Source organism: Leopardus geoffroyi, chromosome C3 (assembly GCF_018350155.1).
Source record: "Leopardus geoffroyi isolate Oge1 chromosome C3, O.geoffroyi_Oge1_pat1.0, whole genome shotgun sequence".
Classification (NCBI taxonomy): domain Eukaryota; kingdom Metazoa; phylum Chordata; class Mammalia; order Carnivora; family Felidae; genus Leopardus; species Leopardus geoffroyi.
This window is the reverse complement of record NC_059338.1, coordinates 1,331,466-1,874,977: the sequence shown is the minus strand read 5'-3', so window position 1 is coordinate 1,874,977 and position 543,512 is coordinate 1,331,466. Positions and strand designations below refer to the sequence as shown.

General features: G+C 49.5%; 17 protein-coding genes, 4 long non-coding RNA genes, 2 other non-coding genes and 1 pseudogene across 101 annotated transcripts; 16 read left to right on the top strand and 8 right to left on the bottom strand.

Annotated features, from left to right (window-relative positions):
- Nucleotides 1-5,538: 5,538 nt before the first annotated feature.
- Nucleotides 5,539-14,187, bottom strand: LOC123585855 (protein PRRC2A-like). 3 transcript variants are annotated; one of them, XR_006706443.1, is made up of 4 exons: nucleotides 7,644-7,727; nucleotides 7,204-7,332; nucleotides 6,258-6,340; nucleotides 5,968-6,155 (listed from the first exon to the last, which is right to left on the bottom strand). XR_006706443.1 is itself a non-coding variant. In XM_045454436.1 (3 exons), the coding sequence occupies exons 1-3, from the start codon at nucleotides 12,038-12,040 to the stop codon at nucleotides 5,585-5,587; spliced, it is 696 nt and encodes a 231-aa protein (XP_045310392.1). In that variant the 5' UTR covers nucleotides 12,041-14,187; the 3' UTR covers nucleotides 5,539-5,584. The 3 variants fall into 3 exon arrangements, 2 of the variants coding, with proteins under 2 accessions (XP_045310392.1, XP_045310393.1); XM_045454436.1 differs by lacking the exons at nucleotides 6,258-6,340; nucleotides 7,644-7,727 and adding an exon at nucleotides 11,972-14,187 and having other exon boundaries at nucleotides 5,539-6,082; XM_045454437.1 differs by lacking the exon at nucleotides 6,258-6,340 and having other exon boundaries at nucleotides 5,539-6,082; nucleotides 7,644-7,721.
- SSR2 (signal sequence receptor subunit 2) lies at nucleotides 13,621-19,968 on the top strand. Its single transcript, XM_045454438.1, has 6 exons — nucleotides 13,621-13,733; nucleotides 14,155-14,309; nucleotides 15,439-15,537; nucleotides 16,162-16,270; nucleotides 18,319-18,396; nucleotides 19,440-19,968. The coding sequence occupies exons 2-6, from the start codon at nucleotides 14,155-14,157 to the stop codon at nucleotides 19,548-19,550; spliced, it is 552 nt and encodes a 183-aa protein (XP_045310394.1). The 5' UTR covers nucleotides 13,621-13,733; the 3' UTR covers nucleotides 19,551-19,968.
- Nucleotides 19,969-29,739: 9,771 nt separating this feature from the next.
- ARHGEF2 (Rho/Rac guanine nucleotide exchange factor 2) lies at nucleotides 29,740-69,655 on the top strand. 18 transcript variants are annotated; one of them, XM_045454410.1, is made up of 26 exons: nucleotides 29,740-29,879; nucleotides 31,079-31,196; nucleotides 38,628-38,745; nucleotides 39,317-39,356; nucleotides 40,497-40,590; nucleotides 51,320-51,464; nucleotides 53,520-53,587; nucleotides 53,904-53,967; nucleotides 54,437-54,566; nucleotides 54,783-54,892; nucleotides 55,007-55,153; nucleotides 57,376-57,626; nucleotides 57,780-57,905; nucleotides 58,305-58,422; nucleotides 58,611-58,859; nucleotides 60,874-60,950; nucleotides 61,497-61,666; nucleotides 63,263-63,330; nucleotides 65,286-65,483; nucleotides 65,775-65,894; nucleotides 65,993-66,060; nucleotides 66,199-66,234; nucleotides 66,442-66,492; nucleotides 66,636-67,079; nucleotides 67,375-67,492; nucleotides 68,500-69,655. In XM_045454410.1, the coding sequence occupies exons 3-26, from the start codon at nucleotides 38,682-38,684 to the stop codon at nucleotides 68,571-68,573; spliced, it is 3,030 nt and encodes a 1,009-aa protein (XP_045310366.1). In that variant the 5' UTR covers nucleotides 29,740-29,879; nucleotides 31,079-31,196; nucleotides 38,628-38,681; the 3' UTR covers nucleotides 68,574-69,655. The 18 variants fall into 18 exon arrangements, with proteins under 18 accessions (XP_045310366.1, XP_045310365.1, XP_045310376.1 ...); XM_045454409.1 differs by having other exon boundaries at nucleotides 67,309-67,492; XM_045454420.1 differs by lacking the exons at nucleotides 29,740-29,879; nucleotides 31,079-31,196; nucleotides 38,628-38,745; nucleotides 39,317-39,356 and adding an exon at nucleotides 40,307-40,342.
- Nucleotides 69,656-90,280: 20,625 nt separating this feature from the next.
- KHDC4 (KH domain containing 4, pre-mRNA splicing factor) lies at nucleotides 90,281-107,324 on the top strand. Of its 6 annotated transcripts, none has more exons than XR_006706442.1 (15): nucleotides 90,281-90,410; nucleotides 90,611-90,753; nucleotides 91,379-91,595; nucleotides 95,068-95,196; nucleotides 95,546-95,625; nucleotides 96,723-96,775; nucleotides 97,047-97,210; nucleotides 98,154-98,365; nucleotides 98,914-98,974; nucleotides 100,446-100,503; nucleotides 100,733-100,986; nucleotides 103,094-103,273; nucleotides 104,192-104,276; nucleotides 104,913-105,004; nucleotides 106,016-106,047. XR_006706442.1 is itself a non-coding variant. In XM_045454430.1 (15 exons), the coding sequence occupies exons 1-15, from the start codon at nucleotides 90,372-90,374 to the stop codon at nucleotides 106,213-106,215; spliced, it is 1,995 nt and encodes a 664-aa protein (XP_045310386.1). In that variant the 5' UTR covers nucleotides 90,287-90,371; the 3' UTR covers nucleotides 106,216-107,324. The 6 variants fall into 6 exon arrangements, 5 of the variants coding, with proteins under 5 accessions (XP_045310389.1, XP_045310386.1, XP_045310387.1 ...); XM_045454430.1 differs by having other exon boundaries at nucleotides 90,287-90,410; nucleotides 104,164-104,276; nucleotides 106,016-107,324; XM_045454433.1 differs by having other exon boundaries at nucleotides 104,913-107,324.
- Nucleotides 97,443-97,571, top strand: LOC123587116. The gene has a single exon (XR_006707170.1). It is a non-coding gene; the product is annotated as a small Cajal body-specific RNA 4 (non-coding RNA).
- LOC123587112 lies at nucleotides 101,697-101,828 on the top strand. Its single transcript, XR_006707166.1, has one exon. It is a non-coding gene; the product is annotated as a small nucleolar RNA SNORA42/SNORA80 family (small nucleolar RNA).
- A 1,547-nt stretch (nucleotides 107,325-108,871) lies between the features above and the next one.
- RIT1 (Ras like without CAAX 1) lies at nucleotides 108,872-117,276 on the top strand. 9 transcript variants are annotated; one of them, XM_045454401.1, is made up of 8 exons: nucleotides 108,872-108,950; nucleotides 109,140-109,187; nucleotides 109,363-109,487; nucleotides 109,639-109,695; nucleotides 112,909-112,982; nucleotides 113,108-113,110; nucleotides 113,206-113,397; nucleotides 114,618-117,276. In XM_045454401.1, exons 3-8 carry the CDS (start codon nucleotides 109,382-109,384, stop codon nucleotides 114,846-114,848), a joined length of 663 nt encoding a protein of 220 aa, XP_045310357.1. In that variant the 5' UTR covers nucleotides 108,872-108,950; nucleotides 109,140-109,187; nucleotides 109,363-109,381; the 3' UTR covers nucleotides 114,849-117,276. The 9 variants fall into 9 exon arrangements, with proteins under 9 accessions (XP_045310357.1, XP_045310358.1, XP_045310355.1 ...); XM_045454399.1 differs by having other exon boundaries at nucleotides 108,893-108,950; nucleotides 109,137-109,187; XM_045454405.1 differs by having other exon boundaries at nucleotides 108,922-108,987.
- An 8,095-nt stretch (nucleotides 117,277-125,371) lies between these two features.
- Nucleotides 125,372-144,364, bottom strand: SYT11 (synaptotagmin 11). The gene is made up of 4 exons (XM_045454398.1): nucleotides 144,082-144,364; nucleotides 137,329-138,155; nucleotides 129,034-129,157; nucleotides 125,372-128,482 (listed from the first exon to the last, which is right to left on the bottom strand). The coding sequence occupies exons 1-4, from the start codon at nucleotides 144,113-144,115 to the stop codon at nucleotides 128,172-128,174; spliced, it is 1,296 nt and encodes a 431-aa protein (XP_045310354.1). The 5' UTR covers nucleotides 144,116-144,364; the 3' UTR covers nucleotides 125,372-128,171.
- GON4L (gon-4 like) lies at nucleotides 143,217-219,245 on the top strand. 8 transcript variants are annotated; one of them, XM_045454368.1, is made up of 32 exons: nucleotides 143,218-143,337; nucleotides 148,657-149,187; nucleotides 155,426-155,611; nucleotides 171,734-171,927; nucleotides 172,622-172,696; nucleotides 172,879-172,929; nucleotides 175,639-175,689; nucleotides 176,012-176,107; nucleotides 177,079-177,198; nucleotides 177,770-177,940; nucleotides 181,471-181,663; nucleotides 189,613-189,714; nucleotides 194,995-195,035; nucleotides 195,547-195,650; nucleotides 197,968-198,166; nucleotides 198,669-198,755; nucleotides 199,463-199,634; nucleotides 201,033-201,177; nucleotides 202,539-202,689; nucleotides 207,190-207,306; nucleotides 207,664-209,322; nucleotides 209,831-210,086; nucleotides 210,649-210,833; nucleotides 211,592-211,789; nucleotides 213,339-213,482; nucleotides 213,977-214,120; nucleotides 214,223-214,342; nucleotides 215,387-215,500; nucleotides 216,464-216,662; nucleotides 217,110-217,725; nucleotides 217,821-217,923; nucleotides 218,304-219,245. In XM_045454368.1, exons 2-32 carry the CDS (start codon nucleotides 148,683-148,685, stop codon nucleotides 218,451-218,453), a joined length of 6,648 nt encoding a protein of 2,215 aa, XP_045310324.1. In that variant the 5' UTR covers nucleotides 143,218-143,337; nucleotides 148,657-148,682; the 3' UTR covers nucleotides 218,454-219,245. The 8 variants fall into 8 exon arrangements, with proteins under 8 accessions (XP_045310328.1, XP_045310324.1, XP_045310325.1 ...); XM_045454369.1 differs by lacking the exon at nucleotides 143,218-143,337 and adding an exon at nucleotides 144,398-144,557 and having other exon boundaries at nucleotides 217,113-217,725; XM_045454366.1 differs by lacking the exon at nucleotides 143,218-143,337 and adding an exon at nucleotides 144,398-144,557.
- On the bottom strand, nucleotides 216,209-222,663 carry MSTO1 (misato mitochondrial distribution and morphology regulator 1). 4 transcript variants are annotated; one of them, XM_045454390.1, is made up of 14 exons: nucleotides 222,481-222,663; nucleotides 222,257-222,392; nucleotides 221,883-221,952; nucleotides 221,690-221,765; nucleotides 221,396-221,450; nucleotides 221,176-221,314; nucleotides 220,890-221,007; nucleotides 220,683-220,817; nucleotides 220,442-220,594; nucleotides 220,088-220,219; nucleotides 219,832-220,016; nucleotides 219,503-219,607; nucleotides 219,317-219,429; nucleotides 216,209-219,066 (listed from the first exon to the last, which is right to left on the bottom strand). In XM_045454390.1, the coding sequence occupies exons 1-14, from the start codon at nucleotides 222,562-222,564 to the stop codon at nucleotides 218,852-218,854; spliced, it is 1,716 nt and encodes a 571-aa protein (XP_045310346.1). In that variant the 5' UTR covers nucleotides 222,565-222,663; the 3' UTR covers nucleotides 216,209-218,851. The 4 variants fall into 4 exon arrangements, with proteins under 4 accessions (XP_045310346.1, XP_045310344.1, XP_045310345.1 ...); XM_045454388.1 differs by having other exon boundaries at nucleotides 220,890-221,314; nucleotides 222,481-222,616; XM_045454389.1 differs by having other exon boundaries at nucleotides 220,683-221,007; nucleotides 222,481-222,616.
- Nucleotides 222,664-226,799: 4,136 nt separating this feature from the next.
- On the bottom strand, nucleotides 226,800-261,615 carry DAP3 (death associated protein 3). 8 transcript variants are annotated; one of them, XM_045454384.1, is made up of 15 exons: nucleotides 260,679-260,786; nucleotides 250,936-251,121; nucleotides 243,561-243,639; nucleotides 243,387-243,440; nucleotides 240,086-240,208; nucleotides 238,130-238,231; nucleotides 235,747-235,855; nucleotides 235,340-235,432; nucleotides 234,234-234,364; nucleotides 232,968-233,048; nucleotides 232,714-232,872; nucleotides 232,162-232,221; nucleotides 231,280-231,369; nucleotides 228,960-229,077; nucleotides 227,884-228,207 (listed from the first exon to the last, which is right to left on the bottom strand). In XM_045454384.1, the coding sequence occupies exons 2-15, from the start codon at nucleotides 250,977-250,979 to the stop codon at nucleotides 228,122-228,124; spliced, it is 1,329 nt and encodes a 442-aa protein (XP_045310340.1). In that variant the 5' UTR covers nucleotides 250,980-251,121; nucleotides 260,679-260,786; the 3' UTR covers nucleotides 227,884-228,121. The 8 variants fall into 8 exon arrangements, with proteins under 8 accessions (XP_045310337.1, XP_045310336.1, XP_045310340.1 ...); XM_045454381.1 differs by lacking the exons at nucleotides 243,561-243,639; nucleotides 250,936-251,121 and adding an exon at nucleotides 226,800-227,641 and having other exon boundaries at nucleotides 228,108-228,207; nucleotides 260,679-261,615; XM_045454380.1 differs by lacking the exons at nucleotides 243,561-243,639; nucleotides 250,936-251,121 and adding an exon at nucleotides 227,653-227,772 and having other exon boundaries at nucleotides 228,108-228,207; nucleotides 260,679-261,615.
- LOC123585850 lies at nucleotides 236,372-244,063 on the top strand. Its single transcript, XR_006706440.1, has 2 exons — nucleotides 236,372-236,422; nucleotides 243,140-244,063. It is a non-coding gene; the product is annotated as an uncharacterized LOC123585850 (long non-coding RNA).
- ASH1L (ASH1 like histone lysine methyltransferase) lies at nucleotides 261,121-458,195 on the top strand. 9 transcript variants are annotated; one of them, XM_045454357.1, is made up of 30 exons: nucleotides 261,121-261,236; nucleotides 290,585-291,105; nucleotides 325,644-330,201; nucleotides 344,614-344,715; nucleotides 351,608-352,352; nucleotides 363,182-363,361; nucleotides 396,731-396,825; nucleotides 412,328-412,432; nucleotides 420,235-420,308; nucleotides 421,906-421,951; nucleotides 422,068-422,176; nucleotides 426,221-426,427; nucleotides 426,556-426,702; nucleotides 439,547-439,655; nucleotides 440,063-440,227; nucleotides 440,388-440,482; nucleotides 442,362-442,519; nucleotides 443,618-443,770; nucleotides 446,584-446,638; nucleotides 446,721-446,853; nucleotides 448,180-448,428; nucleotides 449,277-449,363; nucleotides 450,166-450,256; nucleotides 451,244-451,382; nucleotides 451,480-451,652; nucleotides 452,803-452,969; nucleotides 454,134-454,174; nucleotides 455,097-455,398; nucleotides 455,736-455,823; nucleotides 456,163-458,195. In XM_045454357.1, the coding sequence occupies exons 2-30, from the start codon at nucleotides 290,686-290,688 to the stop codon at nucleotides 456,197-456,199; spliced, it is 9,030 nt and encodes a 3,009-aa protein (XP_045310313.1). In that variant the 5' UTR covers nucleotides 261,121-261,236; nucleotides 290,585-290,685; the 3' UTR covers nucleotides 456,200-458,195. The 9 variants fall into 9 exon arrangements, with proteins under 9 accessions (XP_045310313.1, XP_045310320.1, XP_045310315.1 ...); XM_045454359.1 differs by lacking the exon at nucleotides 261,121-261,236 and adding an exon at nucleotides 261,545-261,847 and having other exon boundaries at nucleotides 455,736-455,842; XM_045454356.1 differs by lacking the exon at nucleotides 261,121-261,236 and adding an exon at nucleotides 261,615-261,847.
- LOC123585723 lies at nucleotides 408,185-409,980 on the top strand (annotated as a pseudogene).
- Nucleotides 458,196-464,758: 6,563 nt separating the features above from the next.
- On the bottom strand, nucleotides 464,759-472,872 carry RUSC1 (RUN and SH3 domain containing 1). Of its 4 annotated transcripts, XM_045454374.1 has the most exons (11): nucleotides 472,763-472,872; nucleotides 470,643-472,100; nucleotides 469,995-470,360; nucleotides 469,306-469,404; nucleotides 469,082-469,158; nucleotides 468,803-468,977; nucleotides 468,623-468,728; nucleotides 468,445-468,491; nucleotides 467,388-467,937; nucleotides 466,793-466,921; nucleotides 464,759-465,375 (listed from the first exon to the last, which is right to left on the bottom strand). In XM_045454374.1, exons 2-11 carry the CDS (start codon nucleotides 472,012-472,014, stop codon nucleotides 465,207-465,209), a joined length of 3,090 nt encoding a protein of 1,029 aa, XP_045310330.1. In that variant the 5' UTR covers nucleotides 472,015-472,100; nucleotides 472,763-472,872; the 3' UTR covers nucleotides 464,759-465,206. The 4 variants fall into 4 exon arrangements, with proteins under 4 accessions (XP_045310330.1, XP_045310331.1, XP_045310334.1 ...); XM_045454375.1 differs by lacking the exon at nucleotides 469,995-470,360 and having other exon boundaries at nucleotides 472,763-472,870; XM_045454378.1 differs by lacking the exons at nucleotides 469,995-470,360; nucleotides 470,643-472,100; nucleotides 472,763-472,872 and adding an exon at nucleotides 469,696-469,840.
- Nucleotides 472,873-472,892: 20 nt separating this feature from the next.
- Nucleotides 472,893-475,224, top strand: LOC123585849. Its single transcript, XR_006706439.1, has 3 exons — nucleotides 472,893-473,137; nucleotides 473,846-474,180; nucleotides 474,271-475,224. It is a non-coding gene; the product is annotated as an uncharacterized LOC123585849 (long non-coding RNA).
- FDPS (farnesyl diphosphate synthase) lies at nucleotides 473,135-483,456 on the bottom strand. 5 transcript variants are annotated; one of them, XM_045454392.1, is made up of 11 exons: nucleotides 483,329-483,382; nucleotides 482,316-482,531; nucleotides 482,078-482,240; nucleotides 480,190-480,330; nucleotides 475,781-475,861; nucleotides 475,527-475,649; nucleotides 474,928-475,016; nucleotides 474,765-474,837; nucleotides 474,083-474,160; nucleotides 473,869-474,003; nucleotides 473,135-473,413 (listed from the first exon to the last, which is right to left on the bottom strand). In XM_045454392.1, exons 2-11 carry the CDS (start codon nucleotides 482,492-482,494, stop codon nucleotides 473,213-473,215), a joined length of 1,263 nt encoding a protein of 420 aa, XP_045310348.1. In that variant the 5' UTR covers nucleotides 482,495-482,531; nucleotides 483,329-483,382; the 3' UTR covers nucleotides 473,135-473,212. The 5 variants fall into 5 exon arrangements, with proteins under 5 accessions (XP_045310348.1, XP_045310349.1, XP_045310353.1 ...); XM_045454393.1 differs by having other exon boundaries at nucleotides 482,078-482,219; nucleotides 483,329-483,345; XM_045454394.1 differs by having other exon boundaries at nucleotides 473,402-473,680; nucleotides 483,329-483,347.
- LOC123585851 lies at nucleotides 475,856-477,214 on the top strand. The gene is made up of 2 exons (XR_006706441.1): nucleotides 475,856-476,002; nucleotides 476,571-477,214. It is a non-coding gene; the product is annotated as an uncharacterized LOC123585851 (long non-coding RNA).
- Nucleotides 483,457-494,271: 10,815 nt separating the features above from the next.
- On the top strand, nucleotides 494,272-503,263 carry PKLR (pyruvate kinase L/R). Of its 3 annotated transcripts, none has more exons than XM_045454343.1 (11): nucleotides 494,272-494,386; nucleotides 495,343-495,525; nucleotides 498,381-498,472; nucleotides 498,581-498,712; nucleotides 498,796-498,982; nucleotides 499,331-499,601; nucleotides 499,723-499,873; nucleotides 500,170-500,322; nucleotides 500,416-500,582; nucleotides 501,299-501,480; nucleotides 502,003-503,263. In XM_045454343.1, exons 1-11 carry the CDS (start codon nucleotides 494,287-494,289, stop codon nucleotides 502,107-502,109), a joined length of 1,725 nt encoding a protein of 574 aa, XP_045310299.1. In that variant the 5' UTR covers nucleotides 494,272-494,286; the 3' UTR covers nucleotides 502,110-503,263. The 3 variants fall into 3 exon arrangements, with proteins under 3 accessions (XP_045310299.1, XP_045310300.1, XP_045310298.1); XM_045454344.1 differs by lacking the exon at nucleotides 494,272-494,386 and adding an exon at nucleotides 494,671-494,776; XM_045454342.1 differs by lacking the exon at nucleotides 494,272-494,386 and adding an exon at nucleotides 494,783-495,204.
- Nucleotides 497,094-499,412, bottom strand: LOC123585840. Its single transcript, XR_006706438.1, has 3 exons — nucleotides 499,304-499,412; nucleotides 498,584-498,703; nucleotides 497,094-497,253 (listed from the first exon to the last, which is right to left on the bottom strand). It is a non-coding gene; the product is annotated as an uncharacterized LOC123585840 (long non-coding RNA).
- HCN3 (hyperpolarization activated cyclic nucleotide gated potassium channel 3) lies at nucleotides 503,260-515,176 on the bottom strand. 2 transcript variants are annotated; one of them, XM_045454336.1, is made up of 9 exons: nucleotides 514,849-515,176; nucleotides 512,499-513,392; nucleotides 509,039-509,468; nucleotides 507,934-508,095; nucleotides 507,341-507,559; nucleotides 506,782-506,928; nucleotides 506,114-506,354; nucleotides 505,148-505,312; nucleotides 503,260-504,818 (listed from the first exon to the last, which is right to left on the bottom strand). In XM_045454336.1, exons 2-9 carry the CDS (start codon nucleotides 512,774-512,776, stop codon nucleotides 504,118-504,120), a joined length of 2,343 nt encoding a protein of 780 aa, XP_045310292.1. In that variant the 5' UTR covers nucleotides 512,777-513,392; nucleotides 514,849-515,176; the 3' UTR covers nucleotides 503,260-504,117. The 2 variants fall into 2 exon arrangements, with proteins under 2 accessions (XP_045310292.1, XP_045310291.1); XM_045454335.1 differs by lacking the exon at nucleotides 514,849-515,176 and having other exon boundaries at nucleotides 512,499-514,067.
- A 133-nt stretch (nucleotides 515,177-515,309) lies between these two features.
- CLK2 (CDC like kinase 2) lies at nucleotides 515,310-524,233 on the top strand. Of its 7 annotated transcripts, none has more exons than XM_045454350.1 (13): nucleotides 515,310-515,592; nucleotides 517,214-517,383; nucleotides 518,101-518,326; nucleotides 519,017-519,101; nucleotides 519,450-519,516; nucleotides 519,690-519,806; nucleotides 520,594-520,760; nucleotides 521,528-521,622; nucleotides 522,326-522,455; nucleotides 522,561-522,643; nucleotides 522,808-522,887; nucleotides 523,074-523,164; nucleotides 523,701-524,233. In XM_045454350.1, exons 2-13 carry the CDS (start codon nucleotides 517,214-517,216, stop codon nucleotides 523,884-523,886), a joined length of 1,497 nt encoding a protein of 498 aa, XP_045310306.1. In that variant the 5' UTR covers nucleotides 515,310-515,592; the 3' UTR covers nucleotides 523,887-524,233. The 7 variants fall into 7 exon arrangements, with proteins under 7 accessions (XP_045310306.1, XP_045310305.1, XP_045310304.1 ...); XM_045454349.1 differs by having other exon boundaries at nucleotides 515,311-515,592; nucleotides 519,014-519,101; XM_045454348.1 differs by having other exon boundaries at nucleotides 515,311-515,592; nucleotides 518,098-518,326.
- Nucleotides 524,234-524,592: 359 nt separating this feature from the next.
- SCAMP3 (secretory carrier membrane protein 3) lies at nucleotides 524,593-529,826 on the top strand. Its single transcript, XM_045454353.1, has 9 exons — nucleotides 524,593-524,874; nucleotides 525,192-525,269; nucleotides 526,141-526,263; nucleotides 526,358-526,478; nucleotides 527,275-527,403; nucleotides 528,041-528,200; nucleotides 528,303-528,404; nucleotides 528,972-529,089; nucleotides 529,366-529,826. The coding sequence occupies exons 1-9, from the start codon at nucleotides 524,809-524,811 to the stop codon at nucleotides 529,510-529,512; spliced, it is 1,044 nt and encodes a 347-aa protein (XP_045310309.1). The 5' UTR covers nucleotides 524,593-524,808; the 3' UTR covers nucleotides 529,513-529,826.
- A 448-nt stretch (nucleotides 529,827-530,274) lies between these two features.
- On the top strand, nucleotides 530,275-535,857 carry FAM189B (family with sequence similarity 189 member B). 6 transcript variants are annotated; one of them, XM_045454331.1, is made up of 12 exons: nucleotides 530,275-531,008; nucleotides 531,207-531,263; nucleotides 531,460-531,570; nucleotides 531,676-531,795; nucleotides 531,933-532,040; nucleotides 532,549-532,721; nucleotides 532,849-532,948; nucleotides 533,279-533,348; nucleotides 533,526-534,077; nucleotides 534,577-534,645; nucleotides 534,759-535,012; nucleotides 535,105-535,857. In XM_045454331.1, exons 1-12 carry the CDS (start codon nucleotides 530,784-530,786, stop codon nucleotides 535,276-535,278), a joined length of 2,013 nt encoding a protein of 670 aa, XP_045310287.1. In that variant the 5' UTR covers nucleotides 530,275-530,783; the 3' UTR covers nucleotides 535,279-535,857. The 6 variants fall into 6 exon arrangements, with proteins under 6 accessions (XP_045310287.1, XP_045310285.1, XP_045310290.1 ...); XM_045454334.1 differs by having other exon boundaries at nucleotides 530,297-531,008; nucleotides 532,546-532,721; nucleotides 534,640-534,645; XM_045454332.1 differs by having other exon boundaries at nucleotides 530,301-531,008; nucleotides 532,546-532,721; nucleotides 533,300-533,348.
- Nucleotides 535,858-543,512: the final 7,655 nt, after the last annotated feature.

The following is a 543,512-nucleotide window of genomic DNA, read 5'->3' as shown; positions in this document are numbered from 1 at the left end:
CGACCGAGCCGCCCCGGGGCTTCTTTCTGGTGGTGTTTAAAATGCAGGAATTGGGATTTGTGACTCGGCGGCTCCAGAGTCAGAGACGGTGGGGTTGGGGTTAGCCTGCACCGCGCGCGGCCTTCGCGTTGTGCTGGTAAAGGACAGAGCGCCAGCTCGTGGTAGCTGCCGCTAAGTCAAGGACAAATGTTTTCTAAGCCACCAAAGAGAAAAACCGTGTAACAACTGCCCAGTGACCGGAAGGACAAAACGAAACGAAGGCGACGACTCCAAACCAAGGCAAGAGAGAAGACACGCCGTCAAGAAGTTACAGGAGGCGTTTCGGGGTGTGAGCCGATGCTGTGTGGCACTGTAATGGTGGACGCGTGACGCTTAGAGCAGAGCGAACCTTCGTGCAGGCGAACTGAAAACCACGTGTCATCTCGGAGGTCAGGGGACCCCAGGACAGGATGAGGAACGGAACCAGAGACTGTGGCTACATTTTGAATGTATGAGATCACTGCATTTGCAGGACGGGGGTAGATGCTGACACGAGTAACTCGGAAACTAGCAGGATCTTTCCAACTAAAGGCAGAAGAAACACAGCGCCGCGTTCTTGTTGATTGCGTCCCACGGATGTACTAACGGTTCCGAGACCACCGTGCACATCCGCTACAATTGACAATTTAAGCAAGTGGGGGACGGCCAGGGGGGTGCGGTTTCTCTCTGTTGGGGTGGGGAGTGGGCAGATGAGCGGGGGAGTGAGGCCGGAATGATTCATGTGGTCACGGATTAGAACACGAACCCATGTTCAGCTTAATACGGATCCAGCTAAAAGTATTTTGTAGATGTGCGTGAGTTAGCACACACGCCTGTGTCCTTGCTGTCCGTGGAGAGGACCCAGGGGTCATGACACCCAGTGGCAGCAAGCACCCTGGTGCCCAGAGATTGCTCATCTGTAGACTCCCCACTCCCACAGTGAGCAAGCAACCACGCCGGGAGCAGCCTCCCAGGGGCCGTGCTGGTGACTCCCAGGCCAGCTGCCCCGTGGGGACGATCGGCCTCCCCGCCGCCTGGACCACATCCCTGCCTGCAGAGCAGTCGGGGAGGAGGGATAGGGCGAAGACTCCAGGAGAAGCTGGTGTCCCAGAGAGTCACGGCAAGGGGCTGGTTTTAATCACTCCCTTTTAAGCAAAACATTCCGGATTCCCTGCGGGAGGGGTGGGGGTGACCACAAGACATTTATAGAACATAAGAAAACAGAAAGACTGAAAGTAAAAGTCTGGGAAAAGATAAACTACAAACGCAAGCCAGAAGAAAACGAGGGTACTGTACTAATAATAGATCAGACAGAATTTCAGGCCGAAAGAAACACTAAGAGGTAAAGGGAGGGGGTTCATTCATAATGATAAAAGGTAACATTCACTGGGAAAACAGACTAAGTATTTATGCATCTAATGACCTGCCCTCAATATATAAAAAGAAAAAAAAAATTGAGAACACTACAAAGAGCATCAGAAAAGCGCTCAGTTATAGATTTGAATACCCCTCTGTCTGTAATTGGGAGGCTAGGCAGGGAGACAATAGCCATAGGGACCAACATATATCATTAATTCTAAGATAGAGATTTTTGGGGCGGTGCCAGGCTGGCTCAGTCAGTGGAGCATGTGACTCCTGATCTCAGGGTTGTGAATTTGAGCCCTGCATTGGGTGTAGAGATTACCTAAAAATAAAATCTTAACAAAAAATAAGATACATGGGACGCCTGGGTGGCTCAGTTGGTTAAGCATCCGACTTCAGCTCAGGTCATGACCTGAGGGTTGGTGAGTTCCAGCCCCGTGTCGGGCTCTGCTTAGGATTTTCTCTCTCTCTCTCTCTCTCTCTCTGCCCCTCCCCAACTTGCACATGCACAGCACACTCGCTCTCCCTCTCAGATTAAAACAGAGAGACAACATTTTGAATTTATAAAATATTTTAAAACCAAACTATAACAAAGAGTTACCTATCAACACTGATGGAATGCAGTTAAAGCTGTATGTAGAAGAAAGTTCATAGCCTTAAATATATACATTAGAAAAGAAGAAAAATGGAAAAGCAATGAGTTAAGTAGCCATCTGAAGAAGTTTAAAAAAAAAAAAAAAGAATAGCAAAATATACCCAAAGAATGGAGAAGGGTAGAAAAATCAAGAGTAGAGCAAAAATTAATGAAATAAAAAAATAAACAATAAATGATATATCTGATAAGGGGTTAATATATATCAAAATTACAGTGAGGGATACCTGGCTGGCTGGGTGGGCGGAACATGTGACTCTTGATCTCGAGATTGTGAGTTCGAGCCCCGAGGTAGGTGCAGAGAGGGCTTAAGCATAAAATCTGAATAAAAAAAGAACGTTCGTGGGAATGCAAGCTGGTGCAGCCACTCTGGAAAACACTATGGAGGTTCCTCAAAAAACTAAAAACAGAACTACCCTACGGCCCAGCAATTACACTACCACGGGATACAGGTGGGCTGTTTCAAAGGGACACATGCACCCCCATGTTTACAGCAGCGCTGTCGACAACAGCCAAAGGATGGAAAGAGCCCAAATGTCCCTCGATGGATGAATGGATAAAGGAGATGTGGTACGTATATTCAACGGAGTATCACTCGGCAATCAAAAAGAATGAAATCTTGCCATTTGCAGCTACGTGGATGGAACTGGAGGGTATGATGCTAAGTGAAATTAGTCAGAGAAAGACAAAAATCCTATGACTTCACTCATAGGAGGACTTTAAGAGCCAAAACAGATGAACATAGGGAAGGAAAACAAAAATAATTTAAAAACAGGGAGGGGGACAAAACAGAAGAGACTCTTAAATATGGAGAACAAACTGTGGGTTACGGGAGGGGTGGTGGGAGGGGGGATGGGCTAAATGGGGGAGGGGCACGAAGGAATCTACTCCTGAAATCACTGTTTCGCTGTAGGCTAACTAATTTGGATGCAAATTGTAAAAAATAAAAAGTAAAAATAAAAAAAAATAAAAATAAAAAAAGAACGTGCAGCGAGATTTTCCTCACACCAATTATAATGGCTACTATTAGGAAAAAAAAAAAAACAGAAAACAAGAAGTGTTGGTGAAGATGTGAAGAAATTGGAACTGCGTACTATTGGTGAAGATGTGAAATGGGAGAGCGTCTGTGGAAAACAGTGTGGTTGGTGGCAGTTTCTCAAAAAATGAAAAATAGAGTTATCACATGATTTAGCAATTCCACGTGTGGGTACAGACTCAAAGGACTGAAACAGGGTGTTACGGAGATATTTGTAGACCCATGTTCATAGCATCATTACTCACAGGACCATGGAAGCAACCCAGCCGCCCACTGATGGACGGACAGATAAGCAGGCTGTGGTATAGACGCACAGTGGGATATTACTCAGCTTTGAAAAGGTGCTATAACACAGATGGACCCTGAGGACATCATACTAAGTGAAATAAGCCAGTCACAACAAAGACAAATGCTATATGATTACATGAGATACTTAGCGTGGTCAAAATCACAGAGACAGAAAGTAGGTGGTGATCACCAGGGTTGGGAGGAGGGGAACGGAGAGTTAGCGTTTGATGGGGACAGAGTTTCAGTTTTGCGGGCTGAAGGGTTCTGGAGACGGAGGGTGGTAGTCGTACAACAACGTGAATGTATTTTTCTTTTATGTTTATTTATTTATTTTGAAAGAGAGCAAGGGAGGGGCGGAGAGAGAGGGACACACAGAATCCGAAGCAGGCTCCAGGCTCTGAGCTGTCAGCACAGAGCCCGACGCGGGGCTCGAACCCACGAACTGTGAGATGATGAGCTGAGCTGCAGTGAGACGCTTAACGGACTGAGCCTCCAGGCGCCCCTACTGGTCAATTATTTTAGACAGGGTCCCTCAGTCTGGGTTTGTGGGAAGTTTCTTGTGCCCGGATGGTTATGCATTCTGATGAGCCTGCCACAAAAGCCACGGGCCTTCTCTGCACATCACGGGAGGTTGCGTGATGTCGGAGCTTCTTACTGTTGGTCTCGGTAGCCTTGACAACTTAATTGAAAGGGTGTGGTTCCCGCTGGGTTTCCCTCTGTAAAGTTACTATTTTACCTATGTAATTAATAAACATCGTGAGGCAGGGGCGCCTGGGTGGCTCAGTCGGTTGAGCGTCCGACTTCAGTTCAGGTCATGATCTTACGGTTTGTGGGTTCGAGCCCCACGTCGGGCTCTGCGCTGACAGCTGGGAGCCTGGAGCCTGCTTCGGATTCTGCGTCTCCCTCTCTCTCTGCCCCTAACCCCCTCGCATTCTGTCTCTGTCTCTCACAAAAATAAATGTTCAAACTTTTTAAAATAAAAAATAAAAAAATAACTATTGTGAGGAAGAGACTTTGAAACTATGCAAATTTCCTGTTTCTCCTCAAATTTTCATCCGTAATTTCACCTCGATTGCCGGTCCCGCTGCAGCAGTGATCGCTCTGGTTTGGGCGCCGGTTTCCGACTTGTTCGTTGGTTGGTTGGTTGCAGTTTTTCTGGACGGAGGGCCGTCCTTTCTCCCTTATTTGTGTTTTTATTTTATGCACTTCGCCATAATGCACTTTGCTGTAATGCACGCGTGCGGCATTTACTGAAGGTAAATCTGTACTGGGAAATACCACAGAGCTCAGTGATTGCTAGAGGTCGCTGTCTGGTCCCCGGGCAGATCCCGCGGCCGGCCAGCACCTACTCCGGGCTCCTTCGGGGCTGCCTGCTCACAGCTCGCAGCCAGTGACCCTGCATCAACCCAGAGCTGCCTTGCTGGGGAAGGTACACACCCCCCCGCCCCCCAACCTCAGGCAGCCCGCAGTGCTGATATGCCTCAAAAGTGCTGCCAATCTTGTGGGCTGACTCTCGCGCCACAGCTCCCTGGACCCCGGCGGGCGGCGAGGAAGACTGAGAAGGCCATAGCCCTGCTCGGCCCTCTTTCTGCCCCGTCCTGCTTCCTCACGGCCTCCGCTTCTAGGGAACCTAACCGAGGCGGGCTGTGTCTCCCCCACCGCAGACATGCCCTCTGGACCCTCAGCCTGCCGGGCAGGGGCAAGGTGGGGGGCTCTGGAGGGCCAGGCCCCTCTCCTGTTACTCGGGCGAGGAAGGAAGCCTGAGAGGCCAGGCTTGTTTAGCAGACGGCTGTCCTTAAGGTAGTCTTGTTTGCGAAATGCGAAGCTCAAAGCGTTGACTTTGAGAGTCACTAGAAGAAAAGCAGAACTCTGGAGGGGAAACCCTGTAGCAAGACGACTCCAGGTCCGTCCCCTCAGGCCTCCAGCCCCTTGCTGTCCTCCTTCTTGGAGCCCAGTCCTTCCAGGGTTTCAAAAGCCTGGTCACCTCTCCCGAGGCCTCTGCATTAGAGACAGAAATTCAGAGGGAGCTGGAAAGGGTGAGAAAGTGTTCAGAGACACGGGGTTGGGGGGTGGGGGGAGGTGGGGAGGAAGAAAGAGGATGCGCGTTCTTCCCAGTCCGTCCATCCATGCGTCCGTCCGTCCGTCCATCCATCATGCAGTCCATCTAGAGACAAACCTGCAATCATCAGGCTAGGACCTTCCGGGCCCCAAAATAAACTCTGCTTTATTTACATGGGAGCCGGATGATCCTGTCCGTCCTCCTGGTCCCTGGGCGCGCTCCCGGGAGCCTCTTGCGGGCGGTGCTCGCTGGCGGGGCCGGGGCCGGGGCGAGCCCTCCCCGGGGGGGGCTCGCCCGCGCCCCCGGCCTCCCCCACCGCCTCGGCCTCGGCGCCCGCCCCCTTCCGCCGCCGCCGGTCGCAGCAGCTGCACAGGTACCGGCGGAAGCCGGCCAGGCTCCAGCGGGACGACTTGGTCTTGGACGTGAGCGTGCTCGAGCTGCTTTCCGAGCTGCCCGGGTGCTCCTGCCGCAGCGGGCGCGTCCGCGAGGACGGGTGGCGCTTCCGCCGCACCCTCGGGGACCGCGCGGCCCGGGGCGGCCCCTCGTTCTCGGCGTCCTCGTCCTCCTCGTCCGCGTCCTCGTCCTTCGCCTTGTCCCTCCTCGGCCGGACGGTGGCGACCTTGCTGCGCTTCCGCCTCTTGGACCGAGCGAGGCCGGGGTCTTCCTCCTTGGGGAATCCGAGAGCAGGGGATGAAGCGCGCTCTCCACTGACCCGTCCCGTTACATACGGGGCTTCGTGTCTGAGGGGGGAAGGGAGGCAGAGAAGCCCGGAGGTCAGAGGCGAGCCCGGGCCGCGGGCGTCGGCGGAAGCCTGCCCCCCGGTGGACGCTCCCGGGCCTCACCGCAGGCTTATCCCAGCGCGCGGTGGACAGCTGGCCTCTTTCCAAGGGTCCCAGGGCAGGTGCTTTCGTTACATACGGACCCACTATGGAAGGCAGATACCAGCCGTCTAAGGACTCTGCTCTGGAACCCCTGGCTCACGCTTGGGGGGGGGGGGACGGATACGTCTATTATCTTGATTGTGGCGATGGTTTCACGAGTACATACACGTCCGCACACCAAACGGTGCACTTTCAATGTGAGCAGCTTGGGGCGCCTGGGTGGTTCGGCCGGCGAAGTGTCCCACTCTTGATTGCGGCTCAGGTCATGGTCTCAGGGTTAGTGAGATCAAGCCCCACGTGGGCTCTGCGCTGACAGCCTGCTTGGGATTCTCTCCGTCTCTGCCCCTCTCCCCACTCTCTCTCTTAAAAATTAGCATTTAAATATGAGCGATGTATTGTGTCAGTCACTGCTAACAGAAACTAGCATTTAAAGCCTCTGTCAAATAAACCAAGAGCTAAGTTCCTATACCGAGTGCGTTGCGCGGCACGTAAATGTTGGCCGCCAGCGGGGGAGGCGGTTCTGGGTGATACCTCGGCTCAGACACACAGCTCAGACGCTAGCTTCTCTGCCTCCTGCTTATCGGATCTTGGGAGGGTCACTTAACTTGACTTTACCTCAGTTTCCTCGTCTGAAAAATAGGGATAATAATAATATCTACTTGATAGGGAGGCAGTGGGAAGTTCTCAGTAAGTAGAAGCTGCAGTTACTCTCAGTGTTGGTGTTTTGTTCTGGAAGGAGTACATCTGAGCCGTGGTTAGTAAAGATGTGAATTGGCAGGGTGGCGAGAAGATATGGGAGGTTGCCGCAAGGCCTCCTAGAGGAGGTCAGTGAGGTAAATTGCCCGTGTGGTAGCGGGGCAAGGGGTGCGGGACCCCAGGGGAGGGGGGCCCGGGGTGGGGTACTCACGCTGGTCAGCTCCCGGCTCCCTTGGTAGCCCACATCATCTGTGAGGTTGTAGATGGATGTCAAGGATACATCAAAGGTGCTTAAGGAGGGATCTTCTGCCCCTGCAGCTCCCCAAGCTTCTCTGGCCTCCTGAGGGGAGAAGGAGAAGCCAGTTAGGAGGCCGAAGCTCTCGGGGCGCCTGGGGGGCTCAGTCGGTTAAGCGTCCACCTCTTGGTTTCCGCTAAGGTCGTGATCTCACGGTTCGTGAGTTTGAGCCCCGAGTCTGGCTCTGTGCCGACGGCTCAGAGCCTGAATGGGATTCTCTTTCTCTCTCTCTCTCTGCCCCCCACCTTTTTTTTTTTTTTTTTTTTTTTTACAAAAAGGAGGGAGTAGCTCACAGCAGGCAGGACTGCCAGGATCAGCCGTCCTGGCTCCTGCCTCTGCCCCAGCCTGCCCCTTACTTTGGGGTTGGAAGATAAGGACACGTGTTCTTTCTTCTTCATGATCGTAAAGTTCTGCGATCCCTGATGTGATGAGGCTCTGGCGTGTCCGCCCCCCCCCCCACACCCACAATTCTTTAGTGTTCACGTCCTCACAGAAGTGGTTGTCATGGCAATGGGAGGGTGGGGTCCGGGCCCCTGGGGGTCCCGGGAGGGCTCCTGTGAGGTGCTGAGACAGCACCCTTGCACACACACAGACCCCTGCTTCACTTCTCAGCGGGAGGGGGCTGCAGGCCTCACTCCCCAACCGCCACCACGGTGAGCAGGAGGAGGACTGGCCTTAGGGAGGGAGACCGCGGTCGAAACCTGAAAGTAGGATAGAACCTCAAAGGGCATCAAGACGCGGCTCATGTAGACTCTGGAATTCACCCTGGACTCCGCCTTTGCTGGAGAGAACTTTAACAAGAGGCAGAAAATCGTCCACCCAAAACTTCGGTGGTCAGGTGCATCTGAGACTTCCAAGGGATCCAAGGACTTAGAAGGGCCCCTTGGTGTTCGTAGGATCCTAGATTCTTCCGAAAGTCATACAGGGCATTTTGGAGAAAACTGATTACGGACTCCGCATCAGAAAATAGTATATTATGTCAATGTCAAACTTCGTGGGCGTGATAATGTTACTGTGGTTATGGAAGACAATGTTCTTGTTCTTGGCCGCTCAGAGAGGGGGTCTAAGACACCCTTCAGGATTTCTGCTCACCCAGTGCCAACCTGGCTTGCAGAACCAAGAACTGACGTCGAGTAGCTAGGAAGAAGTGATTGGCCTCGCAGAGCCCAGCCAAGTCCCCTGTGGCTCCAGAGGCGGGAAAGTAGAGGGAGGGAAAGGGGGAGGGGCACTATGGGGGGAGGGAGGAGCCTCTGGATAAGACTGAGGGTGTGGCCTTGCTAGGGGTGTGGCTATGCTTCTAGGAACCCACAGCCTGAGAGAGCATCGAATGTCTTAGTGGATGCCAAGGAGGAAAAGTGTTGATACCCAAGCACCGTGCCTCTGGCACGACAGGAGACCTCTAGAATATTAGAGACACCTCTGGAGACAATGGCTGGGGAGCCCCTACACTAACAGAGATTAAGGGCCTGCTACTGTGTAGAAAAAAGGGCTGGAAATAGAAACTAGGTTTGATTACGGAAAAATAAGGTAGTTAACATTTCTTGGACATCTCAGTATTTATCCTGACATTTATACTCGTTATTTCAGAATTTGATTTTTTTTTCCTATGAGAATATAAACATGTATTACTTATGTAAACTAAAAATGAGTTTATTGGGGCACCTGGGTGGCTCAGTCGGTTGACTTGGGCTCAGGGCATGATCTCATGGCTCATGAGTTCGAGCCCCACGTCGGACTCTGTGCTGACAGCTCAGAGCCTGGAGCCTGCTTCGGATTCTGTGTCTCCTCTCTCTGCACCTCCCCTGCTCACACTCTGTCTCTCTCTCTCAAAATGAATAAACATCAAAAATATGAATTTATCGCACGATTCCATTTAGATGGGGTACGTAGAGTAGTCAGATTCATGGAAACAGAAAACAGAGTGGTGCTTGCCGGGGGCTGGTGGGAGACAGGAATGGGCATTATGGTTAAATGGGTACAGATTTCAGTTTGAGACGTTGAAAAATTTCTGGAGACGGATGACGATGTGGTCACACAACAACGTGAATGTGTTTAACGCTAGTGAACTGTACACTTTAAGTGGTTAAAAACGGCAAGTTCCATGTTGGATATATATTTACCGCAATAAAAAATGAACCCGGAAAAAGAGAAATGTGGCAGAATTACGGTCATAGCTGTGATTCTGGATGCTTCTTGAAAACTGGCATGGCTCGCTCACAGAAGGCCTCTCCTGCCAGTTTATGAGCTCCCGGGTTGGGCAGCAAGGCTCTATTTCTGGACACCTGCCTGGCCACCGGCCAAAAAGCAGCTTGCCACTTCCTCCTCAGCTTCGCCACACACTACCTTGGTCGCCCTCTTGTTACAGATCCCAAAAGAGGGGTCGGTGGGCAGCTTGGGCTCTGTCTTGCACATCGGGAAACAGAGCATGAAACCCGTGACCCAGAGGAGACACCTAGGCAGCCTCACGTGGGCTCTGCAAGCCTCTCCGTTCTGGGCACCCGGGTCCCTGCACGTCTAACAAGGCTCTACGTTGGTTTGGTCTTCCTTCGAGGAGGGCAGGCAGCAACTGTATTCTTCCGGAAGTCTTTCAACAGAAACGTTTCCCTCGGCAACTGATTGCCAGAGTCTTCTAGTCAGAATAGATTCTAATGGGGAGAAGTAGACAGAGATGACGTGTCTTGGCCAACCCACGCCTTGTCTTGAGACTTTCCATCCACAGTGGGATGTGCCAGGGTCCCGGGGGGTGAAATGGTCTGTTCACACAATTTCCCAGGTTTTCTCTGGTCCTAGAGAAAGAAAGGACATGGGGTGTGCAATCCCAAGGGGGTTGCGAAGCAGAGTCACTGGACGTAGGTCCCTGTGGGTGGGACTATCCTACTCTGTCACAAGCCGGGTGTCTATTTCCTTCTCAAATGTCCACAGCCCAAAGCACCAAGAGGCGGGATTTCTGAGGCAGAGTCAACTGCCCTTTTAGAGAACATTAGAATTAAAACAAAGCAACGTATTCATCAAAAAGACGCAGTGAGGGGCACCTGGGGGGCTCAGTCGGTTAAGCGTCCGACCTCAGGTCATGATCTCACGGTTCATGGGTTCCAGCCCCGCGTCGGGCTCTGTGCTGACAGCTGGGAGCCTGGAGCCTGCTTCGGACTCTGTGTCTCCCTCTCTCTCTCCCCCTTCCCGCCCTCCCCCCATCTCTCTCTCTCAAAAATAACCCCACCTCCCACCCCCCAAAAAAAGACACAATGAAGAGAATGAAAAGACAGACCAAGGACCGGGAAGTCCCACGCTAACCTCCTTCAGAGCACCGAGGACAGCGCCACGAACCTGTCCTCCTCCCCGCCAACCCCCTGCAGTTTCAAACTCTTCCACATCAAGTGTGTCTTGTGTCTTTTTTTTTTTTTAAGATTTTGTTTTTAAGTAATTAAAAAAAAATTGTTTAAAGTTTATTTATTTTTGAGACAGAGAGAGAGACAGAGCATGAACGGGGGAGGAGCAGAGAGAGAGGGAGACACAGAATGGGAAGCAGGCTCCAGGCTCTGAGCCATCAGCCCAGAGCCCGACGCGGGGCTCGAACTCATGGACCGCGAGATCGTGAGATCGTGACCTGAGCTGAAGTCGGACGCTTAACCGACTGAGCCACCCAGGCGCCCCTAGTGTGTCTTGTGTCTTATACGTGTTTGTTCACCCAGAAACTCGCATAGGGCTGGTGATCGTAGGTGGTCAATAAAAGTGATTTTTTGGGGGGGCCCAAAAACTTGCACTGATCAAAAGCCTGAAAGTGAGAAAGTGGACAAGTGAGAGCGGTCTGTGTGGCTAAGAAGAGAGGGTAGTGGGTAGTGGCGACAGTGAAAGGTCTTGACTGTCAGACAAGGGAATTTCATTCCACGGACAATGGGAAGCCGCTGATTTGTTGTTTTGTTTGTTTATTCTTTCGTTTGGGTGCTTGACATTGAATTTGCCGTCTCATTCCAGCCTTGAGTATATTTCACCCCATAGCTAGGTTCCAACCTCTTTGGGGGCAGACACCAGGCCCTAACTCTGTACTTCCCACCATGGCTGTCACAGTGCTTGACTGACGTATGACAGGTGCTCAGTGAATGAGTGCCCGGTGTATCCGTGAAGGAACCAGTGGCTCAGCTGGAGGGGCAGAGGCCGAAGGGGCCACATAAACGTAGAGCCTTTTCTCTTCTGAACCCAGAGCGGCTCTTCGGCAGGGGATCTAGACTGCACTCGGGGAAGATAGACTCCCGTGTGCAGCTGAGTCTGAGAAACAAAAGCACCCGCACTTCCCATCACTCCAATCCTGGAGAAAGGCTCTGGCAAGGAATAAGAATTCCCGCAATCAGCAATCGGCACCTCCTTTGTGCTCGGCGTCGCTGCAGGACCTTTGGATAAGTGTACCCCGGAGAAATAGCACCTACGACTAAGGCAGCTTTTCCGGGCCAGAAACAATTGGGGGGAAACACTAAACTGGGGTACTGTGAAAAAGCAGTGTCGTCTGGCAAAGTCAAGGGAGGCTTCTGGGGGGGGGGCGGGAATGGGAGGGTGAGGGGGGCGGGGGGGGGCGGGGACTGGAACATGGCCCTGACCGATAGGTTGGATATGGATAAGACAAGAGCGGATTGGCCTTACAGACAACACCGCCTGGGAACCGCCCATGCCCCCCGGCCATGGTCAACGCCACCTTGTTCTTCAACATTGCCATGGACGGCGAGCCCTTGGGCCGTGTCTCCTTTGAGCTGTTTGCAGACATTTTTCCCAAAACAGCAGAGAACTTTCATGCTCTGAGCGCCAGGGAGAAGGGATTTGGTTTCAAAGCTTCTGGCTGTCACAGGATTATTCTGGGATTTATGTGCCAGGGTGGTGACGTCACACGCCATAATGGCACTGGCGGCCAGTCCATCTATGGGGAGAAATTTGATGATGAGAATTTCATCCCGAAGCACACAGGTCCTGGCATCCTATCCTGTCCGTGGCAAATGCTGGACCCAACACGAACGGTTCCATCTTTCATCCGCACCACCAAGTCCGAGTGGTTGGACGGCAAGCACATCGTGTTTGGCAATGTGACCGAGGGCATGAACGTCGTGGAAGCCATGAGTGCTTTGGGTCCAGGAGCCGCAAGAAGATGACCAGTGCTGACTGTGGACAAATCGAATACATTTGACTTGTATTTGGTCTTAACTACAGGAACATTCCTTGTGTAGCTCTGGAGAGCACTCCTCTGCCCCCATCTGCTTGCATATATAATCTTTGTGCTCCCCTGCAGTTCCCGGGTCCCGGGTTTTCCTTGCCCCCCTCCCCCACTAGCTGGATTGCAGAGTGAAGTTTATGATCATGAAATAAAAGTGAAACAACAACAACAACAAAGAGCAGATTGGAGGGTGTGTGTAGAGAAGTTGTCATTCATTCCTGGAGTCCCCACTGTGCTCAGGCATCACGCTAAGCAGTGGAAAACAGAAACCTGTCCTCAAGGAGCTCTAGTGTGGGAGGTGGAAATGGAGGGGAGGCTAAAACAAACACAGGAAATGTGTATTATTCCACAAGAGTGTTAAGTCCCAGAAAGGAGAAATCTCAGTCCTGTTTGTCACTGTATCCTCGGTACCTAGAACAGTGCAGGCACGAATCTGGGGCTCAATAAATGCATGCTGAATGAAGAAATGCTGCCGTGGAGATACAGAATAATAGTAATGTTGACAGTTACCATTTACTAAGCACATACTTGTGCTAGAAAACGTGCTCAGAAACATAATCTTATTGGACCTCCAGCATTTGGAGAGTGCTGGAATTATCTCATTTTACAGATCTGAGAACCAAGGCTTTACAGAAATGACGCCTGCCTCCAGGTTACGTAGCCCGTGAGCGGCAGACACCGAATTCACGACTGCAGAACCCCACAGGCTGCCTTGTCCAGAACGCTGTTTGGGGGCGTCTGTCTGGCAGCTGGTGGAAAAGTGCAGGGAGAGACCCGAGACAGGGCGGCCACCGCAAGGACACAGCGAACAGTAAGGCGCACGAGCCGAAGCGGTCGCGGTGGCGCCGGCGAAGAAAGGATTGCCGTTCTGGCACCTCGAAGCTCGGGGCTTGGCGACTTCCTGGATGCAGGACCTCGTTTGTCGCCTGGAAGTAGAAAGGATGCCGGTAGCCTCGAGAGAAAGAGCTTTCCCCTGGTTCCTAGCTCGCCGGTGCGCCGACCCCGCCTCCAGCACTGCGGGGTCCGCAGGGCACTGGCCGCCGCGGCCCCTGGAGGTACCGCAGCCCGGCTCGCGTTCCGGGCGCGCGCGGGCGCCGCAGAGCCGGGGGCGGGGCCTGGCCGCGAACTACAATTCCCAGGGGGCATCGCGCGGAACACCGCCGTTTTCGGCTGAGCTCACTTCCGGCCTCCGGGCTGCTGACTCTCTCTTCCGGTCTTGGTGGCCCCCCGAGAGGCCCGTGGGGTGCGCACGGTGAGCGCCGAGCCCTGGGGGGGCGCGGAGGCGTGGGTGGCGGCGGCCGGGCGCTCGGTCCCGGCGGGCACGGGAGAGGCGCGCCGGCGGGAGACGTGGCTTCCTGGCGACAGGGGGCGCACCGAGCGGGCCGGGCCGGAGGGACCCCGAAAGGGATGTGGGCCAGGAGGAGCGGGGCCCCGGGGAGGGGCGTAGGGAGGACCCCTCGAGCGTGCGCGGAAACCCGTGGGGCCGGGCGGAGGAGGGGGCGGCGGGGTCTCCGGGGCGGACAGGCAGCCTGGCGGTGGGGTCCGCGCTGGTGGCTGATGGGGAAGGGGCTGCGGCCCTGGCGAGCTGGACTTGCCGAGGGACCTCTGCCGGGAAGATCGTGGCGCCCTTACGTGCGTGGGTCGCCCGCCCCGCTCGGCGTTTCTCTCCGCAGATGAGGCTGCTGGCGGCCGTGCTGTTGGCTCTGCTTGCGGTCAGTCGGGCGGAGGAAGGAGCCCGGCTGCTGGCCTCCAAATCGCTGCTGAACAGATACGCCGTGGAGGGGCGAGACCTGACCTTACAGTACAACATCTACAATGTTGGCTCGAGGTGAGGCGGCCCGGGGCGCATGGGGGGACTTCTCGGGGTTCTCAGGCTTCACGGCTGGGACCAGAGACCAGCACAGCAAGCGGATGTTCTGGACCCGCTTTCACGTTAGGTACCGGGGCCATCGGCCACTTTGTTGAGTCGGGAGAATTTCTGAGTGGGGAGGAGCAAGAACTAGGGTCAAACCAGGAGAGGAAGATGCGAAGGCAGAATGAGCCCACGTGATCCTTTGTTACCTTGGGGGCGTTCAGGGTTCAGCACGTTGCTCCCTTCCTTTAACTTTATTCGCTGTGGTTTTTTCTTGCACACGAGCCTTAGCCTTCTTCCCCTGTGTACGTACACACAGACGCACGGAAATTGGGGCAAGAATGAAGTTAGGCCTGTGCCTTCCCGGATATTTGGTGCTTCTTAGCCATAGAATCCAGTCCTTGACCGAGATTCTTTAGTGCGACAAAGCCAAGTTTCGGTGTGATTCCCATCTGTCTTCTGTATTTCTGATATTTTAGGACAAGCAGGCAGATTTAATTGCTGATCACTTTTTTGGTTAAAGATTTTGTTTTTTATGTTTTTTTATTCATTTTGAGAGAGAGACGGAGCGCGAGCAGGGGAGGGGCAGCAAGAGAGGCGGAGAGAGAATCTCAAGCAGGCTCCCTGCTGTCAGTGCAGAGACTCGGGCTCCATGCCACCCACTGTGAGATCCTGACCTGAGCCGAAACCAAGAGTCAGACGCTTAACCAACTGAGCCACCCAGGCACCCCTGATTGCTCCTTTTTTTTTTTTACGGTGTTTGTTTTTTTTTTTTTTTATGAAATTTATTGTCAAATTGGTTTCCATACAACACCCGGTGCTCATCCCAACAGGTGCCCTCCTCAGTGCCCATCACCCACTTTCCCCTCCCCCCACCCCCCACCCCCCCATCAATCCTCAGTGTATTCTCAGTATTTAAGAGTCTCTTATGGTTTGCCTTTAAGGTTTTGTTTTTAAGTAATCTCTCCACCCAACATGGAGGTTCGAACTCACAACCCTAAGATCAGGAGTCTCAGGCTCTACCAACGGAGCCAGCCAAGCACCCTAATTATTGATTAACTTTGTATCTGTTACATACTAACCACTTTTGTCCCTCCACTTACAGCGCTGCATTAGATGTGGAGTTATCCGACGACTCCTTCCCTCCGGAGGACTTTGGCATTGTCTCTGGAATGCTCAATGTCAAATGGGACCGGATTGCCCCGTATCCTCTTGGCGCCGGGTGACAAAGGCTGGGGGCGGGGGTGGGGGCTGCGGGGGTTGGGGATGACACGAACACATTGCCGCAGTGAGGTCCCTTCAGACGGTCTGGCTGTGCTTGGCCATTTCTCCATCACCTCTCTGGATAGGATGGGACGAGAGGAAACTGAGTGTGAGTTAGTGTGGACTTGAGAAAGGAGCTTCCTAAAGTTTAGGTTATGAGGCCCTACGACATACAATACGGGAAGGCGTAGACGCTTAGATTTTCTGGTGAGGGTGAGTGTTCTCCTTGGGCTTTTCTTGTTCTTACTCTGTGCTTTCAGCCTTCCTTCGGTTAGTCACTGGCGGTTTCTGTGAGAGTGGCTGGTGTCTCATCCGTAGTGCATATTCCTTCAGAAACCTCTGTGCTGGGTACTCGTGAAGAAGCTGGATGTTGAGTGTGCCAGGGACCCGTATGAGCCCACACGTTTCGGGCTTAGCAAGAGGTCTGCATAAGCGTCATCGCGGGGTATTGCGGGCGGAAATCGCCGTGTGTTGACCGCTCCCTTTGTGAAGGGTGCATTTAGTCCGCAGGCGGAAAGGATGTTACACCAGCCTCGTTTTCTTCCTTCCTTAACTGTCCGCCCAGCGCTAGCAACGTCTCCCACACGGTGGTCCTGCGTCCTCTCAAGGCCGGCTACTTCAACTTCACCTCGGCAACCGTTACTTACCTGGCCCAGGAGGACGGGCCTGTCGTGGTGAGTGGCCCAGACCTTAGCTGATGCGGCCTAGGTCTGCTTCCCTTTGAAAACTCTTGCAGGAAACCTCCAGGGCGTTTCCTCACTAAATTCTGAGGAAGGTAAGAAGGACCAGAAGCTGGGGCGCCTGGGTGGCTCAGTCAGTTGAGCGTCCTCATGATCTCACGGTTCATGGGTTTGAGCCCCGTGCCGGGCTCTGTGCTGACAGCTCAGAGCCTGGAGCCTGCTTGGGATTCTGTGTCTCCCTCTCTCTCTGCCCCTCCCCTGTTTGCACTTTGTCTGTCTCTCTCTCTCAAAAATAAGTTCATTAAAAAAGAAAAAAAAAAAGAAGAAGAAGAAGAAGGACCAGAAGCTGGGCATGTTGTCCTTAGGAAGGAATGTGTTTCAAGTTATAAAGATCCAGAATAGAGCGGTTGAAATGGTGGGAGGGGAGCCCCGTAGCCTTCCCTCCGCTCCACACCTACTGCTTGGCTTTAACCTGGGACATGTCATTTGACGCCCAGTTTATCGTCGTCCTCGTCCTTCCCATCCGGGCCCTAGGGCACCGGCAGATCACTCCTGGTCTCTGTCGTTGCCGGCCCTTTCCCTTGCTTGGAAGATGCCTGCCGCATGCGCCCTGGTGGTGTAGCTAGATGCTCTCTGCCTCCGGCTTTCCTTCTGGCACGTTCTGCCCACAGACCCTTCGCCCTAATGAGACCAAGCTCCTCCCCGCCCTCCCTGCCCTCTCTCATTCTTTCTGTTTGAAGTGTCCCCTCTCCCCCACTTCAGTATCCACCCTCCCCAGGCCCAGCCGTGGGCCGCAGCCCTGGTGTCTGTCTCCTGCTTTTACGCCTCGTGCTTTTTTCCTCCTCGCTCTTCGAGCAGACGTTCGCCAACCGCGTGTAAACTTCAGTAGCTCGCGCAGTCTGGGCCACCGGAAGGAACGTCTGTCTCTGCCATCTCAGTGCTTCTTACCTGTTGGTCTGAAGCCATGCCCCACCCCCAGCTCACTCAGTGGCCCCTTGCGGGCCACGGACCTCGTCTTAGATGTCTCTCCGTTTCTCCCATGGGATAGGCAGTCAGTAGTAAACATTCCTCCGGTGGGTTGATGAAAAGGTCAGCAGACATTTATCGTGCCCTGGTGGTGCGCTAAGACCTGGGGACACCGAGAAGGTTGAGACACTGTCCTGGTCCTCAGAATGCTCAGGCCTTGAATTTATGAAGGCCTCTGACAAGACCGTACAAGCGGCCCGTAGGCTACGTGGTGAGTGCGCAGTAGGACGGAGACTTCACAGAGTCAGCCGTGGAATAAAAGCTGAGATTCTCTGAGCCTCGCTGCGCTTTTTTGAATTTTTCTAATAAACCACGTGGAACCAGGCCCTTGTAACCATGGCTCAGCTCTCACATCTTTCTGTTTTCTGTGTTTTCTGTGTCCTTTCTGTTTTCAGAACCTGCTGTGGGACTCTGGTTCTACCTGGTATTTGATAGGTTAAAAGACACGAGGTCAAAGGCTCGGCTGCCCCTGTAGAGCGAGCTTGTTTGCAGGGCTCGGCCTGCTTTCCAGGCAGGAATGCGGGCAGCCCCAGCCCCCCTTCCAGCGTGCCCTTGGGTGGGGCCTCGTGCTTTTCAGAGTCCTTCTCGTTATTTCGTTTGAGCCTCGTATCACTTGTGAGTATGGAAGCGTATTTCCACTTGAGGAACGGGGGGAGCGGTTGCCAAGGGCAAGCCGTTCCCTCACCCGCCTCGCCCTGCAGGGGGCTGGTGGGCCTCTCTTCCCGAGTTGGAGACGCCTGAGGAGGGAGGACTGGCTCGGATCGCGGCCGCACAGCTGGCCCCTGTTTAGAAAAGGCCCCTCGGGTGTCTCCTGGCTCCTGATTTACTCCTCTTTGCGACACACTAAGAATCCTCCAACTCTGTCCAGTCCGGAAGCTTTTCCGCGTCTTCTTGAAGCTGTCTTGAGCCTCCGCGCCCCGAGAGTCTCTCCGCTGAGGATCGGGGTGGGCGGGACGGCCCCCCCCTCACGTGAGAAGGACTGGGTCTGCCCTGATGCCCTTCTTTTCTCCTTTCAGGTTGGCTTCACCAGCGCCCCCGGACAGGGGGGCATCCTGGCCCAGCGGGAGTTTGATAGGAGATTCTCCCCCCATTTTGTAAGCTCTGCCGAGTCCCCGTACCATTCCCCAGGGACAGGGACGCCCTCTGGTTCTGGGAGCTGTTGGTCCCCTTAGAAGATCTGGGTAGTTTGTGGGTTCTCACCATACCTGTGTTTTTTGGTGTCTGACGCAGCCAGCCAGCAAATGTCCTGTGTCCCTGTGGTGCCGGCAGCGAGATCGCAGTTGCCCGCGCCGCATGCCTGCCCTTTTTCTCTGCTCAGCCTCGAGTGGAGTCCCCTCTCGGAGTCCTGGGTCTCTTTTGAGGCTTAAAAGAGTATCTTAGATTCAGAGAGTCGCAGCGCACTGGGCAGGCCAAGGAGTGCTGCTGTGGTCTGGTCTCAGAGAGCGTTCTTTGAGGACAGGCCAACTGAGGAAATTCACGTGTGTGATTATTCAGTGAATAATCGTGAAGTTCCTAATTCTGCGCTCAGTTCTGTGCTTTGCTTTCGGAAGACGGAGGTGATGGAGACACACGCTCGCTTCCCAGGGGGTGGAGGGCCGTGGGGGACTCAGAACAAGTCCCGGGAGAAACGGGCTGAGACCGAGACCGCAGACAGGGTGTCGGAGCATCTGACCTGTCTTCCAGAGTCGGGGAGGGCTTTCAGGGGGAGGTGGTGTTCGACCAGCCAGAGGAGGGAGGGAAGGGCAGGCATCTTGTGTAGGGGGAGTAGCTCAGAGGAAAGAAGAAGGCCTGACAAGCGGGTGTGCAAGGCTGGAGGGCAGAAGGCAAGGGAGAGGAGTGGAAGAGGGGGCTGGAGGTGTGGGCTTGACTGTCCGTGCAGGGCTGGGCGTCACCCCTTGAGACCGTCTGGAAGAGAGAAGCTTCTCTTCGGTCTGGGTCAGGTCAGGTGAGGCCTTGGGCTCCACAGCTCGGAAGACAGGTGGTCCTGTGGTCAGACGAGCCTTTCCGCTAAGGTTCTGCTGAAAGTTTGGGCGGGACTGCTGCCTCTCCCCGGCTCGTCATTCGCCACCCCTCCCCTCCCCGGCCCTCCTGTGCCCTGATCCAGACTTGTAAGCAAGGCCCGTGTTGTCCTCCACAGCTGGACTGGGCAGCCTTTGGAGTCATGACGCTTCCGTCCATCGGCATCCCCCTGCTGCTGTGGTACTCCAGCAAGAGGAAATACGACACTCCCAAGACCAAGAAGAACTGAGTGGGGCGGCCACGACCCTCCCTCCCCGGGAGACTCAGGTGCTTTCCGGATTCCGAAGCGGATCTCGAATGCAGTCTCTTCTCCCCTCGCCCCTGCCACCCTCTCCTGGATCCTGTCTGCTCTCAAGCAGAGTGAAGGGCGGGGCCTCCCCTCCATCCTGAAGCCGTACCAACAGGGACGCCTCCTTGGCCTCCAGCCTCAAAGGCCCTCGGGTGCCCACCGTCGAGCCGGGCAGGCAGGCGGGGAGAACTCCGAGGGGTCCAGGAGGGACGCTCAGGAGACTGCCTGGTGCTGCCCACCCAGAAGAGGCTGGAAGACGACGTGAAGGCCGAGGGACTCTCGAAGGCATGCCCGGTCTCTGCTCTGGGTCAGGGAAGCTCTGACCAAATGGGGTTTTCTAATAAAAACTGATGCCACACTGCCGTGTCTGCTTTCCCGTCCCCGGGGTGAGCTTGAGCCCCGGGCGTCCCCGCTCCTGGGTAGGTGAGCCGGGCTCTGCTCCTTGCTGGAGGGGCTGTGGTCCTGTTCCCACAGGGGTGTCTGTCCCCTTCGGACACCTTTGCTTTCGTCCCTTGCTTCCGTCTCTGCTCTCACCAGGCCCCACGTGCCGCCCGTAACCTTCCTTGCCTGTGAGCTCCTCTCCGCAGCCAGAGGACGGGGTGAGGGGTGAGCTGAAGGGCGGTCTGCGTGCCAGCAGCTGTTCTCGGGCCCCAGAAGGCATGCTGGTCTCATTTACTCACTGACCGGTCTTGGAAGAGCTTGTTTAATGCCTGGTTCTAGTCCTTTCTCTGTTTAAGAACTAGCTTGCTTTTTCTGTTTAATTATTTAAGTAATCTCCACCCAACACGGGGCTTGAACTCAGGACCCTGAGGTCGAGAGTCCCACGTTCCACCGACTTAGCCGGGCACCCCAAGAACTGGCTTTTCTTCACTCGAATTCCTTTCAATGTCAGCGGAGCCGCAGCCCTGAGGTGTCCGGAGGCCCGGCCTCTGGAAGGACTCTGGTGTCTGCTGCAGCAGCACAGGGAGAAGCCGCTGTGAGCTGACTCGGGCCAACCCAGGAATGCCGTGGTCCGAGAACAGCCTCCCAGGCAGGAGGGAAACCCAACAAACACCCGCTTTGTTCCCGCCACCAAGTTTCCCAGTTTAGATTCTGCTGGGGGTTGCGTGGTGGGGAGCAGGGGGACTGCCCAACCGATTTAACCTTTCCCAGGCCAGTGCGTGCGGGGCCTCTGGGCCCCAGGAAGGATGAAAAGGACGTGGAGACAACGGGAGGCTCCAGACGGGGTAGCCCTCCGGCAGCTCCCCTCCCTCCTGCAGGGGCTGCGGCTCGGACACCCCGGGACTGGCCAGGTCAGAGGGCGAGGAGGCTATATTTGCTTTTGTTCATTGTGTCCCCCCGGGGGAGACCTGGGACTTGCTCAGGAGAGAGGGGAGAAGCTTGGGGTGAGAACGAGGGTAGGAAGGGAGTGGGGCTGGGTGGCCAGGCATCATCTTGCTCCCTGGGGCTGCAAACTGTTAGGTCTTAGGAGGAGGGAGCATTGCTTTCTGTCCTGTGGTCTCTGCTGAAGGCAGTGAGGAGCCCACCTGTAGGGGGAGCGGTTCTGGGTCAGAGGAGGGGACTCCTAACTCCCGGAGGTACTGCCTTCCCAGAGGCTGGGGCCCTCTTCCTGCGGAACTGTCCCGGGCCCTTGGCCCTCCTTACGGAGGAGGCTGGGTAGGGCACCCAGGTCTGACGCAGATGACAAGAGCAGCATTGTGAGGGCAGTTAGTGTCACAGGCACCTCGAACGAAGGCCAAAGCCAGACACTTCATCTGGAGAGATCAGGTTCCCTGGAGTCGGGATGGAATGTGAGCCTCCTGTAAGTGGTGGAATGTGGGAGAAAACGAGAGCCTCTGAAACCTACAGAGACTTAGCTGGGCCTGCTGGCTTTGGGGCTGAGCCCTCTGAACTGGAGGAAATGTACGGGGAGATGAGTAGCAGACAGCACTTCTCCACCCCACGGAGACCACCCCGGGGAGGCGTGACCCCGACCCGACTGACCAACGCAGTCAGTGCAGGCACTTGCAAGGGGGGGGGGGGGGGGGAGAGGAAGCACGTCTTTCCTGAAGACTGGGTCCCAGCCGGAGGGGCTCCTCCCGAAAAGGCAACACAGATAGTGACCCAGCTGTCAGCCGGTTCCAGATCCTCTCCACCCCGCTGAGACCCGCCCTCTGTCCGCCCACGTCCTGCAGACTTCCGGCTGGCCCCGGCCCACGCGCACACCCCGCCCTGGTGCCAGGAGGAGCCAGGTGCCCAGATTTCCACCCACGTGACACACTAGGCCTCGGGACTCGGGCTGAAGAAAGTCCGCGGGGAGCAGGTGTTAGAATGGCCAAGAAGTTGGGAGTAACAGCTGTTCCCCCACAGGATGGGTCGAGTCCTCGCCCCCGCCCCCTGGGAGCCTGGCGGCAGCCCCGTGCCCTCTGGGACTTACTGTGTGACAGCCTGTGTCCTCCGGATGTCACGAGATTGTTTATACTTAGAGGACCTCCGAGGACCCCACGCGGTAAAATGAGGCAGTGTCCTGTCCCCCTGTGTTCTCGGGGTTTGGGGCCCAGCCCGGAGGACAGGCCGCCCTCTCACCTAGAGGAATTTAGAGCTGGGACCCACTGACTGGATCCCCTAAGTAATGCCCTCATTTCATAGATCAGGGAGGGACGCGGAGCGGAGTGCGGGCCCCACGGCAGGAGGCCTCTAGCGCATCCGAGGTCCGCACCGTACAAATGAGGACTCCAGGCCGACAGGTGGCTCTGAGGCTCCGATGGTGAGACTTTTCCACCAGGCCACAGGGCCCGGAGGAGGAGGGCCGGAGGCCCATCAGCTCGGCCCTGGGGAAGTCAGCCCGCAGAAGCCGGGATGGGGAAGGGGAGTGGAGCCCAGCGGGTAGCCCGGGAAGCCCGCCCTCCGGGCCCTAGTAATCGCCCCTCCCCCGCTGTAACCTGCCTCTTAAAGGCACCAGCAGCGGCAGCAGCAGTTTGGAAGCCAAATTCCAGAGAGGGCAAAGGACCTCCCTGACCCCAGGAGGCCCCCACTGTCAAGTAGGTTTCCAGCCGACTTCCCTGGGATGCCCTCGTTCTCCCCTCCTCAGCTCACACCCTCTCACACCCTGCCCCACCTGAGAGAGGGTGAAGGTTCCCGGGACCTGGGGCTCCCACATAGTATCCCCTTCGGGGGGGACCCCAGCTCGGCCCCTTGTACCCGTTTCCACCCGAGCCCCAGTCCAGCGGCCGTGCTTTGTTCTGGAAGTGCCGAGGACCCCCAGACCCACGATGGCACCCAAGGGGTTAAACAGGTCTGGGCACAGCAAGGTCTAGGGTGTTTGAAGTAGGGCGGGGAAGGGAAGGGCTGGGGCAGTTGAAGAGGCGGCTGGTCTGGACTGGACTGGAGGGCCCCCTGTCTCCTATGCAAACTTCTGGACCATGAGCAGCGCCCTTCAAAGGACCAAGAGAGGCGCCCCCACTGAGGTGCTAGACTGGGTTCTTAGAGGGGCTCCCTGAGGAGGGGCTCTTCCCTGTACCGAAGGCACCAGCCGGGAGCAGGAGCAGGGCCCGGTCTTTGGGAAACCTCCCAGGTCTGGTGAGTTCCCCCCTCCCTCCCCGGGGTCCTCACCCCACGAGTGGGCGTCCCCCTGAAAGCAGAGCTCCTCAAGAACCGTCCTCACCCAGGAAGGCGCAGAACCCTTCGCAGCTTCCCCACCAGCCTGCTGCAGCCAGCTCCCGTTTTTAATTAGAGAGCATTGGGGGAGGGTGCCAGTGTGTAAATCGGGAATCACAAGCACGGCCAAGAGTAATTTACCCCACTCGTGGGACAGATGATACTAAACCCTCTATATACGTTCCTAATCCTTACGATCGCATGGGGTTGACATACCATAATGCCTATGTTAAGGATGAGGTTTAGAGAAGTTAAATAACTAACCCCAGACAATTAAGTAAATTAATTGTAGCGCTGGGGGTTCAGACCTCAGTCCATCTGACACCAAAGTCCATTACGTCATCGTGTTATCTTGTTCTTACTCGGGAGGTATGGGAGGCAGGATGGCTCTGTGAGTCTAAAACCCTGAGACCCTCATTCATTTAGAGCCTCCTTCCTCTAGGGCCTCACCCAGTTCCCTTTGTCCTTGGGAATTACTTGTGAGAATTTAAGGGGCCACCAGTTCACGCCTGAGAGCTAGGGACGCCCAGATTCCAGACCACTCCATCCGCCAGCCGAAGGCTTCCCTGTTCTACCTACCGCGCCCGGCCGTCCCTGAGACCTGATGGGTTAATTCCCTGGGACGCTTTGAGTGGCCAAAGTCTTCTCAGGTGTGTCCCTTTGAACCTCAGACCCTCTCCTGCCCCGCCCGCTGGCAGGCGCCCTGAACCCCTGAATGCAGGCCAACAAGCAGCCGGGCAGGAGGCGGAAGAGGGCTGCTGGGCGCTGTCCCGCGGACGCTGGAGCCAGACCAGCCCCTGGCGGGATGAGCTTCCCCGGGGCCCAGTGGGAAGGAAGAGGGAGCTGCCCCTAGCTTCAGTCCGCAAACCAGTGAAACAAACAAAGTCCGCACACGCGGGAGCCTAGCACAATTCCTGACTGATTTGTGAGCCCGGCCTAGCGAAGAGGAGGGGGCGACTGGGGGTGGGGGTTGGAGATGGACGCCTGACCGCTGTCTTAAGTAGAAGGAGGTGTGGTTACATTAGAAGCCAGGGGGTGGGGTGGGGTGGGGGGCGCCTGGCTGGCTTTGGACTTCCGGAATGAAGTGCGAACAGTGAAATCGATAATGCTGCCCTGTGGCTCCTGTAGGCCGGTGGGTGCCTCTCAGAAGTCCACCTGGAACTGATGTGGGCACATAGGTGGCTTTCGTCCGTGCAGGCCCCTGCCCCACTGAGGGGTGGTCGCGTCCTGTCATTGTATGTGTGCCTAGAGCCTTCTGGGTCCTCTTCTCCGTGCCTGGCACCCGGTGGCCGCTAAAGCAATGTCTGCTGAACGAATGAAAACCCTCTGTGTATATGCCCTTGGCTTTTCTTTGGATCGTGACCCTCCTCCCCGGCAGTCGACGGGCAAGTCAGGGGAGGACAGTGAGTTTCAGGACACGGGTGCTCAGCACGGGGCGAAGTCTCGCGTGCCTCACACTGAGGAACCAAGCAGCTACAGACGAGTCGGAGTCGGGTGAGGTGGGGGGGGGGGGGGGCACGGCCGGCCGGAGGCGGGGTGTGACAAGGGCCTTCTCGATCCCAGGCTAACAGAAGCCCCACTCCAGCCCTATCTGCGGGACAACCGTTGGATTAATGGTTTACTCTCTAGTGGAGAAGAAGCGGGCAGATTAAATTTTGAACCATCAAAGGGTTTTCCGTGACCCTGTCCCCGCAGGGCCGGGAGAAGCCCCCAGACAGTGACATCTGGCTCTCCCTTCCTTCCCCTTCTTTATCATCTGGTTCTTTTAGGATCTTCCTCACGAATGCCCCCCTTCGGGAGAGTTTGGACCCCAGAGCCAGGCCCAGGAAGCGCCCCCAGGCTGTGACAGGGCCCGCCAGCATCGCGCATAGGGTCACTATCCCTGGTGGGGTGGTTACCCTCAGCGGGTCCTCCCCCTGCGTTTGCCTCAGCACATTAGCAGGGCCCCGCCTGTCCCCACCCCTCACTCAGATCTCTAAGATCACAGATGGACGGACGAGTAGGAAGGGCGAATGCGACTTCTTTGGGACTCCCATCTAACTGCTCCCTTTCTTTGGCTGGGTTGGTGAAGGGACAGACCTGGGGGTGGTGAATGCCGGTATTGCCTGATTTCTCTCAAAGCCGGCCACTCGCTCTCTTTGGGAGCTTGTTTTCCAGGGGAGAGGAGAACTCGTCCCTGCAGTGTGCTGGGTCTGCTTCGAAAACTCAGCTCCGCCTTCCCACAGCCCTGTGACCTTGAGCAAATGACTTTACCTCTCTGTGCTGCCTGCTTCTTCATGTGTAAAATGGGGATAATGCGTTTCTAGAGATGGCTGTGAGGATCCCACTACATAACGTAGGCCCTTGGGGCGCCTGCGTGGCTCGGTTGTCTGAGGGTCCGACGCTCGATTTTGGCTCAGGTCATTATCTCACAGGTCGTGGAATCAAGCCCTGCATCAGGCTCTGCGCTCTCATCGTGGGATTCTCTCTCTCCGTCTGTCTCTCTGCCCCTGCCCTGTGCGCTCTCAAAATAAATTAAAACTTAAAAAAAAAAAAAAAGATAGCGTAGGCACTCATTATGGGCTAACTCTTCCCCTGTGGTCTCCAGATGCTACTTAGGAAATTGGCATGTTGGGATCTCAGCACCCCGACCCCAGGCTGGTTGCTGAACGCCTGCCTGGTAATGCACTGAGCCTTAACATCTCTCTCTGGTCTCTTGTTCATCCTTCCTCAGATTTTGAGACCCGGTTGCTCTAAATCAGGAGTCTGCAAACTTTTTCTGCAAAGACCCAGATAATAAATATTTTAGGCTCTGTGGGCCATATGGTCTCTGTCGCAGTTACAACTTTGCTGACGTAATGCAGAAACAGCCACAGACCATGTGTAAGTGAACAGGCATGGCCGGGTTCCAAAATAACCTTTATTTATGAACACTGAAATTTGAATTTCGTATGATTTTTCTGTGTCACAAAGTAGTGTTCTTTTTTTTATGTTTTTAAAAAAAAATTATTTTTGAGGGAGGGAGAGAGACAGAGACAGAGCACAAGCAGGAGAGAGGCAGAGAGAGAGGGAGACCCAGAATCCGAAGCAGGTTCCAGGCTCCCAGCTGTCAGCACTGAGCCCGATGCGGGGCTTGAACCCACAGACCGTGAGATCGTGACCTGAGCCGAAGTCGTGCGCTCAACTGACTGAACCACCCAGGCGCCCCAGTAGTGTTCTTCTTTTGATTCCCCCCCCCAACCATTTATACACGATAGCAGGACAGATTTGGGCCGCCTTAAACGACCAGTGCCCCCCCCCGCCTTCTCTTCAGGACGACAGGTTCGGGCCCTTCGTGCTTTCTATGTTGCTGTCGTCCTCACTGGATCTTGTTCGCGGCCACGAGTGCCACCGCAGTTGTGTTCTTCCTGCTGTCCTTTTCCTGAGAGAGAGGCGTGGGGCAGCCGCCACACAATGTCTATTTCTGCTCTTGTCCCGGGCCTTCCTGTCCCCAGCTCTCCGATCCTGCAGGCCTGGCCTCCACTCTGCCTCTAAATTAAAACAACAGCCGTTGTTAAGTACCTCGGCCGTGCTGAGCAGTGTTGGTCACGTGATGTACGACGTTGTCACCCAGTCTCTCAGCAGCCCTGCAAAGGAGGGCTGCAAGGTCCCCACTGCACAGATGGCTCTGAAGCTCAGAACCGGGGAGCCAGCTCCCAGGGTCACGCGGCCAGAGCGCTGGAGCTCGCAGGTAGGACCGCCTTCAGGGCCAGCGTCGCACCCGGAGGAAACCGTGGTCTCAGACTTTTGAATAGCAGATGTCTCTCTGTCCCGGACAAGTAGTGCTCCCGCCTCGGTACCCAGGCGTGCCTAGCGCATCACCGATGACCAGCGCAGGGGCAGGAGACACCGATGGTTTGTGTTGGTGGGAAAACCATGCGGTCCAGATAAAATGACTCCTTAGAGCCCCTTCCTGCTTTCCTCCTGTGCGTTCATCTCAGGCCTCTGACCCCAGACCTGTTTCAGAATCTCCGATCTCTGCTCAGCGGAAGCACTGATGTGACATGATGGAATCTCATTTGGGGGCTAAATAAACCCATTGTGTGAGAGCCAGCCCTGACCCCTGCCCTGCGCCATTTCCTGAGCTCAGGAGGCTGGGGGAGACGGGGGGGGCCCGGCGGGAGCTGGCGGAGGAGAAGCCAGGGGGTGGACACGACCGTGGGGCCAGCCTGCACGTCAGGATGGCGGGCGGGCGAGTCTGGGAGGAGCTGAGGAAGCCTCCTCTCTTCCAAGGACATAATAGAAATTAGCGGCCCTGCAGCATGGAGGGGTGGGGTTAGGAAACAGGAAAAGTGGAGACAGATGGATGAAGCCATGAGGGGAGAAGGAGCCCCATGGGCGGGGTCTGCACAGAGGGCGGAGGCCGGGGTGGACGACAGAGGTGCCAGGAAAGGGTAGGCGTCCCAGAAGAGGCCAGGTGCTAGTTGGTCTGAGCTGGAGACAGAAGGGTGAGGTTTGGGGATCAGAGATGTCTGTCTACCAGGCCAGGGCAGCAAGAACCGTCTCCGGCAGGTGGCGTCCCCGGGGACGGAGAAGAAGGAAAGGCTCCCGTTCACGCATCTCATCCAGCCCCACGGGCCCAGCTGGGGCAGGAGGCTAGAAGCTGGAGGCGGGTAACTCCACAACGCTGGCTTCTTTGGTGAGGTCTCTGGCCCGTCTTGTTAGCGAGCACCCCGGGCGCCCCGACTCCTCTTCCTCCCACCCGGCTCACAATGCCCCCTCCCTGCCCCTGAAGCCCAGCTTGGGAGACCACTGGTTGGCAGGCAGCTTGGACTGAGTCGCGCTCCCTGGGGGGCTGCCACTCCCACTTCTAGGCAGCACAGAGGAGGGCGCAGGGCGCAGGGCCGTGCTCGAGAGAGAGAGAGAGAGAGAGAGAGAGAGAGGGCCTGTCCTGGCTTCCGGGTGTGATGAGCAGGGATCAGTCTCCAGGCCTCTCCTTTTCTGTCCTCGGAGCCACTGGCGGGGCCGCAGGGTGCCCTCTGCATTGGCCCCGCGCTCACCCCTTCCTTCCCTGTGGGGACAGGCCTCAGGCAGCAGGCCTGGGTGGAGCAGGGCCTGTGGACGGGGTGCGGTGACAGAGGAACAGTAGCTTGAAGGAACAACTTTCCAACAACCTGGACTTTTGGTGTGTGCACGGGGGAGTGAGATAACCTGGGGAGGAGGGGGAGGACTCTGGCTTATGGCTTCCTGGTCCTCCCGGGTCCTCTCAACACATCGTGGCTGGGGGTGGCCCCGGAGAAGGGGAGCCTCGGAGACTCGTGCGGAGGCAGGGCCCGCAGCGAAGGGAAGGTCGCAGCCCGTCCTGGTACTTCCTCCCGGGCTGGGGCTCAGCTCTGGAGCTCGGCGGTGTTCCTAACCCCAAGACACGTGGGGCAGGAACGACGCTCACATAGGGGGGGCGAAGGGGTTTCCATGCCACGCGGCTGGTGTGGGTGCCTCTCCCTCTGTCACTGGGGAGACGTCATAGGGCTCTGTGACTTCCCATTGACTGGCCTTGGAAGGACAAAGCAGAATACTTTCTTTTTTTAATGTTTATTTATTTGAGAGACAGAGACAGACAGAGTGTGAGCAGGGGAGGAGCAGAGAGAGAGGGAGACACAGAATCCGAAGCAGGCTCCGGGCTCTGAGCTGTCAGCACAGAGTTAGACATGGGACTCGGCCCACGAACCACGAGATCATGACCCGAGCCGAAGTCTGACGCTCAACCGACTGAGCCCCCCAGGCGCCCCCAGAATACTTTCTTATGAACTTTCCTCCCTGCTGCTCTACCTGCCTAGACTCCTCCCTCCCCAACTTGGCCAGACCCTAACTCCTCACCCCTGCAGACCCCCTCAAGGGCCACCCACTTCCTCTCTTCACCGAGCTTTCCAAGCAGCTACAAAGCGTTTCGCTGCGTCTTCTCCATGGCGTTCGGCACTCTGGCCACTGAGTCGTTTGTGATCTGGGCTTCTGTCTGTGCACAGACACACTTGCACACGTGCACACACAGGCACACACAGTGTGAGTCCCTCGAAGGACAGGTATCTGTTTCTCTCTGCTTGGCTGGGTTTTCTGCCATACTGGTGCTCGGGAAATGGTGTAATCACAAGTGAGCGAGGATGTCCTATCCCCCAGAGAGAGGACCAGACGACAGTCAGAAGGCCCGGGTCCCGGATGTGGTCCTGCAGTCACTCCTGGTCGTCCCAAGCCAGCCGCTCCGCACTTCCGCGCCCCCGTGAAGGGAGGGGGGCCCGGCTGACTGTGATGCCCTCCCGGCTCCGAGGTTCCAGAATTCTAGAACTCTGCTCACCCTGCTGTCTTCTTGACGCAGACCGGCCTGCGCGTGCCTCCCATGAGCGGAGACTTCCCGAAGGAGTTCCTCGCAGGTGGAGACCTGGTGTCGCGAGGCCACAGTCGCCGCTGCCTGTCTGTGGACGAGTCCAGAGCCCAGCTGGAGGAGGAGGAGGAGGAGGAGGAGGAGGAGGAGCAGCAGCAGCGGGAGGGGAAAAAGAAGGAGGGAGATGGCTTCCACGCTGTGCCCCTCCGAAGGTCGGGGGCTTTCCGTGCCCACAGCCACCACCCCTTCAAAAGACATAGTTGGGGGCCAGACAGGGACCTCCAGGACCCACTGAGCAGGTAACCCCCAGGGGACCTCCTGCCCCTCCTTCCCTCAAGTCCTAGACCTAGGAGAGAGTAGTTGGGGAGGATGACGGGGGCCCAGGGCACCTGCGTCCTGGGCACTCCCTGGAGAGTCCGAACCCAGCCTCCCTCAGGCCTTTGGGGAGGAGGGACCCTGCCTTTCTTCCTAGTGGTCCCAGCTCCTCCCCAGCTAGTCTCAGGGGCTGGGGGGAGGCAGGAGGGGGAGGCACAGAGCAGGGACCCGTACTGCCAACACTCCTGCTTTGGGTTTCATGCAAGGATGTCAGAACTGGAAGGGACTTGGGGATCATGTGGCCCAGGTTCCTCGGGAAGTGTTCTGGGGGTGGGCAATGCCCACCTGCTGGCTCCGGGCTGATGCGGACCCAGGTATTTGGACATCACGGCACCGCCCTGCGGGGGGGGCGGGGGGGCGGGTAGCCGCTCCTGCTCAGAAGTCTGCGTGCCTGTGCTTGTGGGAAGTCGGGGACCCGTCTCTCCCAGTCCCCTGGAAAGTCCCCAAGGACAGGAGGTCAAAAGAGAAGGCCAGGGGGTCAGGCTGGAGAGCTCAGTGAGTGGTCACCGTGGGGGCCTGCCAGCCACGGAAGGGCACTGCTCTGGCAGCGGTCCCCCTGGACAGGTTCCCTCGGCTCGGTGAGCGGGCCCACCTCTAGCTCCTGGGCACAGCTGGCTGAGCTGGCTGAAAGGAGAGGACGCTGTGCCGTGTCCCTGACCCGGCTTGGGTGGCAACTCCGGTGGGAAGCCCTGCCCGCGGGGCTCCTGGCACCTTCCCAAGAGCACCCAGTTGGAGGCAGAGACGCCCTGGGCGCCCCTCGCGTGGTGCCAGCTTCATCTCAGTCTCCGAGGGGTCGCCTCTCACCATCAGGCACTAGCTCTGCCCCTTGGCAGCCCTGGGCTGAGGAGGAGCAGAGCTTGGCCTCGGGAACCAGGCAAGGGGTGAGCTTGCCACTCGCCCTTGGCCTCTCCTGAGCGCTGGCTTCCTTCCGGGGGACAGTACTGCCCAGTGGCCGGCAGGGGCCGCCCTTGTCCGCCGCTCTGCCAAAGCACGGCTCCCGAAGGCGGGTCGTTTGGGTCTGGGCTGCAGGTGTGCCTACAGGAAGGACCGGGGCCGGGTTCCTCCCTGGTGCCCGTCACTGGCCACCAGCCACAGAGGGCAGTGGTGGCTACGTGTGTTTCAGGAGCAAACTGCAGACATCGGGATGCACGTGCCCTCAGGAGCCCCCCTTACTGCGGAGCCGAGAGGAGCTGGATGCCTTCCTGGAATTGCAGCTCCAAGGTGGCCGGCCCTCCCTCGTGGTATGGACAAGAGTCCCCCTGGAGGCCAGCTCCTCCCTCCCGCTGTGCTGCCCCACTCTGTGCCTCTTCTGTCCTGCCGGCTGCTGGGTCTGTCCGCCCAGGCGTCGCTCTGACTCCGTCTGACCGAGGCTGTGTCTGTGGGCTGTACGCCCTCAGTTTGCCTCTGTGTCTGTGTGCCCTGTCCCCCACGCTCGGTGTCCTGCCTCTTTCTCTAAGACTCTCTGTCCCCCCCTTTCTGTGTCTGAGCTCTGCGTTGATGTGGGCATCTCTGTTCCTCTCATCAAAAGGCCCCTGTTCCCCTAACTGTGATAACTGCTTCTTTCTGTGGACCCCACATTTCTCAGTTTGGGAGCCGAACTTATAATTTGTGGGGAGAAACGAAGACAGCGGTTCTCTCACAAGATAATCGTAGAATTATGGAACGAGAAAGTCTATATAGAGGGTGCCCAGCCTTCTGGCTTAAGGGAGCATGTGTGGGGGATCTCCAGCCGGGACCTAGGGGCCTGGAGGGTACACAGGGGCTTTAGAGGTACCCCTGGGTCTGCTACGTCGCACTGGGCAACTGATCCTCTAACTGGCCGGGGCCACCGACACCGGCCTCCTCCGCCCAGCCTGCGTTTGGAAGAGAGGTTGAGGGAAGCAGGCTGCTGTGGCCTGCAGGCAGCAGCCCGGCTGGGCCCATCTCATCCCGCCAGCCCCTCCCACCAGCATCCCTGCTGCCCCCTCCCCCCCGCCCCCCACCATCCCAGCACGGTGATGCCACAGGAAGACCAGGACTGGGGAATCAGACCGACTCCCAGATCCTTCATTTACGGGCTGAGCGATTTATTTCATCTCTCTGAAAATCAGGATAATAAAAACTATGTTTCTAATGTTTATTTATTTTGAGAGGCAGGGGGAGGGAAAGAACCTTAAGCAGACTCTGCACTGTCAGTGTGGAGCCCGAAGCAGGGCTCGAACTCACAGACCGTGAGATCATGACCTGAGTAGGAATCAAGAGTCAGACGCTTAACCGACTGCGCCACCCAGGCGCCCCAAAACCTGTCTTTTAAAGTTGTGATTATTTCGGGGGGAAAATGCTATTAAGGTGCCCAGGACTGTGCTGGCACACAGGCTGAGCACTGGAGACCACGTTTCTTTCCCCTCCTCTCCCTCCCTGCCCCTGCTTCTCTCCTGCTCCTGCCCCTTCCCGTGAGGCGTTCCCTCCCCCCTTTCTCTGCTGTGTTTTCTCCTTCCTACCTTCCTGCTCTGCTTCCTCTCTCTTCTCATCTTTAAGCACTCTCCTAAATCTCTCCCTGTCTACACGTTGGCCTGTTTGTTTCTCCCTCCAGAACAAGTGAGTATAAACTCCACCAAGGTCCACAGCCAAAAAAGGCCTGAGACTCATCAGGCCGGCCCTCAGGGTGTAGACCGATGGTGTGTGAGCCCAGTCCAGCTCCAGAACTTACTCTGTTTTGGCCATCACAGAGCCAACAGTTTAAGATCCGGATTTTTTTTTTTTTTTTTTTTTTTTAATGGACTCCATGCTCAGTGTGGTACTTGAACTTGCAACCCTGAGATCAAGGGCTGTATCTCCACTAACTGAGCCAGCCAGGCGCCCCCCTCCACCTTGGCCTTTTAAATATGATGTTTGAAATTGAATGCCCAATAAATCAGCTACCCATCTCAAGACCTAGCTTACACCACCAATGCCTGGGGTGTCTTCACCGTGTAGTTCTCTCCTCTCCTATTACTCTCTTGCCTGCCCCACCCCCAGAGATAATCACTGTCTTGACTTTTATCACTCATTTACATTTTTACACTTTTAATACAAATATATACATTACCTAAATAATGTGTTTTCTGTGACTGAGTTTAAAAACAATGATGTCATATTGTAGACAATTGCCTATAACTTGCACGTTCATTCAACATCCCGTTTCTTTTTTTTTTTTTTTTTTTTAAATTTTTTTTTAACGTTTATTTATTTTTGAGACAGAGAGAGACAGAGCATGAACGGGGGAGGGGCAGAGAGAGAGGGAGACACAGAATCGGAAACAGGCTCCAGGCTCTGAGCCATCAGCCCAGAGCCCGACGCGGGGCTCGAACTCACGGACCGCGAGATCGTGACCTGGCTGAAGTCGGACGCTTAACCGACTGCGCCACCCAGGCGCCCCTCAACATTCCGTTTCTAATTTTTATGTATGTGCTGCGGATGGTTAGAGCTCTGCCATCCCGTTCTTCTGTTGATGAACGTTCAGATCGTGTCCACTCTTTGCTACCGTGAAGAGTGTCACTATGAACATCCTTTTATCTCTCTTTGGTGCTCATTTGTAAGAGTTTCTCCAGGGTGTAGAGCTTGGAGTGGAGTTGTTAGGTCACAGAGTGCCTGTCCATTCTTACGAGGTCATAGCAGACCGTTACCACCTCCATCAGCAGTAAAGGAGAGTTCCTGTTGAACCAAATCACTTCCAACATTCGGAGTCATCAGACTTCTTAATTTTGCCAGTCTAGTGGTTACAAATCTCATTGAGGTAGTCATTTGAATTATCTTTATTACAAATGCGATTGAGCATCTCTTCATATGTATGCAGGACTGTTGTCTTTCCTCTTCTGTGAAATTCCTCTTCCTGTCTTTTGCCCAAATTCCTCCCCTGTCTTTTGTCTATCCTTTGTTGTGATATGTGTTACAATGAACTTTTCACAAAATGGAGAAAAGTGGTTTGTCTTTTCCTTCTCCCATGGTGACTTTACATAAACAGAATTTCTTAATTTTTATTTTTTATTTATTCATTTTTTAAAGGCTGTATTCTTAAGTAATCGCCATACCCAACATGGGGCTCGAACTTACAGGCCTGAGATCAAGAGTCACACATTCCACAGACAGAGACAGCCAGGCACTCCTGAATTTCTTGTGTTTGCTTTTTAAATTTTTAAAAAAGTTTATTTATTTATTTTGAAAGAGAGAGAGGCAGAGAGGGGCAGAGAGAGAGGGAGAGAGAGAGAGAATCCCAAGCAGGCTCCGCACTGTCAGAGTAGAGCCCAATGCAGGGCTCAAACTCACAAACTGTGGGATCATGACCTGAGCTGAAATCAAGAGTCAGACACTTAATCAACTGAACCATCCAGGTACCCCTGCCCCAAATTTCTTAATTAAAAAAAAAAAAAAATTATTGAAGCATAACATGTATGCAAAACATGCATTAAAACATGTTTAATGGGTGCCTGGGTGGCTCACTTGGTTACGCTTCTGACTACAGCTCAGGTCATGATCTCACGGTTCATGAGTTGGAATCCCACATCAGGCTTTCCACTCTCAGAGTAGAACCCATTTCGGATCCTCTGTCTCCCTCTCTCTCTCTGACCTTCCCTTGCTCACGCTCTTTCTCTCTCTCTCTCTCTCTCTCTCTCAAAGACAAATGAACATTTAAAAAAGTGTTTAAGATTTTAATTGGAGTTGCAATGAATCTAGAGAGTAACTTAGGAAAAGTTGACATCTGTACAAAATTGCTTCTTCCTATCCATGAAAATAGTACACCTCTGCAATATCATTTTTTTCTGTGTAGATCTTGTGGATATAGGTTTATTCTTAGGTATATTATACTTCTGTTTTCAAGTTTTAAATTTTAGTCATTCTGGTGGGTGTCTTAGAGGCATCTCATTCTTTAAAAATATTTTTTAATGTTTTATTTATTTTTGAGAGAGAGAGAAAGAGTGTGAGCAGGGGAGGGGCAGAAAGAGAGGGAGACACAGAATCCAAAGCTCCAGGCTCCAAGCTGTCAGCGCAGAGCCCGATATGGGGCTCAAATTCATGAACAGTGAGATCATGCTGAGCTGAAATCAAGAGTTGCATGATTAACTGACTAAGCCACCCAGGCACCCCTCCTATTCCTTTTTAAAAAATGTTTGTTTGTTTGTATATTTATTTATTTATTTTAATGTTTATTTTTTTTTGAGAGAGAGACAGAACATGAGGAGGGGAGGGGCAGAGAGAGAGGGAGACGCAGAATCCAAAGAAGTCTCCAGGCTCCAAGCTGTCAATGCAGAGCCCCATGTGGGGCTCGAACCCATGAACTGTGAGATCATGACCTGAACTGAAGTTGGACGCTTAACCAACTGAGCCACCCAGGTACCCCACAATTTGTACCCATTTAAAATCGACTTCAGGGGGCGCCTGGGTGGCGCAGTCGGTTAAGCGTCCGACTTCAGCCAGGTCACAATCTCGCGGTCCGTGAGTTCGAGCCCCGCGTCGGGCTCTGGGCTGATGGCTCGGAGCCTGGAGCCTGTTTCCGATTCTGTGTCTCCCTCTCTCTCTCTGCACCTCCCCCATTCATGCTCTGTCTCTTTCTGTCCCAAAAATAAATAAACGTTGAAAAAAAAAATAAAATAAATAAATAAATAAAATCGACTTCAGTTTGCTAATATTTTGTTTGGGATTTTTGTACTTATGTTGATAAGAGAGATTGGCCCCAAATCTCCCTTTGTCAGACTGCCTGTGTGCAGTTTAAGAATTAAGATTATATTTGCATTAGAGAAAGAGTTGGAGGGTTTTCATTTCTATTCTTTGGAAGATTGCATAAGATTTCCTCGAGACACCCGTCCCTTGCCTATAAAACTGTTTGGCTCAGTGTGTTTTGCTTAGAGAAAGATGGACTACCAATTGCATTTCTTTAATAGGACTATTCAGGCTTTCTATTTCTTCTAGATTCAGTTTTGGTGAGTTATATGGATATAGCTATAGATACAAACACACACATTTTTTTTAAAGGAATTTTCCCGTCTTGCTTGCATCTTCCAAATTGCTGCCAGCAAGTCGTGGGCAGTCTTCTCCTGCCTTTCCAGTCACCGCACGGCCATCGCTAGGTCCACCTCCCATTCTCCCTCCATTCATGCCTGCCCTCTGTCCATCACTCTTCTGCAGCCTTGTCTGTTTTATTTACCTGTTCCTGAAAACAACTCTTGGCTTTTATTGATCCTATTTTATGTTTATTGCTCCAGTGATTTCTGATTTTGATTTTTATTTTTTAATTAATTAGTAGTTATTTTAATGTTTTTATTTATTTTTGAGAGAGAGAAACAGAGGACTAGCAAGGAAGGGGCACAGAGAGAGGGAAACACAGAATCCCAAGCAGGCTCCAGGCTCTGAGCTGTCAACACAGAGCCCGACATGGGGCTCAAACCCACCAACCGTGAGATCGTGACCTGAGCTGAAGTCAGACGCTTAACCAACTGAACCACCCAGGTGCCCCTTAATTTTTAAATTTTTAAACTAATCTGTCCACCCCGCCTGAGGCTCAAACTTACCACCCCAAGATCCTGAGTCACATGCTCTACTGACTAGGTCAGCCAGGGGCCCTGATGTCTGTTTTATCTTTATTATATCTTTCCTGTTTTCTTTGAGTTTGTTCTGTTGTTCCTTTTCCAATTTTCAAGTGGGCATAGTTTGGGGCGCCTGGGTGGCTCGGTCGGTTAAGTGTCCGACTTCAGCTCAGGTCACGATCTCGCGGTCCGTGGGTTTGAGCCCTGCGTTGGGCTCTGGGCTGACGGCTCAGAGCCTGGAGCCTGCTTCCGATTCTGTGTCTCCCTCTCTCTCTGCCCCTCCCCCGTTCATGCTCTGTCTCTCTCTGTCTCAAAAATAAATAAACGTTAAAAAAAAAATTTTTTAAGTGGGCATAGTTCATTTATTTTACAATTTTTTTTCAAATAAGGCTATAAATTATCCTTGAAATACCACCTTGGCCATCTCCCACAAGTTTTGTGCTGTAGTTCTATAGTATTTTCATTAAATATAGCATGTCATAAACTATCTTTAAATTTCCATTATGATTTCTTTCTTGTTTGTCCAGTAAGTCTATTTAGAAGAGTGTTTTAAATTTTGTAAATCTATAGAGACTTTTTAAAACTGAAAACATTTTTGAGACAGAACAAATATATAGCGAAAATAAAAAATAAAAAATAAAACTTACCTGTAGAATGTAATGAACCATTAGGAAGCAAATAGCCACGTAATCACCCAGCTTACACAAGAAACACTAGAGTGTCACTAAAACCTACATGGTCCTTGTGTCCCTCTGCATCCATAGCCCTCTTTTTCCCGTCAGAGATGACCACTTTCTTGACTCTTTTTTTTTTAAGATTTTATGTTTAAGTAATCTCTGCACCCAACGTGGGGCTCGAACTCATCACCTCAAGATCAACAGTCCCACACTCCACCAAATGAGCCAGCCAGGCATCTCACTTTACTTTTCAGCTCAATTTTCCTAATAGATTTACCTCCTTTATATGCAAGTCTAAACAATATTAACTAGTTTTGCTTATTTTAAACTTTATGAGTATAACCATACAGCATATACATTTTGTGTTCTTGATTCTTTCACTCAATATTATGTTTGTGAGATTCATCCATATTGTAGGGTGGGCTGTGGTTTGTTCATTTTCATTTTTTTTTAAGTTTTATTTATTAAAAAATTGTTGTTAACATTTATTTATTTTTGAGAGACAGAGAGAGGCAGAGCATGAGCAGGGGAGGGGGAGAGAGAGAGAGACACAGAATCTGAAGCAGACTCCAGGCTCTGAGCTCTTTGTTAGCACAGAGCCCAACGTGGCTCGAACTCAGGAACTGTGAGACCATGACCTGAGCTGAAGCCGGACGCTCAACTGACTGAGCCACCCAGGCGCCCCCATTTTCACTTTTGGTTAGTATTTTGATATGTGAATACATCTCAGATCCCTCATCCGATCCACTGGAAGGGGATTTCTGGCTTGTTTCCTATGATCTCTATGATACAGATTATTTGAAATGTGTGAAAACTTGCCTTCTGGGGCGCCTGGGTGGCTCAGTCAGTTAAGTGTCCGACTTTGGCTCAGGTCATGATCTCAGGGTTCATGGGTTCGGGCCCCGCGTCAGGCTCTGTGCTGACAGCTCAGAGCCTGGAGCCTGTTTCGGATTTTGGGTCTCCCTCTCTCTCTGCCCCTCCCCCGTTCATGCTCTGTCTCTCTCTGTCTCAAAAATAAATAAACGTTAAAAAAATAAAAAATAATTTGCCTTCTGGCCTGATATGTGGCCAGTTTTTGAAGTGCTTCGTATGGGCTTGAGAAAAATATTTATTTCCTAACGGTTGGGTGTGTGGTTCATGAATATTCCTACTCCCTTTTGTCTTAAATCCAGACTGTCTCTGTTGTTTCATTTCATTTTGTTTGTTTGTTTTTATTACCTGCCTGGCCTCCATAGTTTGAGTCTGTCATCTCTGGAAACCCTTCAGTGTAAATTTTTTCTAAGATGTTTCCTGCTTTGGGCTCGAATTGCAGCAGAGCGCTGAACGCCGAACAGTGGGATTAACTTCCCAAGGATTTCAGGTGGAACGTGGCAGGTGTGGAGGACAGGGAAGAAGAGCACAGGGAGCGGGAGGGGTGAGGCCTGACTTTGAGTGAGGGTTCTTGATGTGATTCTAGGGTCAGAGCGGCTGTCGTCCATCGGTTGGCCCTTTGGACCGCTCGGCCGCTGGCATGCTTTCCAAGTCTGCGTCCATGAGTGGCATCAGTTGCCTCTTGGGCTGTTCCGACCCGGCTGGTGAGTGGAGGTGGGAGGCAAGGCAGTGGGGGCCCCTTCCCCTGTCTATCTCACCACCGTCCCTCACCGCCCACCGCCAGCTGTTTAGAGTCTGGGTGTCCTGGGTGCTGCTTAACCACACACCCTTGGAAACACCAACATGCCTCTATTCAAATGAGAGGTCTGAATTCAGAACTCTCCTTCCAATGAAGGAGGACATAGGACAGAGTGCGGCTCTCCAGTCCCCCTCCCCGTCACAGGAGGTGAAGGACAGTTACCTGCCATGTACCTTGTCCTCAAGATGAGGCACTGGAGGCTCAGTGCGAGACCTCTGCTGTCTCCATTCGGTTCTGCAGAGACGGAGCTGAGACTCGGGCTCCCACCCCCTGCTCTACAGGGTCCTGTGCTCTGCTCCCTGGCCTCTCAGTTCTTCAGCTCTGCGCCGCTCAGACCCCCCCACCCCCACTCCAGTGCCAGTCACATGCACCTGCAGCATGGGAACCTGATCCAGGTGGAGGGGGTGGGGGAGGCAGCCCCGGGCGTCTTGGTCTGGCTTTAGCCGGACACTTCTCGTCTCCTTTTGTGTCGGCAGGGAATTTATGCCAGCCCTCCGCCCCTGACCTCAGCCGAAGGTGAGTTTGGGAGACCCGGAGCCCTTCAGAGGCCCCGATGGAAGAGGGGCAGTGGGACTGGTCCATGGATCAAGGGTCTCTGCTTCCTGAAACATCGCTCCCTTTAACATTTCTGATCCTAGGCCTCCAAAAGGCCCTGTCCCCGAGCTTTACAGAATTCACCCTCTCCTCATTCAGTGGCCAGGGAGGGTTACAAGGGCTCCCAGTAGCCTCATGGGAGAGTGAAGCAATTAGGGAAAGGAAAGTAGTATCCAGACCCCAGGCGGTCAGATGAAGAGGGGAGAGGGAGTGGTCAAGGCCAGGAAGGGGGGTGGGCAGATCAGCTACTGGACAGTCTTAGGGAGACACGGTGACTAAGGACCCCATGCATCAGACTTGGAGGTTCAGATCATAACCAAAGGGGAGTGGCTCTACGGAGAGCTGGGCAGGGGCTGTGGAGCCCTGGGTGGGAGGGCAGGGGCTGAGGCCCAGCCCTGGAACTGCGGGAGCCTGGGAGATTTCGGTGCCCAGAAAAATCAGCACACAAAATCGGCACCTGTTTATTTGGCCCCTGCAGCTGAAGCCTGGTTAGAGCGGCCGGGCCCTCCCAGACAGTGCGGCTGGATGAGCTAGCCAGGGCCCTTTAAGATGCCAAGCTCTGATTTGTGACCCTGAAAATCTCTAGCTGACACATCCTCCTGGCTCTGGGTTTGGGATTAGCTCATGGGATGGGGCTGATGAAATCCCAGGAAATCCACTCCTTATTGGCTTTGGGCCCAGAGGCCCTTTCCACACAGCAGAGAGGGTCGTACACAGGGCTCTTGTGTTTTGAGGGGAACATGCCCCACTGGGGGGCCCTCACCCCGCATCTTTGGTCGGCAAGCAGTGCCGGCAGAGGCCGGGCCTGAGTTAGGTAGGAAGGGGGAGGGTCTGCACTTATCTGGGAGGAGCCTGGAGTTTTCCTCACACACTGAGGTGCCCGGGCAGCAGCCGTGCACATCCGGGAGGTGGGGGTGGGGCGAGGGGCTTTCTCAGTCCTTTCTCGGACCTCCTTTCTCCCCTCCGGGCATGGCGCCTCCGTCCACCATCTCTTCGGGAACATCTTGCTTTTCTTTTCCAGCTCAGCCTCCAGCCCTTCACCTCTTCTTTTTCTCTCTGCAGCTGTAGCCAACTGGAAGGGGGCTCAGGTACCTGGGCGGACTCCCCCCTGCGCCGGACCCTCAGTTTCCTCCTGGGCATGACCGGAAAGGCCAAGGTAGGAGTCAGCGGGGAAGCAGGAGGCCTGGCCCCCCTGCCCTCCTCAGTTCCCCTCCTCTGCACCCCACCTTCTGCTCTGTCCCCAGCTTCCCCGGGAGACAGACACCCAGGGCAATGGTTCAGGCTTGGAGGAAGCACGTGGTATTTCTCCCAGACTCCCTCCCTGCATGGGGGGAGGGTCACCTTTCCTCTGCGCCCCCCTGCCCCCCTGCCTCCAGCTCCGCAGCCAGCTGTGGACAGCTGGGAGAGGGGAGAGTGGCTGAGCCCTACCTCTCTTCCGGCCTCACGTGGCTAAGAGGTGGGCAGCAGGGGTCGGAACCACTGGGGAAGAAGGATAACGATCATAATAACGGCCCTAGTTTTTACTTCTTCGGAGCGTCTATAAGGGTTTGCAAAGTGCCTTTCCACTCGGAATTGTGCAGCAGCTGCCGGAGTTGCAGTTAGGCCCCAGGCAGCGTGGGAACCAGGAAAGTACGACGTTGTGGACACGCACGCACAGCCACGCGTGTAGGGCCACGTCCAGTTCTGACCCCAGGAAGGTGAAACTATCCTCCCGGGTCCCTTATTACCGACCCCGGCGCTGCGAGACCAGGAGCTCTGGCTGCTGCTCCAATGCCTTTCCGCGTTCTCCATTTCCTGGCAGAATGAGCACCCCCCTTTTCCTCCCGGGGCCTCCCCAAGTGTGCATGCACCTTCCAACCTGGGGCGGTTGCTGAGCATGGAGAAAGACTGCAGAGAAAACCTCCATATTCACCTGGAAGAGCCCCGGGATTCTCACCCCTCGCCCCCGGGGCCGGACCGGGCCGGGCTTGCTCCCCCGCCAGCCTTTTGGCCTTCCTCCGGGTCAGGCAGAGGAGAAACCCGATGGTTAGCACCTTCTCACCACAGGCCGGAGGGGGTGGGGGTGGGGGGTTGAGGCAGGGGACCAGGCAGTCTGAGCAGGAGCGGCTGGAATCTTAAAGCCGGGGGTGGGGAGGGCAGTGGGGCAGTGAGGCTTCTTTTCTCCCACGGGGGACTTAGCTCTCCAGGGACCTGGGGTCTCCGGCCAGCGTCCTCAGGAGCTCTCTTAGCTCAGGGTAGGAGAGTGTGCTGGGGGAGCTGCCTTCTTTCCCCACAGGGGGAGTCTGTGCTGCCCCGGGTGGGGAGCATCCCGATCCCCAGGGGTCTTCTGCGTTTGCCCACCCTTGGCCCAAGTTCGGTGAGAAGTAAAGTAACCAGGTGAAGGGGGGGTGTGGGCAGCGTGGGACCCGGATAGGCAGCGGGAAAGAGCCCGAGCGAGTCAGCGTCTGGCCAGACTCGCCCTTCCCCACCAGGGTCTCCGGCCCAGTGCTGTTCCACACTCACGAGTGCGTGTGCCTGCCTCACTAAACCCCTTCCCCTCCTCCCAGCTCGGGACTGCGCCTGGCAGGTCAACATCAGGGGGCGGGGCTGGAGAGAGGAAGTGGCTTATTCCTTCCTATTTGACTAGAGTCATCGAGGTGGACAAAACACTTTTCCAGAGGCCATCCCACTTCATTTTCATAACACTCTGACAAAGATAAGTATTGTAATCTCCATTTTGTAGACAAGACAACGAACACAGCGGGTCCATTACTTGCCTGAGATCCTACAGTTACCAGGAGGCAGGGCGGTATTGCAGACCCAAAGCTTTTTTGTTGTTGCTTTGTAAAAAGATTTTCATTCTCTTTTATTTTATTAAAAAATTGTTTTTTAATGTTGAGAGAGACAGAAGAGACAGAGTGTGAGTGGGGGAGGGGCAGAGAGAGAGGGAGACACAGAATCCAAAGCAGGCTCCAGGCTCTGAGCTGTCGGCACGGAGCCTGACCTTGGGCCGGAACCCACGAACTGTGAGGTCGTGACCTGAGCCGAAGTTGGATGCTTAACCGACTGAGCCACCCCTGATGATTCTTATTTTAAAGTAATCTCCACACCAAATGTGGGGCTTGAACTCACGATCCCAAGGTCAAGAGTTTCGGGCTCTGGTGGTGGCTACTTTTAGGTTCTGGCAGAAATTCGGGTTGCCTTTTGTTATGGGGTATCTGAAAAATAATTTCTGAAAATAACGGGAAGTATCAGTGGATAGGAGTGGGGCGGGGATAGGGAGATGACGACGCAAGGGTTTGGTTTTGGAAGTGTTCCCGGGATGCATAAGATGAAAATTAAGTCAGGCAGCAGGCTTAGCTCTCTAAAAGCCCAGCTGTTCCTCAAGGTAGACGGGTTTCCTGTACCCACTCCCAAACCCCCTTCCTGGCCACTCATCTCCTAAGCGGAAGAGGTGGGCATTGAGCGAGGGCCAGGCTGGGACACAGAGCTCACTGAAGATGGGGGTGGAGGCAGAAAAGGGCTGGAGCCTGAGGTCTGCTTCCTTCACAGAGACCTGAGTCTGAGGCCGGCCTCAGACTCGGTTAGTTCTGTTAGTCGACTCAAACCCTGCGATTCAGGTCCTGGCCTCATGGCTCCGCCCACTGGGGGCCCACACTACAGTGTGGCCCTTTAAGATTTCATCCTTTGCTTGTGGCACTCTCCCACCCTAGGCCTGGGAGAAAAGTTCAGGTCCTGGCCCACCCCTGGTCTCTGGGCCCCCCAGTGGGTGGAGCCACCAGGCCAAGATTCTGGCTTCTGGTTGTCTGTTCTGTTTTTAAATTTAGTACATTCCTCAGCCCTGCCTGCTCACTGCGGGGAGGTCAAGTCTGGGGTTCTGGGCCAGGATTTCTGGTTTGGGGGAGTTCCTAGGGCCTTCCCATAAGGTCTTCCCCGCAGGTGCAAGCCTGGGGGAACCAGCCTGCCTCCTGGCCCCGGGAAAGTCCTTCTCGCTTTCTAATTTCCATCCGGCCTGAAATGGGCTTATCCCCTCTCCTGTTTTCTGGCCTTTGCGGTACATGGATTCTTAAACAGTGGAATGGGTGAGGAAGGAGGTGATGAAGAGTTGTTAGGCAGGAGGGAGGCTAGGGGAGCAGTGTGGAGGTGGTGCTGGGGGTGAGGAGCCCAACGGGCTCAGCCAGTGGTGAGGCAGCGAAGCCCAAAATAGTGGCAGAGGCTAAAATTGGCACCTAAGGGGAGTGCTGAGCTGGGCTGGAAACACTGGCTGGAGCTGCCTCTGAGCCAGGCCGGGAGCTGCGGCATCTGGGTTGGGCCTCCTCCCCCTCCTTCCCCTACACTTTTTGGGACCAGAGTCAGGCAGGACCGTGCAGACACAGGATGCTCTGCCCCAAGGCTCTGCAGAGAAATGCGAGAGCCTGAGAGGCAGAAATGAACTGCAGTGTGAAGGATTATAGTTAGGTTGGGGGAGGAAGTTTGCAGCAGCAGGAAACTCGGCAAAGGTGGAGGGTGGCTCAGGCTGCGGCAGAGGGCCCCGAAACAATGCCCCACTGCACGCCGCCGCTTGTGGGGAGACTGGCCAGGCCCTGAGTGCCCCCCCGGGGCGGGGGCGGGCCGGTGTCCAGCCTTTCGGCTCCGGCCTAACAGCCAACGGAGGGAAGCGGGGTTAGACACCAGGAAGGACTTCCCCGGCCTCCCGAGAGGGGGCGGGGCCCGCGCCCGGGCCGGGGGCGGGGCCGGGGCGGGGCTGGGGCCGGGGGGCGGGGCCGGGGGCGGCCGCCGCTCGGGGCGGGGCGGGGGGCTCGCGGGAGAGTCCTCGGGCGCGCACCCTCGCCTCCACGCCCGGTAAAGACCGGCCTCTCGCTTCCCCTCGCTTCCCCCGCCCTCCCCCTGCCCTGCCCCCAGCGGCGCGCGGGGCCTGGCGGCGCGGGCGGCGGGGCTCCCTGCAGAGCGCGCGGGGCGGGGGGCCGCGGGGCTCCCGGGTAGAGGTCGGCGCGGGCAGGGCGCGGGCAGGGCGCGCAGGGCCGGCGGGGCGAGCGGCGGCCAGCGCCCCGGGCCCGGCCCGGCGGCCCCCGCCCCCGGCCCGCGGGGAGGCTCGCGTTTGAGGAACTGCGCGGGGCCGCGCGCGCGAGCCGCCTTCCTGTCCCGGGACCGCCCGCCGCCGCCGCCGCCGCCCCGACCATGTCTCGGATCGAGTCGCTCACGCGCGCGCGGACCGAGCGGAGCCGGGAGCTGGCGAGCAAGGTGGGCTCTGGGGGCGCGGGGCGGCGGGGCCGGGAGGGAGCGCCGGGCCCCGGGGGGCGTCCCGCGCCGCCCCCCACTCCCACCCCCTCCCGGCCCGACCGCCCGGAAGAAAGTTGCTCCGGGAAGGGACCGCGCGGGAGGAGGGAGGTGCGCGTGTCGGCGGGGCTCCCCTCGGCCCGGGGGCCCCTGCGCCCCGCGGTCGCCGGCGTGCTCATCCCCCTTTGTCCCCGCCATCCGGCGCAGGGGCCTGGAGGGGTGGTTTCCCGGTTCCTCCCGCCCGCACCGCCGCCGCCGCCCCCCCCCCACCCCCCAGACAAAAGTCAGCCCCTCCTCCCCCCGCAGATGGACTTTCCAGCTGTGATTCACTTCTCCCCTCTGGTAGGCGGGTGGCTGGGGTCGGGACGGCGTACTTCCCCCCAGGAGCCATCACCCTCAGGCGTCGGGAGCAGAGGTCTTTGTGTAGTTGGGATCCTTTCCTCCGTCCTCCGGGGCCCTGGGCACACCTGTTTCTGGAACACAGGGCCTCGGGTCGCCGTCCCTGTGTGACCCGCCAGCTTCCAAGCCCCCTGTTCTCCCTGCGTGAAACCCCGAGGGTGACCGGCTGGCCGGCTCTGTGCCCCTGTCGCCCCTCCTCCCTCCTCTCCCTAGCCCTTCCTTCACTCTTCATCCTGGGACCCATTCACCTTCCATTTCCAGAGTCTGGGGTATAATTATCCTTGGCCCTCGCTCCTTCCCAAGTATCCTTTATCCCTGTCTTTGTAGCCAGGCCCACTCTCCAACGCCGTGACCTCTGCACACCCCAGACCCCGGGAAATGAGGTGTCCGTGAACAGGTTAGAGCTGGCAGCCCGTGGCATGCAGACAGCGCCTCCCAGCAGCCAGGTCGCCCGCACTGTACCCATTATCAGGAGGGCCAGGCCCCCGCCAATAGCTGGTTTAATCTCTGGCTTCCCTCTGCCGCCAGTGCCCTGCCCCCAGTGCCCATCACCCCCACGGTGCTTGCAGCAAGGGGGCAGTGCCCTCTGCGAGCCCTGGAAAATGGTGGAAAGCCCTCCCACACTCCTCCTAACTCCTAGCCTGGCTACCTGTCTCCAGGCTAAGTTGGGAGAGGTTCCATCCTGGAACTTTCCCTTCGGGGGGCCGGGATGAGATTCTGCCAACAGGAAGGCAACTGGGGATTTGAGCAGAGCCTAAGACAGGAAGTGTGCTGGAGCCGTGGGGTGGCAGACGGGCTCTGCTCAACCCTGGCCCGGCCAGGCCCCAGCCCTGAGAGTCTGTTTATTTTTCAACCGTTTGAGCTGAGACCCTGGAGTAGAGCCAAAGGGGGGCGGAGAGGTTTTTTTGAAACCACGGAAATTTGGTTCCACCCTAAAAAGGAAAGCCAAGAGGGAGCCGTGGGGGGCAGACCTGGAGAGGGGTGTAGACAGGGCCTCTGGGAGGGTAGATACTGGGGTCCTTCTTCATCGGAAAGAGCTGGGGGGCCAGATACCTGGGTCCTCATGCCTTGGTCTTTCTAGTAGCGGGGGGACTGGGGCGCCTTCTGTCCTGGGGCCTGCTGTGGTTTGGGGAGTGGGGGCTTGGGGGGGGGGCTGAGTGGGTGGATCTGAGGGCAGAGCGCCGCAGGAGGAGGGTGGTTGTCGGTTTGGGTTGGTCGGAAGGGGAGGGCCGCCTCCGGAAAGCTGTGGTTACAGAAGGGGGGAGTTGGTGCTTGGCCAACAAACCCTGGATCCCCTCTTCCCCCTCCCCCAGCGCACCAGCTGTCTCCTTTCTTTTTATACTGTGGTGGGAAGTAGAGGGGCCCTGCTGGAAATGAGATTATTTGAGGAAGATGGTCTCCCCTGCTACCTATTTGGAGGGATGGGTCAGACCAAGCCCTGAGCCCACACCCCTGCCCCCTTCCCTGCCTGACACCCGGGACTTCTCAGAGGAGGAGAAACTGTGAGGGAGAATACCCCGTCCCTCCCAGCTTCACAGAGGCTGACTGCAGCCCCTCCCCACGTGTCTGTTCCCGTCACCCCTTTCTCTCCGCTCCCCATTCTTTCTGCTTCCTACCTTCCCTGGCTCCAGACCCCACAGGCCCCTTTCCCTCTGGCCCCCTGCTCTTCCCCCACCCAAATCCTAACCTTCATGTGTCAGAACAAAGGGTCCTTTCCTGTCTAGGGGCCAGCAGGGGCCTCCAGGACGGCCCTGGAGGCTGGGGTCCCCTTGGAGTCTCCAGGCCCCCAGCATTGGCGTGTGTGGGGCAGGTGGAGTGGGAGAGAGGGAGAGGCGATTTCTTTGTTCTGGGTAAGGAGAGGTGGCTGGCTTTGTGTGCAGGATGGACTGGGAGAGGAGCTGGGCCGGGGGAGGAGGGCTGGGTGAGCAGGGAGGGGCTGACCCGGCTGGCTGGCAGTTTTGTAAGGAAGTTTTGCAGGAACTGAGGGTCCCGGGGTGGTTGAAGCTTTTAGGGGCACAGGAAGAGGTTCTAGGGTCATGGAGGTTCAGGACCGAGCCGAGGAAGGGAAGTCACTGCTGCAGGGGTTGCTGGTGCCTGGGGAAGGGCCGGCTGGGCTCAGCAAAGGACAGAGAGAGGGGCCTGAGCTCAGTCCTGGCTTCCCTGGAACCGACCTTGGATCCTGGAGGGGACAGATCTGAATGTGTGAATCCCATGCAAGCGTGTGACCTGTGTTGAGTGTGTGTGTGTGTGTGGCTGTCTGTCCCCAGATGCTTTGGGTTGCTGTCTTGAGCCGCGGTCACCAGATTAGGGGGCTCGAGCTTTCTGGAAGTAGTTCCATTTTTAGCTTCCGTCTCTGGTTTGAGGGCCGTCTAGTAGCCTGAGTGAGCAGATTGGCCAGGGCTCCTGGAGCTGGTGAGAGATATGGCTGAGGGAAGCTGGCTGGACCCTCCTGGGTTTGTTTGTGTGTCTTGGGGGAGGGGGTGCAGGCAGCAGCTGCCCCCTCCCAGCCCAGCCGGCCTGCCCTGTGCCAGGAGGGCAGGGAGTCCTGGCACGGCTATTGTTCGCCTGCACAAATGCCCGTCTGTTTGCCTCTCCCCCCCGCCCTCCCCTCTGCTGTCTCTCTCCTGACCCGACAGGTGTGGCCGGGCAGGGGGCAGGCTGGGGTCCAGGAGGCCTGAGTTTTCAGGGTCCCCGGCCTGATTTTATTCCCCATGGCCCTTAGCGCCCCTCTGCTGCTCCGCCAGTGTGCCCCCTCCGCCCCCGTTGTCTGGCGTGTCATTCTCATTCATCGAGCAAGCATTTATTAAGTGCCTTTGTGTGTCCGGTGATGTCTTTCTGTGTTACGTTTCCGGCTTTGGCCACCTTCTCCTCGGGCTGCTGCCTTTATCTTGTCGCCGGGAAGCTCACAAAGGAGCAGAGCCTGGCCTTCCTCTCAGTCCTGTGGCCAGGCACCCTCTGTCTGCTCATTTCCCAGCCCAAAGCCCCCACCCCCACGACCCCCTGCACTCCACAGCCTATGACTCTGCGCCCCGGCTGGTCAGGCGCTGAGCCGCAGGTGACTTGGATCCCAGCGGGACCCTCGGGTGCCTTCTGGCCACCCTGCAGGGGCCTCACCATCTTGAGGAAGGGGCTGTGGCTCTGAGCACCACATGACTGCCCCGGAGGTCGTGGCGTGGACGCCCGGTGGAAGAATGAGCGCCGGGGCCTTGCTGGGAGAGGCGCCCACCTGCCTGGGGGGCTCTGCCATCCACTGCCGCCCACCAGGGAGCCCGGCTCCCAATGCCTTCCTCACACACAGCACCATTTTCCTCATTTCGCCGCCGAGGGAGGCACAGTGCGGAGAAGGGGGAAGACGGGGACACTGCCCTCGTCCCCTCGCCTTTCTTGCCCCCAAGTGACCACGATCTGGAGGGACAACGGAGGGGAGCTTTGGGTCGGCCTCTCCGGGCCCCCAGAGGAAACCCGCAGGGTCTAGGCTCAAAGGAAGTGGAGTAGAAAGAAGGGGGGGTGCTCCAGTGAGGACCGAGGGGTCCCCGGAGCGGGGTGAGGGTGCTGCTGGACCCCGGGCCTCAGTGTCCGCCGTCCCTCCTCGCAATCGTCCTCCCTTCCCTTGCAAATGTGCGCCCAGTGCCTGCTGGACAGGCCGCCGAGCCAGGGGACCGACCCAGTGTGCCTTCCTCCCTGCCTCCCGATGCCAGGCTTCCGTGGGGGCGGATGAGCAGGGCTGACCAGTCGGAGGACTGAGCCCCGAAGCAAGGGCTTCTGCATGTTCGGCGTGGCCAGTGTAGATCAGGGGTCGTGGCCCAGTGCTTGCCCCACAGGCTGTCCTGCGGGTGGGTTGGAGCCCAGCGGGACCGTCCTCAGAATACCTGGGAAAGAGTAGGATGGAGAGGCGGGCACCACTCACTGTGTCTCAGGGACAGCCTCCCCCCAGTGGCGGGTCCTGGGTCCTTCCGTCCCCCTGGCCGAGCCCTGGGGCGGGCACAGGCTGCCACAGGACAATAGCACTAGGCGGTGCCAGGGCCGCTAGCTGCCCGAGGTGGGATGTGCTGCTGTGGCTGCTGCCCGCTGCTGGCTCACCTACAGAGGGGGCCCCTCGGAGAGAGGGTGAGTGTGGGGAGCAGAGGGGCTGGGTCCTCTGTGGGGCGTCGACGGCAGGCAGGGAAGGGCCCAGAAGCCCTGTGCTCTGGCTGCGCGTCCTCGCCCTCCCTCCCCTGCCTCTGTACAGGGGGAGCCTCCAGGTGGCGGAGGGCGCAGGGGGTGGGGAGGGGAGTTGCACGGGGTGGACCCGCACCGCTGCCCCTTCCAGATGTGGTTTTTCCCGTGTGATTTTCATGTTTGCTGGTTCGCCGCTTTCAATTCAAGCCCAGCGAGCGTTCAGACTTCTCATTGGTGTCCTAGAGGAGGCCAGGAGTGCAGGGGAGAGAGGGTGTGCGGCAAGGGGAGAGATGCAGGCACTTAGTCTTTGAGGTCCTATATGGTTGTGATTCCGAGGAGGATTTGATCTTCTAAGGAGCTATAATTTGGGGCAAGACAGGTGAAGTTAGCCCAAAGGGAGAATTTTCTAGAGGTCCAGATGGGTAGGTACCAGCGTAGAAAATTGGAGGCCTGGAACACTGGAGGCCAGGACCACAGGAGTCAGCTTCCCTAACCAGGCCTGGGAGCAGGGCGGGGCGGGGGGGGGGGGGGGGGCGGGGAGCGGGTGAGAAGGGGAAGGCTGGTGGGGGGGAGATGACCCGGAGGAGGGAGGAGACGAGGAAATGGGAAGAGGAGGAGGAGGGGGGAAAGTGGGTGATCGGAAGTGGGGAACAGACCCTGAGACCCCCAGGCTGTGCTTGTTGGCTGACAGACCTGGAGCTTCTGAGTCGGGGGTGAGGGGAGGACCCTGGACCCCAGAGGCCTCAGGCGCTGTGGCCACTGTGCTGTTGACTCAGCTCCTACACACTTCCCTTTTCTGTCCCGAGCCCGGAGCACCAGCCCCGCACCAGCGCAGTGTGGTTCCCCCCAGCCTCCCAGCTGCTGTGTGCAGGGGCCGAGAGGGCCCAGGCCAAGGGCTGTCCCCTGGCTTTACATCCTCTGTCCCAAGGCCCTGGGCAGTGTCCTCCACTTTAGGTCGCCTGCCCTCAGCTTCAGCAATCTGAGCCCCACTCTGGTTCCTGAGAGCTTGGAAATCTGGCGGGGGCGGGTGGGGCGGGTCTTGCCAGCCCCTGTCCTGTGTGCTACCCTCTCTGTACAGGGACTCCAGGGGTCTGAGGTGACCACTGAGGAAGGTCCTGGAATAGGCAGGAAGAAAGGCAGCCCATTTTCCCACCGTCTCGGGCTCTTGGGGAAGCTTAGGGACTTGAGGGGCAGAGGAGAGGAGACTTGACCTGCAGAGGCTGGGGCTGCAGGAGGAGGGAAGGCCGGGACAGGGATGCCAGCCTCCGGGACCCCAAGGAAGGTACTCTGTGCCCCGTGTTGCCGGAGCCGGAAGACCGGTGTCGTGGCCGGAGGGTGGAGGGTGGAGCCAGAAGGGGCTCGGGATGGGAGTGGGCAGTGGCCGCGGGCACTGGCCTAGGTTTTGGAGGGCAGCATGAGGAATAAAAGTCCGGCTTCCTGCCGGAAGGACGGAGACCCGTGGGCTGAGTTTCCTTCCTCAAAGAGCCCAGGGAGGAGGAGTGACCAGGCTCTGGCCTCCCACGGGGACCCTCGAGTGGGGTCCTGACCTCTGGGTGGGGGCGACGGTGGAGGCATTCTGCCCTCCAGCCAATCTGAGAAGGGGCTCTCCTGCCCCCCACCGTGACTGCCTAGCCCGCGACACCCGTTGTCATGGTTATCAGAGCAGCTAACTCCCATGGATTGGAACGCGCTGGTGAGCTGGCACCCTCTGCTTCGCCTGCTCTCCCTCCTCTGCGCATCTTCCCTGCTCGCAGGAGAGCGCACAGCAGCCCGGGGGCGAGTGCAGCAGGGCTGGGAGGTGCGGTGAGGACGCAGGGGCTGGAGCCGGCGAGATGAGCGGCCACCGGAGGCAGCCCAGCCGCAGGGGCCAGGTAGGCCGGGGGCCGGCGAGGTCGAGGCCGGTCGCTCCCGACGGCGGCTGCCGCTGACCCCGCGGCGGACCCTCCCGTGGGAAGCGCTATGTCTCCGGCAGCCCCACGCGCGGGCTCTGCTCCCTCGACCCGCCTGTCTCTGGACGCCTTGGGCGCCGGCTGTCTCCCGGCCTCACTTCCCGTCTCTCGCCCCTTCCGCAGACCCGCGAGAAGGAGAAGATGAAGGAAGCCAAGGACGCCCGCTACACCAACGGGCACCTCTTCACCACCATCTCCGTGTCGGGCATGACCATGTGCTATGCCTGCAACAAAAGCATCACGGCCAAGGAAGCCCTCATCTGTCCAAGTGAGTCGTTTGCACCCTGGATGTCGCTCTGACCCCAGCCTTGCCCTCCGTCCTTTCTGCCCCGGATGCACAGGGTCACTCTCCCGGAGTCCCAGCCGGGCCCAGTGCTTCCCTTCCCTCCCTGCGAGGGATGGTGGCCGGGGGCACGGGGGAGGGGAGGCCGGTGGCTCCCTTTGCAGCTGTTGTCCGCTGGGTGTCCCCTGGCTCCCCGAGCAGCTGCTGAGGGTTAGGGGGACTACTTGGAGAAGGATCAGGAATGTCCTGGGGGCGGGGGGCGGTGAGGGGAGCCGGGTGGCCGGCTGGGCCTTGCACCTGGTCCTGCCGGTCTTCCTGGGCAGGACTGGACATTCGGGGCGTCAGGGTCCCTTTTTGCTCCTCCCTTTCTATCGACTGGGTGGAGCCTGAAATTTTTTAGCCTCTGCAGTTTGAAGCAGAGGACAGGATCAGGACCATCCGTCTCAAATTTCTAGTGTGACTGATAGAAAGAGGGAGAAGAGCAGGGATGTGTGTGTGTGGGGGGGGCGGGTAGAGGTCGGAACGCCTGACCTTCGCCCGCATCTGAGGGTTGCCCTGCAAGCAGGAGGTATAAGGCGGGTGCTGTCCTTCCCCGCACGCCTGCGCGCCCGCCCAGAAGGCTCCCGCTCCCCCCAGTGTATAGCAGAGCGGCCTCTGGCTGCAGCGCCTCTGAGATCTTCACCTGCTGCCACGGCAGGACCGGGGCTCTAGCCTCTCAGCCCCCGTGGAATGGGGGCAGGAGTCCCTGGAAGAACCAGTTGGGCCTCCCCGCTTCCTCCGTCCCCGACTTAGAGTGAGGAGGGCGAGGAGGGAACCCCAGTCTAGACCCCGCAGAGGCCTGACAGAGGTCCCCATCGGGAAGCTTGTTGCCAGGGGAACCGGGGAGGCAGGCAGCAAGTGCTATTTTGAGAGCAGGTGGAAAGCGGAGGTTTGATCCAGAAACACTGGGTGCTGGGGGTAGAAGAAGGGAGCTCCGGGGGAGTGGGGCAGCCCCAGCCCCCTCCCGCCCTCCCCTCCACCCCACCCTGCTGGCCTTGTATTTGTGGAAGTGAGCCTGGGGCTGGGTATTGTCTGTAGGAGTCGGCAGAGTTTCCTGTGTTGGACGAGGCGGAGGAAGCGGGAGAGGGCAGAGGGCTGAGGCGTGTTGGGGACAGGGACAGCCTCACTGCCAAGGCCTGGCCACTCTTCCTTTCCTTTCCTCCTCTTTTACCCCATGGCAGGGTGGGTGATGGGAGAGGAGCAGCTGGAGTGTGGGGGCTGTGGGTCTGCCCTGGGTGGGGGACAGGCCCCGGGCCTGGAAGGGGCAGGCGGGAGTCAGAGCCGAGCGGCGGGGAGGGCCGACGGGCTTTGGAGAGGGACCGGGCAGGGCCTGTCCCCGCTCCAGCACCGGCTCTACTCGCCTGCGAAGTGCTTAGGCCTGGCTACAGTTGGTGGGTGAACATGTGGTTCAGCGGAAAGAACACGACCAGGGTTGCAATCCCGGCTCTGCCACTGGGGGGCTGACCTCTGGCAGGCGATTTGACCTCTGCGGGAGGCAGGCTCCTCGTCTGTAAAATGAGGATAATTGAATCTGCCCCAAAGGGTTGTTAGGATCAAGTAAATGCGGGCCACATGCTGGGCGCTCCGGGGACGCTGGCCGCCCCCCTGCCCCTGGCCCCCACCCAGCTGCTCCGTGCCTTCTCCTGTCCCGTGGGCGTCCTCTGCCATCTGCCACTCTCAACCACCCCTGTGCTCCTTGAGCTCAGCGCTGGCAGCTATAACCCCCCCTTCCCTCTGGTCCACCCCTCAGATCACCTTTGAGTCGGGATTGCTTAGTTGTGGCGGCCCCCTCTGCCCCCTCACCCGATTTCCTGCTGGAAGGAAGGGGGAGGCGGAGGGGAGGGGAGAGGAGGGACGGGTGTGGTAGTGGCTGAGAGGTCGGGGACGAGGGGAGTCTCCGAGTGCGTGGCCAGGGGGAGACGGGTGTCTGCGTGTGGGTGCGTCCCCTCCCGTACCACCCGGCCCTCCCTTCACCCTCTCTACCCCACCCCACCCCCCCAGCCTGCAATGTGACTATCCACAACCGCTGTAAAGACACCCTCGCCAACTGCACCAAGGTCAAGCAGAAGGTGAGACGGCCGGGAGGGCAGCGGGCTGGGGGAGAGGGTAGTGAGTGTGCCTCTTCCTTCATTCCTTACCCTGTGTTCCTCCACCCCTCTCCTCGCCGTGGGGCGGTCCACACCGTGAGCCACAGGCCTCGGGCCCCGTGCGGCCAGCCTCCTGCTCTGGGCACGGCCCCTTAGTGCTGGGCTCAGCCGCCCTGTGCCCTTGACCGTGCTGCCGGCCTTCTCCCAAGGGGTCAGCTGCCCAGCGCCTGCCCGTGCCTGCGGGGGTGACCCTTGGTGACGGCTGTCCTCGGTGTCTCTCTTTTGCTCTGTCCCACAGCAACAGAAAGCTGCCTTACTAAAGAACAGCACTGCCCTCCAGTCTGTTTCACTGCGCAGTAAGAGTGAGTCGTGAGGGCACGCAGGCGGCCCCTCCCCAGAGTACCCCGGCTCTGCTGCCCCCTTGATTGGAAGTGGATGCTGGGGCTGTCGGGGCAGAATTGAGATGGGGGTGAGGGCCCCGGGTTGGCTGGTCTCTCGAGCATGGACGCTGCCCTGGGGGTGTCGGAGGCAGCTGTCACGAGCCGGTTCGGACGGCTCTGGTGTAACAGAGGAGCAGGTGCTTAGTCAGAAACACCAGAGTCTGAGTCCCCACTTGGCCACCAACCGAGTCGCCCTGGACAAGTCTGTTAACCTTTCTGAGCTTCAGTTTGCTCATAGGCTTGTTTGGGGGAAGAAATGAGACAAGACAGATGTTACTGCACACGTGTAAGCTGGCACCACTGTGATCCTTCCTTGACTGGGGGCAGGGCTGAGGGTGGGAGAGGAGCCTGGGAGGCTGCAGCTTTGACACCTGCTCGGTCTCCCCTCCAGCCGCCCCCCGGGAGCGGCCGAGCTCCGCCATCTACCCCTCCGACAGCTTCCGGCAGTCTCTGCTCGGCTCTCGCCGCGGCCGCTCCTCCCTGTCTTTAGCCAAGAGCGTCTCCACCACCAACATCGCTGGGTGAGCCTCTGCTTGGGGAGGGGACAGCCAGGCGGGCAGAGAGTGGCAGTGGGGAGCAGGAAGCCCGCGGGGCCCTTCCCGCCCTGGGTTCAGAACTGTAGATGACAGGGAAGGAGGAGGACTCAGGGTGAGTGCCCCTCAGACCCCAGCCTCAGTTCCCCACCTGGGGAGGGCTCTCTTGCCCGAGTCTAGGTGACACAGACCCTCTTCCGTCAGACACTTCAGTGACGAGTCCCCCCTGGGGCTGCGCCGAATCCTGTCCCAGTCCACAGACTCCCTCAACATGCGGAACAGGGCCCTGTCCGTGGAGTCCCTCATCGACGAAGGTGAGCGAGCGCTTGGCCCGGGAGGCCTGCGGGTGGCCGGGCGGGAAGGGTCTCAGGGGCCTGGACCCGGGGAGGAGCGTCAGGCTCTGAGTCGCGGGCCCCGCTGGCATCCAGGTGCAGAGGTGATCTACAGTGAGCTGATGAGTGATTTTGAGACGGACGAGAGGGACTTTGCGGCCGACTCCTGGAGCCTAGCCGTGGACAGCAGCTTCTTGCAGCAGCAGAAGAAGGAGGTGATGAAACAGCAGGACGTCATCTATGGTGAGCCTCCTCCTCCTTGACCTTGACCGGGCCTCTTATCTGTCCTCCCCCCTGCCAGCCCCCTGACCCTGCCAGCCCCCCCCAGACCCTGAGAGCCCCTCGACCCTGCCAGCCACCCCCAGACCCTGCCAGCCCCCTGACCCTGCCAGCCACCCTACCCTGCCAGTCCCCTGACCCTGCTAGCCCCCCCAGACCCTGCCAGCCCCCCCAGACCCTGCTAGCCCCCCATACCCTATTAGCCACCCCCGACCCTGCTAGCCCCCCCAGACCCTGCCAGCCCCCCCAGACCCTGTTAGCCCACTGCCCCCCCAGACCCTGCCAGCCACCCCAGACCCTGCCAGCCACCCCCGACCCTGCCAGCCACCCCCAGACCCTGCCAGCCACCCCCAGACTCTGTCAGCCCCTCGACCCTGCCAGCCACCCCCAGACCCTGCCAGCCACCCCCAGACCCTGCCAGCTCCCCCAGACCCTGCTAGCCCCCCATACCCTATTAGCCACCCCAGACCCTGCCAGCCCCCCGACCCTGCCAGCCCCCTGACCCTGATAGCCCACCCAGACCCTGCCAGCCCCCTCAGACCCTGCCAGCCCCCTGACCCTGCTAGCCCCCCCAGACCCTGCTAGCCCACTGCCCCCCTAGACCCTGCCAGCCACCCCAGACCCTGCCAGCCCCCGACCCTGCCAGCCACCCCCAGACCCTGCCAGCCCCCCAGACCCTGCCAGCCCCCTGACCCTGCCAGCCCCCTGACCCTGCTAGCCCCCCCAGACCCTGCTAGCCCACTGCCCCCCCAGACCCTGCCAGCCACCCCAGACCCTGCCAGCCCCCGACCCTGCCAGCCACCCCCAGACCCTGCCAGCCCCCCAGACCCTGCCAGCCTCCTGACCCTGCTAGCCCCCCCAGACCCTGCCAGCCCCCCGACCCTGCCAGCCACCCCCAGACCCTGCCAGCCACCCCCAGACCCTGCCAGCTCCCCCAGACCCTGCTAGCCCCCCATACCCTATTAGCCACCCCAGACCCTGCCAGCCCCCCGACCCTGCCAGCCCCCTGACCCTGATAGCCCCCCCAGACCCTGTCAGCCCCCTCAGACCCTGCCAGCCCCCTGACCCTGCTAGCCCCCCCAGACCCTGCTAGCCCACTGCCCCCCCAGACCCTGCCAGCCACCCCAGACCCTGCCAGCCCCCGACCCTGCCAGCCACCCCCAGACCCTGCCAGCCCCCCAGACCCTGCCAGCCCCCTGACCCTGCCAGCCCCCTGACCCTGCTAGCCCCCCCAGACCCTGCTAGCCCACTGCCCCCCCAGACCCTGCCAGCCACCCCAGACCCTGCCAGCCCCCGACCCTGCCAGCCACCCCCAGACCCTGCCAGCCCCCCAGACCCTGCCAGCCCCCTGACCCTGCCAGCCCCCTGACCCTGCTAGCCCCCCCAGACCCTGCTAGCCCACTGCCCCCCCAGACCCTGCCAGCCACCCCAGACCCTGCCAGCCCCCCAGACCCTGCCAGCCTCCTGACCCTGCTAGCCCCCCCAGACCCTGCCAGCCCCCCGACCCTGCCAGCCACCCCCAGACCCTGCCAGCCACCCCCAGACCCTGCTAGCCCCCCCAGACCCTGCCAGCCCCCCGACCCTGCCAGCCACCCCCAGGCCCTGCCAGCCCCCTGACCCTGCTAGCCCACTGCCCCCCCAGACCCTGCCAGCCACCCCAGACTCTGCCAGCCCCCCTCCAGCCCTGCTAGCCCACCACCCCCCCAGACCCTGCCAGCCACCCCCAGACCCTGCCAGTCCCCCCGACCCTGCTAGCCCACTGCCCCCCCCCCAGACCCTGCCAGCCCCCCCAACCCTGCTAGCCCACCAGCCCCCCAGACCTTGGCCTCCAGCCCACAAGTTGCCGTTATGCCTCCACCTCTTGGGCTATTGGCGTCCCAGGTCCTGTCTTTACCCCATCCTTCTCCACCTTGAGTCCCTGCCTCTTCCGCGCGGGGCATCACACTGGGGGCTGTGGGAAACCTGGACGTGACAGGGCACGTGCTTCTTGGCCTCCAGCAGCTTACAGCTTGAGGTAGCAAAGCAGAAAGCCACAAGATGATTAGAAAATCCTGAGTCCATAACGGTGCAGAATGGCAACCTGGAAGAGACCTTAAAAACCTCACATGAGCCCAGAGGCCCCCAGCCTAGGCCGTATCACCTGTAGCCACGCTAAGGTAGAGTCCACATGACCTGTGTCCCCACAGAGCTCATCCAGACGGAGCTGCACCACGTGCGGACGCTGAAGATCATGACGCGCCTCTTCCGCACGGGGATGCTGGAAGAGCTGCAGCTGGAGCCCGGAGTGGTCCAGGGCCTGTTCCCTTGCGTGGACGAGCTCAGTGACATCCACACACGCTTCCTGGGCCAGCTGTTGGAGCGTCGGCGCCAAGCCCTGTGCCCCGGCAGCACCAGGAACTTCGTCATCCACCGCCTGGGGGACCTGCTCATCAGCCAGGTGAGAAGGGGCGGGGCCCATACGCAGAGGTGTGATCGGACGCTCAGATTCTGGGGGGGTGGAGCCAGGAGAGCTGGAGAGGCCCGCGGGCGTCCGGGGCGGGGCTTACGTCCGGGGGGCGGGGCTCATTGCTGACCCAGCCCCGCCCTCCAGTTCTCAGGTGCCAGCGCAGAGCAGATGCGGAAGACCTACTCCGAGTTCTGCAGCCGCCACACCAAGGCCTTAAAGCTCTATAAGGAGCTGTATGCTCGGGACAAACGCTTCCAGCAGTTCATTCGGGTGAGCAGACCTCTCCAGGACCTGCGTGCAGGGCCTGCAGGCCCTTTCCCGGGGGGCATCGTGTGCTTTCCCAGCCCCGTGGAGCCTGTCCACCATAAGCCCTCATGGTGGTAGAGCGAATGCCCAACGTGGGGCTCAAACTCACGGCCCCGAGGTCAGGAGTCACACGCCCCACTGACTGAGCCGGCCGGGCTCCCCTAGAGCAAGTGCTTTCCGCTGCTTTGGTTGGTCCTTGTAGGAAATCCGTGGCGTGTGGTCCCCGTTTTCCAGGTGCAGCCCCCTAAGCCAGCGGAGGGAAACGGCCCAGTTAGGGCCCGCACCACAGCTCAGGCTCCAAATCCAGTGTTCTTTCTCCCCTTCTCCCCGCTCCGGCCCTGAGCTCTGCCCGTGCCCTTGTAGAAGGTGACGCGTTCGGCCGTGCTGAAGCGGCATGGCGTGCAGGAGTGCGTCCTGCTGGTGACCCAGCGCATCACCAAGTACCCGGTGCTCATCAATCGGATCCTCCAGCACTCCCACGGTGAGGGAGTGGGCCCGGGGAGGGGCGTGTGGGGAGTCTGTCGGGTGAGAAAAGGCTCCGTGACCAGGGAAAGGGCGGGATCAGATGCAGAGCCCCTGGCAACGTCCGAAGACGGGGTCAGGACACCGTGGGACCTGGGGCCGGACTGAAGCGGACTGGCCGTCCCTCATGCCAACCCTGGGCACCAGGGACTGAGGAGGAGCGCCAGGACCTGAGCACAGCACTGGGGCTGGTGAAGGAGCTGCTATCCAATGTGGACCAGGACGTGCACGAGCTGGAGAAGGGAGCCCGCCTACAGGAGATCTACCACCGTATGGACCCCCGGGCCCAGACCCCCGTGCCTGGCAAGGGCCCGTTTGGCCGAGAGGAGCTTCTGAGGCGCAGGCTCATCCATGATGGTTGCTTGCTCTGGAAGACGGCGACGGGCCGCTTCAAAGGTCAGTGGTCAGCGCGGCAGGCCAGGCAAGAGCCTGGAGCCAGATGTATAGAGAGAGAAGCATCCAGCCCCTAGGATCTCTCTCTGCAGCCCTACGTCTGGGGGGCCCCGTGGGAGGGAAAATGTGGTCTCTATTGCAGCCAAAGTCCGAGTTCTGTATTTAACTTCACGGACCACACAGGGGCTTCCTGGTCAGGATTTACCCCTTTCTTTGGTCCTTGCGTGCCCAGAGAGCCAGCAGTCTTGATGAGAAAGACGGAGCGACTCTAGGACCAGGGGCAGCTGGTGGGGCTGCAGAATGGGCGGGGGCTTTGGGAGCACAGACAGGGAAGGCACAGAGCAGGGAGCAGAGCCCAGTGAGGGACAGGCGGGCGGGGGAAGACACAAGAGAGAGGGGATGGGGGGGGGGTGCCTTCTCAGCCTCTCTTCCCAGACCGCACAGGCCAAGCCTTTCCTACCTCAAGCAAGGCAGAGAGAGTAGCAGGCCTCGGCTTTGGGGGTGAGGAATGAGGGAACCTGCTCCCTGGGCCTGAGTCTGTGTCTCATGTCATGAAGTCCCCACCGCACAGGCTGGGGGACTGCTGTGCCTACCGCGCCTGTCTTCATCCCTTTCCCTCTTTTCCATCCCTCCCACGCAGCAGCTAAGAATATAAACCGTGGGGGTTAAAAATAGCAAGGCTGGAGAGCTTTATTTCTGAAGCATTTAGCAAAAGCCCTCCCCTCTGTGTGCCCACAGTTTAGTAAGATCTCCAAGGGCAAAGGGTGAGCGTGTGTTTTTTTGACCGTGACATCTGAGTTCTGGGGACTTGACCTTTTGTTTCCCCGTCATTGCTAAAGTCTAGGACTCAGGATCTGAGTGGCTGGAAGGTGGGGCAGAGAAGGACGAAGAAGGAGGCCTCTGGGGTGGAGGGAGATGGGATTATTCAGCCGTGGGAGAGGTGGATGTGACGTCCTCCTGCGCCCTGCCCCTCGAGCACTGGGAATGTGCCAGGCAGGGGGATTTGAGGTCAGATAGCCTAAAACCCTTATGTCGGTTGCTAGGCATAGAATTTAAATGTATGTATTTTTTTAACTTTTATTTGTTTTGAGAGAGAGAGAGCAGGGAAGGGGCAGAGAGAGAGAGAATCCCAGGCAGGCTCCGCACTGACAGTATGGAACCAGATGCGCGGGTCTCGAACTCACGAGTAGCGAGATCATGACCTGAGCCGACATCAAGAGTCAGACACTCGACCGACTGAGCCACCCAGGTGCCCCAAGGCATGGAATTTAAAGGCTGAAAAGGGGTGGCCCGTCCTGCTCTGGGGATGCTTTTTGCCCTCCCCCAAAACTCTGGACTCTCTCACCCAGAAAATACAAATCTGTGTTGTATTAACATGTAAAATTGCTTCTGCGACTTCAGAAGGTTTGCAGAACCCCTTAAAGACCAGCAGCAGACATCCTGGGGTCTGTCATTCCTGGGTTAAGAAACCAGCATCAGTTTCCTTCAGAGGCACTGGTGACCCCCTGTAGTCTTCTCTAGCCGGGAGGCTGTTTGATCCGGTGGCACGTGCCTCTTCTCCCCTGGCGTTTCTTTTTTCTTTTTTTTTTTTTTAACATTTTATTTATTTTTGCAAGACAGAGAGAGACAGAGCATGAGCAGGGGAGGGGCAGAGAGAGAAGGAGACACAGAATCCGAAGCAGGCTCCTGGCTCTGAGCTGTCAGCGCAGAGCCCGATGCGGGGCTTGAACTCCTGAACCGCGAGATCATGACCTGAGCCGAAGTCAGATGCTTAACTGACTGAACCACCCAGGCGCCCCTCCCCTGGCATTTCTGAGGTGTAAGAATGGGCGGGTGGGAGGCCGCAAAGGTAAGAGGAAGCAACCGGAAGGAAGAGAGGCAGGAGCCCTGAGTGGACACGTTGGGCCTGGTTCCTGAGAAAGAGGCAAGCGGCCGCCCAGGCCTCTGAGGCTGGCTGCTCTCCCACCTCTCCCCTGCCTCTGATGCTGGCTGTTCTCCCCCCTCTCCCTCTGCCCAGATGTGCTAATGCTGCTGATGACAGACGTACTGGTGTTCCTCCAGGAGAAGGACCAGAAGTACATCTTCCCTGCCCTGGTGAGAACTTCCTCCTTCCCCTTTCTCAGCACAGACTAGTGCTATGGGTTCTTCTTCCTTTTCTATGCGACCCGGAAAGAACCCTAGAATCTTCCGGAGTCAAATGGCTCTTACTGTAACCATTATTGTAATATCTCATAAGGCATAAAAACAGCTAACATGTATGGTCACTGCGTGCAGGCACTTTTACACTGTCAAGAGGTCCATTATTAATCCCCTTGTTGCAGATGGGGAAAGTAAGCCTTTAAGGTGTTTTTTACGTGTTTTTTCTCTTAAGTTGATTTATTTATTAGTAATCTCTACACCCAGCATGGGCAGGGCGTGGACCCACAACCCTGAGATCAAGAGTAACTCACTCTTCTGACTGAGCCATCCGGGCCCCCAATAAACATTAATTAACTTGTCAGAGGTCATGTGCGCTCCTAAAGTCCCCTCTGGCTGCACCACAGCTTTGTGCCCTGTATTGCAGGCTGGCCCCGCAATCCTTTGGTATTCCAGAAAGATTGAAGACCGAGAGACCCTTATTTCCCCCTTTCTGACCGGCAGGACAAGCCCTCGGTGGTATCGCTGCAGAATCTGATTGTACGGGACATCGCCAACCAGGAGAAAGGGATGTTTCTGATCAGCGCGGCACCCCCTGAGATGTATGAGGTCCACACAGCATCCCGGGATGACCGCAGCACCTGGATCCGAGTCATTCAGCAGAGCGTCCGCGTGTGAGTGTGTGCACGTCCGCGGGAAACCTGCAGCCGAGGGGCCTGGGCCACAGCGCGCCCTCCCTGGGGGAAAGAACCCGGGGTTGAGAGGTGGAGGCACAGGCTGGGGGAGAAACACGACGGCCCAAAGCCGGGATGGTCACCGGTGTTCACGTATCCTGTACAGTCGTATTTTCTGTTAAGACAACCCGGAACACCTTGCAGCAACGGGAGCTGACAAAGCACCACTTGGAGCGGAAGCTGTGACTTAACCCTGACCCCTAACCCCTGAGCCCTGACCCTGGACACTAACCCCTGACCCTAAACTGGACCCAGACCCTAAACCCCAATGATGAGCGGACCCTACCCCAACCCCCATCCCCTAACTCTAACCCTGACCATACCCCAACCCCCAGCCCCTAGCCCTAACCCCTGACCCCTACCCCAACCACTAACCCCTAACCCTAACTCCTAACCCCTACCCCAGTCACTAACCCCGAACCCTAACCCCTAACCGCAACCCCAATGCCTAACCCCTAATTCTAACCCTAACCCCAAACCCTAACCGCTAACCGCAACCCCCTAGCCCCTCACCCTTAACCCTAATCCCTAACCCTATGGTGGCCTGTCTGACGGCCCACAGTACAGTTTAAGCTGCATGAACACCTTGGTCTGTAGGCAGTGAACCGTTACTTGGATTGGATTGCATTTTATTTTTATTTTCTAAAACTGAATGAAAAAGGGAATGAAACCATTGATCCTGGAGGTAAGAGGAGTAAGTCTCATGCACGCACCTCGTACGGGCGAGGCAAGAAGGAAATTGCTCAGTGTGCTACCTCAGCCAACCTCCAGCTTCCATTAGACACACGTTAGAGTTGATGTCCTCAGCAGTGCTGTGTCTTTTATGATGACAAAAAACAAAACGCATGTAAAGTTTCAGAATGGATCCTTGAAGATGATGCCAAAAGAGAAACCCAATAAGGATATTTGTAAATTTTTTTGCTTTTAGAACCGGATTTTCTTTACTTTGTAATATATAACCATTTGTTTACTTCGGCAATTTAGACTTTTGGACAAATTTTTTCAAAAATGTACAAAAGTAGGACATTGCCTGTTCTGGGAAAAGTGCAAACCACCTGAGCCATTGACAGTAGATCCCTGGAGGCCTCTTTATTAACAGCTTTCGTATTTGTAGTTGTGAAAATTAGAATTAATGTTACTTTTTGTAATCGATTTATTGAGCTTTTGCCTTGTTCAAAGCACTGTTACGTTATCTCATTTAATTCTATCAAAAAACCTGTGAAGAAGATATACCCATTTTTCAGAGGAGAAACAGAGAGATTACCACCTGGTAAATAGTGGGACCAGGCTCTGGCCCCAGTTTGCTTAACGCCAAAGCCTGTGTTTGCCCGTGCTCATGGCGCTCCCCTGCAGGTGGCCTGTGGAGAGGTAACACACACACCAGTACAGACAGATGATGGGTGTGAAGGAAAGCAGGGGGTCAGGAGTGACTAAAGCCAGGGCCTGGGGCTGGTGACTCTTACCGGAGAAGCAGAGAGCATGGAAAGGCGGCCGATTCCTGATCCCTCAACCCCACCCGACCTGTTACCCCTCTAGATGCCCATCCAGAGAGGACTTCCCACTGATTGAGACAGAGGATGAGGCCTACCTACGTCGAATCAAGAGTAAGTCCATCCACAGAGCTCGTTAAGTAATTACCATACATCCACACGATGGAATACTATGGAACTATTTAAAAAGGGACGTGGCTCTTGAGGGCTGAGGTAGATCCGTAACCAGACTGTCTCGTTAGGTAAGAGGGCAAGGTTTAAAACCACGCCAAGCGTCTGCCACCACGGGTGTAAAAATGATGGGGAAAGGAGTGCGTCGCGTGCCCCGTGTGTGCACCTAGTACCCTCAGAATGAAGGGGAACCAGGACGACCAGGGTTGAGACATTAAGTTACGTGTTTTACTTTTATCGGTTAGACTGTGAACTGTTCTACAAAAAGACCGACAAAAATCAGTTTCCTTTTTTTTTTTTTTTTTTTCAACGTTTATTTATTTTTGGGGACAGAGAGAGACAGAGCATGAACGGGGGAGGGGCAGAGAGAGAGGGAGACACAGAATCGGAAACAGGCTCCAGGCTCTGAGCCATCAGCCCAGAGCCCGACGCGGGGCTCGAACTCACGGACCGCGAGATCGTGACCTGGCTGAAGTCGGATGCTTAACCGACTGTGCCACCCAGGCACCCCCAAAAATCAGTTTCCTAAACAAGGTAGAAGGTGATTTCTCTCCGGTCCAGAGGTGGGAAGTGCCGGGTAGTCAGTACAGCTGTGCTGTCTGTCTTTACCCAGCGATCCCTTGTCTCCCTGTCCAAAGTGGCTACTCCAGCTCCCGCTGGTACATGTACATCCCAGCTAGCAGGGAGGTGGAAAGGAACGGGGAGAGGTTTCTGTTTTAAGATTAAAAAAAAAAAAAAAAAAAAAGTTTATTTATTTATTTTTGAGAGCGTGAGTTCAAGCACGAGTGGGGGAGGGGCAGAGAGAAAATCCCAAGCAGGCTCCACGCTGTCAGCGCAGAGCCTGACACAGGGCTCGAACTCATGAGATCGTGAGATCATGACCTGAGCTGAAACCAAGAGATGCTTAACCGACTGAGCCGCCCAGGCGCCTCTATTTTATTTTTCAATGTTAGTTTATTTTTGATAATTTATTTTTGAGGGAGGGGGATGGGAGGGGGAGGAGCAGAGAGAGAGGGATACGGATGATCCAAAGCTGGCTCTGCGCTGAGAGCACAGAGCCCAACACGGGGCTGGAACTCCTGAACTGCGAGGTCATGACCTGAGCCAGAGTTGGATGCGTAACCGACTGAGCCACGCAGGCACCAGGCACCTCTGTTACTCCTTTCTTGGAAGGGCTGATCCGGAGAGACAGTCTGTCCGCTGGCCAGAATTCAGTCCGTGGCAGTTAGGCTGCCGGGTGTAGTCTAACTGGCAGCCATGTGCCCAGATGAAATGTGTATACATTCTCCAGTTATAGGAAGATGGGAGGATGAAGCCTGGGGACACCTGCAGTCCCTGCCACAGGTCGTCTCAGTTTTGTTTTTAAAGCAGAAGTGCAGGGGCTCCGGGCTGTCTCAGTTGGTAGAGCCTGCACCTCTTGATCTCCGGGTCGTGAGTAGGGTCATGAGTTCGAGCCCCACGTTGGGCATGGAGCCTACTTTAAATTTTTTTTTTTTTAATGTTTATTTTTGAGAGAGAGAGAGAGAGAGAGAGAGTGCTAGTGGGGGAGGGGCAGAGAGAGAGGGAGACACAGAATCTGAAGCAGGTGCCAGGCTCCGAGCTGTTGGCACAGAGCCTGATGCAGGGCTTGAACTCATGGATTGCGAGATCATGAGCTGAAGTCGGACACGTAACTGACTGAGCCACGCAGGCGCTGCATGGAGCCTACTTTAGAAAACAATAAGTGAATGTATTACTTTTCCCTGAAGAAGTGTTGTGTTTTTTTGTTTTTTGCATAAATGCCAAAAATTCAGCATCAAGTCCTACCACTGAGCCCAGGCCTGGCCTCTGAGCCCTCGGGCAGCCTTTCCGCTGCTGGCTCCCAGGCCTCCGCGTGCTCACCCGTCCCTCGTCCACAGCGGAGCTGCGACAGAAAGACCGGGCGCTGGTAGAGCTGCTACAAGAGAAGGTTGGGCTGTTCGCCGAGATGACCCATTTCCAGGTGGAAGATGATGGTGGCGGGGTGACCCTGCCCACCCTGCCCAGGGGCCTTTTCCGCTCCGAGTCCCTGGAGTGCCCTCGCGGGGAGCGGCTGCTGCAGGATGCCATCCGTGAGGGTGAGGGGCCCCCCCACGTGACCTCACAGAGCGTGGGCGCACAGACAAGGGGAAGCCCCATGGGAGTGCCCGCTGGTGCCCGGTGCGGGAAGGAGGCCTGGTCCTTGCTGAAGTAACCTCTGCCTCGTGGGTGGTGGTATGATGGAGCCCACCTGTGCAGGGGGCTCCCCCAGATGCCTGAACGTTGCCGGTGCCGTGGGAGGAGGGTGCCCCCCACCACTACCCCCCCCCCCGCCCCGCCCCTACCAAAGGTTCCACGGCTCCTGTCTTCACGTCCTCCCTTCCCTGTAGTGGAGGGCCTGAAGGACCTCCTGGTGGGGCCCGGCGTGGAGCTGCTCCTCACGCCCCGGGAACCAGCCTTGCCCGTGGACCCGGACAGCGGCGGGAGCACGAGTCCTGGGGTCACCGCCAGTGAGTGCGGGCTGGGGCTGCGGTGGGGCGGGGGTTGGAGGGGCCAAACTGCAGGGCCCTGAAGTCGGAGCTCAGCCTGTCCTTTTCCATCTTTGCAGATGGTGAGGCCAGAACCTTCAATGGCTCGATTGAACTCTGCAGAGCTGACTCCGACTCCAGCCAGAAGGTGGGTCCGCAGGAGGTGCCGGAACTGGCAGAGGTGGGGAAGGGGGCGGCCGGGCTGTCGGCCCCTGACACAGAGCTGTCAGGGACACGCTCCAGGGACCTGGTGCCTATGAGTGCCCATCCTTGCCTGTCTCTGCAGGATCGGAACGGAAATCAGCTGAGGGCTCCCCAGGAGGTGAGAGGGATGTGAGGAGGTATGGCGGACTGGAGGGAGGGTGTGGTGTCTGAGAAATTGGAGCCCAGCTCAGAGTGGTGTCGGGGAGAGGCTACATCGGAAAGTGTCCAAAGGTTGACTGTCCCCAAACCCACATTTAGTCGCCTTCTGGGCAGCTCTCCCACCCTGAACCTTGGGCCCTGTCCCCACCCTCTCCTCTGTCCTCAGGAAGCGTTACAGCGATTGGTCAATCTCTATGGACTTCTGCACGGTCTCCAGGTCGGTGGGGGCGGGGAGGAGCCAGAGGCGGGGTGGGGCAGGGGTGGGGGCCCGTCAACCTGGCCTAGGCACGCTCCCCTTCCCCCCCCCCCACCACCCCCCACCGGGTTCCCCTACACCTGACTGTCCCCGTGCGCCCCCAGGCGGCTGTGGCCCAGCAGGACACCCTGATGGAAGCCCGCTTCCCCGAGGGCCCCGAGCGGCGGGAGAAGCTGACCCGAGCCAACTCCCGCGACGGGGAGCTCGGCCGCAGCGGGCCGGCCCCCGCGGCCCCCGACAAGCAGGCCACCGAGCTGGCCCTGCTGCAGCGTCAGCACGCGCTGCTGCAGGAGGAGCTGCGGCGCTGCCGGCGGCTGGGCGAGGAGCGCGCCACCGAGGCGGGCAGCCTGGAGGCCCGGCTCCGCGAGAGCGAGCAGGCCCGGGCCCTGCTGGAGCGCGAGGCCGAGGAGGCGCGCAGGCAGCTGGCCGCCTTGGGCCATACCGAGCCCCCTCCGGCCGAGGCCCCCTGGGCCCGCAGGCCCCTGGACCCTCGGCGCCGCAGCCTCCCGGCCGGAGACGCCCTCTACCTGAGTTTCACGCCCCCGCAGGTAAGGAGGCCCTGAGCCAACCGGGGACTCGAGCCCGAAGGCGACCGGCCGAGGCCAGAAGCACTGGGGGGCCGGGACGGGCGGTCTGGGCGGCTGGGATAGGCAATGGGGCACAGAACTGGGCAACTGGGGGGCTGGGACGGGCGGTCAGGGGCACAAGGCGCTCAGCGGTGCTGCCCTGGCTGAGCTCATTCCTCGGCCTGCTGCCTTTCCTGCCGGCCCGTCACAGCCCAGCCGAGGCCACGACCGCCTGGATTTGTCTGTGACCATTCGCTCTATCCATCGACCCTTTGAGGACCGAGAGAGGCAGGAGCTGGGCAGCCCCGAGGAGCGGCTGCAGGACAGCAGCGACCCCGACACGGGCAGCGAGGAGGAGGGGGGCAGCCGCCTGTCCCCTCCCCATAGTCCGCGAGGTGAGGCGCAGAAAGGAGGTGGGGTGCCGCCCTTGGCTGTGTGTCCTGGGGACATTTGAGGTGACCCCTAGTTAACCTCCCAGGGCTATGGTGACTCCTGGGAGGGGCACAGAGGACACACCTGCAGCCTCTTCTGATGGTGAGCGGGTGGCGGAGCTCTAGGAAGCAAATGTAGGAGCCTCTGTCTCCTCCAGTGAGTGTGATCTCAGCCTCTTCAAGTAGAAATAGGTTTCTAAGAAAAAAAAAAAAGAATTCTAAGACCTTCCAAGTTCTCATAGTTTGTTCAGGAAACACAAAATAACCAAAAGCTAGTGTGCCTTTATGTAACCATCTTAAAATATTTTGTATCTTATTTGTTTGTTTGTTTTTAGTTTTATTTATTTTGAGAGTGAGAGAGATGTGGGCTGGAAGGGCGGGGGGGGGGGGGACTCCAAGCAGGCTCTGCATTGTCAGCACAGAGCCTGATGTGGGGCTTGAACCCACAAACTGTGAGATCATGACCTGAGCCAAAACCAAGAGTCAGATGCTTAACTGAACCCCCTGCCCCCGGAACCCCATTTAAGATTTTATTTTTAAATAATCTCTGCACCCAGCGTGGGGCCACTTGAACTCACACCCCTGAGATCAAGTCCCATGCTCCACTACTCAGCCAGCCAGGCGCCCTTATTTGTTTATCTTATTTTATTTTTAATTTTAGAGAGACAGAGGACGAGCAGGGGAGGAGCAGAGAGAGAGGGAGAGAGAGGGTCCCAAGCCGGCTCCACGCTGTCATTGGCAGAGGCCAATGTGGGGCAAAAGCTAGTCGGATGCTCAACCGACTGAGCCGCCCAGGCGCCCCAGAGTATTTTGTATTTTATTGGCCAAGCCGTATCCTCCTATCCTCAAGAAGGGAAGCGGCACACAGGTGTGGGAACATTACTTTGCTGACATGGGGCGGCGTCAGTGTAGGGGTGCAGCTGCTCGCAGAGCGGGTGCCCTCTCACTAACGCTGCCCCGTCCCCCTTTAGACTTCACCCGAATGCAGGACATCCCGGAAGAGACGGAGACTCGCGACGGGGAGCCTGTGGCTTCCGAGAGCTAAGGGGGCCCCTCCCCCGTCCTGTGCCCCCATGAAGAACACACCGAGGGAGGCAAACTCTGGGGACTCCGATCCGCCAATGATGAGGGAACATTAGAACTGCTGATTGTCCTTGTCAGCTCTTGGGCTCCTTGGACACCTGGGGCCGCTTAGGAAGCTGGAGGAATTGGGCCGCAGCGCCCCCTGGTGGCATCCAGAAGCTACACCACAGATGCCAGTTTTTCATGCCTTCTTCCCTCTACTTTAGGAAAATTTATTTATTTATTGTTTATTAGTGACGCAGGGAGTGGGGAGATTTAGAGCACCAGGGACATGGGAACCAAGCCATAGGGATCAGGGGGCCTTGTCCTGTAACACTACTGGGGTTTATTCAGGCTTAACCGTGCCGCTGCTGGGTTCTAACCCTGACGCCCCTCCTGGGCAACACCGTCTGTGAGGAGGGGCTGCACCGCAGGACCCTGCTGACCCCCCCCCCCCCGCCCCCCAAGAGGGGCTGTGGGCAGGGCCACGCCCCTCTCCCTCCCCCTCAGCCTCGCACTGCTCTTCTCCCTTGTCCCTCCTCCCCGGGAGCCCCAGGGACACCGCCTGGCTTCCGGAGCTGATGGAGGAGGGGCTGAGGTGGCCCTAACGGCTTTGTTGGGGGGGGCGAGGGGAAAACCCACGGGACCAGAATGTTTTTTTGTTGTCGTTGTTTTCTTTTTTGTACCAAAGCCAACTGCACGTGTTTTCTATTTTTAAGAGATGATTTTAGGCAATTAGAAACCACAGCCTTCTATCTCCGATTATCAGAAGAGCTTGAGGGGTGGGGGGACCATATCCTCATCTACAGTAATGGGGGACCTATTCTGACCTCTTCTCCAGCCGTTTGGGAAAAATGTTCTAGGGTGAGTTGGGAAATCTCCGTGAAGCCTGACCTCATCCCCACCTCAGCAACCGGGACTGAAACCTCAGTGTGAATTTTGGGGATTTTTCAGTGGACCCCCAGTGCCCACCAGCCCCAGCCATTTTCTGCCAATTTGATTGTTAAAAAAAGAAAAAAGAAAAAAAAAAGATAAAGCAGGGAAAATTAAAGACCTGGAACCCCACAAAGTGCTGTCTCTAGGTGTCTTCTGCCCCCCTCTTCCCCTGCCGGGGGCACTGCTGGGGGTGGGGGGAGGGGCAGGCACCAGCTGCTTCCCCCCCAACCCCCGAAGGGGCCTTTCCTCTCACAGGAAGCGGGCATCTCACTGAAGACAGGCCACTGACAGGAGAAGCTGCCCCAGCCCGTTTTGTCATCGTGGATGTCCCCAAGCATCAGGGTGGGGTGAGGGGCACTTGGGTTCTGGTGAAGCACCTGCCCTCCCCCCCCCCCGCCCCCTTTGTGTGTCCTGCTCAGAAATGACGTCAGCCTGTTGCCCCCACGCCTCCCTTCCGGACACAGTTCCTGTCGGCCTGTCCCTAGAGTCACTGTGCCCCAGTTCTGTGTTGTGTCACAGCCCCCACGCGACCTCTTCCAGAGGCGGCGAGAGATTACGTCGGTTTCAGTTCTCGGTTTCCGTTCATTTTACTTCCTGTTTCTGGTCAGTACCTGGGGTGGGGGGGAGGAGGGAGGGCGGCCGGTGGCCACGTGCTGGTGCGCACGCTCGCTGGTACTCACAGGCACACGCACTGGTGGTACCCTGGCTGGCACAGCGGAAGGCCTCCGCTGAGGAGAGGAACTGAAATCAGCTGGGGGGCCGGCTTGGGGCCGCACCTCCGTCCTGGACGTCTGGCCCACGGCATCTGGCCTTTGGCAGGTGCTGTCTCCGCTGTTCTGGGACCTGAGGTGGGCAGGTGCCCAAGGGAAGGTTGCCCGGCCGGGATGCCGGAGCCAGCCCTCCACTTCCCCCCTGAGCACCGGCTTCTAGTGTGCTGCCTCCTTGGCTGGGGGCTGGGTCCCAAACCTGTTAGGGGCCAGCGTTGGGGTGTGTGTGTGCGGGGGGGTGGTGATAGTGCTCAGGCCAAGAGAGGGCAGTGCGGGCTCCTCCAATGTCACACAGCCAGTGAGGGATGCTGGTCAGGGGGAAGGGGAGACCGGAGCCCCGGAGCTCAGGGTGGACGTGGGGAAACCCATGGCTCATGAGGACAGCACTGGTGTATTCCCAGCAGCACTGGCCCTCTGCCACCTCTTGGGCCTGAGACCTGATGTCCACCCCTCTCTGACCTGGCTGCTCCCGTAGATGAGTCTTGCAGCTTTCCGGGTTCTGCCCGCGGTGCCCTCCCTAAGCCCTTCTTCTGGAACACAGTCAGCGTCTGTCCTCCCCACGGCGGGTTCAAAGCTCTCTGGCCGCTTACCGCAGGGAGCCAGGGCCCAGCTTCTCACCAGTGCCTGCCTTCCACTGCATGGAGCGCCCAGCTGGCGAGCGGGCCCTCCTCACTGCCCCTCCCCTGCCTTTCCCACCCCTCTCCTCTCCAAGGTTAGATGCACATGGTCCCTCATCTCTGACTTGGGCCTGTTTAATTCAGTATTTACCAGGGCACCTGGGTGGTGCAGTCGGCTTACTGTCCAGCTTTGGCTCAGGTCATGATCTCGTGGTTCCTGGGTTCAGGCCCCGCGTCCGGCTCTGTACTGATGGCTCAGAGCCTGGAACCTATTTTAGATTCTGTGTCTCCCCGCTCTTTGCACCCCTCCTCCATTCGCATTCTTTCTCTCTCTTAAAAACAACCATTAAAAGAAAAAGAATTCGGCAAGGTGCATGCTCTCTAAAAAAAAAAAAAACCAAAACCAAAACTAAAGAGAATAATAAACTCAATATTTACCTCCAGGCCCCATTAGCACAGATGCCCCCTGGGAGCCAATATCCCAGCAAAGCCATCAGAGGAGCTGCAGGGGTGGCGAGAGGGGAGGATTTTCCATCCTGAATTGACTGGGAACAGGATTTCCTATCCTGACAGACGTGAACCAGTTTAAACATCAAAAGGAGGAAACTAAACATCAAGCAGCTAATTAAATGTCGTTGACATGGCTTAATGTCCTGCTGTCGCTCTGGGTCCTTGGGAGGCCAGAGTGCTCTCCCGTATCACTGCTGGGTCTCCATGGATGTGGAAACCAGAGGCCAATCCCTCACTCAGTTCCTTTCTTCTTTTTTTTTCCGATCTCTCTCTTTTTCTGTTGCTCTGTACTCACCACGGAGCTTGAACTCACGACCCTGAGATCAAGAGTCCCGGGCTCTTCCAACTGAGCCAGCCAGGCAGCTCTCTCAGTTCTTCATGTGAAACTTCCATTTCACTCCAGGGCATGTAAACATTATCCCAAACGAGCCATCTCTGGCCCATCTCTGGCCGTGGATCCCTGTCTCCCTGCTGCCGCCTGTTCCTTCTTTTCCTCCTCTTCCTTCTCTCTGATTCCATTTTACATGAAGCGTAAGAACAATAGCCAACACACGACTTCAGGTACCGTTGAATCCTCAACACCCCACTTTACAGATGAGAAAACCAGTAGAGACAAGTCACTTACCGAGGTCCCTCCGCTGGTTAGCGTCAGAGCTAGGATGTGATTCTGGGTGCTTTGATCCTCTGAGCTGCACACTTGGGACAGGAGGGAGGGACACCCTCACGAGCCTCTGACTCTGGCTCCCACTTCTCTGGACGTGCCTGCAGCCCCCTCTTCTCCCAATCCCTCCGCTCTCTCTCTCCTCCCTACGCCCCACCCACATCCTTGCCTTCTCCCCACTTCTCCCTCCAAATCCTTGTTTAAGGATGGACACTCAGGGTGTTTACACTTGGGCCTGGGCTGATGCCAGAGACCAGCAGGACTCACGCAGGGCATCCCCCTGCCCGAGGACTCCGTTTTCTCAGCTGAGGTCTGCAGGCCCCAGGTTTCTCTGGGCGCCACTGGGAGGCTGTACGGTGGAGATGGCCGGGGGGGGGGGGGACACTTTTGGCTCTGGCACCAGAGAGCAAGGGTACACCCTATTTGGGGTGAGGGTAGGGGTGTCGGGGAGGGCAGACAGAGGGAAACAGGTGCTGGTGTGTTGACCTCTGACCCCTTAGTCTAGGACCCTCGGGAGTTTTCCTGAGAATGCTCACAAAAGGCAGAAACGGGGCAACGGAACCAGAGGTGGAAGCGTCCAGACAGTCGTGGATGATACAGGTTATTCTCCAACCTTCCTCCTTCCCCTTGTCCTACCCATACCTCCAGGTGAGCAAAGACCTAAGCTCCCTCACGTGACCCCACATTCCACCACACCCAGAAGAGATCAGAGACTCCCAGAGGGTGCCGCAGCCCACGCCAGCTCTCCCTAGGGTGCAGGGTTCTGCCCCTGGCGGAGCCCAGAAAAGGAGGGTAGGGTGTTCAGCACCCTTCCCCCAGGTGTCCCTTTGTCCAATTTGGTGGCCATGGTAGAAGGACCTCTCTCCTGGCAGAGTGCTCTCCACCCACCACCTGCCTGCGGTCTTTAGGGCCCCCAATTCCAGCCGGCCCGGGCCCTAGGGTCACAGCCTTGCTCACAGATCCCTGAAGGCATCTGCCAGGGCCCATCAGGCTCCTGCCTCAGGACGGCACGGGCTTCAGGCAGCCGTTGCCGTGTGGTGACAGGGAAGACGGGGGTATGGATGGCGTAGACAGATGCTATCCCAGAGCACCAGGTCAGACGTCACCAGCACTCCATGAGAGTGTCCAGGTGGTTGGGGAAGCGGCAGAGGAAGAAAGAGGCCTCCAGCGTAGGGACACAGTGGGCCACGCCCCTGCCACTCTGCCGTTGCCCAGCGACAGCCGCAGCAGGTGGTAGCCAGGGGACCCGGGGACCACGAAAGCCAGCGCCCCCGGCCAGTACCTGCCGTGGCAGTGCAGCAGACAGACGGGTGCCCCACACCTCACCCTCGGCCCCAAAACAGTCGTGGGCACCGTCACCGGGACGGCCACCATCCACACCGCCAGGGTGGCCGTGCAGGGCCAGGAAAGCGAGAGGCGGGTGCCTGGTCCGGCAGCCACGGCCACCATGCGCCGGGGGTGAGGGGGACGCTGGCGCAGACGTGGAGGACAGTGGCCTTCGGGGCCATCTTGCAGAGGGCACTTCGGGCCGGCGGAAGTCCAGGGCGGACTCAGGTGCCCAGAAGGGGAGAGTGAGGGCGGCCCCAGGCCTGCCAGGGCCAAGTTGAAGACAAAAGTGTCGGAAGGGGGCCGGGGGCTCGCCAGGCACAGCTCCCAGCACCCACAGCACCACCAGGTTTCCCTGCAAGCCGGCCGCCCCCACAGACCCATGGGTCGGGCCGACCGTGACCCTCAGGGCTAGGAACTGGCCTCGGGGCAGCGGGGCCCGAGCCGCTGGGGTGCAGGCGCCTCCCTCAGGGCCTGAGCGGCCGCGAGCCACGCCCCCGCCACGCCCCCGCCACGCCCCGAAGGGACAGGCTGCGCCCCACCCTCCGCCGGTCTTGGAGGGGCCCCCGGATGGGAGCGCCGGCCGCCCCAAGGGGCAGGTGCGCGGGCCGATGTGCACCTGTGAGCGGTAAGGGCTCTACCGGGGAGAGGAGGGGGGACAAGGGGGAGTCAGCCACTGGGGAGGGCAGACCCAAGCCTCCGCGCAGGGCGAGGGCCAGGGGTACCCCGTCTGAGGGATGACAGGAGCCAAACTTGGAGCCCCCTCCTTTCCTGACCTGGCGCGGGGACCCCCTTCTCTGCAGAAAGTGCTGTCTTGGGGCCTGGGGGCAGGGGTGGGGTGGGCACGAGGGCACGGAATCCGGATGGTTCTGGAGTTCCAGGTCTGCTCCTCACTGGCTGTGTGACTTGGGTAAGTTACTTCACTCTCCTGAGCCTCCGTTTTCTTGTTAGCATTTTCAGACAGAAGGTTCTGCTCCACAGGACTGGCGTGATTCAATGAGATAACGCATGTCAGGAAGCACTTTGTAGGTTGCTCTTTGTGTGAATGATTATTATTTCAAAGGAAAATCTGAGGGGTTCTGCTGGAAAGGAGCGGGGTACAGCACAGCTATCTGTTGTCACCATGCCCAGGGAAGAGTGCCAACTAAAACACGGGTCGGAATTCATTGCAGCAAGTGACCTTGAGGCTAAGGGCTGGGAGAGAAAGTGGGGGAGTCACAGCTTCCTGTTCATCGCCCCCTCCCGGAGCACAGCCTGTGGGGACCTGAGTGGCCCGCCCTCAGTGCTGCTCCTGAGTCTGAAGCTGTCCTGCCAGCCTGTCACCCCCTGCCGTTTCACCCTTTCCTGCTCTAGTCTGTGGAATCAGAGGCCGGCGGGACCCCCACCCCCTCCTCCAATCCCCGAGCCCATGTCAGAGACGCGTGGGTCCTGAGATACACCCCCACCCACACCTCATCCTGTCTCCCCATGATCTCAGTCCTAACTGGTAAAAATGCCTCACTGGGTCTTCCCCTTTTGTGCCCATACCCGTATCCTTTGCAAAATGTGCTGTGATGGGGAAAAAGAGAAGGTGGGAGGTGGGTAGATAAGAGAGGGCTTTCTTTCAGGCGTTCCAGAACATTCAACACCTTCCTGCCCTCTGCCAGCTAATTAAGATGCTTGAACTCCAATTCCCTTGGAGTGCTGGGGAGGAGAAGGGCCCTTCTGGAACACCAATCAGCAGTGGGTGTGATGAACCTCCAGGAGAGACCCAGACTGGGCGCCAGCCTGTTTGGGTCATTCAGCAAGGGGTGGGTATGGAGTGGGTGGCAGAAGGGACATACCGAGCCCAAGTTCAGGTGAGCCCCACAGGCCACCTGCTGGCCTTAGGGACTGTTCCCGGGTGCCTCTGTGCCAGTCCCTCTCTGTGTCAGGGCCATGTTTATTCTTCCAGCCACCCAGCAGCACGATGACTGGCCGTGAACTGGTCAGTGCATTGGACTTCTTTTTCTCTTTGATGGAGAACAGAAGTGGGTCAGAATTCCAGGGTTCTGCTACCCATTTTTAAAAATATTTTTGTTATTTTTAAGATTTTATTTCTTTTTGAGAGAGAGACTGCGAGAACAGGGGAGGGACAGAGAGAGAGAGAGACCGAGGGTCCCAAGCAGGCTCCACGCCGTCAGCACAGAGCCCCACGTGGGGTTCAAACTCATGAACCGCGAGATCATGACCTGAGCCGAAGTCTGAGGCTTAACCGACTGAGCCACCCAGGCGTCCCTGAAATATCTGGTCCTCTGATCGTTTGTCCTTTATTCATTTCTAATCTGAGTCCTTTCCTTGTTCTGACACTAGCAGCACCCGTGGTCACAAAGAGAGGTGACGCCACCAGCTGGCTCATCTTAGAACTTCACTTTGGATCCTTTTATTTTTTTATTTTGTTAGTTCGTGTGTTCATTCATTCATTCATTCACTGTCCACAGCGTTTCTTGAACCCTTATTATGTGTCAGGCTCTATGCTAGATGCAGGGGAGACAAAAAAAAGAAATATATGGTCTTCTCATATACTTTCTGAGATGGTTGGGATCGCTAAGATCATCTAATTCAACTTCTCTTTTAATAAGGAGAGAAAGTCGGTTAAGCATCCGACTCTTGATCTCGGCTTAGGTCCTGATCTCACCGTTCCTGAGTCTGAGCCCTGAGTCAGGCTCTGCGCTGACAGAGGCCTGCTTGGGATTCTCTCTCCCTGTCTTTCTCTTCCCTTCCCCGCTCTCACTCTCTCTTTCTCAAAATAAATAAACATTACTTGTTTTTTAATGTTTACGTAGTTTTGAGAGAGAGAGAGACACACACAGAGTGTGAGTAGGTGAGGGGGCAGAGAGAGGGAGACACAGAATCCGAATCAGGCTCCGGGCTCTGAGCTGTCAGCACAGAGCCCGATGCGAGGCTTGAACTCACAAACCGCGAGATCCTGACCTGAGTCGAAGTCGGACGCTCAACCGACTGAGCCACCAGGTACCTCACAAAATAAATAAACATTTAAAAAACAGTAAGGAGAGAAAGTGAGTTGCCCAAGGCCACCAGAGAAGTCGTGGCAGAGTCAGGACGTGAGAGGAAAGTCTCTTGACTTCTAGAATCTAGCGCTCTCCAAGACATCACGAAACCCTTTAGGCATTTCTTTCCCCCTATAATCTCTACCCCCTTCTGCAGGGCCCCAAGCGCCAGTCCCTGCCCTTGGGACACTCCTAGTCTTCAAGGGAGACAGCGCCAGGATGTGGACGGATGGACAATAGCCAGCTCCTCTCCAGACGGTCTTTGTACACAACCGCCAGGAGACAGGAGGACCCGGATCCCATGAAAGGATTTCGTTATTCCTCGCGTTCCTATTGTCCTCTGAAGCCAGGCTTTACCAGCCGGTTTTCTATCTCAGTTGGAGTCCCAGGACATGCAGTGGTAGATTATGGCATCTGCCTTACATAAGAAGGACTTCTAGGGACTGGGCCTGCCCCTCAGTCACCAGCTTTAGCCCACACGTCTCTCCAGCCCCACACCCCTGCGCGTGCACTCCCAAATCTTGGTAAAGGGGAACGGGAGGCAGGAGGGACAGAACTACTCCCCACCGCCCAGGCCCCCAGAGCAGGAGAAGGGAGCTTTGCATTTGCACTTGTGGTAGAGACAGATGTTCCCAGATGCTCCGGGGATGACAGATGGTAGGAGCAGGACACCTGACCCTAATCCAGACCCTCCCCCCTCACGCCACCCCCCGCCAACCACCTTGCCACACCTCCCCACGTCTGCAGAGACTCACTGCAGTTTCAGTAAGGGGCACGGGAAGCTTCAAGGTTCGTGGGCAAGTTCCAGATCAATCTCTCTCTCTCAACTTTATATTTGGGAATAGTCTTAGACTTACAGAAAAATTGCAAAGGCAGAGATAGAGATCTGTCTTTCATTGTCCACATTAAAATGAAACTGGCAGAGCATCAAAAATAAAAATAAAAATCTTAGGGATAAATTTGACTAAAGACGTGCAATCCTGGTACACTGAAAACTACGAAATGCTGCCATGAGAAATTAAAGAAGACCTAAATAGGGGTGTCTGGCTGGCTCAGTTGGTAGAGCAGTTGACTCTTGATCATGAGTCATGAGTTTGAGCCCCACTTTGGGTGCAGAGATTACTTAAGGAAAAGGAAGGAAGGAAGGAAGGAAGGGAGGAAGGGAGGAAGGGAGACCTAAATAAATGGAGCGGTATAAATGAGTTCATGTGCTGCAAGACTCAACGAGATATCACTTCTCCTTATAATTGGTATGTAGATTTAATGCAAGTCTAATAAAAACTCTAGCAGGCCTTTTTAAAAATAGAAATTGACAAGCAGATTCAGAAATTCATATGGAAACACAAAGAGCCAAACGATTTTGTAGAATCGCCAAAACAATTTTGCAAAAAGGTAAAGTTGGTCTACTCAAACTATAGCAACAGGGGCGCCTGGGTGGCGCAGTCGGTTAAGCGTCCGACTTCAGCCAGGTCACGATCTCGCGGTCCGTGAGTTCGAGCCCCGCGTCGGGCTCTGGGCTGATGGCTCAGAGCCTGGAGCCTGTTTCTGATTCTGTGTCTCCCTCTCTCTCTGCCCCTCCCCCATTCATGCTCTGTCTCTCTCTGTCCCAAAAATAAATAAATGTTCAAACCAAAACAAAACAAAACAAAACAAACAAACAAAAAAAACTATAGCAACAGTAGTCAAGACGGTGTGGTACCAGCAAAAGGACAAACATCAGTGCAGCAGAACTGGAAGTCCTGAAATAGACCCACACGCTTATGGCCAGTTGGATTTTGACAAAGGTGCAAAGAAAAGTCATTGAAGAATGCACAGTCTTTTCAACAAATGGTTATGTAACAGTTGAATATCCACATTAAAAAAAAGAGCGTGCACAAGAGACCTCCAATCCCTACCTCACACCATGCACGGAAATGAACTCAGAGGGTCATAGATCCAAATGTAAAACCTGAAACCCCAAAACTTCTACCAGAAAACAAAGGAGAAAATTTGTGGCCTTAGGTCGGGCAAAGATTTCTAAGGTACATCAAAAACATAATCTACAAAAGCAAAAACTGATAAATTGGACTTCATCGAAATTAAGAACTTCTGCTCTTTGAGAAACACTGTGAAGGAAATGAAAAGACAAGCCACAGACTGAAAGAAAACATTTGCAGACCAGAGATCTCATAAAGGATGTATCTAGAATACCTAAAGAGCTCTTGGGGCCAAGCCCGGGTGGCTTAGTAGGTTAAGCGGCTGACTTTGGCTCAGGTCGTGATCTCATGGTTTGTGCTGTCAGCACAGAGCCTGCTTTAGGTCCCTGTCCCCATTTCTCTCTGCCTCTCCCCTTCCCCCCTTTCTCTCACAGATAAAAAAATAAACATTAAAAAATTTCAATAATAAGAAAACAACTTTATTTTTCAAATGGGCAAAGGATTTGAGCAGATACTTCATCAGAGATGATGTGGGGATACCAAAGAGGCACCGAGAAGATGCTGGACAGCATCGGCCATTAGGGAAATGCAAACTCAAACCACGATGAGCTATAACACATCCCTGGGAGGATGTCTAAGATGAAAAACTGCCCACAGCAAGTGCTAGCAAGGAAGTGGCGGGAACGTAAAATGATATAATCACTTCGCAAAACAACTCAAGGGTTTCTTGGGGCGTCTGGGTGGCTCAGTTGGTTGAGCGTCCCACTTCGGCTCGGGTCACGATCTTGTGGTTCGTGAGTTCGAGCCCAAACCAAGTCGGTGTTTTCTTAAAAAGTTAAACATATGCTTCATATGTCCTAGGCATCCCGCTCCCAGGCACTTACGCTGAGAAATCAGGGTATCCGTTCACATGAAGACTTGTACACCAACGTTCACAGGCACTTCATTTGACGTAGCTTCACGCGGACAAGTCAAATGGATGAGCTGCTTACGCATCAGGTGAATGGGAAGCCAATAGTGGTAAGTTCGTACAGTGGGGTGCCAGCCAACACCGAAGCAGGGTGCGTCCTTGTGCGCAAGGACAGCACGGAGGAAAGAGTCCTGGTGGCCGCCAGGCCAGGGCTGCGGTCCCTCCCGGCATCTCCACTCGCTCAGCACCACTGCCCCGCCCACCCCGCCACCAGGTCCTGCCCGCGCAGCCTCCAGGCTTTGCAGTGTGTTCCTCCTCATGGTGCAGACTCCACTTGCTCTGGGCGAGGCTCGCCCTCGTGTCCCCCCTGGGCTGCCCAGGGGCTCTGAGTACCTGCACCCCCCTCTCAGATCCGCCCCATGGGTCACTCCCTTCCTCCGGGGTTTTCCGCAGGCCTCCTTTACTGCAAAGAACAGAGACTGCCCTGAGCTGCCTCCAGTGATGAAACACGTTCAAGGGGAGGGATGATGTCAGTTATGCCAGGATGCTTGAAAACCCTCACCCTTGCCCCACCCGTCCTCACCTCTGCTTTCCTTCCTTTGCTGCAGCAGGCAGCACGGAAGAGTAGAGCCAGGGGCGCCCAGCGGGCTCAGGGTACAGCATGCGGCACTTAACCTCAGGGTAGTGAGTTCGAGCCCCGTGCTCCTCATGGAGCCCAGTTAAAATTAAAAAAGAAAGAGTTGGTCCAGAGGTGCGATTTTAGAGTTTGAGCGGACCCGACTGGACTCAGGGGAAATAACGGGAAGACGCCACGGCCCTCAGGAAGCAATGTTTATTCTTTCACTTTTCATGTGGTTCCTGCTGCCCGCATCTCTGCACGGACCAGTTCCTCTGCCTGGTCACAGCCCAACGCAGTCCCCTGCGCCCTGACACAGCACAAGTGACAACCTTTCACAACCACAGTTCTCTGGGTCCAAAAATCCTCGGGAAAGACTGTCTTCTCTTTCCTTATTAAAAAAAAAAAAAAAATTTTAGGGGCACCTGGGTGGCTCAGTGGGTTGAGCCTCGGACTTTGGCTCAGGTCACGACCTCGCGGTTCATGGGTTGAGCCCCGCGTCGGGCTCTGTGCCTACAGCTCAGAGCCTGGAGCCTGCTTCGGATTCTGGGTCTCCCTCTCTCTCTGCCCCTCCCGCGCTTACACCTTGTCTCTCTCTCTCTCATAAATAGACATTAAAATTAAAAAAAAACAAAACAATTTTTAAGGGGCGCCTGGGTGGCTCAGTCGGTTGAGCACGTCTGACTTCCACTCAGGTCATGATCTCACGGCTTCGTGAGTTCAAGTCCTGCATTGGGCTTCATGCTGATGGTGCAGAGCCTGCTTGGGATTCTCTCTCTCTCCCTCTCTCTCTGCCCCTCCCCCGCTCACACCTTGTCTCTCTCTCTCTCTCTCTCATAAATAAATAAACTTCGGAAAATTAAAAAAAAAAAAGAGCTTTTAAAAAAAGTTTATTTATTTATTGAGAGAGAGTGCACTCTGCCAGCGCAGAGCCTGATGCGGGTGAGATTGTGACCCAAGCCAAGATCAAGAGTTGGAAGCCTAGGGGCGCCTGGGTGGCGCAGTCGGTTAAGCGTCCGACTTCAGCCAGGTCACGATCTCGCGGTCCGTGAGTTCGAGCCCCGCGTCGGGCTCTGGGCTGATGGCTCAGAGCCTGGAGCCTGTTTCTGATTCTGTGTCTCCCTCTCTCTCTGCCCCTCCCCCATTCATGCTCTGTCTCTCTCTCTGTCCCAAAAAATAAATAAATGTTGAAAAAAAAATTAAAAAAAAAAAAAGAGTTGGAAGCCTAACCAGCTAAGCCACCCAAGTGCCCCCCTCCCCCCCACTAAACCAAGAATGTTCTTTAAAAACAAGAGTATTCTTATGTAACCTCAGTAGGATGATCAAAATCAACAAAGTAACAATGCTACAATATTATCTAGTCTAGAAACCTCACTGAGATGCTGCTAAACGTCCCCTGTAACATCTTTTATAACAAAAGAAATCTCAGACGTGAGTAACATTCAGTTCTCATCTCCTTGCAGTCGCCTTGAATCGGGAACAGTTCCTTAGGTTTTGTATTTCATGACATTTTTAAATGTTACATATTTTTAAAGAGTAAAAGTTATTTGTGTAACATCCCTTGGTTCGGGTTTGTCTGATATTTCCCACGATTAGGCTCATGTATTTTTAAGGAGTAAAGTTTAGTTGTATAACGTTTCTCAACTTGGGTTTGTCTACTATTTCCTTATGCTTGGACTTGGGCTATAACATTTTTGGCACTGTGTTCATTTAAGAGTATCCCTCAGGAAGGTGCGTGCCACCTGTCGCTGGTGACGGAAGTTAACATCTTCCATCACCGAGTTAAGGTGGTATCTGTGAGGTTTCTCCACTAGGAAGGTACCATTCTCCCCCTACCTTTTTTTAAAGTTTATTTATTTATTTTGAGAGAAAGAGAGAAAGAGAAAGGGAGAGAGAGAGAGCAGGGGAAGGGCAGAGAGAGAGGGAGACAGAGAGTTCTAGGCAGGCTCCAGGCTCCGAGCTGTCAGTACAGAGCCCAGTGCGGGGCTCGAACTCGCAAACCGGAACATCAGGATCTGAGGCGACACCAAGACTGGGATGCTTGACGGACTGAGCCACCCAGGTGCCCCCGCGTTCTTCCTTTTGTGACTAATAAATAAATGTCTTGTGAGGAGCTGCTCTGCGACCATGTGACTGTCCCGTTACTCCTCTTTGACCCACTATCTTTAGGATCCATTGCTGATTCCTGCCTGCATCACTTATCACTAAAATAGCTGCCAAACGGTGGTTTTGAGGATGTTAAAGCCATAGCCTTTTCCTGACAGGCGTTATTTCTCTAGGACACTTAGTCCTGTAAGACTTTGTGGCCCAGCAGGAATGCACACCAGAATTTTGCCCATCCCCCGCTCTGCGGCTCAGGACTCTGAGGAGACCTGCATCTGAGAAGGACCCTTATAGATTACGGATCACCTCCAAGCCCACTGGTTGTAACCCTGGGAAAGGTCACGATCTGGTGGGGCAGTGCTGCGCTGAGGTGTGTGTGATAAGCCGAGATGTCAGGGGTTTCCCCGCTTCCTCGGGCTCCCCCAGAAATCCACACTCGGTGGTCAGGAGCCTCGTTGTGGCCAATCAGTGCGTTAGCTTCAGTCACAAATACTTAGTATGGCAAGGAATTCGGTGTGGACTAGAATTTGACGAGAAAAGGATTAATTTCCCTGGATCTGACCGTAAGTACTTTCAGAAGACAGGAAGAAAGAGTTTTCTCTAACGGGATCACATAACTGCAACTTTTTCTCCCTGTGCCTTTTTAGCAGAGGACAAAATGTTGATCTCTTTTGGGACTGCTTTCCTTGAGGCTCTGAGGAACCATCAATACACTTTACTAACCTCCTGTTTTGCTAAGGGGACCTCCAGAGCCTGACCCGGTCTCCCAGCTGGGCCTTGTCGCAGCTGACTTCGCAGTGGGAAGGGCTCACCCACTCCCGACGGCTCCACAGTCCCACCGAGGGGCGATTTACCCACATCCTTTCTGGTGGGGCGTGCGCCAGAGGCTCCCTGAGGCCAGCTCAGGTGAGCAGCGGCGAGGGGACCCTGTAGTACTTTAAGCTACACTGGGGGAAACCTCTCAACGGTCAAGGACACAGCACTAAGTACAGGCAGGCCTCACCGAGGCTAGATCTGGGGCTCTACAAGCCGCCTCTTTTTTTTTTTTTTTTTTTTTAAACAACGTTTTATTATTTTTTATTTTTTAAAATTTATTTTGAGAAAGTGAGAGCGAGTGAGTGAGCAGAAGGGCAGAGAGAGAGAGAGAGAGAGAGAGAGAGGGAATCCCAAGCAGGCTCTGCACTGTCAGCACAGAGCCTGATGCAGGGCTCGAACCCACAAATCACAAGATCATGACCTGAGCCAAAGCCAAGAGTCAGATGCTCAACCCACTGAGCCACCCAGGTGCCCCAAACCACCTCCTTTTGAACAGCTGTTCCATTCTTCTCTTTCTTGATGGATTTCCCTTGTAAGAAGGTGACAAAAATTACAAAGCTATTTTTAGAAGTGCCAGAAGAATTCCTCAATTGGAAATCCTTTTGTTTGGAGAAATTACTCCAAGTGTCGGAGGTAGAAGGTGGTGCCCCAAAGGCCAGGGGTGCACGTGCTGGAGAGCTGGTGCAAGCCCACCATCATTCTTTCCTCCTTCCTGCTGCGGCCGAGGACCGGGCCCAGACTGCGAAATCCAGTTTGGCATCTTCCAAGTTTGGGCTGATCTACCTGCCCTGGACACAGGAAGGGGTCGGGGGCACCTGGGTGACTCAGCCGGTTAGGTGTACGACTTCGGCTCGGGTCATAATCATGTGGTTCGTGAGTTCAAGCCCCGCGTCGGGCTCTGTGCCGACAGCTCGGAGCCTGCAGCCTGCAGCCTGCTTCGGATTGTGTCTCCTTCTCTCTCTGCCCCTCCCCCACTCACACTGTCTCTCTCTCTCTCTCAAAAATAAATAAAATGTAAAAAAAAAATTTTCCAAGGAAAGACAGAAGTGGTGACTATCCATTCTAAATGAATGGATAAACTGGCCTATCCATACAATGGAATATTATTTGGCCGTAATAAGGAATGAGGCACTGACACACGCTACCACATGCACGAACCTTGAAAACAAGATGCTAAGTGAAAGAAATCAGACACTAAAGGTCACATATTCTATGGTTCCATTGTGTGAAATGTTCAGAATAGGCAATTCCAGAGAGACAGAAAGTAGATTCGTGGTTGCCTTAGCAAGGGAAAATGGGACGTGTCTGATAATGGGTGCAGGGTTTCTTTTGGGGTGATGAAAACAGTCTGGAATGAGATAGTGGTGATGGTTGCACAACTTTGTGAATTGAGCGCATAGAGTACCCTTTTATTTTTATTTAATGTTTAAGTAGGCTCCGCGATCAGATCAAGGAGGGGCTTGAACTCACCACTGGGAGATGGAGAGTCACATGCTCCACCCAAGGGCCAGCCAGGCCCCTCCCCCCCAGTACCCTTTAGAAAAGGGTAATACGATTCACAAATCACAAATTTTTTTAAATGTAAAAAAATAATGTAATTTCAATCAGACTCCCAACAACATTGTGTTTTGGGGAAAAGGGGCAACAGGAAAACGATGGTGTTTAATCTGAAATTCTTTGGAAAAATACACCTGTCAGAATGGGCCATGAAATGTAGATGAAAATCGGTTTGCCCTAACAGATTAAAATTGAAATAGAATTACCCAATAAAAACACCGTAGCAAAGGAACGGATCAACGCAAAAGAACGAAGAAACATAATAGCGTATATATAAAATTTCACACACGATAAACGTGGTGTTTGGATGGAAGGGGCATTTATTAAATGCTGAAGGGAAAATACTACGAGTTTGGCTTTCAAATTAACTTGTATTTTATTAATCCTACTGTTGGGGCGCCTGGGTGGCTCAGTCGGTTAAGCGTCCGACTTCAGCTCGGGTCACGATCTCGCGGTCCGTGAGTTCGAGCCCCGCGTTGGGCTCTGGGCTGATGGCTCAGAGCCTGGAGCCTGCTTCCAATTCTGTGTCTCCCTCTCTCTCTGCCCCTCCCCCATTCATGCTCTGTTTCTCTCTGTCTCAAAAATCAATAAAAACGTTAAAAAAATTAAAAAAAAAAAAAAAAAAAAAAAAAAAAAAAAAAAAAAAAGCTGTTTAATCCTACTGTTAATACCCAGAGTTCAAGAGACCCCCAAAAAACGAACCACCAGAGTCCAGAGCCAAAGCCAAGCGGCAAGGGTCGTTTATTGCAGGTTCGAACCCGGTCCTCCGTGCACTCGTTGCCGGTGACGCTAAGAGGCCCCGAGTGAGGTTTTTACAGCCCTTTTATAGACAGGTACAAACAAGTCACGGGGAAATCAGGGATTTTTCACAGTTACAGAGCTGCAATTGGTTGATATTTAAATTTGAACACTTAGCAGAATTCGATTGGTTCCCGCCTTTAGGTCAAACCACAACTGGGGGTATGGGTATCTCAATGATTGGTCAGGAATACGCGGGCGCGCCAAGCAATTGTACAGAAGTGGAACAAGCTGGTTAAGTTTCAGTCTGCTCAGGCCTCTCATTCCCCCCTTTCTCAAGTACCTGAGGAACCAATCTTGGGTCCTACAGTGTTACCTAATCAAGCTCGCTCTCCATGTCTAGGAGCTGATACTGTGGCCTAAGGACCATAATCTGAATGGTGTTTAGTCTGTCCCTGATAAAGTTCATTATTTTGTTGATTATAATAGGGCCGAAGGTAAAAAGGAGGAGGAGGCATAGTAGGGGGCCCAAAAAGGGAAGAAGGTAGGGGAGAAACCCGTGGAGTCCTGACCACAGTGGGTTTTCGGCTAGTTCTTTTCGTCGGCGTGCGAGGTCCTCTTGGAGCTGTTTAATTTTGGTCCGAACTATTCCTGATTTATTGGCATAAAAGCAACATTCTTCTTGTAGGGCTAAGCAGATGCCGCCTTGTTCTGCGGTTAGCAGATTCGACCCTCTTCTATTCTGTAACACCACTTCTGCTAGGGAATCTAGCTGATCTTGCAGATCCTGGATTGTCCCTGACAAGGCTTCGACATCGTCAATTAGTTGACGAGAGAGTCGCAGATAGGAGTGTATGGAGACTCCTAATCCTGCTGTCCCGGTAGTTAATGCGCCTGTAATTCCTAGGCCTACCAGGAGGGGGATAACAGCCACAGCTCGTTTGGATCTGCCAGTTACAAAGTCCAGACTAGGGATGGGCATGGGGGTTTTTCCTGGGACTAAGTCGATATCTGGTAGCAGGGTGGCCAGGATGCATACTCCAGTGCAATTGTGGGGAAGATAGGTGTAGGCTAGGTTATTTCCGCAGACGAAAACAGTGGTGTTGGTACTACGGAAGGAGGAGTTGATAGTGATGTACTGGTGGCATTGGGCAAGAGATATGATCCCTACATCTATGCTGTTATTCTGGGAGGCAAGATTATTTATAAAGCAAGAGGCATCGAACGGGCTAATGAATTGAACGGGGAAGGGGTCAGGTAGGGAAGAAGGAAAGCAGTCATTGGTTATGCTGATATCAACTTCAGTGGGGATGGCGATGGGTCGGGGAGTTTGCTGGGGTAGGCAAAGCCAACAATCTTGGGCTAGAGTCGGGTTAGAGATGTTTAAGAGTAAGAAAGTGGTTTCTAGGATAGACATTGTCTGAGGGTCTAACTCGTAAGGGCTGTGCCTAGGGAGAACTAGGGGGTGGAATTAAGCCGTGGATACAGATGTTCTGCGAGGTCCTTAAGCCTCGTTTGCGTTTCCATCTGTCTGACAGCGTCTTGGGGTCCTCCACCGCCAGACACATGTATGGGGGTTCGGGGGTTCCAGCAGACGGCGGCTCCAACTGAGCCAGAGCAGCCAGCTTGAAGTTGCGTATTGTTATCACTGGCTATCGCTGCCCTGTTACTCTGTAGGATGGCCGTAAAGTAGGCAGGGGAGTTGTCTGGCCCTATACATCGCTGATAGGAGTCATAACAAGAGCTGTGCACCGACTCCTGGAAAGTGGAGCAAGGGCATTTTGTCATGGGGGGCAGGGGCTTGGGTTTGTCAACACATAACCACTGCTGTTGCTGCAGTCCTGTGGTGTCATAGGTCTGGGTTAAGTAAGCAGTTGTGGTCCCACAGTCTTGGGTTTGAGTGTAGCTTCGCTGTAGACCCCCTCTTCCTACAGAGCTGGCTACTATTCTTTTACTGTGTGGCAGGGCAATGGTGCTAACCACGCCACCTCTGCAATCACAGGGCCTTCCATACAGAGCTTGTAATAATCTCTGTTTGTCAACGGGGGTATTTAGTTCTCCCTCCAGGAGTTTGAGGTTGAGGGCTAGTAGGACAAGGGTCACTATCCTGAACGTGTTTAGGGGAGGCACGGCGCAAGGTTAGTTTGAGGGGGTTTTTCTTACTCTGGTCTACAGTCCAAGTAGTATTTCTATCAGTGTGTCCCACTAGGTCAGACAGGCTTAATGGTGTGGTGAATCCAGGTAGGGAGGTTATCTACCTTGATGGCGGTGGGAGTTGTCAGGATGATTTGGTAAGGTCCCTTCCATCTGGGTTCAAGGTTCTCCTGCCGGTGTCGCCTGACGAGGACCCAGTCTCCTGGACGATACTGATGGGGAGTGGGTGGGGGCCCCGTCTCACATCGTTCTCTTAGTTTAGGCCACACGGCCTCATGAACGCGCTGTAGAGCCCTGAGACAAGACAAGAGGCTGTTATCTTGGTCTAATTGAATGAGCTTTGACTTAAGATTAGGTATGATAGGTGTGGGTTGGCCAAACGTGATTTCATAGGGTGTAAGATTAGGTATGATAGGTGTGGGTTGGCCAAACGTGATTTCATAGGGTGTAAGGCCCAACTTGTCCGGGGAGTTGCGAACCCTGTACAGAGCGTAGGGGAGTAATTCTACCCAATTAGCGCCAGTCTCCATAGTCAATTTAGTAAGGGTCTCTTTTAATGTTCTATTCATTCTTTCTACTTGTCCTGAGCTTTGGGGCCGGTAGGCACAATGTAATTTCCAATCTGCCCCAAGTACGGAAGCCAATCCCTGACTTACCTTAGAGACGAATGCAGGTCCATTGTCTGACCCTATCATTACTGGAAAACCATACCTGGGCAGGATTTCTTCGGGGGCCTCGGGGTCCATGGGGGTGTACTGCCTAAAGGCTTCCATTAATCTTTCTAAAAAGGTGGCAGGGCTCTCTGTCTTACCTTGTACGACCGAGTACACTTTGGCCAAATTGGTGGGCTTGTGTGCTGCAGCCCGGAGACCCGCCATTAGAGTCTGGCGATAAATGGGCAGTCGTCCCCTACCTTCTGCCGAGTTGTAGTCCCAATCAGGCCGAGTCAGGGGAAACGCTGCATTAATGAGGTCAGGGTTAACAGTGGGTCGACCATCTTCCCCGGGGACCACTTCCGCGCTTCAAGTTGAATCCTCTCCCTTTCTTCCGTGGTGAACAGGATTCGCAAAAGCTGTTGGCAGTCATCCCAGGTAGGCTGGTGGGTGAACATTATGCTCTCTAGGAGGGCTATAAGATCTCTAGGGTTATCAGAAAACCGAGCATTTTGGGTTTTCCAATTATAAAGGTCACTGGTGGAGAAGGGCCAATACTGGAGTCGGGGGTTGCCCGTTTCATCGGGGGGTCCTATTTCCTGCAGGGGTAGGGCCACAGTGGAGTCGGGGAGGTGAGAGCTTGGCTCACGCTGGGTGCGCCCTCGAGTTCGGCCGGCTGGCCCTTCGCGGTTGGTTTCATTTTCAATAGGGCTTGGCGAGGCTGCTGCCCCTAGCCTCCCCGGCTCCGGTGCAGCTGCTGCTTCCCGTCCTCCTGGTTCCCCTTTGGGGGCAACCAGCGGGGCGACTGGTGGGGCGGCTGCTGCGGGCAGGGCCTGGGGTGCGAGGGGAGGGGGATGATAGGGTGGAGGGTCCAGGGATAGTAGGTCCTGACTATCAGGCAATATGGGATTTAGGAGCGCTGAGGGGGTTCGCGGCTTGGTTGGGTCAGTGGAGCGGGCCTCGAGAATCTTACAGGACCCTGAGGAAAGGAAGGGAGACATCCAGGGTGGAGGGTTTTCAACAAGATCCTTCCCAGACGAGGATATAGGGAACCTGGTCTGGATGGCCTTCCTTTCCTGGCAGGAGGGTTTTGGCCTTGACCTTAGCAACTATAGGCAAACAAAAAGTGCCCTCGGTAGGCCAGCCCACCCCGAAAGTGGGCCACTCAGACCGGCAGAAAGTGATAAGTCTCGACCGGCGGATGTCCAGGCTTAGGTTATGGCCTCTAGTCTGGACATCCCTGAAATTAGCCAGAAGAAGGGAGAGAGATGTACTCTGGTTCTGTCCCATAGTCTGTATAGGAAGAAATAGATGGGTCAAGTTAGTTTATGTTCCCGGAGTGAGCCGGATATACCTGCAGAGGAGAGGAGACAAGTTAAATCGCAAGCGCGGCGGCAAACAGAAAGTGCCTTGGTGAAGAGACCAGATACAGAACGGGTGTCTGTAACCCGAACAAAGAGTTCCCATGGGCCAAAATGGTGCCCCAGACGGGTGCCAGAGGACGTCTCCTACTGGTCCCGACTGACTGCCCTATAGCGCGTCGGCCAGGGCTGTGTCAGTCTCTGATACAGATCCCGCGGCGGGAGAGCCAGAAACGAACAGACAAACAGGAACGGACAGAGCCGGCTCACTTACCCACCGGTCTCAGAAATGACCCGTTGACTTGGGGTCTGGTGGGTTTGGGGGTATCCCGGACGAGCCCCCAACGTAACGCCCAGAGTTCAAGAGACCCCAAAAAACGAACCACCAGAGTCCAGAGCCAAAGCCAAGCGGCAAGGGTCGTTTATTGCAGGTTCGAACCCGGTCCTCCGTGCACTCGTTGCCGGTGACGCTAAGAGGCCCCGAGTGAGGTTTTTACAGCCCTTTTATAGACAGGTACAAACAAGTCACGGGGAAATCAGGGATTTTTCACAGTTACAGAGCTGCAATTGGTTGATATTTAAATTTGAACACTTAACAGAATTCGATTGGTTCCCGCCTTTAGGTCAAACCACAACTGGGGGTACCAATGATTGGTCAGGAATACGCGGGCGCGCCAAGCAATTGTACAGAATCGGAACAAGCTGCTTAGGCCTCTCGCTACCAGAATATAAATTTATTTGAAACACAGCACTCCATGCTAGTCGTTCAACCTAGAGTCTCCTAGCAGCTTGAAGACCCGCCAAACGCCGTCGGTCCGCGGCGTCCCGGCCCCAACCCCGGCGGGGCGCCCCGGCCCGCCCCCCTTCACCTCCGCCGTCCACGACCCACTTCCAGCCCAACCCCGGCGGTGCGCCCCGCCCGGCGACCCTCACCTCCGGGGTCCACAACCCACTCCCAGCGCCCCCAGACCCCGGCGGAACGCCCCGGCCCGCCCCCTCCCCTCCGCTCCCGCGCCCAGCCGCCGGCGCCCCCTCGCGGCGCGCCCCCGAGGCCCTGCTCTGAAAGCAGTGGTTGGCGTGCAGACGTGAAACAACTAGAGAAATTTCTCACATGACCTTTGGGACGAATCATTTGCCTTTTCCTAAGCAGGTAACTGAGTGAAGCGGGCCAAAGTGGCGGGAAGGCTCTCTCCCTGGCCAGAGGCTGGGCCTCCACACAAACGTGGCTGGACCGGGGGACAAACTGTTTAATTCTCCGACTCTTGCGTATTGTCTTGTGGGCTACCTACTTGCCCACAACAAACATGGATTCTCCTCGCCCCAATTGCGCCTTGATATGCTCTGCGGCAGCCATCTTTCTCCAGGGCAAGCCGAAAGCAGGAAGGGCACACCCTACCTGTCTCGGATAATGCCAGACGCCTTGAAATCAACAAGAGTCCAATTGGAACCGACGCTTTCACCGGAACGGCTTTTCCCCACGACCGGAAGGGGCTGTGCGTGAGGGCGTTGGGGGCGGAAGTGACGGGAAGGTGGTAGTGGGGTAGTTGGCGGGTGGTTGAGCAGAGCCGGTCGCCATGTCCGCGGGGAGCGCGACACATCCCGGGGCCGGCGGGTAAAGCTTCCTGGGCGAGGGCATCGCGGCTCGCACGGGGCAGAGGAGAGACGGAGGGACCGTTGGGAGCTGCGTATGGGTGTGGGGGGGGAGGCGTTGAAGTGGGAAGTGTACGTATTGGAGGGTTGGGCTTTTGGGGAGAAAGACGGTGAGCAGGCCTTGGGGCCCCCGAAAAAGGCCGGCAGGGAGCAGAGGGAGACGGAAAGCAGGGACTTTTCGGAAGGACTGGCCAAGAGGAGGGGCAAAACGGGGGCATGTGGGACAGAGTGGAGTTTTCTCAGAGGGGTGATGGAGTAGAAAAGAAGTAGATTCTGGAGTAGGGTCGAAATTAGTGAGGAAATACTGCAGTAATTGTATAAAGAGAGGTGGTCATTTTAATATTGATAAGAGACTTGAGGGTGTAAAGAGGGCACGATAGACGGCAAATGGGGTGCTAAAGCGTAGTAAGGGGAAGAATAACAGGAATAAAGCTTTGGGGCCCAATATTTTCCTCTTTTTCCCGGTAGGCGCCGCAGCAAATGGGACCAACCAGCGCCAGCCCCCCTTCTCTTCCTCCCGCCGACGGCCCCAGGTGGGGAGGTTACCAGCAGTGGGGGAAGCCCTGGGGGCTCCACAGCTGCTCCCTCTGGAGCCTTGGATGCTGCTGCTGCTGTGGCTGCCAAGATCAATGCCATGCTCATGGCCAAAGGGAAGCTGAAACCAACGCAGAATGCCGCCGAGAAGGTATTTGAAGTTGAAGGGACTCTGCTAATTGCGATGTTAATAAGGGTTGTTTTGTAGTTGTGCGATCCAAGAATCCTGTGTGTAGAGGAGAAAACCCAGACCCAGTAATTTAAGGATCACTTAGTTTTGGAACATATCAGATGATATTTTGTCATTTGTTTTTATGAGGCAGCTTTGGTTGGTTTGACTACATTTACGGATCAAATAGCTCATCTTGTCTTTGTTCTTAGTTCGGCCTGCTATCTACATAATCATTTAAAGCAACGATGTAGTATATTTTTCACCACATGTGCATTTTCCCTGAAGTCACATGAGAAAGTCCAGGTAAATCAGTGAGCTTTAAAATGTCTCTAGTCAACTCTGCTCAAAAATACATTTATAAAATGCCCTTTATAATTAGAATCTAATGAACGTCTACAGTGTAATTAAACATGAAATAAAGTGAACCGTTTATATGTTGGTTGGTTTGCTGTTTTCATACAAATTGGTCATTTTATAGAATTTGGTCGTTTTATAGAATTTGTGGTATAACTAAAATCTCACCACTAGACTGGATCTGAACTTTGAAGTCTTTAACTTATCCTGTAATAGGAAACCAGAATCTTCTACAGGACGATGCCTATAGTGGCTGTTTGTAGTGCTAGAATGCATGCTTTGCACTTGAAAGAAATCCTTATAATTTTAAGGGATGGATTACTGTCTCCAGTTTACAGAGGATGGAAATTGGGCGTGCGTGTGAATGTCAAGTTGTGTAATTGTGTAAGATCTGTCATGGTTGGCACACGTGTGACTTCAGAGTCGCCTCGGACAACTGGGTGTTTAGCTTTTGCGTGAAAGCCTCTGGAGTTGGAGAATTCAGTGTGTTCCAAGGCTGCTTGCTCCATTATAATTCTCATTTGAAAAAAAAAGTTCTTCCGGGGGCACCTGGGTGGCTCAGTCAATTGAGGCCATGATCCAACTTCGGCTCAGGTCATGATCTCATGGTTCGTGGGTTCAAGCCCCACGTCGGGCTCTCTGCTGACAGCTCAGAGCCTGGAGCCTACTTCCGATTCTGTGACTTCCTCTTGCTCTGCTCCTCCTCTGCTCATGCTCTCTCTTTCTCAAAAATAAATAAACATTTACAAAATTAATGAAAAAATAAAGCTGACTTCCATAGTACCTGTGAAGAAATGAGTTCTGTGTTTGCAAATGCAACTTAGGTGAGCAGCGACTGTGTTAATTATAATTAATACGTTGTGATTATTTCACAATGTAACCGTATATCAAAATATCCAGTTGTTCACCTTCAGTATATGTACACAATTTTTGTTTGTCAGTTATACCTCAATAAAGCTGGGGGAGAAAGGAAAATACAATTTTTTGTTAGCTGTCCTGTGTATGAGTATGATATCAACAGGCCATAATGTGTCTGGATGTTTAAGTATTCAAGTTCGGCAGAATTGGTGGGAACTTCTAGTGAATTGGAAGTTCGTTATTCATCGTATTTTGATGGTTTGCAAAGATTGAGTCCGTTGTCCGTTTGTAAGTTTTACAAGGGGCTGTAACACGCTGGTGATCATGGAGTGCTTCTTGAGTAATAAAATTCTTAATACTGATGTGAATCACTTATTTTTTTTCTCTCTAAAAAGCTTTTGAGCTCAGCAGGCGGCAGCACACACATATAGTGGATTTAGAAGCAGAATAGCTAGATGTGAAACCCAGGGTCCTCGGTTCTTGGCCTTAGATATGTCGTGGAGCCCCAGTTTTCCTCATCTGATGGGGTTGGTGACATGTGCCTGGGTGGTCCCCGACAGTGGCTGCTGCCTCCTGTAGCTATTTAAATTAAAATTTGAGTGAAAAGTAAAATTTAAAATGGAGTTCCTCGGCAGGGCACTTGGACACGAGGCTGACGGCGCCCACGTTGGACTGCCAGGTAGCTCCCACTGCCGGACGGCACTGCCCACACCTTTGAAGGTGGCCCCGGGGTTCAGGGAGGTGAGGTGTGCTTGAGCCAGCGTGCTGAGTGGGGGGCTGAACAAAGATGAGATGTTGCTGAATCTAGTTTGTGTCCGTGATTTAAAAACGTGTCTGATAGGGCGTTTGGGTGGCTCAGTGGCTTAAGCAACCAACTTCGGCTCAGGTCATGATCTTGCGGTTCGTGGGTTCGAGCCCCCGCATAGGGTTCTGCGTCTCCCTCTCTCTCTGCCCCTCCCCTGCTCATGCTCACTCTCTCTTTCTTTTTTTTAAATTTTTTTTTTTCAACGTTTATTTATTTTTGGGACAGAGAGAGACAGAGCATGAACGGGGGAGGGGCAGAGAGAGAGGGAGACACAGAATCGGAAACAGGCTCCAGGCTCTGAGCCATCAGCCCAGAGCCCGATGCGGGGCTCGAACTCACGGGCCGCGAGATCGTGACCTGGCTGAAGTCGGACGCTTAACCGACTGCGCCACCCAGGCGCCCCGTCACTCTCTCTTTCTTAAAAATAAATAAACGTTAAACAAATATTTAAAATGTATCTAATGCATAAGGAAGTAAACTGTATTTTTATCTTCCTGGAGCAGATTTGTGGGACGTTGGTCCAAGGCAAGAAAAGGTTGGGGAAGGCCATCTTGGGATGAAATTTTTCTTGAATAACTCCAATCCAGCTATCTGGAGTTGCCTACAGTTGAAGTTGAAAGAAGCCAGATCAGATTTTAGGATTTTGCGTGACTTTTCATCCATTCTCTTAGTTCTTTAGTAGAAAGTAATGGGTTGTCAGGTAGAACTGACCGGTGTTCCAGGTCACTGCAAGGATGAATGTAAGGTGCCATGGCCGCAGCGGTGGCACAAAGGCAGCGGCCGGTTACACAGGTGAGGTGCATGGGTTGCTGGACTCTGCCCTGTATTTTTTTTTTTAACTTAGTTTTTACATTTATTTATTTTTGAGAGACAGAGCACAAGTGGGGGAGGAGCAGAGAGAGAGAGGGGGACACAGAATCCGAAGCAGGCGCCAGGCTCCCGGCTGCCAGCACAGAGCCCCATGTGGGGCTCGAACCCACAAACCGGGAGATCACGACCTGAGTCGAAGTCAGACGCCCAACCGACTGAGCCACCCAGGCGCCCCTGCCCTGCATTTGACTGCACGTACGGCTAGCTGGTTGAGGTGCAAAGCACCACAACTTGGTCTTGTGATTTTCCCCGTGAAGATAGCAGCGTAGGGTTTCTGGGATTATGTGATCGCAGAAACGCACACGTGGCTGAGGTTACAGAGAGACCTGAGGGTTGCCTTCAAGTCAGTTGACCATACTCGGTGTCAGTCCAGTGAGGTTTTGTTTGCTCGTTATGTCATTTTTTGCAGAATCACCCAGGAGCGTTTCCAAAGTGTGTTTGCAGGCAGGTTTGGGGAACGGTAAGGTGGTGGTGGGACTTGGGAAGCGCCAGTTGTAAATTGCACAGCAGAAAGATACTGTTTCTTCTTACAGTCTTTTTGATCTAATTGCTCTTTCTTGGTAGCTTCAGGCTGCTGGCAAAGGCCTAACTAGCAATAAAAGCAAGGACGACCTGGTGGTGGCTGAAGTCGAGATCAATGACGTGCCTCTCACGTGCAGGAACCTGTTGACTCGAGGGCAGACTCAGGATGAGGTGGGGAGATGTGGGGCCTCTCTGGGGACGGCGGTGGCTGGGCGTGGTCTTGTGAACGCGGAGAGCGGCGTCAGATACTTATTAGCGGGTTTGGGTCATAATCTCCAAAGTCAGGGTTGGGTTGAATTAACTGCAGAAGGACTTCCTAGTGAAGGTGAAGGAGCCGATGTGGGTGGACTCCCTGGGTCAGCTTGAGCAGGAAGCGATTTCCGACATGGGAGGGATTCCCGTACAGACGTCATTCCTGTCTGTTGGTGGAATGAACGCATGGGGAGAATCCATCCCGCTGCCTGTCGTCGAAGTCGGTCAACTGCCACATCATCCTTTTAACAGAATGTTTCCTTTTCAGATCAGCCGACTTAGTGGGGCCGCGGTGTCAACTCGAGGGAGATTCATGACAAGCGAGGAGAAGGCCAAAGTGGGGCCAGGGTGTGTATGCACTTCCTCTGCTTTGGGAAAAGATTGGACACGGGCTCACGTTAGTGTGTGTTTCATTCTGAGGAAATAGGTGTAAATATTTGGTCAGCAGCTTGCTAGACGTACACGCATGCTTCGTAGTAGAACTTGGGAACATCTCAGACGTGCGTAAGGAGGGTCGGCAGCTCTCGTCCTTCCTGCTGCTCTTTGATTTTTCATTTCACAGGTAACGTTTTCTTAGAGGAAACACATTACAGGAAAGTGTCAGATGAGACAATTGCTAACATTTAACGGACACGCTTCTAGATTTCTGTGTGGGAATGTTTCCCCCAACAAAAGGGCGTGTGTTTTGTTGTGATCTCCGTCTAAAAAACATCCTTTTGTCCGACTCCTTGCTGTTTCCAGGGTGGCTGGATTATCTGTGTAAACATCTCGTCCCCTTTAGTTCGTCTCTCCCATTACTCGGTGTTTGGGGGCGGGTACTCAGGCAGTGCAACATTTTTCACGTTGGCCCAAACCAAATATAATTAGGAAGCAAAACTTGCTCCCCACCTGAGACAGTATATTGCAACTGTGTGCACGCCGGTTGCTGTTTTGAACTTTTTTGTCTTTAGACCCAGCTCTTTTTTGCTGACGGCTTGTCATGAACTGTATGGTTATCGAAGATCTCTGTCAAAATCTGAATCTAAGCCACTTTACGTTCAGAGTCGAGAGTTGCTTTGGTTGCGGGCCTCACAGCCATGGGTCTGTGCGCTCCTGTCACTGTCACGCCGGTCATTTGGATAGACGAGAGCATGTCTGCACGTAACCTGTTAGCCAACAAAAAGGAATTTTCTCAAACATCCGGTTGTCTCGGTTGACTAGATCCCCGTATTCAGGAGCCCATAAGAACAGATTTGATCCTGTGTGGGCTGGCTAACGTGAAGCAACCAGAAAAGTTTATTTAGCCTCAGCTTTAAACCACGTTCTTAAAAATTAGCAACAGTCATTTCTGTGAATATGGTGCCTTTGCCTTACTTGGAAAGTATAAACGTTACAAATTCGGTGGCCCATTTGGTTCCTTTGGTTATGACCAGTTTGGGATCATCATTTTGTATTTCTCTTTCTAGGGATCGTCCGTTATACCTTCATGTTCAGGGCCAGACACGGGAATTAGTGGACAGTAAGTAATGGTTGGGCTCACATCTGCTTTTTGGGAAGGGCAAAGTATAGGGCTCTAAGTAACAAGTTGGCAGAATGTTCCCGGGCTGTGCTAACTCGTGTGTATGAACCGCTTACGAGTGGGCTGGGGGTTTAGAGAGGCTGAGAACCACATACTTGGGGATCCTCTAAAACGGATTAGTACATGGGCACCTGAGCGTTGACCTTTGTCACGAGCTGGTAGTCCGTGCGTTCATCCCATTGGTATAACATCTCACCCTGTTTTTCCACAGGAGCTGTAAACCGAATCAAAGAGATCATCACCAATGGGGTGGTCAAAGCCGCCACGGGGACGAGTCCAACTTTTAATGGTGCAACAGTCACTGTCTATCACCAGCCGGCGCCCATTGCACAGCTGTCCCCAGCTGTTAGCCAGAAGCCTCCCTTCCAGTCAGGGGTATGTTTGGTGGAGAGATCCCCTAACAGCTTTGCCATTTCTGTAAAATTGACATAGGCCACAGAAAACGGGAGACGAGAAGAACATAGAAAATCCTGAAATTCTGACCTGAGAGTTCCCTGCTAGTGCTGGCCTGGTGACGCGCCCTTTGGAAAGGGCGTTGACGCAGTCGAGGGCACACCGTTCGCTGTGAAGTTAGTGGTTTGGTTCTGTGTCTGTAAATGTGATGGCAGCTGGAGGACTAAGAAGGCTGAGTCTGGTGAAGCAAGACTCTGCTGATACAATCCTCCTAGAGAACAGGGTGGGCGAGAGCAGCCCTCACTGGAGGACACCACGGGGCTGACTGCACGACCCGACACGCCGCTATCGCGTCCCGGGAGACCGCACCGGGCTCTCACTGCCTTGCGGTGGCCTGGGCCGTGGGCGTGCTTCCTGAGCCTCGAGTCTTTGCTTTATGCCTGTTTTGCTGAACTGAGGAAGGTGTTAATGTTCTAGGTAGGTGCGTGGGATAGGCAGATCTCATTTAAATTAAGTTACTATAGGGGCGCCTGGGGGGCTCAGTCGGTTAAGCATCCGACGCTTGACCTTGGCTCAGGTCATGATCTCAGGGTTTGTGGGATCGAGTCCCACGTCAGACTCCATACTGACAGCGCAGAGCCTGCTTGGGATTCTCTCTCCCTTTATCTCTGCCCTCTCCCCTGCTTACGCACTCATGTGCACACGCACTCTCTCCCTCCTTTTCAAAATAAACGTTAAAAAAAAAAAGAATTTAAGCTGCTTTGTAAAGTTTATTTTTATAGGCTCATGGTAGAAATTATTTGGAGTCCTTGTTCTAACAGTGATTAAAGGTATCTGGAGGATTAAAGTCTTGCGCATAATCATTTTCAAGATTTGCATTTAATTATGTGTCATGTTTAATCTGAGGTGTTCTGTTCTTCCACAGATGCATTATGTTCAAGATAAATTATTTGTGGGTCTAGAGCATGCTGTGCCCACTTTCAATGTCAAGGAGAAAGTGGAAGGTCCAGGCTGCTCCTATTTGCAGCACATTCAGATTGAAACAGGTGCCAAAGTCTTCCTAAGAGGCAAAGGTTCGGGTTGCATTGAGCCAGCATCTGGCCGAGAAGCTTTTGAGCCTATGTATATTTACATTAGGTACGTGTGGATGGGTGGGGCTGAGGACATTTGAATGCTTGTCACCAGATCAGTACAGGCAGGGATAATTCAGAAGGTGTAAGAAAATAGGTTTAATAAACCTTAACGTGAGGGACTTAGGTCAGTACTAGCAATAATCAATTTGTAGTTGCTTAATAAGAATGATTGAAATAGGAGGTGGAATTGCCTTTTTTAGTATTCAGGTTCTTGGGTTTTATACAATCTCTGACCCTAAAGTAGCTGCGATGAGCCTAAAGTAACCTTTTTTTAAACCTACGACAGTATTCGTGTACTTTATAGTGATTTTAGTGGCTTTTAAAAGTCTTATGTCAAGAAGTACTATAACTCAGAGAGACCAAAAAGGGTATGTCTCGATGATACTGGTTATATCTTACAGGGCTTCTATTACATTATTTTGTGATTTTCAGAAAGTTAGATTTGTGCTGCATTAAATGTATTAAACTTATAAACAGTATACGAAGTGAAACTCGATTCTGTGTCTTTTACTTTTCTCCTCTTTGAATTTTCTGGGTCTTCTTTCTTTGCAGCCATCCCAAACCAGAAGGCCTGGCTGCTGCCAAGAAGCTCTGTGAGAATCTCTTGCAAACAGTGAGTTCTGTTCGATTGTCTGATATGCAGAGAACTGCTGTGTGGGGCTGTGTCTGAGCCCTCTTCCCACCTGCACTGGTTTCCGAGAGCTTCAGTAACAAGTTGCCACTGACTAGGTGACAGAAACGTATTCTCTGACTGCTCAGGAGGCCAGACACGCAGAATCCAAGCGTGGGCAGGGTTGGCTCTTTCTGAACAACACCGTGCGGGAGAATGTTCCACGCCTCCCCCGGCCTGCAGCCCTTTGCATTTGCGCCTGGTGTCAGCAGAGCTCCGTTCTCTGTCCCGGTGACACCCGGCCTACTCCTGCCTCTCCTTGTCCATCTGTCTCTGAGAAGGGTGGCAGTCCTCGGATTTAGGGCCCGCTGGAATCCAGTGTGACTTCATCTTAATAGCGTGTATCTGCGAGACCTTGTTTCCAAATAAGGTCACATTCTGGGGTTTTTGGCAGATGTGACTTTTGAAAGGACACCATTTAAACCACACCGTTCTGGCCACTAACATTCTCTCTAAGGAAGTCAAACTACCCTAGCATGTCCTCGCTGGTGTGCGGTTTCTTCTTTAGGAGGCATTTCAGTATGGAGTTTTGGAAATGTGCAGGCCTTCGGTGTGAAATCTCAATGTCCTCAGTTACTTAAGTAGACGATACTTTTAATCTCGGTCAGGTTGTTTGCTGTGGGCCTTCCAAGTTCTTTTCAACAGTAAGTTTGGCTAAATAAGGGAGGAAGGTGGAACTACGATGGTTTAAAACCAATCGGCAGTGCTTTGGCCTAATTGCTTATTTGAGTATTCTTTTTATTCTGTAGTCTAGTGACCAAAAGTTAAACCGGGAGGCCTCTTTGCGTAGCACCTGATGGAAACCAGGTTTGGGGTTGACTGTTCAGCCTTGTGTTATTTGATACGTAAGGGTTCCAAACTTTTGGGAAGCTGTTTGCTTTGCTTCTGCAAAGTAACCTGATTGACCATCCTTTGTACCAGACAACTGCCCTGACCACCCCCTGGCTTTGTCTCGTTGCTGCGTGCGGCGACTCAGTGGGATGCCCAGAATGAAGAACTGGATGGCGGGGGGCGGAGACATACTAGCTCTGTGCTGAGCCTTGAGCTCCTTGAGGACAAGTCCAGCAAATAAAAGAATGAATGATTTCTCATTAGTTATATTGACAACCTTAGGAACTTCCTACCTTCTGTATCTGTGTGGCTCTGGGTCTCATTTGGGGGATTTTAAATAATCTCTACACCCAACATGGGGCTCAGATTCACAGCCTTGAGATCGAGCGTCACACACTCCACCCATCGAGTTAGCCGGGCACCCCGTGCCTTATTAAAATGTAGAGTAAACAGGTCTCAAATAGGTGGAGATACCAGTGGAAATCTTTTAATCCCCGGCTGCTTTAGTCCCAGAACCAGACCCTTGTAAATAATCCACAAATTGGGACTGTCCCATATGAATTTGTCTTCCCTTCTCTTGCAGGTTCATGCTGAATACTCTAGATTTGTGAATCAGATTAATACTGCTGTACCCTTACCAGGTGTGTATGTCTCAAAGTGTTTAACGAAGATAAATGCGTTGTTAGCGATATCTGTGTGTGAAATAGATACTTAAGGCTAGACTAAGCGTGCCAGGGCACTCAGAACCTAGGGTGATTTGAAAAGCCATTCGTACCTCAGTAGTTTTCTTCCCTAGAGATTAAGTTAATATTCAGCTAAAATGTCTCATTCTGCTGCAGCTGATTAAACACTTTTTTTCTTCCCCCTCAGGCTATACACAACCCTCTGCTATAAGTAGTGTCCCTCCTCAGCCACCATATTATCCATCCAATGGCTATCAGTCTGGTTACCCTGTTGTTCCCCCTCCTCAGCAGCCAGTTCAGCCTCCCTACGGAGTGCCAAGCATAGTGCCACCGGCTGTTTCACTGGCACCCGGAGTCTTGCCAGCATTACCTACTGGAGTGCCCCCTGTGCCAACACAATACCCGATAACCCAAGTGCAGCCTCCAGCTAGCACTGGACAGGTAGGACGCCAGGGCGGGAGCCGGACGCCGCCGTGCTGGGGGAAGCCGGGCGGGGGAGGGGTGCGGACGCAGCGTCGTCGTTCAGAACAGGTGTCTAGTTATGGTGCAGCGGGAGGGGTTTTCTCCCGTTCCTCCTGCGTTCCCGCCACCAAGCTACCCGAAGGCTTCGGGGGACAGCGTGCACACACCAGTGTGTTCGTCCTCAAGCATGTGGCACCGGCAGACCGGTGTGTAGAAGAGGGGTCGGCGAGCTTCCTCTGGAATGCTGGCCGCCGGCTAGGTTGGGTGTTGCGGGCCCTGCGGGCTCCGTCACGCCTGCCGTGCCCGGCCGGTGGGCGCACGCGCGGCCCGAGACGATCCCGAGTGAGTGAGCGTGGCCGTGCTCCGGGAACACTCGAGTCGCAAGTGTACAAGGGCCACAATCGTAGTTTGCCTGCACCTGCCTCCGGGAGAGGGGAGCCAGCCCACGCCACGCCTCCACGCGTTTGGAACGGAGTCCCTAAGCTTCGAAGGAAATCCACCATAGGCAGGGGTTCCTAGGCCAAGGGCTACACGAGCTTTGCCAACTTAAGGATCGTAAATGCTCTCACGGAATTCTCAAACTGTGTAAGAAACTAGAATTTTCGGAAAGGGTAGGCAGCTAGCGCATCTGGATGGATGGTGTCCAACCCTACGTCCATCAGAGAGCAGAGGGAAGCTAGTGAGTGAGCGCACGGTGATTGATGGCGGGCCCTTGACCGTGGGCCTCTCAGAGTGGACCTGTGCCAGAGGAAGTGCAGCCCCGAACCATTGCCCAGCCTCCTGATCGGTGGGCTGTGAGCACTGAAGGGGGCTGGACAGGGAGAAACAGCAGAAGACTTCGCTGAATTCTGGCGGTGACCCTGAGGCCTAATCACGTGCCTTCTGTGTTTGGCAGAGCCCTAGTTCTCCAGCCGCGCTGGAGAACTTGAGCCGTTCTTGAGCCGCGCTGGTTTGGGACCAGAAATGCATATGGTGGAGCAGGCTCTTCAGGGTTGGGCTTGAGAGAGCGGGCGGCCCGGGCCCCTCATGCATTCCCGGGTTTGAGCTGTGCCTTCCTGGAATATAATTCAGCCTATCCAGTCTTTGGTTTCCTTATAGAGAATGGGCGTGGGACGCCTGGGTGGCTCAGTTGGTTGAGTGTCTCTCGATCTTGGCCCAGGTCAGGAGTTCAGGCCTCCGAGTTGGGCACCGCCCTGGGTGTGAAGCCTACCTTAAAAAAAAAAAAAAGAAAAGAGAAAGAAAATGGGCGTAATGATAATATCTCAGAGGTCGAAAAGGTTAATTGAGGTGACCCACGTGTTCAACAAGTAATGGCTATTTGATAAGACTTGTTTTATCTCTCTGACGAGTGCTGGGTCAGTCCTTATTCCTTTTTGGAACAATCTCTTAAAACATTAGACTCCCCGGGGCGCCTGGGTGGCGCAGTCGGTTAAGCGTCCGACTTCAGCCCGGGTCACCATCTCGCGGTCCGGGAGTTCGAGCCCCGCGTCGGGCTCTGGGCTGACGGCTCAGAGCCTGGAGCCTGCTTCCAATTCTGTGTCTCCCTCTCTCTCTGCCCCTCCCCCGCTCGTGATCTGTCTCTCTCTGTCACAAAAATAAATAAACGTTAAAAAAAAAAAAATTAAAAAAAAAAATTAGACTCCCCGTTGCTATGACAACTTACCCACGGAAGTGGCAGATGGACTTGCCTTTGCCACGAGCGTTGGCAGCCTTCATGATCCAGAAAGAGCTAATCGCATTGATTAGAGGAGCTTAAATTGGAGAATATTTGGCTTGTAACTTCTGAACTAAGTAAGTGGCTAGAATTTGTATTATTTGTTGGTCACGTTTGCTCCTAATCGCCCAAGTGCACAGCAGATTTTTCCTAAGAGTTGAGAGCACCTTAGAGATCGTCAGTTTTGCATTTCCCTACCGTCAGGGTGGGAAGGCTGTACTGTCACCAGATGATACAGGAAGGACACTAGCGACGAGAGATACAGGATTTCTAGGATACATGTGCATCATTAAAATGTATTGTAACTATTGTGTCCTTAAACTGACTGGGCATTCTCACACCATTTTTCCCCTTGGTTTGTTTTGGTCCCAGAGTCCGATGAGCGGGCCTTTTATTCCTGCTGCTCCTGTCAAAACTGCCTTGCCTGCGGGCCCCCAGCCCCAGCCCCCGCCCCCGCCCCAGCCCCCACTCCCAACTCAACCCCAGGCACAGAAGAGGCGATTCACAGAGGAGCTACCAGATGAACGAGAGTCTGGACTTCTTGGATACCAGGTTAAATAAAATACTTTTACTTTCCTCCCCATACCCTACTGTATCTTTCCTTTAAAGAAAGAAATTCACATCTATGCCAGTTGTTTTCCCAATAACGAGGATTTCTGTTTTCTGGAATCCATTGAGATGAGGGTTTTTTCCTTGGGGGATTAACTGAAAGCGAGAATGAGTCCCTTTGGGTGGGTTTGTCTTTGGGGTCAATATGATAAAATCCAGAACTCCACATAGAGAGAAGTATAGGTCTCTTATGACTGGCACCTGGAACGAGTCGTGTAGATTTCTGCACTTCCTCTTACACAGCACTCTTGAAAGCCTCAGATAGTTCTCGCTTCCCTACACATCTCACCAAAAGGTATCATTCTACCTCCCAATAGTGGTTTGTATTTAAACCTTAGCTCCCAATTTACTATTCTGTCTCTCCATAAGAAAGAGTGATTTTTTTCCTCCAGTCCCCCACCGCCCGCAGAAAAAGGTGGCCAAAATGTGCTTCTGTGCATAGTTACAGTCATTCGAGTATAGGGTTTTTAAAAATATTATTAAAATGTTTAGTTTTGGTGCAGTTTTGTTTCATCAGGAGAAGCACCTGCGCTTTTTGCCACAGTCCTTGAAGCCTTCTTTGAAACACGCTTTGAAGCATTTTTATAGTTCTAGATGAAGAGTTGAAAACAGATGCAGGTAGCATAATCAATCATGATGTCCCCGAGCAAGTCCTCCGTAGGGAAGAGTGATCTCTGTTTGGGCCGTGGTTACGCCCCAAATCCCAGAGAGCTATGTAGTGCAGATTACTGCAATTGACCAGAAAGACAAGGCACTTGACAGTTACGTTAAGGAGCTAAAGTCTGTACAGCAGTTGTAGATTTGCTAATGCCACTGTATTTTTCTGCTCATAGCATGGACCCATTCATATGACTAATTTAGGTACAGGCTTCTCCAGTCAGAATGACATTGAAGGTGCAGGATCGAAGCCGGCAAGTTCCTCAGGCAAAGAGCGAGAGAGGGACAGGTAAGTTCGTTGGCGCGGAATTACATGAATGTATTAAGACGTCCTCTGTGTGCATCGCTAGTGAGAATGGTCATTGCTGTGGGCTTCCCGTGTTCTAAAACTGTAACGAGATCCTTTGGCTCAAATAAGCTCCTGTTCTTTGTAACGGATACGCTAATGGAGAATAGGACGCGCCTCCCAGTCTCCGGGCCGCTGTACTCGACTTTGAATAATTCAGTGCTTGTTCATTCAGGCATCTTCCTTTACCTTCACTGCCTGCATCTTGGCCGTTTTCCTAAGCGTAGGCAGGGACAGGAGTCTGACGCAAGCCAAGTTTGCTACTCAGAGTCCTAGAACCTGATGGGTTGAGGTACTTGAGTGGAGGTCCGGCCTGCCACCCGGGGCTCGCACTCTCCTGTACCATCCTTTGAGCCTTCACTAGATGAGCCTAACTTCTCCCAGCAGCGCATTCTTGTTTTGGCCCGGCCCAGCCTGGCTGTGTAGACAGGCCTTACAATCTGACAACTTGATGGTAGCTCGAAGGGTGGGGTCAGGCGGAAGGGGTAGAAGTGGATGCTTACCTGCTTCGTGTCTGCTGGACAGGTTATGATGGATTGAATCTGTCTGAAAGGGCTGTCACATTTTTTCTCCTAACAGGCAGTTGATGCCTCCACCAGCCTTTCCAGTGACTGGAATGAAAGCAGAGTCTGATGACAGGAGTGGTACTGGGGCCGGAGCAGGGGGCCATGGTGAGTGAGGTGTAGCTGGGGACACTCGGGTGGCTAAGACTGTTCCTAAGCTGTTAGTTTTCTGACCTGATGTTCACTCAGATGGCACTCATTCAGGTGTTTAATCCAGCTTCTAAAATCTACAGGCTAACGAGAATACTTGTTTTTATTTAAAAGGACGACGTATAGTTACACGGGCTTTAATTTTCAACTGACGTGTGTCTAGGAAAGAGTTAGTTCACTTACGTTTTATGCATAGCATTCAAGCCCTAGGAAATACTAATGATCGGTAGGTCAGTTCAAAATTTTGTTGCCTTTGTTATCTGAATACCTGGAGGTAATCTGATGCAGACTTGAGGACTGGTATTTCGGGGCACCTGCCTGGCTCAGCCAGTGGAACATGTGACTCTTGATCCTGGGGTCCTGAGTTCGAGCCCCAAGCGTAGAGCCTACTTTTAAAAAAGATTGATTTTTCTTTGTATTGGGAGCTGAGCTACTTCTCTCTGCATGGCTCTATCGATTGAATGGTCAGCCTGTGGCTGTTGAAAAAGCATTGCCTCTTAGTATCCCAGAACTCTAGATGTGTAGAGGAATATGGGGCCACTCGTGTTCTTTGCCTGTAGTCGTAATAAAAGTGAGCAAAAGAAAATACATTTTTTTCTTTTCTTCTTTTTTTTGAACTCTTTAAAAGGTGAAATATTAGCCTCCGGAGACTCACTTGCTAACTTTACTTTTTTTTTTTTCTTTTTTCTTTTTTTTTCTTTTTTTTTTTTGTGTTTCTTTTTTCTTTCTCTGTTTTCTTACATGGTTCTGGTGGACTCACATTTGCTGATGCTGGTGCTGTTTTTCGTGTGATCTTCAACGTTTTTGGGTGACCATTGACCCTGTGACCTCAAAATGGTGTCCAACTAACCAATTACAATTAACATCTTTTTTTTATTAACGAATTTATGGTATTATCTTTTTGTTTTGTTTGTTTTTTTTTTTTTGTCTTGGTGGGGAACGGGGTTGGGGTTGTTTTCTCTATTCTAGATTATCCAGTCAAGAAGATGAAAACCACGGAGAAGGGATTTGGGTTGGTGGCTTATGCTGCAGATTCATCTGATGAAGAGGAGGAACACGGGGGTCATAAAAATGCAAGTAGCTTTCCACAGGGCTGGAGTTTGGGCTATCAGTACCCTTCGTCACAACCACGAGCTAAACAGCAGATGCCATTCTGGATGGCCCCGTAGGAAACAGTGGAGCAGAGCTTTGACCCTCGGTGACTCTCTTTAGCAATAATGCATGCGTTTGATTTAATAAGACTCTGGGGCCTGTACCGGGAACCATCTTGGACCTTTGCAGAAGTTAGAGATGCAGCGTCTCCTTTCTCAAAGTGTCTCGTTCTTTTTACAACATCCCTGTTTCTGCAGTGGCATAGCATCTGTTCACATTTACTTAGAATCACAAGTTTGTCTCAGAAGCTTTTTAACAGTTGGTGAAATGTGCTTGGTCAACAGAGCCTCCCAACAGGGTCATTCCCATATCCATTTGACCTGGTCCAGCCCAGCCTTTTCCACATGAATGGCCCCTATTCTGACGAAGAGAAGGTTTTATTTGTATTTTACTACTGTTTGGTCAATTTTGATGACAACTGGCTACAAACGACGCCTTACTATTTATTAGTGGGGAAATGATCTTAAGACCATCCTTTCCTTTCAGCACCTTTAAATCTAAGGACAGTGCATCCCTGTCTCATTTTTGCATTCTTTTCTGTTTTTGGAAACTTCAGTTTTACTAATTTAAAACTGTTGGATATAGCTGGATCCTGAGTAGGAAGATTCAAGTCTTTTGTTTTTTGTTCTTTCTTCCCTGTGTCTTTTTACTGGGATGAGCCAAAGCTGGCACCTTCAGGCACTCTTGTCTCAGAAAGCCATTGCTGTTTTTATTGCCCTTCTAAGCTCCATGTCGTCAGCTGGGTCAGAGAAAACTGCTTGATCAAAGCTGGTCAGAACTCCTCACAGAAATGAAACACAGTGGTCTGCCTCTCAGAACTGGTTGCAGCTCAAATAGAGAGATTTGACCGCTCAGTAGGATGGATGGCGGACTTAGTGACTGAAATTGCAACTTGTCCTTTTTCTTGGCATTACAGGTTTTGCCAAAAGAACTTTTTTGTATCAAATATTGACGTGTGAAAGAAGGAGCTAGTCTGCTGAACCAGGAGTAGTTTGAGATACTGAACTGTCATTTTTGCACATTTGAATACTTTGCAGGCTGGCTTTGTATAAACATATTCTCTGGTTTCCTATATGTTGTAAATATTTAGACCATAATTTCATTATAAATAAATGTATAAATATTCTGTTGTGGTTTCTCTGTTCTCTTCTACAACCCATCCATACGCTAAAATGTATAAACTTTTACTGATAGCTTAATGGAATTATAGCCCACCAGAAAAATACATACACGGGCCCAGAAGTTTCCATATAGTTCCAAGAATTGATGACTTAACAGAGTAAACTCTTCAAAGTCCAGACGAAAACATCGAGGATAATTATAGTGGACTCCCTCCGGTCTCGTATTTTAGCCCTCCTTTATGGAACATGGTTAGAGAGTGAGGTACATTTTTTTTTTTTTTTTTAAACGTTTATTTTTGAGACAGAGAGAGACAGAGCATGAATGGGGGAGGGTCAGAGAGAGGGAGACACAGAATCTCAAACAGGCTCCAGGCTCCGAGCTGTCAGCACAGAGCCCGACGCGGGGCTCGAACTCACGGACCGCGAGATCATGACCTGAGCCGAAGTTGGCCGCTTAACCGACTGAGCCACCCAGACGCCCCTGAGGTACATTTTTAAAGGACATAGACACAAATTATGCTTGAGAAAGCATTCTTAAAAAGAAGGGTGGGTAGAAATTTCAGCAAAATTTGCCCGGTGCCAATTCCTTTCAGACCTGTGTGTACCACCTAACACGGAGGTGAAGATAGTGCTAGTGCCTTCACTATTGCTGTATATAAAGGCCGTGGGGGTGGGGGGAGGGGGAGTGTGTGTGTGTGCTGGGTGGCTCAGTTGGTTAAGCCCGAGCTTGATCTAGGCTCAGGTCATGATCTCATGGCTTGTGGGTTCAAGCCCCACATCGCGCTCTGTGCTAACAGCGCGGAGCCTGTTTGGGGTTCTGTCTCCCCCTCTGCCCCTTCCCCGCTTGCTCTCCATATCTATCAAAAACAGATTTAAAATTTTTAAGTGTTTTAAAAGCCCTGTGAACAGTCTTGAATTATTCTTTAAAATCTCTTAATTTCTTTCTTGGGGGGGGGGGGGAGGTAGTACATTTGTCTTTAAAAACCTAGTTTTGAAATGCCTTTCATTGGGTCACCTGGACAGCCCCAGTTGGTTGAGTGTCCGACTCGATTTGAGTTCGGGTCATGATTCTGCGGTCCTGGGATCGAGCCACCGATGGGGCTGTGCGCTGAGCGTGGAGCTTGCTAGGGATTTTCTCCCTCCCTGCTTGCACTTTCTTTCGAAAGGAATTTTAAAAAATAAAAACCGAGATGTCTTTAACGTACATGCGTGTCAATGTGGAACTGTGCTCAGCCTAACCACAGTGTTGGTGTGAACGAACCTCTGGTCTTCCAGACCTGACCCGCAGTCCCTGTAGCTGTGCTTTGATGGAATTTGGTTTTTCCGCGGTTAGGCCGGAATCTTGGCCTCTGCACTATTTTCCGGGAAGGTCTGGTGGGTGCCCATTTCGTACGTTGCCTCGTTACATTTGGCCAGATTCGTTTTTTATCATAAACGACACACAGCCCCGGTATGTTAGTCGCCACAGAGGCCCCCTCGGTCCCTTCCCGAGCCCGCCGCCTCTTCCCGCGCGCGTGCGCACACCCGCGAGCGGCGCTTCCCCCCCCAAGCAGGGCGGGGCCAGGCGCGCGTCACCCGGCCCCGCCTCCCCGCCGTGGCGCCATCTTCCCCGGCGACGGGAGGGGTCACAGGTCTGCGCCGGAGCCTCGCGCGGGGCTGGCGGGCGAGGTGGGGGTCGGCGCGCCTCGGGGGCGGGGGCGGGGGGCGCGCGGAGGAGCCGGAGGCTGAGGGGCGGGCTCCTCGTGGCGGTGCCGGCGCCCTGGTCCGAGGAGGCTCCAGAGGTGTTTTGCCTCTTTTGTTTTTTCCTCTGGAAATAGCAGGACTTGGGAACGCTGTGCGGTGTCGCCGGCCGGACTGCCCCGGGGAAGGTGAGGAGGCGGCGGCCGGCCGGGGACCGGGGGACCGAGGGCCGGGGGCGCAGCGCGGGCCGGTGGAAGGGGCGAGGGCCGCGGGGCAGGGGCCGGGGGCGCGGGACCCGGGCGGGTGGAGGGGGCGGGGGCTCCGGGTGCGGCCCGGGTCCAGCGCGTTCTTCTCGCTCGCCAGGTGCGCGTCCCGGGGGGCCATGGACCCGGGGCCGCGCCCCTCCGGCAGCGGCTGCAGCAGCCCCGCGGGCCTGTCCCGGGAGTACAAGCTGGTGATGCTGGGCGCCGGCGGCGTGGGGAAAAGCGGTAGGTGCCCTTGTGCTTCCAGTTCACCAGAAGTGGGGGTGAAAAGAGCTCGTCTCCACCCCAACCAGGTGGCTGTCGTGCAGTGGTGACCCTTGCGGTTCTTCCCGGGGGCCACTTCTCTGGATTGTAACTTTCCTGTCTTGTTTTGAAGCCATGACCATGCAGTTCATCAGCCACCGATTTCCAGAAGACCACGACCCCACCATCGGTAAGTCACGTTACGGCGGAAGTTTCCAAACAAACTCTCTGGACGCGTCTTGGCCTCAGTTTTTGAAACGGTTTTTTCACCAGTCATCTTCTGAGCCTTTTTCCGTGTCTGAGATATTTTATCGAGAGGGTCACAGAAGTTGGGAGCAAATGAGCATTTGTTTTTTCCTGCCTTCACTCTGAATGTGTGTAAGCCCTTTTGGGGACACTCTCCTTCCTTACCTTTGTGTGGTTCCTGGACTGCATTGCCAGGTGAAAGGAAAAGTTTCAAGGCCACCTAACAGACGCCTTTGCTGTCACTTGTCTAAGGGTCTCTGGCTCTGTAACTGTGAGTCAGCTGATTTGAACTTCCACAAAAGGAAGCAGAAAAACAAGTCGAGCCAGCCTGCTGAGCTCTTACAACTCGGACTTGCACACTGGCCTTCTTCCACTGGCAGCTCTTAGTTTACTTCCTTATCCCTCAAGTTGATTACGTACGAAGGTTAATACTTAATGCCCTGCTCTTGGCAAAACTTGGTTGGAGTAGCAAGTAATTTTCGTTCTGCCTTTTTAAGAAAGGTTGTCGTTCTCTACAAAGACAGAACATTACTGCCATTCCTGAGCTGTAGGGAAGCAGGTTTGATTCTACGGGGTTACATCCCAGGACAAAATGAAAAGTGGTGGGGGAGGGGACAGGGGAGGGCCCAGAAGGTCGGCCATGCTGTTAGTATTTTCAGAATGTGACCCTAGGTGGTGATCCCGGGTCTCTGGGAAGGATTTCCACTGGGTGAGGCCTCTGCTGCTGTTTTCCACAAAGCCAATGAGTGTTCTGTGCTAAGCCAGCTTTGAATGTAGTCATTTTATACCGTAAATGCTCCTGTGACTTGAGGAACATATAAACAGTCCTTGTTTTTTTAAAGTTTATTTTTACTTATTTTGAGAGAGAGAGAGCTAGCAAGCGGGGGAGGGGCAGAGAGAATCCCAAGCAGGTTCAGCACTGTCAGTGCAGAGCCTGACTTGGGGCTTGAACTCACACAAACCGTGAGATTGTGACCTGAGCTAAAATCAGGAGTCGGGTGCTTATCTGACTGAGCCACCCAGGCGCCCTGGTCCTTTTTTAACGTTTATTTATTTTTGAGACAGAGAGAGTGCAAGTGAAGGAGAGACAGAGGGAGACAATCAGAAGCAGGCTCCAGGCTCCGAGCTGTCAGCACAGAACCTGACACAGGGCTCGAAACCATGAGCCATGAAATCATGATTTGGGCTGAAGTCTTGACACGTAACCAACCGAGCCACCCAGGAGGCCCCGGTCCTTGTTTTTTTAAATGTACAGTGTTGTTTAGGGATTCAAACTATGTTGGGAATTCTAGGAATAAACTCAGTTTAGGACTTGGGATAATTTACTGAGAATTCCAGAAATATTTGTTCTTTTTTCTTAAAAACTCCTACTTGTTCTTGAAAAAGTTAATGTTTTTTTAAATTTTGACGTTTATTTATTTTTGAGAGACGGTGTGCGAGCAGGGGAGGGGAAGAGAGAGAGGGAGGCACAGAATCTGAAGCAGGTTCAGCCCAGAGCCCAACTTGGGGCTCAAACCCATGAATGGTGAGATCATGACCTGAGCCAAACTCAGGTGCCCCCAAAAAGTTAATTTTTTCAGTTTTTTTTTTTTTTTCACAGTCAGCTGCTCTCCTGATGGTATTACCTGATTCAATAGCAAATACTCCCGTCTCTTGAGTTCCCATTATGTACCAAGCACTGTAGTGGGCCCAGAGGGTATAGTGGGGAGCAAAAAAATTTGACCCTTGCTCTCATTGAGTTTATGTATTAGGGGGTTTTGTTTCAAACTTTGGTGACCCTAAGAAGAAAAGCTTTACATTGTACCCAGTACACATGTAAGTGTCTGTGCCTGTGTGTACGTGTACCTATGTACGTATATACACGTAACTAAAATATCAGGAAGCTGTATTTATGTCACTATATGTGGTGTGCTCTTAGGATTTCTTTTTCCTTTAGAATTTTGCTTATTTATTTTAATGCCAATCCCATCCCATTAAGTTCATTCACAACTCATTAATCCTAATGGATCATGACCTGTTGTTTGAGAAGCAATGGTGTCGTGGGCTCTTTATCTTGAAGGAGAGTCAGAAGCAGGGATTCAAGAAAAAATGTTGAAATACAGTGGGGTGTATTTGAATGATACAGATATTGAAGGATAGAAATATTGAGTGGGTTTTTTTCTTTTTTAAAAAAATTTTCTTGTATTTTTCAAGGTTACTATAATAATATGCAATGAAAAATTTTGTTTCATAGAGGAGAAATTATGACAATAGGGATTATCTAGAAAAAAGGAAATTATGGTTTTTTTTGTTTGGATTTAAAAGGAAGAGAAACCATAGTGTTTGGTCAAGTGCAACTATGTAATAAGGGGAAGACCTTTAATGTTTTAGAATTTCATTTACTTTATTTGTAAAATAGAGATAATAATGCCTACTGTGGATTATTGGCATATTTGTTATTGAATGAGTTAAGTATATAGATTACTTAGGATAATGTCTCACATCTAATAATTATTTAACAAATTGGTAAAGTTACTTTTTGAGCCCAATATTTAAAAAAAAAAAAAACAGTATCCTTTTATTGCTTAGGATCGTAGGTGAAACCTTAGGAAGAAGCTATGGATGAACTTATGTCATTGCTTAAGTGAAAAAAAACAAACCATAAAACACCTCAGCTGAAGATCCGATTTACATATCTTAATGGATTTAGCATGTTTCCTGAGAAAATCTGGGCACTGAGAGAACTTGGGTATAATCTAATTCTCAATAAGACAAATTTTGAAATGTTTATTTTTGAGAGAGAGCGAGTGAGAGTGCGCATGCACACATGCTCGCAAGCAGGGGAGGGGCAAAGACAGAAGGAGACAGAGGATCCTCCGTGCTGACAGCAGTGACCCTGACCTGGGCTCGAACTCACGAACTGTGAGATCATGACTTGAGCCGAAGTCAGATGCTTAACCGATTGAGACACCCAGGCGCCCCTCCATAAGATGAATTTTAAGGTTGTGAGGCGCTGGGTTGGCTCTGTTGGTAGAGCATTTGACTCTTGATCTCAGGATCATTAATTTTAGTTCAAGCCCCACGATGGGCTAGAGATTACTTAAAAAGGAAAAAAATTAAGGTTGCATATTTTTGTGTTTATGGGTTTATAGTAGTACACTTTTATTCCCTCCTGTAGAAGATGCTTATAAAATCCGGATCCGTATTGATGATGAGCCTGCCAACCTGGACATTTTGGATACGGCTGGACAGGTATTAAATCTTAGAATACTGTGTATAGAGGTGTTTTCACTCTGGTAAAGGGGAGGGGAAGGCTTACACAGAGAAGATCACCAGTTCATCTCTTTTAATTTTTCATGCCCTCTGACTCAGGATAGCAGGTAATTGATGTCTCTCTTCTTGAACCTGAAGTAATAGCTAATACAGATGTAGTTCTAGGTTGTACCAATGCATCAGTGATCCTGTTTCCCTCTAGGCAGAGTTTACGGCCATGCGGGATCAGTATATGAGGGCAGGAGAAGGGTTTATCATCTGCTATTCTATCACCGATCGCCGAAGTTTCCATGAAGTTCGGGAATTTAAGCAGCTTATTTACCGAGTTCGACGCACTGATGATACACCTGTGGTTCTGGTGGGGAACAAGTCTGACCTGAAGCAACTAAGACAGGTGAGGAGGACTCGGAAATATGATCTGTAGTCTTGGGAGGTGGGTTGTTTCACTACTTATAGATTCTTTTGCCCTAAGATAAAAATCTAAAATTAGTGTCTCCTCAACCTTGGACATTTTTCTATATCTACTAATTTGCAATTAGTTTGGATAAAATCTGAATGTTAGGACTCTGTTTACAAGATAAAACCTACAGGATGGTAATCAGGTAACAAATAGAATACCCATTAAGTGAAGGATCATGGAATGTTCATTTCTTAAAACCTTAGAAAATGAATTATCTATGTTGCAACAGGAGATGTAGGTTGGATTTCGAGATCTGCTTCTTGACAATGAGGATTATGTACTCTGGAAGGGGAGAATAAGAATTGGAGAGGATTATAGAGCAAGTGGTGCTCGTCTTCAAGTTACCAACAAAGTTTGAAGTCTTGCTGTTTGGTGTTAAGTCGAGAGAATAGTGGACGGGCACATTGTGACTGCTGATGGAAGCAGTGGACTGGTACAGACTTTTCGGAACTGGTTGATAGTAGATAAATTCATAATGCTTCTCTGTGAATGCCTGTTTGAAAAATCTATCCAGGAATTTATATATAAAATGTTCATTGCCAGGCTATTTGTGGTAGCAAAACGAAAGAGCCTAAGTGTTCAGACCTAGGAGAAATTATGGTCTATCCCTAATTGGATATCTCGATTTTGGATTTATTACAGTGTAAGGAAATTAAAATAACATACTTGGTATCTGTAATTACTCCCTGTTCTAAAAAGTTCTCTTTAAAGTAGATTAGAGGGGCGCCTGGGTGGCTCAGTCGGTTGAGCGTCCAACTTCAGCTCAGGTCACGATCTCACACTCCGTGAGTTCGAGCCCCGTGTCGGGCTCTGTGCTGACAGCCCAGATCCTGGAGCCTGCTTCGGATTCTGTGTCTCCCTCTCTCTCTCTGCCCCTCCCCTGCTCGTGTTCTGCCTTCCTCTGTCTCAAAAATAAATTTAAAAAATTAAAAATAAATAAAAATAAAAAAATAAAGTAGATTAGAAACAGAATCATGTAATCTGAAGGCAGAGGGAATCTTAGAATTCAACTTCCCGACTGAATTCTTCTTGAATACCTCCAGAGTTGAGCTCTCTTCCTGTTAGATCGCCCCTTCACTTGTCACTTTTTGGGGCAGTTTTAATTGTTTTCCATGGCTACCACTGTACATTTTCTCCTGTTTACATTTTGAAAGGTCACCAAGGAAGAAGGATTGGCTTTGGCCCGAGAATTCAGCTGTCCTTTCTTTGAGACCTCTGCTGCGTTCCGCTACTACATCGATGATGTATTCCATGCCCTTGTACGGGAGATACGTAGGAAAGAAAAGGAGGCCGTGCTGGCCATGGAGAAAAAGTCTAAGCCCAAAACCAGCGTATGGAAGAGGCTGAAGTCGCCGTTCCGGAAGAAGAAAGACTCCGTAACCTGAAGGGAAGACGTGAGGTGTTCCTCTGTGAACTGCAGGGCTTACTCAGAGCAGTCCAGTAACTTGCATTAGTGAGCACGGTGCTTGCTCTTTCTCCTGTTATGACCGTTACTTGAAATGTAACTGATGAAGGGGATATGCCTCGAGGGAGTTTGCAGTGATGTGGTGTTTAGAATACTGTCTTTTAGCTAATTCTGATTTATTAACCCAGTGGAGCACTGTCTACTTTTAAATTGTCACATTAGAATTTGATCTACCGATGTTTTGGGTTCTGTTCCTGATATTAGTTAATCAGTGTGGATTGTTTATACTCTGGGGGGATATATGTACCACGTGTGTTTGACTAAGCCCACAAGAGGGACTTTCTGCTATGCACTACTCCATGTTCTTTTCTACTTGGGTTTCCTGGGACCTTCTCGGGGAAGGACCTCACTTCTGCTCTCCCGTGCTTCCTGGACACATAGCGAGAACCTCGTAGGGAGGTCAGTGGTACAGTTCAGCGAGTAGCTGTGGAACTGCCTCCTGTTGCAGATGAGGGACCAACGAGATCAGGGAAGCCAGGCTGTGGAGGCGGCTGGGGGACCTCACTAGGGACAGGTAGCATCACAGCTGTGTTCCCAGGGCAGGCCTGGCTTTCCTGAGAAGTGCACATCTGACCCAGATGCACTGAATGGGCGAGGACGAACAGAAGCAGTGCGATGTGTGAAGGTTTCTTCTGTGAAGCTCTTTTGTTCTTTCGGGGTTTAGCCTCTGTTTACCGTCAGAGGTGCATGCTTTGGGAACCATTGCTGGATTACTAAACTCTTGTTCAGACCCTCGGTTGGGACAGCCATTGCCTTGTGCAGGTTTGTTTTTCCCCCGGAGATGCCCACACCCGTGCATTCCGTGCTTCCCAGTGCTTCCGTGTGCTCCCAGGAGAGTGGGGCCTGGCCACGTGTGTCGTAGGTCCCTCGTCAGACTTCCTGCGTCTTGCGTACGGAAGAGACATCAGGAGTTAGAGTCCAGTCGTGTGTGCCTCCTCAGCGCAGTCACCAGGCTCCACGCTCCGGGAAAGCCTGCGCGTCTCTGTGCTAACGAGCCAGTTGTGAAGCTTTAGAAAATTCCCGTGTGCTGGGTTTCTCCTTGAAGATTTCTTTACAGGGACCTTGTTGAGTTCACCTCAGGGTTGTCTGAACCTTGACGGAACTTAGCCTAAGAGAGTGCCACCTTGATATTTGGCGTAGCTGGGAGACGGTTGTCCTGGGAAGGAACAGCTTTAAATATTGGTGGTGAGTTCTCTTTTTTAGAATCAGGATTGTTTTGATACCTGGACTTAACTGTGTGTGGAGATTAAGTGCAAAAGTGCTAAGAATGATGTAGCATATATGGAACATCACATGTCACCGAAGTAGCGTTTGTGACCATTTTAAACTCTTGACGTGACTGTGTAGCACCTCTTAAAAAGTGCACACCTCAACTTAACTGATTTCCACTCTAATTACAGGCAGAAGGACAGGGCGGTTGTGTTTTTCCTCATCCTCAGTGGGCTGTATGTTCTAGGTTTAAAGAAAGGTGATTGTTGCAACTTTTTTAGCTAAGTAGCGGTCCCTTTTGAAACCAAATAAATTATGTCTTATGGTACTCAAGCCATCCAAAAGTGAGAGACCCAGAATTTGAATCTATGCAGGACGGAAATCTGATAGGAACTGTAGCACTTTAGCAAAGCATGAAGGTAGAGAAGAGACGTAGTGCAATTCTGTCGTACCAGTATTTCACCATGTGTAAATTTGCTCGGAGCCTTTTACGTGTGATGCCTTAGCTTCTCGTTACTAATGACCTAGGGAGTTGTACTTGGCGTCAGGCAAGACTTTTACAGCCATATGAGTATTCAGGACATTCGATGCAGCACAGAATATTGCCAGAAAGAAAGATTTGTAAGAGAGGAGGGAATTTATATTGTATATGAGAAAAATAACAAATTTGTGTTTTTAAGACTGTCACTGTCCTATCTTTGATCATTGGATTGATTAGCCCATTAGTTAGTATTGAGGATTCTATCCATGGTGCTAAATAGTTTGAGGGGGTGTGTTATGTGTAGGTAACAGCTCAATTCTTAGTGATCTAAGCGTATGTAATTGATAAACTCTAAAGAGTCAGGTTTTTCCAATTTGAGGGCATTACAGTCAGTTACTGCCTGGAACTTTGAAGAGAAACGTTCAGGGACAAGTGTAAAAGCGCTGGAACTGTCCGTGCCTGCGCCAGAGTGTTAAGTCACAGGATTTAGAAGAGAGTGTCCAGAAGGGATGTATTTTAACTTTATCAAATATTAGCAAGAATCGGTCTGCTGTGATGTTTGGGGGTTGCGGGGGGAAGGAGGAGACCAGTCTCTCCCTTATGCACTTGTATATGAAGACAGTTTATATGACACAATACAAAACTTTTCAACAACTCATTGGGCTTCTCCTTTACTTACTTGTGTGTGGGTCAAATGCTTGGGATTAGTGCATAAGGTCATTTTAAGAAGACTGAATACCGTGAGATTTTATGTTCTGGAAAGTACGGATTCCAAAAAATGTGAGTGCCCGCCACGTGCGGAACGCTGTGTCGAGTGTCAGGGCGCGTGCCGTGGAGCACCCCTTCCTTCAGAGAGGTTACCTTGGTGCACGTGCAGGGAGAGGGGCTAGAGGGAGGTGAGGCACCGCGGTCCAACTACTGAAGAGTCTCCGTGCTTCAGTGAGTGGGGTCCCACCTCTGCGTGACTCCGGACTCTAGTCCCCCGCCCCGGGCACTGTCCGCTGTCCTGGTTCCAGCAGGCCGGGGTACTCGGAGATGCTTGGTGTTCGGCCGTGCCGTCAGATGGCTTCGGGGGGGTGGGGGGGTGCAGAGTGAACTGCCACCACTGGGGCAGGGGCCAGGTGCCCGAGGGACCCTATCGAGACCCCAGCGTATCCAGAGAGAGGTGGAGCGGTGCAGAGTGGGGAGCCAGGAAAAACACGTTGAAAACAATAGCGTATTTGCCTCCAGCAGGAGGGTTACGGTTTCAAGTGTGTAAACTGAATGTGGACCGAGGAATAACTGCTTTACATGCAGGTCATTGCTTTTGTCCCCACTTCTATCAGTGGGATCAATGGGCCTCAGTGTTTGTAGAGGACTTAGTTCGGACATTAAAGGACTGTGTTTTTGTGTCCTCGTGACTTGAGTTGTGTTGAGCAGGTCAGTACCTGTCTGTGGGGTCCACTGTTGAATCCGAGGCAACGGAGGAGGCAGGATTCGCGTTTCTAAACTGACCTCTACGAGGTTAGGCGGTGGGGTTACAGTGTTCATGGGCCCCCTCTGCACTAAGCACTGTGAGACTGTGCAGGGTTTGAGGGGATATAAGATACCCTGCTCTTGACCTTTGATAAAATCTGCATTCACAACTAGATGTCAATCTGAAGGTAGTAGGTTACTTCAAACTGGGAATGTGACAGGAATTCAGAGAGGGAAAGAATTAGTGTGGCTGGGCCCAGCAGTGGGACCAAGAGCTAACAGAGAGGAGGCAAGTGAGGAGAGGTCGAATACCAAAGAGAGGTGCTTTCTGATATTCCTAGTGTTTACTGCTTATTATTATTATTTTTTTTTACATTTTTATTTATTTTTTGAGAGAGGAGAGAGAGAGAGCGCGAGCATGAGCGGGGGAGGGGCAGAGGCAGCACAGAGCCTGACGCAGGGCTTGAACCCACAAACTGAGATCGTGACCTGAGCTGAAGGCGGATGCCCAACTGACTGAGCCACCCAGGCGCCCCTTATTGCTTATTTTTTTTAAGTTATTTATTTTTGAGAAAGTGCAAATGGGGGAGGAGCAGAGAGAGAGAGAGAAAGACAGAGAACGCCAAGCAGGCTCCATGCTTTCAGTGTGGAGCCTGATGCGGGACTCGAACACACGAATCGTGACATCATGACCTGAGCTGAAGTCAGACGCTTAAATGACTGAGCCACCCAGGTGCCCCCATTGCCTTTTTTTAAAGTTTGTTTATTTATGTATTTATTTAAAATTTTTTTTTAATGTTTATTTATTTTTGAGAGACAGAGAAAGCGCGTGCGCGCATATGAGCAGGGGAGGGGCACACACAGAGACACACACAGAATTGAAAGCAGGTTCCAGGCTCCGAGCTGTCAGCACAGAGCCTGATGCGGGGCTCAAACCCACAGACTGCGAGATCATGACCTGAGCCGAAGTCGGAGGCTCAACCGACTGAGCCACCCAGGCGCCCCTTATTTATTTATTTTGAGAGAGAGTGTGCGTGTGTAAGTGGGGGAGGGGCCGAGATGCGGGGCTCGAGCTCAGTAATTGTGACATCATGACCTGAGCTGAAGTTGGACACTTCAGTGAATGAGCCATCCAGGCACCCCTATTATTCGTTTTCTTAAAAAAAAAAAAAAAAAATTATATATATATATATATATATATATATATATATATATAAATATAATATATGTATATATAATATATAAATGTATATATCATATATATATGATATATATCATATATATATTCACACACACTTTTAAATATGTATAGACTTAAAATGTATTTAATGTTAAATATTTATAGAAGTAATTTACATATAGTAATTCTATATAAAATGAAATATTAAACAAATATATGTATACATATATCTAAATAAACTTAGGAAGCTCCTGACAAATAGTCGGTAGTGTTGCTCCTTTTTGAAACTTCCAGACTTACTGAGAAGGGTAAGAGAACGGTGACAGAGAAATTTGAAGTCTTACCTTTTAGGAGTCCGTGTCAACTCTGACAAGCACTTGGCTTTAAGAGACGCTTCAGTACGGAAAATGTCGGATTGACGGTAGTCCTGGATTGTTCAGCTTCGAATTAAAGTTTGTGTTCAAACTGCTTCCTCCGTCCGTCAGCTGGGCTGGGACTGAAGCGTAGGTGGTGGAGTTGCGCGGGGCCCCGGGGAAGCGGCTGGGACTCTGAGTTCTCTAAGGAGATCGCTCGCCCTGTCCTCAAATATCTCTAAACGCTCTCACACAGAGACCCTTTCTTTTCTCCCCACTAAGATTGTGTTATAATTAGGTGTGGCATAAACTAGATTAAAAAAAGAAAATGGCGACTGTATTTGTATTTTACTCAATTTTGACAGGTTTTTTTCGGTGAAAGTTGAAAGATGAGTCTCGCCGTTCTTCCTTGCCTTACTGGTCACCCGTGTGTCAGTGGCGTGCCTCTGCGTTGGACTAGATCGCAGCCGCATCTGCGGGGGAAGCCAGGGCTGCGTCTGCTCTTGTCTGTGGAAAGCACGTGGTCCTCTGTTGAGTGGAGTCGCCTTGCTGCTGGTCTGGCGCAAAGGACCAAGCATGGTTTGGAGGACAGAATGGATTTTAGTTTTTAGGGAAATGCAGCCGGACGGCATAAGCAAGTTGTCCCGTACGTAGAGCCTTGTGGACCTGTTGCCCTTCACTGTCCGGATGGTCAGAGCTGGGGCACGGCCCGCTTCTTTAGGCTAAAACGAGTTAGTGAACCTGACTTAAGACTCCTGACACGGGGGGCACCTGGGTGGCGCAGTCGGTTAAGCGTCCGGCTTCAGCCAGGTCACGATCTCGCGGTCCGTGAGTTCGAGCCCCGCGTCAGGCTCTGGGCTGCTGGCTCAGAGCCTGGAGCCTGTTTCCGATTCTGTGTCTCCCTCTCTCTCTGCCCCTCCCCCGTTCATGCTCTGTCTCTCTCTGTCCCAAAAATGAATAAACGTTGAAAAAAAAATTTTTTTTAAAAAATAAAAAAAAAGACTCCTGACACGGGGTTTCTGCTCCCAGGAGGGTATGATTGTTTCGGAGGGGCAAGGCGATATAGGCAACATAAAGCCATGTTACCTCGACTAATTAAAGGAAAACGTTGAAAGATCTGGATTAAATTGGCAGGTAGAATTAGGCCACGAAGATTCCTCAGAAAGAGGAAAGGTATGACTTAGAGCAACAGAGAAGTTAAGAATCCTGTATGTCGGACAACTCCAGTGCAGGGCTGGAGAGCCGGGCAGGTGAGTTAAGCAAGCTCCAGGTTAGAGCCGGGGACGCGCCCCGTGTGTGGAGTACGTGGCGGGATGCCCCCAGGTACCGGCCTGCTCTGGAGCAGAGACTGCTAAGAGCTGTTCTGCTTTTTTCTCATTTTCTCAGCGTCACCTCTGGAGATTCTGATTTGCTGGCTCTCTGATAGGATCCAGGAATCTATATTAAGACAAAAACCTCCCCCAGATGATTCTGATGGCAGCCACGCAGGCTTTCCTAGATTAGGAGTCTCCGGGCTGAGTGATGCCGGAGAGCCCGGGGCCAGCATCGGAGGACTGTGCGGAGCAGTGACAGAGGGCTTGTCAGCAGGTGTGGGAAGTGCTAGTGGCTCTGTCCAGGGCGGTGTGGGGCTGGGGAGCACTGGGCGTGAGCGGTGAGAAGGTGGAGTCGTTCATGTGTGAGGGAGCAAGGGCTGTGGCTGGGGGACAAGCTTGTTATGAAGGAAGCCACTGGATGGAGCAAGGGACTGGTAAGTCCTTGTGTTCAGGGCATGTTGAAATCTCCAGTCAACTTAATTTTTTTTTTTTTTTTAAACGTTTATTTATTTTTGAGACAGAGAGAGACAGAGCACGGACGGGGGAGGGTCAGACAGAGAGGGAGACACAGAATCTCAAACAGGCTCCAGGCTCCGAGCTGTCGGCGCAGAGCCCGACGCGGGGCTCGAACTCACGGACCGCGAGATCATGACCTGAGCCGAAGTCGGCCGCTTAACTGACTGAGCCACCCAGGCGCCCCTCCAATCAACTTTTAAACGTGAGTTGCTCTTGAGACAAAGTTACTGACATGTTTTAGCTTTGTCTATTAGTCCTTGCTCTAAAAAACTCAGCACACACGGTCATATCATTAAGTCACCCAGTGTTTTGAACAGAAGCTGCTGGGGCTGAGGGCATGTCGTTTCCTGCCCTTCCCAGAGCTGTTTAGTGCTAGTTTCGTGCAGTTTGCTCTGAGCCAGGAGAAAACCTCCCATCTGCAGAACTATCCCCCATCAGAGGCTTCCCCTAGTTTCCTTGCACACGAGTGGTCTGTGTGAAGGTGAGTCAGAGTACGTGCCCCAGGACAGCGCAATCCAATGCCAACTGTCTGCCGACCGGAAAGCGTGTGTGCCCGTCAGGTGTACTTGGTCCCACCCAGAACACTGGGGCCGCTCTTACTTTCAGATCCTCAGACGCCCACAGGACAGCACATGGGTCTGGTGGCCGCTCACAGCCACTCGCCACCACCACCGCCTCCCAAACAACTAACAAAAACAAGCCTCCACTTCAGACCAAACTTCTTTTGAAACTCCCAGCTCAGTAGGAAGTAGGAAGAGGCCCAGGTTTTTTGTATTTGCTTTAGGTCTGCTTCCTAGACAACAGTTTGGCCCCCGCCTGTCTTCCTTCAGTCCGCAAACCTTTACTGAGCATCTGCTGGACGCCAGGCATGTGGCGCTGTTGGGGGTTCGGTGAATAACAACAAGCACAAAGGTCTTGACGGCTCAGTTCTGTTCTTCAGGCACCTCTGTTTTTTTGTTTTTGTTTTTTTGTTTGTTCTAGTGAGGCTCCACACCCAGCGTGGGGCTTGAACTCACGACCCTGAGATCAAGAGTCGCACACTCTCTGAGCCAGCCAGGTGCTCCCAGGCACCTCTGATTCTAATGTGCAGTCTCACGTGAGACGTGTGGAGGGTGAAGGGGTCGGGGGACGTGCAGGAATTTCCAGCTTCTTGATGAACAATTAAATGGCACCTTGGAAAAATGCCCGGGGAGACTGATTTGGTGCAAGTGAATGTCAGTCATGAAAATGTGTGGTTTCGGGGTGCCCGGTGGGCAGGCTCAGTCACAGGAGCGTGTGACTCTTGATCTTGGGGTTGTGAGCTTGAGCCCCACGTTGGGTGTGGAGATGATTTAAATGAACTTAAAAAAAAAAAACAAACAGAATAGAGATGTTTTCAGCTTTCTGAAAAATTATGCTCCGTGGCTAAATCTTGAATTATTGGCTCTCGGATTATTTAAAGAGGACCCCAAGCACTAGGCTGTCTTGCCAAGCCACACGGTGTGGAAGGTGGATGAGACTTTGTTAGAAGATCACAGGAGAAAATACTTTGGATGGAGAGAGATGCCGCACAGAAAACCATGTGGTGGTCTCCATTGCCCACCCAGCACCCACTCCTCCCTCCACGGGAATTGACATTTTATTCAGGAATCCACCCATTTCCCACACTCGGTTCCAGGACAGCCCTAAAGACGCTCCCATCCTCCCTGCCTGATGGACGCGGCAGTGACCACGTGCCACACTTGGGACCAGCGAGGCCAGAGGAGAGAGTCGTTGGAGGTTTCTGGGGATGGTTTACCTAGTTTTTCTGGGAGAGGCCTTTAGCAGTCTCCTCTTACCCCCTGTAAGTGGGCCTCTAAATAGCCTAAAACCTTCAGGATTAAGCCGACAACGAACGTCAAGAGTGAGCCCACAGAAAGCACCCGGGTCCCTTGTGGTATTAGTGACCTTTTGCCAGAGTCCCTCGGAAGCCGGCCCCGCCTGTGGGCTTCCGGTGAGGTGAGCCGGGACGTGTTCTTAATGTTTAAGCAATTTGAATTGAGGTTTCCTGTTCATCGTAGACAAAAGCGTCCTTAGTGCCAAGGTCCTCTTACCATTGTGGTTGTTACATTATCATGTTATTTTTTTCAGACTTATCACCTAGAAAAAATAGGCAAAATTATATATGTGCCATGATTGCCATCACAAGATAGTTCATTTCTTTTATTTCGTTTTATTTTTTTAGTGTTTGTTTATTTTTGAGAGAGTGTGAACAGGGGAGGGGCAGAGAGAGGGAGGAACAGAGGCTCTGAAGCAGGCTCTGTGCTGACAGCGGCGAGCCCGACGTGGGACTTGAACTCACGAACTGTAGTTGGACACTCAACCGAGCCACCCAGGCACCCATCATCATAAGATAGTTCAGATAGGAAGACGTGCTGAAATTAGTGACGATTGCCTGTAGATGGACTTTTTTCCTGCTTCTATGAACTTGTACTTTAGTTTACATGTTTTCTACAGTGACCCTGTGTGACACATCAGGAAAGAAATGCACAGGAAGTAAGACTAGAAGACAGAACGGTTGGGAAGGTTTGGGAATCTTAGCCAATTTTTTTTTTTCCTTTTCTCTCTTTTCCGATTTTTGTATAATATACCTATTATATCACTTTGTCATTTAAAAATGTTTTTTAGGGGCACCTGGGTGGCTCAGTTGGTTGAGCGTCTGACTCTTGGTTTCAGCTCAGGGCATGATCTCACAGTTCGGTCGGGCTCTGTGCTGACTGCTCAGAGTCTGCTTGGGACTCTGTCTCCCTCTCTGTCTCTCTGCCCCTCCCCCCACCCCCACACACACTCTCTCTCAAAATAAACTTAAAAAAATGATAAAATAAAAATGGTTTTTAGTTCCTTCACTGGAACTCGAAAAGAGCGGGGGCTTTCTCTCCTGCTTCCAGCATGTTCACACAGGGAGGCAATTTCCAGAGCAGAAGGTAGGGAAGGTGCATCATTCCAGACACAGGGTGCACAGGGGGGTCCGTGGAGCAGCCTCAGGGTCACAGCGGCCCGGGGCGCGACCTCTGAGAGGGGAGCAGGGACCTGCAGGTCTTTTCTTTCAGAGCGTTTCTCTGTAAATCTGTAGTTACATATTTACTTGTGCTCTGACCTGAGGGCAGCTGGTCGGCTGCTGAAGGCGCACAGGGGCGGGCCTCTTACTTTGCCGGGTATAAAGCTCTGGGTGCTCCAGGACAGGTGCTTGTTGAGGAGTGAACGAAGGTGAGAACAGAATCAGCCCTCTGGTAGATTCTGCTCTGGGGGTAGAAATACTTTGGGGTATAAATATTTCCAGTTACAGGGACAGGCTAATTAGCATCAAAGCCCTTATCTCTCTCCTGGTGGTTATGGTCTTAGGAATAACATTTTGAGAGGAAAACAGAAACACTAGAGAAAGGATTTTAGGTCTGGAGCCTGGAATCTGCATTTTTTCTTTTTTTAAAAATTTTTGTTACGTTTATTTTCGAGACAGAGAAACAGAGCATGAGTGGGGAGGGGCAGGGAGAGAGGGAGACACAGAATCCAAAGCAGGCTCCAGGTTCCCAGCTGTCAGCACAGAGCCCAACGTGGGGCTTGAACCCACGAACCGCGAGATCATGAACTCAGCCGAAATCGAACGCTCAACCTACTGAGCCACCCAGGCGCCCCTTTTCTTTTTTTTAAGTAAGCTCTACACCCGGTGTGGAGCTCAAACTCACGACCCCGAGAGCAGACGTTGCAGGCTCCCCCAACTCGGCCAGCAGGGCACCCATTCCCTGCCACCCCCCGCCCCCCGCCTCCCCGCCTCTGCCTTTTCTAACAAGTGCTCCAGATGGCCACGGATCAGGTGCTGTGGGGCCCACACTGGAAAGTGCGCCCTGGAACATCCCGGAGTCTGAGGACCAACCTCATTCCCAGTCACCGGCTCTCAAGAAAACCATGCACATGTCCCTGTGCGTGTTTAATGTGAGTCAGTCTTTATTTTGCACTTGTGTGGTGCATTAACAAAGTCCACGTACAAGATAGCGTTACACATTGTAGGTTAGCATTACAGCATTATGCAGTTTCACACAACTCATGTTAGCTTTTTTCCGTTTTTTCTTTTTTTTTGAATTTGACACATTTATTTTGAGTTTCATTTTTACAAGAGAAGACACAAGGTAAAGAAAGACGACCACATCGGAGAAGGATCATGGTGAGGGCAATGTCACTGTCGTGGCCATAATAAAAGCCTTCCAAGAAAAAGGACTCGTACCGTTCCCTCTCCTGAGCAAGCCGCTCCTGTCCCACAAGCCAGTTCTCTCTGTTTTCATATCTAGAGCATGTTCATGGACACGTACCTCGTGGCTGCGCTCCACCGAGAAGAACCGAACGGAGGAATAACTCATAGAGGGACTTTTGGTTATTACGAAAAACTCTTGTCTTCCCAAAGGAATCAAGATTACCAGCAGAGAAGGACTGACTCTTGGAAAATCAGAAGTGACCGTTCCCTAACCCGTTCCCGACCACGAGTGCCTTGTGCAAAAGCTAGGGTGCGACTCTCTTGTCTTTCAACTGACTCCGAGGAGGACACTACTCCTCCGCCCTTTCAGGTGGCTCTGGGAGGGACACGGGTGAAAGCCGAAGGCAGCTAGGAAACTTTGGGACAGCAAAGCCAAGGGCATGATGGATCAGGCGTGAGGTAGGAGGGAGGGGCCCTGTGCTGTCTGCCTCCTTGGAAGCCACTCCTGGCTCCAGAACTACGGTCCCCGCCCTGTCACCTCACCGCCCGCTGCTCAACAGCCCAGAAGAATGAGGGAGGAAAGCCCCCTGGAGGTGGAGGGGGGGGGAGATGGGAAGAGGGGGCCGCAGGAGGGGCTACAGGCACTCAGCGGGGCAAACACCAGACTGTCTCGCCTGTTGCTTTGCACTGTTTCTGGGAAGGACACGAGCGGGGTGCTCAGCGGTTTCTGATCTTCAGACATTAAGGCGATGAAGAGGAAGCAGGTTTTTTCCTAAGGGGGCTTCAGGACGCTCCTGTCCGATTTACATTAAACTATCTCAAAATGCATTTTTAGAAAACAAAAATTATTTTCTTCTACGTATGATACAGTATTTACATTCCATGGAGTATAGGCTGGAGACCAGTGGGGACACCGCCGGGCCGGGGAGTCAGACGAGGGCGGGGGCCGGCGGTGTGGGCTCCGGGCCTGCTCGGCACTGCTCCGCACTGTCAAGAATCCAGGCTTCAGAAAGAACAGCAAAGGGATTCAGGGGGAGCAGACTGGTTTTAAATCCGCAAGAGCTCGGGGAACGTCAAAGGCAATATCGCCGCCCTGTCTGGACACCCGGCCTCCTCGGAGGCCAGAGGGAAGGACGGCTCTTGTCGGGTGTGGCCCTGCCTCGGCGGCCCCTTCGGGCCTTGGTTCCGGCTGCTGCTCACGTGAGCCCCCGAGCAGGCCAGAGGAAAGGCCTGCTGGCCCTGCACGCTCGCCTGCAGCCAGCGGACCAGGTGTCTGCCCTCTGGGAGGCCTTGGCCTCAGAGCCACGGCCCGCCTGCCTGGAGTCAGGAGGCCTGAAGTTGAATCCCTCGCACCCTGGGCTGCCCCCATCCCATCCCTCCACCTGGTCTCGACCCCTGGAGCCCAAGAACCACGAGGGACGGGATGTTATAGAAGATTCCAGGTTACCTTGATCACTCCTTAACTCAACGTTTACTTATTTCGTTATTTTTAAGAGCCGCGATTGAAAAATTTAAGGATACACACTAGTTTCTGCAGGCCCTTTTCCTTATGAAGCAAAGCCAACCTCCTCTAAGCTACCTGAGAAGACTGCAGCTTCTCCATGGTGAGCATTTCTGGAAAAAAAAAAAAAAAGGTCAGTTTCATCCTTCGAACCAACAAATGGCTGTCACTTGCTGGTGTAGCTGCAAGGTGGTGACGGGCACCTCCGTTCTGCCCACGCTCACAAACAGCGTCTGGGACCGGCCGCACGAGCCCACTGGTGCCACCGGAGAGCCAGATCTGAAGTCTTCAAAGCTCCCTCCAGAGCAGTCATCTAGTTCCGTAAACCCGAATTCTACCTAGTGAGTCTGCTGTGTTCGTGTGCTTTGTCACAAATTAATCACAGACTGCCCCTGCCCCCTCCCCGCGGGAACGCTGGCGCAGAGACCCCACGCCTCGGATCCTCTCTCCCCTGCAAACCCTGCCTCGTCCACCCGGCCTGTTTCCTGGCTCACTCTGGACCTCTGGACCTTGGGCTCAGCCAAAGAGCAGGGGTGTCAGAGAACACGGGGAAGATGAAGCTGTGAGGTCTCACCTGCAGAGGTGGGGGGGGGGGGGAGACGGCGCCTCTCCAGCAAAGCCCGGTAAAAAGAGGCCAATTTCAGGTAATCAGCAAATACAATTCGGCACAAAACACAATTTTCATGGATCAAAATCTGTAACTTGATATTGGCAGTTAGGCTAATTTCTTCAGTTTGTATTAGACATGCAAGTATAAGGTTACATTGTTATATATAGACTGGTGAGGCCTTTCCCTCTCTTTTTCCCCATAAAAAAAAAAAAAAAAAAAAAAAGAATTTCTAGTGCCTTGCGAAGGAGAAAAATCATCATCACTAAGAACTGATCTGCAGCTGTGGTCACGGGGCGTTCTTCGTGGGGTTTATTTTGTAAGAAATCTTCTTCTACAACTAAAATGAGGTTTTAAGTCTGCTTCTCCCTGGCATCTCCCCGCCTGCCCTGCCCAGCCCCGGGCTCAGGCGAGGAGCACAGGATTAGTATTCACTCAGACTGTGCCACTTGGCCACGGGCTTGCGGGGGCTCTCGCACACCTCCCTCCAGTGCTCCGCCCCGCTGGTGGTGACGCTGTGTGCCCCCAGGATCAGCCTCCCCACCGCCTCGTTCTTGGTGGTGCGGTCGAAGTCGATGACCAGAAACTCGATGCTGATGTCAGGCAGCAGGTCAGGGGGGATGTCGTAGACGAAAGACTCGTTGAAGACTGGGTTCAAAGTGCACTTTTTCACATGGGTTTTCTTCTTGGCGATGCGCTTTCTGCCGTAGTAGACGTTCACCTTGACGTAAGGATCTGGGGCCGCCAAAGAGACAAGAAAAGAGGGAGACAGACCCATGACACGGTCCTCCTGCTGGTTTCGTGTTGGCAGGGAGGGGCTCTGACGTTCCTCTCGTTGGTGGCCCCTCACACCAAACCCACTCTGACTTTAGGTGCGTCTGCCTGCCTGGGTAGGGGGGCCACGGGAGCCAAGCAGGGGTGTAACAGAACTTCCTCCAGTCAGGTCTGAAGAAACCCTGTGACACCAGGAGGCGTTTGCAAGGGCGCCGGGACTAACAAAAGCCCGCAGCCTTTTTGAGATGTCTCGCCTGGCGCGGGGGCTCAGCACCTGGCACGCACACCCACCCCGGCCCCGACACCCCACCAAACGTCAAGGCCCCATACGCCCACTCAAAGCACCCCCGCCCCCGCTAGGGAGACCTACAACCCAGGCAATCGCCACGAGGAGAGCGTGGACAGAGGAACAGGGTGCTAGCAGGGTGCTAGGGGTTCTAGCGCTGTCAGGGCCCCAGGCCGGGAAGCGGTGGTGCTGGGACGGACAGAAGTAGGTTGGAGTAAATAGCTGCTACCTGAGAGACCGGTGATGTCCATTTTCGGCAGGTGTCGGGCTTTGAGGACCACCACTGTCATTCTCTGTGCCACGGGCTGGTATGACAGAGACACCTGGAGCTCCCCTCTGCTAATGCACTTCTGTGGAGAAGGAACAGCAGGTGAGGGTCCCGCCACGAGGGACAGAGCCTGGCACAGCGAGTGCGCAGCAGTGACAGGGGGAGGCACAGGGGAGACGGTCGCCCTGTAGGGATGTAGCTACCAAAGTAACGGGGAGAGAAAAACGGAAATACTCTACTGCTAATCCTGATACTAAATAAAATCATCTGCGAGGAGAGGCAGCCTCGACTCGTATTCAAGAGTAGAGTGCAGACTGTGAGGCCAGGTTGGTCCGGATCAAGTCCTGCTGCGCATGCGTGTCTGCGTGACCTGGGACAAGAACTGGACGTCTCTGTGTCACCTTCCTCAGCTGAAAGATGAAGACACAAACGGTACTGACCTCAAAGCATTATCAAGACGATTAAATACGTTAAAATCGGTAAACATTTACCTGCGCCAGTGCCTGGCACACGGGGCGCGAGACAAGCGCGTTGTCTCCGACGGTCTCATTTGGTTCTCGCGCTGAAAGTTTAGGAGACTGTAGACTGGAAGGCGGGAAACTTGGGTTGGAGCCTTAGCTTTGCCATTTACTCACCACCTGGCTTTGGGCAGGCTCCCGAACTTTCTGGCGACTGTTCCTCCATTTCACAAGGTGGATGTCCACACCTGCTCCTCCTGCCTCACCGAAAGCACTTCGGAGTGCTGGCCCCTCCCCCACTCACGTCTGCGTGTTCCCCTCTTTACATTTTATGCCAGGTTCTACTTTGAGCTTGAAAAAACCCTCTGGTCCTCCAAGGACATTAAAAAATAATTTTTTTTTAACTTTATTTGTTTTGAGAGAGCATGAGTGGGGGAGGGGCAGAGAGAGAGAGAGAGAGAGCAGGGGAGGGGCAGAGAGAGAGGTGACAGAGAGAATTCCAAGCACGCTCTGCTCTGTCGGCGCAGAGCCTGATGTGGGGCTTGAACTCACAAACCATGAGATCATGAGTTGAGCCAAAACCAAGAGCTGGACACTTAATCAACTGAGCCATTCAGGCACCCCTCTAAGGACACTTGAAACAATATTTGGATACTTACTACAAGCTGGGTGCTGGGGATCTGGAGCAAATATTTATTTTTTATTTTTTTCTTTCTTTCTTTTTCATTTCCCCGCATTTTTCTTTTCTTTCTAGTCTCTATGCCCAAGGTGGGGCTTGAACTCACAACCCCGAGATCAAGAGTTGCATGTTCCACGGACAGAGCCAGCCGGGCGCCCAGGATCTGGTTCTTGCTCCCAGGGAGTTTACCATGTCCAGAGAGACAGGCGCAAACAAACACGCCCTCCTTGGGGCCGTCAGGACCCGTCCCAGTGCTGCCGGGGGACCCAAGGGAGGGGGGTTTGCCACACGACCTCCGGGCTGAGTTTATGACAGTGAGTCCGTGGGAAGACTGGTCAGGACGAGCGGCAGGAATGGCCGCTATGAAGGCACTGGGTCCTGAGAGGGTCCCCTGTGTTCCCAGAGTTGGGGGGAGCTGCCGGGAGGAGGGAACCTGGGGGGTGGGTCAGGCGAGGGCCTTGGAACCAAACAGCAGACTCGCCCGCAGCACACAGGCCAAGGGCAGCCAGCCAGCACAGGGGCGACAGGCGTTGCCGCCGTCGACGATTTATGAAGGCCGCTACTGTTCTAGTGGAGGCCGGACAACTGATGGACGGACAGACGGACGGACGGACGGACAGACAGAGCAGAGGCGGCCCTGAGGCTGAGGAGGGGGACACTGAGGCCGGGACCCGGGGACGGGTGTGGGGCAAGATGTGTCAGGAAGAACTGACGAAAGTGGAAGTGGGAGGGGAGAGTGGAGGGCAATTTCTTGTTTCTTTTTTTTAATTTTTTTTTTTTTAATTTTTTTTTTCAACGTTTATTTATTTTTGGGACAGAGAGAGACAGAGCATGAACGGGGGAGGGGCAGAGAGAGAGGGAGACACAGAATCGGAAACAGGCTCCAGGCTCTGAGCCATCAGCCCAGAGCCCAACGCGGGGCTCGAACTCACGGACCGCGAGATCGTGACCTGGCTGAAGTCAGACGCTTAACCGACTGCGCCACCCAGGCGCCCCCAATTTCTTGTTTCTTAGCTCATTTTTAAAATTATGATCAAAAAAAATTTTTTTTTTCTCGTTAAAAATCTTTAAAAATTTTAATGTGTATCTACCTTTTGATGAAGTGAGGATGGGGCTGGGAGAAAGGAAACAAAAAGGAGGTGGGGCTCAAGGAACACTGGACATAATAAGGTAAATTTGGGACAAAAACCACTCCCTCGCTACCAAGTCTCATCCCTATGTCCTTCAAAGCCCTCAAGAAATGTCGCCTACTCCAGGAGTTCGTAGACTGCGCAAAACCGGGCTACGCTCACCACCAGCCCTACCCGTGCCACACGCTCCCGACAACAACGTTCTGTGCACCTGCTTGGCGAAGGCGCGATGCTAGCGGCTGGGGCCGGGCGGGGGGCGGCGGGAAGCCCTATCTGGAGAAGCCCGCAGACTTCTGCGCTAGCTGCGCAGGGTGCCTGTGCAGGAAAGAACAGCAGCGAGTAATTCAATTCGCTCGTCAGTGGAAAACGAGGGAAGAAACCTGAAAATCTGTGCTTTGATTAGAAGCCTAACTCCCCTCAAGGAATGAAACTGAGTAATAGCTCGCCCGGTTCAGAAACTTTCCTGAGGCTGCATTTCATTCCAGGAACGTATGCCAAGGTCCCTCGTAGGGCATCACAGGGCTAAGAGTTAAACTCACCCGCTAGCTTTTGAAACCGAAGTCCAAAAGCGAACAGACTTACAAAAGATTTTCACGGCTTTTCTCTGCTAGACTGAAGCCCCACGGTTTTTCCTTTCCCAGAACACACATGTCATCAGCTCTCGATTATGTCCGCGGAAGTACCCTCGGCCAGCTTAGGATCACAGGCTGGTTGTCCCTGCCCACCAGTATACTTCTGGGCTGCTTCCTTTTGACGTGAGTCAGAACGCCATCAGAGAACGTAAACTCATTTTTACTATTAGGTACGGCCAAATGGCGTCAGGAAAGTCATCCCACGCGATAAGGGAAATTAAGCGCCTTCCAGAGGAACATTCAGAACTGAGCTTTCCGATACGGTAGCCACTTGCTCCAAGTGTCCGATTAAACTTAATTTTAAATTAGTTAAAATTAAGTAAGATTAAAATTTTAGTTCCTGAGTCACACTAGCCATATTTCAAGTGTCCCCGTGCACGTACAGAACATTTACACCGTCACAGAGAGTTCCGGCAGTGAGCACTGATGTAGAAGGAACTTCTGGGTGATCTGGGCCACCACTTCATTCCCCGAGCCCCAAAGAAATGTTAACTAGATTTGAGGTCTGGAACATCCTTGAATACTGGCACTAAACATGAAATATGCACACACGATCTTTTTTTTTTTTAATTTTTTTTTAAGTGTTATTTTTGAGAGAGGTAGAGCATGGGTGGGGGAGGGGCAGAGAGAGGGAGACGGAATCCCAAGCAGGCTCCAGGCTCCGAGCTGTCAGCACAGAGCCCGACGCGGGGCTCGAACTCACCAACTGTGAGACCATGACCTGAGCCGAAGTCGGACGCTTAACTGACTGAGCCACCCAGGCGCCCCCTGCACACACAATCTTTAAATATAAAGATTTAAATATAATGTTATATTATTATATAAAATTAATTATATACAATTAAATATAATTCTCACTTTGTATACAGAAGAAGGGTAGACGGCGTAAAAGGGAAACTCTAAACAACAAAGAGTTTTTTGGGGGCCCCTGGCTGGCTCAGCAGGAAGAGCGTGTGACTGACTCTTGATCTCGGGGTCATGAGTTCGAGCCCCATTTTGGGTATGGAGCCTCCTTTAAAAAAGTTACATGAGCCTGATCGTTAAAAACAAAAACCCAAGTGTTTTATTTGTAAAAAAAAAAAAAAAAGGCATTAGCTATAAAATTATAGCTTATGTTTCCTAATTATTTGGTTAAAACTGTGTTTTGTAAATCATCCCTTATAGCCAAATCTTTCCAGGCTAAATCCCCATGTCCCTTCCCTAGTTCTCGGGGAAAGTGAACAACTTCTGGTTACGACTTTCTTTTCTCCCCTAAAATCACCCCTCAGGCAGTTGTTCTCCATCTGATCCCCCCCACCTCACCTCTGGTCATCTTACTTGGGCAGAACGCCCACCCCCGTCCAGTGCCCCCGGTGAAGCCCAGGTCAAGTCTGCAGCCACAATAGCACCCGAGTGCCACTGTGCCTCCACACTGAAGGCCAGATCTCACGTCCCCTCCCCTCCCCCCTTCTCTTTCCACCCAATTCCCACTGCGAGTGGCATTGTCAATGGCTCTTTCTCCAGGGATCTTTGTCAAGGGCTGGGAGTGAGCTCTGTTTCCCAGCCCCCTGGCCGAGGGAGGCAAAAACTCTGCTGGGGGCAGACAAGCAGGAGTGCAGGGGGAGGAAGGGTGTCCTCCGTGCCTGAAAGGGCGGGGAGGCTTTGCTCTCAGGCGCCTTTCTCCCACAGAGCAGAAGAGGAACAGAAACAGTGGGGGTAGGGAAGACACGGTAAGGTGAGGGTCCGTTCCAGAGTGACTGGCGAGCCACACCGTCTTTGCACCGGGTGGCCCCGCGCGTCCTCAGTACAACTTTATTGGGGCCAGAGGTCCTCGGGGGCCACCTCCACACCAATCACTGTCATGGGAAAACGAGAGAAACAAAAACCTTGATGTTCAACCACATCTTCTCTTCCCCAGTACACACACACAGCCACTCTCTCCGTGGCTCATTTCTTTCTCTCTTTTCAGTCCCTTTTGGCTCGACTGGATGACCTCTCAGGTTCCTTAGGAGTCTGAGATTTTGAGAATCCTGGCATTCCCACGACCACTGTCCCAGGCCATCAGCACCAGATGTGGCCCAGGAAAGATGGGAAGAGATTTGGAAGACAATGACGCGAAGAGATTCGGGGGAATCTAACAGCTCTGCAAGACCTGCTTGTCAGTTACTTCTCTTTCCACCCTCTCTTGCCCCCAGGCCCCCTCTGGGCCGCCTCCCTCCCCCTCGTGGGTGATCTTTTATGGGAATTTACTTGCATTTTCACTCTACTTTAATTCACTTTGACTTTTATCTGAGGGGTGGCTCGCTGTCTCAGTCAGAAGAGCAGCAGACTCTTGACCTCAGGGTCATGAGTCCGAGCCCCACGTTGGGTATAGAGCGTACTTAAAAAAAATAATAATAATTTCCAACCAAATGAAATATTAGAGAAATAGCTGCCCCCCGCTCCCCCCCCCCCCCCAAAAAAAAAAGCTCGTTCCAGAGTCCAATTCAGAGATTTAGGGCATTATAGAATTTATACTGTGATCTTCTTTTACTAATAATCAAGGGCTAATTTTTCCTAAGAGCTGAGAGCGCTCTCCGTGATCCCATTAGCCTTCTCTGCCAAGGATCAAGGCTGAGAAATGGTGGCCGCTGGCCCCGAGTGAGGACTAAAATGGGAGTCACAGATGACAGCCAGTCCTGGGCTTCCTCAACCAGACCACACTAGGTAAAAGGAAGGATGAGAGGCGATTTTTCTGCTGAAGGAAGTTCAGGTAGGGGTGTGGGGTTATCTGGGGAAACCCAATTCCCAGCAGTCCCCACCCAAGCCTCCGGGTGGGAGAAGAGAACGTGGCCCTGTATTATAAGCGGATGCCTTCCACAGACCAGAAAAAGCTCTTTATAGAGTGCGGGACGGTCCAGAGCAGCTCTAACTGCTGAGCCAAGGGGAGACCCAGAAAGGGCAGACCCTGGGCCACAGCAGGGAGGGTGCAGGGTAGACATCTGGAGGCCGTGCTACAGGCAGGCGTGTGGACTCGTGGCTCGGGACGGAGCGCAGCCCTGGCCACAGGCACTGGCTGCAGAAACACACTGAGGAGGTCCAGCGGGCTGGAGGGCTCTGCGTGTCCTGTCTGCGCCTCTCCCAGGGGGCCTGTTGCTCAGGATCCTCGCCCTGGCTTGTCCCTCCTGAAGGGAGTTAATAAAGTGGAAAGAAACGTGGCTCTTGCCAAGAGCCCCTGGCGGTTTAGCAAATGCCATTGTCTGTGCTCCCTGGCCAGTGTCCGGGATTTGAGGCTGTTTTGTTCCCAGCCCAAATCAGTCCCTTTCCTGGCCAGTCTCTCCCCAGCTGCAGCCTGGCACAGAGCCACCGCCTGCTTTCAGCCTTGGGCGGCAAGAGCACGAGCCGTCTGGGGGAGTCTGGCCAGCTGGTGGCTTCACCGAGGCTGGGGCTGCAGGGAAGGACGGTGTGCGGTGCTGATGAAGGCAGGCAGTGGAGCACTGGGGCTGCTGGAAAGGAGGAGCAGGGAGGACTCAGCAGAGCCCCGAGGAAAGGAGACAGCGGGGAAGGGGACGCGGTGGAGGGGGCTGAAAACATGTCACTGCCACAGTTCCGACCCGTGCTTCTGAGGGTACAAGAGCCTGTGCTGTGTTGGGCTCTCGGACGTCTCCCCCTGTCTTGGCCAGGGACCAGCGTTTAGGACCCGAAGAGCACCTCTAACGCCCTTCAAGATGTGGGGGCTTCCCTGGCCCCTGGGAGGCAGGGCTGGTGTGCCACGCGGCAGCCGCAGCTCCCTGGGCAGTGGCGTGGCCGGGCGGCTGCTGTGACAGGTGCCAGAGACACAGCATGGAAGGGAGGAACGCGCCCTTGTCCAGCAGGTAAACTGTGCCCGGCGCTCAGGGCACACCCAGCCTCTACTGGCCCCGTAAGCCTCCTTTGTCCGATCCTGGCCCTCCTGCCTCCCTACTGAGTCCAGTGTGGGCCTGGAGGTGGAAGAGGCGTCAGGAGAGAAGCAAGGCAGCCAGGGCCACGGCTCTTTCTGGAAGGTGAGCGGCTGTTCTCAGCGGCCCTGACATCCTTTCTGAACCTTCCACCTCCTTCTGCGCAACCCTTGCCTTCCTTCATTTTGTTAAAATATAAATGTCTGCTAACCACACGTACCTCCCAGGGACCAAACCTTACTAATGACAGCAATAACAGTCGCGGTTACGGTTTCTTGAAGGTTTACGGTGTGCCTGGGGCTACGTAGATGTACCGTCTCGCTTAGTTCCCATCAGAAACCGAGATCAGAGGAGCTAAGCAGCTCGCCCAAGGTCAGCTGGCTGGCGAGATTTGGATTCAAACTCGGGTTCGACTTCAAAGCCCCTGTTATTAACCACTCCTGTCGTATCTCGCAACAGGAATGAAACTCTGCGTTTAAAATGCCAACAGCCTCTTCCACGCTGGCCACCTGGCAGTTGTCAAGACCGTCTTTCTCCTTCACTGAAGTAAAGGCCCCTCAAGGGCAACGACGTGCCGGACGCATTATCTCACCTAATCCTCGTAACACTGCAAGGAAGACGGTATTATCGGCCCCATTTCACAGACGGGGAAACGAGCTGAGGAGGGTTCAGGCGCTCACCGGGGCCACTCAGCTGGGAGGTGGTGAGCTGGGCCTGGAGTCAGCCAGTCTGGCCAGAGCAGGAGCGCTCCACGGAGAACCACCCTGCTCCCCCGGTTGTGGGAGAAACGGGCGAACTGGGGGGGGGGGGGGGCACGTTTCTTGCGCCCCTGAAACTACAGGTCAAGAGCCAGAGCCGCCCAGCGGGGAGGAGGCAGGAGGGTGGGCCCTGACTCCCCGGCCGATCTGTGCAAATGGGGTGCCGAGGATGAGCGTGTGTGGTGGGGCTGAGGCCCGGGAGAGGGCCTGGGAGGTGAATCGAGTCCCTACACGCATTTATGGAACGGCTGCGAACACAGAGACACACGATACTACTTATACCCGCGATCTGGGCTGAGAAAGGGAAGCTGAGGGCAAGATGATCGAAGCCCCGTCACAGTTCAGCAGAGGAAGGTCACACATGACTTTGGAGAAGAAACCGGCCCCCACAGCATTGATGTCATGAGGGTCTAGGACCGGGGGGCCAGCCCGCTCCAAGCAAGCCCGGCTTAGCATCAGGATGCCCAGCACTGGGCGAGATCTCAGCAGCTGCCTGTGCCTCTGTCCTTGCCAAGTACCTTTTGGAGGAGACTCGGCTGGACAGGCCCTCCGTTTTACTCCGGCCACTGCTGATTCTTGATTCCCCTCCTTCCATCCGTCCGCCCCCTGCCCTCCATTTGTCCCCCGAGCTCTCATCTCCCCCAACCTATCAGTCCCCCCCCCCCCCCCCCCCCCCCGCCAACACACTCTTCCTCCTCACCTGGATGTTCCTTTTGGTGATGTCCCTGGTCAGCTGTGCCTTGCCCGTGCTGGGGTCCACGCCGGCCAGCGGCACCATGACCTCCCCGATGACGTCGTCCCGGGAGAAGCGGTCAAAGCTGAGGACGAGGAAGTGGAGCACCAGGTCTTGCAGCTGGCTGTACGGGATGCCGTAGAAGGTGAAGGTCTCGTCAAACACGGGGTCCAGGGTCTTCCGCAGCACCCTGGTCTTCACCCGATGCCGCTTGTCGGGAAGGATGGTCATTTTGATGTAGGGGTCGGAGCCCTGGGTCTGTTCATCCATCACCGGCAGCCCGTGAGCCTCCTGGATTGTCACCACCAGCGCTTTTTTCGGGAAGTTATAGTCCACCGAGAAGGTGAGGGATCCTAGCATGACGTCCTCCTCCGGAGACGACGGAGAAGTGGTTTTGCTCTCCCCAGGGGTCAGGCTCGCGACGGGGCTCCTCAGTTCTTCCCCATAGTCCACTTTAATAGGTAGCTGGTCCATACAAGATCCAGAGCTGGGGCCCCCGGGGCCTTTGTCTCGGCCCAGCAGGCCAGCCTCCGCCGCGTCCACCAGCACGCTCCCCCGCCCCCCTTCCCTCCCGGGGCCGTCTTTGTCTCTCCGCACTTTGATGATTTTCTTCTTGTTGCTCAGGGTCTCTGGGTATATGCTGATGCCTTTGAGCATGTGGATAAACTTATAGGGGGGGGTCTTGTGCTTCTTCTCTGCCCGCTGGTGGCAGCATGTCCACACGAAGACGGTCACCGAGACGCACACCACAAGCACGGACGCCCCGACGAGGCCGGCCACCACTGGCGACACATCTGCAGGTGGAGACCAGAGACGCGTCAAGGCAGGTGGACCTCAGCCCCCGTCTGCAGCTCCTCCACTGGGGGCCTCTGCGAAGCCAAGGCAATCTGGCACCTGCACCGCCAATCCGGCCCGTGTGGGCTTGAGAACCTCCCCTCTCCCGGGGATGCCCCGCGCCATCCCCTCCCACCAACCACGGCTTCTCCTTTCCACCGAACCCGGTGAGGTCTTTCCCTTCTCCAGGAAGCCTTCCGGGAAGGGCCCCACCCGACTCCCCGTTCTTTCCCTGGCCCTCTCGCAGCACTTAAGGACTTGGGTCCCTCCTACTGATTTGTGATTCACCTAAAGCTACCTTGTAGGTGTTACAAAGTCACCTCTACCTCAACTGTTACACAACGCTCAAGGGCACAGGCTGGCTGCGTCTGGCTTCGGGAGAATATTCCACAGCATCCAGCATAGGGTTTGCCGTGGGCCTGTGCGGGCCGCCTGGCAGCTGGGGTAGAAGAATGTAGGGCTGAGCCTGGGTGGTTTGGGGAGTGCGCTCAAGGGTGGTAAAAAGAAGTCTGGATGTGAGTATTTTAAAAATACGTTCCAAATTTCCGTTCCCAGTTCCCAATACTTGCATCTTAAATAGGAAGAAACAGGACTGTGCAAAATGTCAGCTCTTTGCTCAAATATCACCTCAGCAAGGCCTTCCCTGACCACCCTACCTCAAAGCTCAACCGTCTTCCCACCTAGACCCCCCGCCCCCGGGGTCCTACCCTGTGTCATCGTCTCCATAGGTCTGTCTGTCTCTCACACGGCGAAACACATGCGTGTGTGCACCCCCATAATATATATAGGAACACACACGCGTGTATAATTTTACTACAATAAATAACTTCTTCACTAAAGAGTAAGTTTCACGAGAACAGGGATTTGTCTGTTGGGTTCATTTCTGTATCCCCAATGTTGAAAACACAAACGTGTATTTGGTACATATTTGTTGCATGAACAGATAACTAAAGAGCAACAGACCGTTTCCTTCCCTTCCTCTCCTCTTGTCCTTTCCCACACAAGCTGGGACCCTAACAAGTTTGGGGTTTCTTTTGCCCTTGAAGTTCACTGAAGCCAAACTGGATTTGGGCCTTAAAGGTCTAGATAAGGCCTCTGGTTGCCCACATTACTTCTTTGGGGAAGCCATGCGTAGGGCAGGGAGGACTAAGGAAATAAACGTGACTTCAACATATTCCAGATTCTTCCTGAAACATCCCTCCAGAGGTATCTGCCCGGCTCACTGCCTCACCAACTGCAGACCTCTGCTCCAATCTTACCTTATCAGAGCAGCATTTCCTGGCTGCCCCAAGTGAGATAATATGCCCATCACTCTGCTTTATTTTTCCTCATAGAACTTAGTACTCCTGACATATATTCATCTGTCCTCCTTACTAGATAAGATTAGTGACTGTCTATTTTTTTTTTTCAACGTTTATTTATTTTTGGGACAGAGAGAGACAGAGCATGAACGGCAGAGGGGCAGAGAGAGGGAGACACAGAATCGGAAACAGGCTCCAGGCTCTGAGCCATCAGCCCAGAGCCTGACGCGGGGCTCGAACTCCCGGACCGCGAGATCGTGACCTGGCTGAAGTCGGACGCTTAACCGACTGCGCCACCCAGGCGCCCCAGTGACTGTCTATTTTTATCACTGCTATATCCCCAGGTCCTAGAACCATGCGGCACATAGTAAGTAGTCATTGAAGAAATGAATTAGTGAATTCACGACAGCCGCCACAGACAGGAAAAAAAAAGGAGTCCGTATGATTACATACATCAGGGATAAATGTAAAATTCTATATTGGCCTTCAAAAACCTGTTGATACACAATGGGAGGCCTTACTTAACAAGTCTGAGCAGAAATAATCTAGTTGTTTATTCCGAAGTATAATTAGGCTGATGCCAACCTACACCAGGAGTATGATGTCCCGATGACAGGGTTGGGGGGTAGCATAATTTAATCTGCACTGGCATAACATATGTGGAGTGTTCTGTCTAGCAATGACAAGAATAAAAATCGCCATTTTTCTGTGTACATTTATGGTGTCCTTGCCTTGTTCTAGAGCTCTCTCTGAATCAATGAATTCACTGACTAGGTACCACTAATATCCTCACTTTATAACTGAGGAACCTGGGGACTCAAATCTGCCATAGGCCACGAGGTAGCAAATGGCGGTGATGGGATCCAAACCCTGGTCTGCCTGACCCCAGAGCACCTCTTCATTAATGGATAATCAAGATAGTAAAAGCCCTGGAAACCATATCAAATGAGGAAAAGTTGAAGGAATTGGAGCTGAGGGGTCTGGGAATAACAACTTTCTTCAATTATTCAAGGCATTTTGATGGAAAAGGTCTGATTTGACTTTACAAAGAGGACAGGTCTAGCACCAGTGCATACAAGCTACGGGAAGACAGATTTTGATTCAGTGAAAAGAGTCAAATTATTATTAGTTCAGCCTCACAATGGCCCAGATTGCTTCATAAGGCAGTGAACCTCCAACTGAAAACTTCTGGAGGTTTGATCACCATTGGTCAGGCATATTCTAAGAGAGATCTCTTCAGTAGAGATTGGACTAAATGTCTCTTAAGTTCTTTCTCCAGCATCCCATGATGCTATGAAAGTTGGGATCAGGCAAGAAAAGAAGACATTACATTTTTAAATAATACTAGCTCCTTGAAGGCACGTGGAAATAACATGCTGTCCATCTTTGAGTCCCTGAGTCTTTGCATTTAATAGGAGCTCAGTAAATATCTGTTTGACCAACTGATTGGATTCAGTTGTCAATCAGAATGCGCACAATGTGAAAAAGTGGCTTTCCGTTCACCACCAACCAGGGACATTCCTGAAAACTGCTTGCTACTGACTAATGACAGTGAACACTGGTTGCCTCCATGAGAAGAGGACAGCAGGAAACCAACAAGACAGGCACATTTTTGACAATGATGTGAAAGGGAGGTGTAAAGGCCCAGGCTGGGGACACTGGAGTAATCCTTTTGGCTCCACTATAGATCTACTCTGTGATCTCGCAACAACCCACTACTGCTTATAATGCCTCCACGTCTGCGGTTAGAAGATGGAGGTGGAGGTGGGGGGCGCGCCTGGGGGGCTCAGTCAGTTGGGCGTCCGACTTCGGCTCAGGTCATGATCTCGCGGTTTGCGAGTGCGAGCCCCGTGTCAGGCTCTGTGCTGACAGCCCAGAGCCTGGAGCCTGCTTCCGATTCTGTGTCTCCTCCCTCTGCCCCTCCCCTGCTCATGCTCTGTCTCAAAAATAAATAAAAACGTCAAAAAAATAATAATAAGAAAAAAGAAGATGGGGGTGGGATGGGTAGAGAGAAGAGGAAGGACTCCCACTTTCAGGGGATAGAGAAGGGAAAAAAGACAAGCAGATGAAGCCATCCGTGGCTTATCCAGCTGCTCTCCTCTACCTGGTTTCCCACTCTTGCCCCATTTTCTTCTTCATTTTCGTCTCTGTTAACCCCCGTCTCTCTCCCCCACACCCAAGGCAGTGAACTAGAAAAAATCAGAGATGCTGAAACTCAGAACCCTCTGTCTTGCTTTAGTCAAAAGCTTGGTGGGAAAAGGAAGTTGGAACTAATGGCTGGTTCTAAAGTAGTCGTAAATTGCAGTGACTGTGCTGTTTGCTCCTTTTGTCCTCCAAGGTCACGGATAATTGAGTGTTGGCTTGGTGTATCTCCCGAGGGCTAAGGCATCTGGAATGAAGTACTCCAGGAGATGTGAGGAAGTCAGAAGTGGCAGCTATGTAGGACCCTCTGTACACGCCTAAAGACCGGGTAGCCATATTGGGGCTGTGCCCAGCTCTCTCAGCCTTTGACCAGACCTGCTGTCGACACTCCCTGTGCTAAAACATAAAACAGCCTTTCCCTGTCAAGTGGGCCAGGGTGACACAGTGAAATGACAACGGACTTTGTTTTGGCGTCAACTGGACATTGGTTTGAATCCTAGCACTACCCTCGCGTGTTTGTTTGACTTTACCCCAAGTTACTTTATCTCACTGAACTTCAGTTTCCTCATCTGGCAAATATATATAATAATGCTAATACCGGAGGATACCGTAAGGACGGAATAAAATGGAGTACGTAAAAGGCTGAAATAATCTTTTCTCGCTGTCTCTTTTTTTCAAATTTAGAGAGGGGAGATGGGGGCAGAGGGAGAGAAAGAGAGAGAGAGACTCATCAGCAGGCTCTGCACTCAGTGCCGAGCCCAACAAGGGGCTCGATCCCATGACCCCGGGATCATGGTCTGAGCCGACTGAGCCACCCAGGTGCCCCCGTCTTTGAAAAATCTTTTTTCTCTTTTCCCCCTAAAAGAAACTGCTACATTATGTTTCATAACTTCTAACTTTCTCAGGAGCCTGGAACTGCAATTAGAGAAAAGAGTACGTTGGAAAGAAGGTGTGAGAAGAAAAACAGCGGTACGAAAATCACGGAGTGCTCATGTAACCACAAAAGGGCCACCTATTTTGGAAATTCAGGACTCAAAGATAAAGACGCAGAAGGCGAATGAGGTGTAAGAAAGAAATACAGCTAAGATTTAGCCTTTGGGAATCAGTGGGAACCAGTAGCTAATGGGTGTGATCTGTTTTCTGGATGCTTCCCCTGCTCTGATGTCTTCTTTCTGATGGTGAGGTGGGAGAGCTCATTGGGTTCTGTTTCCATGAACCCCTTACTGGGGAGTGAGAAAAGCCATTTCCTACTTGGATTACGGCCCCACCCTAAAAGCTGTAGTCTGGATGCTCAAGATTTCTGGGTCGTCTGAGGGACAGACAGGCTGTCTTAGGGGATGTGAAGGCCCCCTTGGCCGGCAGCGACGCTCATCCAAGCTGGGGTAGACGTGAGGGAGGAGCAGGGCAACTCCTCGATTTTCGGCCCAGGAAGTCTGCACCCCTGACCCATTTTGGAGGAAGCCCCACAGAAGAAAACACTTGCGCGCCCAGCTTTTCTTTCCCTTCTTCCTCCCATTTTCCACTCCACTCTCCGCCCCTGGGCGTGCAGCCGAGCCGAGAGCCCGGAGGCCCGGGTCGGGGGCCAGCCGCTCCGAGGTGACGTAATGCCTTCCCGGGTACACAAAGCGGCCTCCCCCGGGCCCGGCCTCCCCCGCCCCTCCCCCCCGGCCGGGCCCGCGCCCCCGCCAGCGCCAGCGCGGTGAGTCCCCCTCTCGGAAAAGCCAGCCAGGGAAACAGGGAACAAAGGCCCGGGGAGAGGGGCCTGGGCGCTGCCAGGAGGCCCAGAATAGACATCACGTCATCCCCGGCTCGGCAGCGCCAAGCGCCATTTGGTAGCAGCGGACGGACCCACCATTACGGTGCAGAACCGCGCTCGAGGGCCTTCGGAGGCCGCCAGCCCCGCGCCCCGCGCCCCGCCGGCCGGGCAGCGGCTCCCCGCGCGCGCCCCCGCAGCCCAGGCTCCCCGCCGAAGCCGGCCCCCCGCCTCCAGCCCCCCTCCCCCAGGTCCCGGCCCCCCGCCTCCAGCCCCCCTCCCCCAGGTCCCCCCCAGCTGCCATCTTGGCGCCCATCCCCCGCCGCCGCCCTCCCCCGCAGCCCGAGGAGCAGTGGGAGGGGGAGCAGGGGGCACCGCCCTGCGCGCCCCGAGGGGGAGGGGTCCGCGTCCCGCTCCCGCGCCCTCCCCCCCATCCCCCTCCAGCGCGCGGACGCGGCCCACACAGGTTTCGGCGGCCGTGGGGACCCGCGACCCCCGGCAAGTCCCGGGCCTGGCCAGCTCTGCAGCCCGCAGCTCAAGTTCAGGCGCCGCCCGCCGCCGCAGGCCCCATCCTGGCGGGGGCTGGCGCTTGGGGGCCGGGTGTGGGCTCCGCTCCCTCCCAGCACTGGGCTCCTCTGGCTTCGCAGACGTTTCCACTGGCCCGGGCTTAGTTTTCCCGGCTGTACTTACCAAAGCTAGGTCGGATATTGGTGATCTCAGCCATGTCGTAATCAGAGGCTACTGCTGTAAATGCTTTTTCAGTGGTCGGCCAAGTCTGGGGACGCCCGGCCAGCACCGAGGCCGCCGCGGTAGAGCGCTGGCTCAGGGGAGGGGGGGAGGTATCTGGCGGACGCCTCCTGCGACGGCCGGGCCCCTGGTTGCCAGCTGCGGGCGCCTCCTAAGATGCTCCAGGGATGCTCTGAGCGAAGGATGCAGGTGCAGCCAGACTGGTCCTGATGCGAGGTAGGCCCCGCCTTCTTCCGAACGGCCCTCGGCAGAAGACTCCGCCTCCGTCCGAAAAGCTCCGGAAGTCAGGCCCGGCCCCTTTCCGGAAGCTCTCCGCGAGGGGACCCCTCCCGTCGCCGAGATTTCTTGGGGACGAGACCCCGCCCACTGGCGGGCTGTGGGTCCCTAAGGCGAGAAGCCCCGCGGCCCGAGCCAGAAGTGTAGGTACATTTTCATCTGAGGTCCTATACATCCTGTGATTCCGGGTTCCGGGGCTTAATATAGCGGCAGAATGTTCTGGATGACAGGGACTCCAGAATTTTGGAAAAAGAAAATTCTATACTGCCTGCATTTCAGTATCGTTTGCCATTATTGTTAGGCATTTCTGAGACCGCTAAAGGTTATTATGGGAACTTATTTAAACTTCAGCAGCTCTGATTAAAGACTAAACCAGGTGATGTTGCATAACTCTGAAAAGTTGCTGGGAATAATTGTAGAAGCAAAATTCTACAATCTATGGATGGATTTTGTGGTGTGTAAATTAAAGTTTTGTTTTGTTTTTTGTTTTTTCTTTTTTAAGGCTCGTGTGTCAAAGGTAGTGGCTATTTCTCTTCCAAAAGCTTCAAGTGCATAGGGCTGCTTAGGGGGAGAGAGAGAGAGAGAGAGAGAGAAAGAGAGAGAGAGAGAGAGAGATAAGGGCAGAACAAGAGCAAACCAACAGATCTGTGTATTCTGCAGGTTGAAAAACAGGACACAGACAAAACTCCAACCTTCTAGAGACTTCCTTGGCATTTGGGAGAAGTAGGGTGATTCAGGTTATAGACTACTGGCAGTAATCTCCATGATTACCTCAATTTCACTCTCTTTGGCTGTGGATGCTTTCATCTTGTTTACAGACAGGATCAGGATCAAATTATTATTTTTTTTTTTCAATGTTTATTTATTTTTGGGACAGAGAGAGACAGAGCATGAACGGGGGAGGGGCAGAGAGAGAGGGAGACACAGAATCGGAAACAGGCTCCAGGCTCTGGGCCATCAGCCCAGAGCCCGACGCGGGGCTCGAACTCACGGACCGCGAGATCGTGACCTGGCTGAAGTCGGACGCTTAACCGACTGCGCCACCCAGGCGCCCCGATCAAATTATTTAAGTGCATAAATATTTGTTGATGCTTCACCTGTAAATTGAGACAGTGTTTTTTCAACTCCGACATTGTCCTTCTAGAAAAGTGTAAAGAACATGGTTCTAGGAATCATTCAAAACCCATGTATTGAATTAATGAACATCGACTCTCTGCCCCAGGCACCTTCCCGGGCACTGGATCATGGCACTAGAAGCTAGAGGATGCCCGATTCCCCTTGACAGCTGTCTTTGTGAAACCACCTTTCCAGCTGAGACAGAAATTTCTGTTCTGTGTAAATTGGAAGGTATAATATACATTGTCCCATCGGGTTTCTTGTGAAGATCAAATCACCTATGATAACGTAAATGAAAACATTTTGTGAAATGAAGAGTATGATACAGCATCAATAATCACTACGGGTTGAGTTCAAGATTGCATTCACTTTATTCAGAAAACCGCACTATTTGTAAGCCAGGAGTCCTCTTTCTGCGATTTTAGGAGTTCGCCATTTCTCGGTCCCGATTCCTGGTATCTCGCGGCGAGAAGGATTAGAGAGGTGTCAACCTCAGCCACTGAATTGCAACCCCCAGCTTTGTTTTGAGTGGAACAGCTCAAAGCGAGACATTCCTTTAAATTCTTTCGCCAACAACCGACGTGCCGGCTTCAGTCCGCCCGCACCTAGCATGGCGCCTGGAGGTCAGCGCATGCTCCTTGGCTGGCGCCGCGCACCGCGGCTCGGGGGCGCGCACGTCAGTCGCTGCCGTTGGCTGACTTCCGGCGGGAGCGGAGTTGGGTTTCCGCGGGATCTGGTCGGCTGGTGAGGGCGGCGGGGCGCGTGCGGTGGGGCGGGAAGAGGCGGGTGGGAGCTGGACGTCCGGGCCGAGGGGTCGGGCCTGAGGGCTGGCGTGGGGTGCGTGACAGGAGGTGGAGCGTGAAGGTGTCTGGCGGGGCGTGGGGACCGCGGCCGGTTCTCGGCGCCGCGGTGGGAAGCGCGCTCAGGACCCCCTGGTGAAATCTGTTCCCCGGACCGGCCCGCGCTGGCGCTGCCCCGGAGTCGCGTTCGTTCACCCTGTTAAGGGTGACTCGAGTTCCCAAAGCGGGGGCCTTTTTAGGGTTGCTGCGTTCGAAGTGTCAGGAGCCCATCTCTGCGCGCTGCTGACTTTGACTAGTAGCTGCCTTCTTTCTGTCCTTTTTCTTTTTTGAAGCTGTCATTCATCTCTGAAATGTAGGACTCTTCCAGCTGCTCCCACTCCATCTCTTACCTCCTCACCGCCCTCCCTCACGGGGGTCGACAAGAGTCTTTAATAACTAAGAAAAGGACATCAGCTGATTTTGGGCTGGGGATTTCCTGGTGCCCGAATTAGGGAGGCTTATTTTATTTGTTTTTAAAAAGTTTTTATTTCACTTATATTAAGTAATCTCCCCAGCGTGGGACTGGAACTCATGACCTTGAGATCAAGAGTCCTGCGCTCCACTTACCGGGCCAACCGGGCGTTCCTGAATTAGGGAGGTTTAAAATAACACCACAGTTGAGACTGAAAGAGAACTTTCTTACTCCTCTAGTCCAGGCTTTCATGGAGTGCTCTGATAGATGGGCATTCAGACTTTGCCTGAGCATTGTTAGCATAACACTAGGCAACTTATTTTATTCTTGGGCCTATTTTAATGAGAGGAAAGTTTTTCTGGGTAGAATGATGTAGTCATTTTCCTTACGATGCTTAACTCGTGGTCCAAATGCATAGGATAAGCTAGGGATAGGAAGTTCAGAAGTTCATGCGCTTTCATTCATTATTTCATTTCTTCAGGGAGCATTCACTCAGTATCCAGTAGGCACATCCTGCCAAGTACTAGGGGTACTAGTTGAAAGAATCCTTTTCCTCAAAGAGCACGTGGTTTTGAGGGAAGGAGAGATGGGAAGGAGACAGACAAGAGAATAACAAAAGTGATAAATAGTGTAAAAGAGGTTTACAAACAGGTGCTATAAGAATGTAAAGGAAGATACCCTCCAATTGTTGCCCTTAGGATGTGAAAACTGGAATTGAGGCCAAGAGTGGAGAAGTAACATAGCATAGAGAATGATAGGAATCTCTTGTTTTCAGAACAGAATTTCTATTAATGTAGCTTAACCTTTGTAAATTTTTTTTTTTTCAACGTTTATTTATTTTTGGGACAGAGAGAGACAGAGCATGAACGGGGGAGGGGCAGAGAGAGAGGGAGACACAGAATCGGAAACAGGCTCCAGGCTTCGAGCCATCAGCCCAAAGCCCGACGCGGGGCTCGAACTCACGGACCGCGAGATCGTGACCTGGCTGAAGTCGGACGCTTAACCGACTGCGCCACCCAGGCGCCCCTAGCTTAACCTTTTTAAACAACCACACTTTGCTTTTGGGTTGTTTCTGTTGAGGGGACTACCTGTTTATGAAAACGGCAATAGCAAACATTACTGATGTGGTAAATTACTATTTAATGACATAGATGCTGTTTTTGTTTCATTTGATAGCTGAAGAAACTGAGATTCGGGTTAAGTAATTTATGCAGTTTCAGAAAGTTGGAGAGAAGCTGACTTGGGAAACAAATGCAGACAGTTTGACTCCCACTTTGCTCTCAGCATCATGCTATTCTGCCTCCCTGATAGTAACGATCACTGACGTTTACTAATCACTTACTGTTTGATTTTTAGAGCAACCCTATGAGGTAAGAACAATCACTATCTTTTTCAGTTGAGGAAACTGAAGATTAGGGAGGTTAAGTTGCTCAGCCACGATAACATGCTAATCGGTGGTAGAGTTAGGGTTTGAACCCGGCACTCTGACCACGGTCACTCCTCTCCCATCTAATGGGAGGTTGCGGGGGCGCCTGGGTGGCTCAGTTGGTTGAGCGTCCGACTTCAGCTCAGGTCATGATCTCACGGTCTGTGGGCTGGAGCTCCACATCGGACTCTGTGCTCACAGCTCAGAGTTTGGAGCCTGCTTCCGATCCTGTGTCTCCCTCTCTTTCTGCCCCTCCCCCACTCTCACTTTGTCTCACTCTGTGTCTCAAAAATAAATAGATGTAAAAAAAAAAAAAAAAAGGGAAGTTGTGCATTTGGTATAAAGTACTGTGTCCCTGACTGAACATGAATAAGTGGAAAGGTGCTTGAAGAAATGCTGTTATCGTTAATTAATATGAAGGTGATAAGAACTTGCTTTTCTCCTTTCAGGATGGAACCCAGGTGGGACTTGTACAATGCTGCCCTGTAAGAAGAGAAGGACTACGGTGACTGGGTCCCCACAGCACCAGGGCAGCCAGGAGGAAGAGGACCTAGACCTGGAGTCCGCTGTTAAACCAGTGTCTGACCAGGTGAAAGACTTGGGGTCAGCGTCACTCTCTGGGGGCCCAAGTCATGGCAGAGCGGCCGGCCTCCAAGTGCAGTCCGTGCAGGAGGCAGGAAATCAGCTTGGCGAGGAGGATCCACCTCTGAGCTCCAGGGTGCTCACCCAGGACACAAACGCACCAGTTCTGGAAGCTGTTGACGCGGCCATCTCTCAGGGCATCGCCCTACCTTCCTTGGAGTCTTCTCAGCCTCTTACTGTACACACTGGCAAAGGAAAGCTGCAGGCCCCTGGCTCAAGGAGAGGGAAGAAGATAGCACTCAGGCCTGGGCCAGTTCCCCAAGAAGATAGAGGAGATCATCCTGTTACAAAGGAGCCTTTTTCAGGAGAGCCTAGTGAAGAAGTCAAGGAAGAAGGAGGTAAGATATGAAACGTCTTAAGCCACGTTTCCCCGGTCGGTGCTAGGTGGCATTCCTTTACAAAGCAGTGTTTCTGAAAGGGGAAACTGACCCAGTGTGGGATTGGGACTGTGGAGCTCGTGGGGGTCGGCAGTGAACTTTATGAGTGGGTGGAGACCTTCTCCCTCCCTTTCCCTAGATCCTCTTCTGTATCCTTTTCTTTCCTTTCTAGGGGTGAGCTATGTGGCCTTTTGTGATTCGGTTGTGTCTGTGCAGCAGGGCTTTTGGAGGAGAGGCAGCCGCTTGAAGGAGACGCTACTGCCTGGGACTTTGGGCGGGGCTCTGAAGAGACGATGTAACCCTTGAGGGAGGAGTTGTAGTTTGACAGATGGTGGCAGGGGGTATCTGAGGCCAAGAGAAGTAGGCGCCGAGGCAGAAGAGGATGGTGAGGTGGTTGCTTGGAAGAAGTGAGAGATGACTTCCGGGTGGTGGATTGTGTATAGACTGTGAAGGGCTTAGTTTTTCATGCTCAAGCATTGGACCTCGTCCTGTAGGTGATGGCTGGTTCACAAGTAAGAGAAGCAGAAAGCATAGTTCTCCCCTCAGGAAGCTTTTTTCTAGGGTAGCTGGGAAGACGAGACATAAACGTGTTATCCATTTGGAGCAGTTGAAGGCAGTACGTAGGCGCTGGGGTGTGTGGTACGGGTCATTCGGATTTTTGAAACTGGGACTGGCTGGGTTGGTGGGGTTCCATAGAGCGGGGAAGGAGAGGAGGTGGAGCAGCACATTCTGCAGCCCTGCGTAGGATCTGCGGTCCCCCAGAGGATCCGCGGTCCCCCGGAGGTTCCGCCGTCCCGCAGAGGTTCTGCAGCCCCCCGAAGGATCCGTGGTCCCCCAGAGGTTCCGTCGTCCTCCAGAGGATCCACGGTCTCCCTGAAGTTCCGCAGTCCCCCAGAGATTCCGCAGTCCCGCAGACAATCCGCAGTCCCCCAGAGGACCCGCCGTCCCTCGGAGATTCCGCCATCTCGCAGAGGTTCCGCGGTCCCCCGGAGGATCCGCGGTCCCCCGGAAGTTCCACGGTCCCCCAGAAGTTGTGCAGTCCCGCAGAGGTCCTGCAGTCCTCCGGAGGATCCGCGGTCCCCCAGAAGTTCCACGGTCCCCCCGAGATTCCGCCGTCCCGCAGAGGTGCTGTTTGTGCGGGCGTGTAGCAGGGCTTCCCAGGGGCAGTGCGGGTGCGGATGACACAGAGCCTTGCTGGCTTCCCCATGAGACCTTACAGAGGGTCAGGCTGGGATGTTGGCAGTGAGGTCAGAAAAAGAGGCGTACCCTAGAGACATCAGAAGGGAGAATTAGTCTTGCTCAGAGACTGGCATCGTTTCCGTTCTCTGGCCCCAGTGCTGGTCGTACATCTTCCAGGCACAGGCACCGAGGCGCTTGGAGAGGAGTTCGTCCTTCCACGTGTGCTGCCTGAGGTGATTTGGGGCCGTCAGGATAAAATACAACTCTGAGATTGGAGTTTGGTGAGACGGAGTAGAAATGTTCAAAGTGTGAGTTGTGCTTCTTTGTGGAAAGGAACGTGGAGGAAGTTGACAGCCTAAGGCTGAGGAAGAAGATGGCAGAGAGGGAAAACTGGGGAAGTGATAGGAGAAATCTCAGGAAGGAGGAGTGTCCAGAACAACTTCATTTGAAAGTTCGTGACTAAGGAAAGAGGAGGATGGGGCCTGACGGAAGGCTACACTGGAGAGGGTGCAGGGGAGTTTCTGGGACGAGGAGGTGTGGTGAGGGAGGAGGAGAGCAGCAGTGTCTGCTCCACAGCAGGAGGGTGGACATGGCCCTGGGGGACAGCAGGGCCACTGAAATGTCTCCTTCAGGCCCGGGCGTGTTTGTGACGTGAAGGCAGGGGATCTGGAAAGGGCCCGGGAGTCAAGTAGGGCGGGGTGGGCGATCCCCCAGGGCTTCAGAGTCACCTGCTGATGAGGAGTGGGGTCCACAGACGTTTCCAGGGGTTAGTTTTCAGAGGTCCAAGTGTGGGTGAATGAGATAAACGTTCGTTGTTTACGGTCAGCTGTAATACCACTCCCCCTCACGAGGCTGGATAATTAGAAGTGAATTCTGCCATCTTGCACTGTGATGAGCTGTGTATACGAGCAATACCTGGAAAAGAAGGACCTTATGAGAGTGTCTATCCAGAATCCTTTTTCTCCCCGTAAGTAACTTTTCGTTTAATTTTTGCTGAATAGAAATGTAACATACAAGGGCTGCCTGGGTGGCTCAGTTGGTTAAGCATCTGACTCTTGATTTTGGCTCAGGTAGTGACCTCACGGTTTGTGACAGCCCCGCTTTGGGCTCTGTGCCGGCAGTGCAGAGCCTGCTCGGGATTCTGTCTCTCCTCTCTCTCTGCTTCTTCCCCCTGTGTGCGCTCGCGCTCAATCTCTCTCTCTCTCTCTCTCTCTCTCGTGTGCACAAGCTCTCTTTCTAAATAAACTTAAAAACATAAAAAAAGAAATGTAACATACAAAACAGAAGACTAAAAATTCATATATATGCATTTTTAGAAATACTGAAAAATTTAAGGTAGAAAAAAAAATCACTCACAACCTTACTACCCACAGTAATTACTACTAAAATTAGCACAGGGGTGCCTGGCTGGCTCAGTCGGTAGAGCATGTGACTCCTGATCTCAGGGTTGTGAGTTCAAGCCCTACGTTGTGTGTAGAGATTACTTAAAAATGAAATCTTAAAGAGGTGCCTGGGTGGCTCAGTCAGTGAAGCGTCTGGCTTTAGCACAGGTCATGATCTCATGGTTCTTGTGCTCAAGCCCCACATTGGGCTCTCTGCTGTCAGTGCAGAGCCTGCTTCCGATCCTGTGTTTCCTCTCTCTCTGCCCTTCCCCTGCTCGTGATCTTGTGTGCTCTCTCTCTCAAAAAATAAACGTTAAAAAAAAAAGAAATCTTAAGAAAAATTTATTGTATGTTCTTTTAGTTGTTTTGTTCTCTTGTAAGTAACATTTTAGTATTATGAGTACATAAAAAAACAAAAACAAGGACAAAAAAGCCTGGGTTGAAGTGTAGTAGTTCTCCTTTATCCGTAGTTTCAGTTATCCGCAATCAACCTCGGTCTGGAGGCAGATGATCCTCCTGACGTACTGTCGTCAGAAGGTCAGTAGTGGCCTAACACCGGGTCACAAGGCTGCGTCACTCACCTCACATCCTGTCCTCGCGTAGGCGTTTCATCATCTCACGTCATCACTAGAAAGGTGAGTACAGGACAGGAAGATATTTTGAGAGGGGAGAGCACATTCACGTAACTTTTTATGGTATATTGTTTTAATTGTTCTCTTTTATTATTAGTTATTGGTAACCTCCCTGCCTAATTTATAAATCAAACTACCCTAGGTGTGTATGGGAAAGAACATAGAATATAAGGGTTCGTACTGTGGGACACGTCAGACATCTCCCGAGGGTTTAGGAACACATGTCCCAGGGCTACCCGATCAGCGAGTTGTTACATTCCGTGCACCTGCTAAATCGTTTCTAGGCTGCAGGTGCTAGGGATTAAACTCCGTCTGCACTGGTGTGTGTTCTAACAGAATTTTCCCCCCACCCCCAGCCTCTTTTTTTGTCTTCAGAATTTTAATTGTTCTTTTAAAATTGATTTATATGATCTAATTTCTCCTCGTGCTTTTTTTTCTTTGTTTTGTAAAAATGATTAACTTCGGCAGATTGCAGCTCGTAATTAGTCGACTTGGGCATTTCTCAGCGAATTACTTTCATGTTATCCATTCGCAGTTCTTAGGCTGGCAGTAAACAAGTTACAGATGTGCTCTGTGTTAGGCTTTCCCTTCTGTGTCTCTCTTACTCTTCTCAGCTTCCGTTTCTAGGGGCTTTCAGCCTCCAGCACACGGACAGAGGGAAGGAAAAGCGGGGGTCCTGTGGGGGTTCTCTGAGAGGAGAGTTAAGTTGAGAAGCAACATGATTGGGTAATAGGAAAGGAACATTTTCGGGGTGTCTGGCTGCCTTAGTTGGAAGAGTGTGTGACTCTTGATCTTGGGGTCGAGTTTGAGTCCTTTGTTGGGTGTAGAGATTACTTAAATACAACTGAAAAAATAAAAAGGAAAAATAAAAAGGAACATTTTCTCTATGTAGAGACTGGTGCAGCCTATAAACGGCAGGGACAGTGTTAGAGTAGTTCCAGATGTGTTTTCCGTAGTAAACGTAGTGATGGAAACTAGCTACCAAAGTGAGCTTCTCGTATGTTTGTTTAAAACGTCTTTTATGTTGGCTCAGTTTTGAAATGTTGACACCATTCATCTAAAAATTACGAAGATTGTTGATTAAATGAGAGCACTATGTTGGGGCGTCTGGGTGGCTCAGTTGGTTAAACATCCGACTTCGGCCCAGGTCACAATCTCTTGGTTCACGAGTTCGAACCCTGCATCAGGCTTGTGCTGACAGCTCAGAGACAACCTGGAGCCTGCTTTGGATTCTGTGTCTCCTTCTCTCTCTCTCTCTCTGCCCCTCCCTGCACACGCTCTGTCTCTTTCTCTCTCTCAAAAATAAACATTAAAAAATTTTTTTTAAAAATCAGAGCACTATGCTGTGCTGTTGATTGAAGTTCTCTTTTCTAAGGTATTTGACTGAGAGGAACTTTTGATTTGACGGACTCAGGGCTTCACTTCTTGTCCAGTCCCCGTTAAAAGCAAAAGCCCTCAGATGTTTTGACGTCATAGAGTAAACATGGGCTCCAGAAATGGAGGACGGAAGATTGAAGAGTAAACGCAGTCAGTGATTGATTCATACTTAATTTAAAACGAAAACTTCTTTACTTTGTTGGAGTGTGGAGGGTGGTCCGGTTTCAAATCCTGTTTATGCCAGTTGAAACTGGCCATGTTGATGAGGTAGTAGTCTAGAGTATAGAGGCTACTTTGGGTAGAGCTCAGTGATAAACAACCTGATCTTTTTTTGAAAAAAAAATTTTTATTTTATGAGATCTTCCTTCTTAATGGATTTCTTAAAAATGTTTATTTAATTTTGAGAGAGAGTGAGCCGGGGAGGGGCAGAGAGAGAGGGACAGAGGATCCAAAGCGGGCCCTGAGCTGTCAGTACAGAGCCTGACACGGGGCTCGAACCCACAAACTGCAAGATCATGACCTGAGCCAAAGTTGGACGTTTAACCAACTGAGCCACCCAGGCGCCCCTAAAAATTTTTTGACTTTATGATATGCAGATGTGGAAGAACTTCATAAATACAGAGGGTGCATAGTGAAAAGTTAGGCACCCCTTCACTCTGTCCTCTGGACCCCAGGTCTTTGTCTTAGAAGCAGGCAGGCAGTTCAGCAGTCCCTTGTGTATAGTCTGTAGATCTTCCGCCCGGACACAAGCCTGTATGTATTCTTCTCCTCATGACAACTTGGTTCTAATGTTTACTTTTGATACAGCATGAATGCTTTGCTTTTTGAACACCCCATCTTCCCCAGAAGAAGGAACGATGGCACTGATGAAGAGTTGAGATGAAAAGGAGAAAGTTGTCTAGTGAACCATAGAATCAACCACGTATTTATAAATTTTTTTTTTTTCAACGTTTATTTATTTTTGGGACAGAGAGAGACAGAGCATGAACGGGGGAGGGGCAGAGAGAGAGGGAGACACAGAATCGGAAACAGGCTCCAGGCTCTGAGCCATCAGCCCAGAGCCTGACGCGGGGCTCGAACTCACGGACCGCGAGATCGTGACCTGGCTGAAGTCGGACGCTTAACCGACTGCGCCACCCAGGCGCCCCATCAACCACGTATTTATAATTTGATGGTGGTTTTTACTCTACTGCTCTGTAAAATTTACAGAGTCAGAAAGTTCAGGACATTTTGTAATGGATACCATTTATAGAGATTAAATGTGGTGTTAATGATTGTCCATATAAAATGTCCCTTTGTCATCAGAAGTATAACACCCCCCCACCCCACAATTATGGTTCTGATTTCTTCATAGGAAAAAAATGCATACCTCAAAGCATATAAGAAGTAGAAAGACCTTAGCAATTATCTGGTTCAGCTCCCTGACATTAGATGAGCAAATTGGATCTGAGCTTTGATTTGGTATTTTTCTTAGGATACTGTCTTTAAGAGAGAGGAATACCTATGTGGTACGTGCATCATTAATGAAATTACCCAGCTGAAGAGGACTTTATAACAAAATGCTGATTTCTGCAACCTGGTATGATTGCAAATGGGCACAGTGTGGAGCAACCCTTGTGATTCTTCCAGGAAAACCTCAGTCTGGAGGGGAGATGCCTTCACTGCCTCTAGGCGCCCACTCTGCCAAACCGGGAGCCCTGCCTGGGAAGTCCCCTCCGTCACATGTCTGTGCCTGTCCCCAAGAGAAGCCACTTGGGACTCTGGCTCCGCAAGCTGAGGATGAGACAGAGGACGGCGGACTCTTCATTCCGATGGGTAGGCTTTGTGTCTCTTTTTTTCTTCTTTAAAAAAAAAAAAAAAATCCTCTCTATTGAAGTATAATATGAAGCAAAATATGGAGAAAACTGCATATACCTTAAGAGATCCAAGTTCACTGAATTTCAGAGATTGCAAACACCCATGCAAGCAGGAACTGGATCAAAAACAGAATATTACCTGCACCCAGGGCCCTCCCTTTCAGTTACTACCAACACCCCACCCCTGCGGGACCATTATTCTGACTTCCGGTTCACCTGTTTTGTACTTTATGAGTGGAATCATATGTATGTGTGTTTTGTGACTGCCTTTTTCCACTTGTGTTGTCGTGTTATGAAATTGGCCCCCGTTGCTGCACGTACTTGTGGATTGCTCGTTTTCATTGCTGTGTAGTAGCCTGTTGGAGTGTTCTACTATTTCTTTTTTTTTTTCAACATTTATTTATTTTTGGGACAGAGAGAGACAGAGCATGAACGGGGGAGGGGCAGAGAGAGAGGGAGACACAGAATCGGAAACAGGCTCCAGGCTCTGAGCCATCAGCCCAGAGCCTGACGCGGGGCTCGAACTCACGGACCGCGAGATCGCGACCTGGCTGAAGTCGGACGCTTAACCGACTGCGCCACCCAGGCGCCCCTGGAGTGTTCTACTATTTCTTAATCCATCAGCTCTTACCGGGCATTAGGATGGTTTCTAGTTGCAGGCTACTCTGACTGGTGCTGCCGTGGATGTTCCTGTTGCAGGTGTCTGGGTGAGCATCTGCACCTGATTTTCCTTGGGTGTAATTGCTAGGTCATAGGATTAGGCCTCTTTACATTTGTTTGAAATGTTGTACGTAAAAAAAATTTTTTTTTGATTATTTATTTTTGAGAGAGAGAGAGAGAGATCGCGAGTGTGAGCAGGGGAGGGGCAAAGAGAGAGGGAGACACAGAATGCCAAGCAGCTCCAGGCTCTGAGCGGTCAGCAACAGAGCCCGATGCAGGGCTTGAACCCACAAGCTGTGAGATCATGACCTGAACCGAAGTTGGATGCTCAACTGACTGAGCCACCCAGGTGCCCCTAAATATTGTATTTTTTTTATTGTGAATTATAACACATACACACAAGTGAATAAAGACTTCTAGGGGCACCTGGGTGACCCAGTTGGTTAAGGGTCTGACTCTTGATTTCAGCTCAGGTCATGATCTCACGGTTGTGTGATCAAGCCCCTGTGCTGACTGTGGAGCCTGCTTGAGAGTCTCTCTCTCTGCCTCTCTCCTGCTCGAGCTTTATCTCTCAAAATAGATAAACAAACGTTTTTTAACAATTAAAAAAATTATGTAACAGCCACCACCATCAGCATGTGGCAGAAGTTCTCTCATTCCCCTCTGCAGTCCTTCATCCTCCGCCCTTGGCACCTGCCAGTCTCCCTTCTGTTCTGGCAGGTTCCCGTTTTCTACGGTGTTATCACATGTGTGGTGTCATACAGTACGGAGCCTTGCGCATCTGGTATCTTTCACCTAGTCTGATGCCTTTGAGATTCATTCGTGCTTTCATCGCTGAGTAGTATTCATTCTGTTCCAACGAAGGACCACAGTTAGTTTACCTGTTCACCAGTTGATGGGCATTCGGATTGTTTCCAGGTTTTGCCTGAAACTGCTATAAATATTCACATGTAGGTCTTTGATAGACATAAATTTTCATTTTTCTGGGGTAAGTAACTAGAATTGTCATTGCTGGGGCTTATGGTTTATGTTTAACTTTGTAAGAAACTGCTGAACTGTGTTCCAGGGTGGCCGGACCATCTTACACTCCCACCTGCAGTATGTGAGATTTGCGGCTGATAGCCTCCAGCCAGCCGCTGTCAGATGTTTAAATTTATCCGTTCTAGTAGGTGTATTTCCTCCTGGTTTTCAATTGCATTTCCCCAAGGAATAATGCTACAGAGCATATTTTCATGTGTTTATGGCCATCTGGAGATCATTTTTGGTGAAATGTTAGTTCATTGTTCTGTTGTTTGCCTTCATTCCTTTTGTAATTAGTACATATCTTGCAGGAAATACTTTAAAACTATGCGTCTATCCTGTTCGTTTTCAAATCTTTGGCCACTAATTTTAGCATCCATTGGTAGATTGCCTGTAACAGGCTTTTATTTATTTATTTTTTTTTAACTTTATTTATTTTGAAAGAGAGAGAGAGAGAGAACCAGCAGGGGAGGGGCAGAGAGAGGGAGGGATCCAAAGCAGGCTCTGTGCTGACAGCAGAGAGCCTATCGTGGGGCTCAAACTCACAAACCATGAGATCGTGACCTGAGCCAAAGTCGGATGTCCAACTGACTGAGCCACCTAGATGCTCCATTACTGTGTTCTTCTAATGGCAATTTTTTATTTCTCTCATGCCTTCTACTTCTATTAATTGGGATTTTCTATAAAGAAGAGCTGTCCTGGGGCACCTGGGTGGCTCAGTCAGTGAAGTAAGTGTCCGCCTCTTGATTTTGGCTCAGACAGGTCATAATCCCATGTTTCAGGAGTTCATGAGTTTGGGCCCTGCATTGGGCTCTGCATTGATAGCATGGAGCCTGCTTGGGATTCTCTCTCTTCCCCCCACCTCTCCCTTGCTCACACATGCTCTCACTCTCTTTCCCTGAAAAGAAATAAACTTTAAAGAGGACCTGTCCCTTCTTCATTATTTATTTATTTTTTTCAATTTTTATGTGAGTATGGACTGAGATATTTATTTTATTATTTGAGTTACAATGCAGTACTGTCGTTACCTTGCTCACGTTGTTTTAGTGTTAGCTACAGGGAGATACTCCAGGATTTACTTTTGTGGAATATGGTTTTGGTGTCATATCAAGGAACACTGCCTAATCCTGGGGCACCCGGCTGGCTCAGTTGGGGAGCCTCGAGACTCTGGATCTCAGAGGGTTGTGAGGTCGAGCTGCACACTGGGAGGAAAGCAGACTTAAAAAAAAAAAAAGTGATTTAAAAAAGAAAAGGAACTCTGCCCAAACTGAGGTCACAGAGTTTCTTTTCTGCAAGTTGTATGGTTTTACATATTACATTTAGGTGTATGAACCGTGTTGAGTTAATTTTTGTATCATCATGTGTGAGGTATGTTTGAGACTCTCTTGCATGTGGATGTTCCCTTATTTCAGCACTATTTTTGGAAAATATTTTTTCTCCATTTAATTACCTTTGCACATAGGGCACCTGGGTGGCTCAGTCGGTTTGTCGTCTGACTTTGGCTCAGGTCATGATCTTGCAGTTTGTGAGTTCGAGCCCTGCGTTGGGCTCTGTGCTGACAGCTTGGAGCCTGGAGCCCGGAGCCTGCTTTGGATTCTGTGTCTCCCTCTCTCTCTGCCCCTCCCCCATTCACACTCTGTGTCTGTCTCTCTCAAAAATAAATAAAAAAAAACATTTAAAAAATTAAGAAAAAATAAATTACCTTTGCACCTATGTAAAAAAATCACTTGGCCATATTAGTGTGGACTTTTCTGGACTCTGTTCTGTCCCACTGATCTGTGTGTCTAACCTTTCACCAACACCACACAGGCTCGATCAGTATAACTTCACAGGGAGTGTCGAGGTCGGGTAGTATGAATCTTCACTTTGTCCTTTTTATTTTTATTTTTTATTATTTTTAATGTTATTTTTGAGAGAGAGAAACAGAGAATGCATGCGCACAAGCCGGGGAGAGGCAGAAAGAGAGAGAGACACAGAATCTGAAGCAGGCTCCAGGCTCTGAGCTGTCAGCACAGAGCCCGACGTGGGGCTCGAACTCAGGAACCACATGATTATGACCTGAATGGAAGTTGTATGCTTAACTGACTGAACCACCCAGGTGCCCCGCCCCCCCCCCCCCCCCCGCCTTTTTAAAACAAGGTTATTAAACTATTCTAGGTCATTTGCATTTCCATGTAAATTTGAGAATTGGGTTGTTATTTTCTGCAAAAATACTTGCTGAGGGGCGCCTGGGTGGCGCAGTCGGTTGAGCCTCTGACTTCAGCCAGGTCACGGTCTCGCGGTCCGGGAGTTCGAGCCCCGCGTCAGGCTCTGGGCTGATGGCTCAGAGCCTGGAGCCTGTTTCCGATTCTGTGTCTCCCTCTCTCTCTGCCCCTCCCCCATTCATGCTCTGTCTCTCTCTGTCCCAAAAATAAATAAACGTTGAAAAAAAAAAATACTTGCTGAAATACTGATTGGAAATGAATCTGTGGATCAATTTGGGAAGAAAGTTGTCATCTTAACAGTATTGAGTCTACTAATCCGTAGCAAGATACATATATTTATTTAGACGTTTAAAAATTTCTCAGCAGTATTTTGTAGTTTTTACTATATACATTTTCACTTATATTTTAGATTTATGAAACATGCATTTTTTTTTTTATGCTTATGTCATTTTTTCTTTTCAACTTCTAGTTTGTTGCCAACATACAGATAGAGTAGGCTTGGGTATATCAGTATACCTTGTGACTTTGCTATAAATTCATTTATTAGCTGTATATACTTTATAGATTCTTTTTTGTTTTTATTTTATTATTATTTTTTAATGTTTATTTATTTTTGAGAGAAAGAATGCAAGCGGAGGAGGGGCAGACAGAGGGGCAGACGTAGAATTGGAAGCAGGCTCTAGGTTCTGAGCTGTCAGCACAGAGCCCGACATGGGGCTCGAACCCACGAACCGAGAAATAATGACCTGAGCCGAAGTCAGATGCTTAACCAACTGAGCCACCCAGGTGCCCCCATTCTTTTTTGTTTTTGAAGAGTTTGTTTTGAGAGAGAGGGAGAGAGAGAATCCCAAGTAGGCCCTGCGCTCACAGTGTGGTGAGATCGTGACCTGAACTGAAATTGAGTCGGATGCTTAATGGACTGAGCCACCCAGGCACCCTTACTTTATAGATTCTTTAACAATTTCTTACAGAGATAATTATGTCATCTGAGAACAAGGGTTTTTTTTTGACCTTCATTTCTCTTTCTTCCTCCTCTTCCCTTTATATCTCCCTCCCTCTTTCTCTTCCTTTCCATTTGTCAGTCCCCCTTTACTGTGTACAACCCTGAGGGGAAGTGGCGAGAGGGGTCGTCTTTCCTGTGTTCCTGGTCTCAGGGAAGTATGTTCCGTCTTTCACCGTGGAGCTGAAGCTGGTTTATGGCTGTGGTGTATTGGATTGAGGAAGTTCTCTACTGTTCCTAGTTGCTGAGAGTTTTTATGGTGAATTGATGTTAGATTTTGTGAAAAGCTTTCTCTGCCTCTATTGAGATTGTCTTTTGTTTTGTTTTTGCTTTTGATCTGTTGATATAGTGAATTATATTGATTGATTTTCAAATTTGAAAGCAATTTTGCATTTCTGGGGTAAGCCACACCTTTTGGCCATGATATATTACCCTTTTTATACATTGCTGGATTTGATTTGCTAGTATTTTAAAGATTTTTGTATCTGTGGTCAATAGTTTTCTTGTACTGTCTTTGTATGGTTTGATATTGGGGTCATGCTGAGTTGGGAAGTGTTCCCTTTTTGTGCTTTTGTTTTTGGAAGAGCATGTGTGAATTGGTATTACTTCTTCCTTTTTTTTTTTTTTTTTTTTTCAACGTTTATTTATTTTTGGGACAGAGAGAGACAGAGCATGAATGGGGGAGGGGCAGAGAGAGAGGGAGACACAGAATCGGAAACAGGCTCCAGGCTCTGAGCCATCAGCCCAGAGCCTGACGCGGGGCTCGAACTCACGGACTGCGAGATCGTGACCTGGCTGAAGTCGGACGCTTAACCGACTGCGCCACCCAGGCGCCCCACTTCTTCCTTTTTTTAATATTTATTTTTTTATTTTGAAAGAGAGAGTACATACGCATGAGCTGGTGAGGGGCAGAGAGATTGAGAGAGAGAGAGAGAGAGAGAAAGAAAATCCCCTGGTAGGCTCTGTGCCGCTAATGCAGAACCCATGGGGCTCGAGCCCACGAACTGTGAGATCATGACCTGAGCCAAAGTTGGATGTTTAATTGACAGCCACCCAGGTGTCCCTACAGTTGGTATCTTTCAAGGTATTTGTCTGTTTCGTTTACCTTGTCACATTTATTGGCATAAATGTTTTCATAATATTCCTTTGTTATCTTTCTATTATCTGTAGGGTCTGCAGCGGTGTCTGTTCTTTTATTCTTGATACTGGTGATTTGTGTCTTTTTCTTAATCACTCTGGCTAGACGGTTTTCAGTATTCATCTTTGAATTCAAAGGACAAGCTTTGGATTTCATTAATTTCTCTATTTCTCTGTTTTCTATTTCATTGATTTTTGTCTGTTTTCTTTCTCCTTGCTTTGGGTTTAATTTGGTCTTTTTCTGGTTTTCTTAAAGTGGAAGCTTAGATCAGTGATTTGAGACTTTTCTTATTTTTTAATAGTACTTAATGTGTCACTTTCCTGTTAAACACTTGTGTTAGCTGTGCCCCGCAAATTTTGTTTGATATGTTATATTTCATGGACTTCAGTTGACAATATTTTCTAATTTCCTTTGGGATGTCTTCTTTGACCCACAGATCATTCAGAAGTGTGTAGTTTTATTTCTTTCCTTTTTTTTTTTTTTAATTTTTTTTTTTCCAACGTTTATTTTTTTGGGGACAGAGAGAGACAGAGCATGAACGGGGGAGGGGCAGAGAGAGAGGGAGACATAGAATCGGAAACAGGCTCCAGGCTCTGAGCCATCAGCCCAGAGCCCGACGCGGGGCTCGAACTCATGGACCGCGAGATCGTGACCTGGCTGAAGTCGGACGCTTAACCGACTGCGCCACCCAGGCGCCCCTTATTTCTAAATATTTGGAGAATTTCCAGCTATCTTTCTGTTACTGATTTCTAATTTAATTCTCTTGAGTTCAGGTCCTATTTTGTATCATTTCATTCTTTTTCTGTTTATTGAGGTTTATTTTAGGGCCCAGAATGTACTCTCTCTCTCTTTTTTAAAAATTTTTTTTAATGTTCTATTTATTTTTGAGAGAGAGAGAGAGAGAGACAGAGCATGAGTGGGGCAGGAGCAGAGACAGAGAGGGAGACACAGAATCCCAAGCAGGCTTCAGGCTCTGAGCTGTCAGCACAGAGCCCAACGTGGGGCTTGAACTCACAAACTGTGAGATCATGACCTGAGCCGAAGTCGGACGCTTAACTGACTGAGCCACCCAGGCACCCTGAGAATATAATCTTTGTGGTAGCTCTTCCATATGTATTTGAAAAGAATATGTATTCTGTTGTTTCGAGGTGCCTGTTCTATAAATGTCAGTTAGGTCAAGTTGATTGATAGCGTTGTTCAGTTCTTCTCTTCCTACTTTTCTCTTGGGAAAGGTCTATTTGTCAATTATTGTGAAGGAAATGTTGATATCTCCAATTATCGTTGTGGATTTGTCTATATTTCCTTTTAGCTCTATCAGTTTTAGTTCTATATACTTTTATTCATTTTAAAAGGTTTTTATTATTTTTAATATTTACTTATTTTGAGAGAAAGAGTGAGTGGGGGAAGATAAAGAGAGGGAGACAGAGAATCCCAAGCATGCTCTGTAGCTGTTAGCACACAGCCCATTGTGGGGCTTTAACTGACAAACTGTGAGATCATGACTTGAGCTGAAACTGAGTTAGATGCTTAACAGACTCAGTTGCCCGGGTGCCCCTTAAGTAATCTTTATACCCCACGTGGGGCTCAAACTCATGACCCTGAGATCAAGAGTTGTGTGCTCCACTGATGGGGCCAGCCAAGTGCCCCTGCTCTGCATATTTTAAAACTCTGTGTTTAGGTGCATGTACCTAATGACAAATGTGATTGGGTTTTGAGTGTTAGAGCAAACTGGCGTTTCTGGGATGAACCTATTTGGTTATGACGTATCAGACTTTCCATGAGCTGCCGGACCCATTTCCTGATACATGGTTCAAGGTTTTGTGTCTTTATTTATGAGAGGTACTGGCTTTAATTTTCTTATAATGTCTTTTTCATGTGTTGGTGTTTGGTAACTGGCCTTATAAAATGAATTGTGGGGTGCCTGGGTGGCTCAGTTGGTTGAGCATCCGACTTCACCTCAGGTCATGATCTCATAGCTCGTGAGTTCGAGCCCCGTGTTGGGCTCTGTGCTGACAGCTCAGAGCCTGGAGCCTGCTTCGGATTCTGTGTCTCCCTCTCTCTCTCTGCCTCTAACCCACTCGCATTCTGACTTTGTCTCTCTCAAAAATAAACATACATTAAAAAAAATAATAAAATGAATTGGGAAGTTTCCCATCATTGTCCACTCTCTGGAAGGTTTATGTAAGGCTATTATTTATTTCTCAAAATTTTGTAAGACTTCACCAAGAAGTTACCTAGGCTTGGAGTTCTCTTTGTCAAAAGGATTTTAAATTATGGAGTAAATTCTTTAATAATTTTAGGACTATTCAGATTTCCTGTTTCTGTCAGTTTTGGTCAGTTGTGTTTTTCAAGGAATTTGTACGTTTTCTCTAAATTGTCAAATATTTTGATGTAAAGTTGTTTATAAAAGGCTTATTTTGGGATTTTTTTTTTTTTTTGGGTTTTAGTTTTTAACTAATCTCCATACCCAACAGGGATTGAACTCCATGACACCCAGATTAAGAGTTGCACACTCCACCAAACTGAGCCAGCCAAGTGCCTCAATTTTGGGGTATCTTTAAGATTTTTTTAGGTTTATTTATTTATTTTGAGAGAGAGAGAGAGAAAGAGAGAGTGAGTAAGTGAGTTGGGGAAGGGCAGAGGGAGAAGGAGAGAGAGGGAATCCCAGGCAGGCTCTGCACTGTTAGAACAGAGACCAACGAGGGGCTAGAACTCATGAACCATGAGATAAGGACCTGAGCTGAAGTTGGGTGCTTAACTGACTGAGCCACCCAGGCACCCCTGTCCTCTTTATTTCTGGTTGGAAACTTTTTGTTGATAAGTCTGATTTTTTTGTTGGTAAGTTTGGCTTGAGGTTTATCAATTTTATTAATCTTTTCAAAGAACCACCTTTTGGCTTTCTTTTTTTTAAATTCTATTTATGTTTTCTGTTTCATTGGTTTCTGTTCATTATTTCCTTCCTGAAATTTACCTTATTTGATTTGTTCTTTTCTAATCTCTTATAAGATTTTCAATTGTTTTCTAATATATACATGCACAGTTGTAACTTTCCCTTGAAGCATTGCTTTCGCTGTGTTCTGCAAGCTATGATGTGTCATATTATTGCTTTCATTCATCTTAAAATATTTCTAATTTCCTTTATGATTTTTTCTTTGATTTATGGATTATTTAGAGATACATTGCTTACTTTCCAAATATTTGAGGATCTTTCCAGTTAAACTTCTTTATTTATTTCTAGCTAATTCCACTGTGGTCAAAGAGTATATTCCGTATGATTCCTGACCTTTGAAAATTGTTGAAACTTAGCATATGGTCTGTTTTATGTGCCCATAAAAATAATGTATTTTGTGGGTGTCATTTAGACACTTGTCATTTAGATCAAGTATTGTGTTCTACATATGTCTGTAAGTTCAAGTTTATTATTTATATTGTTCAGATCTCTTATGTCCTTACTGATTTCTTTGTCTACTGTTGTATTAGTTACTGAATGACATTTGTCAAAATCTCCAAATATGACTGTGGCTTTATCCTTTTTTTCCCTGTCAACTTTTATTTTATATATTTAAGCTCTATTATTAGATGCATACCAATTTAGAATTGTTTTGTCTTCCTGTTGAATTAACTCAATTAGTGTGAGATGTTCCTTTTTATGTTCTTGCCTTAAAGTTTTCTTTGTGATATTCGTGTATACATGGTATATAGTATTTATATTCTTTTGCTTTCAACCTTTTTTGTGCCTTTATTTTTAAAATGTTTCTCCTAAGGGTGCCTGGGTGGCTCAGTCGGTTAAGGGTATCTGACTCTTGATCTCGGCTCAGGTCATGATCTCACGGTTTGTGGGTTTGAGCCCTGCGTCGGGCTCTGTGCCGACAGCTCGGAGCCTGGAGCCTGCTTCGTTCAGATTCTGTGTCTCATTCTCTCTCTGCCCCTCCCTGACTTGTTCTCTGTCTCTCAAAAATAAATAAATGTATTAAAAAATGTTTTTAAATGTTTCTCCTATGTGTGGCCTAGTCTTTGTAAAAAAAACTTAGTCCGAACATTTTTGCTTTTTAATTAGCTCATATATTTTGTTTATATTTAATGTAATTTGAGTTTATGTTTAATGTATTACTATATTTAACGTTATACATAAGTTGAGTTTATATTTAACGTAACGTAAGTTGAATTTTCTATTTTCCTGTTTTTTTTTGTTTCTTCTTTCCTTCTTTTGATTAACCAAGTACTTTTATTTTTCTTCGTTATTAGTTCTTTAGTTTTATATTCTTTTTTCTTGCACATGTTACTTTATAGATTAACAATATGCATCTTTTTATTTTTAAAAGTAGTCCGAGATTTGATGTGTTTTTATGTTTTTAAATTAAAAAAAATTTTTTTAAAGTTCATTTTGAGAGAGAGACAGTGCAAGTGGGGGAGGGGCAGAGAGAGAGGGCAGAGAGAGAAGCCCAAGCAGGTTCCACATTGTCAGGGCAGAGGGAGATGTGAGGCTCAAATTTATGAACCATGAGATCATGACCTGAGCTAAAACCAAGAGTCAGACACTTAACCAACTGAGCCACTCATGTGCCCCAAGACTTTTTTTTCTTTTTTTTTTAAAGTGAGCTATATGCCCACTGTGGGGCTTGAACTCATGACCCTGAGATCAAGAGTCACATCCTCTACCAACTGAGCCAGGCAAGTGCCCCAACATATACATCTTCGAAATTATTACATTGTACCTTAAATGTGTGCTTTTACCACTTTCAAAACAATACAGGAATTTTATAGCCATTTCACTACATATATCTACTCCTGCCTTTTGTGCTATTGATGTTATGTTTTACTTCTTCTTAAGTTTTAAACCCCTAAGACGTTATTGTTACTATGTTAGCCAGTCAGCATTCATTTATTTTGATCATAGAGCTAACCTGTCTTGTGTTTTGATTCATCCTGAAATTCTTTGCTTTGTTTTTATCTGGGATCATTTGTGTATATATATATATTTAATGTTTACTCATTTTTGAGAGGGAGGGGAGGGGTAGAGAGAGAGATGGAGACACAGAATCCATAGCAGGCTCCAGGCTCTGAGTTGTCAGCACAGGGCCCGACATGGGGCTCAAACTCACGAACATGACCTGAGCCGAAGTTGGATGCTTAACCAACTGAGCCACCCAGGCACGCCTATACTGTATTTATTGAAAAAAAATCCACATATAAGTGGATGTGAACAGTTCAAACCTGTGTTGTCTGAGGGTAAATTGTAGTTTTACATAGTTTTACAGTTGTTTTTGGTGGGAAGGTTTCCTGTGTTAAAAAAAACAAACAAACATAGTTGTGGCCAGAATCAGAGGTCCTGGGTGTGTTTTTGACAAGGTTCTTAAGCAACTGTTTTCATACATCATGGCAATTTTGGTGATATTACAGAACCCACCTATATTTTTACTGACTTCATCCACTTTACAGTACACTTATAGTGTATTTTACTTTCAATTTATTGGTTACATCATTGGATCTATTTTTCAGGGAATGGCTTGTTTTTAGCCATCTTCTATCTCATGGAAAGAAAAATTAGATTTTCTTCTTTATCTTTTCCAGTCTGGTCTTTGGAAGCCAAAAAAAAGGGGCTTCCTTTTTCTAATTTTAAATTTCAACTCTTTAGAATTCATAGAGTCCGTGGTATCCCAGTATTTTAGAAGATAAAGGATTAGTTTTAAAACAGAATAGCAAATAGTTCAACTATCTGTTCTTTTTTGGATTGACTGTGTAGTGTTTTGGAATTTGAATGCATTAGATCTTCCTTACAGACATACACTCCATAATAAAAACTCAGCATTACAATCAGAAATCAGAGCGGGGCGCCTGGGTGGCGCAGTCGGTTAAGCGTCCGACTTCAGCCAGGTCACGATCTCGCGGTCCGTGAGTTCGAGCCCCGCGTCAGGGTCTGGGCTGATGGCTCAGAGCCTGGAGCCTGTTTCAGATTCTGTGTCTCCCTCTCTCTCTGCGCCTCCCCCATTCATGCTCTGTCTCTCTCTGTCCCAAAAATAAATAAACGTTGAAAAAAAAATTTTTAAAAAGAAATCAGAGGAGAAATATGTATACGTAATGTAATTTAGACACTGAGATGGTTTAACTCCACTTTGATTCCATGTTTATATTCTAAATGTAATTATGCTAACTCTAATGATTTTTCCATGAAAAAATACTTGCATTTAAATTTTATGTTGGGGCACCTGGGTGGCTCAGTTGGTTAAGCGTCCGACTTTGGGTAGGTCATGATCTCACAGTTGGTGAGTTTGAGCTCCACATCGGGCTCTGTGGCTCTGTGCTGTCAGCGTGGAGCCTGCTTAGGATCCTCGCCACCCCCCCAACAACCCTCCCGGCTCCTGAGCTCGCTCACTCTCTTTCTCAAAAATAAACATTGTAAAAAATCAATTTCATGATAAACTTTCATCACAATTCATTTGTTATTATTTTTATTTTTCTTCATTTAAATTATTTTGGTATTTCATTTTTTATTTTATTTCTAGCGGGGATAAATGTTTTTCAGCATATATCCTAAGACAGTGCTACTCAAAGTATGGTCTGAGAACCAGGACCAAGTTTGAGAACTAGTTCGAAACAAAGTAATTTATGGAAACTGAGAGTGAAAGTTTAGAAATTTCATAACATTTGACATGATGGCTACCTTCTTTTTTTTTAAGTTTATTTTTTTTGAGAGGGGTGGGGAGGGGCAGAGAGAAGAGGAGAGAGAGAATCTCAAGTAGGCTCTGCACTGTCAACACAGAGCCGGATGTGAGTCTTAGAAAGTCGTGGACCTCGAGGTCATGAACTGAACTGAAATCAAGAGTTAGACACTTAACTGACTGAGCCATCCAGGCACCCCCATTCTTTTTTTTTTTTTTTTTTTAATGTTTATTTATTTTGAGAGAGAAAGTGTGTGCTCAAGAGTGGGGGAGGGGCAGAGAGAGAGAGAGAGGGAGGGAGGGAGAGAGAATACCAAGCAGGCTCCATGCTGTCAGGGCAGAGTCCAATGTGGGGCTTGATCCCTCGAACTGTGAGATCATGACCTGAGCCAAAATCAAGAGTTGAATGAATGCTTAACCAACTGAGCCACCCAGGTTCCTGAGAAGCTCTTTTTTTAGTTTATTTTGAGAGAGAGCGAGAGCACATGGCAGGGGAGGGGCAGAGACAGAGAGAGAGAGAGAATCCCAAGTAGGCTCCGCACCGTCAGCACAGAGCCAGCCCGATGTGGGGCTCCAACCCATGAACTGTGAGATCATGACCTGAGCCAAAATCAAGAGTCAGACACCCAACTGACTGAGCCCCCCAGGTGCCTTGAGGAGCTCTGTTTTAAAGGATAGTTTGGTTCCTCATCAACTAACTATATAAAATTCTACAAAATTTAGCTGCTTCCATTATATGTTTCCTTTTCTGGCCTTCATTTTAGTGAATTCTGATTACATTTTGTATGTCTAAATTTTATAAAGATTTTATTTTTTGGCAATGTCTCAGTTAACAAACTTTGTTGCTTCTAGTATAGTATTAATAGTTTGAACTTCTGTCATTTCTTTGAAACTTCTCCCCCCCGGATCAGTTTTGCAATTGACAGTGTTACTAATAACATGGTAGGATAGGATTGGAAGGCGGAATCAGAGCTTCTTCGGGTCTCAGAAATCTTTGTTCTGCAACTGCTGGGTCGTTGTTAGCTGCAGCCCAGGGAAGATGAGGAGGCAAGGGCAGATGGCAGTACCACGACCGGGCCCGACCGGGCCCAACCAACCGGTCTGCATGAGAGAGGATGCGAGAGGAAGGGTGGGGTGCAAAGAGAGGGCATGCAGGAGACTCGACGAGAGAGGAGTCCTGGGATTCATGGAGAACCGGTGAGGTAGGAGAGACTTGGGGGAAAGATGTGGATACAGAGGCCTTTGGGGAGTTTTGTTGTGTGTTGTGTGGTGTAGTTCTCCCTTTGTTGCTTTCTCAAAAAAGCATCAGTCAAGAGCTTTATCACTCTTAAGACACTTGGTGAGGTTTTATATTCCTTTTGCGGCACATCTTGAAGCAGCACGTTTGGTTTAGGTGTCACGACTGTAAGACGCTCGTGTTTGAATTCTACCTTTTCTTTTTTTTTTCACTTAAAAATCATTATCAGAAAAATTTCCATTTCACTGAGAGCTCTTTTTTTTTTTAAGGTTTTTAAAAATGTTTATTTTTAGGGCGCCTCGGTGGCTCAGTCGGTTAAGTGATCAACCCCAGCTCATGGTTCATGAGATCGAGCCCCATGTCAGGCTCTCTGCTGTCAGCACAGAGCCTGCTTGGGATTCTCGGTCTCCCTTTCTTTCTGCCCTTCCCCCACACCTGCACGCGCGTGTTCTCTCTTTCTCTAAACGTTAAAAAAAAAAGAATACATTGTTACTTGTCTCCTCCCTCCACAATTGCTTAAAAAAGACAATTTTTAATGACTCACTTATAGTCCAGCGTATGAACGTACCATTGTTCACTTAACCACTCCTGTAATATTGGATGTTTAGGTGTTTTCCATCGTTTTGCTAAAATAATTAATGTTGGGACACATGGGTGGCTCGGTTGGGTGGGTGTCTGACTCTTGATCTCAGCTTGGGTCATGATCTTGTGGTTTCTGGGTTCGAGCCTGCGTCTGCCTCTACGCTGGGCAGCATGGAGCCTGCTTGGGATTCTCTCTCTCCCTCTCTATCTGCCCCTTCCCTGTGTGTGTGCTCTCTCACTCTCAAATAAATGGACTTCAGGGAAGAAGAAAAATAATGTTGAAATGAACAGTGTGATGATTAGTCTGTGCAGATCTAATTATTTCCTTAAGAATAAGAATTACTGGGGGCGCCTGGGTGGCGCAGTCGGTTAAGCGTCCGACTTCAGCCAGGTCACGATCTCGCGGTCCGTGAGTTCGAGCCCCGCGTCGGGCTCTGGGCTGATGGCTCAGAGCCTGGAGCCTGTTTCCGATTCTGTGTCTCCCTCTCTCTCTGCCCCTCCCCTGTTCATGCTCTGTCTCTCTCTGTCCCAAAAATAAATAAACGTTGAAAAAAAAAAATTTAAAAAAAGAATAAGAATTACTGGGTTGGGAGTCATACACAATGATCAGATTCTTGGTGTGTGTTCACAAGTCACTAATAATTTTTCGCGATGCAAATATTGCCAGGCTGTGGCTTGAAAGTCACAAAATCCTTTTAAACAGAGAAGGTCATCTTCATGTGACTCCTCTCTAATACGTGTTCGCAGAGGGCAGCAGGCCGAGAACGTCGGACGGATGAGAACTTCGTTTTGGGATTACGTGATAGTCTGTTTCAAGACTTAACAGATTCTAATAATCAGGAAGATTTTCCCTTTGTCTGGTTGTATATATGCTCCCTTCTTGTAGAATGGAGAGAACTCTGATGCTTCCCCCCTTTTCTTATAGAGCTCAGAGTGAATTTTTTATTGTTTGCTCCTTGTTTTTCTTCTTTCTAGATGGAGGAGTCTAATAATGATGTTAAATTACATCATATAACATTCCAGTGGTTATGAAGCACTTCGATATAGTTATCTCACTTAATCTGGTGGCATCCCTGTGAGGCAGATGTCTATATTCGCAGAAGAAAGAAAATGAGACTCTGGCCGAGGTTGCCCAGAACAGAAACACAAAGCCAGGGTGTCTGGTGTACTACTTGGGCAGTGCAGAGCAGGAATTAAGACTGTGGGTTCCAGGGCTAGAGAACGTGGTTTCAGAGCATGGCCCTGTCATTACTAGCTCTTGGGACAGTTTCGTAATCTGTCTCGGTTTCTTCGTCTGTGCAGTGGGAGAGATAATAGTCCTTGCCTCCCGTGGTTGTTAGGAGGACTAAATAAATATGCATAGTGTGTAGCAGAATACCTGACAGATGTTGAGCAAATACCGGGTGGTATCGCTACGACGGTTCTCCCCACTCCACCGTCACTGTCGCCACATTGTAGGCTTCTTTGATTTCCAAGGCCAGTGAGCTGGCAGCTTGTTTTTCATTTACGATTGGCTTCTTGGGTTAAGTTCTGGGAGCGGTTGTTTTGGAGATCCTGATGGTGTTCTCGGTTTATCCGCAGAAGAGCAAGGCAATGAAGAAAGTGAGAAAAGGCGAAAAAAGAAAAAGGGTACCAAGAGGAAACGAGATGGAAGGGGTCAAGAAGAAGGCACTTGGGCTTGCGACCTGAAGCTGGACGACGTGCTGGACCGCACGCTGGAGGACGGCGCCAAGCAGCACAACCTGACCGCGGTCAACGTGCGCAACATCCTCCACGTGAGTAAGGAACGCGATGGAAACGCCTCTTGGAGAGCACGTGAAACACTCAGGGAATTCTTGGTTCTTAGTATGGGAATTGGTGATTTTGTGAGGTGCGTGCGCCAAAAAACTTTTTCCCTCCCAACACGCTTTCTCATTGCACTCAGCACGCATTAGAAACCTGAACACACATTTAAAGAGACCTTAACTGGGAAGGTAAACTGTTCCTCTGCTTCCTCCACTGACTTGATGGGTTGTCCTTGTGGTTGGCAGACTCAGAGATGATAATGTTCACAGTGGACCTGCTCTTTGGTGGGTTGATAGATCTGAAAAGATGCCAGGTTAACGGTTTACTGTGCACATTTGCTGATACTGTGCTTTGATATGTATCAACACGGCCATTTACAAAACCTTCGTTGCTTGTTACTGCTTCTCTGAAGCACGTAGTCCGTTATTTCGGAATCTCATTCATGCTCTTGGTAGCTGCCAATGGGATCCATCTGTTTGCTGCTTTATTACAGTTTGAACTGTGTGCTTCTGTCCAGAACTGGCTTTACCCCAGTCTGAAGCCGTTTCAGTTTCAGGCTCTCATCTGTCCATTCCGTGTCCACATGCAGTGGACATGTGTCCACTCTAGCAGAGTTACAGAGGACTGAGCGTTGTCTAGATTACACATCTTTGTTGCATAAAGTGAAATTTCATCTTTCTCCAGGAAGTAATCACAAATGAACACGTGGTAGCTATGATGAAAGCAGCCATCAGTGAGACGGAAGATATGCCCATGTTTGTGAGTAGTTGACTGTTACCCTTTAATGTCAGGGAACTGAGCTATGTAATGGGGCTGCGCGTAGGACGTTACTTGGGACTGTGTAAATAGCTTGGTGGTTGGGGGCAGAGATAGCATCTCAAAACCCAAGGTACACGTGATGATTTTTATTGACTGTTTTCTTCTCATTTTCCCTGCCTCAGGAGCCCAAAATGACACGCTCTAAACTGAAGGAAGTGGTGGAAAAAGGAGTGGTGGGTGTTCTGTTTTTTTTTTCTTTATTTAGTTTGGTAAATAAAATCTAATTACAGGTTATTTGCAGGGGAAAAATATATAGGAAGGATTTACTATGGTCTGGGTTTGCATCCTGAAATACTTGTGAAAGAGAAATAGAGACAACATGCGGAATCAATATCAGAGTTTATTCTAGTTGATGCGGAGGTCTTGCTTTTTGGAAGTGCTGGGTAGATAACCATTTAGCACGGTTGAAAGCGTGAGCAGGGTCAGTTTTCCTATTCACGTTATATGTGGCATTATAGCATTTTTCCAAGTATGTTTCAGGGATCACTTGCATCAATGTCGCCCTGACGTGGGGTCCCTCAGGAGTGCTAATGAAAAATGCGTATTCCTTGGCTCGCCTCAGACCCGGAACGGGGAGCTGGATGCAGGGCCTGGGAACATGCATTATTGGAAACAGCAGCTGGCTGTTTTGCGCACTGAGAGATGAGAGCCATTTGAAGACTTCTGGAGTATTCTGGGTCAGATGCTGGGACCCATTTAAATCCTACTCAACAAGTCCAGTGTGTGCTCAGCACCTGTGACCGGCGGGCGACAGTCCCGAGGCGGTCCACTTGTCCACTCTCTCTCCAGCGTAGGGAAGGTTTGCCTTGAGGCCTCATGATGCGTATTGGTGTTCTTGTCTTTTTTCCGGTTCTGTTCTTCGCAGCTGTATAGAAGAAATAAGTCCACGTGACCTTCCCTCTAGTAGAAGAAAACTAGTATGTCTTTTTGTAATAGTCTTTTGTTGCGAAATGTCTCTCAGTTTTTTATTGGTCTTCCCGTGAGAAGGCTTTGAGTACATTCACTAATCTGATCCTTTTCTTCTGCATGTGCCTACTTTGTCCGTGTCCTTTTAGAAGTATGCGTGGAGTCTCCTGCTGCAGATGTTGTTTAACTAGTATGGATTAAAGTTAGGTTATCCCCTCCGTGTTTCAGGTACCGTGTTTCTCTTAATGCAGCCAAGGATTGCATTGGCTTGTTTTTGACAGCCATTGTATTGTTTTGTCTGATCAGCTAACCCCAGTTGCATATAGGGAAATTTCATTTCTCCGGGAAGTAATCACACATGAGCCTGTGGTAGCTCTGATGAAAGCAGCCATCAGTGAGACGGGAGTTCTGTGAAGTCTGCCTGACGTACAAAGTATAATTGAAAGTAATTCCGTATTTGATTTGGAAACAGAGATCCAAAGCAGGCTCTGGGTTGTGTTTACCAACCGTGAATAAGAATAGAAAAGTTGGACAGCCCAAGATGTTAGTGTATGTGGGACAGCAAGGACTGAAGTCCAAGTTTCCTGCTTCTTGATGCTTAATAGACGGACTCCAGGACTCCAGCACACTTCCGGATGCTGCCTCGCCCCGCCTTTTTGGATGGATTTGGCAGTAGGGAACCTGATTGGTTTAGAAACACACCCGGGAAGGAGTGTGGACCAGAATCACATCATTCCCTTTACCCTATACTGGGCCTAGTTCAACAGAGCAAGGGAAGGGGCTGGGACATGGCAGGGCTGAGGAGATGTGGAGAGGCTGAGGCTCCTTGTGGAGATAGAACCCAGTGCCTCTTGGGTTGTGCTCAATAACCCGATTTTCACTGGGTCACCTTAAATGCTCAAGAAATTATACACTCCAGGGACATTTTTTGTCAGCAGCATGTAAGAGCCTTAAAAAAATTCTTTAAAAACATTTCACTCCAACTCTGTTATTTTAAAACATACAAGGAGTTAAAATAATTTTATAGGAAATTTAGATTCCATCTAGATTTAACTGTAAAATTTTGCCATATTTTACTTTATGTCTTTATATCTATCTCTTGTTTTTTTCCTGTACTATTTGAAAATAAGTTGAGGACAATTTGATACTTTACCCCTAAATCCTTCCAAAAGAACTGGTCATGGCTGGCTCTTGGGAGGCACATTTACGTTGGATTTATGTGATTGATTAAAAAAAATACTGATGTCAAAAAGGCTACCGTCACCTATAGTATCTTAGGTATGTGTATTATTATAGTTTACAAATAGTTTTTTTTTAATGTTTATTTTTCAGAGAGAGAGAGAGAGAGAGAGACAGACAGACAGACAATGAGTGGGGGAGGGGCAGAGAGAAAGAGGGAGACCCAGAATCCGAAGCAGGCTCCAGGCTCTGACCTGTCAGCCCAGAGCTCAGTGTGGCTTTTGAATTTGTGAACAGTGAGATCATGACCTGAGCCAAAGTCAGTCAACCTACTGAGCCACCCAGGTGCCTCACAGATAGTTTTCAAATTCATTAATCCATGTGAACCCAAGTTGTGATATAAAGTCAGGGGTGCCTGGCTGGCTCAGCTGGAAGAGCATGTGACTCTTGATCTCAGGTTTGTGAGTTTGAGCCCCACAGTGGGGGGGTAGAGTTTATTTAAAATATATAAGTAAATAAAGTAGGCAAGACCGATGCTTTTTCCACTTACAGTTAATAAAGTCTCACTAGGGTTAAGGCAGAGATGCTAGATTGAAATAGATTCTTCTCTCCTTTTCATCTGATAAGCTCTGACAAACAATTGAGAGTATACCCTTGGAGATCATTAATATTCCTTGATCCCTGCACCTACATGTTAGGTACATGGATGGCTCTTTGTGATGGTGAAGAGGAGGTAAAATTGAAAAGCCGTCTATTTCGGTGAAGAGAACGTAATTATTTATATTCTTTGTTGGTAGGTAATTCCAACATGGAATATTTCACCAATTAAGAAGGCCAATGAAATTAAGGTAAACTTGGAAGAGGTAATTCTTTTTTCCAGAAAGACTTCATCAGTTTTGAAATCTAAGTACTTCCTTTCTATTTAATTTTTGGGGGATCTGTCTTCTTGTTTTAATTCGATCTTTGTTTTTTTTCCTTTCCATTCCTCTTAGGTTTGACTCTCACGCTAGGAATCTCTTTACCCGCTGCCTGTTGTTACTTGCTATAGCTGCTCATTGTGCTGTTAGGATTTATTTCTTTCCTGCTCTGCTTTCTTCCTCTTATTTTCCAAATACGTATGATTTGTGTTTCCTGTAACTTCATTTCTTTCTATAATTTGTGCTAACGCAGCCCCCTCAGTTTGTGGATATTCACCTCGAAGAGGATGACTCCTCAGATGAGGAGTACCAGCCAGATGAAGAAGAGGAGGACGAGACGGCTGAAGAGGTCAGTGGCTCCCCCCGTGAGTGTTAGCTGCTAATGGAGAAGAAATGAGACCCAGTAAGGCCTCCTTAGTGTTGTCGCCTGTTCTGTAGAGAGGAACGAGGCACATTGCTTTTTTCTGCTCATTTCTTTGCATAAATCCAAGACTGCGAGGCATTTTCTCTTCTTTCTACTACTCCCTTAATGTTTTCGTGTCTTATATTATGAAATAGAACACACATCTAATGTATAGAACTGTGCACAGAATAAAAAAATTTTTTTTTTTAATTTTTTTTAACATTTATTTATTTTTGAGACAGAGAGCGACGGAGCATGAACGGGGAGGGTCAGAGAGAGAGGGAGACACAGAATCTGAAACAGGCTCCCGGCTCTGAGCTGTCAGCACAGAGCCTGACGCGGGGCTCGAACTCACGGACTGCGAGATCATGACCTGAGCCGGGGTCAGACACTTAACCAACTGAGCTACCCAGGCGCCCCCAGAATAAAAATTTTTAAATACAGCTTAAATAATTATAAAGCCAGTCCTCACGAGAGTTCTCCAGACTCCTTAAATGCAGCCCCACCAGTGTACCCGCGTCCTCTTTCTCTGTGGTTCTGTCGCCTAAGTGGGCAGCACTGGGCGTGCTGCTTCTAAACTTACATGTACTCCCCCATGTCTGGCTTTTTTGTTTTTTTGTTTCATCGCTGACCCTTTGTGATTCTTCTATACGGCTGCTTACAGCCACAGTTTGTTCGTTCTCATTGCTGTGTAATATTGTTTCTTAGTGCATTCTTTGACTTGTTTGTAAAAGGATTTTAAGCCAATGTCTTGTAATTTTAATGAGAAGACCAATCTGATTAGCTTCCGAATATTAAACTTCTGTTTAAGGTTTATTTTCTCTTACTTTAAATTGATTCATTTTCTTGAGGTACTTCAGACTCAGCGGAATGACGTAGGGGCAGAAATGTGAACACGAACTGGGTTTGTCTTGTAGAGTTTATTGGAAAGTGATGTTGAAAGCACCGCTTCGTCCCCACGTGGGGCAAAGAAATCCAGATTGAGGCAGGCTTCCGAGGTGACTGAAACGGACGAGGAGGGCGGCGTATTATCGGAGGTGAGTCGGCACCGAGCACAAGAGACGAGGATGGGACTGCGCCGCAGGGTGGCAGTCCGTGGGATGCTGAGCCGTCCCCCTTGAGCACACGCCACTCGGTCCCGCTAATTGTGCTGTTGCCTGTGCCTCGTCAGAACTGTTCAGATTTCAGAGTCCTTTATTTAAGTCAGCCAGCAGTTGAGAGGAAAACTGGAGCTCAGTGATGGGGGTGGGGGTGCTTTTCTGAGTCCTCCGAGCAGCCAGATATGGGTGACTAGCGGTTTCTTTTCTCCTAGCTTTGTCTTTTTTCTAATGTGGTCTTAAAGCCATTTTTGTTAGATTTTCCACTTTTGATCACCTAGGCAGCATCCTGTTGGCTTCATTGGAAATAGGATGGAACCTAATTAGATTAATATATTTGACAGTGTATCTGTTTTTATGTAGCTCTGTCTACATGGCAAGGGAAAGGTCACTGGCATATGAAAGATGTGCCCGTCTCTCCCCACCTCTTTTGTTTCTTTTCTCTCCTTCCCTCTCTTTCTCTTCTCCTCCCTCCCTTTCACTTTTTAACATCGTTGCCTCTTTCCTTCAGGCTGAGAAAGTCCCCACACCTGCCGTTAGGCACATCAGCGCTGAGGTCGTGCCCATGGGGCCCCCACCTCCCCCAAAGCCCAAGCAGAGCAGGGACAGCACTTTCATGGAGAAGCTGCACGCGGTAGATGAGGAGCTGGCCTCCAGTCCGGTGTGCATGGACTCTTTCCAGGTAAGCAGTGGAGGTCTGTCACTGGTGACGTCGGACGGGGTCACATAGCTGTTGCTCGGGTTGGGAAGGGAGAAGGGAAGTTGTGAAATTGCAGGCCTTTGATCCTCTGGTTCAGGCCGCTTTACGGGGAGAATGGTAGCCCCTGGGGAAGGAGTGGGTACGTGATGCAGAGCATTTCAAACTGTGGAACACAGGACGCCTCCCCTTCAGCCGGCCCCCGGGTCCTGACCTTTACCGTGGCTGTGCTGTCACTCCTGCCGCTTTCTCTCTGTCTGCATACTTGCTTTCCTGAGTCACTTCATGTTGCAGTCACAATGCTCTTTTTCTCCTAAACACTTGCATGTGTATTCTTTAAAATAGGACATTCTGTTATGAAAAGAAGTAATATTATCTAATCTAGTGAAGTCCTCTTTTAGATTTTTACCAGTTGTCCCAGTAATGTGCTTTCTAGCAAAAGAAGCAAGTTCCCGTGATGCGGGACCCAGTCCAGGATTACACATATGGCGTCTTACCTCATACGCTGTTATTGCATTGTATTGCATTGTATTGCATTTTATCTTATTTTATTTTTGTTGTATTCTGTTTTATTTTTATTGTATTCTATTTTATTTTAAAGTAGTCTCTGTGCTTAGTGTGGAGCTCGAACTCACGACCTGAGGTCAAGAGTCACTTGCTCCCTTGACTGACTCAGCCAGGGTGCCCCTTGTAGCCTTCTTTAGTCTAGAACAGTTTCTCAGCATTTCTTTGTCTTTCATAACCTTGACATTTTGAACTGTGTGGACTGTAATTTTACAGAATATTTCTCAATTTAGATTTTTCTGATATTTTGTCATCATTACATTCAGGTTACACGCTTTTGGCCCAAGCAGCACAGAAGGGACTATGTCCTTTCTAGTGCGTCGTATCCGGAGGGACGTGACACCTGCTGTGTGAGGTGTGATCACATGGTCATGGTGATGTCTGCTTGATTTCTTCATGATAATGTTCCTATTTTCCGTTGTTAAATTTATATGTATCTTATGGGATATACTTTGAAGCCAAACATCTTTTTGCCAGTAAGCATCCGTTGCTTCTTCTTGCTGGAAACAGTCATTGCTGTGGTTGGTGTCAATTGAGGACTTTCTGAATTCCACCATTTAGCCAGTTCTTTCTAAGGCTCTAGGTTTTCTCCACCAGTCTTGTAGGTTAATGAAAAATATGTCTGTTCTAAAATTTAAAAACAGAATATTGAATGGAACACCCCCGAAAGGGTCATTTAATTTAATCACACTGCTTTGGGGGTGAGTGCATAGTGTTTAGAGGGCAGTAGTGTTTTATGTAACCGTTTATTCGTATACTTGCTGAACGATGGAAGTTGGGGAATAGCAGTATAAGACAGAAAAGGTCTTTCTTTCCTCTTGGAGGTTATAGTTTATTGGAGAGAGAGAGAGAGACACCATAAACAAATCATTTCAAGTAAGAACTAAGTAAAAGCGAAGAAATATGGTAATGCCTATCAGAGTACTTCACATAACATGATCAGAAAAGGCCTCCCTGGGTGCCTGGCTGGCTCAGTCGGTGGAGCATGTGATTCTTGATCTTGGGATTGTTGAGTTTGAGCCCAGATCTGAATTAGAAGGAGCTGTGCATCCGGGTGTCTGCTGGGTGGCTGTCAGTTGAGCGTCCGACTCCTGATTTTGGCTCAGCTCGTGGTTTATGAGATCGAGCCCCTCGTCAGGCTCTGCACCGACAGTGCGTAGCCTGCTTGGGATTCTCTCTCTTTCTGTCTCTGCCTCTCCCCCGCTCAGCGTGCCCATGCACACCTGGACTCTCTCAAAATAAATAAACATTAAAAAGAATTAAAAACTCTCCTTTGGTTAAGGTGGGAGAGCAAGGGAGGAGACAGAAGAGTTACTAGACGGCTGCAGTCATCCAGTGAGAACTTCCTGACTTAACCTACAGCTTCAGTATCATCGCTATCCACATCCCAGCTGCTTTTTCCTTTTTGGGCAGACATTGATAAGCTTATCCTGAAATTCACATGGAAATGCAAGGGACCCAGAATAGCCAAAAATGAGCAAAGGATAAGAATAGATAGTTCTCCAGAGAAGACCTACAGATGGCCGGTCAACATATGAAAAGATGCTCAACATCATTAGTCATTAGGAAAACGCAAATGAAAAGTATGAGACAGCACTTCACAGCCACCAGGACGGCTAGGGTGAACGCATGGACAGTAGCAAGTGTTGGCAAGGATGTGGAGAGGTGGAGAACCCGCACACATCGCTGGTGGGAATGTGAAATGGTGCGGCCGCTTTGGGAATGGTTTGGTGGTTCCTCAGAACATTAAACATAGTGACCGTGTGGCCCAGAAAGTCCACTCCAGGAGAATTGAAAACGTTACATCCAAGTAAAAAGCGAGTACACAAACGTTCATTGTGGCGTTACTCATAATAAACTTTCCCAAAGTGGAAACAGCAGATTTTCATTCCCTGCAGTGTGGATACACCAAAGTGTAAATGGAACACTATCATGCAATGAAAAGGAATGATGTACTGACTTACACTACAAAACAGGTGAACTTTGAAAATATTATGCTAAGTAAAAGAAGCCAGAGACAAAAGGCCACATAGTGTATGATTCCATTTATTTGCTATGTCCCGCATGAGCCAATGTAGAGACAGAAAATAGATCATGGGTGTCAGGGACCAGGAGAGGGGGAAAGGGGAGAGTGACTGCTAATCAGATTGGGATTTCCGTTAGGGGCGAAGAAAGTATTCCGGAATTAGATACTGGTGATGGTCCCACAGCTCTATGAATGCAGTGAAATCCACTCAGTTACACATTTCAGAAGGATGAATTTTATGGTATGGAAATTATATCTTAGTAAAGCTGTTACAGATGTTCCTAAAATGTTGATTTTATCTTATTGTATTATGTTTATTTATTTTGGGAGAGAGTGTGAGTGGGGGAGGGGCAGAGAGAGAGGGAGACAGAGAATCCCAAGTAGGCTCCACAGTCAGCACAGAGCCCGATGCCGGGCTCAAACTCAGGAACTGTGGGATCACGACCTGAGCCGACGTCAGCAGTCAGACGGACACTCAACCGACTGAGCCACCACTAAAATGTTGGTTTTAAGGGTGCCTGGGTGGCTCAGTCTGTTGAGCGTCCGACTTCGGCTCAGGTCATGATCTCACCGTTCGTGGGTTCGAGCCCCGTGTCAGGCTCTGTGCTGACAGCTCAGAGCCTGGAGCCTGCTTCAGATTCTCTGTCTTCCTCTCTCTCTGCCCCTCCCCTGCTCATGCTCAGTCTCTCTCTCAAAAATAAATAAGCGTTAAAAAAAATTTTTTTTTAATGTGTGTTTTAAAGCTGATGTCATTGTCCTTAACGTTTTTCAAAGAATAAGAAACCCAACCTGTTTAGAGAGGAGACCTTGTGATTGAAGCCAAGAAGAACAGTGCAGGGGTATGAGGTGTAGGTGTGAGGAGGTTTGGAGAATTGGGAAGCACTAGGCGTTGAGTGACCCGTGTCATCCCTTCTTTGTTGACAAGCCCATGGACGATAGCCTCATTGCATTCCGAACCCGCTCTAAGATGCCTCTAAAAGACGTTCCCCTGGGGCAGCTGGAGGCAGAACTCCGGGCTCCAGACATCACGCCAGACATGTATGACCCCAATACAGCAGACGACGAGGACTGGAAAGTGTGGCTGGGCGGGCTCATGAACGACGACGTGGGGAATGAGGGTAAGTGGTCATGTCTGTGTGCACTCTCCACTCTGTGGTCAAATTGTCATTAGTCCGGAGCTTAACTGAACTTAATTTTTTATTGAACTCACAATTTTAAATCAGTACTTAAGTCCCCTCCTTTTTTTGGGTTGAGAATCTTTTCTTTTGTGAGGCGCCTGGGTGGCTCAGTCGGTTAAGCGTCCGACCTCGGCTCAGGTCATGATCTCACAGTTTGTGAGTTTGAGCCCCACATCGGGCTCTGTGCTGACAGCTCAGAGCCTGGAGCCTGCTTCGGATTCTGTGTCTCCCTCTCTCTCTGCTCCTCCCCTGCTCATGCTCTGTCTCTCTCTCCTTCAAAAATAAATAAAAACATTAAAAAAAAATTAAGAAAAAAAAAGAATCTTTTGAGTATAGTTGACGCACTGGCCGCATTCGTTCCAGGTTGTACAAGATGGCGATTCGACATGTTTGTATGTTGTGCTGTGCTTGGCACGTGTACAGTGTCGTCTGTCAGCCTGTGGCGCTATGACAGCTCCGTGGATGGTACTCTGCATGGTGTGCTGGTTCAGAGTCCTTTTCGGAATCTTTGGAATGCTAAGAATCGTCCCCTGAAACATAAATGCAGAAATAATTTTATATATGACTGGCCGAGGGTGCACTGACCCCCTGGGGGACTGCTGTGCCAGCCAGGGACCTGTGTGATGCACGTGACAGCGCTAGCTGCCGCTGTGCCAAGTGCACGTCGGATGGAACCGGACTTGGGGAGATCAAGGGAACCGGCAGTGGCTTTGAGGCCCCATTGTGGCTCCTTCCATCTCTGGAGCCAGCGTCTTGACTCCTTTTCATGGGTCAGTCCCGTGCCCAGCCCTGTTTATGTGTAAGGCTGGCACGGTGGTCATCAGCTCACCGTTCACTTCTTGCTTTGCGTCCACACCAGAGGGACCCTTTCCTGCAGGCTTCAGTCTGAAAAATGCACAGGCACAACCCAGACTGGCCTTGTTTGGTCACGGGCCCGCTCTCTTGGTGGTGATGGAAGCCCGTGTGAGCCTGGGTCCTGGGATTGGCAGTGCCTAGCAGTGGTGAGCGTGGGCTAGGCAGTTACCCGGATGTAATAGTATGGCCAGAAGTGGGCACAGAGCAGTGCCCAGACAGAAACAGTGTTGACTGCATACAGTCGTGCTATGAGAATCCCTACTGCAACCCTTACTCTAGAACAGTACTAAAATTCAGTGCTTTAATTTAGTGAAATCAACATTACAGAAGTTGTCTCTGGTGATTTTCTTTGTGTACTACAGTGGAAATCGGGCATCATTCCTGATTCTGTGCAATAAGCTTCTGTAGATTTAGATGTTAGAGATTGTCTTAGTCTATAGTGATTGCAGGTGATGTCACATTCTTTTGATGGAATCTGGCAGATTTTTTTTAAATTTTATTTTTTGAATTTACATCCAAATTAGTTAGCATGTAGTGCAACGATGATTTAATGAGTAGATTCCTTAGTGCCCCTTACCCATTTAGCCCATCCCCCCTCCCAGTAACCCTCTGTTTGTTCTCCATATTTATGAGTCTCTTCTGTTTTGTCCCCCTCCCTGTTTTTATATTCTTTTCGCTTCCCTTCCCTTATGTTCATCTGTTTTGTCTCTTAAAGTCCTCGTATGAGGGAAGTCATATAATTTTTGTCTTTCTCTGACTGACTAATTTCACTTAGCATAATACCCTCCAGTTCCATCCACGTAGCTGCAAATGGCAAGATTTCATTCTTTTTGATTGCCGAGTAATACTCCATTGTGTATATAGACCACATCTTCTTTATCCATTCATCCTTCGATGGACAGTTGGGCTCTTTCCATCCTTTGGCTGTTGTCGACAGTGCTGCTGTAAACATGGGGGTGCATGTGTCCCTTCGAAACAGCACACCTGTATCCTGTGGATAAATACCTGATAGTGCAATTGCTGGGTCGTAGGGTAGTTCTATTTTTAGTTTTTTGAGGAACCTCCATGCTGTTTTCCAGAGTGGCTGCACCAGTTTGCATTCCCACCAGCAGTCCGCATCCTTACCAACATCTGTTGTTGCCCGAGTTGTTAATGTTAGCCATTCTGACAGGTGTAAGGTGGTATCTCATTGTGGTTTTGATTTGTGTTTCCCTGATGATGAGTGATGTTGAGCATTTTTTCATGTGTCGGTTGGCCGTCTGGATGTCTTCTTTGGAGAAGTGTCTATTCATGTCTTTTGCCCATTTCTTCACTGGATTATTTATTTTTTGGGTGTTGAGTTTGATAAGTTCTTTATAGATTTTGGATACTAACCCTTTATCTGCTATGTTGTTTACAAATATCTTCTCCCATTCTGTCAGTTGCCTTTTAGTTTTGCTGATTGTTTCCTTCGCTGTGCAGAAGCTTTTTGATGAGGTCCCAGTAGTTCATTTTTGTTTTGTTTCCCTTGCCTCCGGAGACGTGTTGAGTAAGAAGTTGCTGCGGCTGAGGTCAAATAGGTTTTTGCCTGCTTTCTCTCCTGTCTTAACATTGAGGGCTTTCATCCATGTTGAGTTTATTTTTGTGTCTGGTGTAAGGAAGTGGTCCAGGTTCATTCTTCTGCATGTCGCTGTCCAGTTTTCCCAGCACCACTTGCTGAAGAGACTGTCTTTATTCCATTGGATATTCTTTCCTGCTTTTTCAAAGATTAGTTGGCCATACGTTTCTGGGTTCTCTATTCTGTTCCATTGATCTGAGTGTCTGTTTTTGTGCCGGTACCATACTGTCTTGATGATGACAGCTTTGTAGTACAGTTTGAAGTCTGGGGTTGTGATGCCTCCTGCTTTGGTTTTCTTTTTCAAGATTGCTTTGGCTATTTGGGGTCTTTTCTGGTTGGAATCGGGCAGATTTTGTTCTTGTTGTTTCTTTTTGACTTTTTAGTGGAGAGTGACCCGAATATTAATATTGGTTGTGTTGTGGAAGACTCACACTTTAAAAAAAAAAAAATCTAATTACAGACAACCTGCAGAGCACATCTTTCATTCTTTCCCTGTCTTCTGAGAAAAACTACCATAAGATTTATGTGTTGAAGAGTAATGCTTTAAGATAAATAATGTGTAGCTTTAACGGAAATAGACCGAATAAATATTTGTGTAGATAAGGCTAGGAATAAGTCAGGATAAATGAATGAAAGAGAATAAGTCTTTGAATATACCTTATTTTTTTGAGAGAGAGAGAGAGAGAGAGAGAGAGCGAGTGTACACGCATGGTCGCTTGAGAGCTGGGGAGAGGGGCAGAGGGAGACGGGGGGAGAGAATCCCAGGCAGGTCCCATGCCCAGTCTGGAGCCTGATGCGGGGCTCCGCCTGCCAATCCCGAGATCATGACCTGAGCCGAAATCAAGAGTCGGGCGCTTAACCAACTAAGCTACCCATTCGCCCCTCCTTGAATATACCTTACGAAGCTGTTAAAATTATATTATACGTTACTTGGCAAAGTTTATTGAGTACTTTCCTTCTAGGACACATTGTACTAGGATCCTGAAAGGGAAAGGAGCGTGATCGTTTTGCCAGATTGAGATACCGCTGAATGGTGCCTGGTCCCTAGATGTGCAGTGCACCCCAGGTGAACGAAGTTGGATGAACTCAGATGCGCCATCCAAGTGGCATGAATACTGGCTTTAGAAGAGGGACAGAGAAGTCCCGTTTAGGATGATCAGAGGCAGCTCTGTGAAGGAGGTGGTAATTGAGATGGACCTTTGAAGGATGTTTGCCATTGGTGCCAGTTAGGGTGAGGAAGGGGCGAGCGAGGGCATAGGTAACGTTATGGGTGAGGGGTCTTGTAGGACACGTCCTCCTGGGAGTCTTCTGCTCTCTGCTTGTGATAATACATGCCTGGTGGACAGAAATCAAACATTGCATAAAGAAAACTTTAAGGGGCGCCTGGGTGGCTCAGTCGGTTAAGCGTCCGACTTCGGCTCGGGTCATGATCTCGCGGTCTATGAGTTCGAGCCCTGCTTTGGGCTCTGTGCTGACCGCTGAGAGCCTGGAGCCTGTTTCAGATTCTGTGTCTCCCTCTCCCTCTGGCCCTCCCCCGTTCATGCTCTGTCTCTGTCTGTCTCAAAAATAAACAAACATTAAAAAAAAAAAAAATTAAAAAAAAAAAAAGAAAACTGAGGGGTGCCTGGGTGGCTCAGTCTGTCAGTGCAGAGCCTGCTTGGAAATCTCTCTCTCTCCCCCTCTCTCTTTCTCTCTGCCCTTCCCCTCCTCAAAATAAATAAACTTCAAAAAAAAAAAAGAAAACTATGAAAGCCCCTCTCCACAATGACGGTTCATGATTCATAGGGATCATGGATTTTTTTCATTGAATATTATTTCAGGATTTATAAATCTCTTGGTGTTCATTTATTGATACAACCTTTTCCTACCAACCTATCCCAAGTTCCGTGATACCGAGGCTCAGAATCTCTGCAGAAAGCCATGACCAGGGATAAGTATAGTCCTTTCCATTTCACAGAAATCTCAGAATTTCATTGCATTGCCCAGTTTTATTCCTTCTAGGGCTCGAGCCCAGCTCAGTGTTCTAGGAACGTGTCCCACTGAAGGAGGTGTCAAGGACAGAAGGCGTTAGGTGGGTAGGACTCTTCCCTGGCAAGCCCTGCTGCCCGTTCCCTAGGCCAGAGTTAAGGCCAAATGCTGACCATAGCAGGACCTCGTGGCTGTCTCTGTGCTGGCAGCTTTGGTGCCCTGATTTTCCCTGGTTTCCATCGTCGTGGCTATAAGAGCCGAGCTGGTGGCTGTTGTGGAGGAAAGGCCGGAATCTCAGGTATCAGGAGTTAGGGGTCCAAAGTCGTGCTGCTCATGGCATCATCTCCAGAGCTGGAGTCAGAGTCAAGGAATGGAAGGGTGTGCGTGCTGGGTTGTGTTAAAGATACAGATTCCAGGGCCTCCCCTCTTGCTGACTGAATCAGAATCTCCAATGGGTGTGGTCTAGGGATCTAATTCTCACACACCCTAAAGATTGGAGACTGCTGATCTGGGAGAAGTACGCGTGTATGGTAAGGGTGGATGGAGAAAATGGACTAATGGCCAGGGGGGAGGGTGGAGAGCCTCTTTCTTTAAATCTCAGTATTTTTTGTCATTGTTTATGTATTAGGACGGATTAAAAAAGAGAACACAAAGCCAGTGAACAGGGAAGGTGTGGACCCCCCTGTCCACCAGCTGAATTACTGAGTGCTGATGAATAGGAAATGATGCTACATACAGACCCCAGTCCCTAACTTTAGCCAGATGCTGGTCTGTTTTTGTAGCATGACGCGGCTATTTTTACGTGTTCCTGGTGCCAACTGATCTGCGTATTATTAAAACTGAGAGTCTCATTTGCCAAAAAACAATTAAGAGGCAGCACTGGAGGCGAACAGCAGACTGAGATCAGCCGGGTGGATGCCGGGGTTGATCAGCCGGAAGAGTAAGCGGGCAGAGGCCACAGCCGGGGAACTAAAAGCTGAGAACTCAGAAGAAACCTTCGTGCATGACTTTTCAACGTGTTTGCCAAATGGGTGCTCGGAGAGTATTGGCTGGCCCATCGGTGTGGTGTGTCTGGTGCGGCTCTCCCATCCCATGAGGGGGCTCGAACCTGCCCGCGCTGCCCGCCCGTCGCAGCCCTTCCCACAGGACTTCCCTCCCTCGGCGTGTTTGTCGGGAGAAGTACTCGGAGAGTCCCAGAAAGTTTGGGAAGACAGGATTCTCTGTGTGAGGATTTGAAGAATTTTTACTGGGGACATAAACGCACAAATCGATGAAGAGACTTGACGTTTAAATAGTTACGTCATGGGCGATGGAAATTAATATAACCTGACTATAAATGTGGAGTAAAAAATATCAGCTTAGATTATGGTTGATCAGAACAGATTTTCCCATGATAAGGAATCAAAAAGGTGTATATTTTTTTGTTTTTAATGGAAGGCACTCATTTTTTACAAAAAGTGACTATTATGGAGGGATGGAGGGGGACAAAGTGGAAAAGAAGAGTTCTGTTCTTCACTCATGTTCTGTGTGTGAGGACTGGCATGCCCTCCCTTTGACTGCTTCCTGGTGGAAGGAATCCGAGTTCGGCATCTGAAACTTGCTTCCTTCACGGAGGCCTTCAGTTCAGACGTTTCCCACTGCACACGCGCACTCGGCTCTGCCTGCGTGGGGGGGGGGGGGGCAGGGATTCAGTTATTCCCCTTTGGCAGACTTTGTTTGTTTTCCGTCTTTTTAATTCAGTTCCTTGGTGGCACCAGCCACGTTTCAAGTCCTCGGGTGCCGCCTGTTGCCGGGAGCTGCCGTTACTGCGCTGTGCGCACTAGGACGTTTCCTCTGTCGCCGAATGTTCTGCCAGACGGCACTTATCTAACGTCCTGGAAAAAATACCACCTTCGTGTGACGATTCTGTAATCCAGTGACTCTTCACAGGTTTTATTTAGCGATCGTGGCATCAGCATTGGAGAAAGTTATGTTGGAGAGAAACACCAGGATTCCTCCTGTGCCCTCACATCACAAAATGTGTACTATTTTTGTATATTTTTAGTTCTTTTTCTTCTATTGTCCATTTATTTAATTATTTTTAAATTTATTATTATTTTTTAATGTTTAGTTATTTTTGAGAGAGAGACAGAGCTCGAGAGGGAGAGGGGCAGAGAGACAGGGAAAGACAGAATTGGAAGCAGGCTTCAGGCTCCGAGCTGCCAGCACAGAGCCCGACGTGGGGCTCGAACTCATAAACCGCGAGATCATGACCTGAGCCGACGTCGGACACTTAACTGGCCACCCAGGTGCCCCCCCAAATTTTTTTAATTTTTACTGTTTATTTTATTTTTTGAGAGAGAGACAGGGTGCAAGTGGGGGAGGAGCAGAGAGAGAGGGAGACACACAGAATTTGAAGCAGGCTCCAGGCTCCGAGCTGTCAGTGCAGAGCCCGACGCGAGGCTCAAACTCACGAACTGTGAGATCATGACCTGAGCCAAAGTCGGATGCTCAACCAACTGAGCCACCCAGGTGCCCCTATTTTTAGTTATTTTGAGTCTTACTGTAGGGGCATGCTTTTTCATACTAAGGATTATTACATGTGTGTTATATTTTGTCATATGTGAACATTTATGAGGTGGTTACATGTTTACATTTTGTACACGTACACTATTTTATACTAAGGCATCATAACTGTAGTCACTCCTTAATCACTGGGCATCAAAGTCATGTTTTTATCACTATCTGTGCTTTTTTGTTTTTGGAGAGAGAGAGCATGATCAGGGGAGGGGCAGAGAGAGAGGGAGACACAGAATCTGAAGCAGGCTCTAGGCTCCCAGCTGTCAGCACAGAGCCTGACACAGGGTTCAAACCCATGAACTTCGAGATCATGACCTGAGCCAAAGTCAGATGCTTAACTGAGCCACCCAGCCACCCCTGTTATGATGTTTTTAAAGTTTATTTATTTATTTTTGAGAGAGAGTGCAAGTGAGGGAGGGAGGGAGAGAGAGAATCCTAAGCAGGCTCCATACTGTCAGCATGGAGCCCGACACGGGGCTCGAACTCTCGAACCGTGAGATTATGACCTGATCCGAAGTCAGACGCTTAATGGACTGAGCCCCACAGGTGCCCCATCCATGCTTTTGTTAAGTAGTTTTACAAAAGTGTTATTTTGAGTTGCACTACTCAAAGTATGGTTGCTGAGATAAATTACATGTTTAGCTTTCTGGCTTTTGCTACAGTTTTGGCAGATTGAAGTCTTTTTCAAAGGAAGGAAAGAACTTGGCTTTTTGGAGAGAGTAGGTGAGATGTGTCAGCTGTGGGAAATGAGCTATGCAATTCATTGGGGGAGAAAAAGAAGTTATTTAAAAACTTAAGAATAAATGTGGTTTATTGGAATAGATGCTGGCAATGCTGAAAATCTTAAATTTTCACTAGAGATGGGAGTTCAGAGTGGAAACTAAGTGTTTGCAATAATTTTTTTTCCTAGATGAGGCCGATGATGATGACGATCCAGAATATAACTTCTTGGAAGATCTTGATGAACCAGATACAGAGGATTTCCGCACTGACCGGGCAGTGAGAATCACCAGTGAGTCTGCGTTTACTGTGAACCGGCTTTGGACTGCTTCGCATCTACTTTTGTTTACTTTGTAGATTTTTGAGGGTGATGTTTACAACCCATCTGAGTTAAGACATTTAAGCTTACTCTTCCCATTTATTTCTGTAACTCTTTAAATTTACATATATATATCTGGAAGCCTGTGAGTCATTCGTTTATGCATCTCATAGTCGCGCACTGCAGCCAACATCTGGCAGAGAGCTTTCCTAGGATGCCACAGTGAATAAGGAATGGCCTCTGCCCTGTAAGACATCAGCTCAGTAGTGGATGCAAACAGAAAAAGTTACAATACAAAATGACAAGTGCTATAATAGGTTGTATATAAGGTTACTAGTGGCCTAGAGAGGGTATAATCTCCTACTGGACGGTGTGCAGTAGGGTGGGTGGGCTGGGGAAGAACCCACATGTTGAGAAGTTTCATCTCAGTTTTGAAGGAAGAGTAAGAAATTTTGGGTGAGAGGTGCCTAGCATGTGACTCTGGATCTTAGGGTTGTAAGTTCAAGCCCCGCATGGGGTGTAGAGATTGCTTAAAAATAAAATCTTATAAAAAAGATTTGAGGTGAATGGGGACTGACGGATGTTGCAAATAGGCGGAAGAGTGTTCACAAACCACAGGATTGTGAAGCAACAGAACTGCATTTGGAAACTAGTAAGGAGTTTGGTGTGGAAGGTGAGCAGTGTTCAGATCCTGGAGAACCTTGAATTTGCGTTTTAATCTGTTCAAAAGGAGAGCTCAGAGTTTTAGGCAAGAAACTAATAGGAACTGATTGGGATTTTAGAAGTACTACTTTGGGAGCGCCTGGGTGGTTCAGTGAGTATCTGACTCTTGATTTCGGGTCAGGTCATAATGTCAGTGTTGTGAGATCAAGCCCCCCATCGGGCTCTGCACTGAGTGTGGAGCCTGCTTAAGATTCTCTCTGCCCCTCTCCCCTGCTCGCTCACTCTCTGTCCTTTAAAAACAAAAAAAGAGGGGCACCTGGGTGGCTCAGTCAGTTGGACGTCTGACTTCGGCTCAGGTCATGATCTCACAGGTCGTGGGTTTGTGCTCCGCGTCAGGCTCTGTGCTGACAGCTCAGAGCCTGGAGCCTGTTTCAGATTTTGTGTCTCCCCCTCTCTCTGCCCCTCCCCTGTTCATGCTCTGTCTCTGTCTCAAAAATAAATGTTGAAAAAAAAATTTTTTAAAAAAACAACCAAAAATAAAAACAAAAAAAAAAATATTTTTTTTAACGTTTATTTATTATTGAAAGACAGTGAGAGTTAGAGCGTGAGCAGGGGAGGGGCAGAGGGAGAGGCAGACACGGAATCCAAAGCAGGCTCCAGGCTCCGAGCTGTCAGCACAGAGCCCGACGCAGGGCTCGAACTCACAAACTGCAAGATCATGACCTGAGCTGAAGTTGGATGCTTAACTGACTGAGCCACCCAGGCGCTCTGAAAAATACTACTTTGATTTAACACCAATTTAATGTATTAATTTGGTGGGTAAAGAGAGAAAGATTAGAGGCATGAAGAACAGTTAAATGACTTGGCTGGAGATGTTTGTTTAAAAATTATTTCGTTGGCTATGTTAGCGATGATAGAAAACATATATTTCAGGAAGTATTGACTTTTATTTACTTATTTACTTAGAGAAAGAGAGAGCACGAGTGGGGGAGAGGCAGAGAGAGAGAGGGGGGGGGGGGAGGGAGGGAGAGGATTCCAAGCAGTCCCCTTGCTCAGCGAGGAACCTGATGCAGGGCTCAATCCCATGACCCTGGGATTATGACCTGAGCCAAAATGGAGAGTCAGGTGCTCCACCACCTGAGCCACTCAGGGCCCCCAAGCTTTCTATTCTTGATCTCAGCTCAGGTCTTGATCTCAGGTTTGTGAGTTCAAGTCCTGCATTGGGCTCTGTGCTGGGCGTGAAGCCTGCTTAAAACATAAAAAAAATTTTAAAATGTGGAATGCCATTTCTTTTAGGAAGATCTTCCCTTATTTGGTATGTTAGGACAAGGTTAGAGGAAGCATCGAAAGGATTCAAAGTGTAGACTGAAAAGGCTTGAGCACTTAGGCTTTGAGAAAGCTGGAGGGGAGTCGAGGAAACTATGAGAAAAACCAAGAATGTCTAGTGTCAGAAACCAAGGGATGAGTTGTTCCGGGAACCACTGGCCCACGTATCTGGTGATGAGACATCTCTGCCGGGTGCTGGGAGGATCTCCTTCCAGTGTGGCTCCCGGCCTGGCACATGCTTGTCTTCCCTTTTCATCTGTCACTTTCTTCTGTTTACAGACCATTTCTCAGGAAGGCCTTCCCAGTTAGGACTGTTCTTGCTTTGCACTTCCCCCGACTTTATGTGTCCTTAGTGACCACCTCATGGTTGCCCAGGTCCTAACCATCTTATCCCCAGGCCTGTAGCTTCTTTGGGAGTGTCTCCTGTTTGCAGTCATGGGTTTTGCCAGCCAAATAGTGAACATCTCTGGGATGCCTAGATGAAGGGCCGTCCTCTCTTGTTGTAGGGTTGTGATCATAAGTAAAAACTGAGGTAGAATTCCGGTTTTATTCCTACCCTGTATCCTCTGATGTGTGACGTTATCATGTTATGATCCGTATAAGAGGACGTGTCCTTACACGGATGGCAAACATTTAAAAACTAAGTGTAGAATCACAGAGTTTGGAAAGCTTCACGTGGTCATGTATTTTCCTCCCACTTGAGGGTGTGTTTGTAGCTCCTGTGATGTGGCCTTTTCATCTGTGGGTGACCCAGTGCCAGGGAGCTTCTCAGTGGTGAGGGTGGCGCGTCCCAGTGCTGAGCGCTGAGTGCCTCCTAACATTTTCCCTCCGGAACCTGGGCGTGCCCTTGTACTTCTGTTTGTCCCAAGTGTGCATAGTAAGAGATGTTCCTTTCCCTACGTTTTTTCTTTGCTGTGTCAAACGTACTGTTTCTTCAGTTCTCCAAACGTAGTTGCTCTAGTCAGCTTCCTCTGCGTTCTGGCCTTTATTTCTTAAAAAAAAAAAACTTTTTTTAATGTTTATTTATTTTTGAGAGAGAGAGACAGAGCGTGAGTGGGGGAGGGGCAGAGAGAGAGGGAGACACCGAATCCGAAGCAGGCTCCAGGTTCCGAGCTGTCAAGCACAGGGCCCAACACGGGGCTCAAACTCATGGACCGTGAGATCATGACCTGAGCTGAAGTCGGACGCTCAACCAGCTGAGCCACCCACGTGCCCCATGGCCTTTATTTCTTATAAACTTCTCTCCCATTGCATTTTCTTATGGAACTTCTAAAAAATACGTAGAAAAGTTGAAAGAATTGTACATTGAACATCCACATACCCACCACCTAGGTTCTGTAATTCACTTTTAATCTATCTGTTTTATCCTAAGCAGCTGCATCCGGCTCTCTTTCCATCTGTCAATCCATGTGGGTTATTCTCATGCTGATTTCAAAGTGGGCTGGAGATGCCAGCATTCTTCACTCTGAAACATTTCAGCATGCGTATCATTAATTATCTACAGTCTTTTTTAAGTTTATTTATTTATTTTGAGAGAGCGAGAGAGGGAGAGAGAGAGAGAATCCCAAATAGGCTGTGCGCTGTCAGCACAGAGCCTGACCGCGGTTCTTGATCTCACGACTGTGGCATCATGACCTGAGCCGAAATCAAGAGTCAGACGCTTAACCAACTGAACCATCCAGGCGCCCCTCTACAATTTCTCTTTTTAGGTAAATTTATACACAATGTTTTACACAAAATTTTAGTGTAGCGTTCAGTGAGTCTTGACATGCTTCCACGTGTGTAATAATCCCCTGTGGGAATATGGAACTGTCACCCCAGGAGGCTCCCTCATGCCCCTTCCAACCCAGCCTCCCCGAAGCACCTGCTGTTCTGATTTTTTTCAGTAACAGGTTAGATTTGCCTGTTTCAGAAGTTCATGTATATGCTCTGTTGTGTAGAGCTTCTTTCTTTCACTCAGCATACGGTTTTTGAGATTCATCTGTTTGCAAGTATCACTGCTTTTTTCCTTCCATCGCTATGCAGGATTCTGTTGTATAAATACACCTCTTTGGTCATCTGTTTTTTTATCTGTTCCCAGGTGTTAACGGACACTTGGGTTTTTCTGAGTTTTTGCTATGTTGAATGAAGTGCTCTGAACTTTCTTGTTTCAAGACAGATGATTCCTTTGTCTTGGGGCAGCTGTCCAGGAGATGAATCCCTGGTCATAGGGCAGATATGTGCTTAGTTCTAGAGGGAATTATCAGACCTTTTGTCAAAGTGGATTTCATTGTCCTTCTCATGGATTTGCATGGCTCTTTCTGCCATCTCCGAGGGGCTCTTACAGAGATGGTCACACACCTGCCTCAGTCCCCTGGACCCGGCCTGTGACTCTGCACTCATTCAGTGACAGGCTTGCCTTCTTGGATAGTCGCAAGGTTTTGGAGTGGCTGTGTCATATTAAACTTGAGGTCAACCAAAGTATTCACATCTTTTTCAGATTGTTTTGAGCCATTTCACCTTTTCATCCATTTAAGAAACTGATTTTTGGGGTGCCTAGGTGGCTTAGTCGGTTAAGCGTCCGACTTTGGCTCGGGTCATGATCTTGCGGTTGGTGAGTTTGAGGCCCGCGTCTGGCTCTGTGCTGTCAGCACAGAGTCTGGAGCCTGCTTTGGGTTCTGTGTCTCCCTCTCTCTCTGCCCCTCCCCTGCTTGCGCTCTGTCTCTGTCTCTTAAAAATAAATAAACATTTTAAAAAAATTAAAAAACACCCTGATTTCGAAGAATCCTAAATGTAAGACTTTAAAGTTGTGAAGTTTCACCCAATTAATTTGACAACACATAGGGTTTTAAGTCTGTCATCAGTTGGTCTAGCAGTCCCTTCCAGCTTTATATGATTTACAGATGTGATAAGTGTGTTTTTTGGGTCTTCTGGGTCATTGATACAGTTGCTTGATGGTTTAGGTTCTGTCTTGACTGCACTCAGTAGGCCAGGACAGGACTGGATTTACGTTACGGGAAGGTCATCTAGCTTATGTTCCTGTACGTCTTCCCAGCAGAACTTTCCGAAGGGTCCGTTCGTTCTGTCATGTGTCCCCAAGCATCTGGAACAGGGACTGAGCATAGCTGGTATTCAGGACACGTTTTTGAATGAATGAATGAATGATAGCCATGACGATTTTATCAAATGTCTTGCTGAAAACAAGACATACTGTCTTCTTGGAATTCCCTCTAATTGGAAAACAAAACTAACTTGAGCCAACAACTCTGTGTGGCTTTTTTCCAGAGAAGGAAGTGAATGAACTCATGGAAGAGCTGTTTGAAACTGTGAGTACATGGTCCTTGAGTGGGGACTCGGGGTGGTGGATGTGGACTCACCAGCGAGCTCTGTCCTTTGGTCCCGGGGCTCTCCGTCCAGGAGGGTGGTTTGACCAAGCCAGTGCAGGGCCCTCGGGAGAGAGTATGGTGGGAGGAGAGTTTCGCTAACTAATAAACTTTGAGTACCCACATATGGGTTCTTCTTAGTAAAATCCCCCCTGCAGACTTTGGGTGGCCTCCCCAACTGTCATTCATCATCCTTAAAGATTGCAGATTAGTTTTGGGATATTCTGGGCACAGAGAGTTAGCCTTTCTCATAAACCTGTCTCTTAAAAGATATTGCTCTGTCTTCACCACTGCAAGTGGTCGATTGAGACACTTTGTTCCTGACCTAACGGTCAGCCGTGTGCACGATCGTGGGCGCTCTGAAGTGAGGACGCGTGAGGAAGCTCCTGCCTGCAGTCCTCCCTCCCCTCCCGCCGCTGGGTGACACGCACATGCCCATCCCCTCTGCCTGCAGTTCCAGGACGAGATGGGACTGTCCAACGTGGAGGATGACGGCCCAGAGGAGGAGGAGCGCGTGGCTGAGCCCCGGCCTAGCTTCAACACCCCTCAAGCCCTGCGGTAGGCTAGCCAGAGACGTTGAGGCGCAGAGGGGAGAAAAGCGTGCTTTCAGACGCTCGGGTTCCCGGTTTCCCGTTGCTAACTCCCCGCTGTCACTGATGGAAGGAGGGTCTCCCGTGAATCAGTCTCCTTGCTATGGGGCAGCACAGCCACAGACCAGGCTGCGTCTGTTTGGGAAGGGAGAGAAAACAGTAGCTGGCGTCCATAGCAGCCTCTCCAGGTGAGTGGTGCTGGAGCGGTGCGAGGACTCGGTGGCCAGCCACAGAAACCACCCCCGGTCATACTAGCCTTGTGTCCCTTTTGTTCTCCTCATTGGCCGTTGACGTTGTGTCAGTGTTAGTGACAGTCTGTGGCTGCGGCAGTAGGCGAACAGCCCGCGAACCAGCTGCAGTCACGCCCGGGGCTTGGAGTCGCACTGCCCCTCCACCCCCACGTGTGACGGGTCTGCACGGTCCATCTGGGCTGTAGTGTGTTGTCCATTCTTTCTGCGTAGCAGCACATGTGGTCAGGTGACTGGCTGGTGGTCAGGGTGTGCTCTGTGCCTGGGTGGTGCTGTGTGTGAGCTTAGCAGCGTGACCTGACCGGAGAGCTTGGGAGCCATCGGAAAGCTAGGCCTTCAGGGAACGGGCAGTTTAGTACAGGAAACAAGGTCTGCTGACCGTTCCATAAAAGCCCGAAATACATGCCATTATAACAAATACCATAATATAATTACAACACAATCTCGGGATAGCCTCCCCCTCCCTTTTTTGTTTTTAACCTTTATTGAGGTATAATTTTCTTTACTGTTTATTTTTGAGAGAGTGTGAGTGGGGGATGGACAGAGAGAGGGGAGACAGAGGGTCAGAAGTGGGCTCCATGCTGTCATCAGAGAGCCCGATGTGGGGCTCGAACTCATGAACCATGAGATCATGGCCTGAGCCAAAGTTGGGACGCTCAACCCGCTGATGAGCCACCCGGGCGCCCTCTTATTCAGGTATAATTGAAAAAATTGTAAGATACTGAAAGTGTGCTACATGGTGATAGGATAAAAGTTTACATTGTGAAAGATCCTCCCCCCCCCCCCCCCCCCCCCCCCCATCGAGTTAGGGAACACTTTATCATCTCACCTATTTACTTTTTTGGGGGGAAACATTTTCGAGATTTCTAAGAGTCTTTCTTTGACCCACTTACTGAGTTCATAATGCAGTTGATTTGTGAACATGCTTTGGTCACAGGGAAAGTGAGCCATCGGTGTCCCCCTCGTCAGCCACCTGAGCAATACTTTGTAAAACCAGCTGCGGGCTGTTTGTGCTTCATCCACATTTCTAGTGCTTCTGCTCCTCTGTTGTTCTGCCAGGAGCACAGACAATGGAGTTTTCAGATCTCAGGAAACATTGTACCCAGGCCTGTGCCATGACTTTAGGTTTTTAGCCTGTGCCTGCTAAAAACTGTGAAAGGAAACATAGTGTTTATCTCCAGAGGCTACAGAGAAGTTATCACGTAGCTGTTGTTAACTCTTGTTGCCACGTAGAGATTTCATACTTGCTGGAGCCGGTTATGTCCTGACTGCACAGAACCCTGGTCCTGCCTTAATCCTGGAGTGCGGGGGCTCTGCCTGAGAACCAGCCTGGGAGCTAGGCATGTGGGTGCTTTAGCTCTGGATGGCCGCTCTCAGGAGGCGGGGGCCGGTCCCACAGCCGAGGGGAGGGATTTGGGCTAGAAGGGGAGGTGCTCGCGGGCAGGCAGGCGATACTTGAACCAGCTTCTCACTGTGTTTCCCAGCTGTCCTGTGGTTTCGCGGATCCCTTCACACTAGGTCTTGGTCAGAAAGGAGGGCAGGGCAGCCTAGGTGGATGGGAGTGGCAGGAGGGCAGAAGCCGAACCTGGGGTGTGGTCATGTGTGAGTGAGGGAACAGATGCTGGGTTTGGAGAAGATTCCGTGTCACCGTTAGGGACACGTCCCAGGTTAATTGTGGATGTCAGGAGGCCCCAAGGATGAGGGGCTTCTCCCGCTGGCTCCCGGACTCCTTTGTTATCCAGACATTTCTCTGTTCCTAGATTTTTTCTAACTTCTCCTTCATTTGTGTATTATGTAGAGGATTAATCGTGGAAGAATGAGGGGGCAGTGCAGTTCGGGACCATCTCATTTGAATTTTTGCTAACAGCTTATGCTAACAGACTTGGATAGACTGGGAGTTTGTTGGCTGACGTGGGATGTGGGAGTGGGCAGAAGGTGGAAGTTACGCAGACTCTTAGCCCGCCGTCGTCGGGGGGACTTGGACGTGCTGGGGACCTAGGGAATGTTCACGTGCGGTCACCTCCCTGTCGGGGATAGGTTTGAGGAACCACTGGCCAACTTGCTAAATGAGCAGCACCGCACAGTGAAGGAGCAGCTTGAACAGCTGAAGGTGAAGAAGTCTTCGGGCAGACAGCAGCAGGAGGTCGAGAGGGCGAAGCCCCAGAACGAGAAGGTCCACCAGACGCTGACTCTCGACCCGGCGCAGAGGCGGCGGCTTCAGCAGCAGATGCAGCAGGTAAGACCCCTCGGCGAGGCCGGCGCCGGGTCGTCCGCGGCCCGCCACTGAAGCGGTGGTCTGAATATCCGGAGCAGGTGGCTGGATGTGCCTTGGAATCAGAGGGCCGCGGCCTTCTCATCGCTTAGGCCCTCGGAAGGCACCGTGTTTGTACCCGTAGGGCTCAGGCAAGAGCACTCGTGCACGTGGCCGCCCTTGACATTAGGATCACAGGTTTCCGTCTCTCCTAATCCGTTCTGAACTGAACAGCCTCACTTGCCGGAGGAGTTTTTTCTTCGTCCTAATTTCAGTCCCTCTGGTCTGAGGCTAAGATTCCTCTGGCTCTGTCATTTTGCTGGAGGAACATCTCTGAGAGACTCACACCACGAGAAGGTGCCATTCTCCTCGTCTCTTCAGAAAGCAGAGCATGTGGTCGAGTGGCAGACATCTTGGGAGAGCCTTCCGGGTCCCTGGAGTGACAACCTCGTAACGTGTCGCTGTGTCGTTTCCTTTCCCTCCTCAGCACGTGCAGCTCTTGACGCAGATTCACCTTCTCGCTTCCTCCAACCCCAACCTCACTTCGGAGGCCAGCACCACCAGGATATTTCTCGTAAGGCTCCACGTGTCCTTCCCTCTACAGACTTGGGGGTCGGTTAGCCTGGGAGGTCGCTTCGCAGAGATGCTCACCCGCCACCGTCTGCGTTCATTCTTGTGTCCTGCACACGTTGGCAGCTACTCCTGTGGCTTCCTGCGTTTGCCAAGAGAGCATGAGGCCCTGACCCCCAGAAAGACCAGAGAGCCATCCGGTTTTCTTAGGACTGTTCTGTGACTTTTTTGTCGGGTTTTCTTCCTCATCTGTAGACTTACCCTGACTTCTTAGGTTTTCCATACTTCTTTTTACTGAATTCATCGTCCGTTCATCTGGCTCAATGGCTACGTGTATAGGATTAATTTCGGTTCTGACATTTTTAAGCATTTTGGAGGAAAGGGTTTTAATTTTGAATTGTCTAGGTGTTATTCAGAGAAACCAAAAGAAAAAGTTTTAAAAAGTAATTGTTCTCACTCTTGAGAACCTTAGTTCTAGCTGGGGAGCCAGACCGAGCATCCTGCGGGCTGAGCGGTGGAACGAGTGTCGGCGCCCCCCCGGATATCCGAGGGCTCAGCCACAGAGTGCTCTGGGTGGAGTAATTATAGTGATTGATTTCTACCTGTGTTTACCCTCTAGCTGGAGGGCAGGTCTCCCCTCAGAGGCTGACAGGGGCTCCGCTAGTGTTAGTCGTCTGGGACTGAGGTCTCCTTTGTGCCCTGTCTTCCCAGAAAGAGCTGGGAACCTTTGCTCAGAGCTCCGTCGCTCTCCGCCATCAGTTCAACCCGAGGTTTCAGACCTTGTTCCAGCCCTGTAACCTGCCGGGGGCAGTGCAGCTCGTGGAAGCCTTCAGCACACATGTCAGCGTCGACTGGAGTCCTCGGAAAACTGTCAAGAAGACTGGTACGGGACAGATCTGTTCACTTCTGCCTTTACTTGCCTTGACAAGTGGGAGTCTCATCCCATACCTGGCGTCCTAGCAGACGGGACGTTTATACCCACTGCCTAAGTTCTGGAAGGACGTGACAGTGCTTGGGCTTCCGTGAGGGCCGGGGCGGTGGACAGGACGGTGCAGGGGGCAGAGATGTGCGCTCTGTGCTGAGAAGTGTCCCAGAGAGATGTGAGGGTGGGAGGTACCACGCGCGAGGTCAGGACAGCCTGGGGTCTGGCAAAGATGAAAGTCAAGTGCTTAAATTGGTTTGTGGTTAGGGTTTTACTCTCTTTTTCATTAAGAAACTTTTATTTTCCTTCATGGTTGCAATGGTGTCTCCATTTTGAATGAAATGTTGATTTGGGGATTAGGCACAAATCCGACGTGTTGAGCATTTGCCACGTTCGATATTCTGAAGGTGGTGCTGGCTTGCTTTCTACCTTGCATTGCTGAGTAGTTTGTGAGAAAATGTGTGCTGTTCCCTTGAATGAGATGATTGCTTCTGATTTGTTTCCTGGTTTAGAAGATTAGTTGTGGTTTGCTCCGGGTGTGTTGGTCTTCGGATTTTCTTTTTAAATCCCTGACTTTTGCAGTGAAGTTGAATATAATTGAGTGTAAGTACACTGTGTCACACACAGGGATCTCAAACTAGTTTCCTAGCCCTGTGTTGGTAATGAAAACTTGCACACCGTGGTGATAAATGCCGCCTGTGGGGTCCCGTGGTTTCTTCTGGGGAGATAAAAACATTTGTGGAGGGAGAACCACGAATTCAGTCGTGTTTCCTCTCTCTGGAGAGGCAAACAGGCCTGGAGTTGAGAGGCTGAGGCAGCAGGACAGAACTGAGTGAGACGGAGGTGTCTCACTCCTCCTATGGCTTTTGTTCCCAACCCCAGGAGGACTCTGGGAGGACTTAATGAAAGTTAAGTAAGAATCAAATCAAATAAAATTTGGAATACCAGGTTAGTGAGGGAGATTGAAGAAGTTCATATCTTACCCTGGAAGAAAGCAAGCATTGTTGAAGGTCACTTATCTTCCAAGGATCTAAAGGGGGAGAGGAGGTAACGACTTTGAGCCCACAGTGAGCCGGGTGTTCTCGGTCATCAGTGTCGTGAGTGTCCCTGTTACTTAGGGGTTAGGGGTCCCACACGGGAAGGGTGAGAGGACCAGCTGGCAGGAGCTCACGGGGGACTCCCGGCAGGCCTGTGTCAGGCCGAGGACGATGGCTGAAACCTTGGGCGAGGCAGGGCGGGAGGGCGGGCTTTCCTAGGGAGGGACAGCTCTAGATAAATGCTAGAATGCATTCGGAAGCTTTTGTGAAGCCCTCTTTTGTTCTAGAATTTCATTTACCACAGGATTTTGTTTTCTCACAGCAGATGAATTTCCCTGTTTGCCAAAGCAAGTGGCTTGGATCCTGGCCACGAGCAAGGTGTTCATGTATCCAGAGCTACTTCCAGTGTGTTCTCTGAAGGCAAAGAATCCCCAGGATAAGATTTTCTTCACGAAGGCCGAGGACAAGTAAGAGTTTACTGCGGGGGAACAGATGCACAGGGTGACCCGAGGGGAACTAGTGGTTTCTCTTGTGCTCAGGGGAGATAGGGCCTGTGTCATCAGACATGGACACACAAGGCCAGAAGCAAAGCGGTCTCACTGGGCCCACTCCTGTGCTGTGTCCGCAGCAGCAGTGCCAGGGGGACTGCTCTTTTTGGGGAACAATGTGCAGTTTTGAAACATTTTTAACTTTTGTTTTTGAGTTATTGTAAAAACCAGTCTCATAGTACTGGTAGAAGAAATTTTTCGAAGGAAAAAAAATTAAAAAAAAAAATGTTTTTAAAGTGTCTATTTTTGAGAGAGAGAGACAGAACAGGAGCAGGGGAGGGGCCGAGAGAGAGGGAGACACAGAATCCGAAGCAGGCTCCAGGCTCTAAGCTGTCAGCACAGAGGCCGATGCGGGGCTCGAACTCATGAACCGGAGATCATGACTTGAACTAAAGTGGGACGCTTAACCGATGGAGCCACCCAGGCGCCCCAATGGCAAAAAATTTTTATCTGTTATTCTAACCACCCTAAGACAATGATTTTTCTTTTCTTCTTTCCTTTGTGGGTTGTTTTTTTTTTTTTTTTTTTTTGTAAATTCTACTCCTGCTGTAGGGCTTGAACTCACAGCCCTGAGATCGAGAGTCACATGCTCGATCCACCTAGCCAGCAGGTGCCTCCAATGATTTTTCTTTTTGCATTTTCCATATAATCTTTATTGGCAATTTAAGTATAATTTTGTTTTGTTTTGTTTTTACCTAATGCCTTGAAATTGTTCTTCTGTACTGTCACATTGTCTTTACTTTTGTTTCTGTGTGTTGTCTTTTAAAGTGATATTTAATGGCCTTACGATAGTCCTTTTATTTGCCACTTTTATTTTTTCTCCTCTCTTGTTTTGCTGTTGTAGCGAGGCTTCCCCAAGGATCTGTGTGCATAGAGCTTTTGAAAGTATTTTGAGTTTACCCCTTTGGGTAAATTGCCAAGCATGAGGTTATTTGACGAAGGTCATGAACACTTCCACGGCTCTTGATTTGTGCCGCCCACTGCCGTAGCGGCCTGTGGCGTACAGGTGCCGTGGTTGAGTGGGTCGTGTGGGGAGGCGGTTGGTGCTGAGTTTAACGTCACACAGCGCCCGTTGTTCATCTCATATTTGTTCCCTGAGCCCCATTCTCCTTCCTTTGCCTTCCTTTGAACTGAGCAGGTCTTAGAACCTACCAGCTCTCAGGAAACGCCGGCCACTCTGTGTCGGCTCGCGCAAGAATGAGGTGTGGGAACGGTGGGTTGTACCCCGCGGAGTTCTCTGGGGAGAACTGCCCAGCCGGTCAGCACTGCCCCTCTCTCAGTTTGTTGGCTTTAGGGCTAAAGCACTTTGAAGGGACCAAGTTTCCGAAGCTGCTGATGAGCAAGTACCTCCTCACCTGCAAGACCGCCCACCAGCTGACCGTGCGGATCAAGAACCTCAACATGAACCGCGCGCCCGACAACATCATCAAAGTGAGTGCCTGGCTCCTCCCGCCCCAGCTGGGGGCTCCCGGGCAGCCCTTCCTCCCCTCGAAGTCCCTCGTCCTCCTCTTACGGGCATTTCTCCTAAAAATAAAAGCATCCCAACTCTTAAAATATTTCTTTTTTTTTTTTTTTTTTTTTTTTTCAACGTTTATTTATTTTTGGGACAGAGAGAGACAGAGCATGAACGGGGGAGGGGCAGAGAGAGAGGGAGACACAGAATCGGAAACAGGCTCCAGGCTCTGAGCCATCAGCCCAGAGCCTGACGCGGGGCTCGAACTCACGGACCGCGAGATCGTGACCTGGCTGAAGTCGGACGCGTAACCGACTGCGCCACCCAGGCGCCCCTTAAAATATTTCTTGACCTCACGCTTCCCTCTAGCCGCCTGTCTTCTTTGCCTCCAGCCTTCTTGAAAGGGTGAACGACATTCCACCGTATCCTTGTCCTTGGCTCTTTCTGTCAAAGTTAAAAGTACATACTTCGTAAAAGGTACATAAGAGCTTTGAAGAGTCGGATAGTTCTGTGAGGCTGATCATGAAAACTGGTATTTCTCTCTCCGTTTCCTGCTGCGGTTTTGAGGGGTGGCGTGTCTGCCTCCGTGTCCGTGTCCGGGTGGCTTGCGGGTCGTTGCCACCGCTTGACGTTTTGCCCTGAGGCGTCGCTTAACTAAAGCGCAACCTGGGCGGCGGAGACTCAGCCCTCCCCTCCTCCCCGTGCCACAGCCCCTTGTCACCACGTGGCATCTCCTGTGGTCTGGCTTTCCCACGAGACCACAGTTGGCTAGATCGTGTTCAGGGCTCACGTTAAAACGTGATAGCGCGTTGTGAACGCTCCTCGCAGCTGAGCGGTGTGGTCCAGCCTGGTTGCTTGGCTTTTCCTGCGGGCATGTAGTGTTTTGTGGGGTAGTAGTTGCGTTTGGGGGAGTGGGTAGAGCTCGCTCTCAAGGGTGTGTGCTAGCTGGTCAGCACTGGAGTTTACCTCGTGTTACAGATCTCCTCTGAGTGCGTTCACAGTGTGGATGTTCCGTCCCTGACTCCTCTGAGGCTGTTCCCTCTGGACAGGCTGCTCTCTCGCCTTGTCGCACAGTGTCTTCTTGGGCTTCCCCTCCCCATCATCCTGGGGCTTCCTTGTGCCTCTTACCTGTGTGCATCCTCCTAGTCCCCGAACCCACATCTGTTTCGTCTGCTTTATTCACCCTGTTTTAGTGGAGCACAGCCTCGTAGCAATCTGGGGAAGAATGCTAGAGAAACAGGTGTTTCCGTTTAGACTGTCCGTATTCACGGTATTCACGCTCCGCGGATTGGACCAGAGGCCGTGCCTGGTTTAGCTGCTGTGCTGTATACTTGGTTTGTGTGTGTAACTGTTGTCACCGTGTGACATAAGGTCTGGCCATTGGGAGAACCTGGGGGAAAGCTACGTGAGACCTTTCTAGTTTTGCAACTTTTTATGCGTCTGTAATTGTTTAAAATAACACGTTGAAAAATATATCCCTTTTCTACTCGCCACCTTTAGTAAGTCTGGAATTTGAGGTTGGAAATCATGTTTTTTTTATGTATGTATTTAATTTTGAGAGAGGGAGTGCGAGTGCACGAGCAGGGAAGAGCAGAGGGAGAGAATCCCAAGCAGGCTCCACACCCAGTGCAGTGCCCGACGTGGGGCTTCATCTCACAAACCGTGAGGTCATGACCTGAGTCGAAATCAAGAGCCAGACGCTTAACCGACTGAGCCACCAGGTGCCCCAAAGTTGGAAATAATTGTTCTTAGAAAGTTTAAGGGCTGGGGTGCCTGGGTGGCTTAGCTGATTAAGCGTCTGACTCTTCGAAGGACCTTGCTGCATTTTCTCCTAGTCGCCTCTTTAGAGATTTGATGCCATTTTGCCTCTTGAACCTGTGTGACACCTGCGCTTCCTGTCCCCCTACAGCATGTAGGGTTTTTCCTTTTCTCCATTGTTTTGGAATTTCATGGTAATATGAATGCCTCGTATGGGTCCGTCATTAGCTCTGCGAGGACTGCGGGGCCCCCACCATTGGCCTGTCCGTGTCAGGGGCCCGGCCTCCCCGCGGTGGTCTCCTGCTGTCTTCTCTTTTTCCAACACTCGATCTTCTGTTGGCCTTTCTGGCATGTTACTTCAGCTTTTTCTTTTTCTTGGGACTTTTTCTTTCTCTTTGCTTTTCCTGGTAATATTTTTAATTTCCGATAGCTTTTTTTTGTTCATTGAGTAGTTTTTAATGGTGGATGGCAGGGGGTGCGTGGGAAGCAGGACAGGATGGAGGCTGGACCTGTCTCCGGCAGCCTCAGTCCAGCCGCTGCTGTTGGGCTGGGGGGAGGCCGCCGTCTGGCTACACCAAATGGGGTGGGATTTGGGCGGCACCTGTCCTCTTTGTCACCCGGTTCTGCTTCCAGCTTTACCCCCACTTCTCTGTGTTTTTCTCCAACATCTGTCTAGCTGGTCCTTAAAACTTCTTTCCGTGTGGGATCTGGCTCTTCCTTTCCCTGTGTCTCTACTCATCCGTCTGCTCATTAGCTTTGAAGACTGTGTTGCTTTTACCTTTTCTTCCATCTGCTCTCCATATAGGCTTTCACCTCACCACAGCTCCCTTCTGTTTTCATGGGGTTTTAAGAAGGAACAAGGCTGGGGTGCCTGGGTGGCTCAGTCGGTTAAGCGTCCGACTTCGGCTCAGGTCATGATCTCATAGCTTGTGGGCTCCAGCCCTGGATCGGGCTCTGTGCTGACACCTCAGAGCCCAGAGCTCAGAGCCTAGAGCCTGCTAAAGATTCTGTGCCTCCCTCTCTCTCTGCCCCTCCTCCACTCATGCTCTGTGTCCCTCTCTCTCAAAAATAAATCAACATTTTAAAAAAAAAAAAAGAACAAAGCTAAATGGATGTGTTTACTCTGTTTTAACAGTAAGTTTCTCCTTTACTGTGTAACCGCTGCAAGTGTGGACGTCTTCCCTGCAAAACCTCAGTGCATTCCCTGCTAACGATCCGGGGGCTGTGTTCCCGTTAGCGATCTGGGGGCTGCTCTCTGGCTCTCCTCTGGGTGGCTGTCCTGCTGACCCTGCAGCTTGCTCACTTCTGCAACCCCCTCTTGCTCTCACTGCGGCTGCTTCCCCAAGTCTGCCTGCCCTGCTCAAGTGTCCGTGTTCCACAGGGGCCTTGCAGCACGTGGGCCCTTCCACGTTCGTGCGTGTTGGCGCGGTCTGTCTCCTCACAGTCCTCGGGTCTGTGTCTTCGGTCTGGACTTTTCTCCCAAGTGTCTGCGTCGCGTCACCAGCTGTTGCCAGGAAGTCTTCTTTCGGTCCCCTTGCTGACTTCTCAGTCTGAACCGTGTCCCTTTGCACCTTCCAGGTGTTGCCGCCAACCTCCCCCACCAGCAGACCCCCCCTCCCCCCGCCACACCACTCGCCCCTGCTATGATCTGCTCCTTCTGGTTGTTGTCTCAGCCCACGTTGCTGCGAGTTCTCCTTGACCCCTGCAGCGTGATCACTTCTGCCTGCTGGTCTGTCACCAAGTCCTCTGTTGTCTTAACCTGCTTCCTACCCTGCTGCTCATTGGCTTAGTGCTGGCCTTGGCGACACCGTGAGGAACACGCTAGTTTCTACCCGCGGTTTCTGGCTCCATTTATTCTGTCCCTCACGTTGCTGCCGTAACCACCTCCAGATAACCTTTCTGGACACGAGTCAGACCGCCTGGTGTGGCACGGAAGGCCCGCCCTGTCTTACCTCTGACTTGTCTCTGAAAGTCTCTCCATGTTCCTGTGTTGGAGCCAGACCAGTCTCTGTGGTTCCTTACATGCATTCAAGGTTTGGAACCAGAAGTCTGCTCTGCCCGTTCCCCACCCCGCCCCGCCACTTTGCTCAGCAAACTCTATGCCTTTAAGATTCATCTGTAGTTGCATGTGCTCCAGAAATGTCCTTATTGTTCAAATGTCAGATATGTGTAATTGTTTTGTGCATTTTTATACTCTTTTACAGAGGATGTCATTGTTGACCTCTTTGTCTCCTACTAGTCTGTAAGCCCCTGGGGGCAGGAATGCCTTCTCTTATTTGTACCCTCAGCCTGTAGCACAGATGTTGCTTGAATGGATGCTTACTGTCACCGTGAGTTCACTGTCCCTGTAAATTTACTCTTAAAACTGTCTCCGTCTCTCTTTTCTTCTTCTTTCCCTCCTTTCTGGTGTCCCTTGCACCGTTATTTCCTTAATAGGAAGTGTCCATGTGTCCCGGATGAGGGCTCAGGCACTGTCATGACAGCTGAGTAGGAGCAGGTGTTAAGTATGAGCGCTCTGACCATCTGCTTCCTTTTCTCTGTGACCTAAACTTGTCCCTGTCTGATGACACAGGAGATTAGTGTCATTTGAGGTGTAGAAGCATTTAACATGTGCTGTGTGTGTGTGTGTGTGTGTATGTGTGTGTGTATGTTAGAGCACACTCCTCTAGGGCAGTGTTTCTGGACAGAATGTAACTCATGTATCATTCCTTCTTGCTCAGTTTTATAAGAAGACCAAACAGCTGCCCATCCTGGTGAAGTGCTGTGAAGAGCTCCAGCCGCATCAGTGGAGGCCGCCTGTAGAGAGGGAGGAGCACCGGCTTCCATTCTGGTTAAAGGTGCAGCCTTGCTCCCCGAGTGTGCATGCGGCTGGGGGACACCACACCCTGCCAGAGACGTCAAGGGCCACTTTATGCCTTCAGAGCTGGAGTTGCAGGACTGGGGCCCAGGCACTCCTCCTCATGCACCCTTCCTCTCCTGCTTCTTGTCCTTCCCCCAGGTGGCTCCACAGCCTTCGATAAGTGGTGGGTCAAATGCATTTCTAGAGGCTGTGATTGGAATGTAGTCTTTGTAGAAATTTTGTGTCCTGCAGGAGAAACCTTAGAAAGATTTCTCGAGACTGTCCGGGAAAGGCCCCTCAAATCCAGGAAGCCCTGTTCTTTTTGCCAGAGTCTGACATGTCTTGTTCTCAATAGGCCAGCCTGCCGTCCATCCAGGAGGAGCTGTGGCGCAGAGCTGACGGCGCCAGAGGGGTAGGAGGTGTGACGGGAGCCGCGGAGGTCAGCTCAGAGCCAGGCCTGGGGACAGGCAGCTCGGAACTGGGGAGCGAAACTCCGTACCCACTGCTGTTGCCCAAGGGTGTGGTCCTGAAACTGAAGCCAGTTGCCAACTGTTTTTCCAGGAAGGCCTGGAGACAGAAGCGGCCGTCAGTCCTGAAGCCCCTCCTAATCAGACCCAGCCCCTCTCTCCAGCCTGGCTCCACCCCCGGGAAAACGCCGGCGAGGTCCACTCCGCCAGAAGCCCCGCCAAGCAAAATGGTGGTCCGAATTCCTCACGTGATCCAGCCAGCTGCTGTCGTGCAGACGGTGCCAGGTGTCCCTCCGCCGGGGGCCCCTGGCGGGGACAGTTTTGAGTCTCCGACGGCACTGCCTTCCACGACCCCTGAGGCCAGGACCGGCTTCCCCCTGTCTGAGCCCCAGACTGCGCTCCCCTCTGCCCCTGTGCCCAAGGTGATGCTGCCCTCGCTTGCCCCATCTAAGTTTCGAAAGCCGTGTGCGAGGCCGAGAGCCTCAAAGAGAAAGGGGGCCAAGGCTTCTCTGTGTCTGGAGCCAGCCTCCCTCATCCACCCCGTACCTGTTATCTTCACTGTGCCTGCTGCCACGGTCAAGGTGGTGAGCCTTGGCAGTGGCTGCAACGTGATCCAGCCTGTCAGTGCGGCTGTGGCCCAGAGTCCACAGGCCATTCCCATCACCACCCTCCTGGTGAACCCCACTTCCTTCCCCTGCCCACTGAGTCAACCCCTTGTGGCCTCCTCTCTCCCACCCCTGATTGTCTCCGGCAACTCTGTGAGTCTTCCTGTCCCGCCCGCCCCTGAAGATAAGGCCCCAGTGAGTGTGGACATCAGTTGTCCTTTGGCTGAAGGGAAAAATGCCTTTCAAGGCCTAGAACCCAAATTAGAACCCCAGGAACTGTCTCCTCTCTGTACCCCTGTCTTCCCCAAAGAGGAGCACAGCCCAGGGCCACCAGCAGCAGACCGTGTGTGCCAGGAAGAGCTGTCGGAGAACAGCGCCTGTGGCTGGACTCTTGTGAAAGCAGAGGATGGGGGGCAAGGTCTGGAGCCGCCCCTGGGCTCCCGAGAGTCTCTGAGCACACCCCCCAGGGACTTGGAGGACGTCGTCAAGATGGAGCCCAAAGACCCCGGGGAGGACGCCTGTGAGGACAGCAGGGCAGGGTGTTCTGTGGGATTGGACACTGGCTTCCCAGGGGAGGAGCCAAGGAGGCCGCCCGTCTTACAGCAGGAGGAGGAGGAGGGAAGTCAGCCAGCGAGAACCTCTTCAGCCTCTCGGGAGCCTCGGGACGAGGGACACTTGGGAGCCGTGAGCAAAGGCTCTCCAAGGACCGCTTCCTCCTGTGCCGACCCCGACGCGGCGCGCAGCAGCCCCCCCGGGAAGTCTGAGGGCTTCGCTAGCGCTGACCGCCAGGCGGCCGGGACCCCGGCTGGGCCGGAAGCTGGGGCGGAAAAGGACGGGCCGGAGGAGGAGGAGGAGGAGGACTTTGACGACCTCACCCAAGATGAGGAGGACGAGATGTCATCGGCCTCAGAGGAGTCTGTGCTGTCTGTCCCCGAGCTCCAGGTGAGAGCCAGGGAATGTTCTCATGTGTTCTGTGGTCTCAGCCATTTGCCTGATTTACAGATAGGTCACCTGCTTGCTTGCTGCCTCTAGATAGTCCTGCCTTCAGTTTGACTCTTGAAAAAGTTGCAAGACACGCTGTGGGGGTGGAGGCGAGGGGAGGAAAAGGGTGAACTTGTACTTATGAGTTTCGCTTGGCACAGGGTCTCTTAACTGTTACATCAAATCACCTGTGCACGGTTTGAACGCCTACGTGTGTAGGTCCTGAGCGTGGACCCTGGCAAAGGAGAGCCGTATTCAGGGTAGAGGGCGGCCTTTCAAAACGCATCTTCTTCCCACTGTCCCTTGCCACCAGGCTGCAAGCGTAGCTCTCCCTGGGTGCCGACTCCACGTTGGACCCCGGAGGCTGTGCCCAGGCGACCGTGCTCCGGTGTCTGTGCTGGGGGGGGGGGTGCCGGTGGCTCCTGGCGAGCCGATGCCAGCCCTGGGGATGCTCTCGGGGGGGTCGCAGGAGACGATGGAGAAGCTGACCTGGCTGGCTTCTGAGAGGCGCGCGGGCCAGGAGGGCGAGTCCGAGGAGGAGAACTCCCAGGAAGAGAACTCTGAGCCCGAGGAGGAGGAGGAGGAAGAGGCAGAAGGGATGGAAAGCCTGCAGAAGGAGGATGAGATGACAGACGAGGCCGCCGGAGACCCTGCTGAGAAGCCGCCGGCCACCTTTGCCTCACCCAGGACAGCTCCGGAGACGGAGGCCGGCAGCGCCCCGCCAGGTGAGTGTGCGTGCGGGCGTGTGCGGGGCCCAGCTGGCCTCCTTTCTACTGGGCGTGCAGAACAGTCTAGAAACCAGGTGTGAGTTTTCCAAGGAAATCCTCTGGACCTCCCCTGCCCTCCGCCCTCCCCAGACACGTTTGCCCGGTCGGTGCCTGTGCTGGTTTGTACCAGCTGCTAGATTTGTTACCGGGTTCATCCCGGGTTTTCGGTGGCGCTCAATCCATCTGTCACGTGTGAGGCTGAGAGCTACGTTTATTTCAGAAGACACTGCCGTTCCTCAGCAACACGTAGTCCTCCGAGAGCCCAGCGTAGGACTGTGCTCGCTCTCAGGACTCCCTTTCTCAGTGCACAGTAGCGGAGGTGCCCTGAGCGTCCCAGAGAGCACGGCTGTGCAGCCCGCACAGGGCTCACCTGCCAGTCTTGCCTTCCCGCCACTTTCCCACCAGCTCTTCTCCCGAGGCCCTCCCAGACCCGGAGCAGGGGGTGGGGTCTCCTGAGGAGCCGGGGCGGAAGGGTGGCGCGGTGGGGTCGGAGCAACCGTGGGCTTGGTGTCTTCTCCAGGAGAGGGTGGCAGGGCTGCCGGGAAGGGCCGGAGCAGCCAGCGGGCTCGCGGCCGGCGGGGAGGCCGGGCCCGGGCCAGCAAGGACACCTCCAAGCTCCTGCTGCTGTACGATGAGGACATCCTGGAGCGGGACCCACTCAGGGAGCAGAAGGACTTGGCCTTCGCCCAGGCTTACCTGACCAGGGTAGGCAGATGCCGCTTCCTGTTACCGTCCCTCCGAGCTCGGCTGCTTCTTCCAGGGATCTGTGTGAGGGGCCGCGAGGCACAGGGCTCAGTGACACATGGCTTGTCGTAGTCCCTGAGCATCACCCCTCTGTTGTTCAGAAAGCTGGGAAAGGTGATCCCACCATCATCGTGAGGGGGACTTCACGGGTTGGCTAATAAGGGCCTTTCCCGGGCTCTCAGCTTGAGAAGAAAGACCTATTGTGCATCGGCCCGAGGGTGGACCTCAGGGAAGCACCTTGGTCTCCAGAAACATGAGCCAGCCTGTTCCTGTCTTGTGCCACAGTCTCATTCTCTTGGTCCCGCCCCCCCGCCCCCCCAGCCCCCCCAGCCCCCCCAGCAAGGGGGTGTGCTCGCAGTGATAGTCCTGCCTCACCTTCCTGACTCCTGTATTATTTACCCTCAGTTGATGCTGTGCACAGGGCGCTCCTTCTCTATTTCAGCGGGGAGCTGAAGTCCAGGACAGGGTAGGACTGTGAGCTAGAGAAACTTGCTGGTCTTGTGGGCAGGGCTGTGGTTTGTGGACGCCCGCCACCGGAAGAGAGCTGTGCCTCGCTCGGCGCGGTGTCCGCCACGAACAGATCTGGGGATCTGTCAGGAGCGGCCTGTGCAGGGCGGGTCTCGGAGCTCTCTAGCGGGGCCCCTGCTCCTCCGTCCGTGCTGCTGTTTCGTGTTGGGGCCCGCGGGCAGAGCACTGATGGTGGCACGTCTCCTGCGCAGGTGCGAGAAGCCCTGCGGCACGCCCCTGGCAAGTACGAGGACTTCCTTCAGGTTATCTATGAGTTCGAGTCAAGTCCTCAGCGGCAGACCGCTGTGGATCTCTACAGAAGCCTGCAGATCCTGCTCCAGGACTGGCCTCAGCTGCTCAAGGACTTTGCTGCTTTCCTGTTGCCCGAGCAGGCTCTGGCCTGTGGATTAGTAAGTGGATGGGGTTGCTGGGTCCGGTGACAGTGGGGCCGGGCGAGGTTCACGGACACTGTGCCCGTCCCCCGACGGCCCCTGGTCAGATGACCCTGGCATGGCCCACAGAGCCCTCTTCTTTTCAAGAGGTGATCTTCCCGGCCCCTCGTCTCCCTGTTTCTTTATGTGTGCCATGTGGGGTCGTACCTTTGCTTGCCCTCACGGGCCTCAGGTAAATCATGTGCCCTCTGCGCCTCACTGTTGTAAAACGGGCGTTCGTTCAACAAACACTTAACTGAGTGCCTAGTACATGTTGGGCAGAGCTCTAGGTGCTCGGAGTACAGCCATTACAAAAGGGTGACGTCCTTGCCCGCGTGGAGCTTCCACTCTCCTGGGAGAGTCAGGTGATAAACGGTGAAATGTATATAGTAAGTAGGTTTGAGGACCAGAAAGCCGACAGAAATAGTAAATGTGCATAGCGCTTCCTGGTGACAAGGCCTCACAGAAGAACATGTCGGGAGGGAGGAGTGAGGGCTGTCGGTGGAATGGGGCAGGGGACTCCAGTTGTATCACGTGCACGGTGGTGTGGGATGGCCGGCACGTAAGGTGACATTTGAAGTTTTGGAGAGAAATGTGTAACCATGAGGGAATATCTCGGTAGTTCTGGATGTCTTGTCATGGTTGAGAGACAACGGAATGAGTGGTGCAACGAGATGGTTCTGATGGTCTTGAGGCAGTCACATGGGAGTGGCGTGATTTTTGTTTTTTAAGTCTATTCTTTTGAGAGAGGGAGAGACAGAGAACCAGTGGGGGAGGGGCAGAGAGAGGGAGAGAGGATCCAAGGCAGGCTCTGTGTCGACAGCAGAGAGCCAGCCCTATGTGGGGCTCGAGCTCATGAACCGTGAGATCATGACCCGGGCTGAAGTCGGCTGCTCAACCGACAGCCACCCGGGTGCCCCGGGAACGGGGTGATCGCACACCCTGCCATCCGCTCTTTCCATGTGGTTATGAGGCTTAGACGAGCACTCGTGTGCAGAGCTTTGTAAACCGTGTGGTGCCACAGGACCTTGAGTGTGTGACTTCACAGTCCGTGAAACCCCAGCACCCCGACGTGCGCTTCTCTTGGGCCTGTTCACGTCCCTGGCGTCGTGGGCTGGCTGACAGTGCAACCCTCGGGTGGACGCCTGGCTCTTTTAGCATATTCTTTTTTTTTTTTTTAATGTTTATTTTTGAGAGACAATGAGCAGGGGAGGGGCAGAGAGAGGTGGCGGCGGTGGGGGGTGGGGCGGGGAGGGGTAATACAGGATCCGAAGCAGGTTCCATGCTGTCATCACAGCCCGATATGGGGCTCGAACTCACCAACCATGAGATCATGAGCTGAAGTCAGACGCTCAACCCATGGAGCCACCCGGGCGCCCCGGACTCCAGGTCTTAAAGTCCGTCTCTCGGTTGTAAAGGAGCCCCATCAACCTCAGTCCCCGGCCCGCATTTCCTCTCTTCTGCTCAGAGCACTCTGGTCTTGCTCAGCCGCGCAGGGGACTCTCTCGCCTTCTTTCCCCTGTGGTAGTTTGAGGAGCAGCAGGCTTTTGAGAAGAGCCGCAAGTTTCTCCGGCAGCTGGAGATCTGCTTTGCAGAGAACCCCTCGCACCACCAGAAGATCATCAAGGTCCTGCAGAGCTGCGCGGACTGCCTGCCCCAGGAGATCAGTGAGGTACCCTTGCCCGTCCTGCTTCCTCCCCCTGCGCACCTGCACCTCCCACCGTCCCCTGACCAGGCCGTGTTCTGGCCGCCGGGACTGTGGACGTCCGGAGGGGCATACAAGGGGAGGACTTCGTAGGCTTTTCTAAAGCCTAAGGTCCTGGAATGGGGGGGGGGGGGGGCTTGTCCCTTGAAACCTGAGCCTGACTGCCTCAAGGTGCCCTCAGTGCCCTGGGAGGGAGGTGCAGGGAGCAGGTGATGCTGCCTGAGCTGGGGGTCACACGTATCGTTAGTGTCGTCATTGGGGGTCGCACGTACTGTTAGCACCCTTCCAGCGCAGGCTCGCGAGCAGGGAGGGGGCAGTGAAGAACCCTTAGCCTTCAAAGAGAGGCTTCTGTGTGTCCCTCAGGGCACCAGGGAAGTGGGCCTTGGGAGTATGTGGGTCTGGTGTGGGATGGCCACCTGGAGAAGCCTGGGGGACGTGTCTGTCCCTTGACACCCTCTCAGCTCAAGACACAGATGTGGCAGCTCCTCAAGGGCCACGACCACCTGCAAGATGAGTTCTCCGTCTTCTTTGATCACCTGCGCCCAGCGGCCAGCCGGCTGGGCGACTTTGAAGAGATCAACTGGACAGAGGAGAAGGAGTACGAGGTGCGGGGCCAGGGGCTGCGGGGCTTTAGGAAGCGGGATGGCCGTGGGAGCGCGGGGTGCCTGCCCAGGGTCTGCGTTGAGCAGCACCCACTCGTCCCCCAGTTTGACGGCTTTGAAGAAGTGGCCCTGCCTGATGTGGAAGAGGAGGAGGAGCCTCCCAAGATGCCCACGGCCTCAAAAAGCAAAAGAAGAAAAGAGATCGGGGTCCAAAATCCCGATAAGGTATCCGGGTTGTTGGGCGTGATCTGTCGGTCGTGAATCAGGCCTTGAGTTTCGTGAGCATTTCTCTGGCCAAGTGTGCCATGCGTGCTGCAGGAGCCCGAGGTCAGGCCGTGGAGCCCCCGGCGGGAGGAGTGCGGATGCTGGAGAGCACCCCACCGGCTGCCCCATTAGGAGGAGGTTTCCCCCCGGTTCTCTCTTGCTCGGAGCTATTTCTCTTGGGTCTTGTCTTCTTCCTTTCTGTTGGTATGAAGATACAGAAGCGAGCCCCCACTTTAGCAGTACTGGTGACAAAGTGCACGTGGCTCCTAGAGGCACGTACCTGGTCATTCTCTCGGTGAGCCCCATGGCAGTCCCCCCAAGAGACTGTTCTCATTTCATTTCATAGAGGCAGAAACGGACATTCATGGCGAGGCCGTCGCCAGGGCCTCGTGTCCGTGAGTGGCTGTGCTGGGGTGCGAATAGGTCTGCACAGACTCCCTGCCCTCTGCTGCTCTCCAAGGAGTCTGTTTTCCTGAATGTCTTTTACTCTCCCTTGCGGAAAACGGCTTCTTAGCTGGATGACCTTGGGCAGCTTACTTCACCTCTCTCGGTTTCAGTTTCCTTGTTGTCGGTTGGGATAACTTGCATCCGAGATTACTGAACACAGAGTGTCGTGTGGGGGCCTCCAAAAGCACAAAGAAAGCCCCCCTCAATGGGGCTGGGAGGGGGCAGAGCTCAAGGCACGGGGAGGCAGGAGCGAAGGTGGTCGAGTCCGGTCACACCTTGTGACGGCCTTTCCCGGGACTTTGCCTCAGATTGTATGTGACTTACGTATTTCTTGAAACATCTGGGCAACTGGGAGAGGTCCATCTTTGGGTCATTTAAGGGTTGTTTCGGGGATTTAGAACAGGCTGGGATTGAAAGTTCCTGGGCCGGTTGGAGAGTTGGGGGCTCATGAAAGAGGAGGCCGGTGTGGGTGCTGGGGCGACCTGTTCTGAGGCCTTATGACCGCTTTCTCTCGGTCCCGGACGTGCCGGGCGGCTAACCAAGCCCGGTATCTCCTAGGAGGCCGAGTGGCCGGATGGCGCCCGGGACTGTGCCTGCTCCTGCCACGAAGGAGGCCCCGATCCCAAGCTGAAGAAAAGCAAGAGAAGAGGGTGTAGCCGCTGCAGCAGCAGGGTGAGCCGGGCCGGGCCGCACCGAGGGGCGGGCGTCCGCACTGCCTCCCCGTTCGGGGTGAGGTCTCCTCCCGCACGGGGTACCGCCTTGAGCTCCTGCAAGGACGGCACCCACGCGATAGGCGGTGCACGCGCTATTTGAGTCAAAATAGAATCTTTTACACATGTGCATGGATTTGTTTTTTTTTGTTTTTTTTCCCAACATTTATTTATTTTTGGGACAGAGAGAGACAGAGCATGAACGGGGGAGGGGCAGAGAGAGAGGGAGACACAGAATCGGAAACAGGCTCCAGGCTCTGAGCCATCAGCCCAGAGCCCGACGCGGGGCTCGAACTCACGGACCGCGAGATCGTGACCTGGCTGAAGTCGGACGCTTAACCGACTGCGCCATCCAGGCGCCCCTGGATTTGCTTTTTAAAGACAATCCTGTGGATGGGGCACCTGGGTGGCTCAGTCGGTTAAGTGTCTGACTTCAGCTCAGGTCACAGTCTCATGGTTTGTGAGTTCGAGCCCTGCATCGGGCTCTCTGTTGTCACTGCAGAGCCTGGAACCTGCTTCAGACCCTCTGTCTCCTCTCTGTCCCTCTCCTGCGTGCTCACGTGCACGCACTCTCCTCTCTCTCAAAAATAAATATACCTTAAAAAAAAGTCCTGTGGGTAAAGCTTTTGGAATTGGATAACAATGAACTGCTTCGAGTATTTCTTAGCTTGCTTGCTTGCTTGTTTTTAATGAGATACACTTGTGTCAAGAAAACAGACCCTCGAAGTAATGCCGGGTCTCTAGAGTAGGGTTGGTTGGCAGCAAAGATACAGTCCTTGCTCGGAGAACGGCGGGTAGAACCAGACGCCTTCTGGGTCGTTTAAAGTTGGTGGAGCAGGTGTACTTGCCGGACGTGGGGGCAGGGCTTGGTCACCAGAGAAAAAGGCAGTCAGGAGACCCCTGACCAAGGAGGCTGTTCCTGCAGGTCTGTGACGGCAGATCCTACAAGAGCAAGGAGCCCCATGAGTCGGCGGGCGGCAGCCCCCACCGCGAGGCCAGCCCCGTGCCTGGTGCTAAGGAGGCCGGGCAGGGCAAGGACCTGCTGGAGGAGGAAGTCCCAGACGAGCGGGAAAGCGTTGAGGCTGCCCAGGGCCCGCCCGGCAAGGGAGCTCTGCCTGTTCCAGGTGAGTGTTCTGCCAGCCCCGCCTCTTTCCCCCCTTTTCCATGTCCTTACGTGCTTCAACCAAGAACGTCTCCGAGCCAGGACGAGCAAGTCCTTCTTGGACGGAGAACCCCCTTTTTTACTAACAAGTAATAGGAGATCCTTCTGTCCGGCCTTAACTTGCTCTGCTGTGGCCTCTGTCCTCTCGAGGAATTGGGAGTGCGAGGCAGTGTGACTGCATTCCCTTCCCTGCCCTGCGGACCCTGGTCATCTGCGTCCTGAAGACTGCCATTCTGGGCCTTGACAGTCGGGCTTTTATCTTCATTTAAGTGACTTCAGCCAGCCCCACCGCACTCTTTGAGATTGGGGCTCCATCACAGTAGCCCACCTGTGTGGCCCTGTGGTAACTGGGCGTCCCAGGGGCACCTTGACCCCATCCATCCTCTTAGGTCCTTATTTTCCTCCTAAGCAGGATCAGCAGTGGGGAGCACGCAGGAAGTGACCCTGACAGAGCAGCTCGTCCTGGGAGGCCCACCGCCCTGTTCACCCGAGACTCCTCAGCTTTCCTCCAGCCCTGGAGTTGTGCTCTGCGTGGTTAGGAGAAACCAGGCTGAGCGTGAGGTCCTGCCCTGCCCTGAGGCGTCCCCTAGACTTCGGAATGAGGGGGAGGACCAGGAGGCAGTGGGTGAGCCAGAGGCTTCCGTGCCCGCCTGGAATGCTTCGGAAACTGAGAAATGGCCTGGAACCGAGGAGAACCCTGCTTCCTTTCTGAGTCCCGTTTCCTCAAGGACCAGAGACTTAGGGAGGAGACGGTTGTCTGAGGTCTCAGACAGTCCGGGGAGCTGGTTGCTGTCGAGCAGAGCTGGGGTGAAGACCGCACACAGGATGTCCCCCGTCCACGAGTCGTTGGGAACGGACACCTCAGAGACTTCTTCCAAAGCCCCTAGGGGAGATTTGGTTAAGGACTGTGGAGTGCAGGGCAAGGCTCCCGTGGGAGAGCAGCAGCCGAAGACCACAGAAGCTACTGTTTGTGCCAACAACAGCAAGGTCAGCTCCACTGGGGAGAAGGTGGTGCTGTGGACCAGGTAGGTGGAGGGGGGGCCGCTGCGTGCGTATCCGGGAAATGAGTGCACGTGTCCATTTTGCTAATCTGGAGTTAATCGTGGTATGTGGGTTCCAGGGAAGCTGACCGCGTGATTCTCACCATGTGCCAGGAGCGGGGGGCACAGCCACAGACTTTCAGTGTCATCTCCCAGCAGCTAGGAAACAAGACCCCGACCGAGGTAAGTGGCGAAAGCCCTGCCAGAGCTTCGGGCCCCGGGGGATCCAAGCACACGGACTGGCGAGGAGAGGCTGGGTTGGCCAAGCAAGAGACAGGACACCAAGCGCGACTGTACAGGTGGGCCCCAAGGAGGGGCCCGACTTGTCAGGGAGTCTGGTTTTGGTTCGAGAGAGGGCGGCGGACCGTCAGGAGCCCACAGACGTTCCAGGTCGTGTTCGGGAGCTGTATGATTTGGGGCCAGATGCCGATAAGCCTCTTGACCGGAGTCCCCTCTCGTGTGGGGAGGACACAGCCCTCCCGATCTCACTGTGGGGAACAGACCGATTGCTCGATCGGCACGTACTGCTTGGTCAACGTCAGAACCTTCCTCTCTGGCCTTAGGTTTCCCACCGTTTCCGGGAACTCATGCGGCTCTTCCACACGGCCTGTGAGGCCAGCTCTGAGGAGGAGGAGGACGCGACCAGCACCAGCAACACGGACCAGCTGTCTGACCGCGGGGACCTCCTGTCGGAGGAGGAGCTGGACGCGTGACCCTGGGCGCGTGGCGGTGTCATCTGCTGGCCCTGGCCGGCGGTGCTTGTGCTTGGCTGGCACCCCACCCCCGGAGCTCAGGCTGTAGGGCCGGAGGCGCGGGGGCTGAGGCCGACTGGGGGCGGATGGCTCTGCTAGCTTACGAGTCCTTCTGGGTCTTTCTGAACGTACTCGTGAACAGCATCGAGGGAGTGGGCTTGGCTCCCTTTCTACCTCCCCTCTCCCCCCGCCCCCCTCCCCGCCCGGGTCTGATGGCACATATTTATTGTTCTGTGATCCCACCACAGTGGTTCTAGACGTATGAAGTGCTTGTGTTGGTGTAGCCAGTCCCAGAACATTGAGCTCCTATACCCAGCAGTTTTTATTGTAAACCAGCTGTTTCCTGTTCTTGGGAAGCCTTAGTCCACGAGGCCACCCCCACTCCGGTAGCACTGGGCCAGGCTGCGCAGCTCCTGCAGGGCCTCGTCCAGGTCCCCCTGCTCCACGCCGGCGGCCAGGAAGCTGGCCCAGCGCCGCACATCGAGCTTGGTGAGCTCTCTAGCCAGGTCTCCCAGGGTCCGGTTCAAGGACGAGGAGGAGCAGAGGGCCCCAAGCACTGGGATGCTCTCCACGGCTGTGGAGGGACACAAAAGGAGGCCTGAAAATGGCTTTTCTACCCTGGGCTCTGCCGCGCAGACTGGATGGGAGAGTGAACTCACTGGATTGTGTGCCGTCCCCTCGGTAAACCAGTGCTCCAGAGGAAGGCCACGTCCCTCAGGGGCCACCAAGTGAATAAAGGGATGTTTAACTGTGGGCTTTGTTAAGAACCTTCATCTAGGAAGGGATACAGTAAAACCTCTCCCATACCCTCACTGCCCACGTACCTGCCCCAGATGGGGGACCATCCACAACCAAACCGTGCTGGCTGAGGCCTGGGGAGAAGAGCTGGGGGTACGGGGGAGCCACCATGCAGGGAGCCAGCAGCAAGTGGGCAGAGCTGTGGAGCGAGAGCAGAGGTTGAGCGAGAAGTTGAAGGAGGTCTGGGCGCGGGGAGTGGGCATCGCACTGACCTCCTGACTGTGGGCTGCTGCTGTTGTAAATACTGGGCCAGGACGTCTTCCCCAGTGGCGCACGCGTGCAGCGGCGAGGGCAGAGGGGTCCCCGGGGCCAGCTGGCTGCCGGAACAGAGCCAAAACCACCATTAATCTGTGGACCAGGAACTAGGGATTTTCCTGTTTGTAGGCCATCAGCGGAAGCAGGACGCAGAGGGTCTTTTCTTGAGGGGGGGGAGGGGCAGAAGAAGGAAGAGTGGGGCGATGCCATCAGGATGTCCAGAGGTGTGCGCAAGACCAGGATGGGAGTCCGAAGTCCGACAGGCTCCCTGAACCTGCCCCCTCACCTGGTGTGGCACGCTCTGTCCAGACCCCTCAGCACCACGGACTGGGCGAAGCAGCACGTTCCAGAAGGGCTCCCACATGCAGACAGGGGGGTCCACGCGGCAGCCCCTCCCAGCTGCACCAGAGCGTCGGGAAGGGACTGGCCTGGGGCCAAGGGGAAGGGGATGGTGGCCGCTGCGGTCGCCACCTAAAGAGAAGGGAGAGATCAAGTAGCGGCTTTCTCTCCACTGCGACCGGCGCCTGTGCAGCGCGCCGTACCTTCTTCCCAGAGAAGTTCAGCATGTCTGCCAGGTGAGCCATGAAGACTGGCGAGGAACGGAGGCGGTATGGAGCAGTGACGGTGTCCAGGGCTGTGGCCAGGATCGCGCCACAGTGGAAAGGCAGGGCGGGCTGTGAAGATACCAAGAAGGGCACTTAGCCTTCAGGGTCTGGAAAGCAGAGTGTGAAGGCAGAACCCTAATGGCAGAGACGTCTAGGCGCTTTGACAAAGGACAGTGTGCTCCAAAGGGGCGGTGTCACGGGTGAGTACAAGCGGAGGGTTCGAGAACAGGGCTGGTGGCAGAGAAAGGCCAGGGTGGGGGCTGCAGTCCCAACGGGAACCTCGAGCCTTACGTCATAGTGCAGGTGGGGGAAGGTGACGGGTGGCTCCGGTCGCAGCCCCAGGCCCCCGCCCAAGGATAAGGGGCAGACCAGAGAGCTGTGGGCGGACATGTGCACCAGGCCCAACGCTGTGTTCAGCAGACGATAGATGTTTTTCAGGGGGTCCTGGGGGAAGGGAGAGCGACTGTTACGCAGTTTTCTCCCTGGGTGGTCTCGCTCCATGCCCCAGGACTTTTCCCCAAGGTGTCCTCACCCCACGACTGTAGGGCCCAGGGAGCAGGCCCCAGGTTATTATTCCCCGCCCTGAGTACTCGTCTCGTAGCAACTCGGCGGCCTTGGCACCCAGCCCAGAGAAGCCGTTGTGCAGGTCACACAGGATCTGGAAGCCCTGGAAGGAGACGGTGATGGAAGACGGGACAGGCCGAGGTCCTGCCCGGCCCCCGCCTGGCCACACGGCTACCTGCAGGTGATCACACTCCTCCACGTAGAAGTGCAGCCTGTCCTCCACGTCTTCCAGGCACCGGGGCTCCTTCAGGATGCTCTCGCCTTGGCCGAAAGCCTCTAGGCGACCTGCTTCCCTGCCGGACGTGGCCACAACCAGGACTTGCAGGAGCCCCGACCCTCCCCACCCCCCCCAGCCCCGCAAGATCCTGTTTGCAGGGACGGCGGGGAAGGTGGCCTCAGGAGCCTCATCAACATCGGTGGGGATCCCGTTTCTCGGTTCACACCCTTTGGGGCCCACGTACCCATCGTGGTTGTACTTCTGAATCATACAGATGCTCCGGGGGTGTAGATGGACCCGGAGGAAATCCGACCAGACTCTGATGCTGTCCTCTGTGGGGGTGAAGGGTTTGGGGGCTGCAGCAGCGGTCAGCGGTGGGGGACCTGAAGAAAAACGAAAATAAGTGTTCTTCCTGTTGCTGTTCTGCCCGGTTCCCTGCCCTGTAGTACCTGGTGAAGTCTCACCTTTGCCATTGGGAATGGACTTGACCCTCCAGATCCCATCACTACTCAACACTCCCTGCGGGGGGGGGGGGCAGAGAGAAATCCGCATTTAGTTCCAGGCAGTCTACAGGCAAAAGTCGACTGATTCTCTTGGATTCTGACCAAGTCTACAGCCTGCCTTCACCCAACAGTCACATTCTGTAGGGAAAAAAGTGCTGCTTCCCAAAATGCCATCCCAAGGTATTTAAAATGATCAAAATCCTTTTTCTCTGCCTCAGTGGAGGCCACTCTAGCTCTAGCAGTAGAGGCCCTCACCTCTGCACTCAGAAGGTCCTGGAGGCCAGGGATTTGGGGATAGAGTTCCTCCCTGTGTGTGGTAAGCTTTCCCTGCCTGGGGGGGGGGGGGGGGGGAGAGGGGGGGGGAACAAAACGGAGAAGGATTTCAGTGACGGTTCCTCGCAGCTGTCCAGCTTCCTGTGCACATTCCCACTGCGAACGTCACCAGTACCATGCTATTGCTGCATCCAGCTCTCTGTCCCTGTAGAGTCCACCTTCTTGTTTTAGGGAGCTCAGGCTACCTGTACAAAAAAGAACAGGCAGCGTCGGGTCGAGGCCTCGCTCCTCCCCGCCTCCGGCTAATCTTCCTGCCAGCCTGCTGCCACCGAGCTTTCGTGCACACACTTGAGCCCGGTAAAACCCTCGTCTGGGAGAATCCAGATTCTCCTCCATCCCCAGCCTGGGCGTGAGCTGTGCGGCCGTAGCAAGGGAGCACCGCGGGGTCCCACAAGAGTGCCACAGTCCACCGGGTCCCTGCGGCTGCTTGTCTCCGGTCCGTACGCCCGGGGGCTCCTGCGCGCTGGCCGACCCCGGCCGCCGCCTCACCCTTGAGATCCATGAGGATGAGTCTAGGCGTGTACGTCTCCTGGCCGTGGGGCGTCCGGCCGGTCCGGTATAGGACGTCGGGACACAGCTCTCCCGGCGGTTCCTTGGCACCGGTCGGGGCGCACAGCGCAGCATCCTGGGGGTGCACAGGGGAAGGCCTGGCCTCAGCGGAGGCGGCTGGAGACCCCGAGCGGCCCCGCGGCGGCAGCGCCCGCAGGCCTCACCTGCTGGTTCCACCAGTGCGCTCCCACGAAGCCCGCGAAGTGGCCCAACTGCAGCGTGAGCACCTCCCGGGCTCCGCCCGCCATGCCGCCCGGCTCCGCTGGGTCGCGCAGGCGCGGCGGCCCACTCGCCGCTCGGGGCCGATTGGATCGTCGGCTTGTGGGCGGGGTCTCCGCCCCCGCGCAGTACTGGTCCCCACGTACGTCCTTTCCCGTAGGGCGAGCGATTCGTCGGGCTTCGGAAGCCCCGCCTCCACTCGGGCCAGGTCGGCGCCGGCCCAGCTCTCGCTGGGGGGCGGGGCCCGGCGCGGCCGGAAGTGGCCGGCGCGGGGGCCGGGCGTCTCGTGGCGCGCTGTGGGCGGGGCCTGGCGTCTCGCGTGGGTCCCGCCGGCTGCAGAGCGGAGGAGGCTGCGGTCGCTGCGTCGGCGTCGCCTCCCATAGTGCGGGCTGGCCTGACTGCCTGTCTGTCACGTCCCGTGAATGAGGCGCCCTTGGCAGTGTTTTGCGTCTGCCTTTTGTTCGATGTCGTCTGAGAAACTCTCCCCCAACCTTGCGCGTACTTGCAGCTCCTCTCGTGGCCCCGTTGTGCGGGCGCGCCGCGGCCGAGGGGTGCCCTGACGGCGGGCCGAGGTCGCCCCAGCTGGCGGCTGGTGGGCGTGCGCCGAGACCCCCCTGTGCCGCTGTACCTGCACGCGCTTCCGCGGGGCGCGCACCTGGAGTGGACGCGTTGGGTCGGAGTCGAGGCCGTCCTCGAGCTTGGTAAATAGCACAAACCTGTCTTCTCAAACTCTTTACCGGTGTGACCCTCCACCACCGGTGCGGGCGAGTTTTCAGTTGATGCACCGTTACCTTTAAAGATTGTAGTCCTCATCACGGGTTTTAACTGCTAACGAGGCCGAGAGCACTTTTTCGTACGTTTATCGGCCAGGTGGAGATCCATTTATGTGACGTGCGTGTTCAACTTTCTTGCCCGTCTTTCTTTTGGATCGTCTTAGTGATCTGTGGGAGTCAGCACTTGATTCGGGATACAAGCCGTTTGTCAGTTGTGTGTGTTGAAAGTATTTACTACCACTCTGCTTTTTCACTGCCTTAAAGGAAGTTTTTAGAAGAATAGAGTTTGTGTTTGCTTTGCTTTTTAAAACATAGTCACATTCATGGACCTTTTCAAATATTAATGCTTTTTATGTTATGTTCCGGGCTCTCGATCCTGTTCTGTTGGTCTGTTCCAATTTCACGGGGTATTTAAACACCGTAGTTTCAAAGTGTCCCCAAGGAGATTTAAAAAAAAAAAAAAAAAAAAAAAGGGGAGAGTGTTAGGGGTGACAGAACAGCAGCTAGTAAATGTAGATGGAAGGATAGAATTTCGATTTAGATTGCAGGTATCAATGTAAGAACTTAGACGAAGATCATCAGTGGGTGGTAATTTGTTGGTCATCGGGAAGGTTTCAGGATTTCAAAGAAACATGCCACAGCTGAACTTACGCTGTTGATCACATTGCGAGAGCGTATTTTTACGATGACGGGATGTCAAAATTAACCAAGTGATCAAATTTAGCATCACCAGTAACGGAACCAACCGAAGTGATGTGATGTGTGGCCAGTAGAACACGTCACCCACCCACTGTGCTCGCGGAAGCCTTTAACCTGTATCTGCAGGAACAATTAAACGAGTCCAGAATGTTGGACAGTCTGTACAACTGGCCAGATGTCTTCAAAAATGTCAAATAACAACACCAACAAAACCCCAGAGGGTCTACTGAAGGTAACAGGACACTTAAGAGATATTTCATTGTTAATGTAATTTGTGAACATTGATTGGAATCCGAATTGGCAACGGGGGGTGGGGGGGGGGGGCGAGTAGCCATGAAGGTGTTGGGATGACTGGAGAAATTTAAAAAAGTATTATTGAACATTATATTGATGATGGGTTTCTCTGGTGTGGTAATGGAATTTTGATTATATAGGAGAATATCCTATTCTTAGGAGAAATGTGATAAAAGACTTGTCTGCAATTTCCTTTCAAATGGTGACGCAAGTAAATAAATAGCCCAACGCGGGGGCTCGAACTCACGGACCGTGAGATCATGACCTGAACAGAAGTCAGACGCTTAACCAACTGAGCCACCCAGGCGCCCCTCTTTTTTAATTTAATCAATGGGATCTTTTCTGGAATGAAAATTTTAAATTTTCATGAAGTCTAGTTTATCAAGTATTCTTCTATGGACCGTATCTTTGGTGTTATATATAAGAAATTGTTGTCCAACGTGAGGTCATGAAGCTTTTGTTCTCTTTTATTTAGAATTAAAAATTTTTTTAATGTTTTACTTTTTTTTGAGAGACAGAGTATGAGCAGGGGAGGAGCAGAGAGAGAGAGAGGGACAGTGCAAGTGGGGGAAGAGCAGAGAGAGAGGGAGACACGGAATCTGAAGCAGGCTGCAGGCTCCAAGCCGTCAGCACAGAGCCTGATGTGGGGCTTGAACTCATGAACGGTGAACCTGAGCCAAAGTCGGACACCTAACCGACTGAGCCATTCAGGCGCCCACTTTTCAGTGTTTTATAGTTTACTTCTTACACTTAGCCCCATGATACATTTTGAGTGTGTGTGTAAATCTGTGGTCCAAATCCGTGATTTGGCTTGTCCATAACCAGCTATCCCAGCACAATCTTTTGGGGATTTTCCTCAATATATCGCCTTCACATCTTTGTTGAAAATCAGTTGACCGTAAACATGAGATTTCTGTCTGGACTCTGGTTGTACCGGGACCGCGCTGTCTTGTTGCCGTAGCTTTCGATGATGTTTTGAAAAAAGGAAGAGTAAGTCTGCCCAGTTTGCTTATTTAAAAAATCATTTTGACTACTCCAGGTTTTATTTTTTTTCTGTATGAACTTTGGGGTCAGTTGCCAATTTTTGCAAAAGAGCCTGCTGAAATTTTAATACTGATTGCACTTATCGGCCAGTCTGGGGAGAATTAACATCTTAACCCCATTGAGTTTTCCAACCTGTGAACACAGACCGTCTTTCCAGTTTAGATCCTCTTTAATTTCCCTCGGTAATAATTTATATTTTTGGTGTATAATTTTGCAGTTCCTCTGTTAAAACTGCCAATACTTTGTATTCCTGCTCTTTGAATTTACTTTCTTAATTGCAGTTTTATTTCATTGCTATAACAGAGACATAGAATTGGTTTTTGTGTATTCATCTTGTATTGTGGCCTTGCTGAACTTACATTTAGATGTTTTGAGCCTAAGATTTTCTCTCTACAGGGCTGTCATCTGAAAATTAAGACAGTCTTACTTCTTACTTTCGAATCTGGACTCAATGCAATTGAGTGATTCAGAGAAGCCCTAAGAGACTATGCGGCAGGCTTAGCAAGAAGCCAGTAGAAATCGGGGCGTGAGGATTGAGTCTATAGTAGAAGGATCTTAAGAAAAAGAGGACTGGACGGGGTAGATTATGATAGAGGATTTGGAAAAAAATTGAGTCTACATTTAGCAAATGACAGAGGGAACGATGGTAACTCTTTAGTAGGACCTGTGGTGGGACAGCCATACAACTTACTGTTCCACGTTCGTCAGTGAAGATGAGGCCTATCGATGATGGGTTTAGCCACCCAGACATGGAAGCTGTTCCCAGCCTCATTTGCGGCTAAGGCTCGGGTCTGCCAGTGGGGTGCAGACGCCCCCTGGGAGGAGAGGAGCTGCGGCCATCTCTGGGTTGCTGCTCTCAGTGGCAGAGGCCGGGGGCTGGGGGTTTACAGCAGTGGGGTGGCTCAGTTGGTGCAGCATGGGGCTCTGGGCATTGGATGTGTGGGTTCAAGCCCCACGCTGGGTGTAGAGTTTACTAAGAATAAAATCTTTAGGGGCGCCTGGGTGGCTCAGTCGGTTAAACGTCCAGCTTCGGCTCAGGTCATGATCTTGCGCTTCGTGGGTTTGAGTCCCATGTTGGGCTCTGTGCTGACAACGCAGAACCTGTCTGGGATTTTCTCTCTCAATAAACTAAAAAAAAAAAAAAAAAAAAAAAAAGAAAAGGCTTTAAAAAAAAGCCTATTTTTTTTTTTTTTAAGTTTAATTTATTTGTTTGAGGGGAGGGGCAGAGACAGAGAACCCCAAGCAAGCTCTGCATTGTCAGCACAGAGCCCAAACACAGAGCAGGGCTTGAACCCACTAACCGTGAGATTGTGACCTGAGCCGAAATCAAAGTCGGACTTTTAACCGAATGAGCCACCCAGGTGCCCCACAAGCCTATTTTTTGTGTAGAGTTTTATGTCTAGGATTTGGTAACAGAAGTTGCTTCTAGAAAAGGGGAACGAGAGGAAGGAGGCTGGTTTCCATGAGATCTACTTTTGTGGCTTGAACTGTAACGCACACAGGGCAACAACAGGAACAGGTGGACTGAGGCCCCTGGGTGACCCGGGCCGCAGCACAGCTCACTAGGGCCTCGGAAGCATTGGGAGAGAGGAGGCAGGGGTGGGGGTGGAGAGCAGGCCGGCACAAAGGACGAGAGGGGCTGGAGCGGGAAGTGATGGAGTGGATGGAGAGGCCGAGGGCTTTGAGCTCAGGGTTAGATAAACCTGGCCGTGACTGTCCCCAGTGGGGGAGGGTGTCAGGGTTCAGAGGGCAGAACCACACTAAAGGGGTTTGTCACAGGGCTTAGAGCCTTCCGGTGGTGGCGGCTGACCCCGCAGGCCTGTTGGGCACTCGCCTCAGAGTCTGGCTGCGCTGACCGAGGCTGGGTCGGGTGAGGCTCTGCTTCTGACGGAATCCTCGAGGAGGAGGGTCAGGCAGGGGAAGCCGGCTCTCCAGGGGGAGACTGTCTCCCTCAAATCCAAGTCCCAAACGGTAGCAGCCTGCCATGTGTGAGGCCCCGTCCACATGCCGTGTGGTTCAGTCCTCACGGTCCCCTGACGGCGGGGCGTTCTTGCCCTCAGACCAGGTGAAGCAGAGGTCAGGGGACACTGGAGAAGCAGATCGGCTGCGAGGCCCTAAGACCGCCAGTAAGTGGCACCCGGGACTCAAACTTCTGACACCACCGGTGTGGGCAGGGGCAGACAATTCTGTGCCGAGGCTGATCTGAGTCACCGTTTCCTCCGGTCCCCTGAAGGTGGCTGCGTAGACAGAACCACTCTCCCTGCGCTCCCTCCTTACTCCACACCGTGTCCGGAACCTGCAGAAAGGGGCCTCGGTCAGGCTCCCGGGAGCAGTGGTGGCCGCGTCAGTAGGAAGTGAGCAGTCGGTGTAGGTGCTTGTGGGGGAGGAGTTACGGTGTGGATCTCGGTCTCCTGAGCCACATCAAGTCTGGAAAATAGAACTCATGGAAATTTCTGTAGGATCTGGTCTCGCAGAAGTCAGGGAAATTCAGTTTGGCCAAAGGAAGGCTCTTTCCATCTTAAAAATCTAACGCAACACTTTAAGAAGGATCATTTATTTTTAAGGACAGATCCATAATCACTTACAATACGAAAATCACCCCTGATAAGCTCTCACGAGTTTCGGGAACAAGAGGACACCTTACTGCCACATGGTCACTTCACGGGGGAGCCGCTGCGGCGCAGGGGCCTCTGTCCGTGGACCGCGTGGCCCCCCCACCCGACGGGGTCTGTGAAAGGAAACGTCCACTGTCGTCCACGCGCGTCGTGACCGTGGCTCAAAGGTGGGCGCACAGCCGCTCCAGCTGTCCAGGGTTTGCGTTACTCAGGAACAGAAGCTCCTTTTTCCCTTCTTCTGTGTGAGCTAAGGTGGGGGGCGGGGAGCAGACACACACAGCTGGCAGTTCTCTCCTGCAGCACTGTTACCCCAAAAACTGTCGGCACCGGCCACGTGACACTCCCAAGGCCTCGCTTCCAGAGCCTTTCTCCCGGTAAGCGGCCACCTTTTCTGTGTTTATTCCTCTGGCTCAGCATCTGCCTCCCTCTGAGCCAAGAACATCTGGCCTCTAGCACTTTGTCAAACCTGCTGACCCCCTTAGAAATCTCCCCAGCCGTGCCCCCCAGCCAGCCATGTGCGGGAGCTGCTCTACACCCTTCCGTCCCTTCCCCGGATAACCCACCCCGTCTCTGCCAGTTCTCGGCCACCTAGAGAGCGGTCAGCCTTTCGTCTCCCCGGACCCCCCGCGCCCAGAGGGGAGGGCGAGACCGAAACAAACAGCTGAATGCTTGCGTGTGCACAGGGCAGGCAGAGCTGACAGTTCCCACCCCCCACCCCCCCCACCCACCCGCCCTCCCCGGACGGCTGGCCTTGGCCTGGCCGCCTCTTTCCGTGAGCATCGGATTCTGGACCATGAGAATCTGGGGAGAGATGTCCTGTTTTTTTGTAAATTTAACTTCCCCTCCCCCACCCCTCTCCACACCCTGCAGCCAGCCAGAGAGGGGTCAGGATAAAGGGAAAAAGGGAAATACAAGTTGCAGGCTGCTGCCGAGGGAAGAAGAGGTCATGGCTCTGACTCAGTGGGACTCTGAACATAAAACCCCGAAAAATTAACCTACCTTTCTCATGTTGAAGCCAACTGTTCTCCAGATAATACTGAATACAACTTTCAAACTCCTTCGGGCTGTAGTTGGAAACCAGGATGGGAATAAAGGGATCCAAGGCATCAAATCCCTCCTGGAGAAGGAAAAGGATGAAGACAGTGTCCATTAAGTGATGAGCCGGAGGAGAGAGCAAATGCACTCGAACATGCGGACGGCAAGGTCTGTTTTTCTTCCGCCCTCTGCTCGCTCGCGGGCCACCCGGCCTCACGGGCTCCACACAGCGCCCGGCCCCTCATGGCCACTGGGCCGTATGCACAAGACAGGAGTCTTCTACGTGTGGGTTCACATGGATATTCAACATGGGGATATACGTACATATTTAAAACATTTTTTTTACGGTTTTGACTCCAGTAGTCAACAACCATTTTGACTGTTCATAAGTTCAAAAATAGGAAACAAAATTGATAAGGATGCGGAAAAAGACCCAGTAGATGGAACGTGAACGGAAACAAGTAGATCAAACTGGATTCCAGATTTCAGGCCGAACACGGGCAGAGGAGGGACACTCCCCTAGCTTCCGAACAGAGCCCTGGCCCGAGGGCCCCGCAGCCGGACACGGCAGCGCTGGGCAGACACTGGCCCCCAGTCTGCGGCTCTGTTCTCACAGAGTCCAGGGCGAGTGGTCACGCAGCTTACTCTGCCACCTCGGACTGCGCTGACACGTCCACAGGATGCCGAGAGCAGCCTTCTTACTGCTGGAGGTGAGGGTTCCAGATACGGGAAGGGGGAGGGGGGAAGGGGACGCTGTGATGCGAGCCCGTATCCATGTGAACACATGGTTTTCTAACAAATGTTAGACAAGTATGGGTGTGTACATACGGACACAGACATGAGTATAGTACACACGTGTGTCCGTTTTCACACTTCCTAGCAGTGATGCCCCAGCAACTATGAGCACACCTGGCACTCACATCTTGGTACCTAAGATCCAGTTCACGCTCAAGAGGTGGGGAATTTGGTTCCACCTCTTAAAGGGAGCATATTTTAAACACTTCTGTAGAGCAGGCGCCACACACGATGTTGGGCTTGAACCCACGACCCTGAGATCGAGTCGCACGCTCCACCACCTCAGCCAGCCAGGCGCCTCCCGGGCCGTGGTAAGTAAATAACCGTTCTCCTCGAACGTGAATCAGGGCTGCCTGGAGGAAAGGCCAGGACGGGGGCATAGAAAGGACGAGATGAGCGTGGAACCTATTTCTTGCCAAGAAGTAAATCAGGGCCTACAGACTGATGGGGGCATGTGCAGAGGGCACAGAAGCCACCTGAAGGGGCTTTTACAGGCCAGATCTGGGACAAATTAAGCACCCAAATCAATAATGACAGTAAAGGTTTGAAGCTCATGAAAGAGGAGCCTGTATGTCCACCTGGAAAGAAAGGAGTGAGGAAGGAAAGTTCCTGCATGTGACAGAAAGCCAAGGGATCCGTGTAGAAGACACAAGAGAGCTAGAAAATAAATACCATTTTGCAAATATCTCCACTGGACTCGGGGGAGAATCACAAGTGGATGCTCAAACCAGTAAGGGAAGGCTTGAGGAGTAACAGGTGTTTACCTAGTTTCAAAGCAGGTGTCCATTTATTCGTACTTACTTGTTACACGAGGAAAATAGTAACTTTACTGCCGAGAACCCAGATGGACAGCACCTTACCCAAGTGTCCAACCTTACCCCTGGAGTCACTGGGAGAACTGGGTCTCACAGGCGCCTCCCGATGCTGGATACCATAGAGACCCAGCCCTGCGGCTACCATTGCACGTGATCAGGAGACACCACCAGCCAAGCCGTAAGATAACCCACGGTGGCAAGTACGCTTCAAACACACAGATCTAAATATTCAAAGACTGAAGCACTGTCCCCCCTTGAAGGAGACGACAGAGCAAGACCATCCAACGCACGATCCGGGACTTTCTGTCTCTGTGAAGGATGTGGGGTGACTGGTAAAGTTAGAAGTCCTACAGATTAGGTAACAGCGTTCTGTCGATGCCAGTTTCCTGATTTTGACAGTTGTGCTGTGGTTCTATATTTAGAATGGCTCTGATTTTAGGAAATACATGTTATTTAAGAAAAAAGAGGCATCGTGTCTCCGGTTACTGTCACATAATTCAGGGGGGAAAATGGAGAAGAAGAAAGCAAATATGGTAAAGTGTTCGCGTTCAGGAATCTGGGTGAAGTCATACATGAATATGGTTGTTCTCCAAGTCTGTAATTATGTCCAAAAAGAAAAAGAGATCTCTTTTGACAAAGTGACTAAGGGGAACCAGATTTTCTAAAGATTGGACCTTTCCCAGCAGCTCCTGAGGCAGATAGGCCTTCCGCGGCTTGAAGAGGGATCCAGTCTGGCTCAGAGACAACACAATGGTGCCTCCATGCTGAAAGAAAGGACAAAAAGCTGAATTAGAAAAAGGTGAAAAAGTGGGGCGCCTGCGTGGCTCAGCTGGTTAAGCGACGGACATCAGCTCAGGTCATGATCTCATTGTTCGTGGGTTGAGCCCAGGGTCGGGCTCTATGCTGACAGCTCCAAGCCTGGAGCCTGCTTCAGAACCTGTGTCTTTCTCTCTCTGTCTCTCAAATAAAGATGTTAAAAAATATTTTAAAAAAATGCCAAGAAGAAAAATGCATTGTATTTATTTTTTAGAAGTTTAATTAGAGAGTGTGAGCATGCATGGGGGTGGGGCAGAGAGACGGAGAGAGAGAATCCCAAGCAGGCTCCACACCCCTTGCTCAGCCCCACGTGGCGCTCTATCCCATGAACCGTGAGATCACAACCTGAGCTGAAATCAAGAGTCGGACGCTTAACCAACTGAGCCACCCAGGCGCCCCAGAAAAGTGCATTTTAATCACCTGTCGATTTTTAGTACAGCTGAATGGCAACTAAGTAGGTTATCACTTCTGGTGCGGCGCTGACGGCAAACTGCTACGTGATCTTCAATTTATCAAAATCTTTTCCGAAGTTGGTAAGATATAAAACCACTCTGAACAACTGCAGAGTCAAAGTATGCCAGGATTTAAGTACAGTGGCTTGTATCCAAGGCGAGCAGTAAGATAGGAAACCAAATATCCAGATTTTAAACTTCCGCACTGCTAGGGCAATTAAGGAAGATACAAGAACTTTCTGGGTGTAAAATCGGAGCCGAAAACTATCGGGCGTCGCACATACTCACCCAGTCGTTTTTCACCATTTTCCTCAGGTTGTGCACGAGCGCAAGCTCCTCGGGGGCCACCTGCCGGGTCAGTGGGAAGGGGGGGGACGGGGCCGAGGTCAGTCCTGGGTCTGTGCGGGTGCCCGCCCGAGACCAATGACTACAAAATCCTGCACTGCTCTGTGACCACGGTGCCTGCGGCCACGTGTCCCACCCTGCCAGGTTTCTGATCAAAACCTGTCAGCAAGGGAGAGAGCGGCCTGGGCCCACACCACCGCCTCCCTCGATGTTTCTGCTCTTGGCTGCGGAAGCATGGTCTGACCGCTGCACACAGAAGCCATCGCTCAGCCCCACTGAGGAGACAGAAGAGAAGGAAAACACTGACAAAACAGCTTCCGCTGTGACGTGCCCTTCTAGACGCTCTCCCTTTTCAATGGACGGCGGACCCCTCTCCTAATTCAAATACTCCTAAGGCGAGGCGACATGCCGCCTGGGCTACAAGGCCAAGTGCCGGCCTCCGTGTGCCAGTGCCGGAGTCAGAGTAACCAGAGTAGAGAAACCCAGTTTTCCTACCAGGCTTTTATCTTCTCTTTTCAGTGTGGTCTTTCCCCAGAGAGCATTGACTCCATCCACTGCCACCAGGAGGCGAAACCCGCCCAAAGAACTCTGAGCCTTGAGCTCTCTGAGAACAACCCCGACTGCGTCCGTGGCGTTCTTCACCCTCGTGATGCCCTGCAGGGGAGAGAGAGGTGGGGCTGGCGGTCCCAGAAGAGGCCTCCCCTGCTGTGACAGAGGATGGGCGGGGCGGCCGCTGTCTCGTCTCATACCTGTTCCACCACCTCTCCCAGAGGGCTGCCTTTCTCCGTGCTCTCTCGCTTGTTCCAGACATACTTCTCTTGAACTTTTATCTGAAAGCAAACAAAAACCAAAAAAAGGCCACTCAGCCTACAGATGAACCCCTCTGTATCTGAGAAGGGAGGAGGGTAAGGTTGTTTACAGTTGGGTTTAGTCTATTTTTCTTTCCTTCTTTTTTTGAAAAGTCGGCTCGATGCCCAGCACAAGGCTTGAACTCAGGACCCTGAGATCAAGACCTGAGCTCAGATCAAGAGTTGGAGGCTTAACCGACCAAGCCACCCAGGCGTCCCTATATTTTAAGCCCTGTAAGAGACTTCAGTATGGAAGAGAATGCTTTCTAGCCCTTTTCTGCCTAAAGCTTAAAACCAAAACCCACAAGGGATTCTGACCAAAAAGGTCTGGGATGAGGCCTTGGTATCCACATTTATAACAAGCTCCGAAGAGACTCTGACTTATAACCAGAGTTGAAAACTCTTGGCCTAGAGATTGTATCCGAGAATCACTAGAGCAAAGAACCATTTTACCAATACATTTCTGGTTTCAAGAAAGACCTCATCTGGAGAAACTTATGTAGCTGAAAATGTGCTTTAGAGAATTTGAGGCTGTAGCTTTGGAAAAGTCCATGAATCCATCTGGACTGCACGGGGACAGCTCGTGGCGCTTCTTTATTTCACACGGACGAGCAAGTCTCAGGTTGTGAGCTGCCAATAGAACATATGAAAGAAATACAGAATGGCATAGCGATCCCAGCTACAATGCTAGTTTTCCATAGTCTGGTGCTCAAGACACGAAGAAGATAAAGTCTATTTAACGACTGTCCGGCATTGGGGCGCCTGGGTGGCTCAGTCGGTTAAGCATCCGACCTTGGCTTGGCTCACGATCTCACGGTTCAGGGGTTCGAGTCCCACTTTGGGCTCTGTGCTGAGAGCCTGGAGCCTGCTTCGGATTCTGTGTCTCCCTCTTTCCTTTCCTCTCTCCTACTTGCACTCTGTCTCTCTTTCTCTCTCAAAAATAAATAATAAAAAAAATTAGGGGTGCCTGGGTGGCTCAGTTGGTAAATGTCCAACTTCAGCTCAGGTCATAATCTCATGGCTCGTGGGTTCGACCCCCACATTGGGCTGTGCTGACAGCTCAGAGCCTGGAGCCTGCTTTAGGTTCTCTCTCTCAAAGAAGTACACTGAAAAATAAAACAATAAAATAAAGACTGTCCAGCATCAAGCTTCTGGGAATCTGGTCACCTGACTCAAGAAACGCTCATTTGTAGTTTTGAAATTCTTCAGCCAGATGGAAGCTTCTGCAGGTTGGTCCAAACGCTGCTTGTTGTAGGTGGAGGGCAGAAGACCCCGGCAGCTCTTCACCCAGAGATGAGCTGGAAACAAACACACGTGGAAACAAAGCAGGCAGGAGCTGACTGTATTCAACTCAAAATCCTCTCTGCCTCTTGAAGTTATGGGAAATGGCTTTAGCTTCCCGTATACAGTTGACCATCTGCGTATGACTTCTGACCCCCGAAACTTAACTACTAATTGCCTACTGCTGACCAGAAGCCTTCCTGATAACACAGGGTCGATTAACAAACATTTTGGATGCCATATGTGTTACAAACTGTATTCTCACAGTGAAACAAGCTGGAGAAAAGAAAATGTGACTAAGAGAATCACAAGGAAGAGAAAGTACATCTACAAGACACTATTTACTCCAAGAAATCTGTGTGTAAGTGGACCAGCACAGTTTAAACCGTGTTGTTTAAGAACCCTCTGCATATTTCTTGAAGTCTCCTTGCTTCAAAGGGTCACTTTTGGGCTGGCCCACGTGAGATCAGACCTTCTGGTTACAGTCGGGACACGAGGCACACCACGTGGACGAAAGGTCACTGTAGCTTCCTGGCAGTTTTTAAACGTAGTTAGAAAACACGGGTGCTCACACAACACCAAATAAAACGTGGGGTGTATGCAAAGGAAGAGAGTTCTAAGATCCATGCTGACGACTCTGGAATGCTGATGAACAGCCCGTGTCAGAGTTCCCCCGGCTAATCAGAACTGCTCACTGAAGGCAACAGAGCCTGTGCTGACCTCGAAGAAGGGAGCTTACAGTCTTGGGCGCTACATCAAAGTGAGGACTGCTGGGCCAGAATGCTCCATTCTTACTTCAGAAGTTTCCAGGAACCTTCCACTGAACCTCCCGGTGCTACGCTGACCTCACCATGCACCCCACTTGTGGCCACCATGAGGTCATGACCGAGCAGCTCACACTGGCCTGCGTCGGGAGCAGAGGCCTCTTCGGAGCCCCCGTGGCCCCCGGGCCCCATCCGACCACCTCGACAGTGAGGAAAGGAAGTTCTTACCATCCGGAACGTGCAGGATCAGCCAGTCCTGCTTTGCACAGAAATGAATAACATGGCAAAGACTGAGGGTTTTTCCTGTCCCTTTCTCCCCATCTAAAGCACCTGTGGTTAAAGAAAATGTCATTGGAAGGACACTTCTGTCAACAAACAGCACTTTTTGAGAGACAGAACACGAGCAGGGGAGAGGCAGAGAGAGGGAGACACAGAATCCGAAGCAGGCTCCAGGCTCCGAGCCGTCAGCACAGAGCCCGACGCGGGGCTCGAACTCACAAACCGCGAGATCATGACCCGAGCCGAAGTCGGACGCTCAACCGACTGAGCCACCCAGGTGCCCCCCAAATAGCACTTTTTGATTTCCTCTTTCCCCCCGTTGGCCCAAGACAGCTCGGGCAGGCCGGAAAGGATACAGAGAACATACCGCACAGCAGGGTGGGCAAAATTGGTGTTTTTCAGGTAATGCAGAAGCTCCAGGGCTGGCTTCCTTACCATCAGACACGCTTCAGTGAATGTTTTCACCTAATGGATGAGGAAGAGGAGGGGGCACGGGGTGTGGAACACACTGAGCCTGATGCAGCAGCCAGAGCATCCAAGTGCCCGGTTCTCATTTAGTCACTGAAGAGATGGTTGGTACTGAATTTGAAAATCTACCCATATAATTTAGCTAAAATCTGAAACACACTGTCCCACACCAAGTAACACAACAGTCACCTTCTGATTATTTCTATTAATGAAGCAGATACTACATCATTAGTTGAAATCTACAAACTGTCTATAGATACCTTGTGACACAGCTATGTATACCAGTTAGGATTAATAAAAGTATTAAAAGAATGTAAAATCCTTAACAAAGTGTCTGACACATGGTAAGTATTTAACAAACGTTTTATTTATTTTTTTCATGTTTCTATTTAAGAGAGAAAGAGCGGGCGTGCAAGTAGAGGGGCAGAGAGAGAGGGAGACACAGAATCCGAAGCAGGCTCCAGGCTCCGAGCCGTCGGCACAGAGCCCGGATGTGGGGCCTGAATTCACGAACTATAAGATCATGACCTGAGCCGAAGTCAGACGCTAAACCGAGCCACCCAGGTGCTTCTAAGTGTTAATTGTTTTAAATCTATTTTTAGCTAATTATTACTGGAACCATCTGGATATTTCTCTGGAAATATATACGTGACAGCTCAGGAGCAGGTGTGACCAGCTGCTGCCCGCCCATGCTGGACACACCGGCACACAGACATGCCAGAGCACTGACACAGAAAGTTCCGTCCCTGCTTGTCTCTGGTCACCAGGAGTACTTCCGTGGAAAAATCTGGGAAGCACAGGTGTGCGTGACACCACTGTGCACATAAAGTATTCAACGATGTCTGCTGACAAGAACAAATATCTAACAAGAACTACTCACAAGTGTATCAGATAAGGATTAAAATTGCGTTGGTGTTTTCTGAAGAAATCCTAACCACGCAATTGGACCGGAGAAGGACTTGACGGGCAAGTTCAAACTTAACGGAAAGCGAAACCTTCAAGAACACGATACAGACATTAAAACAGAAATGCCGGGGCGCCTGGGTGGCGCAGTCGGTTAAGCGTCCGACTTCAGCCAGGTCACGATCTCGCGGTCCGTGAGTTCGAGCCCCGCGTCAGGCTCTGGGCTCTGGGCTGATGGCTCAGAGCCTGGAGCCTGTTTCCGATTCTGTGTCTCCCTCTCTCTCTGCCCCTCCCCCGTTCATGCTCTGTCTCTCTCTGTCCCAAAAATAAATAAACATTGAAAAAAAAAATTAAAAAAAAAAAAAAAAAAAAAACAAAAAACAGAAATGCCATATTAGGCAATATGACAGAACTAAAGTACACAAACAATGGTGAGGGGGTTGGCCTTCACATAAATGGCAATTATGGAAAGAACGTAGGAGTAATTCTCTGCAGAGCACTGGTGGTCACGCTGGTTGGGAGCAACTGGAGACGGTTAGTGCTGGGCCCTCACAGCCCTCCAGCTAGAGGCCTCCCGGCAAAGGTCTTTAAACGGTTCAAGTGCCATTACAGACCACTTCTTCTGGCTGTGCCCTAGTTCCACATTTAAGAGTTTTGATGCCAAGGCTGTTTGTGGCCTAGAATGAGCTCCCTTACTAGTGTCTCGTCTCCTCTCTTGAAACAAAGCACAGAGAGGGAAAGCCGTCCTCTGGCTCCTGAGCTAAAAATCACCTGCACCATCAAGCCTGCTTTTTCAGAAAGGAACGATTTCTGAGGCTGAAAGTAATTCAGCGGGATTAGTCCAAAGGACCAGTTACGCCAACAGACCACGCCTGCAGTTAATCATGAATTCTTTCGGTGTCTGCAAAGCAACCCAAGATTACATCTTCGGGTTGAAGTTACAACCACGAAACTACATTTTCTGAAAACCCAGGAGAACGAAGAACAATAATGCGTCTACTCCAAGTATCACTTCTGTTTGGTTCTACATCATGATTTTGTTTTCTAGAGCATGGCGGTCATTTTCGTGGTGTTTTGCTAAGACAGATTTTAAATTTATTATAGTTATTTGAATGCCGAAGTCTCTAGAAATCTGTTAGGTGGGTAACACGAAAGCAGTGCGACAGGTTTATCTAAGAACGTTTTTGCCTGCCTCCCGATGATTAACCACAAATAAACGCTGACTTAAAATAACGATAGTCACAGCACTATTCACAAAAGATAGTCAATAGCTGAATTCATCTGTTTTAGATTCAAATTCCATCTTTTATAGTTTTCTACCCATTTAATCCCACCCTCCGCCACCGGCACCCCTCCCCTCCTGAGCACCTGCGTGGAAAAGCGAGGAGGCAGGCTGTGGGGGAACAGGGTCCTCATGTCCTGGAGGGGGATGTTGTAGTGGAGACCTTCATGTTGCTCCCCATGCCTGGCCTGCGGAACAAAAATGCAGACAGGTGTGAACGGGGCCAGAGACAAAGTGACACTTCAATGGAAAGGGCCCACTAGACCATACTAGGGAAACTTCATCTCTCAGGGCTGGGAACGAGCTCTTTTCATTTCTTCTTCTTTTTTTTGAATAAAAAAAATCTTTTTCAGTTTCTGAAATAGAGATTTATTTTTGAGATACACTGAGCGGGAGCAGGGGAGGGGTAGAGAGAGGGAGACAGAATCCCAAACAGGCCTGCGCGCTGTCAGCGCAGGGCCTGATGTGGGGCTTGAACGCACGAACTGCGAGATCATACCCTGAGCTGAAATCAAGAGTTGGACGCTTAGCTGACTGAGCCACACGGAAGCCTCTAAAATTCTTTTTAGTGTTTGAGAGAGAGAGACAGTGTGAGGAGGGGCAGAGAGAGAGGGAGACACAGAATCCGAAGCAGGCTCCAGGCTCCGAGCTGTCAGCACGGAGCCCGACTCGGGGCTTGAACTCAACGAACCGTGAGATCATGACCTGGGCCAGTGGACGCTTAACCGACTGAGCCCCCCATGCACCCCACTGTCTTTCATCTCTTAGCTTAGACAAAAAGTGCTGGCTGGCTGTTGTCCTCAAATCCACAGCGTGTATATAAAGCTGCTCTCGGCCTAAATGACGAAGCCAGTTGCTCGGCAACATGCACCCTACATGTGGAGGTAAGAGACAATTCTTGCCATCTGGATTCTTCCGTGCTGGGTATGGAGATGTTCCAGTCACGTGACAAGATCATCTGCATACCGCTGTTTCCATAGAAACCCCAGAGGAATTGGAGATAAAGGGACTACAGTTACAGGGAGAGCTCAAAAACACTTCAGTGACTTCATTCACTTATTCAGTTTATTTTCTGCTTTAGAAAGTAGGTGAATGCTAGAGACAAAAACAAAACACCCTACCGAGACGGTGTCTCGGGTGACGAGTTCTTCCCCACCCCGTCCACGGTGTGCAGCGTGTGTTAAGGTGGGGAGACTCCGGGGGCAGGCCAGGTACAAAAAAGGAGAAGAAAAGCTATTGGTTCCCTTCACATGTAAACACAGAGCACAGGACTAATGGCATTTATGAGAGGCCACCGTAACGCCGGGGAAGGGGACAAATCAGCATCCAGCCTGAGGGGGCCTGTGCCAGAAAATGCAACCCTGGGTACTGCTGGGTACAAACACGCTGTGTTCTTCTCACCACATCAAGTTAGTGCTCCCTCCAGACACTAGGAAGTCCACTCAGGAAGGTGGAAAATAGCACCAGACAGACTAATGGGAAAACTGGGTTCTGTACGTGCCCTACTGTGTGATCTTGGGCAAGCAAGTTGAGTTCTTTAGGACTCTCCATACCGGGGTCGGTAAACTATGGCTGCGTACCCATTTTTGTAAATAAAGTTTTACTGGCACACAGCCACACCCACTCGTCTATGGCACACCTAAGCAGTTGTGACCGAGACCATTTTGGCTCATAAGCCTGAAACACTAACTTGTCCGTAAGGCCACGTCTGCCGACCCACCGCACAGCAAGATCGACAACTACCGGCTTAAGTATTCACGCAGTACATGTACTGCGTACCCGCCTTATGCCGGCAAAATCCTGGGCACGAGCAGGCCTCTGTGGCAGGGATTAAGCCAGAACAGGTGTGGACTGGCCCAGCCGAGTGTTAGGTTACCAGAGCCGGGACAGGGAAGAGGCGCTCTGGGCCGCAGAACACGCTCTTGAGTGACTGCATGAAGACCTGCCTGGTCTCTCCCGCTTTCGGTTTTCCTGATACACAGAACAATAGCGACACAAATTTTAAGACTTGAAGAAAATCCACATACGTGCCAGCAACTCACCGGGTCCTTCTCACTGGTGCGGGAAACTGCTCTGGGACTATCATCTGGGGCCTGGTTGTCCAGGTGAGTGGCAAGGCTTTGGGGGGCCTGGGACCCCGCGTGCAAAAGTCGTCCAGGGTCCAACTAGAAAAGAAACCGTTTCCATGTTTTAAAGTTAATGCCTGCTACAAAACTGAGGTTTCAAGCCACGTCCGCAACAGGGAAACTGTGGTACACATTTTAGTTTTATGTCAAAAGAACACTTATTTTCATAATTCTCAAAGTCCAAGCCCGTTACTCATACTCGGATTCTGTTGAGGCTCATGTTGTGGGGACAGGGCCCTGTCCCACATGGAAGCGGACAAATCTGGAGACCGTTCAGGAGCACAGCACGGCCAAGGCCGGCCGGGGGCAGGGTGCCCTTGTCCATGGCCACGGCCGGGACCGCCCCCTTCTCATTCGCCCAGTAATCGGGGTTGCCTCTGTTATTGACGGGGTTAGTGCAGCGTTCCCGGGCGAGGGGTATTATCCCACTCTCCCCAGCAGTTCTCTTGCCAGCCGTGCCCTGGAACCATCTCTGGTTAAGGATGTATAATGAGGAACGAAGGAATCCGCTCTGCGGGCAACTTCGCACACGGCTCACGGACACCCCTGAACTGAGGAGAGGTCAGGCTGGGGGGGTGATATTCCAGAGACAGATCTGAGCAAATGCTGACTGGAGAACCCTCCCCAAAACTGAGCTTAAGGGTAACAGGCCTTAGTAGGAATGAAAAGATTCACCGTAGGGCTGGAAAATGGAGTTTATGCAGCAAGAGACTAGAAGGGTAGGCTGAAGTCCCCCCCTGCCCCCCCGGTGGCCGTGATCAGCACGCAGACGCTTTGAGTCTTAATTCGACATGGGCAGGGCACCAGCCATGCTTTCTGATTAGCTGCAGGTTAAACATTTTCGTTGGGAGGACAGATCTTTGGGACTACGAAAGACAAAGAGGCAATTTAGAGGCAAAAATACCAGCTAGAAAGCTGTCGGGGAACCCAAATGAGTACACTTTTATGAGGTGGCACAAAATAATTGTTTCAGCCTTAAACTCAGCGTGCCGAGATGGCGCCTTCATCCCACTCGACTGCTTCCCACACGGCACTTGCCTGCAAACCATCTTGGAGACACAGCGGTGGCAAGAGCCAAACAAAACACGTAACGACACAAACAGCATCGTGTGGTGTTAAGCCAATGAGAATTCAGGGTCGGCTCCATCAGCACAGCAACCTGAATAATACGCCCTGGTATTGGTACTACTCAGTTTTCTCAATTCTAACCGGAGACAAAGCACAAGGTCTCTAAGAGGAGCAAATAGAAAATTAAAGCTATGCAAGGGCCACAAGGTGGTGGTATTTCTACAAGAATCCTATGATTTTTTTTTTTTTTTTTTAGTTAACTGCTTTTTGCAGCAAATTAAAACCTAGCAAAATGGATTCCTTACTCCTCACAATGTTATACACGGCACCGCCCAGACAGTGTCGTGTTTGCAGGGAAAACAATCTCTGCATGTTCCAGAATGAACATCATGCGGTTCCTGAGCAGAACAACATTCGGTTTTTGAGAGAGAGCACGCACGAGCAGGGGAGGGGGGGCAGATGGAGAGAGAGAGAATCCCAAGCAGGCTCCATGCTCGGCCCGGAGCCTGACACGGGGCTCGATCCCACGGCCCTGTGGTGATGACTCCAGCAGAAATCAAGGGTCGGACGCTCAACCGACTGAGCCACACAGACGCCCCTGATCAAGGTTACTTTAAATCAACCTACAAAAAGCGCAGAATTCCACTCACTGACTTCTCACTGCAGTCTAGCCTCAGGTCTTTCTTGTCTGCCACTGAGGAAGAACAAATTTTACCCTTTAATGTGATTAGCTGAGGCCACAATCCATCCCTCTGAGCCTTGGTTTTGTGTTTTTCATTTTATTTTCTAACGATGGGTTATTTTACCTGCACACAATTCATCACGAACCCCTGGAAAAAGGAGTCCTACGGAAAGAAGGGCTCCCCCTTGGGACCATCTACGCTGTAATTAAAAGGGCGGATGGAAGCGTGGAGCCCTCCTGGCCTGGCTCGCACCCATCAGCACTCGGGTCCGGGGGCTCCCTGGGGGCCCCGTTGGTCCCGCCCGGGTGTCCCGGCACCGCCCCGCAGCCTCCGTTTATTCGTGACTCCGCCACTGGGCCCTGAGCTCCCGGAGAGCACGGGCCACGACCTGCGGGGCGGCACAACGCTTGAGGCCGCGGGCTTTGCAGCTGACGGACCAGGGATCTGGTCTGGGCTCCACAGCTTCACACAGTGTCACCTGAAGCAACTTACTTAGCCTTTCTAACCCTCAATTTCTGCATCTGTGAAGCAACAATATTCTCTCCGTCCCGGGCCGGCCGTGAAGATCGCAAGAAATAAAGCACTTAGCACAGTGCCCGGCACATGACAAATGCCCAACACGGCATTAACCATCGATGGTGAAATGAGTCCCCTTAGAGTCCTGTGCACTTGCCCCATGGCAGGTACTGAGAAAATATGTGCTCAATAAATGAAAGAATGGAGGAAAGCGACATAATGGTCTTTTTTATATATGATTCATTGATTTATGGTTTATGGGTTATTCAACAATCAGATGCTGAAAGTCTAAATAAGCAACTTATTTTTGTTATAAGTGACTCCATCTTGGGCCCTTTTAAAAAAATATTTATTTTGAGAGAAAGAGTGGGAGTGGGGGAGAGGCGGAAGAGGAGTGGGAGAGGGAGAGAGGGGAGGAGGGGGGAAGAGAAAGCGGGGGGAGAGAGATGGAGGGAGGGAGGGAGAATCTCAAGCAGGCTGCACACCCAGTACAGAGCCTGACATGGGGCTCAATCTCATGAATGGGGAGATCATGACCTGAACCGAAATCAAGAGTCAGATGCTCAACCAAATGAGCCACCCAGGCGCCCAGCAACTTGTTTTTCATAATCATTAATCCAGGTAGACAATAATAAAAGCTAATAAAGAACCGCAACCGAGCTTATTTATCTGTATTTTTTTAATGTTAATTCTCCAACCACAGGGTGAATTCTGGAACACCGCCGTTCTGCTGAGACCGGTGACCTGCGGGCTGGCAGGGCGGCCTGCAGCGAAGCGCGTGGCAGAGGAAAGGAATTGTGGCTGCTCTCCGAGCGTCAGCTTGGACACCGAAGCGCTGGCCGGCCGAAGCTCTCCAGAGGACTTCGTTCTGGACACAACGAACCCGTCTCGAAATGAGAAACCCACCCACAGAAAGTCTGCACAGAGCTTGCGGCTCAGTCAGGACTCACCCGCCAGGCCCCGGAGATGAGCCTTGACGTCCTGGTCAGCATCGCCGCTGCGATCTGAAACACAGTGGAAAGGGAAAAGTCACCTGGGTGATGGATCCGTACCTAGAATATGTACAGAAAGGGCAGAAGACACAGAAGACTTTTCAAAGGAAAACAAATGGCTACTAAACTCACGGAAAGATTTTCATCCTCATTACAAATTGGGGAAATGTAAAGTAAAACCAGCACAGAGAGCTGCCATTCAGTCAGCATGCTGGGAAAAAGGAGGACAAGAGTGAGTGTCACAGAGGCTGTGAAGCCCTGGGGACACACCGTCACCGGGAGCACAGATACAATTATCTTCGTTCATTCATTCATTGGGGAATATACATATACGTGGTGACACTGGGAGACAGAGGAGGGGAAAGGATCAGCACGTTGGGAATAATGCTGACTCCTGGGCGGAGGTAAAGGGCAGGACCGTGCAAAGCACAGAGAATGGGAATGATCTACTTCTAATCTGGATAATGGGGACAGGAGTTCTGTTTTACTATTTTTGTATCTTGTGTTTTTTTGTATTCAATTGTATGTTGAAAATATCTCAGAAAAATAACCCTAATCTCTTGGGAGCTGAAAGATGTTTAAAATACTTATATGCAACTCTTAATATAATATAATTAAATCGAATCTCCAGGTAACACTTTGCTTCCTTTTGGCTAATAATTTTCACCTTTCTTCCAGCCAAAATCTTTGAAGCCACAGCAGTGCTCCAATCATCCAACCGAGACGGAGCACCTGCTGTGTGTCAGGCCCTGTGAATAAGCTGACCCGGGGGAGGGGGGGAGCTTCCCAGGAAAGAGACAAGTTTCAAGTCTACCGTTTAATAAAGATGCCAATGCATTCTTTAATTCAGTCATTCAAAAAACATGTGATGTGCTGCCACACGCCCACGCAGCGCACAATGCACTGTGACAAACCAGACGGGCACACCAGACCCTACTGACTTGGGTCCCTTTTATCCGTGGCGTTCCAGGGCTCCTGGGCCGTGTCTGAAAACCAGAGGTCGATAGCAGCAGTTCCCAAAAGGAGTTTGGGTGAATGCTCACTAGTCAGAAAATGCACCAATGCTCTTATGGCTGAGAAATCGGAGAAAAGCTGAACAGCTCTTAATTTCTTGAATAATTACAACACGTATTAGCATATTTCACATTTCAAGTCTTTGAGAAAAACCAGGTAAAGAGACTTCATTTTAACCCAAATTCACTTGGTCTTCGAACCTTAGTATTTTGTTGTTGCAAATTACTAGTATCACTGTCCTGGATGCTGGTGGAGTGAGGCTGTGACCAAGCACCCAGGCCTGAAGACGAAGTTACATTTACGCCACAGGCAGAGGGGAGGCACCCCCTGTTCCCCGCACCCTGTCTGTTCTGAACCCTGCCTCACCGGGCCCCACACCCCGCCCACCTGCTGCCGGCCAGGACCCCCCAGAGAGGGGCGAAAGGGCAGGCCCCGGGCTGCTGTCCCCAGAGAGGCCTGCTCACCTGCTGGCCTCTGAGCAGCCGTCCGGGAACCTGGATTGCAGGAGAGTCCCCAGCATCCCCAGAAACGGTAAGAGTGACTCACCATGTCTACAGTATTTATAGAAACAGCCCGCGTGGTTTAGGCTGAATACCTGCTTTCCTTCTGGGAGTCTGTTATTTCAGTAATGCTAAGAAAATGAGGGCTACATGACCCCAAGTTCCAGGCACTGTGAATCTAATCAGTGTCCCTGGCCGGCAACATCTCACACCGTCGTCACACCTTGTTGCGGAAGTAACTGTGCCCTGTGTGATTCTACCGGGAAAGGACTCCGGGAGGCTGCGCCTGGTTTCCTCCACTTCGCCCGGCGTCCCTTCCCTTTGCTCATTCAGTGCTGGATCCTTCCGCCGCCATAACTCGTAGCAGTAAGTACTACTATGTGCTGACTTTGAAGTCCTCCTAGAGAATCGGAAACTGGGAGGGGTTTGGCAACTACACCACCCAGCATCCATCACCCCCTAACAACTGACCACCACCCGGTACCCAACACCACCCAGTGCCACCTCTGACCAGCTCAATTTTCTTAACCTCAATTCTCCTCGATCTTCCCCTGAACTACCTCAGCTGTCCGCCTCTCGCACCACCTTCCCCCATCCATGCCAGCTAACCTCCATGCCAATTCTAACCTTCCACAGCAGCTCATTCCCAGCCCTAAGCCCTCTGCTCAACCTCGACTTTCTCTACTCCAAAACCACTTAGGATCCCAACATGACTCCAACCATGTCTGGCCCAGGCCACCTGCTTCCCCAATCTTCCCAATGTGTCCCGGTACAACCACCAATAAGGGACAGCTGTGGGTTGCAGCTTTGGAGGGGGGCTGGGTCCCGGAGAGAAAGGAGCAGATGACATGGTCCTGAGGTCAATTCTTCCCCTACGTGTGCCTATGGTCATTGGGGCCATTAGTCTGACCATGATTTAGACAGTACGGGAAATGCTGGTCAGGAAAATGTGACCAGCTGTCTATACCAGGACACTGTCATCTTGTATCCATATTACAACAATTGGTCTACCAGCTTCTAGCCATGAACTTCTCCAATCCATTTTTTCCACTGAAGTCTTCTTTAAAATCCTTCAGTATTTCCCCACTGCTTTTTTTTTTTTTAAAGTTTGTTTGTTTATTTATTGAGAGAGAGAGAGAGAGAGAATATCCCAAGCAGGTTCTGCACTAAGCCTGACTCGGGGCTCAATCTCATGACTGTGAGATCATGACCTTTGCTGAAATCAGGAGTCGGGTGCTTAACTGACTGAGCTACCCAGGTGCCCCTTCCCACTGCTTTTAAAAGCAAGGCTACGTACACGTATACACGTATACACACACACACACACACACACACACACACACACACACACGACTTAGGTAAGAATAACAGAAGTTGCCTTAAAAAGGGGGGATGGGGAATCTCAAAAGTTTGATCTCAAAGCAAACAACGTGGACTAAACCACATTTTCCAGCTTTTTAAATACCTGTTTGCAGCAAAACTCTTTATCGACAGGCCAAATGAACGCAGAAGGGAGGAATATTTGCTCATTCTGCTTTTCAGGTTACACACAAATCAGGGCGTTGCAAGATAAAAGCTCAGAGCCACTCGTACTACGAAAAACTTGAGTACTGATTTCTCCTTTCAGTTTTTTTCCATGTCTTTTGCATGAGCACAAATTAAACACATTGCTTACGACTGGAAAGTACGTAAGGGGCAGATTTCCTATTAAAACCGACTGATTGTACAGATGTGAAGAATTATGGGGCTAAATGGTCGTGATGGCCCACAAACATGTGAGTGTATTTGAGATCACAGAACTGTGCACTGAAAAATGATGGTAAATCAGGGGTTGCCCGGGTGGCTCTGTTGGTTAAGCGTCCGACTCGATATTGGCTCAGGTCCTGATCTCCCGGTTTGTGGGTTTGAGCCCTGGGTTGGGCTCCGTGCTGGCAGCATGGGGCCTGCTTAGGATTCTCTCTCTCCCTCCCCTGCTTGCGCTTGCTGCCTCTCAAAATACATAAATAAACTTAAATTTTTTTTAATACCTTTAAAAAATGGTGATGAGTTTTACGTTGTGTATTTTACCACACACATGCACACAAAACAAATGACCGATGATAAAATCAAAGACAAATGGTAATTATCTCAAGCCTTCTAGAAGCAAAAATGAAGACAAAAGTCCTCAAAGTTATCACTGAACTAGAACTACATCCCTAGCATCGTTCAACTGCCGACACTCCCAGACCCCATGCACTGTCTACTTCTGCTCTTCCAACGTGGAAGTGTCCCCTCTCCAATCCTGTTCTCTGTTTTAATGTGACAACAAATCCCAGAGACAAAGAATTTCTTTACTCTTTGAGCCATCTCAGCTCCCAGGTGCACCCGGAAGGGACACTTCCTCACCACCCGCATGTAATGTTCCGAGGCAACTCTGTCGCCAGCATTAGAGCCCTCTTCCCCTCTCTAAGTCTTCTCACAGGGAGAGCTCAAATGCATAACGAGAAGGAAGTCAGAAAAGGCCTGTACCAAAGTCAGAAAGCTCCAGGCTCGGAGCTGTCAGCACAGAGCCCCATGCGGGGCTCGAACTCGTGGACCATGAGATCGTGACCTGAGCCGAAGGCGGACGCTCAACTGACTGAGCCAACCAGGCGCCCCTGACCTATCAGTTTTAGATTTTATAGTTTAAGATGAACTATTTAAAAAAATTCCATCACATCACTGTTTCATTGAGAATGCAGTTACTTAAAATGACCAAAAACTTTAAAAATATTGTTCCTATCCAAATCTCAGCAACGATTTTTATAGAAATTGTCAAGCTGACCTCAAAATTCATATGGAAATGCAATGGACCCATAACAGCACAAATAGCTTTGCAAAAAAGGAACAAACTTGGAGGGTCCACGTTATCCTGACTTTAGAACTTACCACAAAGCCACAGTGAGCAAGACAGTGTGCTATTAGCATATGTCTGTAGACTACACGTGTCTGACCCACACGCCTGTGTGTAAGTCAACGGGATAGAGTCGGGAGTTCAGAAAGAATCCCTTACAGCACAGCTGACTCCGAACACAGGTGCCAAGACAATTCAGTGGGGGGAAAGAAGAGTCTTTTCAACAAACGGTGCCGGGACCACCGGATATCCCATGTAAAATAATTAAATTGAACTGGGTATTTGCCCAAAGAATACAAAAGCATTAATACGACAAGATCCACGCACTGCCCGTGTTTCCTGCAGCATTACTTGTAACAGCCAACTACAGAAGCAACAATAGTGTCCGACAATAGGCCGAAGGGTAAAGATGTGCAGCATGTGTGTGCGCGTGCGTGTGCGCGTGTAATGGACTGTCAGTCAAAACAGGATGAGATCTTGTCATCTGCAGCATGGATGGACCCTAAAGTGTATTATGCTAAGTGAAAGGAGAAAGACTGAAACATCATATGATTTCACTTATATATGGAATCTCAAAACCAAAAACGAATAAACAAAAAGCAGAAACAAACCTGTAAGTAATAGAACTGATGTCTGCTGGGGGGTGGGATGAAGGGATGGGCAAAATGAGTGAAGGGAAGCTTAGGAGGTACAGGCTTCCAGTCATGGAATGAGTACATCACGGGACTAAAACGTACAGTGGGGGGAAGACAGTCCGTGATACTAATGGCTACGGTGACAGGCGACAGCTACCCTTGTGGAGAGCACAGCACAAACTTGCTGAATCATGATGTTGTACCCCTGAAACCAACGTAACATTGCATCAACCACACTTCAACTAAAAAAAATAATAATAAGCTGGAAAAAAATCAGTAAGGCCAATGGGGCGCCTGGGTGGCTCAGTCGGTTGAGCGTCCGACTTCGGCTCAGGTCATGATCTCACAGTTTGTGAGTTCGAGCCCCGCGTCGGGCTCTGTGCTGACAGCTCAGAGCCTGGAGCCTGCTTCCCATTCTGTGTCTCCCTCTCTCTCTGCCCCTCCCCTGCTCATGCTCTGTCTCTCTGTGTCTCAAAAATAAATAAAACATTAAAAAAAAAACAAAAAACAGTAAGGCCAAAACTAAAAACCAAAACCTGGTTCTCCCTAAGTATTTTATCTTTCAGAGAATGATAGTACTATTCATTTCTTGCATGAGCCAGCAATGAATAGTCATTTTTTAAACCCTCCTTTTCCTTTACCTTAAAAAAAAAAAATTAAATCTGACCCCTACCTCACATGACACATGTAAACTAACTCAAATAGATCATAAACCTAAATGGAAGTGCTAATACAATAAAACTCTTAAAACAGGAGGAGGGGCACCTGGGCGGCTCAGTTGGTTAAGCGTCTGACTTCGGCTCAGGTCACGATCTCGCAGTTTGTGAGACTGAGCCCTGCGTGCGGCTCTGTGCTGACAGCTCAGAGCCTGGAGCCTCCTTCGGATTCTGTGTCTCCCTCTCTCTCAGCCCCTGCCCTGAACTTGCTCACTCTCTCTCTCTCTCTCTCTCTCTCTCAAAAATAAACATTAAAAAAATTAAAAAAAATAAGAAAACATAGGAATAAATCTTTGTGACCTTGTATCAGGCAATGGTTTCTTAATGACAAAAATAAAAATACATACTTGGACTTTATCAAAAGTAAGAATTTCTGCTTCAAAGGATACCATGAAGAAAATAAAAGACAAACTCCAGAAAGGAAGAAAATATTTGCAAATCATATCTGATAAAGGACTTGTATCTATAATATACAAAGAACTCTTTACAACTCAACAAAGACAACCAAACTCAAAAACAGACAAAGGATTTCAACAGGCATTTCTCCCAAGAAGATATACAATGGCCAAGAAGCACTTGAAAAGGTGTTTAACACCGTAAGTCATTAGGAAAATGCAAATCAAAAACATAATGTGATACGCTTTAAAATCCAAAGAACAGACGGTGTTGGGGAGAATGCAGAAAAACTAGAATCCTCCTACATCGCTGGTGGGGTTGTAAGATGGAACCAACTACTCTGGAAAACAGTTTGACAGCTCCTGAAAAGATTAAACACGCAGCTACCAAATGACCTGGCAATTCTACCATACATCCAGGGCCTATGGAAACGTGTGTGCACACAAAAACTTGTTCACAAATGCTCACAGCAGCATTTTTCCTAACAGGCGAAATGGGGGAACAATCCAGATGTCCATCAACCAATAAATGGATAAAAACCAAGTGTGGTGTAGCCATGCAATGGAATATTATTCAGTAATCACAATAAACGAAGTTCTTATAAATGCTACAACACGGGTGAATCTTTAAATAAAGGAAAACGGTTACAAAAGACCACCTGTGTACTACGTTCCAATTATACTGCATAAAAAGTGTCCACAACAGGTACATCTACTGACACAGTGAATGAGATCAGTGGTTGCCAGGGGCTGGGAGAGGGGAGAACGGAGTGACAAGGGTGTTCTAAAACCAGGTCGTGGTAATGATGACACAACTGTGTGACTACATCAAAACCCACTGAACTGTGCACTTTAAGGATCCTGACTGTCATGGGTTGTGAATCTTAATACAGCCATTTACCAAAACACACTGCTACTCGGCCCCATTGAAGCAGCAGCAGCAGAAACTGACACACACGGAGTACGCGTCAGACTGAGCGCGACAGACACCGCGTGCTTCTGTCATCTTACCGGGACAGCGCCCTTCTCGAGCAGCGTACCAGCAGACCGCCCCGGACGCAGTGGCCTCGGCCAAGGACCCCTTATTACTGTTGACAAGGCTCCAGCTGCAGACTGGTTGGTTCCTGTTCTGGACCAGGTGTGGCTATCGCCGGTGGGGGGCCTCATGCTCTGGGGTTGGCTGGCTGGTCACGGTTGGCCTCAGCTGGGATGACCAACTGTGCTCCACACCGTCTCTCATCCCAGAACTGTCTGACTTGTCACGGGTGGCAAAGGTCCGAGAGAGCCAAATCTGGCTCAGAACCGGCCATCTGTCCCATTCTGTTGCAGCCCGTCATAGGCCAGATCAGAACAAGGGGTGAGAAGCGGAGTTTACCTCTTTGTGGGAGGAGCTGCAAAGTCACAGTTGTTGTGATACATGGAAACCACGGTGGTGTTGGCAAACGGAGAATCCTGGATGCAGACAGGGTTTCGGACTAAGAGCTACATTCTTATTACTACACCAGATTTCTTCCTCGGTGGCCCCAATCAGCCATTTGTGCGGCTATTTGTTGATCTTGATCTTAGCGAAGAAAAAGTAATTACCAAAGTCGCTTTTATTAATATTGAACCTTACTTCAGTTTGTAGATATCTTTATTTCATAAAAATTTTCATAAGTATACCGTCTTACACATTTAGTTATAAAGTTAACCGGGAGAACTAGAAATGGTTTGGATAAAATTCTAAATCAGAATTTGTGGAACATTTTCTTACACCATACACCAAAAGTAAACTCAAAATGGATTAAAGTCCTAAGTGTGAGACCCGAAACCATAAAAATCCTAGAAGAGAGCACAGGCAATAATTCCTCTGTCATTTTTCTAGATATGTCTCCTGAGGCAAGGGCAACAAAGACAAAATTAAACTATTGGGTCTTCATCAAAATAAAAAGCTTCTGCACAACAAAGGAAACAATCAATAAAACTAAAAGACAACCTACTGAATGGGAGAAAATATTTGTAAACGACATACCCAATAAAGGGTAAGTATCCAAAATATATAAAGAACTCATACAACTTGACATCGAAATAATAGCGATAATGATAATCCAATTAAGAGTGCAGAAGACGTGGGGCGCCTGGGTGGCGCAGTCGGTTAAGCGTCCGACTTCAGCCAGGTCACGATCTCGCGGTCCGTGAGTTCGAGCCCTGCGTCAGGCTCTGGGCTGATGGCTCAGAGCCTGGAGCCTGTTTCCGATTCTGTGTCTCCCTCTCTCTCTGCCCCTCCCCCGTTCATGCTTTGTCTCTCTCTGTCCCCAAAATAAATAAACGTTGAAAAAAAAAAAAAAAAAAAAAGAGTGCAGAAGACGTGAACAGACATTTCTTCAAAGAAGACATCCAGATCACCAAGAGACACATGAAAAGAAGTTCAACATCACTCATCATCAAGGAAATGCAATCAAAACCACAATGTGTCACATCTGTCAGAATGGCAAAAACCGCAAACATAAGAAACAGCAAGTGTTGTCGAGGATGTGGAGGAAAAAGGAACACTTGTGCACTGTTGGTGGCAATGCAAACTGGTGCAGCCGCTATGGCCAACCGTACAGAGGTTCCTTAAAAAATAAAAAATAGAATTATCATAGGACCCACTAATTCCAGCATGGAGTATTTACCAAAAGAATACAAAAACACTATTCAAAAAGATACACGCACCCCTACGTTTACTGCAGTATTTACGACAGCCGTATTATGGAAGCAGCTGATGGACGAATGGATAAAGAAGCTATATACACATACAAAGGAATATTACTCAGCCACAAAAACATGACATCTTGCCACTCACCACAACACGGATGGATCTAGATAGGGGGTGCAATGCTAAGTGAAATAAGTCAATCAGAGAAAAACAAATACCATAGGATCTCACTCGTATGCGCAAGAAACAAAGAAAAAAGAGACAAACCAAAAAACGGGACTCTTAATTACAGAGAACACACTGATGGTTACTAGAGGGGAGATGGGTGGGGGAAGGGGATTAAGAGTTCACTGACCATGGCGGCGCCTGGGTGGCTCAGTAGGTGGAGCCCCACATCAGGCTCTGTGCTGACAGTGTGGAGCCTGCCTCGGATTCTGTGTCTCCCTCTCTCTGCCCCTCCTCCACTCATGCTCTCTCTCAAAACTAAACATTAAAAAAAAAAGTCCACTTATGATGAGCACCGAAGCATGTACAGGATTCTCGAATCACTGTATCATACGTGCGAAACTAATGTAACACTGCATGTTAACTCTACTGGAATTTTTTTACAAATTACAAAACCAAGCTGCAGTTTTTTTAGATTAAAGAAAACTTTTTCTAATGTTTATTTATTTCTGAGAGACAGACAGACAGACAGAGCATGAGCAGGGGAGGGGCAGAGAGAGGGAGACACAGAATCTGAAGCAGGTTCCAGGCTCCGAGCTGTCAGCACAGAGCCCAACGTGGGGCTCGAACCCACAAACCATGAGATCATGACCTAAGCCGGACGCTCAACCAACTGAGCCATCCAGGCGCCCCAAAAGTTTATTAGTTTCAGCATCAAGTAAAATTCAGCTTTTATTTTGTACACACAATATTGGAAACCTTAAGCCACATGAATAGTTGCAAGTGGTAACCGTTTGTAGTGTTTTTAGCTTCCACGTAAAAAAGTTTTAGACGAGCAGAACTACCAAGATTCATCTTTAATGAGTGACAGCATGTGGAAAGGGATCCTTTCTCTGAGCAGGTCTCAACAGCGGACTTAAGACATTCAGTCACCCACGTTGTAAACAGATGTGCTGTCCTCCAGGCTTTGTTGTTCCATTCCTAGAGCACAGAGTCGATTTAGCGACATTCTTTTTTTTTTTAAGTTATTTATTTATTTATTTATTTATTTATTTATTTATTTATTTATTTTTGAGAGAGAGAGAGAGACAGAGACAGTGTGAGCAGGGGAGGGGAAGTGAGAGCGGGAGTCCAGGCAGGCTCTGTGCTGCCACCAAAGAGCCCAACGTAGGGCTTGAACTCATGAACTGTGAGATCATGATCTGAGCAGAAACCAAGAGTTGGACACTGAACTGATTGTGCGCCCCAGGTGCCCCAAGATTTACCCAAGTCCTTATGGGCCCCAGGAATTTGGGAAAGGTCAAGGAGCTTCAGCTTACAGTCACCAGCCGCGTTAGCCCCTGACAAGAGTCGGCCTGTCCTCCGAAGCTTGGGAACCGGGCCCTGACTTGTCCCGTCTGGCCACGAGAGTCCTGGACGGCGTCCCCTTCCAACATGAGACTGTCTGGTCCACACTGAGGATCTGTTGGTGAGCGTGGCCACCCGGGTGAATTCTCTCAGCTGGATCCTCCGGAGAACTTGCCGCGGCTTCTGCATCGGCCCCGGATGCTTCTCCCTGCGCTTCTGTGTCGCGCAGGCGGCTTCTTTCCCGAGACCTCACGGACCGGCCTCAGCCAGCGTCTCGCCGCGCCCGTGCGGCCTCCTGCCCTCGCTCGGCCTCTGCAGAACGAAGACGGTGCGGGCCTTGCTCTGGACCGGGCTCTGGACCGGGGACGTGGTGCGTGTGATGCTCCGTCCGGACCACTCAGACTTTCTCCGCATCGGCAGTAAGGCCGTTTAGCCTTCTCGTCATCCGCGTGTTCCCTGGAACAGCACTTCTCATTTCCTTCAGGAAGCTTCCCTTGCGTTCACAACTTGGCCAAGCGTCAGGTGCGGGAGGCCTAAGCGTTCAGTGTATCTGGGCTTTGGATGCGCCTTCCCCCCTGAGCCGAATCGCCGCCAGCTTCCGATTTCAAGCGACGGGCGCGAGACTCTGCCCTTCACTGCACACTTAGCGCCGTTGTAGGGTCCGTGATCGGCCTAACGTCACTGCTGCCGTGTCTCAGGGAACAGGGCGGCTGAGGAAGGGAGAGAGACGGGGCACGGCCGTCGGCGGAGCATCTGTCAAGTTCACCGTCTTACAGGACACCGCTCGTGGTGCCCCCACACCATCACAGCAGTAACACCAAACGTCACTCGTCGTGGATCACCACAAAAATATACTCCTGGAAAAGGGCTAGATACCGTGGCAGTCACCACAACGTGGCACAGAGACAGGAAGTGAGCGAACGCAGCTGGAAACACTGGCGCCGACAGACGCGCTCCCCGCAGGTTCCCGCAAACCTTCTGTGCGTAGCACCGGCCGGCCGTGGGAGCGCAGCCAAACCGGGTCTGCCTGCGCTGAAAATGCCCGACGCCCAGACCGTATCTCAGACCAACTAAAGCACAGCCGCTTGTAGGGACACTTAGACGTTGGCAGTTTTTAAAGGTCCCCAGCTGGTTCCACTGTGCGGGTAGGAGCGAGGAGTGCCACGCAGATGTCCCGGCTGAGGGAATGTCGACCTACTGAGCGCGGGGCCTCTGGGTATGGTTGTCCCACCAAGGAGACACGCAGTACGTGTGTCATAAGGAGACTGTCAAACGCCTTCCTTCAATGAAGACGTGATATGCATAATGGCATTACTGTGACCTCCCACGCTAGGAAATCAGACAGAAAGAATACTCTGCCATGACTTTGCTCCACCGAAGCTAGACTGATTTCCTGCCAATCAGCAATTCTTTTTCCAAACGAGTGTCTCTCAACTGGGGCAATTTTGCCCCCTGGGGGACGTTTAGTAATGTCCGGAAGCATTTTTGGTTGTCACAGCTTGGGGGGGGGAGGGGGAGGACATCTAATGAGCAGAGACGAGGGACCAGGGACCTTGCTAACCATCCTGGAATGTGCAGGACAGGCTCGCACCACACATCACCCAGCCTCAAACATCAACAGAGAGTACTGAGGTTGAGAAAGATTGTTCTAAATCTCGAATCCTCCAGGACAACTCTGGTTCATTAAGACTAACATCACTGCTTTTGTACTTTGTTAGAAAACACAGAACCTGTCATGCTGCCTTCCGTCATCCTCATTGGGTCTATTTCCCCACGTGTGGACCCTTCGAGGGGCACTGGGGCTACAGAAGTAGAGGAGTTTCTTCGAGACGCTGACGACGACGACAAACTCCCGCAGGCCCCAGTTTGCCGCAGCGCGCACTCGGTCCCCAAATGACAGGGGGGCGAGGGCTGATGCAATGACACGAACTCTCCTGATGCAGAAGCAAAGGATGGGAAGGGGGAGGGATCACGATTGCTTCCCGGGCCAGGGGACACTCTGGATCTTCCTTAATACCCGCACCTGCAAAATTCCTCAAGGAATGGACCCCAGACTCATGACACATCAGAGTTTTCTTTTTTCTTTTCTTTGAGAGAGAGGGGATGGGGGGGGGGGGGCGCAAGTGAGCAAGGGGCAGAGAGAGGGAGAGTGAAGATCCCACCAGGGGCTGAGAGAGAGAGAGAGAGAGAGAGAGAAGAAACATGGGGCTTGTGTTTTTGTTTTTTTTACCCAAAGTGGGGCTCATGCTGACCTGTTGCGGGGTTCAAACCCACAAACCGTGAGATCATGACCTGAGCCAAAGCCAGATGCTTAACTGGCTGAGCCACCCAGACGCCCCCACATGAGGCGTGTTCTGTGAAGACGCATGTCCAGCCTTAACACCCCAGGATTTTCGGGCTCAGTGGTATACCTACATTGATCTCAACCCATCTGTAGATTTAGATTATTGTTCTGAACTAGAAACACATAAAGACTTAAGGAAAAAGACATAGAAAAAATAATCCGATCTATTGAGGTGCTAATGTTGTAGGTAACTTTCTTTTCTTGATATTTATTTGTAATGTTATTAGCAATAAGCAATATTGGCAATATTGTTTACGTAGTAAAAACTGTCCAAACCTCACTAACGTGTCCATGTTAGAAACCATTTTTTATGAGACCTAAGCAAAACCATTTTTAGAGTAACATAATAACAACAGAGATTGCTGTGTATATGAGATTATTCAACTGCAACCCGGCTTCTGATATTAAAGGGAAGAATTAAGTATCTGCCCCCGTACATCCCCATACAATGAAACAGCATGCGGCCGATTAAAAACAAAACCACCTAGCAGCTCTCTGCAAACTAATGAGCAAAAATGTCCGACACACACTAAGTGGGGGAAAAGCACAGAACAGTGTATATAGTTAGCTACTGTCTGTGTAAAAGGGGGAAAACATATACACAATTTGCTCGTAAAAAGGTACATATTTTGAAGGACATACAAAAATTGATAATACCGGTTGCTTTCAAGGAGAGGAAATAGGTTCCTATGGGGGCAGGAAAAGCGAGTGGTGTCTTTTGCACTTTTTGAATCTGAACCACTGCTATCATCCAGGCAGAGAGTAAATTTTGTAAAATTAAATCAACAAACCCCGAGTGAATTCTTAAAAGCTAACACGCAATTTTCTGCATGAATTATACTACTGTGCATCAAACCGTGTGAGAGCAGGGCTCAAGATAAATAGTTAAAAACAGCGGGTCCTTACCCCAACACCACATCCCAGTCTGCCTTCAGACTGTCTGACAAGCCCTTTGGTTTCTCAGATGAATACCTTCCGGTAACATTTTCTACAGGAAAAAATAACGTTGTTGTAAGCTTGTGGGACTCTTGTTTTTTTCTTCTCTCTGAGACCCAGTTTCCTATCTGTAGGACAAGGGCACTCGAGTGTGTCTTCCAGACACTGCCCCCTCTCGTAATTTAACTTTCACCAAGTTAAGAGCAGTGACAGTCCTGACATACAGAAGATAAAAGGGCGGTGCGGGTAAAGGCAGAAGCAAGGAGCACCGCTTTGGTACTTCCTTTCTTCCAGTGACTGAAGCACATCAGAAAAATATCTAGGGCTCCAACGACAGCAGTAGCTAACATATTACGAACACTTTCTGTAAGTCAGGCACTGCTCTGAGTGCTTTATGTGAATTAACTCATTTTACCTTTACAACAATCCTATGATGTAGGTAATATGTCCAATTTACAAAGAAAATAGAGTGGCAAGTGTGGCAAAAAGGTTAAAAGCAGGGACCCCAGAATGTAAGTGATGAAATCTGAATCCCAGCTCTCCTGCTTAACAGCTGTGTGACCTTGAGCAACTTAAACTTTGTGCGTCTGTTCCCCCACTTCTAAAACGGAGAAGACCTTCTAGAAGGTAGTATGGAAATCTACACTGTGTTATGAAGTCTCTACCCAAGCTTCACAGCCAAGGAGAAGAACTGGGCTTTGCACCCATGCAGCCTGGAGGGTCAACTTCCACTTTGCTAAAAGGCAATCCATCACCTGAAGCATGAGTTTAAAATCTCAGTACCCCCACCCCCCAAATTTCAGAGTTCTTCCCTTTTTAAACAGAAAATGATTTACAGACTATTATGCTTATATAGCACTGACTCTTAACTTGTCAAATGTGAAGTCAATCATGATGACATTCCAGTTAAGTTTTATCTTTAAATTTTTCTTTTAACACTTGAAACCTTATTTTAAAGTATATAGTGAAGAAGTTTTCCCGCTTGTCTACATTTATTTATTTTTGAGAGATAGAGACAGTGTGAGCAGGGGAGGGGCAGAGAGAGAGGGAGACACAGAATCCAAAGCAGGCTCCAGGTTCTGAGCTGTCAGCACAGAGTCCGACACAGGGCTCGAACCCACGAACTCAAGCCGGATGCTTAACCGACGGAGTCCCCCAGGCGCCCCTCCTGCTCACGTAAACTGCATTTAGCCAACAGCGCAGCAAGGAAGCAGCATGAAATAAATGTTTACTTACTTCTGTTCCAGTAGGCAAATCTGAAGAGCTTAGCTAAGACAGCTGCTGTGCAGCACCAGCCTAGAACCCAGCTGCCCACCTAAGCTCGAGGACTGTCCCCAGAAACACAGAAGCAGGGAGATACTGGAAATGTAGGCAGCTTTGTCCAGTGCCCGTCACTTTGCTTAGGGCACGGTTTCAGGTGAGCCACACCCTCATTTGCATCAAAGCGTAAATCCACACTCCAAGGAGGTCTTCTGGAGCTTAATCACGATTTGGCTCCCTCCCCTTTCCGTAGGAGCTTCCTACTGCTGCTGTGACAAATTTCCACAAATTTAGTGGCATAAAACAACACACTTGTCACCTCAGAGTTCTGTGGGTTAGAAGTCCAAAAGCCAAGCGTGTGGAGGGTTGTGTTCCTTCCGGGGGCTCCAGTTCAGAGAGGCCGCTCTTCCATCTTCAAAGCTGCGACAGCTGGCCAAGCCTTTGTCCCAGAGCAGCATGCAGACATGGACCCCACCGTGTCCCTCTGCCATCTTTTCCGAACTCTTGTAATTACAGCGGGCCTACCGGATAATCCAGGATAATCTCCCTGTTTCAAGGTTAGCTGATTAGCAAACTTAATTCCCTCTCGCCACATAACAAACATATCCACAGGTTCCAGGGACTGGGATGTGGGCATCTTTGGGGGAACCATTATTCCGTCTTCCATACCTTCCTTGGTTCAAGGAACTCAGGTTTCCTTCGTTCAAAAAGGTCATTTTACTGAACACCTGATATATTTTGGTAGGCACTGGGGCATACGCAAGTAACAGAGTACTGTCTTGTCGATACTTAGCTGACAATTCATGACAGCAAGATGAAGGCAGACACCGTAAGTAACTTTCCTTGCGCACTGGTGTTGGGGAATAACATTAAGTATCTTTTCTTGGTAGAATATGTAATTATGTCGGTGATGACAAATGTTTACTGCAAAGACAATGTGGTATAATGAAAAGGTCTTTTTTGTGGTTGTTGTTTTGGCTTTTGTAAAATTTAGGCTTCGGGCCCAGCACGGAGCCCAAGGCAGGGCCTTGAACTCACGACCCTGAGATCAAGACCTGAGCTGAGATCAAGAGTCCCTGAAAAAGGTTTTTAAGACAGGCGGAGTGAAACCTAAAGGTTAAGTTACTAGACTTCTCTGAGCCTCAGGCTTCTCATCTGTAAAATGGGGGTTAAGATGATCTATCTCAAAGTGCTGTTTAAGAAGCGGGAGCACGTGTTCTCCATACAAGGAATCCCACAAATGCTCACTCTTCTGCTCCAGAGACTTTTCGTTTTGAACATTCTTTCAACATTTCCTTGACTCACTTAGTACTAGGGCTATAAAATACAAAAGAAGTGTTAGGCCTCCTCCCAGCCATCAAATTTAAAATGTTGGCAGGGTAACACATTTGCATATGTGACACAATTAAAGAAAGATCAAAGTACACCTGAATGGGTTCCCCGAGATAGGACTTTAGGTGGTTAGGAAAGGCTAGTATATAGTGAGGTAATGAAAGCCGATTTCCTCTTTACTTTGAGAAAAAAAAAAAAAAAAAAAAAAAAAGCAAACAAAACCCAATCCATACACTGAAATGTAGCAAGGGGGAAATCTAGCAGAGTGATTTTCACAGGGGTCCCTAGGTCCCTGCAAGTCCTCGCACGTGGAGTGAAGGGGAACCCAGGTGATCCCTCCCCTAATCGATTCTGCTTTACCCTATGGAGGAGACCAAGAACTCCCAGAGTAGGCACACTTTGGGTTTTCAAAGTCAGTCAATCCATAGTTCTCCGCAGTTCAATCATTAAGAAAAAGTAAATGCTGGCGCAGAAGTCTGAGGAGTGTGTCAGGCCTCGTTTTGCCTTGTTTTATTAAGGACGCGAGGGGACAGGACACACACTGCCCGCTACACCCCCAAACCTGACCTACATCGCCAGGGCCGTGAACGGTAGCGGAAGGCTCTCCACCTGCCCTGTGCCCAGGAGCTAATCCTACCTCACGTATATTCTTCTAGTTCAGACGCCAACGCCGAAGGCCGCCTTGGAGTCCACTAATCTTTACGTCCAGGCTTTCCTTTCTTTTTGAAAACGAAGAAAAAGTACTTTCTGAAGGACACGGCGGACAGGGGGGATCGAGTCCGGCACTGAACCAGAAGGACGCGGTTTCGTCATCCTCCACCCTCCAGCTGCCTAATGACGGTGAGGATGCATCGTCCACCCGAAAGGAAAGCGTAAAAGCGCCCCGGAACCTCAAGCGTACGGACGGTGCCGTGAAACCCAAGAAATCCAGCCCGGCTTTAGAAAGAAAAACACAAAGAGAGCCAAGCGACCGCGGCGCGGGCTCCCCCCCCACCCCACCCCCCCGGCGCCGGTCCGCGGCGCGGAGCCCGCCGGCCCTCCCGGCCTCGCTCCCTACCTCGCGGGCGCTCAAGCCCCGGCACCGGCTCCTTCCCGCCCGAGGGGCGCACCAGGCCTCCGCCGACGCCGAACCGCACGCTCCGCGCCTCCCGCAGCCGACCGGCGAGCTCGGGCCGTCCGGCAGGAAGCGGCTCACCGCGCAGCCGCCGCGGCCTCCAACCGCCTGCCGGCGGAGGGGAGCTGGGCCGCCCCGGACGCGCCCACCGGGGCCCGTCGGCGGCCGGCGGAGGCGAGCCTGGGCGGCGCGGCGCGGCGGCCGGGGAGGTGAGTCGTCCCGGGCCTCTGCCCGCCCCTCGGGTGATCGCGGCCCTCCCGGCAGCCCCGCCGCCGCGCCGCCCGCCCCCCCCCCGCCCCGCGCCCGCGGCGGCGCGAATGGAACGGTCCGGCGGGGGGGATTGTGGGAGGCGCACGCGCGAGGGGCGGAGGGCATGTGGGGGGGCGGAGGAGGCGGCGGCGGCGGCGGCCGTGGCGGCGGTTGGTGGCCGTGGGGGCGGGGAAGGGGGGGGGAGGAAAGAAGAGGCGGTGGAGGAGGAGGCCGGGGCTCGCGCCGCCGAAGGTACGCGTGAGGGCCCGCGCCCGACCGTCCTGACAGGGGCCGCGGGGGAGCGGGGGGCCGTGCGAGCGGGCGCCCCCGAGCGAGCGCGGACGGGCCGGCGGGCGCGCCAGGCGGCCGAAGGCGGGGGTTGGTGGGAGAGCGAGCGACGAGCCCGGAGCCCGTCCGGCGCGTGCGGGCGGGCGTGCGCGCTCCGCCGCCCGAGTCGGGGGCGGGAGGGGGCGGGGGGGGGCGCGGGGAGGGCCTGGGAGGGGAGGTGGGGGGGGCACGAGGCGCCCTTCGCTCGCGCCCGCCCTCCCTCCCGAGCAGCCGCCGCCGCCGCCGCCGCCGCTCTGCCGCCGCCGCTCCCGCCGCCATTTTGGGTTCGCTTTGCGGAGGGGGAGACGATCCCCGTCTCGGTTGCGGGACCGCCTCCCCTCGGTGGCCCCCGCTCGGCCCCACGCCTTTCCCTTCTCCTCTCTCGCGTCTCCGCCAGTCCGCTCCCCCGCCGGCCGCCTCCTGACAGGCGGCAGGGATCCGCCGCGGACCCGGGGAAGCGGAGGAGCCTGCTGGCGGCCGCCCCCCTTCCCCACTTCCCTGCACTCTCATCTCGCTCGGCCTCGGCCTCTGACACGGTGAGCACAACCGCCTGCGGAGGCCTCGGGCCTAAGTGCTCCCGGAGCGGCGCGGTCCCCGGCGGCCCGGGAGCCACTGTCACCTCCCGGACCTGGACCTCCGGGAGAGCGGCGGGCGGGGTGGGGGAGGGGCGCGAGGCAGGGGATCCTGAGCGGACCGGGAAGTCCCTCCCGGCGGGGGGCGGGGGGAGGGGGGGGAAGGGGTGTCCCTGACGGGCGGGCTCCGGGCCTGGGGGGGAGGGGGCGGGAAAGTCGGCGCGGGGAGGCGGAGTCGGCTGCGCCCCTGACAGGTTAGTTGGCGCGTCGGGGAGGCGCGACGGGAGCATCCCCCCCCCCCCGTCGGGTCGGCGTCCGCGGCGGGAGAGGGGGCTCTGCGGAGGGTCGCTTGCGGGCGGGGCCGGGGCCGCGGTGCCCCTGAGGCGCGCGGCGGTGCGTGGGAACGAGCGGGAGACCCCCCCCGCCCCCGGGTCGTAAGTTTGAGGACTGTGCCCGGGTAGTTTGTGCGGGGTCTGGGAGGCAGGTGGTGTTCCGGGGTGCAGCGGCTGTGGCGGCGTGTGTGCGCAGGGCAGGAGAGTGGGAACGCGTTCCGGAAGACCCTGCTTGTGCTCGTGGCGGGGTCACGGAGTTCCCCTTCAAGTCACCTTCTTTTCGAGACGAAATTCGGGGTGGCCCCGTCGGGCGGATGTGCGTGTCTGTGTCAGAAATCGGGAGCGCGTCGGAGCTCGGGAAGGAGGAGTCGTGGCGGGGTTTTTTACGCGGCGCCACACGTGCCCGTGGGGTCGGGGGTGGGACGAACCTGCCGGGGCCGCCTGTGGTCGTCGGGACGGCCCGTTCGTCTGAGTAGGGGGAACGGCGTAAACGCGAACACCCGCCGTGTCTGCCGCGAGGGTACAGGGAAGGGGTGGGCTTTCCGCTGGCCCGAGGTGGTAGTAACACGTCGCGCGGAGCGAAGCTTCCCGGGTCCTCGCAGTACTTTTTCTGTTCCTTTGTGATCCTGCCCCTCGGGGAAGATGGTGGGGAAGGTGTTTTCTCCCGTCGTGCAAAGTAGGAAGTCGAGGCCGAAAGAGATGCTCTTGCAAGGTCACGCTTTCCCGTGGTGGCGACGTTGGGACTGTGGCTCCAGGCGCGCGGCTGCTTGCCCGCGGAGGGCTTGGGGCGCAGGCCCCGCCGCGCTGGGAAGAGGGGCCTGTGTGGCCGCGGGCGTCCGGTGGACCTCGGGCGCGCGGAGCGTAGGGTGTGCGGCCGGGAGGGCTGTGCGCAGCGGGCGTCCGGGACCGTGGTCCTGGCTTACGGAGGAAGCAGGGCGTTCGTGACACTTCAGGCTCTCGTGGCCTGGGCTTGTACCGGGGTCGCCGTCTGGGGGCTGACGGCTCGACTCGATCTAGGCAGAAGGAGCTTCCTTCCCTGGCTCAGCGGGTATTTATCGAAGAATTCCTCAGTAAACGCTCCCTGTCTTGGGGTGGGACTCAGTGACCCTGTGGACACAGCCTGGGTGCCTCTGAGCGGACTTGCCTGGACCGCCGTGGGTGTTTCGGGCCAGCCAGGCAGGCAGACCAGCGTGGAGCGGAGGCCCCAAAACTTCCCTGAAAAGTCTGTTCGGTTTGCAGGGAAGTTAGACATCCGGGCATTTTCCTACGGAAGGCTCTAACCCGAAAGGGTGGCAAGCTTGCGATGCCGGGTGCCTGGCTTCGCATTTTCTTCTGGCATTCGTGAACTAACTGTTTTGGGGGATCTGGGAGTCGCTGCTGTACGTGCCCGTGGAGTTTGGAACTTTTGGGTTGGGCTGAGGGAGGTCTTCCAAATGCTGATTTTGCAGTAAGGGCCCCCCCAGTGAATACGAGGGGAAAACTCTTGAACCTAAGCTAGCGTGGCTCTATGTCTGGAAAGTAGCATGTTTTCGATATGCTAGATTAGCAGGTCTCTAAAGTCTTTTGGGGTCGCATATCCTTCTGAGAATTTGATGACAGACCCTGACTGTTAAATGAGCGTAAGTGCAGTCACACTATGCACACCATGTCAGGAACTTACATTGTGACGAAGTAGAACCTTTTTATATTTAGGTCTCATTTGAAGCCCTTTTAAAACCGAGCTTTGTTTGGAGATGAAGATGTTGGTGTGAATTTAAGGTGACAGATTGTGTGACACTTTTTGAGCATGCTGCGAGTAAGGACAGCTTTCAGGTCGTGTCTTTTCATTTTATTCTTTACAAACTCATTTTTGCAGTGTTTGTATAGGATTCTGAATTAGGTGGTAAGAAAATATGTCAACAAAAATACATAGCTTTATTCTTTTTCATTATCTTTTTATTCTTGAACTCCTCTCTTCCCAGTTTCGCATTGGGTCCGAGGCTTTTGAAGCTCATTCCTTGGAGTTTATCTTACTTATAACAAACATTGACTTAATTATACGTAGGAGACACAAAGGTGAGTAAGAACGTGCTCTCAGTCCTTGAAGAGATTCGTGCAGTTGAAGCGAAGGTTGGTATGATGGTGGTGGCTTTCCAAAGGGCGAGGAGGAGGGAGGAATGTTCCCAGAAGTTGAGGATTCATGACTTAATTGCAGAGTTTTTGCCATCACTAATTCGCAGGAAGCGGTACTCTTCCTGCTGTCTGCGGGACTTTGTAGCTATCGAGTGTGTTTTGGTATCACCTGGTGTTCTTGGCCGAAGGCTCTCTGGTTTGAAAACCAGGCATACTTGGGTCGTATTCCTGATCTTGTTTCCGATGTATTTCTGTAGTGAGTTCGTAACAAAGGTCTTAATGTCATTTTGGGGTATTCATGCATCCAGAAAACACTTACTGGGGAAAAAATGCACTTGGTCTTAGACGAAAGGCCAAGAAGCTTCTGGGGTAAAACGCAGTAGCTATTTGATAGACTACCCGTGAATTGAGTATTGGAAATTTAAAATAATTACTGAATTTTTAAAAAATGTTTTCGATGTTTGTTTATTTTTGAGAGAGAGAGAGTGGGGGATGGGCAGACAGAGAGGGAGACGCAGAATCTGAAGCAGGCTCCAAGCTCTGAGCTGTCAGCACAGAGCCCAACGCGGGGCTCGAGCCCATGAACTAGGATATCATGAACTGGACACTTAACCGACTGAGCCACCCAGGTGCCTCTCGCACCCCCCCCCCCCTTTTTAAATAATTACTGAATTTTTAAAAATTTTTTTTTTTTTCAACGTTTATTTATTTTTGGGACAGAGAGAGACAGAGCATGAACAGGGGAGGGGCAGAGAGAGAGGGAGACACAGAATCGGAAACAGGCTCCAGGCTCTGAGCCATCAGCCCAGAGCCCGACGCGGGGCTCGAACTCACGGACCGTGAGATCGTGACCTGGCTGAAGTCGGACGCTTAACCGACTGCGCCACCCAGGCGCCCCTAATTACTGAATTTTTAATAGAACAAGAAATTCAGAGAGTGTTTGGATAGCACAGATCACGGGACTTGGTAAGGTAAGGAAAGGTCTGGAGAAAAGCGGTTTGATTATCCCTTCTCTTCATTGTCATGGCCTGTGTGTTGTGTAGATTTGTGAGGAGTTTAATATTTTCTCTAATTTTTAACTTGGGTAGTAGATTGTGGGTTTTTAAAATAACGTTACATACATGTGTGTCTTGTTAATCTGTGCATATAGTTCAATATGTATTTAGTCTTATACATATGAGATAGTTTGTAATTTAAAAAATAATGCTTGTAATAATTGCAGATTATTCAGGATCTTTGAGGATCAAGAAATGAAAGCAATCTTCACGGCATAGTCTTGAGCTGTGTTCTGAAATATGGAGCATGACTTCCCTGTCTTGCTAGGCATTGTGTCTTTGCGCTCTCGCAGGACCATTTGAGGTTCTAGTCGTTGTCTTCCATACCTCACGAATAAGTGACCGTGTTCAGTCCTGCCAACATGATCTGGCTGTACACAGTAGAGAAGTTTTACCATATGTGTGGGTGATGCATCTCTGGTTAAAAATTTCATATTGCTGCCTGGGATTTTTAAAGGTGCATATAGTCTTACTGATGTCTGCTGTGAAGTCCACTTTATGCCAACCCTTCCAGAAGCGTAACATATCTCTCTTTTTTTTAATGTTTATTTATTTTTGAGAGAGACAGACAGACAAAACGTGAGTGGGGGAGGGGCAGAGAGACACACACACAGACACACACAACGCACACACACACACACACACACAATCTGAAGCAGGCTCCAGGCTCTGAGCTGTTGACACAGAGCCCGACATGGGGCTCGAACCCATAAACTAGGATATCATGACCTGAGCTGAAGTTGGACACTTAACCAGACTGAGCCACACAGGTGCCCTGAGGGATGACATACCTTAAACCTGGCTGCCATAAAAGAGGGAAATGAAAGTAATTTTTGTTTTATTTTGAGATATTTTGCTGGTTTTTTCAAATTATTTCTTGAAAAATATTTTGTTTATATTTTGTGTGGGGAGGTTAGCTTTTTCGTACTGACGATTTGTCTTCTTAGTGATAACTGTCAATCTTACATTTCATGTTTTAGAAATGAGTATTTTAGTGACTGCTACATTGGGGGTGGTTAATGGCAGTGTGAGGTTGACACAACATAATTATGGATTTAAGAGATGACAGAAATTTGATAACCTTGTTTTTTCAAGAGTTGTATTGCTTTCATTGAACATCTATTTTCACTGAACATCTAATCTATAAAATTTTATTTTAGCATTAATTTTTTTTGCTTTTCATTGTTTTTATTTATTTTTTTTAGAGAGAGAGAGAACCTTAAGCAGGCTCCACGCTTTGCATGGAGTCCGACACAGGGCTCAGTCCTGGGATTATCTGGGATTATCACCTGAGGTGAAATCAAGAGTCAGATGCTGAACTGACTGAGCCACCCAGGTGCCCCTGCTTTTCATCATAGTTTTTAGTCATTTGCTCTTAGACATATGCAAGTTGATGACAGGATTGTATGTGTACCTTTTCCCATTTTATTTGTTTCATTTTTTAAATGTAGGAAGTTTCAAACATAACAAAAATGAAGAGAATTAGTGTAGTGAGTCCTCATGTACTCAACATCCAGCTGCAACAGTAACCCGTACGTACCTAGCTATCACACTGTCCCCATCTGCGACCTCTCTGCCTTCTTCCCCGCTTTGTTTATTTTGAAACAAACCTTTCAGATATTATATCATTTCGTTCATAAATATTTCAGTGTGTGCGTTCTTTTTACACTTAAATGGGGAATTATTTCTTCATAGTTAGGTTTATATAACTTTTTAAATAAAAGTATCTGATAAGTGGAATTAAACTACTTCTAATCTCTTTTACCTGTCAGTTGTGATTCCCTCTGCAAACTATTAGAAATGAATGGCGTAGAATTCACCTCACTGCTTTTAGATGTTTGCGTTGAAAAATGCGTGAACAGTTTCTGTGTTTGCCAGAAAAGCTTATCAGCTTTTTTCTAATGTACAAAGTGAGAAATAATGTGTCTCTTGTAGTCTTTTTTTTTTAAGTCATAGTGACAAGACGCTAAAAAATGTTTTTGTGTTCTTGTTCTTGATTTTCTAACTGGACCCAATTACTGCAAAGAAATCCAATGATAACTGGTAATGTTGAACAGGAGCCGGAATTGGTCTAAAATCCGACTTAAAGAGTATAAAATAACATTATTTTGAATTTTGAAATTCTGATTGTGGACATTTGAAAGTCCATACCATTGCTTCAGTTGTTAAATACGAATCATGGTACGGAGCATAATAATCATGATGAGTAGAAACACTGTAGAAAAAGAAAGTAAATATTCCTGTTAGGAAGATAAATCAAAGTGTTGAGATTTGAAGTAATTGTGAGTAAAGTAAAATTTAGCCTTCTATAAAACACTGACACTTATAATTATGAATGTGAATGCTATCTCTAGTGAAACTTTGGTTAACTTATCTTTTGTTACATCTTATGTTATAGTCCCATAGGAAATAAATCATTAATCTTTGACGTAATCTTGCTTTACCTTTTTTTCTATCTTTTCCACACTTGACATTAAGTCATTCTTCTCATTCAGTTTTATTTGTCCTGATACCACAGGTGGACTTTTGTTAGATTAGAAAGTAACTATATTGTTGGCTTCTTAGTATAAATGATACTATTTAGAATATGAAGGACACATTACTTATGGTAAGGTTTCTTTTTTTTAAGTTATTTATTTTTGAGAGAGAGAGAGAGAGAGGGAGAGCAAGTGGGAGGGGGCAGAGGGAGAGAGAGAGAGAATCCCTAGCAGGCTCTGCACCCCCCAGTGGTGAGGCTGATGTGGGCTTGAACTCCCAAACCCCGAAATCATGACCTGAGCTGAATTCAAACGCTAAACCAACTGAGCCACCCAGGTGCCCCTAATAAGGTTTCCTAAAATTCAGCACTGCTGAAAATGAAAGCACCAGAATTTAAGTGTTTACTAATACAAGAAGCCTCCATTCTTTGAATGGAGAGAATTTAAAAGATTATCTTTGAGGGGGGCCTGGGTGGCTCAGTCGGTTAAGTGTGCGACTCTTTTGGCTCAGGTCATGATCTCAGTGGTTTGTGAGTTTGAGCCTTGAGTTGGGCTCTGAATGACAGTGTGGAGCCTGCTTGGGATTCTCTCTCTCTCCCTCTCTCTCTCTGCTCGCATGTGTGTGCGCTCTCTCTCTCTCTTTCAAAATTACTAAACATATATGTATGTTTCATATATATATATATGATTGTCTTCGAAAGAAGAAACAGCTGACAGCTGAGAAAATGGAGTGAATCAATCATGCATAGTAATTAGTGGGTGAACAGTACTATAGTATAAAGGCCTTCAGAGAAGATTGGAGGATGTAAATCGCAAGTATAGTTTACATCAGGCTAAGTGATCACATACGTTGGGAAGTTAAAATTTAGACATAGAAGCACATTAAAGAAAAAAGAGCAATTGGGGCCCCTGGGTGGCTCAGTCGGTTGGACGTCTGACTTCGGCTCAGCTCATGATCGCGCGGTCCGTGGGTTCGAGCCCTGCGTCGGGCTCTGTGCTGACAACTCAGAGCCTGGAGCCTGTTTCAGATTCTGTGTCTCCCTCTCTCTCTGACCTTCCCCCATTCATGCTCTCTCTCTGTCTCAAAAATGAATAAACGTTAAAAAAAAAAAAAAAAAAGCAATCACTTTGAAACTACAGGGAGAGATTTTTTAAGTTTGTTTATTTTGAGAGAGAGAGAATCCTAGCAGGCTCTGCAATGTCAGCAAAGAGCCTGATGTGGGGCTTGAACTCACAAACCGTGAGATCATGACCTGAGTGGAAATCAGAAGTCAGATGCTTAACTGACTGAGCCACCCAGGTGCCCCAAAAGGGAGAGATTTAAGTTAATTTTGTGTGTGTGTTTAAGGGAAAAAAATTACAAAACTGTAGATAAAGCCAAGGTTTAATTCTGTTTAACAAGTATTCTTTCTGTTCATCTGTCATTCAACCAACATTTTTCAGTGCTTATTTCATTTCCATTTCTGTATTTAGGTGTTGGGAGAAGAGAAGACTTTTTTTTTTTTTTTCCTGCCTCAAAGTAGTGAATCTAGAAAGATCAACATCTTGTTAACAAATTACAATATGCAGTGTGATACATTTCTCCCAGGTAGAGAAGGGAGAAAGTTATTAGATCTGTGGAGGGAGAGGAAAGGTTAAGGATAGCTTCCTGCAAGGGGGAGGAACCAGGTCTTAAAGGATAGATATGAGTTATTCAGTAAGGCTTAGAGGGGGTGCTCTCGGCAGGAAAGATATGTGCACAGACGTGAAAATGGAAATAACATAGCAGAATGAGTTCCGGGGACTGTAATTTGGATCAGTATACTTTCCGCCTAGTCTCCTGTGACTTCTTGTGTCTCCAGTACTATGTTAGGTTGGGTTTCGTGCTTCGAGGTCATCAGCAAAACGAAGATGGAGCCGTGTTCTGTACACTCTGCCTAGACAAAATAGTACTATATCATTACTGTTAATTTCTAACAAAGATGAAAGTCAAGAAAACAATGATGTTTTAGTTACTCGGAAACTTTTACTAGAATATACTTGTTCAGCATTTTAATCAAGCGTTGATTATATGTCCAGCCAAATGAAAAAATTGTATAATTGCTTTTCTTAACAATGAACAAGTCTTCCAGCTCCACATTGGTATATTTCCCTTCAATTTGTTGAAAATCCCAAATAGTGATTAAGATCATGGACTCAGAAATCGGATTGACTAGGCTCAGATCCCAGTTTGCTACTTACTGTGTAATCTTTAGCAAAACACTTACAGTCCTTGGTTTTCTTGACTGTAAGATGACGATAATACTTATAGCATAGGATTGTTGAAAGATTGTGCTAGGTAATGTGTGTAAAGTGCTTAGCGTAATCTGTGTCGTACAGCAGGTGCATAATGTAGATTTGCTGTTAGTATTAATTTCTCTTATTTATTTCCTGAAAAGAGAAATTTTTTTAGCAAAGCAAATGACCTCCCTTATGTGTATTGCCTATAGGAGGTAAGACTATGCAAAACACGTTTTTGAAAGTGTATTAAACAACTTCCTTACATGTATACGTGTTTTTTTCTAATTCTCACTTTATCTTATTTTCCTTACGTATGGATTCTACTTTTATATTTTCCCACTTAACTCCAGGCGAGGCTTTTTTTTTTTAAGATTTTATTTTTAAGTAATTTCCACCCAATGTTGGACTCGAACTTCGAACCGCGAGATTAGAGGTCGCATGCTCTACTGACCGAGCCAGCCAGGCACCCCCAGACTAGGCTTTGTGTTTGGCTGCTGCTTCTTACCAAGTCAAGGATTCTCTCCATAGTGCACAGGAATATATCTTCACTGAAGTGTGAAGTTTTTGGGGCAGAGAGCCTTAAGTCTTTGAACTGAATTGGGTTTAGTTAGGACAATTCTCTTCTTAAAGCTGACCAGCACTTTGTTTTTTTAGGAGGCCAGTGTATCCTTCTAAAGCAGAACCCATTGTTTTCACTAAACCACCTAATTTCATTCAGAAACAGGACCAACGTATATTTAGTGAGTGCTTATTGTGTGCCAGGCACTAGGATACGGTGATGAGTGACCAAAATAAGGTCCTTGGGTATTTTAACTTTCCTTTTCCAGAACAAGATCAGTACTGCTGTAATATGTGCTGCTCCCATCATATTACATGTGGTTCAAGCAAGGTGTAGTGGAGATTTCTGAAAGAATGTCTTGGGGTATGATTATTTTATGCCAGGGCAAGTCAGGTCTAGGAAAAAAATCTCTTCCTCTTGAGGATCCTTATTGTGTGTCTGTGTTTTATCCAAGCAGTCCATTGGACATTTAGTCCTCTGGGATATCAGTGGCTTAAGTCTTCCATTCAGAGTCAAATAAAAACTGAAACCAGCATTTCTTTAAATTTTTTTTTTTTTTTCCAACGTTTATTTTTGGGACAGAGAGAGACAGAGCATGAACGGGGGAGGGGCAGAGAGAGAGGGAGACATAGAATCGGAAACAGGCTCCAGGCTCCAGGCTCCCAGAGCCCGACACGGGGCTCGAACTCACAGACCGCGAGATCGTGACCTGGCTGAAGTCGACGCTTAACCGACTGCGCCACCCAGGCGCCCCTGAAACCAGCATTTCTAACAAAGAATACATATTCTTTCATTCTGTAAGTATTAATTGTATACTTACATCATATCAGATACTGTGTTAAGCCCCGGGGATACAGCAGTGAATAAAAGTAAGAGTCATTGCTTTCAGGGACAACTTGTTGGCTCAGTTGGTAGAGCACTTGACTCTTGATCTCGGGGTCTTGAGTTCAAGCCACACATGGGTATAGAGAACACTTAAAAAAAAAAAAAAAAAAAACAACTGCTTTCATGGTGCTCACTTTCTAGTAAGATAGATGTTAAACAAATGGGTGTGATGTTACAGCATTTTCATGTTAGGTGTTATAAAGGAAAATAAAGTAAGGAGATGGGGGGTGGTTGGGGAAGTCCCTTGAGGCAGTGATACTTGAGTAGAGACCTGTGTGATGTGAGACCCCCATGTAGCTGTGTGGGGCACGAGCATAAGCCCTGAGGCAGTAGTGTGTTTGGTGTGTTTAAGAACTAAAGGGCTAGGGCTGCCTGAGGGGCTCAGTTGAGTGTCCGACTTCAGCTCGGGTCAAGATCTCATGGTTGGTGAGTTTGAGCCTCGCATTGGGCTCCCTGTTGTCCGTGCGGAGCCCGCTTCGGATCCTCTGTCCCCCCGCCCCTCTCCTGCTTGCGCTCTCTCAAAAATACATAAAAAACATTTAAAAAGAAAGAAGAGGGGTGCCTGGGTGGCTCAGTTGGTTAAGCGTCTGACTGGCTCAGGTCATGATCTCACGGTTTGTTGTTTTGAGCCCACGTCAAGCTCTGTGCTGACGGCTCAGAGCCTGGAGCCTGCTTCGGATTCTGTGTCTGCCTCTCTGCCCCTCCCCTGCTCATGCTCTATGTTTGTCTCTATCTCTCTCAAAAATAAATAAACGTTAAAGAGAAAAGAGAAAGAGCTAGAACAGCGTAAACAAGGTGGGGGTGAATGATAGGAAATAGGTAGAAGAGGTGGTCGGGGCTATATAATGTAGACACTTAAAAAACTTGACCGAGTGTGTAGGTTTTATTTTAGATTTGATAGGAACCTGTTGGGAGGTTTTGAGTAGGGAGATAACTTGATCTAATGTATACACTTTGAAAAGCAAGAGTGATATAACCAGAGTGACCATTTAAGCCGTTGTGATATTTGAGTTAAGAGATAACTGTGAGTTGAACGAGGGTGTTTTCAGGGAGATGGATTTGGGATCTATTTTTTTAACTTTTTTTCTTTTAATGTTTATTTTTGAGAGAGAAAGAGACAGAGAGAGAGGGAAGGGGCAGAGAGAGAGGGAGACACAGAATCTGAAGCAGGCTGCAGGCTCTGAACTGTTAGCACAGAGCTCGAATTCACGAGCTGTGAGATCATGACCTGAGCCGAAGTTGGACGCTTAACCAGCTGAGCCACCCAGGTGCCCCCAGATTTGAGACATATTTTTAAAGGTGGGGAATGAGAACTCAGATTGGCTGTGAGGTCTGAGTCAAAGAGTAGTTAAGATTGACTCCCACGATAGCCTCACTGTTGGGTGCTGTTTACTGAATGAAATGTGCAACACTGGAGGAAGCAGGTTGCAGGAGTGCAGAAATTAAGAATTTGGCTTCGACATACTGCGCGTTTTCTATCAAATGTTTCAAGTTGAGATACTGAGTAAGCAATTTGATACATAAGCCTCAGGATTGTGGCAAATATAAATTTGGTAGTTGATCAGTGTAGAGGTACTATTTAGAACCATGGGACTTGATGAGATCACCTGGAGAGTGAGTGTAGCTAGAGATGAAGTTCTTAGAGTGAATTGTGGGGTGTTCTGGACATTTAAAGGCATTTAATCAATAATGCCAGGGCTGAAAGAATCATTCGACAATTTTAGGAGTAATACTTTCTTCAGAAAACCCAGCAAGTACTAACTGGTAAAGACATAGAGACAAAAATAAAATAGCTAATGAACTAAATTATTTTTCATCTGTTGAATAGCTCTTGGATTGTGTTGCAGAGATCAGAATACTCATGAAACTAAAAACCATAGTGCCTGTTTTTACTGGATTGCTCTGAAAAGATGGTCAGAATGGTCATTACCTTCCTAAGTATCCATTGTGGAGGTCAACGTAGAGTAAAGCAATTACAAACTTATGAAATAATGAAGTTTGGGGGTGCTGGCTGGCTCACTCAGAGGAGTGGGCGGCTTTCGATCCTTGGGGTCTTGAGTCCGAGCCCTGTGTTGAGCTTAAACAACTAAAGGGGCGCCTTGGTAGCTCAGTTGGTTAAGTGTCCTACTCTTGGTTTTAGCTCAGGTCATGATCTCACAGTTTGTGAGTTTGAGCCCTACATCGGGCTCCGTGCTGACTGCACGGAGCCTGCTTGTAATTCTCTCTCTCTCTGCCTCTCCCCCACTCGCTTTCTCTGTCTCTCTCAAAATAAATAAACAAACTTAAAAAAAGAAAAACACTGGAAGCTTCTTACCCATTCACATGATAACAATTTCTAGCTTTGAAAATTTACAGAGTAAAGATCAAGCTGCCTCCTGTTTTCTTATATGGTCTATCACTGGGCATTGTTAAACCTTCCTTTAAAGAAGCTAGGTTTTCATCTGTGGACTTAACTGAGCCAACACATCTAGTATCCTAGAATACATGTATATTTGAAAGTATACTTGAAAGTATTAAGGGGTTTAATATTGTTTAGATTGACTTACTGCATATTTTGGGACATTTTCTGAGTTTGGGTAGGGACCTGTTTAAATGTATTTGAGGTGTCAGGGCGCCTGGGCGGCTCAGTCAGTTGAGCGTCTGACTTTGGCTCAGGTCATGATCTTGCGGTCTGTGAGTTTGAGCCCTGCGTCGGGCTGTGTGCTGACAGCTCGGAGCCTGGAGCCTGCTTTGGATTCTGTGTCTCCCTCTCTCTCTCTCTGCCCCTCCCCCACTCGTGCTCTGCCTCTCTCTGTCTCAGACATAAATAAACATTAAAAAAAATTTAAATGTATTTGAGGTGTCAAATGGAAAGTAATAGAAATTACAGATAAAGGCAGTCACAGCGTATAGGTTATTTTGTGTTGTTGATTTAAGACCCTATCAGAATTCCTCTTAGCTACTGCAGGAAACGGATGCTCTCTTGCTGAAGAACATGACTTCACACTTGACAGTCCACTTCTACCATTAGGAAAATGTAGAGCCCATCTGTTGCATTGGCACTATGCCTCAAAGGCCAGTAGTTTTGGACTTTGTCAGTCCAGGAAGAGAAATTAATCCCAGAACGTTGAGGGGAGAAACATTTTTAATAATGGATTCCCCAGGGTTTATCTGACATCTTGTTGCAGCTTTGTAGAGCTCATCGGAGAATTAAGGGTCCATCATGTGTAATCTCTTTTTCCCAAAGTCAGAATCATCAGTTGTGTGTATTACAGAACCATTTCTCTTCCAGGTAAATAGTGTCCATGCAAAAATACTACCGGGGCACGTGGGTGACTCAGTCGGTTAAGTGTCCAACTCTTGATTTTGGCTCAGGTCATGGTCTCGTGGTTCTTGGGATTGAGCCCCATGTTGGGCTCTGTGCTGTCAGTGTGGAGCCTGCTTGGGATTCTCTCTCTCTCCCCCCTCTCTGTTCCTCTCCCGCTTCTGCCTGTTCTCTCTCAAAATAAACAAACATTAAAAAACAAAAAAAACAAAAAAAAAAAAAAACTACCAAAAATTTCCAGGTAGTTTAGAGGTGATCTTCTTAAGTAGAACTGAGATACTTAAGATAGTAATATGATTTGGGATTCCAATAAGCCTCGAAAAATAGTTCTAGGTGAATCTGTTCCACAAAATCTGGAAACTGAGGCTTACAACTTAAATGGTTAAAGTGGCCATTTCCTAGTTTCATGGGCATCCATTCTGTACCTTATCTTTGAGCTGGCCTCAAAAATAGGATCATAATTTGTTTGGTGGCGGTAGTAGTTAGGGCCCCATTAAGAATATAATGAAATCTGGGGCGCCTGGGTGGCTCAGTCGGTTGAGCGTCCGACTTCAGCTCAGGTCATGATCTCACGGTTTGTGAGGTCGAGCCCTGCATCGGGCTCTGTTGCTGACAACTCAGAGCCTGGAGCCTGCATTGGATTCTGTGTCTCCCTCTCTCTCTCTGCTCCTCCCCCACTCGTGCTCTGTCTCTCTGTCTCTCAAAAAATGAATAAACATTAGGGGCGCCTGGGTGGCGCAGTCGGTTAAGCGTCCGACTTCAGCCAGGTCACGATCTCGCGGTCCGTGAGTTCGAGCCCCGCGTCGGGCTCTGGGCTGATGGCTCAGAGCCTGGAGCCTGTTTCCGATTCTGTGTCTCCCTCTCTCTCTGCCCCTCCCCCGTTCATGCTCTGTCTCTCTCTGTCCCAAAAATAAATAAACGTTGAAAAAAAAATTAAAAAAAAAAAAAATGAATAAACATTAAATAAAAAGAATCTAATGAAATCTTTGTGCCCTTTTCTGGAGTACACATACACAGATAAATTTTTCGCTGTATAATTGTTGGGAGTTTACAGGTTACTTTGCTTCTGGGCCACCATCCCTTATTTCATAGGCCTCCTAATTATGAATGTTACGGGGTGACAGTTGCATTATTTACCTGTTTCTCAACAGAGATTGCTCCTAAAAACGAAATAAACTCCTGTAAGGACAGTGGTGGTTGGAGAGTGGTTTAAGTAACTCATTGCTAGACCATCTGTCATCTGCCCACCTTCATTTCCCCTTCACCATTTTGGTGATACAGTGATTTCTGGAGAATCATCAGTTAAAGTAACATGCCAATGTTAGAATGGCAGGCTGGGTTTAAGAAAACTATTCTTCGGAATGGGTGAAATGACAGCAAAGTGATCATTATCTGTCGTTGCCCCTCCCTGACTGGCTTCCTGGCTACAGTTACCTAGCTTCCCCAGCTACATCACACGCAGCTCTCTGAATGTAATTTCTAAATCCAAACCTGGCCGTGTCCCTTGGCAGAACAGACAGTTCAGCACTTTCTTCAAGGTCCTGCGTAGTTCTTCAGCTTTGTGTCTCGCTGAGTCTCTTACCCTTGGGCTTCAGCTGTTTGGAAATGCCACCATTCCCCAACTCAGTGCGTTTATGTTTCCATGACTTCCGTGTTCCTCCCAGTGCCTGGCAGCTTAGACAACACCTACCCATCTTCTGAGACGGTTCAAGTTGATGCTGTGAAGCCTTACCTGGCCACCTCCCCCCTTTTGGGGAACATTGTGCCCTCATTTCTCTTAGGTGTATACCTAGGAGTGGAACTGCTGGGCCACAGGGTAAGCATGTTTTTGTCTTTGGTAAATAACTGTCAGTTGTCCCAGTTGATTGTTATGACTCTATAGCTCTACCAGTAGTGTGTACGTATTCCATTTGTTCCCCATCCTCACCAACATTTGGTGTCATTCTTGTTTAGCATTCTAGTGGGTAATAGTATTTTGCGGTGTTTACTGATTTGCATTTCTGGGATTATTGGTGAGGCTGTGCATCTTTTAGTGCTTGTTGGATGTTGGGATATCTTTTTTGTGAACTACCTCCTAATACATGTTCTGAATGCAGTCCTTTACTCCGATGTAGGCGCTACAGATGATGTCATCCCGTGTGGGGCCTTTTCACTCTCATGTGGCTTCTTTTGATTAACAGAAGTTGGTATTTTTTTTTTTTTACAAAGTCCAATTTACCTTTTTTTCTCCCTTAAGAAAGAAAGGATGGTGATGCAGTTTGAGGCGGTATGTAGTTAGGAGTGGGGGGAATGGAGAACTCCTTATCAACTTTGTAGTTTCAGTCAAGCAAGATGAATAAGCTCTGGAGGTGTGCTGTGCTGCATGACGTTGTGCCTGTGGTCAACAATAGTGTAGCTTACACTTCAGCATTTAAGAGGGTAAATCTCACGTTAAGCATTCTTACCACAATAAAATAATAAAAAGGTAGAGATGTGTGTGGTGAGTGGTCATCTGTTGAATGGAAACACAGGAGAGGAATGTTTTAAGGAAATAACTAGTCAGGGGCGCCTGGGTGGCTCGGTCAGTTAAGCGTCCGACTTCGGTTCAGGTCACGATCTCATGGTCCGTGAGTTCGAGCCCCGCGTCGGGCTCTGTGCTGACAGCTCAGAGCCTGGGGCCTGTTTCGGATTCTGTGTCTCCCTCTCTCTGACCCTCCCCTGTTCATGCTCTGTCTCTCTCTGTCTCAAAAATAAATAAACGTAAAAAAAAAAAAAATTAAAAAAAAAAAAAAGAAAAGAACTAGTCAGTATTGGAATAATGGGGTCAGAAAGTATGCCCACAGTTAACTGGGTCAGTTTGCTCAGTGTCATGTAGATATGAACAAAACAACAGCAAGACTTTGAGAGGTATGTGTGTAGGGTGGCTATGTATGTTTCCTCTCTTTTAAAAATATGTCTTTATTGGATTTTTGTTTAATTGTGAAGCTAATAGAAATTTTACAGTAAGTTGAGAACAAATATATGTAACTTTATATTATTTTTACTTCCAAACATTTCCTCCAAAAGTTACCAGTGCTGTCAGTTAGGGTATAATCATCCGTACTTATTTCTGTATGCATACAAATACATAGGAATTTTTTCCTACTCTTTATAGATAGAAGATCTATGCTTGCACTTTTGCTTAAAAATAGCAGACAGAGTTCTATAATTCGGGTGTGTGCGTGTGAATATATATATGTATATATATATATATTTAACTTTCTGTGTGTGGCCACATTAAGCAGTGCTATAATAAATCATTTATTAGTGCATTTGTTTTTCTATGATAGAGTCTCAAAAGTAGAATTTCTATTGAAGTCCAAGAGTATGTAAGATTTTAAATTGTCACGCACACTATAAATACTGCTTTCCAAAATGATGGTGGCTGCCAGTGTGTATTTTCCTGTATACTTCGCTGGTATTAGTCATCAGAGTTTTGAATTTCAGCCGAACTTGGGGCGCCTGGGTGGCTCAGTCAGAGCATCCTACTTCAGCTCAGGTCAGGATCTCATGGCTCATGAGTTCGAGCCCTGCATCAGGCTCTGCACTGACAGCTCAGAGCCTGGAACCTCTTTCAGATTCTGTGTCTCCCCCTCTCTCTGCTCCTCTTCTGCTCCCACTCTGTCTGTCTCTCTCAAAAATAAACAAACATTAAAAAAATTGAATGCAACCGAACTGAAGAGTGAAAAATACCTTGTTTTAATTCACACCTCCCTGACTGCTAGTGATGTGCTGCCTCATTTTGTTTCAACTTGATTATTTCCATCTTTTCTGTGATTGCTTATGCATATCTCTCGTATATTGTTTCTTATTTACTATTTTTAGAGTAACTCTTACATACTGATCTATAGAGTTTTTATATAATCAGATCTGTCAGTATTTTCCTTAATGGCTTCTAGTTTCTTGAATTGCTTAAGAAGGTTTCTCTACCGGGGCGCCTGGGTGGCTCAGTTGGTTAAGTGTCTGACTCTTGGTTTCGGCTCAGGTCATGATCTCACTGTTCAGTTTGTGAGTCAGAGCCCTGAATCAGGCTTGCACTGTCAGTACAGAGCCTGCTTGGGATTCTCTTTTTCCCCTCTCTCTGCGCCTCCCCCATGCGTGGGTGCACTCTCTCTTTCTCAAAATAAACTTAAAAATTTTTTTTTCTCTATTATAGGCTATAGAAATATTCACAAATATTTTTCAAGTACTTTTATTTTTCACATAGCTATTAAATCTATGAAGAACTTATTTTTGTATATAACGGGTCTAAGTTTGTTTTCCCCATATGAATAGCCAATTAGGTCAACATGTAGCAACATATGTCAAATAAATCAGCTTGTTGCCATGTTGAAAGCTATTGATTGAAAAGAGTTTTACAAGATTGCCTCTAGCCCATATTTCATTTTTATGCAAAATAGGAAAGGAACCTCTTCCTTGAAATACCTTATTTTGATCTGCCAGAAAATTTTTAAATGGCTTCATTGAGATATATTTCATGTTCTGTACAAGTCACTGATTTAAAATGTACAATTCAGTGGTTCTTGGTATATTCGCATAGTTATACAACCATTACCGCCACCTGATTTTAGAAAATTTGATCTTGGTGCCCGTTAGCAGTCACTCCATCCCAGCCTTCCCTTTTTCCCCCCGTCCCTAGGTAACCATTAGTCTACTTTCTGTCTCTATGGATTTGCCTTTTTTTGCACACTTCACATAATGGAATTCTGTAATTTGTTGTCTTTTGGAACTGGCTTCCTTCGCTTAGCATCAATTTTCAGGGTTCGTCTGCATCATAGGATGTACCAGCACTTCGTTCTTTTTCGTGGATGAATCACATTCCATTGTCTGGATAACATCGCTGTGAACATTTGTGTACACGTTTTTGTGTGGACGTATGCTTTCATTTTTCTTGGGTATATACGTAGCAGTGAACTTGCTGGCCCATGTGGTGACTCTGTTTAACCTTTTGAAGAACTGCCAGGCTGTTTCCCAAAGTGTCTGCACCCTCTCACATTCCTACTCATTTCTCCAAAGAAAATTTTTATGAAAAACAAATGGAAGATGTTTACAATATGAATGGCGCTCTTTTGAAGTGACTCCTTTGTTTAATGTAAAACCACATGCATTGGCCTGAGTTCACAGCCCCTAACCCTTGTCCAAATGTAACAATTCATTTATGGGAAAATCTGATGTAACTTTTTCTTCCCTCCTGTTGCCATTTTAGAATTCTCTAGGGACAGGCATCACCATCCCTATATATTCCTTGCAACTACAGCCCCATCCCACTTTTTTTTTTTTTTTTTTTTTTTTAAGATTTTATTTCTAGGGGCGCCTGGGTGGCTCCGTTGGTTAAGTGTCTGACTTCAGCTCAGGTCATGATCTCCCGGTTCATGGGTTCGAGCCCTACATTGGGCTCTACTCACAGCCTGGAGCCTGGAGCCTGCTTCAGATTCTGTGTTTCCTTGCCTCTCTGCCCCTCCTTCACTCATGCTCAGTCTCTCAAAAATGAATCAACGTTAAAAAAAAAAAAAAAAGATTATTTTTAAGTAATCTCTGAACCCCAACCCTGAGATCGAGTTGCGTGTTCCATCGACTGACCCAGCTAGGTGCTCCCCATCCCATCTTTTTTAAAAAACAGAGTTGAGGTTATATAATTGAGTCATTGTTAACTCTGCTTCTCAGGAAGAGCTAAGCAAGGTTTGATTAGATTATCTGTGTAATAGTGAGTATGATTCCCCCCCCCCCCCCCCCCGGATTTAGCTTTGGGAATGCTTTTTGTATGTATTTTCCCCTTGTGGCTAACTATTTGTGATTTATGTCTTGTATTTTACTTTCCTGGTTTGACTTTCTAGAATTAGTTTGTTGCTATAATGTAGTATTTCCTTGTTCATGAGACACACTCTTTCCTCCCAGTTTAACGTTTCCAAAATTAGGAAATAACACAGTTGATTATTATATTTATTGTGGTAGTGGTTAAAAAAATATTCTCCTGAAAATGTGGTCAATGATTCATAAATCCTTTTTAAATCTCTGGCATCTTGAAATTTAAGAACTAGATACAGTACGTAAGTGTGAAAATAGCGGGATTTATTGGTGATTAGTGCGTTGAAAGTTAGAAGTTATTGGTGGTTGTCACACTCTTAAATGAAATGTTCTGTAGTTGAGTAAAGAAAGCTTTATCCAACTCTGTAAGTGTTGTTTATGGTGTATAAATTATTTAGGAACACAGTTCAAATTTTATCTTTATGAAGATGTTCTAGCTTTTTGTGATTTCAGTGATTTATGTAATATCAGTGATTCAGTATAAAATATCTTAAGCCATTTAGTATACTGCTTACCCTTTTACTTCTGAAGAGCAAATTATATGGCGATACACAGTGTTTATTTTTTAAATCGTAATAACAGTATAAGGTTATATGATATTTAAAGAAAATGCCAATTCTGTAATATTTTCATTTTCACTCTGTTGTCTTTTAGTCATTGTCTATATACGTAACTTAAAATACAGCAATTTGTATGTTTGCTTATTCAGTCAGTAGGTATTTATTGAATACCTTTTATGTTCCAGGTACTTTGCTAAGGATATTTCAGGAAATAAAGCAGTCAGGATTCTTAGTCTCATGGAACAAATGCTATAGTGGAAAATCTGGGTATTGTGCATGTAACTTACCAAAAGCACATAACTTACTAGGATGATGAGTGATAAGAGACTTAAAGATGCTACATGAGCACTTAAGATCTCCCTTGGTCTAGCAGGGAAATGACATAATCAGATTATTTTTAAATCCTATTTCTGGGGGTGCCTGGGTGGCTCAGTCGGCTGAGCATCTGACTCTTGATTTTGGCTCAGGTCATGGTCTCATGATTCACGGGATCGATCCCCATGTTGGGCTCTGCGCTGACAGTGTGGAGATTACTTGGGATTTCTCTCTCTCCCTCTCCCTGTCTCTCTCTCTCTGCACCTTCACCACTTGCACGTTTGCGTGTATGTGCATGTATGTGCATGCTCTCTCAAAAGAAATAAAAATGTATTTTAAAAGTTTTAATTTTTTTCAGTGCGTATTTAGTTTTGAGACCGAGAGCATGAGCAGGGGAGGGGCAGAGAGAGAGGGAGGCACAGAATCTGAAGCAGGTCCCAGGCTCTGAGCTGTCAGCACAGAGCCCAACACCGAGCTCAAACTCACAAGCTGTGTGAGATCATGACCTGAATCAAAATCAGATGCTCAACCGAGTCACCCAGGTGCCCCAAAATAAATAAAAATTCTAAAAAAGTTATATTTCTGGCCACATCTTAGAGAAGGGACGGGGGGGGGGGGGCGGGGAACAAGGTTAAATACACAGGGAAGGTGGGAAGCTGCCCTGCTTTGTGTCAGATCTGCTGTTGTGGACGGTAGTGGACTTAGAACCGGGTGTGATCAAACATTATTTATGTGGAACTGACGAGTTTTGGTGGCAGGTTGACGTTGGGAGTAGGAGAGTGAGAGGAGTCAAGGGTGACTGCCACGTTTCTGATGAGCCACTGGTGGCTCGTGCTCACTTAGCTGTGGCACTGTGCTCACTTAGCTGGGGTGGTAGGTCCTAAGAAATAGGCCGGTCATCTATAAGCATTGTAAGAGCATGAAAGCCAGGAGAAAGATACACAGTGTGCTGTAATTTTTTTTTAATCTTCTATAGTTCATTTATATCTGTTTTTTTACTGTTGAGAAACAGAACAGTGATTACAGTCTCTAAGTGTGTTTGGTAAAGACCACAGAGAAGACATGATCACAGATGAGACAAACTAGACTTTACTTATTTTAAGCTAATGCGGTAATTTCAGGTAAGTGTACTTACCTAAAAAGAAAGAAAAGCTATTCTTACATTTTAGAGAGAGTTCAGATAAATTACCTTTCTTCCCAAGTTAAAAACATTTTTTTCTAAAATTCCATTATATATTTATGTAGCGTTGTCCTACTGACTCTGTCCGTAGGTGTCCCGTGCGGGCATTCGGGGCTGGCAGCTTGGCCTTTCCACTTCAGCGTGTCCCAGACATCTGACATTTAACATTCTCATTGAACTCTTAGTCTCCTCTTTCTGTCTCATCCTGGCAAACAACTTCTGTGATGTCAGCCCCATGAGGGCAGCGGTTTTTGTGTTTTGTGCACTGCTGTACCCCCAGTTCTTGTCCACGATGGGCACTCGGTAAGTATTTGTGATGGGATGTCTCAGTGGTACCACCACTTGCTTGAGTCTTCAGTTCTCTCCCTCTGTTCCTGCATCTGGTGAACAAATCAGATCAGTTAACACCTCTGCAATATGTCTCAATGCATCCATTTTTTTTTTTTTTTTTTTAATTTCCAGTGCTACCTCTCTAATAACTGGTGTTCCAGAATCAACTTTTGCTGTCTTTCTAATTTTTCTTCCACAGCAGGCAGAGAGGTTTTCTTAAAATGTAAATTTATCTTGTTACTCTCCTGCTTAGAGTTTCTTTTTGGATTCCAAATCCTTAATATAGCCCAACAAGGCTCTTTGCAAGCTATTTTCATTTATCTTTCCATTTTTGTTTTGTGCTGTCACCCCCTTTGGTGTATCTGCTGTTAATCTTTACAAATCTCAGGGATTTTTTACACATACTGTTCTCTAATTTGGGAACATACTTACCTCCACATTTTGCCTGGCTATTTCAGGCAAATAGATTGGGTTTCAGATTAAAGTTAGCTGTTTTTCTAACATTATATTCCCTGTCCCTGCAAGTTTCCTTGATAAGCTAGCTCACAAAGTTAGTACCTTCACATTCATTATAAGTTGTTATTGCATGTTTAAATAATTAGTCATTTATCTGCCTCCCCCTCCAAAATGTAAAGTTCACAAGACCTAGAACCGTATCATATTACTTACAACCATATCTACAGTGGGTGTCACAATTCCCAAAACCTGTTTTGAGGTTCTCTAAATATTGAATGAAGGGATAGATTAAGATTGATGAATCCATAAAGAAAGTGGTATAATGATCACAGAGGTAGATGGAGAGCCCCTGGAATGTGTGACCATGGAAGACAAGAGGGGATTTCACACACCAAGTATATGCCAGGTGTAGCAGAGAGGGGTAGTCAGGGCAGGAACAAAAATGGCCTTTGGGAGGCAGCATAACTTGGTATTTAAGAGGAGTCAGACAGACCTGGGTTCAACCTTTTATTGGTTGTTAACTTGTTTTTTCATCCCTGAAAAGGGAATAATAATAGTAACTACCTCATGGCGAGGCTTACACGAGATCATCTATATAACACATTAGCACAGAGCTTCTCATGTGTTAAGAGCTTGGTAAATTTTTTTATGTAACTAGTGCTGAATACACTGTAAGGACTCAATATTTGTAGTATTTAGAAACTACGTAGTTGATTTTATATTGCCTTGCTAAATAACGTTTATCAAAGTGTGTCGATTCCCTTCCGGCTCTCATGATAGACAAGGTATCTACATAAGACAGCCTCCAAACTTAGTGGAATTGTTTTCCCTAATGGTGTAGTATCTCACAGACCAGAGCATTGTATTAACAGTGAATTTGTGTATTTTTGTCGGATCCATTGTTTGTTACTTGGATGTGAGATTAGTATGGGGGGTGTGGGTGAGTAGGTACTGGTCACTTTATAGAGGGAATAGGGTGTGGTGGTAAAAACAAGTTTGATTAGTTCCTGTTTGGAAATTTTGTATTTGTTTTGCTTGCCTGGGTATTGTTCATAAATCACTGTGAAATGTGATTTACTTTGTAAATTTATAGATATCTGACATGTTGGTAGATTATCATACTTTGTGTTGATAGAATGTTTATATCCTATTAATATAATTAGCAGTCTTCTAAAAAGTTTGTTCACAGCTAAAATGATCGAGGCAAAAGAGCTTCATGCTATAGATTTAGTGTTAGCTTCCCTTGAATTTGGACTAGACTGTTCTGGATGGTCTCAGTGATTTGAAGACATACTTTCAATCCCAAATTTGCATGTGATGTGAACGTTGAATTTGCCTCTTAGAGTGAAGAGGTTCTAGCAGCCTTATTAGCTCTGTGTTTCTCTACTAATACATTGTAGTGTGAACCAGAGTATATTGTGTAACAACATGGCATCCTTGCCCCTGGATGGAGAACCTAGATTGTGTAAATACCTTTCCAAAATCTTTGTGACAGAATATCATTCACCAAGAACACTGCTTTGAAAGTTTAAAATCAGCATTCTGTAGGGACTGGTTTTTGAGCAGTTTACATTTAGCCGATAAAAAACATTCTTTGCTGCGAAGTATTTTCAGAATTTGGATTTACCTTTACTAGAAACACTTAAACTTGGTGTATAGGGTTTGCCAGTCATGCTTTTCCAGGCTCACTGCCTAAGTGGATTCACAGAATATGCCCTTAGGCATGCTATTCTTCTTCTCTTTGATCAAGTGAGGGAAACAGTATTCCTCTATTCTTACATACATTTCTAGGGTAGTGATCATTGTTTTCGAGTCCTGTTTTAGCTTATTGATATTCTGCTATTTACATAATCTGTGCCACTTGGATTCAGTTTTTCCGTTTTAAAATGAAGAGAATCATGTTCTCCAAACCCTTCTCTGGAATGTGTTAAAAATGAATTAAGTGCTGGTAAAAAATGCTTTTGAGTTGTTTGGAAGAAATACTGAAATTCTGCCTCACATTTATAAATACATATTAAGACTTCTGGAATTCTTTCATTATAAAGAACAATTATAGGGAAATTTTTAAATGTGTGTACCTGTGAGTAGTGAATATAAAAACAGTTGTCTTGTGTACATTTTTGTTTTTATTCTAGAACAGATTTGGTTTCATAAGTAACCAAAAACATACATAGCAAATCTGTCAGTTCACTAGTAACATGAAACCCAGGATGGGTATTAAAGATTAAGAAACAAGAAGATTTAAACACCAACAACATGGGTGCCTGGGTGGCTCAGCCAGTTAAGCATCCAGTTCTTGATTTCAGCTCAGGTCGTGATCTCACAATTTGTGGGATCGAGCCCCATGTCGAGCTCTGCGCTGACAGCTCAGAGCCTGGAGCCTGCTTGGGATCCTCTGTCTCCCTCTCTCTCTGCCCCTCCCCCCCCCCAAAAATAAATAAACATTAAAAAAAAAAAAAAAGGAGAAGAAGGAAGTGGGGAAAAGAACTAGAAAAGGAACAAATTAAAGCCAATAAGATACATCCTATATAAGACATGCAATTAATTCAAATGTTTATTGGGGCGCCTGGGTGGCGCAGTCGGTTAAGCGTCCGACTTCAGCCAGGTCACGATCTCGCGGTCCGTGAGTTCGAGCCCCGCGTCGGGCTCTGGGCTGATGGCTCAGAGCCTGGAGCCTGTTTCCGATTCTGTGTCTCCCTCTCTCTCTGCCCCTTCCCCGTTCGTGCTCTGTCTCTCTCTGTCCCAAACATAAATAAACGTTGAAAAAAAAATTAAAAAAAAAAAATATTTATTGAACACCTCCTATATGCCAGGTATAGTTCTAGGTGTAGGACATTACATTGAACTAAACTGACAAAAATCCGTTTCCTGGTGGACTTGACATTCCCATGGAAAGATATCAACAGTAAAGAAATGCGTTGTACACCAGGCGGTGAGAAGAGTGGTGGAGAAAAAATAAAACAGGACAGAATGTCAGAAGAGGACAGTGGGTGTGTTCATAAAGGACTGTCGGGGAGTGCCTGCTCTATAAGGTGACATTTAGGCAAAGACATGAAGCAAAGTGTGCAGTTATCGTGGGAAAGAGTGTTCTAGTCAGACACAAGGATACATGCAAGGCCCTCCCAAAGGAGTAGTTCGAGTTTGTTTTTGAGAAACAGAAGGAGGAGGCCTGTGCCCCTGACCCCCTTCTCAGAACTAAGTGGGGAGTTGGTAAGAGATGGAAAAGAAGTTGAGGGGTTTATCTGGCAGAGTAAATGGGGCCTTTAGACCATTGTAAGGACTTTGGCTCCACTTGGAGTGATACGGGAAGCCCTTGGGAGGGGAGTGACATGATCTGATTAAAAGGATCACCCTGCTGCCGAGTTGAGAAGACTGTAGAGAGTTACAAAGGGCTGAGGAATGGAGCCAGTTAAATGACATTTGCAGCAGTCCAGGTCAGGTATCACTTGGATCTGATTGATAGCTGTCAAATTAATGAGAAATGGATTCTACACGTATTTCGAAGGTAAAAAAGACTTTGCCAACTGAATGGACATGTGGGGCATTAGCAAAAGGAATCAAGGATCATTAGGAATTTTGAGTCCAAATATTTCCAGCTGGAGTTGTTTATTGAGATGAGGAAGAGTGGGAAGGACAGATGGAGGGGAGTGAGGGTGAAGGTAAATTGATTTTAGACATCTGAGCTTGCAGCACCCGTTAGACATGCAGGCAATGTGTCAGGTAGGCATTTAGATACAGGAGTCTGGAGTTTGAGGCAGTCTTCTCAGCTGGCCTCTCTCTGGGGATAGAAATTTGTGAATTGGGGCACCTGGGTGGCTCGGTTGCTTAAGTGTCCGACTCTTGATTTTGGCTCAGGTCATGATCTTAAAGTTCCTGGTTTTGAGCCTCCCCACTGTCAACGTGGAGCCTGCTTGGCTCCTCTCTCCTCTCTCTCTCTAAGAAATAAAAACTTAAAAAAAAAAAAAAAAAAAAAAAAGATCCACTAATCAATAGTGTTAGATATAACTTAAAACCAAAAGATTAGATTTGCTCATTTAGCAGGTGGGTGTAGCTAGAGAAGGGAAGAGTATGCCCTGGGATGCTCCAGTGTTTAAGGTTCAGGGAGAAAAGAACTGACAAAGGAGACTGAGGTTGAATCCAGAGAGGGGTCCTAAAGTCACCTTCTGTTGCTAAGTCAAGTAGAGGACTAGGGTCCTAAGTACACCCGATGGGTGTGCTCAGCGTGGAGCACAGTGGTGACCCTGACCAGCGTTTCCTGTGGAGACGTAGTGGTGAAGTGTGATCAGGGCACTGCAGAGAAAGGTGGAGGATCTGGAGGTGGGGAGTCTGGACTGCCCTTTGAAAAAGTTGTAAGGGGGAACAGAGACGTGGGAAGCTGGAGGAGCATACGGGGTCAAGAGCAGATATCTTAGATGAGAAATACTGTAGTATGTTTTCATGCTGATGGGCATCGGCCAGAGGAGGAGTGTGAGGTGTAGATGATGCAAGGGGAAAGAGGATAGTTGCCTGAATAATGCTCTTGAGAAGGCAGCAAGAGTGGGATTTTGTGCTCAAGTGGAGGGGTTGGAAGTATATTATGATAGGAGGGAAGGCAGACTCTTTGTGGGAGCAGACACAGGAGGTGCGAAGGTATGCAGTCTGGGGGGACCTCGTAGCAGTTTTCTTCTGGTTGTTTCCACTGCCATCATCAGAGTGGAGGCACAGTCCGTGAGGGTGGAGAGGACTTGAAGACGCTGTGTAGGAGATGCTGGGTTTGGGAAGCGGGTTTGCTACACCGAGTGTCCAGTTGAGGTTGGTGCTTAGGAGTGTAAAGTGAGGTCAGTGAGCATGATTGTTTTCCTTACACCAGCTTGGACGGCACAGAGACAGAAGAGGTTAAGATGTGATTTTGAAGCTGTTGCTCATGCTGGATAGTGTAGTAAGCGTATAGAAATCCACTTCTGTGGAACACATATAATAAACATATAAGAACAAACTCATATATAGGATTGTTGATACAACACAAGATGAATTCCTGTAAAAAAGAAAAGGGGAAGCATTTTCTACATACCAGACATTATGTTAGAAGCTATAGGGGCCTTAAAATTCATTCATCCATTCACCTATTTATTGGGTACTGAAATATGTGCTATACATTGTGCCAAGTGCTGGGGATATAGTGGGGAACAAGCCAGAAGGGGTCCCTGCCCTCATAAAGCTTACGCCGTTACTCTAGCCTATTCGAGGGTGGAGTTGACAAATGTTCAGCAAGAAGAAAAAAAAAAAAAAAAAAGCCAGTTATTCAAAGTGTGATCCCATACTGATAATAGGTATTCAGGGAAGGATCAGGTCAGTGCAGGCTTAAATGTAGGTGTGAGAACATAAGTCCACAAACCATCATCCAAAAGTTTGTTTTTTGCTTTGAGTAAGATATTGTAGATTGGCTTACTTCCACTGTGATGTTTAGAGTGGTGCTCCTTAATCAGGCACATTAATACTTCCGCATTGAAATGTATGACGATTCACAAAAAATTGTGGTGATTAAGGCCAAAGTGGATCCAGATCAGGTCTGATCAGGTTTTGTCACTAGTGAGTTTATGAATAAGCTTGTGGTCCTCAGAGTTAAATTCCAGGCTTGTGAACCATCGTGGAAAAGATAGGACTTTGTACTTCTAGAGGGAAAGCAAGCACAGGGCACAGAAACAGAAATGATCATGACTTGTTAGGGACAGTAAGGAAAACTGAGTGGACTAAATCACTGGGATAAGCAAGTTTGAATAGTGAGAGCCCGATTATGAAAGGTCTGGAAGCTCTTGTGAAGTGTTAATCTTGGAGGTGGTAGACTGCAAGCGTTGTCCGAGGGAGCTGATTGGAAGGTTCCCCTTGCAGCCACTTTTGTGAATGAATAGAGTGGGAACAAACTGAAGAGGTCAGTCAGTTGGCCGGTATTTGTTGAGTGCTGAAAATGTTGTGCTCCTGCTGTTACTAGTAGTAATTAACTGTTGGCACCTTCTTTTGAACCCTTGCTGTGTTCTCAGGCACTGGGCTGTGCATTTGACTTGCATTTCTGGTAGGAGTTGTGAAATTGTTCTGTGATCTTCATCCTTGAGAATCTTACAATCTTGTTGGAAAGAAAAGTCTTAAGCACCTAGTTTAAACTGTGAAATACTCTATCAATGGAATGTTCTAATGAGTAGGGTGTTCTCTTTTTCAGATACTTGTTCTGGATCTTGAGTTGGCTATGTGTTTATATATAGTCTGTCAATCCTCAAAAGTAGTGAATTGTTTTGGCTTTGTATTCATTAGCCTTCTGGTTATATGGTAATCTGGTTCCCTGAGGCTCACTATTTCTGAGAAGGGGGTTGCCCTGGGTAGACTATTCAGATTCTCAGGTAAGGTGTACATCTGTTGTAAAATAATAATTTGGCATGCTGATTTAAACATTTTATGCATTTGGAAAAAATATTTTATGGGTTTGGGAATTAAGGCATGCCACCTGACTGTTTGCTAATGGGAAAACTTGTAAAATTCAATATCTGGTTTTCAAAGTTTTTATAACAATTGTTATAAATCATTTGTATCATTGTTTGTTTAATGTTTGTCTTTGTCACTAGACTACAAGGCTTGTAAATTTAGGAGCTGGATCTGTTCTCCTGGGCACTGTATTTCCAGGTTATTGCACAATGCCTGGCACATGATAGGAGCTCAGAAATATTTTGAAGGAATGAATGAGTGAATGAATTCAGAGCTGAATTGTACACCAGCAGCAAAGATAATTCCAACCTAAGAGTCCTGACCCTTTGCAAAGCCTAAAACCTTACAAAAGGTTGGAGCACTCAGACCACGACGTGTAGCACAATAGCTTGTATGTGATACCTGTGGAATAATAAGCTTATTCTAAAATTTTAAATTTATAACTCAATTTACATGTATTTGGTACTGCATTTTGGTTAGTCTTAATTGTGATTTGGGCTTCTTCCTGACCTCCTCGTCCCTCCTCCCCTTTTACCCATTTTTCACGTTAATTGATAGTTGCCTCTATTCTGATGAATTTTTGTTGTGGTCTGTCCTGCAGAGAAAGAGATGCTGGTTGCAAGTTTTGGAGATCCCTGTTTTTTATGGAACACAGTTCTGTAAACTTTTCATAAGCTTCCTTGGCAATAACATACACTTGTGATGGACCCTAGAAATACTGCTATGTTAGGATTGGGTTCTGACTCCGAAGGATTTTCAAGGAAGAGTCCCTCTGCCGTCGGTACTGGCACAGTGGTCAGCAAGAGAGAAGGAGAGCTAGAGAACAACGCGAAAGAGGAAGAGGACCTTCGCAAGTGGAATCGGGAAAGAAACAGTGAAGCAGGGAAAGAGGATGGTTTGACTGATGCACAGCAACAGTTTTCAGTGAAAGAAACAAACTTTTCAGAGGGAAACTTGAAATTGAAAATTGGCCTTCAGGCTAAGAGAACTAAAAAACCTCCAAAGAACTTGGAGAACTATGTGTGTCGACCTGCCATAAAAACAACCATCAAGCACCCAAGGAAAGCACTTAAAAGTGGGAAGATGACTGATGAGAAGAACGAGCACTGTCCTTCGAAACGGGTGAGTACCGCTCCCAGCCATCCGTGGTCTGCCACAAGACCTGGATTCCTCCACCCTTCACACACGCATCACAGGAAGTTTGATTTTCATCTCTGTTGTTATTGCCAAATAGTCTGTTTCGCCTGACTAAAATAGGCTGCAGAGACTTGTTAGGGATGTGAATGATAGTGTAACTGTTTGTATTTGTAGGGCAAATGTTGTAAATTGGGCGCACCCATACCGTTACTCCTGCAGGGCTTAGTGGAAAGTGTATTGGGTTTGCATTTAGGAAACCTAGATTTGAATCTTGCCTTCCTGTTTTTCTAACAGTGTGACTATAGACAGACTAACAGGGAAGGAATCGAGGTTCAGTGCTGTTAAATGATTACAATACTACCTACCTATATGCCCACGTGCATATTTAAATGTTATGCATGCGTAAGTAAAACAATAGATCTAGGTAGAAAGAATTGGTTTAAGATTTTGGAATAATCCCGACTGTGTGAAATAACTTGATTTTCACTGTTAATTTCTTAACATCAAATTCACGTGCTTCCTACATGTTACCAGAAGCCATAATGGTTCAGGCTTTTTGTTCTTCTCCGAATTGCTATGGCATCCAGAAGTTTTTAATAGTTGCTATGTATTCTTCAAAGATCACAGACATATAAGGTAGCTTGGGATATTTTGTTGATAAAATCAACTGTGAATGAGTTAAGATTATAAGCCAGGAAAAAAATGGGTATTGTACCAATTCTTGAAAAAAAATGAACCGGATGAATCTTAGCTAAGTTGATTAACCTATCCTGAGCCTTATTTTTCTCATCTCTGAAATGAAGATATTATCTGTTCCTTCTGACCTCAAGGATTTTCATAAGGTTGATTGAAAAAGATTTTTATCTAGACCTTTTTATTTGAAACAGTGTTAGAGTTTATCTGGTGCAGCTGACTTGTAAAAGTCTCCGGGATGATTGTCTTGAGTAATCTTTCTATAGTTTGTTTTGTTTTGTTTAACAGTACATGCTAATGATGAGGTTTTGTACTGAGGTGACTTCACCCACAGTATGTGTTTACTCTCAACATACGGGTAGTTTATATCCACATATCTTATTTGTAGTAGAATATGGTCTGTGGTTTCTGAGGGAAGGTAGCAGAGCTGCTAGTGAAGGGTAGGTGTTTATTTTTCCAACAGTTACTTGAGCATAGGATGTTGAATATATTCGTAACCTCTGAATTAGTTCTTCAGAAGTAGTGGAAGGAGCATGGGTTATGAACTCAGAACCTAATTTTAATCCTGGCTTAAAAACTATACACAGGCGGTTGGCTTTCTCTTACTCAGCCTTGGTCTTCTCAATTATAATGTGGGATTATGAATGCCTAGCTTAAATGATTATATAAAGAATTGAATTTATATAAAGAATCTAGCATGTGATAATTCTTGGGAATATTCTCTTTTCCTTTTTATAGCCTAATGTAGGAGTTCACAACCCTTGATCCCTGGGAGGGTGTGTTGGGTGTGTGTCACTGCCCTCATAACGCGACAGTCTGTGCAGAATTTTGTGTGTGTCTGGGTGCATTTTTGCGTAGCTCTTGCCAGCTTCGTAGACCATTCGTGACTCCGAAAAGATGAGGCATCCTTGGCCAAGGAGGGAATGGACTTTTATGAGATCTTTGATAGTCTTAAGAAAGCTTGAGGGCTTTGCTTTATTTATTTTTAAAGCAAGGCTTTACCAAACACAACCAAAACATTTACCCCTTGATCCTTCAAAATCAAAAGTCGTTGAGCTTTTGTCAGTGCTGCTTATAAAGCAAATATCAGGCCTTACGTTTCTAGTAAAAACAAATATAGATCATGTATTTTATCTCTTAAAAGAATTTCATCAGTGTTCAGAGAGCAAAAACAAGACCCTCGGAAAAAATAAGTTACTTGCTGTCATGATTAGTCCTGAATGGTCGTTAAGTGTTTATGTAATTTTGTAACTGTTCATGTCATTTTTAGAAGCAAAACCCAAGTTTGGTTCCATGAGTGAAATTTTCCCTTTTCTTGAATGTGTGACAGGTTGTTAAATTTCTGGTAGTTTACTCATGGACTCTGTTATTTAGAGGGATTCAAATATGTCACTTAGTTTTTTAAAAATTTCAATTCCCTGTTTAGGAACTGGCACATTAATAACTGGGGTTTGAAGTTTAGTTCATTCTTTTGGGAAAATATTAGAGGGTGATGCTGTAATGCCTTTTATTTAAAGTTTAGTGCAGACCGTAAGGGTCCTAATTTTGTTTTTATTTAATGTATTTTTAATGTATTTATTCAATAGAGTTTTTTAATTTAATACATATTTTTGAGGCATAATTGACATACCGTGCTGTGGACTTGGTTTGTTTTTAATTAATTCTGAGACTTACCTTCTGTATTCCGTTTTGGCCAAACTGAGCAATTTCATTCTGCCACTGCTACTACTAATTCAGAGTTGGCAGGAATCTAGGAGAATCAAGCACTCTGGTACATGGCTGGTGGAAATTGGTACAGCACGTTTTGAATTGTGCTGCTTTTTTGTTGCTGAGTTTTCAGGGTTCTTTATACATTGTGCAATTAAGACTGGGGAATATTGACTCCCATTCTGTGGGCTGTCTTGTCACTCTTGACAGTGTCCTATGACACACAAACGTTTTCAGTTTTGATGAACTCTAGTTTGTCTGTGTTTTCTTTTATTGCCTGTGCTTTTGGTGTCCTTTCCAAGAAATTGTTGTCAAGTCCAGTGTATTGAAGATCTTCCTCTGTCTTTTTCAGGGTTTTATCATTTTAGCTTCTGTGTTTAAGTCTGAGAGATTTTCACGTATCCTCCTCACCCTGAACTTGCTCTCTGAATTCAGAAACTAATTAAGATAGCAAGGGGTATTTTGGTCATGGGAAGCTGGATAAAAAATGTCCTGTGTAAGAGTGTGGATATTGGACCAGCAAATATTATTTGATTAGGTAATAGACTGTATGATTCACAGTTTAAAAGACAAAAAAAAAAAAGGAAACAATGAAATACTGTTACCATCATTACCCCCTCTGAGTAAATCTATTTTGGAATCCCCTTCTGGGCCATCTGGTGACTCATTCCCTCCCCCCGCCCCCCCCCCCATACTATCTATGATAACTGATTAAGCAGAATAACCATTTCTCAACCAAAATGAAGAAAACTGATCTATATATTGAATGTATTTTCAGGTTTACATTTACACTTGGAAAATAATACCACAATAACAACTAGTTGTTTTGGGGGGTGCCTGGGTGGCTCAGTGGTTAAGCATCCAACTCTTGATTTCAGCTCAGGTCATGATCTCACAATTTGTGGGATCGAGCCCTATATCAGGATCCGCACTGACAGCACTGAGCCTACTTGGGATTCTCTCCCTCTCTCTGCCCCTCCCCCACTCACTCTCAAAATAAATAAACTTAAAAAAAAGAAAAAAGAAATAGTTGTTTTGGTACCAAAATTGGTATAAAGAATCTTCAGGGAAATAAATCCCAACATCAGTGTCTTTGGTTTCTCCCACAAATATATTATGTGTATACAAGCAAATACATGTCTCTCCCCCTCCCCCTCCCCCAATAAAAAATAAATAGTGGCATACCACATACTGTTCCCTGTCATGCTTTTTTCCACTTAGTATATTCTGGAGATACTTAGATCTGGTGTACTTAGATCTGGTCTGATTTTCCATTTTGTATCATTGATGTTTCTGTTTATCTGCCATTGTGATAGTTTTAATGATTATGTTTGCTATCTGGTAGGGCTACTCCTTCATTACTCTTGTTTTAGAGTGCTCCTTGCACGCTTGCCTGTTGATTTATAAACTTAATGTGATTTTGGGAAAAGCAGATTTTTTTTCTAGAATTCATCTGGTTAATTATAAAATTTATATTTTGTTCATCTTTCTCTGTGGTTGAACTTGGAACCTAATTGGAAGATGATTTCCTTGAGAAGCTCTGAATTTGCTTTGCCAGGAATTCAGGTGTGTTCCTAGTACCTTTCCTGCGGTCCCTACTTTGCCTTGAGGCCATGGCTTGGTGCATTTACCCTCTGAGCAACCATGCCTATTATGGTCAGCCTCATTTTTTCTTCTCATTTGGTATTCTTGGAGATTTTTCTTATGTTCTATGAGGCCAACAGCGCAACAAGCATTACATTTTGTGCTGGGTTAATTTACTTTGTTGCAATAGGAGAATCTTCTATTTAGCCTACCAAGAGGATAGAGTGGAGATCACCTGATTATTTTATAAGTATGTTTGTTATTAATTTTGTAGATTTCCCAGTCTCATTTTCTTTAGTGGAAAGAGAAATATCCTTTTCAGTCTCCTGTAAAAATTTGGGTTTTGTTGTCTTGCAGCTTCTTGTGGTGTCTGTGTCATTTTGTAAGTTGTCAGAATTCATTCTTCTATAGCAGTGTTTAAGAAAGTGAGAAGAGAGGCAGAAGTCATAATATTTACTTAAATTTATTACACACTAACTTTTTTTTTTTTTTTTTTAATTTTTTTTTTTTTTTCAACGTTTATTCATTTTTGGGACAGAGAGAGACAGAGCATGAATGGGGGAGGGGCAGAGAGAGAGGGAGACACAGAATCAGAAACAGGCTCCAGGCTCTGAGCCTATTACACACTAACTTAAAAGGAGAAGAGGTAATGGCACAATCCTTTCTAGCATTTAAACAAAATTCCAGGGACACCCGGGTGGCTCAGTCGGTTGAGCAACCTACTCTTGAATTCAGTTCAGGTCATGATCTCACAGTTCATGGGATCGAGCCCCATGTCTGGCTCTTTGCTGACAGTGTGGAACCTGCTTGGGAGTCTCTCTCTCCCTTTGCCCCTCTTCCCTTCTCGTGCCGTCTCTCTCTCAAACTAAATAAATAAACATTAAAAAAATGAAGTTCCAGTTTTGGAGTCGTGCAGTATAGCTACTTATATAGGATTTTAATTCACTAGGAGACTAGGCCGAAAGAAAGTGCTTTTATGACAAATGAAAAATAACCAAAATATGTTTCCTGGAACAGGTGATTAAAACTGAGACTTGTTTGAGCTTAAAAGGATTGGGGGATATATAAAACCACTATATATTGATTACAGATTAGGTCACATAGCATTAAACTTTAGTGCTATGTTGACTGACATTTTGTCAGTGAACAGCATATTTGATGTCATTTTAGCCTAGTTGAGTGTTTTTATTTTTTTTATTTTTTAATGTTTATTTGGGGGGTTGGGAGGGCAGAGAGGGAGGGAGACACAGAATCGGAAGCAGGCTCCAGGCTCCGAGCTGTCAGCACACAGCCTAACGCAGGGCTTGAACTCACAAACCGCGAGATCATGACCTGAGCTGAAGTCGGACGTTAAACTGACTGACCACCCAGGCGCCCCCTAGTTGAGTGGATTTAATGAGCTCAATGGATGATAAATAAAATTTACAGTGCTAATTATAATTTCCCTTCTAAAAGATAGTTTTCTGTTTAGAAAAGAAATGCCTGTGCCAACTTACTAGATTCTTTCAGAAACAGTTCATTGAAGATATAATTTTGAATTTCAGTGAAGTGATTTTTATGGAGAGCTATTAAAACCCACATGAATCCAAGTATTCTAATTAAGTCCTTTTGGTCTGAGATTTTATTAAATTACAGACATGATAGATTAATGTTTCTTTAATAAGAACATGTACAGATAATAATAATAGTATCTCATTTCTTGCTTAGTGTAGCTAATTTGTCTAGCAGTTTTTAAATTGCTGCATACAAATCCCAAATGTTTTGAAATGGAATGTTGAGGAAAAAAAAGGTTTGAAATTACTTGGCCTTTGGTTTTTCTTTCCTTGTCATTTCTGCTAAATAGCAATAGTATGTTAGGCTTTCTACAGACTGTAGTTCCTTTAAATTTTGCTCTGTGTTAGATCAGCCTGGTTTTATTTATTTTGTCAAGTTTATTTACTTATTTTGAGAGAGAGTCCATGCACAAGCAGGGGGAGGGATAGAGAGAGAATGAAGGAGAGAATCCCAAGCAGGCTCCACGATGTCAGCGCGTCAGCATGGAGCCCGATGCAGGGCTCCGTCTCACAAACTCTGAGATCATGACCTGAGCCCAAATCAAGAGTCAAACGCTGAACTGGCTGAGCCACCCGGGCGCCCCTAGACCAGCCTGGTTTTAGATAAAATGTGTATATTTTTTAATTGAGATATAATTCAAATACCATGACATGCCCTCTTTTAAAATACACAGTTGAGTGGTTTGTGGTGTATTAGCCACATACAAAGATGTGCAGTCATCAACACTGTCTAATCTCAGAATATCTTCATTACCCTAAGTGTGTATTTTTATTGTGTCTATTACACTTTAGATAACTGAGCAAGGGAGTAATATTTTACTTGCCTTACTTATATGTATTCTAATTATTTATATTACTAATATTTATACTTTTCAGAAAAAAGGATCAAGTTTTGTATCCTTTAATTTTGAACAGAATCTCCAGTCTGGCATCAGAGTATTCTTTGATTTATTTACTTCTCCACAAATAAATTGAGTTGCCTATCCTGTGTGGTAAACAAGTTATTATGATGTCACGTGAGAACTTCCATAATAAAAATACACACAGTATTCAATTCACAGAATCCTTGAGACAAGGTGGGAGCAGCAGAATATGCAGGGAAGCTTTACAGAGGAGTTCTTGTTCAGAAGTAGGTGTTGGCATCTTTGTTAGAATTTGCTAGAAAGAGAAGGGCTTTGAGGTCAAAGTAAATAATAAAGGGCAGAGACCTAGTTAGCATGTCTCACAGGTCTTGGTTAGTTGTGATTTAGGACAAGAATTTGGCAGTCCGGTAGTATAGGTGAGTATTCAGAAAACAGTGGAGGACAAGTGGGGTACTTGAGTAGTCAGCTTTTTTGTGTCGCACTCAAAAACTTGGGGAAACTACATTTTTTGCCTACACTTAAGAAATCTCGAAGAGTTGGGGCGCCTGGGTGGCTCAGTCGGTTAAGCGGCCGACTTCAGCTCAGGTCATGATCTCGCGGTCCGTGAGTTCAAGCCCCGCGTCGGGCTCTGTGCTGACAGCTCAGAGCCCGGAGCCTGTTTCAGATTCTGTGTCTCCCTCTCTCTGACCCTCCCCTGTTCATGCTCTGTCTCTCCCTGTCTCAAAAATAAATAAACGTTAAAAAAATTAAAAAAAAAAAAAAAAAAAAAGAAATCTCGAAGAGCATTAAGAAATCTCGAGAAGCTGGTAGCAGTCAGTTAAGCATCTGACTCTTGATTTTGGCTCAAGTTATGGTCTCATGGTTTGTGGGTTTGAGCCCTGTGTCGGGCCCTGGGGTGAGTGTGGAGCCCGCTTGGGATTCTCTCTGCCCGCTCCCCTGCTCTCTCTCTCTAAAGAATTAAAATTTAAAAAAGAAAGAAAGAAAGAAGGAAATCTTGGGTTGAAGTTTCTTCTATGTTCTGACTTACAAAGTATTTAAATTTTGTAACCACATACCGTTGCTTCTAATATAAAATTTTAAACCAAAAATTGCATGACCATACCCATTTGTTCTTAAGGATTTTTTCTGTTTTTAAAGTGACATTTTAACATTTTGTGGTTGTACTTTATATTACTGTTCTTCTGGGGCGCCTGGGTGGCTCAGTTGGTTAAGCGCCTGACTTTGGCTCAGGTCATGATCTCGCGGTCCATGAGTTCGAGCCCCATGTCCAGCTCTGTGCTGACAGCTCAGAGCCTGGAGCCTGTTTCCGATTCTGTGTCTCCCTCCCTCTCTCTGACCCTCCCCCCTTCGTGCTCTGTCTCTCTCGGTCTCAAAAATAAATAAACGTTAAAAAAAAATTTTATATTACTGTTCTGCTTAGGAAGAGGAAATATTTTAAAGTTAAAATTGCTTTTTTGGAAAGTTTTTCTATTTGAGAAATCTGGGATTATTTGTCATTATAGTAAGTAGGATAGCTGTAACGTTATACCTTACTGAAGATATACCTGAGTTTTATTTTCCAGATCTATTAATAGTGAACTACCTTGGTCTTCATGCAGGAGGGAAAGTCCAGCAGGAATAACATTGGGGCAGATTGGTGCACCTTCATGAGCACACAGAACTGCGACAGCAGGTGGCAGTAGAGATCAGGCTTAAGCATGAGTTGCAAAGATTTAACTATCAAAGGGGGAAGGGAAGGAAGGTGTGTTGGGGGTTCAGGAAACAGCTGGCTATTGGCCTGATTAAAGATGTTTGTTTAAAACCAACTACTTCAGGGGCACCTGGGTGGCTCAGTCGGGTAAGTGTCAGACTCTTGATTTGGGCTCAGGTCATGATCTCACAGTTCATGAGTTCAAGCCCCACATCGGGTTCGACACTGACAGCGCAGACCCTGCTTTGGATTCTCTCTCTCTCTCCCTCTCTCTCTGTTCCTCCCCCACTCACGTGAGTTCTCTCTCTCAAAATAAATAAATGAACTTAAAAAAAAATTACTTCATAATAGAATTCTTCACAGAATAAGAGTTCTCTTTCCAGAAGAAAAAGAAACTTGATGTCAAATATCCCCCCTCTCCCCCCACAACTAAAAGGTGGGAAAATCTGAGGGCATTATCTGAGATCTATATAATAACTTCTGCCTTTTTGTTATAAATGAGTATCACTTTGTACCAGCAAGTACCTAATGTCAGGGGTTAAGAAAAGTGGATATGATTGGGTGAAGACTCCCAAGGAAGAGAGTGGGTGGGTGGTAGTTTGTGTATTCACTGTGACTTCCTTAGATCCCCTTAATATAGATACGGGCCTTCAAGCCAGATTTGTGGTGTTCCTAAGGCTTTAGTTCGTTCAAAGTCTGTTACCTAGATTGAGATTATACAGATTAGCAAAAGAAGATAATAATGTCAACAAAGATTTCAGAAATGACAATATTGGTAAAGTGAAATAGTAACCACTACTCACTCATTTAAAGCAAAATAGGTTCTGTACTATTAAATTTGGTGTTTTTCTATTCTTTTTTTTTTTTTTTTTTAACAGCCAAAATATGCTATGTATATTTCACCATCATTTTTGGAAAGCATCTCAAAGTCAAGTAGACAAGTTTGCAATACAAAGTTCCGGCTACCGTTTTAGGAGGTGTGCAAAGGCATTTTGATACAAATGCACAGATGGTAGTTATATACACCAGAATATTTTAGCTATTTGTAGCCAAGCTCCATAGAATTAGTAACATCTCAATATATGTGAGAGCAGAAAGATGACCCTAACAATGACAGGATTCGGTTGTAACTTTTCACAGTAAAAGCAGTGACACAAGACAGAACCTCCTTCTGCACCCCACCTTTTTATTTTATTGGCAAAATTACTGAGTGATTATCCCGTAGTTCCTTATCCAGTCCTTCATTGCCTGAGTAGGGTTACAGAAGACTGCTGACCCTGAAGACAGACAGAGGCTGAAAACGAGGAGCCAAAGGCAAAAGGGAGCTTGGTTAACTTTTTCTAAGCTGCTTGTTACTGTGACTGCTGAGAATTGTAGGCAACTGGAGACTCTCCTAAGCATACCTGGCAACATTTTTCTGCTAGTTTCAGTCTCAAGAGGTAAATTATGTAAGATAAGAATGAAAAATTAGAAAAATAAATTTGTCATCAAGTTGCTAAATAGAAAAAGAAGTTTTAGTATGCAGTAGAGAACGGGGGGAGGATGAGGGGGTGGAAGGATGCCACTCACATGTCACCCAGTTCTATGAAACGTCCCCTGAACTCCAGCCTCTTTGCTTCCATTGCATGTGTGTGTGTGTGTATGTGTGTACGTATACGTATATGCATATATATATGTGTATATGTGTATGTATATATGTTTTAACGTGTCACATTGTAGTGGAATTTTTAGTCTGTCTTTTGTTTACTAGTGAGAAAACGCTCCTTGAGTGCACAGTGATCATGTTAGTTTTTGCATTTAATGGTCAACACAAACTGCTTTAGAAGTAAATCATTCAGATTATGGACTGTGTTTTGAAATCTGTAAGCATGAGAAAAAACAACAACAACAGCAGCAGCACCACCACCAAAAATACACCCCTTAAATAGTTTGGGAGTAAGAGGACTTGTTTCCCTGGCATTAAGATAGTGCTTTTGCATATGTTTTCCCGGCTGAACTACTCATAGATACTTTCTCCTATCAGTTACTAAAAGCATATATTAAAACTTTAGGTCTTTTAAAAACAATCTATAGTTTGCTCTTTTTACGAAATTAGTATTACCTGTGGCTGTTTCATGAATTTCCTGGTAAAGCACAACTTTGGTGACTACCCTTAGAAGACCCATCCATCTGTTGTAGGTCAAACAAAACCTTTATTTCAATATTTTACCACAACACAGAGTGGTAAACGAAGCTGTCTGTAATATCCCCATTCAAAAACAACCCCACATTACCTTCTGTAAGAAAACAGTTTCAGGTGTCAAACACCTTTTCAAGGCAGTTAACACATCTTAGTGAGTCACCCTCTGAAAGGTGGTGCCAGTACTGGGTGTGCCCGAGTGACACGGTTTCATCCTTACTGCTGTCAGGTTATCCCACGGCCTCCCCCCCCACCCACCCCCGCTTTTAATCACTTTTTTTGTGTAGGTTCCTTAGCTCTGTCCAGGGAATTTGAGACTTGCTAAATAGGAGAGGGTCACATTCTCTTCTCTTACCTGTGCTTTGAGTTAGTTGCCATCTGTGCGCGTAGTCTTTCCTCTACCCCCTTGTGGAAAGGTCCAGGATACAAGACTGCGTTACTCCGCTGCTACCTTTCCACTCCCATCCTCTTGTTGTCAGCAGTTGTTGAAGCAGGAAGACCTGATGGTATGCGGCTATCTCCAGGTCCTGTTCTGAATGAGTCCTGTTGTCTCACCGTCATATCTATCCATTGTTTATCTTGGAAGCTGCTTGAGCCAGAGTTATTTTGTAGCAGAGAGGAGGACAGTTGGCACAGAGCCCAGCTTCTCGGGGCAGCAGCAGAATATGCAGATCCCCCTGGGTCTTCACATCTCGGGGAAGCCGCCTTTTCTCAGACACAACAGCTGAGGGGGCAGCCACGTTCTGTCTGAAGCCTTGGAGACACTCAAGATGCCACTTTCCCCCAAATACCGTCCGCTGTGGAAGCATCTGCTCCCGCAAGTGGAGAGAAAGCAGGCCCCTTCCATTGTGCTCTGCAGACGTGGCCTCATCAGGTTCCTTCTCAAGCCTCTCATTTTGCAGTAGAAACCACTCAAATCGCTGCTGCATTTGGCTGAGTGAGCAGTTCACTTTCTCTTTGCGTGGTGGATGTTAGGGGTCTCTGCTTGAGTCCGTATCATGGTTTGTTTTAATGGCGTACAAAATGAGGGATGGTGAAAGTGAATGTTTCTCATTTCATTGTTGATCTTGCTAATGGAAAAAGTCATTATTGAACCAAATTGGTAAAAGGCATAGGTTTCCTTAAGTCCCAGGTAATTCACACTGACTTGCTAATTCAGATGCTGCTTTTTATGGTTGCCTGTCCTTATCTTTTATTTCATTTTAATGGCCGTAAGTCACTCACATACAGACGGCCCCGTACGTGCACGTTGCCAACTAATTTTCAGATAAAGCTGCCTAGTAGAAACAAATGAAGTCTTCTGGGGAGACATCAGAATCGAAGGCCTTATTTGATGAGGCAACAAAACATAGGGATTTTATGAAACTTCCTTAATAGGGAGAAAAGGTTGGATATATGATGAAAGAGAAGTTGTTTCCTGTCTGACCTCACTTTGTGAGTCAAAATCCCAGGCTACCTATTTCTTAATTGTACCTCTTTCCCAACTAGGGGTTTGAGGGGAGAAATCCTGAGAAAAAGACCATAGATGGATAAGTGCTGTGCTGCTGATTGTCACTTCAGGAATGAAATAGGCCTAAAAAAGGGTCGAAAGACTCGTCCTCCTCTGCTGTTGACACCTGGGACAGATGGGCCTCTTGTGTCTGTTCCTGAAATCCTGTTGACGGGCTGGAAGAGCTCCTTGCTGGTGGAGGTTGACATCTGATAACGATTTCCATGTTATTGTTGCTATTCTTTTCTCATACTGTTCTCTGAAGGAATTAAACTTCCTCTGGTAATACAAGCGTATGAGTTGACTCTCAATTGTAACGGGAGCAATACGGTATGCTGAGAATGAGTGTGGGTGTGCGTGCACTTGAGTCTGAAACTCAGCGTTCAAGTGTGGCACCTAATGATTTTGTAATTCAAGAAAAGCCCGTTTGAAAAAATACTTGGCAATTATCTGTTAAAACACTAGACTTAATCCTCTGTATGTTAGGGGTGCCTGGGTAGCTCAGTCAGATAAGTGTCCGACTCAGTTTTGGCTCAGGTCATGGTCTCACGGTTTGTGAGTTCGAGCCTCGAGTCAGGCTCTGCACTGACAATGCAGAGCCCGCTTGAGATCCCTCCCTCCCTGCCTCCCTCCTCTCTCTCTCTGTCTCTCTGCCCTTCCCCCACTTGTGCATGTCCTCTCTCTCAAAAATAAATAAACATTTTTAATATTTTTTTATTTAAAAAGATTTTTTTAATGTTTTATTTATTTTTGAGACAGAGAGAAACAGAGCACAAGCAGGGGAGGGGCAGAGACAGAATCCGAAGCAGGCTCCAGGCTCTGAGCTCTCAGCACAGAGCCCAATGTGGGGCTCGAACCCACGAACCATGAGATCATGACCTGAGCCGAGGTCCGACGCTTAACTGACTGAGCCACCCAGGCGCCCCTAAATAAACATTTTTTTTAAATCAGAATACCTCTAGATCCATTAAAGGGACCTGGTTAAAAAAAAAATAATCTATTTGTTAAATTTTCTTTAATAAGTTTGGGTGACCATCCAACTTTGGTTCAGGTCATGATCTCATCATTTGTGGGTTCAAGCCCTTGCGTCGGATTCTGTGGTGACAGCTTGGAGCGTGAAACCTGTGTCCCTTCAGGGGCTTCGGATTCTGTGTCCCTTCCCTGGTGAGACACACACATTCTCTCTCAAAAATAAATGAATAAACATTAAAAAATTTTTTTTAAAACAATGTTTGGTTAGGGGATTCCCCCCTCCTTTTCTCAGATGTTTTGGTTCTCTTTTGATGATAGGCTACACGCCGAAGTTTGTGCATTTCTTTAAGGTATTTTCTGAGTATTTTCAGGAGCCAACTTAAGATGATTGCTTACTTATATTTCTAATTTCTAACGTAGTTTACAAGTAACTTATGTTACTTACAATCATTGGGGGGAATTTTGTCCGTAAACCTTTTATTTACGTTTTTTAGTGGTTGTCCTAGAGTTTGCCCCACATAGTTACAGCTGATCCAGGACCACTTCCAGATAACACTCTCACCTCTCGGGCACCTTATAATAACAACATAATTAGATTCCTCCCTCCCCTCCCTTGTCCATATCACGACTGTCATTAATTTTACTTCTGTGTAAGGACTTCTGTATAAAATCATACCTTGTCAAATACATTGTTGCTGTTATCTTAAACAACCTTACCTGTTAGATCAATTAAGAACAAGAAGAATCAAAGTTTATGTTTTAGCTTGTTGTTTCCTTCTTCAGTGGTCTTCCTTTTACAGTGTAGATCTGAGTTTTTGACCTATCATTTTCCTTCTATGTAAAGAACTTTTAGGGGCGCCTGGGTGGCTCAGTCGGTTGAGTGTCCTACTTCAGCTCAGGTCATGATCTCACGGTTCGTGAGTTCGAGCCTGCATCAGGCTCTGTGCTGACAGCTCAGAGCCTGGAACCTGCTTCGGATTCTGTGTCTTGCTCTCTCTCTGCCCCTCCCCCACTCATGTTTTCTCTCTCTCTGTCTCTCTCTGTCTGTCTCTATCTGTCTCTCTGTCTCTCTCAAAAATGTTTAACATCTTGCAAGCCTGGTCTGTCTGCTGGATACAAATTTCCTCAATTTTTGTCAAACTATGTTTTTATTTCTCCTTCACTTTTATAGGATAATTTCATAGGGTACTGAATTCTAGGTTGGTGAGTTTCTTTTTTCTAACACCTTGATTTCAGTCCAGTGTTCTTGCTTGCATGGTTCTGAGATGAAATTGGATATAATTCTTACTCTGCTCTTCAGTAGAAAAAGGTGTTTTTTTTCCCCTCTGGCTTCTTTCAGGATTTTTTTTTTTATCTTTGATTTTCCATAGTTTGAAAAATCTGTCTACATGGATTGGTTTTTGTTTTGTTTTGTTTTGTTTTGTTCGCATTTATCCTGCTTAGTATTCTCTGAGCTTTCTGGACTTGTGGGTTCAGTGGCTGGCATGAAATTTGGAGAAACTATCGGTCATTGTTTCAAATATTTTTCCTATTCCTTTCTTTCTTTGTTCTCCTTCTGTTATTCCCATTATGCAGATGTTACAGTGTGTGTTGTCCCACAGTTCTTGGATCTTCTGTCCTGGTTTGTTTGGGTTTTTTTTAGTCTTTTTGTGATTAGCTTTTTAGTTTTGGGAGTTTCTGTTGAGATATCCTCAGACCTGGAGACTCTGTCCTCAGCCATGTTTAGTCTGCTAATGAGCTCATCAGAGCCATTCTTCGTTTGTTAGTGTTTTTGTTCTCTAGCATTTGTTTTGTTTCTTAGAATTTCCACCTCTCTCTTCCATTGCCCCTCTGTTCTTGCATGTGGGCCACTTTATCTACCAGCATATTAATCACAGTTATTTTAAATTTCCAGTCTGGGGGCGCCTGGGTGGCGCAGTCGGTTAAGCGTCCGACTTCAGCCAGGTCACGATCTCGCGGTCCATGAGTTCGAGCCCCGCGTCGGGCTCTGGGCTGATGGCTCAGAGCCTGGAGCCTGTTTCCGATTCTGTGTCTCCCTCTCTCTCTGCCCCTCCCCCGTTCATGCTCTGTCTCTCTCTGTCCCAAAAATAAATAAACGTTGAAAAAAAAAATTTTTTTTTAAATAAAAAATAAATAAATAAATAAATAAATTTCCAGTCTGGTACTTCTAACATCCCTACCATATCGAAGTCTGATTTTAATGCTTCCTCTGTCTTCAGACTGTGTTTTTTGTCTTTTAGTATGTCTTCTAATTTTTTCTTAATAGGTGGGCATAATATACTGGGTAAAAGGAATTGCTGTGAATAGACTTTTAGGGATGTGGTGCGAAAGTATGAGGGGAGAGGAAGTGTTCCTTAGTCCTGTGATTAGATCTCAGTCTTTTAGGGAGCCTGGACCTCTAGACTGTGAACTTCACAAATGCTTTTCAGTTTCCTCTTCTCTCTCGAGGTGGGACAGGATGGGTAGAGTAGGGTAGAGTTGGATGTTTCTCTCCCCCCAGAGTTGGATGTTTCTCTCCCCCAGAGTTAGTTTAGCAGGAGCTAAAACTAACAAAAGTGTGGGAGATCCCAGTGGCTGAATCTGCTGGAGTTTTCTACTTTCAGACACGTGTGCACTGAGGCTCTCCCAGTTTGCCAGTTACAGTTCAGGGCTCCCTACCCCGGCAGTGCTTCCCACCAAGCTTTCAGCTCCTGGTTTTCTGCTCTGGTAAATTAGGACTCTCTGTCGGTCACTTCCATCTGGGGGGCAATAGTAGTTTGCCCTGTGACCTTACTTCTAATACAGATCTAAGAAGAGTTGACTTCCCAGTTTGTTTAGCTTTTTACTTTTTGTTAGGATAGAATGGCAGCTTCCTAGCTTCTCCATAAACTTTTTATCCACAAATGTTGCACTGGAGCTGTGTGTAATTGGGTTATAAGATGATAAAATTGTCTGAATTTCCATCTACATCTCAGCTTTCATCGTGTGGACACTAGTTTCAAAATCTGCCACGTAATAGAACAGTGGGTAGGAGGAACTTTCCAGGAGGTAGCCTGTATAGAATACACACACACACACACACACACACACACACACACACACTCTCTCTCTCTCTCTCTCTCTCTCTCTCTCTCTCTCTCTCTCTCTCTCCCCATCCCCACCAGGTGCAAAACACTGTTTCAGTGGGTTCCAGTAAAGAAACTACATTGAATAAGTTTTCCTACACTGATGCTGTTATTGGTAGAGTAATATTAGAGCTTTCCATATCTCAAGACCTCTTCTTTAACACCATAAGGCTAGCCCTTCCCTGTTTCAAAATCTCTAGTGTAATAAGAACGATCAAGAACGTAGAATAGAGCTTCCGGTATTTCTGATTACAGACAGTAAGTCCATGCCGTAATTCTAAGCATCCAACTTGAGGAATGGGAACAAAACGTTGTATTCTTAGGATTCCCAGGCACTCATAACTTCACTGTTCTGTTGCCAACATTAATTAAGTGATAATTAAACTTATTTTTCCTTTCTTCACTGATTTTCCTTTCTGTACAATTTAAGTGGGATTCATTCTGTGGTTAGCAGTGCGAGATGCAGCTATCTTTTAGCAACAACCGAAGTAGGAGTTTAGTCCTCAGCTCGTGTTGTCAAGCATTCGTGTTTTTATGTACCTAAATGTTTGATGTGCAAGAAACAGAAGTAGTATATTTAATCATATTATTCGTGTTTTGTTTACAGTAGAATGAGATTGAGGAACAAGTTTTTCAATAGAATATTTTCTGGAAGGAACTTTGTGAGCAGATCTCAAAAACTTTTTTATCAAGTACTGAAAATGATTGTCAGCCTGTAGCAACACTTCAGAAAGCCTGTTGAGGTTTAGGCTTCCTGACTCATATTCATAAAGACATCTTAAAGCATTTACTATTTTTAATGGACTTAGAACAACCCTGGTAGATGTTTTGTTTTCCTCTGACATTTTCTTCTGGTTTTAATACTGTTCTTTATTACGTCCGGATCAAAGGTCATTATGCATGAAGTGGATTTATTTTGGAGTTTCTCTCCTGAAATTTTGAGCTAAGTTGACATGGTTTTTTTTTCTCTGTTTTTTGTTTGTATGTTTGTTTTTTGGTTTGAGACGGAGAGAGTGTGAGCAGGGAGGGGCAGAGAGGGAAGGAGACACAGAATCGGAAGCAGGCTCCAGGCTCCGAGCTGTCAGTGCAGAGCCCGATGCGGGGCTCGAACTCACAAACCGTGAGATCATGACCTGAGCTGAAGTCAGACGCTTCAACCGACTGAGCCACCTAGGCGCCCCAAGTTGACATGTTTTGGTTAATTTTCACACAATGTGAAGAATTGCCAAAGAGGTATTTTTCTTGGAAGCTTCAAGGATTAAATAGAGTGGAAACATTTTACTTAAAAGTTAATGTTTTTGGAGCACCTAGTGGCTCGGTTGAGTGTCCGACTCTGGATTTGGGCTCAGGTCATGACCCAGGGTCGCGGGATCACGCGTTGTCTATCTCTCTCTATCTCTCTCTGCCCCTCTCCCCTGCTTGTGTATGCACTCACTCTCTCTAAAAAAAAAAAAAAAAAAAAAAAAAAAAAAGTTAATACATTTAATGTTATTTTGTTCAGTGTATTAAAATTCCAGGAAGGTGAGAATTATGGTAGAAATGCAAACCTGTTATTCTGTCTTACATGATTATTTAAATTCTATTAGCATTTATTTACTTAATTTTAAAATAATGTTCATACTGATTTAGAGAACATACTCTTAATATTTATATTGTCCGTTTCGTTGTTTATTTAACTATTTGATAGTTCTTGTTTTAGAACATGAAATTAACAGCTTTTGTGATAATAAGGATTTCAGGATTTCAGTTTTGCATTAATACATGTACCTTAACTTATTAAATGTTAACACGGGATGCCCAAAAGGAAATTCTTCTTGTTTCAGGTAAAAATTTTTGCCTTTATTTGAAAGTGAATATTCAAATAATACCACAAATCCAAGTGTCATGCCTTATTTGTATTACTGACAATGTTAGACTGACTATAATGGGTAGTAATCCACTATGTTGATTACTCATAAGTTTTATGATACTGGAAATAATGTGAAAGTAAGCATTTAGTTGTTTGACTTACTTGAGACTGAAGCCAAACTTGGTAAAAATTTGCCTTCATAAATTCATAGTATCTTTTAGAAGGAGATATTTTAAAATATTTGTATAATTTTTATTCTTGTCTTCCTCTTTGTAGCTTGCCCTCTCATTAGATTCTGTGGATATGTTTCTCGAGGCCTCATTTCTTTATTCTCCTTCACTTCTTGGCAGTCACTCGTTATAATGGCAAAATACAGAAGCCCTATCTTTGAGCGTGTATTTCTTCCCTTACTAGTGAATTTCAGCTTTTTTTCTTGTTCTGCTGTTTAATTCTCTGCTTTGAATTGTCTGTTTATATGTTCGCTCATGTTTATTTTGAGATACTGGCTTTTCTGTTATTATTTTTTTTTAAGCTATTACCTCATTGTTTTCCTCTCTATAGATATTGTTGTTACCTTTCTCCCAGAAGAATGTGGGAAGAATTTCAAATTGATTTGCATTTTATTCTAAACCCACTAAGGTTGGAAGTTGGAACTAGGATTCTTCAGGGTCTATACCCTCAATGCAGCACCTGTTAAGAAGGTTTCAGAAGCAAACATTAAAAAAAAAAAAAAAAAAAAAAAATCATCAACAGAAGGAGTAAGCAAACACAGCTAAAAACAGGATTAAGTTCTGCAGGAACTTCAAATAATACAGTTGTTGAATTCAGAATGTAAAGTGTTTGTGGCACCTGGCTAGCTCAGTCAGTAGAGCCTGTGACTCTTGATCTTGGGGTTGTGAGTTTGAGCCCCATGTTGGATGTTGTAAATCTTCCATTAAAAAGTAAAAAAGGGGGGCGCCTGGGTGGTGCAGTCGGTTAAGCGTCCGACTTCAGCCAGGTCACGATCTCGCGGTCCGTGAGTTCGAGCCCCGCGTCGGGCTCTGGGCTGATGGCTCAGAGCCTGGAGCCTGTTTCCGATTCTGTGTCTCCCTCTCTCTCTGCCCCTCCCCCGTTCATGCTGTGTCTCTCTCTGTCCCAAAAATAAATAAACATTGCAAAAAAAAAAAAAAAAAAAAGTAATTAGAGAAAAGGATAAACCTTTAAGAAAATAACCAGGCAGAGTTTCAAAAGAAGCCAATTGAATATATTTTCTGGATATGAACAGTGTATTTTCGAGGTGAAAAAAATTCACCCATTTACTTTTATTTATTTATTATTTATTTATTTATTTATTTATTTATTTTTTAGTCTTTATTTTTGAGAGAGAGATAGCATGTGAGCAGGGAGGAGCAGAGAGAGAGAGAGAGAGAGAGGGAGGGAGGGAGGGAGGGAGGGAGACACAGAATCCGAAGCAGGTTCCAGGCTCTGTGCTGACAGCTCAGATGTGGGGCTCAAACTTACAAACTGTGAGATCACGACCTGAGCCCAAGTCGGACACTTAACCCACTGAGCCACCCAGGCACCCCAGCACCCATTTACTTTTAAAGGCTCAGTGAGTAATAGTGTAAGCATTCATTATAGATGCAGCCGTGGAGAGAATAGTGAACTGGAAAATAGTGTTGAGAAAATTACCTAGAATGTAGCAGGGCCAGAGATGTCAAATGTGGTAGAAATAATAAAAGATGATAAAGGATGGTAGTAAGTCCAATATGTTCTAGTTGGAGTCCTGAAGAATAATTATGGAGATTTAATATTTGAAGGGTAATATTCCGGAATTATTTATGATGGACACATTCTGAGGTTAGGGAATAAAAGAATGTTATCTTCAAATGCTGAGAGAAAATAACTGTCAGTTCTGAAGAGAGCTTCTCCAACTCACAAGGTTAGCAGAACGGATTGCACACAGAACAAGGGTACTGTTTCCAACTATTTTGCTGGGAGTTACAAAAAATTAAAACAATTGCCTTTGTAAAAAGGATGAAGGATGCTGCAGCAATTTCAGGAGCACAGTAGACAGATGAGATATCACAGTAGGAGATAAGTGGAAGGCAAACAGTCAGTTATAGAAAAGTGGCGTTAGAAGAAGCACGTGCGAAAACAGTGGGAAAGAAGGAACAAAATGGAAAAGAACAAAGTTCAAAAGGTTAGGCAATGTGTGATGTATATGGTAACAGGGAGAAGATACATAAGATAGCATAATTGATATCTTCAAAGAGGAAGGCAGAAATTTTTATTTAGATTTACTGTTAAAGGCATAATACAAAGAAATACAAAGTCTATTCAATAAATAGACTGAAAGGACTTGTTAGGTCTCATTTAATATTGCCTGAGTGTTTATCATGGAAACCACGGTTACAGTCTTAGATTTTGTCAGTAAAGCTAAGAATCTCTTTGCGATCCAGATCAAAGGATCAAGTTACCTCTGGAGGATAAAATTCGGGGTGTTCTCAAACGTCAAAATTCAGAACCAGAATAGGGGCGCCTGGGTGGCGCAGTCGGTTAAGCGTCTGACTTCAGCCAGGTCACGATCTCGCGGTCCGTGAGTTCGAGCCCCGCGTCGGGCTCTGGGCTGATGGCTCAGAGCCTGGAGCCTGTTTCCGATTCTGTGTCTCCCTCTCTCTCTGCCCCTCCCCCGTTCATGCTCTGTCTCTCTCTGTCCCAAAAATAAATAAACATTGAAAAAAAAATTAAAAAAAAAATTCAGAACCAAAATAATAATATTCATAATGCCCTCAAATTGGACAGAATTTTTTTGAGAGATAGAGAGTGTAAGCGGGGCGGGGGTGGGGGGTGGCACAGAGAAAGAGGGAGAGCGAGAATCTCAAGCAGGTTCCGCCCTCAGCACAGAACCCGACACAGGGCCAGATCCCAGGAGCTGACCTGAAGAGTCGGATGCTCAACCGACTGAGCTGCCCAGGTGTCCCTAACTTTGCCTTTTAAACCAGTTTTGCATATACAGTTCTGTGGGCACCAACTATATTCACATTGTTGTGAAACCATCGTCACCATCCACCTGCAGGGTGTTTTCAGTCTTCCGGTCACTGAAATTCTGTGCCCCACTGAACAGTGACTACCTTTCTCTGCAGCCCGTGGCAGCTGCCATTCTGTTGTGTGTCTCTCTAAATTTGACCACTCCAGGGACTTCCTATCAGTGGAGTCCTAGAGTATTGGTCTTTTTGTGGTTGGCTTGCTTCCTTTTAGTTTCATGTCCTCGAGGTTCATCCATGTTGTATGGCATATGTCAAACGCTCCTTCTGCTTTAAGTCTGAGTAATAAGTAGTTGTATGCGTATGCCACATTTTATCTGTCCTTCACCTGCCAGTGGACGTGGACGGATGTGCATCTTCCTGCTGGCTATTTGTGAATAATGCTGCTGTGGACATCAGTGCGCAGATATCAGCACGAGTCCCTCACTTCACTTCTTTGGCGTATTGGCAAATTTAACCATGAAAATTAAAATGACAGGGGCGCCTGGGTGGCGCAGTCGGTTGAGCGTCCGACTTCAGCCAGGTCACGATCTCGCGGTCCGGGAGTTCGAGCCCCGCGTCGGGCTCTGGGCTGATGGCTCGGAGCCTGGAGCCTGTTTCCGATTCTGTGTCTCCCTCTCTCTCTGCCCCTCCCCCGTTCATGCTCTGTCTCACTCTGTCCCAAAAATAAATAAACGTTGGAAAAAAAAAATTTTAAAAAAAAAAAAATAAAAAAAAAAAAAAAAAAAAAAAAAAAAAAAAAAAAATAAAATGACATAGGTTTTTTGGCACTAGATAAGTTGCTGACAAGGTTTATATGGGAAAATAAGCAGCAGTGACATTGCTGAAAAGAGCAGTAACATGTAGGAATCTGTCTTACCAGGACATGAAACCAGGTTGAAATGTCCAGCACGTTGTGGTAGTGGTGCATGGACAGACAGAAAATCAGTGACCCAGAATGGAGTATATAGTAACAGACACGCGTATATGCACGTGGGGGTGTGTGGGTGAGTGACTCAGTCGGTTAGGTGTCCGACTCTGGATTTCAGCTCAGGTCATGGTCCCAGGCTTGTGGGATCTAGCCCCGCATCAGGCTTTGGGTGGACGTGGAGGCTGTTTAAGATTTTCTCTGCCCCTCTCCCACTTACACCCTGTGTCTCTCAAAAAGAAAAACAAAAGAATTCAGTTCATGAAAAGTGTAGCATTTCATGTCACAGAATGAAGGACAAAATGATTCAGCAAATTCCATTGGAACTAGGTGGCTCTCTAGGAGATTTTATACATCCATCGACATACATATGTTTTAAACGTCATGAGGGTTTTCATCTCTCTCACTGCTGTTTTTCCTTTGAGAATAAAGATGCCATTGTTATCCCCATTTGAAAAAAAAAGACGACGCTGCTTTGATTCCACTTTATCTTCTAACTCTGACCACCTACTTCTCAGTTCCCTTGTTGTTCTTTACTTGACTTCACGTTTTTCTCTGCCCATTCTCTTTTATACCCACTCCCGTCAGGTTTTTGCTCTCGCGCTTTCCAGAAAGTGCTGTTGCGTGGTTACCAGTGACCCCCCGTGGGGCCACGTCCAGTAGCTGGATGCACGCTGTCATTTCTCTTTGATCCACCAGCAGCACTGGGGTGGCAGCCCTTGGGCCTCACGTCCGGGGTACCGCATGTTCACTCACGCTAAGTTTTTTTTTTCCCCCTGTTGTTACCTTCTGGCCCCTTAGTCTTTGCTGGTTCTTCTTCATCTGTTAATGTGGCCGTGCCTCACCTGGTTATGTCAGCCCGTCTCAGGGCTTTAAATATATGTGCCGCCGTTCAGATTTGACACTTCTGGCTCAGACTCCTCTACTGGGGTGTTTAGAAGGCATTTCAGTCCTAACATGTCCCAGACTGATCTCCTGACATTTACTTTCCATCCTCCACCACAGTCTTTGTGATTGATCTTCTCGTCACGTACACCGTTTTACCCTGGTCCATGGTCGCTGTCATCTCTTGTCAGGATAACTGCTCTGGGTTGCTAACAAGACCCTGGTCACTTTATGAAGCACGAGGAAGAAAGCAACTAGAGGGAGGGCATGTTGGAAGATTTAAGTGAAATCTCGTCACCCTTCTGCCCTTCCTCCACCTCAAAACCTCCTAGTGCTTCCCCTTTCAGGCAGTAAAAGCTCAAGCCTTTGTAACAGCCTAAAACGTCTGCCTGATCTTCCCCTCTGCACAAGTTGTGTTCCTGTCCCCATTCAGTTGCTCAGGTCCTGCCACACCAGTGTTCTCGGTGTTCCCTTTCATCACTTCGTCACTTGAGGTCTTTGCCAGTGAGGCCTCACCCAGTGCCACAGCCCCGTTTTTGGCACACTCCTGGCCCTCTTGGTAGCCTTCAGTTTTTCCCAGAACGGCCACCACCTTTTAGCAAATAATATTTTGAAAATCTGTGTTTTTCTTTATTGTTTTCCTCTTCCATTAAAATATAAGCTATGGGAGAACAGGGATTTTTGTCTTTATTCTTTCACAAATCTCCAACACTGAGTATACACCCAATATATATTGTCCAATGAAGAATTAGGTCACATACCTCTTCTACATAAAACCTTCTATTGGTGTTCCCTTCCCTCTCTCGGACTGACAGAAGTCTGCCCTTGCACCTCCTGCCTCAGGGCCTTTGCTCTTGCTGTTTCATCTTTGGGGTATTATTCTTTTCTCAGGTATATAAATCCCTCCTTAACTGCCCTTGGGTTTCTGGGGAATTGTGATCTTCTCAATTGGGACTTTACTGTCACCCTATTTTAATGTTGTAAATCATTTCCAACCCTAGAGTTTCCTCCTCTTCCATGCTCTGGTTTTCTGCATAGCATATTTCACCCTCTGAAATACTGACTGTTTGACTTCTCCCCTGCTCATGCATTAGAATGAAATATCCATGTTAAAAGGAATTTTTTCCACTGGTGTTATTCTTTGCACTTAAACGGTAGGTACTTAATAACTATTACCTGAAAAAAATGAGTTCCTGATTAAGCAAGAATTCAAGATTATAAAGTAAAATCAGTAGTGTTTTTGAATATCATCAATTTAGAAAAACTAACAAAAAATTCATTCATGCATGTAACATTTTTTATGAAATATTTAGAAATAACCTTGACAGCAAGTGTTTAGGATCTGTTTGAATAAGATTATAAATATCCAGTAATACTAAAAACTTTCACTAGATAAAATTGCTTTCTTATTGTAGAGCTAATGTTAGTGTTGAGATACCTTTTTTCATACACACACACACTCACACACACACATATACACATATACACATATACACATACACATACACTTAAAGACATTTAGAGTTTTTTTCAAACTTCAAATGGATCTCAGGGCCACCGCTAAGTATACGTATGCAAAAATAATGAGGAAACCTTATGAAAATCTTCTAAAATTAGTGATTTGGGATATACAAGTCTATGAACTTAAAAACCCTTGGATTTGTGCTCTAAAAGATGGAATTTTATGGTATGTGATTATATCTCCATAATACTATAAAATAACCCAAGGAAATTCTGCAGGAATACAAAAAAGAAAAATGAGTCTTTTCAAGTATTAGAAGTTTTCATGAAGTTAGAATATCAACACATTGTATTAGTGGCTCGGGAATAAGCGTAAATGTGAATGAAGTAAAATGGAGAGCTTAAAGAAAGACCGGGGTGTGAATTAACATGAAGTGCATAATGGAAATCCTCGAAACAGACAGACCTTCTGAGGTAAAGGCTGCTTACCTACTCACAGGTTATTTTCAAAATTCAAGACCGGTAAATAATTTAAAGCAAAAAGAAAAAGAATTCATTGAAGATGAAGGGAAGATTGTTGTCTTCAGAAGGACATGACCTTTCCAAGTAATCTGTGACAACAGCGTTAGAGCTAGAGAGACTGTTTTATTGCACATAATGGCTAAGAGCTTTGGCTGTGAAATGAGACTAGGTTTAAATCATGGCTCAGTCACTTAACTGGTTAGGTGATGCTGGGCAGGGAATATCTACACTGTTCTCTTTTTTCTGTTTAATGAAGTCAATTATAGTAACTGCAGCAGTTACTACAGTCAGGATCGAATGAGAGAGCGTGTGACGTACTTAGTACAGTTTTTCGTATGTATTTGAATGCATAAAACTTCTTTAAGAAATCTAATAGGAAGTGGGAAGACAACTGGTAAGTTGAGGGAAAGAAGTGTAACACGGCAGAAGAAAAGAACTTATTTCTGACAGGTTAAGGGCTTTTCTAAATCAGGAATGATAAACTCCACAATTTAGAAAGGTAATGTGGACCGGGACCTTTTAACAGTTGTTTCAGTGCTGAAGAAGTACACGCGGCCAGCAAAGTCATGTCACCAGAAGTTCCCAATAACAGGTAATAAATGAAATGTAAATAGAAATGGAAAAAAAAAAAAAAAAATTGTAGATTGTGAAATCTTAAGCACTGACAGTGGGAGTTAAAAGGCTTGTCTTCACGTTTAGAACATTGATGTCTCACCAGAAAACTCACATGGCTTAATGTAAACCATACACAGAAAACAGTACGGCCGGTGCGGGAGCCCAGGCCCGCAGCAGGGAAGTTAGCACAGGAGCACGTGGCCTTTACAACCAGAGAACTGTAAGCGTGGGGACCCCCTGGAGGGGGTTTAAATGTGTAAAGTGGGCAAAAAGCCATTTGATAAAAACAGGACAATAACAAGTAGATTTGAAAATGAACTTAAACAGTAAGTAATCCTAGAAATAATGGCATTTGAAATGAGAACTCCATGAACTTACTAGAACAGGAAATGGCAGATAGTAAAATTTTTGAAGATTGCTCTAATCCAATCACCCGAATTGGCAGTGTTTAATTTCAGAATTATCAGGATCAGGCTATCAGATGGTATTGTTGTTTCTGCTCTAAGAAGCATTGCCTAACAGTATGGAATATCACACATCATAAAATATTATCTTGAGTTGTAGAAATGTATTGTTTTATACATTCTGTGTTTGTTTGGGTTTTTTTATGTTTGTTTTTGAGAGAGAGAGAGCACGAGAGAGGGAGGGTCAGAGAGAGGGAGACACAGAATCTGAAACAGGCTCCAGGCTCTGAGCTGTCAGCATAGAGCCCGATGCGGGGCTCGAACTCACGGACCGCGAGATCATGACCTGAGCTGAAGTCAGATGTTTAACCGACTGAGCCACCCAGACACCCCCATTCTGGATTTTTGTAATGAACTTTTTTTTTCCCTTTGAAATAATTTTTCCCCCCTTTGGTGCATAGCTGGCCAACATGTGTAACTATTTATTCTATATATTATACCTTTAGACCTAACAATTCTCTGAGGGAAATAATTGGACAATAGCAAAGATTTATGTAATTGGATGTTTATCATATACTATTTATAATAATAAATAACCAGAAGTTATTTTAAAAGCAGCAAGTAGGTTGATTTAATGAACTGCAGACTGTTGTGAAACCGTTGAATCAGTAATCTAATTCCTGATTTGTTTGCACAGAAAGGTGTCTTCTTGTAGCATTTAAGTTAACCAAGGTACAAAACAAAAAGCATTTTTGGACCATTTTTATACAAGGATGTACATGTGTTCTTGTGCATGTGATGGAAAGATCTGAAATGTAAAAGTGTTTATCCATGGATGGTAGTACTTTTGTCACTTTTTAAAATAAGCCTAACTTTATATTTGGAGTAAAGCTATTTTTGTGTTGAAAAAAATTATATGCCTAATGGGACGTTTTGATAAAATATCCTTTTTGTTGCCCAACATATAATATACGCTGTTGAAAATGACCCTTCTTATGACCAATTGTCATTTTAAAAGGTTCTTAGGAATGTAAGAGACTGCTACCACCAGTACCATAGGTAGTTTTGCATTGTCTTATTAATATAATCTCATTGGCTCACTTTATCCAGTGGCAGAATCTGGAAGAAGAGATCTTTGAAACCAAAACTATAAATTATCTGTGTATATCTTTTTTCTTCTCTTTTCATCATTGACCGTTTACTGTGGGATAGTGTTTTAGGCTGATTTTAGTTGATATTTCTGACAGACGCAAAAACCCAGATTTGAGTACAGTCCTTTAGCAGGATATGGGAACTGTATATGTCTCCACTTTAGGCAGAATTTTTAAAATGACTTTTATTGAAGTATAAACACACATAAATCGTGTGACAGCTCAATGGATCTTCACAGTCCACAGTACCCCCTCTGGCCAGTGTTCAGTTTAAGAGCTACAACACTGCCGGCACCTGTTAAACCCTCCTCATGCTCCTTCCCTTTCACTGCCGCCCATGCCACGCTGCCTCATACCACGGGGGACTGTTTTCCTGACTTTTTTTTTTTTTTTTTTTTAAGTTTACGTATGTATTTAGAGAGAGTGTTGCATGAGCAGGGAAGGGACAGAGAGAGGGAGAGAGAGAATCCCAAGCAGGCTCCACGCTGTCAGCACAGAGCCTGACGTGGGGCTCAAACTCCCAATCCGGGAGATCGTGACCTGATCCGAAATCAAGAGTCAGACACTTTACCAACTGAGCCACCCGGGGCCTCCTGAATGGGATTATATAGTATAAACATTTGTTCTGGCTCCTTCCGTTCACTGTTGTTAACTTTATCCACTTCATTGTACATAGTCCCAGTTTGTACAAGATGGATTTTTACAGGTAAGTTTTAACATTAGAAATGTTGTAGTTTTCTGGGGATTCAAGCTGGTGCAGGCACTCTAGAAAACAGTATGGGGGTTCCTCAAGAAACTAAAAATAGAACTACCCCACGACCCAGCATTTGCACTACTGAGTATTTATCCATGGGATACAGGTGTGCTGTTTTGAAGGGACACACGCACCCCCATGTTTATAGCAGCACTATCCACAATAGCCAAAGTATGGAAAGAGCCCAATGTCCATCGACAGATGAATGGATAAAGGAAATGTGGTGTATATCTACAATGGAGTATTACTCAGCAATCAAAAAGAATGAAATCTTGCCATTTGCAGCTACGTGGATGGAACTGGAGGGTATTATTAGTGAAATTAGCTAAGTGAAATTAGTCAGAGAAAGATAAATATTATATGACTTTACTCATATGAGGACTTGAAGAGACAAAACAGAGGAACATAAGGGAAGGGAAACAAAAAGAATATAAAAACAGGGAGGGGGACAAAACAGAAGAGACTCATAAATACGGAGAACAAACTGAGGGTTGCTGGAGGGGTTGTGGGAGGGGGGATGGGCTAAATGGGTAAGGGGCACTAGGGAATCTACTCCTGAAATCATTGTTGCACTATATGCTAACTAATTTGGATGTAAATTTTAAAAAATAAAAAATAAAACAAAATAAAAAAGAAGTGTAGTTTTCAGATACAAATATATTTTAAAGTACTTAATAAAGCCTCTTAATTGTTAAGTTTTGAAAAGTAACTATGAACGTACAGAATGAGCCTATTGTTTAAATGTAAGGGGTTTGTTTAATCACAAGCTTAGTATTTATAAATTGTACAGGAGACTGTCAAAAAAAAGTCATTTTCCCCTTGGGCAAAATTGTAAGAGTCTAGTCCAAAAGAGATAATTAAGTTTCCTTAATTCTGAGGTGATCAACTATTGGTGGTATTGTGTTCTCCTTTAGTTGCCATAAAGTAAAGAGGAGTGTTGAGAAACTGAAAGGCGTCCGTCAGAAAATGACCAGAAAGAAGTGAAACCATTTGGGGCAGAAGGTTGACTGTGTGGTTGAGATCACGTGGGTGCAAAGCTGCTGGAAAGCAGAGCAATTAGACTTATTCTATGTGATTTGACAAGATGAGACTCAGACCAGTAAGTGATAGTTGCAGAAAGGCAGCTTTTACATCACTCTTAGGAAGAACTTACTTTAATTTTTTTTTTTACTGCTGGTTTATTTTTGAGGGAGAGAGACACAGAGCATGAGCGGGGGAGGGGCAGAGAGAGGGATTCAGGATCCAAAGCAGGCTCCAGGCTCCGAGCTGTCAGCACAGAGCCCGACACAGGGCCCAAACCCACGGACCGCAAGATCATGACCTGAGCTGAAGTCAGATGTTCAACAGACTGAGCCACCCAGGCGCCCCTTAGGAAGAACTTATTTTAATAAACACATTTCATTATGGTAAATTTCAAATTAAAGAGTAGAGTGACTAGTACAAGTTCAGAGATCTATTTACGTCCATCACTAGGATCCTCTTGTGCTACATTTCCTATCTAATACTTGGATGTAGTCTGTTCTTCAGGGAACCCTGGTTCCTCCCCTTTTACTGGGAAGTGATAGGTAGAGACCACAGTCCTGGGTATTAGAGGTGTTCATTGCTACTGGATTTTCATTGTATTTAGGCAGTTTGATAGAGATAAGGGGGAAAGTGTGGGTGTGTGTTAAAGACTTTGTATGTTTCTAATATTTCAACTTGAAATTATAGGGGTTTTAATCTCTTTGGTTTTATATTGTGTCTCCTTTTTTTTCTTACAAAAATTTGGTTCCTAGGGGTACCTGGGTGGCTCAGTCGGTTAGGCGGCCGACTTCGGCTCAGGTCATGATCTTGCGGTCTGTGAGTTCGAGCCCCGCGTTGGGCTCTGTGCTGACAGCTCAGAGCCTGGAGCCTGTTTCAGATTCTGTATCTCCCTCTCTCTGACCCTCCCCTGTTCATGCTCTGTCTCTCTCTGTCTCAAAAATAAATAAATGTTAAAAAAAAAAAAAAAAAATTTGGTTCCTAATGACATTCACATAGTAACTTACTTGATCTATATATCTATCAATTATCCATCTATCTGGGTTCAAAGTAATTATACCAATATTACCACTAATATCAGTCTCCCTGGATGGAATTTAAGATTTCTTGTGGGTATCATTTTGTCTTTAAAATGTATTGTCCAAAGACTGTTTTAAAGTAATTCAAAATAATCGTCTTCCATGTAGCTATGTACTTAATTTGATAGATATATTTGTTTACATTGTTTTCAATATTTAGAGGTCTGGAATATTTTTCTATATGATACAATTTTGTTTCTTAAATACTTAAAGTACTTAATTGCAAAGTCAGAACCATAAGTAGATGCAGAGAAGTCTGACATCTAGGCCTCTTTCCTCCCCTTGTAGGTCACCGTTTTTATTAATCTTTCGGTTTTTTCCTTCCATGTTTAATGTGATCAGATACGTGTATATATTCATATTCCTCTTTATATGTAAGGTGGTATATTTATAGCCACTGTTCTAATTCTTTTTTTCATTTAACATCGTATTCTTAAAGAGGATCACACAGCAGTTGGTTGGTCTCTCCTTTTTTGGGGTCTTGTTTTTTGGGGCTTTTTTTTTTTTTTTTTTTTTTTTTTTTTCAGTTTCATAGTACTCTCTTATATACATTCCTTTGGTTTAATCAGCCACTCTCCTGTAGATAATTATTTTAGAGTTTTGCTATTAAAATGGTGGTAGGGGGTGCCTGGCTGGCTCAGTCAAGTATAACTGTTGACCTTAGAGTTGTGAGTTTGAGCCCCACGTTGGATATAGAGATTACTTAAAATCTTCTTAAAAAGTAGTGGTACATTTTATAGTTTTCTTCTTTCTTTCTTTCTTTCTTTCTTTATTTATTTATTTATTTATTTTAACGTTTATTTATTTTTGAGACAGAGAGAGACAGAGCATGAACAGGGGAGGGGCAGAGAGAGAGGGAGACACAGAATCTGAAACAGGCTCCAGGCTCTGAGCCATCAGCCCAGAGCCCGACGCGGGGCTCGAACTCACGGACCGTGAGATCATGACCTGAGCCGAAGTCGGACGCTTAACCGACTGAGCCACCCAGGTGCCCCCATTTTATAGTTTTCTGCAGCTGTTATATTTTTGCCAGCGTATCTTGGCAAAAATCTAATCCAGTAGGGATTTGATCTCCTACTGGTGGGGTTCCTGTAGTTAAACGCATATGGTATTCTAGTTATTACCCATTTCCCTTCTATAGAAATTACACCATTTTACATGCAGTACATGTCTGGGTATGCTTGAATTTGTTTTTTGTTGTTCGCCCTCTTCCATTGGTTCTTCGGTCTTTTTGTGTGTAAGTTCTGTACTGTTTAACAATAGAAGCTTTAAAAAATAATTTTACATTTGGTACAGTTGTACCCTTGCTTTTCTTCTTTTTAAGATTTTGCTAGTTATTCTTGCTTGTCTAATTTTTCAAAACAATTTTATATTTTTTCTTACTCCTGAGTGAAATTTTGGTGGTATTTTTATTGGGATAGCATTAAATTTATAAATTTGTTTTGGGAAAATTGTCATCTTATGTCTTCCTATCCACAAACACAGTATGTATTTCCATTTGTTCAAGTCTTTCATTTTTATTTCATGGTTAAAAAGAACTCTTTACATCAATTATACTTCAGTTGTTCAAGAAAATCTATGTTGAAACATGGGAGAAAAATTATTTGTTTTCCCTGACAGTGTCAAATGAAGTTCATATTTTTGATTTAGATAAATCTTTTTTATTTCTTTAGACTCTTTTTCCCCCAAAATTTTTATTTAAATCTAGTTAATTAACATATTGTGTAATATTGGTGTCAGGAGTAGAATTCAGTGATTCATCACTTACATACAACACCCAGTGTTCCTCTTAATGTGCCCTCACCCATCTATCCCATCCCCCCACCCCCCTCCCTCAGTCTGTAACCCTCAGTTTGTTTTCTATCATTAAGACTCTCTTATCTTTCTCTCTGTTTTTCTCCCCCTTCCCATATGTTCATCTGTTTTGTTTCCTAAATTCTACATATGAAAGAAATCATATAGTATTTGTCTTTGACTGACTTGCTTTGCTTAGCGTACATAATACACTCTAGTCCATCCACATCATTGCAAATGGCAAGATTCAGTTATTATTTTTTTTTTTAAGTACACACACAGCTTAGTCATGGCCCTGAGATCGAGACCTGAGCTAAGATCACGAGTCAGACGTTTAACTGGCTGAGCCACCCAGGCGCCCCAAGATTCTAGTCTTTTATTCTTTTTGATGGCTGAGTAATATTCCATTGTATGTATATATTTATAAGTTTATATATGCGTATATTTTAATATATAGACACATACATACAAATACCACCTCTTTATCCATTCATCAGTCATTGGACAATTGGACTCTTTCCATAATTTGACTGTTGTTCATAACACTGCCATAAACATTGGGGAGCATGTGTGCCCCTTCAAATCTGTACTTTTGTATCCTTTGGATAAATACCTAGTAGTGTAATTGCTGGGTTGTAGGGTAGTTCTATTTTTAATGTTTTGAGGAGCCTGCAGACTGTTTTCCAGAGTGGCCGCACCAGTTTGCACATCCATCAACAGTGTATGAGTGTTTCCCTTTTCTCTGCATCCTCTCCCAACATCTGTTGTTGCCTGAGTTGTTAATGTTAGTCATTCTGACAAGTGCGAGGTGGTATCTCCTTGTGGTTTTGATTTGTATTTCCCTGATGAGTGATGTTGAGCATCTTTTCATGCATGTTAGCCATCTGGCTGTCTTCTTTGGAAAAGTGTCTATTCATGTCTTCTGCCCATTTCTTAATTGGATTATTTGTTTTTTGGGTGTTGAGTTTGAGAAGTTCTTCTAGATTTTGGATACTAACCCTTTATCACATATGTCATTTGCAAATATCTTTTCCCATTCTGTAGGCTGCCTTTTAGTTTGGTTGATTGTTTCCTTTGCTGCGCAGAAGGTTTTTATCTTGATGAGGTCCCAATAGTTCATTTTTGCCTTTGTTTCCCTTGCCTCCAGTGACGTGTCTAGTAAGAAGTTGCTGCGGCGGAGGTCAAAGAGGTTGCTGCCTGTGTTCTTCTAGGATGTTGATGGTTTCCTGTCTCGTGGTTAGGTCTTTCATCCATTTTGAATTTCCTTTTGTGTGCGGTCTAAGAAAGTGGTCCAGGTTCATTCTTCTGCATGTTGCTGTCCAGTTTTTTCCGACACCATTTGCTGAAGAGACTGTCTTTTTTCCATTGGTTATTCTTTCCTGCTTTGTTGAAGATTAGTTGACTATATAGTTGTGGTTCCATTTCTGGGTTTTCTTTTCTGTTCCGTTGATCTATGTGTCTGTTTTTGTGCAAGTACCATACTGTCTTGATCATTACAGCTTTGTAATGTAGCTTAAAGTCTGGAATCGGGATGCCTCCAGCTTTGCTTTTCTAAAAAAAAAGAACTCTTTAATTGTTATCCAAAAGTAAAACAGATTGTTGTGTGAAGTAATTAATTCACTTGTGAAGTATATGGTGAGAATTCATGAATTGGGTAACAACTTATGTTAATGACTTAAAAGTTACTTCCAACTCCAAAATGTGATACAAATCTTTTTTATTCAAGTTTATTTATTTATTTTGAGAGAGAGATAGAGGAAGAAAGCATGAGCACAGAAGGGGCAGACAGCGAAGGAGAGAGAGAGAATCCCAAGCAAGTTCTTCACTGTCAGCACAGAGCCTGACGTGGGGCTCGAACTCATGATCATGACCTGAACCAAAATCAAGAGTCACATGCTCAACCAACTGAGCCACCCAGATGCCCCCTAAATGTTATATAAAAGTGCGTTGTATAGAAAATGTGAATGTATTTTACTGTCTTTTTTATTCCTCTCACATTAAGAGAGAACTTGACTGTTCTTTCAAAACTATAACTGAGGGGCACCTGGGTGGCTCAGTCGGTTAAGCGTCCGACTTGGGCTCGGTTCGTGGGTTCAAGCCCTGCATCAGACTCTGTGCTGACGGCTCAGAGCCTGGAGCCTGCTTCGGATTCTGTGTCTCCTTCTCTCTCTGCCCCTCCCCTACTTGCGCTCTTTCTCTTAAAAATAAATAAACATTGAAAAATAAAAATAAACTATAATTGAGAATGAGTTAAAGGAGTGGAAGTAGGTTAGGGGTTGTACAGCACTGGTTTGAAATCTTTGCTATCAATGAAGGAGGTAGGCAGTGAACAATTATTTTATTTTATTTTTAAATATATATATTTTTAACGTGTATTTATTTATTTTTTTTTCAAAGTTTATTTATTTATTTTTTTTGGGGGGGGACAGAGAGAGACAGAGCATGAATGGGGGAGGGGCAGAGAGAGAGGGAGACACAGAATCGGAAACAGGCTCCAGGCTCTGAGCCATCAGCCCAGAGCCCAGAGCCTGACGCGGGGCTCGAACTCACGGACCGCGAGATCGTGACCTGGCTGAAGTCGGACGCTTAACCGACTGCGCCACCCAGGCGCCCCAACGTGTATTTATTTTTGAGAGAGAATGCGTGCGGGGGAGGGGCAAAGAGGGTGAGACAGAGGATCCAAAGCGGGCTTTGCGCTGAAAGCAGGGAGGCCCATGCAGGGCTTAAACTCACTAACCGGGAGATCATGACCTGAGCCAAAGTCAGGTAGCTAACCGACTGAGCCACCCAGGCGCCCCAGTGAACTATTATTTTAAAAGAGTGCCATTGGTTATTGTAACTAACAATACTTATCTTTTTAAAAATAGGATGTTTGTATGCAAATGTTCAGTCTAAAGTAAGAGTAGATTGCTAATTTGCCATTTTCAAGCAATGTCCAAAAAATCAGGTTATTTTTAAATGTTGAATAATATATAAGTGTGTGTGGTTGAGAGTCAGCACAGGTAACGTTTTGCTAGCCTCTGATACAGCAGCAGAGGAACTCCTATATGGTGACATGGTGTTTAACATTAGTTAGGTTTTTAAATAAACCTTTTTAAATAAAGCACTCTTGCCTATGTTTTATCTGATATGTGATCAGTCAGGTTGTTCAGTTTTAATGCTAAACCGAAGTGTGATACAAGGTTTACTCTCTCTGAAACCTGTTTCTTGTTCAAATTTTAGGACCCTTCAAAGTTGTACAAGAAAGCAGGTGATGTTGCAGCCATTGAATGCCAATCCGAAGAAGGCATCCGTCTTCATTCACAGGGAGAAAACAGTCCTTTGTCGAAGAAGCTGTCTCCAGTACACTCAGAAATGACAGATTACATTAATGCAACATCATCTACTCTTGTTGGGAGCCGGGAGCCTGATTTAAAGGACCGAGCATTACTTAATGGAGGAACGAGTGTAACAGAGAAGTTGGCACAGCTCATCGCAACTTGCCCTCCCTCTAAGTCTTCCAAGACTAAACCGAAGAAGTTGGGAACTGGCACTGCTGCGGGATTGGTTAGCAAAGATTTGATCCGGAAAGCAGGCGTTGGCTCTGTAGCTGGAATACTACATAAGGACTTAATAAAAAAACCAGCCATCAGCACAGCAGTTGGATTGGTAACTAAAGATCCTGGGAAAAAGCCAGTGTTTAATGCAACAGTAGGATTGGTCAATAAGGACTCTGTGAAAAAACTAGGAACGGGCACTACGGCGGTGTTCATTAATAAAGATTTAGGCAGAAAGCCAGGAACTGTCACTACAGTAGGACTGCTGAGCAAGGATTCAGGAAAGAAGCTAGGAATTGGGATTGTTCCAGGGTTAGTGAACAAGGACTCTGGAAAGAAGTTAGGACTTGGCACTGTGGTTGGGCTGGTTAATAAAGACTTGGGAAAGAAATTGAGTTCTACTGTTGGCCTAGTGGCCAAGGACTGTGCAAAGAAGATTGTAGCAAATTCAGCAATGGGATTAGTTAATAAGGACATGGGAAAGAGACTGATGAGTTGCTCTATGGCAGGCCTGGTCAGTAAAGATGCCATAAACCTTAAAGCCGAAGCACTGCTCCCCACTCAGGAACCACTTAAGGCTTCTTGTAGTACAAACATCAGTAGTCATGAAAGTCAGGAACTTTCTGAATCCCTGAAAGACAGCACCACCAGCAAAACTTTTGAGAAGAATGTTATACGGCAGAGTAAAGAAAGCATATTGGAAAAGTTCTCAGTTCGAAAAGAAATCATCAATTTGGAGAAAGAAATGTTCAGCGAAGGAACATGCATTCAGCAAGACAGTTTCTCATCCAGTGACAGGGGGCCTTATGAAACCTCAAAGCATGAAAAGCAACCTCCCGTGTACTGCACTTCTCCGGACTTTCAAATGGGAGCTGCTTCAGACGCATCCACAGCAAAATCCCCGTTCAGTGCAGTAGGAGAGAGCAGTCTCCCCTCCCCATCGCCCACCGTATCTGTCAACCCTCTAACCAGAAGTCCCCCTGAAACTTCACAGCTGGCCCCTAATCCATTGCTTTTAAGTCCTTCCACAGAATTAATGGAAGAAATTTCTGAATCTGTTGGAAAGAACCAGTTTACTCCTGAAAGTACCCACTTGAACATTGGTCATAGGTCCGTGGGTCACAGCATGAACATCGAATGTAAAGGGATTGATAAAGAGCTAACTGATTCAAAAACCGCGCATCTAGATATTCCAAGAATAAGCTCTTCCCTGGGAAAAAAGCCAAGTTTGACTTCCGACTCCAGTATTCACGCAATTACCCCTTCGGTTGTTAACTTCACTAGTTTATTTAGTAACAAGCCCTTTCTAAAACTTGGTGCAGTAGGTGCGTCGGACAAACACTGCCAAGTGGCTGAAAGCCTAGGCACGAGTTTGCAGTCGAAACCATTGAAAAAACGGAAAGGAAGGAAACCTCGGTGGACTAAAGTGGTGGCGAGAAGCACGTGCCGGTCTCCCAAAGGGCTAGAGTTAGAAAGATCAGAGCTTTTTAAGAATGTTGCGTGTAGCTCACTATCAGGTAGTAATTCTGAGCCAGCCAAGTTTATGAAAAACATCGGACCATCTTCGTTTGTAGATCATGACTTCCTGAAACGCCGATTGCCAAAGCTGAGCAAGTCCACGGCCCCGTCTCTTGCTCTCCTAACTGATAGTGAAAAACCCGCTCACAAGGCTTTTGCTACGCACAAGCTCTCCTCCAGTATGTGTGTCTCTAGTGACCTTTTGTCTGACATTTATAAGCCCAAGAGGGGAAGACCTAAAGCTAAGGAGATGCCTCAACTGGAAGGGCCACCTAAAAGGACTTTAAAAATCCCTGCCTCTAAAGTGTTTTCTTTGCAGTCTAAGGAAGAACAGGAACCCCCGATTTTACAGCCAGAAATCGAAATTCCTTCCTTCAAGCAAAGTCTTTCTGTGTCTCCTTTTCCGAAAAAGAGAGGCAGACCGAAGAGGCAGATGAGGTCACCAGTCAAGATGAAGCCACCTGTACTGTCCGTGGCTCCGTTTGTTGCCACCGAGAGTCCAAGCAAGCTGGAGTCTGAAAGTGATAACCATCGGAGCAGCAGTGATTTCTTTGAGAGTGAGGATCAGCTTCAGGACCCAGACGATCTGGACGACAGGCATAGGCCCGCTGTCTGCAGCATGAGTGACCTAGAGATGGATCCAGATAAAAAAATTACCAAGAGAAACAATGGACAGCTAATGAAAACAATTATCCGCAAAATAAATAAAATGAAGACTTTGAAGAGGAAGAAACTGCTGAATCAGATTCTTTCAAGCTCCGTAGAATCAAGTAATAAAGGGAAAGTGCAATCCAAACTCCATAATACAGTGTCCAGTCTTGCCGCCACGTTTGGCTCTAAATTGGGCCAGCAGATAAACGTCAGCAAGAAAGGAACCATTTACATAGGAAAGAGAAGGGGTCGAAAACCAAAAACTGTCTTAAACGGCATTCTTTCTGGTAGCCCTACCAGCCTTGCTGTCCTTGAGCAAACTGCTCAGCAGGCAGCTGGCTCGGCATTAGGACAGATCCTTCCCCCTTTGCTGCCCTCCTCTGCTAGTGGTTCAGAGATTCTCCCGTCCCCTGTGTGCTCCCAGTCTTCTGGGACTAGTGGGGGTCAGAGCCCTGTGAGCAGTGACGCGGGCTTCGTGGAACCCAGTTCAGTGCCGTATCTGCATTTACACTCCAGACAGGGCAGTATGATCCAGACGCTTGCAATGAAGAAGGCCTCAAAGGGGAGGAGGCGACTGTCTCCTCCTACCTTGTTGCCGAATTCTCCTTCCCACTTAAGTGAACTCACCTCCCTGAAAGAGGCCACTCCTTCTCCCATTAGTGAGTCTCACAGCGACGAGACCATTCCCAGCGATAGTGGAATCGGAACCGATAATAACAGCACTTCGGACAGAGCAGAGAAGTTTTGTGGACAGAAAAAGAGGCGGCATTCTTTTGAACATGTTTCTCTGATTCCCCCTGAAACCTCTACAGTCCTGAGCAGTCTTAAAGAAAAGCATAAACACAAATGCAAGCGCAGGAATCACGATTACCTCAGCTATGACAAGACGAAGAGGCAGAAACGAAAACGGAAAAAGAAATACCCCCAGCTCCGAAGCAGACAGGATCCAGACTTTATTGCAGATCTGGAGGAACTGATAAGTCGTCTGAGTGAAATTCGAATCACCCATCGAAGTCATCATTTTATCCCCCGAGACCTGCTGCCCACTATTTTTCGCATCAACTTTAATAGCTTCTATACACATCCTTCTTTCCCCTTGGACCCTTTGCACTACATTCGAAAACCTGACTTAAAAAAGAAGAGAGGGAGACCCCCTAAGATGAGGGAGGCAATGGCCGAAATGCCCTTCATGCACAGCCTTAGTTTTCCTCTTTCCGGTACAGGATTCTATCCGTCCTACGGCATGCCTTACTCTCCGTCACCCCTTACAGCCACTCCCCTGGGACTAGGTTACTATGGAAGGTACCCCCCCACTCTCTACCCTCCTCCGTCTCCTTCTTTCACTCCTCCGCTTCCACCTCCTTCCTACATGCATGCTGGTCACTTACTTCTCAACCCCGCCAAATACCATAAGAAAAAGCATAAGCTACTGCGACAGGAGGCCTTTCTCACAACCAGCAGGACTCCTCTCCTTTCCATGAGCACCTACCCTAGCGTCCCTCCCGAGATGGCCTATGGTTGGATGGTCGAGCACAAACATAGGCACCGTCACAAGCACAGAGAACACCGCTCTTCTGAGCAACCCCAGGTTTCCATGGACGCCGGCTCTTCCAGATCTGTTTTGGAGTCCTTGAAACGCTATCGATTTGGGAAGGAAGCTGTTGGAGAGCGATATAAGCATAAGGAAAAGCACCGATGTCATATGTCCTGCCCTCATCTCTCTCCTTCGAAAAGCTTAATAAATCGAGAAGAACAGTGGGTCCACCGAGAGCCTTCAGAATCTAGTCCACTGGCTTTGGGATTGCAAACACCTTTACAGATCGACTGTTCAGAGAGTTCTCCGAGCTTATCCCTGGGAGGGTTCACTCCCAGCTCTGACCCGGCCAGCAGCGATGAGCATACAAACCTTTTCACAAGTGCAATAGGCAGCTGCCGAGTCCCCAACCCGAACCCCAGCGGCCGGAAGAGACTAGCTGACAGTCCTGGACTGTTTTCTGCACAGGACACTTCGCTCACTCGGCCTCACAGGAAGGAGCCACTGCCTTCCGGCGAGAGGGCAGTGCAGACCGCGACAGGTAAGGAGGGCTCCTTCGCTGCCTGTTGTTTGTGTTGGGAAAGGAGAGGACTTGGCCCTCAGGTTGCCTGATGCGTGTATGTGAACTCTTAACGGTTTGGTTTGTATAAATAGATGTGGCATGGTATCTTCAGCGTTCTTGTTTTTGGTACATGTGAGAAGTAAGATAAGGCCTGTCTTTGCATTAACTCTGAATTTTGAGAAGAGGTACCGTTACAGAAACAAACAACACTCAAGTTTTGGAAACCAGGAAAAATGATTCTTCTTTCTTACGCAAAAAGGCGGTTACAGTTTCTTTGGGGAGAAATGGCCCATGGGTGTTGTTGGCAGGTGTGCAGGACTTTTAATATATTCTAATCTAATAATTACAAGTGAGTTTATGTTACAGGAAGAAATGTCAACCCAGTGTGTCTCATAATAAAATCTAGGCTTTCAAAATTATCAACGTCGTAAAAGGGACTTCATTCTGCAGAGTGATCTCTAGGTATCCTCATAAAAGCTGCTTCAGTCGCATATGAAATGACATAAAACAAATCTGCATGATACATTTGAAACACCTGCAAAGCTTGTAAGAACTGAAACAAAGATAGGAAACAAGGAAGTGGAAGCATTGCCCATTCATGTAGAAAGAAGGCATCTGTGAGTCAGAAGGTCTTTATCAGAGATCTCAGCTCTGGGGGTTTGGTTGTAGGTAACTCTAGGAAGTCTGCGGAACCTCTGTGGAGTTATAAGTACAATCATGTGTATGTGTGCTTGTGCGTACTTTTCAGGGGAAAAATCTATAAATTGCATCACATTCTCCAAGTCAATTCTCTAAGCCCCCATACCTCTTCCTATAAAATGGTAATAATAGGGTTATCGTGAGAAGTAAATGAGATTATAATGTGTGTACTGAAGTGATTTGCACATTGTAAGTGCGCAGATGTTAATTGGTAAAAATCATTCCCCAAAAGATTAAAAACTTAGGCATTATAGGAAATGATAAACCCCTCTAATGTGTTTTTGCTTATGATGTTCGTTATTCACGAAATTTTGAAAAAGCCATTTTTGTTGAGAAACTGAGCATTCTTTAGTTTCTAACGATGTAATAAAGAGAAGAAAAATTCCTAAGTTTTAATTAGGTTCATTCAGCAAATTTTTGATGAATAAGTCACTGAGTATCAGTTTGTCAGGCACTCTACTTTGTGGGCTCTTGTGAGGAATAAGGCACACAAATACATTGTTCTCATGGGACTTACAGAGGAGGAGATAGGCGATGAACAAAAATGTACATGTTAAATGTCGTTAGAGATGTGATCAGAGCGTTCAAGCAAGAAAAAGAAAAGAAAACACAGAGTGTGGAAGGGGGCCTGACTCAGCAAGCCGTCCGTGACAAGGTGACTCTAAACTGTTTGTTACCTGAAGGCCGAGCAGCAGTTAGCTGGGGAGACAATTGTACTCACTCATTGACTCCCTCACTTAGTTGTTAAAGTCTAGAACGTGTGGCACTCTTCCAGTCACTGGCGTCAAGACATGAGGTCAGGCCCCGTGAACTTTCAGCCCTAGTGACACAAGACCAATAGTAGAGTGGTAAGCTCACAAGGAAAGGCATAATCGGGGGGAAATGCTGTCAAGTTAATATTACAGTGTCAGGATGGGTCGTTACCGGGAGAGGGGTGCCTGTTTAGGTAAAGTTATTGGTTACGGTCTAAGGATGAAAAGTTGAAGCTTGAAGGATGAGAAGCCGCCGCTTCTCAGGCTGAAGTTTGAGTAAAGAGCACGTTTGAAGATGCTGGGCTGAGAAGGAGTAGTATCTAGAGATACTCTTTACTATCTAATACCTAAATATATTAGAAGACCTTGGTGGCCGGGTCACAGTGGCAGGACAGGGAACACAGGACGGTGTGAGAATTGGGGGTGAAGAAAGCAGCCAGACCGTGTTCAGAGAGTTTAGGTTTTACACTAGGCTTAGGCAAGAGACAGAGGAGTACTGATTTTAGAGTCATTTCTTTAAAGGATCATTCTGGCTTGTGTGTGAACGTTGACTTGTGGAGGAGAGAGCTGGTTGTAGGGAGGTTGGCAGTCTGTCGGGGGCGGGGGGGGGGGGGGGCGGCGGCATGTGGTGCGGGCAGACCCCTGCAGGGACATTGCAGGGGTCGGCGTGGTGCCACCTGGAGGAGGCATACATAGGGAAGCACACTTTGCTTTTTTAATACACGTGAACTTTGGAATGTCTTAGAACATCTTTAGAACTTTCAAGCGGGGAGACAGCAGGCAGTTGGAGATCTGATTCTTGAGCTCAATAAAGATGTTTTGGCTGGAGATAGGGGTGTTTCACTATGAGGTTCTGAGAAACTGTCAATATCAGTTACAAAAAATAAAAGGGCTTCTAGAAAAGATAAAGTCGGGAGCAGATTCTCAAAATGTGTGCAACTTTGTACCCAGAGCACCAAGAAAAATAATAATTCTAGAAAATGCCAGCAGCAGTTAAAAAGACAAATTGTTTGATAAAGAAAGAAAGACTACAGTAAACATAGCATTTAACTTTTCAGGAAAAGACGAAGGTAACTTGATAGAAGGGAATTAGAGAAGGGTCAGAGCCACTCAGTTGTGGACACAAAAGCATGTCGCTGGCAGATAAAAGAAGTGATGCTAGATACGGCTGGTTCTGGTTTCTCGTCCTTGTTTGGCTCTTTTGCAGGAAGATCTGGGGAAAGCACGTGTTGGGTGATCTGTGGCCGGTGCTCTGACGAGGAGCGGTGCTTCCTGGCTTATTCTGTTGAGATCGTGTGTGAGCCTGCTCAGTGACCATATCATCCTGGTATTCTTCTGCTTACCAGTTGTGTGTGAGCTGGTTTACTTCACTGGAACAAAACAGTTGCTGCGTTCATATGTCTGTTGATCTGTCACAATGTGATGGATGATGTTCCCCAAAGGAGGGGATAGACCCGGAATCCGGGGCCTCAGACAGCCCTGAGGAACCGCACCATTTAAAGTATTGGTTATTTACCATGTATGCTAACTAACTAGAATTTAAATAAACACTTGAAATAAAAAAGTAATAAAGAAGCAGTGGTTAAAAGCCATCACCCTTTGGTTTGTCTGTAACCATTTGTGATCTCTTCAGTTTTTTAAAAATTAATTGCCAAGGCTTAAAACTCTGGAGATTTCACACAAAGTTCAGAAATCTGCTTTCCTTTAAAAGAAAAACCAGAACAGGGGCATCTGGGTGGCTCGGTCGGTTAAGCGTCCAACTTCGGCTCAGGTCATGATCTTAGAGTTCGTGGGTTCGAGCCCTGCGTCGGGCTCTGTGCCAACAGCTCAGAGCCTGGAGCCTGCTTTGGATTCTGTGTCTCCCTCTCTGCCCCTCCCCCTGCTCATGCTCTGTCTCTCAAAAATAAACATTAAAATTAAAAAAAAAAAAAAAAAAGAAAAAGGAAAGAAAGGAAAATAAAAAGTAGAACATCTGGCAAAAGTTAATCCCCATTTCCTGGATGACATCAATGGCACACACCCCCCCCCCCCTCTGTTGGGGCAGGCGCTATTCAATTCGTCTCAGTCAACACCATTTCCTTGTGGTGTGCCGTATCTGGCTCAGTTCAGATATTGAAGCAGTGTATCTGTCTCCAAGGAACATTTTAGTTTGAGGCCTCTAGTCTAAGAGTTGTGAGAAGGAGCTTGTAACAGGTAGGGAAATCGAGGTGGGAGTGAAGCGAGCTGACAGACAGGGTGGTTGAACGTATTAGCTACGCAAACGCTGAAGTCACCCAGGAGACCGGCTACAGGAGGTGGGGTGAAAGGATGGATGTGAGCCTGGTTTCAGGGTCCTCAGGAGGTACAGGTCTAACGTGGGAAAATATCTGCCTTAAGAATAAGAATTTGTCTCCTTCCTCTTAAAAAAAATAACGAAAACATTAAGATCTCTGAAGTCACCGTTTTGACACTGGTTTCCTTAGTTGAGGAAAGACCCTGCAATTTTAAGGGCAAAGTCCTTCAAAGACTGCCCCCACTTCCTGTGCCAGAGCGAGTTTCAGTGACCCCAGTCCACCTACACTCTTGTCTAGACTGCTGCAAATTTGGGGCTTCCCACAATCCCACAAACCCTCAAGTTTTGATAATTTGGTAGAACAACTCAGAAGTTACTGAAACCACTGTACGTAGGATTACAGTTTTATTGTCATAAAGAATGCAGATCAGGAATTGAAGAGATTCCCAGGACAAGGCCTAGGGTGGAGGACACACAGCCTCCCTGCCTGGTGTCTGTGGGATCAGGGTGTGTCGCCTTCCCAGCACACCACTGTGTTCACCAACCAGGGAGCAATGCCAGGCCTTTGTGTCTAGAGTGTTGATTGGGCCTAATTACATAGGCATGATTAATTAAATCACTGGCTGTGTGCTCGAACCCTATCTCTACCCACTCCCCCCCCCCCCCCCCACTATAGATAGGGCTGGCCCCAAATTTCAGCCCTCTAATCCTGTGATTGGTCTTTGTAGTGAGCAGCCCCACCCTGAGGCTACCCAGGGTCCACCTTAAGTCAGCTCTTTGGCATAACAAAGACCCTTCTATCACTCAGGAAATTCTAAGGGTTTTTGAAGCCAAGAATCAGACAGAGATACATTGTCTTTCTTTATTGTATCACAAATCCGCAAATTCGTGGAGCCTCTCCGTCTTCTTCACAATTACTCTTTTGATAAGTGGGTAGAAATGTGTCTTGATTTTCTACTAGGAACTTTTTCAAGTAGACATGAAAACTGGTTACGTATCCTAGTTCTTAAAACCAGTTGAGAAAACGATTTTTAGTTAAGGAAAGTTATAAGAAAAAATTACTAACTAAAGCCTGGGGTATCTTCTAATTTAATCTCTTTGAAAGTCAGAACTTTGTTTCGGCACAGCTTTATGTATTTTTTTTTTTAATTTTAATTATTAATGATGATGGCTATCCCTTCCACAGTTATTGTCTGTTGTTTGCCAGGAGCAGGGAATAAAATCATGAGTAAGATGTGATTTGCTGCCAGAAGGAATTTACACTTATTCAGAGAACATAGGCATGTTTACAAATAATTATCCATGGCTCCAGGGGCGCCTGGCTGCTGGGTAGGTACAGCATGCTACTCTCGACCTCGGGGTTGTGGGTTCCATCCCCACTTTGTGTGTAGAGATCACCTAAAATCTTAAACAGTGGTGCCTGGCTGGCTTGGTTGGTTGGGCATCTGACACTTGGTTTAGGCTCAGGTCATGATCTCATGGTTCTCGGGGTCGACCCCGGATCAGGCTCTGTGCTGACAGCATGGAGCCTGCTTGGGATTCTCTCCCTGCTCCTCCCACACATGCGCGTATGCAAGCTCTTTCTCTCTCTCTTTCAAAATAAATAAACTTTAAAAAAAAAAGTTTCTTAAAAAAAAAAAATCTTACGTGGGGCGTCTGGGTGGTTCAGTCAGTTAAGCATTCAACTTTGGCTCAGGTCATGATCTCATGGTTCATGAGTTTGAGCCCCACCTCGGTCTCTGCTGACAGCTCGGAGCCTGGAGCCTGCTTTGGATTCTGTGTCTCCCTCTCTCTCTGCCCCTACCTTGCTCATGTTCTGTCTCTCTCTGTCTCAAAAATAAATGAATGAATGAATGAATAAATAAATCGTTAAAAAGAGGCGAGGAAAGGGGAAGATTTTAGAATGTCTGCAGGAGGCCCCTCCGGTAATGGGTTGGACAGCAGTGTAATTAAGTGAAAGGAGGCGCTCAGAAGAGATGGCTGGAGATAAAAGGCAGATTTGGGTTTCATGCTGTTCAGTGGGATATATGCATCTGTAGCTCAGAGGAGAAATTACCCTGAAGAGGAAAGTTGTAGGTAAGTGATTGTTGAAGCCGTGAGAAGTGGTCCTGTTTCGCTGGGCGCACCACACTGCTAAGGGGACAGGAATGTCAGGTGCTGCTGGGGTCAACTCGAAGAGGCTGGGAGTAGAGGCTGCCTTTGGCCGATTATCACCTGTGAGCTCACAGTGGTTTCTGTGGAGGTAAATGTTGGATTTCTGGGGGTGCAGGAACGAACAGGAAGTAAGGAAGTGCAGACCGTTAAGATTCTTACAGCTTTACATTTTGTGGTAATTCCAGCTGGTTTATTACGTACTCGTAATTACACATCCTGTCAAGGAGATATTTGCATTTCTCAGTATGTGATTGTTTCGACGTCACATTGTAATTCTTCTTAAAGTGTACAAAGAGCATAACTAAACTTTGTTATTTTAATTTGGCCTCGGCCTTCAGCTGATATTTTTTTCTATGTATAACTTAAAGACAGATTCATTATACATTAATTGGTATCCTGTTAAAATACCCAAAATAGGACTTCCTACTGTGCCATATAATACAAAATTGCCAATTACCTTCTGGACATTATTATCATGAAAAGGCTTCCCAGTGGCCAAAGCAGGAACAATGTAAGCAACAGAATTAATAGTGACAGTATTGGATTATAATGTAAAGATACGGCAAATACCCATGACTCCATGTTGATGTAACTAAGTGATTGTATGGGGCACCTGGCTGTCTCACTTGGAAGAGCATGCGACATTTGAGCTCGGGGTCACAAGTTTCAAGCCCCATGTATGGCATAGAGCTTATCTAAAAACAAACAAACAAACAAAAAAGAATGATCAATTAAATCAGTGGAGGAAAGGGACAAATTTTCCTTACAGAAGAATTACAAATAGTATATGTAGACCAGCCTCTTCAAGGAGGTGGACTTTAATTCCCCTCTTCTTGAATATGGACTGCACCTAGTGACCTAATGCCACGTAACAGAGGACAGGAAGGGGAAAATAGCAACTTTGCAGTGAAGGAGACGAGCAGACCGACCACACCTTAACCGGGTGCAAGTTTAACTTCATCAATGATGAATCGTGCCGATAACAGGTAGCCTCCGATGTAATTAGCCGGGAACTTTCTTCTGTGGTGTTCTTTCCAAAACTTATAACCACAGTATTCTTTTAAAAAACACAACCATGGTCTAATAATACTAAAACCAAAAAAAGAGACATTGTACAAAATACGTGACCAGTGTACCTCAGAAGTGTCCGAGGACCTGAGAAAACAAGGAAAGATTAGGAAACTGTCACAGATGAGAGAGGATTGAGACATGGCAACTAAATACAATGTGATATTGTGATTGGCCCCTAGACCAGGAAAAAGACACATGTGGAAAAAATCGTTATTAATGTCAATTTCATAGTTTCGGCAGATGTATCATAGTTAAAATATAAGACGTTAAGTTAACGTTAGGGGAAGTTGGGTAAAGGCTGTGTGAGAAGTCTCACTTTGTACTATCTTCCATAAATTTAACATTATAGCAAAACAACTAGTTTAGTTTTTTGTTTTTTTTTAAACAGTACTAATTGTTGAGGGAAGCCTATCTCTAATAACTAAAGAAAAAATAAAACAGATTCTTATGATTTGGATTGAGTAGATTTTTCGTGTTTGTTGGCATAAAGCAGGCATATCTATGAATTATGTTGATGTGCATATGAGGAAAATAAAATTAGATCAGGGGCACAGGCAGGAAGGATCTTCCTTCCTGTGTGGTCTGGAGCCAGGTGGCTGACCTTGCCTTGGTTCCTAGCTGGGCAAACTGATAATCACTTGAGCAAATTTGGACTAAACAAATTAAGTGGCATAAAGCTTTAAAAGGAGTAACAGCTCTCATCATTTTATAAATGATGTTTGTGTGGTATTAGCTCATTCTTCTTCTGTGTTCTTCTGTAGGAACTGTTAGAGACCAATAGTCTAAGACCAACCTGATGCACGTGAAATCATAGGGATTCCACACCTAAGCCTCGCCTGGCCTTTCTGGCCTCGCGAGGTCCTGGTAACCAATTAAATCCGTATCTACATTCGGTAGACCTAAGGTGGGCCTGATGAGAAAGAGAATCACATACTCTATCCCTGTTTTTCAGCGTTTTCAACTCATGGCTGGCTGTACATGGTCAGTCTGCAACCTGATTTCAAAAATGGGGGATGGTTCCCCCTAGAGCTCACAAAGTAGAGAATGTATACACACGCATACACACGTAATTATTATAGGTTTCAATAACTTTTTTGTTCCCCCAGGAGTAAATTAGAGCTGATTTTTATTTTCGTTTGGAAAAAGTATATTTACTGTAAAAATGTAATGGTTGAAGAAAAGTATACTGTGCTTCGTTTTCTTTTTAACTGGAGAGTGTCTGCATTGATCAGAATTTTCTGATGTAGGACATTGTCTCTAGCATGGTGTATAAAGATACCCCCAAAAGTAAAGCGCGAACACGTGTGAAGATGAAATCCGAAAATTGATTATGGTGGTTAGTGCAGTTCTGGGGTTTCCAGTGGGATTCCATTTCAGTGGATGATGTGCTTTGGGCATTACGAGAAATAGCCTAATTAGAGGGAGGAAAACAGACTTTTTAGCTTAAAAATCACCAGCATAGGCTCTGAATCATTCTCTCTTGTAGTGCATTTAATTGGTGAGTCAGATGAAATGTATTGCTTTCAGTAAATGTATTTCCCACAATTGGAAACAGCTGTTTTTATCATGGAACCAGCTTTTATCTCAGCATTCAGCTCATTCAGTAGAAGCTTCCAGGATTCCTGTGAGCTGTGAACCATAGCAAAGGATTCAGAATTTAATCTGGGAACAAAAAAAAAAAAAAAAACCTGATCAGAAGCTCCCAATAGTTGGTTCATATTCTTTTTGTTGTTGTTGTTGTTGTTGTTAATGTGTATTTATTTTTGAAAGAGAGACAGAGTGTGAGTGGGTGAGGGGTAGAGAGACAGAATCCGAAGCAGGCTCCAGGCTCCCAGCTGCCAGCACAGAGCCCGACGTCAGGACTCGAACTCACGAGCTGCAAGATCATGACCTGAGCTGAAGTCGGACGCCCAACCGACTGAGTCACCCGGGCACCCCGGTTCATATTCTTTTACTATGGTATTCCTTTGTATGATAAGCCAGCTTTGATGCAGTCACTGTTCAACAAACACTCCCGATAGTCTTAACTTGTAAATGATAAAACAAGTTTCTTTCTTAAAATTTTATAATACATTGTTTTGGTGGGAAGGAATGATTTAAATGTTAGAAACTAGTTTTAAATATGTGATTTTAAAATAAATGTGTATCATCTATAAACTGGCTTCAGCATGGTATCCTTCCGTATCTAGCACACTTAATCTGTTTTTCCATGGCTTACCCAACGATATTTCTAGCATTGGAAACAGCAGACAATCTGCTCACCCAAACCATTCCCTGGTTACTTGTGTCTTTAGTGCTGATCTCCCAACAGAGTGTGACCAGAATTCGTAACTATAATAAGTTTCGAAAGTTTTCATAGTGGATTTACACTAAAGAAATACATGTTTTATCCAAGCAGCTGTTGGTTTCATTCACTGTGTTCTTTTGTTAATTTACGTTTGGAAGTTCCCTCGTGTTTTAGCCTAGGGTAGGTACTCAGGGCTTCAATGAAGTAGTGAGGTTGAATTATTACTCCAGTTTTTGCTTGGTGATACCTTTTTCCCAACAGACACCACGATCAGTGGGAATTGTCTCTTTTTATGCTGACATCTCTGCCCATTTGACTCCGTCCTCACACCCAGACATCTGAAAACGTACTATTTCTTTTTTATCTTAGATAGGTTTCAGTTCCTCCTGTGTAGACACCAAGATCTGTTGTGACAAATCAACTTCAGAACAGTTGCTTGGTTTCCACCCATTTTTATATATAATGAAAAGATTTCCAGGTTCTTATCCATTAAATCCAGTTATGTCCTTTTTTGTTTTCTCCACTTTGTGACGTTCTTACCCATGATGTCACCCTGTAGTTTTGCTGTAGAAGTGCCATCTTTCCCCCTTTTTGTCTTCTTTGTCAAAGGTGTTTCCTCAAAACCTGCCTTTATGTTTAAAAGCTCAATGAATAATAGCCAAGAAAAATCCAGAGACTTTACGGTCAAAACCACTTCAAGCTTCCCTCACATTTCTAAGTTTGTTTTTAATTCTTAATTCCCTTATTATTTTCCCAATTTATGATAGTCCCTTTTTTTGTTTCCCTCCTTGCTGATAGTCTGCCTTCTTTTTTCCACGAAGACCTCTAGTTTTCTAGCTGAAGAAAAAGAATACTTGTAGTAATCACCTTACATTTATGCTGAAGTCCAATTTTATTTGGTTGCTTTCTTGGTGATTTACTTATAACTTCTGCTTCATTTATGTGTGTGGAAGCTCTAAACATATCTCTGAAGCTGTCAGAGGTCTGAGTAACGAGTTATTCAATAGTGTTTCTACCCAGTCGTTTGTCAGTTGCGGAATTACCACTTCGATTCTGTTCATTTCTGAAGTACTTAATTATTTGGCTTCGTGCTATATCGACATGGGAACTCTCTGATATGTAAAATCATAGGTATTCTCCGTGTGTATTCTTTGACGAAGTATCACGTTGTCTCGAACTGAAATCCATACAACCCTCTTGTCCTGTAAGGAGTGTGCAGAGTGTTCTCACAACTCTCCAGGCAGATCTGAAATGACCGCTGATGACACGGGAGCAAACACGCATCGCGTGGTGGAGGCAGCGACAAGGCAGTCACTGACCTGAGGAGTCCCACCGTGGCGTGGCCGAAGCCGAGAGTAAGCGGGGCAAGCAGACGGCGGTGCCCTCCCCTCCCCGTCCAGAGCTGCACTGGCGCCCGGTCGCCGTGGGCACATCGGGTTTCACTGATGGAATCCAGAGCGCGGCCGTGACCCTGAAGGAGGTGTGGTGAAGAGTCGGCGGATTAGAAGATTCACTTTCCAGGAGCTTTTACCACCTTGCAGGTGCCGACCAGCCTGGGAGGTGCCTGTCCTACCAGTGCTGCCCAGTTGGGGGTACTTCTTTATGCTTAGGAGTAATGCTGGAGCCCCTAAATTAGTTCCACTTCCCAAGTGGGCGTAAGTCCTTGCCCTTGTTTCATTTTTCTTTTTATTTTGAATAGTTGCCTACGCATCAGTGACATTGTTAAGTAATTAAGGTCTAAAAATTTATGATGAACCTAAGGAGCCAATTTATGTATGAGAGCATAACGTTTATAAAAACCCTTTCAATTGCTTGCGTTACCTCACTTTGAAACTCGCATCAGCCGAGTGAGTTCGAGTGCTTTCTCAGACCAACGCTCAAGTGCATTGACTTGCCAAGATCTTAAAAGTCTTAATTATAGCAGAGCCAGGACTCAAACTCAGGGCACCTTTGGTGATGTACCTCACACTGCGCCACGCACAGCTGTGCACAGCACTCCGCTTTAGGTTTCGAAATGTGGATATGTTGTTCGCCCTTGAAATGGACATTCTTGTTCTGTCCGGGCGTTAGCCTGCTCTCCCCCGGCCACCCAGCTGCACATGGCACTTACGAAATAGTACATTTTTGGCAGTGTTGGAGATAACGTTTGCAAATCGCACCTGATTTCTGCTGTTAGGGCAATTTCAACATCTTTGACAGGTTGCTGCCTCTTACATACAAGCTTCTATCATCATTTTCCAGTCTTAATTTTGGTTGCTTTCTATCATTAGGTAGGTTTTTTCCCCCCAGCTTTCTCATTCTCTTACTGCCCTATGACCAACATTCTTTTAGCAAAATAAGGATCTGATCTCATGACTACCAAGCCCTAGGGAACTGTATCTCAGGGGTACATTTTTTCCCCCTGAAATATGAAATATTAAGACCATCTCTGCTTTTTATGAAAAGGGAATTCAAACAGACTTTTACAAGTGAAAAGTGAAAAACATCCTGAATGAAGTTTCATTCCAGTCTCCTGTTAAATCCTAAGAATAGGCTGCCGGCCTCCAGTACTTCCAGGAAATGAAAAGTGGCTCAGAAGCTAGGTGAGCTAAGCCACCTCTCTCTCAATTGTTTCAGTTTCTCAGGAATTGCTGTACAATGCTGCCAGTAATGATCTCCAGGGATCTGACCCCCATTCCACCTCCTCCTGCCTCGTGTGCAGCTCCAGATGCCTCCAAAGGAGGAGCTTTGAGGAAGGTGCCGGTTCCCTCTTTGACCCTGAGGGCGGTGAGGCCAGGCAGGGTGATTCTCAGGGTATCCTGATGTTCAAAGGTACAGTTGAAGCCTTCATCAAGACTTTCTTGAAGATGACCAAGAAATTTGGGGAACATTACCACGTAGCCTAGAAACTGAAGACAGAGCTCCAGCATGGATGGCACAAACGCCATCTGAAGTGCACAGGATGACATTCAAGACCTTCGATGAGCTCCTTAAGGGCAGAGACTTTCAAAATATTTTTCTCTCTCTCCTCCTGCCTCCACAATGTCTAGCGTAGAAGCAAGCATATAAACTGGACTCGATGAATGTTAGTTTATGACTGAGAGAGAAGACTTTATAAAAAGTGCTCTCCAACCACTCCTTTCCCTAGTTGTTAGTCCAAGATTGAGCATTCAGCAGAATAACGGTAAAGAGAGACCTCTGATGTCTCAAGCTTCTTGGCCACTGTTGTCTTCTGTCTTGGCTCTGTGTCTCAGTAGGAAGTAGTTATCTGTCCAGTGTATGCATTTTTCAGTGTTAATACTTTTTTTTTTTTTTTTTTTAACGTTTCTTATTGAGAGAGAGACAGAGATAGAGCATTAGCATGGGAGGGGCAGAGAGAGAGAGGGACACACAGAATCCAAAGCAGGCTCCAGGCTCTGAGCTGTCAGCACAGAGCCCGACGTGGGGCTCGAACTCACGAACCATAAGATCATGACCTGAGCCAAAGCCGGAATAACCGACTGAGCCACCCAGGCACCCCTCAATATTAATACTTACTAAGGTATGTCTTCACTGATGCCTGGGCTTATACCTTTTAGATATTTTTATTGCGGCGGGGGGGGGGGGGGGGGGGGGTTGGTGCCTGGCTGGCTCAGTCAGTGGAGCATGCAACTCTTGATCTCAGGGTTGTGAGTTCGAGCCCCATGTTGGGTGCGGAGATTACTTAAAAGTAAAATCTTTATTGAAAAAGATATTTTTGTGGTATTTAACTCTTTAATGGAAATCTTATCTCAACCACAATCTAGGGTGGATTCATTGTACTGTCAGTTTTTAAAATCCCTTTGTATTTGTTTTTAAGATTCAAGGATAAACAGTCTTGCTTCTTGAATAGATCTCACATTGGTCATGTCTGTGTTGGGGAAGTAGGATGTATTGTTACAATACCAGTTTCCCGAGAACCTAACTTGTTACTGTTGAATGGCAGCACAGAGCCTTCTGTCTCGCCTGAGCAGGACTCAGAGAGGATTTACAATGATGTGATTTATGATAATACACAAGTAGAACAAAGCTCACGGTTTATTATTATCTGTGTCAGAGAAAGGAAAACACTAGAAACGTGGCTCCATTCAGTTCTGTCCCCAAGTTGTTCTTTGCTCACTTAGTCACATCTCCATCAAGTAGTTCACTCTTCGTTTAGAGGTGGATCTTAAAAATCTCATATTCAGGTATTTGATTTCTGATACTTTTGTACTACAGTTGTACTACAGTTATGCATAGGCTTTCTATTTGTAACTTCTTTCAAGTGTAAAGTGAACATTTCAGAGTACTGCTAGTTTTTTTGATCAACGTGATACAGACATTTATTATGCATTCTCAACAGCTGGCTTTTTTGGTTCTAAAGAATCCAGTATCAGAACCAAGTATATTTTATTCAGAAGAAGAATCTTTCCTGAACAACATATTTTTCTCTTGAGTAAGAGATGTGTTAAATTATGCCGCATTGATAGGGGTTTTGGTTAACATTAAGTATGTGACTTTTGAAAGGAAATCGAGTTTCTTTGTCCTTAAGAGCTCTTACGTATATAACGAAGGAACCTCAAGCGTACAGCTTTAAAGTACGTTTGCTGTGTTTCCTAGATAAGTTAGCAGTCCTTGCAGAATATGCTATAGGGGAAACACACAGAGTGTGAAGGTGACCTCACAGGTTTAAGATCCAACTCTGATTCTATTCAATGAAACGCTCAGGTTGGACCTGCTTTTCTCACATCAGTTGTTCCTAATTAATTGCACTGTACATTTTGTCCATCGGTTTCTGGGATGAATGCGAACTGACAATCAGGAACAGGTGTGATTGTAGTCCTGCTGGTGACTTTTATCGATAAATATCTCGATGATGTGTTTCCTGGTGGTGATGCGCCAGAACTACCATGAATTCCGTTCATTCTCCCTCTGAAATCGTTTTCCCTGTGTAACGTGACAGGAGAAATTGACGTGGGAGAGGCCCGTGAGGCTGTGCTGGCAGCACGCGGTGTGGCTTCCCCCTGCTTTTCGTCCACTCCCTGTCCGCTCGCAAGTTGTATGGCTGCTGGGAGTGGTGATGACAGCAACTCAAATAGTCTAGTTCTGACACACAGTCGTTTGAAATTGTGCTTAGACGTGAGTTTCCCTGTGATTCCTGGCCTTTCCTGTCTCTCCAGGTTCCCAGCCAACCTCAGAGAAGTCTTCCCAGCGACTGTCCGAGAGCACGAGCAGCAGCCCTGCCCGGAAGCGGTCGTCCTCGGAGAGCACTTCGTCCACAGGCAAGTCCCCCTGTTGCACGGACGGACTCTGACCCGACTCTCCCGTCTGCTACTCGTGAGCAGACTTCCCGCACGACGCGATAAGCTTCTTGCGGAAATCACAGCTTACATTTACTTACAAGACATTATTGTGGACGAGACAGAAGTGACTCTAGGACGCGCGAGGGGGCCACAGTGCGGACCCCCCCCCCCCCAGTCTTCCTGAGTCCGTCCAGGTGGGCTCACTCCCAGACCTGCAGCGATTTGGACGTGATCCAGAGGAAATCGTTCACAATGACTAGGTTCAAGAGTAGGCGGACAGGAAAATAAAGATTTTACAACTTGTGTTGAGGTGAAGGGCTGTGGGTGCGCTAAGGCAGTGTGGATTGGAACTACTTTATGAAGACTTAGATATATGTGTGTACAAAATTATTGTGATAACGCAGTAGTTTCCAAAGTAGCATTCACAGGTGTCTCAGACATGCAGGACAATTTAGGAGGTTGAAAGAGGAATCCCTATTAATAATTATTTCTAACCTCAACTTTTAAAATGTTTAATGTTTGTATACACATAACCTCTTACTACAGTGTCATATTTGTGTAGCTTTTTACATAGGTTCAGGTTATGCTCCCAGTTTTTGTTTTGTTTTTGTTTTTTCTGATAGTATGTGTGTTTACAAAAGAAGCAGACAAACTAGAGGGTAACATATATGTATCTGTCCTCTGCCTTTAGTGAGGATTGGAGAGGAGGAAGTGCTTTTTAATGTGTCAGTGTCATCAGGAGAGATGGGGGAGTGGTAGGGTCATTCCAGGTAGGGGGAGGTAATAAAAGGGGGGCATCTGGGCGGCTCAGTCAGTTGAGCCTCTGACTTCGGCTCCAGTCATGATCTCGCTGTTCTTGAATTCAAGCCCCGCGTCGGGCTCTGTGCTGGCCGCTCAGGGCCTGGAGCCTGGAGCCTGCTTCCAGTTCTGTGTCTGCCTCTCTCTCTCTCTGTCCCTCCCCGACTTGTGCTCTTTCTCTCTCTAAAAAATAAGTAAACCTTAAGAAACTAAATAAAAGAGCCAGTGTAGTTATGGTCAAGGACTGAATGTGAGGCTGGAAAGGCAGGTAGGGAACCTTACTAATGACACTGAGGGACCACTGAAAGTTTTAGGCAAGGAAGTGACGTACCACTTCTTGGCTTTCTATCCATGTTTTTAGGGGTTTTTTGTTTTTAAACGTTTATTTCTGAGAGAGAGAGAGTGCGCAAGAGCAAGTGTGCGTGTGAGCGGGGGAGGGGCAGAGGGAGAGGGAGAGAATCCCAAGCAGGCCCCAGACTGTCAGTACAACGTCCAATGTGAGGCTCAAACCTACGAACCGTGAACCAACTGAGCCACCCAGACAGCCCTAACCACGTTTTGTTTTTAATGTTTTTATTTATTTATTTTTTATTTTTTTAATGTTTATTTATTTTTGAGACAGAGACTGAGCATGAACGGGGGAGGGGCAGAGAGAGAGGGAGACACAGAATCTGAAGCAGGTTCCAGGCTCTGAGCTGTCAGCACAGAGCCCGACGTGGGGCTCGAACTCACGGACCGCGAGATCATGACCCGAGCCGAAGTCGGCTGCTTAGCCGACTGAGCCACCCAGGCGCCCCTTTAGTTTCTTTTTAAAAGTCGCTGTATCTGTCGTTCTGCGGAGCAGAACCGTATGTGTCTTCAAAAGCCTAAAATATTTACTATCTAGCTATCTATAGAAAAAGTTTGCCAACCCCTTAAAAGAAAGAATGAGATCTCATGGAGATATCCACGAAGAAAAATCACCCAAATATTTTACTTGAGTAAACAAAAGAAATACTACCTAGATCCATAAGGTTACTGTCACCATAAAACCAACCACGATTTATTCATTCAAATAAATCCTTTCTGAGTTACTATGAATACTGAGCACTGGAGATGTAAACATGAATAAGGTTCCTGCCCTCAAGGAGTCAGCCATATTCACCATTAAAAGGTGGGTTAAATTCTGTAACAGACCGGTCGGTGTAGGCAACTCGAGCACTTACCACATGCGTGGTGACTAAAGGAGACATCCCTGGGGCGCCTGGGCGGCTCAGTGGGTTGAGCAGCCGGCTCTTGATTTTGGCTCAGGTCATGATCTCACGGTTCGTGGGTTCCAGCCCCGTGTTGGGCTCCACACCGACGGTGCTAATAAGCCTGCTTGGGATTCTGTCTCTCTGTCCCTCCCCTACTCAGGTGCGCATGTGCGGTCTCCCTCTCTCTCTCAAAATAAATAAACTTAAAAAAAAAAAGAAGAAGACAACATCCTTGAAGATGTGACACATAATACTACTGTAATTTGAGTACATGAGTGGGTAAACAGTAAGAATGTGTTTAACTCACTGACAATAACATGTCTGAAGAAAAGCGCAAAACCATAAAATGGAATGCTGTTTTTGGAGAGCAGCACGTTTTTTGAGATTACGAGTGTGTGAGGGATATTATGTGTGATTGTGGTTGAACGTGAAGCTATCAAAGTAATAAACCCACATGGCATAGGGGTTTTTTTTGTTTGTTTTTTCATTTGAAGGAATTGAGACTTTACTGTAGACGCAGTTGGAAGCCACTAGAGGATTTTGAACAGGAAGATAAAAATTATTTGATATATTGTGCAGTTCAAAATAGGATAGATTTTGCAGTGCTAAAAAAAAGTCCCACATTTCGGTGGCTTGAAACAACAAAGTGTTGTTACTTTTTGTTCACGCTGTGTGACCATAATGGGTCTGTTCTGCGTTGTCTTCCTTCTAGGACCTTGTGTAACCCAGCCTCTATCTGGAGTGTTGCTGGTCGTGTGGAAAAGGGTGAAGGTTCATACAACGCACTGACCAGCTCTTAAAGTTTCTGCCCAGAACTAACTGTTACTCCTCACATTTCAGCGCTAAAGCAGATCACATGGTTAAGTCTTACGTCGAGGAAGTGTCGGGTGTATAATGTCATTGAAGGCAGGGCAGCGAATATTTATGAATAATGGCTCAGTCTACCGCGTACACATTTTGGGGAAAGTCTACAGCATTACAATGTAGAGAGTGGAATGTGACAAGAAATGTGTGGAGAAATGCGTTGATAATGGCTTCAGGTTGGGATATGTTAGAATTGAACAGTGTTTGGACTGTTGGGGTGGAGATGTTAATTAGCCATTCGGAAGTGGTGGCTTGTAGTTTGAGAGGCATCTCTGGTAGAGACGCAGGCCTAACAGTAGGTAATACAAACTTTAATCTGGCAGCGAGTGAGATTACCCAGCAAGAAGATACCAATCGGGAGGATGGCAGGAATGCAGGGTTTTTTTGTTTTTTTTTGTTTGTTTGTTTTTTTCAACGTTTTTTATTTATTTTTTGGGGGACAGAGAGAGACAGAGCATGAACGGGGGAGGGGCAGAGAGAGGGAGACACAGAATCGGAAACAGGCTCCAGGCTCTGAGCCATCAGCCCAGAGCCCGACGCGGGGCTCAAACTCCCGGACCGTGAGATCGTGACCTGGCTGAAGTCTGACGCTCAACCGACTGCGCCACCCAGGCGCCCCAGGAATGCAGGTTTAAGAGACATTCGCTTTCGAGGGAAGCGGAAGAAAAGAGATCAGTGATAACATACAAGTTTTAAATAGATTTTTTATATAGAAAAATCACAGAGTACATGGAACGGAAACATCTTAATGTCAGATGTCACAAAGAGGTCAAGAAAGATGTGGACAGAAAGTGTTAAGTAATTGGGAAAACGATTTTTATAAAACCACTTTGCAGGTGGAGTTAGAGCAGTTTGGCTGCTTGAGAAGGTGCTGAGTTCAGGTGACCCTGGTACGGATTTGAGCTTTGCTTCCAGCAGGGAGGCAGAGGAGATGTACGGAGCCAACAGATATGCTTCTCGGTACTTAAAACTAAAAATACTAGATAAAATATGGAAAATATTTCTTAAAACATTGCTGAAATTTGAAGTAAGTAGACAGGAAACCAGAAACTTTCAGAAAACTTGATTAACAGGAATTAGGAGTATTAGAGCTGCTTGACATCTGCCTGGTGTGGCGAGAGCCTGATTACTGGGAAACATCCAGGTGCAAGAGACAAAGGACAAAGCCTAAGGCTTTAGCAGCACAGAAGTCCCCATCAGATTTCCTGGCGTAAATCTGGCGCTCCCTGAAGGTGACATTTACCAGGATGCGAGCAAATAGAAACAAAGCCGCCACAGAAGAACCTGGTGGTTCCTTGTTTCAGTTTGGCTTTGGGAAGAGCCTGAAAAGGAGCTCCTCTCCACACACATGCTCTGTGTCACCTCCTGTCTCACACTGCCTGTGGAACCCAGAAAAAAAATCAATGAAAATTTGTTGTAGAGTAGTAGGGCCCTGAGTTCTTCCACAGCCAAATGCAAATTTAATTCCTATTTGGCATAAACCTGAGTGTCTTTGACCGTCCTCAGTCCTGATTGACCTGGCATTCTCATCATCACCAGCAGCACTGGGATGATACCCTCTGTTTTGCAGTCGAAGGGCAAGCGGGAGGGCCTCTGGCCAGCTCAGTCCGTGTAGCACACCACTCTGGATCTCAGGGTTGTGAGTTTGAGCCCCACATTGGGTGTAGACGTTACTTAAAAATACAATCTTTAAAAAATAAATTAATTAAAAATAAAGGCAACTAGCTCAACCAGAACTATGTCCTAACCTTCCAGGGATATTCAAAGAAATGAAATATGTGTAGAGACTATCTGTGTAGTAATTGAGATATATAAACAACCGTAGGAAAACAATTTTGTACAGGATATCTTATGGCCCATCCATGAACTGTTTTGAAGCAAATCCAAAGGGATATTTTACTTAAATACACTAAAAGAGTATATGATAATACTAATGAGTGCAGTCACTGTTATGAAAGCTATTGGCTATGACCTTAGCGGGATCTATTGGGAAACATGACAGTAGATTGCCTGGACTTACTTATAATGTGGAAGCTGGGTTCCCAGAGCAGAGGTTTCAGAGAAACTCAGGTGGAATGTGTCCTGCCTTTTCTAGCCCAACCTTAGAAATCACCATATTCTTACCTCTATCGACTTCTCTTTGCTAGAAGCAGCTCACTAAGGGCAACTCATACTCAAGAGGAGAGGCATTAGATCCTACCCCTTTTTAAAAAAAATTTTTTTAATGTTTATTTATTTTTGAGAGAGAGAGAGAGAGACAGAGCATGAGTGGGGGAGAGGCAGAGAGAGAGGGAGACACAGATTCCAAACCAGGTTCCAGGCTCTGAGCTGTCAGCACAGAGCCTGACGTGGGGGCTCAAACTCACAAACTGTGAGATTGTGACCTGAGCCAAAGTCAGACGCCTAACCGGCTAAGCCCCCCAGGTGCCCCTAGATCCTACCCCTTGAAGGGAGAATTAGTAAAAGAGTTGTGTATGTACAGGTTGTAATAGCTCTACAAGCAGCTGGGCTGTTGCTTTAGGGCAGGGAGGCAAGATTAGCTGGGTATGGAGGGGCCGTGGTGGTGTGAAGGCAAGTGGATAGGTTCAAGAGGCCAGACTAACGTAAAATCAAACGTTTTGAGTTGTGGGGAGAGTAGAGGAGAAATGACAGACGATGTGGCCTGAGCTTGGCTGACAAAATCCCTGGCACGAGATTGGTGCTCTGTGTATATAATGTTGAAGAGCTGGCTTTATGTTACCAGTCACTGAGCTTGGCGCTTTGGAGGAACAAGGTTGAGGGAGGAGGTAAGGAACAGGAGTACGAGAGATCTATGAAACGTGCAAAAGCAGAGAAGTAGAAAAACAGGTGTTACTCAGAAAAGAGAGACCGGGGAGACACCAGAATGTACGTGCTATTGAATGAACTGTCAAAGGGAGCAGGGAGGCCTGCATCAAGGAGAGAAGTGCTCGGGCCAGAGAGTGAGAAGGGGACAGTCCTCATTCTGGTGACCTTCAGATAAAAGTGAAGATTAGCACGTGTGTTCTGATCGTGGAAACTATGAGAAGGAACGTGTCCCCCGTGGGCAATAAAGGTAGAAGGTAACACTGCAGTACTGGGGCTGAGGGGCCTCTACGGCTAATGCTGATGGAGCTGAGGAATGGGGAGAGAAAGTGGGTTATCAGAGAGACAGTGGAGGCCGGATTTTAAAAATTAGGGATATAAAATGTCACTGAGAGTTTGAATTTAAACAGTACTACTGGATATTATTTGAAGGAAGTTATTGGTAATTGGAGAAAACGTCCAGTGTTATCTGATTGGAATCTGGAATGCCTGGGGCTTGTACAGTAGCCCCTAGAATCCTACTGCATTTTAAACTCAGATAGACAGGATATGCATCCATCAACTTTGGAGAAGCATTACCTGTGATCATTAGTAGGAAACAACGAGGCATCTTGGGAAGTAGGCCTATTACAATTCGATGTTTACCAAGACTGTGAAACTAACATGGCTGGCCAGAGGAGCGGGAGCCTTTCCCACATGAAGTATAGTCACGAAAATGCGCTGAGTGGTATCTGAGGAGACAAAGATCACCGAGTCCCTGGGCCACTAAGGTAACAAGGGTTAAGTGGAAGGTCTTTGTCCGGCGTTTAACTGTCGAGTCTCCTAACTCAAATGGACCTTCATTTCTGAAGAAATAAACGACTCATTCCTGGTCCTCATCTCAGAGAGTGAGCGTTATTGTTGTTGCTTTTTAACTCACTGGTAATAGGGAGGCATAGGCCAGTTTTGAAGTTCCTGAGATGACTGTCATATAGGCCTGATTCAGGAAAGTAAACCACCAACTTGCTGGGAAAGAGAACCGCACATGGTCTTGGGATGTGTGATGTTGTGAGGACAGATGGAGCAGTGCTCCTTTTCTTCCTTGTAAAGAGTCGTTTAAATGACTGGCTGTGTTCGTTTTTCTTCTGCGTGTGATTTGTCACCTCATTTAGTGAATGGCGTTTCCTCTCGAAGTCCGAGAGCGACCGCTTCTGGGGACGACTCCGTGGACGGTCTGCTGCAGCGGATGGTACAACATGAGGACCAGGCGCCCCTGGGGAAGAGCGTCGAGGCCGCGATCACATCCGCCTCTGTGCCGCCTTCCTCCAGTCCGGGCCACAGCCACAGCCACGGCAAGGAGCGAGCCCCGGGGAGACCAGACAGCCTTCTCGTGCCTGCGGTCCCCGGCGACTCCTGCAGTGGTAGCATCTCACTCCTCTCCGAAAAGTTGCCGAGCAGCCGTTCGCCCCCGCACATCAAGAGGAGCGTAGTGGAAGCCATGCAGCGCCAAGCTCGGAAAATGTGCAATTACGACAAAATCCTGGCCACCAAGAAAAACCTGGACCATGTCAACAAAATACTAAAAGCCAAAAAACTGCAAAGACAGGCCAGGACAGGGAACAACTTCGTGAAACGCAGACCAGGCCGACCTCGGAAATGCCCCCTCCAGGCCGTGGTGTCGATGCAAGCCTTCCAGGCCGCCCAGTTGGTCGGCCCCGAGCTGAGCGAAGGCGAGGAGAGAGCAGCGGCGCCCTTCCGTCCTGACACCGTTACGGATGTCATCGAGGCTGTTGTCCAGAGCGTGAACCTGAGTCCAGAACAGAAGAAGGGGTTGAAGAGGAAAAGTTGGCTTTTGGAAGAACAGACCAAGAAAAAGCAGAAGCCGTTCCCAGAGGAAGAACGAGAGCACACTGAAAGGTAATTCCTGGTTTCACACTTGGTCTGGGTGGAGGACACACAGACGTGTCACAGATGTGACCTATCCATACGCAGCTGAGTGACTCTTCGTTATAGAAAACCTGCACTTCTCTGTTTTATTGAAAAGTTCCTCTTCTGGGCCGCCTGGGTCGTTCAGTTCATTAAGCGTCCGACCCTCTCTTTCTTTTTTTTTTTTTTTTTATGTTTATTTTATTTCTGAGACAGACACAGAACATGAGCAGGGGAGGGGCAGAGAGAGAGAGGGAGACAGAGAATCTGAAGCAGGTTCCAGGCTCCAAGCTGTCAGCACAGAGCCCGACGCGGGGCTCGAACCCACAAACAGTGAGATCATGACCTGAGCCGAAGTCAGACACTCAACCGACTGAGCCACTCAGGCGCCCCAACGTCCAACTCTTGATTTTTGACTTGGGTCACGATCTCAAGGTTCCTGAGTCTGAGCCTGTGTGCAGAACCTGCTTGGGATTCTCTCTCTTTCCTTCTCTCTCTGCCCCTCCCCCACTTACTTTAAAAAAGTAAGTTAGGGTTAGGTTTAAAAAAAGGGGGGGGGGGTCTTATTATAACTGCCCCAAATTATAAATAATTAAGCACAGGGAATGTAACAATTCAATCTAATCCCCTCACTCTACAGGTGATGAGGTCCAGGCCCAGAGAGGTTACCTGTTTTACCTAGTATATAGCCGTGTGCCTGGAATTATTTTTGTTATCACACCATCTCCTGTATGCTCTAACCTTGTCTTCCTGTTATCGCATACGTTTTTCTGCATGTTAGATTTATTTCCTTCATAGTGTCCTGGTTACATTTTTACATTTTTCTAAAAGATATAGAACACAGAGCCAAAAGTCATCCAAAATAAGAGCATTTAATCCTTTTGTTATGTATCCAACCAGATTCATTCCCTGAAGGTATATTTGGTATTTTTAAATGAGCTAATGACAATATTCACCATTTGCAAATGGCTTTTCCTTTACTAAATGTAGCATGTCAGTCACAGTTAATGGCATCCCTCGTTCACAGAGAAATACAAATTGAAACTGCTAGATACATTTTAAGCCTCTTAACATATATTGTCAGACTGCTGTCTTAAAAGCCACGTCTGTTTATACTTTGACTAGCATCATGCGGTAATAGTCACGTACTCTTTCCCCCCCACCCTTATCTACCCTGGAAATTATCTTTTTAAAAAATCTTTATCCGGGGGCAGGGAAAGAAAACCTTCCTCAGTCTGATACAGGTGAAATATACTTCCTAAATGTTACTTGCTGCTTATTTTAATTTGCACGTTTTTGCATATTAGAAGACATTAGTATGTGTTGTGTTCCATACCTGTTTTTTAAGTGCTCATTACATGCAGTCACAATGATAACCCTGGGGCGCCTAGCTGGCTCAGTCAGAAGAGCCTGTGACTTTTGATCTTGGGGTTGTGAGTTTGAGCCCCATGTTGGGTGTAGAGATTACTTAAATTAAAAAAAAAAAAAAAAAAAAAGAATGATAACCCTTAATGTTTGTTGTATGACATCATTTGGTTTTCTTTATATTTTCTTGCCAAACAGCAGTAGGACAGTTATCAGTCTTTTTCTCTATCATCTACCTTGGTGAATCCCATATAGAGGTTTCTTATATCTCTCTAATGCATCATCTATAAAAAAGACTTCTTTTCCTAGAGAATATACAGGATATATTTTTTCTTTTTCATGAGTAATAAAGCCTGTAGATACATCAGTGAAACTAAAAGCTTACTGGTTGAGAAGTTGTGTCTCTCTTCACATGATCTCATTTCTTCTCAAATCCTGTTCTCTTTGTGGGCATGGGCGTTAAGAGCGCGCCGTGTAGCGGTGCCTGGCTGGCCCAGTCAGGGGAGCATGCCTCTCTTGACCTGGGGGTCGTGAGTGTGAGCCCCATGCTGGGAGGGACTCCTCTTAGGAGATTGTGCAAGAAAGGACATGACGTAGTGAGATCCCAAGGGCAGCAGCAGTTTTTCACCTTTTTCTGATTAGAATCTACTATAGTACTTGGTGTGTAGCAGGAATTCATTCATTTCCTCATTCAGTAAGTGTTTATTGCAAAATTACTTATCCCATGTGCTGAGGGTAGGTAAGAGTGGTAAGCAGATAGAGATACACTCCCTGTCCTCATGGATTGTGCAGCCTAAGTATGAGTAGGGAGAGTTAGTGCTATGAGAACGAATTGTTGAGGTAATTGACCTAGCTTCCCTGTGGAAGTAATTACTAATTAAAATCTGAAGAATTGACTTCATCTGTTATGTAAGGCGCGAGGCTAGAGCACACATTATGGGCTCAGTAGGAAAAGGCAGAGCAGGTTCAAGGAAGTGAAAGAATGCTTTTGTGGCCAAAGCACAGAGCAAATTCTAGTAGTGTGGTCTAGAGCTTAGAGAATGAGTCTAAAGAAAAGGTTGGGGGGGGCCAGATCATGCAGAGGGCCTTGTATGCCATGTTAAAGAGTATGGACACTATTTGATTAGGAACAACCCAGATGGCAAAAGAATAATGGTTATGGGGCGCCTGGGTGACTCAGTCGGTTAAGCATCCAACTTCGGCTCAGGTCATGATCTCAGCGTTCGTGGGTTGGGGCCCCACGTCAGGCTCAGTGCTGAGAGCTCGGAGCCTGGATCCTGCTTCAGATTCTGTGTCTTCCTTCTCTCTGCCCTTCCCCTGCTCACTCGCTGTATCTCTCAAAACTAAGTAGACATTTTTTTTAAGTTTAAGAAAAGAATAGCATAATGGTTATGAGCTGGGTTCTAGATCAGAAGAATCTGGGTTCAAACCCTGGTTCTAAAAGGAAAAAGGACAAATTTTAAAAGCTGTGTAACAAATAAAATCATCTCTCCTTTGCTCTACTGGTGGGAATGCAAACTGGTGCAGCCACTCTGGAAAACAGTATGGAGGTTCCTCAAAAAATTAGAAATAGAACTACCCTATGACCCAGCAATTGCACTACTAGGTATTTATCCAAGGTATATAGGTGCTGTTTCTTGGGTTTTGGGGGGGGTTTTTAAGTTTGTTTTTTTTTTTTTACATTTTATTTATTTTTGAGAGAGAGAGAGACAGAGACAGAGCACAAGTGGGGGAGGGGCAGAGAGAGAGGGAGACACAGAATCCAAAGCAGGCTCCAGGCTCTGAGCTGTCAGCACAGAGCTTGACAAGGGGTTCAAATTAATGAACCCTGAGCTCATGACCTCAGCCGAAGTCGGACACCCAACTGGCTGAGCCACCCAGGTGCCCCCAGGTGTGCTGTTTCTGAGGGGCACATGCATCCCATGTTTATAGCAGTACTATCCACAATAGCCAAAGTATGGAAAGAGTCCAAATGTCCATCGACAGGTGAATGGATAAAGAATATATATACACATACACACAGTGGAGTATTATTCGGCAATCAGAATGAAATCTTGCCATTTGCACCTACGTGGATGGAACTAGAGGGTATTATGCTAAGTGAAATTAGAGAAAGACAAATATCCCATGACTTCACTCATATGAGGACTTTAAGATACAAAACAGATGAACATAAGGGAAGGGAAGCAAAAATAACATAAAAACAGGGAGAGGGACAAAACCTAAGAGACTCTTAAAGACAGAGAACAAACTGAGGGTTGCTGGAGGGGTGGTGGGAGGGGGGGTGGGCTAAATGGCCAAGGGGCATTAAGGAAGACACTTGTTGGGTTGAGCACTGGATTCTACTCCTAAAATCATTGCACTATATGCTAACTAACTTGGATGTAAATTAAAATAAATTAAATAAAATTTAACGACAAAATAAAATCATAATTCAAATAGTTAAAACTGAATCAACACTATACTACATATATCAACTTGCAGGATGTATCTAAAGAGGTGGCTAGAGTGGGATTCATAGCCTTTAATACTTATATTACTTTCTAAAATGCTGAAAATTTATGAACCGTGAGTCCAATTAAGAGATGAGAGGGGTGCCTGGGTGGCTCAGTCGGTTAAGTGGCCGACTTCGGCTCAGGTCATGATCTCGCGGTCCGTGAGTTCGAGCCCCACGTCGGGCTCTGTGCTGACAGCTCAGAGCCTGGAGCCTGTTTCGGATTCTGTGTCTCCCTCTCTCTGACCCTCCCCTGTTCATGCTGTGTCTCTCCCTGTCTCAAAAATAAATAAAATGTAAAAAAAAAAAAAAAAAAAGAGATGAGAAAAACCAGAGAATAAGCCCCAAAAGGTAAATGGGAAGTGAAGGAAATGAAACATATATTAAATTAACAAAATAAAGCTAAGGTACAATAGAGAGACTCACTGAAGACCAAAGTTAGTTCCTTGAAGACTAATAAAATATACAAACTTCTAGTAAAGTTGATCAGTGAAGAAAATTATAAGTTAAAAAGGAGATAAGCTGTATATGAGAGATTAAAAAATGACTACTATAAGCTTGTTATGCCCCACAAATTGGAAAACTCAGTTGAAATGTACGTATTCCTAGGGAAAACCTACTCAAGAAGAGATAACCTGAGTGTTTCTTTTCCATAAATCCAATCTTTAATTTAAAATCTTGCTGCAAAGAAAGCAGCAGGACCAGAAACTTCTACCATACTTGAAAGAAAAGGATCATTCCATTCTCCTTAAAATTCTTTAGAGGCACCTGGCTGGCTCAACCGGAGGATCATGTGACTCTTGATCTCATGGCCATGAGCTCAAACCCCACACTGGGTGGAGACAGACAGATGTACATACATAAACAAACTTAAAAAAAAAAAAAAAAAAAAAAACTCTTTAGAGATGATGGGGGAAGTAGGGAGGGGAATACACCTACAGAAAGTACATAAACATTAGAAATAAGTTCATCTTTTTTTCATAAAGCCAACACTGATATAGACATGGAAGGGGTGAATGTATAGAACTCTGCTAGCTAGTATCCCTTGTGCCTACCCAGTCACAAACTGCTTCACCACTAGCCAAAATCAATTTCCTGACTTCTGATGTAACCACCTCCTTACCTTTTCTCTTTTACACCATTTAAGTTTGCAAGCCTAGACAATGTCGTTTAGTTTACCCTCACTGAACTTCGTTTGGATGGAATTGCACAGGACATACACTTTTGTATCTTCCCTTTCTTTGCTCAACATGTACATCTGTATCTGTGCTGTGGCATGTTGCTGTAGTCCTTTCCGTCGTCGGTACAGAATTCAGTTCTCTGCTTCACTGTTGGGTCGTTTCGACTTTGAGACTATTTCCCAAAAATGCTGGTGGATATGGGCACGAATTTCCCCAGGGTATATTCCAAGGGATGGAATTACTGAATAACGTAAAAGATTTGTCCCCAGACTTCTTGAAGCCGTGGTGCGTTAAGCTAGTACGGAACTGGTTCGGTAAGAGAAGGCAACCTTGCTACATGAAACCGTAACACTGCTTATCGACAGGGACAGAGAACAGTATTTAATGAATTGTGCCCTAAAAGTTGATACTACATAGTAACGGGAATGAAATTGGATCCTGTCTCATCCCAGATACAAAAGTTAACTCCCAGTTGATTAAATCCATAATGGAATGAAAAAAACTTCACAACTTTATTGTCAGAAAGGAGTTCATAAGCCAGATCTCAAAAGCAGTACCCATACAGGTAAAAAGACTGACATACTCAATTATATTAAAGCTAAACTTCCATTCATCAAACATCATGACAAATACATGAAGACTTTCTACAAACTGGGAAATTTGTAACACGTGTGATGTATACAGTTTTGGTGTCCAGAATACATAAACAGCAACAAAATTGTGTTACAAATAAACCCTATGTAATCTAGCAGTTACCCTTTAGAGAAAGTCTTGCCCAACAGTCACCAGAACACTTTTCGGAAAGGTAGTGGCAAGATTCATTATAATATATAGAAAATAGAAATATCCAACATTACCATGAAAAGGAATAAACACAGTTTTCCACGCAATGGAAAATGATATGGTAATAGAGATTCATGAATTACAGCTGATAATGTAATAATAGTGGATGAATCTTATAAACATTAAGTAAAAAAAAAAAAAAAACAAAAAAACCAAGTTCCTAAAAATGATATACTAGCTGGTCCTACTTTTATAAAGCAAACACACACACAAAGTAAACAAATTACTGCATTTTTTTAATAATTTAATTTTTTTAATGTTTATTTTTGAGAAAGAGCACAAGCAGGGGAGGGAATGAGAGAGACGGAGACACAGGATCTCAAGCAGGCTCCACGCTCCAAGCTGTCAGCACAGAGCCTGACGGTGGGGTCAAAGTTAGGAAAGGCGAGATCATGACCTGAGCCAAAGTCAGACGCTTAACTGACTGAGCCACCCAGGTGTCCCCAAATTACTGTATTGATGTAGATAGATATATTATGAAACCATGTATTTTTTTAACGTTTGTTTATTTTTGAGAGAGAGACACAGAGTGCGAACTAGAATGGGACGGAGAGAGAGGGTCACAGAATCCAAAACAGGCTCCAGGCTCTGAGCTGTCAGCGCAGAGCCCGACACAGGGCTCAAACCTATGAACTGCGAGATCATGACCTGAGCCAAAGTTGGATGCTTAACCCGCTGAGCCACCAGGCACCCTGTGATGAACCATATTTTAATGTGCATTACCTCTTCCTCTTTTTTTTCTTGAAAAATTCAGTCTTGGGGCACCTGGGTGGCTCAGTCAGTTGGGTGTCTGACGTCAGCTCAGGTCATGATCTCTTGGTCCATGAGCTTGAGCCCCCCATCAGGCTCTGTGCTGACAGCTCAGAGCCTGGAACCTGCTTCAGATTCTGTGTTTCCCTCTCTGTCTCTCCCTCTCTCTTTGACCCTCTCCCGCACTCGCTGTCACTCACTCACACTCTCTCTCTCTCTCTCTCTCTCTCTCTCAAAAATAAACAAAAAAATTAAAAAGAAAACTTCAATCTTCTTTTCTTTTTCTTTTTAATGTTCATTTATCCTGAGAGAGAGAATGCCAATAGGGGAAGGACAGAGAGAGAATCCCAGGCAAGCTCTGCCCTGACAGTGCAGACCCAGACATGGGGCTCCACCTCATGAACCATGAGATCGTGACCTAAGTCGAAATCAAGAATCAGATGCTTAACCGACTGAGCCCACCCAGGTGCCCTGAAAAATTCAGTCTTAAAGTCGTTAGGTCTAGGTGTCCACATGGAGTATGGAAACCATGGTGACCCTGAGTTGGGTGTTGGAGACTTAATGGAACGAAGAGTTAGGGTCTGGGACAAAGTGGAGAGAACATCAACCCCGCCTAGGGTGTCAGAGCCTGAGTAGAATGAGATGGATGCACTTGTGGAGAGAGAGCCCAGTGTTGGTATAGACACCGGCAAGGGCGGGATGTTGTCCACTCAGACTTCACTAAGGAGAATTTTTAAAAATCTGTGGATGGGCATTTGCATGTCTTATAAGCCCTCATGGTAATTCTGATGTGTGTAGCCTATGGACAGCACTCAGGGAAACGTGGCACTGGGAGAATTGATGTATGCAGGTGATAAACAGGAAAGCAGAAACTGTTTTTGATTACAGAAAAAGAAGGTAAGGCACAGAAGTAGAAATGAATTTGCCTGATAAGGAGAACAGCAACCAATCAATCAATCAAACAAACAAGTAAGAACAGGTGAAAAGAGAAATAACAAATTAATTGATTGGATAGATAGATAAATCAATTGATCCTGTTACCAAGTACCAAGTATGATTTATCCCAGTTATAAAAGACTTGTTCAACATCTAAAAGCATATTAAGGTTCCTCATCACATCAAAAGGCTAAAGAAGAAAAATCACACAATCGTATCAATAAATGTAGAAACGTAATTTCACAGACTAACTCGTTTATGATAAAAACTGAGCAGTCTGGGAACAGGAAAACTACCTCAACATATTAAAGGCCTTATACAAAAAACCCTGCAGCTAACAGGATCCATGGTGAGAGATTGAGAACTTTTCCCCTAAAATCAGAAATGAGGAAGAATGTCCACTTTGCTGCTTTAATTCAGCCTAGTATTAAAATTCCTGACTGATGCAGTCAGGCAAGAAAAAGGAGTGAAAGGCTTCTAAAGTGTAAAGGAAACAGTAAAATGAGCTGTGTTCACAGACGCTGTGATCTTCCATGAACCCCTAAAGATCTCAAACAAAACAGCTGTAGAAGCTTTTGAACAAGTTCAGCAAACTTGAAAACACAAAATCAGTTGCGTTTCTATACACTGATAATTTTCTAAAAAGGAAATTACAAAAACAGTTCTACTTACAGTGGCCTCAAAAGGAACAGACCTAAGAATAAACTTAGCAAGGGGCCCCGGGGGCTCGGTAGGTGGAGCCATGCGACTCGATCTTGGGGTCGTGAGTTCAAGCCCCATGTTGGGTGTAGAGCTTACTTAAGAAGAAACTTAAAAAAGAAAATTTTAGGGGCGCCTGGGTGGCGCAGTCGGTTAAGCGTCCGACCTCGGCTCAGGTCATGATCTCGTGGTCCGTGAGTTCGAGCCCTGCGTCGGGCTCTGTGCTGACAGCGTGGAGCTGGGAGCCTGCCTCAGATTCTGTCTCTCTGCCCCTCCCCTGTTTGCTTATACTTTTTATCAAAAATAAACATTGAAAAAAAAATTTTTATTAAAAAAAAAGAATAAACTTAGCAAGGCAAAACTTGTACGTTGAAAACTACAAATCATTGTTCAGTCAAATTAAAGAAGACATAAATAAATGGAAAGACAGCCTGCGTTCAGGGACTGGAAGACTTAATGTTGTTAAGATATCAGAACCACCCAAAGCGATCTACAAATTCAGTGCAATAGCCCAGTGATGTGTTTTTCATGGAAATAGAAAAATCCATTCCCTGCCATGTCATTGTTTTGGGCTTAAGGTCCCTAACCAATCTGCTTGCTTATTTTTATTTTATATATATTTTCCAGGGTTTTTCCTTGTACCTAGTGCAAGGATAAGTGGCAATATCTATTCCATCTTTGCCTGGAGCTAGAATCAACTTAATTTTTAAAGATTAAAAAAAAAACTTTTTAAATGTTTATTTATCTTTGAGAGAGACAGAGTGCAAGTGGGGGAGGGGCAGAGAGAGAGACAGAATCCAAAGCAGGTTCTAAGCTCTGAGCTGTCAACACAGAGCCTGACGCGGGGCTCGAACCCACTAACCGCGAGATTGTGACCTGAGCTGAAGTCGGACGCTTAATCGGCTGAGCCACCCAGGCGCCCCTAAAGATGTTTTTGATAGGGGTGCCTGGGTGGCTCGGTCAGTTAAGCGTCTGACTTCGGCTCAGGTCATGATCTCACGGTTTGTGGGTTCGAGCCCCACATCAGGGTCTGTGCTGACAGCACCGAAGTCTGCTTGGACTCTCCCTGTCTCCTCTGCTTCTCCCTCATGTGTGCACAGTCTCTCTTTCTCTCTCTCTCTCTCTCTCTCTCTCTCTCTCTCTCTCTCTCTCTCTCTCCCTTTTTCTCAGAAATAAACATTAAAAAATGTTTTTGATTGACTTAGAATTCTACTTGGACAGGCTTTTTCCTCCTCCTCCTCCTCCTCCTCCTCCTCCTCCTCCTCCTCCTCCAGCACTTAAAGATGTTATCTCATTGCCTTCAGCCTTGAATTGTTTCAGACATGAAATACTCATTCCTATTTTTGTACTCCTGTATAGATTGTTTATTTTTTCCTCTGGCTTTTAAAAACTTTTCGGTATTTATTTAGCAGTTTATTGTGATACACCTTGTTGTATTGGAGTTTATATTGTTAATGGCTTGTTTAGCTTCTTGGAACTTTGAGCTTATACTTTGTATCAAATTTGGAAAATATTTGGCCATGAATCTTTGGGGTTTTTTCATTATGAATTTTTTTACTTTGTAGATGTCACACAATTGAGTATCTAGTTTTTGTTCTTTTCCAAATGTTCACGGTTTTTTTGGTAGGCAGTTAAGTTACTTGTGGTTCAGTTTAGATCCTTTGGAAGACTGTTTTTAAGCTTTATTAGTGCTAGTCTTTGGTCTAGGGATAGTTGAGTCCTATGAAACTGGGTGACACTACCCTCTGGATTGTCTGTGGAATGCCCTGCAGTTTCTCTCCACTCTGCCTAGTGGAATCAGAGTAGCGACCATCATGTACGAGCTCTTGGACTTGTTCAGGTCCCAGCACTCTGGTAGCTCTTTGTCTGGCTTTAGAGAATTTCGTCCTGTGTAGGTACCACCCGGACTTCAGTCTAGAATTACTTTCCTCCGTGGCTTTCTCCACACCAGTGCTCTGCCTCACCAGCCCGAGTGCCCTCAGCGTTCTCTGTCTTTTCGGTTTATGTTGTTGGCTGTTCTCTGCTGTGGCTCTACTCCCTCCATCATCATCCTCCCTATGAACGCAGTTCTTATTTCTATTTTTTTCTTTCTTTTCAATTTTCTTGGTGATCACAATCCTACAGTGTTGTCTAATGTCTGATCATTGTTTTGTAAACTTTCTCCAGTTTCACTGTTTATTTATTTTTGAGAGAGAGAGAGCCAGAGCGCAAGGGGGGAGGGGCAGAGAGAGAGGGAGACACAGAATCCGAAGCAGGTTCCAGACTGTGGGCTGTCAGCACAAAGCCCAACATGGGGCTTGAACTCACGAACCGCGAGATCACGACCCGAGCTGAAGTCCCAACTTTTAACCGACTGAGCCGCCCGGGTGCCCTACACTTTCTGTAGGTTTATAGTAGTTTACCATATTTCTACTAGTTTCTGTTGGGAGGACCAGAGTGGCATCTGTTACTCCATCACAGTCAGATGAGGAAGTGCTGTATCTCATGTTTTACTTGCCGTGGCGTTTTTCGAATAGACAGTAATAAAAATTACCTTTAAACTCTCTTTCTAGCTTTACTGAAACAACAGTTGAGATTCCCGGTCCTCCTGAAACCCCAGCCAAGCCTCCCGAACCTGAAGGTAGCTTGCAGCCTGTGCTCCCTCTCATCCCAAGGGAGAAGAAGGCCCCGCGCCCCCCAAAGAAGAAGTATCAGAAAGCGGGGCTGTATTCTGACGTTTACAAAACTGCAGAGTAAGTAGGCGCACCTGTCAGCCGGCGTGTCCTCAAGACCGTTCTTCCGTGCTTGAGATGATACTTTGACCGTCAAAAGACACCGTATGAGTGCAGGGCCCACAAATACTGACCTCATCACAGATACCGCAGCGCCCACTATGCTAGTGACACTGCGCTGTGTTGTTCGGGGCTAATTACCTTCCTGCTCTTTTGGGTTTTGTTTCAATTTAAAAAAAAAAAAAAATTTTTTTACTGTTTGTTTATTTTTGAGAGAGAGAGAGTGAGCATGACCAGGGGAAGGGCAGAGAGAGAAGGAGACACAGAATCCAAAGCAGGCTCCAGGCTCCGAGCTGTCGGCACAGAGCCTGACGCGGGGCTTGCACTCACAGACTGTGAGATCATGATCTGAGCCGAAGTCGGACACTCAACCGACTGACCCAGGCGCCCCTGTTTCAATTTTTTTTAATTCTAATTACTTAACATTTGGTGTGATATTAGTTTCAGCATCTTCCCTGTTCTTCATCTTCTCTCTGCCTTTCTAGCGGTATCTTTTTTCGTTTTTAAAAATAAGAGAAATGGTACTATGTGGGTATCTAAAATGATCTTGATTTTTTACATTCATTCCTCATTGATTGAGTGTTTTCTGTGTTTTCAAACACTTTGCTGGAGGAGTGAAATACGCTCCTTGTAGGAACGTCCTATCCCTTCGGGAGGAGCAGCTCAAGAAGCACCTCAATTAAGAATGTGTAGAGCCCAAGGGTGCCTGGCCAGCTCAGTCAGCAGAACATGTGACTCTTGGTCTTGGGGTTGTGGGTTTGAGCCCCGTGTTGGGTGTAGAAATTACTAAAAAATAAAATCTCTAAAAAAGAAAAAAAAGAAGGTGTAGAGCCTGAAAGAGACATCAACTGACTGTGTCATTGTGTATAAACATGATGAATTCTTTAAGTTTATTTATTTATTTTGAGAGGGAGAGAGAGAGGGGAAGAAAACGAAAGAACTCCAGTGGGGGAGGGGCAGGGAGGGAGAGAGAATCCCAAGCAGGCTCCGTGCCATCAGCACAGAGCCCGACATGAGGCTCAAACCTGTGAACTATGATATCAGGACCTGATCTCAAGCGCCCCCAATCAATCACCCAACCAACTGAGCCACCCAGGTGCCCCAACATGATATTTTTAAGAAAGGAAAAGTGTGTGTGTGTTGTGTGTGTTTTTGGATAACTCTAGTGACAGAGCAGACAGTGTATGACCGGGCTGCAACAACAGACACTCGGCGTCCATCAAAAGGTCATGAGGGTGTGAAGGAAAGGTTACATTTTAGACGTATGTCCGACTCAGTGAGGTTAAAGTGTCTGCATGTGAACCACAGCACCTTATTTTGCAGTGAAAAGTTTTCTATTGATTGACCACTGAGGTAGATTCCACATAAACTCTTTGTACCCCATTCTTGCTTCTAGGATCATGAAAATGTTTTATTCATTAAGCTTATTCGTTGCAGATGCCGATAATAGGAAATTCAAATACTCCAGAATTTAAGAAGATACACATTTCTTTTCCTTTAACTTAAAAAATGTTATGAGGGGCGCCTGGGTGGCTCAGTCTGTTGAATGTCCGACTTCGGCTCAGGTCGTGATCTCACGGTTCATGAGTTCGAGCCCCGCGTCAGGCTCTGTGCTGACAGCTGGGAGCCTGGAACCCGCTTCGGATTCTGTGTCTCCCTGTCTCTCTGCCCCTCCCCTGGTCGTGCTCAGTTTCTCTCTCTCAAAAATGAATAAACGTTAAAAAAAAAATTTTTTTTTTAATGTTACAAAATACAAACTTCAAGGTCAATATGGTGTCTTCAGTTTCCTCACAGATCTAGACTCCTTTGTTTCTGTCCCTCCATTTCAGCATTAGGCTTCCGTTTCTGTGGTTTCTTCTTGTTCCAACATAGCAGCTAGAGCTCAGCCATCAGGTCTTCCTTGTAGAAAGCAGAAAAGAAGAAAGGGAGTGAAAAGTGTCCATCTTCTCTGTAAGGAAGCAGTATGGAGTGGACACGTCTTCCCACTCCTACCCAGACTTGAATCCCCAATCCCCAGTGTGATGGTCTTTGGAGGCAGGAACTTTGGGAAGTAATTAGGTCATGAGGACGTTGCCCTTTGTGAGTAGGGTCAGCGGCCTTCTAAGAAGAAACACAGAGACATGGCCTCCTTCCACTATATGAGGAGTAGCAGGAAGAGAGTTCTCACTGGAACTCACCCCTGATCTTGGACATCCCAGCCTCCAGAAGAGTGAGAAATAAAAATGTGTTGCTGACATCCCCCCAGTCTCTGGTAATGTGTTATAGCAGCTCAGGCTGATGAGAAAGGAGAGTTGAAAACCTCATTTATAGACCCTGGCCAGAACATCGTCATGGAACCACACTTCAGGCTGGGAAATCAGGGTTCATATTCCAGTTGATGATGCCTGAAAAATAACTAGCATTCAGTCACTACAGGTGAGAAAATGGAAATGTATTTTGGAAAGAGCTATTTTTTTTCCAGTTATAATTTTAAGCAGTGTTTTTGCTGAACAGAGAAAACAAATATATTTATCAAGTTTTCTGCTAAAAAAAATTAATTTCAAGTTTTACTTTTGTTTCTATAAATGTGTTTTTTTCTGGACTAAATCCCTAAAAAGGGGAGATTAATAATAAAGTCAGATTATGAATCAAAAGATCAGTATCTTCGACCACATCTGTGTTGTAAAATGTCTCTGGTCAGACAAAAGTCTTTCACTCGGAGAATGGACTAAAATATCACCTTGTTTATGTTACAACTAGCTATTCACCTCTTAGAAATAAGTAGGTGGTGGGGGGGGGGGCACGAGTGGTTCAGTCGGCTAAGCATCGGACTCTAGATTTCAGTTCAGGTCATGATCTCATAGTCCATGAGTTCGAGCCCCGCACCAGGCCCGCACTCTGACAGTGCAGAGCCTGCTTGGGATTCTATCTCAAAATAAATGAATAAATAAGTGAAATTTTTAAAAATAAGTAGGAAGAAAATGGTTTATAGGAATATTGTATTTTTTTTAAGTTACTTATTTTGAGAGAGAGCACACAAGCAGGGGAGGGACAGAGAGAGGGAGAGAGAGAATCCCAAGCAGGCTCTGCACTGTCAGTGCAGAGCTGGATGGGCACAGGGCTGGAGCTCACAAACCATGAGATCATGACCTGAGCCGAAACCAAGAGGTGGACACTAGCCAACCGAGCCACCCAGGCAGGCCCTATTCTGGGATATTTTTAAAACATTGATCAGATTGATACAGGTATGCATTCTTCCAAACTGTGAAGCCAGTATATTTTTATGGGCTGCCTGGTTGTTGTTGGTAGCAATTTGTGGGGTTTTTTCTTTGTTTTGTTTTTTAGTTAAGGAAGAATTCTTTAGAGCAGTTTTAGGTTCACAACAAAATTGATACACAGTGAGAGAGAGTTTGCATACACCCCTGCTCACACAGCCTCCCCTACCGTCAACATCCAGCAGCGCAGTGTTACGTTTATTATAATCAGTCAACTTCCACTGACACGTCCTTATCGCCCGAAGTCACAGCTGACGTGAGGGTTCTCTCTTGGTGTTGTATGTTGTGTGGGTTTTCATAAATGTCTAACGACATGTGTCCACCTTTGTAATATCACACAGAATGGTTTCACTGCTGCCCAGAAAATCTTCCATTTTCTGCCAGGTTGTTTCTGGGGCCACAGAAGGGTACAAAGAAATTGCAAAGTTACTCTTGTATATAAATCATTATAGGCTTTAAAAAGTTATGAGGGGATATGACTTCCCTCCTATGTGGAATTTAAGAAACAAAACAAACAGAGAAAACAAAAGAGTCACACCAAGAAACGGTCTCTTCGCTCTAGAGAACACATAGGTGGTCGCTAGAAGGAGGGGGCACAGGTGTGGGTGAAACAGGTGACAGGGATGAAGGAGTGCACCTGTTGTGGTGAGCACCAGGTGATGCGTGGAGGTGCTGAATCACTGCCATGTACACCTGAAACTCATAGTACACTGTATGTTAACTCTACTGGAATTAAAAGTTAAAAAAAAATTTTAAGACGCAGGGGGTGCCTGGTTGGCTCAGTCGGTTTAGCGTCTCACTCTTGGTTTCTGCTCAGGTCATGATCTCGCGGTTCATGGGTTCAAGCCCCGCGTCGGGCCCAGTGCTGACAGCTCAGAGCCTGGAGCCTGCTTCGGATTCTGTGTCTCCCTCTCTCCCTACCCTTCCCCAACTTGCATTCGGTCTCTCTCAAAAATAAGTAAACATTTAAAAAAGAAAGAAAATGTCATTGTTACAGTTGGAAAGGATTAAAGATTGATCAGATGGTCTGGCGTGAAGAGTGTAAAGGACAGGATGAGAGTCAGTGAAGATCCCGTGTTTTGTTTTGTATTCCTGGGTGGATGATAATGTCATTAGCTAAAATACCAGAAAAAAAGTCGTACAGACAGTACTCCTTGGTTTCAGAAAACCTCCATTATTAATGTTCCTTTCTATAGGTACCAAAAAATGTCTCGTAATACAGTCAACACACTGCTCATGGAGGTTAGCCTGTACATCGGTTTTCTCTGCCCTCTCTACCAGGTCACTCAGGTTGCTTGAAGCAACACAGATGTATCGTCTTACAGTTCCTGAGGTCAGAAGGTCAAGTGAATCTCTGCAGGCAAAATAAAATCAAGGTGTTGGCAAGGTTTTTCTTGCCGTATTCCTTCTGGAGGCTCTTCCTTGCCTCTCCAGCTTCTAGAGGCTACCCCGCATGTCGTGGATGGGGTTCCTTCTGTCTTCAAACCCTCAATGACAGGTTGAGTCCTCACATTTTGTCACTTCAAGCTTGGTTCTGTTTTCGCTGACTGTGCCTTTAACTTCCTCTTCCATTTATAAGGACCCTTGTGATTATATTGGGCTCACCTGGATTATCCAGAATACTATCCCTGTCTCTAAATCAACAGATTAGAAACCTTAATTCCTTCTGCATATTCCCAGTTTCTGGGGGTTACATGTGGATATGTGGGGAGAGTGAGCGTTATTGTATCTACTGAACCCTCTAGTTTATGGGGTTCACATGTCTTATTTTATATTTGTCCGCACTTTTTGAAGTTAGGACAATGCTGTGTTACTTTGGAGTTTAGATTTTATTTGATCTAAAAGGAATTTAACAGAATATGTAATATCAGGTATCTGTCAAGTACCTTGGAGATTGAATTTAAGACTTAGGGTGTGTGTGTGTGTGTGTGTGTGTGTGTGTGTGTGTGTGTGTGTATTTTTTTTAAGTTTACTTATTTATCTTGAGAGAGAAAGTGTAAGTCGGGGGAGGGACAGAGAGAGAAGCAGAGAGAGAATCCCAAGCAGGCTCCATACTGTGAGCGTGGAGTCCAGTCTGGACTGCACTGAACCAAACCCATGAACTGAACTGTGAGATCATGACCAGAGCTGAAATCAAGACTTGGACGCTGAACTGACTGAGGCCCCCAGGCGTCCCCAGGCTTAGAGGATACTCTGGTGAGACAGCAGAGTGCAGAGAAACTAACAGCACCTTGATGGGGGCCTTTGGGCTTCACTGTCATTTTGGGCAAATTCCTTTTTCTCTCTAGAATCATAGAAATTAAATTTATGTATTAAAGGAAGCTGTTGAACCATATACTTTGTATATAGATGGAAATACTGAGCTAGTGACAGGTCCAGTCACACAGATCACTTTTAGGCGAAGCAAGTTGAAAATTCAATTTATCTGATTTTTTATTTTAGTCGCTAAGAAAGTGAAAGTAACCCAAGTAAAGGTGTATTTTTTAAATTATTTTATCTTTATTGAGCTGTAATGTACATCCCACATTATATTAATTTCAGGTGTGCCATGTAATGATTTAATATTCGTATATGACATGATCACAATAAGTCTAGCGAACACCTGTTAGCATACATAGTGACAAAATTTTTTTCTTGCCATGAGAACTTTTTTTTTTTTTTTTTTTAAGATTTTATTTGTCAGTAATCTCTACAGCCAGCATGGGGCTCGAACTCACAGCCCTGAGATCAAGGGTGGCACACTCCACTGACTGAGCCAGCCAGGTGCCCCTGCCATGAGAACTTTTAAGATCTATTTTCCTGTCAACTTCCCAGTACGCACTACAGCATTATTAACTACAGTTGCCATGCTGTATAGGACATTACGTCCCATGGCTTGTTTATTTAATGACCGGAAGCTTTCACGAAACTTTTGACTCCTTTCACCCATTTCACCCATCCCAGTCCCCTGAAATCCCCCCGCTTCTGACAACACCAACATGTTCTCTCTGTGAGCTTGGTATTTTGTTTTTTGAGTTTTGGGGTTTTTGTTGTTTTTTAGATTCCACGTGTAATCGAAATCATACGGTATTTCTCTTTCTGTGTTTGGCTTCCTTCCCTTAGCATGATGCCCTCGCAGTCCATCCATGTTGTTGCAGATTTCAAGATTTCATTCATTTTTATGGCTGAATCATGTTCCGTTGTTTGTACACCACATCTCCATCCATTCATCTGCCGGCAGACATGAAGGTTGTTTTCATATCTCGTAAATAATGCTGCAGGGAGCATGGGGTTGCAAGTATCTTGTCCAGGTGATGTTTTCGGTTTCTTTGGATACGTACTCAGAAGTGGAATTGCAGGGTCTTAGGGTATGTCTATTTTTAATTTTGAGAGGCACCTTCATGCTCTTTTCCACAGTGGCCACACCAGCTTACATTGCCACCCATAGTGTATGTGGGCTCCCTTTTCTCCTCATCCCTGTTAGTTAGTAAGTAATAGACACTATTTCTTATCTTTTTGGTAACAACCATTCTGACAGGTGTGAAGTGTTTTTGTGGTTTTCTACGTCCATCTCCCTGATGGCTAGTGAGATTGAGCATCTTTTCATGTACCTGTCAGCCTTCTGTGTATGTGTCGTTGGGAAAATGCCTATTCAGCTTAGATCCTGTGCCCATTTTTTAATCAGATTGTTTGTTCTTTTACTACTGAGTTGTAGGAGTTCTTTATATTTTTCGAATATTAACCTATTAACAGATGCATGACTTACCAATGTTTTCTCCCATTCAGTAGGTTGCCTTTTCATTTGCTTGATGATTTTCTTTGTTGTACAGAAGACCTTTAGTTGGATGCAGTCCCTCCGTTCATTTTTGCTTTTTTCGCCTTTGCTTTTGGCATCAAACCCAAAAATTCATTGCAAGGCTGATGTCCCAAGTAAAGTGTTAAAAACAAGATTAACTTCATATTTTAAGGGTTTTTTTAAGTTGATTTATTTTGAGAGAGTGAGAGAGCACATGCCCGTGCAGGCAGGGGAGAGGCAGAGAGAGGGGGGAGAGAGAATCCCAAGCAGGCTCTGTGCAGTCATCGCAGAGCCCAACTCGCAGTTGGAGCCCATGAACCCTTGATAATCTTGACCTGAGAGAGTTGGTCGTTTAACTGAGCCCCCTGGCCCCCTGCCCCCGGCTCTGGCTCCCTTGTGTTTTAATGGTTTCAGTTGATTAACTGATTGCACTTAAATATACATGACATAAAAGTAACCATTTTCATAGCTTTAAGTGCACCGTTCGGTGGCATCAAACACATCACCTTGTGCGACCGCCACCACTGTCCACCTCCAGCACTTCATTTTCCCAAACTGAGTGTCTTCTCTCCGAAGTGTGAATTCCAGCGGCCCCTCCCCCGCTACCCAAGTGAAGTGACACGTGTAAAGGGGATAGCGCACGGTAGACACGCAGTGAACCTGGCTTGTGTCTGCAGCGTCTCACGTCCCCAGGGCTTGTTTCCTGTCCTCTTTCTTTTGCTCAACAGTTTTATTGAGATGTCGGGGAGCCTGGGGGGCTCAGTCGGTTGAGTGTCCAACTTCAGCGCAGGTCATGACCTCACCGTTCATGAGTTCGAGCTCCATGTTGAGTTCTGCGCTGACAGCCCGGAGCCCGGCGCGTTTCATATTCTGTGTCTCCTTCTCTCTCTGCCCCTGTCCCACTTGTGCTCTGTCCCTCTGTCCCTCAAAAATAAACAAACATAAAAAAAAAAAAAACCTAATAAAAAAAATTGAGATGTGATTCATATACCATATAGTTAACCAGTTTTGAGTGTAGAAGTCAACAGTTTTGGGTATATTACATTAATTGTACATGCAAGTGTAAATACTTATATAATATGATCTGAATTTTATTTTCATTTGTATGATTTATATTTTTTTATTAGAATAGAATTAATTTTTATTGCGGTAAAGTACGTATGTCAGAATTTACCATTTTCCTCATTTTTAAGTGTGCGATTCAGCATCATTAATCGCATTCACAGTGTGGTGTAGTCATGACCACTGTCTGTTTCCAAAATGTTCCCTTGCTCCAAACAGAAACTCTGTAACCATTAAGCAATAACTCCCCACACACACCCCAGCCTCCAGTAGTGTCTGGTGTGCTTTCAGTTTCTATGAATTTGCCTACACTTGCTGCCCCATGAAAGTGGAATCGTATGACATTTGTGCTTCTTTTGGTCTGGATTATTGAATTTAGCATAATGCCTTCACTGTTCATTTATGTTTTAGCATGTGGCAGAATGTTGGTCCTTTTTATGGCCATATAATATTCCATTGTGTAGGGTGTGCCACGTTGTGTTTACTTACTCATCTATGGATGAACGTTTGGGTTGTTTCTGCCTTCTGGCTGTCGTGAATGATGCCCTGTGAACACTGGCATACGTTTATGTGGTCAGGTCCCTGCTTTTGATCCTAAGCGTATACGTTATCCATGGGACTAGAAGAAGCTATGTTTAGCTTTTTAACGGACCACCAAACTTTTCCGTAATGGCTGCGCCACTGACTGTTCATCAGGAAGTTATTGACTTGAGGTCTTTCTTTCATTTGAATGTTTGTGTTTTTACCTGTAAATTTCCTTCTAAGTACTGTTTTTACTGCATCAGATAAGTTTGGGGTTTTTTTGTGTTTACATTCTCATTCATTTGAAGATAGTTTCCACTTTCCCTTGTGATTTCTTATTTGAGCTATCGGTTAAGAGTATGTTGTTTGATTTCCACACATTTGTGGTTTTTCCAGTTTTCCTGATCAGAAAAAAATACTCGGTATGATTTCAGTCTTCTAAAATCTATTAAGACTTATTTTGTATGGGGCGCCTGGGTGGCGCAGTCGGTTAAGCGTCCGACTTCAGCCAGGTCACGATCTCGCGGTCCGTGAGTTCGAGCCCCGCGTCGGGCTCTGGGCTGATGGCTCAGAGCCTGGAGCCTGTTTCCGATTCTGTGTCTCCCTCTCTCTCTGCCCCTCCCCCGTTCATGCTCTGTCTCTCTCTGTCCCAAAAATAAATAAACGTTGAAAAAAAAAAGATTTAAAAAAAAGACTTATTTTGTAGCCTAACATATGACCCTTCCTGTAGAGTCTTCTGCACACAGTTGAGAAAACCCTATAATCTTCTGTTGTTGGGTGGAGTGTTCCTGATATTTCTGTGAGGTCTATTTGGTTTATAATGTTCAAATCCACACTGACCTGTGTGGTTGTTCTAACCATTATTGAAATTGGTTGAAATCTCCAACTGTTCCTATACGGCTGTTTCTCCCTTCATTCTTATGAATGTTTCCTTCACATATTTTGGGTCCTTTGATGTTTGGTGAATATATGTTTCTAATGATTATGGCTTCTATGTGAATAGACTCTTGTCAGTATTTCATGTTCTTCTGTGTCTCTCGTAAGAGTTTTGACTTGAAGTCTCTTTTGTCTGATATTGGGGTTGTCATTCTGCTCTCTCTTGGTTACTGTTTACATGGAATATCTTATCTTTTTTCCATCCTTTACTTTCAGCCTATTTGTGTCCTTGGATCTAAGGGCAGTCTCTTGGAGATAGTACATCGTTGAATCATGTTTTGTATCCATTTTGTTTCTCTCTGCCTTTTGTTTGGAGAGTTTCATCCACTTACGTTTAAAATAATTACCAATAAGGAAGGGCTTATACTTCCCGTTGTGTTGTTTCCATGTCTCACGGCTTTTTATCCCTCATGCCCTCCATTACTGTCTTCTTTTGTGCTTCGTTGATCTTTTTGTAGTGACATGTTTTGATTCCCTTCATCCCCTTTTGGGTGAATTCTATAGCTATTTTCTCTGTTGTTACCATGGAGATTACATATAACTTCCCAAAGATGTAACTGTGTAATTTGAGTTGATGCCAAGTTAATTTCAATTACATACAAAAACTTTACTTTTTCTTTTTTTTGTAAATAAGCTCTACTCCCACTGTGGGTCTTGAACTCACGACCCTGAGGTCATGAGTTGGAAGCTCCACCAACTGAGCCAGCCAGACGTCCCCAAAACTGTACTCCTATAAAGCTCCACATACCCCTTTTATGTTATTGGTGTTACATATTACATCTTTTTTTTTTTTTAATTTTATTTTCTTTAATTTACATCCAAATTAGTTAGCATATAGTGCAACAGTGATTTCAGGAGGGGTGCCTGGGTGGCTCAGTCGGTTGAGTGTCCGACTTCGGCTCAGATCATGATCTCACGGTCTGTGAGTGCAAGCCCCGCGTCAGGCTCTGTGCTGACAGCTCAGAGCCTGGAACCTGCTTCAGATTCTGTGTCTCTGCCCCTCCCCTACTCATGCTTGCTCTCTCTCTCTCTCTCTCTCTCTCTCTCTCTCTCTCAAAAATAAATAAACATTTTTAAAAAATTTTTTAATAAAAACGATTTCAGGAGTAGATTCCTTAGTGCCCCTTACTAAGCCCATTTAGCCCTCCCCCCTCCCACAACCCCTCCCATAACCCTCAGTTTGTTCTCCATATTTATGAGTCTCTTCTGTTTTGTCCCCCTTCCTGTTTTTATATTATTTTTGCTTCCTTTCCCTTATGTTCATCTGTTCTGTGTCTTAAAGTCCTCATGTGAGTGAAGTCATATGATTTTTGTCTTTCTCTGACTAATATCACTTAGCATCATACCCTCCAGTTCCATCCACGTAGCTGCAAATGGCAAGATTTCATTCTTTTTGATTGCCGAGTGATACTCCATTGTGTATATAGACCACATCTCCTTTATCCACTCATCCATTGAGGGACATTGGGCTCTTTCCATCCTTTGGCTGTTGTCGACAGCGCTGCTGTAAACATGGGGGTGCGTGTGTCCCTTCGAAACAGCCCACCTGTATCCCGTGGAGAAATGCCTAGCAGTGCAATTGCTGGGTCGTGGGGTAGTTCTGTTTTGAGTTTTTTGAGGAAACTCCATCCTGTTTTCCAGATTGGCTGCACCAACTTGCATTCCCAACATATTACATCTTCATTGGTGCGCGTGGGTGGCTCAGTCAGTTGGGCGTCCAGCTTCAGTTCAGCTTATGATCTCGCGGTCTGTGAGTTTGGGCCTCACATCAGGCTCTGTGCTGACAGCTCAGAGCCTAGAGCCTGCTTCAGATTCTGTGTCTCCCTCTCTCTCTGCCCCTCCCCCGCTCGCGTTTTCTCTCTCTCTCTCTCTCTCTCTCTCTCTCTCTCTCTCTCAAAAAATAAACATTTAAGGGGCGCCTGGGTGGCTCAGTCGGTTGGGCAGCCGACTACAGCTCAGGTCATGATCTGGCGGTCTGTGAGTTCGAGCTCCATGTCAGGCTCTGTCCTGAGAACCCAGAGCCTGGAGCTTGCTTCCAATTGTCTCCCCTTCTCTCTGCCCCTTCCCTGCTTGCTCTCTCTCTGTCTCTCTCTCTCAAAATAAATAAATAAATAATAAATTTTTAAAGAAGTAAACATTTTAAAAAATTACATCTTTATTCATTGTGTGCCTCCAAACATACATTTATAAGTACTTTTTATGCACTTGTCTTCTGAATCCAGTCTCTTTTCTCTGTAGTCTCTCATCATGATTAAGGTTTAACAGACCTTTGCTTCTTTCTTTCCCAGCAGTAAAGAATAAAAATCATTTTTTAAAAGGTTTATTTATTTATTTTGAGAGAGGGAGAGAGAGTGTGCATGAGAAGCGGGGAGGGGCGGAGGGAGAGAGAGAATCCTAGGCAGGCTCTGCACTGTCAGCACAGAGCCTAACTTGGGGCTCGGTCCCACATACTGTGAGATCATGACCTGAGCCGAAACCAAGAGTCACATGTTCAATCAACCAAGTCACCCAGGCGCTCGAAAAAATCATTTTTTCTTAATAATAAATGGTACTTGTTCCTAACAGCCACATCCAGAAGTTCCTGGTTTTTATAAAAGAAGTAAATAAGATTGCATTAACAGAGATGATTACAGAACTCTCCACATGTGGTTTGGCTTCTAATGTGGAGAAGAGCCGTCAGGCCATCGCTGCATATGTTTGCGGGAATTATAAATCATGATTTTTTAAAGCCGTTTTCCACTTAGGAACAGAGATGGGTTAGGAGCAAGTCTGTAATTACACTGACATTCTGTTCTATTTTCTGTAGAAGCTCCACTCCATTTTCATGGCTGGGAAACATGCGTGTGTAGCCTGCATGCAGTAGGCAGCAGCTGTGTTTCTCTAGCTCCCTCTAGTGGTCAGAAAGTGAGTTCACTAACACTTGTTTTTGACTTGACTGTCTTAATATAGGCCTGGTGGGCTTAACGCATAACGAGATTTATTTAGTTAGTTTTGCATAATAAGATTTAGTATACTTGAATACATAACAAGGTCCAAGATACTTTAAAAATTATATTCTGTGCACACAATGGAATATTATTTAGCCTTAAAAAGGAAGAAAATTTGGACACCTACAGTGTGGATGAACCTTGAAAACATTATGCTAAGTGAAGTAAGCCAGCCACAAAAAGACAAATACTGTTTGATTGCACGCCTCTGTAGTCAGATTCTTAAAGACAGAAGAGAATGGTGGGTGCCAGGGGCTGGTAGCAGTGAGCGTGTACGGGGTACAGACTTCTAGTTTTGCGAGATGATGAAATGTGTCGTCTAGATGGATGACAGTGAGGTTATACAACAATCTGCACGATGAACTGCATACCTAAAAATTACTTAAATGGTAAATTTTATGTCATATGTTTTACCACAATTTTTTTTTTAATTTTTTTTAACGTTCATTTATTTTTGAGACAGAGAGGATAGAGCATGAACGGGGGAGGGTCAGAGAGAGAGAGGGAGACACAGAATCTGAAACAGGCTCCAGACTCTGAGCGGTCAGCACAGAGCCCGATGCGGGGCTCGAACCCACAAACTGTGAGATCATGACCTGAGCTGAAGTCGGACGCTTAGCCGACTGAGCCACCCAGGCGCCCCTACCGCAATTTTTTTTAATAACTACTTTTTTTAATTTTTTTTTTTTTCAACGTTTATTTATTTTTGGGACAGAGAGAGACAGAGCATGAACGGGGGAGGGGCAGAGAGAGAGGGAGACACAGAATCGGAAACAGGCTCCAGGCTCTGAGCCATCAGCCCAGAGCCCGACGCGGGGCTCGAACTCACGGACCGCGAGATCGTGACCTGGCTGAAGTCGGATGCTTAACCGACTGCGCCACCCAGGCGCCCCAATAACTACTTTTTTTAATGTTTATTTCAACTTTTCAGGAAGAGTCATTATCTTAACTTGTGAAATATCCCTCTAATCTGTTATTTAGGCTGGAAAGTGACACAGCCTAACTCAGAAGCCATGCTTTTTTAGATTGGAATTGATGGAAGTAATATTCTTATATCCTCCTAGAGGGAATTTCCAAGTGGGACGTGGTAAAACATGAAGGAACTTACCAAGAGCCTGTGAAATACCTCTTTATATCCTAGTTGAGTTTTTAACCAGTGCTTAACTATCCCCAAAAGGGAAAACAAAATAGTCGTTAAAAAAGAAGAGTTTAGTCCATAAATTTTAGAAAGCCAATTTCATGAAAACTTATTCCATACTGTAAAGTTGGCCGAACTTTGTTCTAGACACTTGACAGAACAACACTGCAGCAGGGACAGGACATTTCTCCTCAAGAAGATTTAGTTATTAGAAAATAAAGAAGACTGAATTTCAAAGTGTTAGGATCCTTAGATGTAATGCTATCTGTTGTTTTCCCAAGATTAATATAAGGACGAACTGAGGGTCTATTTAAAGATGAAAATTGCTGGGGCACCTGGGTGGCTCAGTCAGTTAAGCATCTGACTTCGGCTCAGGTCATGATCTCGCAGTCCGTGAGCTCGAGCCCCGCATCGGGCTCTGTGCTGACAGCTCAGAGCCTGGAGCCTGTTTCAGATTCTGTGTCTCCCTCTCTCTCTGACCCTCCCCCGTTCATGCTCTGTCTCTCTTTGTCTCAAAAATAAATAAACGTTAAAAAAAAAAATTTTTTTTTTAAAAAGAGGAAAATTGCTAAAATAAATAGATTGAGAGATTGATTGATTGATTTCTTCACCCTCCCTCACAAAGTTATGTATCTCAAACTATGTTATAAGAATTCAAGGAATAGATAGGAAAATATAATTTTGTGATGAGAATTAACGTGTCAAAGTATAGAAATTATGAATGATATCATCATCATTGCCGTAGTAATAGTAACATTGTAACTAGGATTTTTGGAAGTGAAATACTGCTAATACTTTTTTCAATACTTTTTCATACATTTGTAGTCATATTTTTCCAGAAGAACAGAATATTAGCATTTTCCAACTTGAATGTATCTTAGAAAGGATCTAATCCACCTCCCTAAGACCTAGAGAAGTAAACCTTGTATGCAGTGACACTACCTTCCCGAGTCTGCTTTTCCCCCCATAATGGTTAATTTTAAAAATATTCAATCCTATGGTAAATGATCACCTGTATACCCTAACTCAAATTTATCAATATTTGGCAACATTTGCTTTATCTTTCTCTGCGTACAAACACACATACCCTACACTTTTGGGGGGATACGGGGTCTGGTGAACGTTTTGAAAGTGAGTTGCAGTCATTCACCCTTAAACATTTCAGTAATTAGCATCTAAGAACGAGGATAATCTTCTGTCTGATTGCGATGCTATTGTGGTGCCCAGGAAAATAGGCGGTGTTTTTAATAAAATCATGTAATATACAGCCCATATTTGTATCTTTCCCTCTTGTCCTAAAATTGTCTTTTTTTTTCAGTTTATTGTGTTTTCTTTTTTTTTTTTTTTTTTTTTTCAACGTTTATTTTTGGGACAGAGAGAGACAGAGCATGAACGGGGAGGGGGCAGAGAGAGAGGGAGACACAGAATCGGAAACAGGCTCCAGGCTCCGAGCCATCAGCCCAGAGCCCGACGCGGGGCTCGAACTCACGGACCGCACGGCCGCGAGATTGTGACCCGGCTGAAGTCGGACGCTTAACCGACTGCGCCACCCAGGCGCCCCCAGTTTATTGTGTTTTCTATTAATCTAGGATACAAACAGACATCATGTGTTACATGGGATTGTTATCTTTGCCTAATATTTTAATGTAGAATATTCCCCATCTCTTGTTTTTTGTGAGATTGATACTTTTTTCAGAACTCAAACTTGGTGTCTTGCATTCTGTATTTTTCTGATTATTTCTTCATGATTGGGCTTGGGTTAAATAATCCTGGTAGGAACATTCCACGTGTGGTGTCTCCTACTTGACACTGCTCGTATTGCCCCCCCCCCCCCCCCCCCCCCCCCCCCGTTTACTGTCCCAGTGATGCCACGTGCACCACTTGGTCTTGGTGGCACCCACCAAATCTCTCCAGTGGAAAGATAGTTGTTCCTGTTACAATCAGCAAACACATCAGGGGGTGACATTTGAGGCGGTGGCCCATCTTCTAGCACCCTTTTATCTAATATCTTGGGATCCTTGCCTAAACTAGTGATAAATTATTAGTTGTGAACTGGTAATTTTCTCCTGTCATTTCTTCAACATTTATTAGATGATCCTTTCCTATGAAGACAGGGTTTCATTTTTCTTCCCCTTTCACTCTCTTACTTCTCTTTTCTTTTGAATATCATCTGGATTCATGCATTTAAAAAACAGCTAATGTGTCGTAATCCATTGTCATTATTTTGCAGACAAATGCTCACATTCCCCAGACTGTGCCGCTGGGGCACTTTAAGCTGGGCCCTGTTTTCTGCCACACGGTGGTGTATTTTATTTTCACTTGCTGTTGCTTTCCAAATTTCCCTTGCATTAGATCTGCAATCAACTCTTTCACCCAGAAACCTTTAGTTTCTTTTAATGGGGATTATTATTTAGAAATCTAAATCTGGGTACTTGTATGCTGTTTGCTACGTGGGCATCATTGTTCTGGAGATGTCACTCCCTCTAGGCCTTTAGAAACAGGAAATGAGTAAGTGTGTATGTGCACATACCGTGTGGGGCGATTTACTATGACTGAGTAACAAATTACCACAGTCCCAGCAGTTTCAAATACCGCCCACTTGGGGCGCCCGGGTGGCTCAGTCAGTTGAGCATCCAACTCTTGATTTCAGCTCAGGTCGTGATCTCTCCATCCGTGGAGCTCTGTGCTGACAGCACAGAGTCTGCTTGGAATTCTCTCTCTGCCCCCACCCCAACATAAATAAATAAACATTAAAAGGTTTTTTAAAAAAATAAATAAAATATCACCCACTTACTAACTCACAGATCTCCCCGGAATTTCCGGAGCCCAGGCCGGGTCTCTGATCTCATCTGAGGCTCAACACTGTCTTTTCCAGTGCCTGCTCATTTTCTCATAGTTGCAGACTCACTCACTGGTGGCTTTCTTCTTGAAGGCAGCAGCATCAGCTGCTTTAGGTCTGTGAGCTTGGGGAAGACCTAAGCCTTTGTTGAAAGAACACATTTAAAGTATGCATTGCAGTGGCTTTTAGTATATTCAGAGTTGTACCTTCACCACCACAGTCAATTTTAGAACATTTTCATTATCCCACAAAGAGATCCCACATTCTTTAGTGATCTCCCCTGATTTCCTCATCTTCCCCCCCCCCCACTCCCCCCACCCCGTGGTCTTAGGCAACCTTTCATCAATTTTGTGCCTCCGTAGATGTGCACTCTGGACACTTCATATATGGGATCATACAATATGTGGTCCTTTGTGACTGATTTACGTCACTTAGCATATTGTTTCCAAGATTCATACATGCTGTATGAATCTTGCCAAATAACATTCCATTGTTGGATGGACCACATTTTACTTACCCCTCGTTTGTTCAGCCGGTGGGTGGACGTTTGGGTTACAATAATTTGCTATCATGATTAATGCTGCTATGAACATTTATATACATCCACAATATAGCTGTTACATAGTTTCATAGTATCTGAGTATATAGACCTGTCATAGTTCATCCAGCCAGCCTGCCAGGGAAAAGACATTGCAGTTGATTCTAATGTTTCCTACTATAGATAATGCCCAGTGACTAACCCTTGTCTGCATATTGTTTGGTATTTTGGAGGTCTAACCTCGGGGTAACTTTGTAGGAGTGGAATGACTGAATTAGTGTATATGTAATTGTGTAAATATCAGCTAATTATGCTTCGATTACAGTTGTGTCTTTTTGCATTCTTTCTTAGAAATATCTGACACTGGCTGTTCTTCCACAGCCCTGATTATGCGGTCAGACTTACAAATTTTTACCAGTGTGATTGGTGTGAAATGTTGTCTCCAGGGAGACTTAATCTGCATTGTTCTCACAAGTGAGATTCTTGAGCATCTTTTCACGTATGCAAAGGTCATTATCTTTTTCTGTGAATTGTCAGTCCCATTTTTCTCTCAGCTTAGTAGTCTTTTTTAGAGAGAGAGGTCGCAAGTGAGCTGAGGCAGAGAGAGAGAGAGAATCTCAGGAGGGGCCAAGGGAGAGAGAGAGAGAGAGAGAGAGAGAGAGAGAAGGAGAGAAAAGTGGGGCTCACCCAAAGCAGAGCTCATGTTTTTACTCGAAGCTGGGCACGAGCTCACCCGATGTGGGACTCAGACTGACCAACTACGACATCATGACCTGAGCCGAAGTCACGTGCTGAACGGCTGAGCCCCACCAGGCCCCCTCAGCTGACTAGTGTTTTCTTCTTCCCCTGGGTTTTCTAACGTGCCTATAGAAATCCTTCTATATTATGGAAATCTGCCCTTGTGATATAAATTACAAATGTGTTTTGTCGGTTTGTCATCTGTCTTTTTTGTGCTTGGTGACCACCTGCCTGTGGTCACTCCAGTAGCCCACTCTGCTTTGCAGGGAATTTTAAATCCAGGAATATGATGCCTCTAACTTTGGCTCTTCCGGGTTCTTCCAACATTCTCTGGCTGCTTCTGGGTTCCTTGATATTTCCGTGTATGATTTTCAGGATCAGCTTGTTGATTTCTACAAAAAAGCCATCGAGGTTTTTAAAACATATCTGTAGATCAATTTGGGGAGCTTTACAGCTGTAACAAAATTAAGTATTCTTCACATGGGATTTTTTCTAGCTATTTAATCTTTTGAAATTTCTTTTAACGTTGTTTTTTTAATTTTCAGGGCATAAGTTCTACACTTCTTTTGCTAAACATATTCCTAAGCATTTTATTCTTTTGAAGCTTGTAAATGGAATTTTTTAAATTTCATTTTTGGATGTTTATTGCTAGTGTATAGAAATGCAGTTGATTTTTGTATATTGATCTTGTATCTTGCAACCATACTAAGCTCAACCATTAGTTCTTTTTTTTTTTTTTTTTTTAATTTTCTAACGTTTATTTATTTTTGAGAGAGAGAAAGAGACAGTGCGAGCATGGGAGGGGTGGAGAGAGAGGGAGACGCAGAATCTGAAGCAGGCTCCAGGCTCTGAGCTGTCAGCACAGAGCCCGATGTGGGGCTTGAACTCACAAACTGTGAGATCATGACCTGAGCTGAAGTTGGACACTTAATCGACTGAGCCACCCAGGTGCCCCTCAACCATTAGTCCTAATAGTATTTTAATGGCTTCTGTCATTTGTCTGTGGGCTTTGCTTATGATGATTCTTTTTGTCACGCAAAAGTTATAATACTTTGGGTTTTGTTTTTCTGTTTTTACCATGTGTCTGGATTTTTTTTAAGTTTTTGTTTGTTTGTTTGTTTGTTTAAGTAAACTCTGCACCCAACATGGGGCTCAGACTCAGAACCTGGAGATCAAGAGTCACAAGTTCTGACTGAGCCAGCCAGGCACTCCATGTTTCTGGAGTTTTGAGCCTTAATTAAATAAGCTTTCCCACAACCTAGATTTAAAAAAAGCTTTTTTAATGTCTGTTCATTTTTGCGAGACCGAGACAGAGTGCGAGTTGGAGAGGGGGCAGAGGGAGAGGGAGACGCAGAACCCGAAGCAGGCTCCAGGCTCTAGGCTCCGAGCCCAGTGTGGGGCTTGAACCCACAAACCATGAGATCATGACCTGAGCTGAGGTCGGACGCTTAACCCAACTGAGCCCCTCAGGCACACCCAGGTTTTAAAGGAATTAAGAAATTCGGCCTTGTTTTCTTCTAGTAATTGTTTGGTATCAATTTTCACGTCTAGTCCCCTGGTCTACTTGGAATTTATTCTGCTATATAGTGTGAGGCTAGCCTGTACTCACCGGCCAGACTGAAGAAGGTTAATGTTTATTGAGTGCCCACTGTATGTTACTTACTGTGCTAAGCACTTTACGTATATCATCTCATTTAATATATTCAACAGTTCTTAATTTAATTGCAAAATATAATTGACTTGTCTGGAACATTTGATTAATTCCTACTTTGGATGGAATGCTTGCTGTAGATAAACATGTATGTTTTTACATTACATACTTTATGAGGTAAAAAACATTAGGGCTGGTAAAGGTTATGTAGTAAGCTGAAAATACAATCTATTTTATCTAAAAAGGTGTCATGCACTAAAAAAGCATGTCAGTGCTTTAAGCTGTAAGGTAAAATTGTTCAGATCAGAGGGTTAGGAAAAGATGGCATCATGAAGAGAGATGCTCTTCTGTCTTCCCTCCGAGCTCCTCGTCCCCAGGACAAACACTGCCAGCTACTGTGCATGAGAGAGCATTACAGGGCTCTGTGCTCCTGCTGTCTGTAGGCTGTGTTCAGGTATCTTGTAGCCCATGCATGATTGTAATTTACCCTTTTTTTAATGTTTGTTTATTTTGAGAGAGAACATGAGTGGGGGAAGGGCAGAGAGAGAGAGAGAGAGAGAGAGAGAGAGAGAGAGAATCCCAAACGGGCTCTGCACGGTCATCACAGAGTCCGTCGAGGGGCTGTGTCTTAAGAACCCTGAGATCATGACCTGAGTCTAAATAAAGAGCCGGACGCTTACCCAGCTGAGCCACCCAGGAGCCCCATAATTTATCTTTTAATAGGATTCTGGAATGTCTCCCTTCCAATAATTGTGCTAAAGTCATGTAAATTTATGTTAATCTGAACAAAATAAAATTAGTAAGATAAATCAGTTATATAAAATAGAATTCGGTGGTGGAGTGTGTTGAGAGAAATGTTAACATTGTCAGGTAGTTTTTGAAAATAGTAGTTTCAAAAGTTTGACTGTATGTGGAGTAAACAGTAGATTGTCTAGGGAAAAAGAGGCTGGAGTCACAGGACTCTTAAATCCAGTAAGGGAAGTACATTAAGTTGTGATTATAGAACTAGTATCAAATCCCAACTCCACCACTTGCTAGGAACGTGAATTTGGGTGCGGTTGTGAACCTAGGTTCTCTGTGTCCTCATCTAGAAAATGGCACTGATGGGGGCACCTGGGTGGCTCAGTCAGTTAAGCATCCGACTTCGGCTCGGGTCACGATCTCCCAGTTTGTGAGTTTGAGCTCGGTGTTGGGCTCTGTGCCGACAGCTCGGAGCCTGGATCCTGCTTCAGATTCTGTGTCTCCCCCTCTCTCTGCCCCTCCCCCGCACAGTCTCTGTCTCTCTGTCTCTCTCTCTAAAATATACAAACTGATGAAAATTACCTATTTCACAGACCTATTAAGGATTGAATACTTGACCTGTGTGAAGTATTCAGTAAATTTCTTTAATATCTTACTTACTCCATTGTCACTAATTGTGACCTCAGATGAAATTAACTCCTCTAAGACTCTTGATTCCTCTTGCATACATTAATATGACCTCATTGGGATTGTTATTTCTCTACTTAGATTTCTTTTAATATACAATTATTTCCTACTTAATAACATCCAAAAGACCCACCAGGATCTAGTGTAACGTATTTTTCTAGTTTTATCTCCAGTTAAACTCCTGAAAGTGCTCATCCCACTTTGCCTGGACACGTGATCATTGTTCCCGCCCTTTCCTCTCGGGGCCTGTCCTGGGGTTTGTCCTGTGCCTTCCGCCTCCCTGTTACTTGCCAAATCCCATCTATTCTTTCAAACCTTATTCAAGATCTGAAATGCTTTCTCATTAAGTAAAAGTGTCCTTCATTCTCCTCTAGTTGAAATTAATTTTACTTTTCTTTTTCCTTTAGTGAAGTTTAGTAGCACCTTGTGAGTTATGAGTTTCATTGCATTCTGAGACCTGTTTGCCTCCATCATCCCATAAGCTTCTTTAGACCATGAGTCCATTTTGTTTGTCTTATAAATCTTGTAGAACCCAGTGTCTTTTAAAGTATATTGTGAAAGAAAAAGAACCAACTGCCTGAATTCCTAAAATACAATATATACGACTTAAAATCTTAGAAAAATTTCAAATTCTAACACCAGCATCTGCCCTCTTACTTGGCAACAAAGCAAGGAAATTATTTCAGTTACTTCAGTTTATCCTTATCCTATGCACCCAAGAGAAACATTCCAAAGTGTAGTAAATGCCAAATTTTGTCCTGAAAGTTTGTATTGTATATGTAGGTGTGTGTAAAAGAAAACCAGTTTCTCTGATCAACTATTACTATATTACAATTTGTATGCTCCCTTGACATTTACAAAGAGCATTTACATATGTTCTCATTTAAGTCAGTTGTACTTCTGTGCTTCTGTGTCATAGATTCAAGTTACAGCAGTCTTTCAAATGTGTTCTATTATGTTTTCCACTAGAACAGTGTTTTAATTTTAGCTCCAATACAGTTTTTCTTTCACTATGGTTTTGGTCCTGTCTTTTCCTATAGTTATTTGGTGTTAAAGAAATTTATCAGAGCAAATTAGATTATTATAAAAAATTTGTTTAATATTTTCCCAGCATACATCATACACTTATTCTCTATTTTTGTATGGTCTGCGATAGCTTAAAAGAAGATCACGAGATTTTACAGAAACACCATGTACCTTTTACCCAGATTCTTTCAGTATTGATGTTCTGCCATTTTTCTTTATTTCCCTCCTCGCCTCTCTCTTTTCTCTTCTCTTCTCTTCTCTTCTCTTCTCTTCTCTTCTCTCTCTCTCTCTCTCTCTCTCTCTCTCTCTCATACACACACACACACACACTTTTTGTCTCAGTTATTTAATGATAAAAAGTTATAGACACTCTGACCCATTACTCATAAATACTTCAGTATGTATTTTCTCAGACCAAAGGACATTTTCTTGTATGAGCGAGATACAAATACTAAATTCAGGATCTTTAACATCACTACAACACTGTTACCTAACATACAGCTCATAGTAGATATCACTCCTTGTGTCAGTAACGTCCTTTATAACAACTTTTTCAAGTGATTCAGTATCCACTATGTGATAATAAATGCTGGGGAGGATGCGGAGGAAAGGGAACCCTTGTGCATTATTGGTGGGAATATCAATTGGTACATCCACTATGAGGAACTTCATGGAGATTCCTCGGTAAACCACATATGATCCAGTGAATACTCCACCTCTGGGTATTTACCTAAAGAAAATAAAATCATGGGGCACCTGGGTGGCTCAGTCAGTTGAGCATCTCACTCCTTATCTCTTAAAAACCTTTGAGATCGTGGGGCGCCTGGGTGGCTCAGTCGGTTAAGCGTCTGACTTCAGCTCAGGTCATGATCTCACACCTTGTGAGTTCGAGCCCTGCGTCGGGCTCTGTGCTGACAGCTCAGACCCTGGAGCCTCTAAAGATTCTGTGTCTTTCTCTCTCTCTCTGCCCCTGCTCCGCTCACACTCTGTCTCTCTCTGTCTCTCAAAAATAAATAAACATTTAAAAAAAATTTTTTTTTCTTAAACCGTGAGATCGTGACCTGAGCCAAAATCAAGAGTCAGACATTCAACCAACTGAGCCACCCAGGTGCCCCTAGCGACCAACTCCTGCTTTCAGCTCGGGTCTTGATCCCAAAGTCATGGGATAGAGCCCCACATTGAGCTCTGTGCTGAGTGTGGAGCCTGATTGGGATTCTTTCTCTCTCACCCTCCGTCCCTCTTCCCTGCTGGTGCTTTCTCTCTCTCAAGTTAAAAAAATGAAGAAAAGAAAAAAAAAAAGAAAGAAAATGAAACACTTAGTTGTCATGTCTATTTATTCTTGAGTTTGGAGTGGTGCCTCAGCCTTTCTTTGTGTTTCACCATATTGACATTTTTGAGGAGTACAGAGGAGCTGTTTCATAAAAGGTCCTTAAATCTGAGTTTTTCTCTGACATTTCCTCATGGGTAGGTTAGGTTTGGGCCTTGTTTGACAGGAGCACCACAGAAGTGTGATGTTTTCTTCTCAGTGCGTCAGGAAGCTCAAGATATCACTGTGCCGTTGGTGATCGCAACTTTGATTGGTCGCTGTGATAGCCAGCAGGTTATTGCACTGTAATAAGTAATGTTTGGAGAGATGCTTTAAAAGTACGTTAATATCCTGTTCCTTATCAACCTTCACCCAGTAGTTTTGGCGTCAGTATCTAATTCCTAAATTTTACGCCCTTTTTCTAATTTGAGATCTAATTGCTGTATGACATTATTGGCTTCAGATATATAACGTAATGGCTCGATTTACGTATGTACTGTGAAACGCTCACCACAGTTAATAGCTGTAGTTCATAATACTGTGGCTCAGTCGGTTGAGCGTCTGATTCTTCATTTCACCTCAGGTCATGATCTCACAGTTCGTGAGTTCAAGCCCCACATCCGGCTCCGCACTGACAGTGAGGAGCCTGCTTTGGATTCTATTTCCCTCTGCCCCTCTCTCCCACTTGTACTCTTTCTCTCTCAATAAAATTTTTAAAAAATTCCTTTAAAAATAATAACGTATTGCATATTTGAAGGTTGCTAAGGGAGTGGATCTTAAATGTTATCACAAGAAACAAAATTATGTGTGGGGATGGATGTTAACTGGTAAGCATTTCAGAGTACATACATAAATCTAATCATTATGCTATATATCTGAAACCAGTAATGTTACATGTCAATTATATCTCAAATTAGAAAAAGGATGTAAAATTTAGAAATCAGATACTGATGCTAAAACTATCGGTTTTTGTTAGAAATTTTGTTAGAAATTAGATACTGATGCTAAAACTATCGGCTTCCACATACACGTTAGATCATATGGTGTTTGTCCTTTTCTGTCTTACTCCTTTCACTTAGCATGAGACTTCGGGGTCCATCTGTGTTGTCACAAACGACAGGATTTCTTTCTTTTTATAACTAAATAATATTCTTGTGTGTATGTGTGTACATCTTCTTTATCCCTTCATCCCCCAGCGGACCCTCAGGTTGTTTCCGTGTCTTGGTTGTTGTAAATAATGCTGCTGCAGTGAGCACAAGGGTGCAGATGTTTATTCGTATTTATGTTTTCATTTCCTTCCTTCCTTCCTTCCTTCCTTCCTTCCTTCCTTCCTTCCTTCCTTCTTTTTTTTAATTTGAGAGAGAAAGCACCCGTAGGGAAGAGGGACGGAGGGTGGGAGAGAAAGAATCCCAATCAGGCTCCACACTCAGCACAGAGCCCAATGTGGGGCTCTATCCCATGACCTTGGGATCATGACCCGAGCTGAAAGCAGGAGTTGGTCGCTAGGGGCATGGGTGGCTCAGTTGGTTGAGCACCTGACTCTTGATTTTGGCTCAGGTCACGATCTCACGGTTTTTAAAAAATAAGGAGTGAAATGTCCAACTGACTGAGCCACCCAGGTGCCCCATGTTTTCATTTTCTTTAGGTAAATACCCAGAGGTGGAATTGCTGAATTATATGTGGTTCACTGAGGAATCTCCATGAAGTTCCTCATAGTGGATGTACCAATTGATATTCTCACCAATATCCTCCTTTTCTCCACATCCTCCCTAGCACTTGTTGTCTTTTTGATAGTAGCCATTCTGACAGGTGTGAGATGAGATCTCATTGTAGTTTAGATTTCCATTTCCCTGATGATTCTTCATGTTGAACCCCCTTTTTCATGTACCTGTTGGCCATTTTTGTATCTTTGGTATATTCAGATCCTTTGCCCATTTTTTAATTGGATTGTTTGTTTTCTGATAATGGGTTGTATGGGTTCTTTATGTATGTTGGATATTAACCTCATATGGTTTACAATTGTTTTCTCTCATTCTGTAGTTTGCCTTTTCATTGTGTTGGTGGTTTCCTTTGTTGCAAGAAAGTTTCTTAATTTGAAGTAAATCCCACCTGTTTATTTTTGCTTTTGTCACCTTTGTTTCTGGTGTCAAGCCCAACAAATCATTACCCACATTGATGTCAAAGAACTCATCCCCTGTGTTTTCTTCTAGGAGCTTCATAGTTTCAGGTCTTACCTTTCAAGTCTGTGATCCATTTTGAGTTGGTTTTTGCATACGGCGTATAGTAGGAGTCCACTTTCATTCTTTTGCACACTGCTGTCCACTCGCCTCAACTTCATTTATTGAAGAGACCTCCCTTGCCCCATTGGTGTATTCTTGGCTCCTTTGTCAGAAGTTAATTGACCATATGTGCTCTGTTCCATTCGTGTGTGTGTGTGTGTGTGTGTGTGTGTGTGTGTGTGTGTGTGTGATGCCAGTACCACGCTATTTTGATGACCCTAGCTTTGTGGTATGGCTTGAAATCAGGAAGTATGGTGCCTCCAGCTCTTTTGTTCTTTCTTGGTTGCTTTGGCTGTTTGGGGTCTTTTGTAATTCCACACAAATTTGGGAGTATTTGTTCTATTTCTCTGGAAAGGCCATTGGAATTTTGATAACACATTGTGTTGAATCCGTAGATTGCTTTGGGTAGCATGGACATTTTAACAGTATTCTTACAGTCCTTTAGCATGGATTATCTTTCAGTTAATTGTGCCGTCTTCAGTTTCTTTTAAAAATGAATTCTAGGGGCGCCTGGGTGGCTCAGTCGGTTAAGCGTCCGACTTCAGCTCAGGTCACGATCTCGCGGTCCGTGGGTTCGAGCCCCGCGTCGGGCTCTGGGCTGATGGCTCAGAGCCTGGAGCCTGCTTCCGATTCTGTGTCTCCCTCTCTCTCTGCCCCTCCCCGTTCATGCTCTGTCTCTCTCTGTCCCAAAAATAAATAAACGTTAAAAAAAATTTTTTTTTTAATGAATTATATTTTTTAATGTACAGGTCTTTCACCATTTTGGTTTAATTTATACCTACATATTCTTTCTGCTGCTATTGCAAATGGGATTGTTCTTCATTTCTCATTTTGATAGTTCATTGTTAACTGTATAGAATTGCAACTGATTGTTATATTTTTATTTTGTATCCTACAACTCTCCTAAATTTGTTTATCAGGTCTGATGATTTTTTTATGGAGTATTTAGGGTTTTCTGTATAGAAGATTATGTCATTTGCAAATAGAGACAGTTTTACTTCCTCCTTTCTAGTTTAGACACCTTTTATTTTTTGCCCAATTGCTCTGGCTAGAACTCTCAGTACCATGTTGAATTAAAGTGCTGAGAGTGGCCATCCTTGTCTTTTCCCTGATCTCAGGGAAAAGCTTTCCGTCTTTCACCATTAAGTACGATGATGGCCTTTATTATGTTGAGGTACGTTCCTTGATGCCCACCTTGTTGAAAGTGTCTATCATGAATGGATGTTGGGTTTTGCTAAATGCTTTTTCTGCATCTTGTTGAGATGATCATATGATTTGTGTCCTTTATTTTAGTTTTCGTGGAATATCACATTGATTGGTTTTGCAGAAGTTGGACCATATTTATCCCTGGAATAAATCCCACTTGATCATGGTGTATGTTCCTTTTAATATACGTTTATATTTGTTTTGCTAATGTTTTGTTGAGGATATAGGCATCTACGTTCAACAGGAATATTGGCCTGCAGTTTTCTTTTCTTGTAGTGTCCTGGTGTGGTTCTCTATTCTGTTCTGTTGAGCTATGTGTCTGTGTGCTGGTACCATACTGTTTTGTTTTCTGCAGCTTTGTAATATGTCTTGAAATCTAGTACTGTGATACTTCCAGCTTTGGTTTTTTTTTTTTTTTTTGTTTTTTTTTTAGTTGGCTTCATGCCCAGCACAGACTCCAACGTGGGGCTTGAACTCACAACCCTAAGATCAAGACCTGAGCTGAGATCAAGAGTTAGATATTTAACCAACTGAGTCACACAGACTTGTTGGTGGAATCTTTACGATTTTCTATGTATAGTATTATGTCATCTGCAAATATTGAGAGTTTAACTTCTTCCTTACCAATTTGAATGCCTTCTACTTTTTTTTCTTACCTGGTTGTTTTGGTTAGGACTTCCATTAGCATGTTGAATAAAACAGAAGAGTGTGAGCTTTTTTGTCTCGTTCCTGATCTTGGAAGCCTTATTCTTTTTCTCGTTCCTTGAGGTGTAAAGTTTTGTTGTCTGTTTGAGATCTTTCTTACTTCTTTTTTTTTTTTTTTAAAGTTTATTTATTTATTTTGAGAGAAAGGGAGAGAATCCCAAGCAGGCTCTACACTGTCTGCACAGAGCCCAGCATGGGGCTTGAAGCCCTGAATGATGAGATCATGACCTGAGCCAAAATCAAGAGTCGGTCACTTACCTGACTCTGCCATCCAGGCTCCCCAAAGATCTTTCTTATTTCTTGATGTAGGCAGTTATCACTATGAACTTCCCTCCTAGAGCTGCTTTTGCTGCATTCCGTAAGTTTTGGTATGTTGTGTTTCCATTTTCATTTGGCTCAAGACAGTTTTTTTTATTTTTCTTTTGACTTCTTCACTGGTTCATTGGCTGTTCAGTAGCATGTTTTCTAATCTCCACATATTTGCGACTTTTCCAGTTTTTATCTTGTAGTTGATTTCTGTTTTAATACCATTGTTACAAAATATGCTTGATATAATTTCAGTCTTCTTTATTTTATTTAAAAAAAATTTTTTTTACTGGTTTTTTGTTTTTTGTTTTTTGTTTTTTTGTTTTTTTTTGAGAGAGAGACAGAGACAGAGCGTTAGCAGGGAATGGGCTGAGAGAGATCTGAAGCAGACTCCAGGCTCTGAGCTGTCAGCATGGAGCCCGACACAGGGCTAGAACTCGTGAACTGCAAGATCATGACCTGAGCTGAAGTCGCCTGCTTAACCGACTGAGCCACCCAAGTGCCCCAGTCTTCTTAAATTTATTAAGATTTGTTTTGTGCCTAACATTTGATCTGTCTTGGAGAATGTTCCAAGAGTGCTTGAGAAGAATGTGTACTCTGTGGCTTTTGGATTGAATGTTCTGTATATGTCTGTTAAATCCACCTAAGTACGTTTAATTAGAGCCGACCCCTTGAGGCCACACCTGTGAGGATAAGCTAATCGTCCCGTTTCATGGAGAGACAGGGCATTTCTGTCTGCTGCCTAGGAGGGGTGCCCTGCTGGCGGGGTGGGTGCACAGAAAGCTGGTTAAGAATTGTTTCTCTGTTTGTTACAGTCCCTTAATAAACTGGTCAATGTGTTTGCCTGGGTTCTGCCAGCCGCTGTAGAAAATGTATCAAACCTAAGGAGAGGATCGTGGGAACCCTTGGTTTGTAGCCAAATTGGATAGAAGTTGTGAGTAACCTGGGTGCCTCCTTCTTGTGATTGGCATCTGAAGTGGAGGCGGGGGCAGTCTGGCGGGACCGAGCCCTTCACCTGTGGGATCTGACACTGTCTCCAGGTTGGTAGGGTCAGAATTGAGTTAAATTGTAAGACACGCCAGCTGGTGTCACAGAGAGTTGCTTGGTGTGGGGTTAAACCACATACTTGGTGACCAGAAGTGTCAGAAGTAGCGTTCTATGTAAAAATAAATAATAATAATAAATAATAATATTCTGAGTAATTTTCTAGGTAGGCCAGTTTATGTATTTATAAAAACTTTATAGTTTTTCTGTATGCTTATAATCTATATTAACCTTCAGAGGATATTTTTTTCTAAACTTAAGGCAGTTAGCGCTCGGTACTTATACACTTAAGGCATTTGGGACAGTACACCAGTTAAGGAGTATTTCCTTCCAGTTTGCACCAGTGTAGTCTGTTAACTAACGTGAGGGCCGTAGAGAGACCAGGTCTTCATTGGTCGCTCATTACAGACAAGCGTCTTCTACACTTACACCGGTGTCTTCAGTCCTAGCTGACTAATTCATCTTCAAAGCGGGTCTTGAGGTAGGTAGTCTACTTTCATAGACTGATTTGTTTCCCAGGTAAAAATGTGCTGGAAACTCAAATTCTGCCCCTTCTTACAGTCCTACCAGGTTATGTGTTGGAGGCGACGCATTCAGCTGTACAGGGGACTCTGTAGTCGTAAGTCTGTTCCCAGTAGTATCATTAGTCAGAAATGACTGATGCATTGTTTGCTGAGGCCTTTTTGATGCTTCTTTTAGCTGTTTCCGTGTATGCTTGTAGATGTGGCTTGTAGCCAATTTTATGGAAAAAATCAGGAACCCCCTTTAGATGATAAGGTTTTAGTTAACCTATTAAATGTACCAGCAGTCTTATAAAGAATGGAAGTGAAGTCCTCAGAATAATCACTCATACAGATTTAATCAGAAGTTACTCAGAGAATGAAAACATATCACGGACAATTCTCTAGACTCTTCTAACATAGCCAACAAAACCTGTCATGATTGTCACCAAATGACAAAGGTCTTCAAATCTAGAAGAAAAAGGGGAAAAAAAGCTCGATAAAAGGATAAAATTTTGACAGTTACTTCAGCCCCATATAAGAACATTAGTAATAGGTTTTTCTCCCAAAGTAAAAATTCATAAGAGCTAAAACATAATTCACATTAATAAAATACGACTTCCCTTTAGTTAACCTAGGGAACTTGAACTTCTTTTTGGCTTTCAGGTTCTCTTCATGTTATTTGTTTGCCGAACAGGACGGATTTTAGAATACTGATGTGTTCATTAAAATCTGCAATCTGCCAGAAATCCCCATATCCTCTCTTTCCTAAGGTGCTGGAGCAAGCAAGCCCTTGGGGTGACTCAGCAGCTGTCCGGGAAACGTTAAAGAAGAAGGCATCTTAGTAGTTTTATTATTTTGGGTTTGGGGCCAAGATAAGAGGTGATAAGATTTGAAAATAAGGTAATAAATGCCTGAAGTCAAGAAATGGTTGTAGACAACATTTAAGAGAAACATAGTATCCATTAACAATCATTATTAGGAACCCTCACTTTTTCTCCTTTTTCTTAAATATTTGTATACTTTTTCTCCCATTTGGTGGTGGATTTGCCTGTTTGAATTTGATATGTCTGGTGGATTCTAATGATTAATTATTAAAACTGATAAACTACCAAAGAGAGAGAAAGCTGGCCTCAAACACTGAATGAGTTGCATTTATAAAGAGAGCATTGTGAAAGGCAAATCACTTTCTTTTGATAAGAAAAGCAAAAGGGTTTTTTTCATTTACACACATACACATAGAAATAGTTGTCTCGTTTTACAGCTTCAGCCAGGGGTCAAAAGTAAACACCTGTCACATAAACTTAGTGTTTAGCAGTTGTGTATCTGAAGTGGCTACTTTGATTCCTACATATTTTTCTCCTGAGTGATTTGAACTATAATAGTGTCACACAAACAAATACCGTGGAAAATGCTAGGAGTGTTCAGACTCTCCAAGACAAACTGACAAAGACAGCCGGATTCTTTCTCAGTCGACCACTCCGCACAGCTCACGTGGAACAGAGTGTTGGAAAATGAAAGAGTCCCGTGTTGTAGTCACCAACAGGGAAATAGTGGTCATGCCTAAAATTAGGAACAAAATCAGACTCGGCCAAGATCTAGGAAAACGAGTTCTCGCATGATTGTCATGTTCATAACGGTGCCCCAGATCCTAGGTGTCCACATCACAGAATCAAGGATGGGATTTTTCTTGTTAGAAAAACGGTCCATAGTTGAAGTGGGGTGCATTCAAGGGGGCATGTGTGTCGTTTGGCCTACTGAGGACTGGAACCTGGATTGTTCTGAGGTTTCGTGTGCTCGCTCTCCTCGGGTGCCCAGCAGTTTCTTCCCCGCCCACCGACTGCCACCTGCCTGCTGACCCTCGGGGAAGCCGGGTGGTGGTCTGGCTTCCATTCGTATTGGGATTAGGTGGGGTCTTTACTGCTCTCTCTTTCGTTTGCTTGCGTAAACTTTGAATCGAATAAAGCATAGGTGAGGTTTTCTCTCACACACCGTACCTGGTTCTGGACACGGGTCTTTTCTCAACCTGTTGGACTTTGGTGCACGGTGGAGACATCCGGTCTTTAGTTGTAATAAAAAATTCATATCTCTGTTCACAGTTACTATTTTGGGTAAGTTTTTGAAATGAAAAAAGTGGTGTTTAGATCTAAGCAGAACAACCTCGATTCATGCCTTTTCTTCCTTGAAGCTGTTTCCCAGACCCCTCACCACTGCTTTAAACACATGGCACGGCCTCGTGCCGTTTCTGGCCTCACCTGGCCCCTTAGCCTCCTCGTGTTTGCTCTCATTCTCCCATCTCGTTCCAGCTTTGACCTTCTGCTGGCTATTTCCTCTGCCTCCCAGATCCCCTCATGGCCGAGACCTAATGAGAGTCACGTCTGAACTTAATGTCGCTTCTCGGTTGCTCTCCGTTCTTCATATTTTAATTATTGGCCTAGCGTTCATTATTTTCTGAGTTTTTCCTGTTTTCTTAGTTTTTCTTACTTCCTATTGTCTGTCTACCCGAGAACAGTGTAAACCATCTTATTCACCAGTGTCTCTTAGCACTTAGAGCAGGACTTGGACTTAATGAGTGCTCAGTCGTTGTTGAACAAATAAATGAATGATCCAGTTGAAAGAACCAATGTTCAGATTCTACAAGTAACTTGCCTTTGGGGGCCTCAATTTTCCCATCTGCAGAATGTGTGTTAGTATACCTATTTGTTACACAGTATAGACTTGTTTTTTAAAAAGCAGTATAATTCAGGGGCGCCTGGGTGGCTCAGTCGGTTAAGCGTCGGACTTCGGCTCAGGTCACGATCTCACAGTTCGTGAGTTCGAGCCCCGCGTCAGGCTCTGTGCTGACAGCTCAGAGCCTGGAGCCTGCTTCACATTCTGTGTCTCCCTCTCTCTCTGCCCCTTCCTTGCTCATGCTCTGTCTCTCTCTGTCTCAAAAATAAATAAACATTAAAAAAAATTAAAAAAAAAAAAAAGCAGTATAATTCATAGAGAAAAGAAATACATCAGCCTTGCCTTATTTGCTGGAACTTAAAGGCAAAATAAAATCAGAGTAGACTAAATGAGGTTCTCCTGAAACTTTTTTTCTCTCTTTTTCTTCATTTCTTTTTTCTTTCTTTTTTTCCCCCTTCCTTTTATGTATTTGTGAAATCTCTTAAGACTGATTTCATACCAAACATCAGAAAGAAACGTAGACCAGTAAGATGAGTGGAAGAGGTAAGTCTATGGAGACATTGCAGAATAAAATAAAAAGAATAGTCACTCAGTAGGAGTCGGACAAGAAACTGAGGTTTTTATCTGAAGTCTCCCTAGCAGCTACTAAAATTAAGGCAAGTCACTTGACCTCATAGAGCATCTGTTTTCGAATCTGTAAACTAGAACTAACATTTCTTCTTACCTGCTTCATGGGATTGACATAAATGACAACACGTGAAAGTTACTTTTTAAACTGTAAATCATGAGAGGCGCCTGGCTGGCAGCTCAGTTGGGGGAGCATGCAACTCTTGATCTCGGGGTTATGAAAGTTCAAGCCCCCCGTTGAACATAGAGCTTAGTTAAAAAAATAAAAATAATAATGCATGTATACATACATGCATATGATAAATCACTGACTACATATAAGGTAATTATTATGATCGGGTCTAAAATTTAGGTTCTTTCTGCAAAACTGCTGGAAAATGCTAACATAGCTGTTTTTTTATGTATAATTCCTAAAAGACAATTCCAAACATGTAGATACTTTTTTTTCCCTTTATGTTTATTTTTGAGAGCGAGAGAGAGCACGAGCAGGGGGAGAGGCAGAGAAAGAGGCAGAGAGAGGATCCAAAGCAGGCTCTGAGCTGTCAGCACAGAGCCCGATGCAGGGCTCAAACTCATGAGTCAGAAGCTTCAACCAACTGAGCCACCCGGGCGCCCCAAAAGCATAGATTCTAAAAGTACATGAAAGTACTTGGTATCCCTCCCCCCAAAAATATGCCTTTGAAATTTAAGCCACTGTTAAAACAAATACTCTTGATAGAGTGATTTGTTTTCTGTGTTTGACCACAGGAGATTTCGTTGCCTCTGATTATTTTTTGTTCTTTTCTAATCACAGCCCAAAGAGCCGGCTGATCCAATTAAAGAAGGAGAAGCTGGAATACAGCCCTGGAGAGCACGAGTACGGGTTATTCCCAGCCCCCATTCATGTCGGTGAGTATGCGGTGTGCACGACACATGGCCGGAAACAAAGGAGAGGGTGTTTCTTGAGTTTGGATGAGATGTTGGTGTTACTGTCGTTTCTGCGTCTTCCATGAAGTCGAGCTCTTTCTTTACCATTTAGTTTATACTCAGTCTGAAGGATTCTGCAAATTCCTTTCTGTCTAGGAGTCAAAATGACCTAAATATTTCTCACTCAGGTTTCAGTAACAAAAAAACACTATGTCCGTAGCTTCGGATTCCCTGAGCGTGTCACCTAGGAAAAATCAGCTATTCATCACTTCACTGTCACGTGTTTTCCGTGTTCAGAAAGACATGATTTATGGTATGTAGTCACCAAAGGAAGAGAGCCCACTACTTTTCCTGATCATTTATCTGCTTGAAAATTGAGCAAGATTTATCTTTCCATTCCTTTTGGGGGCAGGGGGCAATGTCAAGGTTTTGTTCAGCATTGGGGCAAGCATGCCTGCTAGGCTCCCACTGTTGAGCAGCATTTACCTAGCTGTCCTCCTGGACTCCTCCCATTCTGTCTCTGCCGCGTCCCGTCCGTCCCCCCACGTCCCGTGACCGCCGCCCTTGCAGTACCCCGCACCACCCCCAGGTGTGTCCCACGCCGGTCTCAGGCTCGTGCTCGTGCGGCAGCTGCCTGACACGTGTGTCTGTTTCCATTCATGTTCCCTCCAGTTCACTGTCTGCATAGTAAAGAAAGACAAGATTTTAGAACTGGTAAGGATGACCTAGTCCCTGACTACCCTCCCAGTCTCTGCCTTTCCCCTCTGTCCCTTCCCCGCTGTCTTCTCTCAGCTCCTGGAACAGAGCATCATTTTGCTTCTTGTTCCCACTGCCCGAACAGCTCTTCCCTGGACTCTTCCTGTGGCTGGTTTCTTCGCGTCCCTTGAGGATGAGCCTAATGTCAAAGTCTGCTTAAATGTCATTTTCTTTAGAATTGTTTTCCTGATTGTCCCACCAAAAATGGTCCCTTCCTTTATCTTGTATCACAGCATTTCTTTCTGTAACCCATGATTACCCTAGTTGTTTACTCATTTGTTATGTCTCCCTCATTAGGTTATAAGCTCCAGGTACAGGATCGTTTGTCTCTCTTCTTCTCCTTTGATTTCCTAGTGCCTAGTACATAACAGAAGTTCAGCAAATACTTGTACAAATGAAAGAAAAGGAGGAGAAATGAGGACAACTTCTTTTTTTTTTTTTTTAATTTTATTTTTTATTTTTTAAAATTTACATCCAAATTAGTTAGCATATAGTGCAACAGTGATTTCAGGAGTAGATTCCTTAGTGCCCCTCCCCCATTTAGCCCATCCCCCCGCCCGCAAGCCCTCCCGTAACCCTCAGTTTGTTCTCCATATTTAGGAGTCTCTTCTGTTTTGTCCCCCTCCCTGTTTTTATATTCTTTTTGTTTCCCTTCCCTTATGTTATTCTGTTTTGCCTCTTAAAGTCCTCATATGAGTGAAGTCCTATGATTTTTGTCTTTCTCTAATTTCACTTAGCATAATACCCTCCAGTTCCATCCACGTAGTTGCAAATGGCAAGATTTCATTCTTTTTGATTGCCGAGTGATACTCCGTTGAATATACGTACCACATCTCCTTTATCCATTCATCCATCGAGGGACATTTGGGCTCTTTGCATACTTTGGCTGTTGTCGACAGTGCTGCTGTAAACATGGGGGTGCGTGTGTCCCTTCGAAACAGCCCACCTGTATCCCGTGGAGAAATGCCTAGCAGTGCAATTGCTGGGTCGTAGGGTAGTTCTAGTTTTAGTTTTCTGAGGAACCTCCATCCTGTTTTCCAGAGTGGCTGCACCAACTTGCATTCCCAAGGACAACTTCTTGAGTGTAGGTGACAGGAGCAGTTTACTCACGTAGTGCATGTTGGCCCTGTGTGTTACAGCCTTCTCTTTCAACTGAGACTCTTGCTCCTCATGACTGTGGGGCTCTTCTCTGTGCTGTGATGACCGAATCCCCTGTTTCTCCTCCAAGGGCTCAGCACTAGCAGTGTATTTAAAGCAGCAAGCATAGACAAATTGTGCAATGAAGATTAGTGTGCTTTAATTATTCTGTGCTGGGTGGCTGGAGAATGGTCTAACTGCAACATAAAGTTCCAAGGTTTAATTCTGTTACCTTAATGAAGGTAAGAAGTTCCACATTCTCTGGGATTCATGCCAAAGTCCTTCTGAAAGAGCATTTTGTTTTTACTACTTAAGGCATCGCAGTGGAAACATTCTCAGCAGATTTAGCTGTTTCCTAGAATCTGGTAATGATCAATAGGCTTAGAAAGGAAGAAGTAATTTAAAAGTCCCATTAAAGGAAAACATGACTCCGGGCACCTGGGTGGCTCAGACCATTGAGCATCTGACCCTTTGGCTCGGGTCATGATCCCAGGGTCGTGGGATCGAGACCAGCATCGAGCTCTGCACAGAGTGTGGAACCTGCTTGGAATTCTCTCTGTCCCCCAACTCCCCTAAAAAAAATAAATGAAGGAAAACATGACCATTTTAGTCTTACTGGTTTTGTCCTGGCTGGGATCTAGCTTAAATCTTAGAATGAAGCTCTAACGATTCAAGGGGATGAAGGTATGTTGGTCCACTCCAAGGAAAATGGGAAGAATAATAGGCCAATATTTCTCTCACATTTCTGGCACATAGCGTGGTTAAGAGATCCAGAATGGAAGTCCTTTTCTTGAAATAAAGGTTTTGTCTCCGCGTCCCTACTTCAGTGTCTGAGACTAATTTGTACCCAGTGGTCTGCAAAGTGAGTAAATAATGGAGGAACCTTCCCAAGTGGAGTAGGTCTTTTTTCCTGTGAAACAGAGTTTGAAATCAGGCTGTTGGATGACAGATTTTTTTTCCCCGACACTGCCATTTTGTCATTCATATAGTATTTGTATGGTTAGGATAGGGTGGTGGGTCAGTCACTTGTTCTGAACGGGTCATTTCCAGTGTCATGTAAACAAAGAGCAGGACTTTGAGTTCGCCACACCTGGGTTCATCTCTGCCTTTGCTGTATTATATGAATAAAGTAGTTATATGATAAAATAATAGTGCATCTTACCACTGATAGAGTCAGAATGAATAAATGGAAAATAATGTTCATTTTCAAATGTTTAAGGATGGGGTGCCTGGGTGGCTCAGTCGAGTAAGCATCTGACGGTGGCTCAGGTCATGATCTCACGGTTTGTGGGTTCGAGCCCTGCGTTGAGCTCTGTGCTGACAGCTCGGAGCCTGGAGCTTGCTTCGGATTCTGTGTCGCCCTCTGTATCTGTCCCTCCCCTGCTCACACTCTCTGTCTCAAAAATAAATAAACATTAAAATAAATAAATACATTTTTTAAATGTTTAAGGAAATCAGGATTGTTTATCTCATTACAGAAGTACATTTCAAGTAAAATTTTACTTTTCATGATAAATATTTACCAAAATGTATATTATACCCTTAAATTTATATTCAGTTGGGTTTTTTTTCTATTTTTTTTTTAACATTTATTTATTTTTGAGAAAGAGACAGAGCACAAGTGGTGGAAGGGCAGAGAGAGAGGGAGACCCAGAATCCAAAGCAGGCTCCAGGCTCTGAGCTGTCAGCACAGAGCTCACCAAGGGGCTCGAACTCACGAACCTTGAGATCATGACCTGAGCTGAAGTCGGACTCTCAACCGACTGACCACCCAGGCACCCCTGTAAGTTGATTGATTTCTTACAAGAATGCCATGACAGTTCAATGGAGAAAGCACAATCTATCTATCTTTCTTTCTTTCTTTCTTTCTTTCTTTCTTTCTTTCTTTCTTTCTTTCTTTCTCTTTCTCTCTCTCTCTCTCTCTCTCTTCTTTCTTTCTTTCTTTCTTTCTTTCTTTCTTTCTTTCTTTCCTTCCTTCCTTCCTTCCTTCCTTCCTTCCTTCCTTCCTTCCTTCTTTCTCTTTTCCCCTTTTTACTTCCTTCCTTCCTTTGATAAAGAGCACATGCACACAAGCCGAGGAGGGACAGAGGGAGAAAGAGAATCCCAAGCAGGCTCCACGCCCAGCACAGAGCATACATCCCTCAATCTCACAACCATGACATCTGGACCTGAGCTGAAGTCAAGAGTTAGACACTTAACTAAGATACCCGGGCGCCCCAGGCATGATGTTTTCAATAGATGGTTCTATGGTAACTGGATAGTTGGATTCTCGCCTCATACCATTTAACAAGTTAATCCAAAATGGATCATCAACTACAATATAACTGCTAAAACCATAAAACTCTTGAAGAAAACATAGGGCTTAAATTAGGCAATAATTTCTTAGCTATAACACCAAAATCCTGGGCGATGACAACAAACAGACAAATTGAACTTAGTCAATATTTAAAACTTTGAAAACCACGATCAAGAAACTGAAAAAACAACGCACAGGATGGAAGAAATCTTTGGAAATCTTATCAATTAAGAGACTTGTATCCAAAAACCTATACGTACAGGGAACTGTTGCGACTCAATACTAACGAAACAAACAACACAGCTTTTTAAATGCGTAAATTATTTGAGTAGATACTTCTCCAGAAGGGATGTGCTCATGGCCAATAAGCACATGAAAAGATGCTCCCGATATCATTAGTCATTAGGGAAACGGAAATGAAAACCGTAAGAAGAAAGCACCTCTCACCAGTAGGAGGGCTTTAATTAAAGGATCGATGTGTTTGCAAAGAAACTGGAACCCTCACGCAGTGTTGATCGGAATTGTTGGTACCGCCCTCTTGGGAAGACATTTTGGCAGCTCCTCAAAAAGTTAACCGTGGAGTTACCACGTGACCAGCAATTCTGCGGCTACATATAGAGGCAAGAGAAAGGGAAGAAACGTCCACACAAGACGCAGACACAAGTGTTCCCGGCGGCAGTATTCCTGACAGCTGAAAGGCAGCCGCAACCCACGTTTCCCGTCAGTGGGTAAGTGGATTCACAAGACGTGGCCTGCCCATCCCGCGGGGGTTACTTGGCGGTGACGAGACCGGGGAGCCGCGCAAACGCCATGCTGTAGGAAAGAAGGCAGTCGCGAGGGTCATGCGCTTTATGACCGTTTATAGGAAATGCCCGGAATAGGCAGACACCTAGAAACACGGGGTAGATGACTGTTCCGTAGGGTCCAGGGTGGAGGCGTGGGGAGGGACTGCTCATGGGTACAGAGTATCGTTTTGAGATGACTGAAGGGTTCTGAAATGGTGTTGGTTGCATCAGAGTTCTCCAAGGAAACGACCAATAAGACGGTTTTTTATTTTTATTTTTTTAATTGATCTCCACATGCCAACGTGGGGCTCAAACTCACAACCCCCGAGATCAGGCATTGCATGCTCCACTGACCCAGCCTGTTGTCCCAAAATCTTGATTTTTTAAATTCAGTCCCCATCATTCTCATTTTAATAGGTTTTTTTTTATCTTATCATATATATATATGATATATATATATATAAAAAAAAAAGAAAATTTATATATATAAAATTTTCTTTTTTTTTTTTTTTTTGAGGTGGGGGTTGGACAGAGCACAAACAGAGAAGGGGCAGAGAGAGAGAGGGAGCTGTCAGCACAGAGCCTGACTCGGGACTCTAACCCACAGACCATGAGATCATGACCTGAGCCGAAGTCGGATGCTTAATCGACTGAGCCACCCAGGCGCCCCATTGTTTATAATTTTTTAAGTAAGCTCTGTGTCCAATGTGGAGCTTGAACTTAACACCCTGAGATCAAGAGTTACATGCTATAGGGGCACCTGGGTGGTTCAGTTGGTTAAGCGTCTGACTCTTGATTTCGGCTCAGGTTGTGATCTCATGGTTCATGAGTTCGAGCCCCACATGGGGCTCCGTGCTGACAGTTTGGAGCCTGCTTGGGATTCTCTCTCTTTCTCTTCCCTCTGCCCCTCCCCCGCTTGTGTGTGCGTGCACTCTCTGTCTCTCTCTCTTTAAATAAATAAATAAAAACTAAAAGAAACTTTTTTTTAACGTGTTAGGGGAGGGGTGCCAGCTGGCTCAGGCGGTGGAGCTGTGACTCTTGATCTCAGGGGGTCATGAGTTCAAGCCCCATATCAAGGGCTCAATTACTTAAAAATGAAATCTGAAAAAAAAATCTGGGATTCATAGTTTTTCAAAATTCTTCTGGGGCGTGTGGGAGCAAAAAATGTGAAGACGTGTGGTGTTTCACATTTGGCTTCTGGAATCAGGCCACAATTCAGAGTCTGCCTCCACCAATTACTGTCTGTCTGACCTTGGGCAAGCTGACACATCCCAAGGCTTCAGATTCCGTATTGTAAAATAGAAGTTAATATGAATATTAAATAAAATAATGTATGTAAAATACTAAGGAGAGTAGCTAACACATAGTAATCACTTAATAAGAGATAATTTCTGAATTGACATTGTTTTTTACAGTAAAATACTCTCGACAAGAATCTGCTACCTACTACACAGCTATTACCTCTGGGTCCTGGTTCAGTATATTACCACACTTTTTCTTGCTGAGCTCAGAAAACACTTCAGAATTCCTCCTGGCGCTCCTGTTGGTTGTCACTGCCAGCCGTTCAGACTTCTGCCACATCTTGGGATAGTGGAGAGAATATAGGCCTTCTGTGCAAAATGGACTTAAATAGCAGACCTTGGGGCACCCAGGTGGCTCAGTCAGTTAGACATCCGACTCTTCGTTTTGGCTCGGGTCATGATCTCACAGTTCATGGGTTCAAGCCCCACGTTGGGCTCTGCGCTGACAGTGCAGAGCCTGCTTCGGATTCTGTGTCCCCCTCTGTCTCTGCCTCTCCTCTCCCTCCCACGCTCTTCCCCTCGCTCTTTTCCCCCTCTCTCTGCCCCTCCGCTGCTTATGCACACAAGCTCTCTCTCAAAATGTATAAACTTTAAAAAAAAAAAAAAGGGACACCTGGGTGGCTCAGTCAGTTAAGCGTCCGACTTCAGCTCAGGTCACAATCTCACACTCCATGAGTTCGAGCCCCGCATCGGGCTCTGTGCTGACAGCTCAGAGCTGGAGCCTGCTTCGGATTCTGTGTGTCCCTCTCACTGACCCTCCCTGACACTTGCTCGCTTGCTCTCTCTCTCTCTCTCTCAAAAATACCTGAACATTTTTTTTTTTTAATTAAAAAAAATAAAATAGCAGACCTGAGACTTGTATTCTGAGAAAGGCCTGCTTGCAAGGTTGGGCATTGGCTGGCATCTGGGAACTTGAATATCTAACATTTTCCTGTCAATACAAAACTTTCCTGCATGCGAATGTCTTCGTGTGCCCGCTGTATATTCACTGTATGGTTTCTGCTGAACACCTGCTTTCATTTGAAGAGTCTGGAATCTGGTACATTCTAGACAGAGAGTAGCTGTATGATCAGCCACCAATCAAAACCTTGAGCACTGAGTTTGTAATGAGCATCCTTGATAAACATTTCACATGTTGTGTTCTTCCCATATATTGGCAAAGATTATGTCCTGTGTGACCCCACTGGGGGGAGAACTTGGGTAAACTTGGGCCTTGTTTCTCCCCCCGTTTTGCCAGTGCATTTTCTCCCTTTACTGATCTTGCTTTGTATCCTTTGCTGTAATGAAGTATAGCGGGAACGTGACCACACGCTGGTCCTGTGAGTCAGCAGACCTGAAGGTGGTCTCGGGGGCCTGGACAACCCTCACAGTCCAGCACGCTCGTGGTCAGATGATCTTGAACAAGTCACGTACTCTTCATTTTACCAACTTCATGTATGTAGCGACTACCTTCAACCTGAGTTGTGAGGACAGAGTGATGCTTACTTTGTATTTAACACAGTGAATATAAATTTAAGGGTATAATACACATTTTGATAAATAAGTATTTGTCATGAAAAGTAAAATTTTATTTGAAATGTACTTCTGTAATGAGAGAAACAATCCTGATTTCCTTAAACATTTAAAAAAAACTTATTTATTTTAATGTTTATTTATTTTTGACACATTCAGCATGAGGGGGGGAGGGACAGACAGAGAGGGTGACACAGAATCCGAAGCAAGCTCCAGGCTCTGAGCTGTCAGCACAGAGCTCAACGTGGGGCTCAAACCCATGAACCATGAGATCATGACCTGAGCCAAAGTCAGATGCTTAACTGACTGAGCCGCCCCATCGCTTAATGGTGAAATATTCACTGTTTCCTCCTAAAACTGGAAAGAAGGTAAAAATGTCCACCCTCACTACACTATTGCACATTCTTCTGGATGTTCTAGCCCGTGCGGTGAGGCGGGAAGATGACAGAAGTCATGAAGACCAGGAAGGAAGAAGTAAAACTATTCCTGCTTACAGACCACATAATCGTAAAGTCCAAAGAGATGCACAAGAAAGCTACTGCAACTGTTGAGCAAGGTTACTGAAAACAAAGTCATTATATAAAAATCAGTTGTATTCCCATAAAACTAAACAGGCTCTCACCATACCATCCGACATTTCCGCTTTGTTATATTTACCCAAAGGAATTGAACATTAATGTCTACACGGTAACCTGCACACAGATATTTTATAACCATCTTGTTCATAACTGCCCAACCTTGGAAGCAACTGAGATGTCCTTCAGCAGGTGAATGGATAAACTGGTGCAGCCAGACGGTAGAATGTTATCAGCACTGAAAGGAAATGAGCTATCAAGCCTTGAAAAGACCTTGAGGAACCTTAGAATCATTATGACAAGTGAAACAAGCCAATCTGAAAAGGCTAACATTCTGTAGGATTCCAAGTATATGACACTGTGGAAAAGGCAACACTGTGGAGGCATTAATGGTATCGGGTTGGGCAGGAGGGATGAATCAGCAGAGCACAGAGATTTTTAGGTCAGTGGAGCCATTCTGCATGATTCAGTAATGGTGGATAGCTGTCATTACACAGTTTTCCAAAGCCATGGAAGGTACAGTGATGATGATGTGTCCGTACCGGCCCATCAGCTGTTAAGCAGTGCGCGGTTCCAGTGAAGAGTGTTGGTGACACTTAGGGCCAGTGTGTGGACATCTCTGTACCTTCTGCTCAGTACTGCTTTGAACCTAAAACTACTCTAAAAAACAAAGTTTTTTTTTAAAAAGCATGTGTAGGGGCGCCTGGGTGGGCCAGTCGGCCAAGAGTCCGACTTCAGCGCCGGTCTTGATCTCACGGTTCGTGAGTTCGATCCCCATGTCAGGCTCTGTGCTGACGGCTCAGAGCCTGGAGCCTGTTTCCGATTCTGTGTCTCCCTCTCTCTCTGCCCCTCCCCTGTTCATGCTCTGTCTCTCTCTGTCTCAAAAATAAATAAACATTAAAAAAAAATGTTTTTTAAACCATGTGTAGTAGTGTAATGAAACCAAAGTAATCAGAGGGGCACCCAGCTGGCTCAGTTGCGACTCTTGACCTCTGGGTCATGAGTTCAAGCCCCTTGTTGGGTGCACGAATTGCTAAAAAAAAATTAAATAAAATTTTAACACAATAATTAGAAATACATTTATCTAATAGGCAAGAACTTGATACTGAAAATTAAAACATTTATTGGAGAAATTAAAGAAGACCTAAGTAAATGGAGAAAATGCCACAATTAGAGATGGGGAGCCTCCATTGTTATTACTTCAGTGCAATGTAGATTATACTATCAGTAGGCTTTTCTGTAAAAATTGATAAGCCGATTTTCTTCAGTGTTTATTTAGAGAGAGTGTGCAAGCAGGGCAGGGGCAGAGAGAGAGAGAGAACCCCACGCAGTGTGCTCACTGTCAGCACAGAGCCCAGTGCGGGGCCTTGAACTCACAAACCATGAGATCTGAAATCAAGACTCAACATGCTTAACCATCTGAACCACCCAGGCCCCCCGATAAGCTGATTGTCTAAACATTATGTGGAGATTGCAAAGTGATCTTTTTGTTGTTGTTAATGTTGGTTTATATTTGTGAGAGAGAGAGAGAGAGAGAGCAAGCGGGGCGGGGGGGGGGTGGGGCGTGGGGGAAGGGTTGGTTACAGAACATCCGAAGCAGGCTCTGCACTGAACGCAGCAAGCTGATGCAGGGCTCAAACTCATCAACTGTGAGATCATGACCTGAGCCGAAGTCAGACGCTCGACCGACTAAGCCACCCAGGCACCCCTGTTAAGCGTCATCTCTTGATTTCACCTCCAGTAAACAATCTCACGGTTTGTGAGATTGAGCCCCAAGTGGGGCTCCCTTTTGCAACACAGAACCTGCTTGAAATTCTCTCTCCCTCTTTGTCTCTGCCCCTCCCCTGCTTGCAAGCGTACATGACCGACCGACCTCTCTCTTTCTCGTTCTCTCTTGCTCTCAAAATAAATAAAGTTTTAAAAAGCATGAGTTGCCATAAAACAGTTTAGACTTAAAATTGGCATTAGAGGCGCACCTGCCTGGCTCAGTTGGTGAGCATGCGACTCTTGATCTTGAGGTGGTGAGTTCGAGCCCTACGTTGGGGGTAGAGCCGACTTAAAAGTATTAGTAAACTTTTTAAAAAATAAATAAAATATAAAATAAACTGACATCAAAATAGATCTCTGGAACAGAGTAGATAGCCCAGAAATAGACCCACACCTTTGTGGTCATTTAATTTGGACACAGGCATCAAAGCAATCCAGTGGGCAACAATGCCCTGCCACAAATGGTGCCGGAACAGGGAAATGTTCACGTGAAGAAAATTAAACTTTGACGTCAACCTCACAGCTCCTACAGACTGGATTCGGCACACATCACAGACTTAAACATAAAAAGCTTAACCATAACAGGAGGTGTAAAACTTCTAGAAGAAAGTGTAGGAGCATACCTTCGTGACCTGCAGGTAACCAAACGTTGCTCGGATGGAGCCCAGTAAGCAGTGACCGCTGAACAAAGCGCCGGTAGCTGACACGCTGACAAGATGGGAGCATATCCGTCACAAGACACCATCTCAAAAAGAAACAGACACAGCACAAACTGGGAGAACATACAAATTGTATGTGTCCTGAATACGTAACTCCTACAAACGTATTTATTTAAAAAAAAAAAAAAAGACAGCCCAATTTTAAAGTGAGGATTTGAACTTTACCAGAGGAAACATACACAGGCCAATAAACACGTGAAAAATACTCAGCACCATAACTCATCAAAGAAATGCAAATTAAAACCACAATGTGTTGGCACAACCAGGTTGTTTATAAACAATTGTGGCAGAGTAAAATGGTATAACTTATTTTTAAAATATGGCAGCTTTTGTAAAACTAGACTTAAACGTACATACACAATACATACGTGTGTAAGAGTGTGCGTAGTAGCTTCATCCATGGTGCCGTGAACTGGAGACAGCCCAGGACCCCAGCAATAGGGCGGATTAACAAACTGTGTGTTCATATGGTGGACTATTGGCCAGCAACTAAAAGGGGGAGAAAGTCCACTGCCAGGGTGCTGCCTCCCTGGGCTTCAGCTGTGCCCCGTGCCCCACGCTGGGCTCCACAGTTGCCAGGCTCTGCGCCCGCCCTGCCACTCCTGCACCCGGGCCCTTGGCGCTGGTCCGAGCGCACGTGGACCTCCTGCGCCCCCGCGGGCCTTCCGGCTGTGGCACCACTGAACACCCACGGACGCAAAGCTTGCTTGAGTTCCTGAATGATGTGAATAAGGAGGAAAAGAAGATCTAGAAGCATAGGTCCCTCCCCAAGATGTCTGGGGCCTGGGAGCTGGAAGTGGATGGGATAGAAACCAAATTAGTGTGGAAAGTTTCCGGAGAAAAGATGACTGCGACTTTCAACATGGACAACAGCATCCCAGCAACGTTTGATAGGGGAAGAGCCCTCCCGAGGGCAGAAGGTGGAAGAACAGGAGCCTGAACTGATGTCCATTCCCAGTTCTGTGGTGGAAGGTAAGAATGGTGGCGAGAAGGGCCTGGTACTGGACTGTCCCTACCCAGAAGATGAGGCGGGCAAGAAGAGGAGGACGGCAGTGACATTTGGCCGTCAGAGAGGTGAGCGGACAACATCAGTCTGTTGTCGAGTCTGAGTGAAAGGACACAAGTTACATGCTCACCACCGACTCCCTGGCCTGGACCTTTATGACACCAGCTGGATCTTCTGGCCAACCAGGGTTTGCGGGGGGGGGAGGCAGTTGGACAACACTTTTGCAGGTGAGCACAGCCCTCGAGCACCAGGAATACGTTACTGTCCTCAAAGATCTGAAAGGTTTTGTCAAGAGCCAGTAGAGCAAACAAGACAAGATGTTGAACATCTCAAGTTTATGGCAGCCTCTGGCCAGGGAACAAGCCTACTCTTAAACCAGACACACACACACTTTGAGATGGTTTTCATCTGAGCACCGTGGAAAATAAAGCAGATACGAAGTAGTTGCATTGCCCTCTTTTTTACTGTTAATCTCTTTCTTTCTGTAAACTCTGTTGCTCCTCGATTTTTGTATAATGTAATGACGAACAGTACAATTGGCTTATGTCCTCCAGAAAGAGGTGGAGAGAAGAAGGCGGACCAACTAGGGACCTTAGGACTGAGGAAGTTCATGGTGATGAGTTCCCTGAGTCTTCTTTCTACCTCCTGTATCCCAAACTTGAAGCTGAGAAAGCTAGCGACCTGGAAACGCCATTGGGCAGAAACAAAGCAAGCAAAAAGACGCCTGCTTTCCGTAGCCAAAAGAAGGGGAAAGGGGCAACCTAGCAAGACAGAAAACTTTTAGGCAGTATCCTCCAAACTCTAGTCAAATGGCACAGAAAAAAAACCGTTCCGCTGCCCACACTCTCACCAGCAGGTGCCAAGTGGGGAGCCTCAACTTCCATGCCCGCCTGGGAGTATGAAGGCATCCCTCCCTGGCCCGTGACCTGTGCAATGTCAGAGGAAGGCTACTACGAGTCAGGACTTTTACCATCATTAGTAGTGACATGGCCACTCCCACCATGGTGTTGGGGGATGCTGCGTGGGAAGCTAGAACTGCCACCATCCCCTAGCAGTGACCAGGAGCAACACTCAGGTTCCAGGAGCAGTTGTGGAAAAAGCCAGCCAAAATAGAAGGTTTTTGTAAAATCCAGAACCTGGTAACTTAATACAGAAAATATCTAGGTTTAAACTGAAATTCCTGTGTCAGGGACCCCTGGGTGGCTCATTCGGTTAAGTGTCCAAGTCTTGATTTAGGCTCAGGGTGTGATCTCATGGTTGTGGGATCGAGCCCCACATCAGGGCTCTGCACAGTACCTGCTTGGAATTCTCTCTATCTGAGGTTTAATAAATAAGCTTTAAAAAGAAAAAAATTTAAAAAATAAGCCAAGAGGAAAAAAATCATATGTCATACTGAGAACCAGGGAGATGTTAAACTGAAAAATTTTTTTAACTTTTTAGAATGTTTATGTATTTATTTTGAGAGAGAATAAGTGGGGGGGCGGGGGGGCGGGCAGAGAGAGAATCCCAAGCAGGCTCCACGCTGCCAGTACAGAGCCCAACACAGGGCTCAGTCTCACAAACCACGAGATCATGACTTGAGCCGATATCAAGAGCTGGACTCTTAACTGACTGAGCCACCCCCTTTGACTGAATTTTAAAAAACCGTCAAGGGGCAGCTGGGTTGCTCAGTCAGCTAAGCATCCGACTTCGGCTCAGGTCATGATATCACAGCTCATGGGTTCAAGCCCCACCTTGAGCTCTGTGCTGACAGCTCAGAGCCTGGAGCCTGCTTTGGATTCTGTGTCTCCCTCTCTCTGTCCCTCCCCCACTCGCACACACACTCTCCCTCTCTCTCTTTCTTCCTCCCTCACTCTCTCTGTCTCGAAAATAAAGATCAAAAAAGTTTTTTCAAGGCGGTCAATATATGCCAACACCAATATGTTAGAATTAGCTGACAAAAATTTTAAAGCAGTTAGATTAAAAAAAAAAAAAGACACTTCAACAAGCAATTATGAATATGCTTGAAACATGAAAAGAAGTCGAAGCCTCAGCAACAAAATCGAAGACATAAAGAAAAACCAGATAGGAATTTTAGAATTGAAAGACGCAGTAACTGAAACAAAAGCTTAGGGGTGTGCTCGGCAGCAAGGTGAGGAAGACGTAAGAATCGTGGACCAGGTGATGGAAGATGTCTGACCTGAACAAAGGAGAAAGTAGACGCTAAAAAAAAAAAAAAAAAAAAAAAAAAAACCCACAGAGGCTACGGGATCATGACAAAAGCGAAATTGGTATTCTCGGTGTGCTGGATGGAGAGAAGACGGGCGGAGAAGAAAAAACACTTGTATGAACAGTGGCTAAAGGTTTCCCAGGTTTGGCGGAAGACACAAAACGACTGGTTGAGGAAGAGGGTCGCACCCAACAGGACACCATTCAGGAGATCCCTGCTGAGACAGGGTCGTCCCATTTCAGCCCACTCACTGAACACAGAGCAGCTTTACATCCGCGAGAGAGAAACGGGTCCCTACCGACCTACGGAGGTGCGACAGCTCGGACGGCAGTGGTCGCTCGTGCGAATCCGTGCAGGTGGCACTCCAGTGCAAGCGCTGAAAGAGAGACCGTCTGCCCGGATGCCACACCCAGCAAAAGTAAGCCTGCGGGAATTACGTGGGAGTCAAAGCACTCCTAGACTAAAAGAGTGTGTTGCCAGTCGACTTACCCTGTGTGTAAAGAAAGGAAGTTCTCTAAACGGAAAAGAAACAGGGGCACCTGGAGGGGCTCAGTTGGTTAGGCATCCGGCTCTTGATTTCGGCTCGGGTCATGATGTCACGGTTCATGGGTTCGAGCCCTGCGTCGGGCTCTGCGCTGATGGTCAGAGCCTACTTGGGATTCTCTCTCTCCCTTTCTCTCTGCCCCTCACCTGCTTGTACTCTCCCTCTCTCAAAGTAAATAAACATTTTTTTTTTAAAAAAGAAAAATAAAGAAGGGACCTTGGAACCTCAGGAGGGCAGAAAGAACAGTAAGTAAACTTCGGGCTTTCCTTCTCCTTTGAGTCTTCTGTGTAACTTTTTAATAAATAACAAATGAGGCAAAAAAATTGACACTGCTGTATTTTTAACAACTTGTTGAGGCATAATTCACATATCCTCCAATTCACCCGTTTAAAGCATACAGTGGTTTTTGATACATTATCTTTCTTGTAGTAAATCATATGTAACTTAGGATTTGCATTTTGCATTTCCACTTTTCATTGTAACGTTCAGTGACGTAAAGTATATTCATGCTGCCGCGCGGCCATCACCCCAACGCTCTCCAGAACTTTTTCGTCATCCCAAATGGAAACTCTGTGCGAATTAAATAATTATTGCCCGTTCCCTCCGCTCCTGGCAACCACCGCGGTTCTTCTTATTGCTATGAATTTGACTGTTTTAGGATCCTCGTACGGTGGGGCCTTCCACTGTTTGTCCTTTTGTGCCTACCATAGTTCACGTAGCGTGACGGCCGCAAGGTTCTTCTGTGTTCTGGCGTGTAGGAGACTTTCCTTCCTTTTTAAGGCTGAATAACACTCCTCTGTGTGTGTGCACACACTCCATGCCCTGTTTACGCATTCATCTGCCGACGGACATCTCTGTTGTTTCCACCTTTTTGCAGTTGTGAATAATGCTGCTGTGAACATTGGTTTACAATTCTCTGTTGAGGACCCTGCTTTCAATTCTTTTGTATATATACCCAGAAGTGGACTTGCTGGATCCTTTGGTAAGTCTATATTTAATGTTTTGGGAACTGCCGTACTATTTTCCACAGTGGCTGCACCATTTTTATATCCCCACCAGCAATTCTTGAGAGTTCAGTTTCCCCACATCCTCAATAACACTTGTCATTTTCCGTTATTTTTCATAATAACCATCCTAATGAGTGTGAAGTGGTAATCTCATATGGTTTTGATCTGCATTTCCCCTCTAGTGATGTTGAGCGTCTCTTCATGTCCGTTTTGGCCATTTGTATGTCTTCTTTAGTGAAATGTGTATTCAAGCCCTTGTCCACTTTTGAGTTGAGTCATTTGTTCCTTGTTTTTGAGCTTTAGGAGTTCTGTATATATCTGGATATGAATTATCAGATACATGATAAATAGAATATCTTTATGACATGGACACAGAAGACCACAAAATGTATAAACACCACTGGAAAAGATTGATAAACTTAATTACATTAACAACCATATACAAGAGAACAGCTCTAGTAATCAGGGTTGAATATGATTGCGTATGATAACTATGTTAAAATTACAGACTTTTTTTTTTTTTTTTTAATTAGATCAGGGGAAAGGGGCAGAGAGAGAGAAAGAGAGAAAATCCTAAGCGCAGCATGGAGCCCAACGCAGGGCTCGATCCCATGACCCTGGGATCATGGCCTGAGCTGAAATCAAGAGTCGGACGCTCAACCGACTGAGCCACCCAGCACCCCAGAATTACAGAGTTTTAAGTAAGGGTTAGAATGAGGCAAACGGACACCTGACCGACTCAGTTGGTGGAGCACGCAACTCTTGATCTCAGGGTTGTGAGTTCGAGCCTCACGTTGGGTGTAGAGATTACTTAAATAGAAATAGAAAGAATGAGGCAAATGGCTTAGTTTGGTGGAAAGGATTCAATTTTAGGTGGGAGAAATGACACATGAGAATGTGAAAGCAAGAGGAAGCTGGTTGTGTTTAAGAAATTGTGCTGGTACAGCCATTATGGAAAACAGTATGGAGGATCCTTGAAAAACTAAAAATAGAACAATCAGATGATCCAGCAATTCCATTTATGGATATATATCCAAAGGAAATGAAAACACTAACTCAAAAAAATATCTGCTGTGCCCTCCCCGCCATGTTCATAGCAGCATTATCTACAATAGCCAAGACATGGAAACAACCTAAGAGTCTGATGGATGAGTGGATAAAGAAGAGGAAGCATATACATACAATAGAATATTACTCAGCTGTGTTAAAAATAAAAGGAAAGAAAACAAAAGGAAGGAAGGAAGGAAAGGACGGAAGGAAAGAAAAGAGAAAAAGAAAATCCTGCCATTTGTGACAACACGGATGGACCCTGAGGGTATTATGCGAAATGAAATAAGTCAGACAGAGAAAGACAAATACGGTGTAACCTCGCGTGTACCTGCAGTCTTTGGGATCTACGAAAGCAAAACAAACTCCTAGAAAAGGAGATCAGAGGCACCTGGCTGGCTCAGGCAGGGGAGCAAGCAACTCTTGATCTCTGGGTTGTAGATTCAAGCCCCACGTTGGGTCTAGAGATTACTTAAAAATAAAGAATAGGGGCGCCTGGGTGGCGCAGTCGGTTAAGCATCCGACTTCAGCCAGGTCACGATCTCGCGGTCCGTGAGTTCGAGCCCCGCGTCGGGCTCTGGGCTGATGGCTCAGAGCCTGGAGCCTGTTTCCGATTCTGTGTCTCCCTCTCTCTCTGCCCCTCCCCCGTTCATGCTCTGGCTCTCTCTGTCCCAAAAATAAATAAACGTTGAAAAATAAAGAATAATAACGCAAAATCTGTTCAAGAAAAAAAGAAAATAAAGTGGATCAGATTTGTGGTTACCAGAAGCAACGGGAGGTGGGGAGGGTATTAGGAGAAAGGTGGTCAAAAGGTGTAAACTCCAGTTACAAGATAAGTAAGTATCGAGGATATACTGTACAGACTGATGACTGTGGTTAACGCTACTGTTTGCTGAATCGGAAGACTTCTAAGTTAAGAGGGTAAATCCTAAGAGTTGTCCTCACAAGGAAAAAAAAAAAAGTGTTGTCTTTTTCTGCTTCCTCTTTATCGTATCTGTAAGAAATGCCTCGTGGACACTAAACTTCTAATGGTCATCACTTCGCAGTATATGAAAGCGAGTCCACTGTGCTGTACATCTTTAACACGTACAGTGATGCCTGTCAATTTTATCTCAATAAAACCAGGGGAAATTAATTAGAATGCCAGGCAGGAAGAAAGAAGAAACTGCTTAGGAAGAGTAGAATTCAAGAAGCAGTGGGGATGATGGGGATTAAGGGAGCACTTGTGATGAGCACCGGGTTATTAAGATAAAAACTTACTAAAAAAAACCATACACACTGTGGGGACGGGTGGTGCCGCCTGACAGCTGGTGCAGTCCCTCGGTGTTTGTTCCTCAGAAGACACCTCTGCGTCCGTCCATTCCAAAAATACTTGTTCAGCACTGCCTGTCGTTTGATCAGGCAGTTTCCTACCTGCTTGGGATACACCCGTAAGCAACACAGGTGAAGATCCTTGCCTCTGGGGCTGGCAGTTTTCCACTGGGGGGGAGGGGGGGATCACACTATCCCTATATTTCTGGGTCTCACTTCTTTTTCCTCAGGCTGACAAAACCAAAAACTTGAATTCTAGTGTTTTCTTTAGTGAAATTTAAACAGTTTCCTGTAAATACCTTTGATCATTATTTATAATCTCCTAAATGGCCCACACTCCACTGATAATACTATGCCTTTCAGTGACCCACTACAGCAGAGAGGGCGCATGCGAGTGGGGAGGGCAGAGAGAGAGAGAAAATCTCACGCGGGCTCCACACTCAGCACAGAGCTCCACGTGGGGCTCGATGCCACGACCCCAGCATCGTGACCTGAACTGAAATCAAGAGTCAGACACTCAACCGACTGAGCCACCCAGGGGCCCCTGCTACAGTTTTCTTGGGAGAGAATACCAGAGCCATTTACACAGGGTAACAGAGGAAATGAATAATTCTTATCTGTTTGTAAAGTGATGTTACAATTCAGTACTCAGGTTATATATAAGCAAACAGCTTTATCTGAAGCCCGCCATTTTATTTAAAAAATGCCAAGTTTTCGTCCTAGTTTAAGATCTCTTCTTGCAAAGGAAGTTCTCTTTCTCCTGTCTGTTGAGTAGCCCCCTCTCCTTTGAGCTCCTCGCCTGCCGGCTGCCTCATTAACAACTAGGCTTTGCAGTGATGTTCTGAGTCCTCCGTTCCTCTTCGTGTTAGGATTGATGTTATGAAAGGAAATCATCGTGACTTCCCCCGTTAGATTTCAAGGTCAGCACAGACTTCGGAGCTTTTGTAACAAGTCTCCTCTTTAAAATGACTTTGTTGCACAAATTCCGTTTTCTTTCAAAGAGAAAAGGATCTCTTTGCTCCTTCCCTAGCGATCAGTGGCAGTACTTGAGATCTCAAGGCTTTAGCACACAATAAGAAAAATCCACAAAAGATGTGATTTCATCTAATTTTCACATGGCTATAAAGTGATTTTTTCCCCCAGTTTTAAAGTGCGGGTTAGCTACAGAATCACTGTTTTAAATGAGATTTTCCTGACTAGCTTCCGCTGAGGTATCATCTCTAGCAGAATTTGGTTAAGGAAATCGTTCAGGTAGGTCTCACTTCTTAGAAGTGAATCACCCGGCTGTGGTTTCAGAGATGTTGGAGGACAGAAGAGTGTGCCATCATTTCTTCCTCCGGCTCTCAGGGTGGGGACTGAGGGGAGGGACACAGATCGGGCCAGGAAAGGCCCCGGGATTCATCCGAACGAACTTAGAGGTCACTGGCCTCGTCCCACAACGCATCCCACCCAGCAAGTGGACAGTTGCTCCCAGGAGCTGCACAGAAAGGCAGAAGGGGGGAGGGGTAAGGAAAGGGCAGCTCACCTCATGTTCCTTAGGGGGATCTGGAAAACCATCTGTGTAGCAGATTTTGTCATTGGTGCTGACCCGTTAAGACTGTATTTCTGGAGAAGATGTAAACAGCTGTTAGGTTAGAGAGCAAGCCCTGGTGTGGTGACTTGGCTTAACCCAAGTGACTCCATTTGGGACCTGTCGTCTCTCTCTCTCTCTCTCTTTAATGTTTTTTATTTATTTTTGAGAGCATGTGAAGGGAGCAGCGGGGGTGGGGGGGTGGGAGCACAGAGACTAAGATAGAGGATCCAAAGCAGGCCTTGCACTGACAGCACAAAGTCCAACACAGGGCTCAAACCCACGAACCAAGAGATTGTGACCTGAGCCGAAGTCGGACGCTCAACCAGCCACCCAGGCACCCCTCTTTTTTTTTTTTATTTTTAAATTTTTTTTTTTCAACGTTTATTTATTTTTGGGACAGAGAGAGACACAGCATGAACGGGGGAGGGGCAGAGAGAGAGGGAGACACAGAATCGGAAACAGGCTCCAGGCTCTGAGCCATCAGCCCAGAGCCCGACGCGGGGCTCGAACTCACGGACCGCGAGATCGTGACCTGGCTGAAGTCGGACGCTCAACCGACTGCGCCACCCAGGCGCCCCGCACCCCTCTTTTTTAATACATCTATGGAAATTCATTGCGAGCAAAAGTCAAGATGTTGGACTGTGGGAAAATTATGTCTTTGAGGTTGGATGAAGTGGATGTGGAGGATATGGATGCTTTCTTAGCGAAAAAGTATTCTTTTCAAAAATGCGTAACTTACTGGATTCTCCTTCACTCTTGTACACACCCTTCAGAAAACATACCAGATACTGCTGGCAAAGAAAGGAGTTAATCCTTCACATTAAGGGGTTTGTACTATTTCTGGGGACCAATTTTGACTTTTTAAAAATTGTATGTGTATTGTTATTAAGAAACAGTACAGGGGCGCCTGGGTGGCTCAGTCAGTTAAGCATCCAACTTCAGCTCAGGTCATGATCTCACAGTTTGTGGGCTTGAGTCCCGCGTCGGGCTCTGTGCTGACAACTTGGAGCCTGGAGCCTGCTTCGGATTCTCTCTCTCTCTCTCTCTCTCTCTCTCTCTCTCTCTCTCTCTCTCCCCCTCCCACACTTATGCTCTGTCTCTGTCTCTCTCAAAAATAAATGAACGTTAAAAAATTTTTTTCTTAAATAAAAGAAAAAGAAAAAATCTGGTACGTAGCTAAAATCTGGGTTAGTTGTGTGACCTTGGAAAAGTGACTTCGTCTCTCTGATTCTCAGGTTTTTTTGTTTGTTTTGTTGTTGTTGTTGTTGTTTTTTTAATCAGTAAATGGAGACATTGTGGAGTTGTCTGTAGGGTGAAGATGTGAGGTAGTTTGTGTAGAATCCTGGTCTGCGAGCTGGTACACAGTCGATACTCAATAAATGTTAGGCAAAAGTAAAAGTTCTGTTGTTAAGTAATTTCAAGAAGCAATTATTAAGCACCCGTTGTGGTCACACAGCCCCGCGTCCAGCTCTGTGCTGACAGCTCCGAGCCTGGAGCCTGCTTCAGATTCTGTGTGTGTGTGTCTCCCTCTCTCTCCCTGCCCCTCCCCTGCTCACACTCTGTGTCTCTCTGTCTCTCAATAATAAATAAATGTTTAAAAAAATATTTTTTTTTAACATACCAAAGTTTCCCCTTGATAAACCTTTAAGTTGTTTCCACTTTTCACTGCAGACTTTGTAGTTAGGTATTCAGCTTCACTTCCCTATCAACAAGTGGACTCCAGCTATAACCCCAAAATTATTGTTATATTAACTCCACACATCTGATCTCCCAGGATACGCCTGTAATCCGTGCTGCTGTATCCTCAGATCTGTCCGATAAACTCATTACACATTACATGTTGACATAAGTAACATTTTTATGAGAAATAACTTTCCCAAAGAAAAATTTCATGAGAAAAGTGACTTTATTTCACATTTTTGCAAATCTCTTTGATGTCTGATTTAATGTAAGACATCTGGATTTTCTAATCTTTTTTGCATTCAATCTATTAGGATGTTACTGTGGTTCAAATACATGAAGAAATCTGTTCTCATGCAGATAAGAATATTTTAATAATTTCAGATAATTCTTCTTTGACACTGTAGCAAAAATATAAACGTAATTGTTCCTTAAAGGTGAATTATAATGTGGAGTATGAATATTGATGAACTTCTTGTATTCTGGTACATGAAAGTGATTGGTCTCTCTTGGTATTTAAATGCATTTTTTACCTGGGTGGCTCAGTCGGTTAAGCGTCCGAATCTTGGTTTCTGGTTTTTGCTCAGGTCACCATCTTGCAGTTTCGTGAGTTGGAGCCCCACGTCGGGCCCTGTGCTGGCTGCGCAGAGCCTGCTTGGGATTCTCCGCTTCCCTCTCTCTCTCTGCCCCTCCCCGACTTGTGCTGCCTCTGCCGTTCTCAGGATAAATAAGTAAACTTGAAAAAAAATTTTTTTTTTTTCATAAAAATAAATGGGTTTGTTACCCGTGTGTGACTTTATTGCTTCACGCATTGGCCAATAAAACAGTTCTGATTCACTGAATTGTATTGTTCTTCCATTCCCTGTGTGTATCCAAAACCATTCGCATTTGTTAATCTTGCCACTGACTTCACGAGGAGAATTTTGTTGCAGTTCTAAAGACTCGCATGATAGTCGCCACGAGTTTTCCAAAACACCAATGTTCACGCTCAAATTTTATCGCTGAAAACAGACCCTTTCAGCTGTTTCTGAAGTAACCGGCTCACTTCGCTCATTTTCACTTCCCGAGTCCGAACAGCCACAGCTTGTCAGTCATCTGTCCAAGGACAGGTGGTGCCGCGCGGAAGAGGCTAGCCCCGCTCGCCATTGTGTTTGCGCGAGTGTGTTTCCTGGACACAGCCGTCAAGGATGCGCACCTCTGTTGTGCCGTGCAGAACATTACGATTTCTGACTTGCGGGTCAACATTTCGCAGAATTTTCGTGACTTCATCGGAAGCGCTCACGACGTTTAATGTTTTTATGCTGCCGGCCTGGCTCCGTTCCAGTCGTCTCATTCTCCTAGTCCAGCTCTGTGCCACTTGCCTGAATTCCTGCTAAGGTCCCAGCACTTGTACCCACCATCGCCTTCCCCCGTTAGTACGAATGGCCGCGTGGCGAGCCGGCACGTGCCTCCGTAGGACTGGGAGGGCAGTAGACTCGGAGTGCTTCGTGGCGTGAAGGCAGTCTTTCCCCCTCGAGTCCCTCGGGATCAGCAGAGTGTCCGCGAACTGCTGGTCCGGAGACAGTGACGGGACAAACACCCGGGTGACGGAGAAGTGCTTGTCGTTCCTGCGCAGATGAGTCCCCTCAAGGACAGAAAAGTCAGAGAGCAAGGAAATAGAAGCAGCCTCTTTAAAGCAGAAAGGGGCTTTTGACTTTCAATAGAAGGACTGTTCTGATAGAGAGCGGGAAAAACGTTAACAGATCATAAATTGGAATGTAAATACTCTTGAGTTATTTAAATTCAGGGACTCCTATTTTAGAAAATTCTTATACTTCCCATTTTTACAGACCATCGTAGGTTATTTATAATAATGGAGAACAGACGCCAGATGCTCTAGGAAATAATTTTAATAAACGAACGGTTCTCAGTTTTTGGTTTGCTTCATAATGACCTGTGTCTTTTTTGGTATGTTGTTTCATATAGGCAACTATTAAAATTGGTCTTCAGCAGATACCACATGAAGCATGCTGGAAAAGTGTAGCTAAAATTCAAAATCTGTGATGGAAAAATCTATAAAATTAGAAATTAAATCTTTATTTTCCTAGTCCGTGTGTATTAGACCTTGTGGCTGTTTGACCCTTTGTATGAACAGATACTGAAATTGATAGTATTTTTTTGTTTCAGGAAAGTATCTAAGGCAAAAGAGAATTGACTTCCAGCTTCCCTATGACATCCTTTGGCAGTGGAAACATAATCAGGTACAGGAGCCTATCTTACAGGTTTTGTTCTGGGGAGGGGGGCCTGCAAGTCTCTGTCTCTGCCTCCTTGTTACGCTCTCATCTTAGGACGTATGGAGAAGTGTCCCCGTGAAGGTTACGGACTAAGGAAAATGAATTTGCATCCATATTTAATGTGACCTATTTGCCTGTATTCCTACTTCAGAATAGCAGTGAGTTCCTGCTTCCCTGGGCAACCTTCTGTATGATTCTGGACTTTTATTCTGGTAGCAGAGATGGTTCTGTAAGAATCCTGTTTGATGCAGGTCCCGGGAGAATTTAGATGTACTGCCAGCGGCACTAAGAAATTTCAGGCTTTATTTTTGTTGGCTCCTTCCCATCAGTGTGGAATTTATTTTTCACATACAAAAGAGATCTTCTACCAAAGGAAACAAGGGAAACATTTTAACACTCGTGTACTTTTAACAGATCTTTAAATGGGGAACTAAAAGTGGGGAGGTGCTTTCTTTTCTCTCCTTTGCCCTAACTGGAAAGTTTCCCCAGTAATGTTTGTGGTGAGCTGGAGCCCCCGGCCCCATGTTGAAAGCAGCAGTGGAAAAGAGTCATGCAAATGTGATGAATAGACTCCTGAGCTTTGCCCAGATTCCACCAAAGTTTAATTTTGGAAAGCCAGAAGCCATGGACCTTCTCTGCATTCTGTTCTCTGGTGACCTCTCTTCAGTCTGGGAGGATCGATATGTTAGACATTTGTGTCAGAGTTCATAACCATGAAGGAGACAATGCTCTGACTCTCCCCACTGAAAAGTGATGGTGGGGCTTCTCTTACAGGTTAACACGCCCTCTCTTAGGGCATCTGGGGGCTCAGTCGGTTAAGCGGCCGCCCCTTGGTTTCCGCTCAGGTCCAGATCTCATGGCTTGTGGGGTGGAGCCCCGCGTCGGGCTCTGCGTTGACAGTGCGGAGCCCGCTTGGGGTTTTCTCCTCTCTCTCTCTTCCCTCCCTGCCTTGTGCTTGCTGATGCACTCTGTCTCTCTCTCTCTCTCGAAATAAATACGTAAACTTTTTTCAAGTTTATTTTCTTCATTGCAGTATGAAAGCTTTATTTCCTGCCTTCCCTCTCCCCTTTATTCACTTAATTAATTGCCTTAATTAAAATGTGAAATGTGTTTTTCTGGAATACCCACCCTGAAAAGGTCAGGGTGCTCATCTTTTTAATTCCATATATTCCCGCAGACCATCTCAACAAGCTCTGTGCAACTTTTCCTTTCTTTTCATAAAGGCAAATCAAGCCTTAAGCAATTTTTGTTTAAGTCTAAAAACATGCTAAAGAAGCTTATAATTGAAAACGCATTTTCATTAAAGTGTTTACCGTTTCTTCTGTTGTTGAATCTGTTTCTCTCTCACCTCACCCTCCTCTAGTCTAGTAAGTCACTTTTTATTTCAGGGTAAAAAGTGATCACACCAAGAATTTCCCTCAGATACACACAACCCAGAAAATCTTTTAAATATTCCCATGGGAGCAGGGCACATGGATAATTTCTTGTGTTTTTAGTGATTGATGCTGCTGCCTGGCGTTTGAAGTTAAATGCTATATCAGGATTTTTCTTTTTTTTCTTCTAGCTATACAAAAAGCCAGATGTCCCACTATATAAAAAAATCCGTTCAAGTGAGTAACTTGGGAGCTATTTTTTCTGCCATCATACCATCAATGTTCTTCTTGGCCTGGCACTTAAAAAATGATCTTATATGTTTACAAATTACTCTTTGCTGTCTTCTCTCAAGATGTCTACGTTGATGTCAAACCCCTTTCTGGTTACGAGGCCACCACCTGTAACTGTAAGAAGCCAGATGATGATACCAGGAAGGGCTGTGTGGATGACTGTCTCAATAGGTACTGTACTAAATTGATTTCTCTAAAAGCACAGGCTTCAAGACCTAGGACACTTCATTTGGAGGGAAAAGTTAAATAAGCTCTTTGAATTGCTCTCATGAAGTTGCATAAAGATACATAAAACCTACTTGATGGGCTGTCTTAATCTACTTGGGCTATTACGGCAAAATACCATTGACCTGGTGGCTTAAACAACAGAAATTTATTTCTCACAGTTCTGGAGGCTAGGAAGTCCAAGGTCAAGTGCAAGTATTTGCTGTCTGGTGAGGACCCACTTCCAGGCTTATAGACAGCCACTTTCTGCCTGTGTGCTCACGTGGCCTTTCCTTAGTGTGTGCTCACGGAGGAGAGCTCTCTGGTCCTCCTCCTGTAAGGGCACTGATCCCATCGTGAGATTCCCACCCTCATACCCTAATATAAGCCAGTTGACCTCCCAAATGCCCTACCTCCAAATAACCATCACACTGGGGGCCAGGGCTTCAGCTGTTCGTTTTGGGGAGACACAAACATTCAGCCCATTACATGGGCTGCATAGGGTAACAGGAAAAGAATGAGACTTAGAGTCTTAACCATACCCAGGTTTAAATCCTGTTACTACTTATAAGACCTGAGGAAGGTTATTTAACCCCTCTCATAAAATTAGTACCTTCTTTATGGGGGGTTGGGAGGCTAAGGATCTTAGGAGACAATGTTCATAAAGTATTCAGCACAGTTCTAGAAACTTTCCTAGATCTCTGTACATTGTAGCCATAATGAGGGCATAAGGTAGGATGGTGGCAGTGAAAGAAGGGCATGATGTGTTTGGAAGGAAAACTGGTCTGGTGACCCATTGGCATGTGCACATAGATGGACATGTGTTGACTGAGTCGGTGTTGCCAATGAGAGATGGTAATCCTGTTGCCACGGAATGAAAGTATGGGGTCTGATTAGTTTGGAGATGGAAACTATTATTTTACTTTGGGGCCATTGAGTTCTAAATGACATGGAGGTTTCAAAATGGAAATGTCTGATAGAGACCCTGGAATGGAGATCTAATTTGTTGGTTTTAGTAACATAAGCAAATTTACAGTAAAGAAGAACCAATGATGAACTTTACATCGATACTTCCTGTTCTAGATAGTTTTCCTAGCCAAAGACAACTGCTTCCCCAGTGTCTAGTCAACTGTCCTATGGGCTACGGGAATCAATGTTCTAGTACCTCCTGTATCAACATGACATCTGAGAAACTCTGCCTTACACATCATTGTAAATTCACATCTTATATATACATACATGCATACATACGGTTTTACATAGGAGTCATGGCTGCTGGTATAGTCTGTGTTGTGCACTGATTTTTTTCCACTCACAGATGCTTTATATACACACTTTTATGTATCCATGTGGTCCGCTCACTCACCATTTTTAGGTGCTCTGTTATCTTCTGTAGGTTGATAGCCCCTAGTTTGCCAACCTCCTGTGGTTCATCATTCACATGACTCCCAATGTTTTGCTATTAAAAATGGCACCACAGTGAAACTGGGCACATTCCTCTTTCTTTAATTCTTAGGGTGCACTCTCCGAAGGAGCCTTACCTATACGGACTGTGAATGTTTGCATAATTCCTACTCTGCACTGTCCAGTGGCTCGCATGAAATGATGAGTGGATTTGGGGTGTCACCACCAGTACCTGAATATTCTCACTTCCCCATAGTTGCACCACCACTTAGGGATTCACACCTAACTTTATTTTCGGTGCTTTATATTTCATTGGTTTGATATTTGGGAGTATCATATATCTTTAAAATTGCTTAATGTGCATTCCTTTATGTGCTAACCTTACTGTGTTTTTTTATATGATATTTATTATCTGTGAAATTGCTGTAATATAGCGACTATCTCATTGGCTACTTCCCTCTCTTTTTCACAGTACTCCAATGAGATAGGTAATAGTTTTATATTTTATCAATGAAGGATCCTAGAGTTTGGGTAGCAGATTGCTCCATATTGTACACAACACTTGAGTGACAGAGACAGAATTTGAATCCACACATGTCTTAATCAAAATTTGTGTTCTTTCCAGTATATACGCTGCTTACTTTTAAGTCGTTAGTCTTTTAATCACATGGAATTGGAATCCAAATATTTACCTTTACATAATCACATTGGTTGTCTTGGGTCATTTTTGTTGGTATGGGTGTCACATTTATCCTTAACACCGTGTTGTCTTTCTTCAAAAACAAGCAAACAAACAAAAACCTCAGATACAATGCTGCCAACTTTATATCAGGAGAATATGGTTCCTACATATGCATGCACCTAATGAATGATGTGATAAATGCATACATTTAAATACAAATGTATTTATTTATTTATTCTGTATTTAATAAAAATTAAAATTTATTTATTCTGTATTTAATAAAAATTAAAATATAGTATTCAGTGGGTGCTTCCTTATATATTTAAAAGTAACCCACATAAAGATTTACTTAAATGGAGCAACCTAAAATGTCTTTCCTGTCTTTGGGTTCTAGGTTTTGTTAATATTTCAGGGGAAAGCTCAAAGGATCTGTAAGATTCAATTTTGTGTCTATGTTAAGGTTCATATATCCACAGAAAACTAGATTCAGGACTTTTTATTTTTATGTATTTTTTAATGTTTTTATTTATTTGAGAGAGAGAGAGAGAGAGAGCGAGCATGAGTGGGGGAGGGGCAGAGAGAGGGAGACAGAATCCGAAGCAGGCTCCAGGCTCCGAGCTGTGAGCACAGAGCCTGACATGGGGATCGAACTCACAAGCTGTGATCGTGACCTGAGCTGAAGTTTAACTAACTGAGCCACCCAGGTGTTTCAGGACTATTTTTAATAGCAAGTAATGAGTTTTTATCATCAGTTCAAGTAAACGGTCAAGAATGTGTCCGACATTGTTTATAACCTCAGTAACAATTTCCCTAGTAAATATGGTAAAACCTTGGTTTGTGAGCAATCAAGAAGGCACATAAAATCAAGGAGGCATTTTCAGGAGGGGTGTTTAGTAGTATTCATGCAGCGAAGAATTCATCAGAAGAAAGCATAAAGGTGGTGAATTTGACAATAAGCCAGTGCCTTTCACAGGCTAAGCTGATGGTCAGACCTTGAGGACCAGCCCAGTGGGTACTCTTAACTGCTCGTTTCTGTGACAACACTGTGCTCTCTTTGCTCTTTAGATGGGGGTAATGTTTATTTGAAGAAAGACTGTGACAGTTTATAAAATGTTACATGGGTTTTTTTACGAGATTTGTAAGGTGTGTGTGTGTGTGTGTGTGTGTACATTATATAAAATATGTGATATTTCGATCTACCATTATATTCTTAATCATCCCTTGTTTTAATCCTGTTCAGTAGTCTCACTGGGATTTCAAACCCTATACCAAAACTAAATCACTTCTGTGAAAGATCTAGAACTGTAAAAGCGAAAAGCAGTGAGAAGACAGGTACACAACAACTTTGTCTACTGTGTTCAGAAATTTTGGCTTGTTAATTCACTAGTGGTTATAGGTTCAGCTAGTATATAGACTGGAAATGTTATTTCCAGTATGGGAATGTCATTTACACTAACAAAATATAAAATTCTTATAAAACAACGACAATGCAAATGTACTGAACTGTATGCTTAAAAATATTTACAGTGTGCAGTTTATGTGTGATTTTGCCACAATTTAAAAAGAAAACAAAATCTGTACATACCCATGAGCTGCTTCAAAACAAAAATGCTATGTAATCTGGAAATTATTAATTCCTCTATGGTCTGTGGTTTTATTCTTAGTACAGAGCTAAATATGATACTGTGTTTACCGAGGATGCTTAGTGGACAGTTAGTTTAATCCATCCGGTGTTTATAACTTGACTTGGTAATTTTCAGTATTATTAAGTTTTGGAGTTATGTATTAGTACCTTGTTAACCAATCCAACCTTGTTAAAATTAAAAATTTTGTGTATTCCTTTTAAGAGTTCCTATAAAAGAAAAATGGGTCCCTGAAGGCATATGTAATATTATTTGACATGCAGTTCTCTCTCTTCTTTCTAGAATGATCTTTGCTGAATGTTCCCCCAACACTTGTCCCTGTGGTGAGCAGTGCTGTAACCAGAGGATACAGAGGCATGAGTGGGTGCAGTGTCTGGAACGATTTCGAGCTGAGGAAAAAGGTTGGGGAATCCGAACCAAAGAACCCCTAAAAGCCGGGCAGTTCATCATCGAGTACCTGGGGGAGGTTGTCAGCGAGCAAGAGTTCAGGTACGGTGATTAGTGGGGACACCCCAGGAAAATGGCAAAGAGACCAGATGAGAATGGAAAATGGAAGATTTCCAATTTACTTTCAACTTAATCATTAATTGGCTTTCGATTCTTCCTCTCCTCTTCAGGAACAGGATGATTGAGCAGTATCATAATCACAGCGACCACTACTGCCTGAACCTGGATAGCGGGATGGTGATCGACAGTTACCGCATGGGGAATGAGGCCCGATTCATCAACCACAGCTGCGATCCCAACTGTGAGATGCAGAAATGGTAAGAAAGCAGGGGCTGGCGAAGCCAAGAGTCCAGCAGCGCGGAAGACACGAGGGTATCACTAGAGGGATCTTGCCGCAGTGTGGGTCAGCCGGCACGAGACCTCCGGCGATCCCGTTACACCGTCTCCTCCCGGCAGAGAGTAAGCTGCTGCTGTTTCCTCACTTCAACCTGACTACCCCCAGGAAACCACAACAGTACATACGATGCTACAACGGTAATACCCGACACATACTGACTGCTCACTGTGTGCCGGGCGCTGTGTCACATGGTTCTCCTGTGAGTTTGCTCAGCATATTTATTATAAGCCCACTGGATTTGTCACAGTGAGAAACAAAAATTAGTAAAATAGACTAGAATCTAACTGAAAAGGAAAAAAATTACCTCTTAGATAATTACACGAGCACAATATGTCTAACGTAATAATTTTGGAACTCTGGAGCCTGTTGAAAGCTTGCAGCTACTAGGGGAAGGCTGAGATGGCACGCTGTGGTTCCTTTTGGTCAATTTCAACTTAGAACAGTAGCAACCACCCATCCTCTACCCCCAGCCACACGGCAGGCGGCTACGTAGGCATTGCTGGGAACAGCTTGCTCACAGATGGCAGAAGCCAGGCTGGGTAAAGAGGACCCTGTCCTCCGAACGCCGGGGATCCCTGTCCTCCACCATTGTCGTAAGCCCCTCTTCCTCCACCTGAAGTGACTACCGAGAGACTTGAAGGGCCCTATTTTCTTCCCCTTCATTTTTCACTTTTCTTCTGCTTGGGAGCTAGAAATTAAAGGTTTAGGATATGTAAACACTGGGAAAGGAGGGAGAATCTTATTTCCAGATGTACCACGTTATTACGTTCAAACTTGCAGTGTTCAAGGAAAAATCACAAGGAATACAAAGAAACAGAAAACCGTGGTCCATTCAAAGGAAAAAAATAATTCAAAATAATTTTTCCCTAAAAAAGACTCAATTGAGAATACATTAGACAATGACCTCAAAACAAATGCCCAAAGATGCTCAAAGAACTAAGGGATGATGTGGACAAATTTGTGAAAATGATGTGTGAACAAAATGGAAATACCAAAGAGATAGAAAGCCTAAAGGACCGTAATTGAAATGAAAAATCCACGAGAGGGATTCAAAGGCAGATTTGAGCAGACTAAAGAAAGAATCCGTGAACTTCAAGATATGACAATGGAAATTCTCCAAGCCTGAAGAACAGAAAGAGAAAAGATAGAAGGAAAGAGAACAGACCCTAGGCGACCTCTGGGACACCATCCAGCAGACCAACCTGTGCATCGTGGGTGTCCCAGAAGTAGCAAAGAGAAAGAGGCGGAGAGAATATTTGAAAAAAATAATGCTTGTAAACTTTCTACGTTTGATGGAGGGCATGAACACAAACAACCACAAAGCTCACCGAGCTCCAAGTAAGAAGAACTTAAAAGAGACTCACAGCAAGAAACATAATCAGACTTTGAAAAGATAAAGAGCACATCATGAAAGCAGCATTAGACAAGCACATCATCACATACAAGGGATCCTCAATAAGACGATATGCAGGTTTCTTATCAGAAATTTTGGAGGCCTGGGGCACCTGGTTGGTTCACCTGGTGGAGTATACAACTCTTCATTTCAGAGTTGTGGGTTTGAGCCCCATGTTGGGTATAGAGATTACTTAAAACCTTAAAGAAAAAAAAAAAAGCGGATGGCTTACACTCTCCAATCAAGTGACAGAGTGGAATTCAACATCCATTTATGATTAAAACTTTAACCAAAGTGGGGATGAGGGGCACCTGGGTGGCCGTTGGTTAAGCATCTGACTTCGGCTCAGGTCATGATCTCACAGCTCATGAGTTCCAGCCCCACAGCTCAGAGCCTGGAGCCTGCTTTGGATTCTGTGCCTCCCTCTTTGAACAAAGTGGGCATGAGAGAACATACGTCAACATAATAAAGGCTACATACAACAAGCCCACAGCTAATATCATACTCAGTGGTGAAAGTCGGAAAGCTTTTACTCTTAAGATCAGAAAACACTCGGGGTGCTTGCGTGGCTCCGTTGGTTAAGCATCTGACTTTGGGTCAGGTCGTGATTTCACGGTTCGTGAGTTTGAGCCCCACATCACTCTCTCTGCTGTCAGCTCAGAGCCCACTTCGGGTCCACTGTCTCCCTCCCTCTCTCTGCGCTCCCCACCTCAAAAATAAACAAACATTAACCAAAAACAGATCAGAAAACACTCTTACCACTTTTATTCAACATAGTACTGGAAGTACTAGCCAGAGCGGTTAGGCAAGAAAAAGAAATAAAATACATACAAATTGGGAAGGCAGAAGTAGAACTGTCTCCATCTGTAGATGACATGACGTTGTATACGAAAAACCTGAAAAAAGTGTTAGAGCTGATCGATGAAGTTTGAGTTGCAGAATTCAGAATCAAAATATGCAATTCAGTTGAATTTCCATACTCTAATAATGACCTATCAGAGAATTTAAGAAAACGATCCTCCCATTTTCAACAGTGGCATAAAAAATGAAATACCTAAGAGTAAATTTAACCAAGGAAGTAAAAAGCACGTACACTGAAACCCTTAATGATTCAGTAATGAAAAAATTGTAGAAGGCACAAATAAATGGACGATATCATATGCTCAAGGAATGGAAGAATTAATGTTAAAATGTCCACACTGCCAAAAGCAGTCTACAAACTCTGTGCAATAAAAATCAAAACTTCAGTGGCAAATTTCGGGGAAATAGAACAAAGAATCCCAATACCCCAAATAGTGAAACGAATCGAGAAAGAAGAATAAGGCTGGAGGCTTCCCACTTCATGATTCCCAACTGTTACAATGCTATAATAATCAAAAGAGTATGGTATTGGCATAAAACAGATAGAAATGGATGTAGTACAACAGAGCGCTCAGAGAGAAAGCTGCATTCATATGACCAATTTAAGGCCAAGGTAGGGAGCGGGCGGTCCGTTCAGTAAGTTGTGTTGGGAAAACTGGACAGCCACATATGAAAGAATGAAACTGGATGCCTGTCTTACACCACACACAAAAGTCCAGTCGGGATGTCTTGAGAACTTAAAGGTAATACCTGAAACTATAAAATTCCCAGAAGTAATCAGGGGATGAGCTCCTCGACATCAGTCTCAGGGAGGACTTTTTGGGTTTGACACCAGAAGCAAAGGGCAACAAAAGCAGAAATGAGCAAGTGGGACCACAACGAACTCTATACGAAGGAAACCATCAACAAAATAAAGCACCCCACAGAGTGGGGGAAAGTAGCGCAATTCACATATTTGGTAGGTGGTTAATATCTAAAATACATACAAAGAACTCTTACACCTCGGTAGCAACGAAGCAGTCCAGTTGAAAAAGGGCAAATGGTCTGAATGGACATCTTTCCAAAGAAGACATGCAGATGCCCAACAGGTGCATGAAAAAGGGGCTCAGCATCCTTAATCGTCAGGGAAACGCAAATCAGAACCACAAGGAGATAGCACCTCAAGCCTGTTAGAACAGCCATCGTGAAAAAGACAAGAAATAGCAAGTGTTGGTGAGGAGGAGGAGTAAAGTGACCCTCGTGCACTGTAGGTGGGAATGTGAGTTGGCCCAGCCACTGTGGAAAACAGTATGGTGGGCGCCTGGGTGGCTCAGGGTAAGTGTCCAGCTCTTGATCTCAGCTCAGGTCATGGTCTCAAATTTTGTGGGCTCGAGCCCCACCTCATCGGGCCCTGTGTTGGCAGCATGGAGCCTTGCCTGGGACTCTCTCTCTTTCCCTCGCTCTCTGCCCCTCCCTCTCTCTCAAAATAAATAAAACCTTAAAAAAAAAAGTATAAACTTTTCTCAAAAAATTAAAAATCGGGCTGCCTGGCTGGTTCAGTTGGTACACAGCATGTGACTCTTGATCTCGGGGCCATGAATTCTAGCCCCACGTTGGACATGGAGCCTGCTTAAGAAAAAATAAATAAATGATAGAACTACCATATGATCCCACATTCCACTTCTGGGTATTTATCCGAAGGAAACAAAAACACAGACTCAAAAAGATACTTGCACTCCCATGTTCATAGGAGCCTTGTTTACATAGTAGAGACATTGAAATAACCCCAGTATTCACTGATGGATTAATGGAAGCTTGCTAACAGGATAGAGCTTGAGCACAAGAAAACACTTTGTAATTGAGTGTGGGGATGGATGTTAAATAGAATTACTGTGGTGATCAGTTTGCAATATGTACCTTTATTGAATCATGTTGTACACCTGAAACTAATATGTGTGTCAGTTTTTTCTCAGTTTAAAAACGATCAGAATAGGTAACACATGATCCAACTACATGCTGTCTACAGGAGACTCAACTTTAGATCCAAAAACAAACAGGCTGGACGTGAAAAGATCAAAAAAGGTATTTCATACAAATAGTAACCCAAACAGCACAACAGCAGCTACACAAAATGGACTTGAAACCAAAAATGGTTACAAGAGACAGAGAAACACATTGTGTACTAATAAAAGATTTTGTACAACAAGAAGATAAAACCGTTACAAAGATTTACACACCTGGGATGCCGGGGTGGCTTAATTGGTTAAGGGTCTCACTTGGTTTCAGCTCAGGTCATGATCTCGGGGGCGTAAGATCGAGCCCCTCCCTCTCCCGCCAGCTCTGCAGTGGGCGTGCAGACTGCTTAAGCTTCTGTGTCTCCCTCTCTCTCTTCCTCTGCGTGGGTGTCTCCCCCCACCCTCTCTGTTAGAAAGATGGAAGGAAGGAGGGAAGAAAGTATAGTAAAACCTTGGATTGCAAATCTGCGAGTGGTCCACAGGATGAGCAAATTTTTTTTAATGTTTATTTTTGAGAGCATGAGGGGGACAGAGGATCTGAGGCGGGCTCTGTGCTGAGAGCAGAGAGCCCGACACTGGGCTTGAACCCACAAACTGAGATCGTGACCTGAGCCGAAGTTGGACACTTAACCAGCCAAGCCACCCAGTCACCCTGATGAGCAAACGTTTCTAATGCATTTTATCTTGATAAACAAGCGATGTCTTGCAATACGAGTAGTACGTGATACCCAATGTCACATGATCACAACTGAGCCAGTGGTTCTGGAAATTCGCTTGATACATGAGTGCTTTGGATTACAAGCATGTTTCCAGAACAAATTATGCTTGCAAACCAAGGTTTTACTGTACTTGGAGATGAATTAAAATAACACGGCACACCTAAGCTTACAGGACACAGCAGAGGCAATGCTGAGTGGAAAGTTTGTAGGCATAAATGTTCACATTACAAATAAAAAAGATCTCACGTCAACAACCCAACTTCACCACTTAAGGAACGAGAAAAAGAACAAACTAAACCCAAAGCTAGCAGAAGGAAGGAAATCATGAACATCAGAGTAGAGAGAAATAGAGTATAGGAAAAACAGAAAGGAAAATCAGTAAAACCAAAAATTGTTTCTTCAAAAAGATAAAGTCAACAAGCGTTTGCTGGATGGACTCAGAGTAAAAGAGGACTCACGAAATTCAGAAATGGAAGTGGGATCACCACCAATTCTACAGAGATACTAAGGATTGTAAGAGAACGCTATGAACAGTTGTATGCCAAAAAATTGGATTACCTCATTGAAATGGACAGATTTCTTGAAACACAAAACCTACCAAGACTCAAATCATGAAGAGACAAAAAAATCTGAATAAACCTGTAACTGGTAATCCGTAATGTTATGCGTAATCAAATCTGTAATCAAAAATCTCTCAACAAAGAAAAGCCCTAGAACTGATGGTTTCACTGATGAATTCTTCCAGACTAATGCCAATCCTCAAACTTTTCCAAAAAATTGAAGAGAAGGAAACACTTCCTAACTCACTCTGTGAGGCCAGCATAGTCCTGATACCAAAGCCAGACAAAGACCCCAAAAGAAAACTACAAACCAAGCCAGTATGCTTTGTGAACATTGATGCACGAGTCCTCAACAAAATGGTGGCAAGCAGGATTTAGCAGCATATTAAAAGGATCGTATGCCCTGACCAAGTGGGATCTATTCTTGGAATGCAAGAATGGTTCAACATAAGGGAATCATAAGAGTTCAACGTAAGAGAAAGTGTGATAGGCCACATCAATAAAATGAAAGGAGAAAAAAAAATCCTTTCAATTGATGCAAAAAAAGCATTTGACAGAATTCAACACCCTGTAATAATAAAAGCACTAAAAGGGCGCCTGGACGGCTCAGTCAGTTAAGCCTCCGTCTCTTGATTTCAGCTCAGGTCATGATCTCACGGTTTGTGGCTTCAAACCTCACGTCAGGCTCTTCACTGACAGCGTGGAGCCTGCATGGGATTCTCTCGCTACCTTGCTCTGTGCCCTTCCCCTGCTTGCACTCTCTCTCAAAATAAACATTTTTTTAAAAAATAAAATAGGCATAGAAGAAAACTACCTGAACATAATACAGTAGTCCCTCCTTATCCGCAGTTTCACTTTGCTTAGTGTCAGTTACCGGTGGTCAGCCTTGGTCTAGATGCGGATGACCCTCCCTCTGACATATGGTCAGAAGGTCAGTAGTAACCTAACACTATGTCACAACGCCTCCATCATCCACTTCACTTTATCTCATCATGTAAGCATTTCATCATCTCACATCATCACAAGGAAAGGAAGAATAAAATAAGATAGAGGCAGAAAGAGACCACATTCAGTTAACTTTCATTACAGTATATTGCTATAACTGTATTTTATTATTACTTATTATTAATCTTTTACTGTGCTAATTTATAAGTTAAGTTTTATCATAGGTATATATGTTTAAGAAAATACATAGTATATTTAGGGTTTGGGTTTTGTTTTGTTTTTTAATATGAAATTTATTGTCAAATTGGTTTCCATACAACACCCGGTGCTCATCCCAACAGGTGCCCTCCTCAGTGCCCATCCCCCACTTTCCCCTCCCTCCCACCCCCCCGAGGGTTTGGTGCTGTCCACAGTTTGAGATATCCACTGGGGGTCTTGGAATGTATCCCTCATAAAGTCATGAGCGACATGAGGGTGCTTGGCTTCTGCGCTTCCGTTGAACACAGTTTTGAAGTTCTAGCCAGAACAATTAGACAAGAAAGAGAGAAAAGACATTCGAGTCAGAAAGGAAGATGTAAATTTAACTTTATTTGCATATGATATGATCTTATGTAGAAAATACTAAAGGCTTCACAAAGAAGCTGTTAGATCTCATAAACAAATTCAGCAAAATAACAGTACAGAGTCAACACACAAAAATCAGGTGCATTTCCATACACAGTGAATCTGCAAAGGAAATTACAAAAACAATTTCATTTACAATAGCACATAAAAAGAATAAAATACTTAGGAATTAACCAATGAGGTGAAAGAATTATACCATGAAAAAACTATCAAACATTGCTGAAAGAAAATTAAAGAAGACATAAATTGAGGCGCCTGGGTGGCTCAGTCGGTTAAGCATCCGACTTCAGCTCAGGTCATGATCTCACAGTTCATGGGTTCGAGCCCTGCGTCGGCTCTGTGCTGACACCTCAAAGCCTGGAGCCTGCTTCGGATTCTGTGTCTCCCTCTCTCTCGGTTCCTCCCTCCCCTTCCCCTCTCTCCAAAAAAGCTTAAAAAAAAAAAACAACTTTTTTAAAAGACATAATTAATGGAAACACATAAGACTTAATATTGTTAAAATATCAGTATTACCCAAAGCCATCTACAGATTCAGTACAACCCCATCAAAACCCCTATGACTTTTTTTTACAGAAATAGAAAAACCCATCCTAAAACTCACATGGAATCTTGAGACCTGAACAACCAAACCATTCTTTAAAAGGACAAAACTTGAAGGACTTCACACTTCCTGATTTCAAAACTTAACCTCAAAGTTACAGTCATCAAAGCAGCATTTTATTGGCCTAAGGACAGACCAATAGACCCATGAAAGAGAAAAGAGAACTCAGAAATAGTCTCTCACATACGCAGTCAAAAGAGTTTTGACAAGTGTGCCAAAATCATTCAGTGGAAAAAGGATAGTCTTCAACAAATGTTGCTGGGAAAACTGGATATCCATATGCAAAAAAATGAAGCTGGACCCTTACCTAACACCATATACAAAAATTAAATACATCAAGGACCTAAACTAAGACCTAAGACGACCAAACTTCTAGAAGAATACTTGAGGCATGGGGCACCTGGGTGGCTCAGTCGGTAAGCCTCTGACTCCAGCTTGGGCCATGATCTCGCGGTTTGTGAGTTCGAGCTCCTCATCGGGCTCTGTGCTGACAGCTCAGAGCCTGGAGCCTGCTTTGGATTCTGTGTCTCCCTCTCTCTCTGCTCCTCCCCCACTCACACTGTCTCTCTCTCAAAAATAAACATTAAACAAATATATTTAAAAACAGGATAGAAGCTCACACAGGTAAGCAGTGAAAATAGACAAATTGGATTTCGTGAAAATTTTTAAATTTGTGCATCAAAAGACACAGAGTAAAGCGGCAACCCACAAAATGGGAGAAGATAAACATCCTGATTCAAAAATGGGCAGGGGCGCCTAGGTGGCTCAGTCGGTTAAGCGTCCACCTCTTGATTTCTGCTCAGGTCAGGCTCATGGTTGTGAGCTTGAGCCCTGCACCGGGCTCCACGCTGACAGCACTGACAGTATGGACCCTGCTTCGGATCGTCTCTCCGGCCTTCTCTCTGCCCCTCCCTTGCTCATGCCTGCTCGCAGGCGCTAGAGCGCGCTCTCGCACTCTCTCTCTCCCTCTCTCTCTCAAAATGAGTAAACTAACTTAAAAAATAATAATTAGGGGCGCCTGGGTGGCGCAGTCGGTTAAGCATCCGACTTCAGCCAGGTCACGATCTCGCGGTCCGTGAGTTCGAGCCCCGCGTCGGGCTCTGGGCTGATGGCTCAGAGCCTGGAGCCTGTTTCCGATTCTGTGTCTCCCTCTCTCTCTGCCCCTCCCCCGTTCATGCTCTGTCTCTCTCTGTCCCAAAAATAAATAAACGTTGAAAAAAAAAATAATAATTAAAAAAAAGGCAAAGGACTTGAAGAGACATTCCTCCAAAGAAAAGAAACAAATGGTCAATAAGCATAGGAAAAGGTGTCCGAGAGCACTAATCCTTAAGAGCGCCACCTGACGCCTATCGTGTGGCTGCGTCAGAATAACAGAAAACAAGCGTTGATGAGGATGTAGATCAGTTGGTATCCTTTCGCAGCCTGTGGGGATAGAAGTAGTAGTGCCACTTGGGGAAACTCAAACAATTAAAAACAGAATTACCCTATGGCCCAGCAGTTCCACCTCCGGCTGTTTACACAGGATTGGAAGCAGTGTTTGGAAGATGTGTCTGCACCTTCGTATCCACAGCAGCATTGTTCATAGGCGCTAAACTGTGGAAGCAACCCAAGTGTCCCTCGGGGGATGCTGGGCCAGCAAAATGTGGTGCATACGTATGACGGAATTATCATTCAGCTTTACAAAGGAAGGAAAATGCACAATATCCTACATCGTGGATATGGACCTTGATGTCATTATGCCGAGTTAAAAAAGCCAGGCACAAAAGAGAAACACTGCACAATTCCACCTGCATGAGGCGCTCAGAGTCGTCAGCATCGCAGATGGTGGAATAGTGGTGAGCGGTGAGAGGGTAGCCGGTTGTTACACGTGGGGTGTTCCAGTTTTACAAGACGAAAAGAGCCATGAGCGTGGTTAGTGGTGATGGCTCTACAACAATGTGGATGTACTTAACACCACTTTTTATCTTATGTGTGTTTCAACACAACTTTTTAAAAGATGATAGTTTCGACAGATTTCTATTTTTGTAAATTTTTAAATTTACATATTACATAGAGACAGATTTTTTTCTTAGTATTTATTTTTCAGACAGATTTTTTTCTTAGTATTTATTTTTCTGAAGCAGGCTCCAGGCTCTGAGCTGTCAGCACAGAACCTGACACGGGGCTCGACACCATGAGCCATGAAATCATGATTTGGGCTGAAGTCTGACACTTAACCGACTGAGCCACCCAGGCGCCACCAAGACACAGATCTTAAACGTAAATCACCACCCGTTTTTACAGACGTGGACACCCACACAAGCCACATCCTTACCGACATATAGAACATTTCCATTTTTCAGAAAGTTCCTTTCTACCTCCTTAGAATCTCGCCATCTCAGAGGCAACAGTGATGTGGTTTCTGTCACCAGATTCATCTTGCCTAGAGCCTGTTGCGGAACTGCATATATATGTAGTCTGTGTCTGGCTTCTTTCAGTTAGAATAGTGTTTTTACAGTGTACCTGTGTTCAGTACATCAGTGTTCTGTTGATTTTTATTCCGGGCTAGTGTTCCTGTATATACGTATACCACAGTTAGTTTATCCATTTTCCTGAACAGTTTTTTTCTATTGGAAAAGTTAAATGAACAAATTCCTTGAAAAAGCACACCTTACCAAAAACGACACCAGAATAGATAAAAAAGTCTGAATGTCTATGAGAAATTGGGTATATAGTTAACAGTTGCTGACAAAAGAGCTTCGGGCTCAAATATCTTCATTGATGATTCTTATATATTCTTTTTTTTTTTTTTTACATTTATTTATTTTTGAGAGCTAGAGACAGAGCACAAGTGGGGGAGGGGCAGAGAGAAAGAGGGAGACACAGAATCTGAAGCAGGCTCCAGGCTCAGGGCTGCCAGCACAGAGCCTGACGCGGGGCTTGAATTCATGGACCATGAGATCATGACCTGGACCGAAGTCGGATGCTTAACCGACCGAGCCACCCAGGTGCCCCTGATTCTTATATATTCTTAAAGAAGAAATAATGTCTCTACTACCAATATCCTATAAACTCTTGTATTTCATAAGGCTAGTATAACCTTCATCCAAAACCTAACAACGTTAAAAGAGAAAAAATATAGGCCAGTATCTCCCATGAACACAGACACAAATATCCTGATTTAAATGTTAGCAAAAAAAATAAAATTTTAGCAAATCAGCTCTAGCAGTATATAAGAAGGTTAATACATCACGACTGTGTGGGGTTTACTCCAGGAATGAGAGGTTGGTTGGCTGGTTGAACATTCACAATCAGTGTAACTTAACTACATTAACAGAATAAAGGCAAAAAATCATATATCATCCCAACAGGAGCAACAGAAAAAACATTTGATAAAATTCAGCAGTATTTATAGGGGCATCTGGCTGGCTCAGTCAGAAGAGCCTGCACATGTGCGTGTTGATCTTGGGGTTGTGAGTTCAAGTCCCATGTCCGGTATAGAAATTACTTTTAAAAAAATTTGGGGGGTGCCTGGGTCACTCAGTCAGTTAAGCATCTGATTTCAGCTCAGATTATAATCTCGAAGTTCATGAGTTCGAGCCTCACATCGGGCTCTGTGCTGACAGCTCAGAGCCTGGAGTCTGCTTCAGATTCTGTGTCTCCCTGTCTCTCTGTCCCTCCCCTGCTCACACTCTGTCCATCTGTCTCTCTCTCTCAAAAATAAACATTAAAAAAAATTATTTTTGAAAATAATAAAAATTAAAAAATAAACTTTCGGGATACCTGGGTGACCAGTTGGTTAAGCATCCAACTTCAGCTCAGGTCAAGATCTCGAGGTTCGTGAGTTTGAGCCCCACATCTGGCTCCATGTTGACAGTGCAGAGCCTGCTTGGGATTCTCTCTCTCCCTGTCTGTCTCTGCTCCTCCCCTGTTTGTGTTCCTCTAAATAAATAAATAAATAAATAAATAAATAAATAAAACAATTCGATTTCCTTCGATTTCCTCGGTTATTAGCTGTGTGACTTCCGATAAGTTACTTAACCTCTCTGCCTCAACTTCCTCATTTAGAAAATGGGGGCCATAATACTAATAATAGTGTCTTTAAAAAAAATTTTTTTTTAATGTTTATTTAGTTTTGAGAGAGACAGAGACAGAGCGTGAGTGGGGAAGGGGCAGAGAGAGAGGGAGACACAGAATCGGAACCGGGCTCCAGGCTCCGAGTTGTCAGCACAGAGCCAGACGCAGGGCTCGAACTCACGAACCGTGAGACCATGACCTGAGCTGAAGTCGGACGCCCAACCGACTGAGCCACCCAGGCACCCCTAATAATAGTGCGTTTTTAATACTGTTGTTGGGAGGATTAAATAAGTACAGCAAGATGTTGTAATTAACAATCACTCAAGTGATAGCTATAATTATTACATAAAGCATCTAGAATAGTACATGGTAGATCATTAGTAAGTTACATAGAATAGAACCAAAGAGCGACTCCTGTACAGGTGAGAAAGCTGGAGATCAGTAGGAACTAGAAGTTTTACAGATTAACCATAAGAAATAATTTACTTAATAAGTAGACCTACACCATGTTTTAGAGCGACTTTGAATATCAAGCAGGAAACGTTAAGACCTATTCTCACTGACAGCATGGTCCGTTTTTTCCAGAAAGCTGACTGAGGACTATTAATCTGGCAGTGTTACGCAGGCTGGACAGAATGGAAGCGAGATATTATACTGCAGAGTCTGGCCAGGAAACCTGGGTAATTGGACACAGAAACAAAGGCACATTTGAAATCAGCATACCCGTTTTTCTAGGGTTTAGGCAAGGTATTAAGAATCTCTACCTTCAGGGGCACCTGGGTGGCTCAGTCCGTTTAGTGTCCCAACTCTTGGTTCCGGCTCAGGTCATGATCTTGCAGCTTTGTGGGGTTCGAGCCCCCATAGTAGGCTCTGCGCTGACCCAGCAGAGCCTGCTTGGGCTTCTCTCTCTCTGCCACTCCCCCACTCCGCTGTCTTTCTCTCAAAATAAAGAAATAAACTCTAAAAAAGAAAACAAAGGCTCTCTGCCTTTAACCCTGTCCTTTTCTCTAGGTCTGTCAATGGAGTGTACCGGATCGGACTGTATGCTCTTAAAGACATGCCAGCTGGTACCGAGCTCACCTACGATTACAACTTCCATTCCTTTAATGTTGAAAAGCAGGTGAGCATCACGAGTCCATCAAGAGGGAGGTTGAGCGTCCTCACAGCGCCGTCCCCAACACCGCCTTCTGTAGACAGCATTGACGTACGGCCGCTGTGAAGTGAATTGGAGACGGTGGTTCTCACCCCATTCACCGACCCCCTTGCTGGCTCTCCCTGGTCTCGGAACTAGAAAGAGACTGCCCGGTCGTGTTTGGTCCTCGGTCAGTTCTTAACTTGCCTAGTGAAGAAGTTTTCCCAAATTTTAATCTTTCCTTTCCATGGAAACACATTAAGTTTCTCCTCAGTTATTTTCCTCTGTGTGAAAATGTCCTGATTCACACTGTTGGGTGCCCAGGTGCTCGGGACTTCTGTTTGAACTTGTAAGTGAACTGGCAGCCAAGAGTTCTCTTCTCTTTCCTTTCAAAGCAACTGTGCAAGTGTGGCTTTGAGAAGTGTCGAGGGATCATCGGGGGCAAGAGTCAGCGCATGAACGGGCTCACCAGCAGCAAAAGCACCCAGCCTGTGGCCACTCACAAGAAGTCTGGACGGTCAAAGGAGAAGAGGAAGTCTAAGCACAAGCTGAAGAAAAGGGTGAGTCATGATCTCCTGGCTCTTTCCCCGAACAACTGCTTAGAGGCGCTTACTGGCGGGAAGAGGGGACGGCAGAGGGGCAGCTTCTTACAGCGGCTCTAACATTCTGCGAGGGGATTTCTCATCGGTCCTTCCCTTCCCGCATCTGATCCACTTTCAGAGAGGCCACCTCTCCGAAGAGCCCAGTGAAAACATCAACGCTCCCACAAGGTTGACCCCCCAGTTACAAATGAAGCCGATGTCTAATCGAGAAAGGTAAAAAGGAGCTTTTCTTACCTTTGTGTGATTTGCTTGTCGATTTAGAAAATTAAGAAACATCTGTGTGGTTAAATCATTTCTTTTGTGCACGAGGTCTCCAGCCGGGAGTCAGGATATATAAATTTGGGGGGGGGGGGGGAGAATTGTCTCTATTTTTCCGAATTTCTAACTGAAATTTAGCATTTCCGTCAAATAGGATGGTAGGCAAACAGTGCGTGTAGTAGTTGCAGCTTCCACGACTTAACGTTCACATTTTCATCGCTTGTCACAGTTGTCACGGACATGTCAAAGTGTCGTTTATGTGCTCTCTCCCTCGAGGTTGCTGTGCCGGTGAAACCTACCACTGGATCTTGTCATGTGGGGAAAAAGGAACGTTCATTTCTGTATCACAATTTCAGGGTTTTTTTAATATTCTGAAAACTGAATATTTGGTTTCCGTTTAATCCTGTGTGTTACAAATTAAAAACTGCTTATTAATTTAAAATGTTTAAATACTTTAAAACTTTGTTCAGAGAATGGGGCGCCTGGGTGGCGCAGTCGGTTAAGCGTCCGACTTCAGCCAGGTCACGATCTCGCGGTCTGTGAGTTCGAGCCCCGCGTCGGGCTCTGGGCTGATGGCTCGGAGCCTGGAGCCTGTTTCCGATTCTGTGTCTCCCTCTCTCTCTGCCCCTCCCCCGTTCATGCTCTGTCTCTCTCTGTCCCCAAAAAAATAAATAAACGTTGGAAAAAAAAAATTTTTTTTTTTTTAAAAAACTTTGTTCAGAGAAGGGTCACATGGGCTTCAGCAGCCTGCCAGAGGAACCACGGCACAGAAAAGGTCAAGGTTCCCTGCTTTGTTGATACAGTAATAGAGCAGTGAAAAGGGTCTTTAGGGTCATTTACGCTCTTCCCTGTATTCAGGGGAGGTTTGTCCGTGTCAGAAGGAAGCGAAGGAAATATGTATGTCCTGGGTTTCAAATTGTCCTGGGACGTATTCTGCGTCTTCTGTGACCGTACACTCCAGTATCTTAGAAAGTTCATCCTTGTTTATAACTTTACTGTAATTTTAGCCCCTTTCATCCTGTGTCACTTAAAGTCATAGAAATTTTAAACCTCAGTAAAACAGAGATGATCCAGTCAGGTGGTTTTCTGCTTTGGCCACATATTAGCCCAGGGAGCTTTTGAGATTCGTGCCGCCCGGGGCACCATCAGACCACTTAAACTATAATTTTCAGATGTGGAACCCAGGCATCTACTGATGCCTTCACAAAGCTCTTCCAGATACACCTGACTCGTCTAAACTTCGAGGTCTACGTGGAGGCACTTCACCTAACAGAGTCTGCCCGGTGTCTGTTGTAAATGCCTGCCTTTACCTCCCAGTCCAGTTCTCCCTGTAACAGCAAATCCTGAGCCCATGCTGCATTTTGGTGGCTTCATTCAGAATTTGTGCATGCACTTTGTAAATCTCTGCCTTCCAGTCAGGCTGTCGCAATTGGTAGAAGTTGTGCAGCTTTTCAGTGGTATTTTGTGAGATACTTGTAAATAATACAGGGGAATGTTTTGGGACACCTGGGTGGTTCAGTCGGTTAAGCGTCCAACTCTTGATCTCAGCTCAGGTCTTGATCTCCGTGTCATGAGTTCAAGCCCCGTGTTGGGCACGCACTGGGCATGAAGCCTACTTTAAAAATGTATATATTTTCTTATATGGATGTTTTATATGGGGAAGAAAAAGCCAGGATGCAAAACTAAATTATGTGTCCCCATATATAATTATTTTTATAATAGCTGAATTAGCTGATAATTATTCATTTATATCATCTTAATAGTGGCTTATGTAGAGTAGACGTGTAATAAATGCCTATTAAATGAATAAAGGAACTTCCTTCCTTGCTTACAGGAATTTTGTGTTAAAGCATCATGTGTTCTTGGTCCGGAACTGGGAGAAGATCCGGCAGAAACAGGAGGAGGTAAAGCCCGCCAGCGAGGATGTTCACTCAGCATCGCTGTGTACGCGCTGGAACAGCGTCTGCCGAGATGACGGGAACATCAAGTCTGGTAAGGCCTGTTCGTCCCGTGACACGGTCGCAAAGGAATCCCTGCAGCTCCTTTCCAGCGTTGTATTCAAAGATTCTTTTCAGTCTACACCAAAAAAGTTAAGACCCCAACATACAAGCATCGGTCCACAATCAATCACCCGTCAATCTCAGCCACGAGTCTGTGCCCTGGGGGATAGGAAGACACCCCCTCACCAGCTTCCCAAACACTTGCCCGCAGCCTGAGCGTTCCCAGGCATGTGATAGGCAGTGGGTCTTCTGTCTCCCTTCCTGCCCGGAGAGTAACTTGCACACGGCACATAGTGACGCCGAGCGCGGGAGACGGTGACAGCAGTGTGAACTTGAAGACTTTCCCCCACGTTCAGATGAGCGTTGTACACACAGACCTTGAGATTCCTTTATGCTTCTTGAGCGAATAACCTAACAGCACTCCTGAGTTCAGGTCTGTCGTCCAGAACAGACTGAAAACAGAGAAATTGGCCTCTCCAAGCACCCTTCCTAGGTAGAAATACTGTTCAAAAGCTCACGCTCCTCTTTGAGTCTTTCTTTCTGTCCCTCAAAAAGTAGACACATTGTGCATGGTGTGTGGGGGAACGAGACAGATTTAGAAATTTGCCTTCTATCCTGTCAATAATTTGATTGGCATCAGTTCTCTGAACTCCCGTCCCACTTAGGTCAGATCTTCTGATAATAGTAATTACTTCCTGAGTCTTTGTTACGGGTCAAGCCCTGAGCTAAACACACTAAGAGCGCTATCTCAGTCTGCACAGTTCTCTCATGAGGGAAGCCCTACCACTATTCCCACGTTGCAGTCAAGAAGCTGAGACCCAGAGTGCGAGTAACTCACCCAAAATCACACAGCTAGGAAGTAGGGCAGCCAGCATTCAAACACAGACCCATTTTGAAGCACAGAGTTTGCAGCTGCTGTTCTGTACGGCATTTGGCCACTGAGATCAGGCCCCTCTAACTCGTGTTTCCTGACATTCTTTAAGAAGGGGACAAAGAACTTCGTGATCACTAATCTATCTGACCACTTCAAGGACAATAGAGCAAATGGCAAGAATCTGTGGGGGAACTGATTTTCACTTGACCCTTGCAGATGTCTTCATGACCCAGTTCTCCGCCCTGCAGACAGCACGATCTGTTCGAACGCGACGGCTGGCAGCAGCTGAGGAGAACATTGAGGTGGCGCGGGCAGCCCGCCTTGCCCAGATCTTCAAAGAGATCTGTGACGGCATCATCTCCTACAAAGGTGACCACGTCCACCCCGAAGGCTTTCTCCTCCTCTTCCTGTACAAATCCTGTCGCTTACCCTCACCCGAGGCACCCAAGATCAAGAGCAATGGACGTTCAGGGCTAGGGGTTCAGGAGGTGACTTCACTCTTCCTGGTCAGAGTGTAGAATTCATAGGAGTGGCTTTCGTCTTTGGGGAGTGCTGACAGGGTCTCATTCCTTGATCGCCTCTGTCAGTCCTTGGTATTTATTGGAATTCTACCACAGCTAAGACTACATTCAGGAATCACATGTCTTAGCTGTAGAACAGAAAGGACCAGTCTCTGTCTTGGATGTAATATTCCTGAATGACACAGTGGATTAGCAACTCAAGGGGAAGGGTGTTGTGAACATACAACATCGGTGTTTCTTAACCTTGTTTTTTTAACTTTTTTTTTTTTTTTTTTTTTTTTTTTTAAGTAATCTCTACTTGGGGCTTGAACTCACACCCCTGAGATCGAGACCCGCAGCTCCACCAACTGAGCCTGCCAGGTGCCCCCTAAAGCTTTTTTGATTGACCAAAAGACCTTTGAGAGTCTAATAAAAGCTGTGGACTCTTTCCCCAGAAAAATGTATAACTTTGCATGTATTTTGGAGAGTTCACAGGCCCTGGCCCCCACATTAAGGAAAAGGACATAAAGTTGCAAGAAGATTACTTTAAAAGCATTTTCAGGCAAACACTTTTACCACATCTTTCCTCTTTCAAGACCTCTTTTGAGTATGTGTTGGGGGCGACCGTGGGGAAGGAGAGTTTTTAACTTGGGGAAGGTAGTTTGGTAACATTCGTGACTTTTTCTGACCAGGAAATTTGGAGATGTTTAGAATGAAAGATTTTAGGGACATCTGGGTGGCTGATTTGGTTAAGCGGCCAACTTGATTTTGGCTCGGGTCATGTTCTCACTGTGATTAGATCGAGCCCCTCGTTGGGCTCTGTGCTAGATGTGGAGCCTGCTTGGGATTCATATTCTCTCTCTCTCTCTCTCTCTCTCTCCCTCCTTCCCTCCCTCTCTCCCTCCCTCTCTCTCTTTCTGTCTCTCTCTTTCTCTCTCTCTCTCTCTCTCTCTCCCTCTTTCCCTCCCTCTCTCCCTCCTCATCCTTCCCTGTCTCTCCCCCTCTCCCTCTCTCCTTCCCTCCCAACTCCCCCACTGCCCTCCACTCTTGTGAGCACTCTCCCTCAAAAAAATAAGTAAAAGGACAGAGTTTGACAAATACTTGCAGCTTTTTGTTATCAGTTTGGGCCTATTTCTCCCTCTGTCTCGCTAGATTCTGAGGAACTTCGCTTTCCCTCTCTTTTCTCAGTCCATTCCTTAGCTCCATGTTTTAGTGGCTCTTTGCAGTTTTGTTAACCTAAGGATACAGAGAAGAAAGGGGGACCCACCTGCCCTAAGATTTAGTTTTGTGGCACCTGTTCTGTTTCCATCCCCAAAAAGTCACACCCCTGTTGCCAGCCAGCCCTGCCCGTTGGGACGTGAGTCTGCAGCCAGCGTGTCTGCATGTCCCCACCTTCTGGGCAGGAGACAACAGGCTTTTTCTCTTTAGTAGTTGCTAGAAATAAAGGTGGTGAATGAAAGTCCCTCCAAAATTAAAGATGGAAATAGAAAAAGTAAATAGCTAGTAATACCATATGACCCAGTAATCACACTACTGGCATTTACTCCAAACGAAAATTCTAAGTAAAAAAGATAGATGTGTACCTGTGTTTTCTGTAGCATTATTTAGAAGGGCCAGGATGTGGGAGCAGCCCAAGCGTCCACCCACGAATGAGTGGATAAGGATGATGTCGTAAATACACACGGTGGAATATTACTTGGCCGTTAAAAAGAAGGAAATCTTGCTGTTTGTGACAACATAGATGGACTTAACAGGGCATTATGTTTAGTGACATAAGTCAGACAGAGATTTCACTTGTGTGTGGAATCTGAAAAGCAAAACGAGCAAATAAATAGATTCTTAAATACGGAGAACAAACTGGAGGTTGCTGGAGGGAGAGGGTGGGGGAAGATGGGTGAAATAGATAAAGGAGACTAAGATTTGCAGTTGTGAGATAAGTAAGTCCAGGGGCTAAAGACTGCGGCCCAGGGAGGGTAGCCCCCCAGGGAGGGTAGCCTGTAGTCCTGCAATGACGTGTGTGGCCACCTGTGAGCAACAGGTGGCGTGTGGCATCATCAGATCACATGTTGCGTGCCTGGAACCAAGACAGCATTCTGTGGTAATGAGTCTTCAGTAACAAAGTAGAATTTTTAAAAAGAAAGTAGGTAAGGTAGGTAGCAGCCCCACAGGTTGAATTCTGTTTTCATGATCTGGAGAAACCGTGTTATAAGGAAACTGATTCCAGGAAATACTTACACTACCAAATTATTCACTATCTGGAATTTATTTGAATCCATACCAACAGAGTAATATTAACAGCGGGCCATTGACAGGAACTAGAAAATATTTGGGGGTAAGACGTTCTTTGCATTAGTAAAACGCGGCGAGCGGGGAGTTGCCCTGAGCAGCTGGCTCTGCTGTGATCATTTCCCATCTCTCACTCCTCATAGAAGGTTGTTCTCCTTATCCAGCTAACAGGTGTGGCATTTCAGGCACATCTCCCTCATCTTCACATTCCAGGTAACCCCGAGGGGATCTTCCCTGCCTCGGTGCCCCCATTCCTGAAATGTCCATGGCCACCCTCAAAACACACTTGGATTTTTTCCCCCTAACTTTTAATTTTGGGGATCCTACGTTTTTGGCCCGCAGTTAGTACTGGCCTCCCTTGCATCATGTAGCCCTGAAACCTTGCCTTCTCTGCAGATCCTTCCCGACAAGTCCTGGCCGCGCCCCTTCTGAGCCTCCCCCCGAAGAAAAAGTAAGTTCACAAATTGGGGAATCATCTGAGTTGTAGACGGGTGCCGAGCACAGCAGACTGATGCCCTGGCTTTGTGCCCCAGGAACGCTGATTATTACGAGAAGATCTCTGACCCCCTGGACCTGGCCACCGTAGAGAGGCGCATCCTCACCGGCCACTACAAGACCGTGGAGGCTTTTGACGCTGACATGCTCAAGGTCTTTCGGAATGCTGAGGTATTTTCCCGGACTTCAGACGTGCATTCACAGTTTTGAAGAGAACTTTTCCAGAAGTTAAAGATTTTTACCCTCTTTTATCAAACTATATTTCTGGCTACAAAATGCAACAATTTTTTTTTTTTTTTTTTTTTTTTTGAGAGGGAGAGAGAGAGCGTGCGCACTCCAGAGCAGGGGAGGGGCAGAGAGAGAGAGAGAGAGAGAGAGAGAGAATCCCACACAGGCCTGTCAGCACAGAGCCCAATTTGGGGCTGGATCCCCACAACCCCAGGATCACGACCTGATCCAAAATCAAGAGTCGGATGCTCAACCGACTGAGCTACCCAGGCACCCCGAAAGGCAACAGTTTTTATTGAATACCCCCTGGGAAAGGGTTACAGCGTACTCAATATTGTAGAGTCTTGTGTAATAACGACACTGATGTGACCAGAATGGAAGGTTAAATTATACTCCCAAAAAAGAAATTTTTGTAAAAGCCTAATTTAGTATTGAATGTTTGTATCACATAATACGTATTACCTTACCACACTTAGGTTGTCTGTAGTTTCTTTCCTCAAGACACTAAGTGTATGTGAAATACACAGAAATATGTACGGTACAGAAAATCAAACTAAATCTTACGGATGGGATTGAGGGGTGTTAGACCAATGGTTGTAGAATAGCCGATGCTCATTGAAGAGAAGGTGACCTCGACCTGATTTAAAGGAGAGGATGGAGTATTGTAGGGTATGTAGGGATGAGGAGGATTCTCGGTGATTTTAAAATACCTTGGGAAGGACCAGGAAGAACAAGGGGCTGCGAGGTAAGGGAAGAACCAAGGTGGAAGGCAGAAACGAGAGAAAGACGGGTAGGAGATAGATAGCTCGGTCTGGAATTACAACATGCTTTCTGCTGAAACCCATGCGTATGCAGAGCTCACGGCTCCGTCCCCGGCACGTGCAGGGACGTGCAGGACAGAGTACGGGCTCTGCCCGCTGCCCCCACGACAGCTGCCGTGTTTGCCCCCTGATGCGCAGTGAGGCCTGTGGCCGAGGCGGGTGGCGGCGGCGGCGTGAATGGGAAACCGTCTTGCAGATTCTGACTTGAATTCATGTTAGTTGATATTTGATGGTATTGGAAATCTGTTAACCAGAGCGGGAGGATGAAACTCCTCCTGCCTCCTCAGGTTTGTCCGAAGGGAGCTCTTTGCCCACCATGGGGCTCCGCCTCCCGGCCCCGAGGAGAGGACTCGAAGCTGTGCTGACAGCCGGCCAGCCGCCCCCTCCAGGTACACGCTTGAGCCCCGCTGACAAGAGCACACACGTTTCTTTCCTCTGCTCTCTTCAGAAGTACTACGGGCGTAAATCCCCCATCGGGAGAGATGTCTGCCGCCTGCGGAAGACCTACTATAACGCCCGGCACGAGGCGTCGGCCCAGATCGACGAGATCGTGGGAGAGACGGCGAGCGAGGCAGACGGCAGCGAGGCCTCCGTCTCCGAGAAGGAGAACGTGCACGAGAAGGACGACGACGTCATCCGCTGTGTGTGCGGCCTGCACAAGGACGAAGGCCTCATGATCCAGTGTGACAAGTGCATGGTGAGCCCCGGGGGACACAGGCTGAGGCCTCAGCCCTCGCTGCTCCCAGATGACCTTCCTCCTGTCCTCTTCCTCTTTCCCGTTATCCTTCCCGCTTTCCCACCTCTCCCACCTCTCCATCCCCCTGCACGGGTCTTGGGGAGGCCGGACCCAGGGATTGTGTGGGAAGGAGCCGCGCAGAGCAGCGCTGCCCTCTGTGGCCCTGACGCAGGCACAGCGAGGCTCCGCACTTGCCACCTTACCAGATGGGAAGGGGACCACGAGTGACACACAGGGTGGTCGGGAGCCCGGGATTAGGCCACAGCACGGAGAAACGCTGTGTGGGGCGCCTGGGGGGCTCGGTCCGTCAAACGCCGGACCCTTGACTTCGGCTCAGGTCATGATGTCACGGTTTGTGGGATCGAGCCCCGTGTCGGGCTCTGTGCTGACAGCATGGAGCCTGCTAGGGATTCTCTGTCTCTCTCTCTCTCTCTCTCTCTCTCTCTCTCCTCTGCCCTTCTCTCTCTCTCTTTCTCACTCTCTCAAAAATAAATAAAAACTTTAAAAAAAGAAAAAGAAACATTGTGTGACTAAGGCCTCCGCAGCAGCCGGGTCACGGCTGTGTGCTACTCAGTAAGTAGTTTGCTTCTCTAACCCTACGTCCCTCTGTTCTCTGTCCAGCTCCACATTTTATTTGCCCGGGTGTGTGTGTGTCCTAAAGCGATCGGTACATGTATGTTCACACACATTCACATCCCTTAGTTCCTGTTTGACTTCACCCTGTCCCACTGTTTCGTTTCGTTATTCTTTGCCCCCGGCCCTTCTCAGTAAGCGTAAGGCCCCCTCCCAACCGCACTTTGTCCCCACAGGTGTGGCAGCACTGTGACTGTATGGGGGTGAACTCGGACGTGGAGCACTACCTCTGTGAGCAGTGTGACCCGAGGCCTGTGGACAGAGTAAGCTGCCCTCTGGTGACAGTCTGATCGACAAGCAGGAGGGTCCACGCGTGGCCTCCTACCTGCCCTGCTCCTGACGCACTGACTTTCCTTTGATAAGTTACCCAACCTCTCTGGGCCTCAGTTTCTTACAGTTTACCCTGAGGGTAACAGTTCCGCCCTTTCCTTTCTCAAGTGTGTGGTCAAAAGGGAAATAAAACACTTAGAAACCTGCGGAAGGAATGGTGCCCTATAAACACTGTCTGCTCTCCGTGAAAAAAGTTACTTGTGAAGTCCAAGCTCAGTACTCTACCACTTAGGTTAAGTAGTGTTTAAGTGAAAAGAGCATTGAGTCCGAGTCCACAGGGTTAGTCTCAGTCCACTTTCCGGGGGAGGCGGTGGGTTGAGTGACTCTCCCACATTACCAGGTGGGTGTCTGTCCCGTTCTGCTCTGTGTGTGCCTGCGGTCTCGGGCAGGGCTCCTCTGTAAAGGGAAGTGTCGTGGGCAGAACGTCTTCACGGCGGTGTCGTCACTTAGAGCGGCATTTCCGTGCTGCGAGGGACGCACTGCAGAATGTCTGGCTTCCCCGGCACGTGGGTTCTAAATGCCAGCAGCTTCCCTGCATCACTGTGACGCTGCGAGTGTCCCCCTCACGCGCTGTCCCGCCCCCGTGGGGCCCAGGGCAGCCGCACAAGCTGTGCTCCATGCGGTCAGTCGGGAACGCACGGCCTTCCTTTCCCGGTCCAGTAGGGTTAGGATGGAGACCAGTAGGCGGGACGTGGCAGTCACGGCCCTGACCCGTTGGCTTTTCGTCCTTACCAGGAGGTACCCATGACCCCTCGGCCCCACTACGCCCAGCCCGGCTGTGTCTACTTCATCTGTTTGCTCCGAGATGACCTGTTGCTTCGTCAAGGTGCGTACACGCGAGCTGGCCCCACCTTTCCTCGCAGCAGGACTGTCTGCCGTCCACACAGCACTGTCACCACACAGCCTTGCGTGGCCACAGAACACAGCTGACCCTGGAACACAGCAGGTTTAGGGGCACCAGCCTCCCCCCGCCCCATGCAGTCAAAAATCCACGTATGACCTTTTGTTTGTTTTTTTTTAAGTTACTTTATTTATTTTGAGAGAGAGCGCAAGCTGGGGAGGGGCGGGGGGGGGGGGGCGGTGGGGAGAGAATCTCAAGCAGGCTCCACACCCGACTCAGGGCTCAAACCCGTGAACGACGAGACTTGACCTGAGCCCAAATCAAGAGTCGGACACTTCGTTGACTGAGCCACCCAGGCGCCCCTAAAAAATCCACATGTAGCTTTCGACTCCCCAAGAACTCTACTAACCGCTTTTTGTTGACCAGAGCCTTCCTTACTGATAACATAGCTCACTAACCTGTATTTTGTATGTTACATGTATTTATATACTTCATGCTTCCAATGAAGCTAGAGGAAAACAACGTTGAAAAAATCGTAAGGAAGGTTTGTACAGTACATCTACAGTCCTGTACCATATTTATCCAAAAAAAAAAAAAAAAAAAAACCTGCATTAAGTCAACCCTGTGCCGCTCAAACCATGTTGTTTCAAGGGTCAACGGTGTAGGTTTTATTTCCTTTAGTCCTTCAGCTTTATACATTTCCCCTCCACAAAATAAAGTGAATCTGGAGAGACAACGCTGTCACAACACTAGTTTTAGGACTTGGGACAAACAAACAGGATCCAAGAGCTGGGCACGCTCCCTCGTGGTGTCCTCACAGCCTAGCATGGACGATCTTCCCCGCGAGACTGCGGCCGTGCTCTCTGTACCCGTTGTTGAGATTTTACGTTCTCCTGGGTGGACCTGGGTGGGACCAGTGGACGCCTGGCAGAGCTCATGCTGGCCTTGTCTAACCTCTCCTGTGCCTTCCAGGCGACTGTGTGTATTTGATGCGGGACAGCCGGCGCACCCCTGACGGCCACCCCGTCCGCCAGTCCTACCGACTGTTGTCACACATTAATCGAGACAAACTTGACATCTTTCGCATTGAGAAGCTTTGGAAGAATGAAAAGTAGGTGTTGAGGTCTTCACTGTCTCCTTCCAGCAAAGAGCCGAATACTTGCCAGGGTCTTGCCAGTTGACTGACCCTGACCCTCTCTCTGCCCTAGAGAGGAGCGGTTCGCCTTTGGTCACCACTATTTCCGCCCCCATGAGACCCACCACTCCCCCTCTCGCCGCTTCTATCACAACGAGCTGTTTCGGGTGCCGCTGTACGAGATCATTCCCTTGGAGGCCGTGGTGGGGACCTGCTGTGTACTGGACCTTTACACGTATTGCAAAGGTGAGTGACCCGAGCTGCCGAAGAAATGACCTTCTGTCCCCTGTTCCTCAATCTGCAGCTGCCACTCCATTCTTCTTGTCTCCGTGTGATGAAAAGAGTCCCCAGGCTAGCTGTGAAGCTTGGGAGAGCTGAACGTTACATCGTTTCTTTCTTTTACCTAGTGCTTGGTACTCAGTGGCTGTTAATTCCTAGCCGCCACCCCCCTCCCCCCCCCCGCCTTTTACTTATTTAGTTAACATTTCTTCCTTAATATCACATGCTCAGCATCCCATTAGTACTGTCGGAAGGTATGTTCTTTCACCCGCCCACTCCAGAGTCTTCAAGGCCATCAGCAACTCTGGACATTAAACAAACCAACCAGAAAAGTGCAATGCTTTTATGAGCTCCATGGCCAACAGTGTAGGCTGTGGAGTCAGTCCATTTTCAAATCTCAGCCCCACCACTTGTTACTTGTGCATCCTTGGGCAGTCACTTAATCTCCCGGAAGTAGGGGCTAGCCCCTGTCACAGCATTCTGTGAAGGTGAAGTGAAATGACACTCTACGAGCACTTGGGCCAATTGGGCTCCCAGTGTGAGCTCCCACGTGCTCACCTGTCTCTCCCAGGTGCTCGGTTGCCTCACCTTCTTGGTATCATAGCAGTGTTGGCTGCTTGGGGCCCATGGTTCTGGGGACTGTGTCCCCGGTTGTCAAGTGTTTATTTCCAGGGGCACCCGGCGGGCTCAGTTGGGGTCATGAGTTTAAGCCCCACATGGGGCATAGAGAGGACTTAACGTAAATAAATATTTACTAAATAAAATGTTTGTTTCCAGATGTGCTCCCTTCCTTTACACCTTTATACCTGCCCTTCTTCTCTGCTGACGTCCCCACACTCTGCTCTGTCTTCTCCGTCATCCCGGTGGCTGTGCTCCCACATTCCTGCAGCACCTGAATAAGCTGCCCGTCTGGTACCTTCCCGCCCTGTCACACACCCACACACGCACCCATCTGGGGACTCTCCTTCCTTCTGCAGTCACCAGATGCCTCTCAGAATTGCCATAGCGTCCCCTCTTCACGGTCCCACTGCCCTCCCAGCGGTGTGGTGTCATCTCTGGGCAGCTTGGGAGAAGGGAGGGAGACAGGAGGGTTCTTTAGCAGTATTTGAACTCCTAGGGAGACCCAAAGGGGTGAAGGAGCAGGACGTGTACATCTGTGACTATCGGCTCGACAAGTCCGCACACCTGTTTTACAAGATCCACCGGAACCGCTATCCCGTCTGCACCAAGCCCTATGCCTTTGACCACTTCCCCAAGAAGCTCACTCCCAAAAGAGATTTCTCGGTGAGTCTCCGTCCTTCCACCTGTCCGTGTCCAGGCCGCGCAGCTCACGCGTGCCGCTCCGTAGGGTGGGGAGCCTGCTTCCTCATCTTGTTCCTCTGTCCCGGACTGCGGGAGCCGGGCAGTTGGGATTTCTAAACAGTATGAATACATTTCTACATTTCTTCTGCATTTCCTGCCGTGGGCTGTTTCTCAGGAGTTGTTGGCTTCCGTGTTACAGTCGGGTTTCCCTCTTTTTTCTTTCTCACCTCTTTACAATCTTAGCCCTTGAGCCCCCATCGTAGTTTTTTGTTGTGTTTTTCACATCCATAATTTTAAGAAGTAGAATTAGCAAACCCAGAGAAAACGTCAGTGAAAACAATTCAGTGGTTTTTCCTTGTATCCCTGCATTGGAAATGTAAGACACCATCATTATATAAAATGTGAAAACTACAGAAGCATTAAGAAAAAGTTGTACATTATCCCACTGCCCAGAAAATAATGGAGTTATTGACATTTTCATTTTCTGCCTTTCTCCTGTGTTTTTTCTTTCATTGTCGTGAACATAGTCCTCCTCCATATGGTTATTTTGTGCCATTCATCTTCCCACAGAGGCTTTGGTTGTCCCCCCATCTACCTACTAAAATGAGACCCAGGACTAAGCTCCTCATCCTTGACCCTGCTTTCTGTGGGCTTGTCCAAAACCATGGCCATCCTCCTAGAATGGTTAGAAACCGTCTAGCCAGAAAGCAAGCATTCATGCCCCTGCTTGTCCTGTTCTTGTTTTTGGATACCTCTGAACAGTATTTTATATTCTGCCCGCCTCTCATCTAGACTTCTTTGGTCTTGCTTGCTCGGGCAACAGCTCACAGGTTAGCTTTGAAGCCCCAACTTTCACTACTTAAACATCAGGATGGGACAGACAGGACTGGGAGTCCGTCCCTCGTACTGTCGTCGTGGGCTCACGAGACCCCAAAACCACTGTAGCCCACAGACTGACGGAAGTACCGAACTTCAGACCTTAAGACCCAGCCGCCCGGCCCTCACCCAGTGAGGGCCTCAGCCCTGTGTTTTCTTCCTGTTTCCTTAGCTGCCCCCCTCCCGCTCCTTGTCCTGAGTTGGCCCCGGGCCGCCTGGTCCAGCTTCGCCAGCCTCTGCCGTAGACTTACCACTTCCCTTTCTTTGCAGCCGCATTACGTCCCAGACAACTACAAGAGGAACGGAGGGCGGTGAGTCCCATGGGGACGTGAGGGGCCTGTAGGAGGCGGCCCACGGCTTGGGCAAGGGGACCGCCATCCACCCGCTCAGCCATACCTGAGGATAGGGAACCTCTGACAGGGTGGCCCAGGGGAGGGCCTAGGTGACAGGAGGCATGGTCTCGTCACGGAGCTGGAGTCAGGGCAGGGAGGGAGGCTCACAAGGAACAGGAATAGAGAAGGAGAAGATTTGGGACAGAACTCTAGACAGATTCAGTAAAGTCCCTTTTCAAGGTTTCTGCGAGCTTTTCTCATTACCCGAGGCGTTCGGTTCCTGGGACCTCAGTCAAGGGCGTGCTGTCAAGCCTCTGCAAGTGCAGGGTTTTGCCAAGCACTGTGCGCATGTGGCTCTGATTTGTCCTGGTTTTGTGCACGAGATGCTTGTTCTGGGAGAAGGGGCACCAGAGGCCTTCCTTCGGTTTTTCTGTTGAATGGTGGCCTGCTGCCCGCTGTACCGACGTCATGGCTTCCCCTGAGGGGGACGTCCTAGACCGCACACGGGGGTGGGGGGTACGGGAAAGGAAATGCTCCGTATGAAGTCTTACTGGAGTCGGACTATAGGCCTCACGGCGCTGGGCCAAACCTCGCTATGCTCACGACGCAGTCAGAACTAGCCAAGCAGTGTTACCAGCTCTGGTACAGTTTGTGGATTCCTTGGATTTCCTGAAAGAAGGAAATTGTATTTTATAATTAGAAAACAGATTTCAGAGAAAGGTGGTGATTTGTGCAAATAATAATAAAGTCACAGCCAGCGCCAAGACTCCAAGAGCTAGACTCAGGGTCTGAAGCCACCTGAGGTGCCTCCCCACTGCCCCACCCCCGCCTCCCCTCTGCTCCCCTTCCCTCCCCAGTGCCCTCCTCAGCCTTAGTCTAAATTCCCACCTCTGCCTCACAGGTCCTCCTGGAAGTCTGAGCGCCCAAAGCCGCCCCTAAAAGACCTGGGCCAGGAGGACGATGCTCTGCCCTTGATTGAAGAGGTCCTGGCCAGCCAGGAGCAAGCCACTGAGGAGATGCCCGGCCTGGAGGAGCCGGAGCGGGAGGGGGCCGCCGCAGAAGCGAGCGAAGGCGAGAAGAAGGCGGAGGAGAGCAGTCCAGAGCCGGCGCCTGCCTGTACCCCTGAGGAGCGACGGCACAGCCAGCGGGAACGACTCAACCAGATCTTGCTCAATCTCCTGGACAAAATCCCCGGAAAAAATGGTAAGAAGAGTCAGGCTCATGTCTCGGGTTTAAGAGAAAGGGGAAATGAGTGTGGAAAGAATGGAAAAGAACAGCTTACGATTACTTGCCCGGAATGGAAAGTATCCTGTGAAAACCTCGCGGTTCTTTTGCGGGCCCGCATCCTGTTGCATGTCGGGCGGGAATGGATCTGCCGGTGCGGAGACGGTCCCCCGGAGAACTTCCCTCCCACGCAAGGCCCGACGCGTTCACAGGCTGGAAAAGGAGTCCCTGGGCTCCAGTGCCCTCCCTCCAGCTCAGATGTGGAGGGAGGAGTGGGGGGCGGGGATTCGATGAGCCTCCTTGGTTCTGTTTTCAGCCATCGACGTGACCTACCTGCTGGAAGAAGGATCCGGCAGGAAGCTCCGAAGACGCACTTTGTTCATCCCAGAGAGCAGCTTCCGGAAGTGAGCCTCAGAGGAGGAGGTCAGGCATCCGCCGTCTGTGGAGCTAACAGTCCTGCCTCTTGTTCCGAGTGTAGACAGGGGCGGGTGGGAAGGGGCCGTGTCGTTGGCATCAGGTACTTAATAAACCTTGGAGCCAGTGGAGGGGGAGAGGAAGGCGCCTGTATAAACACTCCCGTTTAACTTGTTTTCCTCTCCATTGCTTCACCCTGAGGGTTCGAGATGGGAGGAGGACAGCGCACACCGGGGGCGGCCGTGGGGGTGGCCAGAGTCTTGGTACTTTTATAGCACTCGCCTCTCCCTCCAGCTTGGGTCTCTCTGTGTCATCCTCTGACCCCACAGGCACTGCTGCGAAGCTGCTTCCTGTCCCCAGGTGTAACTCCCCGTCGGCGGGAGGGGGTCCCTGCCCGCCCCGGGCGTCCGTTCTCTGTGGGCTCCAGGAGCTACCCTAGAGACCTACAACAGAAACAGCTGCTGGGGCCTCTTTCCAGATGGATCCTTGACTGGGAAAGTTTCTCTCTCCTCGTCCAATCAGGTCCAAGTAAAACGTGAATTGACAAGTCAAAGCACTTGTATCTGCGGCCCTTTTCCCTCCCTCTCCCCCCCAGAATGTAACCACGGACTAGGGAAGGCCCCCATGGGGTCAGCAGGGCACAGAACTCATTGTGATGATTTTTGTTTTAACTTCATAACCTGCCCAACCTATCTTTTTCTAACGAGAAGGCCAGGCCCCCGCCAGCGCCTCCCCTGTGCCGTTCGCGCGCTGTGGCTCTCGGGCGTCTGCTGTGCCGCGAGCGGACGTTCGTCTCAGAATAGCCTCGTCGTAAAACCTCCGTACGCGTGGACCCTAAACCGCCCCCCGAAGTCACTACACAGACTGTTGCGCAGTGTTCGCCTAGCAGAGTATTTGTTGTGAGTGTACATTAGCGACTGAAAACACTACTCCTGTTTTCCTCATTGTACAGTTTGCAGTGTCCACCTCTTAGAGACCACGCTTGCCCACCCGCCGGCCTGGGTCCTCCGCCCTCCTGACGACAGCACAGGGGGGAGGGCACGGGCGTCTGCTTCCTTCCCAATCTCTTGGCCGGAACTTCCCAGACGATACTGTCTCTTTGAAACGAAATTTAAAAAGCTTTGCTTTGTTATCTTCTCAGACATACATATGCATATACGTTTTAGATGTTCTTATAAGAGAAAAGATGGTTTTTAAATGTGCCAAGTTGTGTGTGTATATATATATGTATGTATGTATGTATATATATATATATATATATCTCCCGCGTGACTAGGAAGCAATACAGTAGTAACCCCGTCCCATTACTTTCCTCCTGTCCCGGACCAACGCTGTCCTAGCTGCACATCTCCCCCGATGACGACGCTCTGACTTGTTTAGGTAGAAACGTGGACGCCTTCCATTCCATTCGATCTTTTTTTCTTTTTCTCCTTTCTGTGTCAATCTTGAGGAAAAAAAAAAAAAACAAAAACAGAAAAAAAAACAAAACAAAAGAGACAGGGGAAGCCAAAGATCCCCTTGAGCAGAGAAAAAGCAGAATAAATATTTTATTAAAGAAAAAAGAGAATTAAGAAACTAGTTTGGAGTATTTTCTTACTGTAGAGAGGCACTGTACGTTACGACAAGACCTGGGTGTGAGGTACTCACGTGTGGAGCTGGGAACGTCGCATGTCCAAGGCCCGGTTTAGTGGCTTCCTTTGGTTTTCGTTGCAGGGAGCTGGGTGGGAGGGAGGTGGGAAATAGGGGCACTTTGGGGGGGGGGGTCTCCTTTTAGTCAAAAGCAGGAAAATGACAAGAAAGAGATTAAAATTCAATATTTCCTTGAATAGTGTTAAACACTAAAATTTTAAAAAAGACGAAAAAAGAAAAAAACTTTGTAAAATGTGAGAACAGAAGCAAAAGACACTACGCTCTGTCATTTTATCTTTCTTTTGTTGAAAGACTAAAAACTGAAATGTTTTTTAGACAATCAAATGTTAGGTAAGTGCAAAAACTTGTTTTTTCTTACTGGTGTAGAAATTAATGCCTTTTTTTATTTTTCGGTTATTTTATAATAATGAAATAAAAAGAACCCCCTAGCTGCCAGGCGGGTTTTGGTGTTTGAAATGCGGGGCAACGCACTACATCGCTGCGAATAGATCCAGAGTTAGTCTGCATGTCTGTAGGCCGTGTGATTGCGGAAAATATAAATGCTGCTAATATATTTCCTTTTTACAAAAGCATATCTAAATAGATGATTGTTTTGATGTTAATCTTTGTAAATTATGTATTACCAATTTTAACATTGGATGTAATTGCAGAAAAAGCTTGCATCTCAATCCTTGAAAGTCTAGTATTAAATGGAAAAAACTTTTCCTAACAACAGAGTGGTGAGCGTGCCATTCTTTCCCTCTTCCCTATCCTCATCTATCTTCCAGGATCTTCTCCTGCCTGTTTCCAAAGAGGTCTTTTTCACACCGTAGCACCAGCATCCTGGGCCCCCCCAGGAGCGCACTCACCGGTACCGACTCCTAGGTGAAGCCGTTTCCTCAACATTGGGATCTTTGCGGCCTGAGCCCAGCCCAACCAATCAACAGAACGATCGTTTCCCCCTCTGTCCTCTGCGCACATGCACGCACACACACATGGCCTCGTTTGATACTCACCACCTCCAAGGCTGGCGACGGTAACTTCAGGCCACCGTGCTAGACCGTGTCATCAGAAGCAGTCGACGTGTACACATTTATTAATCTTCACAACGGCCCTTGCAGGTCATTACCAAAACCCAACATCCCACATGAGGGACTTAAAGCAACAGGTTAGTGATAGTAACTTGCCCAGGGCCATCCAGCTAGTTAGACCAATGACCCTCGTGACAGCTCTGTAGTTCCTACTCCCATTTCGTAGACATGAAAACGGAGTCTCAGCAGCTTGCCAGAGATCACCTGGTACCTAGTGTTGGGCTCGGAATTCCAAAATCTTCATGTTTATCTCCAAATAGAAAGGTGTCCAATAGCCGAGTGTGACCCTACTAATGAGGAGGATAAATCCACTCCGGCCAACGACGGAAACACCTGACAAAACGTCATCCCAGACATAGGTCACCACTGAGGCTCGAAGTTCAGAAGCATCAAGACCGTTGGCTGCATTCCCAGGATGCAAGGGTAGTTCAATATTTGCCAATCGATCAACGTGATACAGTACGTCCACAAGAGAACGTATAAGAACCACGTGATAGTTTCCATAGACACAGAAAAAGCATTTGACAAAGTACCATTTAATCCATTCATGATTAAAAACCCTTAACAAAGTAGGTTTAAAGGCAACATACCTCAACCTAATAAAGGCTGTGTGTGAAAAACGCATAGTAGACATCATACTCGATGGTGAAAAAGTGAGAGCCTTTCCTCTAAAGATCAGGAACAGGATAAGGATGTGCACTTTTTACCACTTTTATTCAACATAGCACTGGAAGTCCTAGCCACAGCAATCAGACAAGAAAAAGCAATCAAGGCATCCAAGTTGATAAGAAAACAGGAACACACACTATTTGCAGATGACATTATACTATTATATAGAACACCTGAGAGGCCACCAAAAAACTACTAGAACCGATAAATGATTTTGGTAAGGTTACAGGATACAAAATCAATGTGCAGAAATACATTGCATTTCTACACACTAATAATAAAGCAGCATTGAAAGATTAATAATCCCCCCCAAAAAAAAAAAAAATCCCATCTACAATTGCACCAAAAACAAAAACAAAACCTAGGAATAAACATAAGGAGGTGAAAGACCTGTACTCTGAAAACTACAGAACACTGATGAAAGGAATTGCAGATGACATGAACAAATGGAAAGATTCCATGCTCATGGACAGGAAGAATAAATATTGTTAAAATGTCTGTACTACTCAAAGCAATCTATGGATTTAATGCAATCCCTACCAAAATACCACAGCATTTTTCACAAAACTGAAATAATCCCAAAACTTGTATGGAACCACAAAAGACTCTGAATGGCCAAAGTGACCTTGAAAAAGAAAAGCAAAACTGGAGGTGCCACCATTTTAGATTTCCAGATGTGCTACAAAGCTATAGTGAAACAATGTGCCCAAAGCAGACACAGATCAGCGGAACAGAGAGCCCAGAAATAAACCTACCATCATATGATCAATTTAATCTTCGACAAAGGAGGCAAGAATATACAATGGGGGGGAAAAGACAGCCTTGGGGCACCTGGGTGGCTCAGTCGTTTAAGCGTCCAACTTTGATTTCCACTCAGGTCATGATCTGTGAGTTTGAACCCCGCATCAGGTTCTGTTCTGACAGCGCAGAGCATGCTTGGGATTTTTCTCTCTCTCTCTGCCCCTTCCTTGCTCATGCTCTCTCCCTCTCATTCTCTTTCTCTTTCTCTCAAAGTTAAAAAAAATTAGAGCGCCTTTAACAAAGACGTTGGGAAAGCTGGATAGCCAACATGCAAAAAATGAAACTAGACCACTTTCTTACAGCAGATACAAAAATAAACTCAAAATGGATTAAGGACCTAAATGTGACACCTGAAACCATAAAAATCCTAGAAGAGAGTACAGGCAGTCATTTCTCTGACACTGGCCATAGGAACGTCTCCTGAGGCAAGGGAGACAAAAGCAAAAGTAAACTATTAAGACTACATCAAAATAAAAAAGCTTCTGCCTATCAAAGGAAACAACAAAACTGGGGCTCCTGGCTGGCCCAGTTGGGAGAGCATGTGACTCTTGATCTCGGGGGTTCTGAGTCCCACAGAGGGTGTAGAGATTACTTAAAATCTTTAGGGGCACCTGGGTGGCTCAGTCGGTTGAGCGTCGCACTTCAGCCCCCTCCCCCCACCCCCGTCATGATCTCACAGTTTATAGGTTCAAGCACCATGTCTAGCTTTGCGCTGACAGTGTGGAGCCTGCTTTGGATCTTCTGTCCCCCTCTCTGCCCCTCCCTGACTTGCGCACGCACTTTCTCTCTCTCTCTCTCAAAAGTAAACATTAAAAATAAATTAAAAAAATAAAACGACATTCTCCTGAATGGGAGAAGATACTTGCAAATGATATATCCAATAAAGGGTTAGTATGCAAAATATATAATGAACTTCTACAACTCAACATAAAAGAAATAATCAAAAATAGGCGTAAGACATGAATAGACGTTTCTCTGAAGAAGACATCCAGATGCCCAACAGACACATGAAAAGACGCTCAACATCACTCATCAGGGAAATGCAAATCAAAACCCCAGTGAGGTATCACCTCACACCTGTCAGAGTGGTTAAAATAAAAAACACAAGAAACCGCCATGGAGAAAAAGGACCCCTCGTGTACTGTTGGTGGTAATGCAGACTGTGCAGCCACTGTGGAAAACGGTGGGCACCTGGATGGCTCAGTTGGTGAAATGTCTGGCTTCAGCTCAGGCCATAATCTCATGGTTTGTGAGTCTGAGCCCCAAGTCGGGCTCTACACTGTGTTAACGTCACAGAGCCTGCTTCAGATTCTGGGTCTCCCTCTGCCCCTCCCCCGCTCACTCTCCCAAATATAAATGAATAAACATTAAAAAAAAAAAAAAATAGAATTACCATATGACCCAGTAATTCCTGTACTGGGCATTTACCCAAAGAATACAAACACACTTATTCGAAACGATACATGCACCCCTATGGTTTGGGGGGGCTTAAGATTTTTTTAGGTAATCTCTATATCCAACGTGGGGCTCAAACCCAGAGCTCCGAGATCAAGAGTCACATGCTCCACTGACCCAGCAGGCCAGGGCCCCCCACCCCTGTGTTTATTGCAGCATTATTTACAGTAGCCATATTATGGAAGCAGCCCAAGTGTCCCTTGAGAGATGAATGCATAAAGAAGTCATATACATATACATTGGAACATTACTCAGCCACAAAAAAGAATGAAGTCTTGTCATCTACAACAACATGGATGGGTCTAGAGGGTATTCTGCTAATCGAAATAAGCCGGAGAAAGGTAAATACCATATGGTTTCACTCATATGTGGAATTTAAAAAACAAAGGAAAAGAAAAAAAAAAGACAAACCTGGAAATGGACTCTTAGAGAGAACACACTGGTGGCCACCAGAAGGGAGGTGGGTGGGGGATGGGTAAATGGGTGACAGGGATTCAGAGTCCACTTAACATGATGAGCCCTGAGTAATGCACAGAATTACTGAATCACTATATTGTACATCTAAAACTAAGATAGCAAAGTATGTTACCTGTGTTGGAATTATGACTTTCAATTCATTACTTTTTAAAAAAAAGAGATGATCGCGAAGAGCTCAGCGTCTGTCAGCTCCCAGGAGGACGAGAGGCTGTCCTGTTGTCAGGCAACAGGATGCAGTCTCATCACGATGCAAAGGCAGCACGTTGGCAGTTTTTCTTAAACTTTGTACCCTTCATTACTTTTTAGCCATTGGTACCAACCATAGCTGTTCTAGGTAATATGGATTAGTCCAGGGGGCGCCTGGGTGGCTCAGTCGGTTAAGCGTCCGACTTCAGCTCAGGTCATGATCTCACTGACCGTGACTTGGAGCCCCGAATCGGGCTCTGGGCTGATGGCTCAGAGCCTGGAGCCTGCTTCCGGTTCTGTGTCTCCCTCTCTCTCTGCCCCTCCCCCGTTCATGCTCTGTCGCTCTCTGTCTCAAAAATAAATAAACGTTAAAAAAAAAAATTTTTTTTTTTTAAATGGAATAGTGCAAAGCTAATTCCGTATCAACATTTGGTCTGTTTCATGATGTCCTTCAAGGAGGTCTGTTACTCTTACTGCCTACACAAGCCTGAGACCCATTAGGCTGTGACCACAAATATCGCCCTATCTCAGCAATATCGTTTGAGGACACTCCCCAGTTGTTAGAGTTACACACTGTAACACCTAGCACATGGGAACAGGAGTCAGAAGGACAGGGCAGGTGGGGTCCTGGAACATGACAGCTCCGTGGCCATACCCAGGAACGGTGGGTCACTGTGCAGACCTCCCTGTGGGAAACACTGGTCACAAAGCCAAAGTCACAGTAGTCTTCCACAAGTACTGCTTAAGAAGTTCAAACGCCAGAAGAGGAGAAAGCAGTTGGAGAGCCTCCCTGAAGGAGCGCTGCCCTAAGGCTGCAGCTAGCGGGTCCCAGCGGCGCTCAGAATCCAGTGTGAGTGAACGCCACGCTAGAGCACACCTGAAATGCAAACTTAGGCCTGAGATTGGGAGGGCAGCGACACTGGGAGGGCAGCCAGACACAAAACGAAATCAGAGCAAGATTAGTGACACAAGCCGGCCAGGAATGGGGAGCAGGAACGGGAGCAGGAAGTCAGGAACGGGAGCAGGAAATCAGGAATAGGGAGCAGGAAGTCAGGAACGGGAAGCAGGAAGTCAGGAACGGGAGCAGGAAGTCAGGAACGGGGAGCAGGAAATCAGGAATAGGGAGCAGGAAGTCAGGAACGGGAGCAGGAAGTCAGGAACGGGGAGCAGGAAGTCAGGAATGGGAGCAAGAAGTCAGGAATGGGGAGCAGGAAATCAGGAATAGGGAGCAGGAAGTCAGGAACGGGAGCAGCAAGTCAGGAATGGGAACAGGAAGTTACGAATGGGGAGCAGGAAGTCAGGAACGGGGAGCAGGAAATCAGGAATAGGGAGCAGGAAGTCAGGAACGGGAGCAGCAAGTCAGGAATGGGAACAGGAAGTTACGAATGGGGAGCAGGAAGTCAGGAACGGGAGCAGGAAATCAGGAATAGGGAGCAGGAAGTCAGGAACGGGAAGCAGGAAGTCAGGAACGGGAGCAGGAAGTCAGGAACGGGGAGCAGGAAATCAGGAATAGGGAGCAGGAAGTCAGGAACGGGGAGCAGGAAGTCAGGAACGGGGAGCAGGAAATCAGGAATAGGGAGCAGGAAGTCAGGAACGGGGAGCAGGGAATCAGGAATAGGGAGCAGGAAGTCAGGAACGGGAGCAGGAAGTCAGGAACGGGGAGCAGGAAGTCAGGAATGGGAGCAAGAAGTCAGGAATGGGGAGCAGGAAATCAGGAATAGGGAGCAGGAAGTCAGGAACGGGAGCAGCAAGTCAGGAATGGGAACAGGAAGTTACGAATGGGGAGCAGGAAGTCAGGAACGGGAGCAGGAAATCAGGAATAGGGAGCAGGAAGTCAGGAACGGGAAGCAGGAAGTCAGGAACGGGAGCAGGAAGTCAGGAACGGGGAGCAGGGAATCAGGAATGGGGAGCAGGAAGTCAGGAACGGGAGCAGGAAGTCAGGAACGGGGAGCAGGAAGTCAGGAATGGGAGCAAGAAGTCAGGAATGGGGAGCAGGAAATCAGGAATAGGGAGCAGGAAGTCAGGAACGGGAGCAGCAAGTCAGGAATGGGAACAGGAAGTTACGAATGGGGAGCAGGAAGTCAGGAGCGGGGAGCAGGAAGTCAGGAAACAGCAAAAGTGTAAGGCGTCGGGCTCCACGCCGCCCTCTCCCTGCGCCAGCCTGTCATCCCCTTGACTTTCCTGCCCCAAGGTAAAGGAAAACGTCAGCATCTTTTCCTCTCCTGGTTCTGTTTCCCCTAAGTGTCCTGTCCTCTAACTTCCTGGTGACGCTCCCCACGGAGTAACAGACGTCCCCTTATTGTGCTGTCTGAACCTCTGTCACCGCAGAGTGGGCGCATTACCTGGAAGGGCGTCCCTCCCTGCAACCCTCTAATCCTGCCCAGCACCTCGGTCGGGGTCGTGTGAGCACAGTCGGGAAGCCCAGGCCTCCCCACCCGCCTTGGTCCCTTCGGGCTCCTAAGACACGCAGTCAGGCCTCCACCGAGGGGCACCTGTGAGGTTCTGCACCAATCGGCCGCTTCTCCACGGCGCGGGGAGCAGTGAGGACCCAGGGCCGGCAGGAGGGGGCCTCTACCCGACCCGCAGCCTCTGCCCTGGAGCCAGTGACACACACAAGTTCAGCGCCCACACTTTATTGGGACAAAGGAGGGGCGGGCGGACCGGCACCACGGGCCCACCCAGCAGGGGGGTCGGGAGCACAGAATAAATACAAGCAACGTGGGCGCTGCGGGGTGTCCATGCGCAGGAAGGAGACCAGGCCCTTCCAGTGTGGGGACGGTCCGCTCGCAGACGACGAAGGCAGAGGTGCGGCTGGGAAGGGAACCGGTTCCTTACGCAGGTGGGAGGGAAGAGGAGGGAGGTGGAGGGAAATTCCTTTCGTACTTAGAAGACGAGCAGGTTTCACCGGCGGAAGGAAGGAGAGCGGATCTCACATCGGCAGACACGGACTGGGGGGGGGGGGGGGGGGGGGGGGACAGGTCGTATTGCAGACAGGCCAATGCTTCTGCGGCGCCTGCACAGGTCACCGTTCCCGGGGAGGCGGCGCGGCTGGAAAGGCCCTCGGCCTAGAGGACCAGAGACGTGTACCCCACGGGCACCAGCCCCTCGGCGCCATCGCGCCCACAGCGGAGCCAGTCCTCGTCCACGGTGCCCAGGACTCGCAGCACCTCCCCGCGCCGGAAGCTCAGCTGACCGGGTCCCGCGGCCGTGTGGTCACAGAGCGCGCGCACTGCCCTGCGGACCGGAGGGACAGGCCAGGTGAGGCTCCGGGAGAGGCGTGGGGACCGACTGCCCGGCCTCCCCACCAGTCCCCCCCTCAGGACCAGCTCCTCCTCCTAGGCCCCCTCCGTTGCAAACACACCCCCTTGCTCTCCCCCACCCTGGCGGGGGGGGGGGGGGGGGGGGTGTCTCCTGCCAGAATGTGCAGCGTCCTGACCCCACATCCAGTCGTCCCCACCCCCCAAGAAACTTGTTTGGCGCCTGTATCTCCTTCACTCCATCCGCCCTCCTCTTGGACGCCACTGCCTCCTTCACTCCTGGGCCCCAGGGCAGGGTCTGCTCGCCTCTCCCTGCCCCTGTCCCCCCAGGCTGCCTCCCAGGGCCTCAAGGACAGAGTCCGGGTTCCTCCCACCCACTGAGGCCTCAGGCATCTCGCTGCTGCCATCACGCTGGTACCCCCTACACAGCTGCGCCCCCCCCAGACCTGGCCCTGAGGGACTCAGTCCTCCCCTCCCAGCACATCCACCACACGGGCCTGCACGTTCCTGCACCGGGGTCCTCCCTGGGCCACAAGCTCCGTGAGGGCACGGACTCCAGTGCCCGTGCCTTCGCGTTCCCTCCCAGAGCATAACGCCCGGCTCGTGAGAAGGACCTGAATCGTTGAGCGAAGGAAAAGCCAAGAAGCTGAATTCAGGGGCGCCTGGTGGCGCAGTCGGTAAAGCGGCTGAATGGATTTCCGCTTAAGTCACGATCTCACGATTCATGGGTTCGAGCCCCATATGGGGCTCTGTGCTGATGGTGCAGAGCCTGCTTGGGATTCTCTCTCTCTCTGTCCCTCCCCTGCACTCGCGCTCGCTCTCCCTCAAAATAAATACGCTTAAAAAAAAAAAAAGATGGGGCGCCTGGGTGGCGCAGTCGGTTAAGCGTCCGACTTCAGCCAGGTCACGATCTCGCGGTCCGTGAGTTCGAGCCCCGCGTCGGGCTCTGGGCTGATGGCTCAGGGCCTGGAGCCTGTTTCCGATTCTGTGTCTCCCTCTCTCTCTGCCCCTCCCCCGTTCATGCTCTGTCTCTCTCTGTCCCCAAAATAAATAAACGTTGAAAAAAAAAAGAAAAGAAACCTAATTCGGTGCTCTGAGACAACCAGGCTGAGGCCAGACTCCGGAGTAGAAGCAGGTCTGAACCTGAAAAACCCTCAGGGAAGCATGACCCCTCAGAGGACAGCAACAAGTGACCGGTCCCAGGCACCCGCCGGGCACCACAGGCCTCACACACTTAGGTTTAGTCTTCCTAAGACCATCGCCAACGGACGAGAGAGAAACGGGCTGGGAGGCAGCAGCGTCACACTGGTCACCAGCTGACCTCGTGGCCCCAGGCCTCTGCGCCACGACCCCCGTGACCCCCACTCTCCCCAAGCAGAAGCCGCCCTCCTGACCTGTGGGTCTGCGGGGCGCTCGGGGCTGCGGCCTCAGGCTCCTCGGGGGAAGACAGAGTCTCGGGAGGTGGCGCCCGCCTCACCAGAGCCAACACGCTCACTGTCGGCGGCAGCCAGCTGGACGGTCTCCTGGACGAAGGACACAGGGTCACAGGGGTCACCGGGCATCCAGAAAAAGAACCCAAGAACCCGGGGTTTGGGAGGAGGGAGGACGTGGGGGGGCGCCTGACTCAAAAGAGGTCAGGGACGGGTCACTGCTGGGAGCACGGAGGCAGCTGCGGGACACAGGCACCCTCACGGTGATGGGGGGGGGGGCGCCCACCAAGGTCACCGACGCCCCGGAAGGGGCCTCTGGGAGCAGCGGGCTCAGGGAGGCCCCGAGGCTCACTGGACAGGCCGAGGCCACCGTGGCCAAACCCCAGGGCAAGAGCACGGGGCTTGCAGGGCGGGCCTAACGGGAACCACGTGCGGCTCGGGCCCTAGGGAAACAAGCCGGCCAACCTCTGGTGCAAACGGTCTCTATAGGTTCCAACTGGGATGACTGGGGGCTCTGAGAAGGGGCCAGAGTCCTGGAGGGGCCCGGCTACCCCATTACCTGGACTTCAAGGCTCCACCGTCGGCTTCTGTGACGCCCCCCGGCACCCCAAACAGTCTCCCCAGCCATACGCCTCTGCCTGGTGCCGCTTCCTCCGCGGGCAGGGGCCCGTCCTGGGCTCCTTCGGCAGTGCCGGAGGGACGCCAGGACCTCCACCGGGGGAGAGGGAAGCCCTCGCCGCTCCCGGACGCGTAGACCCGGGAGGCCTGGGTCAGCTGCTCCCACCAGCCGCCGGGTGCGGGGGGGCTCGCGGGAGCTGAAGGGCCTGGAGGCGTCTCCCCGGAAGCCCCCCGAAGGCTCTGGGCCAGCCGCCCCCCCCAGTGCAGCACGGCCCGCACGGTGTGCTGCAGGGCCGGAGGCGAGCCCGGGGCGGGGGCGGCGGGAGGCGGGCCCAGGGGCAGGTGGTGGTGGTGTTCGAAGAGCAGATCCAGGTGGAAAGTGAGCACGGACAGCGGCTGCAGCAGCAGGAGCAGCTCGGTGGTCAGCGCGGGGCAGCCGCCGCGGGCCAAGGAGAAGAAGCCGGTGGGCAGATACAGGAGGGACAGCAGGCCTGGGGACGTGCAGGCTGCCGTCGGGCCCCGGTCCGGCCTCCGTCCACGCTGGCGGCGCAGAGCCCACGCGCCCCTGCCCCAGCGGAACCAGGGCCCGCTGAACAAGGGTGGCACATAACTCGCACGAGGAAAGGGGGCCTTGAAGGCCGAGGGAGCAATCCGGAGCCTCAGGGAAGGAGGACGCGAGGGATGAAGGTGAACAGGCCTCCTGGGGTAAAGACGACCCAAGGAGGGCCGTGGGGCAGGAAGGATGGGGAAGAAGACTGCCCCGGGGCCTGGGGAGAGCCCCAGACCTGGAGGCCGGGGAAGAAGGCAGAGGCCTGATAACCAAGCTTCTGGAGGTGTCGGTGAGGACTTGGGTCTCTCCTGTTATGGGCAACGGGAAGCACTGAAAGCCTGAGGCGGCGGGGTAATCAAAGTCGTGCCTGGGGCCAAAGTCACTCTGACGTCAGTGGGACCGACAGGAGAGGTGCCCGCCCCCCTCTCCCTGAGGCTCAGGGTCTGACCTGCGTCTTCCTGGAGGCTGGAAAACCACAGCTCCAACTGCTTCGTGCTGGGGGTGGCAGGAAAAACGGAGTTCGGGATGAGAGATGAGCTTCGCAGAGGCGACAGCCCTCTCTGGGAACCAGTGCACCCGCGAGGTCCCCGGGGCTGGGAGGAGCGCCAGGAAACAGGGCCACTCACTTGAGGAGGCCCAGGATGAAGGCGTGGAAGCGGCTGCGGCTGCTGCTCAGCGGGGCCAGACGGCTGACCTGGCTGTACAGGGTCCCCAGCGAGCGGGTGCCGGAGCCTGCGGACGCCGCGTTATCAGCCGGGCCCAGGCCTGCGCGCGCCCCCGCCCCGCCCCGCGCGGGCCCGCCCCACCTGGCTTCACCGACGCCTCCACCACGCTCCAGGGGCTGCTCCGGCGCTGCCCGGTGATGAGGTCCTTCCGGAAAGGCTTCAGCCCGTCGGCCACCAGGGCGTGGAGGGCCGGGCAGAGGGTGGTCAGCACCAGGTGCCCCACGTCCGGGCTCAGCCGGCTGTCCCCCAGCTGCGCCTGGGGGCGGGCACAACGCGGCACGTCGGCCTCCCTGCCAACCGCGCGTGCGGGCCCCAGGGGTCCCCTCTCGCCCCCGCTGCCTCCCCCACAGACACCTTCACCTTCTGAACCAAGTTCCGGGCGGCCCCAAAATGCGAGATGATCTTATCCACCGAGGCGCTGACGGCTATCAGGAGCCCTGCGAGAGCCGGGCAGGGAGGTCGGTGCCCGCGCTCACCCGAGGGCCCCGCAGACCTTCGGTTCGCGCACCGTGACCCCGGGGGCCGGGCGCCCACACCAGCCGCAGCCGACTCGGCAGCCGGGGTCAAGAGTCCGAGCGTCCTACCTTTCTTCTGCTCCTGCAGCTGGCCGGCCCCACCCTGGGTTTCTGCCATCCACCGTCGCTGGGCCCCGGGGGCGCCGGCGAACGACCAGGAGCTCCGGGCTGGGGTGAAGGAAGAACGCGGCGGCGTGACCCGAGGGTGACCCGAGGACGCCGGGCCGGCGCACAGGTCGCCCGCAGGCCGCAAGGGGGCAGGGCCGGGGGCAGGGCCAGGCGCAGCGCCCCCCCCCCCCTCCCGCCCCGTCCCGCGCGCGCCGCCCGCACCCGCGCCCACCTCCGCCCCGAAGGCCCCGGCCGGGACTGCGCGCTCCCCGCCGGCCGGACGCGTGTAGGGAGAGCAGCCCGGGGAGCACGTGAGGGGGCCTGGGCCAATGGACGGACAGACAGACCGACCTCCGGGAGTGGGAGGAGACGCAGCGGGAGGGGCGGCCGGGGATCGGGAGGCTGGGAGGCGCGGGCGGGGCCCACCGGGTCCCGAGCCAGCCTCTCTCCCACCCCCCGAGCGAGGCGCGGCCAGCACCCCCCCCCCCCGCCCCGGTGCGCAGGGGGCGTGACCCGAGGCCCGTCGCCCGGCGCTAGCTGGGACGCCCTCGGCCCGCGCCCCCCACGCCCGGACCTCGAGGCCCAGGGCCCAGCCCCGCGGCGGGCGGGCGGGCGGGCGCGGGGGGCGGGCGGGCCCGGGTCCGTCTTACGTAGCCTGGGCGGAGGCGGCGGGCTCCTGGTCCGGCCGGGGGCCTTCGGTGGGCGCGGCGGCGGTGGCAGCGGGGGGGCGGGCACCTGGCGGGGCGGGGGGGCCGCGGCGGGGAAGGTGCTGCTTCTGGGAAAGAGCGGGGACAGCAGCAGTGCCAGCTCGGGGCTGGCCAGGCAGGGTAGGGCCCCCCGGGCCGGGGGCGAGTGCGCGCCCACCGGGGACAGGCGCACGGGCAGCAGCCGCAGTCCCGCGCGGGGCGGGCCGGCCCGAGGCGGGGTTCCCACCGCGCCCGCGCCTTCCAGCAGAGGGCGCGCGTCGGCCGCGGCCCGGGGGGCGGGCGGCGGCGGCGGCGGCGGGGGGGCACCGGCTGCAGCGGGGGGCGGGGCGGGGCGGCGGGGGCGGGGCGGCAGCCAGGCGGGGCGGGCGGAGAAAGAGGGAGCAGAGAGTTAGTGCCGCGGCCCGGCGGCGCCCCCCAGGGTCCCCTCCCGGAGCGCTCGCCGCCGGCGGCCGGGGGGCGGGGGGGGGGGGGGCGGTCTGCGGGAGGGGGGCGGCGGGCGGCACCCACGGAGGGGGCGAGGCGGGGGCGGGGCCGCAGCCCGCCCCCCCCCCCCGCCCCGCCTCCGCCCGGCTCTTCCCCGCGGCCGCTTACCCGCACGGCCGGCCTGCGCGCCCGGCTCCACGGGCTCCCGGGCGGCCGGGGCCTGCTCTCCAGCCGCGGGGCTGCCCGGCCTGCCCTCCTCGGGCGGCCGCTCGGCGATGGGCTGCAGCCCGGGCCGGTTCTTCCTCCTCCGCGGCGGGACGGGCGGGGGCGGGGGCCGGGACGGCACCAGGGCCCAGCCAGCCGGGGGGTCGCGGGGCGGCAGCGGCGGGGGCGGGGCGCGGCTCCGGGACCGCAGCTCCTTGAAGGTGGTGACCTCCCGCGGCGGCGCTGGGGAGCCGCCCAGGGAGCCGCTGGGGGGCAGCTCGCTGTCGGGCGAGAAGACTATGAGCCAGTCGCTGCGGTCCTTCTTGACCTGCGGCGCGAGGGGCAGCCCCGGGCCCCGCTTGCGCTTCTGGGCCAGCTCGTGGAAAGACGTGACGGTCCGGCGAGCCGCCGGCTCCTCGCTGACGTCACGCCTGCACCCCGCCTCGGCTCTCCCCGCGTCTGCTTTCCAGCCGGGGTCGGCTACCCCCGAGGCGGTTTTGCGCCCGGAGTCGAGTTGTCCGGGTTCCGTTTTCCAGCTGGAGTTACTATGCCCACTGATTTTGCAGCTAGAGTTATTGTTCTCCGCGACTCTCCAGCCGGCTTCCGCTTTCTCCGTGTCAATTTTCCAGATAGGGTTGATTTTCCAGCTGGGTTCCGTCTTCCCAGCGTCGGTTTTCCCATCATCATCATCCGCCTCTGGGAGCTCGGAGGCAGGGAGGTCCTGCTCCCCACCCTCGTCCTCTTCCTCCAGCCCCGGGGAGGGGGGCTCCAGGCAGGCGGTCAGGGCGTTGCAGTTGGAGTCCAGGCCAGGGCCAGGAGGGGAGGACGCTCCGGAGCAGGAATCGGGCGAGCAGCAGAAGCTGTCCGGGGAGCAGGCGCCAGGGCCTGCGGAAGCCAGTGGGGAGCCCTGCTCCAGGGGGGTGATGCTGGGCTGAGGGCGGACATGCTCGTCGCCAGGGAGGCCCCGCGAGTACACGGAGACGGGGGTCTCGTCAGGGCTAAGATCTGAGCAGGAGCTGAGCGAGGAGGAGCAGCCCGGGTCCGAGGGGGAGGCAGCCCCCTCTTCCTCCTGGGCCGGGTCCTGCCGGTTTTCCAAGCCTGGCCCGTGCTCCTGGCAGCAGCGGCAGGGCACGGCTGGGCTGTTGGAATTGGCATCCACCAGGGCCCCGCTGCAGGGGCCCCGGCTCTCCTTGCCCCCGGTGTCCCCTGGGGGAGGGGACGTGCTCAAGGGCCCCTCCCGTAGCTCAGGACGGCGGGACAGGTGCAGGCCCAGAGAGACATGCTGGAGGTGGATGTGGTTGAGGTTGCAAAGTAAAGCCCTCTGAGGGGACAGCATTGTGCCGCCGGCGACGGGATGGCCTCTCGACAATCAGGAGGATCGGGCCTCTCACACCCGCCTACCTGGCAACCGCAGACGCAGACCTGGAAGACAGGGACGGTGAAACCCAGCCAGAGAGGGCGCGGGCCGCGGGAAGGACACCGAGGTGACTGACAGCTGCAGCAGGCATGAAAGGCGCCGGCCGCTTCGGACAATATTTAAATGAGATGCAAATGTCCACCGACTGACCATTAGTTTCCACTGCAGTATTTGCAGGTGGAGCCGAAGGGAGCCCCCCGGGAATGGGGCGGGGAGGGTCAGAGAATGCGGCTGCGCTCTGGATCTCCGTGGAGGTGCGGGGGCTTGAAAAAGGATGGGGCCCGGAATGGAGCCCCAGATCGTCTCTGCTGCAGTCTGGCCCTGTCCCCCCACCCCACCCCACCCCACCGCCGCCCCTTCCCCAGCCTGCCCTTCACTCCCAGGGGAAGGGGCCGAGGGAGGCCCCGCCCAGATGCTCTGAAGCCGGGTGGGGGATGGCGCGTCTGGCCGCTCAATGCGCGAAAGGGGCAGCGTGTCGGGTCCGCGTGGCAGGTCGGCCGGCACAGAGCTCGGCGGCCTCGGTGCACCTGCGCTGGGACCCCGTGCTCGTCCATTCTCTCCGCGCTGGTCCCCATCACCCAGCCGCCGCCCCGCTCCTCCTCTATGCAGCTTCACTGCTCCCCTCTCCCGCCCCCCCTCTCGCGTCCCGAGGCCGAGCCCTCCTCACCAGGGGCCTCCTCCCGCAGCCGCTGCAGCGGGCTCCTCCTCGGCTCCCAAGGTCCCCGCCGGACCGCACAGACTGGAAGGGGGGGGGGGGGGCGCTGGGACAACCCGCCGGCGCTGCGCAGCCGCGCCCCTTCACGCATGGGCGTGGCGTGGCTCAGACCCAGCCCTCAGCGCCTGACGTCGCGCCTGTGTCACCCACCGAGGCCCAGCGTGCAGCTTTCGAGGTCTTAGGCTTTCGGTCCTCAGGCGTCCCGAAGGCAAGGCCCCCTGGTCCCCGCTTCCGTGCAGCCACCCCCACCCCTGCCCACCCTGGCCGGAGCCGCGCCCCCGGCTAGCACAGCAGGGGCTAGCACAGCAGGAACAGGACCACGACAAGGTTCGACAATTTATTGAGCGCCTCGAGGCCCCGCCTCGCCCAACCCCTCCCTGTCCCCGGTCCCCGGTCCCCGGGTCACTTTTTCCTCTTGTATATGTTGTTCGCCAGCCCCAGGAAGATGGCCGGGGGCAGGGGCGCAGAGTGCTGCTCGATGAGGCCCATCAGGCGGCCGTAGCTGTCCTCTTGGTACTGCCCGAACACGGCCGGCAGCTCCAGCTCCTCGTAGAGCGCCTTCACCCGGGCCACCTTCTCGGCCTCCTTTTGCCCATAGTTCTCCTGGAAGGGTTTGGGGGCAGGAGAAGGGGCTCAGCCTACCCCACCAGCGCCTCCGGGTGCCCGGCACGCCCCTCATGCACAGATTCCAGAACATCTCTATCACTAGTCACTACTTCCCGCCTCCGGTTTCCAGGGTCTTTGAGCGCCTCCGATCTACAACTTCCGTCTCCCCACCCCAAATGCTCAGATACTGGCTCAGGACTCAGTTTCTTCTCCCCCGGGGCTTCTCAACCTGGGCACTACTCAAACTCAGGGCTGAAGACTCTCCTGCGGGGGGAAGCCGTTCTGTGCATTCTGTGCATTTGGCGGCTTCCCGGCCTCTACCCAGGAGGCACCTGTAGCGCATGCGCACACCAAGTTACGACAGAAAAACGTCTGCAAAAGCACCCCCACCTGAGAATCACTGCCCCGTCCCCCTCCTCACGAGCCCAGGTCCACAGCCCTCTCTCCGGCACCTGAAGGACCTTGCGCTGCTCTGGGGAGGCCCGCTGCAGACACTGAACCACCAGCCAGCTGCATTTGTTGTCCTGGATGTCCGTGCCGATCTTGCCTGTCACACTAGGGTCCCCAAAGAGATCAAGGTAATCATCCTGGCAGGGGCAGAAAAGGCAGAGTGGAGAGGCTCCGGAGACAGGAAGCTGTGGCCTGCCCCCACAGGCACCTTCCTACCTGCACCTGGAAGAACTCCCCCATCTCCAGCAGGATCTTCCTGGCGCTGGCGTGCTCCTTCTCCCCGTCGATGCCCGCCTACGGCGGAAAGGGGAGCGGTGAGCCCAACTCCCGAGGGGCCTCCGCTTTCCCTGCTGCTGCTCTGGCTGCTGAGGCCAGCCCCCAAATCGTCTCCCCTCTCCTTTCAGACATGCCTGGCCGCCCGGATGCAGGACGTCTGGACCGTCCAACCTCTATCCTCTTATGCCAGCGGGGCCTCCGGGTGAGGGCCAGCAGAGGCGGGTCAGCCCCAGAGGCCTGCGGACCCCGGGCAACACTCTTCTTCCTAACCCTTCACCATTTACCACTTCTGCGCGATGAAAAGGGAAATGGAGAAGCGAGGTCAGCGCAGGCAGTTAGCCCAGGGTTCTCCACATCACACCATGTGACCTCCTCCCCACTCCCATCCAGACTCGACGGGCTGACTGCTTTCACGTCCCTTGCCTTGGCTAATGGTCATAAAAATCCTGGGGAGGGAACTTTATCATCTTACAGCTGAGAGCAGGCTCAGACAGCTTAAGTAACTTGGTCAAGGCCACACAGCCACGCAGTGGGGGCACGAGACTGCCCGAAGACGTCTGCTTTGTGCCCTCTTGTCCAAAAGTCCCATCGGGGGGCGGCAAGGGTGGGAAGGCTCACTCACCATGTACATGGCGGCAGCCACAGGAAGATAGAACGAGTAGAAAGCGGTCTTATACTTGACGATGGACTTGTACCTGGGCAGGGGAGAAGATACACTGCTCAGAAGGGCAGTGCCCAGCACAGCCCTCCCGGGCCGTCCAGATGCAGTTCCCACCATCCCTCACCTCTTTTCAGTGAATCTGCTGAGATCCACATTGCCCTGGGGGGCCGTGATGAGGTCCAGCGTCTGTCCGAGCTCAGTCTGATAGGTACTCTGAGGAGGAAGATGGCCCATAACCTTGCCTTTCTCCAGGGCTGGGAAACCCTGAAATCCCGGGACCCACATCCCACGCCATGGGCAGTCAGAGAGGCAGCAAGGACAGGGCCCTTGGGGTGCCCGGGGGGCACAGTTGGTTAAGCGTCTGACTCTTGATCTCGGCTCAGGTCAGGATCTCACGGTTCGAGCCCTGTATCACGCCCTGCATGGTCAGTGGGGAGCCCGCTTGGGATTCTCTCTCCCCCCTCTCTGCCCCTCCCCCACCCAGTGGCTCACTCGCTCACTCTCTCAAAATAAATAAATTAAAAACAAAAAAAAAAGAGGGAGAGGGCCGCGAGCCTCATGGCCCATCCTGACCCGATCACGGAGACCAGGGAAGCCCTTCCTGCCACCACCCTGCCCGGCACCCTTCCCTGCTTTATTCCCTTCCAGGCAGACCTAGCCCTCTCCCGTGCCCCGAGCGAAGCGAGATGAAAGTGGCCCAGGGAGGCCAGGCCTGCAGCACACCTGTAGGAAGAGCTCAATCAGGTTCAGGTAATAGGGCTGCTCCCGGCAGTAGAGCCTCAGCATGCGGTAGATACATGCTTCCAGAAGCAACGCGTCATTGATGGCATCCAGACCTACGCCTGGCTGTCAGGGACACAGAAGAAACATGCAGTCGATCTCTGGCCACTGTGGACACCTCGGGCGGGCTCGAGGTCACCACCCCCCCAGGCCCTTTGCCACGCCCACTGCTGGCTTCTCGCCCAGTAGTATCGCACCTTCTGATACCAGCAGACCTGCCCCCGCCGGATGAGGGATGAATCCATGATGTCGTCCGACACCAGGAAGAAAGCCTGGAGCTACAGGAGAAGGAAGAGCGGGGTAAGACCCTCGGTCTCCTTGGAGGTGCTCCTTCTGCCGGTGACGGAGCGGCTGGGACATCTGTGCCGTGCTGTGGGGCTTCGGAAAATCCTAGGACTTCGTTGGATCTGGCGTTCCAGGTATAACGTGGGGTCACAGCTCTCATTTCCAGAGTGAGAGACTCCCAAGGGATCTCGGACATCCCCAAACACGCAGCCCTAGACGACCCCGGGGTCAGGGAGGTTAGGTTCCCTGGCCAAAAACTTCCTTGAATGCTGAAGGGAAGATTCCTTCATGCAGTCTGACTTTACCTGACTTGTGGAATAAAAGGCAGCTGTTCCCGTGTCGTCCCCGGGCACTCTGCTTGCACACCCGTGTGCGGGACAAAGCCCCACCTCAGGGAGCTCATCTAAGGGTGCAGGTCTAATAGGGACAGAACCGAAGTCTGACCCCTGGTCACTTTCACCCATGGGTCTTAACCATTTAACCCACTCAAACAGCAGCCCAGGGCTTCTAAGTCCCAGCCTTCCTGAGGTCCCCAGGATACACGAGTTTTCCCAGCGGGCTGTGAGGTCCTCGGAGGCAAGGCCAACATTGCCCACCCCGGAGCTCCCAGAGGCTCAAACAGCCGGCCCCGGAGCCGACGTGTAACAAATGCATGTGTGACAGAGAGCGAAACGCCGCCGCGTACCCCAATGCTTCTCGTAGTCAGGTTCCGAGACTTCGAACACGGCCTTCCAGAACACGGTTTAGATCTTCACTCCGCCCTGAACTCTGTGCACCAGCGGCCCTGCCTCGCTCGGAGCCCCCAGCGCCACCCGTCGGCTCTGCCGTGCCCCGTCCAGAAAGGACTAAGGTGGCCGCTGCTCTTTTCCCAAGTGAATCCTCGGGGAAGGAGGCGTCCATCCACACCTCCATGTCTGCCCTCATCCTGGGGCAGGCTCTGGGCCCCCATATCGGAGGCACGTGTCTCATGTACATAGTGTTTACTTTGAGGGACATGCTTCCGCTGAAGCTCCCGGTCCACTCTCTTCCACCTAGTTTCAACCGTTCCCACTCAACCCACACGGTCTCCAGGGGCATCCGTTCTGCGGCTTCCCTCAGTCTCCTCCGTCCCACCGCAGTTCGTAACCCCACTGCACTTCCTGTTTTGTAGGGGACTTAAAAAAATACACACCAGTACCAGAGTCTCAACTAAATGAGAAACCTATCCACAGTATTAGTCAGTTACGCTGGAGGGACGATTCTAAAGATTAAAGATTAAAGATCGAAGAAGAACCCACTACTCTTGACTGGATCCTGAGTATTTGAAAAAAAAAACAAACAACTTAGAATGGACTTTTTGTGGACAATGAGGAAATTTAACTATGAAATATACATTATGGGAATGCAAGCTGGTGCAGCCACTCCGGAAAACAGGATGGAGGTTCCTCAAAAAACTAAAAATAGAACTACCCCACGACCCAGCAATTGCACTGCTAGGCATTTCTCCACGGGATACAGGTGGGCTGTTTCGAAGGGTCACAGGCACCCCCATGTTTATAGCAGCACTATCGACAACAGCCAAAGGACGGGAAGAGCCCAAATGTCCATCGATGGATGAATGGATAAAGAAAATGTGGTATATATATATATATATATATATATATATACACGGGAGTATTACTCGGCAATCAAAAAGAACGAAATCTTGCCATTTGCAGCTACGTGGCTGGAACTGGAGGCTATGATGCTAAATGAAATTAGTCAGAGAAAGACAAAAATCCTATGATTTCACTCATATGAGGACTTTAAGAGACAAAACAAAGCAACATAAGGGAAGGGAAACAAAAAGAATAGAAAAACAGGGAGGGGGACAAAACAGAAGAGACTCATAAATATGGAGAGCAAACTGAGGGTTACGGGAAGGGTTGGGGGGGAGAAGGGCTAACTGGGGGAGGGGCACCTAAAGAATCTACTCCTGAAATCACTGTTGCACTCTATACTAATTTGGATGTAAATTAAAAAAAAAAAAAAAAAATTCATCAGACTCTCCCAAGGCCAGAAGAGGGATATTGGAAGAATTTTAAGGTCAAGGAGAAAGGAATATGACCTAAAGCCACCAGACAATATATTAAATTTGGCGTTTATGAAATAAAAAAAAAAAAAGAAATATACATTAGATAATATTACTGTACCGGTGTTAAATAAATTATCCCGGAACGTTGCTATGGCCTGAATGTATCCTTGCAAATGTGTATGTTGAAATCCTAACCGTGGATGAGGAGGCAGGGCCTCCGGGAGGTGTGCGGGCACCGGGACAGGGCCCTCACGACAGGCCTCCAGAGGTCCCCGGCCCCTTTTGCCACCAGAGGGTGTAGCAGGAAGGTGCCCCCCGCCCCAGCCCCAGGACGAGGGCCTCACCAACCACACTGGTGCCGTGATCTCCCACCTCCAGCCCCCCGAACTCGGCGAAATGCACTTCTGTTCTTTATAAGCTACCCCAGTCCGTGTTATTTTGTCGTAGCAGCCCAAATGAACTAAGACACGAGTGATCACGGTACTGTGGATATACGGGCAAATGTCCTCGTGTCTAGGAGGTGAATCCTGAGATAGAAAAGTAAGAGATTGAAGGAAATGAGGCAGAGGTAGAAAGATAAAAGCAGAGATTATAACAAGGGGCGCCTGGGGGGCTCAGTTGGTTAAGCGTCCGACTCTTGGTTTCGGCTCAGGTCATACCTCAGAGTTTTCGGGAGTCCAAGCATCGGGCTCTGTGCTGACAGCCTGGGGCCGGCTTGAGATTCTCTCTCTGCCCCTCCCCCGCTCATGTTCTCTCGGTCTCTCTCAAGATACTTTTTTTTTTTAATCACCCAAACAAAAACACTGGGGGACAGCTCAAAAGCACCTTGGGGAAGGGACAGCACTACCGCCACGTTTAAAAAAAGAAACACTCACAGGTGCAGCTCCAATTCATGACAATTATCTCCAGCAGGTGAACCACTGGGCCCTCAAATCCTCCCCCGCCTGGTCCCCGAGCTCTGCGCCCCTGCTCTGCCCTGGGCCTCCTTGCCCATCACCTGTCCCTCAGTGATGCCACTATCCCTTTACCTCCTTGGAGGCAAATCCCTCTTCTCCAGCCCCATCTCACTCACAAGCTACAGACTGGAATTTCCAACAGCCACACGCCACAGTCCCGCCCGCGCTGCCCAAACCAAACCGAGAAGGCGGCATGGCTGACCGCGAGCCCATCACGTCTTCCCCTGAGGCAGGCCAGAAGCCTCAGCGTGTCCGTCATTCATCATGTCCTAAGTGTCTTCCCTTCTGGGCTCACTGCCACCCTCCTCAGAGCCTAGCACCCCTCCTGGGACCCAGTCTCCTTGTCACTAGTGAAGGCGTTAGGCCAGGCCAGGAAACAATGCCCCTTCAAGGGCCAAATGAACCGGGTAGAGGAGACAAGGGGATTGGAGCAAAGCAGAGCAGGACGGGGCCACACAAGAGAGCACGTGCCCTGTTGTGGGGTCAGTGGCTATGATTCAATGTCAGCCAGATGCTGCTACGTGGGTATCTGGGCCCGGATCTAGTAATTTTCCAAGCAATGCCAGAAATCTGGGGTTTTATGTGACATCTTAATTAAATTTAGGGCCATTAATTTTTGAAAACTACCAGTGGGCTGAAAGTTTCCAGTCTCTGCTTTGAAGTAACCTTCTGGAAGAACTACACCGTTTGCGTGGTTATCCTCTGCTCGGAGGAAAGAGTTGACTTTTTTTTTTTTTTTTTTTAAGTAGGCTCCACACTCAGCTGGAACCCAGCTAGGGGCTAAACTCATGACCCTGAGATCAAGACCTGAGCTGAGATCAAGAGTTAGATGCTCAGGGCACCTGGGCGGCTCAGTTGGTTGAGCGTCTGATTTCAGCTCAGGTCATGATCTCACCATTCAAGAGTCTGAGCCCCGAGTCGGGACCTCTGCCGTCACACTCTGTCCGCTTCGGATCCTCTGGGTCACGCTCCTCCACCTCGACCCACTCTCTCTCTGTCTCTCAAAAATAAATCAACATTTCAAAAAACCAAATAAAGAGACACCCAACAGAATGAGCCGCCCAGGTGCCCCAGAGGCGACATCTTTATGTCCAGTTCCAAGGCCCTGGCCCACGGCTAGTTTGTGGATTAAATATGTACCCCCTGGCAACGAGGTTCTGCACATTGGTTAACCTTGGGGTAATTCGGTGTCCAAATTCGATTACTGCCACACAGAAACACGTGGAGAGATTAGTTTCCGGCTCATCCCTCCCTGCCCCCCAGGATGCCCCCACCCTGGTAAAACCTCCGCTCCCCCGCCCCATCCTCTCACCAGCTCCACACACCAGCCCACAGTCAGGGCCCGCTGGAGACTGTCGGCATCCTGCTTCCCGGGCTCCACCAGCTGCCGGTAGGCTATCAACACCGTCAGGCCCCGCTGGTACTTGCCTCCGACGGTGTTGTACTCCAGGACCTGGGCGCAGGGGGGAGGGCAGGGCGGCGTGTTCGCAGAGGGCCGCTCCGAGATTGCTCCCCACCCTCTCTCCCTTCCAACCGCCACCTAACTTCAACTTCCTCGAACACGGCTCCTCCTCCAGGGAGTCTCTGGAGTGGCTCCCCCCGCCCCCAGCCCTCTCTGGGTGGTCTTCCTCGGTACATTTTTTTTCTTTTCCTTTTTTTTTTTTTTTTTTTAAGCAGGCTCCATGCCCAACATGGGGCTTGAACTCACAACCCTGAGATCAAGAGTCACACACTCTACTGACTGACCTAGCCAGGCACTGCATTCCTCAGTAAATTTAAAGCCTTCATACTGCACAGCAAAATCTGTCCCCGAGCCCAAAGCAGGGCTTAAACCCAGAGGCAAGGGTTCACGCCACGGAAATGGCTGGCAAGTTCAGGTCTCTCCTTCCCAGGTTCCTGCCCCGTCCCCACCTCTCCTATGCTTCCCAGCCACCTCCTCCTACCCACAATTCAAACTGTCTGCAAGTGAAAAGCCTCTCTCACTGTATTAAAGACAAGGCCGGGGAACCTGGAGGGCTCAGTCAGTTAAGTGTCCAACTTCAGCTCAGGTCATGATCTCACAGTTCATGAGTTCAAGCCCCATGTCAGGCTCTGTGCTGACAGCTCAGAACCTGGAGCCTGCTTCCGATTCTGTGTCTCCTGCTCTCTCTGCCCCTTGCCCGCTCGCATTCTGTCTCTCTCTCTCAAAATAAACATTAAAGAAAAAAAAAGACAAGGCCCCAAAGTAGGCCAGAAGAGAGCTCAGGAGGGGACCCACCCCCCAGCCTTCCAGGGGCGTCTCCTCCTGCTGGGAACTCCATTTTTGCCTTCTGTCGTCCACAGGCTCTAATGCGTTGGGAGCACCTCCCCCTGTAGTCTCCATCCCAGCGTAGGCAAACCTTTTCCTAGCTTCAACAGTATTTATAAAAATTACTAAATAGGGGCACCCAGGTGCCTCAGCCGGTTAAGCGTCCGACTTTGGCTCAAGTCATGATCTCTGGCTTTATGAGTTCGAGCCCCATGTCTGGCTCTGTGCTGACAGTGTGAAGCCTGCTTGGGATCCTCTGTCCCCCTCTATCTCTGCCCCTCCCCCAAAAAATAAACATAAAAAAAAAAAAAAGAATTACTAGATACCCCCCAAAAGAATAAAAGAATTAGGCAACTTAAGTATCCCAGCCAGGGGGCGCCTGGTGGCTCAGGAAGTTGAGCATCTCAATTTCAGCTCAGGTCGTGGTCATGATCCCAAGGTTGTAGGACTGAGCCCTGTGTCAGGCTCCACAAACCTGCTTGTGATTCTCTCTCCCTCTGCCCCTCTCCCCTGCTCAGACTCTCTCTTTTTCTAAAATTAAAAAAAAAAAAAAAAAAAGAATTCCCAGCCAGATTTCTCCTGGAGCAGGGGTTTCTGATGATGCCCTAGCTCCACCTGGCCCGCCTCAGGCTGCCTTCCTCCCGGGTCCCTGTCAAAATAGCATCTTGTGACCTCGGACACCTAATTCCCTTTCTCAACAAAATCAAAGACTTACCAGATTAAAGCCTTCACCCTCTTCACCCTTCATGCAAAGCAGTCCAGAAGCCCTAAGTACCCCTGCCCAGGCCCCGCCCCCTCCAGAGGAGACCCAGAGCCACTCAGGTAAAAGCCAGCTCCCCCCCTATAAGCCAGGACCCCCAGACGCTTATAGAATGAACCAAAGATTCCCACTCTGAAGTCACAAATCCCTCACCTCCTTGAGCCGGGCAATGGCATCTCCTATCTCTGGGTGGCCCGTGCCATCCTCGGTCAGCACCTTGACAATCTGGGAGAAGTGCTGGATGAAATTCTGCTTTTCTTGGGCATAAGGGTCCAATTTCTGGTTTCCATTCATTCTGAGGGAGGAGTAAAGTGCTCTGAGGAGAGGAGACACAAGTCAGAAACCTGAGCACTGCTCCCCTCCCCAAAGCCTCTCACCCCACCACACTCACCGAGGCTCCTCTGTCCACGCTTGGCACCAGCAGCGGGCACCGTGCCAGGCCCCCAGGGCTGGGCCCCCGTGCACCAGGGAGGGCCGCAGGAGGGAACCCAGCCACCTCTCCTGGGGCGCCCAGCAGGGAGCTGGCAGCCAGAAGACCCCCACAGATCTCAGCCAGCGGGACAGGGGCATCACAGGGGTGGCATAGGGAGGGGGCACTGAGCACTCCCTGCAGGGGCAAGCACCACAGGCAGATGCTCGGCTGCGGCTCCCCGGGTCACCCCCACCACCCCCAGCCTTTCACCTCGGGGCCCAGAATGCCCCGCCCTCTCCCGAGCTAGGCTCCAGGGCATTTACAGGAAGAAGTTAATGCAAGGGGGGAAAGAGCGGCTGGCCGGCCGGCTGGCTGGAAGTCGACTGATGGCACCTAGGTACGCACTTAAAATAACTTAATGCCACCCAACTACATCCCCTCAACCGTCAGCCCTGCGGGGAACCTCTGGAATTGCTACTGCCTTGGCTTCTTCCCCCAGGTCCTGGAGCACAGCTGGAAGAGCCCAGACTGAAGGACCTGAGGACCAGGGGCTGGGAGGACCCTTAAAGCACCCTATTTCACGAAGGCCAAACGGAATCTCGAAGAGGCAGGAAGATACGTGACCAGTGGCAGAGCCAAATCTAGAACCCAGGTCTCCCCTGGGAGGCGGGGAGGGGGTGCGCAGGCTCGGAGATACCCCAAGAGGACGCAGACTACGCCGCAACCCCGAGAACCACGGACACGAGGTCCGTGGTCACAGGCAGCGCATGGCCAGCCTCAGAGCAGCCATCGGGCGGCCGGGGAGGCTCGGAGCGCGCACAATGCACATCCTGGCGGCTTCCGCCCACCCAGAGGGTCAGCCAGTCCCACGGGCTCCCAACACCGGGGCCTCCGACGCAAGAGATTGGCCCTCGTGCGCCTCCAAGTGCAGCCGCGGAGCTGGGGCCGAGCCTCCCACCTCGGCCTGAGCGCCGGCCGGAGACCTCTCTCACCTGCTCCCGGATGCAGGCTCCTGCTCCAGAGTGTTGGCGGGGTACTCCTGAAAGCCGCCGGGCTGCGCGCGCGGCATGCTGGGTCTAGTAGTTCCCGAGCTCCCTTAGCTCTAGGCGGAAAGGCCCCATCAGACTACAATTCCCGGCATGCAGCAGGAGGGACAGGACGACGCGATCTAGCGCGGGCTGGCTGGGCAGAGACGAGCCACGCTGATTGGCTGCATCCCCTCGTGCGAGCATGGGGCCCTGCATGGGACAACCAATGGAAGGGCTGCGTGCAGGGCCCTGTAGGCTCTCTCTCCGCACCCTTGCAACTCGGGGTACTCCACCCATCCAGAAAGGTTCTTGCAACTCGAAACCGGCTAGGACAGAAGTAGGTTTTGTTTTAAGGAGCGAAAGTCATTGTGGGAGAATACCCACTCTCACCACTGCTATTCAACTTTGTACTGGAAGTTGAAGTCAGAGCTATTAGATCAGAAAAAGAAATAAAAAACAGCCAAGTTGGAAAAGAACTGGTAAAAATATATGTATTTCAGAGACATGATCCTAACTATGGAAAAATCCACAAGACAGCTGCTAAAGCTACTAGAACAGGGTACAAAAACAACATACAAAAAAATCAGTTGTGCTTTGGCACACAAACAACGAACAATCCTTTCTTTCTTTCTTCCTTTCTTTCTTATTTTATTTTTTAAGTAATCTCCACACCGAAAGTGGGGCTCAAACTCAGGATTCCCCCCACCCCCCACCCCACCCCGAGATCAACAGTCCTGTGCTCTAAAGGCTGAGCCAGCCAGGTGGCCCTGCAATAAACAATCTCAAAAAGGAAGAATGTAATTCTATTTTCAATAGCGTCTACAATAATAAAATACCTAAGAATAAAATTTAACCAAGGAGGTAAAAGACTTGTACATAGAAAACTATAAAACATTGCTGAAAATTTTTAAAGAAAACCTAAACAAATGGGAAATGTTCTTAAGTAGAAAGACTTAGTATTAAGATAGTCCCCAAAACGATCGACAGATTCAACACAATCCCTGTCAAAATTCCAACAGATTTTTGGGACGCCTGGGTGGCGCAGTCGGTTAAGCGTCCGACTTCAGCCAGGTCACGATCTCGCGGCCCGTGAGTTCGAGCCCCGCATCGGGCTCTGGGCTGATGGCTCAGAGCCTGGAGCCTGTTTCCGATTCTGTGTCTCCCTCTCTCTCTGCCCCTCCCTGTTCATGCTCTGTCTCTCTCTGTCCCAAAAATAAATAAAAACGTTGAAAAAAAAAAAATTCCAACAGATTTTTTTTTTCTAGCTATGGAAAAGGCAATCTGCATATGTAATTACAAGGGACTCTGGATAGCTCAAATAATCTTTTTTTTTAATGCTTATTTTTGAGGGGGGGTGGTGGCAGAGAGAGAGGGAGACACAGAATCTGAAGCAGGCTCCAGGCTCTGAGCTGCCAGCACAGAGCCCAACTCAGGCTCAAATTCTCACTACAGAGCTATAATAATCAAAACCATGTGGTACTAGCATAAGGATAGACATACTGGCCAATGAAACAGATTTGAGAGTCAAGAAATAAATTCATACATCTATGACCAATAGGTTTTTTATAAAGGTACTAAGTCCACTAAATGGGGAAAAGACATTCTCTTCAACAAATGACACTAGATAAACTGAGTTGTCTTTCCTCATGCAAAAGAAGAATGAAGTTGGACCCCTACCTCACACCATATTCAAAAATTAACTCAAAATGGATTAAAACCTAAATATAAAAGCTAAAACCATAAAAAGTCTTAGAAGAAAACATAGGACTCAGCCTTCATACCTTGTATTTAGTGATGGACTCTTTCTTTTTTTTTTTTTTTATATTTTTTATTTTTAAGTGATCCCTACACCCAATGTGGGGCTCGAACTCACAACCCCAAGATCAAGAGTCACATGCTCTTGTGAGCATGTGGAAATGGCAAAAGAAAAGATAAATTGAACTTCATCAAAATTAAAAACCTTTGTCCACCAGAGGACACTCAACGGAGTGAAAAGAATGTGTACAGAATGGAAGAGAATGTTCCCAAATCCCGTATCTGATAAGGGTTTGATACCCAGAGTACATAAAGAACTCCTAAAACTCAACAACAAAAATAGAAACAACCTAATTAGAAAATGGGCAAAGGACTTGAGCAGACATTTCTTCAAAGAAAATCTACAAATGACCAATAAGCACATGAAAAGATGCTCATCATCAGTCATTGGGAAAAATGCAAATCAACCACAATGAGATACCACTTTACACTTATTAGTATGAATATAGCAAAAGCAAACAGATTTTTTTTATTTTATTTTTTATTTTTTAAAATTTACATCCAAATTAGTTAGCATATGGTGCCAACAATGATTTCAGGAGTAGATTCCTTAGTGCCCCTCCCCCATTTAGCCCATCCCCCCTCCCACAGCCCCTCCAGCAACCCTCAGTTTGTTCTCCGTATTTATGAGTCTTTTCTGTTTTGTCCCCCTCCCTGTTTTTATATTATTTTTGTTTCCCTTCCCTGATGTTCCTCTGTTTTGTCTCTTAAAGTCCTCGTATGAATGAAGTCATATCATTTTTTCTTTCCCTGACTGACTAATTTCACTTAGCCTCATACCCTCCAGTTCCATCCACATAGTTGCAAATGACAAGATTTCATTCTTTTTGATTGCCGAGTAATACTCCATTGTATGTATATATATATTATATATATATATAATATATATATGTAATATATTGTATGTATATATGTTATATATATATACCACATCTTCTTTATCCATTCATCCATCGATGGACATTTGGGCTTTTCCCGTCCTTTGGCTGTTGTCGATAGTGCTGCTATAAACATGGGGGTGCATGTGACCCTTCAAAACAGCCCACCTGTATCCCGTGGAGAAACGCCTAGTAGTGTAATTGCTGGGTCGTAGGGTAGTTCTATTTTTAGTTTTTTGGTTTTTTTTTTTTGAGGAACCTCCATCCTGTTTTCCAGAGTGGCTGCACCAGCTTGCATTTCCAACAGACAGATTTTTTTTTTTAATGAAAATAACAGGGGCACCTGGGTGGCTCAGTTGGTTGAGCATCTGACTCTTGGTTTCGGCTCAGATCATGATCTCATGATTCGTAGGTTTGAGCCCCGCATCAGGCTCTGTGCTGACAGTGCAGAGCCTGCTTGGGATTCTCTCTGTCTCCATCCCTCTCTGCTCTCTCTCTGCTCGCTCTCTCTCTCTTTCTCTCTCTCTCTCTCTCAAATAAATAAAAAAACTTAGAAAACAAATTTCAATGAAAATAATAAATGCCGCTGAGGATATGGAGAAGTTGGACCCCCCAGACATCGCTGGTGAGCACACAAAATAGTGCACCTGCTGTGGGAAACCGTGGTCTGTTCCTCAAAATATAAAACATAGAATTGCCGTATGACCTAGTAATTCTCCTAGTATATACCCCACAGAACCGCAAAGACCCGCACAAATACTTGTATGTCAATGCTCATTGCAGTGGTATTCACAGCAGCCAAGAGGTGGAAACAACCCAAGGGTCCATTCACAGACAAAAGGATAAACAAAATATCGTATATACTTAAAATGGAATATTTTTCAGCCTTAAAATTCGGAAAGGAAATTCTGACACATGCTACCACGTGGATGGACCTTGAAGACATCATGCTCAGGGATTTAGGGCAGGCACCAAAAAACAAATATGCATGATTCTTACATGAGGTCCCTAGAGGAGTCAAATTCATAGAGGCAAAAGTTGAATGATGGGTGCTAGGGGCTGGGGGAGGCAGGAATGAGGAGTTTGTGTTTAATGGGTATAGAGTTTCAGTTTCAGTTAGAAAGTTCTAGAAATGGATGGTGGAAATGGTTGCACGGCGTGAACGCACTGACCTCCACTCTACTGGACACTTAGAGTGGTTAAAAATGGTAAATTTTGTGTTATGTATATTTTGCTACAATTAAAAACAACAACAACAACTAGGGTGCCTGGGTGGCTCAGTCTGGTAAGCATCTGACTGTTGGTTTCAGCTCAGGTCATGATCTCACTCACTGTTTGTGAGTTCGAGCCCCAAGGCAGGCTCTGTGCTGCCAGTATGGAGCCTGCTTGGGATTCTCTCTCTCTCTCTCTCTCTCTCTCTCTCTCTCTCTCTCTCTCAAAACAAATAAATGAACTTAAAGAAAAAAACCTGGAAATCAGAAATCATGTGCTTTACCTGGAGAACTAGAGGGAGACCCAGAAAAGGTCCCTTGTCATTACCCAGTAAACTACCACCCAGGTCACACGCAGACACTCCCAGAGTCCACTTCATCTGCCTGTGGATCTGCACACCTCACCACTGCCTCTGAGGAGCCTGTGGGTTCTGCCCCCAGACCCACCCCTTCCTTCCCTTGCCCTCTCTCTGCCAAGGCCCTGGGTCACTACTGCTGTCCCGCTCAGTGACTGCGGGCGGGTGGAAAATTAACGAAGGATATGGATACAGAGGAGAGACCGGCCCAGGAGTGGCAGGAATCCCCAAGAGGTCCAGAGAGCAAATGATACAGAGAGCAGGCTGGGGGAAGGCGCTTCAGGAAGGGGCACGGCCTCCTAGGTGGTGGGTAGAGGGGGAGGCGGAGGGCCAACTCTAGGAGAGCTTCTGGCTGATTCAATACCCACCTGGCTTGTCCTCTGTGGTCTGAAGGGAGTTGGGCGCGGCTCCCAGCTAGCTCGCCCCCAGGGACAGGAGTGATTGAAGCTCACGGGAAGAGAAACTGGTTGTAGGCCCGGGCCTTTCAGTTCCTAGCGCAGCTGAAGTAGGATCCCTGGGCTTAAATGCTGGCTGGTGCAAGCCTTGGCCCCACCGTAAGCAGCTGGGTGAACTTCAGCAAGCCCCGTGACTTCTCAGAGTGGGCTCCGAAGTCCATTGAGGACACTGGCATATTTTCGGAGGCCTAGATGTACTCTTTTTTTTTTTTTTTTTTTTTTTTTTAATTTTTTTTTCAACGTTTATTTATTTTTGGGACAGAGAGAGACAGAGCATGAACGGGGGAGGGGCAGAGAGAGAGGGAGACACAGAATCGGAAACAGGCTCCAGGCTCTGAGCCATCAGCCCAGAGCCCGACGCGGGGCTCGAACTCCCGGACCGCGAGATCGTGACCTGGCTGAAGTCGGACGCTCAACCGACTGCGCCACCCAGGCGCCCCGACCTAGATGTACTCTTAATGAATCAAAGCACAAATGTCCTATGTAACTAGCTTATAGAGCGGAGTGGACCGTCAAAAGTGGCAAACTAGGGGGAAAGACTTTATAAATATTCAAGTCCACTGAAATCCAAGGAGTTATTAATTCATTCTCATTGCAAACTCCAGGTGAAGGAAATGGGAGAGAGGATTAACATGGGGAAGGCAGGGTCCCCCAGAACTAAAGAACCAGAGGAGAACTCTCATTCCCTCATCCCCAGCCTGGGACCTCCAGGAAGTGATCTTCCCTAGGGGGCTTGGGAGATGTCTGGAGACTTTAGATCAGTGTGGGTAGGATAAGAGCCCTGAGCTCTCCCGGGCCAGCCTAACCCTTGCTGGGAAACGCTGGGCAGGGCCATGAGGAAGGCCTCCTAAAGACACCTTCCCTGGGAAGAGAGAAGGTCCTGGGGCCAGCCCCTCCCCTAGCCCCCTGAGAAGCCTCCAGGGCTCAAGAGAAGAAATGGGCAGGAAGATGTGTTCCTGGGTTCAAACTCTACTGCATTTTTTTAATTTTAAGTTTATTTATTTAATTTGAGAGATACAGGGAGAGAGCACAAACAGGGGAGGGGCAGAGAGAGTGGGGGGAGACAGAGGACCCAAAGCAGGCTCTGTGCTGACAGCAGAGAGCCTGATGTGGGGCTCAAACTCATGAAACGTGAGATCATGACCTGAGCCAAAGTCAGATGCTTAACCGACTGAGCCACCCAGGCACCCCTCAAACTCTACTTCAAATCCTTATTGGTTGTGTGAATAGGGTTAATTACCTAGCCTTTTTTTTTTTTTCATGTTTATTTATTTTGAGAGACAGAGCATGAGCAGGGGAGGGGCAGAGGGAGAGGGAGAGAGAGAGAATCCCAAGCAGTCTCCGTGCCGTCAGCGCAGAGCCCAACACAGGGCTTGAACTCACGAACCATGAGATCACGACCTGAGCCGAAATCAGAAGTGGGACTCAACCCACCGAGCCACCCAGGCGCCCCATTGATTTATTTATTTATGTTCTTAAGTAAGCTCTACACCCCTGTTGATAAGTATCTTAAATGTAACTGAAGAAGGAGGTAAGAAACCTATCTAATGATGACAGAAGGGAGGTGAAACTGGGGTGGTTGAACAGGAATTTCGTTTAACAGAGAAGATAAAGAAGGACACACAGGTGTAGGGAACAGTGTGTGCAAGGTCATGGCGCTGAGAGAGAGCAAGTCGCGGTTGGGGAGTGTGGGGAGGGGCGAGCCAGGGAATGTAGAAAGGGAGGGGTGCAGCTAGACAAGCAGAGAAGTGAGCTGGGTCTTTGCCTGCCCTGACAAGCCAGTGAGGTCCTAGGTCAGAGCAGAGTAGTCAGACCTGATTTGTAGACAACTTTGACCCCGGTGGGAGGGCCCCTGGCGGGGTGGGGGTGGGGCCCTACAAGCAATGGTAGTGACCACTGCACAGGGTGAGAGGGAGGGTTTGGGAAATGTTTGGAATGTACAGGTTTTGCTGACTGAGCTTAGCTTTGGGTAGTGGGAGGCTCTCAGGTTCACTAAGATACAGACACAGTGGAGAGGGGCAGGTCAGAGTGAGGGGAGGGAGTGAGGGAAGGAAGGGAAAAGAGGCTGACTTGGCTGCAGCAGAAGGTCCAGGAGGAAGTTGCCCCGCAGGGTGGGAGACGGGCCACTGGACGTGAGGGTCCATATCCCAGGGGAGAGGCTGGAGCAGCTGAGTCACCCTGAGAGCTGGGCCCCTGGCCACGCAAAGTCACTTACTGAGCCCCTGCTGGGCACTAGGAATAGACCAGGGCACCGCAGACACATTGTCCTGGACCGGATTTTCTTTTTTTTTTTTTTTAATTTTTTTTTTTTCAACGTTTATTTATTTTTTTGGGGACAGAGACAGACAGAGCATGAACGGGGGAGGGGCAGAGAGAGAGGGAGACACAGAATCGGAAACAGGCTCCAGGCTCTGAGCCATCAGTCCAGAGCCTGACGCGGGGCTCCAACTCACGGACCGCGAGATCGTGACCTGGCTGAAGTCGGACGCTTAACCGACTGCGCCACCCAGGCGCCCCCTGTATACTCCATTTCTGAGAGAAGACCCAGCAACTCCAGAAATCTGGTAGAACGCCCTGGAGCGGGGGGAGGGCTGAGAGGCGGGGGCGGGGCTGGGGGCGGGAAGGGAGAAACTTCACCCATACGCTGGACCTCTGAGTTTTGTATATTGCACAAGTGTTTATGCAAATAAACGTAAATATGTTTGAACAAATTCAAATTCTGGAACGTTTGGAAATACAGCCGCAGGGCCCACCCCCCATATTCTGATTCCGGAGGTCGGAGACGGCGGCCAGGCGCACGTCCACAACAGCGGCAACGCGGCCGCCGGTTACCGCGCCCCGCGGGGAAGCTGGTCTGTCTCCACAGAAGAGAAAACCGACGCTCCGAGTGTCCGGCCGGTGGGGGCGGGCCCCTGACGCCTCAAGGGCCCCGGGGCAGCTCTCAGGCGCCCCCCGCCGGCCGGCCGGGGTCGTGTTGCCGAGCGAGCGTCCTCAAGCTGGGGGGCAGAGGGGGGGACCTTGTGCGCGTGTGAGAGAGCGTGTCTGTGCGGGGGGGGGGGGGGGAGCGCCGGTTCCGGGGCAGGGTGCGCGTGCGCGTGGGCGGACTGGGAGTGTCTGTGTGCCTGTGTACCGGCGCTGGGCACTCTCTGTCCTTGACCTCTTGCAGCAACCCTGCGGCCTCCAGGGCGCAACCTCCTGACCCCCTCCCTCACGCACAACCTGCCACCCTTCCTGTCCCCTCTGTGTCCTGAACACCACACGGTCACCCGCCCGACCCACTTTGTGAAACCTAACTGCCAGCGTTCTTGTCTGTCCCCAGTCCCGCGGCGGGGGCCTGACTTTCAGGACCCAGCGTCGGGCAGCCTTGTGCCGTCTCGGGGTGTGGGGGGGCTCTCATGGGACAGAGCCAGACAGTCCGGTCCCGCTGGGATGTGCAGGCCTGTGGGCCCGGTTTTGTCGCCTCCAGGCCTCCTGCGCAGAGCTGCCTGGCCCTGGATGAGGCGCAAAATACGTCTCACATGGTGCGGTTGCTTGTGGGCCGGGGGTCAGCCAGAATGCTTTTCCTCTTTGACCCGAGTTCAGGTCAAAACTTTTGTCCCTCTGTAGGACAGGGCCTGCTCTCGGGCATTAACCCCACCTCCTGTTAAGCTACTTGGGGTTTGGATCTCCCGGATTCTCCTCCCAGGTGGCCTTCCAGTCTGTCTGAAGTTGCCAGGCCAGCCTTAAATATCCCATGTCCCTCCCCAACCCCCAAGCACAAGTCCTAATCCCCCAGTCCCTAAAGTCTGTTATGTCCCTTCCCTCTGGTTACAGCTTTCAACCATCTTTATTTCCCCTGTCTTCTAGAAACAGAGCCTAGGGGGCGCCTGGGTGGCTCAGTCGGTTGAGCGTCCCACTTTGACTCAGGTCATGGTCTCGTGGTTCGGTTTCTAAGTTCAAGCCCCGCATCGCACCCTACTGTCAGAGCAGAGCCGCTTTGGGTCCTCTGTCCCCCTTCCCCGCTCTCTCGGCCCCTCCCCCACTCGTGCGCGCGCTCTCTCTCTCTCAAAAAAAAAAATAATAATAAAACTAAAACCTTGAATGTTTCTCCCACAAACTGGTTACTGGTCTCAGTAAATGGCACTGCCATCTACCCGACTGGTCAAGCCAGACCCCACCCAGCGCCATCCTTCAGGGGATGGAAGTCTCCGTCTGCCTGTCCCCGCATCCTCCCCACATCCATCATTCCACCCTGTGTGCTCTTGTCCAGACACATCGCACGCACATCCGTCTCTCCACTGCCTCCCACCGGGCTTGTTCCTCACACTGGCCGCTGCTACTCTGTGATCCCCACCTGCCAGTGACAGGGATCTAGAGCGTCCGCTGGGTCAGGCCACTCCACCGGTGCCCTCCCAGTCCCTGCTTGTGTCTCCAGACTCACAGGGCCCATGCCCCTCAGGGGGAACCGGCCTCCTGACCCCTGCACATACGCCCCTCCACCGGGCACACGGCGTCAGTGCCCCCCCCCCGCCCCCAGCACTAGGCCTTTTCTTTCCTCAGAGCATCGACACATATTATTTCCAACCCCACAGAAAAACTCCTTTCTTCCAATTGTCCCCACTAGCTCCTTCTCATCCTTCAAATCCCAGCTTAAATATGATCACACTTCAAAGAGGCCTGGCCAAACCATCTCACCTAAAATACATTTCTCAGGACACCTGGATGGCTCAGTCGGTTGAGCGTCCAACTCTTGGTATCGGCCCAGGTCGTGATCTCCTTGTCATGGGATCGAGTCCCACGTGGGGCTTGGAGCTGAGCATGGGGCCTGCTTGGGATTCTCTCTCTCCCTCTCCCTCTCTGCTCCTCCCCCTTCTCAAAATACATAAACAAACTTTAAAATTTATTTTTTAAAATATTTTTTTTTTAACGTTTATTTATTTTTGAGACAGAGAGAGACAGAGCATGAACGGGGGAGGGGCAGAGAGAGAGGGAGACACAGAATCGGAAACAGGCTCCAGGCTCTGAGCCATCAGCCCAGAGCCCGACGCGGGGCTCGAACTCACGGACCGCGAGATCGTGACCTGGCTGAAGTCGGACGCTTAACCGACTGCGCCACCCAGGCGCCCCTTTAAAATATTTTTTAACGGTTATTTATTTTTGAAGGAAAGAGAGACAGAGTGTGCGTGGGGGAGGGGCAGAGAGCGAGGGAGACACAGAATCCGAAGCAGGCTCCAGGCTCCGAGCTGTCAGCAAAGAGCCCGATGCGGGGGTCGAACCCACAAACCACAAGACCATGACCTGATCTGAAGTCGGACGCTTAACCGACTGAGCCACCCAGGCGCCCCTAAAATTTTGTTAATGTTTATTTTTGAGGAAGAGAGAGAGAGACAGAGCATGAGCAGGGGAGGGGCAGAGAGAGAGGGAGACACAGAATCCAAAGCAGGCTCTGGACTCTGTGCTGACAGCACAGAGCCAGACGCGGGGCTCCAACTCACGAGCTGTGAGATCATGACCTGAGCTGAAGTTGGACACTTAACCGACTGAGCCGCCCAGATGCCCCTAAATAAACTTTAAAATAAAATACATTTCTCTCTGTCCTCCCTGTTGACTTTGCTGCTCTGACACCCTGATCTGTCCTTTAACAGCACTTACAAACTTTGTGGTTCTATATTCATTTCTTTGGTGCTTGTTTATAGGCTGTCTCCCCACACTGCTAATTCCATAGAGGACAAAGGCCCTGTTCTGCCCACCGTTGTATCCTCAGGACCTGGCACGAAGTAGGTGGTCCGTAAGTATTGGTCAATGAGCAAAAGGTAGCCAGTGTCCCGGTGACAGCGATGCCATCAGAGCCCGTCCAGAGACTGCCCCCACACCATCAAAGTGCTCCCCAAGCCCTCCCTTCAGGCTCCAGTCTCTACCATAAATCCTCCTGTTCCCGGATTCATCCAGGGCTCATTTCAATAAAGGACAAAGGAAAAGGGGCCACATCACCGAAATCTCTATTCAGGTTGATGACAGCACGAGTGGATTGAAGACTTATCGGGAAAAATGGATGAGAGACGGGGAATGCCAGGAGACGGGGCAGAGCACGTGCAAGCCTGGGGGAGGGACAGCGTGTGGGGACCCGGGCAGCCAGCAGGGCGTGCCCCTCTTCTCTTCTCTGGCCCCTTAGATAAGACAGTAGTTGTGTCACGCTCCCACCCCACACATAGTCCCTCCCTTTGTAGCATGTCCCGCCGGGAGAATGTGCCACCCCAGGACGTTTGGTCAAGGATCTCGAATTCCCTAAGGGACTTCATAAATACCATCCTGATTGGGGCTCCAGGAGGTAAGGAGAGGCAACAGAAGCCACTGCATAGGAGGCAACGAGGGTGGAAATCAGGAGCGGAGGTAGAGATACAAATAATAGACATCTGCTGCCGGCCGAGAGGGCCTTGGCATTGGGGCGGGGGTGGGGGTGGGGGGGGTCTGTGTTTATTGGAGTCTCCCCGGTGTTAAGTTTTGGGCCCTGGCCTGAGCCTCTTTCCCAGCGCCTGTAGGCAGAGCACACAGGAGCCTGCCGCACGGGAACCACAGGGTATGCCCGTGTTGCCTGGACTCTGGCCCCTGGTGGTGACACTTTAACCAGCACGCACAACTGCTCCCTAGCCTCGTGCCTCGGCCACAGACAGTGTGGGGCGGACGCCCAGAGACAGGCGGGCACCCGGGAGCATGGACGGTGCGGCTGGACGTGGGGCTCCTCTGGGCTGGGCCGGGTCAAGCTCCGGGGACCCTGGGACCAGAGTAGCATGGAAGGGGCTGGGGAACTCAGAGGAGGGGCTCGGGAAGTCCACCAATTGGAAGGAAGAAAACAGGAACCTTAGGAAAGGGGACTGGGTGATTCTGGACAACGAGCAGCCAGTGTGGACCAGAGATGGTGATGGGCCGAGGCTGAGGGAAGTCAGCAGCTGAAGGGCGGGAGGTCGGGGTTGTGAGGGCAGGCCGGAGTGGGTCAGACCCGGACATGCATCCCATCTCTGTTACTCAGAAGTTCTATGAGCTGGGGCAATGTATTTAATCTTCCTCAACCCCTGTCTCCTTCTCTGGAAAGTGGGGACACTTGTAGAGCACGTAATGGTACTTGCCCCACAGGATCCTTGGAACCAGGTAGGATGATGCACGTAGAGTGCCCAGGCCCGAGGAAGGACCCCGGGAAGCCTGGAGCGCTCAGGGCGGGAGCGCAGCGCTGGGACGAAGGTGGGGGGGCGGTGAGGCGAGGGCCCACACCGCCCTCTTCTGCTGCAGGGCCAGCCGGGTACCTACGGCGGGTCGGCGGGGCCCAGCTGGCCCACGAGCTGGGCACCGCCTTCTTCGAGCGGCAGCAGCTGTCGGCCGCCATGGCGGACACCTTCCTGGAGCACCTGTGCCTGCTGGACATCGACTCGGAGCCCGTGGCCGCCCGCAGCACCTGCATCATCGCCACCGTCGGTAAGCAACACCCCCCCCCCCCCCAGCCTCCCGGACTTCAGACCGGGTCATTCATTCAACAGATACTCGTTGAGCGCTTGGGAGCCAAGGTGTCAGGCCCAGGCCCTGGGGGGGAGATCAGCGAAGCAGACAAAGATCCCGACCCTTGGGGAGCTGACAACCCAGCTGGGTGAGACAATAAATACTAACTGTAGGGGCACCGGGGTGACCCAGTCAGTTAAGCTAAGCGTCCAACTCTTGACCTCGGCTCAGGTCACGATCTCCCGGCTTCTGGGTTCGAGCCCCACATCGGGCTCTGCGCTGTTGCCCAGCCTGCTTGGGGTTCTGTCTCTCCTTCGCTCTGACCCTCTGCCACGTGTGCTCTTTTTCTCTCTCTCTCAAAATAATAAAAATGGAAAAATGCTAAACATAATGACTTAAAAAGGAGTAAACTATTTAGCACGTGAAAAAGTGATAAGAACAATGGAAAAAAGAAAAATGGAGTGGAGGAAGGGACCTAAGGGCGGGGGGGGGGGGGGGGGGGGGGGGATGGGCAGGCTGCCGTCCCAAGCGGGGAGAAGATCAGATCTGCGCAGAGACGGAAGGAGATGTGAGGAGGGCGGTGTCTGTGGCGGGTGGGGGAGAGTTCCAGACCAGGGGGCAGCCAGCACACAGGCCCTGAGTCAAAGAGGCGGGGACGGTTAGAAGACATCAAGGGGAGAGTGGCCGGATGAAGGTATTGTGGAGAGAAGAAGGCCATGTAGGGCCTGGTAGCCACTGTCAGAGTCTGAGTGGGCCCCCCCCCCCCACCCAGAGAAGTGGGAGACGACGGCCCAGCAATGAGCAGGAGAATGGCTGGCCTCCCACGAGGGCCGCCCTGGCTGTACTGGGGAGACTGGGGTGGCGGTGGGAGCAAGGGCCCCTGTGGCTGCTGAGGTGCTTCTTTTTTTTAATTTTTAAAAAAGATTTTTAATTTTTTTAATGTTGAGTTTTGAGAGAGACACAGTGTGTGAGCGCGGGAGGGTCAGAGAGAGAGGGCTCTGGAAGCAGGCTCCAGGCTCCCAGCTGTCAGCACAGAGCTTGACGTGGGGCTCGAACTCACCAACTGGGAGATCATGACCTGAGCCGAAGTTGGACGCTCAACCGACTGAGTCACCAAGGTGCCCCTTAAACATTAAAGAAAAATTTTTTTTGTTTATTTATTTTTTTATTAAAAATTTTTTTTTCAACGTTTATTTATTTTTGGGACAGAGAGAGACAGAGCATGAACGGGGGAGGTGCAGAGAGAGAGGGAGACACAGAATCGGAAACAGGCTCCAGGCTCCGAGCCATCAGCCCAGAGCCCGACGCGGGGCTCGAACTCACGGACCGCGAGATCGCGACCTGGCTGAAGTCGGACGCTCAACCGACTGCGCCACCCAGGCGCCCCATTTGTTTATTTATTTTTGAGAGAGACAGAGACAGAATGCGAGGGGGTTAGGGCCAGAGAGGGAGGGAGACACAGAATGGGAAGCAGGCTCCAGGCTCTGAGCTGTCAGCACAGAGCCTGACGCCGGGCTCGAACCAACCAACCAGAGATCAAGTCCCACACTTGACGGACTGAGCCACCCAGGCGCCCCTCCTGCAGTGTTTCTGACTCAGACCAGGTAGGAGCAGTGGCGGTGGTGAGACAAGACGGGGTTCCGAATGCATTTGGAAGACAGAGTTGACAGGATTTCCAGATGGGTCGGACATGGCGTGGGGGTGGGGCTGAAGAAGGAATCAGAGAGGAGTCACCTAGAAGGTCGCATTTTCAACTGAGCAGGAAAGACGGTGGAGGAGAGGTTTTGAGGGGAAGAGATAGGAGCTCGCTAGGGGCGGGGGAGTTTGAGGGGCACAGAGTCAACCAGAAACACAGGTCTGAGTTTGGGGCAGGGTCCGAGTGGCAGATATAAATGTGGGAGGTGCCAGCATCTAGATGGCATTTGAAGCCACCAGACTGCCACCAAGGGAGCGAAGAGAATCAGGCATCTGATGTTAAGGGGGAGGGGGAGGGGGGAGCAAGAGAGGCAGAGAAGGAGCGGGGGGGCCCGGGGAGCAGGAAGCCAGGAGGGGCGCGTCCTGGAAGCCACGTGAGGACGCGTGTCAGGTGCTGCCGAGGGGCCAGTGGCTGCATTTAGCGACACCGAGGTTCCCGGTGACCCTGGCAGGAAGAGGTGCCGGCGAGGCGGGAGGCCAGCGCCGACTGGAGCCCGAACAAGGAAGAACAGGGGGCGGGGGGGGGGGGGGGGGGGGGGCGGGGAGGACCAGAGGCAGCGAGCTCGGAGAACTCCTGCGGAGTTTTTCTTCAAAGGAGAGCAAGGAGACAGGGCTGGAGCCGGAGGAAAACTGGGGCTCAGAGGGTCTTTGGTGATGAAACCGAGAACACAGGCTTCCATGCTGATGGGACCGTTCCAGTAGAGAGGAGAGCACGGATGGCTCGGGCTGGGGAGGTCGGCAGAGCAGCGGGGAGGGGGGGGGGCAGGGCAGCTCGCTCGGGCCTAGGAGGCCTCTCGGCTCCAAAGGCCCAGACGGACCCCAAACGCCCCACCCGGCAGCCGTCTCCTGCCGTGCCCCCTTCCGCGCCGGGGGACCCCCGCCCCGCAGCCCCCACATCGCCGCCCGGCTGAGGACGCTCCCCTCCGAGCCCCCCACAGCGCCCCCACCCCCGGGAGGCAGGTGTTGGCTGCAGAGGGAAGCAGAGCTGCTGACGGGGGAGTAGAGGCTGCTCAGGGAATAAAGGTCGGGTCTCCGGCCTCCCGTGGCCCGGTGATGGGTTTGCTGCCCGCCCCCCCCCCCCCCCCGCCTCCCCGGCTTTGGGAAGCAGGTCGGTCGCCTGAGCGGATCCCCGCTTCCAGGGCCGGCCTCGCAGTCGGTGGAGCGCCTCAAGGAGATGATCAAGGCCGGGATGAACATTGCGCGCCTCAACTTCTCGCACGGCTCCCATGAGGTGCGGGGCGGGGCGGGGCCTGGTGGGCGGGGCCAAGGCCTGCGCGGGACGGGAAGTGGGGGGGGCCCTGGCGACTTTCCCCTGAAACGCCCGCTCGCTGGTCCGCAGTACCACGCTCAGTCCATCGCCAACATCCGGGAGGCCGTGCAGAGCTTTGCAACTTCTCCGCTCAGCTACCGACCCGTGGCCATCGCTCTGGACACCAAGGGACCCGAGATACGCACCGGGGTCCTGCGGGGGGTGAGAGGGGCGGGGCTTGGGGGCGGGGCCGGGGTGGGGGGGCCCGGGGGCGGGTCTCACGGCCCCTCTGGCCCCGCCCCTAGGGCCCCGAGACCGAAGTGGAGCTAGTGAAGGGCTCCCGGGTGCTGGTGACCGTGGACCCGGCGTTCCGGACGCGGGGGGACGCGAGCACCGTGTGGGTAGACTACCCCAATATCGTCAAGGTCGTGTCGGTGGGGAGCCGCATCTACATAGACGACGGGCTCATCTCCCTCCAGGTGCAGAAAATCGGTGCGGATGGGCCTCCGCCCCAGCCGCGGGGACGCGGGGTGCGCTCCTTCTCCCTGGCCCCCTCGCCTCGTAGACCCGCCGCCCCCGCCCCTGGCCAGCGCCCTCCCCCACCCGTCCCCGGAGCCCGCGGGGTCCAGGCTTGAGGGGTCAACCCGGGTTGGGGCTGGACTGCCCGTCCCTCCCACGGACGCCCACCGGTGCCTGTTCCGTGCACGGCCCAGGCCCCAAGGTGGACAGACAATAGGACACGGGCTCCTGATTTCCTGGGGGCCCACGCCCCGTGCCCCCGCTCCACGACTCTGCCCCCGGCTCGCCCCTGACCTACGCCGGCTCTTTCCATGCCTGCAGGCCCGGAGGGGCTGGAGACCCACGTGGAGAACGGCGGCGTCCTGGGCAGCCGCAAGGGCGTGAACCTGCCCGGAACCCAGGTGGACCTGCCGGGGCTGTCCGAGCAGGATGCCCGGGACCTGCGCTTCGGGGTGGAGCATGAGGTAGACATCGTGTTTGCCTCCTTTGTGCGGAAAGCCAGTGACGTGGCTGCCATCCGGGAAGTTCTGGGGCCGGAAGGACGGAACATCAAGATCATTAGCAAAATCGAGAACCACGAAGGCGTGAAGAGGTGAGGCTTGGTCCTTGTCCCCACCGGGCCCCAGCCATCCCCAAAGCCCTGCCTCTTCTCCAGCCTGCCTCTCCCTGGCGTCTCCTGGCGCTTCCTCAGCCCTGACACCCCAACCGCCCAGGTTTGATGAGATCCTGGAGGTGAGCGACGGCATCATGGTGGCTCGAGGAGACCTGGGCATCGAGATCCCACCTGAGAAGGTTTTCCTGGCTCAGAAGATGATGATCGGACGCTGCAACCTGGCGGGCAAGCCCGTTGTGTGTGCCACGCAGGTCTGGAGTGAGCCCTCGGGGACCCCGCGTGTTCTCTGGGCTGGGGGAGGGGGAATATCGTCACCCTCGGTCTCTAGCACATTTTGCCGTCCAGTGTTTGATCCTCAAGCGACCGAGCTGGGAAGAGAGACTGTGAGCCCGCGTTTTGAGACGAGGAAACGGGACAGCCAGAGTCACACAGTTTGTGGCTGTGACCCTGGCTTTCAGGGCCCTCTGAGAGTGGCAGAGAAGTAGCTTGGGCAGGGACCCCAGGCAGAGTGTGACTGCTACAGCTCTGACGCCCAGATGTCCCCCAGATGCTGGAGAGCATGATCGCCAAGCCCCGGCCGACTCGGGCAGAGACGAGCGATGTAGCGAACGCTGTGCTGGATGGGGCGGACTGCATCATGCTGTCGGGGGAGACCGCCAAGGGCAAATTTCCCGTGGAGGCAGTAAAGATGCAGCACGCGGTAGGGGCGCCCCACCGAGACAGATGCGCCGGAAGCCCCGGCCCCTTCCGGGCTCCAGCGCCTCGCCCCCGCCTGACCTCCTGGCGTTTGCAGATCGCCCGGGAGGCCGAGGCTGCCATCTACCACCGGCAGCTGTTTGAGGAGCTGCGCCGGGTGGCGCCACTGAGCCGGGATCCCACTGAGGTCACTGCCATCGGCGCGGTGGAGGCCTCCTTCAAGTGCTGTGCTGCTGCCATTGTCGTGCTGAGCAAGTCTGGCCGGTAAGGAGGACGCTGGCAGCACCGAAAGAGAGCTTTGGGTCAGGGGCACACTGGGACGGGCCCGGGGCCTGGGTTCGGCCTTGTCATCAGAGACGAAGGATAGAATTCCGGGGCCAGAGCGGAGGGAGCTCCAGGAGAGCGGGAGGCCAGCAGGGGCGGGCCTTGGGCACAGCAGGAACTGTGCTAGTGAGCTCCAGGGAGCTGGAAGGGCAGTGTGACATCACTGGGCACATTGGCTTCCAGGCCATCTGGGCATCTAGGGCCCCTGAGCAAGTCCTCTACATTCACCCCACAAAGCCTTACAATGCTGAATGTTCCAGAAGGTCCCAGAAGGTTTTAGTTCAAGTCTTTGCTCTCAAATCGGCCCCGAGACCTCGGGTAAGTCACCCAGGCTCCATAGACCACTTTTTCTCATGGAGTCGTCAGGATTAACAAGAGACGTTTGTGAGTTAAGTACGATAGGGTTTCATGTTTCTCCAGAAGTTTCTTCTTATCTGCCTCGATATATCCTCCATTGTGTCTTATCTTCCTTATGTGGTAAGAAGGGCAGGCATTCTTATGCCCATTTTACAGGTGAGAAAAACAAGGCCCGGAGGTATATGATGACTTACCCAGGGCCACACAGCTTGTTTGTGACACCTGGGACCAGAACCCCAACTCTTGTTTCCTGGCTCACTACTGCCTCACTGTTCTGAGACCTTCTCCACCTCCTGCAGCTCAGCACAGCTGCTGTCTCGGTACCGACCTCGGGCAATGGTCATTGCCGTCACCCGCTCTGCCCAGGCTGCCCGGCAGGCCCACCTGTTCCGAGGGGTCTTCCCCGTGCTCTACAGTAAACCTCCAGAGGCCATCTGGGCAGACGATGTGGATCACCGGGTCCAATTTGGCATTGAGAGTGGTGAGCCACCTCGGTTTCCTCCCCACCCAGCCCTAGGTCTGCGTCATCAGGCCCCCGACCCCACTTTCCACACCCACTCGAAGGGCCTCGCCTCCCTCCTCTGGTCCCAGATTTTCCCTGAGAAGGTCACTAAGACCCCGGGCTATTTGGGCCTCCGGGAGCCAGGGGACACACTGAGGAGGGCAGCGGGAGAGGGGTCGGCCCAGCTGCCGCTGCTGGAGCTGGATGGGACGTAAGGAGTAAGAGGTGAGAGTACAAGGGGGACCCCGTCCCCCCAGCTGTGTGGCGGTGATCATACTCCGTCTCTTCCCGGGGGCGTGGCAGCACTGGCAGCAGGCCCAGTACTTAGCCGCCCGGCCCGCACTGCCCCGTGGACACACCCGCGGCGGCCACACTCTCTGTGGTGCCACCTATGGGACACTGTGCACTGGAGGAGACGGAGGGTGGCGGCTGGTTCTCACTGTGGGGCTGGCCAGCGTCCCCCAACGGCTGATGGTCATCTTCCTCCCGCACCCCTGCTAGGAAAGCTCCATGGCTTCCTCCGCGTTGGGGACCTGGTGATTGTGGTGACAGGCTGGCGACCTGGCTCTGGCTACACCAACATCATGCGGGTGCTGAGCGTGTCCTGAGATGCCGTGCCCCGCTGACACAGCCCAACCCGGACCCCCACCCCCTCCACCCCACACCCCTACGGTCCCACGGCCGTCTTCTCTGCTCTCCTCCCTCCCTGCCTAGGCCACATCTGCCATCCAGCCCCATCCCAGGGTGCCCCTTCCCCGCTCCATTTCACGCAGGCCCCTTAAGTCTGTGTCCAATTAAGCACTGGCCATCTGGAAGCACCCGTCCTCCCGTCCCTGCACCCAATGCTCTCAGCCTAAGATGCTCTGAGCCTTTAATCCTAGCTTAACTGGTTAATTCTATTCCTCTGGGCTTCCCATACTGGGTGTGTGTGTGGGGGGGCGGGTGCAGGGAGGAGGGGAACAGGGCCATCATGTCCCCAGTCTCCACAAAGTCACCATTTAAAAAATGTTCCATATCCATGCAGTCTGATACCCTCAGTGTGGCCCTCACGCATCTCCTGGGGAGAATGCCACCTCTTTCCTCACTGTGACACAGTGACGTCAAAGCACCGCCGTTCTGGGGGCAACTGGGGTAGACCAGTGCCGGGGAGCACAGAGAGCCGCATGGGCTCATCTCGTCACTGCCCTCACAAGTAGGCCGCTCCCTGGTGGCTGTTCTCATGCCCACCTCGTGCCTTGCTGGGTCAGAGGCCCCGCTGCTTCCTCCTGCACCCAGACATTCCTTCCTGCCCACCTTGGTCCCCACACAAACCAGGAGCCAAGACAAGTATCTCTAGTTTCTTTCTAAACCCAGCTGTTTGGGAGGGATTATAAAACCCAGGACTCTTCACCCAAGAGAAAGATGACTTAGGGTCCTGGCCCTGCATTCTCTGATACTGTAGAGCAGATGTGGGGCCTGGGACGTGGGGTAAGGGATTTCCCTTGTGCCTGGGAAGGCAAAGGTACTGACGGGCCTGCCCTTCCCCAGGCTCGGATGTCTCGGTCCTCCCCTTACTCTCTCACCAATGGCAAACTCTAAACTCGGAACAAAACCCTTAAAAGTAGCAAGAGTCCATCCTTCTGCAGCTCCCTGTAGGGAGAGGGCTCAATATTGCTGCCTGCTGGTAGAGCTGAGCGAGGACCCTATAAGGACAGGTAGGGAGGGATGGATAACGGAATGGCTGAATAAAATGAATTAATGATAAATAAAACTAGCAAATGAACAAATACAATTATTACATGATTGAATAAATAAGAGTAAACAAGGAAGGGAGGAAGGAAAGAAAAAAATGGCCACCTAAGGATTCAGCCGCTTGCCCCCCACCTGGGGGATCCAGGCTGGCACATTAAATAGGGACGTGCCAACCGTCCCTTAGCCTCAAGGGGGACACCACTGGGGCAAGGAAGAGGCTGTTCCCAGTTTACAAAGACAGTTGTACCACAGGGACAGAAGGTGCAGCGAACTTGACAGGAGACAGGTGTTCCCACAGTAGTGGGGGGGGGGGGGGCAGGAGGTATGGAGGGGGAGGGGCCACACGTGGCAGTGATGGTGGGTGCCCACGCTGGGGAGCCAAGATATCTGTTGACAGCAGCGGAGGCACAGGTGACTGGCAGTGCCCGGCTGTGCCAGGGAGACAGAAGTCAACCCACAGCAGGTGGTTCCTGTGGGGTCAAGGGCAGGGAAACAGAGACATCTAGTTGCTTGGCAGTGATGGGGGGGGGGGGGGGACAAGGACTTGTGCTTCGTGAGGCGGGGGCCTGGGGCTGAGCCTGCGCCTGGCAGGACTACCCCAGGGGAACACCCTGGTCGGAGGCCTTAGAGTCACTTCTACTTGGCAGTGAAGACATGTAGCGCCTGGCACAGTGTCTTGAATGTGGTAGGCGCTCAGGACGTTTGATGAACGGGTGAGTGGATTAGGAGGATGTCAGACAGGCTGCAGGGTGCCTGAGCTGAGGACAGAGGCCATCTCCTGGGGAGATATTCCCACAGGGCCGTGTTTCGGGTCTCCTTGGCCTTCCCCAAGAGGCATCTGCCCTCGGGCGCACACTGGCGCACCCAAGAGCTTACCCAAGGGTTTCACATGTTGGCAGAGAGCTGGGGGCCCCGGGGGGCAGCTGGCTCAGGCGCTGATGGCCTGGGCGACTGAGCTGTCCCTGGTAGCTTGGCCAGGAGTCCTGAGGAGGACAGGCGTTCACTTCCTGAGCCCTTACGCCCAGGAGAGCCGTCACCAGCCGCCCGCTGAGGCAGAGAGGGTTGGGAGGCGGAGAGGGGACGGCCCCGAAGTCCTAGTCGCCGTCCACCTCCTCCCGGGGGGGGACCCAGCAAGGACACCTGGGAGCGCCCAGCCCGGGACAGGCTGGCATGAAGGGTTCGGGCAGGTGGGGCAGGCAGGCGGGAGGTGGATGCCCACGGGCCCCGGGCCAGCAGAGGGCCAGCTCGGACGGGCACTAGTGGGGAAGCCGGGGAGCCTGCTGAGCGTCGGGCAGAGCGAGCGAGGAGGGTAGCTGGAGAGTCAGGGGAGAGGGGCAGAGGGCCCCGCTGGTGAGTCAGGGCGATGGCCACACTGGAGGTCACGGCGGCCGCCTGCAGAGGCGCGTGCACCAGGGGCTCCCACAGCACTGGCTTTCCGCTGAGCCGAGCTCCTGTGCCCGGGGCTAGGCCCCGAACGCCCCGGGCCATGTCCCTGTCGTGCTGCACCAAGTGCTGCTCCATGGTGCCCCCGCTGCTGCCGGGACTTGGTTCGGAGCGTTTCCGCTGCAGGACAGAATTCTTCTTGCCTAGAAATGGTCCGGGGAAGGAGAGGACGGGGATGGGGGAGGGGGTGGAGGTTGGGAGGCAGGGGTGGGGAAAGAGGGTCGGGGATGAGAGGATGTCTCTGAGAGGGTGAGAGGGAAGGAGGACTCGGCACGGAGCCACGGGGCCATCTCTCCAGGGGCAGGGGACACTGTGCCGGAGGCCTCGCGGGGCACCGGCCGGGAATGGCGCGGGCTGGGGCGTGATGCCGAAGCGCCGGAGCCTGGGCCCTGGGAGGTTGGGGGCCCCTCGCGGGGGAGGCGGGGTGGGGACGCAGCCAGGACCCAGGGCAGACAGGCTGGACGAGCCTCACCGATGCGGCGCAGCCGGTCCATGGCTACCGTCTCGAAGGCCCGGCGCATCATGGGGAACTCTTCCAGCACGGCGTTGAAGTGGTCCACGCTGAGCGAGTACAGGCGGCAGTAGGTGTCAGCGCGCACGCTGGCCGTGCGCCGGCCCCGCGTCAGCAGACAGATCTCTGCCCAAGTCGGGAAGAGGCCCTCAGGACCGCGGTCCCCAGAACGCCCTCTCACCGGGCCCGCGGCGGCTGACCCGGCCCCCTCCCTGCCCGGGGCCAAGGCCCTGAGACACCCCAAGCATCGTCTCCCTCCATCCTTCTCACTCTCTCCAGATTAAAGCTGGCACACAGGTGGGCCTTGCTGGCTCCGTTATTCCAGTCATTTCCATTCCCGGCCACCTCCTCTGCTCTGGTCCAAGGGGCAGGCCTGGGGCAGTGCCCTCTGTGTACCTGCCCCTCCCACCCCTTTGCATGAAGTCCAAGGGCAACCCAGAAGGAGAAAAGCAGTGCCAAGGGGCAAAGGGCATCCAGGGATGCTAGCGAGCAGGGGTGGTTTGGGGCATGAGAGAGGACATCTGGTGGGGTGGCCCCCACTGACGCGGCCTGGGTCCCGGGACCCTCCCCACAGGGCACCCCACCAGGGAACCGTCCAACTCAAGCCCCTGGAACAGTATGGCTCGATTCCTGTCTTCCCTTCGTCTCCTAGGGTCCCCAGACTTCACCGCTTGAGGGTCTTAGAAGGCCCAGTGGCCCAGGAACTTTCCCCACCCCCACCCTGCTGCTACCAATCAGAATCTCTTAGGAAGCTATTTAAAGCCACAGAGCTCCAGGCCCCAGGCCCAGAGATTCTGACTCAGGAGGCCTAGGGAAGGGCTAGAAGTCTTTGACTCTGCACACAGCCAGGCAGGAACAGTGATCCAGGGGAGCAACTGCCCTCTGTCCCCTGCTCCAGTCCCCCCACCCTCCCTGAGGCCTGCTGACCCCCAAAGTAGGATCCATCGGTGAGGCGGGTGTCCCGGGCACCGCGCGCCAGCACGCTGAGCAGCCCGTGCTGTATGAAGTACATCTTCCTGCCCACGGAGCCCTCGCGCACCACGAGGTCCCCTGGCTGGAAGACCTCAAAGTGCAGCTTGGTGAGCACCGCTGTGACGAAGCTGGGGTCGGCGTGGGCGAACAGTGGCATGTGGGCCACCAGGCCGCGGCAGGTGAAGTTAATGATCTCCTGGGCAGGGGAGGGGCCAGTCAGGCAGGCTGTGCCCCCTCCCCCGAGGTGCCCCCATCGAGCTCATCTGTCTCCAGAGGCCCCACCCCTGGGGTCATGATCTGCCAAAGGATGGGGATGCTTCAGTGGGCCTGGGACCATCCCTGCACTCCTGCCTCCAGAGCTCTCCCGCAATCCCCCGCGGGACCGTGCCCCCCAAACCGACATCCCTGCAGGCCCTCCCCGCATATCCTTCACCCCCGTGAGACCTTCAAGAAAGACCCTAATCCCTAAAAGCCCCCCCCCCCCCCCACAAGGCCTGGCCTCCCACGAGGCCCTCCGCAGGCCCCGCTCCCTATAGGTGCGCCTGCTGACCAGGAGCCCGTACCCCAGACGGCACCTCAGAAGCCCCGGTCCTTGCACAGCCCCCTCCGGGGCCCAGTCCCACCTCCCGAAGCGGCTCGCTCAGCTCGCCCAGGATGCTCTCTTCGTCGAACATCTTGCCCTGGTAGCGGTGCTCGTAGTACTCGTGGATGCGCTGCCGAGTGTCGGCGGGCAGCTTGTGGAAGGCCATGTACTGCTCCACCTGCTTGTACTGGGGGGCGGGCGACGGCAGTGGGTGAGAGGGCGCAGAGACACGCGTGGGGCAGGAGCAGCGGCGGGGTACGTGTGGAAGAAAGATCACAGACACAGGCCAGACCCGGAGGGGTGAAACATGGACAGAGGGGGTACACAGGGCCACAGAAGGACACGTGGGTAGCAGTGGATACGGGGAGGACACACAGCACAGTGACAGCAAAGTCCAGACATGGGCAGAGGAGGGGCCCAGGGACAGGGACATAGGTCCAAACAAGGAAGAAGTTACACACACGGGCATGGGACAAACGGACACAGGGCAGGGAAGGACACGGAGACCCAACAGGAGCATGAGCACAGGCCTCAAGTTGAGCTACCCAGCCCCTAGCCCCCCTGCAGGCCCACCCCTTCCTTCTCCTGCCCCTGCTCACCTTCTCCTGGTACTGACGTCGGGAAGAGTCCAGGGACTGGATGAGGGCGGTGGCATGGCCGATGAACATGGCGTAGCACGTGGCGCCCACGATCATGCTCAGCATGGTGAGCCAGACGTCGGGCATGCCGACAGGCGCCTGCTGCCCGTAGCCAATGCACAGCATGTGGCTCATGGCCTTGAACAGGGCGTGGGAGTACTGGCGTCCCCACGAGTGGTTCTGGAGGGCAGAGTGTACTGCACAGCTGGGCACAGCCTCCTCAGAGCCTCCTTGTCCTCCCGCCCCCCCCGCCTTCCCTCTCTGGCGGTCCTTCTGTGTGCCCCTTTCTGCTTCAGACTGGCCTCCCAGGAGGCACTTCAGTTTGGTTCTGGGGGCCTCTCCGCAGCTTGGGGGGGGGGGGTCCGTTTTGCCTAGGTTTCCTGCCCTGCCTGCTCCCTCCAACACAAAAGCACTTCCTGTAGGTAGCCTCCCCCCCGCTCAGCTCCCCACCTCCTCGCTCGGCAGCTCCCGTCTCCGGCCCCAGTGCTCGGCCCTGCTACTCAAGCACAAGAGCCCTTCGAGGGCCCGGAAGGCAGAGTCGTGGGAGTCCTCACCGCCATGTGGTTGATGGAGACCCAGCAGTCAGGGGGGAAGTCCTGCAGCATGGGGACCAGGAACTGCAGGCAGCCGTCCCAGTGACACAGCAGCAGCATCATCCCGATGAGGTTGAAGATGCGAACCACCGCGCTCGCCAGGTCATAGGTCATGTGAAAGATCTGAGGATTCCGAGGAACGGCTGCTGTGGACAGGACCCCTCCCCGCCGGTCCTCCTCTATTCCTGGCCTTGCCGATTCTCTCCTTGAACTTCTCTCTAGCCCCAGCCCCCATGGATCTTTAAAATGCGCTATTAGTGCTCGCTTCGGCAGCACATATACTAAAATGCGCTATTATTCATTTGCACAGAGCTCTACAGCACACGCATACAGCTAATACAGAGTTGGCTGTGTTACTACTCTCTGATCTTACAGAGGGAATCGATGCCAGTCACGTGCCCAGAATCACACACAGTGTCACAGCAGAAACTCAAAAAAAATCTACTGCACAAGCTGCCCAGGCTGTGCCCACTGGAAAAGAGGAGAGAGGGCATTCCCGGTGTCATGTCCTCGGGGCACGTGTGCGAGGATTCATGCCAACAGCCCCCTTCCCTCAACACTCACAGAAAACACGCTGACAACTTACTATGTCCCAGGCACTGTTCTAGGAGGTATTAAGTTACAGGTATTATTTCCTTTTATCCTTATGATACACCTCATCATGTGTAAGTATATTTAACATTTTCATCTTCTAGAAGAGGAAAACCAAGCCTCCTACAGCGTACAGTAAACTGGGATACGATCACAGGCAAAGAAACTGCAGAGCCCACACTCTGCACCCCTAAATCCTGCTCCCCTGCCGCTGGAACTCCAATGTCTCCCACTCCCTCCTTCCAGAGTCCAGCTAACCTGCAAGCGCTCCTCCAGCCTCTGCGCTCGGCCCTCCTCACCTCCGGGTGTGTGTGTGGGGGGTACCCCCTGAACCCTCACTCTGCCCCTGCTACTGACCCACCCACTTTGGAGGCGGCCCACCCAGCTGCCTCACCCCGTAGCATCACCAGGAGCCCCACCCATAGCGCCGTCCCGGAGGGGTCTGCGAGCCCCCCTGCCCACCTCCCTGCCCCACCTCCTCCCACTGGTGTATGTAGCGGATGAGGCGGGAGAGGCGGAGCAGCCGCAGGAGGCTGAGGATCTTGGTGAAGCGCACAATGCGTAGGGCCCGCGCTGTTTTGTAGACCTCGGCGTCCAGTCGTGGCTCCAGCTCCACCACCAGGAAGATGTAATCCACGGGGATGGAGGAGATGAGGTCGACCAGGAACCAGGTGCGCAGGTAGTGAGACCGGATGGCGCGAGGGGCCAGCAGGATTTCAGCACCCTCCTCTACCACGATGCCTGTGCGGAAGTTGAGTACCAGATCCAACAGGAAGAAAGTGTCAGAGAGGACATTGAAGACGATCCAAGGTGGGGAGTTCTCCTCCTTGAAGAAGGTGATGCCCACAGGCAGCACAATGAGGTTCCCCACCATCAGCAGGAGCATGATCAGGTCCCAGTAAAACCTAAGGTGGGGGTGGGGTGGGGAGGAAGGCCAGGATGACACTTCACCAGCCACCAGACAAACGGCAGATAGTCTGATACGGCCAAGAGTGGGCAAGGATTACCGAGTAACGGGATGGCCACTTACAGCTGGCGGGAATGTAGACTGGGACCACCATTTGGGAAGCCAGTTTGCTATTATCTAGTAAAGCTAAACATTTGCATGCCCTGCCACCCAGCAATTCCATTAGGAGCATACACACGCTCAAGGGAAATATGCATTCCAGGAGATGTATACAGAAATGTTCACAGCAGCATTGGATCTGGAAATGACCCACACGTCCATCCGTAGAAAAATGCAGATAAATAAGATAAACACAGTAGGTGAATAGACTGTGGTATACTCACGCCCCAGAATAATAGACAACCCTGACACCACCCAACGGCAGCCTCATGCTGAATCTTGCAAATTCAATGTTGAACAAAACGAGAAATCAAAGGATACACAGTGGATGAGTTCACTTGTACAGAGTTCAAAAACAGGCAAGACTAAACTGCAGTATTTAGCAATTCACAGAAAAGTGGTAAAACTATAAAGAAAAGTAAGAAAATGAGTGCCTCAGAAGTTAGAAAAGTAGGTTGCGGAAAGGACTGCGGGAGCAGTAAGGATGCTTTGGGGTGCCAGCAACCTAGTCTCTCCTGACCTGGATGGTCGTTTCAGGGGGGGTGTGCTTTGGAATTACATATACACACGTGTGTGCACGTAGACATATATATGTATGTATACACGCACGTGCGTTTTGAATATATATGCAACATGATGTATCATTATACACTATCCTACCCAGATGCCTGCTATACACACGCACCTACTATGTGTATACATCCTCACTGTATACGTGTACATGTGTACAGATACGTATACCTGCTTAATACGTATAACATACACGTAATATCGCGTACCTGATTTATGTCACTATATCATATATTTTAAAGTAAAATAAAAAGATAAACTACCCTGTGCTAACCTCCCAGGAGTGTTGAAAACACACACACTGAGACAATGGATACGATAGTGCCGTACAAGCACTGGTTGGTTTTATGACTCACCCACCTTTTGTTCCCAGATTTCTGAAGAGGTTGCTGCTGCTTCCATCTCAGCTCTCTGCCCATTCCTAGTCTAGGCCTTCACGCCCTCCCCAGCCCTCCCCACCCCACCCCTCCTTCCCTTCCCAACCCAGCTGGACCCATAGTTCCTGGTTCTCTGCTGGGATCTGCTCATCTGTGTCAGGGTATGGGGGGGGGGGGGAGTCCGTTCTGCCTCCCATCCGAACTGAGCTTTTTAGGGATGCCCCACCCCCCTCCCCAGCACCTCAGACAGGGTTGCACATAGAGAAGCTCCACGGGAGATCCTGAGGCAGCGAGGCTAAAAGCTCTGCACGCCTTTCCTTCCCTAATCTCCCTGTGCCTGCTGGCACTCTGGCCAAGCCCAGACAAGGGCACTGGCAGGGGAGAGCCACACTGCTGTGGTGAAAGTGTGGAAAGGGGAGGTCAGGAGGAAGCTAGCGAAGCGTTCATGCAGAGAAGTCTGAAGCGGTTAAAAACAGCGTTAGCTAGAGTGGTTTAATTCCAGGACACACCTAATTGCAGTATCAACTCAGGACTCAGCCCTTTCTGACTCTGACTACAAAATCAATCTCTTCAGCTTCTAAAAGAAGCACAGGGGTCCCCAAAGCCAGGTCTCCAGGAAGCCCCTCAGACCGTGTGCTTTCCATCAACAACAAATCCTTGACCCCCCCCCTTCCCCTCCCTCCTGGGCCACTGGAGAGTCCTGTACTGTGTGCTGAGAGCAGAGGGGAGGGGAGGGAGGGGAGGAGAAAGGAGGGGATGGGAGGGGAGAGGAGGGGGGGAGAGGGGAGGGGAGGGGCGGGGAGGGGTGGGGAGGGGAGGGGTGGGGAGGGGAGGGGAGAGGGCTCGCCCAGCCATGGAGCATCTTCACAGCCTGACTCACAGGCAGTCACAAGCTTAGCGGGTGATGCAGTAGAGAAGACAGAGAAGCGGCATGATAATACACGGCTTCTGGGGACACATCTGCGGGTAAAATGGGGGGGGGAGATCACAGGAGGCTAAAACAGGTGCACTGGTGGGGTAGGGATGAGGCAGTAAAGAAGAGGGGAGAGAAAGGAACAATGGGAGAAAGAGGAACATTTAGGGAGTGTGTGTGTCTGTGGGTTCAAAATGATGTCCAGGTCTCCAATTGTGTTTCCAGGCTCCTGATCCACACCTCATCTTTCCTGCTCATTTTGCTCCCCACCTGAGGTGCTTTGGACACACTGTTGCCTCATCCAAAAGCTGTCCTTCATTTCCCCCAAGGACAGAGCTGCTCTCCTCCCCTAGCGACCTTGATGTAGAGGTACAGCCTGACGGGGACTGTGAAATGGCCCCACCTCCACCCTCGGTCCCTCTGATAGGCACCTGGGAGGGTGCCCCTGCCGTTGCTTCCTCAATCGCTGGGAGTCCCGGCCCTGCCCCGCTACATCCCGCCTTCAGCACCAGGGACAGCGGCAAGAACCGCAGCCGGGACATCCCCGGCCCGCGCCCCGCCAGCGTCTCTATTTTTCCTGGTAGTCGGCCCTGTTGAACTAGGCAGGTGCTGGGGGTAGGAGACAGCAGAGCTCGGTTTCCCCCTCAGGCTGACCCCGAGCCTTGGAACATGGCATAATTTCCCAGATCCCCAGCCGGCAGGACTGCAGGAGGCAGTCGTCCCTAACTCCAGTAGTCCCTGTGGTCCAGGTGGAGTTCTGGATTCCTGAAACGGTAAACCCAGGTCTCTGGTGTCTCTTCTGGTGTCAAGTCACTGAAGACCTCCGGCTGGGGATCCCTGGCCCAAGAATTCCCAGGCTAGACTGGGGGAAGTGACTCTGTTGTCCCACCCAAGGACCCCCGGGCCGGAAACGAAGAGTCTGTAGAGGGTGAGGCGTGCCCTGCCTCCGTGTCGCGGCCCATGGGGGTGGGATCTGTGTCCCCCGCCCTCCTTGCTGGGGCCCCAGTACCGGAAGTCGCTGTAGGGGTGGATGATCCAGGCCCCCGCTGACTTGACCCTCTCCTGCTCGATTTCCACTGCCTTGTGGCTGCCGAACACGCGAAGGGAGAACTTGTTGACCGTGGGCTGGAGCAGCGTCCCGAGTTGCCTTCTCTTGGGCTCGGGCCCAGACCCGGGCAGCGGTCCCGAGGCCGCGGTCACAGGCGCCGGAGCAGCCAGAGGCGCCGCTTCCAGCCCAGGGGTCGCCCGTTCGCCAGCTCCCGTAGTCGGCCGCTGCTCTGCCTCCATGATGCCCGGTGGCTTACACGCTTGGCGTCCTAGACCCTGCCGCGGCCATCCGGGACGCCGACCCCTCCCGGAGCAGGAGCCGGCGCAGCCCGGCGGGCTCCGAGCTGCCGGCTCGCGGGGCGGAGGGGGTGTGTGCGCCAGACTCGCGGGCGGGAGGCAGGCGGCGGGTTGCGCGGCGCCCCCTGGCGGGAGCCTCCCCAGGAGAGGGCGGGGCCAAGGAAGCCCGCCTCCAGGGAAGACTCCGGCATGGGCGTGGCCTAGCAGATGGGGGCGGGCCCCCAAGTAAGGGAGGAAGAGGCAGGGAAACACAGCCGGAGTCACGAAGGGGGCGTGATCTGATGTTGATGAGCTCTTAGCCAATGAGCTCTAGGGAGGCGGAGCCGTCCGTGAATGGCGGGAAAAGCGGACGCTGGTTGTAGATCCCGGAGTCTCCGGAGGGCGAGGAATTGGGGACCAAAGAAGAGGTGGGGAACGGTCACTCCAATTCACGGACTTCCTGCATTTCACTGTCTTCCTCTCAGCACTCTCCTAGGCATACTCCTTTCTTCTCGTCTTCTCCATATTCCTCCAAGTATTTCATTTGCAAATTCATACTGCTAACTTTCAGCAAGAGTGACTGCGGATACAAAGTTGAATACAAAAGTCCTGCTGTAAAGCCAAGCTCGGCTGTGCCCGTATGCAGACAGAACAAGGAGACTGCAGTGCTGTGTGATGTTCAGTGCTAGAAGTTCCCAAACATCTCAAATTCTTCCCCTCATCTCCGTTTCTTATTGCCACTGACTTATTTCAAGCCTTCAGCATTTTTTCACCTAGGTTATTTCAGAAGCCTCTATAAGGGGTCCTATACTCTCTCAGGCCAATTCTTTTCCCACAGTCTGCCAGAGTTACCTTCCTAAGATTCAAATGCAACATGTCCTTCAAACCTCTCCATCTTCTGTAGGGAAGGTTACCTGTAAGCTCCTTAAAATGACCTACCAGGCCCTGCAAAATTTGGACCTAATTTCAATAGCCTCTCTTCTGATAGTCCCTGTCTTGAAAGCCAGGACTCTAATCATGCTGAAAGGCTTTGTTCTACCTTGTCTCCAGCCCTCTGCAAATACTTTGTCTGCCCGGTATTCTTTTCCAATTCACTTTCCAACTGTTGCCTCACATAGTATCTCCTCTAGGAAACCTAGAAACACACTTCCAAGTCTCCTTTCCCCAACTAGATCTAATCCAGGGCTTTTTTTTTTTTTTTTTTTAAGTTTATTTATTTATTTTGAGAGAGAGAGAGAGAGAGAGAGAGAGAACAACTGGGGAAGGGGCAGAGAGGGAGAGACAGTATCCCAAGCAGGCTCCACATTATCAGTGCAGAGCCTGACTTGGGGCTCAAACTCACCAACTGTGGGATCATGACCTCAGGTGAAGAGTCTGATACTTAACCAACTGAGCCACCCAGGTGCCTCTAGTCCAGAGCCTTCTTACAGTGTTCATGGCAGCTCTAGTCACACGGCTGCCATTATTCGTTTCCAGGTCTTTCTCTCCCATTAGGCTGTGGGGTTCCAAAGAACAGGAGCCTTGCGCCTGGCACACACCGCGGATACTCAGTAAATGCTTGCTGAATGAACGCATGATCCGGAAAGGTGTTCGTGGAAGAGGAAGGGAATTTTCCCCTCTTTCCTTCCAACCGCTTCATTACCCTTATTCTTCTATTTTAGGGAACCTTTCCTAAACCATTTCTGGCTAACCGATCTAATCTCCATCTAACTACCTTCCATCCCAGCTCCCCTCTGATATGTCCTGAATTAATATAACTACTCTCAGGTTATTTTTTCTTTTTCCTTTCTATGTCTCAGTTCCTTCCATCATGCCTCTAACTCGGTCCAGTTTGTGTCAAGGTCTCCTCCTTCCTCTTCTCCCCCCCCCCCCCACCCCTTTTCCAACTCAGTTCATTTACACTTCCCATGTATTATGTGTGAGTTCGGAACATACAGTTCTCAAGTGTCTTCCCCTCTTTCAGCACCTGATTCTCCATCCCTCCTTTTCTCAAACCCTTCCTCCACGGCCTTACCTCCTGACCCACAGGTGCGTACCTTTCGCTCAGGACAAAAGGGGGCCGCCCCTCCTTGCGGCGGCTAGGTAACTGGGCTGTTTTAAGAACTGGATATTTACTGGCTGTGCCGGACAATCAGACGTCACCACCACGCCTCAAAAGCTGTGTGGAGGGGCGACACTCGTAAATGACAACTTCCAGGTCCCTTTTAAACCTCCAAACCTCACAAAGTAAGCCGCAGAAGCGTCATGAAGACGGCGCAAGACAGAGGAACGAGCTGAGCAGAAAGGCCGCGCGGCGGGACTGAGCGCGCCCGGCCGACCCCGCGCCCCGCCGCCGGAGCGCTGGAACCCCCGCGCCCCCGCACCCCCCGGCGCTCCTATCGCCGCGCCCGCCAGCTACGCGAGGACGCGGCGGCGTGCGCGCCCTGGGGGCGGGGCCCGGGGCAGCTGGGCGGGGGCGCGGGACGTGCGTACGTGCGTGCGTGCGTGCGCGCTCGCGGTGGCGGCGGCGGATCGGAGAGGCCAGAGCCGGAGACCGAGCTGGGATCGGGCCCCGGGCGGGGGCGGTGCGAGCGGCGCCGAGCGGACCCTGGGGGCGGGGACGGAGCCGGGGCGGGCGGGACTGGAGCGGAGCCCGGGAACGAGGCGGGAGGTCCCAGGGTCTCGGGTCGGGGGGGTGGAGCCGCACTTCGTCGCCGCGGGGGTGCCGGGACTCCGGCCGCAGTGCCGCCGCCATCACGGACTTCCTGTGGGACAAGCGCACGGGCCTCGCCGCCAGAACGGTGAGCGCGCGGGCTGGCGGGCCGCGGGGCCGCGCGGAAAGATGGCGACCGCGGGGCGGGCGGGGGTAGCCTTGGGCTGGGGGCACGGCGGCGGGGCGAGAGGAGAGGAGGAGGGTAGGGACCTGCAAAGCGGCGGAGGTGAGGGGTAGGGAGCAGAGGTGGGAGGAGCGTGCCTTGGACGGACCCGGGCGGACCCGGGAGGACCTCCAGCAAACTTGGGAGGGGCCCGAGGAGGGGAAGGGGTGATGGAGCAGGAAGGGGAGCGGTTCCCGAGAGGAGAAAGAGCAGAATATCAAAGTTGGAGCGGGGCTGGAGAGGAGGAGGACCCGCCGTGTCACAGGGAGGGCATGGAAGGAGTTTGACTCCAAGAGTTCGTTCTGGATTTTCTGAGCGAGAAAGGAGGGGGGGAAAGGTTTATAAGTTGGGAAAGGTAAACTGCAGGTGCTTCTGGTGGGGAGGGGCGTGAGAAACTTTGGTGGCAGTGTGCCCTGTGCCGAGAGGATGTTTGTGTGGCTGTGCTGAACAAGCTTGGGTTACCCTGTGGCAGGGGGTGAAATCTGCAGCGTGCATCTTTGCCACAGGCCTTCTAGACCAGGACCGAGTCCGATATCACCCTCCTCAATTTGAGGAGGTTGGGAAGTAGAAAACTCAGAATGAGAGCCAGATGTTGGAATCATTAAGCCTTTCCACACCTAACCCCCCCCCCCCCCGCCCCCAAGACTTCAGTCCCTGGGCCTGTTGAATTTTATTTTGCTGTCATATTTTTATCTTTCTGGATTGTGACAGTGATTTCTCTCTTGATTTCTTTCCTATAAGGAAGAAAAGCGTTTGTGCACCATGCCATTCCGATTCCAATAACTAACTGGAAGGAGGCCAGCTTTTAGCCAAGCAGTGCTGATACTAATTAAAAACCAGTTATTCTCTATTTCCTAAGCAGGAGGGGAGGGGCAAATGGAAATCAGACTGCAGCTTGGGGCCTTCTGTATTAAAAACTTTTGAGGGGAGCTTGGCCCGTGGTGATAGCCAGTGAGAGTTGATTAAGGCAGTTCAAGAGGTCAGACCCAAATCCCTGGAGCCCGCTTATATTTGGTGTATGCCACCACATGTAGACACCAGGTATGCTGGATTGCTGCCCACAGGATACAGAATGGTCTAGTTGGGGAGGTAGAGATACACTCTTCACTGTAAAACGTGTATTGTGATCGCATATGCTAAAATGTTACCCTGCTGGGTTGTGAGGAACTCGCATGGAGTCGATGGAGCTTCGACTCCAGCCAGGGGTGAACCGTGGCAGTGTGCATCAATTACACAGTCTCACCTGGAATGAGCTGTGGCCCCGACCCGAAGACTTCACGGAGCCAAGTTTGAGGAAAGTCCAGAGAGCAATGAGAGGAAAGGGCTGGGGGCGCGGGGCAGGCTCCTAGAGTTTTCTAGCGGAGTTGTCAAGTGATACGTACTCCATCGAAGAGGAATCGCGAGCACAAGGAAGTCGTGGGAGGTGAAAAGAGGTGGGAGTGGCAGCAGAAAGCAGCTTCGCGCCCCTGGGGCAGCCAGTGCTTGGAGGGGAGCTCCGAAAACCCTGAGCCTGTCTCCACTATTTCTCTTTCTCCTTTTCTTCCAGATGCCTCATCCCCGAAGGTACCATTCCTCAGAGCGAGGCAGCCGGGGGAGTTACCACGAACACTATCGGAGCCGGAAGCATAAGAGACGAAGAAGCCGCTCCTGGTCAAGTAGCAGTGACCGGACCCGGCGGCGCCGGCGGGAAGACAGCTACCACGTCCGTTCCCGGAGGTGAGGCTTCAGGGGGAAACACCCCTCCTCGGGGTCGCTCGCTCATTTATTTATTCAGCAGAGATTTATGGGTTAGATGCTGAGCGGTTGGGGTAAGGGGCCACTCAGGACTGTTATCAGAATGAGCCGTTTGCACTGTGGTGTTAAGAGTGCTATCATAGAGGAAGGGCGTGGTAAGGGGCTGAGGAAGCATCTGGCAGGTTTGGTTGGATTGGGGCAGGATGTGTAATTCAAGAACCAGGGTGAAGTGTCTAGGGCGAAGGGAGAGGAAGTGTAAAAGACCAGGGCCTAGAGATAGCTAATGACATAACAGACAAGACAAAGTGAGGTCTGCGTGTTCAGCGTGGGAGGGGTGGGTTAAGGATAGTTTGGAGCAAAATCGGATGTCAGTCAGGAACGACTCAGGAAAGAAATGGCTCTTTGTTCCATCTGTTACGTCACTAGTGGCAGGCGGGGGGTGGGGGAGGCCCCCAGAGGGAGTGGTTCTGCCTGTGTCCCTTCGGGGGTCTTGGTGGCATGCAGGTGTGGGGATCCTCGTCCGCTCTTAATGATTTCATTCCTCTGGTCCTTGGTCCTCAGAATGGCCCCATGAGTGTCTGAGAGCAGTTCTTCCAGCATCGTTCTTTGTCCTTGTTGAGGGAGGACCTCGTCCTGTCGTGGGGCAAGGAGTGTGGCCTGAACAGATGCACCTAATGGGTGTCTGTTGTCCAACAGCAGCTACGATGACCGTTCGTCGGACCGGCGGGTGTACGACCGGCGATATTGTGGCAGCTACAGGCGCAACGATTACAGCCGGGACCGGGGGGAAGCGTGCTACGACCCGGACTACCGGCACTCCTACGAGTACCGTCGGGAGGACAGCAGTTACCGCAGCCAGCGCAGCAGCCGGAGGAAGCACAGGCGGCGGAGGCGGCGCAGCCGGACGTTCAGCCGCTCGTCTTCGGTGAGTGCTCGCCCAGGCCCTTCCTCTCCCCACTCCTCTCCGGCCCTCTAGGACCCTGGTAAGTGAGAAGTACCCTCGTTTTTAGCTGAGCACTGGGGCAGGAACGCTGAGGTGGGCACTGAGTCTCTGCTCTCTCGGAAGCTCTCCAGCTCTCGGAGGGCCCTGGAGTCTGCTTTGGAGGTGGACGGGCACGGAGCATTTGTACCTCGGTGCCCTCCTCGGCATGCTGGGCCTGTCGTGTGGGGGACAGCTCCTCTGTCCCAGACGCCTCCACTGCGTAGTGGAGACCTTGCCTGTGAATTGCCTTTCTCCCCCAAGCTCTGGGCTCCACGGCCCCGCAGTAGGTGGGCTCGGGTGGGGGCAAAGGGAGATCGGTGCCTGCCTGGAAGGGCATTGTGTAGAGCATGGGGTTGCGGGTGACACTGGCAACGACACCACTTCTCTGCTCTGCCCGTTCCTCTCCCTGTTCCCGTTTTGGGTTTGGGGACTTGGGATTATGCGCCGCTCTCTCTTCTCACCCCGATCCGCCTTACTGCATCTGACGTGTTCCCTTCCACTGTCCCCCATCATCGTCTGTCCCCCCTGGCTGGGCGCCTGTGACCGGTGACCCCTCCACCACCCACCCCGCCTCCCTCCGGCCCCCGCTCCGACACCTGGCTTGCTCCGACCCCCCCCGCCCCCCGACAGCAGCACAGCAGCCGGAGAGCCAAGAGTGTAGAGGACGACGCTGAGGGCCACCTCATCTACCACGTCGGGGACTGGCTACAAGAGCGATGTACAAGCCAAATCGTAACAATCCTATAGCCTGTAATGGTCCCATAGCCATCCTAACGTCCCGAGCCAACCCAAGTCACAGCCTCTTGCCTTTCCTCAGTGGTGTTGTTTATCTGGGTGGTTTGAGTTGCTGTTGAGAATTGACCTCTGCTGTCCACTCCCAGCTCTCATGGCCCCTGGGTTAAAGGTGGTGGGAATCACACAGGGGTGTTCTTCCCCTGTGACCATCTGTATCTGTTCCCCCTTCCTTCATCTCACCCCAGGTTGCCGTACCCTTTTTTCTTCCAACTCAGCTCATTCCCCACCTTCTCTCCCTCCCTCTCCCCGACCCTGCTCTGTTTCATTTCAGATGAAATTGTCAGCACGTTGGGAGAGGGGACCTTCGGCCGGGTTGTCCAGTGTGTCGACCATCGCAGGTAACTACAGCCCCTCCCTGCTCCGTACTCCTAGGCGTGGCGAGGTGCTGAGGGTCAGTCTGGGGGGTGTTTTTGCTGATTGGCCAAAGGTAGGATTTCTTAATCCCCGGACAGCCCCGTTCATTTTGAGATGTTCTTGATGACCCAGCAAAAACCTCTTCTGGCCACCACAGGGGTGGGGCTCGAGTCGCCCTGAAGATCATTAAGAACGTGGAAAAGTATAAGGAAGCAGCTCGACTTGAAATCAACGTCCTGGAGAAGATCAACGAGAAGGACCCTGACAATAAGAAGTAAGCAGCAGAGGGGTGTGTGGGGGTCTGAGAGGCTCCACTCCTGTACAGGAGAACCCAAACCCTCCCGGCCTGGGTTAGGCAGGCAGGGGAGTCCTGGGCCTTCTCATCCATTCATCTTTTCGTCATCATCTTAGACTAGTAGGACGTTAGGGCAGGAAGAGAGGGTGTGTGCCATTGTCTAGTCTGTTCCCCTTGTTGTCAGGGCACTTAGATTGCTCTGCACTTTGGCTCCAGCCAGGGTGGCCTCTGTAGAGCTCTGCCCTGGAAATGGCCCTGAGACTGAGAGTCAACATTTTCCGTGAAAAATCACTTGAGCTTTTTGATAATCTAGAGCCGTGTTGCTGAGGCGACAGACACTTACGTGTAACATTTGTGTCCACGCGCCTTTTGTAAGCCAACGTGGAAGAAGGGCATTAAGGAGACGGCCAGTATAAACACGGGGCCCACTGGCAGCTGATGGTGAATGGATCTCAGGAGTGGGAGCCGGGGTCAGGGTTTAGGAATGACAGTTTGACAGTTCGGGGTCCACACCGGAGACCGGCACCAACAGCTCTTCAGCAAATGGAATCTTTTTTAACTCTTTAAAATGATGCAGGAAAATGGTATGAACCTCGGGTCTGCCAGAAAGGCCGTTCGCTGGCCGAACTGAATTGTGTTGGTCGTACTGCCCGGCAGGTTTTTACCCGCGGATGTGGACTCAGCAGCCCTGCAGCCCCTCCTTGTTGGAAGGGTGGCGGGCAGATAGGAGCTCATCAGACCTCCCCCTTCCCTCATCTCTTCTCAGCCTCTGTGTCCAGATGTTTGACTGGTTTGACTACCATGGCCACATGTGTATCTCCTTTGAGCTCCTGGGCCTTAGCACCTTCGATTTCCTCAAAGACAACAACTACCTGCCCTACCCCATCCACCAAGTGCGCCACATGGCCTTCCAGCTGTGCCAGGCCGTCAAGTGTGAGTGGGGCGGGCCGAGGTGGACTCTGGGGCAGCCCCTCCCTCTGTTGGGCCTCTTCTGTGTCAGTGAGCAGCGGTGAAGCCCCTAAACCGTCAGCTCGATTATCTGCAGGTCTTTCATTCACTGTCTTGTTGACAACTCCTTAACTCCCTGACCAGTGTTCTCACCGTCACCGACTGGTCTTCCTCCACATCCAGCCTAGCAGGAGCTGGAAGAGAAAGCCTTTGAAATCAAAGCATTGATCGGATTACCTCTTTTTTCCTTCATTTCCCTCTCTTGGGGAAGTAGAAGTCAGGTTGCAAGCACAAAGAGACAAAAAGTCTGCCCTCGCTAGAGGCTTACGTTTGTCTGAGCTGAGATGCTCTCTGTTTCCACCAGAGCAGGTGCGGCCAGGGACTAAGGCAAACAAGGGGCCAGATGGGGGGGTCCAGACACAAGTACATGGTTCTCCTTGGGTCTTCCTGACTGTGCAGTTTCCCAGAGTTGAATTCACGGAACGTCAGATAGGCACACACGTCAAGGAACAGAACTGCAATGCGTAGCAAACTCTTTGTACGTCAGTTGAGAATCATGTTTGTTCTCTGATGCTGATAAGCATTGTGCTTCTTAGACCAGGCATTTCATTTGGAAGTAGGGCAGAAAGCAGCCTAGTGATTCTGGATCTGCCTCCTCACCAGCTTTGAGCCAGGTGACCAAGCTTGGGGTCACTGGTGCCAGTTAGCCCTGGCCACCTGGAACAACCCTGACCTGGTCTTCTCCCCTGCAGTCCTCCATGATAACAAGCTGACACATACGGACCTCAAGCCCGAAAATATTCTGTTTGTGAATTCAGACTATGAACTCACCTACAACCTAGAGAAGGTAAGATGGACAGGCCGCCGGGCCTTAAAGCCCCTCTCTCCTCCCTGTTACTTTCTCCCATGTTCTCTCCCAGTATGGCTCTGACTAGGTAAGCCCGAATACCAAAATAGAGTGAAAGGGAGAGATTTAAGGGGCGCTTGGGGGGCTCAGTCAGTTAAGTATCCAACTTTGGCTCAGGTCATGATCATGGTTCATGAGCTCGAGCCCCCGCGTCGGTCTGTGTGCCGACAGCTCAGAGCCTGGAGCCTGCTTCGGATTCTGTGTCTCCCTGTCTCTCTCTGTCAAACACAAATAAACATAAAAAAAAAAAAATTTTTTTTAAGGTTTAAGAAGATATAATTTGGAAGAGAACTTGGAAGGAGGAGCTCAGAGAACTTTCCAATAGAGAGCAAATGCTTTCAAGATACTTGGTTGGGACTTTTTTTCTCTGTAGGACAGCTCAGTTCTGGACCTATTTTCAGAAGCACCGTAGTACCAGTGCATGGGAAATGTCCGCATACACAGGGACTTGTGTGCTCTCCCATGATCCCACTCCTAAGTTACCTGCAGGATACGGGGAAGCTGTAAAGCAGATTCTCCTTTGTGCATGGGAGCAAGCAGGGGGTGAAGTTGCTTTTTTTCAGGCTTGAAAGCACTCTAAAGAGTAGTGGTAGAATCTTGGTCTCAGGTGGCTGGGTCCATCCTCCTCCTGCTCTGCTCCTAGAAACGAGATGAACGCAGCGTGAAGAGCACAGCTGTGCGGGTGGTGGACTTTGGTAGTGCCACCTTTGACCATGAACACCACAGTACCATCGTCTCCACTCGCCATTACCGAGCACCAGAGGTCATCCTCGGTAAGTGGGGGCGAGTAGGGGAATGGACTCGTCCAAGGGTGGGTGGTGGGGAGGGTGGGGCCCCCTAAGCACCGTCTAACACCTTGTTCCTCCCATTCCCACTAGAGTTGGGCTGGTCACAGCCTTGTGATGTGTGGAGCATAGGCTGCATCATCTTCGAGTACTATGTTGGCTTCACCCTGTTCCAGGTAAGCGGTGGAGTGTCTTATGTCCCCACTTGGCATTTTCCTGCCTGGGTTCCTTGTCTGCCAGGGACCTGTCTGCTCACTCTTCCCCTTTGCTAATCATCCCGGAAGCTGGTCCTCAGCAGCCCGTTTGCAGCACCGTGCTCAGTTCTGTCTTTGTTTCGCAGACGCATGACAACAGAGAGCATCTAGCCATGATGGAAAGGATCTTGGGTCCTATCCCTTCCCGGATGATCCGGAAGACAAGGTGAACCTTGAGTTGGGGGGAGCTTAACCCTTTTTCCTTTCTCTCCTCGAAATTGGTCGATTTCACATCATTTTCTTTTTTCTTTGATACCTTCCCTCCTCCCAGCTACTGTAAGATGGGGGAATAAGGGAAATGTCCCCCAACAAAAGGAACCTCCTGATTCCTCAACCTCCCCTTCTCCTCTAGGAAGCAGAAATACTTCTATCGGGGCCGCCTGGATTGGGATGAGAACACATCAGCAGGGCGCTACGTGCGAGAAAACTGCAAACCACTGCGGGTGAGCCAGGCTGGGGATACCTTGCGCCCACTGGCCAGAGGGCATTTCCTTCTTCAGGTGGTTTGCCCCTGGAATGCACTTCACCAGAGAGGGTTAGGAAAGAAGGGGGAAAACTGAAATGCCCCTTTGGGTATCGTAGAGATACGAGGGAGTGGTTTTGTGGAGGGAAGGAGGTTAGATAGCCATGGATTTCTTGAGCCAACCAGAGATCACAGTAATGTCCTGGGTTCTGTAGGTCAGACAGAAAAGAATAAACCACCTTTGAAGAGCTTACGTTTTAACGAGGAGCTAAAGAAGATTCATGACGTTGACAAGGATGTACAAGCAGAAAGAACCTTCAGAGAGTATGAAGGAGTAATTGTGCTAGTGGGAGGGAGTCGAGCAGTAGTATCCGCAGCGCTCGTAAGGTCGTGTTCCCAATAGTACTCATAACGGCAGAGGCTTGGTCCTCTGAGGTTGAAAGTTAGGGCCTTGAAGAAAAAGGGCAGGAACCGTAAGGCGTCGTGCCTCACCTTTTCCCTGCCCTCCACCACCAGCGGTATCTGACCTCCGAGGCAGAGGAACACCACCAGCTCTTCGATCTGATTGAAAGCATGCTAGAGTATGAACCTGCTAAGCGGCTGACCTTGGGTGAAGCCCTTCAGCATCCTTTCTTCGCCCGCCTTCGGGCTGAGCCACCCAACACCAAGTTGTGGGACTCCAGTCGGGATATCAGTCGGTGACGATCAGGCCCTGGGCCCCCCTGCGTGTCCTGCAGCAGTGGGTGTCCAGTCCAGGACACTGGTGCTTTTTTATATAAGAGAACAGAGCCGGAGCCGGCCCCTTCCTCCTGGCTCCCTGTATACCTGTGAATATGTGAAATAGTGTAAATATGGAAGAACTTGTACCTACTGCTTCGTCCCCAGCCTTGTACAGAATGCTGTTCCTTCCTACACTCTTCCCGCCGTCACCTGCCCCCTCGCTGTTGAGCTGGACAGGGCAGGATGAGGTGACCGGGTGGCATCTATCCCATGTTTTATAAGGAATTTTGTACAGTCTTTGTGAAATAAAAATGACGTGCTTCATGCGACCCCCACCCCTGGAGTTCGAGGTCTGGGACGCTGGGCTGGAGGGATAAGACCGGCCACCCTTCTGAGTTTGTGGACCCAGGGGGTCCATCCTCCCCCCTGCACCGTCCTGAGCCCGGCCGCAGGCTCGTCCGGTGTGTCGCGAGAGGGTTGCGGGGGCCGGGGAGTTCCTGTGGGCCAGTCGGGGGCACTCGTCTGAGTGCTGTGCCGGGGGGCAGGGGCCCGGGCCAGCCGGACTCCGGTTGCGGAAGCGGGCGCAGGGCCTGCGGCGGCTCCAGCCGGTTGGTGGGCCCGCCCTCCGACGCGAGGCCCGCCGGGACGTGTAGTTCGTTGCGGGGCGGGGCCGCGGCGTCACGTGGGGCGCTTCCGTCCTCGCCCGTAGCGGAGGCGCAGGCGCAGCCGGCCGCCGCTGCGGGGATCCTCGGGACCCTTCCGGTCTCCGCGGCCAATCCGTGCACGGCGGAGCGGGCGGACCGACGGGAGCGGAGGGAGCTCCGGGAGCCGCCGCCGCCGCCGCCGCCGCCGCCGCCGCGCAGGGGCGTGGAGGGCAGGGGCGGCCCAGGTTGCAGTTGCAAACATGGCTCAGAGCAGAGACGGCGGAAACCCCTTCGCCGGGCCCGGCGAGCTTGACAACCCCTTTCAGGTGACGCCGGCCTTCTTTGGGTAGCTCGGCCGACTCCTCTCGCTTCTGGACGGGCTAACTTGTTGTATTCCCATTCCTGACATTTGTGCCGGGGGAGGGCCGCCACGTGGGGGTGACGGTGACTCCAGACCAGTGAGCACGCGGGGGGCGGGCCGTGCCCCTGTAAGGAGCTGGTGCTAACAGAGCGCGGTGAAGGGTTTGGGGCAAATGTTGGGGCAACGGCGTGGCCTCCAACGAGCCACAGGCATTAGGAGAGGCCCCCGTCAGTTCCCCCAGAGGCACCAGGTGCCCGTTGAGCCGCAGCTCTCTGCCCGCAGGACCCAGCTGTGATCCAGCACCGACCCAGCCCGCAGTATGCCACCCTTGACGTCTACAACCCTTTTGAGACCCGGGAGGTGAGGTTCTGGAGAGCATAGGATGACAAGGAAGGGGAGGGTGTGCCAGTAAGCTCACTCTGTCGGGATACAGGGGACTTTTCTGCATGCAAAGGAAGGGACGCTGTGATCTTAACTCCCTGAGAGAGGCCGGTCCGCCCTGGGCTGCCTGATCCTTCTGGAGACACCAGGGTCAATGATCCCGTTGGAGCTCTCAGTGGTAGTCCTGGCCGGGGGTGGGGGGTGGCTGGAGACTGACAGGGCCTGAACCAAGGCTGTGTTTGGGGAGGCTTCTTTGAACAAAATAAATTATGGGACTGGTTGGAGTTGAGTAAACGAGTCAGGCTTAGGTGTGCCTCCAGAAGGCAAGCAGTGAGGGCTGGACCTGTTGTTCCACTGGAGTAGAAAGTGCCGAGACTTTAAAAAAGGAAAGAGGGGCGCCTGGGTGGCTCAGTCGGTTAAGCCTCCGGCTTTGGCTCAGGTCATGATCTCGCGGTCGGTGAGTTCGAGCCCCGCGTCGGGCTCTGTGCTGGCAGCTCAGAGCCTGGAGCCTGCTTCGGATGCTGTGTCTCCCTCTCTCTCTCTCTGCCCATTCCCCCCCCCTCCCCCCCGCCACCCCTGCCCTCCACGCTTTCTCTCTCAAAATGAATAAACATTAAAAAAAATAAAATAAGAACCAAGAGCTTTAAAAAGTGGAGGGGGTGGGTTCGGTGGATGAGTGTCTTGAGTCCCGGCTAAGGAATTGGATGTGAGGGGTGGTGAGGGCTGACCGGTTTGGCTCTCTGTGGGGGAGGGGGCGGGGAAGGGGACCCAGATGCAGAGGTAGACAGTCTCTGGATACCTGCGTCGGGAGGGATCAGGTGATCCCTAAGGCCTTTTCCAAAACCAACAGCCCCCACCAGCGTATGAGCCTCCGGCCGCAGCCCCGTTGCCTCCCGCCTCGGCTCCCTCGTTGCAGTCCTCCAGAAAGCTCAGCCCTACAGAACCCAAAAACTATGGTTCCTACGGCACCCAGGTAAACAGCAGGTGCGAGTGGGGGTGGGCTGTGGGGGCCAGACCTGGGCCCAGGGCTCACATCTCTCCCCCCTCCCCCCGCACACACTGGGCAGGCCTCAGCTGCAGCAGCCACAGCCGAGCTGCTAAAGAAGCAGGAGGAGCTGAACCGGAAGGCCGAGGAGTTGGATCGGAGGGAGCGGGAGTTGCAGCACGCCGCCCTGGGGGGCGCAGCCGGTAAGCGGTCCGTGGGCGGGGCGTGTTCCACACTTTTAAGGAGCAAAACGAATGTGAGCGAGTGGGCTCTGGAGCCACATTGCTGACTTTGAATTTGGGCACTAATTGAATTTGGGTACTCCCTGCCTATGAGCGCTTAGGTAAGTTACTTAATCTTGAGTGCCTCAGTTTTCTTACTTTTTTTCCTAACATTTATTTATTATTGAGAGACAGAGACAGAGCATGAGCAGGGGAGGGGCCGAGAGATGGGGAGACACAGAACGTGGAGCAGGCTTCAGGCCCTGAGCTGTCAGCACAGAGCCCGACGCGGGGCTCGAACCCACAAACTGTGAGATCACGACCTGAGCCGAAGTCGGACGCTCAACCGACTGAGCCACCCAAGTGCCCATCGGTTTTCTTACTTTTTGAAAAAATACTTACTTACTTAAGTGATCGCTACACCCAGCATGGGGCTTGAACTCACGACCCTGAGATGGAGAGTCACAGGCTCTTACGACCGAGCCAGCGGGTGCCCCTGTTTCCTTGTTTGTAAAACAAAGATAACATAACGCTCGTGCTTGTTGGATAGGACTGTTGTGAGAGGGAAACGAGGCCATCCGTGCAAAGCGCTTGACAGTCCTGCGAAGTCGCAAATAATAGAAAACGCTGTCAGCCTTGTTTCTGCCACTCTCGTCTGTCTCCTCGGACCCTGAACTGGAGGTGGAAGAGAGGACCTGGGGTGGAAGGGAGGATGGTGACGCCCCTGTTGGTCTCTGCCTCACTGCTGGCGTCTTCCCGCTCTCTCTGTGCCTTACAGCTCGACAGAACAATTGGCCCCCTCTACCTTCTTTTTGCCCGGTCCAGCCCTGCTTTTTCCAGGACATCTCCATGGAGATCCCCCAAGAATTTCAGAAGACCGTCTCCACCATGTACTACCTCTGGATGTGTGAGTAGGGACAAGCCTTTTCTGGAGGAAGAGTGCAGGTAGTACCTTTACGTCTTTCCTGCCCCAGTGCCCACTCTCCGAGAACTCAGCATTTCATCTCTGCTCGACTTTTGAGGGGTTTTTTTTGATGTGTATTTTTGAGAGAGTGTGAGCAGATGAGGGGCAGAGAGAGAGAGAGAGACACGGAATGCGAAGCAGCTCCAGGTTCTGAGCTGTCAGCACAGAGCCTGATGCAAGGCTCGAACCCATGAATGGTGAGATCATGACCTGAGCTGAAGTCATACGCTCAGCCGACTGAGCCACCCAAGCGCCTCCCAACTTCTGAGTTTAAGGCTAATTTCACCGGGAGTTTTCCTGGGTGACTCCTTTTGTAGTATCTAGAAGCTGTTCTCCAGCCTCCTAGCAAAAGTGTGTTCTTGTCTTCCCCCGCCTCTTGTTCCGGTGCGTAAACATTTTCTGAGTCCTTTAAGTGTCTTTGCAAAGAGACCTGTCTCCCCTGTTGAGTTGAGGATTTGGTGAAGGCAGGAGTCGCTTTCCTTACTCTGCCGTATTTGCCGAGGAGGGCGTGGGGGGCTCCTACGGGAAGGGGGGCTCTCGTTGCCATCCAGGCTCACCGTCCTGCACCCCCATCCCTCAGGCAGCACGCTGGCTCTTCTTCTGAATTTTCTTGCCTGCCTGGCCAGCTTCTGCGTGGAGACCAGCAATGGCTCGGGCTTTGGGCTCTCTATCCTCTGGGCCCTCCTTTTCACACCCTGCTCCTTTGTGTGCTGGTACCGGCCCATGTATAAGGCCTTCCGGTAAGCTGAGGCCAGGGGTGGTGGAGAACCTTAGATGGGCCCCACGTTTGCTGCTCCTGCCCTAACTCTTCTCCCACCCTCCCCATTTTTTCTGTCCTGCAGGAGCGACAGTTCATTCAATTTCTTCGTTTTCTTCTTCATTTTCTTCGTCCAGGATGTGCTCTTTGTCCTGCAGGCCATTGGCATCCCAGGTTGGGGGTTCAGGTCCGTGAAGCTGCCATCCACCCTCTCCCTTTCCCTCATTCCGCCAGACCAAGTCAGCCCTGGGTACTGGGGTAGGGGTTGTTCAGGAGGAGGAGGTGTGGTGTTTTACGCTTGGGAGTTGCTAGCTTCACGAGGGAGACGGGACCTACTTCCAGGATAGAGAGCCCAGTCAGAATTCTAGACAGGCATAGGTTTGGGGGAGGAAAGGTGCATGTGGCCAACCCGAGACGGCTTCCTGGGGGAAGCATGCGTAAGCACTTTTGAAGAGGGGACAGAGACCCCCTCAACAGAAAGGCCTGTTTGGAGCGAGGATGTCTGGAAAGGCTTGGAGAGCCCGCAGCCAGTCGTTCAGAAGCTGGAAGTGAACTTTGAAGAGAGTGGATGTAGTTTGGGATCCTGGTACTTGGAGAGCCGCCAGGCTGACAGGGGAGCGACCCCTGGTGGGATGGGTGGGAATAGGGCACGTTTGCTCCCTAGCCAGCCAAGAAACGGGGAGGACTGAGGCCCTGCCTGAGGCCCTGCCGGGAGTGGACCCTCTTCACCGCCGCCCCCTTCCCCTCCTGGCAGTGGCTGGATCTCCGCCCTGGTGGTGCTGAAGGCCAACCCGGTGGTGGCCGTGCTCATGCTGCTGGTCGCCCTGTTCTTCACTGGCATCGCTGTACTGGGGATTGTGATGCTGAAGCGGGTGAGAGGCTGTGTTCGAGGTGGGGAGGTGGGCGGGAAGAGTGAGATCATGGGCGCCGAGGGGCCTGGGGAGGGGCGGTCATTCTGGAGGAACTCGGGAGGGCCTGGCTGACCGGAGGCTTCTCTGCTAATGGACCTCTGGGGAAGTGTGTGTGTGTGTGTGTGTTGGGAGGGAGCCAAGGACGAATAGCTAGAGTGGCAGCGAGTGCTGGTGGTGCTGTCGGGTGGGGATAACGGTAGCAGAGCGCACGGTAATGACCGCGCCGTGTACTTGCAGATCCACTCCTTGTACCGCCGCACAGGTGCCAGCTTCCAGAAGGCCCAGCAAGAGTTTGCCGCTGGGGTCTTCTCCAACCCTGCGGTGCGAACCGCAGCTGCCAACGCAGCCGCCGGGGCTGCCGAAAATGCCTTCCGAGCCCCCTGACGCCCGTCGGGGCTGCCCTGGCCCTGCCGCTCGGGGGAGCTCACTTAGCCCCCCTCCCTGAGGTCTCTGGGACTTGGTGAGGCGCGCTGCTCGAGGCCTTCTTTCTAGTGCCCCCCGCTCCCACGGCCGTGACTGCTGACCCTGACTTCGGGATGCGGGGAGCCCACTGTGACCCAGTCTCCGCTTGCCCCGCCACCCCCCAATTAGGCCACACTACTGCCAGCTCTTACACACCCCAACCCAGCGTCCCTCTGCTGTGCCAAGGCTGTTGCTTCGGTTATTTAAATAAAAAGAAAGTGGAACTGGAACTCAAATCCCCGTTTCCGGCATCTTTATTGGGAACCAGGTCTTTGGAAGAGAAAGCGGAGTGCGGCGGCGGGGTCTGAGGCGGAAGCAGAGCGTGAGCTTCGAAGGGAGGGCCGGGCCGGGCGCGGGCGGCTTCGCCACCGACGGCCAAGGCGCCGCCGCCCCTGCCAGGAACGCCGCGGGCCCGGGGCCCGAGGGGCTGGGCGGGGCCGGCGCGGGCGCCCGTTCCCGGGGTGCCCCGCGCCGGCCCCGCCCCCGCGGGGCTCCCCCTCCCCGCCCCTGCGCGGGGCCTGCGGGCGGACGCCGACTCCCGGGGTGCACCGCGCAGGCTCCGCCCCCGCCCCCACCGCCCCCTCTGCGCGGGGCCTGCGGGCGGACGCCGACGCCCTGGTGGCACCGCGCAGCCCCGCCCCCGCCCCCGCCCCGCCCCGCCCCGCCCCGCCGCGGGGCAGGACCTGCTGCCGCCCGGGACTGGGGAGCGCAGCGAGTCGCGCGGGGGGGAGCGGAGCGGGGCGGGCGGCCGGGCAGCCGGCGGCGCCCCGGCCTCTCCCCGCCAGGCGGTCTCAGGCCCCTGGGACCCCTCCCCGCTTCTTCCCACCCTCCCCGTCCTGCCCCGCGTTCCCGACCGCCGCCTCTCCTCACGCCTGGACCTGCCCTTCTCGGCGCCCCCGTTCTCCAGGGAGATGCGATGAGCCGGCGCCCCCGCGTCCTCATCGCCGTCCCGGGCACGGTGCCCGTCCGGTGCCCGTGGTGGGGAGGGAGCCCCCCTCGACCCCTTCGTGACGCCCCTCCCTTGGGCCCCCGCCCAGCTGGAGGCCCTGGGCCATGCCCCGGGGGACCCATCCGGGAGGTCGGCTCTAGAGCGAGGAGGGTGGAGAAGAGAGAGGACGGGGCCTTGGGCGCCTCTGAGATGCTCCCAAGCGCCGGTGGAGCCCGAGCGAGGCGCAGGCAACCGCGCGGCAGGCATGATGCCCTCGCCCAGTGACTCCAGCCGCTCGCTGACCAGTCGACCCAGCACCCGGGGCCTTACCCACCTCCGCCTCCACCGACCCTGGCTGCAGGCCCTGCTCACGCTGGGGCTGGCTCAGGTGCTCCTGGGCATCCTGGTGGTCACCTTCAGCATGGTGGCCTCCTCCGTCACCACCACCGAGAGCATCAAGAGGTCCTGCCCGTCTTGGGCTGGATTCTCGGTGAGTTGGGTGCACGGTGGTTGGGTGGGGTAGGCTCCTGGGGCCCCACCCCTCCACACTAGCTGCCAGTCCAGGAGCTGGCCCCTCCTCCCTCCTCTGGGCTTCTGGTTTTCCTATAGAGCTGGGCGCACCCTGTGGTGAGGGGTCACTCGGGTGCCTCCCCCTGCCAGGCTGAGCCTGTACCCACTCTGTCCCCAGCTGGCGTTCTCCGGGGTAGTTGGCGTTGTGTCTTGGAAGCGGCCATTCACTCTAGTGGTAGGTGTTTAGGGTCTGGAGCCCACCGGGAGGCAGGTGCCCAGCACCCGAGGGGAGGCCCACAGACGCCCGGGAGAAGCGAACTGGTTGTGCAGTTTGTGCCTGCCAGGCATGAATGTCTGTGAAGGAGGGGCCCACCCGTGGTGGAGGGCACCTCTGAGGGCCCCAGCCCTGAGCGTGCACCTGATCCCCCCAGGTCTCCTTCTTCTCCTTGCTTTCGGTGCTCTGTGTCATGCTCAGCATGGCTGGCTCTGTTCTCTCCTGTAAGAACGCTCAGCTGGCCCGAGACTTCCAAGACTGCTCCATGGTGAGACTGAGAAGGGAGGGTCACAAAGAACTGGTTGGGGGAGGTGTGCAGGACCCCTGGGTGTGTCCTGACTCAGGCTGCCTCACCCTCCCCACTCCCACTCAGGAAGGAAAGGTCTGTGTGTGCTGCCCCTCCATTCCCCTGCTTCGGCCCTGTCCAGAGTCGGGGCAGGAACTGAAAGTTGCCCCCAACTCCACCTGTGACGAAGCCCGAGGGGCCCTCAAGGTGAGCATGCGCGCCCCACCTCAGCCATTCCTTTCGCCCCCACCATCCTGGTTTTCACCTTTGCCTCACGGGCCCAGAACTCGGGGGATTTACCCTTCCCCGGGCCCCTCTCCCATCCGTCTTCCTCTTTCCTCCAGAACCTGCTCTTCAGCGTCTGCGGGCTCACCATCTGTGCCGCCGTCATCTGTACCCTCTCAGCTATTGTCTGCTGCATCCAAATCTTCTCCCTGGACCTCGTGCACACGGTGAGGGGGAGCTGGGGTCAAAGCCAAGCAGGTACGATGGGGGCAGGGGTGAATGGGCTGGGACCGGGCTCGAGGGGATGGGGGCTACGGCACCGGCTTCTGCGCACCGGAGGCTGCAGGCCACTTATTAGGCACGTCTAGCACCTAGCGTAGCGGCGTCGAGGGCGTCCAAGGGAGGACGAGGAGGAGAAGGACAGGGAGTGGGGAAGTATGTGACCCAACAGTGAGACTACAAGTTGGGCGGAGTCCAGAAGGAAGGTCCTAGGTGGGGATGAGGATAAAGGGTCAGTGTTGGAGCAGGAGCAGAGGACAGGTGGCAATTCTGGACAGAGATGGGGCCATAAAGCCAGGACTTTCTGGACGTTAGAGGAAGAGCTGGTGCTGGCTGGGGGAGGGGCCGGAGCCCAGCTGCCTGAGGGGGCAGGGCCAGGACGCCGTGGAGGGGTGCAGGAGCCTAGGGGCTGTGTTCCCAGAAATCGGCCTTGCTGACCTGCTTGCTCCCCAGCAGCTGGCCCCAGAGCGCTCAGCCTCAGGCCCCTTGGGGTCTCTGGGCTGTACGTCCTCGCCGCCAGCCCCTCTGCTACACACCATGCTGGACTTGGAGGAATTTGTACCGCCGGTGCCCCCGCCACCTTACTACCCCCCAGAGTATACCTGCAGCTCGGAAACAGACGCCCAGAGGTGAGGCCTGGCAGAGTCCTGCGGGGGTGGGGGGGTGGGGGCAATGCAGCCACCTGGGTTGGCGGGGAGGGAGCTTTGTGGAGTAGGAGTGCTCTGCCAGGCTCCTTCCTCTGCGTCCCCCTCCCAGCATCACCTACAATGGCTCCATGGACAGCCCGGTGCCCTTGTACCCTACTGATTGTCCCCCTTCTTATGAGGCCGTCATGGGGCTACGAGGAGACAGCCAGGTGAGAGCGGGTCTCGGTGTGGCCTGGGGAGCTGGGATAGAGCCTGAAAAGCTCAGTGAGCTGTTGTCCCTGGACAAAGAAAACAGTAGTGCTCATGGTCTTTGTCACCCCAGCACGTCCAGGGTCATCTTTGATCTCTCCGTGGTAAGGTCGGGAGGGGGCAGGAAGTACCATTTCTATTTTAAAGATGTGGAAACTGAGGCCCACATAGCTGACCCGCACAAAGTGACAAAGCTGGACTGGAATCTGGGTGTCCAGAGCTCTGTCCCGCACACGGGGTGGCCAGATCGGCGTGTAGGGCTGGCCCCTCGGCACTCGTGTTTTCCGCAGGCCACCCTGTTTGATCCACAGTTTCACGACGGCTCCTGCATCTGTGAGCGCGTGGCCTCCATCGTAGACGGTGAGCAAAAAGGGGGAAGGTGGGCACGGGCCGGGCGGCCTGGGACGGCCGAGCAAGCTGGGGCCGGGTGGGCGGCTCCGTGGAGCCCTGGACTGGAGCTGCCTCCTTGGAGGCGGAACCGTTGGCGGAGTGGCCCCTGATGGGCCGGTACCGCCCCGCGCCCCCTGCCGCCCACAGTGTCCATGGACAGCGGGTCTCTGGCGCTGTCCGCCATCGGTGACCTCCCCGGGGGCTCGAGCCCGTCGGAGGACTCGTGCCTGCTGGAGCTGCAGGGCTCCGTGCGCTCTGTCGACTACGTGCTCTTCCGCTCCATTCAGCGTAGCCGCGCCGGCTACTGCCTCAGCCTGGACTGCGGCCTGCGCGGCCCCTTCGAGGACAGCCCCCTGCCGCGGAGGCCCCCCAGGGCCGCCCGCTCCTACTCTTGCTCCGCCCCCGAGGCCCCGCCCCCTTTGGGGGCCCCCACGGCCGCCCGCAGCTGCCACCGGCTGGAAGGCTGGCCTCCCTGGGTGGGACCCTGCTTCCCCGAGCTGAGGCGGCGGGTCCCACGGGGCGGCGGCCGGCCGGGGGCGGCAGCGGCCCCCCCTCCCCGCGCCCCCACTCGCCGCTTCAGCGACAGCTCAGGTTCCCTCACCCCCCCGGGGCACCGGCCTCCGAATCCGGCTCCCCCGCCACCGCTGCTGCTGCCACGGTCCCACAGTGACCCGGGCATCACCACCTCCAGCGACACCGGTGAGCATCCCCCCCCCGGCCCCCGCCCCCCACCCAGGGTTCAGGAGCAGGCGGGCGGTCAGGGGAGTCTGGGGCCAGTGATCCCGCCAGGATCTGGGACACCGTTGAGGTGCCAGAGGCGGAAAAAAGGGTGAGTTCGCTCCTGCCCCGGGCACTTCTGGAGTGTTCGCTTCCTGAAAACGCACCATCATAACTGAGTGGCTAGAAGAGATGATTTCTGAAACCCGATTCCATGACTGGGCCGGAGTTAGTTACCCCTCCAGGCCTCAGCTCCCTACCCCCTCCCCTAGAGGGGTTCGGCAGCACAGCAGGTGCTCATCACTGCCCTCGGGGCTCCGGGAACTGAGGGGGGTGCGGCCACCAGCGAGACCACCTTAGTTCCTGTCCGGTGGGCAGGCTGCCGAGGACGGGGCTTGGGGGCTGGAGCTCTCTCCCCGCGGGTGGTGCGATCAGTGGGTGTGTCCACTGGGCACATGCACCCTCTCCATCTCCTCCCCAGCTGACTTCAGGGACCTTTATACCAAAGTGCTCGAGGAAGAAGCTGCTTCCGTTTCCTCTGCAGATACAGGTCAGGCTGTGGTTGGTGCCCAGGGGCCAGGCGGTAGGGGAGTGCTGCCTGGCCCTATCTGCACCTCCCTTCCCATCTTCTCTCTCTTCTTCCCTCTCTCTCTCTCTCTCCAGGGCTCTGCTCTGAAGCCTGCCTCTTCCGTCTAGCCCGCTGCCCTTCTCCCAAGTTGCTACGTGCCCGCTCAGCCGAGAAACGGCGCCCTGTGCCCACCTTTCGAAAGGTCCCCCTGCCCTCAGGCCCTGCACCTGCCCACTCCCTGGGAGACCTGAAGAGCAGCTGGCCAGGCCGGGGCTTGGTCACTCGTTTCTTCCAGATGTCCAAGAAGGCCCCAGACCCCAGTGGCAATGGGGCCCATGGGCTTAAGCAGGTAGGAGTTAGGGGAGTCTGGGAAGATAACCCAGGGAAGCCTGGGGCTTCAGGCTGAACCACACTGATGGCCTCTCCTGCGTCCCCCTCTAGGTGCCCCACAGCCTGTGGGGCCGGCCAGGCCGAGAGAGCCTCCACCTTCGAAGCTGTGGCGACCTGAGCTCCGGCTCTTCCCTGCGGCGCCTTCTGTCTGCTCGCAGGCTGGAGCGTGCCACCCGCCCCCACAGCCTCAGCCTCAACGGGGGCAGCCGGGAGACAGGGCTCTGACCTGGGCTTCTTGCCACTGTGAACAGATCCGGGTGAATGCTGGGGCCACAGGCACCAGCTGGTTGGGACCAACAACCCCCAGCGCCCCACGCACTGGCTGACACAAAAAGAAACCCGCTGAACACCCCCAGAAGTATCCCTTTGCCTCCTACCTCCGGGGGCTCCTGCTGCTTGGCTCTGCCCCTCTGGACCAGGGGAGCTGCTGTCCTGTGCTGCATGGGCATTCAGGCTGTGGGGGAGAGGCCCCCGCTTACAGCATGGGAAGAGGAAGATAAAGTCTTATCCCCCAGCATGAAAGAGCTCTCTCTGATTTGACAGGGACACTATGGCCAGGGCAAAGGCATGGCCCAGTGCTTAAGCACAGGGGGCTGTGTGCCTGTGTAACGGGGTGGTAAGGCATGAAGAGTCCAAAAAATCTGGGTGACTCTCAGCTCTGCCACCTCTAGCTGCATGACCTTGGGCGAGTTATTTAACCTCAATTGCCTGATCCATAAAACATTGTGAAGATGAATGTTTGTAAAGCTCTGAATACACTGAATAAGCCTTCAATAAATTTCAATTTTCCCCTTCTCTTCTGGATCATCTTGGTCACCGTTGAAATCTGTTCTGGCATCCTTCATAGTTAAGAAAATTGCCTCAAGACATTTATTTCCAGCTATCTGTGTTTCTGCTCCTTTTCACAGCAAAATGTTTTCTCTCTTCCTGCCCTCCGCTTCTTGAACACTCCAGTCAGGTCCCATCCCCACCCTCCCCAGGCACTGCTCTCGAAAAAGTGTTCGGTAGCCAAAAAGGTATCAGACCCAGTGGCCATTCCCCTGCCTGCATGTCACTTGACCCCTGAGCAACGTTTAACCCGGATAAGCAGCATCTTTCCCCTTGAATTTTGCCCTTTGAAGACCTCATGTTCTCCCATTTTTTCCCTCTACCCTTTCGGTTTCCTTTGCCAGTTCCGACACCTCTGCTGAGCAGTTTAATGCTGGAGGACCCCAGGACTCTCCCCTTGACCCTCTTCCGTTTTCTGTCTGCAAGAGGCACTCCCAAAACCTGTGGCCTTAAATAATCTACGTGTCCACGGACAACTCTCCTTGGCTCCTCCACGAGCTCCAACCTCCAACTTGACATCTCTGCTTGGATGTGTAGGGGACCTTTCAGACTCAACGTGGCCACAGGTGAACCCTTACATCCCATCCCCAGCACCTGTTCCTCCACTGTTCCCATCTCGATCACGAGCACCACCGCTCAGCCGGCTGCACATTCCAGAAGCTTAGGAATCATTCTGATTTCATCTTTTCCCTCATCCAACACACCCAATCCTATCCTGAATTCACGCGTGTTTCACCACTTACCTAGTTCAAGCCACCCCCCTCCCTCCCAGCCTCTGGTCTCTTTCCACTCTTGCTAAAATCCATTCTCCGCTCGGCTAAGTGATAAGAAATCATGTCACACCGAGTCCTGCCGAAGTCTGATGGCTTCCCGCTGTATTTACAATGGTCTCCAAACTCGCCAGCACACGATGGGGTCAGGCACAGCCGGTCTCGCTGCTCCGGAAAACTGCCTCACACGAGCGCTCCGCCCCTCCTTCCCCTGCACACCTGTGCCCTGTGGCCGTGCCCCCCCCCCCCTCACCTTACTGGGCATCCCTGCTGCGTCAGTGCCACGTTGTTCTGCGCACTTGCCACTACCCAGCATCAGCTTGCTTTTGTTTTTGCTCACTGCGCTGGGTCTAATTGTCAAGTTACTGGAGCGGTGCTCGGGCAGCCACAGGGCGCGTACGAGGGCGGGGAGCAGGGCGGCGCGCTGCGCGCACGCGGCGTCAGGCGGCCAAGCTTCTGGAACAACTCCCCAGCACGAGGAGCGGCCTCAGGGAGTGCTGGGGAGTGGCCGGACGGCCACGCGGTGGGAGGAACTGGGCACTGGGGTTCCCGCGGGACAGATCCCGGGCGCTGACTGTTCCCTACCCCGAGGCTCCCAAAGGAGCCAGCTAAGGAACGCAGCCCAGCCCCGGCACGCTGGACTCGGCGGCGGACTCCGCCCCCCGTCGCCCGTTACAGAGCGCTGTCGCCGGGCGCCCGGGAGCATGCGCGCTTCTAGCCTTCCGCGCCCTCTTTCGCGTACACTCCCCAATACGCTTGCGCCCCATCGGGACTATGGCTGGCCAGCGAGAGCAGTCCGTCCCCGAGACGGCCAATAGGCGCGCGGAACGGGCCCGCGGCCGGCCTCCCGGCAATTCGAGGTCCCGCCCACGTACCGCCCCCCACATCCCGCGGCTGCGCGCAGAGGGGCTGCCGACGCCCTGAGCCCAGGCGCTTTGGGCCGCCCTTCCCGCGGTGCGAGCAGCGGAGGGGTTTCCCTTCGCCTCCGGTTGAGGTTTTCTTGGGAGGTGGAGTGGGAAGGAAGTCTGTAAAAGTTACCATTCCTTAGTCATTCGACAAATGTACACTGCGCACGAGACCAGTGCCAGGCACTGTGCGGACACCAGTAATACGGCACCCGGGATAGGGCCGGGGACAGGGCGCCAGGGTAGACAGCGGGGATAGCGCGTAGGGACAGGGCGCCAGGGAGGCCGGGGATAGGGAGCAGGGATAGGGCGTGGGGATAGGTCTTTGGCGATAGGGCACCAGGGATAGGGTGCGGGGATAGGGTGCAGATAGGGCACCGGGGATAGGGAGTGGGCATAGGGCCTCAGGACAGGGAGCTGCGATAAGGTACCAGGGCACCAGGCCCAGGGGATAGGGCGGGGCACCAGACACACCCTATTGTGCCTACCCTATTGTGCTTACCCTGGGACACAGCAATTACAATGGGACACATTGGTACAGTTAAGTCCAACGGTGGTGAGCTACACAAAAGACGTAAAGGCTGTGATCTCGTGTTACAGGAGGGGTGTGGGAGCTTGCGTGGAGAGAGAATTTCTAAGAAAATGGCGTATGAGCAGAGTTCTGAAAGAAAGATGAACAGGCATAAAGGAGGCCAACCGGAGGAGAAGAGTGTTGCATGCTGAAGGAAGAGCCTGCAGAAGGGACTTAGAACAAAGGGGAGGAGGCTGGTCTCTCTGCCTTGGCACCTGCCCCTTATAGTCTGATTTCTACACAGCAGCCAAAGTGATCTTTTAAAAATATAAATCTAATCTTGTCACTTCCCTGCACCAAACTCTCCAGTGAATTTCCATCTTAGAACAAAAGTTGGACTCATTATTGTGGTCACTGAGGCCCTACAAAATCTGGAGCCAACCAGACTCACTGGTTCTCACTCTCCCCCTCACTGGTTCTGACCAGCCCACTCTAGCTTTTGTTTTGCTTCGTAATTCTTTTTAATTTTTTTTTCAACGTTTTATTTATTTTTGGGACAGAGAGAGACAGAGCATGAACGGGGGAGGGGCAGAGAGAGAGGGAGACACAGAATCGGAAACAGGCTCCAGGCTCTGAGCCATCAGCCCAGAGCCCGACGCAGGGCTCGAACTCACGGACCGCGAGATCGTGACCTGGCTGAGGTCGGACGCTTAACCGACTGCGCCACCCAGGCGCCCCGCTTCGTAATTCTTATGGTCACCCGAAACCTTCTGTTTTTCTCCCTTCCACCCTCACTTGAATATGAGCTCCGTAGGGCCAGGGACTTCATCATCCTCCTCATTGCCATATCCCCAGGCTCGAGAACAGTATCGACACCAGTATCTGGCACCTAGCAGATACTCAGTTATTTGTTGGGTGTGTGAATTGGGGAGCCCATGGCAAGGACGCCTAACCCGGGCAGAGGTGTCAGGAGGATGGTTCTGATGGCAGTGACGTTAATGCTCAGGCCTCAGTGATGAAAAAGAGTACTCATTTTTTTTTTTTTTTTCTTTTCAAGAGAGGAGAAAAAGAAAGAATGCATGGCCAGAGGGAGGGCAGGGCAAGATGAAGTATGGCCCGTTAGAGGAAGTGTGGTTGGGGCATAAGGTGCGAGTGGAGAGGTGAGAAAGGAGGGGGAGCAAGGGCCAGGGCCCATAACCCCTCTTAAGGGCGGAGTGGAGCCATGGAGGGATCTAAGGAAGGAGAGAGAGTGGAAGCTTCAGAATTTGTGTTTTAGTTAGAACATCCAGTTCTCGGAGGATGGATTATGAGAGAAAAGTGGAGGTTAGGAGACCACGAGAGAGATGTTTCAGTCGTTTAGAGGAGAAATGATGGGGGTAAGGGTACAGAGAGAGAACAGAGTCAAAGATGAGCCCCAGGTTCTGGGAGGAAGGGGTTCCATTCCTGGGAAAGAAAGCACAGGAGGAAGAGCAGAGTTGGCTGCAGGGCACAGGGACCTCGTGATTGTCCTGCTGATGGCGTCTGTGAGACACCCAGAGGGAAGGTCTGGAGGGCAGAGTCCCGGCACAGAGTCAATCCCAGGAGAAAGATTGGGATCGGAGGTGGAGCTTTTGGAACCAGAAGCAACTAGAAAGGAAGCAAAGCCATGGGGTTGTCTCTTTGGAGAGAGCATGACGTATGAGGAGAGAAGGCCTAGACCAGACCCCCGAAAGGGACACCTAGACAGGAAGGGGGGGGTGCCTACAAAAGAGAAGGAGCAGCCAAAGGACTGGGGGGACGTCCGAACGTGGAGTAGACGTTGGAGTCGTGAAAACAGGAGCAGGCTTCCGGAAGGGGGGAGTCCTGTGTCGACTGAGGTGAAGGGTCAAGTCAAAGAAGGGCCGAACGCTACCCATGGGACTTAGCAACAGAGAGACCATTAGTGACCTTGGCAGGAGCAGGTCTGGAGCAGAGGGAGGGTCCAGAGCAGGCCCGCGGAACGCAGGAAGTGTGAGAGGCGTGTAGCAACTCGTTCAGGAAGTCTGGCCACAAATAACCCCATCGCGTGCGTTGCCCCGTGAAATCCTCGTCACAGCCGCCAAGGCAACAGGAGATGAGGAAATTCGGGCTCTCAGAAGTCAGGTCGCTCCCCAGTGTCTCAGATCTGGTGAGTGACTGAGTGAGGCTTCCGATCCTGAGCAGGCTCCCCGGGGTCCCGGCTCAAATGCCCTTCCATCTTGGCGCTCTTTAGGGGACAGGGCCACACGGGGGCAGCGGAGGGAGACTTAAGGGTTACGGACACAAGACGCCTCGGACTGTCCCTGGAGGGAAGACCGGCTGAGGAGCAACAAAGTACTGATTCCGCCCTGAGGTTTCCATGGAACTTTCCAGTCCACAGACATTCTTATCTTCCGTGAGCCTCGTCACAACCTTGCACGAGAGGCTCGGAACAGTAGGGAATGTGCGGGCAGGTTCGCTGGTGTTCGCTGTTTGAACCCCTCCTCCCTGCAGCCTTGACCGCATCTCTCTGTTGGGCCTTCCTCGAAGTCTGACCCCCGCGTTCAGTTAGTCCCCCTCGGCCTGCGCGGTGGGGTCAGCGCTGCGGTGCTGGCTCAGCCAGACTATTTTTGTCCTTCTGCTTGTCGCTTATATTTAGCTCCCAGTCACCTTCTCTGGTGCTCAGCTAAGTCTTTTAAAAGTGCTGTGCAAAGGGGACAGAGGGATGCGTCCGCGGCCACCTCGTGCGCCCCTCGTGGCCGCTGCCAGCAGACCGGCGTGCGGGCGGGGACTCCCCCAGGGCCGCGGTCCTCAGTCGCCCCCTAGGGGCGTTCGCAAAATCTGTGTCTTTTGCGCGGTCCCGGTCGGGAGGCGGTCGGAGGTGTCGGCGGTGCGAGGGCAGGAAGGGCAGACGAGCCAGATGGCGCAGGGTCGCCCCGCGGCGGGAACAACTGCCGGTCATTCCGCGGGACGTTGGAATGTTCTGCTCAACAACACGTGCAGAGCAAAAATCACATTTCAGCCTTGCAGGGGCGCATGGGGGCGGGGGGGGGGGCGGTGCTCCGTCGGTTAAGCGTCCCACTTCCGCTCAGGCCACGATCTCACGGTTCCTGGGTTCGAGCTCCCCTGTGCTCTGTGCTGATTCTGTGTCTGCTTCAGATTCTGGGTCTCCCTGTCTCTCTGCCCCTCCCCCGCTTGCACTCTGTCTGTCTCTCTCAAAATTAGAGACAAAATTAAAAAAAAAAACTTTAAGCCTTTCAATGTAAGCAAGCCTTTATTATATAATAATGCAGAGAAGTTTTACGCGAAGTTTTGTTGTTGTTGTTTGGCGTTTTTTTTGGATAGAGCCCAACAATTTAGGAGAAGATCGTGGCGGAGAGGGAAGCGTGGAGACAGTGCATCGTCCCGACGCGGCTGCAGCTGCCTTCTCGGTGGCCGGGAGCGCGTGCAGCTGGGGAAAAGACGTGGTCGAACAGCCTTCTGCTGTGCCCTGTGCTCCTGCAGGGGCTTGCAAGGCCACCAGCCAGCTGCACATGCGACGCACTGTTGACTGGTTCAGTCCAGGTGTGATCTGCGGGGGGCCTGGGCGGCTCTGTCGGCTAAGCGTCAGACCATCTGTGCTCAGGTCATGATCTCTTGGTTTGTGAGACCGAGCCCCGCTGGGCTCTGCGCTCTGCACTGACACTGTGGAACCTGCGTGGGGTTCTCTCTCTCTCTCTCTCTGCCCCTCCCTGCTCATGCTTGCTCTCTCTCTCTCTCCCTCAAATTAAATAAACATTTAAAAAATTCTCTCCAGGGGCACCTGGGTGGCTCAATCGGTTAAGCGTCCAACTTCAGCTCAGGTCATGATCTCACAGTTCATGAGTTTGAGCCCCGCATCGGGCTCTGTGCTGACAGCTTAGAGCCTGGAGCCTGCCTTGAATTCTGTGTCTCCCTCTCTCTCTCTGTTCCTCCCCCGCTCATGCTCTGTCTCTGTCTCTCTCTCCTTCAAAAATAAATAAAAACATAAAGTTTTTTTTTAAAAAGTCTCTCCAGAGGAACCTGGGTGGCTCAGTCGGTTAGGCATCTGACTTTGGCTCAGGTCATGATCTCGCAGTTCATGGGTTCAAGCCCTGTAATCAGGCTCTGTGCTGACAGCTCAGAGCCTGAAGCCTGTTTCCCATTCTGTGTCTCCCTCTCTCTCTGCCCCTCCCCTGCTCATGCTCTCTCTCTCTCTCCTTCCAAAATAAATAAACATTAAAAAATATAAAAAAGTGGATCCATCACTGGCATCTACTCCTGAAATCCTCATTGCACTATATGCTAACTAACTTGGATGTAAAAAAAAAAAAAAAAAATCAAGTGTTTGTGTTTCAAAAGACACCATCAAGAAGGTGACAAGACAGGGCGCCTGGGTGGCTCAGTTGGTTGAGCGTCCAACTTTGGCTCAGGTCATGATCTTATGGTCCATGAGTTCAAGCCCCACATCGGGCTCTGTGCTGATGGCTCAGAGCCTGGAGCCTGTTTGGGATTCTGTGTCTCCCTCTCTCTGCCCCTCCCCTGCTCCTGCTCTCTCTCTGTCTCTCAAAAATAAATAAATGTTAAAACATTTTTTTTAAAAAGGTGACAAGACGACCCACAGAATGGGAGAAAATATTTGCAAGTCATATATCTGACAAGGGCCAAGGATCCAAGATATATAAAGAGCTCCTACAGCTCAATCATAAACAGACAACCCAATTTAAACATGCGCAAAGGATTTGAACAGACATTTTCCCGAGGATAACGTACAAATGGGCAACAGGCACATGAAAAGATGCTCGACAGTATTGGTTATTAAGGGAATGCAAACCAAAACCATTGTGGGCCACCACTGCGCCTGTACTAGGATGGCTACTGGCTACAATAAAAAAGACAGTGACAACCGTTGTCAGGGATGTGGAGACATTGGAACACTCATGTGTTATCGAGGGGAATGTAAATGGTGAAGCCGCTTTGGAAAACTCAAGAGAAACCAAAGTATTAGGGGTGCCTGGGGGGCTCAGTTAAGTATCCGGCTCTTGGTTTCGGCTCGGGTGGTGATCTCATGGTTCGTGAGTTCAAGCCCCACATCAGGCTCCGTGCTGGGAGAGTGGTGCCTGCTTGGAATTCTCTCCCCTCTCTCTCTGCCACACCCCCACGCGTGCTGTCTCTCTCTCAAAATAAATAGGCTTAAAAACGTTTAAAAGGAGAGAGAGAGAAACGAAAGTATGTCCATACAACGGAATACTATTCAGCGACAAAAAGGAACAAAACAGCAACACAGGCCATGACGTGAATGATCCTCAAAACATGATGCTAAGCGAAAGAAGTCAGACAGAAAAGATCACATATCACATGATTCCATTTATATGAAATTCTAGAATAGGCTATCTTTAGAGACAGAACATAGATCAGTGGTTGCCTGGGACTGGGGTGAGAATGGAGATTAACTGTTGCATGACTCAGTAA

What these genes read in the sequence shown, in the direction of transcription:
- ARHGEF2 (XM_045454409.1), top strand. Translation starts at nt 38,682, where the DNA reads ATGCTTTCCAAGTCTGCGTCCATGAGTGGCATCAGTTGCCTCTTGGGC. An exon ending in GCTTCCAGCAGTTCATTCGG is followed by an intron (nt 57,906 to 58,304) that starts GTGAGCAGACCT and finishes GTGCCCTTGTAG; the next exon opens with AAGGTGACGCGTTCGGCCGT. An exon ending in GATCCTCCAGCACTCCCACG is followed by an intron (nt 58,423 to 58,610) that starts GTGAGGGAGTGG and finishes CCTGGGCACCAG; the next exon opens with GGACTGAGGAGGAGCGCCAG.
- HCN3 (XM_045454336.1), bottom strand. Translation starts at nt 512,776, where the DNA reads ATGGAGGCAGAGCAGCGGCCGACTACGGGAGCTGGCGAACGGGCGACC. An exon ending in ACATACACCAGTGGGAGGAG is followed by an intron (nt 508,096 to 509,038) that starts GTGGGGCAGGGA and finishes CGGAATCCTCAG; the next exon opens with ATCTTTCACATGACCTATGA. An exon ending in GGACCGGCTGCGCCGCATCG is followed by an intron (nt 504,819 to 505,147) that starts GTGAGGCTCGTC and finishes GACCATTTCTAG; the next exon opens with GCAAGAAGAATTCTGTCCTG.
- MSTO1 (XM_045454388.1), bottom strand. Translation starts at nt 222,564, where the DNA reads ATGGCGGGCGGAGCCCGGGAGGTGCTCACGCTGCAGTTGGGCCACTTC. An exon ending in CTGGATGCAGCAATAGCATG is followed by an intron (nt 221,766 to 221,882) that starts GTACTGGTGACG and finishes CCCCCCCCCCAG; the next exon opens with GCAGGGAAAGCTTACCACAC. An exon ending in AGGAGTGTGATCACCTGCAG is followed by an intron (nt 220,818 to 220,889) that starts GTAGCCGTGTGG and finishes GTCTCCTTCCAG; the next exon opens with GGCTTCCAGATCCTGTGTGA.
- GON4L (XM_045454368.1), top strand. Translation starts at nt 148,683, where the DNA reads ATGCTGCCCTGTAAGAAGAGAAGGACTACGGTGACTGGGTCCCCACAG. An exon ending in GCACCACCAGGATATTTCTC is followed by an intron (nt 198,756 to 199,462) that starts GTAAGGCTCCAC and finishes CTGTCTTCCCAG; the next exon opens with AAAGAGCTGGGAACCTTTGC. An exon ending in CAGAGGAGAAGGAGTACGAG is followed by an intron (nt 214,121 to 214,222) that starts GTGCGGGGCCAG and finishes CTCGTCCCCCAG; the next exon opens with TTTGACGGCTTTGAAGAAGT.
- LOC123585855 (XM_045454436.1), bottom strand. Translation starts at nt 12,040, where the DNA reads ATGTCTGCAAACAGCTCAAAGGAGACACGGCCCAAGGGCTCGCCGTCC. An exon ending in TGGCAATGTTGAAGAACAAG is followed by an intron (nt 7,333 to 11,971) that starts GTGGCGTTGACC and finishes TTCTCCCCTCAG; the next exon opens with GAGGCCAGAGAAGCTTGGGG. An exon ending in GGAGCCGGGAGCTGACCAGC is followed by an intron (nt 6,083 to 7,203) that starts GTGAGTACCCCA and finishes GGATTCCCCAAG; the next exon opens with GAGGAAGACCCCGGCCTCGC.
- SCAMP3 (XM_045454353.1), top strand. Translation starts at nt 524,809, where the DNA reads ATGGCTCAGAGCAGAGACGGCGGAAACCCCTTCGCCGGGCCCGGCGAG. An exon ending in AGCTTGACAACCCCTTTCAG is followed by an intron (nt 524,875 to 525,191) that starts GTGACGCCGGCC and finishes CTCTGCCCGCAG; the next exon opens with GACCCAGCTGTGATCCAGCA. An exon ending in CATGTACTACCTCTGGATGT is followed by an intron (nt 527,404 to 528,040) that starts GTGAGTAGGGAC and finishes CCCATCCCTCAG; the next exon opens with GCAGCACGCTGGCTCTTCTT.
- CLK2 (XM_045454345.1), top strand. Translation starts at nt 517,214, where the DNA reads ATGCCTCATCCCCGAAGGTACCATTCCTCAGAGCGAGGCAGCCGGGGG. An exon ending in GGACTGGCTACAAGAGCGAT is followed by an intron (nt 519,102 to 519,449) that starts GTACAAGCCAAA and finishes GTTTCATTTCAG; the next exon opens with ATGAAATTGTCAGCACGTTG. An exon ending in CAGTGTGTCGACCATCGCAG is followed by an intron (nt 519,517 to 519,689) that starts GTAACTACAGCC and finishes TGGCCACCACAG; the next exon opens with GGGTGGGGCTCGAGTCGCCC.
- FAM189B (XM_045454329.1), top strand. Translation starts at nt 530,784, where the DNA reads ATGATGCCCTCGCCCAGTGACTCCAGCCGCTCGCTGACCAGTCGACCC. An exon ending in AGCGGCCATTCACTCTAGTG is followed by an intron (nt 531,264 to 531,459) that starts GTAGGTGTTTAG and finishes TGATCCCCCCAG; the next exon opens with GTCTCCTTCTTCTCCTTGCT. An exon ending in ACTTCCAAGACTGCTCCATG is followed by an intron (nt 531,571 to 531,675) that starts GTGAGACTGAGA and finishes ACTCCCACTCAG; the next exon opens with GAAGGAAAGGTCTGTGTGTG.
- RIT1 (XM_045454401.1), top strand. Translation starts at nt 109,382, where the DNA reads ATGGACCCGGGGCCGCGCCCCTCCGGCAGCGGCTGCAGCAGCCCCGCG. An exon ending in AGACCACGACCCCACCATCG is followed by an intron (nt 109,696 to 112,908) that starts GTAAGTCACGTT and finishes TCCCTCCTGTAG; the next exon opens with AAGATGCTTATAAAATCCGG. An exon ending in ACCTGAAGCAACTAAGACAG is followed by an intron (nt 113,398 to 114,617) that starts GTGAGGAGGACT and finishes ACATTTTGAAAG; the next exon opens with GTCACCAAGGAAGAAGGATT.
- FDPS (XM_045454392.1), bottom strand. Translation starts at nt 482,494, where the DNA reads ATGCCCCTGTCCCGCTGGCTGAGATCTGTGGGGGTCTTCTGGCTGCCA. An exon ending in CCATTGCCCGGCTCAAGGAG is followed by an intron (nt 480,331 to 482,077) that starts GTGAGGGATTTG and finishes CCCTGCGCCCAG; the next exon opens with GTCCTGGAGTACAACACCGT. An exon ending in TGGCTGCCGCCATGTACATG is followed by an intron (nt 474,161 to 474,764) that starts GTGAGTGAGCCT and finishes TTTCCGCCGTAG; the next exon opens with GCGGGCATCGACGGGGAGAA.
- PKLR (XM_045454342.1), top strand. Translation starts at nt 495,093, where the DNA reads ATGAGCTGGGGCAATGTATTTAATCTTCCTCAACCCCTGTCTCCTTCT. An exon ending in GCACCGGGGTCCTGCGGGGG is followed by an intron (nt 498,713 to 498,795) that starts GTGAGAGGGGCG and finishes CCCCGCCCCTAG; the next exon opens with GGCCCCGAGACCGAAGTGGA. An exon ending in CCAATTTGGCATTGAGAGTG is followed by an intron (nt 501,481 to 502,002) that starts GTGAGCCACCTC and finishes CACCCCTGCTAG; the next exon opens with GAAAGCTCCATGGCTTCCTC.
- SYT11 (XM_045454398.1), bottom strand. Translation starts at nt 144,115, where the DNA reads ATGGCTGAGATCACCAATATCCGACCTAGCTTTG. An exon ending in CAATATCCGACCTAGCTTTG is followed by an intron (nt 138,156 to 144,081) that starts GTAAGTACAGCC and finishes CTCCACCTGCAG; the next exon opens with ATGTGTCGCCAGTGGTGGCC. An exon ending in TCACCAAAAGGAACATCCAG is followed by an intron (nt 129,158 to 137,328) that starts GTGAGGAGGAAG and finishes CCTTCTCCACAG; the next exon opens with AAGTGCATTAGCAGAGGGGA.
- RUSC1 (XM_045454374.1), bottom strand. Translation starts at nt 472,014, where the DNA reads ATGCTGTCCCCTCAGAGGGCTTTACTTTGCAACCTCAACCACATCCAC. An exon ending in TTCATCCTGGGCCTCCTCAA is followed by an intron (nt 468,492 to 468,622) that starts GTGAGTGGCCCT and finishes TGCCACCCCCAG; the next exon opens with CACGAAGCAGTTGGAGCTGT. An exon ending in GGTGGAGCCTTGAAGTCCAG is followed by an intron (nt 466,922 to 467,387) that starts GTAATGGGGTAG and finishes TCCTTCGTCCAG; the next exon opens with GAGACCGTCCAGCTGGCTGC.
- DAP3 (XM_045454381.1), bottom strand. Translation starts at nt 261,590, where the DNA reads ATGGCGGCGGGAGCGGCGGCGGCAGAGCGGCGGCGGCGGCGGCGGCGG. An exon ending in ATGAGCGTTTCTTGAGTCAG is followed by an intron (nt 233,049 to 234,233) that starts GTGACCAGATTC and finishes GTTTGCTTTCAG; the next exon opens with ATAAAAGTTCAAGAGAAGTA. An exon ending in TTGGCTTCAACATGAGAAAG is followed by an intron (nt 228,208 to 228,959) that starts GTAGGTTAATTT and finishes CCCCCACCTTAG; the next exon opens with CTCACACAGAAGAAGGGAAA.
- SSR2 (XM_045454438.1), top strand. Translation starts at nt 14,155, where the DNA reads ATGAGGCTGCTGGCGGCCGTGCTGTTGGCTCTGCTTGCGGTCAGTCGG. An exon ending in ATCTACAATGTTGGCTCGAG is followed by an intron (nt 14,310 to 15,438) that starts GTGAGGCGGCCC and finishes CTCCACTTACAG; the next exon opens with CGCTGCATTAGATGTGGAGT. An exon ending in AAATGGGACCGGATTGCCCC is followed by an intron (nt 15,538 to 16,161) that starts GTATCCTCTTGG and finishes CTGTCCGCCCAG; the next exon opens with CGCTAGCAACGTCTCCCACA.
- ASH1L (XM_045454357.1), top strand. Translation starts at nt 290,686, where the DNA reads ATGGACCCTAGAAATACTGCTATGTTAGGATTGGGTTCTGACTCCGAA. An exon ending in AGCCTCCCCCCGAAGAAAAA is followed by an intron (nt 446,639 to 446,720) that starts GTAAGTTCACAA and finishes TTTGTGCCCCAG; the next exon opens with GAACGCTGATTATTACGAGA. An exon ending in CTCCCAAAAGAGATTTCTCG is followed by an intron (nt 452,970 to 454,133) that starts GTGAGTCTCCGT and finishes CTTTCTTTGCAG; the next exon opens with CCGCATTACGTCCCAGACAA.
- KHDC4 (XM_045454430.1), top strand. Translation starts at nt 90,372, where the DNA reads ATGACCTTTGGGACGAATCATTTGCCTTTTCCTAAGCAG. An exon ending in GTGAGAATCTCTTGCAAACA is followed by an intron (nt 98,975 to 100,445) that starts GTGAGTTCTGTT and finishes CTTCTCTTGCAG; the next exon opens with GTTCATGCTGAATACTCTAG. An exon ending in CTGGACTTCTTGGATACCAG is followed by an intron (nt 103,274 to 104,163) that starts GTTAAATAAAAT and finishes TTCTGCTCATAG; the next exon opens with CATGGACCCATTCATATGAC.